Genomic DNA, 522295 nt, shown 5'->3' with positions numbered 1-522295 from the left:
TCTGTACTGTCATTTGCAAATATCTTCTCCCATTCCGTGGGTTGCCTTTTTGTTTTGTTGACTGTTTCCTTTGCTGTGCAGAAGCTTTCTTGATGAAGTCCCAAAAGTTCATTTTCGCTTTTGTTTCCTTTGCCTTTGGAGACATAACTTGAAAGAAGTTGCTGTGGCTGATACCGAAGAGGTTACTGCCTATGTTCTCCTCTAGGATTCTGATGGATTCCATAAGATACTCGGGAATAAACCTAACCAAAGAGGTAAAGGATCTGTACCCGAGGAACTACAGAAACTCATGAAAGAAATTGAAGAAGACACAAAAAGATGGAAGACCTTTCCATGCTCTTGGATTGGAACATTGTTAAAATGTATACACTGCCTAGAGCAATCTATACTTTTAATGCCATTCCGATCAAAATTCCACCGGTATTTTTCAAAGAGTTGGAGCAAATAATCCTAAAATTTGTATGGAATCAGAAGAGACCCCGAATTGCTAAGGAAAAGTTGAAAAACAAAAACAAAACTGGCGGCATCACATTACCTGATTTCAAGCTTTACTACAAAGCTCTGATCACCAAGACAGCATGGCACTGGCATAAAAACAGACACATAGACCAGTGGAACAGAGTAGAGAGCCCAGATATGGACCCTCAACTCTATGGTCAAATAATCTTCGACCAAACAGGAAAAAATATACAGTGGAAAAAAGACAGTCTCTTCAATAAATGGTGCTGGGAAAACTGGACAGCTATATGTCGAAGAATGAAACTCGACCATTCTCTTACACTGTACACAAAGATAAACTCAAAATGGATAAAAAACCTCAACGTGAGAGAGGGTTCATATTCTTTATGGCCCCAAACCCTCGCCCTTTCTCCTGAACTCAATCAGTGTTCACGTTTGCCAAAAATCCACACATAGGTCCTTGTGTTTCAAAGAGTACTTTTTTTTTCTTTAGGTTCCTTGGTTTATAGAATTTTTTTCCATTTTATTTATTTTTTCAGCATAACAGTATTCATTGTTTTTGCACAAAACCCAGTGCTCCATGCAAAACGTGCCCTTCCCATTACCCACCACCTGTTCCCCCAACCTCCCACCCCTGACCCTTCAAAACCCTCAGGTTGTTTTTCAGAGTCCATAGTCTCTTATGGTTCGCCTCCCCTTCCAAATTTTTTTTTTTATAAACATATAATGTATTTTTATCCCCAGGGGTACAGGTCTGTGAATCGCCAGGTTTACACACTTCACAGCACTCACGATAGCACATACCCTCCCCAATGTCCATAGCCCCCTCCCCCCTCCCAATCCCACCTCCCCCCAGCAACCCCCAGTTTGTTTTGTGAGATTAAGAGTACTTTTATCTGCTCTGACCCTTTCTACTTTTATAGCAGTGGCTGAGCCAATGATGTCTTGGGGCTGGACTGGGTCATTGCATGAGCTTTTCTAAGAGCCAGGCAAAGCATACAATTGTAGTACACATTTCCTGAGGGTAGGAAATGATTGAGAAGGGAATTCTGGCACCAGGAAGGGGAAGACAAGGGATCCTGATGAAGCATGTTCTGCAGGAGAGTCGCTCTGTACCCTTTCAACTACCTTAACCCACTTCCAGTGCTCACTAATACCCCAGCAAGTGAGCATCACTACTCCCATTTTGCAGCCAAGGCAGCTGAGACTCAGAGAGTGTAAGTAACTTGCCTGCAATCACACCACCTGCTAGGAATCTCCCAACTTTCAAACCCTTATCAGCCATGAGACATTTTGTTTGTTGAGGACCAGAAGGTGAAGGTCTTTGTACTTTCCCACCAGCATGGATGCAGCATGATGAACAGGAACCTTTGCTGGGGATCTTACTTCTTCCATAATGAGCTGCCACGTGGCCATGTCATGACCTTAATGGATACGCATGAGCGAGCAGTTCAAGTGTAAGACAGAAGAGTTGATCTTCCCATCAGAAGATCTAGTGAGCAGAGAGAGGACAAAGAACAGTGATTTTTACACATAGGGTAGTGAAATGGAAAATGCATGGTTCGGTGTAAGATGACTTGAGTTCATCCTGCCACACCACTTGTGAGCTGTGTGTCCCTGGGTAAGTCACCTGGCCTTTCTGAGCCTCATGTTCATCACCAATAAAATCATGATGAAAATCCCTTGTGAGGATTAGATGAACTGGATCTGTAAAGTGCTTGATGGTGGTTTGGGCCTGCCATGTCTGTGTCCTTCTCTACATCTTGAAGGTGACCCGTCTGCCTTTCTAATAACTTCTTGTTTCCACAGGGCTCTGCTAGAATCATGCATGGTTGAAAGTAGATTGCACATAAGGATCTCAAAAAACAGCTCAAAATTATGGGCTGGAGGCTTATTGAAGAGGCTGTTAGCTACAACAGGAGGTACCCAAGCTGTTTAAAATACAGCATTTCAACCTAATAATAACTCCCAATGTTAATAGAGAAAGACTAACTAGATTTACTTTCTCTACTACATGACAAACATGAAGACTGGGGGAAGCCTGTGCTTCTGAAGTCAGATAGATCAGATTTGAATCCTGGCTGGACAACTTTGGAGCAAGTCACTGTACCACTCTGAACCTGAGCCTCCTCATCTATAAAGCAGGGATCCTACTACCTTACCTTAGTGTAAAGGTGTCATAAAGAATGGAGATATTGGCTCTTATGTCCATAGTGTCTGATAAAATATTAGCATACAATAAATGTAGCTTATGTGTTTTTATTTTATTTTTACACATTCACAACATTGAGCTTGGTGGCTCATTTTATTTCCATTGACATGCTAGATGAACACAGTGGCCCTTCTAGAAGGGGCTGTTCCTACCACAATACATGGAAGCCTACTCATAAAAGAGATGCTCCAGGGAACTTGAATTAAAAGGACTTCAATTCAAGTTTGGGTTCCATTACTTACAAGCTGCATGAAATTGAGAAGATGGCTAAACTTCTCTGAAGCTCAGCTTCCTGTCGATTCTGTCTTCAATGATGAGTTCAGTCTGATTGAGTTGACTGACACAAAATACATAATTGTCAAATGCAAGGGATAAAATAGATATAAGAAAATCATGCTGTGGGATTTGGAATTGAGAGCCAACCTGACTGGGGAGATTTGGGAACAGTTTTATGTTTACGACTCCAAATATTTATCTCCAGATTAGACTTCTTCTTGGACTCCAGGCACTATGTCTGCAGCTTTCTGGACCTCTCCTGGATACTCCACACTTCACTTTTACATACACTGATACTACTTTGCTTCTTTGAAGCAGTATCATTTAAGGAGATTTAAAATGAGAAAACTGTATTTTATGTTCATGTAAATATTTACAACTTCTGGTGCTTTTGTAAAAAAATGTAGATCCATATTCACAGATGCCTCAACCTCAGCATGTCCATCCCTGAACTCATCAGCTTCCTAGAAAACCAATTCCACCATGGATGTCTCCTCTTTTGAGTGGATAGTGCCATGCCAGAAATTTAAAAGTCATCCTAGATATCTTCTTGTTTCTCAGCCCCCAAATATGATGACCAAATCTTGCTGATCATATCATTTCATGAGCCTTGACATCTATGCCTGCATCCACCCCTTCACTCCTGCCCAGGCCAGCGTATCACCACCTCTCTCCTGGTTGGTGCCAACAGTCACCTTTCCTCCAGGCTGGCGCCTGCCTGTTTGCCCATGGTAGCTATATCCAAGTCATTCCCTTGCTGAAAGACCTCCAAAGACTCCATTTCTTCCAAGATCTCCATGCATTGTCCTCTGATTACGTTCCTAACTGGTCTATAGAGGAAGCCCCTGCTTTCCAAGGATCAATTGAGTGACAATAAGACGCCAAAGACAAGGTGGATTTGGATTTGCCTCTTGGATCTGGTTTGTTTTGGAAAGGTTAATGGCCTTATGGAGGATGGACCAGAGGTAAATCAACTACTTAGGCTTCTCATCAACCCATTCTCCAACATGCAGCTACAGGCAGGGAGTGAGGGCAGCCAATCTGTTACTGCTTTGTGTGCACCCTGCTTCTCTGGCCTTCATTCGCCAACACTGAAAGCAATGGCAACCACCACATCACCAACACCTGCAACAGTAACCATAACAATAATTGTTGAGTTTACCTTCATTTGAGTAGGGTGCTCAGGGGAAGGGGTGTCCTCTCCCAGCCACAGGAAATGAACCATCACTGTCTCCCCACAGACTGTGAATTCAACCATCTCTGAATTCTCACTGGGATGTTTGGACCATTATATTTAATGCATTTGTTGATAAAATTATGATTGAGTTTCAATCTACCAAGTTGCTATTGTGTTTTTTATTCTTTGATCTGTTACTTACTGTCTTTTCCCTCCATTTCTGCCTTCTTTTGCACTGAGTCTCTTTTATGATTCAGTTTTATCTTCTCTATTGAATTACCATACCTCTCCTTTTAGAGGTTGCCCTAGGGTTTACAATATACATCTTTTACTAATCATTTTCCACCTTCACATAATACCATGTGCCTTCACATAGAGTGTAAGAATCTTACACGGGATACTTCCAATTCCCTTTTCCATCCTTTCTGCTGTCATTTCCCACATTTTGCTTCTATTTGTGTTAAGCTCCTACATACATGATATTACTTTGCTTTTTAGGAGCAGTTATCATTTAAAGAGATTTAAAATGAGAAAACTGTATTTTATATTCATGTAAATATTTACAACTTCTGGTGATTTTTAAAAAAATGTAGATCCATATTTCCATCTTGTCTCATTTTCCTTCTATATAATGTCTGTAGAATTTCTTCTAGTGCAAGTTTGCTGGTGATGAATTTTCTCATCCTTTATGTCAGAAGTCTCTTTATTGCCTTCATTTTTGAAAGCTATTTTACTGAGCATAGAATTCTAGGTTTGCAGCATTTTGCATTTTCATGCTCACTACTTTAAAGCTGTGGAAAGAGCCGAGATGCCCTTCAACAGACAAATGGATAAGGAAGATATGGTCCATATATACAATGGAATATTACTCAGCCATCAGAAAGGATGAATGCCCAACTTTTACATCAACATGGATGGGACTGGAGGAGATTATACTGAGGGAAATAAGTCAAATAGAGAGAGTCGATTATCATATGGTTTCACTTACTCATGGAACATAAAGAATAACATGGAGGACATTAGGAGAAGGAAAGAAAAAGTGAATTGGGGGAAATCAGAGGGGGAGATGAACTGTGAGAGACTGTGGACTTTGAGAAACAAACTGAGGGTTTTGGAGGGGAGAGGGGTGGGAGGTTAAGCTAGCCTGGTGGTGGGTATTATGTATGGCATGTATTGCATGGAGCACTGGGTGTGGTGCATAAACAATGAATCTTGGAACACTGAAAAAGTAAAATAAAATAGATGTCACTCTGTCTTCTGGCTTGCTTTGTTTCTGACAGAATGTGTGCTGTATTGGTTAAATGTTCCTCTTCATATATCAGTATTTTCTTCCTCAACCTGTTTGAAAATTTCTTATAGTAAGAGCAGTCTCTTCTTTATTTTTTTTTTTAACTCAAAATCTTGCAGCAATTCCACTATGGTTGCCCTTGTGTGGTTTTCTGCTTGGGGTTTGCTGAATTTGGGGGGATTTGTATAGTTTTCATCAAATATTAGAAAAGTTTTAGTCTTTGAATCTTCAAATATTTTCTTGTTGTTTTGTTCCACCTTCTTCTCCTCTTTGGCAATTCCAAAGACACTTGTATTAATCTGCCTGATGTTGACCAAGTGGTCACTGAGACTCTGTTCATTTTTTCACTCAAGGATACCAACATTATTTTCAGTCATCATGTCTCTCTAAGCTCCCTTTGGCTGTGACAGTTTCTCAGATTTTCCTTGTTTTTGATGACCTTGGCAATTTTGAGGAACATTGGTCTGATATTTTGTTTGTAGAATTTTTCTCTGTTGGAATTTTTCTGATATTCTTCTCATGATTTGACTGGGGTTATGGGTTTTTGAGAGGAAGACTGCAGAGGAAAAGTACCCCAGAGAATTTATTACAGATGATTTTCTTTTCTTTTCTTTTTTTTCTTTGTGCTTTTTGGGAGCTTCCAAATTTGTTAAAATGAATCTCTATTGCTTCTGTAATCAGAAAGAGTACAAAAATGGTATCTAAAATCAGAGAGTTGGGATAAAGAAAATAGTTCCCATAATTTGCCTTCTAATCATCCTGGTTTGGGAGTATCTAAGACCCACTACACATAACAATCATAAATCATAAAATTAACTCTTCTTACCAGTTCTTGCACTGTGAACTGAATAGGGAGATTTGAGGGATCTGTAGACAATCATAGTGTCAGGGTTGTAACAGAAAAACCCAGATATTAGTGATTAAAATAAAATAGGGGTTTAGTTTTCTCCCATGTGACATGCAACCTGAAATGGGCAGTCCAGGCTGGGACAGGAACTCCACATCTCTAATGCCACTTTTCTCCTCCGCCATGCTGGGTACATGGCTTCCACCCCCAAGGTTATCTCATGGTCCCCAGGTGGCTGCCACAACTCAAAGCTTCACATTATTCCTGACTGAGAGAAAGAGAAAGTAGAAGAGCAAAGTATACCAGATTGAGGAACTTTGCAGAAGGCCCACTTAGTGATGTGTGCTTACAAATCATTGGCTAGAACCAAGTCACAAGACCACCTCAGCTTCAAGGGATGATGGGAAATGTAACTTTTAATAGGCATCCTCCAAATTGAGATTCTGTAGTAAAATAGAAGGGGAGAAAGGGTTTGGGTGGGCCACTCAAAAATCTCTTGCCCCCAGTTTGTTTTGTGAGATTAAGAGTCATTTATGGTTTGTCTCCCTCCCAATCCCATCTTGTTTCATTTATTCTTCTCCTATCTCCTACCCCCCCATGTTGCTTCTCCATGTCCTCATATCAGGGAGATCATATGATAGTTGTCTTTCTCCGATTGACTTATTTCACTAAGCATGATACGCTCTAGTTCCATCCACGTCGTCGCAAATGGCAAGATTTCATTTCTTTTGATGGCTGCATAGTATTCCATTGTGTATATATACCACATCTTCTTTATCCATTCATCTGTTGATGGACATCTAGGTTCTTTCCATAGTCTGGCTATTGTAGACATTGCTGCTATAAACATTCGGGTACACGTGCCCCTTCGGATCACTATGTTTGTATCTTTAGGGTAAATACCCAGTAGTGCAATTGCTGGGTCATAGGGTAGTTCTATTTTCAACATTTTGAGGAACCTCCATGCTGTTTTCCAGAGTGGTTGCACCAGCTTGCATTCCCACCAACAGTGGAGGAGGGTGGGAGGTTGGGGCAACCTGAGGGTTTTGAAGGGTCAGGGGTGGGAGGTTGGGGGAACAAGTGGTGGGTAATGGAGAGGGCACGTTTTGCATGGAGCACTGGGTGTTGTGCAAAAAGAATGAATACTGTTACGCTGAAAAAATAAATAAAATGAGAAAAAAAAAAAAATCTCTTGCCAAATTCTCATGTGCCAGTGGGAGACAAGAAATAGTCCAGCCTTTTATCTCACAGGAAGAGAAAGCCAGGGCCTTCTGTGTGCATTCCTTTCACACAGATTCTCATTTGCCCTGCAGAACTCTTGAGACGCAGAGGTGGATATTACTATTCCCACCTACCTTTGAAGAAATTGGGGTTCAGATAAATCAAGTAGTTCCCTCAGGGTCACCCAGCTTAGCAAATTCCAGAGCTGGGTCTCTAACTCCCGTCAGACTTCTTCCCACAGCACTCTCCTGACTTCACTGGTCTGCAGTTGGCATTATTGTTCATTTATTCTTTCAACGACTGACATGCGCTGTTCTGTCCTGGCACATAGAGATATTTAGTGTGGGTCCAGTGGATGAGTGAATGAGGGATGCTTACTCTAGTGGAGAGCTGACATTGACCAGGGCCATACAGGGCCATCCCCAGGGTGTTATGAAGGGCCCCCTCTTTCTGAAGGCCACCAGGGAATTATCACAAGAATAGAGAGTGCACCTGAGCCTGGAATGCTGGGAAAGCAGAAGGAAGCAGAAGGAAGGGTGCAGCCCAGGCATGAAAACGTTTCATTTCAGATGGGAAGTTAGGGGGAGGACTTCCCAAGCAGAAGGACCCAAGGTAGCAGGACTGGTCTGGATGCTCCAGAGGCTCTGTGTCCTGTGAGGAGAGCATGTTGAGGGAATGACCGGCCAGCAGAGCTGGGTCTTGAATATCTGCCAGTGCCCAGTCTGCTTCCAGCATGTGTTTATAGCCACTGGCACACATCTGCTCTGCTGTGTTCTCACACATTCTGTTTCTAGAGTTTACACAAGGAACACCCAATGGGATGTGTGGGAAACACTGGTGCTTTGCACTGTGGTTCCTTCATTTTTTGAAGTGTGTAAGTTTACTCATCCCTGCTGGTGAACTGTGGGACTTGATGGTCCATGGGCTCACCTGGAGTCCCAGCTCCTGTGACGCCTTAGCTGTGTGTGCCCTGAAGCTTAACATGGAAGGCCATGCCTTCCTTAGAGCCACACCTCTGGAATCCAAGACCAGAGGTGTGTGTGTAGAGGGGGTGGCCATAGAAAATGGAGTTTTTTTTCTCCAAAGACAGGTCTGTGAAAGCAATATTCCTTCTATAGTGGGTCTATGCATGGACAGACGTTTCTCCAAGGAGGATATCCAAATGGCCAATAGACGAAGGAAAAGATGCTTGACATCACTCAGCATCAGGGAAATGCAAATCAAAACTACAAAAAGATATCACCCCACACCTGCAGAATGGTTAAAATCTAAAACACAAGAAACAAGTGTTGGTAAGACTATGGAGAAAAAGGAAACCTCGTGCCCTGTTGGTGGGAAGGCAAAGTGGTGCAGCACCGTGGAAAACAGCATGGGGGATCCTCAAAAAGAGAAAAATAGAACTCTACTATGATCCAGGAATCATACTACTGGGTGTTTACCCAAAGAATACAGAAACACTAATTCAAAGGGAGACATGCACCTTGATGTTTATAGCAGCACCATTTACAATAAGCAAGATATGGAAGCAGCCAAGGGATCATCAACTCGTGAATGGGTAAAGAAGATGATGGAGTCAGGATTAGCACCCAGGGAGTTTACTCTCTGATCCTGCATCCTTAGCAGGTTGCAAAGATGAGTGGTGGCTCCAGAGGGATACGTGTGTTGGCTCTTTTAGGAGATCTCCATAAAAGCTGTGTGCACTGGAAAGAGAGGTCTCCTTATAGGAAGCTGAGATGCCCTTTTCAGTTATAAGTGCTGAGGACTTCCTGGGCACTTTCTCATTGCAAATCCAGGTTGGATTCACTCAGAAGCTGATTATGTCGTGGGAATCGGTCAGCCTGGCTTGATACAAGCTGCTGTCAATATCACTTTTTCCAAAATTTCAGTTCTCATCTACAAAGTGAACACAGGAATCTCTACTGTCAAGCCTGTGCATATAGATTACTTGCAACAATGGAACGGAAGTTTGCTAGATGGGTGATAGGTGCTGTGCCAGTGTCTTGAACATTGGTGGTGGCTCAGAGCTCCAGGAAGGAAAGAAAAGAGTCACATGTATGAAGCATGCCATGGAGGGAGTGATGTTCTTTCAGGTGATCATATTTGACACTCATGACTTTGTGAGATGAACATCTGAATCCACCAAAGCTGGTCCTAGCCTTTCTTAATTCATTGAAATGTAGCAGTGTTGATTCTGCTTCCTCGTCTTTACCTGATTGTTCCTGCTCCCTGGGACATTTCCCTTCTCTGCAGGACACACACATACATTCTGTCCTTGGTCTTTTGTTGGCTAACTTCCTTAGATCCCATTTAAATGTCCCTTCTGAGAAGCACTGTCTGATGTCCACCTAGTCTGGTTCCCTTTTTATGTTCCCATGGTCCTATGTGTGTTGTTTTACGCATCATTTTGGCGGTTTGTACAAGCCAGCATGCCTAGCTGGACAGACTTAGGGAAGGCTGTACCTTTGTCTTATCCATCACCGTGTCCCCAGCACCTGTGCACAACCAGGTTTGTTTTATACATAATAACTGCATGCACAGCCAGATACAGGATAACTGCTCGGTTCACACTTGGTGGATGAGTCAGTGAATTTTTTTAAGATGTATTTATTTTTATTTTTTTAACATATTGATTTAACTTTATTTAGTTTTACTTCTTTTCAGTGTTCCCAGATTCATTGTTTATGTGCCACACCCAGGGCTCCATTCAATACATGCCCTCCTTAATACCCACCACCAGGCTCACCCATTCCCCAAACCCCTCCCTTCCAAAACCCTCAGTTTGTTTCTCAGAGTCTACAGTCTCTCATGTGTTATCTCCCCCTCCAATTTACCCCAATTCACTTTTCCTTTCCTTCTCCTAATGTCCTCCGTGTTATTCCTTATGCTCCACAAGCAAGTGAAACCATATGAGTCAGCGAAGTTTTAGCATCTCCAATTGCACACCGGAGGGGAACGAAGTTCAGAAACTCCCAGTGACCTACTCAGGGTCACCCACCTGGCAAGAGGCATTGGCTGGCCCATGACTCTAAGTTTACCATCCCAACGACACCAACAGGTGCTAAAAAGGCTTGCTTCAGAGCGCTGTGGGAGAGACTGGGAAGAGAGGACGTGGAAATCATTTCTGCATTCCAAACATATCAAGGGAAAAGAAAACACATGCTTGAAGAGGAGCTTGTTTTCAACCCTTCCAGATCATCTTATTTCCACACTTGCTCACTTCAGGTGTCTGCTCAACCGTCACCTTCCAGAGATCTGCCTGAGCCCTTACTTTGAAACAACTCACCCTGAGCTTCTCCCTTCCCCATGCCTGCTTGTTTTTCTCCCTATGCTCACTACTGTCTGACACATTCCCTGTGTACCTGATGGGCCATTTGTGGCTATGCCATGGAGCTGCGGTGTCATGCTGGGGGATGGAGACTCTGGCAGGTTTCTTCACAGCCACATCTATCCCCAGTGACCACAATGGTGCCTGACACCTAGAAGGCACTCAGTAAAAAATTGTAGAGTCAATGCAAAGTGAACAAAATACATAAATGAAAAAACCTGCATTGTCCTCCTATGCTGCTCCCTGTCGTAAAAATCTATTCTCACTGAGCAATCTTATTACAGCCGTTATACTGGAGCTCCACTCTCTGGAAAGGTCACAGTCAGCTGGAACAGCTAAAATTAAAATTTTAAACTTCATTAGCATGGATGAGTGTGCAGTGAGGGGGGCAGTCAGATACTGAGGGTGGGGTGTTTATTGAAAGAGATTCTCTGAAAATCCTGACTCCTCACAGCCTTGTCAAGAGTATGTGTTGTCCAACATTTAGAATTTTGTGAATCTGATAGGTGAAAAATTGCATATAAAGGTAGTTAAAAAACTGCACTGAGATATAACTGGCATATGATAAATTGCACATACTTACAATGTACAATTTGATGCATTTTGACATATGGATATTGTTACACCATCATCAAATTCAAGATAATGGACATATCCATCCCCCAGAAAAGTATCCCTCTACAACCTCCCTCTAGAAGCACCCCACCCCTCTTCTGGGCAACCACTGACCTGTCCTATTATTATACATTAGTTTGCAATTTTTTAAGATTTTATTTATTTGACAGAGAAATAGAGATTACAAGTAGGAAGAGAGACAGGCAGAGGGAGAGGGGGAAGCAGGCTCTCTGCTCAGCAAGGAGCCCATTGCAGGGCTCAATTCCAGGACCCTGAGACTATGACCTGAGTCAAAGACAGAGGTTTAACCCACTGAGCCACCCAGGCGCCCCTAGATTAGTTTGCATTTTAAAGCATTTTATGTAAATGGAGCCAAGCAACACATACTCTGTTTTGTTTGACTCCTTTCACTCTGCATAGTTCTTCAAAGTCTTGTCCATGTTGTTGCACAGATCAGCAGTTCATTCTTTCTGTTGCAGAGTATAGATATACCCCAGTTTGCTTGATTATCACTTTGCTGATGGACATATGAGCTGTTTCAGGTTTGGGTTATTGCAAAATAAAGCTTCTGTTCATGGTTGTGTTTAAGTCCTTGCGTGGACATATGCTTTTACCTCTCTTGGACATAGATCTATGGATGGATGGCTAGATCTTATTATAAGTGTATGTTATACTTCATAAGAATCTGTCAAGCTGTTTTCCAATGTGGTTGCACCATTTCATACTCCTATCAGTACCATGTAAAATTCCAGCTCCTCCACACCCTCACCTAGGTATGTGTGGTGAACCTTTAGCTGGAGTCATTCTAACAGGTGAGTGGTGATTTCCCTCTCTGGTTTTAGTTAGGATTTCATATATTTGTTGCCAACCATATGTCTTCTCTGGTGAACCCATTTTTCTATTGGGTTGTTTGTTTTATTAGTTTTGAGTTTTAAGAGTTTGCTATATATTCTGGATACAAATCTTTTATCAAACATGTGGTTTGCAATTTACTTATTCTGCAGTCTGTCTTTTCATGATTTTTTAAAGATTTATTTGTTTTATCATTTTGAGAGAGAAAGTTGGAGGGGCAGGGGGTGAGAGGGAATCTGTTTGTTTGTTTGTTTGTTTGTTTGTTTGTTTGTTTTCAGCGTAACAGTGTTCATTGTTTTTGCACCACACCCAGTGCTCCATGCAGTATGTGCCCTCCCTATTACCCACCACCTGGTTCCTCAACCTCCCACCCCATCCCCACCCCTTCAAAACCCTCTGGTTGTTTTTCAGAGTCCATAGTCTCTCATGGTTCATCTCCCCTTCCAGTTTCCCTCAACTCCCTCTCCTCTCCATCTCCCCATGTCCACCGTGTTCTTTGTTATGCTCCACAAATAAGTGAGACCATATGATACTTGACTCTCTCTGCTTGACTTATTTCACTCAGCATAATTTCTTCCAGTCCCATCCATGTTGCTACAAAAGTTGGGTATTCATCCTTTCTGATGGAGGCATAATACTCCATTGTGTATATGGACCATATCTTCCTTATCCATTCATCCGTTGAAGGGCATCTTAGTTCTTTCCACAGTTTGGTGACCGTGGCCATTGCTGCAATAAACATTGGGGTACAGATGGCTCTTCTTTTCACTACATTTGTATCTTTGGGGCAAATATCCAGCAGTGCAATTGCAGGGTCATAGGGAAGCTCTATTCTTAATTTCTTGAAGAATCTCCACACTGTTCTCCAAAGTGGCTGCACCAACTTGCATTCCCACCCACAGTGTAAGAGGGTTCCCCTTTCTCCACATCCTCTCCGACACATATTGTTTCCTGTCTTGCTAATTTTGGCCATTCTAACTCGTGTCAGGTGGTAGGGTGAGAGGGAATCTTAAGCAGACTCCCTGCTGAGTGTGGAACCTGACTCGGGGCTCAATCACATTACCCTGAGATTGTGACCTGAGCCAAAATCAAGAGTCAGATGCTTGACTGATTGAGCCACCCAAGCACTTTGTCTTTTCATTCTTTTAACAATGGCTTTTTGAAGAGCAGAGGTGTTAATATTGATGATGTCAAATTTGTCAGCCTTCTGTTTCATAGATAGATACCTTTCATAGATAACTATGAATTTCTTGCTTAACTCAAAATCACAAAGGTTTTTCCCTGTGTTTCCTTCTACAATTGTGTATGTGTAGTTTTATAGCTTTGCATTTACATCTGTGATCCATTTTGAGTGGGGGGTTTTGTTATATGGTGCAAGCTATGAATCATAGTTCTCTCTCTCTCTCTTTTTTTTTTTACATGTGTATGGCCAATTGTTACAGGCTTATCTTTTGAAAAGGCTGTTCTTCCTCCACTGAATTGGTTTTGCATCTCTGTCAGAAATCAGTTGCGCACATATGAGTCAGTCTATTTCTGTAATCTCTATTCTGTTGCATCGATCCATTTGTTTATTTTGATACCAATAGCAGTTTCTTAATTGCTGTGGTTTTATTGCCTTAGTTGAGGCAGTGTTGGATATGTAAATTTGTTGTTCTTTTACAAGGTTGCTTTGGCTAGAAGAGGTTCTTTGCATTTCCATACAAATTTCAGAATTACTTGTCAATTTCTACTCAGAAGCCTGCTGTAATTTTGGTTTAGATTGTGTTGAGTCCATAGATCAGTTTAGGGAGAATTTACATGTTAACAAGCCTGAGTCTCCTGACCCATGGATGCAGTGTAGCTCTTCACTTCCTGCAGTCTTCTGAAATGTCTTTCAGCAGTGATTTACAGTCTTAGGTATACTTTTGTCAGGTTTACCCACAGGTAGTAAATATGTGCAATACTATTATAAATCTTATTGCTTTTTAAAATTTCAATTTCTTTTCTTTTCCCTGATAGCATAGGGAAATTCAATTGTTTTTTGTTTGTTTACTTGTATCTTACAAGTTTGCTAAACTCACTCATTAGTTTTAGTGGCTTTTCTGGAGATTCCATCAGCTCGATTTAGACAATCATGGAGTCCTTGAGTGAAGACAGTTTTACCTCTTTTCCAATGAAGATACATTTCATTTTTTTCTTGGCCTCATTGCACTGGCTAGAGCCCCCAGGACAATGTTTAATAGAAGTGGTTAGAGCAGATACAAGTGATTTTTTCCTGATTCAGTCTTTTGCCATGAAGTATGATGTTAGCTGTAAGTTTTTCGTGGATGTTCTTTATCACGTGGGAGAATTTCCTTTCAATTCCTACTTTCCTAATAGTTTCAACCAGAAATGGATGTTGGATTTTGTCAGATGGCTTATTTTCATCTATCAAGATGATTACATGGTTTTTCTTTTTCACCCTGTTATAGGATGAATCACATTGATTATTTTTAAGTATTAAATCAACTTTGAGTTCTTAGTCTAAACCTAACTTGGTCATGATATGCCATTCTTTTAAAATATATTATTGATTTCTATTTGTAAAAATCTTGCTAATATGAGATAGAACCAAATCAATAAGAGAAGAGAGAAGAACCACGTGGTCTTCTCAATTGATGCAGAAAAAGCATTTAACAAAATCCAGCATCCATTCCTGATTAAAATGCTTCAAAGTATAGGGATAGAGGGAACATTCTTCAACTTCATAAAATCTATCTATGAAAAACCCACAGCAAATATCATCCTCAATGGGAAAAAGCTCACAGCCTTCCTGTTGAGATCAGGAACACGACAAGGATGCCCACTCTCACCACTCTTGTTCATCATAGTATTAGAAGTCCTAGCAACAGCAATCAGACAACAAAGAGAAATAAACGATATTCAAATTGGCAATTAAGAAGTCAAACTCTCTCTCTTCACAGATGACATGATACTTTATGTGGAAAACCCAAAAATTCCACCCCCAAACTACCAGAACTCATACAGCAATTCAGTAATGTGGCAGGATACAAAGTCAATGTACAGAAATCAGTTGCTTTCTTATACACTAACAATGAAAATACAGAAAGGGAAATTAGAGAATCAATTCAAATCACTATAGAAGCAAGAACCATAAGATACCTGGGAATAAACCTAACCAAAGAGGTAATGGATCTGTACTCGAGGAACTACAGAACACTCATGAAAGAAATCTAAGAAGACACAAAAAATGGAAGACCATTCCATGATTATGGATCAGAAGAATAAATATCATTGAAGTGTCTATACTGCCTAGAGCAATCTATACTTTCAGTGCCATTCTGATCAAAATTCCACAGGTATTTTTCAAAGAGTTGGAGCAAATAATCCTAAAATTTGTATGGAATCAGAAGAGACACCGAATTGCTAAGGAAAAGTTGAAAAAGAAAAACAAAACTGGGGGCATCACGTTGCCTGATTTCAAGCTTTACTACAAAGCTGTGCTCACCAAGACAGCATGGTACTGGCATTAAAAAGAGACACATAGACCAGTGGAACAGAGTAGAGAGCCCAGATATGGACCCTCAACCCTATGGTCAAATAATCTTTGGCAAAACAGGAATAAATATATAGTGGGAAAAAGACAGTCTCTTCAATAAATGGTGCTGGGAAAATTGGACAGTTATATGTAGAAAAATGAAACTCAACCATTCTCTTACACCATACACAAAGATAAACTCAAAATGGATAAAAGACCTCAACCTGGGGCAGGAATCCATCAGAATCCTAGAGGAGAACATAGGCAGTAACCTCTTTGATATCAGCCACAGCAACTTCTTTCAAGATATGTCTCCAAAGGCAAAGGAAACAAAAGCAAAAATGAATTTTTGGGACTTCATCAAGATCAAAAGCTTCTGCACAGCAAAGGAAACAGTCAACAAAATAAAGAGGCAACCCACGAATGGGAGAAGATAGTCACAAATGATAGTGCAGACAAAAGGCTGATACCCAGGATCTATAAAGAACTCCTCAAACTCAACACACACAAAACAGAAAATCATGTCAAAAAATGGGCAGAAAACTGTTCAGACACTTCTCCATTGAAGACATACAAATGGCTATCAGACACATGAAAAAATGTTCATCTTCATTAGCCATCAGGGAGATTCAAATCAAAACCACATTGAGATACCACCTTACACCAGTTAGAATGGCTAAAATTAGCAAGATAGTAAACAACAAGTGTTGGAGACGATGTGGAGAAAGGGGAACCCTCTTACACTCTTGGTGGGAATGAAAATTGGTGCAGCCACTTTAGAAAACAGTGTGAAGATTCCTTAAGAAATTAAAAATAGATCGCTTCTCGGCCTTTTGGCTAAGATCAAGTGTAGTATCTGTTCTTATCAGTTTAATATCTGATACGTCCTCTATCCGAGGACAATATATTAAATGGATTTTTGGAGCAGGGAGATGGAATAGGAGCTTGCTCCGTCCACTCCACGCATCGACCTGGTATTGCAGTACTTCCAGGAACGGTGCACCAAAAAAAAAAAAAAAAAAGAAATTAAAAATAGAGCTTCCCTATGACCCTGCAATTGCACTACTGGGATTTACCCCCAAAGATACAAATGTAGTGAAAAGAAGGGCCATCTGTACCCCAGTGTTCATAGCAGCAATGACCACAGGAGCCAAAATGTGGAAAGAACCAAGATGCTCTTCAACAGACGAATGGATAAGAAAGATGTGGTCCATATACACGATGGAGTATTATGCCTCCATCAGAAAGGATGCATACCCAACTTTTGTAGCAACATGGACAGGACTGGAAGAGATTATGCTGAGTGAAATAAGTCAAGCCGAGAGAGTCAATTATCATATGATTTCACTTATTTATGGAACATAAGAAACAACACTGACGACATGGGGAGATGGAGAGGAGCAGAGAGTTGAGGGAAATTGGAGGGGGAGATGAACTATGAGAGACTATGGACTCTGGAAAACAATCTGAGGGTTTTGAAGGGGCGGGGGGGTGGGTAGGTTGGTGAGCCTGGTGGTGGGTATTATGGAATGTACGTATTGCATGGAACAGTGGATGTGGTACATAAACAATGAATTCTGGTACACAGAAAAGAAAAAAAAATTAAAAAATTAAAAATTTTTGTTGATAACTTTTGCATCTAAGCTCATAATGAATATTGGTTTGTACTTTTTTTTGTAATGCCTTTCTGGCTTTGGAATCAAGGTATTGCTGACCTCATAAAATTAGTTGGAAAGTCTATTCTCACTTTATTTCATGGAAAATTCTGGGGAGAGTTGTATTTATTTTTTCCATAAATATTTGCCAGACATCATCAGTGAATTTTGGTGTCTGGGGGTTTTATTATTAGAATTTTTTTAACTAAAAATTACATTTCTTTAAATATATAGAACATATCAGGTTATCTGGGGTTTTGGAATAATCTTTGGTGGTTTATGTCTTCTAAGGGATCTTTACATGTCATCTCAGCTCACAAAGCTGTTCCTAATATTTCCTTATTTTCTTTTCATTTCATGTAGATTCTGTAGGGATGTCACTGCTTCATTCCTGGTCTAGATAATCTGCCTTCTCTTCTTTTATTTTATTTATTTATTCATTTATTTATTTTTGATGAAAACACAGGTTTTACTGGAAAATCTCAATGAGCGAAATGAAAGGGGGGAACATTATGTAAGCCATTGTTTCAATACATTTCCAAACTACTGTTTATTGATAAGCAGAGTGGTTTAAATGAATCCTTTGGGGAGGATATTGAATTTAGATGATATATATTTTACATATGAAATTATTTTAGAAAAAATTATACTTGAACAAATGGCAAATTATGATAGGATAGAGACACAACCTAGGATTACTACAGAATCAGGTGCTTTAGTCCCCAAACCAAAAACAACATGACCTTAGAAAATACAAGTCTGAGAGTTTGGTTTTCCTAACTCTTCTTTTATTTTTTCCTAAAAATAAAATAAGTCTGGCTAGAGGCTGGTCAGTTTTAATGGTATTTTCAAAGAAACAGCTTTTATTTTCACTACTGATTTTCACTATTTTTTCTTGTTTTATTGATCCCTGAGGTTATTTTCATAATTTCCTTTATTTTTAAAAATTTTTAAAGTTTTTGTTTAAATTCTAGTTGGTTAACATACAATGTGATATTAGTTTCAGTTGTACAATATAGTGATTCAGCACTTACCTACAACATCCAGTTCTCATCACTAACAAGTGTACTCCTTAAACCCCATCACCTGTTTCCCTCATCCCCCCACTTTCTTCCCCTCCATAACCATCAGCTTGTTCTCTATAGTTAAGCATCTGTTTTTTGGTTTGTCTGTCTTTCTCCTTTTTTCCCCCTTTATTTGACTTCCTTCAGATTTAATTCACTCTTTTTTTTTTCCAGTTTCTTAAGGGAAACTTAAAGTGGAGATCACAGGAAGCTAGTGCTGTGAATTTCCCCCTAATAAATGTGTTAATCATAGCCAACAAATTTTGAGAATGTCAGTTCTGGGTGGAGTCCAGTTGATTTCTTATCCTCATTTTACATCACATTTTCTGTTTCTGTATGTTCCTGGTATTATTGATTGAATGACAATCATTTTAGCTTGTCGGGTGCTAGATATTTTGTATTCCTATAAATAGATAATCCTTAAGCCTTGTTCTAAGATGCAGTTAAGCACTTTGGAAATATTTTAATCCTTTTGAATCTGGTTTTTAAGATCTATTAGGTGGGACCAGAACAGTGTTTAGTTTACAGCCATTTATTTCCCACTATTGAGATATGCTCTAAGTACTCTACAGGCTGATCCCTGAATTACAAGGTTTTCAAGTCTGGCTGGCAGGAAACAGCACTATTTCCAGCCCCCTATGAGCACTGAATGTTAATCCCTCCAATCTCTTTGGGTGGTTCTTTCCCTGGCTTCAAGTAGCTTTCTCACACCTGTTAACAGCACTGTACTGAGTAGCTGAGTGTGATCCTCTGCAAGTCTCTGGAATTCTCTTCTCTTGTATTCTTACCAGAATCCTTGGACACCTTGAACTGTCTGGACACTGAGCTCTCTCTCCTTAATTTGGGAAGCCCCTGGACTCCACCTGGGTTCCCTTCTCTGAGGTAGTGCCTAAATTGTCTCTCAAGGCAAAAAGTGAGGGCAGTTGTGGGCTTACGTCGTTTATCTCCCATCTGTCATGGTCTTTGTCCTTCATTGTCTGATGTCCACTGACTTGAAAACTATTGTTTGTATCTTGTGTTTATTAAAATTGTTTTTCCAGTGGAAGGCTTAATCTGATCTTTATTATTATATTTTGGTTTTAAGCTTTGCACTAAAGTAGTTTTAATTTACCTTTCTCATATCAGTAAGGTTTCACATTAGAATAATACAATTATAATTCTTTCTCCTTTTCTGAAAATTATCTATTCATTTCTTGGCTCACTTTTCACTAAAGTTTTTCTTCCTCCTATGATTTTGGTAAAATCAATAGAGATTTATATATTAAGCATAATAACTCTTATTATTATTATGAATTTAAATTCTAAATATTTTCCAAGCATAACATTTGTCACTAATTTTTTTGGTTTTTATCATGCAAATGGTTTTTTTTTTCATTTTTTTAAAATTGATTTTCAGTGTAACAGTATTCATTGTTTTTGCACCACACCCAGTGCTCCATGCAATACGTGCCCTCCCTATTACCCACCACCTGGTTCCCCAACCTCCCACCCCCCGCCCCTTCAAAACCCTTAGGTTGTTTTTCAGAGTCCATAGTCTCTCATGGTTCATCTCCTCTTCCAATTTCCCTCAACTCCCTTCTCCTTTCCATCTCCCCATGTCCTCCGTGTTATTTGTTATGCTCCACAAATAAGTGAAACCATATGATACTTGACTCTCTCTGCTTGACTTATTTCACTCAGCATAATTTCTTCCAGTCCCATTCATGTTGCTACAAAAGCTGGGTATTCATCCTTTCTGATGGAGGCATAATACTCCATCGTGTATATGGACCACATCTTCCTTATCCATTCGTCCGTTGAAGGGCATCTTGGTTTTTTCCACAGTTTGGCGACTGTGGCCATTGCTGCTATGAACATTGGGGTACAGATGGCCCTTCTTTTCACTACATCTGTATCTTTGGGGTAAATACCCAGTAGTCATGCAAATGTTTTTGATTTTTATGTAAAAATATTTCCCTTATTGCTTCTAAATTATTAACTGTATTTCTTTAAAAAATGATTTTCATGTAAAAAATCTTCCCTTATTGCTTTTAAATTATTAAATATATTTCTTAAAAAACTAACAGCATAAATAAGTACACTATGTGGAAATCAAGCAATACAGATAAACTTAAGCGTCCCTTGAGTGAGGCACACTAAGGTTCTGACAGAATAGCTAGACTCTCAGTACCCAGGTCTGTTTTTTAAGAGATTAGTATCTTTGAAATGTATTGGATTGAATATCTACATGTATCTATGTTTGGAATCAGTTGCTAACGTTGGGTAAGGTGAAGTTCTGCATGTTGAGTTCAGTTGTTCTTCCTCTCAAAGCTCTGTTTATAGAGAAAGTTTCCACGAAGAAACCCCAAGCGCAGGAATCCAAGCAGAAAGACTCCCGTTTGGAAACGGGCAATGAGTGGGAACAGGGAAGCAGGACTGGGGAAATAGCTGCCACCATTTGAGCACCTGCTGTGTGGCAGCCCCTGCACAGGGCAGTTGCATAAGAGAAGAGCTGCAGCGGCTATCGTCCTGTTGTTGCTGCCTTGTCTTTGGAATACCCTTCCTAAATTTGGAAACTCTCCCTCCTCCTTGGACCTGCAACCCTGAAGTAGAGCTCAGTAACTCACTTTCCCAGCTCCCTCTGTGATTCAGGACAGGTGTGTGACTCCAGCTTCGCCAGTCAGTTGCAGGGAGGCAAATCTCTGATTTGGAAGAAATGATTGGATGAGGCACGCCGGTAGGGAAATTCACTTGTGCGCGAGAATTACAGCAGAGACTGCTCTCTGGAAGGGGCAGGTCAGACAGCTCTGGGTTTCTGGGCTCCAGCCTCACAGACTGGATGAGACAAGATGTCTGGGCTCAATGGAAGTGGCAGCAGGGACACTGGGACATTTAGCCACCAACCTTGATCCTCAGACCGTTTGATGGGGGAGTCTTCCAGGAGGTCTTTTATACCTGTAAATTGGTGCTGGTGAACCTCTGGCTATTGCCTATTATTTCAGACTTGTCAGGAAGAAGAAACATTTGAAACATGTAGCTTTTTCACAGCGCGCACGCACACACACACACACACACACACACACACACCCAAGGGAGAGAAAGAGAGAGAGATAAAAATTTTTCTTGTTTCCTTAGAGAGTAGGGACAGTGGAAATTACAACTGCTGTGCTGCAACACCAACCATTCCCTTTGTTCACTGGAATAGGGATCTAGCATTTTCTATTGTCAGAAGATGTGCTAGGCCACCAATCATTATGCAGGAGGAAAACCAGTTTATCAAAACTCTGTGACCAGCGAGGATATCAAAACAACAAAAGTCTCCATCACGCAGTGTGGTCTGGTCTGGAAGATAATTGTGTGTGGTCTGCACAGAGTGAGATATTTGAAATAAAGCCGAGACATGTTAATTTAAAAAAATTAGCAGGAAGTTATTCCCTCCAACCCCCAATAAGATTACAGGAAATTTGTTAGCACCTAATGGCAGTATTTTACAGAAGACAAGTCTTTGGAAGTGCTATCCCCAGAGTCCTTCATTTCCATTACTATGAGTTAGGTTCTCTTGGGAAAGACTTTAAGGTTAAACAGTCAATGCAAACCCTCAGCCTCTCATTTTTATATGGCATCTCACAATTTTTAAAGCACATACTTCAACCATTCCTTCAACAACTTCATCCATTCCTTCAACCAGTAGTTGAATGGAGCTGTATGCCAGGCACTGTTCTAGAATCAGTGAGCAGCAGTCAACACTACTTACAAATTCCTCCCTCTGTGGAGGTAACACTCTCATATCATTCTCTCACAGCATGGACAAAGAGCTCTCTTAAATAAGTACCATTTTCTATATGGAAAATTGGGGTTCAGGTCATGTAACCTATAAGCTCTTCCCCAAGTTTTTCTCTACAGAGCAACAAGACCAGTCTTTTATTTTGTTTTTTTAAAAATATTTATTTATTTGAGAGAGAGAGAGAGTAGGGGTAAAAGTAGAGGGCGAGAATGTTCAAGCAACTCCCTGCTGAGTTCAGAGCCTGATGTGCAGTATTTGATCCCACAACCCATGAGCTCATGACCTGAGCTGAAACCAAGAGCCAGACACTCAACAACTGAGTCACCCAGGCACTCCAAGACTGATTTTTTTAAAAAAAGAAAAGAGAAAGGACCCAAATAAATAAAATCATGAATGAAAGAGGAGAGATCACAACTAACACCAAAGAAATACAGACAAGTATAAGAACATACTATGAGCAACTCTACGCCAACAAATTGGACAATCTGGAAGAAATGGATGCATTCCTAGAGACATATAAACTACCACAACTGAACCAGGAAGAAATAGAAAACCTGAACAGGCCCATAACCAGTAAGGAGATTGAAACAGTCATCCAAAATCTCCAAACAAACAAAAGCCCAGGGCCAGACGGCTTCCCAGGGGAATTCTACCAAACATTTAAAGAAGAACTCATTCCTATTCTCCTGAAACTGTTCCAAAAAATAGAAATGGAAGGAAAACTTCCAAACTCATTTTATGAGGCCAGCATCACCTTGATCCCAAAACCAGACAAGGATCCCACCAAAAAAGAGAACTACAGACCAATATCCTTGATGAACACAGACGCAAAAATTCTCGCCAAAATACTAGCCAATAGGATTCAACAGTACATTAAAAGGATTATTCACCACGATCAAGTGGGATTTATTCCAGGGCTGCAGGGTTGGTTCAACATCCGCAAATCAATCAATGTGATACAACACATTAATAAAAGAAAGAACAAGAACCATATGATACTCTCAATAGATGCTGAAAAAGCATTTGACAAAGTACAGCATCCTTTCCTGATCAAAACTCTTCAAAGTGTGGGGATAGAGGGCACATACCTCAATATTATCAAAGCCATCTATGAAAAACCCACCGCAGATATCATTCTCAATGGAGAAAAACTGAAAGCTTTTCCGTTAAGGTCAGGAACACGGCAGGGATGTCCATTATCACCACTGCTATTCAACATAGTCCTAGAAGTCCTAGCCTCAGCAATCAGACAACAAAAAGAAATTAAAGGCATCCAAATTGGTAAAGAAGAAGTCAAACTATCACTCTTCGCAGATGATATGATACTATATGTGGAAAACCCAAAAGACTCCACTCCAAAACTGCTAGAACTTGTACAGGAATTCAGCTGCAGGTCACTTTTGTTTAAAATCCTCCAGTGGTTTCTCATCACTCTTTAAAAAAAAAAAAAATTCAAGTTAGTTAACATGCAGTGTATTATTAGTTTCGGGGGTAGAATTTAGTGATTCATCAGTTGCCTATAACACCCAGTGCTCCTTACATCACCTGCCCTCCCTAATGCCCATCCCCCACCCACCCCCCTCCAGCAATCCTCAGTTTGTTCCCTAGAGTTAAGAGTCTATTATGGTTTGTCTTCCCCTCAGATTTCATCTTGTATTTTCCATCCCTTCCTCTATGATCCTCTGTTTTTTTCTTAAATTCCACACATGAGTGAAATCATATGGTTTGTGTCTTTTTCTGACTGACTTTCTTCACTTAGTGAAGAAGAAGGCACACACAGATCCATGAACAAGGCTCCCTTCCTTTCCCCTCTTCTGTGTGATGGGTGGTTAGAGCTCCTGAGGTTAGGACTGTGAAGGTGAATAGGATTAAGTCATTAGAGGGTCTGGCATGCTGCCTGCTGGTGCTGGTAGTCTCCAGGCTCTCCCCACTCAGCTTGCCAACTCAACTACCCACCCAAGGCAAGCAGCCCAGGAAACAGATTGATTAACTGTCTTCGTCTTGAGCATCCTGAGGACTGTGTTTGAAGAAGTCTTAAAACCAGTAAATATCAGATGCTAAAGTCTGTCCACTAGAAGGTTAGTCCAGAGGCAGCAATTGTCACACTCAGGTGGTCCGGGAGGAGAGAGGACAAAGACACTTTGCTTTAGAAGGAAGCAGGACATAATCAATCCCTGCTCACCTAAAGATGGAGTGGGCAGAGAATCAATGAAAATGAGGCTCCCCAGTTCAGCTTTTAAGAACACAACTGTGGGCTCAGTTGTATTTTAGGAGCCTGAGTCCTAGATCTTACTGTTTGACATTGGGTGTGATGGCTCTTTTTATTTGTCAACTTGCCTGGGCCACAGATTTAGATATTTGGTTGAACGTTATGTTGGATGTTTCTGTGAAGGTGATTTTTGGATGAGATTGCCACTTAAGTTCAGTGGACTTTGACTATAACAGATTGCCCTCCACAATGTGGGTGGACTTCATCTAATCAGTTGAAGGTTGAGTGAAACAAAAGAAGACATCTCCTGAGCAAGAAGGAGTTATGCCCCAGATGGACTCTGGACTTGAACTGAAACAGTACTTCTTACCTGGGTCTCTAGCATACTCACCTGCTGCACAGATTCTGGATTTGCCAGTCTCCTTAAAGTAAATCTCTACCTACATGTTCTGTTTCTTTGGATAATCCTGACTAACACTTTGGGAAAGTTTATGTCTTGATGAAACTGACACTCAGTTCACTTGTCAGTAGTGAGGTAGTATGGTCAGTGGGTAGAAGCATGAACCCTAGTGTCAGCTGACATGGTTCCCTACTCCTTCCATAGGCCTGTGACCTTGAGCAAATTACTGAATGCCCTTGTGCCTCAAGCTCGAAAGCAAGGGAGGTAATCATGCTAACTCTCTTGTGGGGTTAGTGTGAGAATTAAATGAGCTAGTTTCCATGCATGCTGACCAGCTACAGCTGCACCGGACACTACCAAGAGAAGCACCACCTCAGAGCGTGTGAAGACTGAGAAAATTCATGAAACCACAGAACATAGCAGTGAGCACACTAGGTCAGCAGTCTCACTGCCGTTCTTAATACATGTTAGATGGCATTGCTGTTTTCTTTAAATTAATTAATTAATTAATTTGACAGAGAGAGAGCGAGAGATCACCGTAGGCAGAGAGGCAGGCAGAGAGAGAGAGAGAGAGAAGCAGGCTCCCTGCTCAGCTGAGAGCCCAATGTGGGGCTTGATCCCAGGACCCTGAGATCATGACCTGAGCCGAAGGCAGAGGTTTAACCCACTGAGCCACCCAGGTGCCCCTTAGATGGCATTGTTAATCTCTGTTTGTAAATGAGTGAAATCTTATTCACAAAATGAGTAAAATTCAATCCAGGCCATAAGAAGTTGGAAATACCTTTTTCTTTTAAATTTGGATTGGAATTTTATTGAGTCTGTAGAACAGTTTACAAAGAATTGACAACAATATCCATAAGCATAGCAAACCTAATTTACTTTTGAGACGGTCAGATGTCTGGTAATCTCAGTCATGTGGAATCTGTTGGCAAATCCAGGAATTGGGAGATCCTTGGGACATATGGGGTATGTACCATCCAAAGCCACATAACTGATTCTGTATGAAGAGTCAGGGAAGGTACTCAAATCCCTGGGCCCCCAGGCTGCTGGATCAGTGTCATCTCTAAAACGAAGCATCAGAGAATTAATTGACTTTCCAACCCTTGGCCTTTCATCTTGTTCAGCACCCAGCCCAGTGCCTGTCCTACTGGAAGGACTTGCACTTCTATTGAATTGCTTGTAACATTAAGAAGTTAAGATCAAAGGCAGGGGACTTGATGGATCTGGAAAATTAAAGAATTTAAATAGAATGGCCTAGGGCCATCTTCATGAAGGATTAATCAGTTTTCCCTGTTTCTATAGCTATCAGGGCATCCGTGCATCATTTGTAAGTTCTGGAATGCATATCTGTTAATGTTTTTATTCCATGAGGCAGGGTTACATTACAAATTCAGCATGTGAGAATATCTCTTAAGTATAAAGCACCCAGTTTGTTCCCTATTAAGCATTTATTGAGTGCCTACTGCTTCTCATGGCAGATGAAGTGCAGATGACATTTAAAGTATGCTTTCAGCTTAAAGGAGCTCCCCTGTGTGGCTGAGTTCACATATCTCACAGTATATATTGGTATATGAATAAATAGTTAACTGCTACCAAGATTCGCAGGTGGGTGAGATCGATGTGGGCAATAGAAATAAGGGAAGACTACATTTGTATCTTTGGGGTAAGTACATAGTAGTGCAATTGCTGTGTTGTAGGGTAGCTCTATTTTTAATGTCTTGAAGAACCTCCATACTGTTTTCCAGAGTGGCTGCACCAGCTTGCATTCCCACCAACAGTGTAGGAGGGTTCCCCTTTCTCCACATCCTTGACAACAATTATTGTTTCCAGAGGGACACTTGCATCCCAATGTTTATAGTAGTAATATCCATAGTAACCAAACTATGGAAGGAGCCCAGATGTCCATCAACAGAGGAATGGATAAAGAAGACATCACACACACACACACACACACACACACACACACACACACACACACAATGGACTATTACTCAACTATCAGAAAGGATGAAATCTTACCATTTACATTGATATGGATGGAACTAGAGGGTATTATGCTGAGTGAAATAAATCAATCAGAGAAAGACAATTTTTGTATGATTTCACTCATATGTGAAATATAAGAAACTTTGAAGAGGATCATGGGGGAAGGGAGAGAAAACCAAATGGGAAGAAATCAGAGAGGGAGGCAAACCAGAGGGACTCTTAACTCTAGGGAACAAACTGAGGGTTGACAGAGGGGAGGTGGTGGAGGGATGGGATAACTGGGGGTTGGGCATTAAGGAGGACACATGATGGAATGAGCACTGGGTGTTACACGCAGCATGAATTACTGAACTCTACAACTGAAACTAATGATGTACTATATATTAGCTAATTAAATTTAAATTTAAAAAAAGAAATAAGGGAAGAACCTCTTAGAAGGGGTGAAAATTAAATTAAATTATATCATGATGAATTTAGAGGTACCTTGAAGACAAAATTAACACCCAATTTTGAATGAATTAAGCCAGTGCAGTGTGACTGATGGCAATGAGATTATATCTTTAAAAGCTACATTGGTGCATGTACTTGTGCTGGGTCCTCCATGGGTTTTCTCCTGTCTTACCCCCTGTTCCTCTGGCAGACCAAGTCACAGCAATTCACCCATATGAGATGAATACGTATTTAACCCAAGTCAGTGGTGCTGTCTGAGTGTGCACAATGGGCAGCTCAGGTCCCTGAGAACCATGCCCAGTTCAGGAATGAGGCAGAGAGAAGCTGGGCTCTTCTCTCATAACTGTACATCTTGGGAAGTGGGATAGAAATTCTCTTGCCTCTGTGGAAATGCCAGGAGCAGGGAACACACTTCTCTTCACAAAGCTGGCAAATTGTGACTGGCTGAAGTGTAGGTTGACTTGGAAGTCTGTGGCAGAAGCAGTGAGGGGAATAGGGTGTATCAAGGCCACCAGCATCATCAGTGTCAACAACAAGGACAGTAGCATCAAGAGCATCTTCTCAGCAATAGCAGTGGCACCATGAGCAACACTCCCAGAGAGCTACATCATGTTTACTTCACATGCATCATCCAATTTAACCCTCATGGTATTTGTCTGAACCGGAAGAAAGAGGAGAGAACATGGATTGAGTTATATCCCTGAGATTTTTGTCATCCAGCAAAATAGGATTGTTTGGGGGGCAGTAGATGGGTCTGGATTCTAATCCAGGTTCTTTCAATTAAAGTGAACATCAAGCAAGTTCTGTGACCTCCCTGAATTTCAACTTTTAATCTCTAGATGGGAAAAAAATAATAGGAATCCTAATTTGTTGTGAGGACTACGTGAGGTCACGCATGAGGTATGAGGCACACTCTCAGTGGGATACCTGGGTGGGAAGGCATCTTGTCAAATCAGACTCTAAGAGAAACTTCTGAGGGGGATGAGGTCACCATTCTGCCCACCCCTCTCTTCTCTGGTGTTCTCTGTTCTTCATCATTTTGGTTTATCCCAGCTGGGAGTTGTCAGAAAAGTGCAGAAGGGTTGGCAAAGGCAGCTTTCATCCCCAAAACTTGTCATCTTCAGCTTTTGCTGATGCTCAGTTCTGTTTTCTCAGGAAAGATTTTTTAAAAAAGCCTTCACAAACAAAAACATCACAAATAACCCTTCTGAAACCCTTGTCTTCTTCAAGACAGAGTTTCAGAAGATGAGGAAATTGGACTTCAGTCTAACTGACAGCCTTATTTGTGTGTGGGGTTCCCTGTGTTTGTGCCCAAGAGAATTGGGACCAAGGTAAGGATGTTTGATCAGGGAGTGGCCTGTGGTTGGCTAGTGACTTGCCCTTAAACACCACTGTTTGGCGTTTGGGCTCCATGCCTGAAGGTAGTGCAGTGCCTATGAGAAGTAGAGGTGGGAGTGGTCCCTAGGGAATGCACACGTATGGAGGATGTCTGAAGCAATCCCTGACCTTCAACTGCCTGACAGAATTCATCCATGAACATAGGCCCTCTCCTCCTTTGTTCTGGCCTAGGCTAGACACCAGTCAAGGAAGTCATTGTTCTCTATTAGTTTCTTCAAGTTAGGGGTTGCGCTGTTTGCTTCCCCACTGTATTCCTGTAACTTTTCCTTTCCTTAGGTTCTCCTGTAAGCAGAGCCTGAGTCAAGGATTCAGGCACAAATGATTTATTAAGAAAGTTCCCCCAGAAAGCCCCAGTTAGGGGGTATGGGAAGGGGCAGGAGAGGGGGAGACCTGGTGTTGTGATCTGGGTAAAGCCCCTACCTGTCTGATCTTGAGCGGTATGTTGAAGCAGATATTATATCTCAGACTTTCTCCTGCTCACAGCAATGGGATGGGCTTTTTAATTCCCTCACTGGCCAGTCATTGGCTATGGGGCAGAGGGGTGGGCTCAGATTCTTCCAAAAACTCATGCCAACAAGGCAGGTTTAGTGCTCAGGGACAAGCCTGTGAAGGTCGCAGGGACAACCCCTAGCAGCAAAGCATCCACAGGCTAGGGATGACACTCAGGGCTAGTCAGACAGTGCTGAGGAGTTCTGGGCTGGGGACCAATAGTACCTGCTATGCTTTCCTTGCATCCCAGGAATGAGTGAGGAATTATGACAAGAGTAAGCCTGCATTGGTTCTCTTATGGAGTTCCCTCATCTGGACAGAAAGAGACTGTCACTGCCATGGTCTGGGTGGGTGAGCACTGGGGACAGTCCCCCTGGGATTGGGGGCTGTTGCCCAGCTATCAGTAAAGTGTTCCTGGCCTGGCCTTACCTGAAGCCTGTAGGATTCCCATGTGTGGAGGCACCCTCAGGAGGGTAGGAGGAGGCTGTTATTCCCGGGTCTCTGATACAATGACTTTCTATAGTTGTAAAAACAATACACAAAAAGAAAAAAAGAAAATTCAAGGCGCCTGGATGGCTCAGTCAGTTAAGCATCCAACTCTTGATTTTGGCTCAGGTCATGATCTCAGGGTCATGAAATCGAGCAATGCATAGGGCTCCACACACAGCCGGGAGTCTGCTTGAGATTCTTTCTCCCTCTCCCTCTACCCTCCTCCCTCTTGTGCATGCTCTCTCTCTCTCTCTCTCTCTCTCAAATAAATAAATAAATCCTTAAAAAAAGAAAAAAATTCAACACTTTTGAATGAGATGAAATGAAAAGTGAAAAATAAGTGTCGCTATTAATGCCATGCCTCCTACACATGAGGCATGCACCTCCTGCATCAACACACCCAAAACAGATAATCACCTCAAAAAGTGGGCAGAAGACATGAACAGACACTTCTCCATTGAAGACATACAAATGATTAACAGACACATGAAAAAATGTTCATCATCATTAGCCATCAGGGAGATTCAAATCAAAACCACATTGAGATACCACCTTACACCAGTTAGAATGGCCAAAATTAACAAGACAGTAAACAACAAGTGTTGGAGAGGATGTGGAGAAAGGGGAACCCTCTTACATTGTTGGTGGGAATGCAAGTTGGTACAACCACTTTGGCAAATTGTGTGGAGATTCCTTAAGAAATTAAAAATAGAGCTTCCCTATGACTCTACAATTGCACTACTGGCTATTTACCCCAAAGATACAGATGTAGTGAAAAGAAGGGCCACCTGTACCCCAATGTTCATAGCAGCAATGGCCACAGTCACCAAACTGTGGTAAGAACCAACATGCCCTTCAACAGACGAATGGATGAAGAAGATATGGTCCATATATACTATGGAGTATTATGCCTCCATTAAAAAGGATGGATACTGAACTTCTGTATCGACATGGACTGGACTGGAGGAGATTATGTTGAGTGAAATAAGTCAAGTAGAGAGTCAATTATCATACTGTTTCGCTTATTTGTGGAGCATAAGGAATAACACGGAGGACGTTGGGAGAAGGGAGGAGAGTGAGTTGGGGGAAATTGGAAGGGAGAAGAACCATGAGAGACTGTTGACTCCGAGAAACAAACTGAGGGTTTTGGAGGGGAGGGTGGTGGGAGGTTGGGTGAGCCTGGCGTTGGGTATAATGGAGGGCATGTATTGCATGGAGTCCTGGGTGTGGTGCATAAACAATGAATTCTGGAACACTGAAGAAATAAAAATAAATAATAATAACCCCCCCCACAAAAACAAAAACAAAAAAAGAAATAATGTTCCACCATTCCATTTTTGTTTTATCTAATTGTTTATCACCCATTTTAATATGTATAGATGCATGTGTTCCTATAATTATATATATGTACAATTTTTTTAGGTTATAGTTTTTGAGATTGTATTTGAGTTATTCTTTATAATGAAAAATAAGGGGTCTAGTCTGTTTGCTCTATTATCCACTTCCTCTTCTCTCCTTCTACATTTTCTTAGTTTTCTCAATGTTTTGGTGTCATCTATGGATTAGTTAGAAGTAGACTGACTGTAAATATAAAGCAATTTGAGCTTTGGGTTCTTTATTTTCTCAGGCTCCTTCCAAAGCCCTGAGCTTAATTTTGAATTTGTGATATTGCACTCATTTTGTTAAAGATGGTGCCCAAGATCCAGAATCTGGATCTTCCCTGTTAAATTTATAATGTCAAAGATGTAATGAATATGTAGAGTGTAAACTATACTAATGAGACATGATCCCCATACTGTAGTGAGGATACTAATAAGCTCTATTTTTTTATTTTATCAATTTTCAGTTGTGCTTGTAGACACAGCTCTACAATATGTTGTATAGAAAGAAATTTAAATTTCTATAATCCACTTATAGATTATAGAAATGAATTGATTAGCATGTCATGGAGTCTCCCCATTGCTTCACCCCACACCTGCCTCTGACTTCCATAAGCTATATCATGGTCAACTCTCTTTATCCAATATAAGGAAAACATCTGTGATTTGTCCATGGTTTGATTCTAAAATCTTTAAACCAACAAAATTATGTTGATTACATTTATATGAATATAATGTTCTCGGAAGCCAAGCAGTTTGGTGAGACTCGAGGAGAAGCACCAGCTGTGAAAGCAGCTAAAGGGGAAAAGGGTTGTTACCTTGGTTTGAGGTCTTCTTCTTTCCTTCACTGGCTGCATGCCTTCCATCTGTCCCTCCTCACCCTGTGCCTCGGTCTACCCATCTCCAGAATAGGGGTCCTGACAGCATCCACCTCATGGGCTTGTAAAAATTATGTGTGTGTGTGGTGCTTGGTGGGCTGCTCAGCATTCAGGAATTGCTCCGCACACCTCACTGTCGTTATGGCGACAGTTCCTGTGATTTTGCTCGTATTCTCTGTACCCTCAGTTCTGGGAAGTTTCCTCCCAGCCATTTTCTGAATTCATTATTTTGGCAATGATTTTTCATTTCCAGGAATTCTCATATTATTCCCCCTTTTTCCAGAATAGCTCATTCTTGTTTTATAGCTGTTAGACTGTCCCAAATCTCTTTGAAGGTACGAATTCAATCTTTCAAGGGTCTCTTCTCTGAGGGAGCTATTTCCTTTGGGTAGAGTTCTGTATTTATACTGATCCCTCCCTCCCATAGTGATGTTTTTCTCCAAGGTCTGTTTATCCCCACCTGCCCTTCTGGTTTATCAATAAAGGACCAAGTTGATGAACAGAGGTGGCACCAAGGGTTTCTGCTGGGTGTGTGTGACTGTGTTTGATCTTTTGGCTTCCTCCATGGAGGCAGGTTGACGTGGGCTTTCACCTGTGAGTGAGGTCTGTCAGCCAGTGGCTTGATGTCAGTCTGTATGCAGGGGTACAGACAGAGCACCCCACCTCCCCAATGTAAACTCTACCCTAAGCACCAATATCTGCAATTAGGAGGTTTGCCCTCCTCAGGCTTTTCTGTTTCTATAGAAAGTGGAACTCTGGTTTCAGGAAAATGCAGCAACTAGTGGGGTGGAGCAGGGGTAACAATGTGGGGGGTGCTGATACCCAGTTCTTTCACAGATATATTTAAACATTTTTAAATAGTGATTTTAGGTTTATAGAAGAGATTCGGTGATAACATAGAAGGGCTCCTATGTAACCCTTGATTCATTCCTCTTGATGTCTGTGTTTTATATACACAAGCTGCATTTGTCAGGCTTTTTTTTTTAAATTTCACCAGTTTTTCCACAAATATCCTTTTTCTGTTCTGTGAGCCATTTGAAGTCACCGCATTTCATGTAGTTGTCATACCTCCTTTGTCTCTGGTGATCTGTGACATTTCCTTATCTTCCTTATTTTTCATGGTCGTGATACTTGAGTGATACGTGAGTGATGGTCACGTATTTTGTAGAATGCTCCTCAGTCGTGGTTTGTCTGGTGGGATTTTTTTATGGCTAGACTGGGGGTATGGATTTGGGAGAAGTACACCACAAGGATGAAGCATCCTTCTTGTCACATGACAACGTGGGTGTTGCTCTTTGATCGCCTGGTTTAGGTCACATCTGTCAGACTTCTGCACCATATTATTGCCTTTCTCTCTCCATGCTCTCTCAGTTAGAAGTGAGTCTTTAGGTCCAGTGCACCAGGCTCCAAGATATGCTTTCCCATTACCTACCCTCCTACCACTCTTCATTGGTGGGTCAATCAGGATCTCAGCTAAGTTTGGCGCATTCTCAAGGGCTTTGGCCTTGGGAGATGCAGAACTTCAGGGCAAGCCCTCTCTCCAATTCATTTTTAGAATTGTAGATGCATAAGGGCCCTTTTTTTAATTTATCATGTGTGGAAAGCTACTCTGTGGTTTGGGAAATGTAAAAAACTAGTACATCTCCAGGTCTCAGTTTCCTCCTTTTGGAAAGGGGTTAATTGTTTTGGCCTTGCAAAGATCTGAGGATCCAATGGAATCATCTGGGTGGAATGGCTGTGCTGGATCCTGGCAGGTGGTAGAGTCTCAGCAGATGCCAATTCCCCATTGCCCGAGCTGTCAGGACTGTCTGCTACTTCTAGCGTTTTTTTTTTAAAGTCCTGCAATGACAGTCACCATAAAGCACAGACTACTGGGAGCTACTTATTTTCATAGGACAGAATTTTAAGATGGAAAAATAAAATATGAAATCACTAGTTCTGCTACCTCTTGTCTGTCTTTGGTAAATTAGAGCCAGAAAGTTCTATGGGAGGGGGCATGGCTAATAAAACTGTAATATTTTCTCTCAAATTCAGTGAAATTTGGGTTTCCCTTTGTTAAGAGCCATATGCGTAGCCCAAATCCATTTTCCTCTCTCTTTCATAATGCACCTTCCCTTTTGGTCATCTTTAACACCCACTCCATTATACAGAGGAAAATGACCCCATCTGCTGCTTATTGAAGCCTAAACCACTTGCTTGGTTTAGGAAGGGCATGAGACCCAGTTTTGACCAGAGTCATGAGGGAAAGTTTGGGGGATTCTGACAACGACTTCCCATCTTTGAGAGGAAGCTGCAGAAACATAGAGTCCCTTTTACCTCCCTGAATGCTCTTGTGTCTGGATATGATGTGCACAACTATGGAGCCACGAGCCTGAAGATGATGCCAGCTCTTTAGGGATATTGGTGTAGAAGGATGGATAGAACCTGGACCCCTGATGGTGTTATTGATCTGTAGACTGATTCGGTGCCATCAATTTTCCCTCTGCTGGACCATTGTTAAGTGGTATACTACTTTTTGTGTGTCAGGCAGTTAAAATTGCATTCCTCTTGCTTACAGAAGAAAGCAAAATGATACACTTTTAGAAGAATCCTGCAAACAAGCAACCTTTAAAAAATACCTCTCCAGGGTGCCTGGGTGGCTTGGTCAGTTAAGCATCTGCCTTTGGCTCAGGTGGTGATTCCAGGGTCCTGAGATCAAGTCCCGCATCAGCCTCCCTGCTCAGCAGAAGACTGCTTCTCCCTTTCTCCCTCCCTCTCTCTATGTCTCTACCTCTTTCATGAATAAATAAATAAAATAAAATAAATAATATTTTAAAGTAAAATAATATAAAATATTTTAAAATAAATAAATAAATAAAATCTTTAAAAAAAATACCTCTCCAGAGACTCTTACAAAAATATCCTTTAAACACAGCTGATGTCTGTATCTAAGAGAGAGTGGATATCTGTGTGTGTGTGTGTGTGTGTGTGTGTGTGTGTGTGTGTGTGTGTTTGCAGGGCAGGTTATAGAGTGGTAGGCAGCTTACCATGAAGAGAAGCAGATGGGAAAGACCTCAACCCAAAGGTTATAGAGTTCTCATTGATCTCACAAGAGAGGGGAAGGAGAGGAGAGGATAATATTCACTTAGTGTGCTTTGTACACCAGGCAACAGGAGCAACGAACATGTGATTTTTGTCTAATTACCATGATGGTTCCTTGAGATATTACGACTGGGACTCAGAGATTTCGAATGTCTTGAAACTGACACAAAAGTCCTGCCCCATTCCTTCAAGCCCCCCAGAAATGTCCTGAATCCATCCATTTTCCCCCCCATCACCAGGATTACCCTGATCCAACCTCCTGTGTCTCTTCTGGACTGTTACCCATCCATCTGGATGGTGTCCCATTAGCTGTTACCCTCATTCCCACATCTCATGGTCTCATGGGTGCACCCCTTTATCAAACAGTTTCAGGGCATCTCATTGTGCAAATCCAAACTTCTCCCTGTGGTTCCCCAGCACTTCCATGATTTGGTCCTGCTCAGTCCTGTAGTCTCATCTTCTACTACTTCACACTCCACCAACCAAGCTCCAGCCTCCCTGGACTCCCCACTTTTCTTGCGATAATCCAGGTAATTATTAACTCAAGGCCTTTGCCCAGCTGGTTCTTTGTGCCTAGAAGACATCATCATCAATCATCTCTTTGCACAGCTGACTCTTTTTTAGGCTGCAAGCCCTGACATGGGATGCTTTCACTGAGTACATCATGGTAACCCTATCCATGTGCCACCTTGTCAACTGAATTGATTACCTTCAACTCAACTTGAATTATTTTTTTTCCCATTTTATTTATTTTTTCAGCGTAACAGTATTCATTCTTTTTGCACAACACCCAGTGCTCCATGCAAAACGTGCCCTCTCCATTACCCACCACCTGTTCCCCCAACCTCCCACCCCTGACCCTTCAAAACCCTCAGGTTGCCCCAACCTCCCACCCCTGACCCTTCAAAACCCTCAGGTTGTTTTTCAGAGTCCATAGTCTCTTATGGATCGCCTCCCCTCCTCAATGTCCATAGCCCGCTCCCCCTCTCCCAATCCCACCTCCCCCCAGCAACCCTCAGTTTGTTTTGTGAGATTAAGAGTCATTTATGGTTTGTCTCCCTCCCAATCCCATCTTGTTTCATTTATTCTTCTCCTATCCCCCTACCCCCCCATGTTGCTTCTCCATGTCCTCATATCAGGGAGATCATATGATAGTTGTCTTTCTCCGATTGACTTATTTCACTAAGCATGATACGCCCTAGTTCCATCCACGTCATCGCAAATGGCAAGATTTCATTTCTTTTGATGGCTGCATAGTATTCCATTGTGTATATATACCACTTCTTCTTTATCCATTCATCTGTTGATGGACATCTAGGTTCTTTCCATAGTCTGGCTATTGTAGACATTGCTGCTATAAACATTCGGGTACACGTGCCCCTTCGGATCACTATGTTTGTATCTTTAGGGTAAATACCCAGTAGTGCAATTGCTGGGTCATAGGGTAGTTCTATTTTCAACATTTTGAGGAACCTCCATGCTGTTTTCCAGAGTGGTTGCACCAGCTTGCATTCCCACCAACAGTGGAGGAGGGTTCCCCTTTCTCCACATCCTCTCCAGCATCTGTCATTTCCTGACTTGTTCATTTTAGCCATTCTGACTGGTGTGAGGTGATATCTCATTGTGGTTTTGATTTGTATTTCCCTGATGCCGAGTGACGTGGAGCACTTTTTCATGTGTCTGTTGGCCATCTGGATGTCTTCTTTGCAGAAATGTCTGTTCATGTCCTCTGCCCATTTCTTGATTGGATTGTTTGTTCTTTGGGTGTTGAGTTTGCTAAGTTCCTTATAGATTTTGGATACTAGCCCTTTATCTGATATGTCGTTTGCAAATATCTTCTCCCATTCTGTCAGTTGTCTTTTGGTTTTGTTAACTGTTTCCTTTGCTGTGCAAAAGCTTTTGATCTTGATGAAATCCCAATAGTTCATTTTTGCCCTTGCTTCCCTTGCCTTTGCCGTTGTTCCTAGGAAGATGTTGCTACGGCTGAGGTCGAAGAGGTTGCTACCTGCATTCTCCTCAAGGATTTTGATGGATTCCTTTCTCACATTGAGGTCCTTCATCCATTTGGAGTCTGTTTTCATGTGTGGTGTAAGGAAGTGGTCCAATTTCATTTTTCTGCATGTGGCTGTCCAATTTTCCCAGCACCATTTATTGAAGAGGCTGTCTTTTTTCCATTGGACATTCTTTCCTGCTTTGTCAAAGATTAGTTGACCATAGAGTTGAGGGTCGGTTTCTGGGCTCTCTATTCTGTTCCACTGATCTATGTGTCTGTTTTTGTGCCAGTACCATGCTGTCTTGATGACGACAGCTTTGTAATAGAGCTTGAAGTCCGGAATTGTGATGCCACCAACTTTGGTTTTCTTTTTCAATATTCCTTTGGCTATTCGAGGTCTTTTCTGGTTCCATATAAATTTTAGGATTATTTGTTCCATTTCTTTGAAAAAAATGGATGGTATTTTGATAGGGATTGCATTAAATGTGTAGATTGCTTTAGGTAGCATAGACATTTTCACAATATTTATTCTTCCAATCCAGGAGCATGGAACATTTTTCCATTTTTTGGTGTCTTCCTCAATTTCTTTCATGAGTACTTTATAATTTTCTGTGTATAGATTCTTAGTCTCTTTGGTTAGGTTTATTCCTAGGTATCTTATAGTTTTGGGTACAATTGTAAATGGGATTGACTCCTTAATTTCTCTTTCTTCAGTCTTGTTGTTGGTGTACAGAAATGCAACTGATTTCTGTGCATTGATTTTATATCCTGACACTTTACTGAATTCCTGGACAAGTTCTAGCAGTTTTGGAGTGGAGTCTTTTGGGTTTTCCACATATAGGATCATATCATCTGCGAAGAGTGATAGTTTGACTTCTTCTTTACCAATTTGGATGCCTTTAATTTCTTTTTGTTGTCTGATTGCTGAGGCTAGAACTTCTAGGACTATGTTGAATAGCAGTGGTGATAATGGACATCCCTGCCGTGTTCCTGACCTTAACGGAAAAGCTTTCAGTTTTTCTCCATTGAGAATGATATTTGCAGTGGGTTTTTCATAGATGGCTTTGATAATATTGAGGTATGTGCCCTCTATCCCCACACTTTGAAGAGTTTTGATCAGGAAGGGATGCTGTACTTTGTCAAATGCTTTTTCAGCATCTATTGAGAGTATCATATGGTTCTTTTTCTTTCTTTTATTAATGTGTTCTATCACATTGATTGATTTGCGGATGTTGAACCAACCCTGCAGCCCTGGAATAAATCCCACTTGATCATGGTGAATAATCCTTTTAATGTACTGTTGAATCCTATTGGCTAGTATTTCGGCGAGAATTTTTGCGTCTGTGTTCATCAAGGATATTGGTCTGTAGTTCTCTTTTTTGGTGGGATCCTTGTCTGGTTTTGGGATCAAGGTGATGCTGGCCTCATAAAATGAGTTTGGAAGTTTTCCTTCCATTTCTATTTTTTGGAACAGTTTCAGGAGAATAGGAATGAGTTCTTCTTTAAATGTTTGGTAGAATTCCCCTGGGAAGCCGTCTGGCCCTGGGCTTTTGTTTGTTTGGAGATTTTTGATGACTGTTTCAATCTCCTTACTGGTTATGGGCCTGTTCAGGTTTTCTATTTCTTCCTGGTTCAGTTGTGGTAGTTTATATGTCTCTAGGAATGCATCCATTTCTTCCAGATTGTCCAATTTGTTGGCGTAGAGTTGCTCATAGTATGTTCTTATACTTGTCTGTATTTCTTTGGTGTTAGTTGTGATCTCTCCTCTTTCATTCATGATTTTATTGATTTGGGTCCTTTCTCTTTTCTTTTGGATGAGTCTGGCCACGGGTTTATCAATCTTATTGATTCTTTCAAAGAACCAGCTCCTAGTTTCATTGATTTTTTCTATTGTTTTTTTGGTTTCTATTTCGTTGATTTCTGCTCTGATCTTTATGATTTCTCTTCTCCTGCTGGGTTTAGGGTTTCTTTCTTGTTCTTTCTCCAGCTCCTTTACGCGTAGGGTTAGGTTGTGTACTTGAGACCTTTCTTGTTTCTTGAGAAAGGCTTGTACCGCTATATATTTTCCTCTCAGGACTGCCTTTGCTGTGTCCCACAGATTTTGAACTGTTGTGTTTTCATTATCATTTGTTTCCATGAATTTTTTCAATTCTTCTTTAATTTCCTGGTTAACCCATTCATTCTTTAGAAGGATGCTGTTTAGTCTCCATGTATTTGGGTTCATTCCAGCTTTCCTCTTGTGATTGAGTTCTAGCTTCAGAGCATTGTGGTCTGAAAATATGCAGGGAATGATCCTAATCTTTTGATACCGGTTGAGACCTGATTTGTGACCCAGGATGTGATCTATTCTGGAGAAGGTTCCATGTGCACTAGAGAAGAATGTGTATTCTGTTGCTTTGGGATGAAATGTTCTGAATATATCTGTGATGTCCCTCTGGTCCAGTGTGTCATTTAAGGCCTTTATTTCCTTGTTGATCTTTTGCTTGGATGATCTGTCCATTTCAGTGAGGGGAGTGTTCAAGTCCCCTACTATTATTGTATTATTATTGATGTGTTTCTTTGATTTTGTTATTAATTGGTTGATATAGTTGGCTGCTCCCACGTTAGGGGCATAGATATTTAAAATGGTTAGATCTTCTTGTTGGACAGACCCTTTGAGTAGGATATAGTGTCCTTCCTCATCTCTTATTATAGTCTTTGGCTTGAAATCTAATTGATCTGATATAAGGATTGCCACCCCAGCTTTCTTCTGATGCCCATTAGCATGGTAAATTGTTTTCCACCCCCTCACTTTAAATCTGGAGGTGTCTTCGCGTCTAAAATGAGTTTCTTGTAGGCAACATACTGATGGGTTTTGTTTTTTTATCCATTCTGATACCCTGTGTCTTTTGATTGGGGCATTTAGCCCATTAACATTCAGGGTAACTATTGAGAGATATGAATTTAGTGCCATTATTAGCCTGTAAGGTGACTGTTACTGTATATTGTCTCTGTACCTTTCTGATGTACTACTTTTAGGCTCTCTCTTTGCTTAGAGGACCCCTTTCAATATTTCCTGTAGAGCTGGTTTGGTGTTTGCAAATTGTTTCAGTTTTTGTTTGTCCTGGAAGCTTTTGATCTCTCCTTCTATTTTCAATGATAGCCTAGCTGGATAGAGTATTCTTGGCTGCATGTTTTTCTCGTTGAGTGCTCTGAATATATCATGCCAGCTCTTTTTGGCCTGCCAGGTCTCTGTGGATAAGTCTGCCGCCAATCTAATATTTTTACCATTGTATGTTACAGACTTCTTTTCTCGGGCTGCTTTCAGGATTTTCTCTTTGTCACTAAGACTTGTAAATTTTACTATTAGGTGACGGGGTGTGGACCTATTCTTGTTGACTTTGAGGGGGGTTCTCTGCATCTCCTGGATTTTAAACTTGTTCCCTTTGCCATATTAGGGAAATTCTCTCCAATGATTCTCTCCAATAGACCTTCTGCTCCCCTCTCTGTTTCTTCTTCTTCTGGAATCCCAATTATTCTAATGTTGTTTCGTCTTATGGTGTCACTTATCTCTCGAATTCTCCCCTCATGGTCCAGTAGCTGTTTGTCCCTCTTTTGCTCGGCTTCCTTATTCTCTGTCATTTGGTCTTCTATATCACTAATTCTTTCTTCTGCCTCATTGATCCTAGCAGTGAGAGCCTCCATTTTTTATTGCCCCTCATTAATAGCTTTTTTGATTTCAACTTGGTTAGATTTTAGTGGGCTTTAATATCTCCAGAGAGGGTTTCTCTAATATCTTCCATGCCTTTTTCGAGCCCAGCTAGAATGTTCAGAATCGTCATTCTGAACTCTTGATCTGACATATTACCCATGTCTGTGTTGATTAGGTCCCTAGCCTTCGGTACTGTCTCTTGTTCTTTTGTTTGTGGTGATTTTTTCCGCCTTGTCATTTTGTCCAGATAAGAGGATATGAAGGAGCAATTAACTACTAAAAGGGTGGCAAAGACCCCGGAAAAATGCGCTGTAACCAAATCAGAAGAGACCCCAAATTGTGGGGGGGAGAAAGGGGATAAAAACAGGTTCTTTCAGAAAGTGGTTGATTTTCTGTTTCTAGAGTTGCTGTTCTTCTTCTCTTCGCTCTCCCATTGGATTTGTAGGTGTTTGCAATGTTTAGATAAGCTATCGAGCTGATCTCCTGCTACCTGATGTAGTCTCAAGCTGCTACTTCTCCGCCATCTTGACTCCTCCCCTTGAATTATTTTTATTTCTTACATACTTTTCCCTTGACTGACTTCCCTGTTGATAATACAGGCTCAACGTGGGCCGGGAACTTATTAACACTGAGTATCTAGCACTTAGAACAATGTCTACCACATGAAAGGTTCTCAATACGTGTTTAGTGAACGAATGAACAAATGTGGAAGAGCTCTGAATTTACTTCTTGCTCATCGATTCCACAAAGGTTTTGAGGTAGTTCATGTAGAAGAAATCCAATAACATAGATCAATGTACATTTAAATATAAAATAGGGAAAATTATAGGTTAGATAACAAGGTCAACACCAGATTCTCAACCCCACACAGTCATTACAGATGAGCCTAATCTTGGTTCGGGGATCCCTGTTCACTAAATAAAGCCATTAGTAAATGTCAGCATGTTCTAGATCTGTCCTTTGTGTCCAAGCAGCCCCACGTAACTGGTCCTGTCACTGACCTGAGGTGGGCCAGCCAAACTCTCTCCCTGGGGAACTTGTACTAAAGCATACAGAGAAGGTTTCAGACAAGTGGAGATGGCTCTCAAACTATGAGATGATGAAGCCTTGGGAGCTAGGCAAGGTGATGAAACAGCTGGAAAAGCAACTGTGCCAAGAAGGGCAAGAGCACAGCATGCAGGCAATGGAGCTGAGGGAGGATCCTGTGTAGCTTCAGAAAGTGAGCTGGCAACAGTGGCTGCTGACTGACTCCCCAGTTCCTATGAGGGCATCTGAAGTGCTCCAGACGTGATCAGCAGGCGTCCTCTTGTCCTTCTGACAAATCTTTTCCTTGAGCTTCCTAGCATCTGTTCTTGATAATCATGGTTCTGAGACCAGGACCAGTGAAAGAAAATAACACTGAACCAGTCAGTTGTGTGGCAATAACAAATATCCCCCAAGTCTCAGTGGCTTAAAACAGCAAAGACATACACATGTTATACATCCCTCACGGGTTGGCTGCTGCTCTGCTACACATGTTTCCACTCTTGGACCCAGACGGATGAAGTAGCCTATAACCGAATCATACCAGTCACTGTGGCAACCACCCAACAGGTTGTAAAGGGTTGCAAAGAGGAATTCACCTGTATGGCAATGAAATTTCCTGACTATTGTAGATGGGCACCTGACACTTGCCAAACCCTACCACCTGCTTAAGCCATATTGAATGATTTGCTCTTCTTGGAAGATGACCAGGTTTCTTTCTTACCTTTGGGACTTTGCAGAAAAGACTTACAATACCCTAAGACTAAACAATACCCTACAGGATATGGAACTATTTCTTCCAGAGGTATAGACAAAACGTACTACAGGAAAGCACATCCACCATCACACCCTGGTTGTGACCTCAGAGAGTGATAAGTAGGTGAGGGTTGGTAAATTCTATGGAAGAAGATGTAGAGAAGGAGAGTGAATAAATCTTGGGCTCATTTGTTTTTGGTCTCTAATGGAGTAGGACTGCTCAAAAGGAATTTTCACACACTGTCCTCTGCTAGGAATGTCTGTGATCAGCACTTCCCCACTTCTCCCACAACAAAGGAGGAATTTCTCTACTGGTGGGTTAGAATCTGAGTCACTGGCGAGGCCACTATTACTCATGGCTGGAGCGGCTATGCTTGGATTGAACTTGAACTTGAACTTGCCAGTGCCAAGGTCAAAATTTGAGAAGAGTAGAGGGCTTTGCTAAGATCCTGATCCTGGTCTTCTTGCTTAACTTGAGCTTCTCACAGGGTTCTGCATGAGGGCACTGCTCTTGGTATGGTTACTAATTCACTGAATCCTGTCTTGCTATTGTCTCATGAGCTCCATTGAGACCCTATTATAGTGGGGATTGGGGATACAAGGAAGAGCTGTCAGCACAACATGACTCAGGTTTTTCTCATCCTGCCTCTCAGAGCACCACCTGAGAGCCCCCAGTCTCCACCTTAATTTTTAAGAGTTGGCTAAACATGAGATATGAAATGAATTTCTATTAAGAAATGGATGTAGTGCACAAACAATGAATCTTGGAACACTGAAAAAATAAAATAAAATAAAATAAAATAAATGCCATTGGACTAAGCATAGAACATGGTTGTACCAATAACTTCTCAGAATCAGGACAATGCAAAATGGTGGTGTCGACACCTGGGAAGGATCTGTGTGTAATGCATCACTCTCTGCAGAGAGGAGAGAATTAGGAAGTGTGTGTTTGGGAGATGGGGAATCAACATGAAGAACAGAGACACTGAAGGGAAAATCTTTCATCATGCTTGTCCATGATTACCCAGGAAAAAAAAAAAAGCTACTCATGTTTTGTGACAGTCAGTAATTAAACAAGAGAGAGACCTCACCATGATTTCATGTTCCTGGTCGGAAGAGGAAATTGTGAGAGGCACAGTGCGTGAGCTAAATCATCAGAGTGACAGGCATTTACTAAACATGCTAGAGCTGGGCGCCAAGGTGGGGGTGTGTGCACATGTGCACTCCTTCCATACCCATTGAGAACCTGCCTAAAAGCAGCTCTGGGCCAGCTGTGCACAGCCCACTTGATGTAGTTCACAGCTCGACTGGGGAGGAGGGTTTGGGACATTATACAGTAATATGTAGCAATAAACAGGAAGGGATCCAGCTTTGGGATTACTATTAATCTAAATATGAATTGTTTTTACTCCCTGGCATGAGAATCCTGTGATATATTTTAGTGGAGGTAGGAGAGTCCTGTGGACACCACCAGACTATAACTCGTCCTACTATGCCTAGATTTCAAGTAACAATCCTTATGCAAATTCTTGCTTGGGAATGGGTTTTCTAATCAGATTGCTTGCTCACCAGTACTGGGTTGGGTTACAAACTCTGGGAATGAGGGTTTGAATGAGGGAGAAGGGAAAAACTCTTGTGGAACTTGGAACTCAGGAGAGATATATCTGAGGGTGTGGACAGGGATTGGGCACTCCATTGGGTGGGGGTGGAGGCCAGGCAGCACTGGAACCTGGAAAGCCAAAAGGCCCAGGAAGTGGCAGTGGGGCCAGACTGGAGACAGGAGGCTGCCAAAAGAAAGCTTCACACAGCCAACCCCAGTTTGTGTTGGGCTCGCTCTTATCTCATTCATTCAAAAATGATTGATTACCTCTTATGAACCAGGTAGTGTTGGGGCTGGAATATGGAGGGTGGGTACAGACATAGCCATGAAGAGGACCTGGCATCTCTTAAGGGCTTGAAGGCAAGGAGGATGATCCATGGGCAAAAGTAGCCCTACTGTGCAGTTAACAGCCATCAGAGCCAAGAGAAAGTGAGAAACTGCATGAGCAAGGATGTGGATGAGATTATGTCTGGCTTGGTTTAGTGCTGCCAGGAGACCAGAAGGCATCATGGAAGAGGTGGAACTGACCCTTAAGAGATATGTATTTTGATGTGCAGAGATGGGAGTTGAAAGGCATCCCAGGTAGGGATGACAGGGTGGGCAAAGTCAGAGAGGCAGGAAATCGAGAAATCTGTTATAAAGCAAATGCTGGTTACACCCACACATGGGCTGTATAAACGTCTGAGCTGGAATTCAACATTTTAAGAATGTTTTCCTCTAGGTGAAAAATTCTCTTTTTTCCCCTAATGAATAGATCACAGATTTCTAGTGTAAAATAATCATTATGATGAATAATAATAATAATATAAATTGTGATCAAGTTGGAAGGAGCCTTGAATTGCCAAGTTTGGTTGTATTCTGTGAGGAAAATAAACACATCACCAACTTGGGATCCTTCCCCTCCCATCTTTATGTTTCTAATTCAATTTGAGCCTTTTGACTCAGAGGCACACTGCCCATCCCACCCAACCCCAAATAAGAACAAAGTTATAAGAAGGAATGTCCAAGAAATAGTTTATTCTGAGCAAGAAACAACACTGACTTAAACACAGCCAGGAAATCCAGCATCTCTCGGGCTGCTTCCAGCTCTTGCCCCCTACTTCATGAATTCAGCCCGGCAAGAAATTCAACATGCTGCCTGGGTCACAGTGAAGAGAGGAGCAGCCCTGTGATTTCCTGGGGGGAACAGGACACTGCCGATGGGGGACAGAGAGTGACAAGTGTGCAAGACAAGTAGACTTATGTGGGCAACATAATCGAGAAATAGGCTTGGTTCAAAGGAGGAAAATAATGATCATTCCTTGTTTTTAAAATAAAAATATAAAACCACACCATCCATTAAAACATCTCTTAATATATCCAAGAGACGACATCAACAGCCCCGAGCATTGATTCATGATGTAAAAAGTAAAAACCGGAAGTTGTTAAGAAAAAATAAAACACACCTGAACTTTGAATAGGGATAGACAGAGTTCAAAGACTCCAGAAGAAAAGTTCAAGGGGTTCTAAACACCAAGCTTATTTCTATAGAAAGTGACCTGCCAAATGAGTGACATAGCAAAGTTTCTCCAGACGATGACAGTGATGCTCAAAAAATGTGGTTACCATTCAGTGAGCGGTGCATGCTGGGTGCGCCATATGCCATTGAGCCCTACAACAACCCTGCAAGGCTGGTTTTATCATCACCGCTTGAAAACAAGGAAATGACACATAAGTGATTGTGCAGTTTTGCCTAAGGTCTTCTGGTTAGTAAACAGCAGGGCTGGATTCTGGAGGAGACTGACTACATCTGAGCTCTGTCCCTGGTGCTACAGCTTCTCCCCATTCAGAGGCCAAGTGCTCCCCCAACAGGTCCTTTGGCAGTCTGTTCCTTGTGTGAGTCTACTGTCCTTCTAGAGTGAACTTTCTAGTCACCCATACTTCTCTATCTGTCAATACAGGACCACCTCATCAGTGCCATTCGGAGACCCTCTTTAAGACAATGCTGAGGAGACCACTTCACACCCTTTGCAGGAAAAACACCTAGAAGTTGGATGGGGCTCAAAATTTGGCTGTAGGACTCAGTTTGGGGAGAAACTCTGATGGCACTTGATAGGAGCAACTGATGGTCAGTGACTTGACCTTCCAAAGGGCATCTGCTTGCCCTCCCAGTACAGGGTGTGGGGTGGGGTGGGGAGCTGCTGAAATTATAGGTGGGAGGCAGTCTTCTGTGAATAAGGGCAGACGTGTACCTGTAGCATTGAGACCCAGGGGACCAGGCTGGTGTGCAGGACATGCCATCTTCCAGGGTCAGAAAGACTGGCCTGGCAGAGAAGCAAGTGAATACACTTCAGGTTTTGCTCCAGGATTTGGGAATGGGTTCCCATTGGAAGGGCAGGAACAGAGATATTTATTTTGACATTGGGATGTATTTTCAAAAGTATGGTTTGACGAGCCATGATGGTCCCAACTGTAAAGTTGGGATGGTCTAATTGCTTTATGGGACAGGAGCACACTTCAGATATCAAGGTTGTATTTTGCCTGTGTAAACAATTTCAGAAACGTCACAGGTTTTCCATGTCTGCTAACCATTTGGTTTCTCCCAATAACCTTGTAGTTTTAGGTGGGACAAAGAGCTGTTTTAACCCCTTTGGCAGATGCAGAAAACAGGCACAGGAAGGGCAAGGTTGTCCAAAGTCACTCGGAGAATCAGTCAGGCACCTGGAACAGGAACCTGGGCTTCTCAGCTCAAGTTCAAGGCTGTCTCTCTGCATCTGATGTCATTAGGGGTGAGACAGGGACCATCGTGGCACAGAGAGGGGCTGCCAGTGGGCAGGACAGAGATGTGTGCAGTCCCGTCAGGCGGCCGCAGGTGGTGGCTTAGCTGCTACAGCCACGGGAGCAGGCGTGGGCCAGAATGTTGTTGTTGCGCCCGTCCTGGAGCTTGCCCTGGGTCTGGCTCCCAGCCCGGCCTTCTGTGTCCACAAGCTGGCCGCTCTGTCCCTGTTGCCTCCTCAGCCTGCAAACAAACGCAGCACAGACCTGAGATGGTGACGTAGAGTAGAGGGCAGCGGGATGGCCAGGAGATGCCTTTGTGCAAACAGGACAACTGGGAAGCCCTCAGTCCATACCTTCCCTGGGCCAGAGTGTGGTGCCCTAAGCCATGCAGGCCTGGGGTCCAAGCGTGGGTCAGGTGCACTCCTGTGTTAAATACAGAGCCTCTGTTTCCCCATCTGTAAAATGGAGATAACAATTCCTGTCTTATGACTCCCTGAGAAGTCTATAGATCATGTGTGCAATTTGCCTAAGCTCACAGTGACAATGTAGGTGATGAGTCCCATACAGCATTCATTCGTGTGTATGTATTGAACACCCACTGATGTACCAGCCATCCTGCCAGGGGGAAATCCTGGCCAGCAAGGTAGTCATCTTTTCTTTCCTCATGGAGCTTACTGTCTAAATGGGACAATGGACACTAATCAAACTACCTGCCAAATAAATATCCAAACGGATGAGCGCCCAACCTTACAAAATGGCCCATGACGGACTGTTAAGGGAGCATGATTTTAAAGATTGCATTTCTTCATAGCTGGCCTCCTGATCACCCTCCACATGATCTAAGATGTCAACATCCTTCTCCTTGTGACCTGCAAGTTCAGGTTCACGCAGTATCCCACAGCTGTCACTGCATGTATGGTGCAGGCAAAAAATAGAATGGAGACATTTAGGGAGGAAGAACATAGCTCTCTGTACTTGTTTCTCAGGCACCGTTGGTCATGCTGCTGTCTTTCAGGCCTTGGCTTCCCTATCTAAACCTGGGATTCTACCATTCACTAGGAGGAAGCTAAGGGGATCAGAGAGAATGCGTGTAAATTATCTACTATGGGGCTGGAAATAGTAAGATTGCCACCATTCTCCTTGTTCTGAAGGATGCAGGTTTCAGCCCGAGTTTACTTTTCACACTAGGAGGTTCGGTCAAACAGAGTGCAGACTTAATGACTGACACAGGGTAGTGTGGACGCCCCCCAGTGACTACAACACAGTCCATTGTCTTGACGGGTCACAGGACCTGTGTGCATGAATGTGTGTGTATGTGTAGTGTTTGCAACAGTGTCAGGATATGAGTGAGTCCTTCGGGTTATGGCGAAGTAGCAGGAGCAACACAATATTTTGAAGACCGTCAACTTGGTGGCCACTGCCTCCTACCCTTTGTCCACCTGCAGGGACAAGGACCAGGTGTGCAGTCCCTCAGGCCCCGAGGCTGTGGCTGTCCAGGTTAATACACCTGGGAAAGGAGGCTAGGGTTAACATTCATCATCTTAGTGGAGGAGGGGTCAGCGCTCAGAGGGCAAGCTGAGATCCAGAGGACAAAGCATGGGAGGCAGGGAGAGTCTAGTGCGAGGGGTGGGGTGCGAGGGAGGGGGTGGGAAGTCTTCGGACTTCCTGCACAGGGCTGGGAACTGCTTGGGAACCTTTCTCCCTTATCTCTTCTCTGTCCTCCCCTCTACCCTGGGAGATTCTTCCAGGCACCTCTGGAAAGAAAATCAGATCATAACTAGGGAAGACTTAAATGGTTAAGAAACTAAATGGAAACTACCTATACTTCCAAAGTAGGACATCCTGTTTGGTTCACATTTGTAATGCCATATAATTCTCTGGGTGTATCACAAGGTAAAGGTGAATCCCATTAGGATTTTCTTTGAAATGCTCAAACATAGCACAGATAGCATTACCGTCTCTAGACTCTTGTACTTCTCTGACACAAAATATAGCTTCCAAAGTTGCGTAATAAAGAGTGGAGCAGATGAGGAAGAGATGGATTTGGAAGTCTTGAGTAGGTCAGGAGAGGTTTCCTGCAGGAGGCTGCATTTAAGCTGGACTTTACGGATTGGTATGGAATGGGGGTAGCATGAAGGAGGGACAGGGATTTGAGACGAAGGGACATGAGTGAGGTAAGGCACAGAGAGTAGAGCATAATATGGCAGCATGGACCAGCATCCTTTCTCGAACTGATGGTTTAGGCACTTTGGTAGAACTAGCAGTTTCAAAGTCCCATACATATTTTATGTGACCATGAGTACTACATCCCAGAGCATTAACTAAATGAGGTATGGGTCATCTCCTGGCAATCTATCATCAGATTCAGTGTGAACCAAGGTTGCTGAATGAAGAAAGAAGGACCTTTCTCTAAACTTCCATCCATCCACCTATAGCCTATGGAGCTGAAATTCTAACCCAGTTCTGGGAGGCACCAAAGCCAGCATTCTTCCTAGTTCCCTCTATATCTGTGCCCCCACTCATCTACCAACCTTTCACCATCCATTCTCCACCCACTCATCCATATGTTCATCTACCTACTTACCCGTCTGCCCACTCATCTACCCCATCCATCCATTCATCCATACACCTACTTCTATGTGTCCACCTTTCTGTCCTACTCCCAGCCCATCTATCCACTCCTCATCCACTTACCTATTTACCTTCCACCCACCTTTCATATACACACCCATCCATCTACCTCATCCATTCATCATCCATCCATCCATCCTCTCACCTATTCTTCATCTATCTCCTTATCTACTCAGTCACCTATCCATCCATTTGTCCACTTCATCTATTCACTATACACCAATCTGTTGATCTCCTCACTCAGCCCCATTTCCCATCCACCCATATACCCCTCAACTATCATCTATTCATTAGTTTCCCTTCTACCCACCACCATCATCCATCCATCCATCCATCCATCCATCCATCCATCCACCACCCTCCGAGCTTATCAATGTCTTTCCACCTTCCACCCACTCACCACCCATTCAGTACCCTCCCCTTCCAACAGCACTGCCTATGGCTCACAGTGGGAGGGACTGTGGAGGAGGACACAGAGCAAACAGTGAACATTCACTGTGACAAAACTTCTGCTGGAAGGGACTGGCATGCCATAGCACTAAGAGCCCAGGCTTAGAGCCAGGCTCTTTCTGTCCCTGGTTCTACCACTTACTAGCTATATGACTTTGGGAGGCTGGATTCAAACCCGGAGCTATCGTTCCCCCAGTCCCCTGCTCTTTCCACCAACTCCTGTGCCATTCAATCCTGACCTGGAGGGAAGAGAGCATGGAATGACTTTTTCATGCTCTGAAGGAATTAGAAAGGCTCATGTTGTTCAAATAGGAATCTGTGAACCAAGACAGAGATATGAAACCATTATGATTGTGGCTCTGAGAGCTCACTTCTGTGACAAGCCCACAGCTCAGTTATCTGTAACTCTGGAAGAAATGAAAAAGGATTTTGCATATCCCACTAGTCTGCTGATGCAAATTGGCTGGTTATCTCCGCAATGGCAGGAACATTTAATTTTCTCAGGCAACTTATCAAATTAATTGTCAGCTTTGTGGTCAGGATTCCAAGTGACAGACATGAGTTCCATCAACCTCCTGAACTCTACCATCAGACGCCAGAAGGAAGCATTCTGAGATAGTGAACCTTGACCAAGGAGAGTAAGACACACATTAAAATTTGTAATAAATCTGGCTGGAGGCATTTTTTCAAAGGCATAGCATTTGAAAAGAGTAAAATAAAATGATTAGCAATCAAAGTCATTTCAAATCAAGCTACTTCCCACACATAGGATGGAGTGAGTCTGCTTAATACCAACATCCATCTGCTATGGACTTTCTATAGGTGAGGCCTGACCTCTGATGTGAGAGCCTGGTTTTCATGAATGCAGTCAGTATAAAGTGCTTTCACAACTATTCCTAGCATTCTACTGGCTCTCCCCATGTATGTTTCCTGGCGGTGTAGAAACATGAATGGAAGGCAAAGTGGTGCAGTGGGAGAGTACAGGGCTGGGAGTTAGGTCAGAGGCCCAGCCTCACCATCACTGGCTGAATGGCTGGGCACTCGCAACTTCTTCAAGCCTCTCTCTTCTCACCTGTAACACAGGGATGGAAGAATAAATGCCCACCCTTCACTAAGCAGGGTGTTTTCCCAGGTTGGCAGGCTCTGTGTCAATACCCCAAGAGGGAGAAAAGGTCAGGTGTAATTAGATGAAGCAACAGGGTGTCCTAGCTGGACAAAAATTGGATTGCCATTTGCAAAACTAGTGAGTCGCCCTCGTGGGCAACAATTCACACGAGTTAACATGCATGGAGCTTTTTCTCTTGTAGCTGAGGTAGCTGGGATAGGTTGTTACTCTGTGTGTGTGTGTTGATTTAAAAAATTAATGCAAAACAATGTTTGACACAGCAATTAATGGATATGGTCTGATAATTTTGTATATAATGAATTATATGAACAAACACTTATGTAGGGCTGCTTATGTGGCAGAGGCTTTTAGGTACTTCACTTGTTCTAACAACAGCCCTAGGAAGTAAGTGTTTGCATCCCATTTTGCAGATCAGGAGACTGGGGTGCTAGCGTGAGGTCCAAGGTCACTAAGCTAGCTATTGGTATTGAAAACCAGCCAGTCTGACTCCAGAGTCTGTGCTCTTAGCTATTATGCATACTGCTTCTCTGGTTCATGAAAACCAGAGTTGAAGTACAGGAAAGTTCTGGAAGCAGCCCAAACTGAGCAAAGGTTATCCGTTTAGGGTTGGGAGGTGTCTACTGAAGTGAAGAAAGCAGTCACTTGTGTGTACGCTGCAAGAATCCCTTCTCTGGCATCCCTAGAGGAGACCACTCTTAGCAGAACATTGCTGCTCACCCCCCTCAGACAGTTTTCTGGATGGCAGAATAGCTCAGACTCTTAGAAACTCTTCTACTTAGAAATGAAACAGAAATATGTTTGTGACAGCTGCTCCCCTTTGGCCTTTAGTGTGTTTTCTAGAATAATTCTCTCTCTTCAGTTCTTTGAAGCCCCCTGGGCTGACCATCTCCCATTGTTCCTTACCTTCACTCAGCCCTGTTTGGTGCCTGGGAATCTGACTTGGTGGGGAAGGGGGGCAGAGCTCTCAAGCCCTTGCCTTCAGCTCGCTTAGTCAATGGGGATCCCTGCAGAGATCAAGAGGAGCAAGGGGAGTCAAGTTGGGGCATCTATTCCCCAGGCTCTCCCTGCACAGTCTCCTTGAGCAGCTGGGGACGCTGGAAGGTCACTATTTTAGCTGAGGTAGCCCTGTCCCCCAATGGTGTCCTTCTTCCCCTCTCTTCCTGGCTTCCTTGAAGCCCCAGTCCACTGCACTAGCCTGTGTGTGAGCCGTGGGACATGCAGAGGGCCTTTTCAACTAACATCTCCTTGGAGTATTTCCTCTGGGATTCTGACCCATGAAACACAAGACCAGAAAGACTCTGCCTTAAGTAAAGACTCAGTATAACTGGCTGTTCTGCTTTCAAACCTCCTCACTTACTGGGAAGATCACCTTGTATGCAACTCTTATCTCACAAATTCAATAACATCCTTTGGCCAGAAGCATTAGAATTCTGTCTGTTTTATCTGCTGTTGCCTAAAGCAAACGTATTTGAGGGAGTCTTCGGATAGAGCCCGCTACACCACGGGTGTGATACAGCAAAATGTAGTGGATTATCTTACTATCCTTTCCCTCTCTCCCCCACTTTGCAAACAAATCTTGCTGGGGGAAAAAATGGAAGGGAATGAAGTATGAGGTTTCTGAGTGATGGGGACTAAGAGGTATTGAGTGTGTTCTCCACTACCTCCTTGCTGAATGCCTATGTCCACCTTCTGGAGAAGAATTAACAATGCCCCTGGTGAGGATGAGAAGGGATATCAAAAAGATGAGCAACTGGTGGTGGGTCACACAGTTTTTCAGACCCAAGCCCAGGCTTGAAAGGAGGACTTTGCTCTTTCTGCCATCCCAGCCACATGTCTCTTCCTGCATGCCTGCATGAGCAGATTTCTCTCTAGATTTAGAGGTGAGGCTGATCTGTGTCTGAGATGACTTCCAGGGGAGATTTGCTGGGTCCTCAATGATTTGTGTGCACAAGAAAGGCATGCATGGGCAGCCTTGTGGATGGGCAGTCACTAATGGTGTTTACTGGTCTGATCTGCTGTTCTCCCGGCACCTGGCAGGAGTTCACTTCCAGGCTCCTGGGGCTAGGCAGGCTGTGTGCCCAGTTTTGGCCAAGGAGGGGGAGTAGAAATGCTACCAACAGGCTGGAGCAGGGCTGATGCTAGACCCTCTCAAAGTGTCTTTCCTCCATCACTGTGATGCTCTGGAAATGCTGTTTCAGGCTGGGTTCTGGAGTGAGGAGGATGATGGTGACGTGGGAGCAGCAAACCCCCACCCACCTCATGACCTGCCATAGATATATACCATGAGTAAGAAACAAACCTTTGTTGTTGTAAGCCCCTGATATTGAGGAATTGATCTGGGTGTAGGATCTGGAGGTCCAGACACTGGTCTGTTGGTGAATAATGGCATCAGTGCAGTTCAGGGCTGCAGAGTTCCCGTAGGGAACCCCTGTGTCTCCAGACAAGAAAGAACTCTTTGTCAGTTAAGGGGCCTGAGTTCAGGGTCCACTTTGGGGCTGCTCACCTCTCCGCTTGGGCAGTCAGCCCTGTCTGTCCCCTTACCCTCCCTGCCCACATCCATGGACGGTTACCATGTTTCACCTGCCCAGAAGAGGAGGTCAGATGGGAAGCCAAGTGGGACCACCTGATTTTTCTTTATTAATCTGCCCTAGCCTTCAATATCTATCACGCCCTTCCCCCCCTTTTTTTCCTCTCCTGGACTCAATTAACCCTATATTATCAATTCCCCTCAGTGGAGAGCATTGCCATTATCTTGCCTTTGTGGTTCTGGGTTCAGACAGCAGCTGCCACCTTTAATACACCTCACCTCCCTGGTTCTTTCCATTGACTGGGTAAGGGCAACAGCTTGACCCAAGCTGTACCAGAGTCCTCCTCTGATGGCCAGATCAGATTGGTCCAGGAGATATCACCTGACCCAAGATGGGCCAATCAGAGCCATTCCCTGAGATAATAGAATTTGAGATCTGGAAAACCTTCCCCTTCTTGACTTCCCCTCAGCGTCCTCTTTCATCTCCTTTCTTGAGTTTGGTGGTAGAGCTGGGAGACTATGGCACTCTCAGCATTGTGTCTTCCACTGTGTGGAAAGAACTGGTTTACAGCAAAAGAAAGGACTTCAAAGTGCAGAGAAACAGAAGTTGCTAAGAGAAGGAAGGAGTGAGTCTTGGCCTGGGTCCCAGTGACTTTGGAGTCCCCGTGCACTCCAGCCCTTCCCGTGGCCACAGGAGCCCCCCCAATGAATCCTGTTTCACCTAGGCCATTAGCTTTTTCTCTCCATTCCTTGCAGCCATGACAGTCTCAGGGAAGTCAGCATTTATGCTGGTATCTGTCTCTGTGACCTTCCAGGGCCACAGTCTTTTCATGTGATGCAATGAGACATATGTGGATAATTATTAAATTTATTAAAATATCACTCATTTATTTTTTTTCTTTTTAAAAAAAGTTTATTTAAGTAATCTCTACATCCAACTCAGAACTCAAACCCATGTCACTCATTTATTTTTGTGTCAAATGTCCATCCTTTCAAAATCACTAATTTTCATTTATTTTGTGATATTTGTAAAATAACTTTTCTGCAACTAATAGGTATACTTAAAATTTTGGTTAAAATTTGGGAGGAATCCAGGGTTCATGGCTGCCAGTCATGGAAACTCAATTAGTCCCTGGAAGGTGTGCGTGTTTCTCAGGGGTGCCTGATGAAGTACCAGCTGCTGGGTGAAATGTATTCTCTTGAAGTTCTGGAGGCCAGAAGTCTGCAATTCAAGGTGTCAGCGGAGCTCTGGGGGGAAAATTCTTCCTTGTCTCCTCCAGCTTCCAGGGGTTTCAGTGATCCCTGCCATACCCTAGAATGTGGCTACATCATTCCAGTCTTTGCCTCTGTCTTCAGTGTTCCTCTCCTTATTGAGACCCTAGTGGTTGGATTTATGGTCCACTCTCATCCGGTTCAACATTATCTTAACTTGATCACTTCTGCAAAGACCTCTATTCAAATACAGTATGGGGGGGGTGCGCAGTCCAGGAGTTCATCATATCCCTTTAAGGGACACAGTGCAAACCACAAAGTAGGCATTTCAGGCAGAGAATCTGGGGCTTTTTCATAAGAAGCTTGGGAGAGGGCCGGAGCTGGATTAAGTGGAGGAAATCAACATTAAGGATCCTAAGAGAAGTTGCTAATTACTCTTAAGCACTTATTTCAGACCCTCTTACTGTTTATACTCCATTTTTTTTACATACATTTTAGGCAGTGCTCTTCCTCTGCTTCACTTGGGTATTTTAATTAAAGTTTCAACGTTTATAAAAAGTTAAAGGCGAGAGCCAGAGTAGTATAGTGGAAACCTATGTGGGTCCCCAGGTCTATAAAACACGGACTGCTGACCTCAGGCAAATGACTACTTCTCTCTAGATGTCTGCATTTACAAATCAAGGTTGTGGTGAGGATTAATTTTAGATAAAACGTAAATGCATGGCATATAACAGGTTTGCAATATGCACACATAGTGATAGTATTATTTCATTTAACTGGCTGGTAATGAGATTTGTAGATGTAACAGAAAGAACATTAGACCAGGACTAATTTTCTTGGGCTTTGGAAAGACACCACCTTCCTTGCAGAGTAGTGATCCCAGAAAGCTTGGCCTTCCCTAACACAGTCACCTGGGCTCTTCCCCTCTACCACAGTGGACAGTAAAGCTTCGAGACCTTCTGAGATTCAGAGAGGCCACTATAGTCCCAGTTAGGCTTTTATCAGTTTCCCTAACTGTGAAATGGGAGGAAAAATCCTACGAATAGAACCGTGATGAGAATGGAATGAGCAGATGGCTGCAAGGTGCTCTCCTTACTCCAGAGTTTAGAATAGACTTGCTCTCAATTGTTTGTTGGTTCCCTTTTCTGTCTACCCTCACCTATAAATGACGTTTAGACCATATGATCAGAATCTCAAAGACTGGAAAGAACCTAAATATGCTGGCCTTGTTTCAGAAGGCAGGGTCCTTGACCTTCACCTCTTTCTAGCAATGGGGCCAGGGGATGTGCCAGCAGTGAAGGTCCCTCCTTTGCAGATTAATCTGCAAGATGCAGGTAGAACCCTTTTCTTCCTTCCCCATGGGTTGCTGAAGAAACAAGAGGGACACTAAAGGACTCTGCAAATGGCACAAACCTTGTATAGTCAAAGATCACTGATACCCAGGCCAGTCCAGGGTATGATGTTGAGCCCAAGGCCAGAGAGGTTGGGCCTACCCCTGCCCCCCTGTTCAGGCACTGAGGGCAGCAGGACCAGGGCCTGCCCTGTTCATCCACTTTCCGAGCTTGAAATGAATCATACTTTCATGCTTCTTGGCCTCCATCCCCCCAGTGGCTCCAGGCCACAACAGAGGGTCCCTATCTCACTGCTGGGGTCCTCCGGGGAGGCAACCTGGGCAGATGAGGTCACAATACATTTTGGTTGTTCATCCTTCTGACGCCTTAGTCCAGGCATTCCACCCTGGTCCCCAGCTGAGCCTGGTGGTGGCTTGATGCTCTTGTGCTGTCTCAGGATGGGTAAGGAGGACAAACTGCTGTCATGTGAATGCATACGATCTTATACCTGTAACACCCGGGTTCACTGACAGGCAATATCTATGCAGCTAGTGGAAATCCCTTATTCAACATCAAATGTATGGGGCAAGGGGACGTTTTGTGTTTTGAGTTAGTGCCTGGGCCCTGGAGCCTGATTCTCTCCATGGAACCCCAGCCCTGCCTCCTCTTAGCCACGTGCCCTCAACCTGCCCTTCTTCACCAATAATGGGGTGGGGGAGGGGTAAAAGTACCTGCTCATAGGATGGGTGGACAAACTGCATGGAATAGACTAGGTGCCCAATAAGGGTGTGCCCTCATGGCCATCTGTTCTGTGCAAGCCACTGCCCCACCTGGATGCCCTGGAGAGAAGCCCTGAAGACACCACTTGCAGAAGTACCCCCTCCCTTCAGGTCCTGAAGCTCATGCTACCCAAGTGTGATCCCTCTGAGAACAGGGGAGCTTGGGGGTACCTGGGAGGCTCAGTGGATTAAAGCCTCTGCCTTTGGGTCAGGTCATGACCTCAGGGTCCTGGGATCAAGCCCTGTGTCAGGCTCTCTGCTCAGCAAGGAGCCTGCTTCCTGCCCCTCCCAGCCCCCTCGCCCCCACCTGCATCTCCACCTACTTGTGATATCTTAAAAAAAAAGAAGAAAAAAAAAAAGAAAAGAAAAAGAACAGAGGGGCTTGCTCCCAGCTGTGTCTCCCTGTATCGGGCCCTGAGTAAACACGTGCTGAACAGCTGGATGAAAGCACACGCAGCAGAAAGAGCCCAGAATCTAGGAGATGGGAGATTAGATCCCAAGTCCTTTATATTCCAATTCAGAGCCACAGATGCTGGGAATCTTAGTAATAATGCACCTGGGGAAGTGTGGAAAGGAAGGATCAAAGCAGTGACTCCTAACCAGGGTGACCGGAACATCAGGCAATGTCTGGGGTCAGTTTGGATCGTCTCAATGACAGAGAGGCTACCAGTATCTATGGGTAGAGGTCACAGATGCTGGTAAACATTGTACGATGCACAGGACAGTTCCCACATCAAAACACTGATGTCAGTCATCATCAAATGACAATGGAACTGAGGCTGAGAAATCCAGGTTAAAGAAATGGGATCTCAAACCATAGAATCATATACCGATGTTGCTTATTATTAATAGTATTATTAAGTATGACAAATGCAGTATTTAATTTTTAAATATAACATTCTCAGAGCCTCCAAATGTTGCTTTAATGTGATTTTAAGTCTGTTGGTTTCTTTATGAGATGACATGGACAGAAAATCTAGCTCCTGAAACTCCTCTCTCACCAGGGGCTCCTGATTCTGGAAAACTCTGTCACAGGCTATTGAAAAGACCTTTTGGAAAAACTGCACTCATCTCTTTGGCTAAAAATAGGAGGACATGACCCACAGTGTGTTTCTCAAGCTAATGGGAGCCTTAACTGCCAAGGTTTCAAGTCCATGGCCTGGTCCCTGGAAGTAGATTTTCTACCTGGCCTGGTAGCCTTCTGTCCGTTGAGACCAGAAACCAGCAATAAGCTTTGTTTCTAGAAAATTAGGCAGTTCTCATTTTAATTTTGCTTTCTGTTTAGTGTAAGGACCTACTTAATCAGAGGGAGCCATTTTGTTGTTTATGCAGTAAACTTAGATTGACCCTATGCAGTAAATTTAGATTGATCCTGCCCCTCCCAGAGGAACCTACTTGCAAAGCCCAGATACAAGGGCGGGTCAGGCCAGGTAAAGACAGCCAATCAGTGGGGTGCGCATACTGTCTCCCTAGTTACCAGCCCCAGGTAGCAAAGCCCAGATACAAGGGCGGGTCAGGCCAGGTAGAGACATCCAATCAGTGGGGCACGCATATATCTACTAGGGTGAATTGTAATTCAATTGGCTGCCCGTGTGTGACCTAACATGACTGTACAGTTTTCTCTGTGTATTGCAATCTCATTGGCCACCTGTGTATAGCCCGGCTAAACTACCTCTATAAAAGTTTATCTGTGAGACTGGGAGGGGTCGCCTCTTTGCAAAAGACGGCCCTGACCGATCAGTTTGATTCTCAATGCTTGGCGTGAAATAAAGCTTCGCTTGACCTTCACTTTGTATCGGTCTCACTCCTTTGATCACGGACCCTAACATTTGGGGCTCGTCCGGGATTAAATGACGAGAACTGAGCCAGCATCAGAATTTCTGGGAAAAGTCTCCGGAGGTAAGATCACGGGATCCTGTCTGTCTGGTTGCAGAGCTCCAGGGTATGGCCCACCAGGAAGAAGCTGGACACAGCCACGCTCCCCAGGGCTGGAGTGGATGCAGGGATGCCCCTTCCCTCCACTGGGGGAGCACCAGGGGGTTCAAGTCCCCCTGGGCGGTCAGGGGCCTGCCAGGGGTTTTGAGTCCCCCTAGGCGGTCTCTGGGGGTTTGAGTCCCCCTAGGCAGTCACCACAGGGTTTGAGTCCCCCGCCATTTCAGGGGGTTAGAGTCCCCCTGAGTGGTCACCAGGAGGTTCATGGTCCCCCAAGGCAGACAGGGGGTTTGAATCTCCCTAGGCAGTTGGGGGTTCGAGTCCCCTAGAAAATCCCCACCTGTCTTGTCTTTTTGTTGTCTGTTGTGTTGTTTTCTGTGATTGAAGGAATGGGGCAAGCAGAGAGTAAGGGGACTCTGACTTTCATCTCTCTGTTCCTCATGTGGGGCTTCTCCCTCACTCATTTCATGTGTTAAGGGCTATGACTGGAGCCAATTGGGGTTAGCCTAACTCAAAACAGAGACTTTAAGGAATATTGCCAAGCAGCTGTCGAAACTCCCTTTGCTTCGGGTATTTCCTGTCTCCTCTGGCCCCATGTGGACTGCCTAGCCCTTCCCCCTTGCTGGCGGGAAAGCATGGTGTCTGAAGTGGAGTGGGCCCAGGTGGAATGTGAAATCTGTTAACAAAGAGATGACTAAACTGAAGGTTAATTGTCTGTCTCAGGGTTTCAATGGGTAATTGCTAAAGTAGATCTCAAAGTCTTTGGTAACCTGAAACTGTGAAGGTTTGAAGGTTTGCTTGAATGACAAATGGAATTAAATTTGTTGGACATCTAGGTCTTAACCAAATGGGATAAAATGCTAAAGCTCTGGTGGCTGGAACTGGGTTTGTGCTTTTGAAATCTGCTGGTGAACATGTTTTGTGCTTAACTGATTCATAAATTTGCCTTCTAAGAATTCTCTTGTAAAATGACTTCCACCTTAAAGGGAATTCATATGGGGAGAATTTCAGGACAAATACAGGTCTTTGATATGCTAAAATCCTGGAACTGAAATGGGTAAGAATTTCCAGAAGTAAAAGCTGCATTCGGACTAAACCAGAATTAGTAACATGGGACTAGATGAACTGAAAGATTGTAATGTTATATCTCTTGATGTTTTTTCTTATTTTAAACATTAATGGTTCTGTAATGTTTGCTCTTCCAGACTAGGGAAACTTTTTCTTAAGTTACCTGCAACTTACAGACATGTAAAAGTAGTCATTTGTAAACAAATCAAGGTATTCAACTCTTTCTATCTGAACCCTCTGAAACCAAAAGTTCTCAGCAAGTATTCTTTCTTCCATGGCAATCAGTCATTTGCATAAGTTCAATAAGAATATGTTCTCCTTGTAACAGGACACCATTGGAAACACTGGTTATTTTACCAAGGCTTTGACTGGAATGTCATATTTGAAAAGACTCAGATATGACTAGACAGCTTAAGGGAACTAAGGTTGACTTTATAAAACTTGGAACCGTAAAGCCCTTTGGAACTGTTGGCCTGATACCTTGCTTACAGAGTTCCTAGCAGCCTCACCAGGTGAGTAAAGAATGTTATTTCCTGGCAGGTGCAGGAATCTCAGGATACTTTGGGAACCTCAGGAAGAGGAATTAGCCCAAATCAACAGGTATTGCAGGCATGTCTGATGGCAAGTACGTAGCTTGGCTTCTGGCCTGGAGAGGCTACTATAAGTTCAACCTAGAGATTCCTTATAAGAAGTTCCAGCAAAGCAGATTCTAATTTATAGAGTGATTTATATGATCACTCACTGTTCTTGCTGAGCGTATGTAAATAATTAGGCCAAATTTGTTAAAACTGGACTTGTTTTTCAAATAAATTAGTCCTGATTTGGCTATCTCTGGAAACGAGGGTTATTTTAGAGAGAAAAATTATGTTTTAATAACACACTTTTATAGATGTTAAATTCTAGATTTGATTGTCTTTAAATGTTTGTTTACCTAAGCTAGACAGCTTGAGGTAAACTTCAGGGAAGTTACACGATAGCTTGTTTAGACGATCTTGCTTTTGTCAGTCAGTCAGCCCCAGATACAGGGAGGAAACTTCAGAAAATTAAAGGATTTGAAGGGAAGAATCTGACTGAGTTAGTGGGAATAGCAGAAAAGGTGTTTAACAACAGGGATGCACAGGAGGAATGTTTTGGCATTACATGAGGTTGATAGGGGATGGTAAATGAAAGGAAAAGCCTAAGCACAGAGAAGACAGGTGGGAAGACTTAGATTCAGATCAGTGTGCTTACTCTAAGGAAAAAGGACATTGGGCCAGGGAGTGCCCTGAAAGGAAGATGGCCATGCTGGCCTCCAGAGACTGAAGGGGCCGTGGTTCAGAGCCCCTCCCCGAACCTCAGGTAAAAATTGAAGTGGAGGGGAAATAAATTGAAACCTATGGGAAAACTATCTGGAGAGGAAGTCTGGGTACAAGGAGTGAATGGCATAGAAAGACATAAATGGAAAACTATGCAGATGTTTGTGGCAGCAGTAGATGAACAAGATGAACACATTCTTTATGAGCCAGTCTCAGAAACAGAGGAGACAAGAGAAGGGAGCCTTCTCCAAACCCTACAGATCAAGTTTCCCGAAGTATGGGCAGAAGGGAAGCCCCCTGGCTTGGCCAAGGGACAGCCTCCAGTGGTGGTACAATTTAAAGCAACAGCTACAGCTTTTCACGTCCAGCAGTACTCCCTCCCTTGGGAAGCAAAGGAAGGGATCAGAAAGCACATTAACCACATCCGAGGAGATGGGATCCTAGTTCCTTGCAAATCTCCATGGAACACACCTTTGCTGCCCATCAAAAAGGCCGAGACTGGGGAGTACTGGCCCGTTCAGGACTTGTGGGAAGTTAATAAATGGGTTGAAGATATCCACCCAATGGGGCCTAACCCCTATACCCTCCTCTCCCTCCTGGGCCCCAAAAGAATTGTTTATACCATCTTAGATCTCAAAGATGCATTTTTCTGCATATCTTTAGCAAGGGAGTCTCAGCCCCTCTTTGCTTTTGAGTGGTCTGACCTACAGGAAGGATTCCAAGACCAGCTCACCTGGACAAGACTTCCCCAAGGGTTCAAGAATTCACCCACTATCTTCAAGGAGGCCCTACAAGAGGATTTGTGTGAGTACAGAACCTCCAATCCGGGAGTCACTCTGTTACAGTATGTTGATGACTTGGTGATAGCTGCTGAGGACTATGAGTCATGCTTGCAGGGGACAAGAGCTCGCTTATAGACTCTGCAGGAAAAGGGTATCAGGTGTCAGCAAAGAAAGCACGGCTCTGTCAGAGCCATGCCAGTTATCTAGGCTTTGATCTCCACGAAGGAGTGTGTTCACTGTCTGAGTCCAGGAAACAGGTGATCATCCGATACCCCTGCCCGACCACTTCCCAACAAGTGAGGGAGTTTCTTGGGATGGTGGGCTAGTGTAGGCTGTGGATACCTCGGTTTGCGGACATGGCCCGACCTCTCTACGAACTGGCAAAAGGGGGGCTCACTATGATAGAGTGGACAACTGGGCAGAAGGAGCATTTTGGGAATTACAAACAGTCTTACTGGGTGCCCCAGCATTGGCCCTGTGGATACCTCGGTTTGCGGACATGGCCCGACCTCTCTACGAACTGGCAAAAGGGGGGCTCACTATGATAGAGTGGACAACTGGGCAGAAGGAGCATTTTGGGAATTACAAACAGTCTTACTGGGTGCCTCAGCATTGGCCATCCCAGATGTTACCAAGCTCTTCCACTTGTATGTGGATGAAAAAGCAGGGGTGGCCAAAGGAGTTTTGACTCAGACTCTGGAGCCTTGGCAAAGGCCAGTAGCCTATCTTAGCAAGAAACTAGATCCAGGAGTGGCTCGGTTCCCCCTTGCCTCCGCATAATTGCTGCCACGGCCCTCCTGGTCAAGGATGCAAGCAAATTGACTTTGGGTCAAAATCTCATCTTTACCACCACCCACAGTATCAAGGGCCTTCTCTAGACTCCACCAGACTGATGGATGACGAACACCCGAGTGACGGGGTACTAGGCCCTCCTCCTCAATGAACCAAGAGTGACTTCCGCCCCTGGTGATGCTAAATCCAGCCACACTGTTGCCAGAGGAGCTGGCTGACCACCCACACGACTGTGGGGAAGTCCTAACCCAGGAGTAAGGCCGGACCTCAGAAACATTCCCCTTCCGGATGTGGAGATGACTCTGTTCACAGATGGGAGTAGCTACATGGTCAATGGAAAGAGGTATGTGGGGGCTGCGGTGGTTTCCCCTGAGCAGGAACTCTGGACAGCAGCCCTGCCACACGGAATATCAGCACAAAAAGCGGAGCTGATTGCACTCACCAGGCACTGCAGATGGCCAAAAGTAAAACCGCCAGCATCTATACAGACAGCAGGTACACCTTTGCTACTCTCCATATACATGGGGTTATTTATAAAGAAAGGGACCTATTAACAGCAGAAGGAAAAGGAATTAAAAACAGAGGAGAAATATTGGCTCTCCTCCAGGCTATTTGGGACCCAAAAGAGGTGGCTGTTGTGCATTGCCTGGGACACCAAAAGGGGACTGATCTGATTTCAAAAGGAAACCAATTAGCAGATCAAGCCTCAAAGCAAGCAGCCTGAGAAACAGTGCAAGAACTGGTTACACTCCTGGCTCCAGCCCTACCAGAAAAACTGGATATTCAGAGGAAGATTTAAAGTACTTAAAAAAATGGACTACACTGGACTATGAAAGGGACTGGGCTAAGACTAAAGCAGGAAAGATAATTCTTCCTCAAAGACTAGGTAAGAAGTTAGTAGACCAGATACATCAGGGTACTCATTTGGGGACACACAAACTCAAGGAGCTTATAGGCAAGTAGTTCCAGGTTTCTAAATTAGGGCGTATGGTTCAGGATGTAGTTGATAGATGTGCTCATGCCAGGCAGTTAATGTGGGAGGAACTAGAATGGGAAGAGGGAAAATAGAAAGAGGTAAGGCACCAGGAATTTATTAGGAAACAGATTTTACAGAGATGAAACCCGGAAAATATGGGCACAAGTATATGTTAGTTTTTGTAGATACCTTTTCAGGCTGGGTAGAGGCTTTTTCTGCCAAACATGAGATAGCAGGAGTGGTAGCCAAAAAGCTACTAGAGGGTTGGGTTACCTCTCATGATCGGGTCAGACAACGGCCCTGCATTTGTGAGTTCAGTCTCACAGGCATTGGCCAAGGCTGTGGGCACTAATTGGAAACTACATTGTGCCTACCGGCCCCAGAGTTCCAGGCAAGTAGAGAGAATGAACCGGACTCTTAAAGAGACCTTGACAAAGCTAATTCTGGAGACTGGTGGTGGATGGGTGGATCTCCTTCCTTTCGCCCTCCTCAGGGCGTGATGTACACCCTGCTTAAACAAGGTGACCCCATTTGAAATAATGTTCGGGAGACCCCCGTGCCCCCCGCTCTGCCTTCGGCTACAAGAGGTTGCCCTAGCAGAAATGACTGATCAGTCTGTACTCCTATCCAACATAGCAGGATTGCCCTGCCTCGGGGAGGCCTCCTTAGAGATTTGTGGTCATGGAGTAGAAGTGAGGCTGGCACAGATAATAGGCGTTGGCAAAAGAAAGAAAGAGAGTGGAGTGTTTTCCCAGACAGGGGGCATCCCAGACTGGCATGGGCAGAAGAAGCAGGAGACAGGAGAGATGGCGGCTATGGGGGGCGCTGTGGGCATGGGGTTGGACCTGTGGCTCTGATCTTGCATCCCTCCCTTAACTGACCCCCCACACGCCCAGGGGCCCCGAATGCTGGTAGGCTAGTTCCCACCTTCCATGTGCAAGGATCCCCGTGGTGGATTCCAGTGTAAGGATCCCAGTGGCTACATCCCACTGGGATGCTGTCTGAGCACCACGTTGACCTCTCCCCATCCAAGTTCATTTCTGCTTCACAGTGAACATGGCCAGTGAGCCACATCACACCCACCACAGCCCTCTCTGCTGCAGTTTCTCATCTGTACATGTCTGTGAGGACTCCATTCAAGAGGTGGTTTCCCCAAAGCCAAGAGTTTTCCTTTAAACCAAGGAAAAAAGTGGGACTTGTTTGTCCCCTGTGACGGCAGCATCTGCCATGTCAGTACATGAGCCATGGGAATGTAATCTTCCTACCACATCCGCTGGTGGCCGGTGGCCTGACTGGGGAGGGGTTGTCAAGATGCTGAGCTGGACTCGCCTTCATGCTTGCTGGGGTCATGTGGCCCCAGGTGGCCTCCAGTGGCTGTTGGCTTTCCTTCACAGACCACACCATCAGCTCATGGCAGACCGGGCCAGTTCCTTGGGCTCTGTGGCAGGCTCCTGCTGTGCAGAGGGCCACCAAGGTAAATCAGAAGGCCGGGCCCTGGTCACAGGAGTGCACATCACAAACCCCAGGGTATTGTCGGTGGGGGAACAGGGGGAAGGAGTATTAGCATTTAGAGTTGCTGCATCTGTTATGGGTTGAGTTGTGCCCCCCAAAAAGAGATGTTGACACTCTAGCCTCCAGTCCCTTAGAACGTGACCTCATTTGGACATAGGGTTGTTGCAGACGTGATTAGTTAAGATGAGGTCCTATTGGAGGAGGGGGCCATCATCCCTGACTCCAAAGCCACAATGATATGGAGGCAGGAATGCCAGGGATGGCCAGCAGCCACCAGAAGCTGGGAGAGTGGCCTGGACCAGATTCTGCCTCAGCCTTCAGGAGGAACCAACCCAGCCACCACCTTGAGTTCAGACTTCTGGCCTCTAGAACCAAGAGACAATACAATTCTACTATTGTAAGCCCCCCAGATGGTGATAAGTTATAGCTGCCAAATGAAATGGATATCATGTACACTGAGCCAGACGCTGGCTGGTAAGCGAGCAGGCCTGGTGATCTGCATCTTAACCCGCTCTTGGGGTCATTTGGACACCCCATGGTTTGAGATCTTCTGCTGAGAGAAATCAAGCGTGCCCAAATGGGGCCTCTTCCAGCGGGTTCTGAGCAGGTCACAGGAAACCCTATCTAAAACTGCAAACCTTCCAGCCCTCTGTCTCCCTTGCTGTGGGATAGGGACCTGCAGTTCTGACCCCTCAAGGGCTTAAGCATGCTCCCAAGGGCCTCACCCCTGCATGGTTACTTGGCCTCTGTAAGACCCTCAGCAAGAATGAGCTCTGCAGCAGAGGAAAGGTTCCCGTTCCCTCACGCAATGAGGAAATCGTCCTCGGCGTGCAGTACCCAGGGGATGCTGACGGGCATCAGCCAACCCAGCTCCAGTAGGAGATTCTCATTCAGTCCATTACCAGGAAGCTGTCTTTTTGGACTGGACCCTGAGACATGGAAGCAGATCCAGTAGGACCGGTGCCCTCAGGAGGCTCATAGGTGGCAGGGGACATGCTGGGGTGCAGATGTACATGGACCACTGTTGGGATGCAGAGGACGTGCCCTGGGTCTGACCTCTCTGGACCTCACGTTCTAAATGTTATTGAATGAAGTCACCCTACGGTGGTGCTCCTGGTAAATGGAGCCAGAGGTGAGCCCTCAGCGACATAAGGAGGAAGATCTCGTTTTCATTTAGAAGGAAATAATTTGGATTCTTTGGATTCCAAAGGAAGCATCTGGGGGTATAGCTCAGTGGTAGAGCATTTGACTGCAAAGGAAGCATCTTCGGGCACATGGCACAGGGCAACACACCAACAGTGCCTGCTTGGGTCCCTCACTGCTCAGGCATTCTACAGGCTCAAGTCTGCCAGCAGGTGCTCTCTGAGGACCCCTCTGTACAGGCCTGAAGGGAGGATGGGTCCAGAACATGGCTGCCTGGAGCCCATGGTCCAGGGTCCCCAAGCTGGTTTGAGCAGAAGTACTTGGAGCCAGGTTTCTAGACTGGGGAGGGCCCGTGAGCCTCAGAGTTGGCAGGACAGCAGGGAATGACGGTGAGCTCTGAAATCACCCCCATGTCCACTGCCATCTTCCCCAGGTCTGAGGGACTGTGGTCATGGAGGCCTTTCCTGTTCTGCAGGACAGAACATGGGCGCCAGACAGACCTGGTCCTGCAGGGGCGAGTCTGCTGCTCCAGCCTGGTGTGTGTGGAGGGGGACTGACCTGGGCACCCCCGGTTAGAGAGCTGTCACCACCCAGGATAAATGACAGGCCTGTCCCAGCACCTCGTGGGGAGTGGGGCCCTGCCCTGCCCAGCAGCCCACTGGCTGGAACCCAAACAACACTGAGCAGGGTCCCTCACCTTCCACCACTGGCCGCCCCCATGCATGCTCCCCAAAGTCAAACTTCTTCACTGGCCACTGTGTCTACATTTTGCTTCTCTGTGTACTGTACTTTTGGTACTCTATGTACCACTCCTGGCCCTCCATGCCCTTCCCCTTCCTGCCCCTTAGGACCCAGTCAGGCACAGTGCCTTGGGAAGCTTCCCTGACACCCAGGCTGAGCCCGGCACACTGTGCCTGGGCTGCTGTGCTTCCCGTTCCCTCTGCTGCAGCACAGAGCCGGTGACGGCACAGGGCTCCCACTGGGATTTACCCATCTGGCTCTCTTGGAGGGCCAGAAGCATATCTGAGAGGCCCTGCGAGCCCAAGGACCCATTCAGTGTCCATTATATGGAACAGTCTGCTGTTGGTCCTGCCTTCGGCACCCACCCCACAAGCCCAGCCCTGCCTGAGTCCTGCTCTTGCTAATCAGCCCCACTTGGATAAGCCACTGACAGTCATCCTGCTGTGACCCAGCCTGAGCCTCCTGCTTCCTTTGCTGACCGACCCCTGCAGAGGCAGTCATGTGGTCAGCTCCGACCCCGCCTGAGCCCCTCCTACCCTGGTGTTGTCCCAGCACCTGTCAGCCTGGGATGCCGGAATCCCTGCATGACCAGCCCACACCATCTCACCCCCTTAAATAATAGCAAGAATAGCAAATCTTTTCATGAGGACTCCGACCTTGTGTGGCATGGTATCCCTAGCCTCATTTAATCTTGCAACAACCCCACTGCAAGTGAGGGATTTCCATTCTGTCAATGCTGAAAATGAGGCTCAGTGAAGTGAGCCATCCCATCCCACACGGTCACACTCAGTCTGGCAGGGGTGGACCCTGGGCGGTTTCCATCCAGACCTCGGGCACCGAGCCCTCTGTGAGTCTGCCCTGCTATATCAGCATCCCTGTGTGCTAGCCCGGTCCTGCCATGGCTACTCCATGTCACATGAAGACCCTGAGGCCCAGGGAGCTGAAGTTAGTGCCTGGCTCGCATGGCGGAGGCAGGATCACAACACGGGGCCACCTGCCGCTTCCCTTCCTGCACCATGGCTGGCTTCACTGGGGGGCCAAGGACCACCATTCTCCCAGGGAGACCGCTGCCATCTGGTTGGGGGTGGGGGGCTCTGTGCAGCAGGTGCTGGCAGAAGACTTACTTCTCTCTGTTGAATATGATGAATTCCTTCCGTACGGTCTCCAAGCACTGCTGGAGGTGTCCATTCTGCCGAAGAGCAGAGAGGCGAGTGTAAATGATGGAGCACCCTCCGGGGGCCATGACCGAGGAGTGACGATGAACAAAGCTGGACCTAAATGGGACTGCAGCTGCTTGGGAGTAGGGGTGGGCTACGTGACTGGACTGGCCCTGATGGTATGGGCGGCTATTAAGGGGAACCTGGCAGATGAAGACGTTTGCCACAACTTGAAGCCATTCAATCCAATTTAAAAGTCATGTTGGAATGGAACATGGGTTGAAAATCATGAAGTTGGTTTCCTCATTGCTGGAATATTCATTTGGTCCAATTAAGAAGTGAGATGGGTGGGGGAGGGGAATGTCAAGATGACCCTGCAAAGGTGCTCGTCCTCTTCAAGAACAGATGCTGAGGACAAGTGCTCTGTGACACATGTCTCAGAGGCCTCCTGAATGCCGGATGGATGCCCTGCACCTGTGCAGAGCCCCGTCCACCCTCAGGCACCCTTGTCAGCACACACGCAGGTGTCTCCAGGCCAGCTCTAGTTTTAAGGGCTACACAGATGTTTTGATTTCTTTTAAACTTAAGAGAAAAAAAAAGAAACTTTAACATCGAAAGCTATCTTCATCTTCATACCAATATGGTTGTAAAATAGAATTTTAAATCTTTTTAAGGGGAAACAGTTGTGGGTTAGTCATGCCCCTTAAAAAGATGTGTTAAGGGGCATTTCGTTGGCTCCGTCCTTTAAGTGTCCAACGCTTGGTCTGGGCTTGGGTCATCATCTCACAGGTTGTGGGATCGAGCCCTGAGTCCAGCTCCCTGGTGAGCAAGGAGTCTGCTCTGCATCAGAGTCTTTCTCCCTCTCCCTTCCCCACTGCTCCTCCCCACTAGTGCTCTCTCTCCCCTTCTCTCTAAAATAAATAAATAAATAAAATCATAAAAAAAAAAACCAAACGGATGTGTTGAAGTCCCAAGCATTCCTAATGGTGAATGGGACCTTATCTGGAAACAGGGTCTTTGAAGTCTTACTAGAGGAGGATGGGCCCCCAACCAATAGCTGGTGTCCTTAGAAGAATGCCGTGCGAAGGCCCAAGGACACAGACAGGAGAGCACCACCTGGAAGGAGGCACGTAGGGGAGGAAGCAGGTGCAAGCCAAGGAAGGGGTCAATGACCGCTGGCCACACCGGAAGGGGGAGAGAGAGGGAAGGACCGTCCCTGCAGCCTTTGGAGAGAGCGGCGCTCTGCCCATACTTGGATCTTGACCTCTGGCCTCCAGAATTGTGACAGAACGCATTCTCGTGGCTTGAACTCTCCATGGGACCCACGAAAGTTGCCTCCCTGCCCCAATCTCGGGTGGCTCCATAGCACAGTCTTTCCAGAGGGCACCCAGGACTGTCTGGTACGGCGTGGTGACTCCCCACATGGCAGGCAGGCTTCCACTCTGCTCAGAGACACACAAGGCTTCCGCATTAGGACCCGCGGCCACGTGAGTGATGCGGACAGATGGACATGTGCACCTGCAGCGGGTCTCGTGCTGTAAAACCACACCTTCGATCGAGCCACTTTACTGACTGCAAATGAAGGTGTGCGGAGAGGCCAAGGGACATGCCTCCACCTGCCTAAAAAGCAGCCTCGCTCCTTCCCGTTCCCTGGTGTCTAGGCCTCCTCCCCCACTGGGGTCCGCTCCTGAGACCCGGCTCACCAGAGGACAGCTGTCCTTCGTGCCGTCTTTGGACCTGTTCTTCGCCAACCTCTTCTTCTTCTTGTGAAGCGGCTTGGATTCGAGGATCATTTCTTCAAGTTCAAATGTGGGATCACAATTCAGTCTCCCTTTCTGAAAGCAAGCGGAGAGGCAGACTCAGTCTGTCTTGGTTCCACCCACCCTTGGATGTGCCTTCATTCATTCATTCATTCAACACATAATGATTAACTGCTACAGTGGGGTACATAGCTAACGTGTTTTTTTTTTTTCTGTGAGTAGAAGCAATACATTCACATTCTTGCTGTAGACCTCGCTCATTCATCCCTGTATCCGCCACTGCCCCCACACCCCTGTTAACAACCAGGGGGCTCCTCGGTCTCCTTCCTGCGAAGGGTCACTGTGCCGGGCTGAGTTCAGTTACCCAGTGTGACCTATTCACTTATTTTATCACACACACAATCTAAGGTTATGACTCTTTTTTCTATAATTTTTAATAATTTAAAATGCCATTTCTGACCATAATCCACCCAGTTCCTCATGCTGGCTTCCTCAGCCCTCAGCTGTAGCAGGGTGGGCTCCATTCACTTTGGTCAGGAGGAATTCTGTCCCCCTGACTTCTAGACTGTGGACCCAAGTTGCCAGCTGGCCGAGGTCCAGCCCAATACCCAGCTAGGGATGCCAGTCCCTTCTGGCAATACAGCCCCGTGGTTATGCCATCCACAGTCTTGAGGTCCACGGGAACCTCCTCCAAAGAGCTGGTCCAAGTCTTCACTGGCCTGATTTATCTGTCATCCATTCATTCATTCACTCACTCACTCATTCCAGTACAGACTCTGGATATAGACTTCCTGAGGTCAATTTCTCACTGAGCAATCATGGGCAAGTTCCTCAATTTGAGAATACTACCTACGAGAACCACTTCCCTGTTGTGAAGTTTGTATGAGATAATGCACGTGGAATTTCCGAATAACCTCTGGCTTGCAGAACACTCAGTCCCGTTAGACCATGATCGTTCATCTGTTTATATATGTGTGACAATCACACCTCAAGGACTTCCCGTGCCTCCAAGCTCCATCCGTTGTCTGGGGTCTCTCTCATGCAGAGGCCAGTCCCAGCTACATGGGCTCTGGCCTCCAGAAGGGCGGATGGCAGATGCCCTGTACCAGAATGGCATTAACTGCTCATGTAGATCTACGTACCTGTCCAGTGCAGGACCAGAGAGGCTGCGATTCACTCCAGGTAAGGAGGTGGGGGGCTGGTCTGGGGCGTGTCCCATCAGAAGCAATGCTTAAGTTTGCCTCCCTTCCAGAAGGCAGTTACCGAGACCCTCAAATGGGTCAGTCACTGGGTTTGAAGCTGTCTCAAAGGAGGGACAGGAGATACCAGGAGACAAGGAGAGGAAGGGCATCCCCAGCAGAGGAAGCAGCATGTGTGCAGGTACACAGCTAAGAAACAACAGGGCCAGAGGGCAGTCGCTTAGGCATCCTGGTGTGGCTGAAGCAGGGGTCCCCTGCTCATGTTTGTGTGGAAGTGTGCACGAGTGCGAGTGTGTGCATGAGGACGCATGAGTGTATTTGGGTGGGCTTGGGGGAGAGCAGCAGGTGCGGGCTACCAAAGGCTGAGGGACACAACACCCACTGGCCCCAAGGGTCACCCAGGCATCTGGCACACAGCCTTGGGGAAGGCTCAGCCCTGGCCACGGGGAGACTGTTTTAGGCAATCTGTGTTCCATACAAAGGACTGCGTGGAGATCCCTGGGTTTCATCTCCATGGCCTGAGAGGAGCAGAAGAGGACCATAGAGGAGGCTGGCATATTTCTCTGGCATATCCAGAGCGTGCGTCCTGGGGGAAGCCAAGCAAAGGAGTCCAGTCCAGAACTCCAGCAGACTTATTCATTAAACAGACATTACCAGGGTGGTATTTAATGAGGGCTTACTGAGTACCAGGTCCTGCTCTGAGTCTTTGGAGGCCTTTTGGCATTTATTCTTCCCAAGCTCTGTGGGAGGGGGTGGTCTCTCTCATCTCCCCAGTCCAGGCGAAGCAGCCCTTCTGGAGCACACCTGAGGTCACAGAGGTGGGAGTGAACCCAAGTCTCTATGGCCTGGGCCCCCCAGGGTGGGACAGCCTGCAGTCCCCTCCAGGACTCAGCCCTGGGTCTCTATAGGTGCCTTTGCATGTTGATTGGCTTGTTGTTTGTACAAAATTCCTAGCCCACTGGTTGTCAACAGGGGCAGCTGTCCCCAGGGGGGCTTGGCAATGTCTGGAGATGGTTTTGGCTATCACAGCCGGGGAGGGCTACTAACACTCTGTGGGCAGAGTTTAGGGATGTGGCTGAACAGTCCCTGATGGGCAGGCCAGGCCCTCACCGAAGAATCATCCGGCTCTAACATCAACTGACTGTAGCACAGTTGAGGAGATCTGCTCTCGTCCGTAAGCTCCCTGACAACGGGCACCAAGACTGTTTTCTTTACGGGGCTTCACCTCAAGTCACACGGGGTGCCTGCCCATGTAGGCACTCGGTGAGGCCACACCGGCTGTGTCCATGGTTGGGTGGATGAATAGGTGGATGGATGCACACAGTAGGTATGATTCTCCCCCCAAGTGCCTGGACCTGTGCACACAGTGGGTGTGATTCAATAGAAGAAAGGAGGCTCTGTGCCCATAAAAACCTACAAGGAGAGAAGCCTCCCAGGTGGAATCTTGGAAATAAGGTCCAAATCCACACTCAGTCTTGGTGTAATGGGAGACCTTTGGGGGCTCCTGCGGCCATGGCCAGCAGAGGCCTCCCTGGCCAGCTTCAGGATCTTCCTCTAGAGCAGGGCAAGGGACCCTGCAGAGGGATGGCATGCCACTGGACAAGACCCCCACTCACATTAGGCACAAAGCCCGGCGTCAGTGCCTTCTCGAACACTGCATCCCAGTTCATGTCGGACAGGTAGGGCGCGCTCTGAACGTCCCCAAGGCTGGATAGGCGGCTCTCGGGATCCTTGGTCAGGAGCTGCGGGCAGACAGCAAACATGCTTGCACCAGCCAGGTGCCCCGCTGAGGCCAGCGGGGACCCTGAAGGTAGAAATCTAGCAAAAATGAAGGTGCCTTTGCTTTTATGCTCCATTAATGCCGTGCTCTGGGTTGCCATGGTCATAAGTGTCTCCTATACTCATCCTTTTGTCACCAGAGAGGAACCCGGAGGACAGGCTGCTTCCAGATGGTCACCCAGAAAGGAGCTCTGTGGCAGGACCTGGATTTTCAGCCACTGCTCTGTCCTTGGGGACTAGCACCCGTGACATGCCACTCTCGCTGATGTCTGCAGAGGCTTCTAATTAAATATAAAAAGAATTAGCCACCTCATCTTGAGACTGTCAGCCTGGTAATAGATGTTCGAAAGTGTAATAAAATTTATCCCTGGACAGCTTTGTGGTGACTTCTGTGGCCTGACAAAGTGGCCTCATTTGTAGCCAAGGGTATAATTTTTAACTTCTCCACAAATAGAATTTCTGCAAATACAGGCCGCGGCAGAATAAAAAGCAGCCATAGAGTCCCACCTTGCACCCAAATGAGGCTTTCAGCTTTTCAAATACATACTGGCTGGTCTAACATGAAGAACACCTGGGTTAACAGGGAGAGACAGGGACCCTTGACCCGGGCCTGCTACCCCTCCCTGTCTACCCCCCATCCCTACCCCAGCTGCAAGGTCTCAGACAGGCTGCTGCAGGGTGTGCACCTCTTCCCTCCTCCAGAACAGGAAGGGCAAAGGCAACTCTTCCATTTCCAGTACGTGATTAAGATGGGACCCAAGGGGATTGGTGAGGACCTGACCAACGCTAAGGGGTGTATGGCACCCAGCTGCCAACAGGTGGGAGCTAGAAGTCAGAGCCCCCCTGCCAGTTTGCTCCCCGCCCCTCAGCCCCCAACACTGCAGGAATCTCCCAGATGTGCCCAGTGAGCGGGCTGTGGTCATGCCACGTGAGGACACCTGGCAAGGTCCTATCTGCTGGTCTTGGCAGCCTCCTCCTAGGGGCTGCCCCAAAGTGCCGGGTGCAGGTTTAAACAGAGATCGCACTCCAGTGCCCCATGGGAGGTCCCTGCTTGGACAAGAGGTTCTCCTGAGTGCAGGGGCAGGTGGTGTCGGCACTGGCACGTGCATAGGGCATCCAGGGGATTGTAGTCAGCAGTGGGGTCTAAGGACCCCCGACTTCTAAGAATCAAGTGCTGAATCTCATGGACAGTGGTGTAGGGAAGAAGAGTTGGCATCTGGAGCTGGGAGAGCCTGGATTCCAACCTCCCCTCTGCCCACAGACAGCCCTGTGGCCCCATGGAAGGACTTCACCTTCCCGAGCCTCTGTGTTCCCACCTTTAATATGGGCTCCCAGGGCTGTGAGGATTACGAAGAACCAGCGCACGTCCCAGAGCACAACATTCCCTTAAGCACCGCTGGCTGCTGTTACCATCGCCCTTCTACAAATGATGGGGTCCCAACCACATGCCACCCTCCATCCACCCTGAGCATCTTGGGGGATCCCAAAGCAGGGAGCTAAACACCAGCCTCCAAAGGAGGGCACCATCTCCTGTCTGTGCCAAACTCGAGCGGGCTTCAGAACCACCCGGAAGCTGATGGCAAAAGTTTCTGAGTCAGAATGTCTGGGTGGAGCCCAGGAATCCGCATTTCCAACAAGCTCCCCACTGGCGCTGCTCGTGCTGCTGGCCCATGGGACACACTTGGAGAACTACTGCTTTATTCTAGCCAATTAGAGTTCCTGGAGAAAAGTCAAGAGAGTTACCGTGTCCTAAAGTTCAGCGACTGGAAAGACCATTTGTGGCAACAATTTTAAAGAGCCGTATGCGTTAGGTGTAACTATTTATTAGGAGCTTGTAGTGGAGTGAAAAGAGCCAGAGGCTTTGTTGTCGCAGACGTGGCTGTCCCTTACCTTCTTCAGCAGGGCCACCATGCCTTTGCACCACGTGGAGGAGTAGTGGACGCGCTCCACCTTGAACATGTTGAGGATCTCGTCGATGGGGGTGGCCGAGTGGATTTCATAAGGTCTCTGCAAACAAAGGACCAGACAAGGGATCAGAGAGACACCAACTGGAGGACACCACCCATGTGGTTAAAACTGTGTAGACGAGGGGGTGGTTTATGCTTTCCCTTCACATAACAGTGGGTGTTCCTCTTTCAGCACAGAGCACGTGGCCCCTCCCCATGTGCCAACAGGCACCAGGCTGGTAGGGTGGTCCCAGAACCCAGCAAGTGGGTGCTCTGTTGTGGCCACAGGAGGTTAAATGAACTTGGCAAGGTCACATAGCCGGTAAGTGGCGGAGGCGGAATCTATGCCCAACAGCCTAACTCCCGAGTCCCTGCTCCAGGCTTGTGAGTGTGGTGGCTCTCACCATCCGCTAGACACCGAGCATCACCTCCAGTCACAGTCCCTACCTGCTGGTGGGCCTCATGGCACATTTCCCAGCATTGGATGAGCCCGCTGGGAGTACACAGGGCTGGATTCACCAAAGTCTGGGTCTGGTGGGGTGGATGGATGGCGAGAGGCCGGACTTCTACGTGCCACTCTCTCCCCCACACCGAGAATGCATAACTCTGTTCTCCACCTGGCCATGTAGAGCATTAAACCTCTGGATGCATTTTTGCAACATTGTCTGGGCATGTTTTGTTTTGTTTTGGTTTTGGTTTTTTTCTGCTTCTAAGAACCTCTCAGAACTTGGGATGGGACCCTGGGTACATAGATTGGACAGTGTCTGACCTCTGCACCTGCACCCCCCACATACAGAGTTCACTCCCCCTCTTCACCCTCCACCCAGCTTCATGGGCCAAGATGCTTTGAAGTTTGCACCATGGTCAAATGGCTCAGGGCTGGAACAGACAGTCACTTCTGGAGTACATGTGTTCCACCAACTAGAGAAACCAAGAGTAATGCGTTCATAGTTGTCCAAGTGAACCTGATTATCAGTTATGAATTCCTTGAAGGCGGGCTTGGATGGTACTCATTCCTGTGTTCTCAGGGTCTAAAGCAGCCTCAGCCATCCAGCAGCACACGAGGACAAGCATGATGAGTCCATCCATCCACAAACACTGCCTGGACACCTGCAGGGGGCCAGAGCCTGTACTGGGCTCATGTGCTTCATAATGTATGGGCTCCAACCTTGTGGAAAGTGGCTTCCCAGAGGGTTGCTGCAAATAGGAGGTGCCATATAAGGAGGTGAGTGTGTCCTGAGCCCTGGGTGGGTGATGATTCCCTGGAACAGAGGAGAATCTTTATCTTCAGCAAATGGGGCTCCCCCGGGGCAGACGTCTGCCTGTGGAAGTGCACTGTGCCTTCTGATGTACCCACCCAGAAGGGATCTTTTCCTGACCGGCTGCCTCCTCTTTCATGTATCGATCAAATTGGGAATTCCCCTTTTTGCCCTTTAATCTGCAGAGCAAAGCCAAAATCTGGGGGCTCCCTGGAAATGCCAGCTGACTAGATATGTTAACATTCTTTGCAAATGCCTTCAAACATTTTCTTCCTATGTCAAGACAGGCGGAGTATGGTTCCAGAAATGAAGACTTTAGAGTTTCTTCCTGAGGCTGCTGCCTGCCTCTGCCTTTGCAGGACCCCCCTGACGTCACCAGTAACAGCTACCATGATTAGAAATAACAGGAGTGAACAGTGAGAGCGGAGACGTCAGTTTCTGGACTCTTCCAGATTGCTTCTTCCCAAGTTTCTGCCTCTGGGGAAACCATTCCTCGCATCCTGTCCCAGCTGTACCTGGAAACCCAGCTGCTGGAGGCGGGAGGACCTTGGGACATAAAGCAGTCTCACCTCCTCATTTTAGAAGTCGGCACAAATGGCGACCTTGTCCCATTGCACAGAGATGCAGGTTCTCTGTCCCTGCTATTTCTCTGATACCAGCAGTGCCCACCTGGTCGAGCACCTGGCTGGAGAACCAGCCAGCGACAAATGGAAAGGCTTTTCTTGTCATTCACATTGCATTCTGTTGTTCCTTCTTGGTTGCCTCAAGGCACCCGTCAACCTGCTTTTCCATCCACTTTCCAAACCTGCCATGCTCTAGTTCTGTCCTCTCTGCTTCTGGAAGGAACCAAACCAGTAAGAGTAATGGTGGTAATCATTACGGTAACCCTGATAAGCCACGAGGCCAACACAGCAGTTAAATACATTCACAGAGAAGATGGGAACAACAGGCATGGGATACACTTGGCAGCTTGCCTTCTCAGCATTTGTCCGTATGGGTAGCTGCAGAGAAGCCCAGCTCCTTCTATGAGAATATCAGCAAACCCGAGATCACTATTTCACCTGTTCCGGGAAAGAATTTACTGAAGCTTGGTTCTCATGCATTGGCCTTAGGATGTGTTGACTCAGAAAAGCAAGTGGCATTTCTAAGGTAATTACATGTATTTCTAGGGAAAGTGCTTTTAGCAGCAGGGCACAAATATACTCATTATGGAATGCAGGCGGGTCTCTATTCTGGTACACTCAGTTTACAAAAAATGCCAATTTACCGAGAAATCCAAGAGAGCGGACGAGAATTGCTATAGACTTGTTATTTGAACTGTTAGAGCTGAGCTGGGCTTTGGGGACCATCTAATCCAATGTTTTTTCCCCCAAAAACCTTTTTACTCCAAACCCCAAACACGGAACAGATGAAAGTGAAGAACACTTCCTCGGGCTATGAAATCTCCAAAGCCAGAAGAAGCATTCTGCAACCCCTAGAACTGTTCAGCCACTTCTGCTGGGTCCTAGAGGTCCATGAAACACAGTCTGAAAACCACAGAACAACCCACATGCTCTTTCCCTGACCTCAATGGAGACAGAAAACCCAGAGAGTGAGGTCACAGAGTCCGTTTCCTCCCAGGTCCTGACTGCTGGCACACTGCTCTCTGTCTGCTTTACCAAGGGACCAGAAGTCAATGTTCAGATCGAGGACCTCCTCTCTCCTTCCATCAGCTTTGCACACCATTACCACTACACTCCCTGTTCCGCTCTGCGGCTGAACCCATCCAGGGGGGTAGACCTACTTCTCCCAGAGCTCCATACACCCTCCCTCTTTATTCATCACCTCTCTGCACCCCCGACCTTGTCTGTCTATGCGATCACAAGGAGATGAGCTGCCTGGGGTCAAAGGCAAGGTTAGGGAGGGGGCTGGGGAGAAGCAGAGAGGTACAAGGCCTCAGGGCGCCATAGGTGGGGGTTTGGGTCTCCACCCTTTGTCCACACTGAGAGCCCACTGTGCAATGCAATGTGCCACGAGCATACATTCAGGATCACATTTAGTTCTCTTGGTTTCTCTCTGGCAGCGGTTCACAAGCAGAGACATTTTGACCCCAGGGTATATCGGACGATGTTGGAAGATATTTTCTGGTCGCTATAACCCAGTGGCGGGAGATTTCTGCCGGCATCTGGGATGGAGAGGCCAGGGATGTGGCTAACATTCCACACTACACACAGCTGCCCTGGCACAAAGCATTCCCCAGCCCCATGCGTCCACAGTGCCAATGTCGGGGAGCCCTGCGCTTTGGGCCTGAAATCCCATCCCCCCACTTGGTAGATGAGACATGGGCTCACCCCAGATCATTCAGAGACTATATGGTAAAGCCAGGATGGGGGCCCAAATGAATGTCAGCAAAGCCAGGATGGGAGCCTGGAAACGTGTGACTGCCAAGGACACATGCTCACTCGACCACTATGCGGCCATGTCCACGGACAGCACCATATTGCCTACCTAGCAAACCCGAGTGTCTCCAGCTGACCTCAGGGGCTTCGACAGACTGCCCCTGACTATGCCCTGACTGCTCTATGGTCAGAGGTGTTTGCTGTGTCCGCCTCCGTGGCTCTTCCCCACCTGTACTCACGCTATTCCCTCTAGCAGCTCCTCTGGGACCGAAGCTAACCTGTTCCCTCAGGTGTTCTCCACGCTCCTCTGAGCAGGTCACTAGCACTTTGTCTGCATAGCCCTGTCTCGCAGTCATCGCCAGGAGCATAGTTAACATGCATACTGGATGCTGCATGGGCTCTGCTCGTTTTCTCACTGTCCCCATGGTGGCCCTGTGCATTGGCCTCATAATCCCCATTTCATGACGGAGGAAGCCGGGGCTCAGATGAGGCCATGCCTGGCTCCAGCGTGCTAAGGTGCTAAGTCAGAGAGGATGCAGGCTTGCTGGCAGGCCCCCTGGGGCAGAGATCGCAGTGAGGATTGGAGGCTTGCTGACATTCATCAGGCATGTGCTGGGTAATCAGCACTGTCGCAATGACTTAATTCTCAAAGCAATCCTGTTGGGTGGATATTATTAATTTTTCCCCTATTAACAGATGAGGATTCTGAGCACTCGATCTATTTCTCAGCTTCGGTTAACGTCACTGATGAGGCACCTGGTAGAACCAGGATTTGACCCTGTGAAGTCCTCTAAAATCCCCTTTGTAATGAGGAGACAGCTTTCGGTTGAGTGAGAGGAAAACACCTTCTCGCCATTCAAGCGGTCAAAAAAGGGAACAGGTTCTTCCCGGAGGTAAGGAGCTCCCTGGGTGCTGAAGGGAACCAGTGAACGGTGGGTGAGCACCTGTCAGGGATGCCATCTGGAGCCTGGCAGACGGGAAGGGGGACAATGGCTGTGCTGAGGTCCCTAAGGCCCTTCTCTGGGTCTGTGGCCGGAAACCTCTCCTCTCTAATCAGAGGGTGTGGTTGCAGTTCAGAGAGACCAAGGGACCTGTGCTCTAATAGGGAACTGGGGAGGGGAAGGTGGTCACAGTCTTGAGTCTCTTTCTTTCACTCAGCAGGTGTGCAGGAGGAGGACTAAGAGTCTACTTTGGGCAGAGAGATCCTACTTATGTCCCTGGTCCAGCCTATAGGATCCACCCAGGCCACGGGATTCTGTGTTGAGATTTTTAAGCCCATTGATGACACTTGATTCCTCTTCTCTCTCTACAGAACATGTGGGAAGAGATGACTATTTACCACACTAGAGTATTCCTGGGTCCCTAGCCAGAGGACTGTCCTGATCTTATCCATTCTAACTCTTTCCAACTCTAAGATCTTAGAACACACACTGGAAAATTCCCATGATGGCTCTCATCTTTGGGAGGTAAGAAGCTCCCTGGATTTTGAGGGACTCAAGGAACAAAGAGGTGGATGACCACTTGTCAGGGATGCTGTCACTGACATGATGGAAGAATTCTGGGGTGAAAGGACAGCCATTTCCACACCCCAGAGATAAGCAGGAATGCATCTCGGTATAGTTTTTTGTTTGTTTGTTTGTTTTTTGTTTTTTAACCAAGAGGGATTGTTTCCTGTATGTATAAAAAACCTAGAATTGAGGGGCACCTGGGTGGCTCAGTGGGTTAAAGCCTCTGCCTTCGGCTCAGGTCATGATCCCAGGGTCCTGGGATCGAGCCCCACATCGGGCTCTCTGCTCCGCGGGGAGCCTGCTTCCTCCTCTCTCTCTGCCTGCCTCTCTGCCTAGTTGTGATTTCTCTCTGTCAAATAAATAAAATATTTAAAAAAAAAAAAAGGGGGCGCCTGGGTGGCTCAGTAGATTAAGCCGCTGCCTTCGGCTCAGGTCTTGGTCTCAGGGTCCTGGGATCGAGCCCCACATCAGGCTCTCTGCTCCGCAGGGAGCCTGCTTCCTCCTCTCTCTCTGCCTGCCTCTCTGCCTACTTGTGATCTCTCTCTCTGTCAAATAAATAAAAAATTAAAAAAAAAAAAACAAAAAAAAACCTAGAATTAACTGTTTGCGTAAACTTGTCAAAGGCGAAGCCAGACCAGACACTTGTGAGAAAGGTTTATGCGACCGTGTAACAGGCATCCTTTCATTCAGTCACTCTGTCACTACATCAAAGTCCCCGATCCCACTGTGTGCTTCTCCTTCTTCCCTTGAATGTGGCATTTGGATCTCTTAGTAGAAAACCCTGTCACATTAAAAACGAAACAATTTATTTTGGAAGCAGCAAGAACCACTCTACCCTTGGGGCTTTTTGCCAAGTCATCATCTTTGACTGTTCTGACCCGTGAGGAATGACAGATGTTTAAAAAACAAAAGCAAAAAAACAGCACAAAGCCCACAGGCCCCAAAATTCTGTCCCTTAGAAGGAGTTCCCAAACCAGGGCTTAATACATAACCTAATTGCACGTCCAACCTTCCCCCAAAATGTAGTCTTAACTGGTGTGTCAGGAATTTTTCAATCCTGGCCTGGGATCCTGCTCGCTGGGTCCTCTCCACCCTGAGAGGAAAGACAGATAATCTAAAGAGAAGAAACCTTGCTTTCCCCCCTAGAAAGCTCTTTGCCAGAAGGAATCTTCTTCTTTTGCTAATAACATCTTGCCCCATCCTCCTAGAAAAACCTTCCATTTTGTAGGCTTCCTTGGAGCATCTTGCAACGTGCAAGATGGGGGGCTGCTGGACTCACGGATCGTTTAATGAAGCCAATTAGATCTTCAAATTGACTCGACTGATTTTTATTTAACACAGAAAATGTACTTTCTGCTAGTGAACATCCAGTCATGCTTGGGGCAACTTCTGGTGGAATGAGGACATCAGATAAACAGCCTCTGGCAGATGCCCATGTCCTTTAGTTCCTTTAATGTTAGGAACCGTCACACTCCCTCCTGACTGCACGTATCAATGAAAATGGCAGATGGCAAAGGAACCAGCCAAGAAAAGATGAATGTTTTCATTCAGCGCCTGAGAAAACGAAATGTGTGTATACACACACACACACACACACACACACAAATACATATATATATACACACACATATATACATGCATATATATGTGTGTGTATATATATATGTATTCTAAAAACACCATGTATAGTAATTACACTTTTGAGGAATTCAGAGGAAATAATCAAGACCAAGAGCAGACGATAGTTGTTTAAACTACAGGATGAAAAATAATAATTATTTGCACTCACATGACTTTGGCGGTTTGCAAACTGCTCTTATGAATATTCATTCATTCATTCATTCATTCATTCCTCACCCTTTATCACCCGCGCAGGAGACTCTCGCCCTCCAAGAGTGCACCTCCCCTGGCCTCAATGTGCATGGACAAAAATCACTGTGAGACACTGAACATCACAGCCTGAGGCTCTGCACTGGGAAGTGGAGTGGTCAAGGCGAGCAACATGTAAACCCTGGATCTCTGTCTGGGGTCAGAGTGATCCCATGGCAACTTCAGCTCCAAGAAACAGTCTGAAGGCTTTTATTTCCGTTGTAACAAGAAGGAAACCAAGGTTCAGTGGCATTGTTTTCCAACAATACTTGTGCAAAGAAAAATGCCTCAGAATGAGTTTGTCATAATTCTTTCCACTAAAGTAAAAATGAGTTATTAGTTCCCATTAGTTATCCTCAGCTATTAAATGAAATGAAATAAAAACGGAAGTACACACTGAATGTCCCATTTTTATGGGACATTGAGCTATGTATTTGGGGGAAGATACAGAACCAACAAAAAAGGCATGGTCCCTATATTTAAAGAAATTCAAATTGAGCTGGAAAATCAGGCAGGTGTACCGCGTTGTGGGTCGAAAGAGGACAGTGTTTGAAATCACGATACCAAGGTGTTTGAACTGCCACAGATTAGATGCTGACCTTGATGTAAGACCTTCCCCATGAACATCCATTTCCCCACGAGCAGGAGGAGGCAGCTAGACCAGAAGCTCACTCTGGGCCGCTTTAATGCTCAGGGACATCAGGCACAAGGGCCATCGGAACTGAAACCCAGGGCCTCTGACTCCTCAGGTGGGCTCCTTCCCAGCCAGGTGGCCAGCCAATAGCACCCTGGTCCAATCTGACCTGACCCCCCGACTTCTAGGGCTCCCCATGTCCCCCAAGCAGATGCACATCTTACCCAGCCCCGGAGCAGCTCGTAGGCCGTGACACCCAGGGACCACCAGTCCACGGGGTACGAGTAACCAGGGCCTCCATCCACGTACACCTGGAAAACTTCTGGGGCTGCCAAAGACAGGAGAGAGAGAAGGTCACCGCATGCCACAGCTTACATTCACCATCCCTCAGAAAGGGCACATGGCGGGGGGGGGGGGGACAGGAACCTGACTCTCCGAGGGCAAAGCCAGGATGCTGTCCACCGTGCCATGTGGCTCCTGCCCTCTGTAAGCCACAAGCGGGCATCACAGGAAACACTGGTGTGGCCCCCGGAGAGTAGGGGTGCTCCAAGTGTGTGGGGGAGGGGGTCTGCTAGGGCAGAGGTGGGGTAAGTCCCCTGGAGGAGGTGGACTGGGGGGGCATGACGCTCTGTCAGCATGAACAGAGGTGGGGTAAGGTCTGAGTTAAGATGAAGAAACTGCACCTTGTAAATGTCCCTCTGCCTTTGGCACCAACACCAACTGGGTCAGGCGTCCCAGCAATGGGGGATGCTTAGAACCCATGAAGCCTGCTGCCTCTCGAAGGAAACAGTCTTAGGTTGGCACAGGTAGGATCTACTATGAAACCCCCAGGGTAGGCATAGCCACAGAGACAGAATGCAGATTAGGGGTTGCCCAGCTGGGTGGGGGGAGGGGGAGAGGAGAAATTGGGAGTAACTGCTTCTCGGATGTCTGCTGGGGGAGATGACAATGCTCTGGAACTGGGGAGAGGTGGCGGTCACATAACATTGAGAATGTACTAAATGCCACAGAGTTGCTCCTTTATAATGGGTAATTCTGTGAATTTCACCTCAGCTGAACAAAAAGTGAAGGCTGGAGGCCCCAGGGTGATGGACCCTGATTCTTCAGAGCACTGTGCTTGTCCTGGGGGACCCTTGGCCCTCAGGTGCTCTAATGTGCTGAATGGGCGTTAATCTCATTGCACCACCCCCAAATCCCTGGGCCAGGAGTGTGTCCATGCTCTAATTGCTCGTATTGGCTTCCAGGAAAATTTTGTGAAATGTGGATCCTTTCCAGCAAATTAACTTGCAGACATAATTCCATCTTGAAGTTGTCAGAGCAGGCCAAATCTGTCCCTTGGAACCACAACACGTTGTGATTAAAGATGTTTCAGCTCAATTTTCAGACTGGCATTCAGCAGGCATGGGAACGGGGAAGGCTGGGTGAGGCGGGCGAGGCAGGACACGCACGCTCCAATTGGGGCTCTTGGGTTAGAAGCTGGACGCGTGCCTCCAACCAGTGGCCAGACTCTGGCTGCCCTGTGACCATGCTCCCCATTTGCTCTGTATCTTACAGCGCACATTCTCCCTTGGGTTCTACTGGGAACCTCTTCACAAGAGCCCCATAACAAGGGTCATGTTTGCCTCAGACCCATTTTACAGATGAGGTTCAGAGAGGGACGGAGGGATGAAGGATGTCACACAGCCAGGAAGTGCCAAGGTGAGGTGTGCCTCATGCATGGACAGAATCCTTGTTTAAAGTAAAGTTCATGTTACTATTTCTTTAAGTACACAAATATACTCAGTTGAAATTAGGGGGAGGTAGGATTGGGAATTAGAAGGAATGTCCCCTTCAGTTATTTGAGTCTTACAGAGAAACCAGTGGGCTACGCTGGGGAACAGGAAGCAGGCCGGTGTGGCTGGGCCAGAGTTTAACAAGTTACATAAGCTTCTCTTTGCCTTGGTTTGATGAAATGTGAATAAGAAGAGTTTCTTCATCGGGCTGTTAGAAGGATTAAATAAGAGATTATGTGCCAAAGGCTCAGCCTCCTGCCTGGCTGGGCTGGAGTGGGTGCTCCAGAAATCTTAGGCATGGTTTTCACTAGTGGAATGGGCATTCCAATCTCTTCTGTCACTCTTGGCCTCATCGCCATCCACCCCATCACCCACAGGTCTGGGACCACCGTAAATTTCATCCAGATGCTGAGTTGTGCGTTTTTAGCCTCTTGATGTCTGCCCCACCCTTCCATTGTAGATCAGATTGACATCAAAGTTGGCGATCTCACCTTTTCATTAAGCACCCTGTGAGCAACTAATTGATTTCTTAGCAGGCACTTCCACCTGAATCCCACTGTGAGTCTGAAACTGAGCTTCCATCTCGAGGGACTTCCTTCCCTGCATCTCAGTCTGTGTACCTGCCCTCTTCCCTCTGTGCTGAGAGTTTTGGAACATCGTGCTGTCTGTGCATTCCCCGGGGCCTGGATGGCTGTCTCCTAGCCCAGCCCATGTGCTCAGACAATGCAGGAAGCAGGAATGTGCCCATGAGCACAGGGATGGTTGTTTGTGCTGAGGTGCTCCCCATAAATCCTTGTCATGCCCAGCAGCCCCACCCATTTGGAATTCAGGGCACAAGCAGCATTCTGTCCTGGCTGTCATGACCAATCAAGTGACCAACAGCTGTGGCCTCTGACATTCTTTCCTCCCCTACACACTTGGGACTGATGACAGAATATGAAAAACATTTTTGCCATAATCCATATGCCACCAAAATGACCACTTTGGTGGTCCGGAATCATAGTGCATAGAAGCAAGAGCATCAGGTGGGTGTAAGCTGCAAGGACAGGTATGAGACTCCCCTCACATGTCAATGAATGAATAAGTTGTCCATTTTCCCTGCTGAGGGTTTTTTTCCTTTTTTAAAAAAATTTTATTTATTTTTTTATGGTGTTATGTTAGTCACCATACAGTGCCTCATTAGTTTTTGATGTAGTGTTCCATGATTCATTGTTTATGTATAACACCCAGTTCTCCATGCAATATGTGCCCTCCTTAATACCCACCACCAGGCTAACGCATCCCCCTATGCCCGCCCCTCTGAAACCCTCAGTGTGTTTTCTGGAGTCCATAGTTTCTCATGGTTCCTCACCCCCTCTGATATAGCCCCCTTCATTTTCCCCTCCCTTCCCCTAATGTCTTCTGTGCTATTCCTTATGTTCCAAATATGAGTAAAATCATATGATAATTATCTTTCTCTGTTTGACTTATTTCACTCAGCATAATCTCCTCTAGTCCCATCCATGTCGATGCAAATGTTGGCTATTCATCCTTTCTGATGGCTGAGTAATCTTCCATTGTATATACAGACCATATCTTCTTCATCCATTCATCTACTGAAGGGCATCTTGGCTCTTTCCACAGTTTGGTTATTGTGGCCATCGCTGCTATGAACATTGGAATACAGATGGCCCTTCTTTTCACTACATCTGTGTCTTCAGGGTAAATACCTAGTAGTGCAATTGCTGGGTCATAGGTAGCTCTATTTTTAACTTTTTTAGGGACCTCCACACTGTTTTCCAAAGTGGCTTCACAAACTTGCATTCCCACCAACAGTGTAAGAGTGTTTCCCTTTCTCCACATCCTCTCCAACACTTGTTTCCTGCCTTGTCATTTTTTGCCATTCTAACTGGTGTAAGGTGGTATCTCAATGTGGTTTTGATTTGAATTTCCCTGATGGCTAATGATGATGAACATTTTTTCATGTGTCTATTAGCCATTCATATGTCTTCTTTGGAGAAGTGTCTGTTCAGGTCTTCTGCTCAGTTTTTGACTTATTTGTTTTTTGGGTGTTGAGTTGAGAAGTTCTTTATAGATTTTGGATACCAGCCTTTTATCTGTACTGGCATTTGCAAATATCTTCTCACATTCCATGGATTGCCTCTTAGCTTTGTTGACTGTTTCTGTTGCTTATCTTGATGAAATGCAGTCTAAACCAAATCCTCTCACTGCCAGGGTAAACGAGGCAGAAGAACGAATCAGTGAGCTAGAAGAGAAGATAATAGAAAAGAAGGAAATAGAGGAGGCCTGGGAAAAACAACTTAAGGCCCAAGAGATCAGACTGAGATTAACAATGCCATGAAACGTTCCAATATCAGAATTATTAGGATCCCTGAGGGGGTGGAGAGAGAGTTCTTGAAGATATATTTGAACAAATTTTACTTGAGAAGTTCCAAATACTCATGTCTAAGAGGCAGTGAGGACCCCTCCCAAGATCAATGAGAACAGACCAACCTCCCAATATTTAATAGTACAATTTGCAGTCTTAGATACAAGGAAACAATCTTAAAAGCAATTAGGGGGAAGAAATTTCTTATGTACAGAGGGAGGAACATGAGAAAAATGTCAGACCTGTCCACAGAGACCTGGAAAGCCTGAAAGGGCTGGAAAGACATATTCAGAACTAAATGAGAAGCACATGAAGCCAAGGGCACTCTCCTGAGGGTTTTACGAACATAACCTCTCTCGTCAGCATCCTAAGAACCCAGTGAGACAAGTGTTGAAATGATCTCGATTTTAAGATAAGAAAGTAGAGGCACAAACTATGGAAAGAACCTAGATGTCCATCAACAGATGAATGGATAAAGAAGAATGAATGGAATACTATGCAGCCATAAAAAATGAAATCTTGCCATTTGCAATGACGTGGATGAAACTAGAAGGTATTATGCTAAATGAAATAAGTCAATCAGAGTAAGACAATAATCATATGATCTCTCTGATATGAGGCATTTAAGAGGCAGGGCGGGGGATTGTGGGAGGAAGGGAGGGAAAAAATGAAACAAGATGGGACGGGGAAGGGAGATAAACCATAAGAGACTCTTATTCTCAGGAAACAAACTGAGGGTTGCTGGAGAGGGGAAGGGATAGGGTGGTTAGGGGATGGACATTGGGGAGGGTATGTGCTATGGTGAGTGCTGTGAAATGTGTAAGACTAATGATTCACAGACCTGTACCCCTGGGGCATATAATACATTATATGTTAATTTAAAAAAAAGAACAAGTAGAGGCACGAACGGGTATGGCAGCTTGAATAGTATCCCCTGAAAAGATAGATCCAAGTGTTAACCTGGCACCTGTGAATGGGACCCTATTTGGAAATAGGGTCTTTGCAGATATAACTAAGTTAAGGATCTTCAGATAAAATTATCAAGATAAATTGTAGGGCCCACCTTAACTCTAATTACTGATGTCCTTACAGTAGAAAGGAGAGGGAGATGGGAGATGAAGAGAGGTTCATGGGAGGAGGCAGAGATTGGAGAGGCCACAAGCCCAGGAACCCTGGAGCCACCAGAGGCCCAAGAGGCAAGGCAGGGCCCTCTCCTAGAGCCTCCTGAGGGAGCACAGTCCTGCAGACACCTCAATATTGATTTGGCCTCCAGAACTTCAAGGGAGTGAACTATTGTTTCAAGCCACCATATTTGTGTACTTTGTTGAGCAATCCTAGGAAATTAATAAGAGGGGCTAAGAACTTGTTAAGGCCATCCAGCTGGTGTGCAGACCTGGGTTCACCTGGCACTCAGGCAAGTACACAGCAGGCATTTAGTAGATGCACATCGATTGGCTCTTCTACCCCTGATGCCATAGAGCTGGTCTGGCTTACTGCTTGCATGCCTCAGAAGCAGAGACAGCTTGTGGCCTCAGAGCGTCAGCACAGCACAAATGAAGGGTTCTTTGGAAACCATTCTGTCTGTCATCATCCCCCGTTTTGGAACTGGCTACCGGTTTGGATGAAGAGGAGTGGCTTGCTTCCGCCACCCACTCTCCAGCTCTATGGTCAAGCTTAGAACCACTGATCCTGATGCACAGGTTCAGTAGTCCCACTGTTGTAATGGTTAAATTCCACCGTCAGATGACTCCACCATGCACAGCTCTTGTACCCCTTCCTCCTCTGTGCTGACGTGTGGCCCTTGCTCAGATCTCCTGGTGGCCTCCCCACCAGTCTTCAGGCCTCCAGAGTCATCTTCTCCAGTCTGTCCTTCTTGCTTCTGACAGGGGAGTTGGTTTTCTGACATAGGTCACAGACCATGGTAGTACCGAGCTTAAAGATGTCCCTGTCCTCAGGGCTATCTCACAATCGGTGTTCCTGGGAATACCACCTGCTCTGTGCAAGGTGAATACATTTTGGAGGAGTAGGGATTCTCAGGTCAAACGTCTGGGGAGGGTATGTGCTATCGTGAGTGCTGTGAAGTGTGTAAACCTGGCGATTCACAGACCTGTACACCTGGGGATAAAAATACATTATATGTTTATAAAAAAAAAATTGGAAGGGGAGATGAACCATAAGAGACTATGGACTCTGAAAAACAACCTGAGGGTTTTGAAGGGGCGGGGGTGGGAGGTTGGGGGAACAGGTGGTGGGTAATAGGGAGGGCACGTTTTGCATGGAGCACTGGGTGTTGTGCAAAAACAATGAATACTGTTATGCTGAAAAAATAAATTAAAACAAAACAAAACAAAAAAACGTCTCTGTGAAATGATGAGGTTCAACCATGTTCCTTCCTGCTGGACTTGTCAGAGCCTTTACTGGGCTCACGTGCTTTACTCGCTCTCAAAGGTGGTCTATTCAATAGCAAACATGGTTTGGGAAATGTGACTTGATCCTGGAGTCATTTTAAGTTTTAGTGGAGTGATGGAAGGGATTAGGGACAGCAACCTGTGTGGTTAGGTGAATTTAACTTTTGTGGTCTGGCATTCAGTGCCCTTAGCTTTTCCCCTTAGATTTTCTAGGCTCTACTATGGCCCTGGGCTTACCCACACCACCCTGGGTTCTAGCTTCTCACGCTGCTCACTATTCCTGGAACTCCCCATCTATCTGCCTGTCTGTCTCTTGTTCTCTTCCCTAATTCACCAGGGCTATCTCAAGAAAGGTACAACTAAATTGTTATCTCCTCCAGGAAGCTACTAGGTCCCAGGTACTACAACATGCGTTACATGTGTCATCTCCTCCTCAAAATACCCCTCTGATATTATTATTTCCTGTGATCCCTCTCCCTCCTGATTAGATTTGGGTTTTTCTTTTCTTTTCTTAATTTTTTAAAAAGATTTTATTTATTTATTTGACAGAGATCACAAGTAGGTGGAGAGGCAGGCAGATAGAGAGAGAGGAGGAAGCAGGCTCCCCGCTGAGCAGAGAGCCCGATGTGGGGCTCGATTCTGGGACCCCGGGATCATGACCTGAGCCGAAGGCAGAGGCTTTAACCCACTGAGCCATCCAGGCGCCCCTAGATTTGGGTTTTTCTTGATCCCACCTTCCCTAGGCATCTCTTGATGGCAACATTCACACCCTCTGCTGCATTTGTGCTTATTTGTCTGCTTTTCCCTGAGGGCAGGAACTTTCTTGATGTCTTGTCTTGGTGTTCATGCCTGCCTGCCATGAAGAAGACAAGTGGGAAAGGTTTGTTGACTGACAAAATGAATGATTATAATACAAACCACAAACTATGTACCTTGCTATGTACCAAGCACTGTTTTAAGCCCGGTACTGCTAATAAAAACAGCTAATCTTTATGGAGCATCTGGATGTACCAATAAGCCTTGCTTTAAGAGATTCATAAGTATAAGTTGTTGAGTCTGGCTTCAGAAGAAACAGGATGGGCAAACACTGCCACGGCCAGGACTGGGCTTTCCCTGCAGGACAGTGAGTGAGACAGCGTCCTGTCTCCCCAGGACAGCAAATGACAAACCAACCAGATAAGAGGAGTTGGTTATGGCCTTGCCCAGAATGATGTCCAGGATCCAAGGTCTGGATACCCCTGATTGGATTAAAGATGAACAAAGGCCCCAACTCCTTCTTGATTAAAACTTCTTGGCAATGGCCTGGTGGGGGAACATTCAATCCTGAATCTTCTATCTTCAGTCACTGGAAATGCCACCTCTCACTACCATCATCATACACAAAACAGTCATAAAGAACTTTCTAGGGCACAAAGTTCCTTCATATATTACCCCTATGCAGCCCCAAAGCACCCAACCCACAGATGGAGAAACTGAGGAGGTAAAGGGGTAATTTCAGGGCCATGGAAACTGTGAGTGGAAAAGCCTGGACCTGACCATTATTCTTACAACTTTCAGCCTAGTGCTCCAAACACCTGTTCCTTTATTACCAAGAGCTGTGATTTTGGTGACGACACCAAGAGTTACAATACTCATGTGGCCACTTACGGAGCGTCCACCATGTGCCAGAAGTCACGGTTTTTTACGTATATTATTTACTTCTCGGCAAAGCTAATATTTACAGAGCATGTCCTACAGTGTGTGTGTGTGTGTGTGTGTGTGTGTGTGTGATTTTATTTTATTTTAATTTCTTTTCAGTGTAATAGATTTCATTGTTTATGCACCACACCCAGTGTTCCATGCAATACGTGCCCTCCTTAATAATAATACCCACCACCAGGCTCCCCCACCCTCCCCCCCCCCCCGCCCCTTCAAAACCCTCAGAATGTTTTTCAGAGTCCATAGTCTCTCATGGTTCATCTCCCCCTCCAATTTCCCTCAACTCCCTTCTCCTCTCCATCTCCCCATGTCCTCCGTGTTATTTCTTATGTTCCACAAGTTTTGCATGTGTTAACTCATTTTACCCTCAGAAGGACCTTGTGAGGCAGTGCTATTATTATCTCTAAGCTTGGAAGCTGAGGCTTGGAGTAGTCAAGTTACATGCCTGGGTGATGCAGTGGGGAGACTCAGAGCCTTATTGAGCCCGCTTCCCTGCCCCCTTCTCGGGGTTCATTCAGAAGGATGATAAAAATCCTACCACGTCTCCTTCAAAATCCAGACATTTTCCACCCAATTACACCGTGGTTATGCTGAAATATGCTGAAATAAAAATAATTCTTTATATATAAAAATATATAATATAGATATATATAATATTATATATAAGGAATTATTTTTATTTCCACACATATATAAATATGTTTTACATCCCCAAGTCTCTATAAGGTCATTGTGTTAAATCTGCTAATTCAACTGGAGCTGAAGCCAAGAGCATGTATGAAGATCCAGGAATTCTACATTGGAGGAAATTAGGGTTTCAACATAACCCAAAAGAAAAATAACTAAGTGGCTCACCATGAACATGCACACTGATAAAAATGATTTAAAATCTTATGGAAATCAGCTCTTGAATCACATTCCTTGACAGTGCCCGTGTCCTTCCCTGCTGCATCCCCAGGATTTTTCATGGAGCCTGGTGTGTGTTGCACACCCCATGAGTACTTGTGAGCATGCTGGGCTAACAAACTGGGCTGCCTTCCAGAGCCATGGAACCTATGGCTGCTTCTCTAGCCCAGCCCAGTGGCTTGGGAGGACCAGCCTCACCTCCCACTAACATCTCCCCACTTCCACAGAAATGTAAATACCCATGTGGTGGGATCAGCCACTCTATGTTAACCATGCAAGACTAAAAATATGAGAAGAATACAATAGCCTCTTAAGTTATAAATATGATCCTGCTAGTTTAGCTCTATGGATATTGTTGAAGGCTTTGAATGCCGCAGCAGAGTGTGGCATGCTAGCCAATGTCTAGCCTACAAGCTGAGAGGCTTCCAGGATCTATTCCTACACGTAAGTGCCTCCTTGACTGGGAACATAGAATTAACATGTTTCAGTCCAGAGGGGACCTTTATGGTAATTTCCTACCTCCCCTACAGTTTCTAGGTGAAGGAAGTGAAGCCAGTTGGAGGTGTTTGGTGATTTCTGGCCCAGCTGGGACCAGAACCTAGGTGTTCTACCTGTTGGATCTTTATTAATGGCAAGACTCTGTCTCTAGCTTGTACATCCTGGCCAGCAGGATGGCCAGATCTGTGCATCCAGCTGCCTCATGGACACCTCCACCTGGCAGTCCTATGGGCACTGCACACTCAGCCTGCCCAAGCAAACTTGTCTCTCTCCAACAGTCCTCCTCCTGGCGTCTCAGTCTCAGCCCATGTCAGCTCGGTTGCATGAGTCAGAATGGGGGAATCTCCTGGCTTCTACCCCTCCTTCAGTCTCTGCTTTTGATAATTTGATTGGCCCCAAGACTTTCATTTTCCTTTTCCAGAAAATTCCTCTCTGTTTCATCTCTGCCTGGACATACCATGGCCTCTCACCTACTCCAGTCTAGCATTCTTTCTTTTCTTTTTTTAATTATGTTATGTCAGTCACCGTACAGTACATTATTAGTTTTTGATGTTGTGTTCAGTGATTCATTATTTGCACTTAACACCCAGTGCTCATTACAACATGTGCCGTCCTTAATACCCATCATCAGGCGAAGCCACCACCAAACCCCCTCCCCTTTAAAACCTTCAGTTTGTTTCTCAGAGTCCATAGTCTCTCATGGTTCATCTCCCTCTCTGATTTTCCCCCCTTCATTTTTCCCTTCTTTCTCCTAATGTCCTCTTTGCTATTCCTTATGTTTCAAATATGAGTAAAACCATAAGATAATTGACTTTATATGCTTGACTTATTTCACTTAGCATAATCACCTCCAGTTCCATCTGTGTTGATGCAAATGGTCAGTAGTCATCCTTTCTGATGGCTAAGTAATATTCCATTGCATATATGGACCACATCTTCTTTATCCATTCATCTGTTGAAGGGCATTTTGGCTCCTTCCACAATTTGGCTATTGTGGACATATTATGAACATTGGGGTGCATGTGGCTCTTCCTTTCACTACATCTGTATCTCTGTGGTAAATGCCCAGTAGTGCAATTGCTGGGTCATAGGGTAGCTCTATTTTTAATTTTTTGAGGAACCTCCATACTGTTTTCCAAAGTGGTTGTATCAACTTGCATTCCCACCAACAGTATAAGAGGGGTCCCTTTCTCCACATCTTCTCTAACATTTGTTGTTTCTTGCCTTGTCAATACTCTAGAAACTACAGAACATTTATGAAAGAAATCAAAGAAGACACAAAAAATGGAAAAACATTCCATGCTCATGGAACAGAAGAATAAACATCACTAAAATGTCTAGAGCAAATCTATACTTGCATTGCCATCCTGATCAAAATACCAAAGGCATTTTTCAGAGTGCTGGAACAAACAAAATTTGTATGGAACCAGAAAAGACACCAAATCACCAAGGAAATGTTGAAAAAGAAAAACAAAGCTGGCAACATCTCATTGCTTAATTTCAAGCTATATTACAAAACCGTGATCACCAAGACAGCATGGTACTGACACAAAAACAGACACATAGGTCAATGGAACAGAATAGAAAGCCCAGATATGGACCCTCAACTCTATGTTTGACTAATCTTAGACAAAGCAGGAAAAAATATCAAATGGGAAAAAGACAGTCTCTTCAATAAATGGTGCTGGAAAGCTTGGACAGCTATGTGTAGAAGAATGAAACTCGGCCATTCTCTTATATCATACACAAAGATAAACTCTAAATGGATGAAGACCTCAATGTGAGACAGGATTCCATCAAAATTAGAGGAGAACATAGGCAGTAACCTCCTCAATATCAGCCACAGCAACTTCTTTCAAGATATGTCTCCAGGGGGAGCAAGATGGTGGGGAAGTAGGAGGAGGCACCATTTCAACCTGTACCCTAAAGTGAGCTGATTACCTACCAAAGAACTCCGACCACCCATGAAATCAGCCTGAGATCAGAATTATACACGTCTGGATCTCTACTGGAGCAGAAGACGCCAGTGGCAGGTAAAGCAGACTGGGAGCATCGGACTGATATCGGAAGATAAACAAAAGGGGGAGGGAGCCACCAGAGGTGACCGATTGGAAAGTAACACCCCAACACGAGAGTGCTCTGCATCTGGGGACCAGCATTAACTTGGAGTCTGGTTGAAAGCACTCAAAAAACAAACAGCAAAGGATCGCAGTGGGGGGGGGGTAATAGTGGGAACCTGGGCGGTTAGGGTCAGGGACCTAAGTCCCCGGACCCAGGACAGCCTCCCCTGGCGCGGAGCCAGAGAGAGTGTGGCGGAGAAATCAGGTCTCCGTCCCTGAGCCGCGAGTGCACCTGAACGCCAGCGCGCCTGAGAACGAGTGGGGTCTGTCTCCCGTGAGGGGCTGGGAGCCTGGCCTGACGGCAATCCTGAAACGCGCGCGTCCCACACCCTCCCTTGGGATAGGTGCTCATAGGTGCTAGCCTGGAGCTCTGGCAGCAGGAAAAATCAGACATTCCCAGCCCGGGACAGCGGGAAAATCTCAGTGCGCGATCTCTGCTCGGAACCTCTCTGGCGGTCTGGAGCTGCCTAGACAGCCACAGCTGCCCTGGTTTTGGGCACAACGAGGAGCTCCTGCATCCCCAGGGACAGTGACCCAGAACCAACTCTGCCAGCAGCTTTTGCAAAACAGTCTGAGGCTTCTCTCTGAGAGGGAGGTTGGGGTGCTGTTTGCTCTCCTCTAAACCTCCAAAAACCATCAAAAGCTGTCAAGGCGAGAGAAAGCAGATGAAAGAACATAAAAACCCCCAGAGAACAAAAGGCTGAAAAAAAAAAAACCAAACAGTTTCCTGAAAAAAAAAGAGCTCACCCCCTTGAGGGGAGTGGGAGGACCTAACTCAGGGAACATCATTGTCTGAAAACCCACGTGGCAGGCCCCTCCCCCAGCAAACCAACCAGGAAGGAAGGAAAAAAAAAAAAAAAAAGACTACAAGAGAACAACCACCACTACTTCATAAATACAACTTTTATTTTTAACTCTTTACCAATATTCTGGTTCTTTTTTTTTTTTAATACATACAGATAATTTTTTAACCTATTTACCATCACACTGAGATGTCCAGTACATCAAATGCTTTAATAACCTTCTAACCTGAAATTTTTGATACATACACCCGTGTTTTTCTTTTGTTTTTCTATTTTTTTAATTTTAACTTAGTTTAGTCTAGTTTATTCTTTTTTTAATTTTTATTTTCTACTATACATATAGAGTTAAACTTCAAGGTAACCCCCTTTCCCCAATCAATGTTACCCCTATAGGCAAACCAGTTTCTAATCCCCCTGTAACTTAGGAAAGTTGAGTCCCTTAACAAAAACATCAAGATACCTTCAGGAAGAATCAAAATAACCTTCCTCACCCACACTGAGAATCTATAACCATTCTCCCAATTTTTCCTTCTGTCAGTGTTTCTGTGAATTTGTGTCTGTCCTGACAATATATAAATCTTATACTTGGGGTTCTTTCTGAGGAGGTTTTTCCCTTTTTTTTTGCTTATATATACATATTTTTTTCTCTTGTCATATACTTTTATCACTCTTTTTGTCTGTCTGTTTTTGTTTGTATACTCCACAAATCTTACCTTGTGGCCCATTTGGGCTGAGCCTTCTCTTGTATCTTCCCTTTTTTTCCTATCTCTCTCTCTCTTTTTTTTTTTCTTCCTTTTTTCTTTCCCCTTTTTTTTTCTTTCTTCTTCTCTATTTCTTTTTCTTTTCTTTTTTCTCTCATTTGGGTGGGGAATCCTGATTGCACAGAAGCGTTCCAGGGTGCACATTGACTGCACCACAATCGATAAGTCCAGCTGCATCTGTTCAGTCATCTCTTACCAAAATGACTAGGAGGAGGAATACCCAACAGAAGAAAAATACAGAGGATGGGCCTTCTGCAACAGAACTAATGGCTATCGACATAGACAATATGTCAGAAAAGGAATTCAGACTAACAATTATCCAGGCAATAGCTAGGTTGGAGAAAGCCATGGATGACCAAACAGAATTGATTAGGGCAGAACTGAAAGCCACCAGGGATGATGTTCACAATGTTAGGGCAGAACTGAAAGCCACCAGGGATGATGTTCAAAATGCTCTCAATGAGTTCCAGTCCAATCTAAATTCTCTAAAAGCTAGGGTAACTGAGACAGAAGATAGAATTAGTGATCTGGAGGACAAACAGATAGAGAGAAAGGATCAGGAGGAAGCCTGGAACAAACAGCTCAGAAGCCACGAAAACAGAATCAGGGAAATAAACGATGCCATGAAACGTTCCAACGTCAGAATTATTGGAATCCCTGAAGGGGAAGAAAAAGAAAGAAGTCTAGAAGATATAGTGGAAGAAGTTGTCTATGAAAATTTTCCCAATCTCACGAATGGAAACAATGTTCATGTACTAGAGGCAGAAAGATCTCCTCCCAAGATTTTAGATTCTCGAAAGTCCTCACGGCACCTTATAGTTAAAATGGGGAATTATGTTTCAAGAGAGACCCTCTTAAAAGCAGCTAGGACAAAGAAGCTTCTTACATACAGAGGAAAGCCCATTAGAATAACGTCAGACCTTTCCACAGAGACCTGGAAAGCCAGGAAGGGCTGGCAAAATATATTCAGAGTACTAAATGAGAAGAACATGCAACCAAGAATACTCTATCCAGCAAGACTGACATTTAAAATGGATGGAGAGATAAAGAGTTTCCAAGACCAGCAAGGCTTAAAAGACTATGCAACCACCAAGCCGACACTGCAGGAAATATTAAGGGGGGTCCTATAAAAGAGAAAAAATCCTAAGAATATCATTGAACAGAAATATAGAAACAATCTATAGACAGAAAGACTTCAAAGGCAACACGATGTCAATAAAAACCTATCTCTCAATAATCACTCTCAATGTGAATGGCCTAAATGCGCCCATAAAACGACACAGGGTTGCAGATTGGATAAAACGACAGGACCCATCCATATGTTGTCTACAAGAGACCCATTTTGAACCTAAGGATACACCCAGACTGAAAGTGAAGGGATGGAGAAGCATCTTTCATGCCAATGGGCCTCAAAAGAAGGCCGGAGTAGCAATTCTCATATCAGATAAATTAGATTTTAAACTAAAGACTGTAGTCAGAGATACAGAAGGACACTACATAATTCTTAAAGGTACTATCCGCCAAGACGATCTAACAATTGTGAATATCTATGCCCCCAATATGGGAGCACCCAATTATGTAAGAAAACTATTAATCAAGATAAAGAGCCATATTGATATGAATACAATAATAGTAGGAGATCTTAATACGCCTCTCTCAGAAATAGACAGATCATCGAAGCAGAAAATTAATAAAGAAATAAGAGCATTGAATGAAACATTGGACCAGATGGACCTCATAGACATATACAGAACATTCCACCCTAAAACAACAGAATACTCATTCTTCTCAAGTGCACATGGAACCTTCTCCAGAATAGACGACATACTGGGTCACAAAGCAGGACTCAACCGATACCAAAAGACTGACATTATTCCCTGCATATTCTCCGATCACAATGCTTTGAAACTGGAGCTCAATCACAAGGAAAAGTTCAGAAGGAACTCAAACACCTGGAAGCTAAAGACCACCTTACTTAAGAATGCTTGGATCAACCAGGAGATCAAAGATGAACTAAAACAATTCATGGAAACCAATGAGAATGAAGACACCTCGGTCCAAAACCTATGGGATACAGCAAAGGCGGTTCTAAGGGGGAAATACATAGCCATCCAAGCCTCCCTCAAAAACATTGAAAAATCCAGAATACACCAGCTGTCTCTACACCTTAAAGAACTGGAGAATCAACAACAAATCAAACCAACTCCACATGCAAGAAGGGAAATAATCAAGATTAGAGCAGAGATCAATGAGGTAGAAACGAGAGATACAGTAGAACGTATCAATGAAACTAGAAGCTGGTTTTTTGAAAGAATTAATAAGATCGATAAACCATTGGCCACACTAATCCAAAAGAAAAGAGAGAAAGCCCAAATTAATAAAATTATGAATGAAAAGGGAGAGATCACAACTAACACCAAGGAAATAGAAACAATCATCAGAAATTATTACCAACAGTTATATGCCAATAAGCTAAGCAACCTAGATGAAATGGATGCATTCCTGGAAAGCTACAAACTCCCAAAATTGAACCAGGAAGAAATTGACAACCTGAATAGACCGATATCTAGTAATGAGATTGAAGCAGTGATCAAAAACCTCCCAAAAAACAAGAGCCCAGGACCTGACGGATTCCCTGGGGAATTCTACCAAACTTTCAAAGAAGAAATAACACCAATTCTCCTGAAGCTGTTCCAAAAAATTGAAGGAGAAGGAAAACTTCCAGACTCTTTTTATGAAGCCAGCATTACCCTGATCCCCAAACCAGGCAAAGACCCTACCAAAAAGGAGAATTTCAGACCAATATCACTGATGAATATGGATGCAAAGATTCTCAACAAGATCCTAGCAAACAGGATCCAGCAGCACATTCAAAAGATTATCCACCATGACCAGGTGGGATTCATCCCTGGGTTGCAAGGTTGGTTCAACATTCGCAAATCAATCAGTGTGATAGAACACATCAATAAGAGAAGAGAGAAGAACCACATGGTCCTCTCAATTGATGCAGAAAAAGCATTTGACAAAATCCAGCATCCGTTCCTGATGAAAACGCTTCAAAGTATAGGGATAGAGGGAACATTCCTGAACTTCATAAAATCTATCTATGAAAGACCCACAGCAAATATCATCCTCAATGGGAAAAAGCTTGCAGCCTTCCCGTTGAGATCAGGAACACGACAAGGATGCCCACTCTCACCACTCTTGTTCAACATAGTATTAGAAGTTCTAGCAACGGCAATCAGACAACAAAGAGAAATAAAAGGTATCCAAATTGGCAAGGAAGAAGTCAAACTCTCTCTCTTCGCAGATGACATGATTCTTTATATGGAAAACCCCAAAGACTCCACCCCCAAACTACTAGAACTCATACAGCAATTCAGTAACGTGGCAGGATACAAAGTCAATGTACACAAATCAGTGGCTTTCTTATACACTAACAATGAAAATACAGAAAGGGAAATTAGAGAATCGATTCCATTTACTATAGCACCAAGAACCATAAGATACCTGGGCATAAACCTAACCAAAGAAGTAAAGGACCTGTACTCGAGGAACTACAGAACACTCATGAAAGAAATTGAAGAAAACACAAAAAGATGGAAGACTGTTCCATGCTCTTGGATTGGAAGAATAAACATTATCTATACTTTTAATGCCATTCCGATCAAAATTCCACCGATATTTTTCAAAGAGCTGGAGCAAATAATCTTAAAATTTGTATGGAGTCAGGAGAGACCCCGAATTGCTAAGGAAATGTTGAAAAACAAAAACAAAACTGGCGGCATCACGTTACCCGATTTCAAGCTTTACTACAAAGCTGTGATCACCAAGACAGCGTGGTACTGGCATAAAAACAGACACATAGACCAGTGGAACAGAGTGGAGAGCCCAGATATGGACCCTCAACTCTATGGTCAAGCAATCTTCGACAAAACAGGAAAAAATATTCAATGGAAAAAAGACAGCCTCTTCAATAAATGGTGCTGGGAAAACTGGACAGCGATATGTAGAAGAATGAAACTCGACCATTCTCTTACACCGTTCACAAAGATAAACTTGAAATGGATAAAAGACCTCAACGTGAGACAGGAATCTATCAGAATCCTAGAGGAGAACATAGGCAGTAACCTCTTCGATATCAGCCACAGCAACTTCTTTCAAGATAAGTCTCCAAAGGCCAAGGAAACAAAAGCAAAAATGAACTTTTGGGACTTCATCAAGATCAAAAGCTTCTGCACAGCAAAGGAAACAGTCAACAAAACAAAGAGGCAACCCACGGAATGGGAGAAGATATTTGTAAATAACAGTACAGACAAAAGGTTGATATCCAGGATCTACAAAGAACTTCTCAAACTCAACACACACAAAACAGATGATCATATCAAAAAATGGGCAGAAGATATGAATAGACACTTCTCCAACGAAGACATACAAATGGCTATCAGACACATGAAAAAATGTTCATCATCACTAGCCATCAGGGAGATTCAAATTAAAACCACATTGAGATACCACCTAACACCAGTTAGAATGGCCAAAATTAGCAAGACAGGAAACAACGTGTGCTGGAGAGGATGTGGAGAAAGGGGAACCCTCTTACACTGTTGGTGGGAATGCAAGTTAGTGCAGCCACTTTGGAGAACAGTGTGGAGATTCCTGAAGAAATTAAAAATAGAGCTTCCCTATGACCCTGCAATTGCACTGCTGGGTATTTACCCCAAAGATACAGATGTAGTGAAAAGAAGGGCCATTTGTACCCCAATGTTTATTGCAGCAATGGCTACGGTCGCCAAACTGTGGAAAGAACCAAGATGCCCTTCAACGGATGAATGGATAAGGAAGATGTGGTCCATATACACAATGGAGTATTATGCCTCCATCAGAAAGGACGAATACCCAACTTTTGTAGCAACATGGACGGACTGGAAGAAATTATGCTGAGCGAAATAAGTCAAGCAGAGAGAGTCAAGTATCATATGGTCTCACTTATTTGTGGAGCATAACAAATAACATGGAAGACATGGGGAGATGGAGAGGAGAGGGAGTTGAGGGAAACTGGAAGGGGAGATGAACCATGAGAGACTATGGACTCTGAAAAACAACCAGAGGGTTATGAAGGGGTGGCGGGAGGGGGTGGGGTGTGGTGGGAGGTTGAGGAACCAGGTGGTGGGTAATAGGGAGGGCACGTACTGCATGGAGCACTGGGTGTGATGCCAAAACAATGAACACTGTTATGCTGTAAATAAGCAAATAAAAATAAATTAATTAATTAAAAAAAAAAAAGATATGTCTCCAAAGGCAAAGGAAACAAAAGTGACATGAACTTTTGGGACTTCATCAAGATAAAAAGCTTTTGCACAGCAAAGGAAACAGTCAACAAAACAAAGAGGCAATCCACAGAATGGGGGAATATATTTGCAAATGACATTACAGATAAAAGGCTTGTATCCAAGATCTATAAAGAACTTCTCAAACTCAACACCCAAAAACCAAATAATCAAGTCAAAAAATGGATAGAAGACATGAATAGACACTTCTCCAAAGAAGATAAATGAATGGCTAACAGACACATGAAAAAATGTTCAACATAATTAGCCATGAGGGAGATTCAAATCAAAACCACATTGAGATACCACCTTAATCCAGCCTGGCATTCTAATCCCACCTCCATCTGAGTCAGCAGAATCAAGGAAACAGAGGGGTTAAATATGTGAAAGTAGGAATTTTTCAGGCCTGCAAATGAACATCAGCTCCCCTGCTTATTGGTACAATGGCCTTGGGCAAGCTACTCCACCTCTTATTTCGACCTCAGCTTTCCTCATATGAAAAAAGGAATAGCAGTGTTTGCTACATAATGTTGTGAAGAAAAATGAAATTGTGTATGTATTTATTGAGCCCTAGTAAGTGCCAGTAAATGCTATCTAATTTTGTTGTTGTTGTATTATTATTACTCATGTGTTCAAATCATGTAATTTAAATTCATTCCAAGTTTTTCTGCTTGCTATAGAATAAAGTTCATAGGCCCTAGCACAAGAATTCCTAGACCAGCTCCAACCTTATACTTGGGTACTGCCTTTATTATATAGTTCATTATGTCAACTGCAAAAGTAGGATATTCTTTACTTTTAATTATCTGTAACTTGTCTGATAATCTGTACCCTATTTTTTATACTCATGAACTCCTACTCATACTTCAAGACCCAGACCAAATTTCATTCCCCCTGTGTAATGTTCATGGAATCTCATGCTATTCCTCTGTTCCCCCCTTTGCCCCCTCTCCTGGCCAATATATCAATCTATGTTCTGGATTCTCAGCAAACCCTGGTCTGTAACTACCTTGCAGCACTGATTATGCTATAATTTAATTAATGGGATACATATCCACCTTCCTCACTGGGCTCTGAACCCTTTGAGGGTAGGGATATGACTAAGTCAGTCCCAGAGGCCCAGGGATTAGCATGAAGCTGATCTAGAAGTAGATGCTCAATCATTATAGCAGCAAAGAAGTTGGTCACAGAGACCTAATTTCAAATCTCAGTGGCTACCATTGCTGGCTATTTGTCATTGGGCAAGCACTTAACCCCTGCAAAAGTGTCAGATTCTGTGGAATAACAATATTCCCTACTGCCTAGTGAGATAAAGTATGTGATGCACTGAGTACAGGGACAGACACATAGCAAGTTCTCAACAGATGTGAGCTAGTTACCATTATATCAACTCATTATTGCATGAGCAATGAAATGCACACATAAATGAGAGCCCAGCTCAAAGAGGTACATGTTGTACCTATTCCCCAAATGATTCAAGAGCTCCATCATAATTCTTTGCATTAAAGTGTGCTGAAAAGCTGTGGAAAACAGAGATAAGCAGCATGCCTGGTTTTCTGTCTAGATCCCTTGGGAGTAATTTATATTTCTTTGGCTCTATAGCTAGCCAGATGAACTCAGGTGTCACACGCTTACATATTACACTGAGACAAAATGAAACTGCTGTGTCAGTCTGATAACTTCTCCCCTTCTGGGACATTAGCAGCATTAATAGTAACTGAAAACTGGTTTCATTAAAGTATGTGAGGTGTTGCTCAGGGGTTGGCCATTAGACTTCACAAGTCTACATGAGAAGAGGAGAGGAGAAGTGTCATTGGCCAAAAAGTAAAAACAGAAGCTCTGATCAGATGCAGAAATAAATGATGTGCCAGGACCAGAAAGTGACTTCACGTGAAACATGTCAGATTAAACTAGTAGATTTAAAAAGAAAAAAGGTTTTTAGAAGTTTTCCTAGAGAATGATGTTCTAACTGGAAGCACAGGTTTAGACTCAGTGCATTTTACACAGTCAATACGTGAAATTGGGGCTCTCCTAGCATGTTATGCTGATAGAAGGGTTCATTTATGTAGTGCCACTCTCTCAAAGGATTCCATATTCTCTGTTTATCAAAAAAATTAATGATTTTTGTTATTTATTTGAGAGAGAGAGGGGGAGAGAGAGAGTGGTGGGGACGGGCAGAGGAAGAGGAAGAGGAAGAGAGAATCACAAGTAGGCTCCCCACTGAGCAAGGAGCCTGATTTCGGTCTCAATCTCATAACACTGAGATCATGACCTGAGACAAAGTCAAGAGTCTGATGCTTAACCCATGAGTCAGCCAGGTACCCTGAAATTAATGCTCTTTAAAATTTCCCACTGAACTTGCTATATGAGGAAACCAAAAGCCTGGACATGCATTCAGGTAGTACATGATGTAGCCCCACACACCTCTGCAGACTCATTCTCCTAGCCTACTTTTCTTGGGCCACACTAGCTTTCTTTTAGTTCTTTCTATGTGACAAAGCTCCTTTTTTGCCTCAGGGCTTTGGCAAATGCAATTCTTTCTGCAAAACTTTTACATCCCTTTATACTGAACAACATCTGTCATTTTTTAGGACTTATCTGAAAAGTTACTTCCTCAGCAAAATTACTTTTGACCCCTCCAATTTAATTCATCTCTCTTTTCCATCATATCAAAGACCTCAGACAATTCTGCTTCTGTTCAAAATGTAGAAGTTGGAAAGAGTGTCTCTCCCAGCCTAACAATGAGAAAAATCTAGATCATCATTTTTTTAGATCATTAGAAAAACCATAATTTTTCTCAAACCTGACTAGTCAGAAGTCTAAGGAAAGACAATTATTCTTTTTTTTTTTGTTTGTTTATTTACAGCATAACAGTGTTCATTGTTTTGGCATCACACCCAGTGCTCCATGCAGTAGGTGCCCTCCCTATTACCCACCACCTGGTTCCTCAACCTCCCACCTCCCCCCCCGCCCCTTCAGAACCCTCTGGTTGTTTTTCAGAGTCCATAGTCTCTCATGGTTCATCTCCCCTTCCAGTTTCCCTCAACTCCCTCTCCTCTTCATCTCCCCATGTCCTCCATGTTATTTGTTATGCTCCACAAATAAGTGAGACCACAATTATTCTGAGAAGAGAGAGGGATGTGAGTACTGGCTTACATTGGGAAGAGCATGGAAAGAAGACAGGGATGCCCCAGAAGAGGGTAAGAAACTTCTGCTAAAATGCTTACTGAATTGCTAGATGTTGTGTGCTGACTTAAGTGAGAGAATAAAACCGCTGTTTTCCAGATGCAAGGGGGAATCACCTCTCCTCACAGCTCTTCTCTGCTGACCTCACTGTGAATTCCTGAAAGGATTAGAAGAGGGCAGGAGGCTGTAGAAAGCTCGTCTTGATGCGCTATTTGGGGAAAAGAGCAGTTACCGCTTGAAGAGGGCACCAAGTCCTTCTAGCTCCACCTCTCCATATCCCTATGGAAAAGAATCCTTGAGCTAAAGGAGACAGGGCAGACAATTCTGTGACTACAAGGGCACAGGTGAATACTCATTGAGCATGAGGGGCAAGGAAGAGAAAAATAACATCTCTGCCCCTGGGAAAGGGACAAAAAAATCATCCTGGGCTCAGACAATTCATGGTTTCCCATTGCTGTGAGAGGCACATGGTCAGTGAGAAAGACCCACCCACAGGACAAGACGATGGATTACACAGAGCCTGCTTAAGACTGGTTGAGCCAAGACAACAGGGAACATGTACTCCTCTCCCTGTGCCACCTCAACCAGACCAAGTATCAAGGATCAAGAAAGATAAGTCCCCTGCCAGGGAACAGAAGGAACAGGAATGAGACCTCTTTAAGGCACAGGCCCAAGGGGAAAGCCTAAAGCTGGAGGTAGAACAGGAACACTGAGGAAACACTAATTTGAGAGGAAGTACATTGAGGATAATCGTATCAACCTAGACTCAGCTCACTGCTGATTAGATTGGCTCAGCTCTTCTACACACCTAAAGGTATAGTAGCGGGAGAGACACACAAATCTCCAGGCATAAATACTGTCCTACACAAAATGTTTCATCTTTAACCAGAAGTTATGAGACACAAGACAAAAAGGGGGGGAACAACAACAAACAAACAGAAGTCCAATGTGAAGAGACACAGCAATCAAAAGAACCATACTTGAATATGAACCAGATGTTAGAACTAACAGATAAGGAATTTAAAACATTTCAAAGATTCTGGTGGAAAAAATAGTTCACATTAAAAGATGGATATTTCAACCAAAAGATGAATCTATAAAAGACTGGATGGAAATGCTAATAATAATAAAAATAAACCAAACATAACATCAGAGATAAAGCATGCCTCCAACAGGCGCACCCACAGAACTTAAAACTGCCAAGGAAAGAAGTAAACTTGAAGATAAGTCAAACAAAATTATTCAAAGTGAAACACTCAAAGAAAAAAGTAGAAAAAAATACAGCGCATCCAGTTGTTATGAAGAAACATGAAAGGTCTAACATATGTAATTGAAATTCAAGAACAGAAGAGAGAGAGAGAGAGAGAGAGAGAGAGAGAAATCTGAAATATTTGCAGATAATGACCAGGAATTTTCCAAAAAAAAAATTATGTGTCATCAAACCACATATATCCAAGAAGCTCAGAGAACACCAACCAGGAAAAACACAAAAGGGTTAAAACACACACACACACACACACACACCCCTAGGCACATAACATTTAAAACCAAAGAATTATAGCAAATTTGTTGTTAGAAATATTGCCATAAGCAATAGAGTGACAAACTTGAGTGCTGAGAGAGAGAGAGAGAGAGAGAGAGAGAGAGAGAAGCACACTTGTGGATCCAGAATTCTGCTAACATCTCTTTTTAAAATGCAAGCAAATGAAGACTTTTTCCAACAACAACAACAAAAAAGAATGAAGGAGTTCACTACCACTAGGCTTTCACTACAAGGATTTTTAAAGGAAGCCCTCCAGGTAGAATGAATAAGATGCTCTACAAAAACTGAAGCTGCACAAAGAAATAAAAAATATTGGAAATGGGAAAAAGGAAGGTAAAGAGAAAATCATTTTTTCTTATTTCTAACTACTATAAAATATAATTGACTGAAGCAAAAATAAAATCAATTAATTATGTATCTACAGCACAAAAAAACAAAAGATGGGTGGGAGGCACTGGGAGTATATTATTCTAAGATTCTTACATTATACATGAAGTGGTATGATTTCAAGGTAGATTCTGATTGATGATGTGTATTATATGTATAGGGCAACCTCTAAACTATATATTTTTAAAAAGAGGTATAGATACTAACCCAGTAGGAAAGTTAAAGTGGAATCATTCATAATGATCAAGTAATCCAAAATAAAGCAGAAGAGCAGTAAATGAACAAAGATCAAATGGACCAAAGAGAAGAAAAAGCGAGGTGACAGACTGCAATGCAACTATATCAATAATTATATTAAATATAAATGGCCTAAGTATCAATGGGAAGGCAGAGATTATTAGATTTATAAAAAGACTGCCTACATGACATGTACTTAAAATTTAAATATATAGGTTAAAGATAAATGGATGGAAAAAAGATATCATCAGGGTGTGCTGGAAAAGACTAGTAACTCATCTCTCCCCTCCTCTGTGTTTGTTGATGTCACACTGATTACTTGAAGTCAGCCATGGTAGGAGGACTTAGATCACAAAAATCAGCAAAATCTACAAATCAGTCCCCTTCTTCTCCTTCTCCTTCTTCTTTTCTTCTTCTTCTTCTCCTTCATCTTCTTACCACTAGAGAGATAGTTGTTAAACATTTACCAGCACACCACTGGAAATACCATGCAAACATTAACAAAAGAAAGCTGGAGTGGCTACATTAATATCACACAAAGTAGATTTCAGAACAAGGAACAAGAGGGATATTATATAATGATACATGCAGCAATTTACCAAGAAGATGTAATAATCCTAGAAATGTACACACAGCAGAACATCAAAATACATGAGACAGAACTGCAATGCAAAGAAAAATAGACTAATTCACAATTACAGTTGGGGATTTTAACACACTTCTCTTAGTAACTGATATAACAACTAGACAAAAAACCATTGAGGGGAGGAGTCAAGATGGCGGAGAAGTAGCAGCCTAAGACTACATCAGGTAGCAGGAGATCAGCTCGATAGCTTATCTAAACATTGCAAACACCTACAAATCCAACGGGAGAGCGAAGAGAAGAAGAACAGCAACTCTAGAAACAGAAAATCAACCACTTTCTGAAAGGTAGGACTGGCGGAGAAGTGAATCTAAAACGACGGGAAGATAGACCGCGGGGGGAGGGGCCGGCTCCCGGCAAGCGGCGGAGAAACGGAGCACAAAATCAGGACTTTTAAAAGTCTGTTCCACTGAGGGACATTGCTCCAGAGGCTAAACCAGGGTGAAGCCCACGCGAGGTCAGCGTGGCCCCAGGCCCCCCAGGGTCACAGAAGGATCGGGGGTGTCGGAGTGTCGGAGAGCTCGCAGGTATTAGAACGGAGAAGCCGGCTGCAGAGACAGAGCCGAGGACTGAACTCTCAGCTCGGGGTTACCTTGAACTGGTCGCGGGCTGGGTGAGCTCGGAGCGCGGCTAGAGGCTGGGGATACGGGAGTGATTGGGTGCTGTCCTCTGGGGGCGCACTGAGAAGTGGGGCCCCAGGCTCTCGGCTCCTCCGGGCCGGAGACTGGGAGGCCGCCATTTTCATTCCCGTCCTCCGGAACTCTACGGAAAGCGTTCAGGGAACAGAAGCTTCCAAAAGCGAACCCGAGCCGATTACTTAGTCTGGCCGCCAGTAAGGGTGGTGCAATCCCGCCTCGGGCAAAGACACTTGAGAGTCACTACAACAGGCCCCTCCCCCAGAAGATCAACAAAATATCCAGCCAGGACGAAGTTCATCTATCAAGGAGAAAGCAGGTTCAATTCCTAAGACAGCAGAGCAATTCCAGAGGAGGAGAAAGCAAAGCACGGAACTCATGGCTTTCTCCCCATGATTCTTTAGTCTTGCGGCTACTTCAATTTTTTTTTCTTTTTTCAATTTTTTTTTCTTTTTTCTTTTTTCTTCTTCTGCTAAATTTTTTAAAACTTTTACCCTTTTCTTTTTTTTTTTTTTTTCTCATTTTATTTTTTTCAGCGTAACAGTATTCATTCTTTTTGCACAACACCCAGTGCTCCATGCAAAACGTGCCCTCTCCATTACCCACCACCTGTTCCCCCAACCTCCCACCCCTGACCCTTCAAAACCCTCAGGTTGTTTTTCAGAGTCCATAGTCTCTTATGGTTCGCTTCCCCTCCCCAATGTCCATAGCCCGCTCCCCCTCCCCCAATCCCACTTCCCCGCAGCAACCCCCAGTTTGTTTTGTGAGATTAAGAGTCATTTATGGTTTGTCTCCCTCCCAATCCCATCTTGTTTCATTTATTCTTCTCCTATCTCCTACCCCCCCATGTTGCTTCTCCATGTCCTCATATCAGGGAGATCATATGATAGTTGTCTTTCTCCGATTGACTTATTTCACTAAGCATGATACGCTCTAGTTCCATCCACGTCGTCGCAAATGGCAAGATTTCATTTCTTTTGATGGCTGCATAGTATTCCATTGTGTATATATACCACATCTTCTTGATCCATTCATCTGTTGATGGACATCTAGGTTCTTTCCATAGTCTGGCTATTGTAGACATTGCTGCTATAAACATTCGGGTACACGTGCCCCTTCGGATCACTATGTTTGTATCTTTAGGGTAAATACCCAGTAGTGCAATTGCTGGGTCATAGGGTAGTTCTATTTTCAACATTTTGAGGAACCTCCATGCTGTTTTCCAGAGTGGTTGCACCAGCTTGCATTCCCACCAACAGTGGAGGAGGGTTCCCCTTTCTCCACATCCTCTCCAGCATCTGTCATTTCCTGACTTGTTAATTTTAGCCATTCTGACTGGTGTGAGGTGATATCTCATTGTGGTTTTGATTTGTATTTCCCTGATGCCGAGTGACATGGAGCACTTTTTCATGTGTCTGTTGGCCATCTGGATGTCTTCTTTGCAGAAATGTCTGTTCATGTCCTCTGCCCATTTCTTGATTGGATTGTTTGTTCTTTGGGTGTTGAGTTTGCTAAGTTCCTTATAGATTTTGGATACTAGCCCTTTATCTGATATGTCGTTTGCAAATATCTTCTCCCATTCTGTCAGTTGTCTTTTGGTTTTGTTAACTGTTTCCTTTGCTGTGCAAAAGCTTTTGATCTTGATGAAATCCCAACAGTTCATTTTTGCCCTTGCTTCCCTTGCCTTTGCCGTTGTTCCTAGGAAGATGTTGCTGCGGCTGAGGTCGAAGAGGTTGCTGCCTGCATTCTCCTCAAGGATTTTGATGGATTCCTTTCTCACATTGAGGTCCTTCATCCATTTGGAGTCTATTTTCGTGTGTGGTGTAAGGAAGTGGTCCAATTTCATTTTTCTGCATGTGGCTGTCCAATTTTCCCAGCACCATTTATTGAAGAGGCTGTCTTTTTTCCATTGGACATTCTTTCCTGCTTTGTCAAAGATGAGTTGACCATAGAGTTGAGGGTCGATTTCTGGGCTCTCTATTCTGTTCCACTGGTCTATGTGTCTGTTTTTGTGCCAGTACCATGCTGTCTTGATGATGACAGCTTTGTAATAGAGCTTGAAGTCCGGAATTGTAATGCCACCAACTTTGGCTTTGTTCTTCAATATTCCTTTGGCTATTCGAGGTCTTTTCTGGTTCCATATAAATTTTAGGATTATTTGTTCCATTTCTTTGAAAAAAATGGATGGTATTTTGATAGGGATTGCATTAAATGTGTAGATTGCTTTAGGTAGCATAGACATTTTCACAATATTTATTCTTCCAATCCAGGAGCATGGAACATTTTTCCATTTTTTTGTGTCTTCCTCAATTTCTTTCATGAGTACTTTATAATTTTCTGTGTATAGATTCTTAGTCTCTTTGGTTAGGTTTATTCCTAGGTATCTTATAGTTTTGGGTACAATTGTAAATGGGATTGACTCCTTAATTTCTCTTTCTTCTGTCTTGTTGTTGGTGTACAGAAATGCAACTGATTTCTGTGCATTGATTTTATATCCTGACACTTTACTGAATTCCTGAACAAGTTCTAGCAGTTTTGGAGTGGAGTCTTTTGGGTTTTCCACATATAGTATCATATCATCTGCGAAGAGTGATAGTTTGACTTCTTCTTTACCAATTTGGATGCCTTTAATTTCTTTAATGTTTTTTGACTAGTTCATCTAAATATATATATTTTTTCTTTCTTTTTTATATTTTTTTATTTTTTAAATTTTTTTCTTTTTTATTCCTTTTTTTTTTTTTTTTCAGAACCTGTTTTTATCCCCTTTCTCCCCCCCACAATTAGGGGTCTCTTCTGATTTGGTTACAGCGCATTTTTCTGGGGTCTTTGCCACCCTTTTAGTAGTTTATTTGCTCCTTCATATCCTCTTATCTGGACAAAATGACAAGGCCAAAAAAATCACCACAAACAAAAGAACAAGAGACAGTACCGAAGGCTAGGGACCTAATCAACACAGACATTGGTAATATGTCAGATCAAGAGTTCAGAATGACGATTCTGAACATTCTAGCCGGGCTCGAAAAAGGCATGGAAGATATTAGAGAAACCCTCTCTGGAGATATTAAAGCCCTTTCTGGAGAAATTAAAGAACTAAAATCTAACCAAGTTGAAATCAAAAAAGCTATTAATGAGGGGCAATCAAAAATGGAGGCTCTCACTGCTAGGATAAATGAGGCAGAAGAAAGAATTAGTGATATAGAAGACCAAATGACAGAGAATAAGGAAGCCGAGCAAAAGAGGGACAAACAGCTACTGGACCATGAGGGGAGAATTCGAGAGATAAGTGACACCATAAGACGAAACAACATTAGAATAATCGGGATTCCAGAAGAAGAAGAAACAGAGAGGGGAGCAGAAGGTCTATTGGAGAGAATCATTGGAGAGAATTTCCCTAATATGGCAAAGGGAACAAGCATCAAAATCCAGGAGATGCAGAGAACCCCCCTCAAAGTCAACAAGAATAGGTCCACACCCCGTCACCTAATAGTAAAATTTACAAGTCTTAGTGACAAAGAGAAAATCCTGAAAGCAGCCCGAGAAAAGAAGTCTGTAACATACAATGGTAAAAATATTAGATTGGCGGCAGACTTATCCACAGAGACCTGGCAGGCCAGAAAGAGCTGGCATGATATATTCAGAGCACTCAACGAGAAAAACATGCAGCCAAGAATACTCTATCCAGCTAGGCTATCATTGAAAATAGAAGGAGAGATCAAAAGCTTCCAGGACAAACAAAAACTGAAAGAATTTGCAAACACCAAACCAGCTCTACAGGAAATATTGAAAGGGGTCCTCTAAGCAAAGAGAGAGCCTAAAAGTAGTAGATCAGAAAGGTACAGAGACAATATACAGTAACAGTCACCTTACAGGCTAATAATGGCACTAAATTCATATCTCTCAATAGTTACCCTGAATGTTAATGGGCTAAATGCCCCAATCAAAAGACACAGGGTATCAGAATGGATAAAAAAACAAAACCCATCAGTCTGTTGCCTACAAGAAACTCATTTTAGACGCGAAGACACCTCCAGATTTAAAGTGAGGGGGTGGAAAACAATTTACCATGCTAATGGGCATCAGAAGAAAGCTGGGGTGGCAATCCTTATATCAGATCTATTAGATTTCAAGCCAAAGACTATAATAAGAGATGAGGAAGGACACTATATCCTACTCAAAGGGTCTGTCCAACAAGAAGATCTAACCATTTTAAATATCTATGCCCCTAACGTGGGAGCAGCCAACTATATCAACCAATTAATAACAAAATCAAAGAAACACATCAATAATAATACAATAATAGTAGGGGACTTGAACACTCCCCTCACTGAAATGGACAGATCATCCAAGCAAAAGATCAACAAGGAAATAAAGGCCTTAAATGACACACTGGACCAGAGGGACATCACAGATATATTCAGAACATTTCATCCCAAAGCAACAGAATACACATTCTTCTCTAGTGCACATGGAACCTTCTCCAGAATAGATCACATCCTGGGTCACAAATCAGGTCTCAACCGGTATCAAAAGATTGGGATTATTCCCTGCATATTTTCAGACCACAATGCTCTGAAGCTAGAACTCAATCACAAGAAGAAAGCTGGAAAGAACCCAAATACATGGAGACTAAACAGCATCCTTCTAAAGAATGAATGGGTTAACCAGGAAATTAAAGAAGAATTGAAAAAAATCATGGAAACAAATGATAATGAAAACACAACAGTTCAAAATCTGTGGGACACAGCAAAGGCAGTCCTGAGAGGAAAATATATAGTGGTACAAGCCTTTCTCAAGAAACAAGAAAGGTCTCAAGTACACAACCTAACCCTACACATAAAGGAGCTGGAGAAAGAACAAGAAAGAAACCCTAAACCCAGCAGGAGAAGAGAAATCATAAAGATCAGAGCAGAAATCAATGAAATAGAAACCAAAAAAACAATAGAAAAAATCAATGAAACTAGGAGCTGGTTCTTTGAAAGAATCAATAAGATTGATAAACCCCTGGCCAGACTCATCCAAAAGAAAAGAGAAAGGACCCAAATCAATAAAATCATGAATGAAAGAGGAGAGATAACAACTAACACCAAAGAAATACAGACAAGTATAAGAACATACTATGAGCAACTCTACGCCAACAAATTGGACAATCTGGAAGAAATGGATGCATTCCTAGAGACATATAAACTACCACAACTGAACCAGGAAGAAATAGAAAACCTGAACAGGCCCATAACCAGTAAGGAGATTGAAACAGTCATCCAAAATCTCCAAACAAACAAAAGCCCAGGGCCAGACGGCTTCCCAGGGGAATTCTACCAAACATTTAAAGAAGAACTCATTCCTATTCTCCTGAAACTGTTCCAAAAAATAGAAATGGAAGGAAAACTTCCAAACTCATTTTATGAGGCCAGCATCACCTTGATCCCAAAACCAGACAAGGATCCCACCAAAAAAGAGAACTACAGACCAATATCCTTGATGAACACAGACGCAAAAATTCTCGTCAAAATACTAGCCAATAGGATTCAACAGTACATTAAAAGGATTATTCACCACGATCAAGTGGGATTTATTCCAGGGCTGCAGGGTTGGTTCAACATCCGCAAATCAATCAATGTGATACAACACATTAATAAAAGAAAGAACAAGAACCATATGATACTCTCAATAGATGCTGAAAAAGCATTTGACAAAGTACAGCATCCCTTCCTGATCAAAACTCTTCAAAGTGTGGGGATAGAGGGCACATACCTCAATATTATCAAAGCCATCTATGAAAAACCCACCGCAAATATCATTCTCAATGGAGAAAAACTGAAAGCTTTTCCGTTAAGGTCAGGAACACGGCAGGGATGTCCATTATCACCACTGCTATTCAACATAGTCCTAGAAGTCCTAGCCTCAGCAATCAGACAACAAAAAGAAATTAAAGGCATCCAAATTGGTAAAGAAGAAGTCAAACTATCACTCTTCGCAGATGATATGATACTATATGTGGAAAACCCAAAATACTCCACTCCAAAACTGCTAGAACTTGTTCAGGAATTCAGTAAAGTGTCAGGATATAAAATCAATGCACAGAAATCAGTTGCATTTCTGTACACCAACAACAAGACTGAAGAAAGAGAAATTAAGGAGTCAATCCCATTTACAATTGTACCCAAAACTATAAGATACCTAGGAATAAACCTAACCAAAGAGACTAAGAATCTATACACAGAAAATTATAAAGTACTCATGAAAGAAATTGAGGAAGACACAAAAAAATGGAAAAATGTTCCATGCTCCTGGATTGGAAGAATAAATATTGTGAAAATGTCTATGCTACCTAAAGCAATCTACACATTTAATGCAATCCCTATCAAAATACCATCCATGTTTTTCAAAGCAATGGAACAAATAATCCTAAAATTTATATGGAACCAGAAAAGACCTCGAATAGCCAAAGGAATATTGAAAAAGAAAGCCAAAGTTGGTGGCATCACAATTCCGGACTTCAAGCTCTATTACAAAGCTGTCGTCATCAAGACAGCATGGTACTGGCACAAAAACAGACACATAGATCAGTGGAACAGAATAGAGAGCCCAGAAATCGACCCTCAACTCTATGGTCAACTAATCTTTGACAAAGCAGGAAAGAATGTCCAATGGAAAAAAGACAGCCTCTTCAATAAATGGTGCTGGGAAAATTGGACAGCCATATGCAGAAAAATGAAATTGGACCACTTCCTTACACCACACACGAAAATAGACTCCAAATAGATGAAGGACCTCAATGTGAGAAAGGAATCCATCAAAATCCTTGAGGAGAATGCAGGCAGCAACCTCTTCGACCTCAGCCGTAGCAACATCTTCCTAGGAACAACGGCAAAGGCAAAAATGGGCAAAAATGAACTATTGGGATTTCATCAAGATCAAAAGCTTTTGCACAGCAAAGGAAACAGTTAACAAAACCAAAAGACAACTGACAGAATGGGAGAAGATATTTGCAAACGACATATCAGATAAAGGGCTAGTATCCAAAATCTATAAGGAACTTAGCAAACTCAACACCCAAAGAACAAACAATCCAATCAAGAAATGGGCAGAGGACATGAACAGACATTTCTGCAAAGAAGACATCCAGATGGCCAACAGACACATGAAAAAGTGCTCCATGTCACTCGGCATCAGGGAAATACAAATCAAAACCACAATGAGATATCACCTCACACCAGTCAGAATGGCTAAAATTAACAAGTCAGGAAAGGACAGATGCTGGCGAGGATGCGGAGAAAGGGGAACCCTCCTCCACTGTTGGTGGGAATGCAAGCTGGTGCAACCACTCTGGAAAACAGCATGGAGGTTCCTCAAAATGTTGAAAATAGAACTACCCTATGACCCAGCAATTGCACTACTGGGTATTTACCCTAAAGATACAAACATAGTGATCCGAAGGGGCACGTGTACCCGAATGTTTATAGCAGCAATGTCTACAATAGCCAAACTATGGAAAGAACCTAGATGTCCATCAACAGATGAATGGATAAAGAAGATGTGGTATATATACACAATGGAATACTATGCAGCCATCAAAAGAAATGAAATCATGCCATTTGCGACGACGTGGATGGAACTAGAGGGTATCATGCTTAGTGAAATAAGTCAATCGGAGAAAGACAACTATCATATGATCTCCCTGATGTGAGGACATGGAGAAGCAACATGGGGGGGTAGGGGGATAGAAGAAGAATAAATGAAACAAGATGGGATTGGGAGGGAGACAAACCATAAATGACTCTTAATCTCACAAAACAAACTGGGGGTTGCTGGGGGGAGGTGGGATTAGGATAGGGGGAGGGGGCTATGGACATTGGGGAGGGTAAGTGCTATCGTGAGTGCTGTGAAGTGTGTAAACCTGGCGATTCACAGACCTGTACCCCTGGGGATAAAAATACATTATATGTTTATTAAAAAAAAAATTAGGAAGGGGAGGCGAACCATAAGAGACTATGGACTCTGAAAAACAATCTGAGGGTTTTGAAGGGTCAGGGGTGGGAGGTTGGGGGAACAGGTGGTGGGTAATGGGGAGGGCACGTTTTGCATGGAACACTGGGTGTTGTGCAAAAACAATGAATACTGTTACGCTGAAAAAATGAATAAAATGGAAAAAAAAAACATTGAGAATATTTAGGGCCTGATATTTATAGGCGACACAACTAATGAAGAACATACACATTCTTTGCACAAGAACATGGAGTATTCACCAAGATAGACCATATCTAGACCACAAAACAAACTTGACCAACTAAAATAATAGAAAAGAAATCATATAAGGGATTTCTCTTACATCACAGAATTAAACTGGACTCAACAGAAAGATGGATAGCAAATTCCCAAATATTGTTGAAAATTATGAAGTAGACATCTAAATCACCCATGGGTGAAAGACGGAGTCACAGGGAAGTTGGAAGGTGTTTATAACTGAATGAGAATGAAAAACATAGTATATCAACGTTTGTGGAACATAGCTAAGGCTGGACTTAGGACAGAATTGACAGAGCATTAAATGTTTATATTGGAGAAAGACAAGACTCAGATCAATGATTTGTATTTCCACCTTAAGAAACTAGAATAGGAACAAATTAAACCCAAAGCAAACAGAAGAAAGTAATAAAAATCAGAGAAGAAATCCGTAAAACAGAAAATCAATGAAACTAAAAATTGATTCTTTAAAAAGATGAGCACAAGTGATAAACCTCTACCAAAATTATCAGGAAAACCATAGAGGGAATACAAATGACCATTCAGGAATGGAAAAGGAGACATCACTACAGAATCAACACTCAGTAAAAAAATGTAACAAGGGGGTATTACAAATAACCATAAACTCAAACATTTGTAAGTTTACATGAAACACAGAAATTTCTTGAAAGACATAAATGACCAAATCCTACCTAATGTTTCTTTACTTCTTCTGTCTTAGTGAGAAATAGTGAGAATAGACCCATGTCTGGTAAAGAAATCAGATTCAGAGTTTAAGAAGTTTCCTGTTAAGAACTCCATGTCCAAATATCTTCACTGGCCAATTCTACCAAACAGATGCTAGAAATAATACCAACTCTACATGAATTTTTCCAGAAAGAAGAGTTGGGAATATTTCCCAATTCACAATGCCAGCATTACTCTGGTACCAAAATTATACAAAGATGTTATAAGAAAAAGAAAACTAAAATGTTCCTCATTAACCTGGAAGTAGATAATGTAAATGAGGTATTAGCAAATTGATTCCAGCATCATTTAAATAGGAAAATACATTATGACCAAGTAGGATTTATTCTGAAAATATAAGGAAGTTCAACCTTCCAAAATCAATCAATGTATTTCAACAGATTATAGAAGAGAAACTATATGATTTTTCTCAATAGACTGAGAAAAGATATTTCACAAAATCCAACATGCATTTATGATTTTTTAAAAAATCCCTCAGAAAATTGGAAATACATGGAAACTTCCTCAATCTGATAAAGAGTAACTAAGTACAAAAAACTTACAGATAACATCATACTTAAAGGTAAAAAAACTAAATGCTTTCTCACTAAGATCAGGATCAAGGCCAAGTGTATTAAATGTTCTAGCTAGAGCAAAAAGGCAAAAAAAAAAAGAAAAAAAGACATGCAGATTGGAAAAAGGAAATAAAATTACCTTGATTTTCAGACATGATTATCTACATAGAAAGCCCAAAGAATTTACTACCAAAACTGGGGACTGATAAGTGAGTTCAGCAAAATTACAGGATACAAGGTCAACATACAAAAATCAACTGTATCTCTATAGATCAGGAATTAATGATTGGTAAGTAAATTTTTAAAAATTTTTATTTAAATTCCAGTTAGTTAACATACAGTGAATGCTGGTTTCAGGTGTACAATGTAGTGATTCAACACTTCCATGCAACACCGGGTGCTCTTCACAAGTGGACTCCTTAATCCCCATCACCGATTTCCCCCAACTTCCATATACCTCCCCTCTGGTAACTATCAGTTTGTTCTCTATAGTTGAGTTTCTCTCTTGGTTTGCATCTCTTCCTCTTTTTTTCCCTCTTTGCTCATTTGTTTTGTTTTTTAAATTCCACATATGAGTGAGATCATATGGCACTTGTCTTTTTCTGACTCAGAAAAAGTCACTCAGCATAATACTTTCTGGCTCTATTTATGCCATTGTAGATGGCAAGATTTCATTCTTTTTGATGACTGAATAATATTCCAAAAATGCATCTATATCTATACCTAGATATATCTCACATCTTATATGTACCCTGATGTTTATAGCAGCATTATCCAGCATTATCTACAATAGCCAAATTATTGAAACAGCCCAAATATCCATCTGCTGAGGAACAGATAAAAGAAGATTGTATTTAATTTTTTAAAAGTACCATTCACATGCCTCCAAAAATCTGTAAGATACTTTGGTAAACGTACAAAATATGTGCAAAATCTGAAAACTATATAATGCTGATGAGAGAATCCAAGGTGCCGTAAATATATGGAGAAATATTCTGTGACTGGAAGAGTCCAAATTGTTCAGGGGTCATTTCTATCTAAACTCATCATAAATTCAGTGCAATCCTAACAAAAATTCAACAGAGTTATTTTTTTATGTAGAAATTAAACAAGCAGATTCTCAAGTTTCGATGAAAAGGGAAAGGATCTAGAATAGCCAAAATAATTTTGAAAAGAAAAAGAGAGTTGGAAGACTCTCTGTATCTGATTTCAAGTATTATTGCAAAGGTACAGGAAAAGTATGATATCAGGTAGAGCCTCAACAAATAGACCAATGGAACAGAAAAGAATCCAGAAATAGACCCACACATTTACAGTTAATTGAGTTTTGACAAGGTTGCAAAGGCAATGCAGTAGGGAAAGAACAGTGTTTTCAACAAATGTTGCTGGAAAAATTGGATAGCTGTATGCAAATAAATAAAGCTCCATCTTCACCTCACACCACACTAAAAACTAAATTAAAAATGAATGAACTTTAAATGTGAAATCCAAAGGTACAAAACTTTTACAAGAAAACAAAGAAAAAGAATCTTTATAAACTCATGTGAGGAAAAGATGTTTAGATATGACACCAAATACATGATCAAGAAATAAAATCTCCGGGGCGCCTGGGTGGCTCAGTGGGTTAAGCCGCTGCCTTCGGCTCAGGTCATGATCTCAGGGTCCTGGGATCGAGCCCCGCATCGGGCTCTCTGCTCAGCAGGAAGCCTGCTTCCTCCTCTCTCTCTCTGCCTGCCTCTCTGCCTACTTGTGATCTCTCTCTGTGTGTCAGATAAATAAATAAAATTAAAAAAAAAAGAAATAAAATCTCCTGGTGGTGGATATTAAGGAGGGCACATATTGCCTGGAGCACTGGGTGTGGTGCATAAACAATGAATCTTGGAACACTGAAAAAATAAAATTAAATTAATAAAAAAGAAATAAAATCTCTTAAAAAACTGGACTTCATCCAAATTTAAAACTTCTGTTTCTAAAGAGATTCTATTATGGCAATAGAAAGACAAGCCACTGATGGGCCAAAATTTTTGCAAAACACCTATCAGAGGAAGGACTTATATCCACGATATATAAAGAATTCTCAAAGCTGAACTAATAAAAATCACTAAATGGGAATGATTTGAATAGATCCTTCATAAAGAAGATAAATGGATGGCAAATAAGCAAATGAAAATATGTAGCACACCTTTAGTCATTAGGGACTAGTGAAATAAAACTACTCCCTGCCTATTAGAAGGGCTGATAAGAAAAGCGATGACAGCCAGGCAATATCCCCTGTGCTGGTGAGGGTGTAGAGAAGCCAGAGCCTTCATACATTGCTTCTGGGGATATAAAATGGTCCAGCCATCCTGGGTAACAGTTTTTCTATTTCTCAGAAAGTTCAACATATGCTTACCATATGACCTGGCAATCCCACTTCTAGGTAATTATTCTAGAGAATTGGAAACTTAAGTTCATATAAAAACCTGAAAGCAAATGCTTATAGCAGTCTCATTCATAATTACGTACAACTGGAAATAACTCAAGTATCCCTCAACTGGTGAATGGATGAACTCATTGTGTCTATTCATCCAATAGAGTTCTACTTGCCAATCCATCAAAAGGGAAAGCAACTGATAGCCAGCTGTGGAAAGAGCTGAGATGCCCTTCAACAGACGAATTGATAAAGAAGATACAGTCCATATATACAAGAGAATATTATGCCTCCATCAGAAAGGATGAATACGCAACGTTTGCATCAACATGGACGGGACTGGAGGAGATTATGCTGAGTGAAATAAGTCAAGCAGAGAAAGTCAATTATCATATAGTTTCACTTACTTGTGGAGCATAAAGAATAACATGGAGGACATTAAGAGATGGAGAGGAGAAGTGAATTGGGGGAAACTGGAGGGGGAGACAAATCATGAGAGACTATGGACTCTGAGAAACACACTGAGGGTTTTGGAGGGGAGGAGATGGGGGATGCGTGAGCCTGGTGGTGGGTATTAAGGAGGGCACATATTTCATGGAGCACTGGGTGTGGTGCATAAACAATGAATCTTCAAACACTGCATCAAAAACTAATGATGTATTTTATGGTCACTAATGTAACACAATTTAAAAAAGGGGGAAATCTACTGAAACACACAAAATGAATAAATCTCAAATGCATCATTCAAAGTGAAAAAACCCAGATTCGCTAGGGTGTCTGGGTGGCTCAGTCACTAAGCATCTGCCTTCAGCTCAGGTCATGATCCCAAGGTCCTGGGATTGAGCCCCACATTGGGCTCCCTGTTCAGTGAAGAGCCTGCTTCTCTCTCTCCCTCTTCTGCTCCCCCTGCTTGTGTGTGCTCTCTCTCTCTCCTTTGCCGTCTCTAAATAAATAAATATCTTTAAGGAAAAAAAAAGAAGAAAACAAACTTCAGATTCCAAAGGCTGTAGACCATATGACTCCATTTCTATGACTCTCTGGAATGGTCTAAATCATCACTGGCTGCCGGGGACCGGGATGAGGGAACTTTGGAGGTGATGGAACTGTTCTGTACTTTCACTGTGGTGGTGCTTACGTGACCGTCTGTGTTTGTCCAAATTCATAGAACTGTGTCTTAAAAGAGTGCCCTTCACTGCAGGTAAATTGTCACTCAAAAATAAATATCTCCAACTATATATTTACCAGTTTTGTGATTTTTTAAGGTGATTATCTACCCTATACATAGCCAACCTAATGAGTGCAGGAGAATTATCTGTTTGCTCTCAGACGTATTTTGGGGCCATAGAATACTACCTGAAACGTAGAAGGTACTCAATAGATTTGTGAAGATGGATGGATGGAGGGATGGACGGGTGGATGGGTGGATGGATGAATGAATGAACAAAGGACAGGTTCTCAGGAAAGATACTGGGCACTGCAGCCTCACTGGCCTGGGTCTGAACACTGGATCTCTTACTTTCTCTGGCACAGGGAGCAGCAAATGTCACTAACCTTGATCATTTCAACAAGGACCATACTAGCATCATTATGCGCTTGATCTTAGCCAAAAGGCTGAGAAGCAGATACTAGCATCATTATCATGGCTCAGCAACCACTCGTCTGCTCACTGCAGCAACCTGAGGGAGGGAACTAACGTTCAGTGAATGCAGGCAAGGCACCAGCTCTGTAATCCCCCAGTGCACCCAGCATCCTCCAGCCAACCCAGCTCCTATAATGAACCAGCTGTTTAGGGTCTGTTTTCCCTGCTGGACTGTGAGCACCATAAGGCAAGGGAGTTCCCAATCCAGGCCCTGGATTCCCAATGCTAAGCAGATACCAAATAATCAACCATCTAAATCATAACTGTGGCAACAATAACAAGACTATCAGCTCCCAGACCTGTGCATTCACCATTTGCCAGACATTAGGTTATGTACCTTCCATAGCCATGCCATGAAATCCTCACAGACAACCGACTAAGGCAGATTACATCATCATTAATCCCATTACTCAGATGAGAAAACTGCCAGGGCACGTGGTTTAAGCAGCCAACACTTCTGAGTGTTCATCATGTTGAGAAGGGCCCAAGTCCAGGCAACTGCTAAGTGAAAGACACCCAAACTGCCCCATGCTGAAGGCGACACCTCACTGGACCCCCTCCTGGCTTTCTGCTGGCTCCTCAGGCTATTATTATGGATTCAAGACCCCCACGCTTTGGTCTGTCTCTTTGCTCCTCCCCATGCCATCTTGGTCTATAATACAAGAAGTGGAGCTGCAGCTGTCCCCCAACACACCATGCTGTTGCCCCTCCTATACTCTCACCCCGGCTGATGCCTCTGACAGAAATGGTGTCTCCTCATCCTTACCCAGCAGGCAAACTCTGAGCACACCCTCAGAGTCTAACTCAGATGGTCACCTTCTCCAGGAATCTGTCTTGGCAGTGTCCTGTTTACACCTGTGCCTACGCATCTGTCTGCCCCACTAGATGGTGAGCCCCCGGGCCCCAGAGAGCATCAGTCTCCTCTGAGCCCCTGTGCCTTCACTCCGTTTATCTCCTGAACATTCCATAAATATTTGCTGAATGAATGCTCAGCTCTTTATTTCACTGCCGATGCATAAACTCTGAAGCCCCGGTGGCTGCTGGAACATCTCTGACTTCTAATCTGGCACATTTCAGAGAGGTTTCTTTTTTCTCTGACTGTGAATTCCATCTGCTCTTTTAATTAATGAAAATTCAGTTCTATGCAAATGTTTCTTCCAGGATCATCCTTCATGAGCAACCTCTGGGAGCTTACTCATCAGCCTGTTCTCTGAATCTGTGTTTGGAACATTCTGGGAGCTTGTAATTGGGCCTTTGAACTGAACAGTACAAGTGGAAAAAAAATCGACAAACCTGCCACTTGTCCTCAGGAGTTTATAGCCCTGGGAGCTGTAGGACTTGAATTTACTGAGAGAGCCCTCCTTCATCTTGTCTTCCCCAACAAACTCCCACTGCCTGGTCCTGTCAACCCCTATGGTGTCTGAAAAAAATATCCATTTGGTGCCCGCCAAATCCCAGAAAAATCTCTCCTGTGCACCTGTTTATTAATTCAGGACTAAAGCTCCTCTAAACAGAAGGACACCAGGAGCCCCAAATCCTACATACACTTGGGACAACAAACTTTTTTCTTGTCAGAGAAATATGGCTTTCTGACCCAGGAACTCAGTGTCAAAAGGCAGCTTAGTATAGTGGCAAAAGCATGGGCTTTGGACCCATGCAGACATGGCTTCAGATTCTGGCTCTCTCACTTGTCTGCTGCATAACTCTGGGCAGGTAATGAACCTCCCCAGGCCTCAGCTTCCTCATCGATAAACTGGAGAGAAGTGGAAGCTGCATGTGGGTCTTCTGAGGATTACAGACAATGACAAACACACAGCAGGGTCACAGTATATGTTGGTTTTCTTCTCTCTCTTGGTGGTGGGGCCACTATGGAGACAGAGTGGTCAGCTGTGTCACCACAAATCTGCTTTTCCAGAGGCTGAGAGCCAGGACATCAGGGAATGAAAAGTCAGGGAATGAAAATGCGGAAGGTCCAGGGGGAGTCTCAGAGGAGGTGCTGGGAGAATGTGCTATGCATGGTGGTGGAGCAGGGGCAGAAAAGAAAGGGTTGGTACAATACTATTCCAGTGGTCTGAGCTCACTTCTCCAGTGGTCTGGGCTCTGTATTCCCAGAGATCGATCTAACAGCTTTAGGCTGTTCCTAAAAGATGTCAGAACTTTATAGGGAAGCTCCAGCTTCTTCTCTCCATGTCATTTTCCTCTCCTCACTGCCCCTTCTGGAAAAGATGGCTCCTTCCATTCTGTCTGCTTCTCTAGGACAGTGTCCCCTGGGCCTACAGGGGTTTGGTGCTCTTCTCTCCTGCATCCTCCCTGGGAGATCCTGCCCCTGCATTGGCTTTGCTGCATCTCAGTGCTGGTAACTCCCCAGTCCACAGATGCTGTCCACATCATTCCAGAAGCCTGGACAGCATCTCCCAGGGACACCTCAGATTCAAACCTGGGACTCCTGGAACCCCAAACACCTGAGGCCCTGGCTGTGCTACCCACACACCTCCACCAGGAGCCGGGGCAGCAGCCTTAACACCCTTTTCAACCTATTCTCCCACGCATTTGTCAAGTCAGTGTCTCCTCGGATGGACTGGCCTCAGCTCTGGAATCATCTGGAAAGAGATTTCCAGAAGACCTTCAAGAGTGAAAGCCCTATTGGTGTAAATACTCAGCATCCCAACGGGGCTGTCTGAAGAGTACCGATTCACTTGTATGCATACCTTCTGGGTGTCCATGCTGACCTGGGTCTGACTCTCGTCACCAACCTCTGCCTGGATGGGTCCCTCATGACCTCTCAGCCTGTTTCCTCAGCTCCAAAGTGGGAATAAATCATTGTGCCTGCTTTGTATTTGTGAGCATTAGATAAAGCTGGGCACACAGCAAATACTAAGTACTATATTTAATATGACTTGTGGCCAAACTTCATTTTTTTTTCCATTTTATTTATTTTTTCAGCGTAACAGTATTCATTGTTTTTGCACAACACCCAGTGTTCCATGCAAAACGTGCCCTCCCCATTACCCACCACCTGTTCCCCCAACCTCCCACCCCTGACCCTTCAAAACCCTCGGGTTGTTTTTCAGAGTCCATAGTCTCTTATGGTTCGCCTCCCCTTCCAAATTTTTTTTTTTAATAAACATACAATGTATTTTTATCCCCAGGTGTACAGGTCTGTGAATCGCCAGGTTTTCACACTTCACAGCACTCACGATAGCACATACTCTCCCCAATGTCCATAGCCCCCTCCCCCTTCCCAATCCCACCTCCCCCCAGCAACCCCCAGTTTGTTTTGTGAGATTAAGAGTCATCTATGGTTTGTCTCCCTCCCAATCCCATCTTGTTTCATTTATTCTTCTCCTATCCCCCTAACCCCCCATGTTGCATCTCCATGTCCTCATATCAGGGAGATCATATGATAGTTGTCTTTCTCTGATTGACTTATTTCACTAAGCATGATATGCTCTAGTTCCAAACTTCATTTTTAAAATTGATTTAGGAAATAAGAGATGAATGACACATGGGGGGCGCCTGGGTGGCTCAGTGGGTTAAAGCACTCTGCTTTCGGCTCAGGTCATGATCCCAGGGTCCTGGGATCGAGCCCCACGTCAGGCTCCCTGCTCAGCAGGGAGCCTGCTTCCCTTCCTCTCTCTCTGCCTGCTTCTCTGCCTACTTGTGATCTCTGTCTGTCAAATAAATACATAAAATCTTAAAAAAAAAAAAAAGAGATGAATGACACATGTAGTGAATTCTGGGAGGTGAGGACATGGTTTTTGAATCTCGGCAGATCAACACACATAAACTGATAAAGCAGGTGAAGAGCTAAGCCAAAACCCATGAGGAACACCAACTACAAAACTAAATTGTCCCCCTACAAGCCCCAAAATGTAAGTGCATGGGAACAAACCGGCAACAGTAACAAGACTGCCATGGGAGTGACTTCTGCAGAGAAGGGAACAAAGGAAAGAAACAAGGCAACATATGATGGACCAGAGAACAGAGAGCTGCAAGACAGCCAGCAGGCATTTATGGGGGAATCCAGATGGCCAGTTGGGGAACAGCAGCTAAAGTCTGGAACAGCTTGTCCAGTCTAGTGGCGGGTGAGGCAAAGGGGACCTTGGTAAGTTCTGCAGGAGAAGGTCAGTCTGGAACCCCAAATCTCTGTCATCCTCCAGCCGGAGCTCCCTTCTAGAAGGAGCCCCAAGGAGAAACTATTGGAAGTAGAACCAAAACCGAGCGGGATGTGGGCCTTACAGACAAAAGAAAAAGAAGCTCCTGCTAAAAGTAAGCAAGTAGAATGAACCGGGAATTCCCAGGTTAATGAGTGGCCTTGGATTTTGATGCTTCATGAAAACAACAGAAGATTTTCAGTTAGAAAAACTACCCTGAACAATATCATCTTCCAAAAGTTCAGGAAAACTAATTTCCCATTAAAAAAAAAAGGAACATTAGAGTATCAAAGCCAAATTCCACACAAAGTTATCATAAGAGGAAGGAAAATAAAGGGCAGAATAAAACACTTCACAATGATGATTAATCAGAAAGATGTGCCCCCACCCACCAAAAAAATTTTTTTTCAGGGAAAAATTGTAACCTACTATTTCAAAAGTATGAAAGAGTGTGGTGGCTTGTTTCATGAATGGTTTCTGGATACCTTCTGGTATCCATTTTCCTCCCACATTCCCCACAGTCCCCTCCCACATGGTCTCTAGTCTTGGTCATGTGACTTGCTTTGGCCAACTGGACATCAGGAAATGTGAAGCAAGCAGAAGCCTGATAAGCATGTGGGAATGGGGTTCTCCTTCTTTAACCCAATCAGCTTCTCCTTCCATGCAAGCTCACTGCAGTCCATTTGATGATGAAAGACAATGTAGAGAAAGACTCAGCTGTCCTCACTGAGCCCAGCCCCCAGCAGACCCACCAGGGGCATGAGTGAGCCCAAGCCTAAACCAGCAGGGGAACCACTCAGTCAAATGGTAGATTGTGAGAAATAGCACATTGTTGCTGTTCTAAGCCACTAAGTGTTTTTTTTAAACAGTGTTCATTTGCACAACTAATGAATCATTGAACACATCAAAAACAAATGATGTACTATATGTTGGCTAATTATATTTAAATTAAAAAAATGTTCTTTTACTTTCCCCAAACTTATTTTTTAACTTTATTTTTTTTTTGAAGTATAGTTGACATACAATGTTACATTAGTTTCAGATGTGCAACATCGTGATTCTACAACACTTTATTTTATGCTTTGCTCACAAGTGTAGCTGCCTTCTGTCCACACACTATTACAGTACCACTGACTATATTCCCTGTGCCAGTGCCTTTCATCCTGTGATTCACTTACTCCCTAACTGGAAGTGTGTATCTTCCACTCCCCTCCCCCATTTTCCCCATCCCCCTGTCCCCTCTCCTCTGGTAACCATTGGTTTGTTCTCTGGATTATGGATCTGTTTCTGCCTCATGTTTGTTCATTTGTTTTTTAGAATCCACATATGAGTGAAATCATATGGTATTTGTCTTTTTCTGGATGACTTATTTCACTTAACAGAATATCCTCTAGGTTCATCCACATTGTTGCAAATGTCTAGATATCATTCTTTTTTATGACTGATACTCCAGTGTATATATGTACACCACACCCTCTTTATCCATTCCTCTATCGATGGACTCTTAGGTTGCTTCTGTATTTGGCTATTGTAAATAATGTTGCAATACATGCAGGGATGCATACATAATGCATTTCAAATTACTGTTTTCATTTTCTTTGAGTAAATACCCAGTATTGGAGTTACTAGGTCATAGGGGATTTCTATTTTCAATTTTTTGAGGAATCTCCATACTGTTTTCCACAGTGGCCGTACCAGGGTGCATTCCCACCAACAGTGCATGAGGGCTCCTTTTTTTCTGCATCCTTACCAACACCTACTGTTTCTTGTCTTTTTGATACTACCCATTCTTCAGTTATAAGGTAATATCTCACTGTGGTTTTGATTTGCATTTCCCTGATGATGAGTGATGTTGAGAGTCTTTCCATATACCTGTTGGCCATCTGCATGTCTTCTTTGGAGAAACATCTATTCAGATCCTCTGCCCATTTTTAAATTGTATTATTATTATTATTGGTGTTGGTATTTTGGTGTTGAGTTATATAAGTTCTTTATATATTTTGGATACTAATGCTTTTTTTTTTTTTTTAAAGAATTTAATTTATTTGAGAGAGAGAGAGCATGAGAAGGGGGACCATCAGAGGGAGAAGTGGACTCTTTGCAGAGCAGGGAGCCCGATGTGGGACTCAATCCCAGGACTCCATGATCATGACCTGAGCCTAAGGCAGTCACTGAACTAACTAAGCCACCCAGGCACCCCTGGATACTAATGCTTTATCGGATATGTCACTTGCAAATGTCTTCCATTCAGTAGATTGTCCTTTTGTTTTGTTCATTGTTTTATTCACTGTGCAGCAGCTTTTTATTTTGATGTATTTCCAGTAGTTTAATTTAGCCTTTGTTTCCCTTGCCAGAGGAGACAGATCTAGAAAAAATGTTGCTACAGCCTATGTCTCTCTGCCTGTGCTCTCTTTTTAGGTCTCACATTTAGGGTCTTAATCCGTTTTGAGTTTATGTTTGTGTACGCTGTAAGAAAGTGGTTCCTTTCATTCTTTTGCATGTGGCTATACAGTTTTCCCAGTACCATTTGTTAACGAGACTAATATTTTCCCATTACATATTCTTGCCTCCTTTGTCATAGATGAATTGACCATGTATGCACGGGTTTATTTTCAGGTTCTCTATTCTTTCCCACTGATCTATGTGTCTGTTTTTGTGCCATCCCATATGCTTTTGATCACTACAGCTTTGAAGTAAATCTTAAAATCTGGAAATGTGGTATCTCCAGTTTTCTTCTTCTTTTCCAAGATTGCTTTGGCTATTCAGGAGTCTTTTGTGATTCTATGCAAACTTTAGAATTATTTCTTTTACTGTGAAAAATGTTATTGGTATTTTGATAGGGATTGCACTGAATCTGTGGGTTCCTTTGGGTAGTACAGACATTTGAACAATGTCAATTCTCCCCATCTGTGAACATGGCATAAGCCACTAGGTTTTGACTTGCTTTGTTATACAGTAATCAATGATTAATATAGACATTAAGAATTAATATAGACATTAAGAAAACTATATAAGACATGAAAGAACAGCATAAAGTAGAATTGAGAAACTAAAAAATCAGGCAAGAAAACTCAGGGAAAAATTAGAGGGGAAATTATTTTAGTAATAAATATTTCATTAGAAAGCATACAAAGCAAATAAACATAACAGGTAATCTTTAAAAGAAAAAGAGAAAAATGGGAAAGATTTTAAACAGATAAAGGAAGAGATGCAAAAAATTTGAAAATAACAAATACTGAAAATTTGTAAAGACTCCACATTCAGATAATAGGTGTCCTCAGAGAAAACCAAAGTACAGGAATAGAATGCTTCTAAAAATGATACTTCCCATATTGCATGGTGCACTGGGTGTGGTGCATAAACAATGACTCTTGAGACACTGAAAAAGTAAAATTAAATTAAAATAAATAAATACTAAAAAAATAAAGATTTTTTAAAAAGAAAAAAAAGAAAGTAGGAAAAAAATGATACTTCCATCAAAGGTTCTAAAGAAAATCCAACTTGAAAATACACATTGGAAAGGCACTATGTTCCCAAGAATATAGACCCCAAATGATCAGCAACAAAGTTATATTCTGGCTGCACTACTGGACATTATTAAGAAAGAAAATACAGTTTTTTGTCTGTTTTCCCCCAAGCCTGAATAAAGGATTTCTGGCTGTGTAGGAGTTCTCTGGAAATCACAGGAGGAGAAGGTCTTTCTGGCAGACAGGACAGCAAGGATAAAGTGTGAGAGAGCCCAGCACGTACTGGGGACAGCCAGGTCCTGGTGTGGGGGAGAAGGACTGGAATGCTGAGGTCAGGCACTGGGTCTCTGGCACCTCAAAGGGGCCTGGAACACTCACCCATGTAGGGCTTGGTCCCGGCCATGGAGGAAGCCTTTTCTGCTCCTTTCACGATCGTCGCTATGTTGAAGTCTGTGATGTGAACATGTCCTGGAGATAGAGAAACAGAAACCCCAGTTAGCAAGAGCTGCAGGCAGCTGGGCTCGCTTCTTGTTGATTTAAAGCTGTGGGCTCTATGGTGGGTGCAAGAAGAACATTGGAGAACCTCTACTTAAAAGAGTATTTTATCTAATACTTTGAAAAAGTCTAGTTTTGGCAGCATCATTCATAGTAGCCAAACTTAGGACAAACCTAGGACAACCTAAGTGTCCATCAGTAGATGAATGGATAAAAAAGATGTGGTCTGTATATACAATGGAATTTTATTCAGCCACGAGAGAGAAGGACCTCCTGACACTTTTTGACAACATGGATGGACCTTGAGAATATCATGCTAAGTGAAATAAGCCAGATGGAGAAATGTAGATACTGCATGTATCACTTATATGTGGAATCTTAAAAGAAGCTCATAGAAGCAGAGATTAGGAAAGTGCTTGCCACAGGCTGAGGGGTGGGAGGAATAAGGAGAGTTGGGTCAAGGGTACAAACTGAATAAGATTTGAGGATTTAATGTATAACATGGAGACACAGTTGACAGCATTATATTGGATAATTGAAATTTGCGAAGAGAGTAGAACTTGAATATATATATGCAAACACAAATACAATCACTTTACCTCTTTGTCCTCACATCATGGGGAAATGGTTGGATTTTCACATCTGAAAGCTGTGTTTGAGAGGTTGGGACTTAAATACACAAGTGGCTCGCATACACAAAACTGACATTGGGAGGGCCTGGAGGGCACCTCCATGAGATGGACAGACACCTGCTAGAACAGGTGCAGTGAGGCCCACGGGAGAGGCACACCTGATAGGACTAGCCACAGTGGACAGCAAAAGCACCAGCAGTTTCACATAAATCCAAACCTCAGGCTCAGCTGCCAGCATTGACATGTGGGCAAACTTCTGCCAGGCACTCTGTCCAGAGCCCCTGGGTGGGAGGCAGTAGTGAGGTACTCAGTTAGGGATGATCTGTGATCCCTTTCAGGTGCTTGTGGGTGAAGCCTAAGTCATCTAGCCAGACCCTTACTGGGAACCCTTTCTGGCCAGATGAAGAGTGTGTCCACCCAGGGAGCATCCCTAGAGCAGACACACCTGCTGCAGCCTCGGGAGCCAGAACTAGCATCCATACACAGCCCTACCCCAAGAGGCTGTGTGGCATAGCATTTGGGGGCAGAGACTCTGAGCCACACTGACGTGGTTTGGGTCTCAGCTTTGTTGGGATTAGCTGTCTGCTCTTGGGCAAATAACTTATTTTCTTCATCTGTAAAGTGGGGGTGAAGTTAACAAAGTACCCACCTAAGAAAGCGTTTGGGAGGAACCAAGAATATACATAAAATGGTTAGAGTGACTGGCACACAAGAAGTAGGGAAGCTTCTTGTTAAGTGTTTGCTCCTAGCACTGTTATCCTGCCAAGGTGTGGCTCAGATCCCATTGTCTCTAGTCAGTGCCAGTCTGCCCCTAACACCCTCCCAGTCCCCACTTCTAATACTAACAAACAAATCCTCAGTCCTGTTGCTGACTATGAGGCAAGGGAGGGTCTCAGTCACCTCTACACCCTCACCTGTATGCTCCCAAGCACAGCCACCATACTGAGAGGATCCTGAAACCCTCCAATATGGCTTTTATTTGGTTTTCCTTCATTTCTCCCTGTCTTTAAAAAAAATTAGTATTTGCATTATCAAAGTAATGTCAGCTGATTATAATAAGTCAAAGGCTACAAATGTGTTTTTGGGTCACTCCTTTCAACCCTTGATGGTTCTTCCACCCCCATTCATAACATGACTAAGTAACTTGGCTCTCTGTTGTTTCTCCCCTTATTTATGCCTACATGTGTTGGGATGTGGTTTGTCCTTCCAATAATGAGATCATACTTTATGAGTTGTTCCAGAAGTTACTTTTGCATTTAGCCATGTATCGTGACATTTTCCCACATCAGTATACATTGTCTATCTACAGGAACCATAATCCCTTGTCCTCCATGCTAAAGAAATCCAATTATTTTGGTAATTTATTTGGTGACAAAACTTGACCTGTAACTTCTTTTTATTGGTCTATTTATTCCACTTAGGGGGAATATTCATGTTTTGATAGAAAAATATTAATATATTTGATTATAGGGTGGACCCCCTTGGTGATTCATTTAACCTCTATGGAGGTAGTACATAATATATAATATATGTTGTTTTTAAATATTATCTATTAGACATATTATTTTCATTTTACTAAGACATATATTATTTAATATAAGGGTGGGGGGTTAGGGGAGCCTGGGGGTGGGTATTAAGGAGGGCACATATTGCATGGAGCACGGGGTTGTAGTGCAAAAACAATGAATCTTGGAACACTGACAAAATAAAATTAAAAAAATGTTTTTAGGGGCACCTGGGTGGCTCAGTGGGTTAAAGCCTCTGCCTTTGGCTCAGGTCATGATCCCAGGGTCCTGGGATAGAGCCCCTCATCGGGCTCTCTGTTCAGTGGAGAGCCTTCTTCCCCCTCTCTCTCTACCTGCCTCTCTGCCTACTTGTGATCTCAGTCTGCCAAATAAATAAATAAAATCTTTAAAAAATGTTTTTAAATCTAAGAAATTAGAGTTTCAAATAAGAAACTGTGGCCCCATAGCTACAAAGTATTCCATAGTATAGTTATATCACATTTTATTCAACAATGATCCTATTTGGCATTTGGGTTGTTTCCAGTTTTGTTTGCCTATGTGTTTGTCTTGTTATTGGATCAGTGATAGCATTCTTGAGCACATTGCTACATATTGGTACTTCCATTTTAAATGAATAAATCCCAGAAGTGGGATTGCAGAGTCAGAGGATTTGCATACTATGTTCTAACGAGTTATAATTTATGGTACTTTATTACTATTTTTTAATTTTTAAAAAAGATTTTATTTATTAGAGAGAGCAAGAGAGTGAGAGAGCACAAGCAGGGGGAGTGGCAGGCAGAGGCAGAGCGATAAGCAGACACCCTGCTGAGCAGGAAGCCCTATGCAGAGCTTGATCCCAGGACCCTGGGATCATAACCTGAACCGAAGGCAGACACTTAACCAACTGAGCCACCCAGGCGCCCAATTTATGGTAAACAGGATATGAGAGCGGATATTTCTCCAAATTGTTACTAGCACTGTAATCAATGATTTCACTTGTTGCAAATCGCAGTGAGGAATGATTATCTCACTGCAGATAAGGCTGCACATTTTCCACATGATGAGACCCAACTCTCCTGGTGAACTGTCTAGAATCTTGATCAATTTTCAATCAGAGCTTTGTCTATGAGATATATTTACACTTTGCTCTGTGTACTGCAAAGATCTCCTCCTAGCTTACTGTTTGTCTTTTGACTCTGTTCACAGTATCACTTGTCATACAAAAGACTTAAAAACTTAAATGGTAACGTTAATTTTATAATCTATTTTCCTCATAATTTTCCAGAACCCTATTCCACCCCCAAGATTTTATATATCCTTCTATATTTTCCTATAATACTTATATATCTTTTATATTTAAATCTTTCATATAAAAATATAATGTAGTTTTGTTATAATATAATATAGCATTCTAATTTTATTTCTTCCAAATGGATAGCCAATTATCTCAACAGTATTTAGTCTTTCCCAATAACTGGTCATGAGACCCTGTTTGTCAAGATATTATAGTATCTCATAGGCATGGTTCACCTTCACTCTCAGACATTTATTCTTCTGAAAGGAGTTGTGTCCAGTTCTAGGAAATACCTCCATTAAGATTTTGGTGGGGATTACATTAACTTACGCATTCATTTGAGAAGCATGGACATGTAATTTTTCCATCCAGAGTCATGCCTGGCTTTTCATTTAGGTCTTCTTGATTCCTTCAAAATACACTTAGTAGTTCCTTTCATTTAGGCCTTGTAAATTTGGGGGCACATTTACTCCTAGATATTACATAGTTTTGGTCACTCTTTCAAATGACAGTATTTTTCCATTTCTTTTTCTATCTAGCTATTTTTAGTATAATAAAAAGCTACTGAGTTATGCTTATTTATCTTATTTGGCTACTCTATTAATCTTTCAGAGCAAAAACTATTTATTATCTCTCAAAATCCCATTTCCCTTTCTCAGATAGCAATAGAATCTGGAGCTGGGTTCAGGGGTACCATGCTAAAGGGTCCGCTTCCCTTCCTCCCCCTACTGCAGCCAGCTGTGGTCACATGACCAAGTCTGGCCAATGGGATGTCAGCAGGCTGATACTTGCACCTTCCAGGATATTTCCTTTAAAAGAATTGATTCCCTGCTTCCCTCCATTCTGTTGCTTCTTATGTGGGTTTGGCAGAATGCTTTCTGCCACACAGTTGAGGAATAAGAAAGAAGGAGCCTGGACCCTTCTGAACATCCACGGGGAAGAGATTGGACTTTATTTTTTAGTCTTTGAAGAACAGTTCGTCTTAATTATTATTTGTCTTAATTTGTACACTGATTTATATTTAATATAAATGTACAAAGACAATGTACATTGTCTTAATTTGTACAACCCCTTATTAATTTTGCTAGCTTTTTAGTGGATCCTTTTGGTATTTCTAGGCATAGAAGCACGTTATCTACACATTGATGGTTCTCTTTCCCTTGTTAGGGGGCTCAGAGCAGAGTGGTTAAGAACACAGATGGGGAGTTGTACTGCCCAAGAACAAATGGTATGCGCTTTGGTGGACATAAGCTGTTTGTGGTCACTCATATCTCCTTTCTTAGGAATTACTCATCCCTGTACAGCTGGCTTTGAGAGTGGGCATGTGGCTTCATCTGGAAACAGTCAAGCTAATCTTACCCCTCTGTCCTGGCATTTGACTCAGGGTTAAGCATATGACCTAACTGGTGCCGATGAATATTAGGGAGATGATTTTCCAGAGGGTTCAAGAAGTAAAGACTTTTCTTTTTTTTTTTTTTTTTTTTTTTCAGGAGGTACCTAAAGTAATACTCTGTTTTTGGCCAGTGTGAGGTGGGAATATGAGCCCAGAACTCTGAAAGTTATTCATTGATGTAAAGAAAGACAGTCTAAAGCTGAAGCCTAGCCACGGAGAAGGTAGAGCTGCAAGCATAGAAGGAAAATGGTGCCAGAGCCTGATCAAACCCTGCCTGAAGCTGCACTACTGAACTTCAGCTATAGAAGCTGAAAAACACTGGCATTGTGCTTGATATAGCCACTTACTATGAGATTTGGACAGGTTATTTCACTCTATAAACTTCCATTTCCTCATCTGTAGTATTTTAATAAGTACGTAATGAGGTAGTTGTAAGTGTTAAACAGAACAGTCAGGGACTCTGATGGTGATGTTTGAACAAGACATGGAGAACAAGGGTGGAGAAGGCCATTAGACCACCAGGGAGGACTGTGCTTCTGCCAGCACATAGGCCATCGGAGGGGACTGCAAGGAGGTCAGAGAGAGAAAGTGGGAGCTCGGACAGAGAATGGAGGGGCAGACGTGCCAGGCCCCCAGGGCCGTCATGAGGACATTGGAGTGAGAGTGTTTTGGAAGGAGCCACATGGCTGACTTACTTTTGAATATCCCTTTGACTGCTGTGAATGGATATAGGACCAAGGACCAAAATGGGGAGGCTGACAAACAGGGAGAAGAAATGCGGCCCCCTGTCTAGTTTTGGCCACTGTTATGTATAGAATTGGTGCCAAATCTCATGTTAATCCTCGCAGTACTCTTATCAGGAGGGTCGGATCACCTGCATTGTTACATGAGAGTAACTTCAAGTTGCAAAGACCAGGCTGCTGCGCATGGTCACACAGTGTATCTTCAGAGAAGCTGCATTGTGTCTTCAGCCTCATCCCAGTGTGAACGGTCCTCCCCCGTCCCCGTGCTGTCCCCTGCAGAGCTGAGTGCACAGCCCTGTCCTTGTCCTCAGGGAGGTGAGGGCTCTGGTGGACTGCTCTGAAGCAGACCTGCTGGGGCTCCCCTAGGAATTCATGCCCAGCAGGTGTGACAGACAGCAAGTTCCACTTCTGGTTTCTGTGAACTGTGCTAATTGATGAGCTGTAACCTCCCAGTGAGCTTCCTTTAACAATTGAGTGAAGATGTGGGAACGTGAAAATTAGTGCCATATAAAGCTTCCTATGGGTTCCTTCTCAGGAGAATGGAAATTTACTACAAAATTTGCAAATATGAACTGAGTTTTAGGCTATTTGCTTTCCACAGGTTGAAAACATTCAAAACTCAGCAAGAGAAGGAGCTCAGGATGTTGTGTGAGACCTGTTAGTTCAAGTTTTACTATTGGTATCAGTAATCAGTAATCATAGCGCCAACCCTGGTATACCCCAGACATGCTTCTCTCCTTTCTCTGAATGCATGGAAACTCATCTCACCTCCAAGCCTTTGGCAGTACTTGGAATTCTCATCTCTCTCCTCTGCCTAGTAGACTTCCATTCATTCTTCAAAACCTGGCCTTAGAGTTATAGTATTGGTGGATGTGCATCTACCCTTTGCTTGCATATCTCTACCAACAGGAAACTCACTACCACAGAGTGGGATATCTGACTGTTGTCTTAGTTGGCTCAGGTTGCTATAACAGGATACCATAGCTGGGGCGAAAAAATAAACATCAAACATTTATTTCCCACAATCCCAGAGGCTGGGAATCTGAGGTCTGAGTGCCAGCATGGATGGATTCTTGGTGACAGCTCTCTTCCTGGTTTGTATGGCAGGTTTCTTGCTATATCCTCACATGGTGGAGAGAGGGCTCTGTCCTTTTCCTCCTCTTCTAAGGGCATCAATCCCATCATGGAGGCTCCAACCCCATGACCTCATCCAAACTCAGTTACCGCCCAAAGGCCCTAGCTCCAAGTATCATCACATTGGGGGTTAAGACTTCAAAACGGGAATTTTAAAGGGGGAACACAAGCATTCCAGCCATAGCAGACTGATTTAGGTCTCTTTCCTGGGCCCTCCACTCTTTTCCAATGTCATTCCCATCTTAGCATCCACCATATTGTATCTGTCACCTTGTCTGTCTCCTTGAACCCGGGAATCTTGCCTTGCTCATTTCTGTCTCCAGTACCTTATCAATGGCCTGGCCTGGGAAGAGTATTCATCAGTCTTTGTTGAGTAACTGATTGACCAAATAAGAGACTGAATGAAAGAGATATGGTGAGCAAATCCTGTCACCTTTCTTCATTCCCTACTGCTTAGATCCATCACAATATTTACAGGAGTTGATGACATTCCATATCAACTTTTGACTGTGAAGACTTCAGCAATGTCACCTTCTCCACCTGAACTCAGAGGGTGGGACCAGCCACCCTCTCCATGAGTTCTGTGCTCACGGGTGCTCATGGCAGCATTGGCACTATGAGGAATTGTAACTGGGGCTATTTTCTGAGTATAAAAATATTGGACGGCCACATGACTTTCAAGGACTCTGACCTATTTCTTCATGCAGGGACTATTTATGGAGCGGGTTCTGTCTGCATTATCAAGGGAAGGAAGGGCTTGAAACCACAATGCCAGGGATCTGTGTCATGGACTAAGGGGGTGGGGATGGTGGGAATTACAGGGTGCTGAAGACACATCTACAGTCCCTCCTTGGGGCTATAATTGCCTTGCCACCACCCAGTCACCTCAGTGGCACCAGTGTCTACCGCTTCACAGGCTGGCTCTGGCACCTCCTGGACACGTTCCTAGAGAAGGCACCAAAACCTTCTTGAATTTTGCTGCATTTTCATTTTCTTCCTCTGCAGCTACATTGCAGAAATACCAATTTCCGGTCCTCTGAGCTCTTTGCCTTCCTTTCTCCCCTCTCAGTTCCTGTAATGAAGTCCTCCTGCGAGGTGTGAGGGCAAGTGCACTCATCTCACTGAGACCTACAAGCCCACACCTGGGAGAAGAAGAGGTTTGCTCCGAGTACTAGAGCAGAGTGAATTCTCTCTGGATCTATCCTCTGGATGCCACATGCCTCTCCGTGAACTCCTGGGAGTGGGTGCTGGGGTAGTACCACTAGGGGGCACTAGACCGGGAGTGCGGATGGAAGGCAGTCTACAAGAGGAATTCACCTCCCACATTATTCCCTGCGGGTTTCCCTTTCATTAGACTTGAATTTGGAGTAAAGTCTCTCGTGAACCTCTGTCCCCACCTTCTCTGGGTTGCAGGGACTACGTCATTCCTAAGCGGAGGTCAGAGTGGCGCTGCCCAAGAGAAGCAGCTGGAAGCCCCCTGGGGAAGAAATCAGGGTTGATGAGACCCACAGCAGGCTCCCGGCTCCCGCTGGTAATTACCGTACTTCTGAGACGTCAGTGTGGTGTCACACTGGCCCTGATCTTCTACTCGGGATCACACACCCTGGGCACTCTCCCCTCCCACTAATCTTCATAGACATTGGAGGACAACAAATTAGTCCCTGCCTTATGGTGAAGGCCGCCTGATCAGTCCCCTCTCCTTCCACACTCTGTGTTGCACATGTAATTTTATGCAATTGCATGGATTAATCACAATGAATACCATTTGTAGGTTTTCAAAGTGCTTTCCCAGCTCTGATCTGCTCTGAACGAGTCTGTAGGACCAGGCTGGAGATGATCTCCTGACACTTAGCATCCTTGACTCTCTTTCTTATCTCTCTCTTGTTCTCTCTCTCTTTCTTCCTTCCTTCCTTTCCTCCCTCCCTCCTCCTTCTTTCCTGTCTTTCTGTCTTTCCTTCCTCTTTCTTCTCTTTCCCTTTCTAGCCCTTCTTCCTTCCTTCCTTCCTTATCATTAACATACAATGTTACATTTTTTTCAGGTGTACAACACAGTGATTCAACAAACTTATACACTGTGCTATGTTCACTGCATTCCACTCCTCTTTTTGCTACTTCCTGTATCACAAGGCCAGAATGGGGGAGGGAGAGCATTTCCTGGCTCTCGTGCAACTACAGTTCTCGATGAGATTTATGGTCTGTCAACAACATACACTCAGGAGAGGTTTGCAGGGTGGAAGGAAAGCAGAGTCTGCCTATTTGGGACTGAGCCAAAGGATGGACAGGCTGGGTCAATAGGGATCTTTGCTGAGGCTGGACATTTGTCAAGGTGGCCTCGTCACTGGTGTGAACAGCTAGGAAGAAGTGACTATCCAACCCAAGGTCCCGGAGCCAGAATCCAAGCCCCAGGCAGGTTTGACCTCAAGTCCCACCACCTCCCTTCATCATCAAGCTGCTTTCTCTTGAGGGCCCTGCAGCCCAGACTGCTATGCACATGAGGGACGTGGCGCTGCCTCCACTTCAGCCTGGAGGGAGTCCAGATCACTGCTTTCCCTACAGCTCACCCTCATGGTCGGTCCAGGATGTAAGCCTCTCCTCCATACAAACGTGCACCCTGAAGCGAGGGGCCAGGCTCCCTGTGCCTCCAGCCTGGTATCAAATACTGTTCTGGAAACAAAAAGTGATTAAGATTATCATTTTCAGGCAGAGCAGGAATTTGGACCCAGTGTCAGCAGAGACATAGAGACTCACAGTTTCACAAGGAAGGATTTCACCTCCATAGAGTCTTAACCCTTCTCTACCCCTTCCTCACTCCCCCAAGGGAAGAGGAGAGATTATGTGAAGGGTCATTTTGGGATGCACAAACTAGCCTTACAGAGTTGAGCTCTGCCTGGGCAGACCCCTGGTCTTCCAAGATCTTGGTCTTATCTGGTCTTCTGAGCTCTTGGTCGTATATGAGCAGCTTGGGTTGGATGTAGGAGGTGAATCCTCCTCTTTCTGGAGTCTTGGAGCAGGAAGCCCCTTTTGACTCACACAAATGCAAGCTTTTATCAGCAATGAAGGTGATATGTGGCCCTTATCTGCCACCTCCTTGTTTTTTTATTTGTTAAAATCATATGGGGAAGATGGGGCTGTGATGGGTTGAACTGTGTTCCTTACCTCCCTGTCCCTTCATATGTTGAAGTCCTAACTCCCATGACCTCAGAATGTGACTTCATATGGGTAGGGTCACTGCAGCTGTAATTGGTTAAGATGAGCTCCTACTAGGTGCGGTGGGCCCCTAAGCCAGTAAGACTGGTGTTCTTATGTAAAGGGGACTTTTATTTTTATTTTATTTTATTATTATTATTATTTTATTTCTTTTCAGCGTAACGGAATTCATTTTTTATGCACCACACCCAGTGCTCCATGCAATACGTGCCCTCCATAATACCCACCACCTGGCTCCCCCAACCTCCCACCCCCTGCCCCTTCAAAACCCTCAGATTGTTTTTCAGAGTCCATAGTCTCTCATGGTTCACCTCCCCTCCCAATTTCCCTCAACTCCCTTCTCCTCTCCATCTCCCCATGTCCTCCATGTTATTTGTTATGCTCCACACGTAAGTGAAACCATATGAAAATTGACTCTCTCTGCTTGACTTATTTCACTCAGCATAATCTCTTCCAGTCCCATCCATGTTGATACAAAAGTTGGGTATTCATCCTTTCTGATGGAGGCATAATACTCCATCGTGTATAGGTACCACATCTTCCTTATCCATTTGCCTGCTGAAGGGCATCTTGGTTCTTTCCACAGTCTGGCGACCGTGGCCATTGCTGCTATAAACATTGGGGTACAGATGGCCCTTCTTTTCACTACATCTGTATCTTTGGGGTAAATACCCAGTAGTGCAATTGCAGGGTCATAGGGAAGCTCTATTTTTAATTTCTTAAGGAATCTCCACACCGTTCTCCAAAGTGGTTGCACCAACTTGCATTCCCACCAACAGTGTAAGAGGTTTCCCCTTTCTCCACATTAAAGGGGACTTTTAAATACAGACATGCACCTGGGGAAACACCATGTAGAGTCTGGAATTATCCTGCCCTTGCCGAGGGACTGCCCTAAGCTAGCAGAGAGGACTGGAACAGACCCACCCCTGGCACCTCTGAGGGGCCATGGTTCTGCCCACCAACACCTTGACCTCAGATTTCCAGCTTCCAACAAGATGAGACAATACATTTCTATTGTTTGAGCCTCTCAACAACCTGTTGGACTTGTTACAGCAGCCCTGGGAAACAGAGACGGGGGCTATTTCTTGGAGTTAGGAACTCCCACACTTGGGTCAGTAGGGATTTAAGATCCCTGCTACCCACCACTCCCCACCCCCATCGCTGGCATTTTGCTGCAGCAGAAACTTCTCTTCCCTGCAGCCTTCTGAGAACAACTGCACTATAAACCTCCCAAGGACACCCAGAAATTAAACCTCACTCCTGCACTCTGTCTTAAACTCTTGGAACCCCCTCTAAATAATGACACTGCTGTTGGTTCTTCAGGCTTAGAAACAGCCCTGCCCCTGCCCCCGATATGCCTGGGTGGCTGTCCCCCACTTCCTTCTCAGCTGCTCCAATCCCTGCATCTGAGACATCAGAAACAACACATGCCCACTCTGTTAATGTCTGAGGGTCCTGTCGCTCCCTCCAGGCATGATGGAAACAGCCTGTAATATGTTCGGGAAAAAAAAAAGTTTGGACAAGAGGACAAGGGAGTCTTGATATTGCTGGCCATTGACGTTTTGGGGAAGACTCATCACATTTATCCACAAATATGTTAGCGACGAAGGATCAATTCTTTGAAGCAAGTCCAGTTATGGAGTGCTCTAAAACACATCAATTAATAGGAAATTTGAGGAAGAGTAAGGCCAACAGATCAGGAGATGACTGCCATTGAAAAGACAGTCTGTCTTTGGCTCAGGTCATGATCCCAGGGTCCTGGAATCAAGTCCCACATTAGGCTCCTCGCTTAGTAGGGAGCCTGCTTCTCCCTCTGCCTGCTGCTCCCCCTGCTTGGGTGTACACTCTCTTTCTGATAAATAAATGAATAAAATCTAAAAAAAAAAAAAAGAAAGAAAAAGAAAAAGAAAGAAAGTAGGAAGGAAGGAAGAAAAGATAGTTTGTTTCTCATCATTCCCAAGAGAAGTGGGCATGCCATGCCATGGGGGCCCACATGGGGAACTGTGGGATCAACCACAAAGCTGAGGGAGAAGGGTGCAAACATGGGCAGAGGCCTTTCTGTTGGTTTCTGTGGGAAGGAATGGGTGAGGCAGGACAAGCAGGTTTAGGACTGGCTGATATGAATAATTTTAAGGGCTCTGGGGCACAGGGGCTGTCCCTAGTTGTCTAGTGCTTGGACTTGGGGTGACTGGGGAAGGTGGACTGTGGCCCTGATGTGAAGAAGTCAGGCATCAGGATTCAGGAAAAAAAGACATGGTTAATACAATGAGAAAACGAATTCCTCTGCTGGGGCAGCTGCTGTGTTACCTGTTGCTTAAGATTCAGGTCAGGTTTCTGATGCCCAGGCGAGTTAAACATTTCACAGCCAGCTGTGAGAAGTCTAAACTGTGCGGGCTCTTCATGGCCTCCTGCTTTCACGTGCTCCCAAATGTTCTGTTGACCCCACTCACACTGCAGGACCAGGAAGCCCCCCTGCCCGGTCCTTCTATTTTCACCCAATCCCATTCCTGCCCTGTCCCAGCACTGACCCTGTGGGTTTGCTCTCTGTCCCTCCCTCAGCCCTGGCTACACCTTAGCACCACAGACCTTAAAAACTCCCCCACCCAGCACTCCCTCCTGCAAAATAAATCAATTCTGTGGGTGGGGCTCTGTCCAGTACTTTTTACAGTTCCCAGGTGACATGATAACAACCACCCTAGACTCTGTCCTTTGGGTCACCTGGCACAATGGGTGGCCTATGACAGGTTTGCAAAAATCAAAGGATCAGTTTCCTGAAATTCACAGGTCAAGGGCTATAGCATCAGTGTGCTTCGAACAAGGGCCCTTAGGGACACCCAGGCCAGAAATGCAGGCTTTTCCAACTCTTGACTCTTTGTTCATCTTTGCAGGAGTGGAGCTCCCCAGATGGAAAAGACCCACGGGCCCATCTGTGCAGGAAACTCTTCCATTTTCACTCGTCTCTTCCAGATGTGTTAACTGCCGCAGCTCTCCCCCTCTCTCCCTGCTTGGTCTCAGACACCTAGCTGGGTTACCGTGCTGTCCCCCCAACCCCCACTCTAGGTCAGCTCATCACTTGCTTTGCCCTCTAGGATGGGAGCAAATGTGATACAGGCTTGAGGGGATGGGCTTTCTATGCTTCTGTTGCTACTGTGGCCTTGTGAGGCCATATGGGGCTGGCCACCTGCAGGATGAGCCATGAGGAGCAGAGCTGAGGCCAACCATGTACCAGCCAGAACCAGGCAACCCTCAGACATGAGCACAGCCAACACCGCCAGAGCTGCACAGCTGACCCCACCTGACCTCAGTCTTAGGAGCAAGAATTGCCTACAAAAGCTTAACCCATAGATCTGTGAGCGTACTAGATGTCCCTGCTTATGCATTAAAGTCATATGATTATTCATTATGGAAGCCTTATTGTCCCAATAGAAAAAGGAAGTAACCCTTCCCCTCTCCTTTGCAGCTTTAAATCCCCATCTCCTTGAGCTGTGTGCCCTCAGCCCTAACCTATACTCAACCCACTTCCCCATGCTTCCCTAAGATGGTCTTTCTTCCTTCAACTTCATTTTACTCCAGGTATGGTCTCTCTTTATTTTAGCTGCTGGCCAAGAATACCCCACAGCTCAGAAGAGAATTACAGTCCCTGTTCGAGAAGACAAAATGCAGTCTGAAGGATCAGAAAGGACAGCAGACACAGAGGGAGCAGAAAAGCTTATCGGAGAGCATTGGATTTTATGTAAACAGCAGAACTTGAATGTTATTACTAAGATATTAATGCATTTATTTAATTATGTTTATATTTCATTATAAACACAGCCAACAAACTTGCTCTCAGAGAATATAGTCAATGAGATCCACGATTTAACTCTTTAAATAGCAGGGCACCTGGATGGCTCAATGGGTTAAGCATCTGCCTTCAGCTCAGATCATGATCTCAGGGTCCTGGGATTAAGTCCCACATTGGGCTCCCTGCTCAGTGGGGAGTCTGCTTCTCTCTCCCCTCCTCCACACTCCGTCCCCCGTGATCTTTCTCTTTCATTCTCTTTCTCAAATAAATACATAAAATCTTTAAAAAACCCAGTCCTCTTTAAATAGCAACACGTAGCATCTGTTCTGTAATTTTTTGTAATGCAATTAACAAAAGGTCAAGGGGATCTGATGTTTTTCATGGAGACTATAGTTAGTAATGCTGTATTACATTTTTGAAACTTGCCAAGAAGGTAAATCTTAAGTGTTCTTACCATACGCAATGTGAAAAGGTACCTGTGTGAGGTGATGGATAGCTAATTAATGTGATTGAGGTAATCATTTCAAAATATATACATACATACATTAAATCATTATGTTGTAATCCTTTAAAATATCACATTGTGCAACTTAGTATAATTTTTTTATTTGTTAATCACACCTCAATAGAGCCCACAGTAAAAAAGGCAAAAATGACTAAGAAAGAAAAACGCAAATGAGTGGCTCCTGAGATAAATCAGGAAAAGGAGGACCATGGCCGCAGTCTCTTGGGGGAGAAGACTTGTGTTCTATGGAGAATTCCCTGCTCCAAAATATCCCTTCTGCACTGCCTGAAAAGGCACTCAATAAATGTTAAAGATGGAGATGGTGAATGAGTCATTCACTCTTTAGTATGAAATAGTGTTTCAGTGCTGTGTCCTAACACTGAGAAGTCCCAATGAAATAGGAGCTTAAAGAAGAGTGAGGAGGGTGGGTCCACAGACCCTTGGGGAGTATGTGAGATGCTGCAAAGCCAGAGGTGGGATCAGGACACCATGAAAGCCATGTGGGAAGGGTGGAGGACGGGGCTTTCAGAGAGTTTGGGGGGAGGTCTGGAAGGAAAGTGGAAAGGGGCTGAGTGGAGAGGTAAGAATGAGGGTGGAAGGGGAGTAGGAGAGGGATGGATGGAGATCCAGAGCTCAAGAATGAGGAAACATAAAGATGGCTGCCTGCCTGTGTCCTTGTGTGCAGTGGCTGCAGGAGCCCAGAGGCCAGGGGCTGGGAGGATCAGGCATGAACTAGGGAGTCATATGGGCTTGGGGCTCATTTCTTTGTAGATGAAATGGCTGAATTATTCCTATTGAATTGTGTTCTCACCTTCATTTTGCTTCTGGAAGATATTCAGGGCCTTGGAAGTTCTTTACCCAAAGGTCTCTGTCAATTGTTGGGACAGGACCCTGAGTCCAGACCCCTGACTTCCAGGATATCCCTGTTATCTGTCCTGCATAACCCAGCCAGGGCCCCTTGTCACTACCACTCACCTGTTTCTGAACACCTTTTATGCCTTGATGCCATGCTGGCAGCTGACCTTCACTGTCTTGTCTTATCCCTGCAAGGCCCTACTGCTTCTCATTTACTGCTGTGAAGACCCAAACTCAGAAGGGTGAAGTGATTTGCCCAAAGATGCATGGACAGTTGGGGGGTCAGCTGAGCACCACATCTGGGGATCTTGACCTATATATGCTAATGGGGGCCTTGATTTGCATCCTCAACTCTACCCAATTCCCCTGGCATCTTAAGGTCACCATTGACCATTCATTCTAAAGCACAGGAATTTCAAGCCCTTGCCCCAAAGCACCCAGGCTGGTTTTGGCTTCTGGCAGGAGATTTGAGCCCAAATTCCACCACTCTTGCTCCCCCTCCCAGTATTGAGGAGCTTACACAATGGGGCAGGATTCCCCACGACACACTGGGCACACATATGGGGTCCTAGAGGGGCTTCTAGAAGGAGCCACAGCCTGTACCTGTTGGGGTCAGGGAGGGAGGCTCAGAGGAGGTGTGTAGAAGAGGCATGAGGTGGCAGCACCCCTAGGAAACTCCCCAGCTGTTCTCTCCATCTCATCCTCCCGAAAGCCCTTGGGGATGAGGCCCCCATATCAATGTCACTGAATTTAGTGTTCAAGGCTGCTGTGCCAGTTGGCTGCAATGTCACCGTAGGCTGTCAGATCAGCTGGGCCGTGCACTGTTGGGTCATGCCCTAGACCTATGGTCCTGACTGTGATAGGCATCACAGCCCTGGGAGTGAGCCAAAACACAGAGGCCCAGGCTCACTGAAGCAAGGCAGGGAACGGCTTTTGATTCTTCCAAAGTCCCCCAAGAGATTCCAATGAGATCAAAATTGGGCATGGAGCCTTGCTTCTCAAAGTGTTGTCCATCGACCAGAGGTATTGGCTTCACTTGGGAGCCGTTAGAGAGGCAGATGCTAGGCCCTACCTCAGACCTACTGAATCAGGGCCTATAGGCACATGAAGGCTTGAGAAGCCAGGAGGAGGGAAGGCTTTGTGGGTATTGATTCCTGATTCCTGGCTTGCCAGGCAGACAGGATGCCCTTTGATCCCCATGATAATCTGGAAGGTGGACACCATTTTGCTTCACAGATGACACTGAGACTCAGAGAGGTAAGTGACTTTTCTGAAGCCACGGATCCACAGGTGGGGGAACTTTCCAGCCCTACATCTCATCCCCGCTTCTGCCCCATCATCCTCCCACCAGGACATGAGATCTTCCAATATACTGGGCTTGACTCACTGTGCAGGACACAGACCAGAAATTACACAGATGTTTCTCCACCAGAATTAACAAAAAAGGCCTTCTAGTCAGCCCTCAAATCCAACTCCCCAGGACCTCAGTCTCCCAGAGCCTCAAACTTCCCATTGGAAGAGTCTCTGTAAAGCATACATAACGGGCTTACCGTGTTCATCCAGCAAGATGTTGTCTGGCTTGATGTCTCTGTAAGAGAAAACAAATAGGCTGACAATGTGATCTCTATTGATGAGCACACGACAACATGATGCTTGGGGACAAATGCCTGACAACATCAGAGTGCCTGTCTCTCCCTCAGCATGAGGCCCAGACAGGGAGCAGGGAAATAATTAGGATAACAGAGGGCTTGTGTTCTCCCGTCCTTCTTGTTTTGCACAACTGCAAGTCGACTGTATGAGTATTTTCTTCCTCAATATTCTATTTTTTTAATTTTTTTTTCAGTGTTCCAAGATTCATTGTTTATGTACCACACTCAGTGCTCTGTGCAATATGTGCCCTCCTTAATACCCACCACCAGGGTCATCCATCCCCCCACCCTTCTCCCTTCCAAAACCGTCAGTTTGTTTCTCAGAGTCCACAGTCTCTCATGCTTTCATCTCCCCCTCTGATTTCCCTCAATTCAGTTTTCCTTTCCTTCTCCTAATGTCCTCCATGTTATTCTTTATGTTCCACAGGTGAGTGAAACCATATAATAATTGACTTTCTCTGCTTGACTTATTTCACTCAGCATGATCTCCTCCAGTCCCGTCCATGTTGATACAAAAGTTGGGTGTTCATCCTATCTGGAGGTGCAATATTCCCTTATATATGTGGACCATATCTTCTTTATCCATTCATCCATTGAAGGGCATCTTGGCTATTTCCACAGTTTGGCGATTGTAGCCATTGCTTCTATGAATATCGGGGTATAGATGGCCCTTCTTTTCACTACATCTGTATCTTTGGGGTAAATAGCCAGTAGTGCAATTGCAGGGTCATAGGGGAGCTCTATTTTTAATTTTTAAGGAATCTCTACACTGTTTTCCAAAGTGGCTGCACCAATTTGCATTGCCACCAACAGTGTAAGAGGGTTCCCCTTTCTCCACATCCTCTCTAACACTTGTTGTATACTGTCTCATTAATTTTGGCCATTCTAACTGGTGTGAGGTGGTATCTCAATGTAGTTTTGATTTGAATCTCCCTGATGGCTGATGATGATGAACATTCTTTCAAGTGTCTGTTAGCCATTTGTATGTCTTCTTTGGAGAAGTGTCTGGTCATGTCTCCTGCCCATTTTTTGACTTGATTATCTGTTTTTTGAATGTTGAGTTTGAGGAGTTCTTTATAGATCTTGGATATCAGCCCTTTGTCTGTACTGTCATTTGCAAATATCTTCTCCTATTCTGTGGGTTGTCTCTTTGTTTTGTTGGCTGTTTTCTTTGCTTTTGGTCTTGATGAAGTTCCAAAAGTTCATTTTTGCTTTTGTTTCCTTTGTCTTTGGAGACATGTCTTGAAAGAAGTTGCTGTGGCTGATGACGAAGAGGTTACTGCCTATGTTCTCCTCTAGGATTTTGATAGATTCCTGCCCCACGTTGAGGTCTTTTATCCATTTCAAGTTTATCTTTGTGTGTGGTGTAAGAGAATGGTCAAGCTTCATTTTTCCATACATAGCTGTCCAATTTTCCCAGCACCATTTATTGAAGAGACTGTCTTTTTCCACTGGATGTTTTTTCCTGCTTTGTTGAAGATTATTTGCCATAGAGTTGCGGGTCCATATCTGGACTCTCTACTCTGTCCCACCATCTATGTGTCTCATAGAAATTTACAGAGACAATCTATAGAAACAAGGACTTCACAGGCAACATGATGTCAATAAAAACTTATCTTTCAATAATCACTCTCAATGTGAATGGCCTAACTGCTCCCATAAAATGGTACAAGGTTGCAGGCTGGATAAAAAGAGGACCTGTCCATATGCTGTCTAACAAGAGACACATTTGGAACCTAAAGATACATCCAGACTGAAAGTGAAGGGATGGAGAACTATCTCCTATGCCAATGGACCTCAAAAGAAAGCTGGGGTAGTGGTTCTTATATGAGATAAATTAGATTTTAAGATAAAGACTATAGTCAGAGATACAGAAGGACACTACATCACCCTTAAAGAGTCTATCCACCAAGAAGATAAAACAATTTTAAATATTTATGTCCCAATATGGGAGCAGCCAACTACATAAGCCAACTGCTAATCAAAACAAAGAGTCATATTGATATGAATACATTAATTGTAAAGGATCTTAACACACCACTCTCAGTAACAGATCATCCAAGCAGAAAATCAATAAAGAAACAAGAGCTTTGAATGACACATTGACAAGATGGACCTCATAGATATATATACAGAACATTCCACCCTAAAAACAACAGAATATTCATTCTTCTCGAATGCACATGGGACTTTATCCAGAATAGACCACATACTGGGTCACAAATCAGGGCTCAATTGATACCAAAAGATTGAGATTATTCCCTGCATATTCTCAGACCATAATGCTTTGAAACTGGAACTCAACCACAAGAAAAAGTTTGGAAGGAATTCAAACAACTGGAAGCTAAAGACCCTCCTGCTCAAGAATGTTTGGCTCAACCAGGAAATCAAAGAAGAATTTAAACAATTCATGGAAACCAATGAGAATGAAGACACATTGGTCCAAAACCTATGGGATACAGCAAAGGTGGTTCTAAGGGGGAAATACATAGCCATCGAAGCCTCACTCAAAAAAACTGAAAAATCCCAAATACACCTGCTCTCTTTACACCTTAAAGAACTGGACAACAACAAATTAAGCCAACCCACACACAAGAAGGGAAATAATCAAGATTAGAGCAGAGATCAATGAGATAGAAACTAGAGATACAGTAGAACATATCAATGAAACTAGAAGCTGGTTTTTTGAAAGAATCAATAAGATTGATAAACTACTGGCCAAACTAATCCAAAAGAAAAGAGAAAGGACCTAAATTAATAAAATTATGAACGAAAAGGGAGAGATCATGACTAACACCAAGGAAATAGAAACAATCATCAGAAATTATTATCAACAGTTATATGCCAATAAGTTAAGCAACCTAGAAGAAATTAATGCTTTTCTGGAAACCTATAAACTTCCAAGCCTGAAACAGGAAGAAATTGACAACCTGAATAGACCAATATCTAGTAAGGAGATTGAAGCAGTGATTAAAAACCTTCCAAAAAACAAGAGCCCAGAACCTGATGAATTCCCTGGGGGAATTCTACCAAATAGTCAAAGAAGAAATAACACCTATTCTCCTGAAGCTGTTTCAAAAAATAGAAACAGAGGGAGAACTTCCAGATTCTTTCTATGAAGCCAGCATTACCCTGATCCCCAAACCAGGCAAAGACCCCATCAGGAAGAATTTCAGACCAATATCCCTGATGAATATGGATGCCAAGATTCTCAACAAGATCCTAGCTAATAGGATCCAACAGTACATTAAAAAGATTATCCACCATGGCCAGGTGGGATTTATCCCTGGGATGCAAAGGTGGTTCAACATTTGCTAATCAATCAATGTCATGCACAAGTCAATAAGAGTCTCATGCTCTACCGACTGAGCTAGCCGGGCGTTGGTACAAGTCAATAAGAGAAGAGAGAAGAACCACATGGTCCTCTCAGTTGATGCAGAAAAAGCATCTGATAAAATCGTCCTGAATATTCTTAACAATTTCTGGTTTCAAGACTTCCACGAGTCCACTCTTTGAGCACCTGGTCTTTCCAGCCCTTAGCCAGTTTTTGTATGGTCTGTGAGCTAGGAAGGGCTTGTATAACTTTAAGGAGTTGTAGAAACAAAATAAGACACACACAAAAAGGGGAAAAAGGATGTGCAACAGAGACTGATGTGGTCCTCAGAGCCTGAAATATTTATTATCTGGTCTTTTGGGGTGAAAGTTTGCTGATCCTTTTTTTTAGGGCAGGGGCTGGGGAGTTTCTGAAAAGTTCCACTGTACATGGCCATTAGAGCAAAGGGCTTCCAGCTCCAAGTTGTGCTTATTCAGGATAGGGGTTTGCCTTCTTCACCTCTGCTCCATGTGCTTAGCAAGATGTCTGTCACTCACTAGTAGACACTGTTAGAGAAAAATCAGAGTGGGACAGCAGTTCAGGAGTGAGAAGACACTGTACTCCGGACAATCTCAGTAGGGGAAAAATGGGCCTCAATTCTGAACACAACATGGACAAGTGGGAATTTATAGCCCAGGGGTAGGTTGGGGTCATGGATGCAAACTTACTGACTGGAAACATCTGGGGAGGGGGGTTTGGTGAAAACCACCCCATAGGATTCTTGCTGAAGGTGGCTGGATCACTGGACATCACCTGGGGGATGAGGACCTGACCAGATACTGAAAGGGGAGAGGGTTTTCACTAAAGCAACATCATCAGACCTCACTAACACTGGGCAACAGAGGGATTACAGTAAAGCCCAAAAGTTGAGGCCTCGTTGCAAAAGCCTGGATAAAGTTTGGTTGAGGAGAGAGAGCTTTTGACAACACACAGGAAACATGAATGAGGGAGGATGGAAGAATGAATGTAAAAAAACCCCAAACACAAAAATAGCGTTTGAGAAACTCAACTGACATCTTCAGTCCCAATTTACTCTCATTAGCAGGGACACACTTTCCAAAGCTCTGTATTAAAACCACAGACTTGAGAAAGGCAAACCCCACTCACTCATTTATCATAAATGTCAAATCTTCTGAGACTAATGACAGCTTGCTTCGAAATAAAAAGTGTTTGGTCCTGAGTTTATCAAATAGTAATTCTACCCGAGAATGTGCCATGGTTATTTATAATCATGTTATGCAGTGTCTGTGGCTTTGGGGATGAAAGAAACACTCAACCTATATATTTATACTTTTATTTTCACGGGAACTTTTTGAGCCATGACTATTGGTGCACATTAATAAATGAACCCTTACAGTTGCTGAGTTCACAAGACATCCACAGTGAACAGAGACCATTCGCGGAGTCCCCATGGGGAGGATGAGCTTGAGAACAAAATTAAAACCTTTGTTTTGGCAGAAGATCCCAGAGACAAAGGTTTGTGTATCAAACCAGCAAGCACTTGGTTCCTGTATAGGGCGCCTCCTAGGAGGTCTTTCAAGGAAAGAGAAAATAAGTACTTGTCAAGAACGTAGACATAGTGGCAATTTAAAAAAAAATTTAAGTTTAATTTAAATTAAATTAATTAACATAAAGTGCATTATTAGTTTCAGAGGTAGAGTTCAGTGATTCATCAGCTTACTTAACATCCAGTGCTCATCACATCATGTGCCCTCCTTAATGCCCATCCCCCAGATACGCCATCCTCCCACCCACCTCCCCTTCAGCAACCCTCAGTTTGTTTCCTAGAGTTGAGAGTCTTTTACCGTTTATTTCTCTCTCAGATTTCTTTCTCAGATTTTGTCTTATTTTATTTTAAAGCAATCCCCTAAGGGCTGACATGACCTTGTTTAGGGTGTGGAGAGCAGGGAGGAGGTGGTCATGGCCTAGGAAGCATGAATCTTAAAATGCTTGCAAGGACCACAGCCAGAAGCTACAGCCTCCTCTGGTGCCCCCTGGGGTTTTGACCCTGCTCCTTTCCCTTCTTCACTCCCTCCTCTTTCTTCTCGTGGCTCTCACTGTGCCTTGTCCCTGTCTCCCTTCTTCTATCCCTCTGTCCTCCTCTTCCTTTTCTTTCCATCAACATTTTGCAAATACCCAAGAGCTGGGGGTTGCAGAGGCTCGGGACATCCTCTCTACCCTCTGGAAGCTCAGAATCCAGGTGCCATGTGCTGGAGGGGCAGAGACCCTACAGTGTAGGGGCAAGTGTGGCCCCAAGGCCAAGACAAGGTGGAAGGGGATTGCTGGAGAACAAACGGCCGTGCACTAGGACAGCAGGGATCAGGGTGTCAGAGCCAATCCGAGGTGGGGGGCAGACCTATGGAGTGGAGTGGAGTGAACAGTGTCCTCGAGAATTCATGTCTACCTGGTACTCAAGAAGGTGACTGTACTTGGAAACAGAGCCCTGCAGATGGAATTAGTTAAGGATTCTTGTGTTTAGGGTGGGTCCTCAACCCCACGGCTTCCATCTTTATAAGAGAAAGGAGAGGGAGAGTTGGACACACAGACATGAAGGACAGAAGAAGAGCTCCTGAAGTCAGAGGCAGCGATTGGAGAGCTGTGGCTGGAAGTCCAGGAGGGCCACGAAGCACCAGGAGCTGGGTGAAGCAGGAAGGAATTCTTCCTGGAGGTTTCGGAGAAGCATGGCCTGGCTGACATCTCAATTTCAATCTTCTAGCCAGAAGATGGGCACTGTCCCATGCGAGCAAGCCACACGGTGGGAGCTGCAAGTGCCTATAGCCACTGAGAGCCAGCAAAAAGATGGGCAGCTCGGTCCTGTGGCCACAAGGGACTGCCATCTGCCCACAGTCATGGAAGCTTGGGAGAGGTCCAGAGACGAGTGCAGCCCCTGGGCACCTGGACCACAGCTTTGTGGCTGAGCAGAGAAGCCAGTGAAGCTGGGCCCAGACCCCAGCCCATGGAAGCTGAGAGAGTCAACGAAAGTTGGTGTAAGCTGCTATATTCGTGGCGGTTTGTTATGCAGCGACAGAATAGAGCTGCACTAGCTGTATGATCTTGGGCAGTTTGAGCCCCGTTCCCTCATCTGGAAAATGGAAACAGCCCCTCTCTGACTCTTGCAGGGAAAAGATAACGAGCTGCCAACAGCCAGCCGGGCCCGGCCCCCAAACCAAAGGAGTGCAGAAAAAGATGGGTCACCATCACTGCTGTTTCTGTGGAGCTGGGGAGCACTCGGGAAACGTGCTTTTGGGAATGGGAGTTAGATCTCCTTTGGGGCACTTGGGAGGCTCAACTGGCGAAGTGTCCGACTCTTGATTTAAGCTCAGGTCATGATCTCCAGGGTCCCAAGATAGCATTTGGCTCTGTGTTCAGTGGGGAGTCTGCTTCTCTCTCTCTCTCTCTCTCTCTTAAGTAAATAAATACATTAAAAAAAAAAAAGAAAAAAAGATCTCTTTCATAGGAGACTCACCAAGCAGACTCCAGCAAAGGTACACAGACAAACCAGCCAGAGAGCCTGAGTCACTTGGGATTTAATAAGAATAGCATTTTAGGTGCAGAGCATCTTATCAGAGCCGCAGGGTCACCGGTTTCAGGGCCATTTCCTCCAGCTCTATTTTTCTCATTGATGGTATCTCAGCACTGGTGCATCATCTCGTTCCAAATGGGCTCGTGCGTTCGGAAGGCACGTTAGGAGTTCTGCATGGATTGAAGGCTGTGACGACGTTTTCTGAGGACAGGCTCATAATTTCAGAGCTGGGCAAACCGGCACTTTGCTGGAAAGCATGCAGGCGAGGCTCTAAAACCCAGTTCTTGCTCTTGAATTATTCTCCAACCCCCAAATAAAACAAAGCATAAAATGTCAGGTGGACTATTAAAAACAAAAACAAAAACAAAAACAGCACAGGAGTGGCTCCGATCCCCACGGCGAGGGAGGGCAGTGAGGACCTTTCTGCAGGCGCCTCAGAGCATCCTCAGTCAGCAATCGTGCGCAGCAATGAAGACAAAAACGGGAGAAAAGCCACAATTGTGAAGTGAAATCTGTGGCTATTTTACCAAGGGGACAGCGTGGGAGGGGGATGGGTGGAGAAATGCACGGCTGGCATGCAGGGAGGTAGCTGGTGGAGGTGGGAAAAGGCGCATCCCTGGATGGCCTCCCGCCTATTGCTTGCTCAGGCCTTATGCGAGCAATCCGCAATCCACAATCGGGTCTGCTGGGTTCCGCACTCCTAGCTGGAGGGTATGCACTGCATGCAGTTAAGGCAAGGATTGTCTGGCACCGGTGGTGTTTATTCTGCATGTTGTTAAAGCACCTTATGTACGTCCTGTTACAGGAATTTACCTTTATCATGTTTTATTTTCATTTTTTTTCTTTTGAGTGCTAGAGAGAGAGAGAGAGAGAGAGCAAGGGGCAGGGGTGGAGGGCGAGGGAGAAGCAGACTCCCCACTCAGGGCTCAGCTCCAGCTGGGCGCAGCGTTGATGCCAGGACCTGAGATCATGAGGCAAGCGGAAGGCAGATGCTTACCAACTGAGCCACCCAGACGTCCTGGTGTATTTTAATACACAAATTCAATGAGCCAGTCGTCTGATCCAGAAACGTCTGTGTTCCGCCGCTGTTCAATAAGGAACGCTCTGGAGGGCATTAGCGCAGCTCTGGGCAGAGGGGGGACAGGCTTGCCGGAGTGGTGGGAAGAGGCTGTGATGAAGAGAGGTGAGTTTATAGAGGTGGGTTGAGGCCAATTGTGAGGAGCATTATTTGATGGAGAATGCAACTTCAGGTGCTCAGACCTCAGAGGGAATTCCTGGGTTTTCCTTGTGGTCTGGCTAAACACCAGAGACCCTGCTTGATTTAGGTGAGGATTGAGGGGAGGGACCAGCATGGGGCCAGGCCCAAGGGAGCCATGCTCACTGCTAACAGAGGGAGAGGCATACACATCCGTGTGAGGCCGGGCTAACACGAGGAGCCCCAGGGAAGGGTGCAGAGATGTTTGTGGGGCTCTGCAGGGACTGGGAGGAGTCACCTTCACTGCTGACCTCTGTCTTAGCCAGCTTGAGCAGGGCCTTGCACTCATCCACCAGCAAACGGATGTGGGACAGGAAGCCAATGACCATGGTTCTCCTGTTTTGGATCTCACCATACTGGCATGGACTGTTCTAGAAACTGGGAAACGACAATTAAAGTGTTCATCATAGCTACTCAAATCTTACTTCTCTCTCTCTTCTCTCTCCTGCTTCCTGCGGAAGGCAGGGATCATGGATGGAAAAACCCCAGACCCCTGGACATGATGCACTCATGTTAACAGTAGTATGGGTCATATTAACAGATAACCTGTACCAAGTGCTCACTTCGAGCCAGGGGCAATTTATTGCACAGTATGTGGATATTACACGGACTATGGCTGCTCTGCGCCAGGTACGAACACAGACCTTCCTATATCACCTCCCTTAGTTCTGACACTGCTCCCATCTTACTGATGAACAAAGAACAATTACAGGGGGTCAGAGTTCAGCTCTTGGCAGACAAGACCCAATTCGCATGGCGCCCGGTTTCTAGATCAATGTTCTCTGCCTGGGAGAAAAAAAAATATCTCAAGAAGAAAATGCATGAGTTCCCGGAATCTAAAGTAGGCAGTCACAGCTGGAGGAGTGTCCTGAGCCTGTGTGTGCCTATAAGTACCCAGTTCGATAAATACGATTACATAATTTGTATTTCAGGATACGTTTCTTTATTACAACACCCCCACACAGGGTTGTATTTCTTTTTTAATATGACCCGAACGGCTTTACAAAACATAAATCTGACTCTCTCCTTTCTTACATAAATCCCCTTAATGGCCCTCTGGTACCTACGGCGCCTCTGGCCAGTTCTAACATCGTCTCAAAAATAAAATGGGAACGCTGGACGTGGTTGTCAACTTGTAAATCCATCAGCTGGAGGCATTAAACAACCAAGGACTCCTTCATCCTTGTACAACAGCAGGGGAAGAGGAGACATTCCCCCCCAGAAAAGTCATAAGGGAGCCACGCAGAGTGGGGCGTGGTGCTCACAGGCCCAGGACCATCCGCAGGCGCAGGCGCGTGTTTAGAAACCCCAGCCAAGGGTGGCTCAGTGGATTAAGCCGCTGCCTTCGGCTCAGGTCATGATCTCAGGGTCCTGGGATCGAGCCCCGCATCGGGCTCTCTGCTCTGCAGGGAGCCTGCTTCCTCCTCTCTCTCTGCCTGCCTCTCTGCCTACTTGTGATCTCTCTCTCTGTCAAATAAATAAATAAAATCTTTAAAGAAACCCCAGCCAAGCCTCGGCGCTCAGTGGCATGCCCTCCCCACTACCACCGGCCCCCCACACTGTAGGTTTTAGGACAGGGTTCAGCAGCAACCTCCTCCTGGAGTAGGAGCGGCTCGAACAGTGTCCCCCAAATTTGTGTCCACTGAGTATCTGTGGTCTGATGTCATTTAGAAATAGTGTTTTTGCAGGGGTAATTAAAAGGAAGTTGTACTGGTTTAAGTCAGCCCTCAAATCAACAACTGGTGTCCCTGTAAGGAGAGGAAAAGGCACAGAGGCAAACAGAGAAGGCTCTGTGAAGACAGGCAAAGCCCGGGGTCGGGCAGCCACAAGCCAAGGTCGCCTGGCACCGCCAGGCACTGGGAGAGAGGTGTGGGGGGGTTCTCCCTCAGAGCCCCAAGGGGAGACATGCATGCCAACGTCTTGGTTTTGGACTTCTGAACTGCAGGAGAATAAATTCATATTGTCTCAGGCCACCCAGTTTGCGGGACGTAGCATCTCCTTGGCTCATGGCCCCTCCCTGCGTCCCCATGTCCCAGCCTGCTGCCACAGCCCAGCGTGACTCTGGCCCTCACCCTGAGGTTTCCAGGCACTAGCCTTTGCTGCTTCATTCATCCTCATAAACCTGTATTTGCTTCCTGGGGCTGCTGCAACGAGTTACTACATACCTAGTGACCTAAAACAAAACAGATTTTTTTCTAGCATAGTTCTAAAGTCAGAACTCCAAAATGAGTCTTTGGAGCTTAAAATCAAGTGTCAACAAGGTGTGTTCCTTCTGGAAGCTCTAGGGCTGGGAATCTGTTTCCCTGCCTTTTGGCTTCTAGAGGCACCCACTCTCCTTGACTGGTGGTCCTGCCTCGGCTCCCCTCAGTCTCTTGGTTCTGTCTGCACATTTCCTACTCCGAACTCCAACCCTCCTGCCTCCTTCTTATAAGGACAATTGTGGTCATACTGGACCCAGATGATCTGTGATAATTTTCCCATCTCATGATCCTCAGCTTAATCATGCATGCAAGTCCCTTTTGCTGTATAAAAATATCCATTCACAGGGTTTGGGGGATTAGGACATGGCATTGTTGGGGGGCCATGATCCAGTCTGCATCATGTCCCCCTGCAAATTCATGCATTGGGGTCCTCACCCCCCGGGCCTCAGGAGGTGACTGTATTTGGAGATGGGGTCTGTAAAGAAGTAACCAAGGTAAAACAAGACCATCAGGGGGGGCCCTCATCCAGCTTAACTGTAGTCTTTATTAGAAGGAGAGATTAAGACACAGAGAGGCACAGCGGAATGACCCTATGAGGACACAGGGAGAAGACGACCGTCCACATGCCACAGAGAGAGGCCTCAGAAGAACCCACCCCCTTGATCTCAAATTCCAGCCTCCAGGATTGTGAGGAAGTAACTATATCTTTTTTTTAAATTAATTAATTTATTTTTTCAGCGTAACAGTATTCATTGTTTTTGCACAACACCCAGTGCTCCATGCAATACGTGCCCTCCCTATTACCCACCACCTGGTTCCCCCAACCTCCCACCCCTGTCCCTTCAAAACCCTCAGGTTCTTTTTCAGAGTCCATAGTTTCTCATGGTTCATCTCCCCTTCCAATTTCCCTCAACTTCCTTCTCCTCTCCATCTCCCCATGTCCTCCATGTCATTTGTTATGCTCCACAAATAAGTGAAACCAAATGATACTTGACTCTCTCTGCTTGACTTATTTCACTTAGCATAATCACTTCCAGTCCTGTCCATGTTGCTACAAAAGTTGGGTATTTATCTTTTCTTTTTCTTTTTTTCTTATAAACATATAATGTATTTTTATCCCCAGGGGTACAGGTCTGTGAATCACCAGGTTTACACACTTCACAGCACTCACGATAGCACATACCCTCCCCAATGTCCATAACCCCCTCCCCCTCTCCCAACCCCACCTCCCCGTAACTTTATCTTTTTAAAGCTACCCAGTCTGTGGTATTTTGCAATGGCATCCCCCCAAAGCTCAATAGGTAAGCAATATCATTATCCCCGTCATTGGTCAGTAAAACCGAGGCTGAGTGCAATGAGGCCACAGAGTAGCCCATGGTAGAGGCAGGACATATTGGTTAGAGACCCACGTCTTGGTCTAAAAGCATGAAAGCATTCTGCAAATGTACACACAGCCTAGGAAGGTAGTTCTGCCTTGCATCTAGCTAAGCCCCATGCTGTGCCTCCGGCCAAGTCCTTTTCCTCTCTCTCTGTTATTTGGAAGAGAGAGAGCAGCTGGTTAAGCCATGCTTGGGGATGGTTCATTTTCCTTTAATCCTGCAAAGAACAAACATCAGCATGGTTGACATTGATTAATCCAGTTCAAGGGCTCTGCCTCTCCACAGGTCGGGGTGTAAGGCAATTGTATTCAGTTAATTATCCCCAAGTATATCTCATGGAGACTGAAGCTTTCAGGATTCACAAACATGTTCAAGGATGCACTGGGTTCATTTAATTCATTTATGGACGGGTGAGCCTGGTGACATACCCAACACACAGTCCGAGATGCAGTGTGGGGGTCACCAGTCAGGTCAGGAGGGTCCATGAAGCCCTTGGAGACCTACCCAACTCAGCATTACCACTTCTAGTTGCTCCTAGAAGCCTGAACTGCCATTATGTGTCCTTGAGTTAGCCTTCTCCACCAGACTACAAACTCAAGACCAGAGTCTTCTATGGCGTATGGAGAACAAGAAGAGTGTGTGGAAGGACAAGATGCTTGTACAGACATCCTGGGATGCTGCATAAAACTCTGAGTCCTTCCCACATGGACGCTGGTTTAAATCCTTACTCTATGACTACTGGAGTCTCAGTTTTCCCTATCTGTAAAATGGGGAGAAAATGAAATCATGTATGTAAAGAACGGGCTCAGTTCCTAGCATATAGTAGGTGCTCAATAAATGGTGATTATTTCTCCCAGCCCAACCCACTCCTACTTAAGAGTTTAGAGGAAACAGGATGTGATAGACAGGAAGACAGAAGAGCTGGGCGATGTGATTAGGACCACCTCTGCCATATGCACAATTTTACAGCTCACAAAACCCCTTCCCACCTGCAATTCCTGTAATCCCCCTGACAGCCCTGAGAACCAGCTTCATTTTTCTTTCACGAGCAAGGGAACAGAAGCCTAGAGCAGCAAAGGGACTCCTGCCTAGTTACAATGAAAGAGTAGCAGGGGGATTTGAACCCAGCTCCTCTGATTCCCATCTTGGGCTCTTTCTCATCCCTGTTCAGGGTGGGGTGGAGATGTTGGGGCAGAACCACTTGGCCAACCTGGGCAGGCATTCCCTCCATCACAGTCTTCGTGTCTGTATGCCTGGAGTACTCCCCAGTCTCCGTCTGGTCTTGCTCACTGTCACTCCCATAAAGAAGCCCTCCTTGGACCAGGTTCCAGTCCAGCATCATCTCGTTCCTTCACGTCACTGTCACAGCAGTGACCACAGTCAGCATCCATGTGCATGATGATCTGATTGAGGCTTTTGTCTCCCAGTGGGCTCTGAATCCCATCAAAGCAAGACCCACACCAAGATTCACAGTCCTGGTACGGTACTAAGCACATGTTAGGTGTTCAACCACTATTGATTAAGTTACTAAATCTATAAACTTGTCAGGAGGCACTGGGTAAACATCGGTCAGAACTCTAATATTTGAGTGCAGGGGTTCCTAGGGTACCCAGGGGCATAGACCCAGTGAGGGTCAGGTCCCAACCTGGGGCTCAGGGCCCTGGTCCAGGCGGGGATCCTCCAGGACTCAGCATTCCCAGAGACCACAGCCTCACTCTCATTTTATTTCACTCACTTCGGGCAGTTTATGAATCATCACGATGATTTGGTTTTGTGTTCTCCTCCCAGATTCAGTAATCCTGCTGGGTTCTGAGTGGCTGGGCCTGAATGGTGCTGTGCTCCCCCATGGCACCCAATTCTTTCCTCTTCTGTTACAATGTTCAGACTATGGGCCTTACGTTCATAATCCCAGAATTCCTTTCTGAGGCAAACACTGGGGAGAGTTCATGACCGTATCAGGACCTAATCGTACATCTGTAGGGTTGCTACTAGAATACAGCAGCGCGGGGGCAGAGGGAGGCCTGGCCACCACCAGGAATGGTCCCATTGTCTTCCAGACGAAGACACTAACATTCAGAAGAGCAAGTAACTTCCTGGGGCAAACCTGCAAACGGGCACCAGGACTGGGATTTGAACTTTGCTTCCCTGACTGTCATAAACTCAATAGTGAGGATTTTATCTGAGTCACTGATAAAGACAAAGGCATTTTAGAGTTAAAACAGACCTAAGACATAATTGTGTTTACTACAAATAACTGAGAGGTTCAACTACTTGCTCTAAATCACAAATATGTGCCTTTCAGCTGGACTCAGGTCAGGGTTGATCCATCTCCACGGCCAGTGCTCTCTGTGCTGCTGAGAACTTGCTTCTCCTGTGTCCACTGCTCTTCCTATTAACTCATCCCTCCAGACCAGTTCACCACCACGCAGTGGGCAGGGCTCTGGGCTCACACTGACGTGAGATCTTTTGGGCATTCAAGGAACATTTACTGACACCTCCTCTGCCTGTAATGGTCCAGGTGCTGTGGGTACAGCAGCGAACAAAACAGGATATCCGGAGTCGATAAACAAGGCTTACATTCTAGCGGGAAGGAGGTACACAGGCAGAGACAGACATGCACTCCATGCCCTGGGGGAAGATCATGGGAGAGCTGCGGAGGGGACCGCTTGAGAGAGACGGTGGGGAGGGGGTCCCTGGAGAATGTTGCTGACAAAGCATTTGAGGGTGGGGGGCTGGGGACCAGAAGCTTTTATCTTTACTTTAAGTGTGGCAAAAAGACCTAGGGATCCTTGAGAATGACTGAACCTCACCAACTGTCTCCACAATAGCTCTGGGCTCAGGGTCATTATTTTCAGATTCCAGTTGAAGAATCTTGAACCTAATAACGTTTCGTAACTCGTTCAGAATGTGGCTGGCCTCTGGAAAAGTCCCCCTTCTCTGATGGAATCAGTCCATCTGTAGGAGTGGAGAGGGAGCCCCAGAGCCCCAAGAAAAATGCCGTCCTTACACTCTCAGCACTGACAGCTCATCATGGTGTCCTGCCTTGGGACCACAGGGTCTAATCTACTGGCCCTCTCTTCCTTTTACGCTGGGCACAAGATCCCAGCCACACCTCATCCCCCGGAGTGTGATCCCTACTGGCAACACAGCCCCAGTCCTCACCTCTTTCCTCACCTGCCCTGCTCGCACTCCCTCCACAATCCCTTCTGGAACTCACAGCTCAGCTCCTCCTTTGAACATTTCCTTCACCGCTTGCTATAACCCCATGGGCTAACCACAAAGGACACTATACCACCCCAACTATCTGTAGTGGACGCTGTCCCATCATCCCTTGGAGCTCTAGCCCAGAGGAGGGCAGATGTCCCCTTTTTCCTCATTGCCCTTGTCCCGCCTTCCCCCTCAACTCCACCACCTTTGAAGATGGGACCATCGGATTACACTGTCTTCTCCCTTCCTTGCTTTAGGCCCCTACAGACACCTGAGAGGGTCACACCAAGATAACAGGATTTAGTCCCTGGTTCCCTGCCTCCTTGCAGCACATCCCATGTGTGAGTCTTGGTGATACAATAGCCATGTGGCTGGGCACCCCGCCTCTCCAGTCCCTGACCTCCTCTTTGTGAAGATCTTGGTGCTCACTCTGCCTCCACCACTCACCCCACAGTCACACCCCAGGCCTTATCTCCTGACCTCTCAGGCACTGCACTCCACGGCCCCCTTCCAGCAGCGCACCTGTCCCCTGTTCCTGCCTCCTACAGCTCTTGAGCCTGACATCTCCACAACCCAATGGCCCCACTGCCTCCTCGCTGTCCACCTGCAGGCTCAGTATCCCTAGCTCTCACTGCCCAAAGTCCACTGTCCTCAACAGCATTGCCCCCTGCCCCCAGTCCTCAGCTCCTGACCCCAATGCGTCAGGACAAATCCCGACCCTGGTTACATTCTGCTCTCTGACGGCACACTCCTGCACCACCCAGCTAAACACAGCTGGAGAAGTGTACAACCAGGAGCTGAGTTTGGCTTTGAATCCTCTTTGTGTGGCTGCCTGTCTCCTGATGACATCCTCCCCATCTGGTCCTTCTCGTTCTTTGGGGACCATGTTGTATGGTCTCTCTTCAAACCCCAACACTCCCTGCACTGCAGCCACCACTTACTCCGCTGTTTCTCATACCCACTGCCAACACGAGTGCATCTCATGGCTCTGGAAACCCCAGTGTCCCCGGCCCTCTCCGTGCTTCTCATCATGACAGCAAGAGGGAATGTTCTCAGCACACAGGACCTCTCTGGACTCCCCTGCCTCCTGCTGATCCTCTCCCCTCCCTTTGCTCCCTGTGCGTGGCCAGGCGGGCTGCCTGCCCAGCAAGGTCCCAGTGGACCTTGGCCTTGCTGTGGGCCATAGCTTGTGATGCCCCTCCCTCTGCAGACCCCCATGTCCCCCTACTGCTCACCCTCTTTACTCCTCTCCATTTAGCCACCACTCGACATTTTTCTTTACATGTGGCTCTTGGTTTGTCTTTCCTGATTCAGATGTAAACCCCAGGACAACAGGGTCGTTTTACCCCACGCTGGTATGTCACCAGCACCTAGCACAGCCTCTGCCGCACAAACCCACTTGGTTAATAGCTGTTTGGGTAGTTGAGTGGATGAACTACCACTCCTGATGGCCCACCTCTGTGGATGCCTCTTCATTGTCTCTTAGGATCGGTCCTCAGTCTCACAACTTTGGGAACCAGGATCCTTGGGACACAGCATCCCATCCCCACTCCAGACCAGTCAGAGCCTCAGCCTCTGAGGGTGAGGCCTGGGAACCTGCATTGTTGGGGACAAGCCCCAGTGGGATTCTGATGCCTCCTGGTGTTTGAAAGTCCTGCTCTGCTACAGGAACAGCCCAGATATCTGAGTTGGCTCACAAGGGGGAGGCTCTGTTCAGGGGAGGATTTGGGGGGAATTCTCAGTCTTAAAACTCCTGGTGTGTAGGTGTAGCTTCATTAAAATACAGGCCCTAGCGGTGGGCTCTGATTCCTTTGGGAACCAGTTAGGATGCTGGCGTTATAGCTGCTGAGCCCTGTGGGCTCCCTCAGAGCGGGCATGTTCAGTTTGATTGATGGGGTGGGGGCTAGGGAGGATCGTCTGGGCTCAAAGCATGGATGCAGGAATGACAGTGGGCTGAGTTCCTAGGGCTCTAAAGCAACCAGCCAGGCAGGTGCGGATCCACTGGCAAGGGAAACAAGGAAACACCACTGACACCCACCCACCCACCCAACCACAGGAAAGGGCACGCATGGCTCAGGGTAGAAACAAAGAAGGACAGAGTTCCCTTCCCTGATTCTACCAGGACTGTGGGAGCCCTGGTTAGAAAGCAGCATATATATGGAGCATTATAGGGAATTAATATTTTAAGAGTTGCTATTTTTAGGGCCCAGTCTCTCTGAGTATTTTGTCCAAGGGAGCATGCTGCCAAAATGTGTAAGAGTCACAGAGTCCTAGCCTGCCAGCACCATAAGGCACCTTGCATCAACCTGAAACAAACTCTGGCTCTGGGGCTCTTAACCTCTCTGAGATTCAGTGTCCTTTTCTGCAGAGTGGGACAGTCATCACGTCCCTCTTGGGATTATTGTGAGGACTAAAACTGCCACAATGTATACAAAAGAATTAGCCTAAGCCGGGCACCAAGGTGAGGGCCATCAATACATATTTGATATACTGACATATCAATATATCAAAAGATTTTAAATGCTTAATTTAGAAATAAGAAAATCATCCAATCAGTTAGAGGTCTGAATAGAACAGTCTGACTTCCCCTGAGGTGGGGTTGGGGGGGGGGAATTCCATAATAAGACAGTTTTCAGACTTAAATTACAACTCTTCACTGGGTCTCCATCCTGTTGATTTTGGACTTGTACTTTTACAATTGTGTGAACCAATTCCTTAAAATACATATCTATCTATCTATTTATCTGTCATCTATTTATTATTGTCTATCATCTATCATCTATCTATCTATTATTATCCATCTATCATCTATCTATCAGTCTATCTATCTATCCATCTATCTATTATCTACCTACCTATCTATCATCTGTCTACCTATTAGCCCCCTGATCCAACTCTAGGCACCTGCTCCTAGGACCTGTGCCATTAACCATATTAATAAGGTCCCAAGGACAAGGGGTAGGCATAAGGTAGTGGCAGGCAGGGGCAGAGCAACTTTCAGAAACAATAATATTACAAATAATCACATGCCATTTCCTGAAATCTACACCTCTGGGCAGGGCAAGTAAGATTCCTGTATAGGGTGGTGTGAAGGGTGCAGGAGTCAAGGGTAGGCAGCATCTAACATGTATTGACCACGTTTTACTTGCTACACCAAACAAGATGCTGCACACACACACTCATCTCATTTAGTCTAAAACCCCATGGGGGTGTGGGGATTGTTTTTGAGCTCATGGTACAGGTGACAAGGCTGTTGCTCGCTGTGATCCCATTGGCGCAGGATACCATGGACAACTGATCCCTCCAACAGCACCAGAGAAATGTGGTTTCAAAGCCCAGCCTGCCACTAATGAGCAGAGTGACTTGGGGAATTGACCTCTTTAAGTCTTAGTTTCCTCATCCATCAGATGGGGACATTTGTCCTCCCTTGAGGGATAGTTTTAAAGATTAAAATAAAGGACCTAAAGTAACAGCACAGTTCCTGGTGATGGAGTCTTGATAAATCACTGATTCTTCACACTTATTACACAACGTGTTCAGAGCTGACTGAGTGCTAGGTGCTGTTCTCTTCTTGGACTAGAATGGACAAAACTCAAGTAAGTTTTTGCTCTCATGGAAGTTATATGTCAGTAGGAAGAAACGAGAAATGAAAATAGATGATAAACATAGTAATTTGCATTGTGTCACTGCAGTTCAAGATGTGTCCTAGGCAATGGGACAGAGAACTGGGGGAGGGGTGGGCTATCAGAGATGATGGTAATGATGGTGATAATGGTGATGATGTTTATCATAGTAATGGTGGTGATGATGGGTGTTGATGATGATGATGGTGATGATGATGGTGGTGATGATGATGATGATGATAATGATGCTGATGGTGATGATGATGCCCATAGTGATAATGTTGATGGTGGTGATGATGGTGATGGTGACAATGATGATGGTGATGATGCTGCTGCTGCTGCTGCTGATGGTAATGATGATGATGGTGATGATGGTAATGGTGATGATGATGAGCTATGGACCATAAGCAGGCTACCAGAGATAATGATGGCGATGGTGATGCTGCCAACATGCTACTGGACCACTGACCAGGCTTCTGAACTTCTACAGAGTCTCAAGTTCTTTACCATGAAGATATTAAGTTCTACCTTACAAGATGTTATAAGGATTACATGATTAGAGTAAAAGCAGGACTAGCTACATAATTGGTGGGGTCTGGTGCAAAATCAACACGTGAGTCCCCTTGTTCAAATCTTAGCAAGAATTTCAAGGTGGCTATAGCAGGCAAGCACAGGCACTGTGCAAACCAAGCACAGGCACTACTGAGTTTGGTGCCCCATGTGGCTCATCCATTCTTGGGTAAAGGCATCTGCACATCATAGGTTCACAGTCAATGCCGGTCCCACTGTGAGATAGGAATTGCACTTCCTGCTTCCCACTGATAATGAGGCTTGGTGAGAAGTTGGCACAAAGTAGTGGGTGGTTGGAACAGGATTCTTGTGTAAGCTGCCCTCACCTTAGACATGAGGTGTTTTCTACAATATCTGTTCACACAATTAGACAAAACATCAGTACAATTGTCATATGTCTTCAGAGCAACATCCTTCTATTTCATAGTATGTTTTCAATGCAGAAGTTTGGCCTTTTGTGTTTTTTGGGGTAGTACTGGAGAGTTTTGGTAAGGGACCAGGAAGGCCTAGATTAGACACATAGGTGGGTAGTGGATGGCCACAGGGTCAGGCTGGCTCAGACACAGCCCACCTCATTCTGTTTTGTTTGCTGAGGGAAGAGATAATGAAATAGCTCATGGCCAACTGGAGGACCGTCTGGTCTAGGGTGGCTTCACCAGAATAATAAATATATCCAAATTGTCCTTAAAAATGAGAAATAGGCTTGGTAGATGTTCTGGGCACAGGAATGTGGACCTCTGACTCAAGGCAGCCTCACGGTGAGCAGTTTTGTGACATGCAGCTGGAACGATGGTGTCTCCAGCTGTATTCTCAGCCGTGCTAATGCTGTCAGCCCCTGGAATATGCACGGAGTTGTTTCCAGCATCAGACTCATCTCCAAGATGACTGGAAAGTTTCCTCATGTACCCTGCCTTCTTGGGAAATGGCCTTGGGAAGCGGGGATCTAAGGTTGTGTTTGCCCGAGGCCCCAAGGATGCACCAGAGGACTGTAGCTTTCTGTATCAGTCAGTTTGGGCCACCACAACCTAACATCACAGACTGAGGGGTTTAACAACAGAAATTTATGTCCTCATGATCATGGAGGCTAGAAGTCCAAGATCAAGGTATCAACAGATTGGTTTCCCTTGAGGCCATTTTAGCTTAATAAGCTCTTTAAAGCCCTGATCTCCAAATATAGCCACACTTCAAGGTGTTGGAGGTTAGAGCTTCCACATAAGAAGTTTGTAGGGAACAGAACATAGTTCAGCCCATAACATCCTCTCATGGAATTATGTGAAGAGGAGAGAGCCCTCTGGAGCTTGGAGTACAAAAAGGGCAATATGATCTGCTGATTCTGGACAGTGGGAAGAATAAGGATCCAGGAAAAGCCAGGTTTCCTGAAGTCAGGAAGGGGGCATGCAGTTGGCCTAAGGATGAGGATGTCAGAGAGAAGTGTGGACACTGCAGAGTTCAAGGTGGCCCTGGTGAAATGTCTGGGAAGATGGGGAACAGAGGGTGGGAGGCAGCCAGGGCTAGCAGAGAAGCTAAAGCCACAGGCTAGTTTGAATCCAGGCCCACCAATTACCTCATAAGGAACATCAGAATATCCACTGATAGCATCCCAATAACTGGTTACTGTTAGCCTCATTGTTATCAATGACCAGCAAAGGTGGGGATGGGGGAGCTTGGTTCAGGCTAACTCTAGAGGTTTCTTCCCCTTGGTGCTCCCTTCTCTCTGACCCTGACATTGACCCCTCAATCTCTCTGAGGTCTATTAGCAGAGCCCAGAGCTGCCCAGTGGTTTCATCTGGCTGCACAGAGCCTATCACCTGCCTTCTCCCAGATCTCCTAGCAGTAGGACACAACTGTCACACTTTCGCAGGTGAAGCATCTTCCACTTGGGCAAAGGCACTAAGGTGTTGAGGGCCCATGTGAGGGAGAGCCAGAGACAGAGAGATGGAGCTTGGGGCTTTGGGATGGGTCTCCACAAACACTCCCAGTCATAGCCCCACCTGCTGGACCCGTGTTTCTCAGAGATACCTCCACCTACCAGCTGTTGCAGGCATGCTGATTACACACGGACCTTCTGGGGCCCCAATCCAGACACAGGGAGTCTGAAGCTCTGGGGACCTGGCTGGTGGTCTGCTCTGTTGGTGTGGATATGACCCTCACGTTTGAGAACCATCATGATGACCTCTGGTTCTACTTCCCTCCTCACCAATCTCTTCCTTGCCTGTGTTCTTTTTCCACTCAGCCAGTGTTTCACAAAGTGTGTGCCACTCCCAGTGGCCAGCCTGATTATTTTGGGAGCTACATGGACAAGATCCTGATAGACATTCCAGCTCTTCAGATTCTCCTGATTATGTCAAGAAGCAAGACTGAACCTGGTACCCCTAAGCCTTTAAGATCTCTCTAGCACTTGCTAATGCCCCCACCCTTTCAATATAGAAAGAGCAGGACTCAACTCAGACTCTTGGTGTACTCCTGATCCAACCTGAATCTTATAATTCTATTTTGTTTTCATTGATTCTTCTTTCCAATTACTTATATTAAAAGCTAGTATTTATACTAAAAGCTTATACTAAAAGCTAGTATTATTGGCTATTTAAGATACTTATATAAAGTCTTTTAAAACATAAATGCATTAAGTTACAGACAAAGAAAAATAGCAAGGAGGCAGTTGGTCAGCATTGTGATAGGACACATACTGGAAAGGTGGTTTGTGGATTTGAGGTTGGGAACCACTTCTCTAAGTCTTCTGCCAGCCCAGAATGCAATCTGAGAAGCAAAATCTCACGAAGGTTAGCTCTCAATGTTTTACCACTTTGGATGCTGTTTTAAATTTGAGAACTGTTTGTTTCAATAAAAACACATGATCAAAAGCTTCTGCACAGCAAAGGAAACAGTCAACAAAACGAAGAGGCAACCCACAGAATGGGAGAAGATATTTGCAAATGACACTAGAGACAAAGGGCTGATATCCAAGATCTATAAAGAACTCCTCAAACTCAACACACACAAAACAAATAATCACGTCAAAAAATGGGCAGAAGACATGAACAGACACTTCTCCAAAGAAGACATACAAATGGCTGTCAGGCACATGAAAAAATGTTCATCATCATTAGCCATCAGGGAGATTCAAATCAAAACCACATTGAGGGGGAGGAGTCAAGATGGCGGAGAAGTAGCAGCCTGAGACTACATCAGGTAGCAGGAGATCAGCTCGATAGCTTATCTAAACATTGCAAACACCTACAAATCCAATGGGAGATCAAAGAGAAGAAGAACAGCAACTCTAGAAACAGAAAATCAACCACTTTCTGAAAGGTAGGACTGGCGGAGAAGTGAATCTAAAACGACGGGAAGATAGACCGCGGGGGGAGGGGCCGGCTCCCGGCAAGCGGCAGAGCAACGGAGCACAAAATCAGGACTTTTAAAAGTCTGTTCCACTGAGGGACATTGCTCCAGAGGCTAAACCAGGGTGAAGCCCACGCGGGGCCAGCGTGGCCCCAGGCCCCGCAGGGTCACAGAAGGATCGGGGGTGTCGGAGTGTCGGAGAGCTCGCAGGTATTAGAACGGAGAAGCCGGCTGCAGAGACAGAGCCGAGGACTGAACTCTCAGCTCGGGGTTACCTTGAACTGGTCGCGGGCTGGGTGAGCTCCGAGCGTGGCTAGAGGCTGGGGATACGGGAGTGATTGGGTGCTGTCCTCTGGGGGCGCACTGAGGAGTGGGGCCCCAGGCTCTCGGCTCCTCTGGGCCGGAGACTAGGAGGCCGCCATTTTCATTCCCGTCCTCCGGAACTCTACGGAAAGCGTTCAGGGAACAGAAGCTCCCAAAAGCGAACCCGAGCCGATTACTTAGTCCAGCCGCCGGTAAGGGCGGTGCAATCCCGCCTCGGGCAAAGACACTTGAGAGTCACTACAACAGGCCCCTCCCCCAGAAGATCAACAAAATATCCAGCCAGGACGAAGTTCATCTATCAAGGAGAAAGCAGGTTCAATTCCTAAGACAGCAGAGCAATTCCAGAGGAGGAGAAAGCAAAGCACGGAACTCATGGCTTTCTCCCCATGATTCTTTAGTCTTGCGGCTACTTCAATTTTTTTTTTCTTTTTTCAATTTTTTTTTCTTTTTTCAATTTTTTTTCTTTTTTCTTTTTTCTTCTTCTGCTAAATTTTTTAAAACTTTTACCTTTTTCTTTTTTAACATTTTTTGACTAGTTCATCTAAATATATATATTTTTTCTTTCTTTTTTATATTTTTTATTTGTTTTATTTTTTAAATTTTTTTTCTTTCTTTTTTTTTTTTCTTTTTTTTCAGAACCTGTTTTTATCCCCTTTCTCCCTCCCACAATTTGGGGTCTCTTCTGATTTGGTTACAGTGCATTTTTCCGGGGTATTTGCCACCCTTTTAGTAGTTTATTTGCTCCTTCATATCCTCTTATCTGGACAAAATGACAAGGCGGAAAAAATCACCACAAACAAAAGAACAAGAGACAGTACCGAAGGCTAGGGACCTAATCAACACAGACATATGTCAGATCAAGAGTTCAGAATGACGATTCTGAACATTCTAGCCGGGCTCGAAAAAGGCATGGAAGATATTAGAGAAACCCTCTCTGGAGATATTAAAGCCCTTTCTGGAGAAATTAAAGAACTAAAATCTAACCAAGTTGAAATCAAAAAAGCTATTAATGAGGTGGAATAAAAAATGGAGGCTCTCACTGCTAGGATAAATGAGGCAGAAGAAAGAATTAGTGATATAGGAGACCAAATGACAGAGAATAAGGAAGCCGAGCAAAAGAGGGACAAACAGCTACTGGACCATGAGGGGAGAATTCGAGAGATAAGTGACACCATAAGACGAAACAACATTAGAATAATTGGGATTCCAAAAGAAGAAGAAACAGAGAGGGGAGCAGAAGGTCTATTGGAGAGAATCATTGGAGAGAATTTCCCTAATATGGCAAAGGGAACAAGCATCAAAATCCAGGAGATGCAGAGAACCCCCCTCAAAGTCAACAAGAATAGGTCCACACCCCGTCACCTAATAGTAAAATTTACAAGTCTTAGTGACAAAGAGAAAATCCTGAAAGCAGCCCGAGAAAAGAAGTCTGTAACATACAATGGTAAAAATATTAGATTGGCGACAGACTTATCCACAGAGACCTGGCAGGCCAGAAAGAGCTGGCATGATATATTCAGAGCACTCAACGAGAAAAACATGCAGCCAAGAATACTCTATCCAGCTAGGCTATCATTGAAAATAGAAGGAGAGATCAAAAGCTTCCAGGACAAACAAAAACTGAAAGAATTTGCAAACACCAAACCAGCTCTACAGGAAATATTGAAAGGGGTCCTCTAAGCAAAGAGAGAGCCTAAAAGTAGTACATCAGAAAGGTACAGAGACAATATACAGTAACAGTCACCTTACAGGCTAATAATGGCACTAAATTCATATCTCTCAATAGTTACCCTGAATGTTAATGGGCTAAATGCCCCAATCAAAAGACACAGGGTATCAAAATGGATAAAAAACCAAAACCCATCAGTATGTTGCCTACAAGAAACTCATTTTAGACGCGAAGACACCTCCAGATTTAAAGTGAGGGGGTGGAAAACAATTTACCATGCTAATGGGCATCAGAAGAAAGCTGGGGTGGCAATCCTTATATCAGATCTATTAGATTTTAAGCCAAAGACTATAATAAGAGATGAGGAAGGACACTATATCCTACTCAAAGGGTCTGTCCAACAAGAAGATCTAACCATTTTAAATATCTATGCCCCTAACGTGGGAGCAGCCAACTATATCAACCAATTAATAACAAAATCAAAGAAACACATCAATAATAATACAATAATAGTAGGGGACTTGAACACTCCCCTCACTGAAATGGACAGATCATCCAAGCAAAAGATCAACAAGGAAATAAAGGCCTTAAATGACACACTGGACCAGAGGGACATCACAGATATATTCAGAACATTTCATCCCAAAGCAACAGAATACACATTCTTCTCTAGTGCACATGGAACCTTCTCCAGAATAGATCACATCCTGGGTCACAAATCAGGTCTCAACCGGTATCAAAAGATTAGGATTATTCCCTGCATATTTTCAGACCACAATGCTCTGAAGCTAGAACTCAATCACAAGAGGAAAGCTGGAAAGAACCCAAATACATGGAGACTAAACAGCATCCTTCTAAAGAATGAATGGGTTAACCAGGAAATTAAAGAAGAATTGAAAAAATTCATGGAAACAAATGATAATGAAAACACAACAGTTCAAAATCTGTGGGACACAGCAAAGGCAGTGCTGAGAGGAAAATAAATAGCGGTACAAGCCTTTCTCAAGAAACAGGAAAGGTCTCAAGTACACAACCTAACCCTACGCGTAAAGGAGCTGGAGAAAGAACAAGAAAGAAACCCTAAACCCAGCAGGAGAAGAGAAATCATAAAGATCAGAGCAGAAATCAATGAAATAGAAACCAAAAAAAAAAAAACAATAGAAAAAATCAATGAAACTAGGAGCTGGTTCTTTGAAAGAATCAATAAGATTGATAAACCCCTGGCCAGACTCATCCAAAAGAAAAGAGAAAGGACCCAAATCAATAAAATCATGAATGAAAGAGGAGAGATCACAACTAACACCAAAGAAATACAGACAATTATAAGAACATACTATGAGCAACTCTACGCCAACAAATTGGACAATCTGGAAGAAATGGATGCATTCCTAGAGACATATAAACTACCACAACTGAACCAGGAAGAAATAGAAAACCTGAACAGGCCCATAACCAGTAAGGAGATTGAAACAGTCATCAAAAATCTCCAAACAAACAAAAGCCCAGGGCCAGACGGCTTCCCAGGGGAATTCTACCAAACATTTAAAGAAGAACTCATTCCTATTCTCCTGAAACTGTTCCAAAAAATAGAAATGGAAGGAAAACTTCCAAACTCATTTTATGAGGCCAGCATCACCTTGATCCCAAAACCAGACAAGGATCCCACCAAAAAAGAGAACTACAGACCAATATCCTTGATGAACACAGACGCAAAAATTCTCGCCAAAATACTAGCCAATAGGATTCAACAGTACATTAAAAGGATTATTCACCACGATCAAGTGGGATTTATTCCAGGGCTGCAGGGTTGGTTCAACATCCGCAAATCAATCAATGTGATAGAACACATTAATAAAAGAAAGAAGAACCATATGATACTCTCAATAGATGCTGAAAAAGCATTTGACAAAGTACAGCATCCCTTCCTGATCAAAACTCTTCAAAGTGTGGGGATAGAGGGCACATACCTCAATATTATCAAAGCCATCTATGAAAAACCCACCGCAAATATCATTCTCAATGGAGAAAAACTGAAAGCTTTTCCGTTAAGGTCAGGAACACGGCAGGGATGTCCATTATCACCACTGCTATTCAACATAGTCCTAGAAGTCCTAGCCTCAGCAATCAGACAACAAAAAGAAATTAAAGGCATCCAAATTGGTAAAGAAGAAGTCAAACTATCACTCTTCGCAGATGATATGATACTATATGTGGAAAACCCAAAAGACTCCACTCCAAAACTGCTAGAACTTGTCCAGGAATTCAGTAAAGTGTCAGGATATAAAATCAATGCACAGAAATCAGTTGCATTTCTGTACACCAACAACAAGACTGAAGAAAGAGAAATTAAGGAGTCAATCCCATTTACAATTGTACCCAAAACTATAAGATACCTAGGAATAAACCTAACCAAAGAGGCTAAGAATCTATACACAGAAAATTATAAAGTACTCATGAAAGAAATTGAGGAAGACACAAAAAAATGGAAAAATGTTCCATGCTCCTGGATTGGAAGAATAAATATTGTGAAAATGTCTATGCTACCTAAAGCAATCTACACATTTAATGCAATCCCTATCAAAATACCATCCATTTTTTTCAAAGAAATAGAACAAATAATCCTCAAATTTATATGGAACCAGAAAAGACCTCGAATAGCCAAAGGAATATTGAAGAACAAAGCCAAAGTTGGTGGCAACACAATTCCGGACTTCAAGCTCTATTACAAAGCTGTCGTCATCAAGACAGCATGGTACTGGCACAAAAACAGACACATAGATCAGTGGAACAGAATAGAGAGCCCAGAAATCGACCCTCAACTCTATGGTCAACTAATCTTTGACAAAGCAGGAAAGAATGTCCAATGGAAAAAAGACAGCCTCTTCAATAAATGGTGCTGGGAAAATTGGACAGCCACATGCAGAAAAATGAAATTGGACCACTTCCTTACACCACACACGAAAATAGACTCCAAATGGATGAAGGACCTCAATGTGAGAAAGGAATCCATCAAAATCCTTGAGGAGAATGCAGGCAGCAACCTCTTCGACCTCAGCCGTAGCAACATCTTCCTAGGAACAACGGCAAAGGCAAGGGAAGCAAGGGCAAAAATGAACTATTGGGATTTCATCAAGATCAAAAGCTTTTGCACAGCAAAGGAAACAGTTCACAAAACCAAAAGACAACTGACAGAATGGGAGAAGATATTTGCAAACGACATATCAGAGAAAGGGCTAGTATCCAAAATCTATAAGGAACTTAGCAAACTCAACACCCAAAGAACAAACAATCCAATCAAGAAATGGGCAGAGGACATGAACAGACATTTCTGTTCATCCAGATGGCCAACAGACACATGAAAAAGTGCTCCACGTCACTCGGCATCAGGGAAATACAAATCAAAACCACAATGAGATATCACCTCACACCAGTCAGAATGGCTAAAATTAACAAGTCAGGAAAGGACAGATGCTGGAGAGGATGTGGAGAAAGGGGAACCCTCCTCCATTGTTGGTGGGAATGCAAGCTGGTGCAACCACTCTGGAAAACAGCATGGAGGTTCCTCAAAATGTTGAAAATAGAACTACCCTATGACCCAGCAATTGCACTACTGGGTATTTACCCTAAAGATACAAACATAGTGATCCGAAGGGGCACGTGTACCCGAATGTTTATAGCAGCAATGTCTACAATAGCCAGACTATGGAAAGAACCTAGATGTCCATCAACAGATGAATGGATAAAGAAGATGTGGTATATATACACAATGGAATACTATGCAGCCATCAAAAGAAATGAAATCTTGCCATTTGCGACGACGTGGATGGAACTAGAGCGTATCATGCTTAGTGAAATAAGTCAATCGGAGAAAGACAACTATCATATGATCTCCCTGATATGAGGACATGGAGAAGCAACATGGGGGGTTAGGGGGATAGGAGAAGAATAAATGAAACAAGATGGGATTGGGAGGGAGACAAACCATAAATGACTCTTAATCTCACAAAACAAACTGGGGGTTGCTGGGGGGAGGTGGGATTGGGAGAGGGGGAGCGGGCTATGGACATTGGGGAGGGGAGGCGAACCATAAGAGACTATGGACTCTGAAAAACAACCTGAGGGTTTTTTTTTCCTCAAGAAATTAAAAGTAGAGCTTCTCCAATTGCACTACTGGGTATTTACCCCACAGATACAGATGTAGTGAAAAGAAGGGCCACCTGTACCCCAATGTTCATAGCAGCAGTGGACACAGTCACCTAACTGTGGAAAGAACCAAGATGCCCTTCAACATATGGATATGGTATGCTGGATACCATATGGACACATATGGATAAAGAAGATATGGTCTGGGAAGGGTGGAGGGTAAAGTGGGAGGTGGAGGATGGAGGGGTAAGAAGTGGGGGAGGGTGAAGGGGTGGGAAGTGGAGGGGTAGGAGGTAGAGGGTGGTGGGTGGAAGGGTGGCTGCAAACCCCGACGGATTCATATCCTCTGTGGCCTATGCTTCCTAAAGCCTCATTTCATCCACTTGAGGCTGATGAGTGGCTACACTGGTGACAGTTCCCAGGGATCTATGTGCCCTTAGGGAGGAGAAAAGGAGCAAAACTCTTAAGTGTCAGCCTTCCTAAGGCAAGCAAGGTCCCTGGCTCCTGGGTCCTGCCAGAGCTAGGCATGGATTGTTCTGTGTCAGATGACAGACAAGAGGAATGAGGGAGAGAGGGGAGGAGCTAGAAGGGGAAAAGAGAGGGAGAATGGCACTCTATCTTCCTAAGCAATACAGGCCTTTTCTGCAGGAGGGGGGTGGTGTTTTGGAGCCAAGGGCACTGTAGAGTTGAAGGGCCCTCACTTGAACCGAGCTGGCACCGCTGGCTCACTGCTTGATCTCCCTTAACTGTGACTGGACCTTTCTGACACTAGCCTTCCTCACCTGCCAAGTGGGGGTACAATTCCTGTCCCCATGGAGTGCTGTGAAGACTACCATGGCAACAGCAGACTTAGTCCCCCTAGTGCCCGAGGGAGAGGCAGGAGGAAGGGTGCTGAGTCAGGAGAGAGGGGGCATGGGGAAGAGTCGGGGTGGGGAGGGGTCCACCCATGACATTCAGGCCAGGCCAGGGCTTGGGTCCAATCCAGCTGCAGCATAAGGATTCTGTAGGGGTTTCCACTACAGGAGGGACACAGTACGATTTGCAGGAAGATGGTTGACAACAGGGGGGATTGACCAGACACCAGAGAGCACTGGAATGCAAGCCCCAGGGGGACAGGATACTCATGTTTCTGCTTATTGCCATAGAAGAGCATCTGGCACAGTACAAGTGATCAGGACATATTTATTCAGTGACTGAATGAGTCCCTTAGCCAGAGAGTAAAGGAATAAAAACAGTATATGCCCACTGGGACAAGGAGGCCAGGACATTTTATACCAGAAGACAAACTCTGTCATCCCATGTTCAGGAAGCTAAAGCCGACAGAGGGCTGACCTGGTGTTGTGGAGGAGTCTCTGGTGTCAGGGTTTCCAGAGCAGAGTCCAGCAAGCCAGTCACCCCATAGAACCTGGGAGAATCTCTAGCTGTCCAAGGACTGGTGAGCATGAGGACAGATGCTCCCGAAGCCTGGGTACTTGACTCTGCATCCAGAGTCAGCCCAAGAGCTACCCCCAGCATGTGCTGCAGGGTCACATACAGAAAAGGGTGCTAGGGGGACAGGGCTGAAAGGAGGGAAAGGGACAGAAGGTCTGAATCACAAATAGTGTCCCCAGTCCCTGCTCCCTCCTCCTGCCTTGCAACCACATCCTCATGAGCCAGGGCAAGGTGAATGTCATTTGTGAGACTGTGAAGGTCCCCAAGGACACCTGCAGACACAGACATGGTCTGCCACTGCCTGACATCCCAGGGACGCACCTGGCACCTCTCTGTGCTCCACGTTAGGGCCCTCCCACCCAGACCCTGTTGCTAGCCTTTCATGGCCTTCCCCCTTCATTAGCAGTAAACACACACCAATGGCCAGTAGCCATTTGAGGGAAACCTTCAAAATGAAAGGCAAAGACCTGAATAAACTGATCAAAGGCCCTCAGAGGATGCAGAAATGAGTGCAGGGAAGAGGGAACTTGGAAATAACCATGACAAATATCCTCAGAGATGGAGAAGAAGATATTGCGCCCATAAAACACAAGATGCCATGGAAAAGGAACAATTGGAGAGTGAGAGGAGCTCTGGTAGATCTGCAAAACGAACCAATAGGCACGTTTGGAAGATGAACCCAAGGACACGTCCCAGAAAGTAGTGTAAAATGCCCTGGAGAAGGAAAATAAGGCAAAAATAGAGAAGCACAGGGGATCATTCTAGCAAGTCCAACACTCATACAATAGGAGTTCCAGAAAGAGAGGGAGCAGAAGCAGGAGGGTGTCCTTCCCTCCTGGGGAGGAAGCGTGGGGAGAGGGGTTTGCACACATTTGTGGTGAGGGAGGGAGCTTGCAGGACACCACTGCAGATAAATGGTCTGCGAGGGCAGACAGTCCATGGGCAGAGTGTGGTGGCACTGAGCCTGGAAGAGGCAGGAGGGACGGCACGGGGCAGGGAACACAGACTGGGCTGGCACCCCTGGATGTCCACCAAGCAAGGCCATGGGGACCACAGACCATGGGCGGTGACTTCAGGGAGCACACATGACCTCAGTCTGCCACACTGAATCACAGGATGAGAAAATTATTCTCTCATATTTAATAACAAATCTTCATTCAGTCTTTCTAATTAGGTCAAAAGTGTTGCTCAGTTGGATCTAGAATCACTCTAACATTGGGCACCTGCAAACCATCCTTTAACAAAGAAAGAGCCAAGAGGAGGACCTCCAGCAGCAGGCAATGGGTATCAGCAGGGGCAGGCTCCCTCTGGAGGCTGTAGAGGGGGGCCCTTCCTTGTCTGCTCCAGCTCCTGGTGGCTCCACTGATGGCTGGCTTATGGGTAGCATCACTGCACTCCCTGCCTCTGTCTTCATAGCCTGCTCTCCCCTGTGTCTCTGTGTGTCCTGTTCTGTCTCTTATAAGGACACCAGTCATTGGACTTAGGGCCTGTGATGGGTAATTTTATGGGTCAACTTCACTGGGCCACAGGATGCCCAGATAGCTGGTAAAATATTCTGAGTATGAGCATAATGATGTTTCGGGATGACAGTAACATTTGAATTGGTGGACTGAGCAAATCAGATTGCCCTCCCCAGTGGTGGTGGTGGTGGTGGTGGGGGTCTTCCAATCAGTTGGAAGTCCAAATACAGCAATAAAGCTGCTCCCCTTTTAAGAGAGAATTATTTCCTGCTTGACTTTGAACTTGAACGGAAATACCACCTTTCCTTGGGTCTTGAGCCTGCTGACCTCTGGACAGTAACTATACCACTGGCACTCCTGGCTGTCCAGCTTGAGGACTAACCATACAGATGTGAGGCCTTACCCACCCCTGGAATCCTGTGAGCCAGGTCCATATACATATATATATTGGCTCTGTTTCTCTGGGAGCCCTGCGTGAGACGGATGGATAAGCTATACTCAGGAGTACTCACAAACAGAGGCCTCATCTTGCTTCTCTGTCTTCTAGGGCACTCCTACTGATGTTTCAAGTCACAGCTCCAAAGCTTCCCCATCCAGAAAGACTTTCCTGGCCCCACAGGCTGACCTTGTTCTAATCACATCTCCCAGTTGGCATGAATGAAAGGCTGGTCCCTTAGTCAGCATTCAGTTCATCTTTGTTGACCTCAGGTAAGTGAAACAAGGACTCACCAAGCTCACTGTCAGTCTTATACCTGGAAGGAGCTCAAATGTGTTGAACTCAATCTTCAGCTTTATTCGGCTCATTGCAGAAAAACTCAGCTTTCATGCTCTGGAGCATGAAATGCCCTGCAAAAATCAATCTGAATCCAGGAACGAAATACAGATGCGTGGCAGAGAAGAAGAGCTGGATATTAGTCCGATAGACTCTCCTTTCTCCTGCTGAAGCCTTGAGCTCAAGGTGTGTAGATGCAGTTATTATTGCAATGATAAGAATGAAGCTGAAACCTTATTAAATAGTCCACTGACCCAGAAAAGATGAGAGCAGGGCTGTTATCCTCTCCCATTTAAACATTCTGAATTTCCTGGTCTAGCATAGGATGAAACATTAGATTAATGACAATTCCCTCGGTAGGATGCTGACAGAGAATAGCAACGACGACGTCTCAAATGTGAGCGAGAGCTCAGGGGAGCGAGATGCCTTGAGTCTTCACCTGCCTAAAGCTTCAAGGCTCCTGCAAAAAGAATGAATGGCACCGTGGTGTTTTCAGCAAATTAACCAAGTCCACGCGCAACCGGCTGAAGGCAGGTGGCCCAAACCTGGGGGATGGGTTGGGAGGGACCAGACCTGTGGTGGTATCGAAAAGCTGCTGTTCCTGCCTTGCTTACTGGCCAGAAATGTACCAGGATTGGCACCCCCACCCTTTGCTTCCACATTTCCTGTCTCATGCTGGCTACCCTGGTCCCCTGGTGCTTTGTCTTCCATCCTCAAATTTAAGTCCTTCTGACAACCAGTGCTCACCTCTCTTCAATGGGGCCAGTCGACGGTAGACTGATCTGTGCTATCATTCTGGTCCATCTGCTCTATCTGCTTCCCTGTCTGCAGGGATAAGAGGGGTCAAAGTAAGTGAAGCCCATCTCTGTTTGCAGGGACAGGGAGAAGTAACTTGTGTCCCCAAGAGGAGATCTCTGTCACCATCTGGCTGTGTTCTGCATGGAGGTGCTCCCATTGCTATGGGGTACTGACACCTCTTGGGACACCGACCCTCTCTGCTCTCCCTGTCCCAGGTTCCATAGATCAGAATCTTGGGAGGGTCACACAGAAAATGGGTTCCAAGAAATGTGTGTTCTTTTTATTCCAAAAGGGTTTGTAAAGTGGTTGATACTATACACACATTAGCATGGGATTATGAAACAAATATTGATAGTAATGATAACATAGGGGAATAAAGGCCTTATGAACACTACACCACTAGCCTATATAGTGCTTCTGTATTAATTAAAAGGCTCCCCTTCCTCTCTAGACAGGGGTCATCAACCTATATCTTGGAGCAAAAATCCTGGTTTTGCAAATAAAGGTTTATTGGAATGCAGTCACTTCCACTAGTTGACATACAGTCTATTACAGCTTTCATGGCACAATGGTGGGGCTCAGTCATTATAACAAAGTCCCTATGACCTAAGGGTTGGAATCCAGCCTCCTCTTTCCCATCTGCTGCCCCACCTCATGGTATCTTCACAGCAGCCATGTGAAGGGCATAAGACAAGAGTCAGTTCAAGAGTGACAAAGACTCTCATCTTGAGCAAACTTTAGACAAGCTTCTTCCTCTGAGCCCTCTTTTGGACCAGACCTTGTCCTAGGGCCCTGTCTTTGGCTTGTGGAGTCCTTTTTCGGCAAAAATTCTGCTGAGCTAGTTTATCAAGAACCCTCATCCTTGGTATCTGAAAAAACTCTTCATCCCCCACTTCTAATATCCAATCATGCTTGTCTGCCTTCAGTGAGAATCCTGTTGAGTCAGTTTAGACAGAATCTCTCTCTGCGTAAGGCCTCCTCTTAGTGTATTTTCATCCCTGATCTTACATTCTGCTCCTTGGCTAGAAATCCTCACTTGTCCTTGATGTATTTGGAGTAAGTCTAATCTTTCTTCTCTATTGCAATAGCCTTAGCCCCTTGCAATAGATCTGAATGGAGTCTTCCTTTCCATGTTAACAAGAGTCAGAATACTCTATTCTTTCACTGAGGTGAACACCTCTCCTGAGGTCCTGTAAGTGGCCTGTAAGTGGTGTCCCCAGGACTCCTATCCAGAACTGGGATGGCAGCCATCCCAGTGACTTTGCCCTGTGGCACTTGCCTCTTCAAGTAGGAATCCAAGCTCAGAAACTGTTTGCACACACTGAACTTGAGTTTCAGGGACACCTTCGCTTGAATAAAAGTTGTTTCTCACCCCAGAAGTATAAACAAATCTCTGAATCACTCTCTTTATCACCGTCGTTACCCACAGATGTCATCAGCGAGTCTTTAGGATTTAACTCTCTCTGAAGGGTTCCCAAAGGGTTCATTCATTCATTTGTTCATTTCTCTGAAAACATGGCTTGCCTCCAATGTGGCAGGCACTGAGTCAGCCATGAGAGCACCCTAGTGAGGGAGAAGGTGCCCACAAGAACCACCGCCAGTGGACTGCTTAACACACTCCTACTTAATGTGCTGGTTCACGGCTACATAGGCAATTAATCTTGGCCCATATCTAGGGAATGCCCCTAATGGGATCTGGATTGAGATCTTCATGCTGCCTGAGAACTCTCCACTGGGCCCAAAGAGTGGACTTGCCAAGTGTTGGCACAGTTGGTCTGATCAACAATAGCCATTGGTCTTTCACCAAACCTTCACATAAAGCAAATGGAGAGAGCAGAGAGTAGGAGTCATCGGGCACAACATGCTAGCTTGGAGAAGTGAGCTATGACCCCCACCTCTGAAACCAAGAGAGAGGCTGAGAGACCCACAAGTAGAGATGAGAGCTGCCTGCAAGAACTGAGGGATGGCTTTCTGTCTGCTGGCTGCACATCTGCCCAGCAGTTAGCCTGCTGTCTGCCCCTGTGCTGATCTAAGCAGAAGAAAGAATAACAGCAAGAGACATAGATTAGCCAGAATTAGGTTTGGCCTGCAGATAATTATGGCAAAACAAAATTTGTCTCCCGTGCAGAAATCCAGAGGTAGACAATACAGAGCTGGCACAGTAGTTGGGCACCATGAATCCTTTGGTAAAACAGGTTCCTTCCAGCTCCCCACTCTGTCATCCTTAGGGTGTGGATTTCCACTCCCTAGGATGGAGCCCCAAGCCTCATGTCTCTGCCCAAGCTGTAAGAGGGAGGAAAGGTGCAAGAACAGGCAAAGAGTGTCATCTGGGTCTTAAGAATCCTGGAAGATGTCTTTTGATATTTCTGCTCACATATTATGGTTGGCCAGTCCTCAGTCAAGTGATCACAGCTAAAGCAAGGAGCCAGGTGACTTGTTTATTTGGGTAGCCAAATGCCCAGCTTTCGTTCTATACTATGAGCCATTCACCATCTTTGCCACAGCAGGGAAGAGGAAGAGGACTGCAGTAGGGCTGTCTCCTACCCCTCCCCCCAGCAACTGGTGCAGTAACCATGTATGAATCTCCTGTGGCATGTCCCCAGGCAAGGGGATACCAGCAGTGAGTTCTGGGGTGTTCTTCTGAGGACAGGAACTGAGCAGCAGTGGAAGCAGAAGGGTCTGCTCTGAAACTCCCATGTCAGGGAATCCCTGCCAGGTGCTCCTAAGAACTCACTTGCGCCCCATGAGAGACGATGCCACCTGTCACCAAGACTGCCTGGGTTCACAACCTATTCGATTTTGGGCTGTTGCTGGGCCTCTTGCCTGAGTTCCTTATTTGTAACTGGGAATAATAATAGATCTTACTCAGGGAGATTGTGAAGTTTAAGTGAGTCATCAAATGCAAAGCCCTTCAAACAAGAACCAACCAATGGTGAGTCTGTTATTATTGCTAGTAAGATAGAATGTCAGTGGCCCATCAGTCAAAGGCAAAAGAACAAAAAGGTGGGTTATATAAGTCTCTTTTCATCTTTGATCCAATACACTGGAAACCCAGGAGAGAGAGAAATTGGGGTGGGTATGCCAGAGGTAGACCCTTCCCCCCACACTCACATTCCAGGAAAGGGAGGGAAAACAAAGGACAGAGCAGCTAAGCCCTTTCCCATGTCCTTTAGCCACACCTGCAGTGACTGGGTAGGGCAAAGCTCTGAATCTTATATGAAATTAGAGTTTTAAACTCTAGATTGGACTTGGCCAAATGTAGTAGCTCCAAGGGCAGTTGAAGTGTGTGGATATGGATAAGTCAGCAGGCATCTCACTGTTGGTACAGGGGGGCTGCCAGCCCTCCAGCCCAGTGCTCTAACCCTGTATGCACCCTCTCTCCAGCATCCTACTCAGTGGTCCTCCACGCCCCACTGAAATGGGGTCAGTGAAAGCCAACTATATACCTACTGCCTGGTGAGGCTGTTGACACAGTGCTGGACAGCTCCAAATCCTCCTTTACGTGATAGAGAATCCAACCAGCCTCCTGCCATGTTCACCCTCTTCTTCCACTTCTGGTCTCTGGGACCCACAGTGTAAGCATCTTCTATCTGACAAATGGAACAGCATCAAGAGCTATCCTGGAGCTTCCTTGGAGCATTTCTGAATTATGGGCCTTTCAGTGGGCACTGACAAAAAAAAATCTTTACTATCTTGTAAAAAGCCCATGTGTTACATTTCCCTTTTAGCTTAGTTCTAGGGAGAAACATGAATAATTTCCAGGTGATATGGGTGTTTTCCTTTTTATTTCTGAAATTACAATCTAAATGTGGAGTGAAGATGTCCTTGCACTGAAGTCGGCAGATGCGGGCTTAAACTCCTTTCACCATTTAAATTAGCCTCATGACCTCCCAAAAGCTATTCAGGCACCTCCCTGAGCCTCCATTCTCATGGCTCCTCATTGGAGAAGAGTGGCTGCTAACACCCAACAGACCTGGTGGGCATGAGGATTAACAAGATGGCGCATGTGACATGGCTACTCGACCTCTGTGGTGCACCAGAAGCATTCTCCATATTGCTCACTGCAATCTGCCTTCCAGACTCAGCAGTCTGGGAACTTGGCATCAATTCCAACAAAGGCATGGGCAGATTCTGGACCCAAGTCCATCTGTGTAAAATGCCAGGGACTTCTACTCAATGCAAACACTACAAGAGGGGACACCTGTGTGGCTCAGTTGATTAAGCATCTGCTTTCAGTTCAGGTCATGATCCCAGGGTCCTGGGATCAAGCCTCCCCTCATCCCTGCCTCCTCCCTCCCACCCCACGTTGGGCTCCCTGCTCAGCGGAGAGCCTGCTTCTCCCTCTGCTGCCATTCCCCCTGCTGTGTTCTCTTTCTCTGACAAATAAATAAATAAAGTCTTAAAAAAAAAACCACAACAACACTACAAGAGGCCACCAGGAAATCAGGCATGACTGATGCCATTTGATTTGTCACCTGCACCACGGGACAGGGACATTCGCGCCTCTTGTCCCCTTTAGTGGGACTGATGTGTGTGTTGCCTTTCGCCACACACATTGCTTTGGCACCTGCCAGGCGCTGAGCACCTTCTCATGTATTGTTTCCCCTCCTTTCTACCACCAGCTGAGACTGCCATATACTCACCCTCACTTTAAAGAGGAGGGAAATGAGGTCTGAAGAGACTGATGAATTTGTTCCTACAACTCAGTGAGACTTGAAGAAAAGCCTCCATACTCAGTTTTATTTATGAAACATTTCACTCTGCTCTACTTTATCTGCCTGCCAAAGCCTTCAGGGAGGTCAGAGATGGGGACACTCAAACACTGGACCAAGTGACTGGCAGGACAGGCCGCAGGTTTGGCCCTTGTGAACGTTATCTCTCATCCTCACAGCAACCCTGGAATTACCAATGCTGTCCCCATTTTTGAGGAAGAGAATTGGATCAAGGCTCAGGATTGAAGCAATTCTCCATGGAGTGCACCACTGGGTTCAGCCCCTGAGGCTGGATCCCCTGCTCATGACCTCTCATGTTCTCTTTCCATTTAACATTCTCCCTGGCTCCTCTGGAAGTAAATCCAGGGTATGCATACGTTCTACAGAAATAAATACACAGCAGGAGAATATGTCCATGTTGGTACAACTGTGAGTTGCCCATAAAGTCTTAACACACATCAGTAAACAGGGAAGAGCACGAATAGTGCAGAGTTGCAAACTCTAACTCAAGACATCTAATGCTGCCCTTGGAAATCCCACACCATTGGAGGGCTGATGTGTAGCAACATACCCTTCAGCGAGCACACATACATACACAGGCACACACACACACTCATACTCCCACACTCTTAATAACTTCCTCTTCCCCAGTGACTCACTAATCAGTCTCTTTTGAAAAATGAGTAATATCAACACTGAAGACAAGCTCCCAAGTTACCTTTCAAATACTCCCCAGGAACATGTGTGTTCAAACATTAACAATACCACCTGCCGGCACCCTCAATAGGAAGTCTCTGTATTTTCACGCAACTGATGAGGTGGAAGGTTTTCAAACATGAAGATCTCTTCTCCAGCCCAGCATCTAATTTCACTGTATAAAAGAGACTGTTATTTCATATGCAGCTTTTTAAGAATGCAGATGAACAAGATGAATGGTGCAAACACATAAGGAATCTTAAAATAAGAATGAAAATAGGTTATATTTAGGATTTAATTGAAAGAAATCTTAGAGGCTCTTACTGTTCAATTCATTCACTCTTTCTAGATATATCTAGAACCTACTGCATGCCAGGCACCATGTTAAACCCTGAAGGGAGCAAGCTACATAAAAGGGTTCAAACTAAACCCACAGTCTAGTGGAGGAGGCAGATAGGTAAATAAGTCATGTCTATGAAAGAAATATGCGAAAGTTTGGTATAAACACAGATGGGGGAAATAACTACATTGTTCAGAAGAATTTGAGAAGGCTTCCCAGAGGAGGCCCTCTTTTTTTTTTTTTTTCCAGGAAGAGTTCATAAAAGAGAGGCATTTGGTACAATGGAATATTATGCCTCCATCAGAAAGGATGGATACCCAACGTTTGCATCAACATGGATGGGACTGGAGGAGATCATGCTGAGTGAAATAAGTCAAGCAGAGAGAGTCAATTATCATATGGTTTCACTTATTTGTGGAGCATAAGGAGTAACATGGAGGACATTGGGAGGAGAGGAGAAGTGAGTTGGGGAAAATCAGAGGGGGAGATGAACCATGAGAGACCATGGACTCTGAGAAACAAACTGAGGGTTTTGGAGGGGAGGGAGGTGGGGGGATGGGTGGGCCTGGTGGTAGGTACTAAGGAGGGCACGTATTGCATGGAGCAGAGGGTGTGGTGCATAAACAATGAATCTTGGAACACTGTTAAAAAAAAATGAAGTGAGGCACTTGGGCTGAGAGAATGCTCTGTGTATGTGAAGTCCTAAAAGTCTGTGTGTAGTTGTGGACTAGAGTACCATGTGTTTTCTGCTTAGCACATCTTCCAACATCTTCTCCGGTTCCTTTGGGGAACCACCTTCCCTCTCACTGTGGTCCCAGAGGGGCTGCCCATGGAATTAAGAAGAGTGGATGCAGGGTTCAAGTTGGTGAAGTTAGAATATTCCATCCCTCTGACTACAGGAATTATTTAGAGATAGTCATGTGACTTAAGCAGAACCAATCAGAGGTTTTTCTGGGATAGTCATGTGACTTGAGCAGAACCAATCAGAGGTTTTTCTGGGTTAGTCATAATACTCAAGTGGAACTATCAGAAACTTCTCTGGGATGGATATATGAATTTGGTGAAAGAGAAGACCCACTTTCACTGCGGTAGTCCAACTGGGCACATGGCAGTGTGGGGTTCTGGAAGCCATGTTCTGGCCCCCTGAAAAGAGCCAGTTTGCCAAATGAAGTTAGCAGAGACCTACAAAAGAAGAATTCTCTCTTTCTCTCTGAGACTGAGTCTCAACAATATTAGATATGTTGAACTTCCAGATTTTTTAAATCAAATTTCCTTTTTTCTCAAATTGGTTGGGTTTGGGCTTCTATTATTCCAAATTCATCAAAACAGCTTTGACAAATTGCCATATCTTAGCAGCGTAACAGGACTAGCAGGCAAAATAAGAATCAAGGGTCGAGTCATAATGACAGCAATAAGGCATTCAGGTTTTTTACTCTGAAGGCACTGGGGAGTCGGTGAGTGATTTTGAGAAGCAAAGTGATACAGTCCTATTTTGTTTTAAAAAGACATCTCCCACAGGGTGATGAATCAGGGTATCGTTCATTCATTCGTGCATGCAAATATTGTGAGAGCTCCCACCTACCCAGCGAGGGTGGAGAGAGAAGGATGCATATTTCAAAACCAATAGTTTCTCAAATATGTCAGGAAGCAGTTTTCCTCTTTAGTAACTAAGATTATTTAATAAGCAATAAATACTGAAATTTTTCTATGTTAAGTAATAGAGTAAACACTTCAAAGGAACATCTTTCATATCACAAGAGCTTCACAGGGGATGGGACATGTGTCACGATTAGTAAGCACATTGATCAATAAAGGAAACAAAGGAACAGTTACAAGAGGGAGGTTGTCCTAGTGTTTTTCTGCCCATCTAACTGGCTGACTGCAGCAGCTTTGCTCTGGGTGGTTTCTTCTTCGTAGCCCTGAACTAGAAGTCACTCTGTGTTGGCCTAAAAGCTTCAACATTTGATAAGCCTTATAATTCATAAAAGAGGCAAGAGGTAATACCAGGCACAGAACCTGAGCTAGCACCAAAACTGGAGTATGTCTTTTTTTTTTTTTTTAAGATTTTATTTATTTATTTGACAGGTCACAAGCAGGCAGAGAGGCAGGCAGAGAGAGAGAGAGAGAGGAGGAAGCAGGCTCTCTGCTGAGCAGAGAGGCCAATGCAGGGCTCGATCCCAGGACCCTGGGATCATGACCTGAGCTGAAGGCAGAGACTTTAACTCACTGAGCCACCCAGGCTCCCCTGGAGTATGCCTTTTAAGTGCAAAGGCTGCACAGAACCCACAGGAGACACATCACTGAGGCCCTAGACTCTGAGCCAACACACCAGTGGCAGGACCTTCTTCCAGTCCTGGCTAACCTGGTAGCCTTGACGAGTCGTAGCCTGTCTCCAAACCTCTGTTTTCCGCTTCTGCAAATTAAGTGCAAGCATAACAAGTAGTCCAAGCTAAAGAATTGTGGATTGAATTATATGAAATAAGACAAGACTCTCTAAAGCTAAAATTCAAACTATCAAAACAGTTATGTAAAGTATGTATTTATATAAAAGATGTGTATTTTTAAACCCAAGTACAATTAACATAGAGTGTCCATATTAGTTTCAGGTGCACAATATAATGATTCATCAGTTCTATACACTTCTCAGTGCTCATCATGGTAAGTGTACTCTTCATCCCCTTCACTTCTTCACCCATCCCCCTACACACCCCCCTTCTGGTAACCACTAGTTTGTTCTTCATATTTAAGAGTCAGGTTTTTTGTTTGTTTGTCTCTCTTTTTCCTTTGTTTTGTTTCTTAGATTCTACATATGCATTAAATCATATTGTATTTGTCTTTCTCTGACTTATTTTATTTCACTATTCATTATAACTTCAAGATCCATCCATGTTGTTGCAAATGGCAAGATTATTTTAATTAAATATTTTTTAAAAGGTTTTTTGAAATTAATTAATTAATTAATTAATTTGGCAGACAAAGGTCACAAGTAGGCAGAGAGGCAGGCAGAGAGGAGGGGGAAGCAGGCTCCCTGCTGAGCAGAGAGCCTGATGCGGGGCTCAATCCCAGGACCCGGAGATCATGACCTGAGCCCAAGGCAGATACTTAACTGACTGAGCCACCCAGGCCTCCCACAAATGGCGAGCTCTCATTCGTTTTTATGGTTGAGTAATATTCCCTTGTAGATATACACCACGTCTTCTTCATCCATTCCTCTACTGATGGATACTTTGGCTGCCTCCATATCTTGGGTATTGTAAATAATGCTGCAGTAGACATAGGGGTGACTATATCTTTTTGAATTAGTGCTTTCTTCATTTTCTTTGGATAAGCTCAGTAGTGAAATTACTGGTAATTATGGTAATTCTATTTTTAATTTTTTGAGGAATCTCCATACCGTTTTCCATAGTGGCTGCACCAATTTACATTCCCACCACAGTGCACCAGGCTTCTTTTTCTCCACACCCCTGCTAATACTTGTTAATTCTTGGTTTTTGATTTTAGCCATTCTGATAGGTGTGAGGTGGTATCTCATTGTTGTTTTAATTTGCATTTCCCTGGTGATTACTGATGTTGAGCATCTTTTCATGTGTCTGTTGGCCATTTGTATGTCTTCTTTGAAAAAATGTCTATCCAGGTCCTCTATTTTTTATTCAAATTATATGTTTGCTTTGGTATTGAGTTATAAGTTCTGAATATATTTTGGATATTAATCCCTTATTGGATATATCACTTGCAAATATCTTCTCCCATTCAGTAGATTACCTTTTGTTTCATTCATGGTTTCCTTTACTGTGCAAAAGCTTCTTTATTTTGGTGTAGTACCAGTAGTTTAATTTTTGCTTTTGTTTCCCTTGTCTCAGGAGGCGTATCTAGAAAAACGTTTCTATGGCCAATGTCAAAAAAATTATTGCCAATGTTTTCTTCCAGAATTTTTATGGTTTCAGGTCTCACATTTAGGTCTTTAATCCATTTTAACTTTATTTTTGTTCATGGTGTAAGAAAGTGGTCCGCTTTCGTTCTTTTGCAAGTAGCCTCCAGCTCTCTCAGCACCATTTGTTAAAGAAACTGTCTTTGCCCCACTGTATATTCTTGCCTTTGTCATAGATTGATTGACCATATAATTGTGGATTTATTCCTGGGATCTCTATTCTCTTCCATTGATCTATGTATCTATTTTTGTGCCAGTACCGTACTGTTTTGATTACTATAGCTTTGTAGTCTATACAAATTTTAGGATTATTTGTCTCAATTCTGTGAAAAAATGCTATGGTATTTTGACAGGAACTGCATTAAAACTGTAGATTGCTTTGGGTAGTATAAACATTTTAATATTAATTGGTTCTTCCAACCCATGAGCAGGAAGTTCCATTTATTTGTGTCATCTTCAATTTCTTTTATCAGTGGTTTTTTTTTTTAACATCTTAATCTTTATTTTATTTTCCAGTGTTCCAAGATTCACTGTTTATGCACCACAACCAGTGCTCCATGCCCTCTTTAATACCCACCACCAGGCTCACCCAATCCCCCCCTCCCCCCCCTCCCCAACCCTCAGTTTGTTTCTCAGAGTCCACAGTCTCTCATGGTTTGTCTCCCCCTCTAATTTCCCCCAATTCAATTTTCCTTTCCTTCTCCTGATGTCCTCCATGTTATTCCTTACGCTCCACAAGTAAGTGAAACCATATGATAACTGACTTTCTCTGCTTGACTTATTTCACTCAGCATAATCTCCTCCAGTCCCGTCCATGTTGATACAAAAGCTGGGTATTCATCCTTTCTGTTGGAGGCATAATACTCCATTGTATATATGGACCATACCTTCCCTATCCATTCATCTGTTGAAGGGCATCTTGGCTCTTTCCACAGTCAGGTGATTGTGGCCATTGCTGCTATCAGAGTACAGGTCTTTCACTTCCTTGGTTACGTTTATTTCATTATTTTTATATTTTATTCTTTTTGGTATAATTATAAATGAGGTTGTTTTCTTAATTTTTCTTTCCACTACTAACTTATTTTAATGTATACGTTAATTTTTAAAAAAGATTTTATTATTCATTTGGCAGAGAGGAGACAGAGTGTGTGTGTGTGAAAGCACAAGCAGGAGGATTGGGAGAGGGAGAAGCAGGATCCCATGCTGAGCAGGGAGCCTGACCCGGGGCCTGATTCCAGGATCATAATCCAAGCCAAAGACAGACACTTAACTGACTGAGCCACCAAGGTGTCCCTTTACATATTAACTTTGTATCTTGTGACTTTACTGGGTTCATTTATCAGTTCTAGTGGTTTTGTTTTTTGTTTCCTGTTTTGTGGAAAAACATGTATAATCTTACTAAGGCATTCCATGGTCTTCAGTCATACAATCTTGATAGTCAGGCACTGTATTAGGGGCTACACTAATAATGGGAACACGGTTCCAAACTTGTGGGGACAGAAACCAAGTGGGAGAAAGACATCCACCAATCCACCAACTACAAGGATGGTCATGTGATAGTGGAGGTCTGTACAAGGTATTCTAGTAGCAGAGAGGATGAAACATGGAGCTCAAATGTGCTTCCTTCTGAAGTCATGGTAGCTGCCATGGAGAGGACAACACTTGAGTTGGAAGTGACATCATAACAACAATGTTTTGAAAAATCTACCAGGTGGTGTGGAAGACTGGAGAGTGGGAACCGGGGAGAAGCCAGGATATCTCTTTGGGCAGGGCCCCAGGCAGGGCTCCTTCTTTTTGTGTTGTCATTCCAGCCTGTGGCACACAATGCCTGCCTCTATGGTAGAGGCATATGGAGCCTCCAGCTCCAGCTCTCACTAAGCAGGTCCTCTGAGGGTACAGCTGCTGCAGAGACCTGGCCCCAGAGCTCCAAGACAGCACCTTTCCCACTGCCCTGTCCCAGTGTCCTTCCAGCAGTTTCTTGCTGCTGCTAATTGTGTTGCCTCATCCATTTGCTCCTCAATACAGAAGAAACACATCCATGTCACCAACTCCGTGTACTAATTTCCCTCTGTGTGAGATACTCAAGGTGGTTTCTATTTTCTGCTTGCCTCCTGACCTGTTTACAAAGGTCAATGAATTAGTCCAAGCAAATGATGGTAATGGATGGAGGCAGACAGGTGAACCAGGATTTTGAACCTCAGTGAACATGGGAGTAAGAGAGGAAATCTGGGGGGCTGGTTCCCATGATGACAGTACCAGTCAATTTGCAAACAGATCATGAATGTATCAGGACTTAAATTCATTCATTTGCTTCACTGATGGCCTATGATTTGCTTGTGCCTTCATGTCTGTGACGCCAACCTGAAGTCAAGCAACACATGTTTAACTTTGGCTTTCAGCTTGAAAAGTTCCTCCTGAAATATACATTTTTTATTGCTTTTTCAAAAAATAATAACAGTGCTCCATATATCTTGATGGTGATGAAATCTCTTGTGTCAAAAGAACATTTGTTTACTATTGTAGAGAAAAATTTGGTTCCCGCATCAAAACACTTAACAACTTACATGTGCCTTCCTTGGTGGTGAAAGGAAGAAACCTCATTGGTGTTGAGTACCAGGGGTTCATTCTAATGACTAGTATCCTGCAAACTGAAAAAACTGGTTTCATGTTTTCCTTTTACATAAATATGACATGACTTCATGACTTTACTTTTTCTTTTTTTTTACATTTGGCACTTTATATTTTCATTGGTAAGTCCATAGCCAATTTTATTATTGTTCATTTGAAGGTAATATGTCCTTTTTCTTTTAATTTTTGGCCATTTCTCCATGATGCACTAAGATGCAGTTTTCACTTACTTGTGGAACATAAAGAATAACATGGAGGACATTAGGAGAAGGAAGGGAAAAATGAAGGAGGGGGGAATCAGAAGGGGAGAGGAACCGTGAGAGACCATGGACTCCAGGAAACAAATAGGATTTTAGAGAGGAGGGGATGGGGGCATGGGTGAGCCTGGCAGTGGATATTAAGGAGGGCACGTATTGCATGGAGCACCGGGTGTTATACACAAACAATGAATCATGGAATACTACATCAAAAAAGAATGATATACTGTATATAATAAAATGACTAATATAATAAATGTGACTAATATAAAAAAGTAGAAGTTAAGAGGAAAAAAAATAAATAAAAGAGTTTGAAAATCTGTATCACTTGACTTTAACATTTGTAGCCATGTCCCCATGGGCCTCCCTGACCTAAACCTCTGTTCCCTTGAATATCTGCTGCATGTGCTAAATGCATCATCCTCGACTGCACCATCCAACTCCCCGTGGGCTACAGAAGAAAGCCTGAATCCTTTAGTCCAGCAGTGAAGCTCTTCATCAGCAAACTCAAGCCCACATGCTTTCTCAAAAGATTAAAAATAGGGATGCCTTTCATCTGTTGATGGACATCTAGGTTCTTTCTATAGTCTGCCTATTATAGACATTGCTGCTATAAACATTCGGGTACACGTGCCCCTTCGGATCACTATGTTTGTATCTTTAGGGTAAATACCCAGTAGTGCAATTGCTGAATGGATAAAGAAGATGTGGTATATATACACAATGGAATACTATGCAGCCATCAAAAGAAATGAAATCTTGCCATTTGCGACGACGTGGATGGAACTAGAGCGTATCATGCTTAGTAAAATAAATCAATCGGAGAAAGACAACTATCATATGATCTCCCTGATATGAGGACATGGAGAAGCAACATGGGGGGGTAGGGGGATAGGAGAAGAATAAATGAAACAAGATGGGATTGGGAGGGAGACAAACCGTAAATGACTCTTAATCTCACAAAACAAACTGGGGGTTGCTGGGGGGAGGTGGGATTGGGAGAGGGGGAGCGGGCTATGGACATTGGGAAGGGGAGGCGAACCATAAGAGACTATGGACTCTGAAAAACAACCTGAGGGTTTTGAAGGGTCAGGGGTGGGAGGTTGGGGGAACAGGTGGTGGGTAATGGGGAGGGCACGTTTTGCATGGAGCACTGGGTGTTGTGCAAAAAGAATGAATACTGTTACGCTGAAAAAATAAATAAAATGGAAAAAAAATAGGGATGCCTGGGTGGCTCAGTGGATTAAAGTCTCTGCCTTCGGCTTGGGTCATGATCTCAGGATCCTGGGATCAAGCCCTGCATCAGGCTCTCTGCTCAGCAGGGAGCCTGCCCCCCCACCCCCCCCCGCCCGCCTCTCTGCCTACTTGTGATCTCTGTCTGTCAAATAAATAAAATCTTTAGACTATAATCATAACTCACGACTTGCTATTGTTTTTGTTTTAATGTTCAACTATAGTAGTGTTTTAAAAGTTAAATGAAGAATAAACTCAAATATAAAAGCAAAAAAAAATAAAATCTTTAGAAAAAAAAGATTAAAAATGGAAGAAGTAGATCCAGCAATTCTACTTCTGAGTATATTCCCTGCCCCCCCCCCCCCGCAAATCGTTCACAGCAGCATCATTCACAAAGGCCAAATGTGGAAGCCAACCAAATGTCCAAAAACATGTGAGTGGATAACAAAATGTGGTTTACCCATATAGTAGGATACTTTTCAGCCTTTAAAAAAAAAAGTAAATTCCAACATATGCTATAACATGAACTAACCACCCTCCCTCACATGACAGCTACCATTATCAGAAGACAGCCAGCCCCTCATGAGAGAGCACACACGCCTCCTATAGCACAAAGACTGGTGTGACATCACCTGGCACTCCGTCCCCAGGGTGGGCGGGCGCACAGTGATATTGCCCCTAACTTAGGATTTCATCTTGCAAAGCACGTGGAGCTCTCTTGTCTTACTGTAATTTCTGAGCACATGGATCTTCCCTGCACTGGGTATGAAGTACTTTGAGAACTGGCATGGTCCTGCCCCATTCTGTCACCCTAGAACACAGGACTGGATGAGGCATCTTGGAGAAGAACTTGTCCAACAAGTGTTCTTTAAGTCTCGCTTTCCAAGTAACTAAACTGTGGTTGGTTTGGCCAACAGGGGTGTTAGGACAGGTTATCAGAGATTCCATCAAAATGTTTCTCTATTCTCCAGCAAGAGCCTTGCCTTCTCTTCATCTGTAGGATGGAAGGCTGCCCCCCCCGCCGCCGGCCAGTCTGTCTCCCACACAGCAGCCAAAATGATTCTGTAACAGAGTGCCAGCGCCCATCTCTATTGAAAGCATAGATCAAATGATGTCACTGCTCTGTCGAAAGCCTGGCAATAACGTTCCACTCTCTCAGGATAAAAGCTGAAGCCGATAAATCTCCATTACCCTCTGTTTCACCTCTCCCCCTGGCCTTACCTCCACCACTCTCCCTGGTGCTCTCACTGCTCCAGTCATGTCAGTCTCTTTGTTGCTCCTGAGACACACCGAGCACCCTCCCATCTCAGGATCTCCGTGTTGCTGCCCCGAGAGGGTACGCCAGCATCGCCATAACTCACGCCTAACTTCCTCCAGCTCCCTGCTCACATGTCCCTGTATCAGAGACATCTTTCTCTGACCCCTCCCCGTAAAGCGGACACAAACCAGACCCCCGTCTGTGGTTCACTTCTTACTGCCACAGAATTTGGCAGTACTTGTCATCCTCTGACATATTACATACATATTTGTTTGTTTGTTCTCTGCCTCTGTCCATTAGAATGTATGCACCAAGAAGGCATAAACTCTATCAGGTCAGGTGTACTGTTCACTGCTGCATCCATAGCCCAACATGATGTATGTACTTGGTAGGTGACTACTGAGTGGACGGATGCATGGATGCACGGATGGATGGATGGATGGACGCGTGGATGGGTGGATGAATGGTTAAATGGACGGATGCATGCATGGATGGATGGATGGAAGCATGGATGGATAGATGGAAGGATGGACAGATGAATGAATGAATGAATGAATGAATATGTATGAAGACTGCACAGGTTGTTAGGTCCAGTACAAAGGAGTAATGCAGAGTGCCACAGTAGGTAGCACCAACCTGTAAATATGGAAACTCTACACCACCTTCTCTTTCTCATCTCAGTGCCCATGTGACCATATGGAATTCTTTCAACAATCCTTGTGGCAACTGTCACAAGACAGAGCTCACATTTAGTAATCTTACGCTCAAGGCCCTATACAAGGAGACACGAGTAAGCCATCCCCTTCCTTGTATCAAGTCTTCTGGAAACATGCTCTCTACCATCTGTCCTGTTGTCAAAATGCCATTCAGACTTTAAAGCCCATCTCCTCAATAAGCAAGGCACAAAGCATATGTGATCTGTCACTTCTCAGAACTCTCTGAGTATTGTGTTCCCACTTAGTTCTCTTATGATTCATATCCCTCCCAGCCCTGTCTTTTCCTCACTTGGAAAAGGAGGGGCGACTACACTAAATTATATTAAGATACATACACTGCTAACTGTGTGACTATATGTATGTGTATGTGTATATATGTGTGTGTTTGTATACATACATACATATACATATACATATATCCTGGCACATGGTCAAGGCCCAATATGCTATTATTATTACTAATAACCTATAACTACTGGTTATTACTATAGCAACTAATAACTAGTAACAGGCCTGAGGCTTCTTGGGGGTAGAGTTTTGTTGTCTTAACATTTCTGTCCTTAATGCCCAAGCTTTGACCCTTCTCCGGTATTATTCACTGACCGGTGAATGAAGGATATTAGTCAGGGAAGGGATTCAGAGCTGTGGGGAACAGCACAGGAACAAAGCTTCAGAAATCTTATTGCTTTTGTTGTATGCTGACATTTCAAAAATGCTGACCCCATTTCCTGATACTGCATTCATCGTCTTGGTTTTGAACATCTTCTGTAGAGCAGCCTCTAATTTATTGGACCCATTTGGAGGTTTGTTTTCTGCTTTCATATTCTGCTCCCAGATTTCATTCCAGTTTCTCTGATGTTAAGTTGAGACCCGGGTCCTTATTTCTAAAATTTATTATCTAACATAAACACTCTCCGCTCAATTGCATGAGCAATTTACATCCAGAAGATGGAATAGTCCCTTTAAGGGATAAATTGGATTCTCTTGTATCTCACTTTTATATCATCTCGGAGCCATAAATTCTCAAAATGCTGGCCTGTAACAGAAGGAAAACCAAGCTCTGTGCCTGGAAATAATGAAATTACTCCTGAAACTGAATTGGAATTTCCACACTCAATGACATTTCTGTGTGTCTTCCATTTTTTTCCCATCTGAAGATTTCTTCCTAGTTGCTATGACTCCAGTACCACAGCAATGAAGAGGTACTGCTGTGGTCCCTCTTGGAGCTAATGAGAACCAGCAGGTTACTCTTGGCACAGTGAAGGCAGAGAAGGACTGGGAAGATATTAAAGCCTATAGACATAGGTCCTATCAGTTTTATACTAGGTGTATTGATTATTATTGTCTTATTACAGATTTCCTCAAAGGTTTGGAGGATGCTAGGCAGGAATTGTGTCAGGAGTTCAACACCAATCATTTATTCCGTATTCACATAAGCCCATTTTAAAGGTGACAAAACTGAGGCATGAAGAGATGAAATTTCTGAGCTCTCACAGCTGGCGTAAGTGGTGGCATCAGGACTCCAAACCAGGCAGTCCAATCTAATGCTCATGTCTGATAGATGTGACACAGGATAGAGCTGAGTCCAAGTGCAAAGTGGCAAAATTTAGGCTGATATTAAAGTGATTTCTATAGTGCTGGATTTTTACCAAATATATTTTTTCCTTCTAAATTACTCCTTCTCCCCAATTATGTAGTTTTCAACAAAGAACTAGGAAAAATATATATACATATACATATAAGGGAAACATCAGGTAATTTTAATCAGCATGAAGATCACTAATATCTATAGAAAAAAATTAGACTGTGTATTTGAATATACATATGATTATTAATGTATACATAAATAAAACACTCCTGTTTTAAAAAAATAGAAAAAATAAAGTTCATGTTTGAGAAACACCTTCCCTTTAGGGAGAAATTTGTTTATGCTTTGATCTTCTTCATTAAAAAGGATGAAGTGCTCATTACAGGAAATTTCAAAATGGAGAAAAGAAGGAAAGGGATTTGTGTGGCATCCCCCTTTAAGGCCAGCATATGGGGAAATTGCCTTCAAGTCTTTTCTGTTCAATAAACAGACATTTGTTTACAGGTCATGCAATTTTATAAGCTGTAATTTTATCTCAAGATCATACCAATAACTGCTTTCAATAGTGCAGAGTTTTTATAGGAAGAGTTAAACATACAGGTGTCTCATCGTCTCAAGTCTCTCAAAGGGAGGTATAGAGTTTACAAAGCCACTTTCTTTGAGTTCTTTCAGGATGATTGGTCATCGTAAAGTGTGCTATACTAAGTACCCTCACACTTACAGCATCTTACGCAGGCCATACTGGAGCCTTACCATACTTTCCAAGACGAGAAGTCAGTGCGTCAAACTATGAATATTCGCAAAGTACTTGATTCCTATTCTCAAGTATCTTTCCAAAAGGGTTGTAACAACTTCTGCCACCAGCAAGTAAGATTCAGACTGCTCAGAGAACATTTTTCTGGAATACTTTGTTTTAGGAAATATCTGTTTCCTCCCAAAAGCAAAGCCCAGCCTAGATACCATCACTGATGACCCCAAAGCCGGGCCGATCCTTAGAGACAAATTTTACCCTGGCTTCTCTGTGTTCTGCAGTGCTTTGAACATGCTCTCACCAAGCACTTCCCACATTGGCTGAGATGGTCATTATATGTCTGCCTCCCTAACCCAACTCTGAGTCAGGTGTCTAGCATACAGCAGGTGTTCAATACATACTTATGATGCATCTGGATTTTGAAGTAAGAAACCATGTACTTATGTATCAGGGTTTCTTTTTTTTTTATTTTACTTGTTCATTTTGAGAGAGAGAGAGAGGAAAAGCAGAGGGGGAAGGAGAGGGACAAACAGACTCTGGGCTGAGTGTGGAGCCTGACACAGGGCTGGAGCCCATGACCTGAGGTCACGACCTGAGCCGAAACCAAGAGTCAGATACTGAACCCCTCAACTGCTCAAACAACTGAGCAACTCAGGTACTCTTGTATCAGGGTTTCTGTTGTTCTGTCTGGCATACAGTAAGGGCCAATTAAATACTTACTAACTCAATGTAAACCTGAGATTTGACTTACTTCAGAGCCCACCTGAGCAGAAAGAACTCGCTAGTGGGATGCATCCTTTCAATTCCTTGGGACTCAATCCCTCATTTAAGGCATAAACACTTACAAATACCTACTGTGTGCCAGGACCTATAATGGGTAATTAGGAAAGGTATAATTCTGCAAGCATCTTCTGCAGCAGGTGTCCTGTACAGTATAAGCAACCAGAGAAAAGTCCTCATTGAAGTAGGAACAGAATTCACATGGATGCCAAAGGAGAAACCACCCAAGGAAGGGGAGTGTCTTCATAGAGGAGCAGACTTGGAGATGAATATGACTGCAGTAGTTTACACTGTACCCTCTGAAAGATATGTCTAAGTCCTAAGTCTGGTATCTGCAAAATGTGACCTTATTCAGCAATAGAGTCTTTGAAGATGTAAGTACATTAAGTAACTCAAGATGCAATCACCCTGGGTTTAAGGTGAGCCCCAAATCATTCAATCCCCCAGGAGCCCTGTGGGCAGAGATCACTCTTCTTGTTAACAGAGAAATAAACTCAAATCAGAGTGGTAATGGACTTGACCAAGGTCCTCTGCATGGGGAACACAGTACAAAATCTCTCAACACCAGCCGTCACAGCAGTGAGTGGTAGGCCATGCCCCTGCCTACCCACAAGGTACCCTTGACCCCTCCCGCTACTGTCAGGAGCAGAGGCTGGGTTTCTCTCCCTCACAATCTCATTCCCTGTGTTCCACCACTTGGAGGGTTGAGGTCAGAGGTTTGGTTCCTTTGTTCATAAATTCCACTGGTCATCAGAGGAGACCCAAGGAGGGCAGGTTACTTACTGCCCTTCCCCAGCTAAAGCCACTGGTTAGGAATATCTTGGCTCTTCCCTTCTTTTATCTATATTACCATTACATGAGTGACAAGCCCCCATTGCCAAAGACATAAGATAAGCAGCCCAGCCATATTGTGACACTTGGCAGTCTGTACTCCTACTGCTTAGACAAATTTGATTTTCCAATTAACTGGGATTGGCCAACGAAAAGCATCATCCCAGCCTCATTCTGTTAGCAATTCCCTAGGAAAGGCACATAGGCAATTTCCCCAAATTATCAGGAGTTAAGACAGTTTATCTGTACAGAATTCAGGAAGCATAATTATAAGGCAGTGAACCTATTTACCAAAAAAAAAAATTGTTTTAAATTATAAACACACAAGCATTCCAAGAAAGGGGCATAAATTCTATCTCACTTCATGCAACCCAAACTGGAAACTGGTGCTGTCCCCACAGGAAAATAAGCAACTTGTCAGGGCATTTCAAGAACTTCAAGGAAGGAGGAGGTTGAAAATTGTCACTTAAAATATAGATTTATTTGTTGGGGCGCCTGGGTGGCTCAGTGGGTTAAAGCCTCTGCCTTCGGTTCAGGTCATGATCCCAGGGTCCTGGGATCGAGCTCCGCATCGGGCTCTCTCCTTGGTGGGGAGCCTGCTTCCCTTCCTCTCTCTCTACCTGCCTCTCTGCCTACTTGTGATCACTATCTGTCAAATAAATAAATAAAATCTTAAAAAAAATATATATATATAGATTTATTTTCAGGTGCAAACAAAAGCTTAGGGGTTTCGCTATCCCATGAGAGTCACATGATTTTTTCCTTCATGAAAGCTTTGGTAATGGACAGATTCTATGTATTAATATGGGGGGGGGGGGCTGGGCTCCCATGATTCACCAGTACAGAGACAGTGAGAGCTGGTGACTTGGAGTGGCCACCTACTGTTTGCTCCTGGGGAGACCCAGTTCTCACTTCATGAGAGCTCCATGAGACTCCATGAGTCTCATCTGAAAAATGGGGCTGATAACAGGAACCATTTCAGTTCGCCTTTTGGGATCAGATGAAGTCACACCTGCAAAGCACTTAAAACAGAGCCAGGCACATGCAAAGTGCTCAGCAAATGTTGACAGCCATCATGGGTATAGCATCCTACAAGCACGGTGATTTTTGTTTTGTAACTTTCTATTACATGTTCCAAATATGGGGACAACCCACTACATTATAATGCTAACTGCAGGTAGAAAAGAACAAGGATGAGTTCCAAGTCCTGCCCTGGAAAGGACCCCTGTTCTCATCTTATTCCTACCCGAAGACACAAAATGTCAAATATCTCATTGGTAAGTGCCTTTTTACATGTGAACATTTCAAAACAAAATTGCCTGTGGCCTACTGGGTATTTACCCCAAAGGTACAGATGTAGTGAAAAGAAGGGCCATCTGTACCCCAATGTTCATAGCAGCAATGGCCACAGTTGCCAAACTGTGGAAAGAACAAAGATGCCCTTCAATGGACGAATGGATAAGGAAGATGTGGTCTATATATACAATGGAGTATTATGCCTCCATCAGAAAGGCATAATACAACTTTTGTATCAACATGGATGGGACTGGAAGAGATTATGCTGAGTGAAATAAGTCAAGCAGAGAGCGTCAATTATCATATAGTTTCACTTATTTTTGGAGCATAAGAAATAACACGGAGGACATGGGTAGATGGAGAGGAGAAAGGAGCTGAGGGAAAATGGAAGGGGAGATGAACCATGAGAGATTATGGACTCTGAAAAACAATCTGAGGGTTTTGGAGTGGCGAGGGGTGGAAAGTTGGGCCAGCCTGGTGGTGGGTATTATGGAAGGCACATATTGCATGGAGCACTAGGTGTGGTGCATAAACAATGAATTCTGGTACACTGAAAAGATATTAAAAAAATAAAAAAATAAAAAAAAACTTAGCAGGAAAAAAAAATTGCCTGTGGCAAACACAAATGGTGAGCTTAAAGAGGATGTTTGAAGCCTGTGCATTCAATCAGTGAAAATGCTCACAATGATGGGAGGGCTGTCGTTTGTTTTTCACACAAGTTCCTTTGAATCTTTTGAACTTTATAACATACACATATTATTTATTAAAAAAATAAGATCTGGGGTGACTGGGTAGCTCAGTTGGTTAAGTGTCTACCTTCAGCCCAGGTTGTGATCCCAGGGTCCTGAGATTGAGCCCCACATCAGGCTCCCTGCTGAGCAAGGAGCCTGCTTCTCTTTCTCCCTCTGAAGCTCCCCCTGCTTGTGCTCTCTCCCTCTGCCTCTCTAATAAATAAATAAAATCTTTAAAAATATTACAAATAAGGAGCGCCTGGGTAGTTCAGTGGGTTAAGCCTCTGCCTTCGGCTCAGGTCATGATCTATGGGTCCTGGGCTCTCTGCTTGGCAGGGAGCCTGCTTCCCCCCACCTCTCTCTGCCTGCCTACTGCCTACTTGTGATCTCTGTCGAGTAAGTAAATAAAATCTTTAAAAAAATCACAAATAAGATCTGGATTTACAGACAAAAGGTTGATATCCAGGATCTATAAAGAACTTCTCAAACTCAACACACACAAAACAGATAATCATATCGAAAAATGGGCAGAAGATATGAACAGACACTTCTCCAACGAAGACATACAAATGGCTATCAGACACATGAAAAAATGTTCATCATCACTAGCCATCAGGGAGATTCAAATTAAAACAACATTGAGATACCACCTGACACCAGTTAGAATGGCCAATATTAGCAAGACAGGAAACAACATGTGTTGGAGAGGATGTGGGGAAAGGGGAACCCTCTTACACTGTTGGTGGGATTGCAAGTTAGTGCAGCCACTTTGGAGAACAGTGTGGAGATTCCTGAAGAAATTAAGAATAGAGCTTCCCTATGACCCTGCAATTGCACTACTGGGTATTTACCCCAAAGATACAGATGTAGTGAAAAGAAGGGCCATCTGTACCCCAATGTTTATTGCAGCAATGGCTACGGTCGCCAAACTGTGGAAAGAACCAAGATGCCCTTCAATGCATGAATGGATAAGGAAGATGTGGTACATATACACAATGGAGTATTATGCCTCCATTAGAAAGGATGAATACCCAACTTTTGTAGCAACATGGACGGGACTGGAAGAAATTATGCTGAGCGAAATAAGTCAAGCAGAAAGAGTCAAGTATCATATGGTCTCACTTATTTGTGGAGCATAACAAATAACATGGAGGACATGGGGAGATGGAGAGGAGTGGGAGTTGAGGGAAAATGGAAGGGGAGATGAACCATGAGAGACTATGGACTCTGAAAAACAACCAGAGGGTTTTGAAGGGGCGGGGGGTGGGGGGGGTGGGAGGTTGAGGAACCAGGTGGTGGGTAATAGGGAGGGCACGTACTGCATGGAGCACTGGGTGTGATGCAAAAATAATGAACACTGTTATGCTGTAAATAAACAAAGGAGAAAAAAAAGAAAAAAAAAGAAAAAAAGATCTGGATTTAACTATACTCCACAGCAAAAAAAAAAAAAAAAAACAAAAAATAAAGGGTTTACTTTTTTATTTTCTCAATGTATTCAATAAAGTGACAAAAAATGATAAACTATACAAATCAGAGTTTGTACACCCTTAGACAATCTGTAGCAAAGGGATTGCTTGCTGCACAGATAATGCTAGTTTAAGTAGAGAAAGGAGCTTGCTAGTGTTAAACTAGCAGGATTAAATTATTATTGGTCCTAAAGATAAAAAGGGTTTTCCCAAAGTAAAAAGATAACAAAAGAAATTATTCCTGACAAAAAATTGACAGTAAGCAAATACTTTGTCAAGGCTGAGTATGTTCACAGCCCACAACTCCAAGACAAAGCTGGAGAGGTTTCTTCTGCACCTGATGGGACTCCCGCCTCCAAAGGAGGGACGACCGAGGGTCTGATGAGCTGAGGCATCACGGGGACCAGGAAGCTTTGAGACTGTGCATCAATTTGCATGTAGGCAAAATCGGGGCTGGAAGCACAGGAATGTGCAGAACCAGTCAGTCACACGTCACCAAGAGTGCTTCCTAAGGGGGTGACAGACACTGTCCTGGTGGGTTCAGACATTTTCAGAGCAAAATCTGATAGAAGTAACCCCACTGGTGAAAATTTTCTCCAAGAGAAGCTTGAAAATGCTGCCCCAAGCCCATTCTGATGAGCATTTAGATCACTGCTCAGTTCAAAACCGTGAATAAACAGTTGCCCTTTATAGGCTCATATCTGTACCTAAAAATGCAAGGGGGAGGGGTTCCCAGTGGCCTGGCCTCACCTGAGCTGCAAGCTCCCTTCAGATCAGCTCATTTTCCCCAAATAGATGGACATAATGTGACAGCATCTGCCATAGACCAAGGAGACTCTGAGAAGACATTATCGTTCATTTCCTTTTTTTTTTAAATGAAAGGTAAAGTATGATCTTATGTATCAAAAGAAACATGGCTACATAATGGAGTGGAATGAAAAATGTCAAGACATTTTTCACATCAAACATGAGATTTCAAAGAAACTTCATGTCTGTGGCACACGACTTAGGGCCTCAGCAGAGACTACTTCTTCTTCTTCTTCTTTTTTTTAAAGATTTATTTGTTTTAGAGAGAGTGAGCGATGAGCACTCAACCTGACACAGGGCTCAATCTCACGACCCTGAGATCAGGACCACAGCTGAAAGCAGGAGTCAGATCCTTAACTGACTGCATCACCCCAACACCCCTTGAGTGTGGCTACTTTGAAAAAAGCAACATTCATTTGTCTGTATAAAATATGGCATCGGAGTCCTGGCACATAAGGAGTGGGGGATTTGTAAATTCATCTGTTGAATTAACACAACACATTGAGCAGCATTATCATATATCCTTATGCACCGTGTGTATGACACACAATTTGAAGTCTGAACACATCAACACATTTGAAAAAGGGATTTATTGAACTATGTGGGAGGGGAAAAAGCTGACTCAAATTTCTGCCAAGCCTACCATTTTAGAAGTGGTAAGACAATCCCACTTAGTGCATTTTTAAAATTTTAAATGGTTGGCTAACTCCTTTTCTCCAGGGTAGATCTGGGAGCTGAGGACAGACGACCTCACATTGAGTGACTTAAAAACATTTGCTGAAGTAAAAAAGTGGTTCCAACCATCACACTTTCATGGGACAGTTCCAGTGCCTGCCTGGTCCATCCCTGGCTCTGCTCTGAGAAGTTGGCTTCCGTTTCACCATGACATCCACATGACTCAGTGTCTAGGGGAAATGAGGCAAATTGGTTGTCTACTGCACACTACTGCAGAAACAGCTGTGCTATTTCATGAATGGCATTCACATAAGCGATTGGGAAAGAACTTGCTCCTTCAAGCACCTTGAAAAGAGCCCAGCTGGCCCACAGAGGACATCCTAGCATGGGGTGAACTTCCTCAACAAATATCACAATTTTGCAAACAGAGTCCAGCGCCAAATGGCTGCACACAAAGGCTGGTGAATGAACAATGGGTCCTCAGGGAACACTCTCTTCGTTGCAGAGAACAACCCCTCTTCTGCTACGTACTGCTACTATCGCTACCACAACTTCCTCTTCCTCTTTCTTGTTCTTATTCATTGTGCTGTTTGTTATTTGTAGTAAAATTATGCATGGAAGTATTTCAAAGGATCAATACTTCTGCAAGTTTTTTTTTTTTTTTAAAGATTTTATTTATTCATTTGATACAAGTAGAGAGAGAGGCAGGCAGAGATAGAGAGAGAGAGGGAAGCAGGCTCCCTGCTGAGCAGAGAGCCCGATGCGGGACTCGATCCTAGGACCCTGAGATCATGACCTGAGCCGAAGGCAGCGGCTTAACCCACTGAGCCACCCAGGCGCCCTGCAAGTTTTGTTATAAGGAGCAACAAGCCCTATCACTTTCTCCCCACCTCTCCCTCTCCGTCCATCCTGATAGTTTTGGTATGTTTAGCTCCTTCTCTGTCAATAACAGAGAGAACTTGGGCATTTCAGGCTCCATCTGCTGGCCTCCCACTAGGAAAGATGAGGATGTGGTGGTCTTTTCCCCTGAAACCCCCAGGAGACACGCTCAGCCTCACGTTCTGCCTTTCCCGAATGGAGTGTTGTATTTTTGGTTAGATCAACTTTCAGGGCTGCCATGATTATGATTAAGCTATACAGACCTGGTTCATACCATAAGCTGTACTACACACAGATGATATTGTGTACAGCCCTACCATTCCCTGGGGTTAATAACTGTGTTATTTTTTGTTGAGCTTTTCCCTAAACTTCTCCAGTTACTCAACTTCAAAGTTTTCACCAGCTCAAGAACTTCCTCTCAAGGCACCCAGATGCACCAGAAATGCCATCAGACCGTGTTTCCTGAAGAAGTGTGTTCCAGGGGGTTCTGATCCACTCAGACAGCACCGGTCAGGGTCTACACTGTAGGCACAGCCCACATCCTTGAACCTCCCTTCATCACTGTCCTGGAGATTCCCTATGCCTCTCTTCTCTGCTAGAGCCCCACTTCCATCTTCTATCTTTTCTTTCTTCTTGATTTAGTCCTTTGTTTTTGTGGAGTCCACCTCTTTTTCTGACAGTTACTTGAGAAAAGGTGAACATGAGGTACATTTTTTGGAGAACCTGAACTTGTGAAAATGGTTACCCTCACACTTGATTGGCTAGAATGTCTCCACTGCTTTCTAGTGTCTGATGAACCCCAAACAATCTGATTCCTTAGCCTTTATGGCCTGCTGCTCTTCTGTGGAAGCTTATGGGATCTGAAGTTTGTGTTGATGGGCATCTGTTTATGGCCCTCACTGTATCTCTGGAAATCCATGTGTTTCACGTCCCAGAGACATTCTCTAATTATTTCATTGATGATTTCTCCTGCCATGTTTTCTTTCTTTTCTCTCTCTCCTGATGCTGGGATTACTGGATTGGTTCTTGCATTTTCTTGTATCTTCTCTCATATTTTCTTTGTCTTTCTGTTTTACTGTATGAGGGATGTCAAATTTGTCTTCTAACACATCTTTTGAGTTTTTCATTTCTGTCATATTTTTAACTTATAAAACCTCTGATGTTTGTTATCTGAATTTTAAATAAACATGGTGTTCCCTATTGTATAATCGCAAACCATCTTTTTATCCCTATGGAAATACTGATCATAGATATTTGCATATTTTCTTCTCCTTGCATAGCCATCTGTTTATTCTAAGTTTTTTCCCCCCCCTCTGTCCATTTCATTGTTTGAATCTCACTGTTTGAGCCAGAAGATTTCCTGGGATGTCTGATAAACCTTGGTCATTGGTAACCTAGTTAGCAGCCTCCAGGAAGTGAGTGGGGTTTGTTGGCTATCAACTATACACTAAGGGAGAGTGGTGAAGCTATGGTCACAGTCTCTTAACTCTTGGCTCATCCACACTGAAGTCACATCCTCACTGAAATCACAGTGTCCTGCCTGGAGGAAGGTCTGAATGTGTACTCAGAGCCCAGGTGGAATGGGGGAAGGCTATGTATTTTAGCGTCTGATTTGTATACTATTTTCAGCACAGTGTCCCAACTCAAGCAGGTTCATATGCCATCTTAGTCTTTTGCTTGGGTGAAGTTACTCAGATGATTATTCAGTCATTGAGTTATCGCAGTGGACAAGCAGCTCTGGGATTCTCAGGACTTCCTAAAAGGCTTTCAATCAATTCACCTTACTTTAACCTTTTTACCTCTCGTCTCCCCTCCAAAGATGCTGATTACACCTTTAGGGGATTCTTTGGTGTCCATCAGCGCTCACCCCAGTGACAGCCTGGAATTTACATTCTTGGGCACTAATCATTCACCACTCTCCCTTTTCTTTCAGACCACCCTCCCCCAACCCCCGCAACGTGTTTCTGCAGTCTCCTCTTTAGTCTTCCCCATCCTTAGGAGTTAGTCACTTTTCAAATACTCTTGCTGTCATTTTACTGGGGCTTCAGGAGGGACAAACTGTAGAGATGTGTGCATGCGTGTGTGCCTAACGTACATCTTTACATAGAAATCAAGACTTTCTTTACTATGTCTTCCAAAATGGTCTAAGTTAGAAGAGCTGGTAGGCATGGTGTGAGACCCCAGGTGAACAAATCTGGAGCCACTCACACCAGCCCCCTCCTCTGGGACGACAAGAAGACTTTGTTTGTGATACCACCATTGCCAAAGCCTCTCCCTGGTCTCCTGCCTCTGCAGACAGACTCACTTTGCCTGCCTGTTGGAGTGCAGGGCTGTACATGGGTGGGGAGAAGCAAAGGCCCTGAAGAAGAGGCAGAAATTCAGAGCTTATAACCAAAGCCCAGGGCCAACAGTGAAGCTTCCCAAGAGGGAGAGCACTTCCATGAGGCACAGCACTGATTTCAAATTTGGAAAGAAAGAGAGAAGATTCCTCCACACTCCCAACTGATGCCATGTGACCTTTCTAACCTGAGACTGGAGGGACAGAACATTTCAGCCTCCAAGGTCACTCTGGAAGAGAGACGACAAGGCCAACCACCAGCCCCGTCTCTCCACAGTGGGATGTTCCCCCTCAGACGCGGGTGAGAAGGGAGAGGGGTGTCCGTTGAGAACGTAAGAGCAGTAATGCGTTGTTCTTCCATTCCTTAGCTCTGCGTGCTGTCCCTTCTAAGGAACACAGTAGAATATCCTGCGCCTCGGCAGACTGCTCCCCCCATGCACTGCCGTCCCATGGGCCGCTGTCCCCGGGCACCCCACCAGCAGCCCAGTTACCTGTGGATGATGTGGAACCTTTGCAGGTACTCCAGGGCCAGCGCCAGCTCACAGATGTACAGCTTCACCGCTCCCTCCGTGAAGTGGACGTTCTGCTGTAAGTGGTAACGCAGGTCCCCGCCCAGGAGCAGGTCAACCACCATGAACATATCCTCCTCATCCTGGAAGGAGTACCTGCGGACACAGAGGGACAGAGGAGGTGAGGGATGGAGACACTCTGATATCCTCAAGACCGATGTCCCCATTCTACAGAAAAGCAACCTGAGGCTCAGAGAGATGCACCTGTGCCACCAAAGTCACAGCACGCCATCAACAGGCTCTGGACAGCAAATGGCATTTCAATCAATACCAGACACCAACACCTGACTTTGTTTTAATTTTTTTTTAATTTTTAAAGTTTTTATTTAAATCGTATTTAACATGGGGCATATTAGGGACGCCTGGGTGGCTCAGTTGGTTAAGCGGCTGCTTTCGGCTCAGGTCATGATCCCAGCATCCTGGGATCGAGTCCCACATCGGGTTCCGTGCTCGGCGGGGAGCCTGCTTCTCTCTGTCTGTCTCTGCCTGCCACTCTGTCTGCCTGTGCTCGCTCTCGCTCTCTCTGACAAATAAATAAAAACAAAAAAACAAAAAAACATGGGGCATATTAGTTTCAAAGGTACAATATAGCAATGCAGCCCTTGCATACGATACCCTGTGCTCATCACAAGTGCCCTCCTTAACCCCCATCATCTATTTCACCCATCCCCCACCCATCGCCCCTCTGGTAACCATCAGTTCATTCTCTAGAGTTAAGAGTCTGTTTCTTGTTTTTTTTTTTCTCTCTCCTTTCCCCTTTTGCTCATTTGTTTTGCTTCTTATATTCTACATCTGAATGAAATCACATGGTGTTTGTCTTTCTCTGACTGACGGATCTGGCTAGCATAATACATTCAAGCCTCATTCATGTCATTGCAAATGGCAAGATTTCATTCTTTTTGATGGCTGAGTACTATTCCATTGTATATATTACTTGTCTTTAGTAACTGCTTTAATGGGGTGTTTTTGGGACTTGTAGTAGGTAGTCTCCAAAGCTGCATCCACCCACCCCAACACCCCTTGGTTCCCTCCCACCATGTGCCACTCCCCACACAGGGCTTGGTTCTGCTCCCCCTGAATGTTGTGATGCTCGGTCAAGTCCACACCCAGGCCTCAAAGGAACTGGTCTCCTAGGATCCAGCCGGAGCCCAAGCCCCGTAGAGAGGCCATGAGAAGGAAAAGAAAGGTGCTCCAGTCAACATCCCTGGCTGGGCCACCAGCAACAACTGGCAACAACTGGCTGCCATGGGAGCAAGTTGCCTCAGGCACTGGGAGCCACCACAGCCCCTGTTGGTGTCACATGGAGCAGAAAACTTGCCCATCTGAGTCCAGTCAGCACATGGAACACAAGATAATAAAATAGCTGTGTTTTAAGCCACTGAGGTTTTGGGGTTGTTTTTAATTTGTTTTTGTTTTTGTTTTTGTTTTTTTTTTGTATGTTTTGTTTCGTTGTTTCTTTCAGCCAAAGAGAACTGAACTAGTACTTAATTCATTTTCACAGAACACATTTAAGGCTTTCTAAGGACTGAAGAGCCAACATATGAACCTCAGGATGGTGTTACACAATTGTCAAGTACAATCTCAGCATTGCAGAATGTTTTCACACCCCATACAGAATCGTGGAAGGTCATCAAAAGGGAAGCCTGAGCAATAATCACAGAATGGTGGATAGTTACTAATATCAGACCTGGGCCAGCCAGGCCAGCCCCCTTGGTTTGACAGAAGAGGCAATTGAGCCCCACAGGGATGAAGGGGCCCAGAGAGTCAACAGGAGGAACCCAGACCCTGCCTCCCTCCAGCACATCCACGACCACACATCACTGGGTGCTGTTGTGATGGACACACTGTGTGTTTCTATAAGCTGGGTGTGTTTCTTGGACTCAGGTTGCCAGTATCTCTTGTAGGATTTTTCATATCTTGTTCCAAGGGACAGTAGCTCACATTTTCCTACCTACTAATTCCCTGGCCCAGATCTGGTATCATGGTAATAGTGGACTCATATGATGAAGTGGGCTTTCTGTTTCTACGTTCAAGAAGGGTTGATGAGAGGCATCACTGGTGTGAAGAAAGTCTGGTCTCATAATGCCCTCTGTTCCCACACTGCTGATTCATGTCAGGTGTTCCTGTTGGCACTGTCTTGCCTTCTTGCTCCTTCCATTCAACAAAGAGATGAGCAGATCAATGACCTGGGCTGACTAGGAGGTGTACACATATCCTCTGGCTGCTGGTGTTGGTTCGTCAGGACCCCTTGGGGTTGCTCCCTGGGGTGGATGAAAGAAAAGCCTCCTGGAATCCTCTTGCCGAAAATGGGGGTACGATCCATCTGCAGCATGAAGCTACAGAGGGTCAAGCAGGTGGAGAGCTAAACACACACAGAGAGGGGCCCTGTCAGAGGTGCTGGCTCCAGCCTGGGCAGCAGCCTGAACTTCGCATATTCACGGGCAAAGACTCTGCTTTCTGACTTCCACTACTTGACACAGTGTTTCTGTCATTTGGAATAGAAAGAGTCATCTGATACATCTTTCCATGCATTTGCTACTAGAGAGAAGGGTTGAGATGCTCAAAAAGGAACCACAGGAATCAGCTATAAATGCCTCCTCCAGATGCCCAATTTGTATTCTAATAGTTGAAAGACTATTGAAACATTACATTAATAACCAGTGAGTTCTGCACCCTCATTCACAGCTAGACTGTCAAGGGTATCTCATTCAATATTCCGCCAGAACCCTTTGGAGGAGCAACATGAATTTTTAGGATAGAAACTTGCAGACCAGAATGAATTCTAAAGAGGAAATCCAAAATGCAAAGGGAACAATAATTTAAGCAATAAGTCAGGATACAGGATAAAGAAGATGTGATATATATGGAATACTATGCAGCCATCAAAAAGACTTTTAAAGTTATTTGCAAAAACATATAACTTTAAAAAATTAAAATTAAATAAACCATAGATTATTAGGTCAAAGGATAAATAGGGAGTTTAAGAAAACATAAGCAGGCAAGAACACCCCATTTCATGCTCAAATAGCTTAACTGAAACAGGCCATAAATGCAAGCCTAACCTTCCCAGCAACCAGAGCAAAGTGAGAAACATGATCAGCCTTATGATTCAGGGTCAATGTGGGGGAAAAAATCCATTGTTTAGGAAAACATGAGTACTCTTGGTACTGAAGCCAGAAGGAAATTCCTCCCCCTAGATTTTTACAAAGATGGCATCTTGTAATGTGACAAACAAAGACTTACAAAAAATAGCTCTACACAGAATTACACATTTAACAGGGATTTTTTGGCATGATGTTCTTCAGGAAACATTGAAGACATCAAAGTCCAAGCCTGTAAAAACAGTGCTATGTGGGGGAAAGGAAAGTGGTCTGGGGTCTTGTTCATGGATGAACTTTCTTAATGAAAAGATAAATGGAGAGAACAGTGGGTGAACGCTGTCAGAGACCATGTCATCAATGTGAGCTGACCCACAAATACTCAGTAGGCTTTGACCACACATCTGCCCCATGCCAGAAGGTGGGATTCCGTGGAAGAGGTCATCTGAGATGGTTCGCCTAAGTTTGGAACAATCAAAAGGGGCTGGAGTTTGATGCCCTGTGCCATGACAAGCACCCTGGAGATCCATTTTTCATCCTGGATGTGGACTTTACATTCCCAAGGAGCTCAATATTGTCACCAGTTCACTTATAACATCCCTTATTCTCACCTCTCTACTCTTGTCCATCCTTTGCTTGTCAGTGTGGAATATGCTTCCCAATCAGGGGCAGCGCGGCTCTCCTGGGGACATTTAAGTGTCTGGAGACACTTTTGGTTATCACAACTGGAAGAGATGCTACTGGCATCTGGAGGCCAAGGATGATGCTAAGTCTCTTCCAAGGCACAGGATAACCCCCACACAAAGAATGACCTGGCCCCAAATGTCCACAGTGCCACGGTTGAGAAACCCTGGTTTAGATTCATGCTCCTGCTCTTAGAAGCACCCCCTAACCCTGGAAGACTGGGTTAGGTAACACTCTTTTTGGTTTCTGATGCCCTACAATATAATAGCACTGATAAGATCCCTACCATGCACCAAGCACTGTTCTAAGCACTTTATTTATGCTAACACATTTCATTCTCCTGAAAGCTCTTTGAGGTAAGTATTTGCAGGAGCTGTCTTGGACAGATCTGCACACAGACTCAGCAAGGTTAAAGAACACTTCCCAGGCACAGGCAGAGCTGGGAATTGAACCAAGATAACCCATTTGCAGAAGTTAGAATCCCTGTCTGAGGCTCTGATGGTACTTCCTCATGTCATGGGGATCCTCTCTCTCCTGGTCTCTTCTCCCCATCAGCCAGCCATCTCTCTGTGCACAGGGACCAGGCTTATTTGGTACTGTCTTCCTGCATTTAGCACATTGCCCATAGCATCCCATACTCAGGAACAAAAGGGTCACAAAGTACCCTGGCCTGTGAGGCATGTTGGTCTGTTACTCTCTACAGGAGGCTGGGATGAGGGGGAAGGCAGTGTGGAAGGAGGGGGGTGGTGGGGGACTGACTGGAAGTAAAGCTCTGTGGGGCACCAAGCTATGCTTGTTGTTGATCTCACTGTTTACCATACCCTCCTCTTTGTCTGGCCTCCTCTTCTTGCTAAGACCAGGATCTCTTGTTGGTCTGGGAGTGACTCCCAGCCTCCCTCCATAGCCTCACTTCCATGCAGAAGTGACCTGTCTGATGAGCTATTTGGAAGGAATTGCCAGTGTGCTCTTCTCATTCCCTTCTGGGCTCCCGCCAGGCTTCTGGATCTCCCCATAGAGGGCCTGTACTCAGTCTACTCCCTGCCATGGCCAGGAGCCTGGCCAGTGGGAGGAGGCTTGCAGCAGAGCCCATATCCTTTGGGTGATTCCATTTCAAAGCCGAAGTGTTAGTAAGCCCTTTGGGTGCAGAGCTAAAGCCAAGTTCTTTAATCAACTGTGTCTGCGACACAGCTGATACTTTCATTCCCACATATCTGAGTCCCATGGCATCTCTTGAGTGGTCCCAAACTCAGTTGGGAAGGACAGGTGCTATCCACAGACCTCCCATCATCCCTCAGCACTTATCCCATTTAATAATGTGAGCTGGGCAATATGCCTCTCATTTTTTCCAATGGAGAAAACCAAGGCCAAGAGAGGCTGATGTGCCCAGTTACCAGGTGAGACCTCTTCTTCAATAACACAGCATGTCCTCTAGAACCAGCCTCAAGAGGCTTGCATACTAAAGGCCAGCCATGTTAACCATGTGTGAGAAGACACATGAGCACATATGAGAGAGGTACTGTGGCCAGGGAGAAATCTCGATCAGAACACCTGGCCCAGCTCCCCTCTTACTTCATCTCACCTTGCTCACACCTGCTGCCAGGAAGCTGCCAGCCAACCATGGATTGTCAGTGGCAGGGAAGGCGTGGGAAGAAAAAAACGTTTTGGGCAGGAAATCACAAACCCTTCTTAGTGCCCCAGCAGCACAGCACCACTTCACCATTTGAAACACGTGCCTTTTCTCCACTTTTCTTCCTTGGGCAAAGGGATCCAAGCCAGGAGATACCCTGTGGGTTAGTCCTCTGGAAGCTCCAGAAGCCAGGACAAGCCCCGTGTTTCCAACATTCACCTCCTATGTCCTTACTGTGTGGCACCTGCTGGGGCAAGGAGCTGAGCATCTTTCAGACCATTTCCTCCAATCTCCAATCTCCAATCTCCAAAGGGGAGCAGACAGAGAGGAGGGCTTGCCGACCACGCTCACTGCCAGTGATTCTCTGAGACTGAACACACAGCAACAGAACAGCTAAAAATACCTTCATGGGCTCAGAAGTCCAATAATGGGATGCTGGGGCCTTCCGTCAGCTCATATTGTACAAATAACAAGGAGGTTATCAAACCTGAAGTGTGCTTGATACACAGAAGTCTTTAATAACATTCACAATAATAACCTTTTTTAAAAAAATTGAATTGAGCCCAGAAGTGCTCAAGCCATTCATACATCCTGGCCCTCACTGTTCTCCACATCAGGCTAATTCTATCCTTGTCACCTTCCCAGAAGTTAGTGTTGATGGTTGGCTTCCATGTGCCTCCTGCAGGCAAAGTGGCAGCAAGAGGACACTCTCAAACACCATCTGGCTCCCCAGGCCCAGCCAGTTTGGGGCAAGAGCACTCTGAGGACCAGGCAAAGGTGAACTACAAACTCAGCTTTTCCATTGCCTGCTGCTTTGCAGCAGGCCTCTGTAGACCCTAAAGTGTGTCTGTCTTTGCAAATGCAGAGCACTGTTTTTGAGGCTTAATGGTTTTATTTAATTTGTATCCTGCATGCTTCTAAAGGTTTTGCAGCAGCTAACAAAGTAAGACTGATGGAAAAGACAGGAAAAATGTAGAATAATGCAGTAGTACATGTACCATTCACCTGGACAAACTGTGAGCATAGAATGGCAGCTCTGACCATCCCAGTGCAAGCCAGCAATGGGCAGAGGAGGATGGACAGCCAAGTGCTCACTGTGTGGGCATATGAGATGAAGTCAAACCTCCTGCCATGGGCTGAATTCAAAAAGAAATTTTTAACTTGCAATTTTTTGGTAATTTTATTTTTTTTTTCCTAGTGTTCCTAGATTGTTTATGCACCACACCCAGTGCTCCATGCAATACATACCCTCCTTAATACCCACCACAAGGCTCACCCAACCCCACCCCTTTCCCTCCAAAACCCCCAGTTTGTTTCTGAGTCCACATTCTCTCATGGTTCGTCTCCCCCTCCAATTTCCCCCAACTCACTTCTCCTCTCCTCTCAGTGTCCTCCATGTTACTCCTTATGCTCCCCAAGTAAGTGAAACCATATGATAAATAACTCTCTCTGCTTGACTTATTTCACTCAGCATAATCTCCTCCAATCCCACCCATGTTGATACAGAAGTTGGGTATTCATCCTTTCTAATGGCTGAGTAATATTGCATTGTATATATGGACCATACTTTCTTTATCCTTTCATTTGTTGAAGGGCATCTTGGCTCCTTCCACAGTTTGGCGACTGCGGCCATTGCTGCTATGAACATTGGGATAGAAGTGTCCCTTCTTTTCACTACATCTGTATCTTTGGGGTAAATACCCAGTAGTGCAATTGCAGGGTCATAGGCAAGCTCTATTTTTAATTTCTTAAGGAATCTCCACACTGTTTTCCAAAGTGGCTGCATCAATTTGCATTGCCACCAACAGTGTAAGAGGGTTCCCCTTTCTCCACATGCTCTCTAATACTTGTTGTTTATTGTCTCGTTAGTTTTGGCCATTCTAACTGGTGTAAGGTGGTATCTCAATGTGGTTTTGATTTGAATCTCCCTGATGGCTGATGATGATGAACATTTTTTCATGTGTCTGTTAGCCATTTGTATGTCTTCTTTGGAGAAGTGTCTGGTCACGTCTTCTGCCCATTTTTTGACTTGATTATCTGTTTCATGAGTGTTGAGATTGAGGAGTTCTTTATAAATCTTGGATATCAGCCCTTTGTCTGTACTGTCATTTACAAATATCTTCTCCCATTCTGTGGGTTGTCTCTTTGTTTTGTTGACTGTTTCCTTTGCTGTGCAGAAGCTTTTGATCTTGATGAAGTCCCAAAAGTTCAATTTTGCTTTTGTTTCCTTTGCCTTTGGAGACATATCTTGAAAGAAGTTGCTGTGGCCGATGTCGAAGAGGTTACTGCCTATGTTCTCCTCTAGGATTTTGATAGATTCCTGCCTCACGTTGAGGTCTTTTATCCATTTCAAGTTTATCTTTGTGTGTGGTGTAAGAGAATGGTCAAGCTTCATTCTTTCATGCATAGCTGTCCAATTTTCCCAGCACCATTTATTGAAGAGACAGTCTTTTTTCCATTGTATATTTTCTCCTGCTTTGTCGAAGATTATTTGACCATAGATTTGAGGGTCCATATCTGGACTTTCTACTCTGTTCCACTGGTCCAAGTGTCTGTTTTTGTGTCAGTACTATGCTGTTTTGGTGATCACAGCTTTGTAGTAAAGCTTGACATCAGGCAACATGATGCCCCAGTTTTGCTTTTCTTTTTCAACACTTCACTAGCAATTTGGGGTCTCTTCTGGTTCCACACATTTTAGGATTGTTTGTTCCAGCAATTTGAAAAATGCCAGTGGAATTTTGATTAGGATGGCACTGAAATTATAGGTTGCTCTAGGCAGTATAGACATTTTAACAATGTTTATTCTTCCAATTCATGAACATGGGATGCCTTTCCATCTTTTTGTGTCTTCTTCAATTTCTTTCATGAGTGTTCTGTAGTTCCTTGATACAGATCATTTACCTCTTTGGTTAGTTTTATTCCCAGGTATTTTATGGTTCTTGGTGCTATAGTAAATGGAATTGATCCTCTAATTTTCCTTTCTATATTTTCATTGTTAGTGTATAAGAAAACAACTGATTTCTGTACATTGATTTTGTATCCTGCCACATTACTGAATTGCTTTATAAGTTCTACTAGATCCCCAAACCAGGCAAAGACCTCATCAAAAAGGAGAATTTCAGACCAATATCTCTGATGAATATGGATGCCAAGATTCTCAACAAGATCCTAGCTAATGGGATCCAACAGTACATTAAAAAGATTATCCACCATGACCAGGTGGGATTTATCCATGGAATGCAAGGGTGGCTCAACATTAGCAAATCAATGTGATAGAACAAATCAATAAGAGAAGAGAGACATGGTCCTCTCAATTGATGCAGAGAAAACATTTGACAAGATACAGCATCCATTTCTCATTAAAACGATTCAAAGTATAGGCAAAGAGAGAACACTCCTCAAATTCATAAAATCTCTCTATGAAAAACACACAGCGAATATCATTCTCAATGGGAAAAGCTGACAGCCTTCCCTTTGAGATCAGGAACACAACAAGGATATCCACCCTCACCACTGTTGTTCAACCTAGTACTACTAGGAGTCCTAGCAACAGCAATCAGACAACAAAAAGAATAAAGGGTATTCAAAATGGCAAAGAAGAAGTCAAAATCTCTCTTCACAGATGACATGATACTTTATATGGAAAACACAAAAGACTACCCACAAACTACTAGAACTAAAACTAACCCTTTAAAAATTATTAGTTTAAATTTTGGGACACATGACATATAAAGATATGATTTTGGGACATCAACAACTGAAAGGGGCAGGGAGGGAGATATAAAGGTGCAGAGTTACTGTGTGCTACTGGAAGTCAAACTGGTATGAATCCAAACTGGAGCATTATGACTTTAGGATATTAAATGCAGTCCCTATGGTAGCCACAGAAGGCAATGAGACAAGTACTTAAACGTTTTACTACAAAAAATTACACATGAAAGAAGACAGCAATGAAGGAAATGAGGAACAAAAAACTATAAGGCATATGAAAAACAAATACCAAAATGACAGAATGAAATACCTTATCAGCCAGCCTCAAAATGGAAGGAAATACTGACACATGCCACAAAGGGGCTGAATGGCATTTAGGACATTATGCTAAGTGGGATAAGTCAGTCACACAGAGGCAAATACTGTAGGATTCCACTTATAGGAGATACTTAAGAGTAGTCAAATTCATAGAGACAGAAAAGGATGCTGAGCTCTAGGGGCTGGGGGTGGGGGGATGGAGATTTAGTGTTTAATGGGGAGAGAGTTTCAGTTCTGCAAGTTGAAAGAGTGCTGGAGGCGCCTGGGTGGCTCAGTGGGTTAAGCCTCTGCCTTCGGCTCAGGTCATTGTCTCAGGATCCTGGGATTGAGGCTCAGGTCATTTTCTCAGAGTCCCAGGGTCCTGATATGGGGATCAAGCCCCACATCAGACTCTCTGCTCAGCAGGGAGCCTGCTTCCCCTTCTCTCTCTGTCTGCCTCTCTGCCTACTTGTGATCTCTCTCTCTCTGTCAAACAAATATCTTTTTTTAAAAAAGGGCTGGAAATGGATGGTAGTATTGATGAATGTTGTACAACACTATGAGTATATGTAATGCCACTGAGCCATACACTTAAACATGGGTCAGATGGTAAATTTATGTGTTTGCTGCTACAATACAAAATCGTATCAGCTCTTTATGACATTTTTGTTGTTCCTGTTGTTGTTGCATGAGCAGAACACCTCATGTTAATTTTCACCTCACAGCCAGGCAGGCTGGTGAAAAGAGATTTATCCCATGTTAAACGAATGAAGACAAGGAGTCTGAGAATACATTAATAAGCAAATGAAGAATGCAACATCAGCATCTTAATGTCGGTATTAGTCAATCCACTGGCGTGCCACCAAATTTGCTGCTGTCTGACTGTGATGTCCTAAAGCTTCTAAGGCAATTTAAAAAGAATGAACTAATGGGAAAAAAACTAAAACTGAAACTAAAATCTCCACACAGTTGTATGTATGTATGTATGTATTTTGCTTGGGAAATGGAGCTGTTTCCTGGTTGTTCCTCCACTCTCCTATACTGAAAAAAAAAAAAAAAAAAAACCAAACCAAACAAAAAACAAAAACAAAAAACTGGGATACACTCTGGTACAAACAATAATTCAAGTGAAGTCAGCAGGTGGAAGCCAGTCCTAAAATGTGCACTGATTCTGCCCTCTGCATCTCCACAACATGACAGTTCTGCAATGCAAAACTGAATATGTTTGTTATAATTTGCTTTTTATTAACATAAAATGTATTATTTGCCCCAGGGACACAGGTCTGTGAATCATCAGGCTTACACACTTCACAGCACTCACTATAGCACATACCCTCCCCAATGTCCATAACCCAACCACCCTATCCCTATTCCCCCATACCTTCGGCAACCCTTAGTTTGTTTCCTGAGATTAAGAGTCTCTTATGGTTTGTCTCCCTCCCAATCCCATCTTGTTTCATTTTTTCCTTTCCTACCCCCCAAATCTCCCACTTTGCCTGATATGAGGAATTTGAGATGTTATAGTCTATTCTTTTAAACAAAAACAAGTAAAGCTGTGGGCTTTCAAATGCCCCATGTTTATTACAAGGCTTTGGATTTGGAGAGAAGGAATTCAGTAAGATAGAAATTTGTCTGGAGAAACCCATGCCAGTTCCAAAGTCTGGCACTCATATTCAGTGGGAACTAGTCCAAATGCATGGCAATTAAGCAAGTATTTATAGACTGTCCTCTATATGAGTCAATTAACAAGGAAATTGGAAAACCCCATAGGCTTCTGTTCCTGCTGTGAGGCAATTTGGTGCTATAGAAAACCACAAAAGTTGAGCTTCTGGACAGAGCAGAGGTGGAGACCACATTCTACCATTTGCCAGTTGTGCCTCTCTAGGCAGGTACGTCAAGTCTTGGAGCTGCATTTCCCTTCTTTGTAGTATGATTATTGCAAAAAATATTAACAAATCACGGTTTGGTTATGAGAAATCCATGAGAAGATGCAATTACTCTGTGCAAAATAGATGAAATTACCATTCCACTAAAATAATAAATGAAAGAAAATAGAACGTGACGGTGTTTTAAGTCCTTTGGTTTTCTTCTCAGCAAGGAAGCATGTTGTATAACAATCCTTTTACTGAGTTCCTCCAGGATTTGACATGGGACACTCTGGAAACATCAAATTGTCTATCTTTAAGCTGCAGTCCCAGGGAAGTGCTTGAAATGAAACCCTTGCATGACAACACAGCATACTAAGAGAGGGTCCCTAGCTGAACTCCCCCAGGTAGTATGTGAATTTTAGTAAGTGTGTTCAATTTTTTAAAAGGCGTCAAAACTTGATAAAAATTATAAAATGTCTTTTAAAATGTAGGCTGAGTGTGTTCTTACTTTGTTCTTAGATGAAAAAAATGTTTTGGGACCACCACAACAAATGACAGATGTGGTGTGCTGGGGCACTTAGAAGAGGTGGGCAGACCATTAGACGGGTCCAAAACTGGTACTGTTTAAAATGCTGGAAATCCTTTGAGGACACTCCTTGACTTCTTGAAGGGCCCTAACTTCCTGTCGTCACTCCACCAGTGGCCTGGGCCCTAGCTATCCTCAATGTGAACTGCTCACATGATAGTAATTCCCACAGGGAAAGGCTTCAGCTCAGCCCTGGAGCCCAATCTATTCCTCCATCCAATCTTCCAGTGTCTTCAAAGCACCTACTGTGCACCAGCTGCTACAGAAATGGATGGAGGAACGATGATGACAGTCACTGAAACATCAGAGCTAAGATTTGAAGGATGGACATGAGTTAGCAAACAAAGGATTCATGGGGGTTCAGGAGGTGGGGATAGGGTAAAACAATCCTGGAAGAGAGTGCATCTCCTCTGAAAAGGTGTCTTCTCATTTCCCTCCACAGGCTGGGTTAGAGAGAGCTCAGACACCAAGTAAGAAGTATTTACAGTATGAAGATACTTGAATCAAAATTGATTAGTGGCAGTTTTATTTTTTAATTTAATTAATTAACATATAGTGTATTATTAGTTTCAGAGGTAGGGTTTAGTGATTGATCAGTTGCAAATAACACCCAGTGCTCATTACATCAAGTGTCCTCCTTAAATAAAATGAAAACAACAGACTTCTGAAATCATAACTGGAAAGCAACTATCTACCATAAAATATGATCTGACAAATTGGAAGAGAATCAACTACTCGGTCACTTTGTGATAATGAAAGAACATGAAGGCTAGGTAGAAGTGACTAAGCTGAACCTACATCCCCACTTAATATCACATAAATCGTTTAGTTTTTGTATCTGAATATTGTCCCTCTCCGCCCACTGAAAACAAGCTCCATGAGGGCAGGGGCCTTTAAAAAGAAATCAATCGACCATGTATTTGCAGATATACTTCTGGACTCTTGGTCCTGTTTCATTGATCTGTTTGTCAATCTTGATGCCAACACTGTCTTTGTTACTACTTATGTATAATAAGTCTTGAAATCAAGTAGCATGGTACGCCTGGCTGGCTCAGTGGATTAAAGCCTCTGCCTTTGGCTCGGGTCATGATCCCAGGGTCCTGGGATCTAGACTTGCATCGGGCTCTCTGCTCAGCGGGGAGCCTGCTTCCTCCTCTCTCTCTCTGCCTGCTTCTCTGCCTACTTGTGATCTCTGTCTGTCAAGTAAATAAATAAAATCTTAAAAAAAAAAAGAAATCAAGTAGCATTAGTTTTGTAACTACATTCTCAATTTTTAAAGTTATTTTCACTATCCTAGGTGTTTTGCATTTCCACGTATATTTTAGAAGCATTTTGTCAATTCCTACCTAAGAGTTTGCTGGGATTTTGACAGAGATTGTGTGTTATCTATGCATCAATTTGGAAAGAATTGACACCTTAGAAATACTGAATCATAAGATACATGAACAAGGTATATCCTTCCACTTATTTGTCTTCTCTCTTTTCTCTTCACAATGTTTTGTAGTATACAGTATTACAGGTCTTTTACATGTTTATTTAGATTCATCCTTAAGTATTCCATATTTTTGACATTATAAAATTTTAATTTCAATTTTTGATTATTTATTGCTAGCATACAGAAGTAGTTACTTTTAATATATTGATTTGTCTGAAACCCTAGGCTCAATTATTAGTCTAGATTTTTTTTGTAGATTCTAACAGATTTTTTACGTAAACGATATAATCATGTCATTTGCAATAAAGAGAGTTTTATTTGTCCTTTCCAAACTGAATGTTTTTCAAACTTTTTTTCTTGCCTTATTGCACTAGCTAAAACCTCTAGTATAATGTTTTTTTTTTTTTTTTTTTTAAGATTTTAATGCGGGGCTTGATCCCAGGACCCTGAAATCATGACCTGAGCCGAAGGCAGCGGCTTAATCCACTGAGCCACCCAGGCGCCCCTAGTATAATGTTTAATAGAAGTAGGGACAGTGGATTTTCTTGCTTTGTCCCAGATTTTAAAGGGAAACATCCAGTCATTCTCCATTAAATATAATGTCTGTAGATTTTCTGTAGATGACCTTTTTTTGGGTTGCCAAACTTCCTTTTTACTCCAAGTTTGTAGGAAGGTTCTACGAGGAATGGATGTTGGATTTTGTCAAATTTTTCATATATATGCATGGCGATGATCTCTCTCTCTCTCTCTCTTTTTTTTTAGTCTCTGTATATGGTGAGGTACATTGAATGGTTTTCAAATGTTAAACCAGTCTTGAATTCCTAGGATAAATACCACTTGGAAATAATGTTCTATCCTTTGCATATATTATTGGATTTAATTTTCTAAAATTTTGTGAGGAATTTTTACATTTATGTTCCTGAGGCATATTGCTCTGCTTTAAATATATACATACATATATTATATATGTACACATAAATACATACACACATATATGTGTATGTATATACACACATATATGTATGTATATATACACATATATACATATATATGCATTTTATAAAATAAAATGTACAATTGTATATTAAAGGATATTGTAAATCACAAAGTGAAAAGTGAAAAAAGACCACACACACACACACACACACACACACACACACACACACGGGAAGGAAAGACAATATATGGTCTTTTTTTTTTTTCCACTTTGTGATTTACAATGTCCTTTAATGTACAGTTTTGCATTTTATTTTTTAATTTAAATTCTATTAGCCAACATATAGTACATCATTAGTTTCAGATGTAGTGTCCAATAATTTATCAGTTGCATATAACACCCAGTGCTCACCACATCACATGCCCTCCATAATGCCCATCACCCAATTACCCCCCCACCCTTCCAGCAACCCTCAGTTTGTTTTCTAGAGTTAAGAGTCTCTCATGGTTTTTAATCCCTCTCTGATGACTTCATATTCAGTTTTCCCTCCCTTCACCTATGATCCTCTGCACTGTTTCATATATTCCACAGATGAGTGAAACCATATAACTGTCTTTCTCTGATTGACCAATTTTGCTTGCATAGTACTCTCGAGTTCCATCCATGTCGATGTAAATGGTAAGTAGTCATCCTTTCTGATGGCTGATTATTATTCCATTAAAAAAAAAGAATAGTGTATCAATATTGGTTCATCAATTTTTTAAATTTAATTTTATTTTTTCAGTGTTCCAAGATTCATTGTTTATGCACCACACCCAGTGCTCCATGAAATACATGCCCTTCTTAATACCCACCACCAGGCTCACCCAACCCCCCACCTCCTTCCCCTCCAAAACCCTCAGTTTGTTTCTCAGAGTCCACAGTCTCTCATGCTTTCGTCTCCCCCTCTGATTTCCCCCAATTCACTTTTCCTTTCCTTCTCCTAATGTCCTCCATGTTATTTCACATGCTCCACAAGTAAGTGAAACTATATGATAATTGACTCTGCTTGATTTATTTCACTCAGCATAATCTCCTCCAGTTGACAAAAAAGATGGGTATTCATCCTTTCGGATGGAGGCATAATATTCCATTGTATATACGGACCATATCTTCTTTATCCACTCATCTGTTGAAGGGCATCTTGGCTCTTTCCGCAGTCTGGCGACTGCAGCCAATGCTGCTATGAACATTGGGGTACAGATGGCCCTTCTTTTCACTACATCTGTATCTTTGGGGTAAATACCAAGTAGTGCAATTGCAGGGTCATAGGCAAGCTCTATTTTTAATTTCTTAAGGAATCTTCACACTGTTTTCCAAAGTGGCCACACCAATTTGCATTCCACCAACAGTTAAGAGGGTTCCCCTTTCTCCACATGCTCTCCAACACTTGTTGTTTACCGTCTCATTCGTTTTGGCCATTCTAACTGGTGTAAGGTGGTATCTCAATGTAGGTTTTGATTTGAATCTCCCTGATGACTAGTGATGATGAGCGTTTTTTTCATGTGTCTGTTAGCCATTTGTATGTCTTCTTTGGAGAAGTGTCTGGTCATGTCTTCTGCCCATTTTTTGACTTGATTATCTGTTTTTTGGGTGTTGAGATTGAGGAGTTCTTTATAAATCTTGGATATCAGCCTTTTGTCTGTACTGTCATTTGCAAATATCTTCTCCCATTCTGCGGGTTGTCTCTGTTTTGTTGGCTTTTTTCTTTGCTGTGCAGAAGCTTTTGATCTTGATCAAGTCCCAAAAAAGTTCATTTTTGCTTTTGTTTCCTTTGCCTTTGGAGACATGTCTTGATAGAAGTTGCTGTGGCCAATGTCGAAGAGGTTACTGCCTATGTTCTCCTCTAGGATTTTGATAGATTCCTGCCTCACATTGAAGTCTTTTATCCACTTTGAGTTTACCTTTGTGTATGATATAAGAGAATGGCCAAGCTTCTTTCTTCTATACACAGTTTTCCAATTTCCCCAGCACCATTTATTGAAGAGATTGTCTTTTTTCCATTGCATGTTTTTTCCTGCTTTGTCAAAGATTATTTGACCATGAGCTGCTGGTCCATACCTGGGTTCTCTACTCTGTTCCAGTGGTCTATGTGTCTGTTTTTGTGCCAGTACCATGCTGTCTTGGTGATCACAGCTTTGTGGTAAAGCTTGAAATCAGGCAACGTGATGTCTCCACTTTTGTTTTCTTTTTCAACATTTCCTTTGCAATTATAACAAATGTGCCTTACCAGTAATGCAAGGTCTTAACAGGAGAAACTGAGGGTTGGAGCAAATGTATGGCAACTCTGTATTTCTGCTCCCATTTTTTCTGTACACCCACATCTGCTCTAGAAATAAAATCTATTAATTAAAAAAATTAAATATATATAGTGTCTCTTTTTTCTGTTTTTTTTTTTTTTCTTGCAATGTCATTTCCTGGTTTTCATATCAGGGTAATGTTGGACGCGAATGAACTGGGGAGTATTCTTCTACTGCTGTGTGTTGAAGTTCACTAATTATTTTTCCTGCAAGGTTTAATCTGTCATTTGTTCTATCCAATGTATTTTCCCCATAAACACTAAAGTTTTCTTCTTTAGAAGTTTGAAATAGGTTGTTTTTATATCTTCCATGTTTCCACTTAGCTTTTTGCACATACTGAGTACAGTTACAATAACTTTTAATGCTCTTCCATGCTTTAAACAATTATCCCTATCCCTGATTGTTTTAGGGAAGAGGGTAAATCTGGTCTCTGGGCACTTTGGCCAGAGCCCTTAGCCTACTTTCCAAAAGAAATGCTTATGGAATTAATAACTATAGAATATTCTTGGTGCCAGGAAGTTACAGTGAAGAGGACAGAAAGACTCCTATACTCATGGGACTTACAGTCTAGTTGGAAATGACAGCCAATCAAAATGAAGGAAAAATAATTACTTGAATGAGACAATTTCAGAAAGTGTTAGGCAAGTGAAGAGTGATATGATAGGGGCTGGGAGGTAATTAGGAAAATACTCTCATAGATATTGTTCAGGTGATACATTCCTGAGGTGGTGGGACTTGAACAAAATGTTGAGGAGGAGGTGACCATGCAGACATGCTGGGGAAGAGAATTCCAGGCAGAGAGTCTGTCCATACAAAAGTCCTAGGTGGGAAATGAGCTTAGCATGTTACAGTTCAGAATTAGGGTCAAAAGGGCTGACATCTAGTGAGAGAGACAGGGCGGGGAGGGGCTAGATCAGCTGGAGTCTTACACGTCAGGAAGAGAGGTGTGGAGTGGAGCGCTCCAGCACACAGAGAATTTTCAAAGTGAAGCTTTCTTTATATCCCCCCCGATGAACAGCAGACAGCAGAGAAGTTGGCTCACTCTTCCTTGTGGTTGCAGAGCATTTTCAGCCCACGGACTGCTGGCAGTCAGGATAGATCAGCTCATAAAGCAACTGCTGTCCTGAGCCCCACCCAAGGCAACCTCCCAATGTGCACCCCAAGCATTGCCGGCAAGCTGTTCCCATGGAGCCTATCACCACTCTCATATTTCTTCCCAGGAGGGAAGTGACAGAGATGCAAGCTGTTTGGTAGATGCCACATTTCCTTCCAAAGATGATGGAGTTTAGGGTGGATTAAGTTTTCAAGTGTTCTCTTTTCATTAGGAAAAGTGATACAAACAGCGTCTCTTCTGAGCGGGTTGCTGTTCACAATAACAAGCAGAACCACTTCCCGGTTTCCTTCCCCTACACTCTGGTGTCATTTGTTCTCTCTCTGTACTTTGGCTATGAAAACGGATGAGACATCAAAAGAACTACACAACCAGAATATATGAATAACCTTGATTTTAGTCTCAGCTGTGTGACTTACTTGCTCTGTGACCTTGGACAAGTCAGTTAATCTGAGAATTTTCTTCCTTCCCTGAGATATGAGAATGCTCTCATCTTCCCACCCTCTCCCTGGGGAGCTGTTATTAGCCATGTTAGAGGTACAGGAGTCCTTCCCTACTCAGACATAAGGCTTAGGCACACACAATCCTCCGTGTAAGACAATGTATTGCTGAGTTGAGAAAACTAGGAACAACAGAGTGGGAACAAGGAAGGAATCAAAGCCACAGCCTGTAATACATATTTTTCCTTTCATTCAATTCTAAGAAGATAAAGACTGACCTGAACTTAAGAGTGTATCAATGGCACTGCACCAGCTGACTCAGCCTTGGCAGATACTGAGCAGTACTTTCCCATTTACCACCCACTGCTCCCCAGAAATCTTTCAGATTTTCTTCACTCTGTTTATAACAAGATGATTGAAAATATGGTTTGCTCTTTTGCAAACAAGACATATTTTCTGGGTAAATTCCTCCACCCAAGCATTCCATGCCTTCTTTCATGGTTTGGGAGCCCATCCTCTGGGTTCTATCTCAGCCCCGAGAAGTTTGGGTGTCTGAGATGGGGAGTCCTGTAGTTGGGCTTTATTTAATATGCCCTGAAGTGGGCAAAATTATATTTAAAATTATATTTATAAATACACAAATTTATATATATTTATATGTAAATATATATAAATTTATACATAAAATTTATATCAATTTAATTTAAATTTTAAAATATATAAATGTATATATAATTATATTTATATTATATTTAAAATTATATTTAAAAGTATGTGAAACTCCTAACTGTAGGGAACAAACTGAGGGTTGCTGGAGGAGAGGTGAGTCAGGGGATCGGGTAAATGGGTGATGGGTATTTAGGAGGACATGTGATGGAATGAGCACCGGGTGTTTTTGCAAATGATGAATCATTAAACTCTACCCCTGAAACTAATACTACATTAGATGTGAACTAACTTGAATTCAAATAAAATTTTGAAAGAGACTGTGGACTCTGAGAGACAAACTGAGGATTCGGGGGGTGGGGGTGGGGTGAGCCTGGTGGTGGGTATTAAGGAGAGCAGATATTGCACATAGAGCACTGAGAGTGGTGCATAAACAATGAATTTTGTAACACTGAAAAGAAATAAAATTAAAAAAATAGTAATATATATGTATATATATTTACACACACACACACACACACACACACACACATATATATATAACACAGCCATCAGAAAGGAGGAATAACCAACTTTTGTATCAACAATGGACGGGGCTGGAGGAGATTATGCTGAGTGAAATAAATCAAGCAGAGAGAGTCAATTATCTTATGGTTTCACTTACTTGTAGAACATAAGGAATAACATGGAGGACATTAGAAGAAGGAAAGGAAAAGCAAATTGGGGGAAATTGGAGGGGGAGACGAAAGCATGAGAGACTGTGGACTCTGAGAAACAAACTGAGGGTTTTGGAGGGGAGAGATGGGGGTTTGGGTGAGCCTGGTGGTGGGTATTAAGGAGGACTTTTTTTTTTTTCTTTAGTCTAGAAAAGTTTTTTTTTTCTTCTCAGCATAACAGAATTCATTGTTTTTGCACCACACCCAGTGCTCCATGCAATACGTGCCCTCCATAATACCCACCACCTGGCTCCCCCAACCTCCCACCCCCTGCCCTTTAGAAACCCTCAGGTTGTTTTTCAGAGTCCATAGTCTCTCATGGTTCACCTCCCCTTCCAATTTCCCTCAACTCCCATCTCCTCTCCATCTCCCTATGTCCTCCATGTTATTTGTTATGCTCCACAAATAAGTGAAACCATATGATACTTGACTCTCTCTGCTTGACTTCTTTCACTCAGCATAATCTTTTCTAGTCCCGTCCATGTTGATACAAAAGTTGGGTATTCATCCTTTCTAATGGAGGCATAATACTCCATAGTGTATATGGACCACATCTTCCTTATTCATTCGTCCGCTGAAGGGCATCTTAGTTCTTTCCACAGTCTGGTGACCGTGGCCACTGCTGCTATAAACATTGAAGTACAGATGGCCCTTCTTTTCACTACATCTGTATCTTTGGGGTAAATACCCAGTAGTGCAATTGCAGGGTCATAGGCAAGTTCTATTTTTAATTTCTTGAGGAATCTCCACACTGTTCTCCAAAGGGGCTGCACCAACTTGCATTCCCACCAAGAGTGTAAGAGGGTTCCCCTTTTTCCACATCCTCAAGTAGGGCATGTATTGATGGAGCACTGGGTGTGATGCATAAACAATGAATCTTGGAACACTGAAAAAAATAAAATTAAATTTCCACATTCAGGCAAATGATGCTGGAGGTTGAAAGAACTATAAGTAACTTTATTTTTAAAATTTTATTTCAGTATATATATATATTATAACATACCATGTTATATTAGTTTCAGGTATATAATATAATGTTTCAACAAGGAAAATAACTAGATTTGACCAAGCATTTTCATATTCTTCCTCGTATTTCATTTTGCAAAGTCAGTATAACTATTACTTCCAGTCTACTGACAGGAACCTGAGTCTCAGAGAGGTCAAGGGTAGTTGTGGACCGTCACAAAGATGGAGGGAAAGCAGTCAGACTCAGACCACTGTTCCAAATTCAATGCTCCTTTAAGCAAGCCAAGCGAGGAGGGAACTGTGACTGAAGCAGAACACTGGATTAATACGAGACTAAATTATTTTGATTCAGACTACTGAAAAATTTCACTTTCACTTGTGTCCCTCAGTTATTACAAGAGTTCTTTATCTAAATTCTTCACCTTTCCCCAGAGTTCACACCACCTATCAGTGGAGTCCCATCTGTGAATTTAATTAACCAGCTGCTCCCCTGGTCTTCCAGATCATTAATTAAGATCTTCTTTGAAACCAGACTTAACCCCCTTACCCTCAGCCATCCCTCAGAGACTTTCATACAGCTCTGAAGATAACTGTTTATTTTAACCCCACATTATATGCTCAGTTTGCAGAAGAGTTTTATAAACATACTATCTCGAAAAGTTAATTTCTCCAGGGACAGATTGTGAGCCAGGTCTGAATATGTTTTGTCAAAATCCAAACATAAGAAATTGCCTCCAAATATTGTTAGTGGTTTTGTTATTATTAATTTTAGGTAAATAGGAAAATTGTTAAATCATTCACTGTGACATCTTCTTGGTTTGAACTCCAAACCTATTTAATGCACATATGTTATCAGGAGACTACATGTATATCAGCAGAATACAAGTCCTAAAACACCTAAAAATACCTATTCACCATCCCTTTCCCATGGTAATCTAAGATCTAGAAAGTTATCTTAAGGAACTAAGTCAAAATAAGGGGAAAGTGGTTTATGTACAAAGATGCTCACCATTTTATATATTACCAAATATTGGACTGATCCCATTACCTAACAATAAGAGAATGGATAATATATTTTGGTACATCCATATTAGGGAAAGTTATCTTATTAAAATAAACACTATGTGATTACAGAGAAGACACTTGGGATATAATACCAAGTGGAAGATAAAGAGGACAAAAAATGCAAAATCTACAACAATTACATTATACAGAAATAGGTCAGTATGGACAAAGAATGAAATGACCAGAAGCAAAAAAGTGAAAACAGTTCATTTAGAATTATAAAACTAGAAAGGCTTGACTGCATGTTGAATTTTAAGTTAGTATAAATGTAACAAATAAAAGTAATACTTTCCTAGTTCTTAATATTTTAGAAGCATCTCAGTATTCATGCTATGATTCATGATGTTTGTACCACCAGTTCTCAACGGCAAAGATGTCAATGTCTGCCCATAAACCTTGAAGTAACTATTTCAGACAGCTCTGAGGTACTTCTAATTGCCAGTATCTACATTTTTGTCCCATTGATCTGGACTTACAGAAGGCCATGTATGCAGTAGGTTGGAAGAGTCAAAGAATTTAACATTTTCCTAGGAACAGCCCTTGATTACCTGTAGAAGTCCTATAAACACCCAACCATTCTCACTCCTCAGGTGGCATAATTCTGAGATGGCTGTCTTCCATCATTCCTCAGATTCTAACAAAGGACGAGAGAAAGGTATTGGAGAAGGTAAAAATTTTCTAATTCCAGCTAGGACTGGTTGTCCACATGGGATAGAAGAAATAACGATCACTACCTCACACCATACACAAAAGATAATTTAAGATAGACAAGAGTTCTGTGAGCTGAATCCATGACACAGAAGAAGCACAGAAGACTCTCATTTGTGATCTAGGGTAGGTAAAACTTTTTGGAGAGGAGACAGGAAGAAGCGAACATCAAGAATACTCGGTAAACTGCAGTTGGTCCAAACGAGATTTTACGCACCAACGATACCATAAAGAAAATGAAAATCAAGCCATAGGCTGGGATACAATAGTCACAAAAGATATAACAAAGGACTTTCACCAAGAATTTAGAAAGGACTCTTACAATGCAACACTTTTTTAAAAAACACCCTAATTTTAGAAATAGGTAAAAGATATAGCCAGGCATTTCACACAGGAAGATATATAAAAGCTAGTAAGTAGACAAAAACTTCCCAGCATCGTAAGTCACCACAGGAAAGGAAATTAAAACCACAAAGAAATGCCAATGCACACTGATTAGAATGACTAGAATAAAAAGGACTGACGACTCCAAATATTAATAAAGATATGGAGCAAAGAGAACTCTCTTAAACTGCCATGAGAAGTATAAAATTTTGTAACTTGGGAAAACTCTTTGATAGTTTCTTGCAAAGTTGACCATACACCTACTGTAACTCAGTGATTCAACTTCTGAGTGTTTACCTAATAGAAACGAAAGCATGTGTTCACAAAAAGACTTATACAAGAATGTTCACTGTAGCCCAAATGTTTATTAATAGGAGAACTGACTATCAAGTGTGGTATTTTCATATAGTGGACCACTACACAGAACAGGAAAGAATGAATTATAGATACATACACTGATATGCTTGAATCTCAAAAACATTAACACTGCTTGAAAAAAGCCAGGTGCTATCTTTCTACTCATATGAAAATCTGGAATAGGCAAAAAATAATCTATAGTGGCAGAGATAAGAATAGCAGTTTACTGGAAAGCAATGCTTAGGGATTGACAAGGGAGGTACACAGAAGAAATCTGGGGGGGGGGGCAACCTGGGTGGCTCAGTCGTTAAGCATCTGCCTTCGGCTCGGGTCATGATCCCAGGGTCCTGAGATCAAGCCCTGCATTGGGCTCTCTACTTGGGGGGAAGCCTGCTTCTCCTTCTCTCACTCCCACTGCTTCTGTTCCCTCTCTTGCTGTGTCTCTCTCTGTCAAATAAATAAAATCTTAAAAAAAAAAAAGAAATCTGGGAGTGACAGAAATGGGTACCTTTATGAAAACTGATCAAGCTAATTCATTGGTCAAAGTAGAACAGTGCTCCTAAGATCTGTGAATATATCATATGTAAGATGTACTACCTAGAAAAGGAACTAAGCCATCCCATACAAAGACATGTGATCAGGGGATCACTCTTCACTCTCCATCATGTGGTGACTGGCTAGGCTGGGTGATTCTGCACAAATGGCTGGAGGTAGTTCTGAGGTACTTGTGTGTTGGAAAGAATAAGTCGAACATCATCTGCATTCTCTGAAGAGATGGACATCAACACCATTCCAAAAGGATGCTGACATTTCATAGATGTCTGAAGTGAGAAACTGATGGGTGCACATCCGCTGGGACATCTGCCAGGGCCTTAGGAAGCTGGGCAGAATGTGATCTTGTCATCAGCTAGGACCATTGTCTGGAGGAAGCCCAAACCAAGTCTGAGACGCTCCATGATGATGTATATGACATACATGAGCCTGAATTGATCCCCGGGGACCCTGCTCCAGTGAGAGGTTCCCTTCTTCACCGCCTTAATGAACATCAATTCATATCAGCAAACATTTTCTGACCTTTACTGATTCTGGCACTACCCTTTAAAAGCATGTAGTCCAGTGGAAAAAGAGCTCCACAAACCAATTTCATGGGATATAGGGATAAAATAGAGGTATGGGCAGGAAACCATCAACCATTTGGGGCAGGTGAGGTGGTCAGGGAAGGCTCCAGGGCATAGCTGATCTTTGTGCTACGTCTTCACAAGGGTGCAGCTCAATGGCTTTACCCTGATTTCTAAAGTAACAGAGGTTCACTGTGAAAAAAAAAATTAGAAAATAGGAAAGCGTGTAGTACTGAGTGAACAGTAACCTGGATCCTATAATTAAGAGATAAGCTCTGTAACCATGATAACTATATCTTTCTTGTTAGACCTTCCCATGCTACATGCTCTCTCTGTGTTTCATGTGAAAATGGGATCATATTACACATGTTTTGTCAACTACTTGGCCAGATATTCCTGCTAGCTCTTCATGCCCCTATGAGTCCACATGGCTATCTTTAACGGCTGTGTTGGATTCCACACTGGAAGTTGTGTCCTGTGTTTAGCCAACCTTCTGGGTAATACACACGCGTTTTAAGTTGTTTATAATCATTTACAACTGTCACTAATGTTTCTTTTAGCTTGGCCTTGGAGAAAGAGGGGCTTTCATGATGATGTGAGAGGGGAAGAGTAGAAAGGACAATAGATGCGAAACCATGGAGAAGGCACTGGACAGGCATCTGGGGAACACCGGCCATCCTGTGAGGCTGGGAGACAAGATGCCAATGGAGTGAAAATGCCAAGATGGGAGAGATAAACACAAAGGGTGTTAGCAGTCAGTCTAGATTTGTACCAGATCCTGAAAGCCATGAATAAAAAATCTGAATAGGTGGGGTGACACCAGCACACTTGGGTTCTACAAAGTCACTCTTTCCTCCCTGAGCATTTTGTTGCCTTATGTACTAATTAAAATTTTGGGTATCTATTCTGTTCAGTTCAGGAAACACCTCCTACTCAAGACCATAGGCACTGAATATAAGCCAGAGGGAGCCAACAATTCCTTTCATTGAGCTTTTTTCCCTGTGGATATCTTGGCCTTTGAACAGCTGTCCTTTGAGATTTGGCTCAGCTTTCTGCTTTTTCCCTTAGGCCTGAGCACCTGGCTCCTGGGTGGACTGCTTGGCTCAGGGACAGATTGCAGGTTTGGGATTATGTGGTTTTGGCTGACAGTCTCTGCTTTAGGGGGCAACTATAAGAAGTAAAATCGACAGAAAGAGTCCAGGAGACTGAGGGGGCATGGGATAAATGCTCTCCCACTCAGAATAACATTCTGATTAAGAAATAACCCAAACTTCTAGATAATCTGCATAAATTCTAGGGGAAGAAAGTTGAAGGCAACAAGTGCCAGAAACCAAGTGGGGTTTCCACATCAGAGGGCTGAGTGGGAGATGAAGACAAAAGGCTTGCTAAGTCAGAATAGACCTTTGCGGTAGGGTAGAATTAGCCCAAATAGGCGGAAAGAGATGGGGTGTTGGGCCGAGATTAAGTGTAAGAAAAGATGATGGAATGTTCATGAAGCAGGAAGCCTTGAATGGCTGCATGATCTATGGGAAATAGACTTAAAACACCTCCCATGTGCCTGGGGAAATACAAGAAAACCATGTCATCCATTCTGGAAAAGTGGGGGAAAGTCTCCTGCAAGAAATAAAAATTCTGTATCAAATGTAGCTGGAAGACTAAATTCATACTACTCATCTTGTAGGAATTTAACATAAAAACTAGTCTTGAACAAGTGAAAACTCTGAGAAGTCAGCAGAAGGAAGAGTGAAACATTTCTACAGCTCAAGGACACAGGGAAAATGTGCTGAAGATGAATTCCCTACCACAAATCTGAGCTACACCTCAGATGGAAAAAAATTAGTATCTCAGAAAACAGAGATAAAGGAACAATCTGAAAAGGAGCTGAATATAGGTATTTTCAAAATATTTAGATAAACAAAAGAAAGAAACCATAAATCCAAAAATTTAAAAAAACTGGGAATTTTAAAAAGCCCAATAAATTTGAAAGATGATGAAATAGTCCAAACTCTGCACTGGTCACCCTTCTGAACAATGGGAATACACCTGTGAGCAGAAGAGACAAAACCCTGTCCTCAGGGAGCCTTCATTTAGGTGGGGGAGACCACAAATTAATAAACATAGAAAGTAATTTCAGCAGTGCTCAATGCCACCTGATTGTGCCATTACCAGTGGACATGTACATTGCCCAAACACAGAGCTAAACATATGATACACTTACAGCCCAAGAAAGAAAAAAGTGAGGACATTTGGTCACATGGGTACGGCATAGGGCAGCTGTACAGAGTAGGCATGCAAGAGAAGTGCTCATTTCACAGTAATTTCATTAAGATTAAGAAAGAACTAAAACATTAGCACACCTTAAGCAAAGTTCACTCCTTGATGTCCCAACCTCTTCTGTTCTTAAATTCAATAGCTCCTTCTTGATACAACACAAACCCAGAGTCTTCTCTAGAGAATTCTATTTCTTTTTTTTTAAATTTAAATTCAATAACCAACATAAAGAACATCATTAGTTTCAGATTAGAGTTCAATAAATCATATAACATCCAGGACTTATCACATCATGTGCCCTGCTTACTGCCCATCACCCAGTTATTCCATCCCTTACCAGCCTCCTCTCCAGCAACACTGTTTCTTTCCCATAATAAAAAGTCTCTCATGGTTTGTCTACCTCTCTGATTTCCTCCCATTCCATTTTTCCTCCCTTCCCCTATGATCCCCTGAGCCGTTTCATATATCCCTCCTATGACTGAAACCATATACTTGTCTATCTTGGACTTATTTTGCTCAGCATGATACCCTCAAATTCCAACCACATCAAAGAATATGGTAAGATTTCATCCTTTCTGATGGCTGAGTAATATTCCATTGTGTGTATGTATTATATATATATTATACACATACACACACACGTCTTTTTTATCCATTCATCTGTTGATGGACATCTCAACTCTTTCTCCATAGTTTGGCTATTGTGGACATTGCTGCTATAAACATTGGGGCACACGTGCCCCTTTAGATCACTACATTTGTATCTTTGGGTAAGTACCTAGAAGAACAATTGCTGGGTCATAGGGTAGTTCTATTTTTAGCTTCTTGAGGAACCTCCATACTGTTTTCCAGAGTGGCTGAACCAGTTCGCATTCGCACCAACAGTGTAAGAGAGTTCCCCTTTCTCCACATCCTCACCAATATTTGTTGTTTCCTGACTTGTTAATTTTAGCCATTCTGACTGGTGTGAGGTGGTATCTCATTGTAGTTTTGATTTGTATCTCCCTGACACAGAGTGATGTTGAGCATTTTTTCATGTGTCTGTTGGCTATCTGTATGTCTTCTTTGGAAAAATATCTGTTCATATCTTCTGCCCATTTACTGACTGGATTTTTTGTTTTTGGGTGTTGGGTTTGATAAATTCTTTGTAGATCTTGGATACTAGCCCTTTGTCTGATATGTCATTTGCAAATATCTTCTCCCATTCCATAGCTTACCTTTTAGTTTTGTTGACTATTTCCTTTGCTATGCAAAAACTATCTTCATGAAGTCCCAATAGTTAATTTTTGCTTTTGTTTCTCTTGCCTTTGGAGACGTGTCTATCATTAGGTAATGTCTGCAATTTTAAACTCAAAGTTTATTGAAATAATTTTAGATTTACAAGAGGTTCTAAGGAATAATACAGGAGATTCCATGTGTCTCTTACCCAACTTCCCCCCAATAGAAGCATTTTATAAAACTAAAGTGCAATATTAAAACCTGGTAGAGACATTGATGTAAACCACCTATTTTATTCAGAGTCCCCAGTTTTGAAAAAATATCCAATGGAAAAAAGACAGTCTCTTCAATAAATGGTGCCAGAATATAGCTACGTATAGAAGAATGAAACTCAACCATTCCCTTACACTGTAAACAAAGATAAACTCTACATGGATAAAAGACCTCAATGTGAGACAGGAATCCATTAAAGTCCTAGAGGAAAACATAGGCAATAACCTCCTCAATATCAGCCACAACAACTTCTTTCAAGAAATGTCTCCAAAAGCAAGGAAAACAAAAGCAAAAATGAACTTTTGGGACTTCATCAAGATCAAAAGTTTCTGCACAGCAAAGGAAACAGTCAACAAAACAAAAAGGCAACACACAGAATGGGAGAAGATATTTGCAAATGACAGTACAGACAAAAGGCTGATATCCAGGATCTATAAAGAACTTCTCAAACTCAACACACACAAAACAGATAATCATGTCAAGAAATGGGCAGAAGACATGAACAGACACTTCTCCAATGAAGACATACAAATGGCTAACAGACACATGAAAACATGTTCATCATCACTAACCATCAGGGAGATTCAAATCAAAACCACATTGAGATACCACCTGACACCAGTTAGAATGGCCAAAATTAGTAAGGCAGGAAACAACGTGTGTTGGAGAGGATGTGGAGAAAGGGGAACCCTCTTACACTGTTGGTGGGAATGCAAGTTGGTACAGCCAATTTGGAGAACAGTGTGGAGATTCCTTAAGAAATTAAAAATGGAGTTTCCCTATGACCCTGCAATTGCACTACTGGGTATTTACCCCAAAGATACAGATGTAGTGAAAAGAAGGGCCATCTGTACCCCAATGTCATAGCAGCAATGGCCACGGATGCCAGACTGTGGAAAGAACCAAGATGCCCTTCAACGGACGAATGGATAAGGAAGATGTGGTCCATATACACAATGGAGTATTATGCCTCCATCAGAAAGGACGAATACCCAACTTTTGTATTAACATGGATGGGACTAGAAGAGATTATGCTGAGTGAAATAAGTCAAGCAGAGAGACTCAATTATCATATGGTTTCACTTATTTGTGGAGCATAACAAATAACATGGAGGACAGGGGGAGATGGAGAGGAGAAGGAAGTTGAGGGAAATTGAGAGAGAGCAAATGAGAGAGCATGTATGAGTGTGAATGAGAGGGGCAGAAGGAGGGAGAGAATCTTAAGCAAGCTCTTAAGCAAGCTTCATCCTCAGCACAGAGCACAATGAGGGCATCAATCTCACCATCCTGAGATCATGACCTGAGCCAAAATCAAGAGTTAGATGCTTAACCAACTGAGCTACCCAGGTGCCTCTGCCCTTCTTTTTCTATTTTCTTGAGGTGGGAACTGAGAATATTAACTCAAAGTCTTTTTTTGTTTCTAATGTAAGCTTTTACTTCTCAATCCTGCTTCAATTTCTTCCCACATGCTCTGGTATACTGTATTTTCATTTCTATTCAGTTAAATATGTTTTAAAAGCTGTCTTAGAGACTCATTAATTGATTCATATTTTATATAGGAGTTTATTGTTTAATTTCCAAGTGTTGGAGCAATTCTTTTTGGTGTGTTGATATTTGTTTTATTGCCCTGAGTTTAGTTTATCTTGGTAAATTTTCCATGAGAGCTTGAAAAAAGAAAGTATATTTTATGTTGTTGAGTGATGGAGTATTCTATATACATCAGTTGTATTATGTTGATTAAATGCATTTGTTCATAGTTCTACATCCTTCCTGATTTTCTGAGGGGTTGTTATATTGAGAGGAGGATGTGGAAGTACCAACTATAATTAACAGATTTGTCTGTTTCTCCTTTTGGTTCCATCAGGTTTTGTTTTGTGTTTTTTTGAAGCTTCGTTGTTTGGTGTATATACATTAAAGTTTATTATGTGCTCCTGCTGGACTGATTGTTCTATACTTATGTCATGTTCCTCCTTGACTCTAAGAATGTTCTCTGTTCTGAAGTCTACTTTATCACATGTAAATATAATCATTCTTTTTTTTTAAATTATTGGTTGCCAGGTACATGTTTTTCCATCCTTTCACTTTCAATCAACATTTGCTGTATTTGAAATGAGTTTCTTATAAGTAGCACATGGTTGCATTGTGTTTTATGCATGCTGCCATTCTTTTCTTTTCGAGTGGTAACTATTTACAATTAAGGCAACTATTGAAATGTTATTGCTTACATCTGCATTTTTAAAAATTTTTATTTATTTAAAAAAAATTTCTTTTCAGTGTTCCAGAATGCATTGTTTATGCATTTTTACTTGTTTTCAGTTTGCTTCTTCTGGTTCTTGTTTCTCGTTTTTTCTTGCTTACCTCTGGCTTATCTGAACATTTAAAATATTCTATTTGTATTTGTATTTGTGGTTTTTATGAATGTACCTCTTTGCACAGTTCCTCAGTGGTTGTTCTGGCCAGGACAACATACATGTATAGCTTTTCACAGTCTACTGGTATCCTAATTTTACTACTTCAGTAGAGAGTGGAAACCTCATTTTTTTTTTTCACCTAGATTCTTTTACCTTCCACATCTTAAATATCTTTGTATTGAGTGTCAAATGGTGTTGTAATTTTTGCTACAATCACAAATTTGATTTATAAACCTCCTGTAGAAAATGATAATCTATTACACATACCTATATTTCTGCATTATTATTTCCTTCTTGTTGGTTCTCAAAGAAAAACCATAAGAGACTCTTAATTCTCAGAAACAAAGTGAGGGTTACTGGAGAGGACACGGGGGACAGATGTGGTAACTGGGGGATGGGCATTTAAAAAAGCACATGATATGATGAACACTGGGTGTTATATATAACAGATGAATCATTAAACTCTATGTCTGAAACCAATAATACACTTTATGTTAGTTGATTTTAAATAAAATAAAAAACAAAGATTCTTTTTAATTTGTTACCTAAATTCAATTTAGTTAATATATAGTGTTTTATTAGTTTCAGGTGTAGAATTTATTCATCAGCCGCATTTAACACACAGTGCTCATTCAAAGATTGTTTTATTATTTCCTTTTTGTTTGGAGAAGTCCTTAAGCTAACCCTTAAGGGCATGCCTGCTCATTAACAATTATCTTGGTTTTCCAAAAGTCTTTATTTCCCTCAGAAATAAGCTTAGACCTGGCAGTGACAGTTTTTTCCTTTCACCACTGGACAAACTTGTTCTACTTCCTTCTCACCTCTATTGCTTCAGTGGAGTGAAAAAAAATGTATATATACACATATATATATTTAATACATATCATTATATATTATATAATATATAATTATAATAAATATATAATATAATATGTTTATATATATATATAATCTCCAGTGATTTCCCTAAAAACATTTTAACAAATTATATGTCTGCTGGTGACTACAGATTCCAATAGATAACACATATAACGGATTCCCAAGCAGCCCTGTGCTTGGAAAGAAGCTCCGGCTTAGGAATCAGGCACTTGGGAGCGATTACGAACACCACTGGCTCTTCGGACTTCAGTCCCTTTATGTGTAAAGCTGCTGTCTGTTTAAACAGACTCCCTGAGAGCCTCATCTGAGACAGCCAGGCACGGTACTGTGCTGGGTGCTTCCTGTACAAAACTCATCCTCTAACATTCCTTCAAAGAAGATACGGTTGACGGTATCAAAAGATTGGGATCATTCCCTGCATATTTTCAGACCACAATGCTCTGAAGCTAGAACTCAATCACAAGAGGAAAGAACCCAAATACATGGAGACTAAACAGCATCCTTCTAAAGAATGAATGGGTCCACCAGGAAATTAAAGAAGAACTGAAAAAATTCATGGAAACAAATGATAATGAAAACACAACAGTTCAAAATCTATGGGACACAGCAAAGGCAGTCCTGAGAGGAAAATATATAGCGGTACAAGCCTTTCTCAAGAAACAAGAAAGGTCTCAAGTACACAACCTAACCCTACACGTAAAGGAGCTGGAGAAAGAACAAGAAAGAAACCCTAAACCCAGCAGGAGAAGAGAAATCATAAAGATCAGAGCAGAAATCAATGAAATAGAAACCAAAAAAACAATAGAAAAAATCAATGAAACTAGGAGCTGGTTCTTTGAAAGAATCAATAAGATTGATAAACCCGTGGCCAGACACATCAAAAAGAAAAGAGAAAGGACCCAAATCAATAAAATCATGAATGAAAGAGGAGAGATCACAACTAACACCAAAGAAATACAGACAATTATAAGAACATACTATGAGCAACTCTACGCCAACAAATTTGACAATCTGGAAGAAATGGATGCATTCCTAGAGACATATAAACTACCACAACTGAACCAGGAAGAAATAGAAAACCTGAACAGGCCCATAACCATTAAGGAGATTGAAACAGTCATCAAAAATCTCCAAACAAACAAAAGCCCAGGGCCAGACGGCTTCCCAGGGGAATTCTACCAAACATTTAAAGAAGAACTCATTCCTATTCTCCTGAAACTGTTCCAAAAAATAGAAACGAAAGGAAAACTTCCAAACTCATTCTATGAGGCCAGCATCACCTTGATCCCAAAACCAGACAAGGATCCCACCAAAAAAGAGAACTACAGACCAATATCCTTGATGAACACAGATGCAAAAATTCTCGCCAAAATACTAGCCAATAGGATTCAACAGTACATTAAAAGGATTATTCACCACGATCAAGTGGGATTTATTCCAGGGCTGCAGGGTTGGTTCAACATCCGCAAATCAATCAATGTGATAGAACACATTAATAAAAGAAAGAACAAGAACCATATGATACTCTCAATAGATGCTGAAAAAGCATTTGACAAAGTACAGCATCTCTTCCTGATCAAAACTCTTCAAAGTGTAGGGATAGAGGGCACATACCTCAATATTATCAAAGCCATCTAGGAAAAACCCACTGCAAATATCATTCTCAATGGAGAAAAACTGAAAGCTTTTCCGCTAAGGTCAGGAACACGGCAGGGATGTCTATTATCACCACTACTATTCAACATAGTACTAGAAGTCCTAGCCTCAGCAATCAGACAACAAAAAGAAATTAAAGGCATCCAAATTGGTAAAGAAGAAGTCAAACTATCACTCTTCGCAGATGATATGATACTATATGTGGAAAACCCAAAAGACTCCACTCCAAAACTTCTAGAACTTGTACAGGAATTCAGTAAAGTGTCAGGATATAAAATCAATGCACAGAAACCAGTTGCATTTCTGTACACCAACAACAAGACAGAAGAAAGAGAAATTAAGGAGTCAATCCCATTTACAATTGCACCCAAAACTGTAAGATACCTAGGAATAAACCTAACCAAAGAGGCTAAGAATCTATACACAGAAAATTATAAAGTACTCATGAAAGAAATTGAGGAAGACACAAAGAAATGGAAAAATGTTCCATGCTCCTGGATTGGAAGAATAAATATTGTGAAAATGTCCATGCTACCAAAAGCAATCTACACATTTAATGCAATCCCTATCAAAATACCATCCATTTTTTTCAAAGAAATGGAACAAATAATCCTCAAATTTATATGGAACCAGAAAAGACCTCGAATAGCCAAAGGAATATTGAAGAACAAAGCCAAAGTTGGTGGCATCACAATTCCGGACTTCAAGCTCTATTACAAAGCTGTCATCATCAAGACAACATGGTATTGGCACAAAAACAGACACATAGATCAGTGGAACAGAATAGAGCGCCCAGAAATCGACCCTCAACTCTATGGTCAACTAATCTTCGACAAAGCAGGAAAGAATGTCCAATGGAAAAAAGACAGCCTCTTCAATAAATGGTGCTGGGAAAATTGGACAGCCACATGCAGAAAAATGAAATTGGACCACTTCCTTACACCACACATGAAAATAGACTCCAAATGGATGAAGGACCTCAATGTGAGAAAGGAATCCATCAAAATCCTTGAGGAGAATGCAGGCAGCAACCTCTTCGACCTCAGCCGTAGCAACATCTTCCTAGGAACAACGGCAAAGGCAAGGGAAGCAAGGGCAAAAATGAACTGTTGGGATTTCATCAAGATCAAAAGCTTTTGCACAGCAAAGGAAACAGTTAACAAAACCAAAAGACAACTGACAGAATGGGAGAAGATATTTGCAAACGACATATCAGATAAAGGGCTAGTATCCCATTCTCTTACACCGTTCACAAAGATAAACTCGAAATGGATAAAAGACCTCAACGTGAGACAGGAATCTATCAGAATCCTAGAGGAGAACATAGGCAGTAACCTCTTCGATATCAGCCACAGCAACTTCTTTCAAGATAAGTCTCCAAAGGCCAAGGAAACAAAAGCAAAAATGAACTTTTGGGACTTCATCAAGATCAAAAGCTTCTGCACAGCAAAGGAAACAGTCAACAAAACAAAGAGGCAACCCACGGAATGGGAGAAGATATTTGCAAATGACAGTACAGACAAAAGGTTGATATCCAGGATCTACAAAGAACTTCTCAAACTCAACACACACAAAACAGATGATCATATCAAAAAATGGGCAGAATAATAAATGAAACAAGATGGGATTGGGAGGGAGACAAACCATAAATGACTCTTAATCTCACAAAACAAACTGGGGGTTGCTGGGGGGAGGTGGGATTGGGAGAGGGGGAGCGGGCTATGGACATTGGGGAGGGGAGGCGAACCATAAGAGACTATGGACTCTGAAAAACAACATGAGGGTTTTGAAGGGTCAGGGGTGGGAGGTTGGGGGAACAGGTGGTGGGTAATGGGGAGGGCACGTTTTGCATGGAGCACTGGGTGTTGTGCAAAAAGAATGAATACTGTTACGCTGAAAAAATAAATAAAATGGAAAAAAAAATGGGCAGAAGATATGAATAGACACTTCTCCAACGAAGACATACAAATGGCTATCAGACACATGAAAAAATGTTCATCATCACTAGCCATCAGGGAGATTCAAATTAAAACAACATTGAGATACCACCTAACACCAGTTAGAATGGCCAAAATTAGCAAGACAGGAAACAACGTGTGCTGGAGAGGATGTGGAGAAAGGGGAACCCTCTTACACTGTTGGTGGGAATGCAAGTTAGTGCAGCCACTTTGGAGAACAGTGTGGAGATTCCTGAAGAAATTAAAAATAGAGCTTCCCTAGACCCTGCAATTGCACTGCTGGGTATTTACCCCAAAGATACAGATGTAGTGAAAAGAAGGGCCATTTGTACCCCAATGTATATTGCAGCAATGGCTACGGTCGCCAAACTGTGGAAAGAACCAAGATGCCCTTCAACGGATGAATGGATAAGGAAGATGTGGTCCATATACACAATGGAGTATTATGCCTCCATCAGAAAGGACGAATACCCAACTTTTGTAGCAACATGGACGGGACTGGAAGAAACTATGCTGAGCGAAATAAGTCAAGCAGAGAGTGTCAAGTATCATATGGTCTCACTTATTTGTGGAGCATAACAAATAACATGGAGGACATGGGGAGATGGAGAGGAGAGGGAGTTGAGGGAAACTGGAAGGGGAGATGAACCATGAGAGACTGTGGACTCTGAAAAACAACCAGAGGGTTATGAAGGGGCGGTGGGAGGGGGTGGGGTGTGGTGGGAGGTTGAGGAACCAGGTGGTGGGTAATAGGGAGGGCACGTACTGCATGGAGCACTGGGTGTGATGCCAGAACAATGAACACTGTTATGCTGTAAATAAGCAAATAAAAATAAATAAATTGATTTAAAAAAAAAAGGGCTAGTATCCAAAATCTATAAGGAACTTAGCAAACTCAACATCCAAAGAACAAACAATCCAATCAAGAAATGGGCAGAGGACATGAACAGACATTTCTGCAAAGAAGACATCCAGATGGCCAACAGACACATGAAAAAGTGCTCCACGTCACTCGGCATCAGGGAAATACAAATCAAAACCACAATGAGATATCACCTCACACCAGTCAGAATGGCTAAAATTAACAAGTCAGGAAATGACAGATGCTGGCGAGGATGCGGAGAAAGGGGAACCCTCCTACACTGCTGGTGGGAATGCAAGCTGGTGCAACCACTCTGGAAAACAGCATGGAGGTTCCTCAAAATGTTGAAAATAGAACTACCCTATGACCCAGCAATTGCACTACTGGGTATTTACCCTAAAGATACAAACATAGCGATCCGAAGGGGCACGTGTACCCGAATGTTTATAGCAGCAATGTCTACAATAGCCAAACTATGGAAAGAACCTAGATGTCCATCAACAGATGAATGGATAAAGAAGAAGTGGTATATATACACAATGGAATACTATGCAGCCATCAAAAGAAATGAAATCTTGCCATTTGCGACGACGTGGATGGAACTAGAGCGTATCATGCTTAGTGAAATAAGTCAATCGGAGAAAGACAACTATCATATGATCTCCCTGATATGAGGACATGGAGCAGCAACATGGGGGGTTAGGGGGATAGGAGAAGAATAAATGAAACAAGATGGGGTTGGGAGGGAGACAAACCATAAATTACTCTTTTTTTTTTTTTTTCAAGTCCTTTAAGTTTCAGATAGTTTATTTTTTATTTTTTTTTTTATTTAATCCCCTATGTTTATTTATTTATTTATTTTTTTCAGCGTAACAGTATTCATTCTTTCATAAATGACTCAATCTCACAAAACAAACTGGGGGTTGCTGGGGGGAGGTGGGATTGGGAGAGTGGGAGGAGGCTATGGACATTGGGGAGGGGAGGCGAACCATAAGAGACTATGGACTCTGAAAAACAACCTGAGGGTTTTGAAGGGTCAGGGGTGGGAGGTTGGGGGAACAGGTGGTGGGTAATAGGGAGGGCACGTTTTGCATGGAGCACTGGGTGTTGTGCAAAAACAATGAATACTGTTATGCTGAAAAAAATTAATAAAATGGGGGGAAAAAAAAAGAAGATACTGTTGATTGTCATCATTCGTGGTAGCTATGTTCCATGAAGCTGCTGTGAGCATGGAATTAATGAATACAGATTCGGTTCCTGTGAGCCTCTGTTCACAACATTCTCTGCAACCGATCAGGACATAACCATGTTTTGTGTGTTTCTATTTAAAGACAGTTTTGTTTCCTTAACCTTGTATGCACAGCTAACTACACTCTCCTGCATACCTGAACCATGTTTCTCTAACCTAGGGGTGTTCCTGTCAGTCAGGTCTCAGCCTTCTTGTAAGTAGGAACAGTGGATAGCACTGCACCCTAGGCTAGGAACCATTTGAAATAGCAATAGTGGGGCACCTGGGTGGCTCAGTCAGTTAAGCATCTGCTTTTATTTATTTTTTTTTAATTTTTATTTATTTATTTTTTTAAATTTCTTTTCAGTGTTCCAGAATTCATTGTTTATGCACCATACCCAATGTTCCATGCAATACGTGCCCTCCATAATACCCACCAAGAGGCTTACCCAACCTCCCACCCCTCTCTAAGGTCATGATCCTGGGTCCTGGGATTGAGCTCCCTGGGAGCCTGCCTCTTGCTTCTCCCTCTTCCTCTGCTCCTCACACCTCTATTTGTGCTCAATCTCTTAAATAAATAAACACAATCTTTGTAAAAGATAAAATAGCAACAGCAATAACAAAAAGCATACACATGTGAAAAATGTGGTGCTAAGTAGACTACAAAAAGGATACTTGTTTACAATGTGGGAGCTGAACAAAGCAGAGTGTCCCCTTGTTTAACCTCAGCTGGGAACACGCATGCATGTCAGGTGACTCATTTTTTTTTCTCCTGCTCTGTGCATGTCCACGAATGACAGTGAAAGTGCTATGAATATTGATTTGGGGGTTTCAAATAAATTTTAGTGAGCAGGCAAATTTGCAAATATAGATCCATGAATAATGAGGATTGCTTGTATTCTCATCCACACTTTACAAATGCAAAGACTGAGGGTCAAAATGCTTAAGACATCATCCAGTAAGAGGCAGAGCAGGTTGTTTCCACGAGACAAGCTCCATTTACCACCTTCTCTCAGATGTTCACTTAACCTTTCTGAGCTCAGTAATTCCCAGGGCGGAAGTGCAGCCCTTTCCTCTTGTGTTCCAAGAGCAGCAATAAGGACATTTACTGAGCACTTGCCATGTGCTGGGTTCTGTGCTAAGTGCTTTGTGAAATGGACTCATTTATATCTTCACAGCCAACTTTGTGAGTCAGTTCTGTTGATATCAGTACTGTAAACATGCACAGAGTGAGTGAGCAGTGTGGCCACTGTCACCAAGCTTGTATGAGGAAGTTCTAGGGTCCTATCACAGGCAGCCAAACCTTTGGCAGGTGCACTACCCACATAGCCTGGTCCCTAACCCTAACCTCTACAGCGCACTCAACCTGCTGTGCAGAAGTTACCTATTTCTTTCTCTGTTTTCCTCTGAAAGACTGCAAGTTCCCTAAAAACATCAGCCCTATTTTACTCCTCTCTGTGTCCTCACCACCTGGTCCAGATGCTGACATGCACCAGGTGGTCAGCAAATAATCAGCAGATAAATAAACAAAAGTGTAAACCAATGTACCTCTGTCTTCCTGGTACCCAGCACAGCGTTTGGCACACAGGGGTTGTTCAGCTATTTGCTCAAGAAGATGGTCCACATTTTCCATGAGCAACATTATTTTTCAGCAAGAGAGAGGAGATATTAAGTTCTCCAATTGCTTCTGCCCACTGGCCTCAGGCACGCAGAGGTGCCAGCTCCCCCTCTGAGCAGCGACGGGATGCTTCCTGGCTCTGAAAGAGTCCAGCTAATTAGACTCATGTCTGTCAACAGAGACAGTGGACAAACACAGAGAGGAAATTGTTAGAGAAGAGGAGGGTGAGGCGGGAGGGGAACGGGGAATCAGCAATTTGTTAGAGGCAACGAAAAGGATCGAGTTATGCCTCCTGCTAAATTACCACATGTGCTAATTGTATATGCACCAGTAATTGTTGGTGCTGCTCATTTACATTTGATTATTATATTTGTCGTTTTTAATTGCATTTGAATATGTCTGCCACTAATACCGTCAAGATCCTCACTGGCTGTGGGCAATTCTCAGTGTTTTTTCAGCTTATGAAATGCAGATCTGCTACCAGGGCCTTCATCTTATCCAGATAGTGATGGCAAGAGCAGTGATAAGAACAATACGAGGATGACTATCACTCTGAGAGTCCGTGTTTCGGAAGCTGTGCCAGGTGCTGGCTCATACAGAACAGTGTAGAATTTTAAGCTAGATAAAAATGAGTTTTATTTATGGCTTGGTTCTTTACTACTGTGTGATTTTAGGAAAGTTACTGAACCATTCTGATCCTCACCCTTTCCAGAGGCCCTTTGAAACTGGGAGCCTAGAGAGCTCTTACTCTTCCAGCAGCTTCAGCATGAATGGCACCTCCTCTGAGAAGCCTTTCCTGATTGTCCCCGGCAGAGTTAACTTCTGGGTCTGCAGGCCTGTTTGTGTCTCTGTACAGTGCTGATTAAGCCGCAATTGCCAATTTAGCCATCTACTTTCCACATAAGCTGTGAGCACATTCTTCCCAGTGCCCAACCAGGTTCCGGGACGTGGCAAGAGCTTATCAAAGGTCTGTTTAATCAATGAAAATCCCACCATTCCTCCTGCTGGGCACCTAATGAACACTTGATAAGGTTGCTGTTAATTTTCACTGTTGGGAGAACTCAGAGACATTTGGAAGCTCCTTGCCTTGATGTAGACTTGTTGGAACTCTCGTGCTCAGTGATTACACCCCTTCCTGCTCTGCACTGAAACAGCTGTGTGCATCCATCTCTCCCACTAACACATATCTTCTTGCAGGAAAGGTCTGTGCCTTACACACCCCTTCCCAGCATCTGCTATTCTGCGCAGCATGCTAAAGTTTGTTGGAAAGAATAAGAAAGGAGAGAGGTTTTGGAAATTATAGGGTAAATAACATGCACTGAGTGTTTACTGTGTTCCTGGCAATGTTCTAAGAGTTTCATGACTGCTAACTACTAAATTCATACATAATTGAATGAAATGGTACTTTTACTCTCTCCGCCTTTTGAAGGAGGAAATGATGGGGCAAAGACCTCCATTAACTTGACCAAGTTGGCAGGTGGTAGAACCAGGACCAGAATGGTGACAGTCAGATGCCAGAGCTGGGCCTCTGACCCACGATGCTGTTTTGGCTCTACTGTACTCTGTGGAGATCTACTCAGTAAACATACATTTTCTGAGCTCCTACTGTGTTTCATGGTTCTAAGTGCAAAGAACATGTTAGGGGAGAAATAGGAATAAAAATTCCTGTCCTCAGGTATCTTACACTCTAAATGAGGTAGTTAGTCAGTAAAAAAGGTAAACATAAAACTGAATATGTCAGGTGTTATTAGATGTGACAGAGAAAAGTGTAAGGGCTGTGTGTGTAGAATTTTGAGGATTGCAATTTCAGATGGAGCAGCCAGGGAAGGCTTCCTTGCGAAGGTTTCATTTGAGAGAAAAACCTGAGGGAAGACAGGAGGGACCCCATGTGGACATCTGGGAGAAGAGCATTCTAAAAAGAAAGTACAGCAAGTGCAAAGGCCCTGCAGCAGGCATGTGCTTGTCATGCCTGAGGAAGAGAGGCCAACAAGCCTGGAGAGAAGTAAGCGAAGCAGAAGATGAGCTGGAGCAATAGCAGGACCAGATCACACAGGGTTTTGTAGAGCACCGCAGTGAATTTGGCTTTACCTTGGTGTGTGGAGAGCAGAGGAGAAACAACATGACTTGGATGAGGTCTTAATAGGATCACTCTGCAAGCTAGGAATGGAGTCTACGAGGAATGGACTGAAACAGGCCGGGAAAGAATCAGGGCAAACAGGCAGGAGATTAGTTGTAACCACCCAAGAGAGCAATGATGGTGGTCTGGGTGATGGGAGAAGGGAGGCGGTGAGAAGAGGCTGGGATCTGGACATAATGAAGAGAAAGACAAGATTTTCTATGGATTAGGTGTGAGGTGTGAGGGAAAGAAAAGAATCAAGGATCACTCTGACATTTGGGGCCTCCCATGGGGGAAACAAGACTGCCTTCTTGAAAGAAGGAGACTTTAAAAGGATCTATTCCAGTAGAAGTTCAAGAGTTCAGCTGATATATGTGAAGTTTGAGACAGGGAGATGGGGCAAGTTCTGTAAGCCCCGATAGGATCTGGAAGCTAGTAAAACAGACACACACCTGCAGCATTTACTGAGAGCTGGGTGCATGTCGGGCACTGTTCAAATTATATAATTCTCTCAAAACCTGCAAGGTATGAACTATGATTCTTCCAACGCACGATGAGAAAACTAAGACTCAGAAAGCTTTCATAACCTGCCCAAGGTCACATAGGAGGTAAGTGGCAGACCAGGACTTGAGCCCAGGCCTCTATGGGCCTGCATTTTTAACCCCAATGCTCTGTCACTTCTCAACAACGTCACCATTTTTGTTTCTCTTCTCTGATTTGATCCTCACAACACAAATAACTATAGTTATTAGAACAGTGGCACTGTTCCTGTGAACTGACTGACTCAGTATTCTCAATGAGCTCATCAGTAGACACAGAGAGGCAAAGTAACCGAGCACAGTCACACAGCCAATACAGGGGAACAGGGATTTGGACTCAAAAGTCTGACATCATGGCCCACATTCTTCCTCATTACATTGTTGAAATGACATGGGAGCCACTGAAGGATTCTGAGCAGAAGAGTGACTTGGTAAGAGGTCAAAAGTTCCCACTGACTGTTGTGGTTGATGAGAGACTGCAGGAGGCCAAGGACAGAAGTAGGGAGACTGTAAGGGCTGAGGTGATGGTGGTTGGAAGAGGATGGTAACGGTGGACTGAAGAGGAGCTGCCATGTTCTGGGAAGCACTCAGCACTCATTCACTCGTTCATTCATTCACTCATTCCTTGGTTGTCCCCTTTGTGCCATTCACAGAGGCAGCTCCATTCTCTCCTGTGTGAGGCTCTGTACTAGGGGCCAAGGATTGAGTGGGGTCAAGAGAGGCACAAACCACACCCTCATGGGCACCACCACCTCACCAGGAACAAGACAAGAAACAAACGAGTACGTGCATATATATTCTGAAGGAGAAGTGCAGGTTCAATGGAGCATACGTCAAAGGAGCCAATCCACTGTGTGTCCAAGTTGAGTGCTGCTAATACAGGGCTGGGGGAACCCAGTGCAAGAGCCCCTTACTCAGGGGACAGCATGTCTGACCTTAAAGCTAGAAAAGGAGTGATCAAGCACTTGGACAAAGTAGCTGAGCAGCCAGAGAACACGGGGTACTCTACATGTGCACCAAAGGACATAGCTGCAGGATCTGGTGAGGAGGTGGGAACAAAGGGTTGGAGTCAGGGAAGGAGGGCCTCTGATGGGTGCTCATCATGGGTCTGCTTGTTTATCTATCAAACTCTTTTCTGCTCCATGTTCCCCCACTTCCCTAGAAAACCTTAGGTCCTCCTCCAAGTCCGAGATTGGACACCCTGTCAGTAATATTCAGTCTACAAAATGTTCTGTCAATTTAATTTCATACATATCTATAAAAGACAGCTTCTGGCTTAAAGGATATTAAGTTTGTGAGGTGAGTCATTTGTAAATTCCTGTGTGCACTCAGGGTTGTCCCATCCTCTCCCTGGCTTAGTAACTGCACCTATTTCTTACATGGATGGGAGGCCTGATGAGATCAAACATCACCTCTAGAGCTCAAAGCCCAGTTTCCATCTTCTAATCTCTGAGTAATAGTAACAGTAACATTCATATGTAGCATGGCACAGCGGTTTGCAACGTCCTCACACACGTATGTGCTCTGCATACTATACTCCTTCAACAACACCTTATGGGGTACAAATTGCCCAAGAGACATGAATGCACATATCTCCCATGGACAAGAATATTCACAGCAGCTCTACATTATAAGCAACCCCAGTCCCATCAACAGCAGAATGACTAAACAAATATTTGTTCAACAGAACAGTACACAGCAGTAGAAAAGAACTTCTGTAACGATACATGAATCTCAAAGAGACCATGTTAAGAGGAAAAAAAAAAACAAAATAATTTTTTCCATAATTCCATCTTATAAGTTTTATAAAGAGGCCACCCAGGGTGGCTCAGTGGGTTAAAGCCTCTGCCTTCAGCTCAGATCATGATCCCAGCATCCTGGGATGGAGCCCCACATCATGCTCTCTGCTCAGCAGGAAGCCTGCTTCCTCCTCTCTCTCTGCCTGACTCTCTGCCTACTTGTGATCTCTCTGTCAAATAAATAAATAAAATCTTTAACCAAAAAAAAAAAGGGGGGGGGCATTCAAACATCAAATGATGCAGACTAGAAAACCAATCACCTCTTAGTGAGGTAATGACTGGGAAGGAGCAGAGGGAACCTTCTTGATGGAGATAATCCTCCACATCTTGATGTGGGTGGCTGTCACTGAAGTAAATACATACGTAAAAATTCATTGAGCCGTATGGGTAAGATTCATGTGGTTTGCTTTATGTAAGTTATACATTAAACAGTAAATTCTTTAAAATCCTATGAGGTGAGTGTTAACTAAAAGAAGGAGAAAATCCGGTGGTTGTGATGGCCTCAGAATAATACAAAAATTTTGTTGATGCAACCTATTAAAGTTATCCTCTGTATACCAAATTCCATTAGTTTTTCTACGTACAATGACGACTTGGTATGTGATTAACAGCCCTGCCGCCCTTCCTAACCAATCCTGAATGGGCAAGTTTCCCTTGATATATGAACTCAGAGAACTGTGCTCATTTACCTCAGCATAAAGTAGCACACCATTATGCTGTTTATTTAATTAATGCCAGTCTGCCCCGCTGGGCTATGAAATTTGGGATGATGTCTGGTTTGATGCAATCTCCAACATCTATCTAAGTGCCTATGGTGTGGAAGGTGCTCAATAAACACATTTTCAGTGAATGATGGCAACTAGTAATAAACTGAGAATTCTATATATGGAAAGTTTATTGAGGGTTTTGCCTTCATTTATTCCTAATCTTTAAAAATGGGGAAAAATCTGAAAAACTATCAAAGGATATAGCACACAGGAAGTCAGAAGGCAAGGCCAGACTCTGGTTAAGGACACTGAAACCATATAGATTACATTCTGGGTACAGTTAAATTAAGCTAGATCTTTTTTTTTTTTTTTTTTTTTAGAGAGAGAAAGCAGGAGAGGAGCAAAGGGAGTTGGGGAGAGAGAATCTTTTTTGTTTGTTTTTTAAGATTTTATTTATTTATTTGACAGACAGAGATCACAAGTAGGCAGAGAGGCAGGCAGAGAGAGAGGAGGAAGCAGGCTCTCCACAGAGCAGAGAGCCCGATGCGGGGCTCGATCCCAGGACTCTGGGATCATGACCTGAGCTGAAGGCAGAGGCTTTAACCCACTGAGCCACCCAGGCGCTCCAAATTAAGCTAGATCTTAATAAGAAAATGTTGACTTGAAAATCCCCAGATGTTTGGAAACTTAAAAATATACTTATCAAAAATTCATGAGTCAAAGTGGAAATTACCATAGAAATTATAAAGTAATTTAAACTGAATAATAATAAAAATAGGATGTATTAAAACTTGTGTGGCAGGAGAGGCCTCAAGATGGTGGCACAGGGAACTCCTGCCATGGACACAACACACCTAACACTAAATATGGAATAATTCCCTCTGAAGGGGACATAGAAGCCAGATGAACAGAGCCTCAAGGAGCAGGGTACAAGGGCAGACCAAAATGTGTAGAGGAGGCAGAGATACAGTTGTGATAAGGAAAAAAAGACCACACCCCAGGCCCAGAATTCCATGGCTAGGAGGGATCTCCTAGTTCCGTGGTATAGAACTTTTCCCTAAGGAGTGAGAGTTTAGCGATAGCAGGCATCTCAGCTCTTATATCTTGCACAAAAAAAGACAAAACCTCAAAACAACTGGCTCTGAAAATCAATGGGGACTATGTCCAGGAAAACTACAGAAACAGAGTGATAGGAAATCCTGCTTTTAAAGGGCTGGTGCACAGACTCACTCAACCTGGAAACCAGATCAAAATGTGCCTAGGGCATAGCTGAAGGAGACTTACACACTAATTGTGGCATGCCTGCTAAATAGGTAGGAAGCAGGTGGGCCTCTCCCTGTGGACTGAGTCTCTGGAGGTAGCCACTTTGGCATCCACTTTTGCTATCTCATTGTGCCTTGCTGATCTTGGAACTGGCAGATGCCATTTCCAAATCCTCCCTCCAGACTGCAAATGCCTGCTGAGAGTTCTGCATGACCTTGTGTCTTGGCCAGGCTTTGTGGCCAACAGGATGCTAACCCTGCACACCAGCATGCTTGAAACAATCACAGCTGGGCCTTGCAATCAGCCAAGTCATGAGCCACTCCTGCCCAGCAGCATACCCAAAGCCTGCAAGACTCCACCACAACAAGAGGGCTCATGGGGTCCACACAAGGGACATGCTTGGAGTATGTTGCTCTGGTGGATAGAGGGGATGGTGCTTCCGGGCCCTAAAGGGCATCTCCTACATAAGACAATTCCTTCTGGACTGGAAGATATAGCTGAACTACCTAAAACATAAAAATACAGTGAAATGCATCAACAAAGAAATTAAAGGGGAATTCAAAAAAATACCTGGAGAAAAATGAAAGTGAGAGCACAACACTCCAAAATCTATGGGACTCAGAAAAAGCACTTCTAAGAGGTATGTTTACAGCAATACAAGCCCATCTCAGTGAATAAGAAAATCTTAAAAAACACTCTAAACTTAAAACTCAAGAAAAATTAAAGGGAAAAATCAAAGCCCATAGAAAGAAGGGAATCATAAAGATCAAAGTGTAAATAAATGAAATAGAGACTAAAAGAAAAAAAATAAGAGAAAAGATTAGTGAAACTATGAACTGGTTAAAATAATAAAACAATTAACAAAATTTATAAACCTTTAGTCAGATTCATCATGAAAAAAGAGAGAGGGCCCAAATAAATAAAATAAGAAATAAAAGAGAAGTTACAAACAATAACAGAGAAATACAAAGAATCAAGAGACTGCTATGATGGGATGCCTGTGTGGCTCAGTGGGTTAAAGCCTCTGCCTTCGGCTCAGGTCATGATCTCAGGGTCCTGGGATGGAGTCCCACATCAGGCTCTCTGCTTAGCAGGGAGTCTGCCGCCTGCCTCTCTGTCTACTTGTGATTTCTGTCTGTCAAATAAATAAATAAAATCTTAAAAAAGAGAGAGAGAGAGACTGCTATGAACAATTATTGCTAACAAGTTGGACAAGACAATGCAGGAAAAAGTGTATAAATTCCTAGAAACATACAATCTTCTAAGACTTACTCAGGAAGAAATAGAAAATCTGAATAGATTGAGTACTAGTAATGAAACTGAATTAGTAATTTTAAAACTCCCAAAAAACAAAAGTTCAGGGACAGATGGCTCAACAGGCGAATTCTACCAAACATTTAAGAAAGAGTTAATACCTATCCTTCTCAAAGTATTCTAAAGAATTTAAGAACAGGAATGCTTACAAAATTATCCTATGAATCCAGTATTACCTTGATATCAAAACCAGACAAAAACACTATTAAAAAAAGGAGGGGCGCCTGGGTGGCTCAGTGGGTTAAAGCCTCTGCTTTCAGCTCAGGTCATGATCTCAGGGTCCTGGGATCAAGCCCTGCATCGGGCTCTCTGCTCATTGGGGAGTCTGCTTCCCCCTCTCTCTGTGCCTGCTGCTCTGCCTACTTCTGATCTTTGTCTGTCAAGTAAATAAATAAAATCTTTTTAAAAAATTAAAAAAAGGAAATTACAAGTCAGTATCTTTGATGAATATAGATGCAAAACCCCTCCTAAACAGAGTATTAGCAAACTGAATTAAAAAAATACATTAAAAAGGATGACACACCATGACCAGTTGAAATTTGTTCCAGAGATGCAAGGATGGCTTAATATCTGCAACTCATTATGAAGTCCCCAAAGTTCATTTTTGCTTTTGTTTCCCTCGCCTTGGGAGATGTGTCTTGAAAGAAGTTGCTGTGGCTGATGTTGAAGACGTTACTGCCTATGTTCTCCTCTGGGCTTTTGATGGATTCCTGTCTCACATTGAGGTCTTTCATCCATTTAGAGTTTGCATATGATCCATTTAGAGTTTGCATATCTTTGCATATGATATAGGAGAAAGGTAGAGTTTCATTCTTCTATACATAGCTGTCCAATTTTCCCTGCACCATTTATTGAAGAAACTGACTTTCTTCCATTATATATTTTTTCCTGCTTTGCCAAAGATTAGTTGACCATAGAGTTGAGGGTCCACATCGGGGCTCTCTATTCTGTTTCTGTTCCATTGGTCTGCGTGTCTGTTTTTGTGCCAGTACCATGCTGTCTTAGTGATCACAGCTTTGTAATATACCTTGAAATCAGGCAACGTGATGCCCCCAGCTTTGTTTTCCTTTTTCAACATTTCCTTGGTGATTTGGGGTCTTTTCTGGTTCTATCCAGATTTTAGGATTGTTTGTTCCAGCATTTTGAAAATGCCATTGGTATTTTGATCTGTACAGCAAAGGAAACAGTCAACAAAACAAAGAGGGAACCGACAGAGTGGGAGAAGGTATTTGCAAATGACACTACAGACAAAAAGCTGATATCCAATATCTATAAAGAACTTCTAAAACTCAACACTCAAAAAACAGAAAATCAAGTCAAAAAATGGGCAGAAGACATGAGCAGACATTCTCCAAAAAAGATATACAAATGGCTGACAAAACAAACTGATGGTCAGTCACATGAAAAAATGTTCGTCATCATTAGCCATCAGGGAAATTGAAATCAAAACCACATTGAGATACCACCCTATACCAGTTAGAATGGCAAAAATCAACAAGGCAAGAAACAACAAATGTTGGAGAAGTTGTGGAGAAAGGAGTACCGTCTCACACTGCTGGTGGGGATGCAAATTGGTGCAGCCACTTTGGAAAACAGTGTGGAATTTCCTCAAACAAAAAAAAAAAGCCATTCTTAAAAAAATATATATATATATACATATAGAGAGAGAGAGAGAGAGCGCGCGAGCTGTCCTATGACCCAGCAATTGCACTACTGCACTACTTTACCCCAAAGTTACAAATGTAGTGAAAAGAAGGGCCATATGCACCCAAATGTTCATAGCAGCAATGTCCACAATAGCCAAACTGGAAAGAGCCAAGATGCCCTTCGACAGATGAATGGATAAAGAAGATATGGTCTGTATACACAATGGAGTATTACTCAGTCAACAGAAAGGATGAATACCCAACTTTTCCATCAGCTTGGGTGTGACTGGAGGAGATTATGCTAAGTTAAATAAGTCAAACAGAGAAAGTCAATTATCGTATGGTTTCACTTATTTGTAGAACATAAGGAATAGCATGGAGGACATTAGGAGAAGGGAAAAATAAAGGGGGAGAAATTGGAGTAGGAGGTGAAAGATGAGAGACAATGGACTCTGAGAAACAAACAGAGAGTTTTAGAAAGGAGGGGGGAAGGAGGATGGGTGAGCCTGGTGATGGACATTAAGGAGGGCATGGATTGCATGGAGAACTGGGTATTATACGCAAACAATGAATCATGGAACACTACATCGAAAACTAATGATGTACTGTATGGTGACTAACATAACACAATTTTTTAAAATCTGCAAATCAAAGAATGTGATCTACCAAACTAAAAATTGAAGGATAAAAATGATGTGACCATCTCAATAGATGAAGAAAAAGCATTTAACAAAATTGAATATCCATTTATGATAACCAAAAAAACCTCTCAACAAAGTGGGTATAGAGGGGACATATCTTAACATAATAAAGGCCACATATTACAGGCTCATAACTAACATTTTATTCAATGGATGTTAACTAGCTGAAAGCTTTTTTTTTCTAAGATCAGGAATAAATGAAGGATGCCCACTCTTGCCACTTCATTCAACATATATTAGAAATCCTAGCAATAATAATAATTAAAAAAAAAAAAAGAAATCCTAGCCAGAGCAATTAAGCAAGGAGAAGAAGTAAAAGACATCCAGATTGGAAACAAAGAAGTTAAACCATCACTATTTGCAGATGGCATAATTGTATATGCAAAAAACCTAAAGCATCCACCAAAAAAACTATTAGAACAGGGTACAAAACCAATATGCAGAAATCAGTTGCAGTTATATACACTAGCAATGAATTCTCAGAAAGAAAAATTGAGAAAACAGCTCCATTTACAATTACATAACATGAAATAAGTAGGAATAAATTTAACCCAGGAGGTAAAAGACCTGTACTCTGAAAAGTATAAGACATTGATGAAAGTGGGTTAAGCCTCTGCCTTTGGCTCAGGTCATAATCTCAGCGCCCTGGGATGAAGCGCTGCATCAGGCTCTCTGCTCAGCAGGGAGCCTGCTTCCCCATCTCTCTCTGCCTGCCTTTCTGCCTACTTGTGATCTCTCTCTCTCTCTGTGTCGAATAAATAAAATCTTAAAAAAAAAAAACCCCTGACCAGATGATATGATACTATATGTGGAAAACCCAAAAGACTCCACTCCAAAACTGCTAGAACTTGTACAGGAATTCAGTAAAGTGTCAGGATATAAAATCAATGCACAGAAATCAGTTGCATTTCTGTACACCAACAACAAGACTGAAGAAAGAGAAATTAAGGAGTCAATCCCATTTACAATTGTACCCAAAACTATAAGATACCTAGGAATAAACCTAACCAAAGAGACTAAGAATCTATACACAGAAAATTATAAAGTACTCATGAAAGAAATTGAGGAAGACACAAAAAAATGGAAAAATGTTCCATGCTCCTGGATTGGAAGAATAAATATTGTGAAAATGTCTATGCTACCTAAAGCAATCTACACATTTAATGCAATCCCTATCAAAATACCATCCATTTTTTTCAAAGAAATGGAACAAATAATCCTAAAATTTATATGGAACCAGAAAAGACCTCGAATAGCCAAAGGAATATTGAAGAACAAAGCCAAAGTTGGTGGCATCACAATTCCGGACTTCAAGCTCTATTACAAAGCTGTCATCATCAAGACAGCATGGTACTGGCACAAAAACAGACACATAGATCAGTGGAACAGAATAGAGAGCCCAGAAATCGACCCTCAACTCTATGGTCAACTAATTTTCGACAAAGCAGGAAAGAATGTCCAATGGAAAAATGACAGCCTCTTCAATAAATGGTGCTGGGAAAATTGGACAGCCACATGCAGAAAAATGAAATTGGACCACTTCCTTACACCACACACGAAAATAGACTCCAAATGGATGAAGGACCTCAATGTGAGAAAGGAATCCATCCAAATCCTTGAGGAGAATGCAGGCAGCAACCTCTTCGACCTCAGCCGTAGCAACATCTTCCTAGGAACAACGGCAAAGGCAAGGGAAGCAAGGGCAAAAATGAACTATTGGGATTTCATCAAGATCAAAAGCTTTTGCACAGCAAAGGAAACAGTTAACAAAACCAAAAGACAACTGACAGAATGGGAGAAGATATTTGCAAACGACATATCAGATAAAGGTCTAGTATCCAAAATCTATAAGGAACTTAGCAAACTCAACACCCAAAGAACAAACAATCCAATCAAGAAATGGGCAGAGGACATGAACAGACATTTCTGCAAAGAAGACATCCAGATGGCCAACAGACACATGAAAAAGTGCTCCACGTCACTCGGCATCAGGGAAATACAAATCAAAACCACAATGAGATATCACCTCACACCAGTCAGAATGGCTAAAATTAACAAGTCAGGAAAGGACAGATGCTGGCGAGGATGTGGAGAAAGGGGAACCCTCCTCCACTGTTGGTGGGAATGCAAGCTGGTACAACCACTCTGGAAAACAGCATGGAGGTTCCTCAAAATGTTGAAAATAGAACTACCCTATGACCCAGCAATTGCACTACTGGGTATTTACCCTAAAGATACAAACATAGTGATCCGAAGGGGCACGTGTACCCGAATGTTTATAGCAGCAATGTCTACAATAGCCAGACTATGGAAAGAACCTAGATGTCCATCAACAGATGAATGGATAAAGAAGAAGTGGTATATATACACAATGGAATACTATGCAGCCATCAAAAGAAATGAAATCATGCCATTTGCGACGACGTGGATGGAACTAGAGCGTATCATGCTTAGTGAAATAAGTCAATCGGAGAAAGACAACTATCATATGATCTCCCTGATATGAGGACATGGAGAAGCAACATGGGGGGGTAGGGGGATAGGAGAAGAGTAAATGAAACAAGATGGGATTGGGAGGGAGACAAACCATAAATGACTCTTAATCTCACAAAACAAACTGGGGGTTGCTGGGGGGAGGTGGGATTGGGAGAGGGGGAGCGGGCTATGGACATTGGGGAGGGGAGGCGAACCATAAGAGACTATGTACTCTGAAAAACAACCTGAGGGTTTTGAAGGGTCAGGGGTGGGAGGTTGGGGCAACCTGAGGGTTTTGAAGGGTCAGGGGTGGGAGGTTCGGGGAACAGGTGGTGGGTAATGGGGAGGGCACGTTTTGCATGGAGCACTGGGTGTTGTGCAAAAAGAATGAATACTGTTACACTGAAAAAAAAAAAAAACCCTGACCAATGGCATTTTTACAGAACTAGAATATACAACCCTAAAATTTGTATGAGAACACAAAAGACCCCAAATAGCCAAAGTATTCTTGAGAAAGAAGAACAAAGTGGAGGTATCATGACCCCAGATTTCAAAGGATCTTACAAGCTATAGTAACCAAAACAGTATGGTACTGAAACAGAACCAGACATACAGATCAACAGAACAGAATAGACAGTCCAGAAATAAACCCCTGCTTATAGGGTCAATTAATATACGACAAAGGAGGCAATAATATACAGTGGAGAAAAGATTGTCTCTTCAATAAATGGTCTTGGGAAAACTAGGTAGCTACATGCTGAAGAATAAAACTGGACCACTTCTTATACATAGAGAAAAACTAAACCAAAATGAATTAGTGACCTAAATGTAAGACTCCAAATCATAAAACTCCTGGAAGAAAACATAGGCAGTAATATCTTAGTTGTTTTTTTTTTTTGGTGGGGGGTTGCGGGGGGGAAGGATCTATCTTCTCAGACAAGGAGAACAAAAGCAAAACAAACAACTGGGATTACACCAAACTGAAAAGCTTTTGCACAGCAAAGGAAACCACCAACAAAATGAAAAAGCAACCTGCTAAATGGGAGAAGAAATTTGCAAACTATATACTCAATAAGGCATTAACATTCAAAATATATAAAGAAATCCTACAACTCAATATTAAAAAAATCTGATTAAAAAATGGGCAGAGAACCTGAATAGACATTTCTCCACAGAAGACATACAGATGGCCAACAGACACATGAAAAGATGTTCAACATCACTAATCATCAGGGAAATGCAAATCAAAACTAAAATGAGGTATCATTTCACACCTGTCATAATTACTAATATCAAAAGGACAAGAAATAACAAGTGCTAACAAGGTTGTGGAGAAAAATGAAACCTTGTGCACTATCAGTGGAAATGTAAATTGCTGCAGCCACTATGGGAAACAGTTTGAAGGTTTCTCAAAAAATTAAGACTAGAACAACCATACGATACAGCAATTCTACTTCCAGGTATTTATCCTAAGAAAATTAAAACACTCATTTGAAAAGACATTCGCCTCTATACCAATCACAGTATTATTGAAAATAGCCAAGATATGGAAGTATTTATTTCTTTTCCTTGCTTAATTGCTTAGGCTTCCCCTCTCCTAAGTGTCCATCAATAGGTTAATAAATAAAGATGTTGTGTATATGTACAAGGGAATATTACTCAGCCACAAAAAGAATGAGATCTTGCTTTTTGCAACAATATGGATGGACCTAGAGAGTATTATGCTAAGTGAAATAAGTCAGAGAGAGAAGACAAATACCATACGATATCACTTATTGTGGAATCCAAAAAACAAAATAATGAACAAATGAAACAAAACAGAAATAGACTCATAGGATATAGATAAACTGATGGTTGCCAGAGAGGAGAAGGTGATAGAATGGATAAAATAGGTGAAGGGGATTAAGAGGTTCAATCCTCTAGTTATAAAAATACATGGGTATGTAATGTACAGCATAGTGAACATAGTCAATAACACTGTAAGCAACTGTGTATCATGACAGATGATAACTAGACTTGTTATGGTGACCATTTCATACTGTATATAAACATAGAATCACTATGTTGTACACCTGAAACTAACACAATGTTATCAGTTATTCTTCAACAAAAATAATGAAATTCATGTGGGTTCAGATAAAGCAATACTTAGAAGGAAATTACAGTCTTATGTGCATTGTTAGAAAGGAAAACAAATGCTAAAAATTAATGATACACTATACATCTAAAGAAATTAGAAAAAGAACTTTAAAATTACAGTTATGAAATAATTTTTAGAGTGCAGAATCAGTGAAATAGAAACAAATGCATAATATTAAAGACCAATAAAACTAAAAGTTCTTAATCCAAAATCTATAAAGAACTTATCAAACTCAACACCCAAAGAACAAATAATCCAATCGAGAAATGGGCAGAAGACATGAACAGACATTTCTGCAAAGAAAAGACATTCTGATGGCCAACAGACGCATGAAAAATTGCTCCACATCACTCGGCATCAGGGAAATACAAATCAAAACCACAATGAGATACCACCTCACACCAGTCAGAATGGCTAAAATTAACAAGACAGGAAAGGACAGATGTTGGAGAGAATGTGGAGAAAGGGGAACCCTCCTACACTGTTGGCGGGAATGCAAGATGGTGCAGCTACTCTGGAAAGCAGCATGGAGTTTCCTCAAAAAATTGAAAATAGAGCTACCCTATGACCCAGCAATTGCACTACTGGGTATTTAACTTAAAGATACCAATGTAGTGATCCGAAGGGGCATGTACACCCGGATGTTTATAGCAGCAATGTCCACAATAACCAAATATGGAAAGAACCCAGATGTCCATCAACAGATGAATGGACAGAGAAGATGTGGTATATATATCGACAATGGAATACTATGCAGCCATCAAAAGGAATGAAATCTTGCCATTGGCAATGACGTGGATGGAACTAGAGGGTATTATGCTTAGTGATTTCATGTAAAAGACAGACAAATGTGTGAGAAGATGGAGAATTTCACAGAGTTGACTGTAAAAATTGAGCCAAATGGAAAAGTTAGACGTAACTGATATATCAGAAGTAAAGGACCATTAGATCAGCCCAAGAACAAACTTGATTAAAATCAGGTAATTTTAAGTCAGGGAAATAGGAAGACCCAAACTGATACACACACACACACACACACACACACACACACACACACACACACACGCAAAAACAAGGGATTAAAAAAACAAACAAATAAAAAAACAAAAAACAAACAACAACAACAACAAAAAACACCAGAAGCTCAAGGTCAGAGGAATGACATCAGTGGATTAGCATCCAGTGATAAGGGTCATGGAAAAAGAGAGAGAACAAGGAAGAACAATTTGAAAGGAAAATGAGTAAGAGGCTGCATGAACCCCAAGAAGGGTAAATACAATGAAACCAGGCGTAGACATATGAGAATCAAACATCTCAAAGCCAAAGATAAAGAGAAGCATGAGAAACAAACTGAAGGTTTTGGAGGGGAGAGGGTGAGAGGTTGGGGAGCCAGGTGGTGGGTATTATGGAGGGCATGTATTGCATGGAGCACTGGGTGTGGTGCATAAACAATGAATTCTTGAACACTGAAAAGAAATTTAAAAAATAAATAAAAATTAAAAAAAAAAAAAGAAAGAGAAGCATGTAACAGAGGGTAGGGAGCCATACGGGATGGCAGGTATAGTAAACTCTCCCATGAATGCAGCTGACTTCTCCTTAAGAACAATGGAGACCAGAAGACAGGAGAGCATGTTTAATGTGCTGAAAAAACAAAAAACAAACAAACAAAAAAACCACAAGTCAACAGAAAACACATCCAATAAAAATATCATTCATAAAAAAAGGCAAAATAAAAACATTCCCAGAAAAATGCTGAGGGAATTATTCTTTGGCATACCTGCATCTAAAAAATACTAAAAGCTGAGCTAAAAGAAGGCTATAGAGAAATGATACCAGATGGAAAACCAGATCAGCAAGAAGGAATGAAGAGCACCAAAAAGAATGACATATTGGTAAATATAAAATACATAAACATTTTTTTTTCAAAAAAAAAATCACATAACTACCTGTCTAGGTAACATACATCTTTAAAAGTCATCAACTATTTAAAATGAAATAATGACTGTGGGACTTAAGAGCAGATATGGAAACGGGGCACCTGGGTGCCTCAGTCGGTTAAGCATCTGACTCATGATCTCAGGGTTGTGAGATGGAGCCCTGTGTTAGGCTCTGTGCGAGGCATGAAGCCTGCTTTAGACTCTCTCTCTCTCTCTCTCTAAAAGAAAAGAGCATATATGGAAGCATACTATAGGACACAAAGGCCAAGTGCAGGAGGGGGTCAGTGATATTTTAATAGTGTAAGATTCTCATGTTGCTAATTCAGACTATAATAAAATCTGAAGGCAGACTGTAATAATTTAAAGATGTATAAATTAATCTCTAGCCATGAAAAAGAGCTATAGGTAAAAGGTCAATAGAGATGACAGAGTGGAATAAAATACTGTGCTATTCATCCAACAGAGAACAGAAAAAGATAATAATGAATGGGATAAATATTAAACAAATATTTATCTGTTGGGAGACTTAAATCTAACCATATGAGTTAACTAACTTAAATGCAAATTGTACTAAATATTCCAACCAAAAGGAAGAAACTGTCAGAATGAATAATAAAGCAAAGCCCAACTACGTGGTTGATTATAAAAATACACTTTAGGGGCACCTAAGGGGCTCAGTCAGTTGGGTGTCTGACTTGGTTTCAGCTCAGGTCTTGATCTCAGGGTTGTGAGACTGGATGTGGAGTCTGCTTGGGATTCTCCCTTTCCCTCTTCCTCCCCCTTTGCCCCTCTCCCTACTTGTGTGCTGTCTCTCTCTCCTTCTCTCTAAAATACATAAATAAAATCATTAAAAAAAAGAAACACTTTATAGAAAAGCCATGAAAAGTTTAGAGGAAAAGGGTAGAAAAATATGTATAATGAAAATCTCACCTTAAAATAAATGTAACATATATTTTGTATCAGACAAAGCAGATTTTAAGACAAAGAATATTACCAGAGATAAAGAAGACATTTCAAAATGATAAAAGGATAAGTTCTCCAAGAAAACATGGCAATCTCAGTATATATACACCTAATAATAGAGCTTCAAGATGCATGAAACAATCTCATAAAATTAAAGAGAGAAATAGACAAATTCACAAATACATGTGCAGATTTTAACAGCCTTTCTCAATAATTTTTAAAACAAACAGACCAGTTGTCTTTTGGTTTTGTTAACTGTTTCCTTTGCTGACAGAATGGGAGAAGATATTTGCAAACGACATATCAGATAAAGGGCTAGTATCCAAAATCTATAAGGAACTTAGCAAACTCAACACCCAAAGAACAAACAATCCAATCAAGAAATGGGCAGAGGACATGAACAGACATTTCTGCAAAGAAGACATCCAGATGGCCAACAGACACATGAAAAAGTGCTCCACGTCACTCGGCATCAGGGAAATACAAATCAAAACCACAATGAGTTATCACCTCACACCAGTCAGAATGGCTAAAATGAACAAGTCAGGAAATGACAGATGCTGGCGAGGATGCGGAGAAAGGGGAACCCTCCTCCACTGTTGGTGGGAATGCAAGCTGGTACAACCACTCTGGAAAACAGCATGGAGGTTCCTCAAAATGTTGAAAATAGAACTACCCTATGACCCAGCAATTGCACTACTGGGTATTTACCCTAAAGATACAAACATAGTGATCCGAAGGGGCACGTGTACCCGAATGTTTATAGCAGCAATGTCTACAATAGCCAAACTATGGAAAGAACCTAGATGTCCATCAACAGATGAATGGATAAAGAAGATGTGGTATATATACACAATGGAATACTATGCAGCCATCAAAAGAAAAGAAATCTTGCCATTTGCGACGACGTGGATGGAACTAGAGGGTATCATGCTTAGTGAAATAAGTCAATCGGAGAAAGACAACTATCATATGATCTCCCTGATATGAGGACATGGAGAAGCAACATGGGGGGTTAGGGGGATAGGAGAAGAATAAATGAAACAAGATGGGATTGGGAGGGAGACAAACCATAAGTGACTCTTAATCTCACAAAACAAACTGGGGGTTGCTGGGGGGGAGGTGGGGTTGAGAGAGTGGGAGGGGGTTATGGACATTGGGGAGGGTATGTGCTATCGTGAGTGCTGTAAAGTGTGTAAACCTGGCGATTCACAGACCTGTACCCCTGGGGATAAAAATACATTATATGTTTATAAAAAAAAAAAATTGGAAGGGGAGGCGAACCATAAGAGACTATGGACTCTGAAAAACAACCTGAGGGTTTTGAAGGGTCAGGGGTGGGAGGTTGGGGGAACAGGTGGTGGGTAATAGGGAGGGCACGTTTTGCTTGGAGCACTGGGTGTTGTGCAAAAACAAGGAATACTGTTACGCTGAAAAAATAAATAAATTAAAAAAAAGAAATAATTGATATCTTAATAAAATATTAAAATAAAAAAAAAACCAAACAGACCAAAAAATCAAGGATTAAGAAGCCTTTAACAACCTAATTAACTGACTTGACCTGATTGCCATTTGTAGAATGCTGTGTTCACTAGCTCAGAGCAGTTCATCATTCCATGTGCACATGGAATATACCCCAAGATGGACCACATCATAGGCCGTAAAACAAGCCTAAATAAGCATCAAAGGGTTGAAATTAAATAAGCTATATTCTTTGATCATCACAGAATCAATGAGAAGGCAATAACAGAGAATTCTCTGGAAAATCATCTATAACAACATGGATGGACCTAGAGGGCACTATGCTAAGTGGAATAAGTCAGTCAGAGAAAGACAAAGACATGACTTCACTTACAAGTGGGATTTAAGGAACAAATGTGCAAACAAAGGAAAAGAGTCAAAGAGAGAAGACAGACTTTTAAGTACAGAGAACAAACTGGCATCTTCCTATCTGCATCCTATGACACTGGTCCAATCCCTGGCATGCATTTGGAGCTGGGTACACACTTATCAAATGAATGAATAAATGAATGGATGATTTATCATGGCCCACATTCTAGATGCTACCTCCTTCCACTTGCTTAACTCATGCCTGAATCTATGACATCCAGCGGACATTCACTGGGCACCACCAGGACCAGTGATAGACGTGTGTCCAATTCCCCAACCCCATCCCATTGAGGCTTGCCTTCCTCCCCCCACACTGGCCTTAGCGGTCACTCTGCCCACAGACTAGCTGATCCGGTTGTCTCATCCCACTATTATGCCATCTGACTTGCCTCAGTCTCCCCTTACTAAAGAGAGGATTCGATTCCTTAGACCTAATTTATGGCCCCTTTTCACACTTTATCTTCCTTCAGTGCAATGTCCTAACAAGAGGCTTCCCAGAGTTGACCCCATTTCTGCCATGATGGTCTATATAGAGCAGAACCCCATGGTACAGTCACTGACCTTAATTTGTTTGCTGCTTCTCTACCCCATCTCTGGGGGACTGATGCCTGCCTCCTCTGTGCACAGGTACGAACCTTTACAATGCTTGCTTCCTGCAAACATTGACTACAGATGTGCGCTAACCTGCCTGCTGATCTGTCTGCAACCATCACAAGACAAGGCTCCTTAATTTAATACTCTGCCAGGAAGCCTTGTTAAGTGCTGGCCTCACCATGACTGGTAGGGCTCACCTGTAATTCCTCTATCTCCAGAAGGTCACCAGCGCCTGACAAGAGCAGACATCAGAACATGTCTACTCGGTGAATGAATCAATAAGCACCTCCTGGGGAATGACTGTGTGTGGCAATGTTTTTATTAAATTAAATGTTTTATGAACTATTGCCAAGTCAGCTCTTCCCACCATTTTCTGGGCGATTAATTGCCTGATTCTAAATGCTGAACTTAATACTTATTATAATGAAATTGCCAGGTTTGAAGGATTGAAGCCAAAACAGATACAAGTAAATCTCATTTTTTTCTTTCTTTTTTTATTAAATTATTTTTTATTATGTTCAATTGGCCAACATAAAATACATCATTATTTTTGATGTAGTGTTCAATGATTCATTAATTGCATCTAACACCAGTGCTCATTGCAGCATGTGATCTCCTCAATGCCCATTACCCAGTTAATGCATCCCCCCACCCACCTGCCCCTCTGAGACTCTCAGGTTGTTTGCCAGAGTCCAGAGTCCCTCATGGTTTGTCTACCTCTCTGATTTCTTCCCGTTCAATTTTCCTCCATTCCCTTGTGGTCCTCCATGCTATTTCTTATATTACACAAATGAGTGAAACCATATGATAATTGTTTTTCCCTGCTTGACTTATTTCACTTAGCATAATCCCTTCCGGTTCCATCCATGTTGATGCAAATGGTGGGTATTCATCCTTTCTGATGGCTGAGTAATATTCCACTTTTCTCTATCCACAGTTTAAAAAAAAACAAACCCTTTAAAAAGGATACCACTCAAAACTTCTGTAGGGCATTGAATTGTGCCCCAACCAAATGACATGTCCATGTGAAATCTGTGACTGTGGAAAAAAGAGTGTTTGCAGATGTAATTAAGTGAAGAATTTCATGGTGAGATCATCCTGAATGAGGATGGGCTCAAAATCCAATGAAATGTCTTCATAAGAGACAAAAAAGTACAGAAACAAAGACATAGCCTTGGGAAGACAGAGAGAGAGAGAGACAGGCTGGTGAGGGCACAAGCCCAGGAGCACCTGGAACCCCAGAAGCTGGGAGAGGAAGGAGGAAGCCTCGCTTGGAGCCTCAGAGGGAGCACAGACATGCTGACACCTTGATTTCAGACTTTCTCCACAACTGTGTGGGAAACATGTCTGTTGTTTTACCACATCCAGTGTGTGGTATGGTGGCCACAAGAAACCAGTCTAGTATTTTGTATTTCTTTTCATGTTTCCATCAAAGAATCACACAATCACAGAATGTGAGCTTAAAAAACCTTGGATATTTTAAAATTAAACTCTTTTTTTAATTCTTTACTTAAACTCAATTTAGTTAACATATACTGTATTATTAGTTTCAGGAGTAGAATTTAGTGATTCATCAGCTGCATATAACACCTAGTGCTCATGACATCACTTCCCTCCTAATGCCTATCACCCCAATACCCATTCCCACCACCCCCACTCCTCCAGCAACCTTCAGTTTGTTTCCTAGAGATAAATATATCTTATGGTTTGCCTCCCTCTCTGATTTCATGTTGTATTATTTTTCCTTCCCTTCCCCTATGTTCATCAGTTTTGTGTCTTAAATTCTACATATAAGTGAAATCATTTGGTATTTGTCTTTCTTGCACTTATATCACTTAGCATAGTACCCTCTAGTTCCATCGATATTGTTGCAAATGGCAAGATTTCATTCTTTTTGATGCCTGAGTAATATTCCATGGTGTGTGTGTGTGTGTGTGTGTGTGTGTGTGTGTGTGTGTATACACACACACACACACACCACACTTCTTCTTTATCCATTCATCTGATGGAAATTTGAGCTTTTTCCATAGTTTGGCTATTGTGGGCACTGCTGATATAAACACTGGGGTGCAGGGGCCTCTTAAAATAATTATGTTTGTATACAATAAATACCTAGAAGTGCAATTGCTGGGCAACAGGGTAACTCTATTTTTAACTTCTTGAGGAAGCTCCATTCTGTTTTCCAGAGTGGCTGTACCAGCTTGCATTCCCACCAGCAGTCTAAGAGTGTTCCTCTTTCTCTACATCCTTGCCAGTATCTGTTGTTTCCTGACTTGTACATCTTAGCCATTCTGACTGGTATGAGGAGGTATCTCATTGTGTTTTTTTTTTTTTTTTTTTTTTTTTCAGGAGTTACTGCTTTTATTACCAAACATTTTGAACATTGTTGCCCATTGATGTTATTACATCCTGGGGGGAGGTAAGACTCTAGATGTTTAGACAAAATGTATATTTCATTCCCACAAGTTCCTTACATAAAGGAGCTTGCTGAAAATCTCATAACTTTGAGTGCGATATAAGATAATAATTGTTTCTTTTGCACCCTATTTAAGCTTCAACTTTATTGTAGAAATGTTGCTAAATAGCCTCAGGGAAGATGTATTTTCAGGAAAGAGGTTGAGAAGTAAATACTGAATACTTTTTGTTACAAAGAAATTTTTTTTTCAGAAATGCACACCATTTTATTCAAACCAGTGGGCACCTGTCATGTCCCTTCCTCACGAATCTATTCCCACTTTCTATTTAATTTCCTCAGTTATCCTGGCTTTTCAGCACACATGATTTTATTTGATCCCAGAACTGTGGATCCCTGCTCTCTCACTTCTCTGCGAGGGCACGTACTGCATGGAGCACTGGGTGTGATGCCAAAACAATGAACACTGTTATGCTGTAAATAAACAAATAAAAAAAAAAAAAAAAAGAAGGTAACGCGGAGAAGTGAGAGAGCAGGGATCTCACTGTGGTTTTGATTTGTATTTCCCTGATGCTGAGGGATGTGGAGCATTTCTTCATGAGTCTATTGGCCATTTGTATGACTTCTTTGGAGAAATATCTGTTCATGTCTTCTACCCATTTCTTGACTGGATTTTGTTTTTGTTTGTTTTTTGGGTGTTGGGTTGGATGAGTTCTTTATAGATTTTGGATACTAGCCCTTTATCAGATAAGACATTTGCAAATTCCTTCTCCCACTGTGTAAGTTTTCTTTAGGTTTTGTTGACTATTTCCTTTGCTGTGCAAAAGGTTTTTATCTTGAGGAAGTCCCAATAGTTCAGTTTTGCTTTTGTTTCCCTTGCCTTTGGAGATGTGTCTAGCAAAAAGTTGCTGCAGCTAAGGCTAAAGAGGTTGCTGCCTGTATTTTCCTCCAGGATTCTGATGGATTCCTGTCTCACATTGAGGTCTTTCACTCATTTTGAGTTTATTTTTAGTGTGTGTGGTGTAGGGTAATACTCCAGTTTCATTCTTCTGCTTGTGGCTGTCCAATTTTCCCAACATCATTTATTGAAGAGACTGCCTTTTTTCTATTGGACATTCTTTCCTGCTTTGTCAAAGATTAGTTGACCATAGAGTTGAGGTCCATTTCTGGGCTCTCTATTCTGTTCCATTGATCTATATGTCTGTTTTTGTGCCAGTACCATGCTGTCTTGATCACTACAGTTTTGTAATACAGCTTGAAGTCCGGGATTATGACGCTTCCAGCTTTGGTTTTCTTTTATAACATTCCTTTGGCTATTTGGGGTCTTTTCTGATTCCATACAAATTTTAGGATTATTTGTTCTAGCTTTGTGAAAGAAGTCGATGGTATTTTGATAGGGATTGCATTAAATGTACAGATTGCTCTAGGTAGCATTTTAACAATATTTGTTCTTCCAATTTATGAGCATGGAATGTTTTTCCATTTCTTTGTGTCTTCCTCAATTTCTTTCATAAGTGTTCTATAGTTTTCAGAATACAGATCCTTTTCCTCTTTGGTTAGGTTTATTCATAGATATCTTACAATTTTGGTGCAACTGTAAGTGGGATCAATTCCTTGATTTCTCTTTTTTCTGCCTCATTGTTAGTGTATAAAATGCAATTGACTTCTGTGCGTTGATTTTGTATCCTGCCACTTTGCTGAATTCCTGTGTCAGTTCTAGCAATTTTTTGCTGAAGTCTTTTGGGTTTTCTACATAGAGTATCATGTTGTCTGTCAAGAGTGAAAGTCTGACTTCTTTGCTGATTTGGTTGCCTTTTATTTTCTTTGTTGTCTGGTTGCTGAGGCTAGGAATCCCAGTACTGTGTTGAACAGCAGTGGTGAGAGTGAACATCCATGTTGTGTTCCTGACATTAGGGGAAAAGCTCTCTGTTTTGCCCCTTTGAGAATGATATTCACTGTGGGTCTTTCATGTATAACTTTTATGATAATTGAGGTATGTTACCTCTATCTCTACAAGGCACAGAGTTTTTATCAAGAAAGGATGCTATATTTCATCAAATGCTTGATCAACAGAATTAGGATTTAGTTCTTTCAAAGAATTAATAAGATAAAGAAACCCCTAGCCAGACTTACCAAAAAGAAAAGAGAAAGGACCCAAATTAATAAAATGGTGAATGAAAGAGAAGAGATCACATCCAACACTAAAGAAATACAATTATAAGAGAATATTCAGAGCAATCATATGCCAAAAAATTAGGCAATATGGAAGAAATGGATGCATTCCTAGAAACATATAAATGACCAAAACTGAAACAGGAAGAAACAGAAAGCCTGAACAGGTACATAACCAGCAAAGAAACTGAATCAGTAATAAAAAAAAATCTTGCAACAAACAAGAGTCCAGGGATGGGCGGCCTCCCAGTGGAATTCTACCAAACATTTAAAGAAGAAAATGGTATGGAGTTCCCCAGAAAGTTAAAAATAGAGCTACCCTATGACCCAGCAATTGCACTACTGGATATTTACCCCAAAGATACAAATGCAGTGATCTGAATGGGCACCTGCACCCCAATGTTCATGGCAGCAATGTCCACAATAGCCAAACTGCAAAGAGCCAAGATGTTCATCGGCAGATGAATGGATAAAGAAAATGTAGTGTGTGTAAATACACACACACACACACACACAATGGAATATTACTCAGCCATCAGAAAGGATAATACTTAACTTTTGCATCAGTGTGGATGAACTGGAGGGTATTATGCTGAGTGAAGTAAGTCAATCAGAGAAAGACAATTATCATATGGTTTCACTCATGTGTGTAATATAAGAAAAAGTGCAGAGGATCATAGGGGAAGGGAGGGAAAGCTGAATGGGAAGTCATCAGAGAGGGAGAAAAAAACCATGAGAGACTCTTAACTCTAGGAAGAAAACTGAGCATTGCTGGAGGGGAGGTAGGCAGGAAAATGGGGTAATTGGGTGATGAGCATCAAAGAGGGCACGTGATGTGTTGAGCACTAGGTGTTACACACAACTGATACATTGTTGAACACTGTATCTGAGACTAATGATGTACTACATGTTGGCTAACTGAATTTAAATTTAAAAAAAGAATCAATACCTATTCTTCTGAAACTCTTTCAAAAAACAGAAGTGGAAGGAAAGCTTCCAAACTCATTCTATGATGCCAGCATTACCTTGATCCGAAAACCAGACAGAAGACCCCACTAAAAAAGGAGAATTACAGACCAATATCCCCAATTAACATGGACACAAAAAATTCTCACCAAGACAGCTAATAGGATCCAACAGTACATTAAAAGGATTATTCACCATGACCAAGTGGGATTTATTGTGGGCTGCAAGGGTGGTTCAACATCCTCAAATCAATCAGTGGGATATACCACATTAATAAAAGGACAAGAACCATATGACCCTCTCAAAAGATATAAATTAAATTTTCATTTTCAAAGAAGAAAGCCGACACCCAGAGAAAGAAATCTGTAGGTGTAGACAGAAGTTCTTTAACTCTGACTTGGACCCAGGTACTCTGATTCTCTTTCCATCTCATCCAGGGAGGAGTCCAGTGGCTCCTGACTAGGAAGTTAGCCTTAAATCTCCCACATCACCAAACACACCACCTGGCAGTAGAGACACGCAGTTCAGCCCTCACCCTGACATGCTTCTCTCTGGGGAAAAGGTGACTCTGGCATCACACATCCTTGGTTCAAGTGTGCTGCTGTCTATTTCTCTCCGCAGCCACAATCCCCTCATTAAACCTCACATTTGGATCCCATGCACATTTCCTTTTTTCTTTTTAAGATATCTTTTCCCTCAGCCTAGATTTGTTGTCTTCATATTTCTGGTAAGGCCTCAGAGAAAACATCTGCACACCCTTCATTCCTCAACAATTAAATCCAGCTGGGTCTGCAGAACTCACTGAAGAAGCCGGGTTTGTTCTTATTAATCTCCCAAGTGTGAAAACTCTTCACAGTAATGGATTACACGGAAGCAGGACATTAATAACGAACATCTGCAGATGTTTTCCTTGTTCACGCAGCATTCTCACATCCAATTCCTCATGGAATGCCCCCAACGGCCCCCAGGCAGCCTGAAGCAGGTGCTGCAGTGTTGGAGCCCCCTGGCTCTCTGATGTCATGGGAGCTGTGATGAAAATGGCCTGTCTGCCCAGCACGACTGCCTATTCGCCTCTGGCTAGTTGCTAATGCAGGGGAACAGGCCTCTGTCCTGATGGAGCTGTCAGCTACAGCGTCCCGCCCCTGGCAGAGCAGTTGAGAACTAGCATGACAGCCCCGCCAGTCAGCTGGATGATACCATTGCTCCGGTCACAGGCAGAACCCCAGAGATGGGCACAGGACCAAGCCTGGCCAGAGAACACCCTTCTGGGGGCTGCAGAATTTGGCCTTAATTCAGGCTGGACATCCCTGACAACTCCTGGACAATCTATTTTCTTCTTCTTGGTTATGTGTTCCCCTCTCCTCCTGTAAACCAAGTTCATCAGAGAGCTTCCTGCAGCACAGTCAGTAACAAACGGTGTAAAGAACAGATGACATTGTCCAGCTGCTTTGGCAAACTGCTTGAGAGTGTCTATTTAACCCGAACTGAGTGCGTTCCACCTGTGTACTGTGACCCAGTGACTCTACTTCAAGGTATACACACAACAGAAACGTGCATATGTTGGCAAAAAGTTCATAGCAAAGACTTGTGGCAAAAAGTTCATAGCAACACACTATTTGTAATAGCCTCAAACTGAAAATAATTCCAAAAAGGTCTATCAACAGTAGAATGAATAAATAAATCATGGTGTATTCACAAAGTGAAATATTACATAGCAACCCTCAGGTTGCTGGAAGGGAGGTTGGTAGGGGGGCTGGGGTACCTGGGTGCTGGGCATTAAGGAGGGCACGTGATGTAATGAGCACTGGGTGTTATATGCAACTGATGAGTCACTAAACTCCACCTCTGAAACTAATGATACACTGCATGTTAATTAACTGATTTTAAATAAAAATTTTAAAAAATAAATACTACATAGCAAAGAGAACAAGTAATCTACATCTGCCTACAACAATATGGATGAACCCCAAAACACAGTGTTGAAACAGAGAAATCCACACAAAGGATCTGGCCCCATCCCATCCAGGCGTGGTGCTGTGTGCACTTTATCTACAGCTCACACCTACTGTATGGTCCCATTCATATAAGGTACAAAGGCAGGCAAAGCCATTCTACACTATTCCAAGCCAGGAGAGAGGCTACCTTTGTGGGACAGAGACTGGAAGGGATCCTGGGGGTGCTGATATGTTCTGTTTCTTGTTCTGGGTGTTGGTTATGTCGGTGTGTTCAGTTTTGAAAATTCTTTGAGGTATAAACTTCTCATGTGCACACTTTTCTGTGTATATTTAATTTTTCTAAAAGCAAAAAGTTTCTTAAGATTTATTTATTTGAGAGAGAGAGAGTGTGTGTGTGTGTGTGCATGCGCGCGCGCCTATGCACATGAGGGAGAGGGGCAGAGGCAGAGGGAGAGAGAGCCTCAAGCAGACGCCACCTTGAGTATGGATTCCAATACAGGGCTCATTCCTGAGATCATGACCTGAGCCCAAACCAAGAGTTGCAGGCTTAACTGACTGTGCCACCCAGGCATCCCCAAAGCTAAACAGCTTCAAAGAAAGAACAAAGGCTACTCATGCAGGAAAAGGGGAGACTAGGTGAGGAGACACTAATGTATGTCTTTACACTAACTGAGAGAATGCCAGGTGAAAGAGGCATGAGGTTCAGGGAAGTGAACAAGGGGGACAGCTGAGAGTAAAGGTGAGATTTTGAGAATCAGAACTTCCCCAGTACAAACAAGGGTGCCCTGAAAGGTGACTTTGTCCACCAACGTACCACAATCGACCACCAGTAAGACTGCAGATGCTCCCACAGTCACCCAACTGCTTCCCTGTCTCCCAGGAGTCTTCTGCTCTGTCTCTTTCTATTGACCTCCCCAGGGTCCTGTTGGATGCTCAGTTCTCCTGGCTGGCTTGAAGAGCTTTGTGTGACAGGGACAGGACTCCAGCCCCGGTCTGCCTGCCAACAGCCCTCTCTCCTCTGTGTCCAACTGCTTCTCTGTCCTCACTACTATAGACTCACTTTCAGGAGGAGGAAGTTATAACCAGGACCTGATGTTATTAGTCTTAAGGATCTGAAGTGCTGTTGGGTTCAAAGGTTCAAATTGTAGATTCTATTTTTAGCAAAACAAGACTGGAGCAGACTGTTCTTAACAGACTCTCTTCCACAATGACAAAGACTTTAACCAGTAAAAAGAACATGTTGTGCTATAACTTGGATTTATTAAATTATCATGCCAACTTTTCAAGAGTAGGCAGACTTCTGACCTCTCTAGCTAACGTATAACCTGCTATGTATCTAATCCTTCTCATGTGGACAAGACAAATCTACTAGGTTGTTTGACATGCAGTCTAGGATGAACAGTCTAAAGAAGGAAGACAATATTCTTTTTCTACATTCATATTGCATAACTGTTACTATCCTATGAATGGTCCAGAAGAGTATTACAGTAAAACCTCCGAAAGGGGAAGGGAAGGCATGAGAAGAAGAGCTGCTACTTAGAGTGCCCAGTCCCTGCCTAGCACTGCTCTAAACACCTGCTTCAGAGGACCTCATTCTATCTCACCATAGCACAAAGAAGGGACACACTGTTGCTGTTCCCTTTCCAAGGTCAGAAAACCACAAAGAGATTAAGTACCTTAGCTTAGATCATGCAAGCAATAATGGTAGACCTGGGATTCTAAATCAGGTACTCAGGTTCCAGAGAACAGGCTCGTGACCACTAGGCTATGCCACGCGGCATCGGCTGCATGCCAAGCACTGTACACTGCACTTTGCACAACAACGTCACACAGCAGGTAGCAAAGTATCCACTTTATACACGAGGAATCTGAAGTTTACAGAGATTGAGCTTCTTGCCCAAAGCTACTCACTAGTGTAAGTTAGAACCAAGTCTATCTCACCTCCAAATTCTTGCACAACAGGGGCACATTTCTATCCTCCACCATCCCATCTCAAGCAATCGGCATAAGACCGGTCACAAAGCAGGCACTCAGTTAATATTTGTTGAATGAATGAATTCTTACCAACCTTAGTAGGGGACTCCTTCTCCCTTGCATCTTCATCTCCTCTCTCTCTCTCTCTTTGCTCTTTTGTCTCAGAATATAATTCTGCTAATCCCTCCCCTCTAAAAGAATCCTCTCTTGTCCCTGGATCCTCATGAGACTATTGATTTGTCTTCCTCCTATTATTCCCAGTCACGGTTCTTTAAAGATTTGTTTGCACTCCTTTCCTCTGCTTCTTCCCTGACCATCTGTACAGTCATTTGTAATCCGTCTTCTCTTCTCCACCCCCTCAGGCATTCCATCAAGGACTACTCTTTCTAAGGTCACAGCCATCCATTCATTTGATCAATCAATATTTATTGAGTGTCTAGTGGATGTAGGGCAAGGCAGCTCGGGCAAGGAAGAAGTCATTTTTGAGCTTTTCAGCCCTTGAAACTCAGAAAGACACAAATGAAACAAGTAATCAAAAGTGTGATGAGGAGTATGAGAAGGGCATGAAATCCTTGTAAGAGAGAGGAGAGTTTCTCATGTGTGGTGGATCCTCCCTCTGGCAAGGGTGCTCATTGCCATATGCCCCTCAGGGAACTCTGGAGGACCTGGAAAATTGTACCTACATCAGTGAGCTTTTGATTACCTCCTGCTTTTTGTTCTCTATCTCCAAAATTATTTTTATATCCTTTTCCATAGACTCTAGATGGGTCTGTTGGCAGTTTTCCATCCATCACTGTGAGAGCCAAAGCCCTCTTTCCCAGTGTCTTCCACCTCCACCATTCCAGAAACTTCTTGCTCATCAATTCCTTAAACACTGGGCATCCAGAAGGTTCCATTCTGACTACTTTTCTTATTGTCAAGTAATCTCATAGGAAAATTCTCTGTGGCTTCATCTATCCTCTGTAACAACAGCAACTCATGTTTCTTGAGTGCTGTGTCCTGGAAGCTGTATTCAGTGTTTTACACCTGTCCATGTGCACAGATGCTCTTTAACACAATTTTGCTGTCCCAAATGAGCACTCAAAATTCTGCAGCAGCCATTCTCAAAGTGTGGTCCTCCAAGACCCTCTCAGGGTCTGTACAGGCCAAAATTATTTTCATAAGATTAAGACTTTATAAAACTTTCATAATCTCATGAGTATATGGTGGAGTTTTCCAGAGGCTATGTGACATGTAATCATGCCAATTCAAAATGAATGTGTGCTTGTATATTCTCATGTTTTCTAGAACTTTCTAAGGTCATAGGCTTGAGATATAAATAAGGTCCTTTTCAAAGATGATCTCAGTTTGTTCTTAAAATTTCTACTATGTTCTTACTAACCATCTTTGGGTATACCTGCCTATATCTGTAAATTCATTATCATACAATAAATTGTTTATTTGAAATCCTGAAGTTTCCCTTACACGTGGAAACATAAAAACTATACTTTGTTGTCCTATTTTGTAATAGTATTTAGAAAATAATTTTTTTTAAATTTTATTAACATATAATGTATTATTTGCTTCAGGGGTGCCAAACCCTGAACAGCTGAAAATTCATGTATAACTTTTGACTCCCCAAAGCTTAACTATTAATAGCTAACTGTTGACTGGAAGACTTACTGATAACATAAACAGTTGGTTAACACATATTCTGCATGTTATATGTATTTATACAGAATTCCTTCAACAAAGTAAGCTAGAAAAAAGAAAATGCTAAGAAATGTGTAAAGAAGATAAAATACATTTATAGTACTGTGTTGTAAAAAAAAAAATCCATGTATGAGTGGACTCACGCAGTTCAAACCTGTGTTGTACAAGGGTCAGCTTATATTTTTCTTATGTTTAAGGATAAATAATTAGCTTGGAAAAGTTTAGACTACTCACCGCCTCAATCACTAGCTGAATCATCTATGTCTGAAGACACTGAAAAAGATGAAAATGTCATTCCAGAGAACTCTGACTCATAGAGGAAAGAATCTACAGCAAAGGAATGAGGTAAGAATACAAAAAGAATCGCCATTAAAACAAACAAAACTACTTTCTCTCCCTCAACTTCATGGATGTCAACCATTTATTTTATTGTGTTTCATGGAATGGGGTTTTTGAGAATAGTACTATGGTGCCAGTTAAGTGATGGCATTATTACAGAATAATCATTCAGAGTTTTTTGTTGTTGTTGTTTGTTTGTTTTTTAAAAGAATAATGGATTTCGGAGCACCTGGGTGGCTCAGTGGGTTGAGCTTCTGCCTTCAGCTCGGGACGTGATCTCAGAGTCCTGGGATTGAGCCCCACATTAGGCTCTCTGCTCAGCAGAGAACCTGCTTCTTCCTCTCTCTCTGTCTACCTCTCTGCCTACTTGTGATCTCTCTCTCTGTCAAATAAGTAAATAAAATTACAAAAAATAAAAAGAAGCTGTTTAAAAAAAAGAATAATGGATTTAATTTTGAAATAATTTAGATTTACAGAAAAGTTACAAAGAGTATACAGACTTCCCTTATACTCATCATCTAAATACAATATTACTAGCTATCTATAGACTTATTTGAATGTTGATGGCTTTTCCCAACTCATGTCCTTCTTCTGGTCCAGGATCTCAACTATGATCACAAATTGTTTTTGTCTCCTCCAATCTGGGACAGTTCTTTAGTAATTCCTGAAGTCTCATTATCTTTTGAAGCAATTGGCTAATAATTTCGTAGACTATGCCTTGGTTGGGGGTTGGCTGATGTGTTCTTATGTTTACACTCAGGTGATCCATTTTTGGCAAGAGGCCTGTAGAAATGATGTTGTGTCCTTCTTGGTGCATCATGAAAGGGGGCGTACGACGTTGAGAGATCTCATTGCTAGTACTGTTGACTTTGATCACATGGGTGAGGTGTTGTTTACCAGATCTCTCCACGGGGAAGTTACTATTTTTTCTTTGATACCAATGACAGAGGTTAAAGAAAAAGGAATTAAGTGTTTTAAGCAGAGATAAAACAAACTTTTGGACTTTAAAAGTCCAAAAAATTGTTGAATACAGTTTTCCAAACTATAAACAAAAAAGCCACAGAAGCATGTTTCAGAATAAGTTATCATATTTCATCGGCTGGGAAAACACAAATGAGAGCTCAGAGAGTAACAGAGCCTTAAGCTCTTACATTACTGAACACCTGCTGGTTGGAAAGTGACAGCATTTCCAGTTTCTAACAATGCAGTAAGCCTCTGAATTAAGGATTTCGTTGCAAACATGAAGACTGAGTCAACCAATTAACAGTAGGATTTTATTTCTGTCTTGCAAATGGATGGATCTACAGACACGGCTGGACTTGCAGTGTTGCTTATCTTGTCTGGTATCAACACCAACTAGTCCTCCAAGAAAATCTTTGATATAAAAACCTCGCCAATAGTGCCAATAGTGGTCCTGAGATGCTGGAAGCACTGAAAAACTTTCGAATCTTGGAATGTGTTCTCAGTGACAGTACAAATGTAATGATGGGTAAAACAGATGGCACCTTTGCACAAAGGAAGAAACGGCACCAAACTGGACCAGTCCTCACTGTGTTTCTTACTGTCATACACTCATAAATAAAAGCCAATTTCACTTAAGAATGCTTTGATAAAGCCAGGGAAAATATTAACTTTATTAAATGTATATCTTTGAATATGTCTTCTAAATATTCCGTGTGACAGAAAGTATGTATAAAACACTTATCTCCCAGAAAAACAAAACAGAACACTTTTGCAACTAAACTGTAAGCTGGGGACGCCTGGGTGGCTCAGTTGGTTAGGCAGCTGCCTTCGGCTCGGGTCATGATCCCAGCATCCTGGGATCGAGTCCCGCATCGGGCTCCTTGCTCAGAGGGGAGCCTGCTTCTCCCTCTGACTCTGCCTGCCACTCTGTCTGCCTGTGATCCCTCTCTCTCTCTCTCTCTCTGAAAAATAAAAAAAAAAAATCTTAAACTGTAAGCTGAACTAGATACTTTTTTTTTCAAGGGATACCATTTTTACTTCAGAGATTAATTTACTTACAATACTGTATGATGACTAGCATAACATAAAAAAAAAAACTGAAGATGAATGAAGCAGACCTGTCATTTCAGCAAAAAAAAAAAAAACTGACTGCATTTGTTGCCAATGATAAAATTTGAGTTTTCTAGTAAAAATTAGACTTTTGAGAAACTCGTGTCTATCACATGAATTGAAAGCTTTCCAATACTTAAAGATGTTACTGATGAGTTTAGTAGTGCAATTAATAAATGTGATTTTCAAATATTGCATAATGGAGTGTGCCAACATTTGGAGGGTCTAAATAAATCAGTGGCAACTTTTCTTATCACCACAAAATCATGCGTATTTAAAAGAGCCACTTAATTTCAAGACATACTAAAGGATTTTGAGGTAAAAGAATGTGAAGAGTTCAGTAGTCAGCTCAGAGAGCTTCACCAGAGAGCCTTATCTGAACTCAGCATGGTAACGTAGGTGTCCCTTTCCTATACTCTCTATCTCAGTTACTCATCATATCATCCTGGGAATTCTGCATACTTGTGAATCATCACAAAAGAACCGTGAGCTTACTAAGAGTGGGAACCATGTCCTTTCATGTCTTATGGGTCCTTATACTCCCAAAACTGATCACAGTGCCTGGCACAAAGCTGGAGGCCACAGGGTGGATGAACAACCCAGGGAGCACTTCAGGACGCTGGACAGTTCCCCGGGAGCATCTTGGGTTCGAGTTTCTGAATACAGAGAGAGGGTTCTGGGATTAATACTACCTTCTCTTTAGGACTCTCAATCATTAGGAATCCCTTACATCCCGTAGACTGGCCTTTGTAGTTAGTTCATTCGTTTTTTCTCTCTCTCTCTCTTTCTTTTCTATCTTTGAAAAAGTAATTTATTTTTATATACCTCAAGTTTTTATTAAATTTTTTCCCAGTAAAGGTGATCTTTACTTTTTTTATTAAGTTCAGTTAGCAACGTATAGTACATCAATAGTTTTTGATGTAGTGTTCAGTGATTCATTAGTTGCATAGAACACCCAGTACTCATCACAACACATGCCTTCAAGTTTTTATTTAAATTTTAGTTTGTTAACATATGGTTGTAATATTAGTCTCAGAAGTAGAATTAGTGATTCACCTCTGACATATAAACCCAGTGTGAGCACATGCCCTCTTTAGTTCTTAACCTAGAGAATGACTCCATTATCTGCTTCTACATTCAAAATGTATCTCAAATCCATTTACTCTCAATATATTTATTATACACCGAATCCAAGATGGTATCTTTTATGAAAGCCTCCTAAATAGGCTGCTTGCTTTCGCACTCCTATCTGTCTTCCACACGGCAACAGAAAAATCTTTTTAAAAATACAAATCAGCTTGGTGAATTAAAGATGGACACAAAATTCTTTGTCACTGCTCCCATCAAGAGATGTAATCCATTTACTCTTCCTTTGAGTCTGGGCTGGCCCAGTGGCTTGGGTTAACTAACAGAATGCAGCCAAAGTGTCTCCATATAATCTCTGGAGTTAGGTCTTAAAGAACAGTCATATAGAGCAAAGGAAAAAGACATACACAGAGAAACCAAGAAACTCTTAACTTTAGAGAACACACTGGTAGTTACAGAGGGGAGGTGGGGAGAAGGGGCATAGGCGATGGAGATTAAAGAGTGTAGTTGTGATGAGTACTGGGTGTTGTATGGAAGTGCTGAATCACTATATTCTATGCCTGAAACTAATATTACACTGTATGCTAACTATACTGGAATTAAAATAATAAAAAAAGAACAGTCATAGAGATTTAAGCAGTTTACAGCAGTTTAACCTGTTTGCCCCAAACAAGGCAACTGATCCACTAATACATCACAGGGGAACAATTAACAACAAAATAATAGTAGTAATAATAATAATAATTTCTATTAAGAAGGATCCTTAGAAGATCCCAGATCTCCTCAGATATATAAATTTCATTATGTCTTACAAATGGATAAAGAAGATGTGCTCCATATCTACAATGGAATATTACTCAGCCATCAAAAAGGATGAATACCCACCTTTTGCATCAACATGGATGGGACTGGAGATTATGTTGAGTGAAATAAGTCAAGCAGAGAAAGCCAATTATCATATGGTTTTACTTACTTGTGTAGCATAAGGAATAACATGGAGGAAATTAGGAGCAGGAAAGGAAAAGTGAAGGGGGGATATTGGAGGGGAAGAGGAACCATGAGAGACTATGGACTCCGAGAAACTGAGGGTTTAGAGGGGAGGGGTGGGGGGATGGGTTAGTCCAGTGATGGGTATTAAGGAGGGCAAGTATTGCATGGAGCACTGGATGTTATACATAATCAATGAATCTTGGAACACTGTATCAAAAACTAATGATGTATGATATGGTGAGTAGCATAACACAATAAAAAAAATTTTCATTATGTCTTAAAATTCTGTGAGGTTGGTAGTACTATCCTTGTTTTTCAAATGTGAAGATGGAGGCTCAGTAGGCTAATTTTCAAATCCAGGGCTAACTGACACTGATACTCTAGCTCCCTTCATCCTCCTTACCTGTAGGACCAGCCCTCAAGTCATCCACTTACTCTATTTGGAGTCTATGGCAAATGCTCTTCTCCAAGCCCAACCACTGATTAAAAGACAAGCCCAAATATTGATGAGATCTTATTTTCTCCAAATTATTAAAACCATAATTCAGATGCCACACAGTATGCCTGTGATATCTGTCCTACCCTAAGAAACTCCCCATAAGTACGAGGGCCAAATCCTGTAATTAAAGTCATATGTTAAACAATGCCCTAAACACATTTGCACATTCTCTCTTTCCAAGTTTCATCGCTCTTCCAAACACACTAATGAGGTAGAATGGGACTAGCGTTTCTATATCACTTCAGTAGCAAAATCTACAGTCAGTGCCACCTGCTTAAATACTTCCTTCCCCACTGCCCCATGACCTTCACTGCGCCCCACCATTTCCTTCTCATAAAATGCAGAATGACCTCCTGGCAAGAGAGAATAAAAAAAATATCTCCGTTTTGTAGGTCAGCAATATTGTTGTGAACCTTAAATTACACCAGTCAATCATCATCTTGCCTTTAAATCTGAAAGAATGCAAAACCATGTCCCCTATAATTTGAATTAGTGAGTGCTTAAGGGCGCCAGAGCCATGGTGTTAATCACAGGGTAATGCAATCAGCTTCAGGGAACCTGAGCATTAGCAGTTCTCACTACAACATAGACTGGGTTTGTTACATGTAAGTTATTTATTTACTATGTCGCTGGCATGCACATTAACAGGGATGACCCGAAAAGCTACAATGTTCAACATGCATGCACAGAGGCAATCGTGCATGTGCGCGTGCACACACACACACACACACACACGCACGCATCCATCACCTGAAGGGAACTAATATTTCTGGATTATTCTCAATACCCAAAGCAAAAAACATATAAGCTTCTCTGTGCACCTACACCAGGTACTGGGAAGGGTGCCAAGTAAGACTTGATTTTACAAATTTAAACAAAATCATACCCACTCCACCTGGTTTAAAACCCAATGGCATTTTAATGACTTCCTCTTTCATTTACCTTGGAATAAAAGTAAATCTTTTAAACTAGTTCAGAAAGCATCTCTGACTCCTGCAACCCTCCCCTTCCTTTCTCATGTCAATGGCACTGGCTGTCTATAAGTCTTGCATGGATGGTGCTGTCCACTTTTACCCATGCTGTGCTCTCTCATGAGAACTCTTTCTCCTGCCCCATCGTCTTCTTTTCTGTCTTAGAAATTCCAACCTATTTTTCAGATCATGGCTCAAAAAATCACTTCTACAAGGAGGCTTCTCTGACTCTGATCTTTAGATCAGATAAATTTCCCTATTTTATGTTCTCAGAGTCTCAGAACCTTTCTCTGTCATATTATACACCTCACCTTACTGTTTATATTTCCAATAAATCTCACTGGACCATAAGCTCCATGAGTGTAAGGACTGTCTGTACCTGTTCTGTTCATTGCTTATCCTGGACAGTTAATAAGATGCTTAGCATCTAGGAAAGGGGATGCTCTTTCTAAGAGAAGTTCTACAAGTGTGGTCCCCAGACCAACAGCATTAACATCTCCTGGAGGCTTGTTAGGAAAGCAAATTCTTTAGTCCCATCGCAGACTTATGGAATCAGAACACCTGAGGTGAGAGCCAGCAGCTTCAACAAAGCCTCTGGATGACTCTGGTGCACATAAAGTTTGAGAACTGGGTCTGTAATATGAAGGTGCTCACAATCCAGTAAGCAAGACTCAGACTGTGCAACCACAAAAGGCAAGACTAGAACCAGTATATGGATATCTTTTGCAGGCAAGTTTGGATAAGGAACAGGAGGGATTTTCTCACAATTAGGGAAACTCCATAACACAATGCACTTGAGGAAGTGAGCAGGGCACAATAGGCACCTAATTATACAGGTCCATTTTTTGGCTTAGTGCTAGCTCTCAATAAATGTTGGCTTGAATGCTGGAGAAGAGATTCCTGAGCTAGGTAAGAGAAGTTGCTTTCTGAGTTTCCAGCATCTCTAAGACCCTGGAGACTCTCAGAGACACCACAATTATGTTCTGAAGGTTTCAAGGAGTGTAACAAAGCTTAAAGTTGCTTGAGTTAAAACAATATCTAATGTTGAATAAATATCACAAAAACATCAACACTCACCCAACCTACCTCAGGAGAAACCAAGCAATGAGATTGTATAAATGGTTATAAATAAAAATCCAATTAAATCCAAGTAGGAAACTATTTGACAGAACTAGGAAGCTGTGTCTCCAGGAGACCTAAAAGGGAGACGCTGCCTCTCCTAGAAACTCCAGAAATTCAAAGGAACATGTTCCCACAAGAAAGGTTCTCCAAGTTTATACTTCGTCTCCTAGTTGGAGCTGGCTGAATAGATAATCATTTGGAGATGAAATGATGTTAGAAGTCCTGCAGTCAAATTAGGGAAAGATGTAAAATCTGACTGTAGTAACTGAAATCTTCAAACTTCCCCCAATAACAACCAACACATCAATTCCCGGTTTAGAAATCACAGTTCACATCATTGCCCACACAGCTTCCATGATGGTTCCCTTCTGACTTGGAACCCAGTTTGAAACACTAATCCACTGCTGAAGGGAGTTGTGTCATTGTTTGTTCCTGAAATAAATAGTTCAGTAATGATCCCATACACGACATGGTTTGCTTGTACCTAAAGGACTTGAAAGATGTTGCTTAGACATGAATGCAACCATCATTTCCATATGCCTTCATGTCACGCTTCTGAATGTATGACCCAAGCTTTCCTTGAATTGTTACAGTTTATATGCCATTAAGAAAACAACTATGTAACTAAGTTTTTAGAGACACAGTCTCCCTAGATAAAAATACTATCTTGCTTCTTCTTAAAACTTGAACGCTTGTTCACATCTTTCTCATAATAAAAACATAAATTTGGAGCATTTGCCAATATGTGGCAAAACATAAGGAAAAATGAAAATTCAAATGTTAAGAAAAAATGAAAATTCACATCTGTATATACAGGATGTATAAAAAGTGCATAAGCAAAAGACTAAAAAGAAATGCCGAAGAACATGAGCTATAGTCTTTACCTCATGGAATCACAAAAGACATAATTTCTTAATTTTCTTGCATTATTATCAAGTTGTAATAATTCATACAGTGTGACTGAGGTACAGGATGGAATAAACAGACCACAGACACAGAAGAGACAACCCAAAAAAAATCCTATAGGTACAAGGAAATGATATACACACTGCAGTTCACTGGGAAAAAGGGAGACATTCTATCCATGAGGAACTATTACAAACAAAGTGGCAATTGAAGGTTCTCTGTAAGGAACAAAGTAACAATGGACCTAAATACCATCATAGCCAAAATCAACACCTGACACCCTATGCTGAAACCTCTTGGCTTGAAGAATCAAATAGGAAAGCCCAACATCAAAGTGTCAGAAGAAAATATAAGGAAATCTCTTAGGACCCTGAGATTGGGAAACATTTTTCAAAGCAGACATAAAATATGTTAACTTTAAAAAGGAAATATTGGTAATTTAATTCCATTAGAACTAAAAGCAATTTTTCAAAAGTCACCATAACATGTAAATACAAACTACACATTTTAAGAAGATATTCAACATATATAACCCCCCTCATAAATCAATAACGAAATAGGCAGTCTTGTTAAAAATGAGCAAACAGCATGAACATAGATGGGAGGGCTGCAGTCTGAAAGGAGACAGGGAAGGTTTTCCTGAGAGGGCAGCCCTGTGATGTTAGTGAGGCAGGCTTCTATGAAGGGAGAGAAAGTGGAGCTTAGGTGAGTTGTAGAAGCCCACTTACTGAGCAGACACCAGCTATATATATATTGTCAAAAAACACTGAATCTTGGAACACTGAAAAAAAATTAAATTTAATTAAAAAAAAACACAGAAAAATAACGACCTCTTTAGTAATCAACATGATACTTGGATCTCTATCTGTCTCACTTCTGGGTTCATTTCTGAATTAGTTCAAAGACAGAGCAGGCAAAAGGGAGGCAGTAGTATTATGTATTAGACTTAAATCCTAACAGAAAGGAATTTGGGAGGTTTTATTTGGGGTGGTTTTGAACCAGGATGACATGATCCGACTTGGGCTTTTTTTGAAGCTCATCTTGGTGGCTCTGTGGAGAATAGATGCAGGGGGCAAGCATGGAAGCTAAAGATCATTAGTTGGCTTCCACCGTGACCCAGGACAGGTGTGAAGGTGGCTTGGTGACAATGGGGGAGTAGTAAGCTGTCAGAACCAGCAGGATTTTCTGGCGCAGAAAGGGGTAGGAGAGGGAGGGAGGGGAGGACATCAAGGATGAGCCTTAGAAGTAAATCAAAACAAAACAAAATAATGGACATGAAGTATCTGAAGACAGAGGTGCTAACATATAATAGCTTTTAAATTACATATATTTAATGAATGAATGAATGAATAGTGATCAGGTTTTATCTGACTGACAGAGCAGGATGATGGAGAGAAAATACTCTGTAGACACAATAAGAAAGAGCAAAGAGAAGAAAGTGCTTGCTTTTAAGAGAACCATGGCAACCTTCTGCCTGCAATAATTCACTTCTCTCTGCCTGGGTCACCAAGAGCTGCTTTCCTTTGATTCACCAAGATCTCTGGTGGGTCTACTCATCACTCATGAACATTTTATCCTTACAACAAGCAGCTCCAAGCTAGTGCAAATATGACATTTATGTCCACATTGAATGTGCATAAAATGTCATCCTACCCTCAGCCCAGCACAGCAGCTTCCAATTATATCATGTTTTAGGGGATGGTGACAAATGTGGGAGGAATCGCCTAGTGGCCTTTACTAAGATAACAAAATTGTAAAGTTTGGATTAAATCACAGGATGGGCGTTCTGACTTCGGGAGTGCCCGTTAACTTTGATTAAGCAACCAGTATAGGGCTTCTTCAGAGGGACCGTGGGGAGGGGGCTGGGGTTCACCTACATCTTTGTACCCTTCATGCCATCTCTATCATCACTGCAGAGTAGAAAATCGTGAATCATGTCCTAAGAGCTCTTTTTATTTATTTATTTATTTATTTTTTCCATTTTATTTATTTTTTCAGCGTAACAGTATTCATTCTTTTTGCACAACACCCAGTGCTCCATGCAAAACGTGCCCTCCCTATTACCCACCACCTGTTCCCCCAACCTCCCACCCCTGACCCTTCAAAACCCTCAGGTTGTTTTTCAGAGTCCATAGTCTCTTATGGTTCGCCTCCCCTTCCAATTTTTTTTTTTTTAATAAACTTACAATGTATTTTTATCCCCAGGGGTACAGGTCTGTGAATCGCCAGGTTTACACACTTCACAGCACTCACGATAGCACTTACCCTCCCCAATGTCCATAGCCCCCTCCCCCTCTCCCAATCCCACCTCCCCCCAGCAACCCCCAGTTTGTTTTGTGAGATTAAGAGTCATTTATGGTTTGTCTCCCTCCCAATCCCATCTTGTTTCATTTATTCTTCTCCTATCCCCCTAACCCCCCATGTTGCTGCTCCATGTCCTCATATCAGGGAGATCATATGATAGTTGTCTTTCTCCGATTGACTTATTTCACTAAGCATGATACGCTCTAGTTCCATCCACGTCGTCGCAAATGGCAAGATTTCATTTCTTTTGATGGCTGCATAGTATTCCATTGTGTATATATACCACATCTTCTTTATCCATTCATCTGTTGATGGACATCTAGGTTCTTTCCATAGTTTGGCTATTGTAGACATTGCTGCTATAAACATTCGGGTACACGTGCCCCTTCGGATCGCTATGTTTGTATCTTTAGGGTAAATACCCAGTAGTGCAATTGCTGGGTCATAGGGTAGTTCTATTTTCAACATTTTGAGGAACCTCCATGCTGTTTTGCAGAGTGGTTGCACCAGCTTGCATTCCCACCAACAGTGGAGGAGGGTTCCCCTTTCTCCTCATCCTCGCCAGCATCTGTCATTTCCTGACTTGTTAATTTTAGCCATTCTGACTGGTGTGAGGTGATATCTCATTGTGGTTTTGATTTGTATTTCCCTGATGCCGAGTGACATGGAGCACTTTTTCATGTGTCTGTTGGCATCTGGATGTCTTCTTTGCAGAAATGTCTGTTCATGTCCTCTGCCCATTTCTTGATTGGATTGTTTGTTCTTTGGGTGTTGAGTTTGCTAAGTTCCTTATAGATTTTGGATACTAGCCCTTTATCTGATATGTCGTTTGCAAATATCTTCTCCCATTCTGTCAGTTGTCTTTTGGTTTTGTGAACTGTTTCCTTTGCTGTGCAAAAGCTTTTGATCTTGATGAAATCCCAATAGTTCATTTTTGCCCTTGCTTCCCTTGCCTTTGGCGTTGTTCCTAGGAAGATGTTGCTACGGCTGAGGTCGAAGAGGTTGCTGCCTGCATTCTCCTCAAGGATTTGGATGGATTCCTTTCTCACATTGAGGTCCTTCATCCATTTGGAGTCTATTTTCGTGTGTGGTGTAAGGAAGTGGTCCAATTTCATTTTTCTGCATGTGGCTGTCCAATTTTCCCAGCACCATTTATTGAAGAGGCTGTCTTTTTTCCATTGGACATTCTTTCCTGCTTTGTCGAAGATTAGTTGACCATAGAGTTGAGGGTCTATTTCTGGGCTCTCTATTCTGTTCCACTGATCTATGTGTCTGTTTTTGTGCCAGTACCATGCTGTCTTGATGATGACAGCTTTGTAATAGAGCTTGAAGTCCGGAATTGTGATGCCACCAACTTTGGCTTTGTTCTTCAATATTCCTTTGGCTATTCGAGGTCTTTTCTGGTTCCATATAAATTTGAGGATTATTTGTTCCATTTCTTTGAAAAAAATGGATGGTATTTTGATAGGGATTGCATTAAATGTGTAGATTGCTTTAGGTTGCATAGACATTTTCACAATATTTATTCTTCCAATCCAGGAGCATGGAACATTTTTCCATTTTTTTGTGTCTTCCTCAATTTCTTTCATGAGTACTTTATAATTTTCTATGTATAGATTCTTAGTCTAAGAGCTCTTTTTAATAAGGCTCACAGCAAGGCCATAGGCTGTAGGGAAGGAACATTTGTTTTGTGAGATGTCACATCTGAGCGCTGCTTGGGCACCTAACCCTGAATGCCTGGGTCTGGATCCTGGTCTGCCACTGGCAGTTAGATCTCCTTGGACAAGTTTTTCTGATTCTCATGGCTCAGTTTCCCCATCTGTCAAATGTCAACACTAATCCCATCTTTGTGCCTATTAACTGTGAAGATTAAAAATGATGACCTATATAAAACACTGCTTCTTTGTTGGAGCTGCTATAACAAAATACCATAGACCCAGGGTGGGGGGCAGGGAGGCTTAAACAAAATATTTTAAGATGCTTTCAGGTCTAGAGGCTGAAGTCCGAGATCAAGCTGCCAACAGACACAGTGTCTGGTGAGTGTCCGCTTTGTGGTTCATAGATAGCTGTCTTCTCACTATGTCCCCACGTGATGGAAAGGGTGAGGGAACTTACTGGGGACTCTTTTATAAGGGCATGAATCTCATTCACAAGGGCCCCACCCTTATGACCTAATTACCTCCCTGAAGCCCCAACTTCAAACACCATCTTACTGGGGGTAAGATCTGAACATTTGGATGTCGGAGGGGCACAAACACGGAGTCAGAGCACCATAGCATGTCAGAACAGTTCTTCATACCTGTATATGCACAACAAAGACTAGAAGCTAATACTTTAAATAAGTTCATCCTACAGCAAACTCTCTACACCGCCGAACATCCAGCAGGAGCCAAGCAATCTTCCATTGCATGGATGCTGGATGAATTATCTTAGCTTCAGTTTCTGCATTAGTAAAAGGGAGTAGTAATATTAACCCCAAGGCTGTCAGAAAGAAGAAAGAATATGGCAGATACCAAATAACTGGGGGATTATGAGATGAACTTTGAAAGCCCCATTCACTGAACTAAAAATGAAATCAGGGAGACCTGCTACTTGATCACTTTAAAGCTTGCTTGATTCACTACTGAAAATGCAACTTTATTGACTTTCCAAATAACAGAACTTGCATTTTTTCTTTTCTTTTTTTAATTTAAATTCAATGAACCAACATAAAGAACATCATTAGTTTCAGATGTAGTGCTCAATAATTTATCAGTTGCGTGTAAATTGCATTTTAAATTGTGACACAAGATTGTTTGTTCATTTGTTTTTGTTTATTTCTCCTGGAAGGGGATGACGCCTACCTTGTGGAACCATTATACAGAGTAAGTGAATTAACACAAGAGAAGCCAGGCAAGTAGGAAATGCTCTGCATCTGACAGTCTCTCTTTCCCCAAACAAACAAAGTATCTATCAGGGAATTGCAGCTGTCAATCTCTATCTCCCTCCTTCCCCTAACGGAGCCCCACAAGCCAGTGACACAAGGTCTCCTGCTTCTCTCTGGTCCCTCCTGGTGACCTCCTGTGATTTGAGCTCTGTCACTAAAAGAGAGGTAATTCTTCTGGTCATCCCACTATTGACTAGGCCACTTCTGGTGGGCACCAAAGCTTATCTTTCCATGGGGTGGCCTATTTCCAGAAAGCTGAAGTCAAAGGAAGCTCTCTCTCATTCTTGCTCAACCAGAATTACAAATATTCTCCATTGACATTGGGCAAGAAAAACCTTATCTTCTTAATTTCTTAAAACATACACAGGGAAGAGGTCTGAAAAATAATGGTCGTTTGTGGAAAGGAGATTAATAGGCAAATAAGTTTCCTAGGGTTGGAAAATGAAAATGGATTTCTTTACTGCAGGACTTCTCAGAGCCTTTGGCATGTCACTATTTACATGGTTCTTCAGGAATGGGGATGTAAAATGTACTTCTAAAACTTGCTTGACCAGGAAAATCACTGGGTAGAATACACTTTTGCACACCATGGTACAACAGTGTCCAAGGAACAGATATAAGAATGTATTAAATGTCATTGATCTACTGTTGAATGCCTCTCATCTTCCAACTGGGCTGGTGAACTCCATGACAGTGAACTCCACACCTGGTCCATGCCTTCATGAAGACTGAGGTCTAGTCAGGGCATGACTGGTAAGTCAATAAACCCACAAGTGGAGTTCATAACACACACCATTAAGGATGTGAGAGTGTTGCACTTCAGGCTTAGTCTGAGGCAAGGGCAGGACAAGTACAGTCTTCATGGAAATGAAGTATTTGTGATCTGGATGAAGGGCTGGTTGAGTTGTGAATGTGCAAGGATGGAGGAGTGGAAAGAACAGCATGGACCAGGGTGAGAAGGCTGCAGAACACAGGGTCCAGGTTGTTGTACACCATGAGGAAGGGCAAGGTATGCACAGTGGGTCAAGGGCATCCTAGGGAAAGCTTGATGATGCGGAAGAGGAGGAGGAGAAGGAGGAGGAGGAGGAACAGCAGCTGATAACAATAATGACAAAAGCTTCTACTCCCATGTTTGAATACCCACCACAGTTTCTACCTGTAATAGGGGTTTGACAATGTCAGGTCTTGTTCAGACTGTTCAAGAACCCTCAGACCTGGGACTGCTCTGCTGTGTTGGTGAAGAGCTTGGGCTCTTCAGCCCAAACAGAAACACTTGGGCTCAAACCTCGAACCACCACTTACTGACTGTGATACAGAACAATTTGTGTTGCTTCTCTGAACCTGTCTGCATACCTGTAAAAGAGGATCTGTAATCTATCTCATGGTTTTGTTGGAAGCTGACGGATAATACATGGGAAGTGCTTAGCAATGTACGTGACATTTAGAAAGTCCTAGATCAATACGCATTGATTGAGGAAACAGAGATCTAGAGAGCATTGATTGAGGAAACAGAGATCTAGAGAGCATGAATGAGTTGCCTAAGGTCACACAGTTAATCAATGAAAGAGTGGGCATTCAACTGCAAAGTGAGCGTTCATCTCACAATGAACTTACTTCTCTGTGATGATGACAACGGTAAAAAACTAATATTCATTGAGTGCTTGCTCAGTGTCCTGAGCACTTTACATGTATTTATTTAATCTCAGCAACAATCCAATTAAGTAGATGTAATTACTATATCCACTTAATAGATCAAGAAGCTGAGACCTACAGATGGCTAACAGACACATGAAAAATTCTCAGTATCACCCAACATCAGGGAAATACAAATCAAAACCACAATGAGATACCACCTCACACAGGTCAGAATGGCTAAAATGAACAAGTTAGGAAATGACAGATGTTGGAGAGGATGCGGAGAAAGGGGAAGCCTCCTGCACTGTTGGTGGGAATGCAAGCTGGTGCAGCCACTCCGGAAAACGGTATGGAGGTTCCCCAAAAAGTTAAAAATAGAATAACCCCATGACCCAGCAATTGTACTTCTAGATATTTATCCAACAGATAAAAATAGTGATTTGAAGGTGCACGTGAGTTCAGAGAATGAGGTGACATGAACAGCTAGAAGCTGCTCCCCATCCTGAGATGAAGGAAATGGTTTGCTGAAGAGTAAGCCAGGGGCTACCCCATATTCACCTTGATTGAGCTGCCCTGATGAATAATGCCCCTTTCCTTGGTGCCATTTGCCTAGAGCTATGGGAGGAGGTTGACTCTGCCTTCACACCACTCACCCTGACCAGGCTCCATCTCTTTCCTCAAGTGCTCATAGAGAACCTAATCTGCATATGTAGGCAGGAGATTTAGTCTGCGACATTATGCCTTTGTAACAAGAATGCTATTTTCAAGGAAATGACTGCTAGATTGCATATGTGCTGAGCTGTGGGTGTGTGTCTGACATTTTCACTTTCTAATGGAATGGCTTCAATGATGCATAATTTAAGCTTTCTAGGAATTTTGCTGTTACATGCCAAACAGGGAGTTGGCCTCTAAAAATTCATGTATTTGACCTAAATTCCTTGCATCAGTAACAGGAAACATATTGTCCTTGGAGAAGTAGTGGCACAGAAGAAACGGTCTGTGTTTTGCAAGTAAACAGTTGTGGGGTTACATCCTGATTCAGGTTCTTCAGAGATTTTTTAAGTTCCCAAACCATTTTCTCATACATAGACTGGAGGTATTATGACTGCTTCTGGGGGTTATGATAATTAGGTAAGATGATGTAGGTGAGGGATCTAGCATGGAGAAGAGCACATAGTAGGTGTGCAATACTGACTACAGCTCCTATTGATGAGGGAACAGAAGGCTGGCCAAGGACAAAGCAAAAGGCTGACACCTTGCAACCTTTCCCCACTCCCATTCCTGGGTGGGACAGATGTGACATTCTTTAGGAATCTCCCAACTATCTTAATGTTAATAGCTTGCTAAAAGGGAAAAATAACCTTGACAATGGCAAGGCCTCTGGTATCTTATAGGTCCTCTTTAGCATATGAAAGTTCTATTGAAATCTCCCTTTCCCTTACCACCCCCCAATTCCTTGGTACATAACCTACCAACCCTCACAACCCCAGGGCAGCATCTCTTCCTGCCCACGGGTCCTGTCTCCTGCTTTAATAAATCACCTTTTCGCACCAGAGAAGTCTTAAGAATTCCTTCTTGGGGGCGCCTGGGTGGCTCAGTGGGTTGGGCCGCTGCCTTCGGCTCGGGTCGTGATCTCAGGGTCCTGGGATGAGTCCTGCATGGGGCTCTCTGCTCAGCGGCGAGCCTGCTTCCCTCTCTCTCTGTCTGCCTCTCTGTCTACTTGTGATCTCTCTCTGTCAAATAAATAAATAAAATCTTAAAAAAAAAAAAAAAAGAATTCCTTTTTGCCCGTCAGCTCTGGACCTCACTTACATTCTAGAACTTCATCACTATGGTTATTGCTATACCATCATTATCAAATCAGTTCAGTTTAACAACTATTAACTGAGTGAAATGATGAATTATGTTCCAGGCAGTTAAGTTCTCTAAAAGATCACATACACAAGGGACAAAGGGAAGGAAAGGTGGGTCCTTGGCTCCTTGGGACATGAGAATGGGGCAAAGGCAAAGCAACCTCATGAGATCAATGTCCTCTAACTACTCCCTTCACTGTCTTCAGAATTTTGACCACTGGTTGCCCCAGTCAAGAAATGTGCACTTTACTACCTCGTACACAGTCTCACAGTCTCTTTCCATCCATTCCACTGTTAATGGCTTACTCCAGACTTGTACCAGCTCTGCCCTGAACCTCTGCATCTAAGAAGCACCCAGGGCTGAAAGCTGGGATGGAGATGGAGCATGCTGAGCAAGGAGGAGGGGCACTGAGGAGGATGAGTGCCCCACTGAGCAGGACTTTGAAATCCAAACTTAGACTTTCTCCTGAAGGCAACTGGGAGTCATGAACAGATCTCTCAGAGGGGAGGAAGTGGTTTCTAAAAATGGGATTTAATGAAGGTTGTTTGTGAAGCATTATGATGATTTATCTGACACTGAACAAAATGATCATATTTACCAGATGGGACTGATTTAGGTGAGTCAAGACAGGTTTTAGTTCTCTCATCTTTACTCACCATGATCAATGAGTTCCTAATGGATTTTTCCCTCTGCCCCACCAGTGGCTGGGACACCGCAGGCAGGAGGAGTCCAACGCCAGAGCTAGAGCAGTGAGACTGGGGGCCCTTGTGGCATCATGGATAGAGGTCTTCCTTTGAAATCAAGATTATGCCTTCAAGAACCATGGGCTGAGTGGTTCTAATCAAGTCATTTAGCCTTGCTGGAACTCAGTTTTATCATCTGTAAGTGAGAACATTTTCCATGGCTGGTGTGAAGATCAGATGTCATGATGACTACAGAGTGTTGGGTTTATTTATTTATTTATTTTAAAGATTTTATTTAGTTATTTGACAGAGAGAGATCACAAGTAGACAGAGAAGCAGGCAGAAAGAGAGAGAGAGGGAAGCAGGCTCCCTGCTGAGCAGAGAGCCTGATGCGGGACTCAATCCTAGGACCCCGAGATCATGACCTGAGCTGAAGGCAGCGGCTTAACCCACTGAGCCACCCAGGTGCCCCAGAGTGTTGGGTTTAAAGCAAAACTCAGTAAGTCACATCTGAGACGTGGTTCTGCTCCAGAGCACAGACTGTGTGGTTCATTAATATTTATCTCTGTATCATCAGTGTTTGGTGATTATTCTGCTACTACAGATATGCAATATCTGGTTTTCCTTCCTTTCGAAGTATGTGGTAGAAATGTATTTCCTGACCTCCTGGTGGTTGAGCAGAGCCCTATAATTCTGAGTTACAGACAGAGTTGTGTGTATGTTACTTCTGGTCTGACCTCTTTCTCTCTGGCCCTGACATGGACAATGCTCAAGAGGCACCACTGACTTACAGACCTGGGTCACTGTGATGACCAGGGCCTTCTGCCAGGCCAGGATGGATGTACTGCAGCATGAACAACCAAGAGAGCTTTATTGTTTTAAACCACTGAGAACTGGGGGTTGTTTGTTACTGCAGCAAGGCTTGGCCCCTTCCTGACTAATGCAGTAGTACCTATAATGTAATAGCAAATCAGAATGTTTTCTTTTCGAGCAAACACACATTAAAAGAACTGGAGATAAAAGAGGAGGGGGAGGGAAAGGAAAGGAATGAAAGGAAATGTCCAGATGAAGGACAACAAATATATGACAAGTGTCACATGGCTCCCTCTTCGAACTCCCAGAACAGGCAGCAAAAAGTGATCATGGTCCTCTTTCCACTGAGATTTAATGTAGACTCAGAACCTTTCTCAGGGCTGTAGGCAGCCATGACCAGCCCTTTGTTATGGCTAAAAAAAAATAAAATAAAATAATAATAATAGGTCAGCTCCCATCCCAGGTCTATCCCCACCAGCCTGGGCTGGGACAAGTGGCAGGTTAGTTGAGACCTAGGCCTGGGGACAATCAAATGGGCTTTTGTTCTGCAGGAAGCTGGAGAAGGGAGACAAAGGACAGGATGAGAGGGGTCAGACTAGGTGCTGTAGGCACCACAGCCCCATGGTCTCTGTTATGACTACTCAACTCTGCCTTTGTCATGTGAGAGGAGCCATATACAATACATAAGTAAATGGGCATGGCTGTATTCCAGTAAAACTATTTACAAAAATTGGGAGCGCTCCAGATTTGGACCATGAGTCACAGTTGGCTGACCCCACCAAGACTAAAAACCAGAAACATCTAAAATGGTTTGGAATCAGGAATGAGTTGAGTCTGCAATGGCACTTTCGCCCAGGTAAGTTGGCCCGAGTGGGAAGAAGAATATAAGGATAATTACGAAGAAAAGACCAGACAAATCTGTGGGAGCAGAGGGAAGGGGAAGACAGCCAATGAAAACTCAAAGACAGAGGTACTCCAGGCCCAGCCCTCAACCATGTCCTCTCCCAGACCCTTGACTCAGGCGCCCCTTCATATGGGTCTCTGTCCATGTGGGTGCAGAAATGGTTCCGGCAGATGCTGCCTTGTTTCCACAGAAACAGACCTGGGTTTATGAAAATGCACCACAGACGGGCCTTTCCACATCCTCCTCCATAGCTGCTCCCACTCTTTTCGTGTGTGCGTGACTCAGCGTCAGCCATGTCAATTACCGAGGCTGCCATTCTCCAGCCCCTCCATCTGCCAGGGTTCTTCCTTGCCAGGCCACCAGCCACCACTACTAAGAGGTAATCACTGTGTTGAGAGAAGACATGCCTCTGTTATTAGCTCAGGACTGGAGAACTGGGGTGATCTTTCCATGGATAACCACCAGAAGCCACTGACCACATTATCATTTTCAAGAAGCAGGGCAGCTCTGTAGCAGAGCACAGAAGTCAGGGATACTGGAAGTGAATATTTGGTAGGAATTCCTGCAAATACATGCACATGGGAAGTCACCGTCTGTCCTACAGCTAGGCCATCCTTCTGCTGAGAAAATGTCAGGATTGAAAGGAAGATTGCTGTGAATTACTACAAGAGAAGAAGCTCATAGCTTTCATTGGAATATAAGGGATTTGTTTGCTTGATTTTTTTTGTTTGTTTGTTTGTTTTTCTGCTGGGCACAATGACATGAAAAGACATTTGTTCAGAACCCGTAACAGCTTTGTATCACGGTCACAGATCTGAGAAGAAAAGAGCAAAGGAGACACTCCAGAAAAAATTATTGTTTTAATACTATAACACTTTTGATCTAACCCCCAATTAGGAAGTCTTGGCCACTCACAGCCTGGACAGAACTGAACCATCTGGTGCTACGAATATTCCTTTTGACCTCTGTAGAGATAGCAAAGGTGGCCTGAAATAAGCCTTTGCCCCGAACCCCACTGTAAAATTGTGTCCCAGTATCTTCTGATAGTGAAAGGGAGGGGATGAAAGCAAGCAAGGGGAGATGAAAGCAAGAAGGAGGGAATTCCTTGAAGGCAGGAAGGATTCTCCCCAAGGTCCAAGGTGGAGGATGAGTGGTGTGTACAATGCTAGGCTTCCTTAGGATTCAAGGCACCCCAGATATACACATCTGCCCCCAGGCTCCCCATGGTCACATCCATCCTTCCACACTCAAACCTCTGAAATTATAGCTCAGCTAAAATAAAAACCCACTCCTGCCATCACCAGAGTCCATGGAGGCAGAGAGCAGCCAGCCAGAGAAGCCCTCAAAACTCCAGCCTCTGACAACACAGGCCAGTTGGGCCAATGGGCAACACCCCTCATCTTTCATGTTTCTGTGTGCCCTGGACGCTGCCTTGTCTTTGGAGAGAGCAAAGCAGGGGAGGAATCCTGAGAGCTCCACCCCCACCTACAGCCACCAGAGTTTCATGAAGGAGGAGGAAGAACCAGAGCCAAGGACTGTATTTTGCCCAAGAACCAGGAGACTCAGATTCTTGTCCTGTCACCACCACTCATATGCTCTGTGATCCATATCCCCACTCTAGGTGTCAGTTTACCCATCTACAGCCCATCACAGTCTCAGTCCAAGACACATATTCAATTAAATGTCTGAAGAAATTAGTTATGGGAATCTTACTGGTTAACATCAAGGACTCTGTCCAGCCCTCAAGTTCTAAGTTTCTATCTATGATTCTACCTTTCAGATATGACATCAGGCAAGTGCAGCCCCAGCTTGTCATATTTGGCCTTTGTTATGTTGAAATAAATTCCTTACATACTGAACTTGTTGATTTTATATCAAGAAGGGATGCTGAATTTTGTCAAATGCTTTTTTTGCATCTATTGAGATGACATGATTTTTGTCCTTCATTCTGTTAGTATGGTGTATTACATTTATAGATTTGTGGGTGTTAAACCATCCTTGAATCCCAAGGATAAATCCCACTTGATCATTGTGTATGATCTTCTTAATGTCCTGTTGGATTTGGTTTGCTAGTACTCTGTTGAGGATTTCCACATCTGTGTTCACAAGAGATATGGGCTTGTGGGGCGCCTGGGTGGCTCAGTGGGTTAAAACCTCTGCCTTCGGCTCAGGTCATGATCCCAGAGTCCTGGGATCGAGCCCCGCATCAGGCTCTCTGCTCAGCAGGGAGATTGCCTCCTCCTCTCTCTCTGCCTGCCTCTCTGCCTACTTGTAAATCTCTGTCTGTCAAATAAATAAATAAATTCTTAAAAAAAAAAAAAGAGATATGGGCTTGTAATTTTCTTTTCTTACAGTGTCCTTAACTGGCTTTAGTATCAGAGTAAGCTAGCCTTCTGAAAAGAGACTAGAAGTGTTCCAGAACTCCTCTTCATTTTTTGGAAGACTTTGCAAACATTGGCATAATTGTTCTTTAAATATACGATATAATTCACTAGTGAATTCACTAGTGGCCCTGGGCTCTTCTTTGCTGGGAGGGTTTTGAAGACTGATTCTATACCCCTACTTGTCTTTGGTGTGTGAAAATTCCTTATTTTTTCATGATTCAGACTAGTAGTTTGTATGCTTTGAGAAATGTATTCATTTCACCTAGGTTATCTAATCTGTTGAGGTATAGTTGTTCATAGTAGCCTTTTATGATCTTTTGTATTTTTATGGTATCAGTTGCAATATTTCCTTTTTACTTATAATTTTATTTATTTGAGTTTTCAAATATTTGAGTCTATTTTGGAGCATGGAATAACTCTGTTCCATGGCTCCTTTCTGTTGTTACTCTAGGTCTCTATTTGAATTATTTCTGCTCTGATCTTTATTATTTCCTTCTGCCAAACTTTGGACTTAGTTTGTTATTTTTTCCTAGTTCCTTGAGGTTAACACTGTTTATGTGAGATCTTCCTTTTTTCTTAACACAGACATCTACTACTATAAAACCCCCTTTGAACTGCTTCTGCGGCATTGCTTAACTTTTGCTGTGTTGTGTTTCCATTTTCATTTGTCTTAATGTATTTTTTTTTATTTCCCTTTTGGTTTCTCTTTTGACCCACTGGTTGTGTGGGGTTGTATGGTTTAATTTGTATGTATTTGTGAATTACTGATTTCTAGTTTCATACCATCATGGATGGTAAAGACACTTCATATCATTTCAAACTTATTAAATTTGTTGGATTTGTTTAGTGGCCAAACATGTGGTCCTCCTGGAGGATGATCTGCTTGTGCCAGAGGAGAATAAACAAGTCAGTCCCATGCTGAGTCACAAAGCCAGAAGCTGAAGTCAACATCAGCCAAGTTAATTTGGCACCAAGCTCAGTTGTCCATTCCCAAGACAAACAGTAATAGTGAATCTGAACTAAATTACTTAGAGAAGAGCCCTGACATCACAGACACTGGGGGTGGAAGGAACGTATAGGTCTATGACTAAAGTGCAGGTACCACACTTTGCAGACCCTCCATTCAGAGAATGCAAGCTCCACATCTAAGGGCAGCTCCATATTTCTCACTGGTCAGCTTAAGCAACTAAGGAAGATGGACAACCATACCAGATTTCCCTCCAGAGTGACCCACATAGGAGAACTTTGCTTCCTTTTCATGCCCTTCCTCATACTTTAAGACATGGGTACAATTAACTGAGAGGGTAACGTTGGCATCCCAGTCACTGAGCAGCATGTGTATTCACACAAGCAGAACTTTCCCTAAAGCAAGATGTTGGACTGACAGCTTCCTCAGTGGAAACCCACAGGATTGAGATCTCCCAGAGCTAGGTGGGGTAAAGAATGCTCACTGCACCCTCAGACCCAGATGTCCCCCTTGAGCAATGTTGCCTTTCTTGACAGCGGGGATCTCACTCCTCTCTCACTGCAAAATATCACTAAGAGCACTGTTGATCTCTCTCCTCCCCACTCACTTACATCTCCTTACAAGGGAAGGAGGGGCCCATCCAACTGATCAGATTCTGACCTTCACCTGATGAGTCTCCAAAAAAGCAAGCCTGTATGTCTCTTCCTATTGGTTATTCCTCCGTCCACAGAGTCCCACAAAGGCATCTGGCCTCTGCTTCCTGTACCTGGTGCTGAGGGGCTCAGCCATTTGCCGTTTCAACCCTGCCTGCACCTTACAAATCACCTTTCAAGTCACTGATGCCTGGACTCTGGGCGACTGACATCCCATTGAGTGGGGGTCCCAACACCCATAGCTGGTAAAGCCACCTGAATGATCTGTCTAGAGGGGCTGTCTGGGTAAGTAGACACAGGGTCTGCTCACCACGACTCTTCCTATTTCTGCAACTACATCTGAGCTCCTGGATCCCTGAATCTTACCCCAACTCCCTGAGTTGGAGTAAGAAGTCTCCAGTTTTGGCTTCAAGCCCAAGCCAAACTTTGCAAATCTGCTTTTTGGCAGAATCATGCAATGAGGTGTGGGGGTTCCGCCAATAATTAATAAGGTAGCACTCGCCCATCTGGCTCAGCATCCCTGTGGATGGCTCCATCATCGCCCCAACCCTGGAGGAGAAAAGCAGCAGTGTGGGAGGACCACGGTACCATGGCTCCCTCACAAATGCGTGGGACAACGGCAAGCACTTTAAAAATAGAATAGCTTATTTCAGTGTATCTTGGACAGTTTCACAGGTGAAACTGTGTTTGTTAGGTAGCTCACAAAATAAATGTAGAAAACAAAATGATAAAAATAGAAAGAGAGGGCGCCTGGGTGGCTCAGTGGTTTAAGCCTCTGCCTTCGGCTCAGGTCATGATCTCAGGGTCCTGGGATCGAGCCCCACATCTGGCTCTCTGCTCAGTGGGGAGCCTGTTTCTCCCTCTCTCTCTGCCTGCCTCTCTGCCTACTTGTGACCTCTCTCTCTGTCAAAAAAAAAAAAAAAATAGAGATTTGGGACTGAGGAATTTTTATGCCAAGTAGAAAGTAAGACAGTTTTTAAAAGGAGATCAGAGACATGCAAACCAAAACAAAGCAGGAAATGAACACAAACATTGAAGAATGAATGTTGTTTTAATGTGTCAAGAGCTCAAGCATTGTGTCACTTAATAACATACATTTAAAATCTAAGAACTAGGGCACCTGGATGGCTCAGTCGGTTAAGGGTCTGCCTTTGGCTCAGATCATGATCCCCGGGTCTTGGGATCATGTCCCACAGTGGGTTCCCTGCTCAGTGGGGAGTCTGCTTCTCCCTCTGCTTGCTCCCCCCACTACTTACTCTCTCTCAAAAATAAATAAACAAAATCTTTTAAAAAATAAAATCTAAGAACTAGATATTAGTCCCATTTTACAGACGATACACTGAGTCTCAACAGACTGTCCTGCAGCCAGTGACCTGGGACTGAGTGGAAACCCTGCTGCTCAGGCCTGCCTGTCTGGGGGTTCTCTGGTCTCACAGTGCCGTGTGGCCTCTCAGAAGTGGTTTAGCTCTGAGCTTCCTTTCAGTCAGAGAGGAGAGGATGACACAGCCAGACACACCATTTCCATTATCAGATTGAGGAAGCATTCCAGCTTCTCAGAAAAAAGCAAACATTTTTCTAAGCACTAACCCCCAAAAAAGGCATCATTCAGGTGGAGTCAAGGAAGGCTTCACCAGCGAGCAGTGGGCAGGGTTTTCTGATGCACAAAGAAGCTCACCCAATGAATGGGCATAGGAGGAATTCAGGGAATTAGAACAGCACGGGCAGACACCTGGACAACTGTCTAAAACCACCTGATGGCGCAGCTGGGCGCCCAGCTGGGAGCCCGGGGCTTGTGGAGGACCATGTGACGTTAACTAATTTAATAACGTCGTAAAGCCTAGTGAGGTTGGAAAACCAAAGCGAAGGGAGGAGAAAATTTAATTTAAAGGAGTAGAATAAAATCGTATTACAGCGGGCTCCACTAATTTGGAACATGCAGTAATTCAGAGGTAAAACAGAGCATTTGAGGAGTAGATTTACACCCCATGCAAGACTGGAGCTGGGGCTGATGTATCATGTAAGCAAACACCAGTTCCAAACCACACTGACTAGTCACTGGTTTTCAAATACAGCAGGAGTGCATGGTCACACAGCAAAAAAGATATGCTAATGACAAACACTTAATATATTCATTAAAATAGGTCCCCATAGTATCACTCCTGTCTGCACCTTATTAGGCTTTCTACTTTCTGCATGCACAGTGTTGGTGTACATAGGCCTGCCTCACTTGGACTCTTTCTGTACAAGTAACCAGCTTATGTCCTTAATTAAAATGACACTCTTGCTTGCCCCTGACTTTACTGGGGCCTGGGGTAGAGAAGCCCACTCCACCAAACTGAATTCTACGGCCCCATAAAGGACCTCTTCAGGCCAAAAGCCTCCTTCGAGATTAACATCCAGACACAAAACCTGTACCTGGCTCATGGTTCATCAGAAATCTCATTACTCCCAGCACAGACCTTGAGGGTGTGGACAAAATGGAAATTGTCAGAGTGGTTTAGGCTGATTTTCCTTCTCACTGCACCTCATACAGAAGTGCATAATTAGGAGGGAAAGCAGGATTAACTACCTCTGTATCAACGCTGTGCACGGCAGGAATGTTAAACCAGCCTGACACCGAGATCTGCCATTGTGTCTCCCACAAAACCCATTCCGGTAAATGCAAAGCGAGGACACGGTGTGTGCATGTGCTGTGAAGCCCAAGATCTTGCACCTGAGCTCACATCGTCCCTCCACCTAGGGCTTCCTGCTTCCTCCTTCCTGCTTCCTGAAATCCTGCCTCTTCTTTAGGCTGGAGTACGATGTCATCACCCCCCAGACTGTCAGGATGAGATGTGGGTCATGGAGCTGACTGTGCTGGGGCAGGAGTGTGGGGCCCATTCTGACCCCTCTCTCCTGCCAAACTGACCATTCCCCCACAGGGTGAAGTTCAATGCTTTCTCCTACTTATCCTGCAGGACCCTACTATAATATCCATTCAGAAAGCCTTCATTAAGGGGCACCCGGATGGCTCAGTCTGTTAAGCATCTGACTCTTGATTTCAGTTCAGGTCGTGATCTCAGGGTTGTGAGGTCAAGCCCCATGTTGGGCTCTGTTCTGGGTGTGGAGTCTGCCTGGGATTCTTTCTCTCCCTCTGTCCCTCCCACCTACCTAGTCTCAGGTTCTCAAATAAATAAATCTTAAAAAAAAAAATCTTAAAAAGATCAGTCTTACTGGTAATCAAGGACAATGTGTCCTACAACCACGAGACCCTACCGTCCGATTTGCTGTGGAGGAGGTGAAAGAACCCATTCCTACAGATTGCTTATCGAGTGGTCACTTTCAAAAATGCAATTTCTCAGTATTTTCCAAACAACTTTTGACTTCTGGGAATTAATATTTTAAGCAAATAATCAGAGATGCCAAGATTTATAATCATCGTAATTGTTAACTTTGAGATTTAACCGTTGCTGGGCACTAGGCTCTCATGATGCCTGGATTTCGGGAGGTTCCCGCCTTGGGAATAGTCCATCCTGAGAAGTGCTTAGGGTGACACCAAAGAGCATGGGTCAACCACCGTAAAGAGACACTGACACGTAGCTGGAGTGCAGTGCATTTTAGATATTGCTAGTACCGTCACTCTTATTTTCTGGAAAACAACAACACACATTCTACGTTGAACACAATGTGGTGGGACCTATCGCAGGTGGGACAATGCACTGCTGGTAAATTTATTAACACAAGTGACCATACTTCTAGGTCAGGAAAACCAAACCTCTGAGCCTCTTGATAATTCTTCAAAAGGTATCCAATGAAATTCAGAATCAACTCCAAAGATAAAACAAAAAACAAAAAACCAGGGAACCAGGAATGAAAGGGTGACTGATACGGATGCACCCAAACCAGGTAACTAGTTCAGAGGTGTAACTATTTGAAAAGTAGAATCTGTCCACTCTTCCATCACTCATTCATTCTAACAGCATTTATGGAATGAATTCTTTGTGTTCAAGTTCCAGTGGCTGAGAAATAATTGGAGAAGGAAGTAAACAGGTAACAGAGCAGCTAAATAAACAGGATAATTTCTGATGGTAATGAATGCGCTGAAGAAAGGGATACAGGACAGTGAGAAAAAGTCAGAAGGATAGCAACACAGCAATCTTTCCCCTGCACATTCTCCCTCCCCCTCCAGGAACCAAAAGGGCTCCACAGAGCTCAGCCTGAAAACTGTTGGCCAGTCTACCTACCCCTGTGTCTTGTAGCAAGGTGAGACCAAGAGGAAGACCATTGATGACAGAGGTTCAACTCTGGACAGCAGGTGATCTATGGGGCTGGGTGCCTCCTACCAGCTCCTCCTTCTTTCATTCCCACAGGGCCTTGCAATGCCCCAAGGCCCATCAGCAGCATAAGCTCTCTGTTTGCCATACTCCCCACCACTCCCTAATGCCCCCCACACCCAATTCCTTCATTAACTTCTTATCTGCCTGCCCATGCAAGCATCTGAATGTGTAAGTCCTGACTTGGCATGGCTCTTGGGCCCAAGAACCTAAGGGTAAGACCCATTTCTGAAGACACCTGCTCATGGAAAGAAACCAGCTGAGATCCTGGCAGGCTGGGTGCCTGCTGCTTCCAAAGAGGTTTGAATGGGGGGGAAGGAAAAGAACATCTGCCTTGGTCTTGCCATCATTACTGTGGGTGTTGCAGATAATCCTGATCAAGAGCGATGTTGCTCCCCACTCCAACCCCATACAGCAGAGCATTGTGATAATCTACACCTGGATTGAGTCCTAACTGTGTTTTCATTTCCTGCATTCCCTACATGAGTTCTTCCTTGTGTTTTCTCACTTAGTAATAATAAATCCTGCACTGATTTTTAAAAAATTTGTGATAGTGGCTTTAAGTACTTTTTGGAACTATAGAGTGGGAAAGGAATGAAAAAAGAAAAGAAGGGAGAAGGATGGGGGTGGTAGAAAAGAGTAAGATCCTTGCGTAGTGGTACCAGGCCCACAGCAAGCTCTCAGCAACAGTGCCACCAAGGCTGCGGGCCATGTACCACAGATGCTGCCAAAGAGATGATCCCAGTGCCTTTGGCCTGGCATTGAATGCCACCAATTGCAGAACAAGAAGACTACTCACTCCCATTCCCATTGCACTTCCATCCTGATTATAACAAGGGGAAAGTCTGGCTTTGATGCTGGCCCGTCTTCAACACTCTCCCACCACCCAAAGTCTCCATTTCGAACAATGAAAGACTGGTCTCAAGTTCACAACCTCAGCAGACAACAGTACTTTGCTAGAATTTAATGACACTGTGTAAGTTTTGTGGCATATATTCTTAGAGTCACCTTCTATTTAAGACAATGGAAACCGTTTTTTTTTTTTGTTTTTTTTTTGTTTTTTTACTTAGAGGGGTTATTAATACCAAGCTTTTAAGATCACATTCAGTTACATAAGAAACAGAGTCGATATAAAAACATGCAGACACAAAGATGCTGTGCATGTGACCGTGAGGGCCTGCGAGGCCTCTCCAGCTTCCTGTTCCATGACCTCACAGGATGAATTTATCATCTAGAAAGTGGATAATCATTCTGCAGGGTCATTTCCACAACTGTTTTACTGGTTGCAACGAGCCTGGGGCATGCCAGGTTGCTGGCATAGGAAGGAGGATGTGGGGGAAGGGAGATAGCAGCCGAAGGGCTGGAGTGACATAATCTGGTAGAAATATGTTTTATAAATGCCCCATTTCCCTCCTGAGTGTGAGCAAATGGCCTCAGACCTATCTTGCCGAACACAGTAGCAAATCAAATATGCATACCCTGACACTTAAAAAACAAAAACGCGATTCTGTAATAAATGGTGGAGAAATAATTAAAAATAAAAGCTGAAAAGGATTTCTGAGAGCAGGAAGCATTTTAGTGCCTTATTTCATTGTTCTGGCACATATGTTTGTGTATTAAACTCAGCGTGTCATGGGGGTGATTTCTCATGCGTGCACTGTGTGGTGCTGTGCTCGGAGCTACGGGATGAAGACATGAATAGGCATGGTCCCTCCCCTCCAAGACCCACTGGGAAGGACAGGTGGCTCCTCTCTTCCTTCCAAACTTCCCTCCCTCTTTTCTCTTTCATCTCTTGAGCATCTACCATGCCTTAAGGCATGCATGGGGTGCAAACACCCAATTCCCACATAACCAATATATTATCAAGTGCTTACCTATGCTTACTACTGTTTGAAGTGCTTTAGACATCTTGGAAAAAGTCTACAAAGAAATGAGCAAACACACTGACATCAGAGACAGAAAGGCACCGCGCCTTATAAATAAAACAGGATGGCGTGGAAGAGAAAGCCCGGAGCTACATGGAGCTGATGGCCTGGGACTGTGCCCATGAAAGAACAAGCTGTGGCCCCTCTTTCAAGCCGCTCAGATGGAAGCAGGGCAGGGCCGCAGGAGCAGAAGCCACGTGCTGCCAGAAGAAGGATCTCTGCCTCTGGCAGGAGGTGCTCAGCAGGGAGGGCTCTGAAGGATGAGGCAGGCTTTGTAAGTTTGCAGTGCAGTCCAGTGTGTCAACAATCCAGCACATGTGTCTGGCTTCAGAGTCTGCTGACTGAAATCCCTCCTTGCACATCTCTCAGACGGATAGGGGTCAATATACTGACTTCCCACCCTGCTGGCCCCATGATGCCAGGGAAATTACTCCATCCTCCATGTCTCTGTTGTGTCATCTACAGACCAAGCTAAGCACTGTATCCTTCCTTTCTCCTTTGCATGGGAAGAAGGCCCATAGTCTACTGGAGGGAGAGTGCTGGGAGGCGGGGAGGGTGAAGGAGGTCCGGTCTTGCAGAGGTGAAGTAACACAACAGAGAGCAAGGTCCAACAGCACTGTGGAGGTCAGGAGGTGCAGAGGGGGACAATGGCCCTGGGAAGGGCCCTCCCCCATTCCTGTGACCCAGGGAGGCACAGTCAGAGCCTTAGAAAGGGCAGTGTCTGGGGGTACCTCTTCAGGGGCAAGAGGCAGGAGATGTAGTGGTGGGGAACAGGGGAGATCAAAAGGCTTGACCTTGACCTTCCAGGGCCCTGGGGATCAGGCTGCCCTGTTGTAGGAGGATGTGAAGACATGACAGTGCCCCAGCAGGTGTGCAGAGCAGAGGTCTGCCTGGGGATTCAACATCGGGGAGCATCACGGCCGATCCTGGTGATGGATGTTCTAAGAATATACCACCACTTTGGGTATAAGACCTGGTAAATTCCTGCCCTTTATGGGCAATGTGGCTTTTAAATTGATATTGTCATTTACTGTTGCCTCTGCAATGGTTCTCCCAGCAGAAGCACCAGGGGCCCCTTATCAGTAAGCACATTTTCCTGAGGGCAGACATTTACCACAATCTGTTTTCTGTTCTCTACTATCTGGACATACTTCTTGACTCCCTGGGAGCTGGGTGCTGGCTGAGTGGGGAGCACACACAGTGGTTCTTTCCTGGCCCCTGCAGTGTCTGCTGTATGTGGAACATAACACTATTTAACCATTAATGTGTCACCTTTGATTTTCCAAATTTTCATTAAACCCATTCTTTTTTTTTTAATTTGATCACTTGGTCTATGTCATGCCTCTCTGCTTATCAAAGCTAGTTGTCCAAAACTAATGATGTACTGTATTGTAACTAACATAACATAATAAAAAAAAAATTAATTAAAAAAAAAAGCTAGTAGTGCTTGGGCTCAGTCCTTAGCCCACAAAACAGCCTGTGGGTTGTCAAATCTCAGACTCACAGAGTGGGAGACACATTGTAGGCTCCTGGCTGTCATATGGGTAAGCAGCCAAAAACCCTTCCTTAAATGAAACCAAAGGTAAACCACTAACATGTAAGAGTTGGGAATGCAGAAAGCGGCAGGACACATTCAACCCCATCAGCCCCAGGGACCCCTAAGGAACTTCCTGGACACCCTAGGGCCCTGTGGAAACCGAAGGAAAACTAGTGGACACAGCCCAAGGCTTTCAGTCCACAGCTGAGAAAAACTGCAGCCCAGAGAAGGGCAGCGTCAAATTTCTAGTTAATGGGTAAGATTCCAATGGTATGTCTGTTTTCCCTCCAAAAGTCCTTCATGATTTTTTTTTAAATTTTATTTTTTCAGTGTTCCAAGATTCATTGTTTATGCACCACACCCAGTGTTCCATGCAATACGTGCCCTCTACAATACCCACCACCAGGCTCACCCAACCCCTCAGCCCCACCTCTCCAAAACCCTCAATTTGTTTCTCAGAGTCCACAATCTCACATGGTTCATCTCCCCCTCTGATTTTCCCCAATTCACTTCTCCTCTCCTTCTCCTAATGTCCTCCATGTTACTCCTTATGCTCCACAAGTAAGTGAAACCATATGATAATTGACTCTCTCTGCTTGACTTATTTCACTCAGCATAATCTCTTCTAGTCCCGTCCATGTTGATACAAAAGTTGGGTATTCATCCTTTCTGATGGAAGCGTAATATTCCATTATATATATGGACCATCTTTTTTATCCATGTTCTGGACCATCCAGAGGGGAGCAGACTGAGTCCTTCACAATTTTATGGCATCAGCCAGGAAAATGAAGGCAGTGCAATGTTCTAGAAAGTGTAGGCTCTGGAGGTTGGGCATGAATCCTTACCCCAGACCCTGCTCACTGTGGGGTCTGCACAAGCAGCAATTCAAGTTCTGGGAGCCTCAGTTTCTGCATCTATAACAACACTTGCCACGGGGAGCTGCCATGAGCATCCAGTGCCATGATACCCAGAAAGTGCCACTTCCTTGAGGGCATCCGTGATGCCACGAAGGGATGCTGAGGTCTCCTTACTTCTCAGTCCCAGAGTATCCTCTGCTTCCTTCTCTTGAATTTTACGCATTTGTGTAATTATCTGATTTTTGCCTCGCTCCCCACCTAGACTGGGAAAGAGGACATTCCACACGGGCGAGGCCATGTCTATTTCACTCTGCAAGTATCAGCACCCAGGACAGCGGCCAGCACAGAACAGGCACGTCTTAAATATGTGCTGAGCAAATGAGTTCACGGCAATGAGGCATGTGGCGCTGGAGTGCGGGCCAATGCTTGACCTCCTAAACTTTCCTCTGCCTCAGCAATCTGTGCAAAGCGGAGAAGCAAAGCACCCACCAGACAGGCCCTGGTGAAGAGTGAGTAATTCACATGAAAGAAACATTTAGCACAAGGCCAGGTACCCAGCAAGTGCTTAATAAATGTTAGCTATCAGAATCAGTACCACCATTAGCCATCAGAATATGAAAGGTCACTTTTCTTCCCCAGCTTCACAAACTTACTCTGGATCAGAAGTATGGGGGTGAAAACACCACTTGTTCAGTCAACGCATAGATCAACAAAATAATTTCTACTGGATTTAGAGGATTCAACCGTTCACTTTTGGTTGTGGTTTCCAGGTCAGTATGAGTGAAAAACCAAGGGAACTGACCACGTATATCTCCCTGTGTGATATCCCTGGAGAAGGGGATATTTGCTCATTCAATTCATCCATTCAACAAGTACTAACTGAGCAACTACTGGATGTCAAGACATGTTTGTGAGCCCTGGGAACAGAGCAGTGAAAATGCAGGCAGGAGTTCCCTGCCTTGGGGAGATAGCCCTCCTTTGTGTTTGTGAAGCAGACACAGAAAATAAGCTGTAATCATCAAGACAGTATGGCATTGGCATAAAAACAGACATGCAGATCAATGGAACAGAATAGAGAACCCAGAAATGGACCCTCAACTCTATGGTCAACTGATCTTCGACAAAGCAGGAAAGAATGTCCAATGGAAAAAAGGCAGTCTCTTCAACAAATGGTTCTGGGAATATTGGACAGCCTCATGCAGAGGAATGAAACTGGACCATTTCCTTACACCACACACAAAAATAGACTCAAAATGGATGAAAGACCTCAATGTAAGACAGGAATCTATCAAAATCCTAGAGGAGAATACAGGCAGCAACCTCTTCAACTTCAGCCGCAGGAACTTCTTGCTAGACATGTCTCCAAAGGCAAGGGAAACAAAAGCAAAAATGAACTATTAGGACTACATCAAGGTAAAACATTTTTGCACAGCAAAGGGAACAGTCAACAAAACCAAAAGATAACCTACACAATGGGAGAATGTACTTGCAAATGTCTTATCAGATTAATGGCTAGTATCCAAAATCTATTAAAGAACTTATAAAATTCAACACCGAAAAAGCAAAAATTCCAGTCAAGAAATGGGTAGAAGACATGAACAGAAATTTCTCCAAAGAAGACATACAGATGGCCAATAGACACATGAAGAAATGTTCAATATCACTCAGCATCAGGGAAATACAAATTGAAACTCCAATGACCAGTCAGAATGGCTAAAATGAACAAGTCAGGAAACAAGAGGTATTGATGAGGTTGTGGAAAAGGGGGAACCCTCTCACACTGTTGGTGAGAATGCAAACTGGTACAGCCACTCTGGAAAACAGTATGGAGATTCCTCAAGAAGTTAAAAATAGAACCACCCTATGACCCAGCAATTGCACTACTGGATATTTACCCAAAGGAAACAAACATTGTGATCTGAATGGGGACCCGCGCCCCAATGTTTATAGCAACAATATTCCTAATAGCCAAACTGTGAAAAGAGCTAAGATGTCCATTGACAGACGAATGGATAAAGATGTGGAGGGCGCCTGGGTGGCTCAGTGGGTTAAGCTTCTGCCTTCGGCTTAGATCGTGATCTCAGGGTCCATGGGGCTCTCTGCTCAGCGGGGAGCCTGCTTCCTCCTCTCTCTGCCTGCCTCTCTGCCTACTTGTGATCTCTCTCTCTGTCAAAAAAAAAAAAAAAGGATGTGGTATATATATACTATGGAATACTACTCAGCCATCAAAAAGGGTGAAATCTTGGGGCGCCTGGGTGGCTCAGTGGGTTAAAGCCTCTACCTTCAGCTCAGGTCATGATCCCAGGGTCCTGGGATCTAGCCCCGCATCAGGCTCTCTGCTCGGCAGGGAAACTGCTTCTCCCTCTCTCTCTCTGCCTGCCTCTCTGCCTACTTGTGATCACTCTCTGTCAAATAAATAAATAAAAATCTTGAAAAAAAAAGGGTGAAATCTTATCAGTTACATCAACATGGATGAAACTGGAGGGTATTATGCTGAGTGAAATAGATCAATCAGAGAAAGACAATTATCCTATGGCTTCACTTATAGGTAGAACATAAGAAACCACATAGAGGAGTATAAAGGAAGGGAGGGAAAATAAAATCATAGGAAATCAGAGAGGGAGACAAACCATGAGAGACTCTTAACTTTAGGAAACAAACTGAGGGTTGATGGAGGGGAGGTGGCGGGGAATGGGGTAACTAGGGGATGGGCATTAAGGAGGGCACATGATGGAATGAGCACGGGGTGTTGTATTAGACTGATGAATCACTGACCTTTATCTCTGGAACTAATGATACACTATATGTTAACTAATTGAATTTAAATAAGTTAATAAAAAAGGAAAAAAAAAAGAAAAGGAGCAAAATAAGAATATAATGGGCATGGTGTGATGTAAGGTGGCATGCGCCCTAGCAGATAAAGCAAAGAAGAGGGCTAGTGAACTCGGGACAGCCAGAGCCGAGTTTTAAGTTGGGTAGTCAGAGAAAGCTTCCAACAGAAGGTCACAGTGGATAAAGATCTGAAGGATGTGAAGGGCTGTGCCTGCAGGTGTTCAGAGGAGATTATTCCAGGCAGAGGGAGGAGAAGAGCAGAGACCTGAGTGGGCTGGGGGAGGGCAGGTGCCTGGCTGGGGGAGGCTGCCTTGTGACTTCCAAAAATTTGAGGAGCAAGACCGCTGCAGCTTCCAATTTAATTAAGCTCCCTACAGCAGGTAAGCACTCCCCATTAAAATGCATTAATTCCAGTGCAATGTTTGTGCCTCTTTGGGATGTGAGCTTAACACAAAATTGCCAGGTGTTTGGGCATCCGCCAGCTCTGTCTGCGGTCCTCACAGGTATAACCAGGCTCCCTGCCTCCCACCAGAGTTTCATGCATATAAACCATTCAAAGGATTTGCAGGTCATTAGTCATATTTCAGTTTTTATCAGAAGGAAGTATAATAAGGTACATCTCCCCAACAAATGATCATTTCCGCCAGGCTTTCATCCACTGGATCTCATTTGCCTTGGCCCTCACAGAGCGTGGAAGTGGGCGCCTGGGTGGCTCAGTTGTCAGTTGGCTGAGCTCAGTTGGCTCAGTTAAGTGTCTGCCTTTGGCTCAGGTCATGATCCTGGAGTCCTTGGATCGAGCCCCAAGAATGGTTTCCTGCTCAGTGACGAGTCTGCTTCTGCCTCCGTTCCCCATCACATCCCCTCCCCAACTCGTGCTCTCTCACTCTCTCTCAAATAAAATAAAATAAAATGAAATAAAATTAAAAAAAATCATGGAAGGGAGGGAGCTACTGTCCCCACTTGCAGACAAGGAAACTGAGGCTTTCCGAGAACAGCATCCTAGGAAGGGAAGGACCTTTTTCCACTTTCCACTTTCTGTCCAGTGCACAAACACTATATTCCTCCTCCCGTTGCTCTCAAAGCATCCCTCTCCTTGAGAGCGGGGCTCATCCCTGGCTCATCTTCATGTGTGGGGGGCTCACCCCTGGTCCCAGCTCACAGACTATGGGTATAGAGACAGCAAAAGCTTTGCTACTAGATCTGGGACTGTCAGGGCTGTGCTGGAGCTGGCTTACACAGGCCACAAAAATTGTGAAATTTTCAGAAATTTTGCAAGCTGGTTGACATCATGCTGTCGGTTTGAATTCAACCATGTCTTAGTCGATCCAGGCGGCTATAACAGCATATCATAGACGGGTGGCTTATAAACAGCAGAAATTTCCTTCTCACAGTCCTGGAGGCTAGAAGCTCAAGCCACAGACAGATTTGGTGTCTGGCGAGCATCAGCTTTCTGGTCCATAGATGACTTTTTATGGTGTCCTCACACAGCAGATGGGGAAGGGAGCTCTGTGAGTCCTCTCTTATAAAGGCACTAATCCCATTCATGAGGGCTCCACTCTCATGACCTCATCACCTCCCAAAGGCCTCATCTCCTGATATCAACCCATTGGAGGTTAGGCTTCAACATATGAATTTGGGGAAGACACAAATATTCAGTCCACAGCAAGCCCTGACATGGAAATCAGCTAACTCTACAATTCAGGGCTTGCTGTCTTTCCCCTGCAAACAAGGCTGTTAAGGATTTATTTACTGCTATGTTATTGCTTTCAATCCCAATGCTGCCTCCTGTGAGCTATGTAGCTTTGCACAAATTACTTAACTCCTGGGTCCTCAGTTTCTCCAACTGTAAACGGGATAGTAACACCCACCCCGCGAGAAGCTGCTGAGGATTAATCAAGACATGTTAGGAAAAAGTCAAGCCCTGTAGGTGATCCATGAAGAGTGGTGTTACTAAAATTGTCAGGCATTGAAGAAGTGTGGGATGAATTTTGTAGCTCCCCATGGGCCAAGGACACTCCTAATTTCAGAAAAACACATGGGAAATATCAGGAGCAGTCAGAAATAGGCACAAGAAGGTGTCATGGTGGGTCAGGAGATGGGGAGAGCAGAGTACCCCCAAAGACCAACGGCAGGTCCAACGTAAGTCTTTGCTCTTCCACATGACCTTGGGCAAATCCCATGCCCTTCCTGACTGATCGCAGGATTCCCCATTCACTCGCAGGGATGGTCTAATACACCAAAGTCCATGCCCCAGACCCAGCCCCACCTTCCAATCGCCCTGTGTTTGCATGGCACGACCTCTGTCTTCTCACCTGCCCTCTCCACAGTCCAGGGCCCCCCCTCTGGATGTCAGAAAGCAACCTGGGCCATCCTGTTCCACAGGCATGACCCCAACCTGTCCCCTTAAGAATAACAAACATATGGCACTTAAAAAAAAAATAAAATGTGGGCAATCTGTCATCTTGAAAGCACAAGCCAGAAGTTATGAGTGATGTTAACAAATCCTAGAATGGTAAAGTTTGTAAAAAGAATCCTGAACAAGCCAGCATCACCTCCTGCCCCCTTTATTAAGGCAGTTTCCATGGAGATGGAGGCTGAAGAAGTCACTGATTGGAAAACCCCCATGAGCATTTTCCATTTGTGTACCCGCAATGGACCGAGATCACCGGACGCCCAGCCCAGGGGACATGAGTAATCTATATATCTTTGAGTTATCGCAGGACCCCAAAGGACAGTGACTACTCAAGGTGTCAGGAAGAAAGTAGGGGAGCACAGCAACTGTTGGCTTAATGTCTGCAAGCACTATGAAGACAGAGAGTGAGTCTGTCTCCAATGCTGGGGCGGTGTTTACTGTATTGCATGCCGCCCCTTAGCACCGAATGCATGAACTTATTGGGCATCAGACGCTGGGAATGCAGGGAAGAATAGACATGGCCCACCCCCCAAGCAGTTCCCTACTGATGGTGGCAACAGACCCACAAGCAGATAAATGTGACTGAGCTGCCTTGTTCGGTAAGAAAGTCCTGCCAGCTGGGGACACGTCTGGCAGTGCTGAAGAAGCTCGATGGAGGACGTGAACCTGGACTATCAACTCCAAGAGGACAAGGCTCCCTTCATCCCTGTACCCTGAGAAAGATAGTACCTGGTGCACAAGCAGGGTCCAATATACACCTATTTAATGAATGGATACTTGGGGGAGGAGAAGCAGTTCTCAACGTGAGCAAAAGGAGACAGTGTCCCAGGCAGGAGAAACAGCCCGTGCAAAGGCCCGAGAGATGAAGACAGCAAGATGAATGATAGGTGCCACTTGTCAGCTGGTTTGGTTGGAACAAAAATGGAGCAAGATGGTAGCCGAAGTTGGTGTCAGCAGGAGGGGCTGGCCTAGTGTCAGTCGCCTGGTCATGGAGAGACACGAAGTCTGTGGGTGTGACGCCACTGTTGGATTCTACACAGAGACAGTGACCTCGGATTTGCACTTTGGTAAGACGTGCCCAGTGCCCTGAACTCGATGTTTGTGTCCTCCCCCCATCAAAAGCCATATGTTGAAACCCTCGTCCCCAGAAGGGTGGTATTTGGAGGTGGGGCCTTTGGGTGAGAAGTATGTTATCAGGTGGAGCCCTCATTGTGGGAACAGTGCCCCTTTAAGAAGGAACAGGAGAGAGAGAGAGAGAGAGCTCTTTCTTGCCCTTACCCCGTATGAGGACCTAGCAGGAACACTGCCACCTGCCCACCAGGAAGAAGGTTGTCACCAGACCCTACCATGCCAGCACCCTGACCTCCAGCACCAGAACAGTGAAAAATACAATTTGTTGTGTACACTGCCTCATCCATCAGAATCCGGGATGGCAGCCAGAAACGACCAGGACACCCCGGCAGGGCAGAGTGGTGATGGACAGGTGGGGCTGGAAGTCGAAATGCCAGGTAGGGGACTAGAGCCATAGTCAAGGCCAGCAATGATTATTTTTATGGAAATGAGGCTGCTCAGCAACTAGGGATTGTGAAGGGCTTTATCCTTCATCAAAGCTTCCCAGGGATGGGGGGAGGGGTGCAGGGCTGCCAGTCTCTGTCTTCCCCCCAGCTCCTTCCTGCCTCCCCTGCTTCAGTCAGAGCAGCCCCACACTTAAACACCTTACACAGCAGTCTCCGCGCTTACACAACGTCAGCCTCTAATTTAAGGGGGAGGGGGGTCTCTCTCGGCTCCCACGGCGTGCAGAGATTTGCGTCTTGACTTGGTCTGCCACTACTCAGGGAAGCTTCTAGAAACAGACACCGGCTATGAGAACTGTCTGAAATGACTGTGGGTTGTCTGTCCTCATCCTCTCCTGCCAGGTATTCACTCCCACGGTGACTTCAGCGGTAAAACGGTCAGGACGCACGGGAGCAATTGTAAATGAAACATTTCAACAGCAAGTCTGGTAAATGTAGGCAACCCGGTAAGTGGAAACGGGCTTTGAAACCGAGAATGGGGGACTAAGTGCGGTGTGCAAGCCGTGGAGGCCCGCCCCAGTGAGCGGGGCTGAGACGGGTCAGCACCATCTCCGGTCCTTGATCCGTGCGGCTCCTGCACAGTGGTACCCCATCTGGTCCTTCCAGCCGCCGTATGGCATAGCTGTCCTTCTTTTCCCATTTAACAAGAAAGGAAAGTGAATCACAGAGAATCAGTTCCCTCTCAGGGCCGCTCTAGTCCATGACCTGACAGGCTTCAACCGCAGAAGGCCATTTTCTCACAGCTCTGGAGACTGCAAGCCTGAGATCAAGGCGCCGACATGGTCGCGTTCTGGCGAGAAGCATCCTCCTGGCTTGCAGACAAGTCTCCTTCTGACTGTGTCATCATCACCTGGCAGAGAGACACTCTTCATCTTCACAGGAGACCCTCTGTTCTGTTCAGGACCCCACCCTAATGACCTCATGCCACATGAATAACCCCTGAAGGCTGTCCCTGGATACAGTCACACAGGGAAATCGGGCATCGGTATATGAATTGGGGAGGGGGTGGGAGTCCATGGTTCAGTCCACAGCAGCCCTACAGCATGAGAGAGGCAGGGCTGCCATTAAAACCTGGGAGGACAGACTCTGAGCCCAAGTGCTGAGACATCCCTCCCACCGCTGTCCTACCCTCCTCTCCCCTGCCTTCCCCTCCCCTCCCACCTCTCTCCTGCCCTCCCCTCCACCCCACCTCTCTCCTGTCCTCCCCTCCACCCTACTTCTCTCCTGCTCTCCTCTCCCCTCCCCACCTCTCTCCTGTCCTCCCCTCCCCCTCACCTCTCTCCAGCCCTCCCCTCCTCTCCCACCTCTCCAGGGCTCTTGCTAATGCTCTACCCTCACCCTCCTTTGGGTGTGATTTCTCATTCCCTTTTCCCTTTGCCCCTTTAGTCTTAAGCCCTAGAGAGCAAACCAGCGCCATTTAGAACAGGTGAAAATATTGCTCTTGAACAGCAACTTGGATCATCACAAGCTTGGGAACACACATCATTCATTCCTCAGGGGCAAAACTGCCGTGCAAATAATCAATGCCCGACCTTCACCTTGCCAGTTACAGAGCATGTCAGCAAAAAAGCAGAACAAGAAGGGGTGCAAGGCAGGGGGGATTTCCAAGGCTGCCATAATTCATCCTCCTCGTAAGGAGAAAGAAAGCTGATGTGTAATTAATGAAAAGTGGCGGTGTTCTTATGAACACATCAAGCAATTCCACACTGCTCCCTTCCAACAGGGGCCATAGAGGCAGCCAAGCAGAGGCCTGGCAGGAGGGTCTCCGTGCAGGGGACAGGGCTCAGGCCTTCTCACACAAGCTGTGGGGGAGGGGCTGATGCCAGAGAGCCTGGCTTCAGTCCCATCTCCTCCACTTACTCGCAGTGGGACTCAGTTACCCCATCTGTATAATGGAGACAATCATATTAGGATGACAATAGGAAACCAACGAGGCTGTTAGGAGGACGAGTGAAGTTAGGGATACTTATCAATAAACATTAGAGGTCATTTTCATCTAACATTGCCCTCCTCTCCTCTCCCTACATCTCTCCTGCCCTGAAAACCTCAGGACACAGTGGGATGGCCTTGAGTTTGAATCACAGTTCAATTGAGCTTCTTTGAGCCCTGCTTTCCCTCTCTGAGGAAGGGAGCCGAGGGCTCTCGCCTTGCAGCAAGTGATGGGCTCCAACCACCTGGCAGGCACACTACAGTTTCCCAGAAACAGGCTCCAGTCTCCCTCTGCGAGTCTCCATCTCCTCCCTCATTCTGGGTTCCAGAGACACAGGTGGGACTCACCTCTTACCCTCCACTGATGCTTCAGGAATGGGCACATGACCTGAACCAGATCCCCCCACCCCATCCCCTTTATCCTCTGCTGAGGCTGTTTGTCTAACAGGGGAAGTCAGAGCAAGCAGCAGGCAGAGTGAGTCACAGCTCTGGAAACAAAGCTAACACCAGAAAGAGAGAGAGTCCAAAGCCGCAGGAATTCTAGACCTCTTTGCTACAAAACCCAAGAGATTCTGCTTTGCACTGAAGCAAGTTTAAGTTTCTGCCCCTATAGCTGCATAAATCCTGAGCCATACCCTCTGTGAAGTGCTCAGGACCGACCAGCAGGCTGGGACCCTTCACTGCGGTTCACTCAGAGCTGGAAGTGCCCACTTCTCATCACACACAGACGCACAACTTACAACCTCTTACAGTGGGCAAGATTTTCATTTACAGAAAACATACCTTCCTATCCCTCCCCCTCAGCTGACTGTCCAAATGGTCCTAGCAGTAAACCAGAGTATTAGTTATTTTTATTTTAAGAGGGAGGGTGGGGGCGCCCAGGTGGATCAGTCGTTAAGCCTCTGCCTTCGGCTCAGGTCATGGTCCCAGGGTCCTGGGATAGAGCCCCACATCAAGCTACCTGCTCAGTGGGAAGCCTACTTCTCCTTCTCCCTCTCCCACTCTCCGTACTATGTTCCGTCTTCTCTCTCTCTGTCAAATAAATAAGCAAAATATTAAAAGAGAGAGAGAGAGGAGAGGCAGAGGGACGGGGAGAGATGATGCCAAGCAGACCCCACTACGTGCAGAGCTAGACACAGGGCTCAATGTCATGACCCTGGTATCACGACCCAAGCTGACATCAAGAGTCGTGGGCTTCACAGACTGAGCCAGCCAGGCATCCTAGCCAAGGGCATGATTATCACCATTAATGGGTGACACTTCGAGATGTGACTCTGAACTCCAGCAGCCAGGCACTCCCTCTTGCTCACGCTGGGAACGCCATGCCATGGGGCCCAACGACTGCAGAGAGCGCCCTCCCTCACCCCGCGCAGCCGTCCTGGGTGGGTGGCAGTAACCTGTGTCTGGCAGTGCATCAACTGAGCACGGAAAGGCGGTGCCTCCGGAAGGGTGGGTTCCAGAGACACAGGTGGGACTCACCTCTTTAACACACGTCAGGCATCCGGGCATCCATCCAGACCTCACGCTCCACTTTAAGGAGTCCCCTGGGAGGGTTTAATTCCCACAAACCACTGAAGGGTTTGGCTTGCTGCCCGGAGACACGGAGAACCTGTGCTTGTGCCTCAGGCTCTAGCCTGTAACGCAGACTTAGGCTTGTCCCCATGGAGACGCCTGGGTGTGTGGTGCCTCCCAGGCACACTGTGTTTTTCCCAAGCAGGACAACTCATGTAGCCTTGGTCTATCACCCCTATTCGGGGTGCCTCTAAGCGTGGAGAGCAAAGGAAAAAATGGGTGGCAGCCTTTTGGGAGTACGCGCTAAACTAGACTTTCCCATTGAGGGTCACGAAGGATGCTCACCTGAGGTGCACAATGAAACAGCCAGTATATGTGTCCTAGAACAGCCTGCTCTGTCCCCTTCAACAACCCAGCACTGGGAACGCGGAGCAAGCAAGAGAGCCCCTGCCTTCAAGGAGCAAGCGATTCCTCTGTAAGGCCGCAGGCTTGGGTTGGGGCTCACAGCGGGAAGGGTGGGTGGGTCAAACACAGAGCCAGTGGACACGGTGAGGGGCACTCAGCCAGCCTGTGCGCGAGGGAAGGCTCCCGCCCCAAGAGCCCCCTAAGCTGGATGAAGGGGATGTGTGGGGATTTGGTCAGAGGAAGTGGACTCCGCGGCGGGGAGGGGCAGAGGAGAGACGCAGGTGGAAATTTCAGGAAGAGGAAATGTCCTTGCAAAGGCACAGGGGCAGGGAACCACCAGCAGGTGGCATTTCAAGGATGCCAGTTTAAAACGGAGACAATAGCCAGGGATGGGATGCAGAGTAAGGCTTTCTGGGCCAGAGTCAGAACTTGGAATTTAGCATATCCATACAGGGCAGCCATCTGGAGGCCTTCTTGCCATCAACACTACGGGTGACATTTAAAAAAAAAAAAAAAAAAGTCCCCTCTATTTGGCCTTCTCTTACAGCGTTTCCTCAGAAATACAAAAGCCTTCTCTTCAAAATCTATTTTCATCTCCCGATTCATCAGGTAAGAGAACAGAATTAAAACTAAAAGTGAGCAGATCTTCCAGATGTCATGAAAGAATGTACTCCACAAAACAGCCATCAGAGAACACAACTCTACAAAACATTCAAAAGGGTATCTGCATCCAGAAAGTTTCGTTCCCATCTCTCTACAGGCAGAAGCCTCCTCTCAGCAGAGCGGGCTTTGCACACGGCTCCGCGGTAGAGATGCCCGAGGGAGCCCGGCAGGCCGTCACTCACCACAGGTTGACCAGGAAAGGGTGCTCCAGCCCCTGCATGATCTGGAGCTCCCGGAAGACGTTCCGAACCTCGTCCCTCTCGATGCATTTTTGCTTGTTCATGTACTTCATGGCATACATTTTCTTCGTGTCTCGCTTCTGCACGATGCATACCTGAGCAACAACCAAAGGGGAAAACATTCAGGCCAACATTTACCAAAGTGGCGGGGGGGAGGCAACCCTCTCCCTGCACTTCCACCTCCAAGTTTAAGCCCCTGTTCTGAGAAGCTACTGATGCGTGGTTCTGGCTCTGCCATAGCCTGTCCACATCTGGAAAACGGAGAACTTAGGCCGGATCCACTGCCCTCAAGGGGCGCACAGCGCAGGAGGAAAACAGACAGAAATGCACCAATGTCCGCAGCCCTGAGGCACACAGCATCTGTGCTAAGTCTCCCCACGCCCGCCCTACCTGAGCACACACCTGTCTGCCAGCCCTGCTGTTCTCTGCTCAAGGACTCTCTCTGTCCGCAGTACCTGCTTTGCTGCCCAGGCAACAGACTGGCAGGAGCAGCATCTAGACTGCAGGACCCTTGCCCGTTCCGTGGCGTAAGTCTGAGAAGTGGCCCATGGGGCACCTGGCTGGATGGCAACCCTTTACGGGCAGTCTTCCTGCCTCTCCTCCCTGACTCACTTCCCAAATCACCTTCCTGTGCTGTTTTCACCTCGCCAATGCCCTAGACCGAGTCCTCGCCTTGTACCCTGCTCCCAGGGATCCCTAGCCTCAGGCACTGAGGGGGCAAGGGTGGGGTGTGACGCCATGATGGCAGCTCCTGGGTACCGAGCACTTTACTGTGGGCCAGACGCTGAGCAAATGCTCTCTGTGACAATCCATTCAATGGCCTCTCCAATGAATCCTCCATCTTCCCTCAAGTGCGGGAAGTTGTGGCCCTGAGTGCACTCATTAGTGCACCCAGCATCCAAAAGGCCCCACGTGCCAGGAGAGTCAAACCCAGGCAGTCTGACTCTGGAGTGACCCCCTTGCCCGGGCCCCGGAGGCAGGTAGGAGGACGGGCCATCAGGGAGGGCTCCCTGGAGGAGATAGTGCCTGAGCATGAGGACAGAAGGACGGACTGATGGGAAAAGAAGAGGCTTTTAGGGAAATGGAGGGGTCTACAGGAGGACCTGGGGCCTGAGGACACCCAGCAAGGAGTACAGGGCGGCGGGAAACGTTTGTATGCACCGTGAATCGCTAACAAGGGCTGTATCAACATGTCCTCCCAAAGACTTGATAAAGTATTGGCCTTACTTCTTTGGGCCACCACAACACAGAGCCACAACCTGGTTGGCTTACAACAAGACACCCATTGTCTCTTGGTTCTAGAGGCCAGAGGCCCAAAATCAAGGTGTCAGCAGGGGCGTGCCCCTCTGAGGCTGCAGGAGAAGGTCCTTCCTTGTGTCTTCTGGATTCCGGTGACGGCTGGCACTCCTGGGCATCCCTGGGATTACAGCGGGCACTTTGATCTGGCCTCTGCTGTCTCATGGCCTTCTCCCCTCTGTGTGTCTGCATCTCTGTGTCCAAGCTTCACCTTCCTCTTAAGGATGCCAGTCATTGGATTCAGAGCCCACTCTACTCCTGAATGACCTCATCTGAACTAATTACATCTGCAAAGACCCTCTTCCAAATAAGGTCCATTCTGAGGCTCCATGAGGACATGAATTTTGGGGGACACTATTCAACCCAGCACAGGTAGCTACGATTATGATCCTCACTTGTCAGATAGGAGAGAGGCACAGGAAGTCTGTAGTCCCTCCTCCTATCTCTTGACTCAAACTCAGAACCTGCTTCCCCAGCAGGTACTTTCCACCAACATACTTCCTCCCTGAGAACAGGACACTGGAGACAGAAGGCCAGGGATAAGATCATGGCCCTGAGCCCCCCATCTCAGGGGCTTGGGGTCTTCTCCAGCATGCCACATTGTCCTCTGCTGGAAATTGGACTCCTTTTATCTCTGACATGCTGTGAATATGTTTGAGGCAGATACAAGACAATGGCGAGAGCCTGAACTCCCTCCCATGCTTCACTTCTGCCTCCCTGAGCCCCAGTCTCTGGCTCTCTCTGAAGGGAGTTAGCCAGGCCCACACTGAACCCCTGGAGGGGGGAAGCTACATGAGACTACATGAGACCAAGGAAGTAGAAGTGCCCAGCATAACAGGGGCGATTAATATCCTGACTCTTAATGTCTTAAACAGCACATTCCATGCCCCCTCCAAAAGGATGTTCTTCCAGGCAGTAAAATCACCGGCATGAGACCTACGGTCCATGGAACGTCCTTTCCAGTGACCTTGAAAGTATAAAACACTGGGTAGCAAAGGTGTCCCATGAAAATAACCAGGGACCCTGGCTTTGTGGGCATCCTAGCAAAGACTTCTGGAATCCTGGACCCAAGTCCCTGAGACCTACATCTGCAGGTAGACACATGGTGGGCAGGGCTTCTTATCCCTCTCTCTTCTCTTGTGATTTCTCAGAAGTCCACACTTTGGTGGACACTGCCTCTGCCAGGGCTGGGAGCCCTGAAGTCCAGCCAAGTGCATCAGCTGCAGAAGCTTAAGCTGTGATTAGTTCAAGTCCACTCAAGGGCCTGGTTCCTTGGCCTGGCTGATAAAGACCTCCATGACCCTCCTCAGTTGTGGGGGGGGCAGAGTGCCAAGAGATGGCTCTCACCCCTTGGCCGGGAGGAGCATGACACTCACCACAGCTCAGAGACAGGGCCAAGGGAGGGACTGGAAAAGGCTCTTGAAAGTGCAGTTAGCATTCTGACTTTCAAAGAGAGCTGGGGATTTGGATGGAGCTTGGAAGGGAGACTTTGCAAAGCAAGGCAGAGAAGGGCAGTTGACACAGGATGTTGGGGACAGCTTGGAAGTTTGGTTTCACAAACAAATGAAGGGGGGAGTGTTAAGGGATGGGGCTCTGCCAGCTCGACACTGATGAATGAGTGTGGCTGCACCTTGACTCCCTCCTGGATAAACTGAGGGCTTGGGTCTGTTCTCCAGGCATCTTAGAGGTACCCTACGTTTCTCAAGAGCACATAGCTCAAGAGGTTGGACCCAGGGCCAGGCGAGGGGTGCTCTGCTCCTGGTCCTCCTGCTGACCAAGAGTGGGACCACCCACCTATGCTTGGCCTCGCTTCCCCATTGGCCAAGCAAGGCTCATAGTAACAACTGAATCAACGTGACCGTGAGAGCAAGGCTGAAACAGGAGACGTAAGGCAAGTCTAATGCACTGGGTAGAGATGAACGTCTGCTGGGAAGTCACAGACATGTAGAAAGTCTGGGCTCTGGGGACACTCTGACCAGGGCTTATAATCCAGCTTTTTGCTACATGACCCTGGGTAAGTCACTTACCCTCTCTGAGCCTCAGTCTGCTCATCAGTAAAGTGGGAGTGATATGTCCTTCCTCCCAGAGTTGCTGTATGGGCATGAGAAGGGATGCGTCAAATGGTGCAGTATGGTGTCTCACGTCATAGTTGCTGACGGAGGCTAGTTTAATTTGCTTCTCATGGCATTATGCACATATAATCCTCCTGGGACAGAGGCCCTCCACAAATGGCAGCTATAATTATGATTACCAGGCTTTCACCATAACTGCCATAGAGGACCCACCTGAAGGAAGGGCAGGGGTGCTGCAGGGAGGAATCTGGGCTGGTCTGGGCAACATTTCCTCCTGACCTGCTGGAGTGGTTAGGTAGAGCCCTTCATGCTGCCGAACCAAGGAAGTGGGGACACTTGGCAGCAGCCCCCAGGCTTTGTCTCAGGCAGGTGGCTGAGGCAAAGGGGAAGGAAGGAACAAAACTGGAGAGGAGGGGAAGGGCAGGGGATGGGCAGCCTTAGTTACCAGGTGAGCAGCTGTTCTCAACAAAAGATGTCCACGTTCTAAGCCCCAGAGCCCAGGAACGTGACCCTATCAGGATAAAGGGCCTTTGCAGATGAAGTCAAGAGTCCTGAGATCCCTCTGGATTCTGGCAGGCTCTGGATCCAACCAGTGTCTTTATAATAAGAGAAAAGAAGCAAGAAGACCCAGAGGAGGTGCGGGGGGTGGGGGGTGGGGGATGTGACCGTGCAGGCAGAACTGGGAGAGATGACAAGTCTATAGACCGAGGCACGCCGAGCATTGCTGCCAACCCCCTGAGAGAGGCACACACACGGATCCTCCCTTGAGCTTTCAGAATCGTCAGATAAGCTTCTGTTCTAAGCCACCAGCCTGTGGTTTTTTGCTATGGTGACCAAAGGACATCAAACAATCTATCCATGTTCCTCACAGCCATCCACCTGCAGCTGACCAACTCGGCAAAGTGCCTCTGTGCTCCTGGCTCTTTTGTGTGTGTGTATGAGAGGACTGACCGTCCCAGGTCTATGGTAAGCTCTCTGTGGAGCCTACGGAGTGGGCTGTGGTCCATGCAGTCACCCAATAAACGTGGGCTCATGGGTGATGGATGGATGGATGCCTGGACTCCAACCTTGAGCCCTGAAGCAGGGAGCGCTGACTACACTCTGCTCCCAAAGTCTGTGCTTCCCGGGACCCCACATTCCAGCCCCAGCTCACAGCCTATGTTCTCTCCACACAAGTCCCTGTGAGCAGAGCAATCCTGGGCTATTAGAGTTCAATGCATGAAATTTCAGGCAGGAAAAGTTCACTGTCATAGCTTCCTAAGTGGACGGTCCCACCTCTGCTCTGCTCTCTGCAGGTGTCCTATTGCCTCGCAGGGACTTCTGAAAAACAGGACCCTTCAAGGGCTTTCTTTCACCTTCAGGAAACAAGGTCTGTATCTTGTCGTTGCAAGCCCTCCCTGCCTGTTACCTCTGACACACACACGTGGGTGTACACACACTAGACACACATATACACACCACACACATGCATACACACACACCACAGAGAGCATACACACACACATCCACACCACATACAAAAACACCACACCAACTATCTCAAGCCCTTTAGGATTTCTTGAAAGAATTCCTCCACCCCCATTCGGCCTTCTCCCCTTCCTGCTTCCTTCCCCACCCTCTCACCTGCTAACTCTGTGCCTGTTCACTGCTTTCTTTAGGAAGCTTCCCTTTATCCTTGAAGTCCATATTTAGACCCTTCCCAATGGGTCCCAGAGCCCCTATTTTTAGTAAGCTGCTTCACACATTGGATTATGAATCCTACGGTCCTTCCTATACGGGATTATAAACTCCTGTTTATTTTCCAACGGTCAGAACCCAAACACCCTGAAGGCAGGGGCCAGGATACATGGTTCCCTATTGAAACACACTTTCAGGGGCTGGGACAGGTGAATTTATCACCTTGGCCCCGGACTCCTGGCAGGAGCGTATTCTGTTCCCTCTGCTTAGGATATATCCTCCTGCAGCCCTCCCTGGGCCTCACTCCCTACGGGCATCATGGCCTTCTGATCTCAAGGCCTCCCTGACACTGACGTCCAGGCCTGTGGCAGAATTCACAAAGAATTTGGATTTCATTGACTACTGTGTCCACCATGCCCTATGTGGCCACAAGCGGGTCAGCATCCTTGGGGCCACCGTTTGGACAATGGAAGAGGAGAGGCTTCTGTTTTTCCAGTCTCTGAATCCCGTGGCAGCCTCGGGATGGAGGGAATCTGTTGAAAGCTCATGAACTCATGGCAAGTACTCTAGAGGCCAGGTGAGCACTCCTCTCCTCCCCACCGGGTGACTGCCCAGGTCCTGGGAACCTCTGACTTCAAAAGAAAAGCAGTGGATCCCCAACAACAACCACAGCTCCTTCACAGCACAGCACAGATTTCCATGAGAAATCCCAGTTAATGAGGCAGAGGGGGAGAAGTTTGGCCAAAGCCGCCCAAGCTGCCAAAAGGCAAACACTCAATTAGCATTCCTCATTATTCTAATTCAATTAGGAACGGATGTTATTGCTATGAATCACAACTTATTGGGACAGATAAATAAATGCTAGCTAGCGTGGATTTCAGGTGACTTGCCGGAAGGAAGGCATGTGTCACGCAGACATCTCCACGTGGGACTGGAGAAGGGGACCGATGCATATTGCAAACCTCCATAGCCCCAGTGTCTGGGTTGGGGGGGTGGCGGTCTCCAGCCCCCCTTCACATTCAGAGTGCTGGTGATGGAGGTTCTGCAGCACACCCAGGGGTCTGAGAGGGCCCTGGGATTTTGTGGTTTTTTTAAAGCTCCCTCCCAAAAGTCTGATGAGCAGCCTGGTTGAGATCTGTTCTCTGGGCTCCAGGAAAGTCTCTATCCAGCTGCATCGCCAGTGACCGTGACAGTCAGGACACTAACCTGCGCTTTACAGCTCAGGCAAGCCAGTCTCTGGGGTCCAGGGGATCCCAGAATCAGAGGTCAGAGCTGAGCTGGGAACCCAGAGCAATGTGGGTGCAAAAGCTGGCACTGACCTTCCATGAGCCCCCCCCCCAGGACCCCCCCTTGACGGGACTCAGCTAATCTCTCTGCTGCCCACCCATTCTCAGCTACAGTGCACCTAGCAAACCCTGTTGAGTGAATATACTGCCATTGGTGTGCCCTAAAGCATAATGGTTATGCTTGTAGGAGCGAGATTCTGGAAAACAATCAACGTGGGGACAAGCGAGAAAAAAAAATCAGGATGAAATAGGTTCACTAAAGAGAGTGATCCTGAGGACATGGAGAAGCAACATGGGGGGGTAGGGGGATAGGAGAAGAATAAATGAAACAAGATGGGATTGGGAGGGAGACAAACCATAAATGACTCTTAATCTCACAAAACAAACTGGGGGTTGCTGGGGGGAGGTGGGATTGGGAGAGGGGGAGGGGGCTATGGACATTGGGGACGGGAGGCGAACCATAAGAGACTATGGACTCTGAAAAACAACCTGAGGGTTTTGAAGGGTCAGGGGTGGGAAGCTGGGGGAACAGGTGGTGGGTAATAGGGAGGGCACGGTTTGCATGGAGCACTGGGTGTTGTGCAAAAACAATGAATACTGTTACACTGAAAAAAATAAATAAAATGGAAAAAAAAAAAAAAGAGAGTGATCCTGGATACCATTGTTCAAATATCCTACGTGACAGGAAGACAGACTTTGGCAGACAATGATTATGAACTACATAATACACATTCTCCCCCTTCTTGCTCTATAATAGGACAATTTTCTTCAAGGAGGCAATGTGATCCATTAAATACTCATTTGTAGCCGGAGGATGCTATCGTTCTGGCCAGTAAGATATTAGTCTGCTGGAGGCTTCTAGGAAGTTTTGCTCTCTGAATAACAAGGAATAACTACAGATGATCCCAATTTCTCTCCTTCACTACTTTTTTGTCCTTCCTATCCTGGACACATATGTAATGTCTGGGGCTGTAGCAGCCCCTTGTGACCATGAGGCCAAAGGCATCTCAGAGAGCTGAGCCTGTTATCATTGAGTCACTTACCTTCAGATTTCTTGTTATGTGAGAAAAATAACCCCTCTTTGTTCACACCACCAAAAGGCAGACTATCTGTTTCTGGCTGCTGAGAACATTCCCATCTCATGCACACACTATAGGATTGTTTTTCACAGCACAGAAGGTCCATGCGGACTCTGACCAATGGTGGTTTCTGACCAATTGTGACCAATGAGTAATCAAAAGTTGGCCTCACAAACAATGAATCTTGGAACACTGAAAAAATAAAATAAAAAAAAAAAGTTGACCTCAGGAAAAATACTCATCTGGATGAAAATTTTACTCAGCAAACACTTAGGAAAGGCCTGCCATGGGCCTGGTACCATGCTAGCTATGAAGATATGGCACACACACATCCCCCCCACCACCACAGACTCAAAGTTAGTGGGATAAGCAGACAATATTCAAGGATAAAAGCCAAAGTTGTTCACCATTAGCCACTGGTCCCTCCACGGCCTGGCCCAACACCCTTCCACGCATATTTGTTTCTCTCCTCCCTGCTTGCTTCCACACTGGCCTCCATGCCCTTCTGTGTCTGCCACACCCTTTCCACGTGTCCTAGTCTTGGGTCCTCACCTCCTCCAGGCTCTCCTTCCCAGTCGCTCTATCAGGTCAACATCCCTGACCTTTCCATGTATGAGAGCTACCCCTCCTCAGTCCTCACTTCCTCTACCACCTGACCAGCTCCTGTTACTGATCATGCTTCTCAGTTGATTTGTTTCTCCCTTGTTGGTCTCCCCTCTGTGTCATAAACTCCATCACAATAGGGACTTTTCTCTCTCTTGTTTGCGGCTCCATCCTCAGTAACCAGAATGGTGCCTGGCACATGGCAGGTGTCTGACTGATAAGTGTGGCTGGCATAGGGAATGAATGGGTAATTATTTAGGAAAAGGCAGTGCTGTGGGGAAGGGGAGCACATGAGGCTAAGGGATCCAGAAGAGGGACACTAGGTATAACTAGGTAATGGGATTAGGGAAAGCCACTCTGGAAGAGACTATTTCTCAGTCTTCAAGGGTTGGCTTCATGGGGTGGAGGTGTAGGGCGGAGAGGGAAAGAAGTGTATTATCACAGCCCCTCTGGAAGTATGAGAAAATGGAACATGCATCGGTGCATGTTAGCATGGGTTAGCAGCTTTCTCAACTTGCTCATCTGTAAGATGGGGATAGGAGTATACTTAATGGATGGTCACAAAGGTTGCACAGTAAACACTTCCTTCATTATTTACTAATACTCTGATTATGATCATCATCCTGAAGGTAAGAGCAGAGAGGTTATAGAGATGTGCAGAAATGGCCCAGGAAAGACCCCAGGAGCAATTTCACAATTGTCATGACAGGTAATTTTATGTATTAGCTGGGTTGGGCCACGGTGGCCAGCTATACGGTCAAATGTCATTCCGGATATGTCGGTGGCGGTGCTACGGAAGGGTTTTAAAAGTGGATCTAGGTGTACAATTGTGATTGGATGAAGGACAGAATAAACAAGCAATATGGAAAATTGGGGTGTGGGGAGGAGGGGAGCTCTTCCTGGCAGCAGGCTGGAGAAGATGTAGGAGACAGTTGCAAAAGCTGATCCTGTGTTTTATAAAAAAAAATTAATGCTGGGCACCTGGGTGGCTCAGGGGGTTAAGCCGCTGCCTTCAGCTCAGGTCATGATCTCAGGATCCTGGGATCGAGTCCCACATCGGGCTCTCTGCTCAGCGGAGAGCCTGCTTCCCTTCCTCTCTCTCTGCCTGCCTCTCTTGTGATTTCTCTCTGTCAAATAAATAAATAAAATCTTAAAAAAAAAAATAATGCTACTGATTCCCCCCCCCCAACCCCTGAGTCACTGTGGGAGACCTCACTGTCTGGAAATGCCCCCAAAAAACATGGGAACAAGAGCCCCAGGACGAGCCCTGGTGCTTCTGAGGCCCTTAGTGCTAGAAATGTGTCCTCTTGATATGGTCCATATATACAATGGAGTATTATGCCTCCATCAGAAATGATGAATACCCAACTTTTTTATCAACATGGATGGGACTGGAGGAGCTTATGCTGAGTGAAATAAGTCAAGCAGAGAAAGTCAATTATCATATGGTTTCACTTACTTGTGGAGCATAAGGAATAACATGGAGGACATTAGGAGATGGAGAGGAGAAGGGAGTTGGGGGAAATCGGAGGGGGAGATGAACCATAAGAGACTGTGGGCTCTGAGAAAAAAAACTGGGTTTTGGAGGGGTGGGGCTGGGGGGTTGGGTGAGCCTGGTGGTGGGTATTAAGGAGGGCACGTATCACAGGGAGCACTGTGTGTGCTGCATAAACAATGAATCTTGGAATGCTGAAAAAATTAAATTTAAAAAAAATGTGTCCTTTTAGGTGAAGCAAGTTGGACTCACTCCATGGGCATAAGAAGCCCTGAACATTCTAGTGTAGAGGATGGAATGAGACATCACTATGGGAAGATGTCAGGAAATGCAGGAGGCAGTGAGGTCTCTCAGACTGGTCAGTAAGGGATCATTTGCTGTGGTCGATGCTTGAGCCGTTCATGAGTGAGCCTGCATTTCCTGTGATATTTAGCTCTTAATAAAGTGATCCCCAAAGCGAGGAAATTCCTCCAAAGTATGCCTCAAGCCAAACACGACCTAATTAATATGAAATGAATAAATATTTCATTAAAAAAATGGATTCCATCTTTTATAAAAGATGTCTGCACAAACAATAAGGGCTCCTAGTAAAAGCACCATGTTTAAGAATTCTAAAAACAACTCTTACGTAAGAGGAACAGCTCACAGGAGCAGGAAGTTAGGCAACTTACCCAGAGTCACTCGCCTGAGCCAGAATTCCAACTCAGCTCTGACTCTGGATTTGTATCTCTCTAACCCTCATGCTATAAACTAATGTGTGCATTTTCGTAAAGAGAGCAACCATATACTCCAAATCCCCACTGTGGCAGACACGGTGCTAGCTGAGAATCTGATACACAGCTACTGTTTCTTGTCCCATTGCTAACTGTCCCTGCCACAGGACCTTTGCATCTGCTTCTGCTTTTGTCCATGCTGTTCTTTGCCTCAGATCTTCACACGGTCTGCTTTCCTGTCAGCAATCAGAGCTTAGTTTAAATGTCTCCTTCTCAGACCTTCCCTGTATCCCTTCTCCTCCAAGGAAAGCGTCTTATCCTCCTGCGTTGCTGTTCTGTACACTTCTGCAAAAAAATGATCATCACTACATCACTGTGTTTGCTTAATGTTTGTGTTTTAGTGTCTGTGGCATCAGGGACCTTGTCCAGTTTGTTCACCACACCATCACAAGCACCTGGAAAATTGCTGAGACAGAGAAGCTGCCATCAACATTGACTAATTCCTGCTGTGTGTTCTACCATGCTACCATTATCTTGGAGGCCCAGCACTTTAAAAGATCAAAAAAAAAAAAAAATCCAAAACACTAAGTTAAAAAAAAAAAAACCTAAGCCAAATATTCCTAAACATTCAAACTTATAAACATACGTAGAAAATGCAATCTGGGTTTAATTCCAGAATGGATTTATTATAGTCTGATCACTAAATTGGTTAGTCTGCTATTAATCAAATACAGTTTTTTTACACCACAAATTTACATGCAGATGAAAGTGTGGACTGTGGAATGAGACAACTAATAACATGCTTGGGTATGGAAATGATCATCACTACACAGTAAGGCAGTGTGGAGTCTGGGATGACCATTTGCGCAAGTCCTGATCAGTCTTATCCAGAGTCTTCCGTTGAGGGACATAAAGAGCTATTGTCATAACACTCTTGCCACTCTCTACTTTATGTGCAGACTGCCTCTAGCTATTCCATGGATTTTAATTAACTCCTGACTATTCTGCTTCAACCCCGAGGCTTTTTTTTTTTTTTTTTTTATTGGACAGAGAGAGATCACAAGCAGGCAGAGAGGCAGGCAGAGAGAGTGAGAGGGAAGCAGGCTCCCTTCAGAGCAGAGAGCCGGGCGTGGGACTCGATCCCAGGACCCTGAGATCATGACCTGAGCCGAAGGCAGCGGCTTAAACCACTGAGCCACCCAGGCGCCCCAACCCCGAGGCTCTTTAAGCAGAAGGCCTAACGGCCAATCCAAGAAAGACACTTGTGAAGCAAGGTTCACAAGACACTGTTCAGAAGATTCTGCCAAAAGTTCCTCTTCCTTCCTTGAAAATTATTATGCCCTATTGACTTCAAAGTCAACTGAGAGGGAAACACTTCACCCTGCACTCTCTGTGTTGTCACAGAGGAAAGCAGAATGGTTCCATCACTGAAGGCTCAAGGGGTGTGTGTGTGGAGGGCAGAGAGGGAGGTTGCAGAGGGACTGAGGGAGCTGGAGGGCCAGTCGTGAGACACACATCTGGAGCAGGGGAGACAGTGCAGTTCAGGACCCTCACCCAGAGACAGTCGGAAAAACTGTAAGCCAACTTCATCAGCCAACTACTTAACCGCCAGGTTCCTCATTCACTTATATATATTTATGCATACATACATACCATATCCGTAGCACAGATCTATGCACACCTGTGTACAGGTAGATTCTTTTTTTAATGTCATATTAGTCACCATGCAGTACATCATTAGTTTTTTGGGTTTTTTTAAAACATTTATTTATTTATTTGTCAGAAAGAGAGAGAGAGAGAGCACAGGCCGCGGGGCAGCAGGAAGAAGGAGAAGCGGACTCCCTGCCTAGCAAAGAGCCTGATGTGGGACTTGATCCCAGGACCCTGGGATCATGACCTAAGCCAAAGGCAGACCCTTAACCAACTGAGCCACCCAGGCGTTCTCATCATTAGTTTTTGATGTAGTGTTCCATGATTCATTGTTTGCGTGTAATACCCAGTGCTCCATGCAATCCATGCTCTCCTTAATACCCACCACCAGGTCACCCATCCCCCTGCCCCCTCCCCTCCAAAACTCCCTGTATAAGTAAATACATGGTGCTTGGGGGTTTTGTGTGTGTGTGTGTGTGTGTGTGTGTGTAATAAGCTGCTTGATGGGTATACATATGTATATCCATATATCTATGTGTGTATCTATATACTATATATATATATTTTGCTGTATATCACATGTTTAAATACTATATATTATACATAACTATACCAATATATTATAGCATAATATATACTATAGTATATTATTAGTGTGTTACATGGTATAATAATACAGTAATATTATATATGATGTAAGCTATATACTCTATATAAAAGCAATATATAGAGACTGCTTATAGGGTATATATCTGTATATGAGTGTATACATATGCTTTGTGTATGTGTATATATATATACTGTATGCATGTGTATGTTTGTGCATCTACATGCACACGTGTGTACACATGCTGACTACTGGGTGCATGTGTATATATGCATGTACGTATATGTGTGTGCACATATGTATATACACTGTTTAGTGTCTCTGTATCTGTGTCTCCATATCTCTGCTTAGTGAGTTGCATAATATGTATATGCCTTTTGCATATATGTGTACATAAATATACACGTATGTATACATACTGTTTAGTAGGTGTTGGGGATACAACAGTGGACGATGAGGAAACACTGTTATCCTCATGGAGCTTGTACTCTGGTCCATAAGACCAACAACCAAGAGGACACATGAATAAACACACAGTGGAATCCCTGGTAGCACCAGGTGCTCTGAAGCAGGGGACTAGAGCAGGTAGGGGGGATACGGAACACTTGGGGGTGGGTGATCCAGTGCAGTGGGTACTCAGGGAAGACCCCAAGGGAGACGACACTTGGGCTGGACGGGGGGAGGGACATTTGAGAAGAGTGGGCAGACACTTAAGAAGAGGGAGGGGACACTTAGGCAGAGATCTGTACGGAGTGAGGCAGGCTCACAGAGCCCAGGAGAGAGCAGTCAAGCCGAGGGGCAGCAAGCACACAGATTCTGAGTCAGAGTTAAGCTCAGCGTGTTGGAGAGACAAGAAGAACTGAGTGAAATGAGCGGGAAGATAGAGGAGGTGGAGAGGTGTGTCAGAAAAAAAAGTGAGCCAGACTGCAGGGCCTTGCGGGCTGGCACGGAGAGACTGGCCTTCTTCCGAGCAGTAGGGCTGTTGCTGGACATTGGAGGCAGCAACCATACAGTCGAATTTATGCTTTAACACACCGCCAGCTACCATGTGGACAAGCTTTCTCCTCTCCCTCTCATCCATTCCCTAGGCAACATGTATCAGGCCTTTACCACATACAGAGCACTGAGTCTGGCACTGATGGGACTGCGTAGATGAATATGACCAGCCCCGACCTCACCATCAGGACTGTCTGATGGTGAAGGCAGACCAGATGTGCTGTGAGATGGCCAGGTAAAGCTAAGAAAACCAGATCTTCTTCCCGAAGTGTCCCTCCAGGTGGCTACCCAAACCTTCCCAGAACCCACCAAGTCACACAGGGAAATCCCAGCCACACCGCTGTCAAGAAGACAGGGAAGGCATTTGAAAATGCCAGCCATGTGCCAGGTATGGTTCTGGGGGCTTCACATTCTCTGCCCCTTATTTTCACATTAAACCTTTAAGAACACTATGGGCATTCCTTTTATTAGAGCAAACAGAAGTCTGCAGAAGTTATGAGATGGGTCCAAGTTCACATGGCCAGAAGTAGCAATGCCAGAATCTAGGCCCAGGCTTCTCCATCTCAAAAGCCCCTGCTATCTCTTCTAGGCTCTGCTGCTTCCAAAACCAAACATCCAGTGTTTCTGGACCCTGATGGGGAGTCTCCCCCTGACCACCAAGGTTTCAGCTGATATGCATGCGATGAAAGCTGGTTTCAACCCAACTTCTGTATTTGGGAGGGACGTGTGGAAAGAAGACAGGCTAGGTGTGGCAGTGGTGTCCTCTCCAGACCTCCAAGTCATCCTGTATGTAAGAGGGAGTTAATAATGCCCAGCACACTGGGCTGTTAGGAGGACAGGATGATAACAGGAGCCTGGTTCCCAGGACAATGACTGTGAGTTTCTGACCGGTCAGGACTCTGCAGGTTGCAAATGTTGGGAACCCAACATGATCTCATGTAAGCAAAATAGGATGCCAGTTCTGGTAGCTGGTCAAGAGAGTGAAGGATCCAGAAGACTAGAAGGACACACCGATGGTGGCACTGGGGGTGTCCACCTGTGTCCCCTCTCATTTGCCTTCACGCACAGCAGGCAGCTCACTGTGAGCCCTTGAGACTCTTCTGGGGAAGTTTTCTGCCCTGAATGGGACAAGCCAGAAGTGCAGGAGGTAACGTAGCTTGGAGCAGCCCTCCACCAATGAAGAAGGGGGAACTGTGCATAAAAACATCAGCTTCTCTAAGTTCGGCTGCTCCTGGGGGACACTACGCACTGTCTCCCAAAGGTCCCATGGAAAGGTGAGTCCGGGTGCCACAGTGGTGAATGGTTCATCCAGCGCCCATCACTGGCTACCTCCCTTTCTCTGTCTCACTCCCCTTCTCTTGCAGGTGGTTTTGGGTTTGCCTCCTGATAAACTGCTTGCACTTCAATATGAGCTTCTGGAAGAACTCAACCTCAGGCAGTGACCAGCAGGGCCATCAATGGTGAGGCAAGCAAGGAGTCTAGAGTACACAGTACAGGAAGCAAGTACTGACCTGCATTTGCAGGACCCTGGAAGCGATGCCTCCTTGAATTTTGCACCTGGGTGCCATGCTTGCTCCTCTAGTCTGGATCCTATCCTACAGGGACCCTGTCTTCTCCACCCACCTCTTACATCTGTTTATTTCTTTTCTGTGGGCCTTATTCTTTCCTTCTATCAATAAACTTGCTCCTGGGGTGCCTGGATTGTGCAGTCGGTTGAGGGTCCAAATCTGGGTTTCAGCCCAGGTCATGATCTCAGGATCCTGGGATTGAGCCCAGCATCAGACTCTGTGCTCAGGACGGTGTCTGCTGGAGATTATCTCTCTCTCCCTCTGTTCCTCCCCCTGCTCAAGCTCTCTCTCTCTCTCTCTAAAATAAATAAATAAAATCTTAAAACAAATAGACCTTCACCTTCACCAACTGCTGAGAAAAATGGCAACCAACAAATGCAGACCTGTTTTCTTACGTCAATCATGAGGGGAAGAGAACAAGCCTATCACCACTGATTCCAAGGAAAGACTCTGAATGACTGGGGTTGGGTCTCAAGGCCACTTGTTACAGCAAGTACCGGTCTAACTAAATACGGTCCTGTGGCTGGCACAGACATATCACGTGCCCCTCTTAGATGGTGAGCAGGGGGCTCTGGGCACAAACGGAGTAGAAAGGTGTTTTCTAAAGAAAGGGATGCTATGATTGATATGATAATAACAGATGGGATTGCAAAGAATGCTGAACAGACAAAACCTGCAGCCCTTACGTTCCTTCTGGTTCTCTGTCCTCTTTCCATTTCACAGATGAGAAAATGAAGCTTCAGAGTATTTAATCTGCTTTCCCAAGGATCTACAACTAACACATACCAGAGTCTGCCTGACTCCTACACCTAAAGTGTTTCACTGGATAGACAGAGATCAACTTGTTGGGCCATAACTGTCCAAAAATGCAGCCATAGAAGGATTATTATTAAAAAAAAATACTCAGTATATTCTTGTTTTAAAAAAAAAAATCAATGGATTGCCCACAAATGTTACTGTACTGAGGAAGCACAACTCTCCCAGCATGAAAGTAAAATGAGATTTCTGTGCTTTCACATGTGCTCTTTCCTGATAACGAAGGCTACTGACATAGTTTAACAATGAAATGTCTTGCTCACAAACTCTTAATAAATGCCAGATATTGAACGTGCCAAAGGCAGGAAATAAAGCCAAAATATCCTTTCAGTGTTAGGAGAGTGGTTTTCTGCCTCCTTTGCCAGTCCACCTCCACCTTGAGGTTCATAATGGGCACACAGACTTCATCTGAATCTACGGCGAAAGGCAGTGATTATTGGTATTTTGACCAGAACAAAGCTAGGTTCTATTGCCTGAAAGTCAACCAACCTCATCCTGAATCCTGGATGCTTGCGTACATCCTACATGAATTTGGGTGTCATCAAGAAACTGCTGCAACCCAAGAGTGACTTAAAAACTGAGCCTCTAACAAGCTTACATTTTTCAAAACATCCGTGATCACAGTAGTTTTAACACATGTATGCCCTGGACTAAGATTCTGAGAGTCAAGCCAGCAGGCGAACAGCAGCACAGGTGTGGGCAGATACTGTAGATAAAACTTCCAAGGAAGACAACAGGATAAATCAATTCAGAAATCAGGAGGCCACATGCACACAGATTTGGTAGTGGGCCATGAAGTAGTGCAGAGGGTTCCCGACCAAACTGTCAATGATGTGACAGTAAAAATGATATGCTTCTATGTGGTGCCAACTATGCTGTGGGTTGAAAGAGATGCTTCCATGCTCAGCATTAGGATGACAAACAACAGAAAGTTTCAGTAGGATTTTTAAAATACGTATTGTTGTTATGGAAGTTCAGCCACTGCCTGTGAGATTACAGGCAAAACTCCTAAATTCTCTCAGCCACAACTCCTCTTCTGAGAAATCCAGAGAAAGGAACCCTCCAATGTAGCACTTGAGCTCTGTCCATATTGTTGGACCCATAAAGATCACTGTATGGGTCAGGCTGTAAGCAGTCTAGTAAAGAAAAAAACAAAACAAAACTGGGTGAACTGAGATTTGTGTGCCTCTCCAAGAGACAGAATATGCGTTGTAAGTCCAACCAAGTGAATTGCTTATTAAAAATCTATTTTCTAAGAAATACAATGGAATTCAAAGTCTACAACATAACATTCTCAATGTCCAGGATACAACCCCAAATGAATCAACACATAAAGAACCAGGAAAATGTGACACATTTTTTATAAAGGTGAACCCTAAGATGACCAAGATGTTGAAATTAACATAAAGGATCTTAGAGCAGTTACAATGGCTATCCTGCATAAAGCAAAGGGCAATTTAGTAAAAATAAATAAAAATATAGGAAATTTAAGAAAGAGAGAAAAACTATTTTTAGAAAACTCAAGGATTTCCACTTAGGCATTAGGCATATCATAGTCAAACTGCTGAAAGTAAAAGATTAAAGAAAAATCTTAAAAGGAGACACATTATATACCAGATAGCAATGATTCAAGGTTTTCTGACTTCTCATCTGCAACTATATAGATCAAGCCACAATGGTACAAAATCTTTACAGTCATGAGAAAAAAACTGTCAATCCAATAATCTGTATTTAATAGATATCTATCTGTTTTTATAGATATTATATGTTTTTATAGATATTAATTATATATCTATTATGTTTTATATTAATTATATAATTATATTAATTATATATCTATTATATGTTTTTATAGATATTAAATAGATATCTATTTATTATCTATTATACAACAGATAATAAATAGATATCTATTTAACAGATATCTATCTGTATTTAATAGATATCTAATCTGTATTTAAAAGAAAAGGTGAAATGAAATGAAGGAAAAAAATTAAAAATATATATTTCAGATAAAATAAAATTAGGAGAATGCACTGGCAGCAGACTTACACCACATAAAATACTATGGGAAACTCTTCAAGCTGAATGGAAATGACATTAGAGAAAAATGCAGGCTTGCATGGAAGATACAAGATAAAAGGTATTTAACAAGGACTATTTTCCTCCTAATTTTTAAAAACCTCCAAAATACACATAAATATTGCTAATGTTATTATATATGTATATATATTTTGTAATTTAAATATATAGATTTTAAGCAAAAAGCTCTAATATTGTTTTGGAGATTTATAATTTGAGAAACTATAATACATGTGACAACTGTAGTATAAAGTTTGACTGAGGTGGTAAGTGGACCTATACAGTTGTCAGATTTTTACATTTATGTCAGTATAAAATATTAACTCTAAGGAGACTGTGAATTAAATTGAGGATGTATATTATAAGTCCTAGAGCAATAATTTTGTAAGATAATAGAAAAAAGTAAAACTATAAAGTCAATGGAAAAATTAAATGAAGATTCTAAATTTTTAATTAATCCAAATCCAAAATAACATGGGAAAAGAGAGAGAAGCAGAAAACAAAATCATAGCAGACCTAAATCAAACCATATCAATAATTGTATTTGCTATCAATGAGCCAAACACTCAAACTAAATGATAGAGATTGCCAGAATGAATTAAAATAAAAAAGCAAGACCTAACTATATGCTAGTGAAATATAAAAACACAGAATGAAAGTGAATGCATGAAAAAAATATATGTCATGGAAACAGTAAGCACCAATAAGATAGAATGGCTATAGTAACCTTGGAGAAAACAAGCTTCAAAGTAAATATTAGATACTATTAACAAAGACAAAGGAGAACATTTCACCATGAAAATAGGGTCAATTCATCATGAAGACACAACAATCATACATATGTATGTGTTTAGCTACACATTCAAAGTATAAGAAGCAAAACTGGCCAAAAGAAAGGATGGAGTATCTCCATAATGAAACTTGAAGATTTTACACAACTCTCTCAGAAAGGGATAAAACAACTAGACTTTAAAAATCAGTAATGACCTAGAAGATCTAAATAACATTAACCACCTCAACTGATATTTATTGAATATTGTACCCAATGACTTTTTAAAATTCTGTTATGTTAGTCACCATACAGTACATCCTTAGTTTTTGTTTTTTTTTTAAAGATTTTATTTATTTATTTGACAGACAGAGATCACAAGTAGGCAGAGAGGCAGGCAGAGAGAGAGGAAGGGAAGCAGGCTCCCTGCAGAGCAGAGAGCCTGACGTGGGACTTGATCCCAGAACCCTGGGATCATGACCTGAGCCAAAGGCAGAGGCTTTAACCCACTGAGCCACCCAGGCGCCCCATCCTTAGTTTTTGATGTAGTGTTCCATGATTCACTGTTTGTGTATAACACCCAGTGCTCCATGCATTCCATGCCCTCCTTAACAACCAACAGTGGGATAGCCCATACCTCTATCCCCCTCCCCTCTAAAACTCTGTTTGTTTCCCAGAGTTCATAATCTCTCATGGTTTATTTCCCCCTCTGATTCCACCGCTTCATTTTTCCCTTCCTTCTCCTAATGTTTTCCATGTTTTTCCTTATGTTCCACAAATAAGCGAAACCATATGATAATTGACTCTCTCTGCTTGACTTACTTCACTTAGCATCTCCTCCAGTCCCATCCATGTTGATACAAAATTTGGGTACTCATCCTTTCTGATGGCTGAATACTATTCCATTGTATATATGGACATCTTCCTTATCCATTCATCTGTTGAAGGGCATCTTGGCTCTTTCCAAAGTTGGGCTATTGTGGATATTGCTGCTATGAACATTGTGCATATGGCCCTTCTTTTCACTACACCTCTATCTTTGGAGTAAATACCCAGGAGTGCATATTATACCTAATGACTTTAAAATACATGTTTCTTTCAAGTAGGCATGGTGTATTCTAAAATAAACAAGGCATAAATTTGAGCCTTAATAAATGGAAATGGATTAAAATTTCACATAGTATATTCTTAGACCACAATGGAATAAATTAGAATCAAGAACACTAAGAAGTTTAGAAGAAAAACCCCCAAATGTTTGGAAATTAAAGAACACATGCCTAAAAAATGCATGGGTCAAAGAAGAAATCATAAGAGAAATTAGAAAATATTATAAACTACATACTAATAAAAATATAATGTTTCAAATTTTGTGTGCTATAACTAAAGCAGTACTTAGAGGGAGATTTATAGTTTAAAAAGCATGTGTGTGTGTGTGTGTGTGTGTGTGTGTGTATCTATATATAGGTTTATCCAATTACAATTTAATACTGCTCAAATCTTTCAAATTTTTCACATTCAAGTTACTTGGCAGAAATACTTTATTTTCCAACTTGCCAGAACTGATTTTTCATAAGCATAATTCTTTTTTTCTTTTTTTTTTAAAGATTTCATTCACTTGTCAGAGAGAGAGCATGCGTGCGCGGGAGAGCGAGCACAGGCAGAGGCAGAGGGAGAAGCAGGCTCCCCGCCGAGCAAGGAGCCCGATGTGGGACTCGACCCCAGAACGCCGGAATCACGACCTGAGCCCAAGGCAGCGGCCCAACCAACTGAGCCACCCAGGCATCCCCATAAGCATAATTCTTTAATTAGAGATGAAAAGTTTTTCATTTGCTAATCTTTAAGATTTTATATTTTAATTTAATTTTTTGTGTTCCAAAATAGATATTTTTTTAAAATTTTGTTTATTTGACAGATAGAGACACAGCGAGAGAGTGAACACAAGCAGGGGGAGTGGGAGAGGGAGAAGCAGGCTCCATGCTGAGCAGTGAGCCTGATGCGGGGCTCCATCCAAGGACCCTGGGATCATGACCTGAGCCAAAGGCAGATGCTTAATGACTGAGCCACCCAGGCACCCCCAAAAGTATATTTTTTTAAATGTATAAAATCTGTAACCTATCGCTCCTATCTTGACAATCTAAGAATATATAAACTGATCAGGGGAATAAGAAAAAGGACATAAATTACTAATAACAGAAATGAAAGAGGAGTTATAATTACAGATTGTATAGAAATTTAAAGGATCATATGATAAGATTATAAATTACCTTATGCCAACAAATTCGCTAACACAGAGAAAGTTGCTAAATTTCTTGAGCATTTCAGCTTAACAAAATTCACATAAGGAAAAACCTCAGAAAATCTGAAATTGATTTTGTTGTCAAAAGTTTTCCACAAAGAAAACCCCATACCAAATGACTTCATTCATAAATTCTATCCAATGTTTAAAGAAGGTAACACCAATTCTACACAAACTCTTTCAGAAAATAGAACCCAAAAGTAGACCTCCCACTTATACAAGGTATCTGATTTTATACAAGGTCACCAAAGCAAGCCAGTGAGCAAAGGAAAGTCTTTTCAAGAAATGGACTTCCATATAAAAAAAAAAAAAAAAAAAAAAAAAAAGACGATCAACACTTACCCCCCAATACACACACAGTTTATTTCAAGATACATCATAAACTAACCCTATAAGCTAAAGCCTAAAGCTTTCAGAAAGTGAACATAGTACAATATCTTCATGACTTGAGTACATTTGAGTACATGAGCCAAGTTTTCTCACACAAGTCACATAAAGTAATAACCTTATAAGTTAAAACACTTAACAAATTAGACTTCATCAAAATTTAAAAATCTCCCTGCCTCAAAACACACTGCTAGTGAAAGTTATGGGCAAACCATATTCTGATTAAAAAAAAAAAATCTCATATCTGACAAAGGACTGGTATCTCTATATATAGCCCATAACTCAATAATAAGAAGAAATCAATCTCTCTTGATATCCTGTTTTCATTTCCTTTGGATATTTACCCAGAAGAGGGATTGCTAGATCATATAGTATTTTGAATTTTGAATTCCATTCTATTTTTTATTTTTTTAGGAACCACCACTCTGTTTTCCATAGTGGCTGAACCAGTTTATATTCCCACTAACTGCAAGAGGGTTCTCTTCCCACATCCTCACCAATACTTGTTACCTTTTGTCTTCGTGATAATCAATCTAACATGAGTGGGTAATATCTCATTTTACTCTTAATATGCATTTTCCTGATGATGACTTAGGCACCTTTTCAGGAACCCATTGTCCATCTGCATGTAATATTCAGAAAAATGATTATTTATTTCCTCTTGTCCTTTTTAAATAGGATTTTGTTGTTGTTGTTACTGAGTTGTAGGAATTTCCTACATAGTGTGCATATTAACTCCTTTTGTGATATATGATTTGCAAATATGGTCTCCCATTCTGTAGGTCACCTTTTCATTTTGTCGACTGTTTCTCTTGTTGTGTGGAAGCTTTTTTAATTTGATGAAGTCTCACTCATTGATTTCTGCTTATGTTGCTTTGCTTTTGGTATCATACCCAAAAAACCATTGCTAAGATCAGTGTCAAGGAGACTTTTCCCTATGTTTTCCTCTAAGAGTTTTATACTATCAGATCTTATGTATCAGTCTTTAATCCATTTCAAGTTAATTTCTGTGGGTGGTGTAAGATAGGGGTCCAATTAAATTTTTCTGCATGTGATTATCCAGTTTTCCCAGCACCATTTGTTTTTATTTTATTTTATTTTATTTTTTCAGTATTCCAAAATTCATTGTTTATGCACCACACCCAGTGCTCCATGCAATATGTGCCCTCCATAATACCCACCACCAGGCTCATGGCACCCCCCCACCCCCTCTCCAAAACCCTCAGTTTGTTTCTCGGAGTCCATATCTCTCATGGTTTGTCTCCCCCTCCAATTTCCCCCAACTCACTTCTTTTCTCCATCTCCCAATGTCTTCTTTGTTATTCCTTATGCTGCACAAGTAAGTGAAACCATATAATTGACTCTCTCTGCTTGACTTATTTCACTCAGCGTAACCTTTGTATAACTTTTGTTATACAAAAGTTGGGTATTCATCCTTTCTGATGGAGGCATAATACTCCACTCTATGTATGGACAATATCTTCTTTATCCATTTGTCCGTTGAAAGGCAGCTTGGTTCTTTCCACAGTTTGGCGACTGTAGCCACTGCTGCTATGAATATTGGGGTACAGATGGCCCTTCTTTTCACTACATCTGTATCTTTGGGCTAAATAACCAGGAGCACAACTGCAGGGTCATAGAGGAGCTCTCTTTTATAATTTCTTAAGGATCTCCACACTGTTTTCCAAAGTGGCTGCAGCAACTTTCATTCCCACCAACAGTGGAAGAGGGTTCCCCTTTCTCCACATCCTCTCCAACAATTGTTGTTTACTGTCTTGTTAATTTTGGCCATTCTAACTGGTGTAAGGTGGTATCTCAATGTGTTTTGATTTGAATCTCCCTGATGGCTAATAATGATGAACATTTTTTCATGTGTCTGTTAGCCATTTGTATGTCTTCTTTGGAGAAGTGTCTGTTCATGCCTTCTGTCCATTTTTTGATGTGATCATCTGTTTTGTGTGTGTTGAGTTTGAGGAGTCCTTATAGATCTTGGATATCAGCCCTTTGTTTGTACTGTCATTTGTGAATATTTTCTCCCATTCTGTGGGTTGCCTCTTTGTTTTTTTGACTGTTTCCTTTGCTGTGCAGAAGCTTTTGATCTTGATGAAGTCCCAAAGGTTCATTTTCCCTTTTGTTTCCTTTGTCTTTGGAGACATGTCTTGAAAGAAGTTGCTGTGGCTGATGTCGAAGAGGTTACTTCCTATATTCTCCTCTAGGATTTTGATAGATTCCTGCCTCAGGTTGAGGTCTTTTATCCATTTCGAGTTAATCTTTGTGTATGGTGTAAGAGAATGGTCGACTTTCATTTTTGTATACATGGCTGTCCAATTTTCTCAGCACCATTCATTGAAGTTGAAAAAACTTGAAAAAGACGACTGTTTTAGTCGTCTTTTTCCACCGTATATTGTCTTTTTTCCACCGTATATTTTTTCCTTCTTTGCTGAAGATTATTTGACTATAAAGTTGAGGGTCCATATCTGGGCTCTCTACTCTGTTCCACTGGCCCATGTGTCTGTTTTTGTGCCAGTACCATGCTGTCTTGGTGATCACAGCTCTGTGGTAAAGCTTGAAATCAGGCAACCTAACACCATTTGTTGAAGAAACTATCCTTTCTACATTAAGTGTTCTTGGCCTCTCTGTCAAATATTAGTGTCAGAAAGATACACTCTCATTTTTACTGTAGCATAATTTACAATAGCCATGATATGGAAACAACCTAAGAATCCATCAATGATGAATGGAAAAAGAAGATGTACAATACAATGGAATATCATTCAGCCATGAGAAAGAAGGAAATCTTGTCCATTTGTGACAATATGGATGGACCTTGAGGGCATTATGTTCAGTGAGATAAACCAGACAGAGGAAGAGAAATACTGCATGATATTACTTATCTGTGGAATCTAAAACCACTGAACTGGTAGAAACAGGGAGTAGAATGATAGTTATCAGGAAAATTGGGGAGATGTTATTTAAGGGCACAAACTTCCAACTAGAAGATTAATAAGTTCTGGAGATCTAAGTACAGCATAGTGGTTACACGTAATACCAAATGCATGCAAGTTATAAAGAGACTAGATCTTGAAAGTTCTCCCTACAGCAAAGAAATGATAATTATGTGCCATAACAGTTGGGTTAGCTAATGCTAGGTGGTAATCCCACTGCAATATATAAAGGTATCAAATCCATACTTACACTGTAGACTTACACAATATTTATGTCAATTATATATCAATAAATTTCTCTAACAAAACACTTGCAATAAAGATGTTTAGAAAAGTGGGGGGGGGGCAAATAACCTTTTCTTTTTTTTTTTTTCCATTTTATTTATTTTTTCAGCGTAACAGTATTCATTCTTTTTGCACAACACCCAGTGCTCCATGCAAAACGTGCCCTCCCCATTACCCACCACCTGTTCCCCCAACCTCCCACCCCTGACCCTTCAAAACCCTCAGGTTGTTTTTCAGAGTCCATAGTCTCTTATGGTTCGCCTCCCCTCCCCAATGTCCATAGCCCGCTCCCCCTTTTCTTTTTAATGGCAAAAACTTTGCACAGAAACTCCACAAAGGAAGATACATGACAGGCCATTAGCACATGAAATAAATGTTGATCATTATTAGTTATCAGGAAGTACTCATTCAAGTTACACTGAGAGCCTACTGAACACCTGTCAGAAGAGTGAAAGTGAAAATCTGTTGGTAAGGGTGTGAAATGAGGAACTTTTAGGAGTAGTATAAAATGGCACATCCATCTTGGAAAACCTTTGGGCTGTTTTGCACAAAACTGAACATACACCCAATCTACGATCCAGCAATTCCAATCCTAAATATTTATTTAAGCATATGAGGTCATATGCTTATGAAAAAAAGACAACATGAATTTTTGCAGCAATTTCATGAAAAAAAAAACAGTAAAAACTAGGAACAGAAAAAAATAAAAAACAAAACAAAAAACTAGGAACAGTTCTGGAATCTGTTATGATGAAAATAGATTACCAACTGATATAGTAATAGAATGTAATACTATTATCAATGAAAAGGAAAGAACCTGCTGCTAGATGAAGCTCAAGAACATTAGGCTCCAAAATTATTATGTGTACAAAATACTCAGAAGCATTACACAAAAGACCGCTTATGTAGGACTCCATTTAAATCTAAAATAGGGAGACCTCCTCTATGCAGGAGGCGTGGTTGGGATGAGGATGAGTTTTGACTGGAAAGTCTCAACAGGGGAATTTTGGATGACAGTAATCTTCTATATCTTTGGGGAGGTGCAAATTACACAGATATATGCATTTCTCAAAAGTCAGCAAATGCAAATGTAAGATTTGTGCATTGTACTGTATGTACTCTTTACACCAAGAAAAACTAGATGAATCTTTTTGCTAAAATATTTAAGGGAAGGGTACAGATATTTGCAATTTACTATAAAATTTTGTTAATTTTGATCATTCTAACGTGTGTAAGGTGGTATCTCAATGTGGTTTTGATTTGAATCTCCTTGATGGCTAATAATGATGAACATTTTTTCATGTGCCTGCTAGCCATTTGTATGTCTTCACTGGAGAAGTATCTGTTCATGCCTTCTGCCCATTTTTTGATGTGATTATCTGTTTTTTGAGTGTTGAGTCTGAGGAGTCCTAATAGATCTTGGATATCAGCCCTTTGTTTGTACTGTCATTTGCAAATATCTTCTCCCATCCTGTGGGTTGCCTCTTTGTTTTTATGACTGTTTCCTTTGTTTTGCAGAAACTTTTGATCTTGATGAAGTCCCAAAGGTTCATTTTCCCTTTTGTTTCCTTTGTCTTTGGAGACATGTCTTGAAAGAAGTTGCTGTGGCCAGTGTTGAAGAGGTTACTGCCTATGTTCTCCTCTAGGATTTTGATAGATTCCTGCCTCAGGTTGAGGTCTTTTACCCATTTCAAGTTTATCTTTGTGAATGTTGTAAGAGAATGGTCAAGCTTCATTCTTCTATATATAGCTGTCCAATTTTCCCAGCATCATTTATTGAAGAGACTGTCTTTTTTACGCTGCATATTTTTTCCCGCTTTGTCGAAGACTATTTGACCATAGAGTTGCAGATCCATATCTGGGCTCTCTACCCTGTTTCATTGGTCTATGTGTCCGTTTTGTGCCAGTACCATGCTGTCTTGGTGATCACAGCTTTGTAGTAAAGCTTGAAATCAGACAACGTGATGCCCCCAGCTTTGTTTTTCTTTTTCAACATTTCCTTAGAATTTGGAGTCTTTGCTGTGTCCAAATTTTAGGATTGTTTGTTTTAGCACTTTGAAAAATGCCGCTTGTATTTTGATTGGGATGACATTGAAAGTATAGATTGCTCTGGGCAGCACAGACATTTTAACAATGTTTATTCTTCTGATCCATGAGCATGGAATATTTTTCCATCTTTTTAAGTCTTCTTCAATTTCTTTCATGAGTGTTCTGTAGTTCCTCGAGTATAGGTCGTTTACCTGTTTGGTTAGGTTTATTCCAGGGTATCTTATGGTTTTGGTGCTATTGTAAATGGAACTGATTCCCTGATTTCTCTTTCTACAGTTACATTGTTAGTGTATAGGAAAGCAACTCATTTCTGTGCACCCAGTTTGTATCCTGCCACATTACTGAATTGTATGAATTCTAGTAATTTGGGGGTAGAATCCTTTGGGTTTTCCACATAAAGGTTCATGTCATCAGCAAAGAGAGAAAGTTTGACTTCTTCTTTGCTGAGTTGAATATCTTTTATTTCTTTTTGTTGTCTGAGGGTTTTAGAGGGGAAGGGGATGAGGGGAGGGGTGAGCCTGGTGGTGAGTATTAAAGAGGGCATGTAATACATGGAGCACTAGGTGTTGTACATAAACAGTGAATCTTGATACACTGCATCAAAAACTAAGTATGTATTTTACAGTGATTAACATAACAATAAAAAATAAAGTACTATTTCTGAATAATCTTTCACTGAGTCAGAGTGGGTTCAAAGTGCCCAAAGCAGAGTAAATGCACCTGAAACAGTTTCCTAGGGCCACCATGGCTCAAGCTTGTACATGCTCTTGTCTTTCTTATTGTACCATGTGGTAATTGGGAATCTCCAGGGAGAAAGAACCAGTGAATAAGAGAGACAGGTCGACAGGAAAAGACAGATTTATTTTAAGGAATTGGTTCCACAATTGTGGCTGGCAAGTCTGAATTCACAGGGCAGGCCAGCAGGCTGGATTCCCAGGGGAGTTGGGGTTGCCACCTGGAGGCAGGATTCCTTCTTCCTTAGGGGACTCTCGGTCTTTCTCTTACCTTTGACTGATTGGATGAGGCCCATCCACATTATGGTGGGGGTCATCTGCTTTACTCAAAAGCTACAGATTTAAATGCTAATCTCATTTAAAAACTACCTTCACAGGTACCAGACACAGACACAGTCTGGTGTCTGACCAAATATCTGAGTACCGCTGCTTAGCCATAAAACCCATAAGATTAACCATCACACACCATACCACAATTTTCGATTTCTCCTACCTGCTTTTTCAATAAGATTTCTGCCCTCAGGAAGCCACCAGTCCTGTCAGAAACACAATATCTAATGCAGCACATGTCTGTTAAATTAACAAGCAACCCAATTCACTTGATAATACAAATCATCAATCACTTCAACGTGCCCTTGGCCCCACACAGGCTACTCACGGCATGGCAGCCAAAGTGACCTTCTACGGACTTCACAAGCAAATTATGTTATTCCTGAGGTCAGAACATCCCAGGGCCTTCCCTTCTCAATCTTTAACATGGTAGACTATGTCCTATGTGATCTGGTCCTTGTGGACATCACTGACCTCTCCTGCCATTCTCCCCACCTTGAAGCTCCTTAAAACTCCCGACCACCCTCCCTTCCAGACCTTTGCACTTGCTCTTCCCTCCACCTGGCCTTCCTCCTTCTGTTAGGATTCTGCTCACACAGCATCTTACCACCAAGAGCACCCTGTCCTCCTCTTTGGGAGCACTGGCCAGCAGAAATGTCTAGGATGATGGAAATGACCTATAATCTGAGCTCTCTAGTCTAGTATCCACCAGCCTCATGTGGCTATTAAGCACTTAAAATGTGGCTAGTGTGCCTGAGGAACTAAATGTTTATCATTTTCTTTAATGTTAATTAACTTAAATTTAAATATTCACCACATGCGGTTAGTAGCTCAGCTATGACAGCTCAGCTCTATAAATCAGCAACCTTTTTCTATGACAGCTCAGCTCTATAAATCAGCAACGTCTTTCTGCCACTACCTCCCAGAACACCGTACCCCCCCCACATTCCTATAGTTTAATGTACTTATTACTTTGCAATTACCATAAATATACATATTTACCTATTTGTCACCTCTCTTCTAAATGTAAAGGAAAACACTCATGTCTACCACTGGATCAAAGTCTGGTGCTTAGCACTGGGTAGGCATTCAGTATTCATGGATTGAATTTATAAAAGAACTAACGAAAAGATAAAGGAAGGAAAGAAGGAAGGAAGGGAGGGAGGGACGATGGGAGGGAGAAGGGGAGGAGAAAATGAAAGGAATGGTGGGAACAAAGGAGGGACGGCTGATTCTACACAAATTCTTAGATCACTATCTCAGTTTAACTCTATGAATTGTGAATGGTCTAATTAAAAGTGTGGGATTGTTAAAACAGCAGGTGCCTGGTCGTATCAGTCTTTGTTTCAAATCCCAGCTGGGATACTTCCTGCCTGTGTGACCATGGGTGAGCCACTCCATCTTGGAGTCACCAAGTCTAAGTATTTCTGTCTAGGTTCTTCCACTTCTATAATAGAAATAATATTTACTTGAGGATATAAGGATATCTGACATTCAGTATGAATTCAGTATGTAACCAAAGCAAATATTGCCGAAGGAGATTTCGGAGTAAGTGGGAACAGACAGGCTCGGCTAGGGGGCTCCTTCTTGTTCTCTAAAAGTCCTTGCCTTCTTTTCATTGTTTCCAAGAGCCTGTCGCTGGAAACAGTTGAGGATTACAAATAAGTACTTTCCACAAACCAACCTCCCAACAACAAAAAAAAGCCCAAGACAGTTGGATTCACTGTGGAATTTTACCAAAATGTTTTACCAGACATTTCAGGAAGAATTAATACCAATTTTCTCAAACTCTTCCCAAAAACTGAAGAGGAGGGAACACGTCCACTCATGTTACAGGCCTGGAAGGACCATGTTAACAAAGCCAGGCAAAGAAAGACACAAGAAAACAAACTACAGGCCAATCTATCTTGTGAATATGGATGCAAAACTCTTCAGCAAACTACTAGCAAATCAAATCAATAGCACTTTAGGGGATCACACACCATGAGCAAATGCAACTTATCCCTGGGACATAAGGATGGTTCAACATATGGAAATCAATTTATGTGATATCCCACAGTAACAAAAAAAAAAGATAAAATCACATGATCATCTGAACAGAGGCAGAAAAAGCACTTGACAAAAGTAAGAATACTTCCATGATAAAAATCCTCAACGAAGTAAGAATAGAAGGGAATTACCTCAATACAAGAGAGGTCATATATGAAAAGCCTACAATTAACATTATAGTGAAAAACTGAGTTTCCTTTGAGATCAGGAATGAGGCAAGGATGCCCACTATCCCCACTTCTGTTCAACATAGTACTGGAAGTCCAAGCCAGAGTATTTAGTTGAAAGCAAAATAAAAGGCATCCAAATTGAAAAAGAAGTAAAATTGCCCCTGTTTGCAGCTGATATAATCAAATGTATAAAAAATCCTAAAAATGCCACAGGAAAAAAAAAATAGAATGAATGAATTCAGAAGTTGCAGGATACAAAATCAATACACAAAAATCAGCTGTGTCTCCATACACTAATAATGAATTATCTGAAAATGACATTAGAGAAACAGTCCTATTTACAATAGCATCAAAAAGAATAAATACTTAGGAATAAATTTAACTAAGAAAGTAAAAGACTGATATATAGAAAATAACAGAACCTTGACAAAAGAAATTAAGACACAAACAAATGGAAAGGCAACCATTTCATGGGTTGGAAGACTTACTATTATCAAAATGTCTATACCACCCAAAGCAATTTACAGAGTCAATGCAATCCTCATCAAAATCCCAATGGCCTTTTTTTTATAGAAATAGAAAAAATTATAAATCATATGGAACCACAAAAGATCACAAATAGCTGAATCAATCTTGGGCAAGAGCAAAGTTGGTGACACCACACATAACTAATTTCAAATTATATTACAAAGTTACAGTCATCAGAACAACATGGTGCTGGCATAAAGACATAGAGACCAATGGAACATAATAAAGATCCCAGAAAAAAAAAAATCCATGCATATATGGTCCACTGATCTTTGACCAGGGTACCAAGAATATAGAGTGGGTAAATGCAGTCTCTCCACAAATGGTGCTGGAAAACTGGATATCCAAATGCAGACAAATGAACTTGAACCCTTATCTCATACCACACACAAAAGTCAACTCAAAATGAGTTAAAGGTTTAAATGTTAAGACTTAAAACTATAAACCCCCTAGAAGAAAACATTTAAAAAAAAAAAAGCTTCATGACATTGGTCTTAGCAATGATTGCATAGGTACGATATCAAAAACACAGTAACAAAAATAAACAAGTACATCAAACTAAAAAGCTTCTTGCACAGCAAAGAAAGTAGTCAACAGAATATAAAGACAACCTACAGTATGGGAGAAAACATTCAGAGGCTAATGAGCCCCTTCAATTCAATAGTTTAAAAAAAAATTTTAAAGTAAGAATCTGATTTTAAGGTGGGCTACAGACTTGAATAGATGTTTCTCCAAACAAGATGTACAAATGGCTCACATGTATATTAAAACATGCTGAATAGGACTAATCATGAGGGAAATGGAAATCAAAATCACAGAAAGGGGGCACCTGGGTGGCACAGTTGATAAGCTTCTGACTCTTGGTTTTGGCTTGGGTCCTGATCTCGGGGTCATGGGATTGAGCCCCATATCTGGCTTCATGCTTGGTGCAGCGTCTGCTTGGGATTCTCTCTCTCTTTCCCTTTGTCCCTCCCATCATGCCCTTTCTCAAATGCATAAATAAATCTTAAGGAAAAAAACATACACCTGTCAGGATGGCTACTATCAAAAAAACAAAACAAAACAACAACAACAAAACAAAAGACAACAAATACTGGCAAGGATGTAGAGAAATTAGAGCCCTTGCACACTCTCTGTTTCTATGGGAATGTAATGGATAATATATAATGCTTCTATGGTGGGAATGTAACATGGCGTAGCCACAATGGAAAACAGCATGGTGGTTCCTCAAAAAATTAAAATGAGAACTGCCATATGACTCAGCAACATCATTTCTAGATGTTTATCCAATATAATTGAAATCAGATTTGAGAAGAGATAATTGCACTCCTATATTCATTGTAGCATTAGTCACAATAGCCAAGATGTGGTAACAATGTAAATGGCCAGCAACAACAGGCGACTGAATTTTAAAAATGTGGTATGTAGGTACAATGAAATATGATTCAGCATTTAAAAGAGAAAGAAACTCTACAACATAAATTCTATAATACAATACGGATGAATCTTGAGGAAGCCATGCTAAGTGAAATAAGTCAGTAATGGAAAGACAAATACTGCCTGCTTCTACAGATACAAAGTATCTTAACAGTCATAAGTATTAAAGTCCTAGAATCAAAGAAAGGAATGGTAGTTGTGGGGGACTGAGGGCTTGGGGAAATGGGGAGTCACTAACCAAGAGGCATAAAGTTCCAGCTATGTAAGATACTGAATAAACTCTAGAGTTCTGCTGTCCAACATTGCACTCATAGTCAACAATAATATATGGCACACTTAAAAATTTCTTATGAGGGTAGATCTCATATCAAGGATTCTTTCCGCCATAAAAATTCTTTCTAAAATGCCTACACTGCAGGAAAGAGTTGATATTGGCCGTCTCCTAAATCTGTGGCTTTTGTTTTCTACTTTCCTCATTTAGATCCTCAAGGAAGAAACAGCATAAGCAATCTTGAAATAATTACCATTGTAATCCACCTAACCCAGGGCTGCCGTGGTAACCTGATTTGCAAAATGAAATTATAGCGGATCCAAAGGAAACTATTCAGACTTTCTTTCACATTTCAAATTTGGCGAACTGAAATCTTTCTGTCAAACAGGAAATTCCCAGTGCCTGGCAACCAACACAGAAACAGACACAGACACGCACATGTACATGACCCTAGGGGTTGGGACTTTTATATTTTGTTAATGGAATTTTTTAAAAAAATCCATCATCCTTACCTTTCCAAAACTCCCTTTGCCTATGGCCCGCAGAATCTGAAAATGGTCAAAGTTGACTGCAAAAGAAAATGAGGGAAAGAAACAAGTCAGATTTGCCAAACCTTGCACTGGTTCTTGGAAGTTCTCCCTACGTACCTACCCGAGTATTCCAAATGGCTTCTGGCTTCAATTCCATCCTATCTGCCATGGCAGCATTCCACCACTGAATGGATACTTCTCAGCACATTTTATGCCCCGCCCCCAACACCTCCCCAGTGGGTATATAGGATGAGAGACATCTTTTGGGCCCAGGGGAAGGGACCACAGAGAAAAATCTGGATACTTGAATTACCAAATTCTTGCACTCGCTGTTGTTCCCTTTGCCAGGATGACTTTTCCCTACCTCTTATCTTACATGCTCAGATCTTACACGCTCAGCTCACCTGTCTCAGGGTCCAAGGTGTTAACTCTGTCTCCTTTATGGTATCTGAACCCTCAAATGCACCGACCATATCGTGGGTCTTTCCTGCTTGGACGTCTGTCTAGCCCTGGCATGGTGAGCTCCTGGAGAATGGAGACGTTGATCCCTCAGTCTCATCCTGGCAGTGCCCTGTCTCACGCCTCCCCTTCTTCAGAGGTCTCCCCATTCTTGATATTTCTACTGCCTTACTCTGGTCTGGTTTCCACCCCATATCTACAGTGCAGCAGACCAACAACTCATGGCCATGCTACTATATCCAATGGACACCTTTCTGTCCTCCTTGTACTTGGTCGCTCATCCTTTTTAAGCCCCTGCTTGGTTTCTATGGAGGCCAGTTCATGCTTCAGCTCATGTTTCGTGGACATTCAGCTTCATCTTCCCAACCACTAAATACTGAATTCTGTCAAGCCTCCATCTACCATCTTCCTTTTTGCGCTGGCTCCAAAGGCTTCCGGCAGCACCTAACTGCCAATGACTCTCCAAGGAACCTCTTCTCTAGCCTTCAGCCTGTATGTACTGATTGACACCTACCTCACAATAACTCTTGAAAGCTTCAAAGCCACCTTGAACCCAACAAGTCAAGGCGAGCATAGAAGGAGTACTTCACCATGCATTTGACCTCGTGCACTCAAAGTCTAGAAACTCATCCGACACACCTCTCTCACTCAACCCCTTAGCAACCCTTTATTGGGTTAGGTGCACTGTACCTCTTGGCTATCTCTCCCATCCGTCCACCAGTAGCCACTCTCTGGTCCACTACTCCATCCTCTCTTGACCTTCCCATCCCAGAATATGCGCTTATTGTAGGCAACCCACCTTGCTCATCCTCTGCTCCCACCCCTTCAATCCTCCCTCATTGTTTTCTGGGAAAAGAGCAAATTCTTACACAATCAAACTGCTGCTACTTCTACTGCACCCCCCACCATTCTCCCCACACCCACTGAGCTCCAGATGCACAAGCTTCTTTCCTGTGCCTAGAACAATCATTCTCCACCCCTTTAACGCTCTTCTCCTGGCTGTACAGTCACTAATTCCACTCCCTCTTCACCCTTCTGCATCCAGAAAAAACTGCTCTCAGCCTCCAGATGAGTCTGCCTCCCACTACACTCTCCCAGGGCTGTGGGACCCTCCTCCAAAACACGCTGTTCTGTATTATTGTACACAGATTTGATTTAAATCCATTTTTCCCCCGCTAGATGCTAAGCTCCCTGGAGTCAAAGGACACTTGTCTGCTTGTCCCCCTGCATCCCCAGCACCTAGCATGGTGTCAGCACACGGTGATGATTCAACAGCAATTTGCCAGCTAAAGGGCCAACTGAAAGCAGTTCCCCACATCACAGTGCCAATCACAATTGCTGGTCCATAATGAGTGTTCGGTAAATATTTTTTAATTAGATTGAATTACAGCCAGTTCCCAATAACTAGAGAGGCATGTCGTTTACAAAAGATGAAGTGAATTGATTAGTTCACTACATTATGGGGGCGAGGATGTGGGGAAGTGAACGAACACAATTAGATGCCTCTGTATTAAACGTACATGCAGGAGGACAATTATGTTGAATTGCATCCCTACAGACCGAAGTCAGAATCCAAGGTGCCATCGAATGCCTGATGTGCTTAGAATAGAGAGACAATGTTCATGGTTAACTTAGTAAAACCTGGGTTCCTTGACCTACTTTGCTTTCCTTGGCGTAGAACTTTCCAGGAAAAGAAATTCTGCGCTTTCACTTCTTGCCCACTCACCAAAAGTCAAAGAAGAGAAAAACAAGGTGTCTAGAATGCATTTGCCATGTGCCCAGCAGTGAGCTAAGAAACTGTGCAGATCGTCTCATGCGCCCCAAGGCCCCCAAGGGTTTGCCAGCTGTCCCCCACTCAGCAACAAACATCTCTGTCTCCCCAAAGTGTCCCTGGAGCATCAGAATGCCATCCTTCTAGGCCATGGTTTCACGGGCCTGGAAAGCCATTCTCCAACACCCCAGCTCCGGCCTGGTCTGAGACACGTGGCTCCCACGCTCTCTCAGGAAGCCTTTCCCCACTCCCAATGCATCCCATTCTCCTTCATGCCATCTCTGGACTTTCTGTAGACATCTGGCCACCGATCAGGAGAACCCAGCCTCAGTCAGACTGCTTAGGTCCACGAGCCAGCCCTGCCACAGCCTTGGATGGTCGCTGGGCCTCCATGTGTCTCACTTCCCCCACCTGTAAAGTGGGAGCATCCGTGACTACCTTCCACAGAAGTGTAGAGTAGTGCCTGACACGGCGACCTCCCAAAAAGCCCTTGCAGTTGTGCAGGGGGACAAGGAGCAATCCTCCCTCCCATCTGGTTTCTTCTAAGAGGCCTATTTCCCTGGACACCCATGGTCTCTTGCCCCATCAAAGGTGGTATGAGCCAGACAAGGAATCACAAAGTGTATTTCTGCTTGTTCTGTTATCTCTCTGCAAACTGTCTTCAGGGAGCAAGATTTTCCTCTGACCCTTCTTCCCAGAAGCTTCTTAGGGCCAGCCGTCATGTGCAGAGTACTGTGCAGCTCAGAGCTGCCATGAATAGTGGGGGAGTCTGGCTATTTCTGGGCTTCAGCATCACGGAGTCCTTGCTGGTGCCCTCCTGGGCCACACATCTCAAACCCAGGTAAGGCATGGTTCTCCACTGACCACGCCCGCCCCCTGTCTTGTCTCTTAACTGGAGAGGGGTATTAATTACCCAGCCAACTGGCAAATGCCAAAACCCATTATTATTTTTTAAAAGATATTTATTTATTTATTTATTTAACACAGAGAGAGAGAGAGAGAGAGAGAGAGAATATAAGCAGGGGGAGTAGGAGAGGGAGAAGCAGGACTCCCGCCAAGCAGGGAGCCCAATGCAGGGCTCCATCCCAGGACCCTGGGACCATGACCTGAGCTGAAGGCAGATCCTTAACAACTGAGCCACCCAGGCACCCCGAAACCTATTATTATTTTAACAGTTAGTATTATAATGCTGTAAGTAGTCTCTCTCATCCTTATCCCCTACAAAAATGTGTGCTCCTTGTGGGCTTCTTACACAATATATGAGACAAATAGGTACTTATTTAATGTTTATTTGCTTATTGGACTAGATTGGATTTAAATGACTTTGAGCATATAGCCTGTGTTTTCCATTTATTTGGCATCTCCCTGAGGCCCGGTATACTGATACTTACATAAATAGTGCCTATATGAGCACACTTTGAATAAGTGAAGGGTTTACAGTTGGCTGGTAAGCATTTGAAATGGCTTCAGTGAGCATGCCAAGCCAAAGACAGGCCTAGAAGTTGCACTGTCACATAGGGTTGTTGGCCCAGAGCAAGAAGACTTGGCTGGGGGACATGAGGGGTTAACCAGTGAGTTTCTTAGGGTGACCACCTTATTGCCGTTTGCCTGGGACCTTCCTTGTCTTATCACTGACAGTGATGCAGTCCTGGGCAAACCAGGACAGTTGGTCACCCGCAGGTTTCTAAAATCATTAATCTGGCCCACCGGGAGAAGTCACACTCACTCCTCCAGGAGGAGGGTAAGGTACACTCAGGGACGGCAAGGTACACTCTTTAAAAAGCAGTGTCTGTTCAGACCACAAGACACAGGGTGACACTGTGACGATTGTGCTGTGAAGGTAGGAACAAGGGGGCACACTTGCCAGTGACTTCACCCACACAAGACAGCAGTGGCTTCCGCCTGTCACAGGGACAAGGAAATGACACACGGGCCATTAAATAACTGGTTGCTTGCCCCGCTGGGCTCAACTCTCCCTGCTTCTCTAATTAAGAAAGCTCAGGTCTGTTTAGGGACCCTTGTGACCATCTCCAGGTAATGAGTCACAACTGGTCTAATCCAGTGGTATTCAACCCTGGAGGCTTCTTAAGGCAGATCATGGCCCCACTCCTGAATTTCTGCAGAGGGACCAGAGAATTTGCATCCCTAATAAGTTCCTGGTAATACTGACAGCCCAGGGGCCAATTGTCCATTCCACTTTCCCAGACATTTGTGCTGCTGGCAGTGATCCTGTGCCCAGACCTAGTCAATGAGAGCAGAGGATTATGGGGGTCTTTCTGGGAAAGCATTTTTTTTCCTGATGAAAAGGGATATTTATAGGTAGAGTGGCTCTTCGACCCTCCTACCTCTTCCTACAATGGATATGGCTATGATGTCTGGAGCTATAGCAGCCATCTTGTGACTACGAGGCAAGATAGGTGTAGAGAAACCACTCCCTGTTGTCAAGCCTCTGAAGCCATGCCAGGAACCACCTACCTTTGGAATTATCATAACTTATCATATTATTAAAAAACAAAACAAAACAAAAAAGCCACAAAACTTATTTGTTCAAACCACTGGGGTTCAAGCTTACTATTACTAGAAGCCAGAGGCATTCCTTTCTGACACACAAAGCCAGCCACACAGAGATTTAGTAAATGCCAACTATTTTATGGTTGGATTTCTAGCCTCATCAAAGTTTTACTAAAAGGAAGAAGAAAGATGTCTGGGGTATAACATAGGGGTCAGGCTACCCGGATGTGAAGACTAACTCCATCACTGACTGGCTGGGTAGCCTTGGGGAAATCCCTTAACCTCTCCGTGCCTGTCTCTTCACTTATAAAATGGGTGTACTCAACTGTTTACCTACGGTGGTTGTGCACATGCAGTAAATCCATACAGGTCAAATATTTAGAACAGGGCTGGCCCTGAAGTAAAGGCTACAAAGAGTAGGTATTATCATCCTGAGTATTCTGCATGAGAGGCTTGTCCCCATTTTTTACCTCCATGACACAACACTAGGCTCATTAAATCATGACCAAACATCACAGGGTGACACAGCTGAAGCTGTACTAGTGCCCATTACTTATGGATGGTGATTATCACACTGGGGAAATCTGGTTGTTCTGCCGTCCAAACCTGTGGTCTCTTCTCATTTCCATCAGACTAATTATTTCTAAGGAAATTCATAGCATTCTTTCAACGTGCTATCTTCAGGAAGCAGTGTACTCAGAGGCAAGTGTGAATTTTTAAGAGAACTAATTACTCCTTCAAACAATCTCTAATGGAAGGTAACCCCCAATCAAAATCGCTTAAGAATATATGCATTTAAGCCTTGTGGGCACCAGGCAAAGAAAGCAAGCCAATGCCCCCTTTCTCACCTCTCTGAAAAGCTAAACCGGGGAGCTCCTTCCTCATAACACCCGTGCCACATATACGGATTGCACACGGGCCGGCCGTTGCCTGTGTGGGAAACTTCACCCAAAAATGCTGATTCCCAACATCATTTCAAAAATTTCAAGATCTGCCCAAACTGGGCCTATGATGCCCCTTGACAGCAGGACATTAGTCTTATGATTCACCACAGTCCGTGCCAGCCCAGCTCCCTGCATCTCTATTTCTTGCCTAATCCTGTAAGCACTTAAGGTTTTGGCCATGTGATGGCAGTAGGAAGAGACCGAACAGACGGGGGAGATGGAAAGGGGCAGAGGTAGAAGGGAAGGTTTAGTGTCCCCCTTGGCTAGCTTTAAGCCCAGCTTCACCATTTTGGTCGCTGTGGACCTGAACAAATAAATTAACTTTCCCAAGCCTTGATTTTCTCATCAGTAAAATGGGGGTAGTGATGCCTACCTCCCCAAGTCAGGGTCAGGGCCATGGGCAACAACCAAGCAAAAGGCTGATTCAGCAAACAGAAGCCACTCAGAGAGTATCAGTCCAAACCCTTGAGTGACCCTAAAAGTATTGATCCAAACCCCTGCTTCAGCCTGGCTGCTTAGCAACTTAGAATCTCGGTTTGTGCCTCCTTAAAAAGGGGTAGCTCATCTGGTTGGATTTTCCTTAGAATGAGACTTTTCTGTAATTAGTGCATAATGGCCGTGATCATTTGGCTTTGGTTTTGTCTGTCATCAGCACAGAGGTAAGGGGGGTATCCAGGTGGCTCCTTGAGGATAGAGCTGAGCCCTGTGCCTCCTGGAATCCAGGTACCTGGCAGGTAACACAATACATGCTCATGAGACACCTGAGAACACGCGTGAGTGAACTGGATAACGAGGTGGGAGAACAGAAAGGAGACTCTTTGGGGACTGGGAATTGCGGTCACCTTCTTTACAGGAATTACTGACCTCCATGCACAAAGGAGGGGTAAGCCGGCTGTGGCAGGCATCCCAAAGTATTTACTGGGTGAAAAAATTAAGACCTACGGAGGGGATGCATACTTGTTGAATGCATGTCTGCTGCATGCCTAGCCATGTCCCAGGTCCTGGGGACCAGCAGTGAACAGAAGACAAAATGACCTTCCACCCATGAAGCTGACCTTCTGGGACCCAAGGCAAATGACCCACCAATCCCTAACTCAGTGGTATATTCTATGAAGAAAAATAAATCCATGTGTATTCGTTTCCTCGTATTGCTATAACAAATCATCACAGATGAAGTGGCTGAAATACAAATTCATCATCTCACAGTTCTGGAGGTCAGAACTCCTCCCACCCAGGTAGAGGACTAGACAGTGACTATGTTGGGAGAGAAGCTGCTATTTTAGATAGGATAGCCAGGGCAGGGCTTTCTAAGAAGAGGATGATTGAGCAGATCTGGAAGAAGGTAAGAGAACACTCCACGATGATATCCAGGGGATGGTTATTGGAGGCAGAGGGAAAAGCAAGTGCAAAGGCCCTTGGCAGGAATGTGCATGATAGCCCGGGGCACAGCAGGCAGGCCAGGCTGGCCTGAGTGCAGCTTGGGGAGAAAAGAAAGTGGGGGAGCTGGTCACCTGGGGCTGGGGTAAGGGCTTTGGGAGGTTTTCTAAACACGATGAAACAGTGCTAGAGGGCTTAGAGTAGGGGGAAGTAAACTGGTCTGGTGATGTTTGTTTAAGCTGCTTGGAAAGATCCCAATTTAGATGTGAACTCAGGGGGTCAAAACTGCCACACCCTGGATGCGGGATCCCAGCAGTTGCATCAGTCCTGCTAAAAACAAGTTCATCTGAGAGATGCAGTGAGTACAGAGGATTTCTAAGGCAGTAAGAATACCCTGTAGGAGGCTCTGATAGTAGATACCTGTCATACATTCGTCCAAGCCCACTAGACGCTCCACACCAAGAGGGAACCCTACTGTGAACTGTGCTCTCTGGGAGCCAATGTGTCCATGTGGGCTCATCGGCTGTCAAAAAGGCACCACTCTGTGGGGGTGTGGATATCAGGAATACCTGCATATGTGGGAGCAGGAAGCATGCAAGAAATGTCTGTGCCACCCCTTCAATTTTGCTGTGGACCTTGAACTTTTTTTTTTAAGTCTACTAAAACAAACAAATAAAACAAAAACCAGATGACTGGAGTGATCAGCCAGCAATCCAGGGAAGGGAGAAGCAAGCAAGCAAGTGTGCAGAGGTGTTGGTCCAGCCTATCCATATGTGGAAAACAGGGTCAGGGACATTCTCAACACTAGACCCGGGTCTGTTCTCAGGTCTCCTGTGTCTATGATATGCCGGTCCTAACGGGAACAGGGAGTTCAGAGGTGGCAGGCTCTGCTCACTAAAAGCTCACAGCCCATCAGGGACCCAGCCAGGTCCTGCAGACTCGGATCCAGGCGCTGGAGCAGTAGAAGGGCTAGGAACCAAGCCCCGGGCGGGTGCGGTCCATGCTGCTGGGAAAGCCCAGAAAAGCTTTCAAAAGCACAAGACCCTGAGTGTGGGTTGGAGGAATTATAAATAAGAGTTCTCCAGCAGGGGTAAGGAGCAGTAGGGATTTCAGGAAAGGCTCCAAGAAAACAGGATCCCAAGGGCATGAATCAGCAGGATGAGCTCCCTGGAACAGCAGGACCCGGGTACGAGTGGAGAAAAATGAGTAGGGGGATTCATGCATTAGATCACTGGACCTGTCTTCAGGGCAGGGATGTATCAGGCCTCAGAAGAGGTGGGAAAAGGATTACTCCAAAGGGACCATTTCCCCTTTGCACACAGCCACCCTCTCTCATTCCTGGTTCCTCTGCCTTCACATGAAGGTCTCAGCCATGGTTACACCCGGGACCCACACTCAGGTGATGACACGGATGAAGCCCCTGGCCAGCATCCAATCTGGCTGCCATGGCCACAGCTGGACCAGTTGTTCCTACAGACTTATCGTGCACTCCTGCTTATATATACCCTTAGCACAGAGTAGACACCAGTGATCGCTAAAGTGAGCTGCAACCATTTCTTCTAGCCTCATTAAAAACTGTTTTGTTTTCTCATTGATAAATGTGTTTCATAAAGCCCAAAAGCCTTTTTTCCCTCTAACTCTGCACTGTTATCAGCATAAACACTGTATCTATAAACATTTAGGAAATCACATGCCTAATTCATACAGGAAAATATTATATGGCAATAATCTCAGGACAGAAGCTAATTTGGATGCTGGTGGAAATGTGGAATCCGTGATAAGGAAAGCATCAAATGTGTCTGAGAAAAGAGAGTAAGAACTAGGCTAACCATTCCTCGAAAGCAAGGCTACCTCACACCATCAGCTGCCTCCAGTCCTGTGGGTCAGGTTGCTGTGGCCACCATAACAAAGAGCCACCAACGGGGTGAGGGGCTTTAAACAACAGAAATTCACTCTCTCACAGGTCTGGAGACCAGAAGTCTGAAATCAAGGTGCTGACAGGGCTGTGCTCCCTCCAAATGCTCTAGAGCAGGATTCTTCCTCGCCTCCTACAGCTTCCAGAACCTGTTGGCAATCCTTCTTGGCTTCTGGCTGTCTTAATCCAGTCTCGGGCTCTGCTGTCCCGTGGCCCTCCCCCACTCTGACTGTCTCCATCTTTCCTCTCCTCTTCCAACAAGGACCGTAGTCATTAAATTAAGGCCTCATGCAGGATGACCTCATCTTAACTCATTACATCTGCAAAGATCCAACTTCCAAATATGGTCACATTCTGAGGTTCCAGGGGGACAAGGATTTCGGAGGGATGCTATTCACCCCAGTGCAGCCAGAACAGCTCCTTACCCAGAGAAGAGGTTCAAAAATGATGGCTGGCTGGCTGACCAAACAAGTGAGCCCACATTCATGCATACCTATATGTACACACCTGTATCTTTCTGAGTTATAGAAACAAAAATATATTTTAGAAATATCATGTCATCTGGCTCTTTATCCTGGTGGGGTAGAATCAAAGCTAACCAGTTCTGGGTAAGGCAGGCTTTGGTCACTTCTCAAACTAACTCCCAGCTGTGCAACCTTGGGAAGAAAAGACACAACTAAATTATCTGTTAGGTCCAAGCCTGCTCTCAACGTGAGGCTTCCAAGAGGAACTTGCAAATACTTAAAGAGTGACCCTTTTTCCTGCAGGCAAAGTTATCCATTCCTGATCTTTTTAGGGAAAGAACAGTATAGGATTAGGGGGTCTAATTCATGGTTTAGAGTCTACTGGTATTTTTCAACTTACCTACTGATCAGTAGAATGGGGAGGAGAGGATAGCTAATAGTCACAAAAATGTCTATTACCTTTGCTTTTGCACAGATGACAGTATTGCTAATCCACGGCCCAATGCTGAGATAAAGATGCTCTGGACACTGATTCTGCCTATTTGCTTTATTCACCATGAACACTGAAAGGAACTTAGCCAGACAGGAGGAATAATCAAGCCAGTATTTGGACTCAGATGATTATGTTTTGATTTATCTTCTCATTAAACATAAGCAGACATTTTCCATTGGCATTTATATGGGGTCCTGGAAATTTTAAAGGTCCTCAGTGTGTATGCTGGGTATTCACCACACCAAGATTTGACACTTACAACTCCTGGGACCAAGTCTTTAATGGCAAAGTTGGCCTGGGGGCAGGGTCTGATAGGGTGCAGGTCCAAGGCAGCTCCCAGAAAGCAGGAGCAGAGGGAGGAGATGGGGATGTGATAGATTGACAACATTAACTGCCCCAATTTTCTACCCGTCCCTGTACCCAAGTCCTCTGCAAGGTGACCTTCTGGCTTACAAGGTCAAGCATACTTCCACACCCACTGATTCCCCATTCAGCCATAGCATGTGGATTGACTCAGCCAGTGGGATATTAGTGGGTTTGGTTCAAGCCGAGGCTTGACAAAGTGCTTGTGTACATCTGCTTCCCCCTTGCTTATCTACCTCCGCCAAAGGAACATGGCAGATGACTTTCTGGACAGTGACATACTGGCAATACCTGCAGCCCAGTTCCCAGGAGAAGTCATCCCAGAATGACAGCTATCCAATCCCCAGACAAGTGAGAGAGAGACTAGCTGAGACCAACAGAGCCAACCGGCAGAGGAGAAGGATGCTCACATCTCACTGGTGTAAGCCACTGGTTTGGGAGCAGTTTGCTCTATGATATTATGACAGTGAAATCAAGAGAGACAGCGGGAGGCGGGTGGGGGAAGAAAAAAGACAAGAAGGGAGGGTGGGGTATTTTAGCCATGGATAGCTAAAAGAGTCTTGAGAAAAAACAATCAAGTAGGAGGACTCACTGTATCCAATATTATGGCCTACTCCGTAGCTACTAAAATCAAGACTGAGTGACATAGAAAGAAGGATAGAGAGATGCATAAACGGGACAGAACAGAGACCCCAGAAATAGATCCACATAATATGCCCAATTGATTTTTGATAAAAGTGCAAAAACAACTCAGTGGAGGAAAATCGGCCTTTCAGTAAATGGCGTTGGAGCAACTGGACAACCACAGGCTAAAAAAGGGCCCTCGGCCTACATCAAGGCAAGAGCAGAGGGCTGTGGTCAGATCACTGGGCAACATGTCTGGACAAGAACAAGAGATGGGCCTGTAGTGAGGTCTGGGGGTGGGAGAGGGGTCCTGGGGACACACATGCAGACCTCAGCTCCTTGTGGTTGTAGGATGGGGGTCCCTGTTTCTTTCCTGGGTCTGAGCATCTAGAGATTGCTAATAGTGCATCAAATCCTTCTCATGCACCAAACCTCTCTTACTTTCCTTTTAGCAGCTGCTCAGGGGAAATCCCTCAGCTTTTAGAAGTCTCATGTGATTAAATTAGGTCCATCTAGACAATCTTCTTTTTACAAGGTAATGTAACATAATCATGGAAGTAGGGGGGTTAGGTAAGAAGGTGAAGGGACCATTGTAAAGTTCTGCCTTGTATGGAGTCAGTTAAATGGTGAATTCATTGTCAGGAGCTCCTAAAAAGTAGTGGTATCTCCTAAAATACACACACATGAACACACAGGGGCACGTACACACATACACAGTCTTGATCCCTTATTAGCCTAACACAAACTACAATAACGAGATGAGAAGCCTCATTGACACTCTTAATACCCATGGCCTCTTGTGTCCCTTTGGGTTACAAGATCTTCTGTTTATTTTGTATTTCCTTCCTGAACCTTTTGGAGGTCTGGTTCTTTTTTTTGTTTGTTTATTTACAACATAACAGTGTTCATTGTTTTGGCATCACACCCAGTGCTCCATGCAGTACGTGCCCTCCCTATTACCCACCACCTGGTTCCTCAACCTCCCACCCCCCCCCCCCCCCCGGCCCCTTCAAAACCCTCTGTTGTCTTTCAGAGTCCACAGTCTCTCATGGTTCATCTCCCCTTCCAGTTTCCCTCAACTCCCTCTCCTCTCCATCTCCCCATGTCCTCCATATTATTTGTTATGCTCCACAAATAAGTGAGACCATATGATACTTGACTCTCTCTGCTTGACTTATTTCGCTCAGCATAATTTCTTCCAGTCCCGTCCATGTTGCTACAAAAGTTGGGTATTCATCCTTTCTGATGGAGGCTAATCCAGGCCCTGGGCCAGGAACAAACCAACTCCATCCTGTCAAGAGAGTAAGTAAGCACCATGTAAGTACTACAGTGAGGGTGAACTCGGGAGGCTTCGAGGTGGGAGCAGGGAAAGGACCATCTTTACATGACATCAGGAGGCTTCAGGGCCAAGAAAATGCCGATTGCTTTAAGGAGAAGAACAGAGATCCCACATCTCTTGATAAGCACAGTGAAACATTTTGCTCATTCAGACATCTCATGAATGTAGTCAAAAGTTCAGGACTGTTTCTCTTGGAGAAAGCCAAATTACATAAGTCAGAATAATGGGTCTGGTTTGCAAGCTGATGGGCTGCATGGAGGCTCCCCTGACCTACAGACTGAGGAGATGGTGACATTTTAGCAGAGCCAGGGCATGGGAGAGCTGCTTTCTTGAGTAGGCATCATGAGGGGTTGACCTCACTTCTCTTCTCCATCCCTGAAAAAATGTAGCTCATAGGCGTGTTGGGAAATCAATGAGATTGTGCATGAAAAGTTTTAGGCCAGAGCCCAGTTCATACTAAGTGATCTATAAATGGTCATGATGCAGATGACAGGATGATGACAAAGGTGGCATGATTGATGATGATGGTAATTGTCATGGGCTGAACCATGCTCCCTGAAAATCCATGTGTTGAAGCCTAAGCCCCAGCACATCACATGATCATGTTTCAAGACAGGGCCTTTAGAGAAATGATTAAGTTAAAATGAGGTCATTGGGGTAGATTCTAATCCAATAGGCCTGGTGTCCTTCTAAGAAGAGAACAGGACACAGACAGGCATAGAGGGATGACCGTGTGAGGACACAGACATCTACACACCAAGAAAAGAGGCCTCAGAGGGAACCAATCTTACCCACACCTTGATCTTGGACTTTCAGCCTCCAAGACTGGAAGAGAATAAATTTTTACTGTTTAAGGCCCCAGTCTGTGGTGCTTTGTTATGGTGGTCCTGGCAGATTAGTACAATAGTGATGACGATGTGAATGTTGCTGTTAGAAAAGCATGGGACTAGGCACCATGAGGCATCCTGGCTTATAGAGGGAAAACTGTATTCAGTAATCCTCCATGCCCGCCGTGGTCCAGATCCAAGGAAGAGGGCAGAGAGAGATGTGCAGTATCCAGGCAAAGGAGTGGGAGTGCCTGAACAGGAGCAGGACATGGGGAGAGAAAAGACACAGGTCACACATCAGTGAGAAAAATGGATGTGGCCAGACAGGATGGAGATGTGGAATCCATGATGATTTCTGGCTCCCCAGAACTGAGGAGATACAAAGGATGAAGACTTCAGAGGAGGCAGGGATTGGGGGAGGAAAAAAAAAAGATCATTTGTGCCGAAAGAAGAGACTTTGGTTTGGGTCATGTTGACCTTGAGATCCCCATGAGGATGAAGAATGGCAGGAGGATGCACCTGGAAGGGAGCTGGGATCTGGAACATGGTTGAAATGAATGAGTTGGCCCAGGTGGGGCATGCTGAGTCAAGAGCAGGGGTTGAGTACAGAACCTAGAGGACACCAACAGCTGAAGGCATGCTAAGCAGGAACCCCGGAGGAAAACAGAGCTCAGAGAGGTGGGAGGGAATGGGGAGAGTATCATGGGATCTGTCTCAGCTTGTGCAGGTATAACAAATACCAAAGACCAGGGGGCACAAACAACAGACATTTATGTATCTTGATCTGGGGTCACAACATCGAAGATCGAGACACCAGCATGTCCAGATCTTGGTGAGAACTCTCTCCCTGGCTCAAAGATGGTTGTGTTCTCACTGTACCTTCACATGGTGGAGACAGAGAGCTCTCCTCTCTCCTTCTATTTACCAGGGCACTAATCCCATCACAGGGCCCCACCCTCATGACCTGCTCTCCCTAATCACCTCCCCAAACCCCATCTCCAAATCACATTGAGGGTTTGGGCTTTGACATATGAATTGGAGGCTAGGGTGCATAATTCAGTCCATACAAGATTCCAGATGGGGAAAGCTCACAGAGGGGTCTACCGACATAAATGTGGTCAGTATCCCTGGTAGAACTATTGGTAAATGGACCAATGAATGAATGAATGAACAAAGGGTCACAGGGAACACATGGCCCCTTGGCCACATTTCTGTGGATGTTTCTTACTTCTCCGGCTGGCCTCCCCACTGACCCAGGAGATCTGCATGGCTAGACCTGGATGTGGCCTGCTTAGCTTCCCTGGCCCCTCTATGTGGCTGGCCACCAAGTGGTGTCCAGGACACGTTTCCTGAGCAGATGGCTATCTCCTGCCTGTTATCAGAGGCTGGAGGCATCTCGGCTCTCACAAGGGGCAACCCAGCACAGACTTGGGTGCAGACAGGCCCGACTCCAGCCCCAGCCCCTCCATCAACACTGCTTGGCCTAGGACTTCCTTTTACGGGTTTTGTTTCCATGTCTGCAAAATAAGATTAGCAATATCACTTGCCTTCAAAAGTCACTGTAAAACTTAGAGATGAATTACAGGAAACATCCAGCATTCTACCTGACTGGTCAGACCTGCTCTTGTATAAGGTGTTTCTGCCGCTGTCCTTCATTCCTGCCATTATTGCGACTCCAACCATGACCACGGGTTGTCGTTATTGTGAATCATTATTCTAATGACATCATTACAGACACAGAACTTGAAGCCAGGTCTTCCCCTCCCAGTTTGGTGACCCACTGCCATAAGGAACAGTAACAGCCTCTATATGACAGCTCGTTGTAGGATCAAATTATTGACTAACCAGAAAGCACTCAGAACAAAGCATGGCACCAGGGACATTCCCAATCACTGTCCCTAGTCATTTAGTTGTTGTCCCGTTACTGACAGACAGGAAATCTCAAAAATCCTCGGGATTTCATGCATTATCCCTAAATAGGGCAGGCATTCATTCAACAGGTGCCTGTAGAGCTTATAAAATGACGGACGATTGAAACAAAAGCATGTGGAGGATGGAGACATCATTACAACTTGAAGGAAATAATGGAGTCGGTGCAAAAAAAAAAATAAATAAAAACTTTTGTAGCTCAAGTGACTACGTTATTTTCAGACTATAAAAATGTGTTACTTGAAATTCCATTAGCTCATGTATGATGCTCTTTCCTCTCAGCCATAAGCTGAGTGCATTCTTTCAAAACTGAAACTGTCCTTATCTAATTTATTTTAAAAAATAGAACATTTTGTAACCGAATCACACAGCCGTAACACAAAGTGCTGAGCATCCTCTCGGGTTGTGTCAGATTCTTGGAAGGAGATAAAACCTTGAGAACAGAAGTCGGGGAAAAAAACCCTGACCATATTTGACAGTGGAAAAAAAGGAAATGAGGGCTTTCTGGACTTATGTTCCCCACTGTTGAGCAGAGCTCCAAAGCACTCCTTTTCAGAAAGTTGCTAAGAAAAAGACAGATCTTTTCTGTCTTGTCTTGTCTTCTGACAAAAGAGGAAAGAGATCTTTTGTCTACATGGAAATGGAAAACATCCCTGCCTGGCATTACATCTGCCTGACGCCCCAGTGATTAGACATGCTCCTGCTCCTTCCATGAGCTCTCCCAGCGAACAGGGCATCAAGCTTCTCGTTTCCACTGCCAACAGGACTTCACACACCAGGCACAGAGAAGCATAGGATACTGGGGACCCCGCTGAAGATGCGGAAGCCCTCCGCCCTCAGGAACACCTGCAGTGTGCAATCCCTCCCAGAAGGTGAAATTCTGGGGGTTCTGGGAGGAAAAATAGTCTCAGTCTTATATGTGCAAACCATGGACGCGTGCAGAAAGCACAAGCAGGTCTGACATACATCTGTGGTATCAAAACTCCACGGCAGGGTGGAAGTGGGGGAGGCGATTCTGAACGTAAATGTCCCAAAAGTCTCCAAATGTCCAAAAGGCAGGGATAAGGAAGTGATCATGCAGAGAAGGTACGAAAGGAAGCACGGGCCCATGGAGACCAGACAGTATGGGGAAGAGGCGACCATGTGCCATCTGGCCAAGTGTTTGTCGAACATCTTAGTTATTCACGCAGGAGTACTTAACACAGGCAGACCCAGGCTGGGAGCTTGGCAAAGAGCAGGGGTCAGCAGAACAGGCCTCCCGAGTCGTGGAATTCGCCCTCTATGCAAGAAGCCTGGGAGGAAGTCAGCAAATAACTAGGATAATTTGCAAGTGGCAAAAAGCTGCATAAAGGAGATAAAGCAGGGGTGTGGGTGGCCAGTCACCAGGGGAGATGGCTCTCCGTAGGTGGCCAGGGCAGGCCTCTTTGAGCAGGTGGCCTCTGAAACAGGACCTAGAGGCAAAGAAGCCTCAGCCGTTTGGGGAACAGAGACACATATTCATACTTCGCTCAGGGAATGGCATGTGTAAAGGTCCAGAGCAGGAATGAGTTTGGTGTTTCTGTGGACCTGATCAAAGGCTTGTGTGTCTGGAGCAGAGAGTAGTGGGAAGGGCAGCCCAGAGGTGAGGACCAAGAGGCAGGAAGGCTGGTTCACGCAGGTACCACTGGCCGCTATTCATAGAGGTTGGAACGGATCTAAATGCAATGGGAAACTAAGAGTCCCAGGTTGACCTGGCATGTGATCTGATTGAAGTTTTCAAAGGAACCCTTCTGCTTCCTGCTTCCTATGGCAAGTAGATGGGCTGAGGACAAACACAAAATGGGGCGTCAGGTATAGAGTACAGCAGCAAGATATGTAGAAAAATGCACAGCATGTATGCACATGTGCGTGCCACAGCTGAGTCAGTGTGGACAGCCTCCCAGGTGTGTACAGGGTTTAATAGAATCAATAAATGTGCAAAGCAGAAACCATGTCATTATAATTTGGATCCATCTACCTCTTCAATCTGAGGGGCTGACCCTCCTGCTTCGTAAGAGAAAGCTGGGAAGGGACAGAATTAAGAATTCGAGAAGTCCTACCATGAATCATTTACATCCTTCCAAAAACCCTATGAGGTTTATATTATGCCTCATTTTACAGTTAGGATGACCAGAGCTCAGAGAGGTTAATTAATACCATCAATTTCTCATAGATAATAACATCTCATGCTTTGTATAGTCCTTTCCGGTTCAAAAGGGTTTTCACCTTTGTCTGACCTTCATGGCAGCCTAGGGAAGCGGGCAGAGCAGAGTCACTTGTCCTCGGTTTACTGGGAGCCAAGGGACCTGACCAAGCTCCTGTGACCAGCAAAGCCACCATGCCACAGCTAGAGAAAGCTCTCCGCCCCTCAGGCCCAGGATTCCCTGTGCTTCTCCTCAGCTCCACGTCTGGTTTCTCTGTAAAGACCTGTGAACTGGGTAGCCATCCTAGTTGCGCTTTTCCCGTTGGCTGCAAGAGAGCTGAAATATGCATAGGACTTTTAAGGTGCACATGTTAAGACTGGCCCCTGACGTTATTTCTACCCCATCCTTGTTTCTCTTTGTCTTTATTCATGTTTTCATTGGTGCCATCTGCTTATGCTTCAGGCACCTGCTGAGCCAACCTAAATCTTTTCTAGAATAAGGCAGGACAGCAATTTTCAAGCTTACACACGTTTCCCCCCCCCCCCCCCCCACTGTGATTGTTTTCAGGGTAGCAGCTGTTTGAGAAGACGGGTGGTCCAAGGACTGGACCTGGGTTTGGCTCAACTGGACAACTGTGTGCAAATGAACACGAGGGACCCCAGGGGCACCAGGAGAGCCCTGATGGGAGGAAGAAGTGGTCTCCCATTCAGGTGGTAAAGCAACATGGCAAAGCTAAGCTATAACACCAAGTGTGCGACGACATGCTCACAGAGAACTGCCCTTGAGAATTTCCCAAATCCCTGAGTTCCTAACCAAATTAAGTCACAATTTCATTATGATCTCTGAAAACATAGAATGGTGTCTTGGGGAATGTCCCCAACTACTCTCTCACTGGCAGAGTATGTTTCTCGCAAACTGTGGCCTCACAAAATTGTCTGAACCGCTGGTCTCTCCCTGACAGGGTTCATGAATGTGGGGTCATGGGCGCAGGAAGAGCTGGGGCTGCCGAGCAAGCCTAAACAAATGACAAGCTCCAACCTGTGACATTGAGCATGCCACCAGCCCATGAAACAATGCGCCTACGCTGCTCCCAATTAGAGCACCACATGTCTCTCTGAGCAGCCCCCGGCCACTGCACGAGGAACAGCGTGTTCTGGAGATGTGCTTCTTGGAGTCTAAAGTCTCTTTATGGGAAGCCGGAAGGGAGTTCTTTGAAGAGATTTGGATGCAACAAAAGGGAGTCCTATGTCTCTCTACTTGAGTTTTCTTTTGAAAGACAATCTGGAGTTTAATAAAAGCACTGTAGTGGGAAACTGTCAGAAAGATCTTATTTATTCATTTGATATATATTTACTGGGAGCTTACTCTCCAACATTGTCAGTGCTCTGTGCTGAGAAGAAATAAGACAGCCATCATCCCTGTCTTCTGGGAGCCTAAAATCTAACAAGAGTCTTGACATTACGCAGGGATTTCACCTGTAATTTGGAGAAGTGAGAGTTTTAAGAAGACATGTTGTGAGAAGGAATAGACCTGGGGGGGGGCAGGGAAGGCTCTCATGAAAAAGTTAATTTAAAACTGAGACTGGAGTGGGGCGCCTGGGTGGCTCAGTGGGTTAAAGCCTCTGCCTTTCGCTCAGGTCATGATCCCAGGGTCCTGGGATTGAGCCCTGCATCGGGCTCTCTGCTTGGCAGGGAGCCTGCTTCCTCCTCTCTCTCTCTCTGCCTGCCTCTCTCCCTACTTGTGATCTCTATCTGTCAAATAAATAAATAAAATCTTAAAAAAAAAAAAACTGAGACTGGAGGAATGCACAGGAGTTGGGTAATGTCAGAAGTAAGGCAGAATGGGTGGGACTGGAAAGAGTATGAGACTGTTGCAAGCAGAAGCACTAGCAGGTTCAAAGATGCTAAGAGGGAGGGAGTGGCAAGAGACCACTAGAGAGGTGCCAGTGGCAGGGACCAAGGCCTTACCCTGAGGGCAATGGGAAACCTACAGGGTTTTGAGTGATAGAGAGGAATGTGTGCATGTGTGTGCATGGCTCTGTGTGTGTGTGTATTAAAGGGATGAGTTAAGAGCTGAACTTTGCCATTTAACAAAATGGCTCATGTATCAGTATGGGCTAGGTTTTGCGGTATAACAAGTCAACCCCAAATCTCGATGTCTTATAATAATAAATGCTTGTTTTTCTCATTCATACACCATGTCCACACTGATCAACCACTGGTTCTGCTTACTGCACTCTCTCCGGGACCCAGACTGACAGAAGCTGCATCTGAACTACTACATATTTTACTCCTTTCACTACTGTCTGCTACTTCTCTTAAAAACTAGCATACTTGTACGTCCTGTTCACTCCCTTCTCCCAGTGCCTGGCACATAGTGGGCGTTCTACTGTATCTGTTAAATAAATTAATCTTGTTCATTTTGGTGGTTCACAGCCATTTGTATACCCCGAGAGCCAGCCCCTCACCTCTCTTCTTACCCCTAGAACTACTCTTCTCCAGCTCTCTGTGAACTCCAGCCATGGTTCATTTTTCCAGTCTCCTCTTAGATCTCTCCTCCACAGAAAAACTTTCTTGGACCACATTTGTGATGATCAGCTTTACACATGAGGTGCCTAAATATTTGGTCAAATATGATTCTGGGTGTGTTTTGAATGAGATTAACAACTGAGTCAGCAGACTCAGTAAAGCAAATTGTCCTCCCTTACGTGGGTGGGCCTCATCTCATCAGTTGAAGGTCTCAATAGAATGAAAAGCTAATTCTTACCTGTGTAAGCAAGAACTCCTCCTGACTGACTGTCTCGAACTGGGAAATAAGCCTTTCCTGCAGTGAGACTTGATACATCAGCTCTCCTTGGGTCTCTTACACCATTGGCTCTCCTGGTTCTCAGGCCTTCTGACTCAGACTGGAACGACAGCTTTCTGACTGCAGTCTCGGGACTTCTCAGTCCACATAATGGCACATGGCAATTCCTTATACGTCTCTCTATGTACCTGTCAATCTGAATCTCTCTATCCTATTGGTTCTGTGTCTCTTTATTCCCTAATACAACTGGTAGCAGGCACTACTGGTGCCCCACCCATCTCCCTTCAATCCTTCACCACCTTGATGCACACACTGCCAACAACTGCATCATTTGGCTGGAGGGCTTTGTCTGGGGATGGGACTCTGCTCCGCCCTGCACAGCAGGTGGGAAATGCCCAGAATCAAGCAGCCCTCAACCAATGGCTGATGGGCATGGGTGGACCACTATCCCAAGACCCTTAACCATAGGGCGGGATGACTCTGAGGCATGTTCCTCAGACTTTCCAAAGTTTACAGGTGCCCATAGTAGTAACTGATTTGCTCAATAACATACCTCTTATCAGGTGCCTCCCTTCCTGAGATCACCTCCCCCACAAACTACTTGCACAAGGTTCCTTGTCTCAGAGTTAACTTCTAGAGACATCCAAACTAAAACAAAACCCATTAAGGAGGTCCATGCGCATCATTTCCTATCACAGCACCCTGTGTCTTTCCTTCCTGGCATATATCATAGTCTCTCATTTTTGTGTATTTATCAGCTCATTGTCTGTCTTAACAAGGGTATTGTCTATTCTCTTGTGCCTAGTGCAAAGCAGTGATTCGATAAATATTTGATAAATATCTGTGGAGTAAATGTATGAAGGGTTAACCCTAAACATGTGTCTTCTTCCCAGACCTCAGCTCCCTCATTAGGAAAATGAAACACTAGTGCATGGCATCTGGAAGGCTGCTCCTGGCTTTCATATCCTGAAACTCTGAGATGTCAGGAGTTGCAGGATAATGAAGCCCATGGTTTTGTCACCGGACAAGACTCTGGATAGAACATGGCTTCATCTGCATTAATTTGACAAGGAAGCTGGTGAGAGCATGGCAATTAGGAGGGGGGAGAAAGGAAAGGGAAAAAAATCCTCCATCGAGGTGGTCTTTGGAGGCTAATGATGGAGTGCAGCCTTACGCAGCAGGAATATTGGGAGTGTTTGCATATAAATTGCCTTTTAAGGTTTCCATTCTTCAAGACTAATGAGTGTTTCAGACTTAAACATAACTATTCTCTACTAATTACTGTTTTAGTCACTCTCCTGTTTTTCTCATGATTTCTACTTGTGATTCTAGGAGGTAAAAAGACAAGCCAGCTTCCTGGAGTCAAACACCCTCAGCACTGGCAGATTTAAGGTTTGCAGGCGATCCTGAAGCCTCGCATGTAAAGACGCATAATGTCACATGAACTTGAACAAGAACTTGAAGCACCCACTCTGAAAGTCACCTGACTGGTTGACAGCCAGAAGAATAAATAGAAAATCTGAATAGTCCTATTATCTATCAGGAAGTTGAATCTACAAATTAACTATTTTGCCACAAGTAAAACTTTAGGTCCAGATGGCCTCAGTGGTGAATTATTCCATGGAAATATAAAAGAACACCAAAACTGTGTAAATTCTTCCAGAGAACAGAAAGAGGGGGAATATTTCCCAATGTGCTTTATGACATCAGCATAATCTTGATGTGAAAACATGGGAAGAACAGAATAAGAAAGAAAAATTACAGGTCAATCTGACTCATGAATATAGATACAAAAATTCTAAACAAAATATTAGCAAATTGAATCCAGCAGTTGCTGGGGTTAATGCAGAGCGTGAAACGAGCCATAATACCTGGCTTTCTAAAATGTAACACAGAGGCCCTGGTGGGGAGGAAGGTTTTGGAGAAGGGGTAGGGCTTTGGGATACTGAGGCCTACACTACCACTCTGCCTTGGAATGCCACAGGGAGTTGCCTTCCTGAAGCTTTCTTAGCCCAAACAGCTGCCTTTGATCTAAGAGATGTATGTATTGTCCCTTAGGCTACGTTAGCAGAACACCCAGATTAAGCATATTTTATCTTTCCTGTTTATTAGATCCTCCTAGTTTTAGTAAGACCCATTGTCACACACCCAGTGCCTGAGAAATAGTGATAAGATTTGTGATTATCCTAAAGGACCAATAAATTCCAGAGTAAAGACCAAAGGGTCTTCATCTCTGAGCGTTGACCCCCCTTGCGTTCTCTTGTCTTTCACAGCTAAATTTGGAGTAATCTTTCATCCATTGGTGCAGGGATTGCTGGCCATTCCTGGCAAGCAGTATGTAAAGAAATGATTACATTACATGATTACATCATGACCAGACTCAGTTTATCCCAGAAATGCAAGAGAACATCAACAGACTGAAGGGGGAAAAAGCATAATTTTAATTGCTGCATAAAAAATGTCTAATAATATTCAATGCTCATCCATGGTAAAACAGTAAATATAGAAGGAGAGTTCTCTCCAATCTGATAAAGAGTATCGATAACACAACTGCAGCAAATATTACACTTAATGGTTAGATATTTAAAGACACTAGAAAAGAGAAAAATGCTTATTGCCACCATTTCTATTCAATATTTTACTAGAGGGGCTAGATTATTTCTGACACACATGCGAAATAAAAGGTATAGGTCTGGAAAAGACAATATCAAACATCTTTATTCATGTAACTCATAATACGTAGAAAGTAAAAAATAATCTGTAGACAAATATACTTAATAAGTGAACTTAGAAAGGACAGAGAGCATTAAGATCAATATGCAAGAAGCAGTTATATTGCTGTGTATCATTTTAAAATCACATTCACAGAGCATTAACTAATTAGATATCTGATAACAGATTTTTAAAAAGATGTGCAGGATCTCTACAACCCTTACTAAGAGAAAAATAGTAAGAGATACACCACGCTCACAGACTGGAAAACTCAGTATTTTAAACATGTTAGCTGTCCTCCACACTTGTCTACCTCGTTAACAAAATACTAGCCATTTTTGAAAGAAAGCTGACTACTTGCTCCTCTAATTGTATGGAAATACAAAGGGCCAAGACTAGCCAAGGCAATCTCGAAGAATAACTAACTCAGAGAAGTTAAAATGTCATATCTAAATTTAGAAATTTAGGGGAGTTGGGATGCTTCGGTGGCTCAGTCCATTAAGCATCCAGCTCCTGGTTTCTGCTCAGGTCATGATCCCATGGTCATGAGATCCAGCCCCTGCTTCAGCTCCATGCTCAGTGGGGAGTCTGCATGGAATTCTGTCTTTCCCTCTGGCCCTCCCTGTCTCTCTCTCTCTCTCAAATAAATAAATAAATCTTTTTTTTTTTTTAATAAAAAAGGAGTTTAGGGGAATTGAAGCAATGTGTTTTTCCAGAGAAACTGGCAAACAGAAAAATTAAAAAGAGGAGATTCCAAAAACAAAAGAGGTTCACACATACACAGTCAATTCATTGGAGACAAAGGTGACATTTCAGTACTATGAGGAAAGGATGGTTTTGGTAGATGGTTGTGGAAGAGACACCAATATGATTATACCACCCTGTATCCATGACATAGAGCAGTCCCCTCCCACATGGGAGTCTGAGGTTGACCAGTAGCTTTGCTGGTCAAATATAGCATATTTGGTAACAAATATGCTATAAGCAGACATTAAAAAGTACATTCACATTATGACATAGTCTCTCTTCTTTCTTAGAACCTATGTGAACCATCCCAAGCTATTCGGCAGTAAGATGACAAACCACGTGGAAAGGGGCCCTGGCCAACCCAGGAGTTGGTTGCAGAGGTATGAGTGAGTCTCAGCCCAAATTTCTCATGTGCAGAATTATGACCAAAATAAATAGTAGTGGGGCACCTGGATGGCTCAGTGGGTTAAAGCCTTTGCCTTCAGCTCAGGTCATGATCCCAGGGTCCTGAGATCGAGCCCCTCATCAGGCTCTCTGCTCAGTGGGGAGCCTGCTTCCCCCTCTCTCTCTCTGCCTGCCTCTCTGCCTACTTGTGATCTCTGTCAAGTAAATAAAATTTAAAAAAAAAAAAACAGCAGTAGTTTTACGTGTTTGGTGGGTTTTGATTCAGTGATGGCAAACTCTTAACATGGTCTTCTCAATACACAGTACTGGGTAAACTGGAAAGAAATACTGTCCCCTTCTCCCCTCATCCCACATATAAAAGTCAACCTTGTATGGGCAGAAATTAATTCATTAATGAAAGGTAAAAATATACTGTCAAAAATCTAGGTGACTTAGACGTAGCAAAGATTTTTAAAACAGGAAAAAAAAATGTCTATTATAAGGGACAAACTTATTGTGTTGACTACATTAAAATAACAATTACTATTCACTAAAATATACCATTAAGAGAGTTAAAAAGCCAGAGTGTGAGAAAATATTTGCAGTGCAGGTACGTGGCAAATGATTCTTATTTAAAACACATCAAGACACTATGGAGTATTATGCCTCCATCAGAAAGGATGAATACCCAACTTTTGTATCAACATGGACAGGACTGGAAGAGATTATGCTAAGTGAAATAAGTCAAGCAGAGAGAGTCAATTATCATATGGTTTCACTTATTTGTGGAGCAAAGCAAATAATACGGAGGATATGGGGAGATGGAGAGAAGGGGGTTGAGGGAAATTGGAGGGGGAGATGAACCATGAGAGACTATGAACTCTGAAAAACAATCTGAGGGTTCTGAAGGGGCGGGGGGTAAGAGGTGGGGGAGCCTGGTGGTGGGTATTATGGAGGGCACGTATTGCATGGAGCACTGGGTGTGGTGCATAAACAATGAATTCTGTTACACTGAAAAGAAATTAAATTAAAAAAATCCCTAATTAAAAAAAAATCAAGAACACTTAAAAATCAGTAACAAGAAGAGAAACACTGTGATTTGAAAATTATTGGCAAAGGATTTAAACAGGTGTTTCATAAAAAAGTATCAAGATGGCCAATATACAGACACAAATATGCTCTGTCTCATCGGGCACCAGGGAGCTAGAAACTGAAATCACACTGCAATGTTATTACACACCCATTAGAATTTCTAAGATTGTAAAGAATGACAACACTAAATGTTGGCCAAGATATGGAAAAACTAGAATTCTTATGTATTGTTAGTGGGGGTGGAAATTGGCAAAAACATGAAAATCGAGGCTGAGCATTTGCATGTGACCTTGCAATTCCATTCCAAAGTAAATATCCAAAAAGTTGCAGGTACATCCAAAACCATGTGCAAGACATATGCAAGACTTGTTCCAGACCCAAACTGGAAACAACCCAAAACCCTTCAAGAGAACAGATAGATTGCAATATACTCAACCCTGAAATACAAGGTACCAACAAGAGTAAACACTCTTACCACTGCCTGAAACAGTACAAGTGATCCTTAGAAATATAATGGAATGGTGAATAAAACGTTACATACAAAAGAAAACACATGATGGATTTGCTTTTATGCAAAGTTCGGAACCTGAAAAAACCCAAATGAAAGTCATGAAGTCAGAGCAATGGTACCCTTTTGGAGCAGACAAGTGAAAGAAAGCATGAGACGGGCTTCTGGGGGCCAGCGAAGTTTATTATTTTCTTTTTGGTGTGCCAGAGACTCAGTTTATTTTTTGTTTTGTTTGTTTTCAATTTTATTTTTTGTTGTAAGAATACTTCACATGAGATCACTCTCTTAACAAATTTTTAAGCATACGATACTTCCTTTGTTTTAATTGTGTTATGTTAGTTACCATATGGTACATCATTAGTTTAGATGCAGTGTTCCATGATTCATTATTTGCATATAACTCCCAATGCTCCATGCAATACATGCCCTCCTTAATACCCATCTAGTATTAAGCCCATACTGGGCTAATCCATCCCCCCACTCTCTCCCCTCTAAAACCCTCAGTTTCTTTCCCAGAGTCCATAGTCTCTCATGGTTCATCTCCCCCTCCGATATCCCCCCTTCATTTTTCCCCTTCCTTTTCCTAATGTCCTCCATGCTATTCCTTATGTTCCACAAATAACTGAAACCGTATGATAACTGACTCTACTGCTTGATTTATTTCACTTAGCACAATCTTTTCCAGTTCTGTCCATATTGATGCAAAAGTTGAATATTCATATGATAGTTGTCTTTCTCTGATTGACTTATTTCACTAAGCATGATACGCTCTAGTTCCATCCACGTCATCGCAAATGGCAAGATTTCATTTCTTTTGATGGCTGCATAGTATTCCATTGTGTATATATACCACATCTTCTTTATCCATTCATCTGTTGATGGACATCTAGGTTCTTTCCATGGGGTCAGGGGTGGGAGGTTGGGGGAACAGGTGGTGGGTAATGGGGAGGGCACGTTTTGCATGGAGCACTGGGTGTTGTGCAAAAACAATGAATACTGTTACGCTGAAAAAATAAATAAAATGGGGGAAAAAAAGTTGAATATTCATCCTTTCTGATGGCTGAGTAATATTTCATTGTATATATGGACCACATCTTCTTTATCCATTTGTCTGTTGAAGGACATCTCAGCTCTTTCCACAGTTTGGTGATTGTGGATATTGCTGCTATGTACACTCAGGTGCATGTGGCCCTTCTTTTCACTACATCTGTATCTCCACGGTAAATACCCAGTAGTGCAATTGCTGGGTCACAGGGTAGCTCTATTTTCAACTTTTTTTTTTTTTAAGATTTTTTTTTAATTTATTTATTTGACAGACAGAGATCACAAGTAGGCAGAGAGTCAGGCAGAGAGAGAGAGGGAGCAGGGTAGAAGCAGGCTCCCCGCTAAGCAGAGAGCCCGATGCGGGACTCGATCCCAGGACCCTGGGATCATGACCTGAGCCGAAGGCAGCGGCTTAACACACCGCGCCACCCAGGCGCCCTATTTTCAACTTTTTGAGGAACCTCCACACGGTTTTCCCAAGTGGCTATACCACATTGTATTCCTGCCAACAGTGTAAAAGTGTTCCCCTTTCTCCACATCCTCTCCAACATTTGTTTTTCTTGCCTTCTCAATTTTTGCCATTCTAACTGGTGTAACGTAGTATCTCAATATGGTTTTGATTTTAATCTCCCTGATGGTTAATAAGGATGAACACTGTGTCTGCTAGCTATTTGTATGTCTTCTTTGGAGAAGTGTCTGTTCACGTCTTCTGCCCACTTTTTGACATGATTATCTGTTTTTTGGGTATAGTTTGAGAAGTTCTTTACAGATCTTGGATATCAGCCCTTTAACTGTAGTGTCATTTGCAAATATCTTCTCCCATTCCATGAGTTGTCCCTCTGTTTTGTTGACTGTTTCCTTTTCTGTGCAAAAGCTTTCTATCTTGATGAAGTCCCAAAAGTTCATTTTTGCTTTTGTTTTCCTTGTCTTTAGAAACATGTCTTGAAAGAAGTTGCTGTGGTCGATGTCGAAGAGGTTACTGCCTATGTTCTCCTCTAGGATTTTGATGGATTCCTGTCTCATACTGAGGTCTTTCATCCATTTAGAGTTTATCTTTGTGTATGGTGTAAGCAAATGGTTGAGTTTCATTCTCCTGTATACAACTGTCCAAGTTTCCCAGCACCATTTATTGAAAAGACTGTCTTCTTTCCATTGGATATTCTTTGCTGCTTTGTTAAAGATTAGTGACGGTAGAGTGGAAGGTCCATATCTGGGCTCTCTATTCTGTACCATTGATCTATGTGTCTGTTTTTGTGCAGTACCATGCTGTCTTGGTGATCACAGCTTTATAGTAAAGCTTGAAATCAGGCAACGTGATGCCCCCAGCTTTGTTTTTCTTTTTCAACATTTCCTTAGTGATTCGGGGTCTTTTCTGGTTCCATACAAATTTTAGGATTGTTTGTTTCAGAACTTTGAAAAATACCTCTGGTATTTTGATCAGGATGGCACTGAAACTTTAGATTGCTTTAGGCAGCATAGACATTTTAACAATGCTTATTCTTTTGATCCATGAGTATGGAAATGTTTTTCCATCTTTTTACGTCTTCAATTTCTTCCAAGAGTGCTCTGTAGCTCCTCAAGTATAGATCCTTCACCTCTTTGGTTAGGTTTATTCCAGGGTATCTTATGGGTTTTGGTGCTATTATAAATGGAATCAATTCCCTAATTTCTCTTTCTACAGTTACATTGTTGGTGTATAGGAAAGCAACTCATTTCTGTGCATTGATTTCGATCCTGCCACATTACTGAATTGCTCTATGAGTTCCAGAAATTTAGGGGTGGAGTCTTTGGGGTTTTCCACATAAAGTATCACATCATCTGCAAAGAGATAAAGTTTGACTTCTTCTTTGCCAATTTGAATACATTTTATTTCTTTTTGTTGTCTGATTGCTGTTACTAGGACTTCTACTACTATATTGAACAACAGTGGTGAGAGTGGGCATTCTTGTTATGTTCCTGATCTGAAGGGAAAGGCTCTCAGCTTTTCCCCACTGAGAATGATATTCACTGTGGGCTTTTCATAGATGGCTTTTTATGAAATTGGGGAATGTTCCCTCTATCCCTACACTCTGAAGTGTTTTAATCAGGAAAGGATGCTGTATTTTGTCAAATACTTTTTTCTGCATCAATTGAGAGGACCAACTGGTTCTTCTCTCTCCTCTTATTAATTGTTCTATCACATTGATTGATTTGGGAATGTTGAACCACCTTTGCATCCCAGGGATAAATCCCGCATGGTCGTGATGGATAATCCTTATAATGTACTGTTGGATCGTTTAATCTAAGATCTTGTTGAGAATTTTGGCATCCATATTCATCAGGGTTATTGGTCTGAAATTTTCCTTTTTGAAGGGGGTCTTTGCCTGATTTTGGGATCAAGGTAATGCTGGCCTCAGAGAGTCTGTGAGTTTTCCTTCTGTTTCCTTTTTTGGAACCAACCTCAGGAGAGCAGGTATTATTTCTTCTTTGAATGTTTGGTAGAATTCCCCAGGGAGTATGTCAGGTCCTGGACTCTTGTTTTTTGGGGAGGTTTTTGATCACTGCTTCAATCTTATTACTTTTCAGGTTGTGAATTTCCTCCTGTTTCCAGGGAGAAACCACGTTACAGGTTTCCAGCATACAGTACTTCATAGATAAAATGTTGTAACAGATCTCTCAAGCTTATTCATCTTGCCTAACTGAAACTTTATGCCCATTGGTTAGTAAGTTCCCATTTCCCTCTCCTCCAGGCTCTGACAACTATCAGTCTATGCTTTGATTCTATGAATTTGATTATTTTAGATAACTCATATAAAGAGAATCATGTAACATTTATCTTGCTGTGACTAGCTTATTTCCCTTAGCATGATATCCTCAAGGTATATCCATTCTGTTATAAAGAATTTCCTTCTTTCTAAGAATGAACAGAATTCTAAGATATGTACACAGAGCATTTCCCTTATCTATTCACCTGTTGACAGACATGTAGGTTGTTACCACCTCTTGGCTACAATATATGGAGCTGCCATGAACATGGGAATGCTAATATCTCTTTAAGATACTGATTTCAATTCTTTCAAATACCCAGAAGTGTGGATTGGTAGATGGCATATGCATACCTCACTCCTTCCTAACCCACTGACTCTACTTTTTTAAAGTTTTTATTGGATTTTATTTAAATTCCAGTTAGTTAACATACAGTATGATATTAGTTTCAGGTATACAACATAGTGATTCAACACTTTCATACAATACCCAGTGCTCATCACAACAAATCCACTCCTTAATTTCCATCACCTATTTCACCCATCCCCGCACCCACCTCCACTCTGGTAACCATCAATTTGTTCTCTATAGTTAAGAGTCTGTTTCTTGGTTTGCCTCTCTCTTTTTCTCATTTGCTTCTTAAATCCCACATGAGAGTGAAATCATATATTTGTCCTTCTCTGACTGACTTATTTCACTTAGCATAATACTCTCTAACTCACGCATGCTGTTGCAAATGGCAAGATTTCATTCTTTTTGAAGGCTGAGTAATATTTCATCAAGCACACATACATATACACCACATTCATCACTCAGTGGACACTTGTGCTGTTTCCATAATTTGGCTATTGTAGATAATGCTGTTATAAATACTAGGGTGCATGTGTGCCTTTGATTTAGAATTTTGTATTTTGGGGGTAAATACATAGTAGTGCAGTTGCTGGATCATAAGGTAGTTCTATTTTCAACTTTTTGGGAACCTCCATACTGTTTTCCACTGTGTCTGTACCAGTTTGCATTCCCATCAATAGTGCAAGAGGGTTCCCCTTTCTCCATACCCTCATCAACACCTGTTGTTTCTTGTGTTGTTAATTTTCGCCATTCTGGCAGGTGTGAGGTGATGTCTCATTGTAGCCTTGATTTGCATTTTCCTGATGATGAATGGTGTTCAACATCTTTTCATGTGTCTGTTAGCCATCTGGATATCTTCTTTGGAAAAACGTCTATTCATGTCTTCTGTCCATTTTTAATTGTATTATTTGTTTTACAGGTGATGGATATTAAGGAGGGCACATGCTGTGTTGAGCACTGAGTGTTATATGCAACAAATGAATCATTAAACACTACATCAAAAACTAATGATGTAATATATGCTGTTTAACTGAACATAATAAATAGAAACTAATATGTTGGCTAATTGAACATAATAATAAAGAAGTCCTTTATAGATTTTGGATACTAACCCTTTATCATTTGCAAATATTTCTCATATTCTGTAGGTTGCCTTTTAGTTGTCAATTTTTTTTCCTTCACTGTGCAGCTTTTTATTTTGATGAAGTCCCAACAGTTTATTTTTGCATTTGCTTCCCTTGCCTCAGGAGACATTTCTAGAAAAAGGCTGCTATGACCAATGTCAAAGAAGTTACTACATGTGTTCTCTTCTAGGATGTTTATGCTTTCAGGTCTGACAATAGGTCTGTCATCAATTTTGAATTTTTGTGTGTGGTATAAGAAAGTGGTCCAGTTTCATTCTTTGCACGTTGCTGCCCAGTCTTCCCAACAGCATTTGTTTAGGAGACTGTCTTTTTTCCACTGGACACTCTGTCCTGCTTTGTCAAAGATTAATTGACTACCTAGTTGTACATTCATTTCTGTGTTTTCTATTCTGTTCTATTGATCCATGTGTCTGCTTCTGTGTTGGTACCATCCTGTCTGGATCACTACAGTTTTGTGATATAACTTAAAGTTCAGAATTGTGATGCCTCCAGCTTGGCTTTTCTTTTTCAAGACTGCTTAGGCCGTTTGGGGTATTTTGTGGTATCATACACATGTTAGGATAGTTTGTTCTAGCTCTGTGCAAAACACTGTTGGTATTTTGATAGGGATTGCATTAAATATGCAGATTGCTTTGGGTAATATAGACATTTGAACAACATTTGCTCTTCCATTCCATGAGCATGGAATGTCTTTCCATTTCTCTATGTCATCTTCAATTTCTTTCATCAGTGTTTTATCATTTTCAGAAAGAAATTGAATCAGTAATCAAATAACTCCAAACAAAACTCCAGGAGAAGATGGCTTCACAAGTGAATTCTTCCAAGCATTTAAAGAAGTTAGCAAACCATGAGAGACTGTGGACTCTGAAGAACTAACTGCGGGTTTTGGAGGGGAGGGGGGTGGTAGGTTGGGTGAGCCTGGTGGTGGGTATTGTGGACGGCACGTATTTCATGAAGCACTGGGTGTGGTGCATAAACAATGAATCTTGGAATACTGAAAAGAAATTTAAAAAATAAATTAAAATTTAAAAAAATTAAAGAAGAGTTAATACCTATTCTTCTCAAACAATTCCAAAAGATAGAGAAGGAAGAAAAACTTCCAAATTCATTCTATGAGGCCAGCATTACCCTCATACCAAAATCAGATAAAGACAAGACTAGAAAAGAGAATTAGAGGCCAGTATTCTTGAGGAACACAGATACAGAAATTCTGAATAAAATATAAGCAAACTGAATCCAACAATACATTTAAAAAAATCACTCACCACAATCAAGTAGAATTTATTTCTGGGTTGCAAGGGTAGTTCAATATTCACAAATCAATCAACGTGATGCACCGCATCAATGAAAGAAAGGATAAGAAACATATGATCATGTCAACAGATACAGAAAAAGCATTTGATGAAGTACAACATACATTCATGATAAAAACCCTCAACAAAGTAGGTTTCGAGGGAACATACTTCAACATAATAAAGGTCGTATATGAAACACCCACAACCAAAACCATCTTAAATGGGGGGAAATTAAGAGCTTTTCATCTATGGACAGGAACAAGACAGAGATGTCCACTTTCACCACTTTTATTCAACATAGTACAGGAAGTCCTAGCCACAGCCATCAGACACCAAAAAGAATTAAAAGGCATCCAAATCAGAAGGAAGAAGTAAAACTCACTATTTACAGATGACATGATATGTACAGAAAACCCAAAAGATTCCACCAAAATACTGCTAGAACTGGTAATAAAAAAGTTCAGTAAATTTACAGGATACAGAATCAATGGAGAGAAATCCGCTGCATTTCTATATACTAAAAATGAAGCAGCAGAAAGAGAAATTAAGGAATCAATCCCATTTACAACTGCACCAAAAGCAATAAGATACTTAGAAATAAACCTAACCAAAGAGGGGAAACACCTGTGCTCTGGAAAGCACCATACTATTTGGATCTGTAACTTTATAACATTTTGAAATCAGAAAGTGTGACTGATGCCTCTAACTTTGTTTTTTCTCAATCAATTTGGCTATTTGTGGTTTCTTACGAATTTTAGAATTTTTAAAAAATTTTTTTGCCTTTTTTAAAAAATTTCTTTTCAGTGTTCCAGAATTCATTGTTTAAGCACCACACCCAGTGCTCCATGCAATACATGCCCTCCATAATACCCACCACCAGGCTCACCCAACATTCCACCCCCCCTCCCCTCCAAAACCCTCAGTTTGTTTCTCAGAGCCCACAGTCTCTCATGGTTCTTCTCCCCCTCCAATTTCCCCCAACTCCCTTCTCCTCTCCAGCTCCCCATGTCCTCCATGTTATTCCTTATGCTCTATTTCTGTATAAAATATCATTGGGATTTGGAGAAATAGCAATGAATCTGTAGATCGCTCTGAATAGTATGGACATTTTAACATTATTAAATCTTCTAATCCATGAACACAGATGCTTTTCCATTTTGTATTTCTTGACATAAACAGTGGCATTACAGGCATGTTTCCTTCTGAAGACTACCTCAAGTTGTATATTAATGGTTCATCAACTACCCACGTGTGTATTGTGCTTCAGTAAAAAATTCATAAAAAAATAAGACTGTAGAACACCTGGTGGCTCAGTTAGTTAAGCATCCCACTCATGATTTGGCTCAGGTCATGATCTCGGGGTCATGAGATTGAGCCCTGTGCTGGGCTCTGTGCTCCATGGGTGCTCTGCTTGGAATTCTCTCCCTCCCTCTCCCCCTCGCCCAACTCAGATAAATAAATAAAATCTTCCAAAAAATTAAGACTTCAATTTACTAAAATACATGGAATAGATGAAAAGCAATGAATTCATAATGAGCCTCAATAAAAAAGGAGAGAGAGAAAGAAACTCACTGGAAGGATGATATTGCAACTTGCAAAGACACCATCTCCTCTGTAATCTCATAAGGGGAAAGGCCATCTAAAATGAATGCTACTTCAGAGTAACCAAATATCAAAGAGAATAATTTCACTTACTAAATACAGAATCGTGGACAAATTAAAACTTATAATTTGCAATTTCTCAGTTAATAGCTGATTCAGGCAATGGTCATTGATGGATGGTAAAATTATTAGGTGGACAGTTAATGAGGATTTTTACAAGGAAAGGATGAGACCTTCATCACCCAACTCACTTATCAAGGTTAGCATCACTAAACATGACACAACCCCAAACTGGATGCCAGGCATAGCACCACTAGTGAAGTATCCATGCCAAAAAATATTAAAGTTAAAACTAATTCACTCATTATATCTAACATAAGACCTTGAGGACACATATGGGCCAGGGGAACAAATTAAATGATACCACAGGGAAGCAATAATAAAACCTGATACATGAAACATTTTTCAGGACAACTTACTTCTTTCACAAGTAAATAGCATAAAAAAGTAATTTTTTAACAGAGCCTTCATTTGGATCCTGATTTCAACAAATAATGGACAAAAGGTATGCTCTTGGCAACAGAGGAAATCTGAATATGGACTGAATGATATTAAGTAACTACTGTTAACTTTATTCAGTGTCATAGAGACCTCTATCTTCCACCTTATGCAAAAATCCATTCCAAGTAGGTTGTAGATGTATGAATGGTAAAACATAGGTTTTCTAGAAGAAAACAGGGGATATAGTAAATTTCCTTAACATGATAATAAGTAAGAACAACAAACTTTAACAAACATAAGTTTTAATATTAAAACTTGAGGGGCACCTGGCTGGCTTAGTCAGCAGAGTGTTGACACTTGATCTTAGAGTTGTGAGTTCAAGTCTCAAACTGGGTGTAGAAATTACTTAAAATTTTTTTTAAATAAAAAAAATTAAAACATGAGATGTATTTTCACTGAAATCTGGGATAAAATAAGGATGCCCTCTATTTCTGGTGCTTTTTAATAATTCAACCTACTGGGAAAAAAATGGACAAAGGATATCAATGGGCAACATACTTTGCCATTTGGGGTATGTTGATGATCTTACAGTAGGCAAAGATTTCTTATGCACTAGCCTTAGGAAAAAGGACTAATAAATGAGATTAAATTTAAGAATATCCATTCATCAAAAAATACTATTAAAAGAGTTCAAATGTACAACATAGAGTAGGAGAAGGTATTTCCATGAGAGCTAAAACCTCTATGGTAGAGCCTATATTCAGAGAATACAGAAAATCCTACCAGATCAACAGAGACAAACTCAATAAATGAACTGGCAAAAAGACTTCAACGGGTATTTCAAAAAAGAAGATATCTAGATGAAAATAATCACATAAAAATGTGAAAAAAATCATATCACTAATGATAAATAGAAAGTGTAAATTAAAACCATAATGAAATGTCACTGCATGTCCATAATGGCCAAAATATGCAAAGAGCCCTGATGTCCATTGACAGATAATGGATAAAGAAATTGTGAGATATATACACAACAGAATATTACTCAGCCATCAAAAAGAATGAAATCTTACCACTTGCAATGACATGGATGGAACAAGAGGATATTATGCTAAGTGAAATAAGTCAGACAGAAAAAGACAAATACACATGATTTCACTCATACGTGGAATTTAAGAAACAAAACAGTTGAATATAGGAGAAAGGAAGGAAAAATAAAATAAGAAAAACATAGAGGCAAACCATGAGACTCTTTTTTTTTTTTTTAAGATTATTTATTGGAGAGAGAGTGCACAAGCAGAGGGTGGGGCAGAGGGAGAAGCAGATGCCCTGCTAAGCAGGGAGCCCCACACAGGGCTCAATCCCAGGACCCTGGGATCATGACTTGAGCTGAAGGCAGCTGCTCAACCAACTGAGCCACCAAGGCACCACAAACCATAAGAGACTTTTAACTATAGGGAACAAAATGAGTGTTACTGAAGGGAAGGTGGGTGGGAGGATGGGGTAACTAGTTGATGGGCATTAAGGAAGGCATGTGGTGTAATGGACACTGAGCATTATAAGCAACTGATGAATCACAAAATTCTGCCCCTCAAACTAATAATACATACATTGTACGTTAACTAAATTGAATATATTTTTTATTTAAGTTCAATTAGCAAACATATAGTACATTATTGGTTTCAGAGGTAGTGTTGAATAATTTATCAGTAGCATATAACATCCAGTACTCATCATTAAATTGAATTTAAATAAAATATTTTTTATTCTGTTCAGTTAGCCAGCATATAGTACAACATTAGTTTTTGATGTAGTGTTTAAAGATTCATTAGTTATGTATAACACCTGGTATTTTCTTTAGAAAAGATTTATCTTTTGAAACGTTCATAAAATTATATTAATTATTAAAAAAAAAAGATAAAAAAGAGAGAAATGTCATTGCACACATGCCGGAAAAGCCCAAATGAAAACTGAGAAGCAATGACAATTGTCACTGAGGATGTGGAGCAAGGATTCCCTTCTTATCCTATGGGTAGAAACGTAAGTTGTTGCAACTGCTTTGGCAGATAGAGCACAGATATAGCCTATGACTAGAAATTTCACTCTAGGGCATATGCCCAAACACTGAGTTCCATTCTATTACCATATGTGCATCAAGTCAGAAAGATATAATGTAGAACAGTCACACAATGAAACACAGCAACAGTGAAACTAAAACTCCATAAAATCACATGAATGAAGATTACCAACAATGTTGAGAAAAAGAAGTCAGACACAAAACAACATATTTCTTGATTCTATGTATGTAAGGTTTGAAAACAGAATAACTAATCAATTGCTTTGTAATTTGTAATAAAGATTACCTTTGAGGGGTTGACAGAGGGTAGAGGCATGAAGGGCCTCTAAGGGTTACTGTTAAGTTTCTATTCTTAATTGGCTGTTGATCACTTGGGTGTGTTCACTTTCTGAAAATGTATCAAGCTTTACATTCAGGCCTTGCATACTTTTATATGTGTCATATTTCAATTAAAAAGCTAAAAAGTAGGGGTACCTACCTGCCTGGCTGTCAGAAGAACATGTGACTCTTATCTCAGGGTTGTGAGTTCGAGCCCCACATTGCGTGTAGAGATTACTAAAAATAAATAAACTTTTTTAAAGTTAAAATTAGGGGTTTCTAGATGGCTCAGTTGGTTGAGCATCCAACTCCAGATCTCAGCTTAGGTCTTGATTTCAGGGTAGTAAGTTCAAGCTCCATATTGGGCTCCATGCTGGGAATGCTCCTAGCAAACTTGGAAAATAGTGAACTTCCTCAAGGTGGCAATACTTGTAGATCAAAAACCTACAAAAAACATCATTCTTTACTGCACGGAGCACTGGGTGTGGTCAAAAACAATGAACACTGTTACGCTGAAAATAAACAAATAAAAAAAATCATTCTTTTTTTTTTTTACTTCCTTTCTTTATTTTTTTTAATTTCTTTTCAGCATAACAGTGTTCAATAAACATCATTCTTATTGTTAAAAGTTTAGAAGCATTTCCACTGAAGTCAGGAATAAGACAAGAATGCCCTCTATTACTGATGCTGTACAGTGATTCAACCTATTGGGGGAAATGGATAAAGGATACAATAGATAAATAGATAATTTACTCTCTCATTTTGGAAATCTGAATAAAGAATAAATATTTCAAATCAGATTCAGCTTCACTAGTAACAACATGCCATTTAGAAAACTCACCACACTGGCAAAAAATTAAGGTTTGAAAATAACAAGTGTTGTCTAGGTGAAGGCAAGGAAGAACTATCAAAAATTGCAGGTGGGGTAGATGGAGGGGAGATGGTGGAAGAGTAAGGAGACCCTCCTTTCTGGTCCCTGGAATTCAGCTAAATAGCTATTAAATATTTCTGATACCTGTGAATTCAACCTGAGCTCTAAGAACAGAATTGTTGCAATTCCACAGACATTTTCTACAGAAAATTGACTGGTTTTTGCAAGGTAGGAGGTGTGGAGAAGTTAATCTGAGGTGATATATTGGAAGATAAACTGTTCATAGGGAGAGCCTCCATAAGCCAGCTACCAGAAAGCGAAGTAGCCCGGGAGTGCAAAATCTGGACTTTCAGAAGTTTGCTCCTGTGAGAGCAAAACATGCACAAAACATGCATCCCTGAAACATGCACAGATAGCAAAGTGGAGAAAAATCTTAGGTCGGACAGTCTGGCCTCAGAATTCCCAGGGTTACACAAAGAATGGGGGTGGCTGAGTGTGACAGAATCCTCAAACAATGGAGTGGGGAAGCTGACTACAATTTGTAAACCCAGAGTGGCCTCTTAGCTAGGTGTTGCCATAAACCACAAACTGTCTCATGACTGGGCAACTGCTCTCCAAGCAGGGGCCAGCAAGTTACAGAACTGAAGTGAGACCCTGCTCCTTCCCTGGGGAGGAGCAGTGTGGGTGTGCACACAATTGGGCAACTGCTCCTGGAGCAGGGGCTCAGAAAGCAGCAGGCTGCAGTGAGACCCATCCCCGCACCCCAGGAGGACCGGTGTGGATGTGCACCATAGGAGTCTACAGAGTTTGGTGTACACAAAAGTGATTGCTTTTCCCTGAGGGTGGACAGAAGAGTGCCCGCCCCCCACCCCGCCACCATCGTTCAGCCCTGGGGCTGCAGACCAGGACACCACCATTTTTATTTTTATTTTTTTCATCCTCTAAAGTGGCAGGAAAAGCCTTCGGGGAACAAAAGCCACATAGAGCAAGTGGAAGCGGCCTACACTGAGCCCAGTCCCTTGCAAGGGGCAGTGCAAAGACACATGAGAATCAGTGCAACAGGCCCTTCCCCAAAGGGCCAGTAGGAACATCAGTCTATTACCAAGTTTACAGATCATACAAAACTGAAAGGCTCATGCACTAGGGGAAAATAGTGTATAGAATTCAAGATTTTTTTCTCATGATTCCTTAGCCTTTTAATTTAAATTTTTCTTTTCCTTTTTTTTTGTTCCTTTTCAATTAGCTTCTTATTTTACTAACATTTTTAAAGTCTTTCTTATTTTTTCATTTTTATATTTATATTATATATATATATATATATTCTTCTTTCACTATATTCAATTTCATTTTTGTATATATATATAAGTTTTAACTTCTTTAAATTTTGGAATCTAGCATCTGTTAGATTATATTCTCTACCCTACCACCAACTTTTTTCCCCCTTTTTTGGTTTCTGATCCCTTTGGATTTGTCTAGTTATATTTCGCTGGGGTTATAACTGATATTTTTCATTTTGTTCTCTCACTCATCTACTCTTCTCTGGACAAAATGACTAGAAGGAGAAATTCACAACAAAATAAAGAACCAGAGGTAACACTCTCTGCCATAGACTTAATCAATGTGGATATAAGGAAAATATTAGACCTTGAATTTAGAATAGTGATTATAAAGATACTAGCTGGGCTTCATTAAAGCATAAAAGACACTGGAGACTCCTTTGGAGCAGAAATAAAAGAACTAAAATGTAAGCTGTTCAAAATGTACAAGAGCACTCTTTGGATAAATAAAAATTGTTATTGTTTCTATTGAAAAAAACTAAAATCTAATCAGGACAAAATAAAAAATGCTTTAACGGAGATGTAGTCTAAAATGGACACTCTAATGGCTAGGGTAAATGAGGCAAAAGAGAGACTCCGTGACACAGAAGATGAAAGGATAGAAAGTAAGGAAGCCAAGGAAAAGAGAGAAAAACAATTAATAGACCGTGAGGGAAGGCTTCAAGATAACAGTGCTACTATAAAGCAAATGATATTAGAATTTTGGGGGTCCCAGAGGAAGAAGAGAGAGAGAGAAGGTATATTTAAGCAAATCACAGTTGAAAACTTCCCTAATCTGGGGAAGGAAACAGGCATTCAAGTCCAGGAGGCACAGAGAAAAACACTCAAAATCAATAAAAATAGATAAACATTCCAACATATAATAGTGAAGTTTTCAAATTTCAGAGGTAAAGAGAAAATGCTGGAAGGAGCTCAAGATAAGGGTCCATAACACAAGGGTAGAAACACTGGACTGACAGAAGAACTATCCACAGAGATCAGAAAGGCCAGAAAGGGTTGGCATGATATATTCAGGGTACTAAATGAGAAAAACATGAAGCCAAGAATACTTTTTCCAGCAGGGCTGTCATTCAGAATGGAAAGAGAGATAAAGAACTTCCGGAACAAAAAGAAACTATAAGAATTTTTGATCACTAAATCAGCCCTACAAGAAATATTAAAGGGGAGCCTACAAGTGAAGAGAGAGCTCAAAGGTAACATAGACAAGAAAGGAATAGAGACAATATGCAGAAACAGTCACATTACAGGTAATACAATGGCATTAAATTCATATCTTTCAATAGTTACTCTGAATGTAAATGGGCTAAATGATCCAATCAAAAGATATAAGGTATCAGATTGGATAAAAAAGCAAGATCCATCCATATGCTATCTACAAGAAACTCATTTTATTTTTTATTTTATTTTTTCAGTGTTCCAAGATTCATTGTTTATGTACCACACCCAATGCTCCGGGCAATACCTGCCCATAGTCCCACCCTCCACCCTTCCAAAACCCTCAGTTTGTTTCTCAGTCCACAGTCTCTCGTGGTTCATCTCCCCCTCTGATTTCCCCCAATTCACTTTTCCTTTCCTTCTCCTAATGTCTTCCATGTTATTCCTTATGCTCCAAAAGTAAATGAAAACATATGATAATTGACTCTCTCTGCTTGACTTTTTCACTCAGCATAATCTCCTCCAGTCCTGCCCATGTCGATACAAAAGATGGGTATTCATCCTTTCTGATGGAGGCATAATATTCCATTGTATATATGGACCATATCTTCTTTATCCATTCATCTGTTGAAGGGCATCTTGGTTCTTTCCATAGTTTGTCTATTGTGGCTGTTGCTGCTATGAATATTGGGGTACAGGTGGCCCTTCATTTCACTATGTCTGTGCCTTTGAGGTAAATACCCGGGGTCATAGGGGACCTCTATTTGTAATTTTTGAGGAATCTCCACACTGTTTTCCAAAGTGGCTGCAGTAACTTGCATTCTCACCAACAATGTAAGAGGGTTCCCCTTTCTCCACATCCTCTCCAACACTTGTTATTTACTGTCTTGTTAATTTTGGCCATTCTATCTGGTGTAAGGTGCTCACTGTGGTTTTGATTTGAATTTCCCCGATGGCTAATGATGATGAACAGTTTCTCATGTGTCTATTAGCCATTTGTATGTCATCTGCAGAGAAGTGTCTGCTCATGTCTTCTGCCCATTTTTTGACATGATTATCTATTTTTTGAGTGTTGAGATTGAGGAGTTCTTTAGAGATTTTGGATATCAGCCCTTTGTCTGTAGTGTCATTTGCGAATATCTTCTCCCATTCTGTGGGTTGCCTCTTTGTTTTGTTGACTCATTTTAGACTGAAAATCTTCTCCAGATTTAAAATGAGGGAGTGAAGAACCATTTTGCATGACAAGAGACATCTAAAGAAAGCTGGAGTAGCAATCATTACATCAGAAAAATTAGATTTTAAGCCAAAGACTGGTAAGGGATAAAAAGGGACACTATATCATACTTAAAGGGTCTATCCAACAAGAGGTTCTAACAATCATAAATATTTATGCTCCTAACTTGGGAGCAGCCAATTATATAAACCAACTAACAAAATTAAAGAATCACTTTGATAACAATACAATAATAGTAGGGGACTTCAACATTCCACTCACAGTAATAACAGATCATCTAAGCAGAAGATCAACAGGGAAACAAGGGCTTTGAATGACACACTAGACCAGATGGACTTCGCAGATATAAACAGAGCATTCCATCCTAAAACGACAGAACACACATTCTTCTCAAGTGTACATGGAACATTCTCCAGAACAGATCACATAATGGGTCACAAATCCAGACCCAACCAGTACCAAAAGACTGGGATTATTCCCTGCATATTTTCAAACCACAGTGCTTTGAAACTTGAACTCAATCACAAGAGGAATTTGGAAGAAACTCAAATGCTTGGAGGTTAAAGAGCATCCTACCAAAGAATGTTTGGGTCAACCAAGAAATTAAAGAGAATATTAAAAATTCATGGAAACAAATAAAAATGAAAACACAACTGTTCAAAAACCTTGGGATGCAGCAAAGATGTCCCCAAGAGGTAAGTACATAGCAATATAAGCCTTTCTCTAGAAACTAGAAAAGTCTCAAAATACACAAGGTAACCTTACACCAAAAGGACCTAGAGAAAGAACAGCAAATAAAGCCTAAACCAAGCAGGAGAAGAGAAATAAAAAAGATTAGAGCAGAAATCACTGAAATAGAAACCAAAAGAACAGCAGAACAGATCAATCAAACTAGAAGCTTGTTCTTTGAAATAATTAATTAGATCAATAAATCCCCAGCCAGTCTTATCAAAAAAAGAAAGAATCCAAATTAAAAAAAATCATGAATGAAAGAGGAGAGATCACAACCAACACCAAGGAAATACAAACAATTATAAGAATATATTATGAGCAAATATACACCAGCAAATATATGCCAACAAATTAGGAAATGTGGAAGAAATGGATGCATTCCTAGAAACTTACAAACTACCAAAACTGAAACACGAAGAAATGGAAAATCTGAATAGACCCATAACCAGCAGGGAATTTGAAGCAGTAATCAAAAATCTCCCAACAAACAAGAATCTAGGGCCAGATGCTTCCCAAAGGAATTCTACCAAACATTTAAAGAGGAACTAGTACTTATTCTTCTGAAACTGTTTAAAAAAATAGAAATGGAAGGCAAACTTCTAAACACATTCCATGAGGCCAGCATTACACGGATCCCAAAACCAGACAAAGATCCACTAAAGCACATATTGCATGGACACTGGGTTTGGTGCATAAACAATTAATTCTGGAACACTGAAAAGAAATTTAAAAAAATAATTTAAAATTTAAAAAAAAATCCCACCAAAAAGGAGAATTACAGACCAATATCCCTGATGAACATGGATGCTAAAATTCTCACCAATAGGATCCAATAGTACATTAAAAGGATTATTCAACATACAGTACATCATTAGTTTTGATGTAGTGTTCAATAATTCATTACTGTGTATAACACCCAGTGCTATATGTTGGCTAACCGAGCATAATATAAATAAATAAATAAATAAACAAACAAATAAATAAATAAAAATTTTAAAAAGGATTATTCACCAGGACCAAGTGGGACTTATTCCTGGGCTGCACAAGTGGTTCAACATTCATAAATCAATCAATATAATACATCACTTAATAAAAGAAAGGAAAGAACCATATGACCCTCTGAATTGATGCAGAGAAGCCATTTGTCCAAGTACAGCATCATTTCTTGATTAAAACTCCCCACAGTGATTAAAAATAGAGCTTCCCTATAACCCTGAAATGCACTACTGGGTATTTACCCCAAAGATACAGATGTAGTGAAAAGAAGGGCCATTATGTACTCCAATGTTTCAAAGCAGAAATGGCCACAGTCGCCAAACAGTGGAAAGAACCAAGGTGCCCTTCAATGGACAAATGGATAAGGAAGATATGGCCCATATATACTATGGAGTATTATGCCTCCATCAGAAAGGATGAATACCCAACTTTTGTATCAACATGGACAGGGCTAGAGGAGATTTTGCTGAGTGAAATAAGTCAAGCAGAGAGAGTCAATTATCATATGCTTTCACTTATTTGTGAAGCATAAGGAATAACATGGAGGACATGGGGAGATACAGAGGATAAGGGAATTGGGGGAAATTGGAGGGGGAGACGAACCATGAGAGACTGTGGACTCTGAGAAACTGAGGTTTTTGGAGGGGAGAGGGGTGGGATGTTGGGTGAGCCTGGTGGTGGGTATTATGGAGGGCACATATTGCATGGAGCACTGGGTGTGGTGCATAAACAATGAATTCTGGAACACTGAAAAGAAATTTCAGAAAATAAATAAAAAATTAAAAAAAAAAAAAACCTCTCCACAGTGTAGGGATAGAGGGAACATACCACAACATCATAAAAGACATCTATGAAAAGCCCACAGTGAATATCAATCTCAGTGGGGAAAAACTGAGAGCTTTTCCCCTAAGGTCAGGAATACGACAGAGATGCCCACTCTCACCACTGTTGTTCAACATAGCATCAGAAGTCCTATTCTCAGAAGTCCTAGTTTCAGCAATCAGACAACAAAAAGAAATAAAAGGTATTCAAATTGGCAAAGAAGAAGTCAAACTCTCACTCTTAACAAATGACATATGTGGAAAATCAAAAAGACTCCACCCCAAAATTACTAGAACTAATACAGGATTTCAGAAACATGGCAGGACATAAAATCAATGCACAGAAAATCAGCTGCATTTCTATACACTAAAAATGAGACAGAAGAAAGAGAAATTAAAGAACTGATCCCATTTACAATCGCACCAGAAACTATAAGATACCTAGGAATAAACCTAACGAAAGAGGTAAAGGAGCTGCACTTTAAAAACTACAAAACACTTATGACAGAAATTGAGGAAGGCACAAAGAAATGGAAAAACATTCCATGCTCATGGGCTGGAAAAAATTAATAATGTTAAAATGTCTATGCTACCCTAAGCAATCTACACATCCAGTGCAATCCCTATCAAAATACCATCAACATTTTTTCACAGAGCTGGAACAAATAATCCTCAAATTTGTAAGGAACCAGAAAAGACCCCAAATAGTCAGGGGAATGTTAAAAAAAAAAGAAAACCAAAGCTGGGGGTATCACAATGCCTGATGTCACATGATACTACAAAGCTGTAATCATCAAAAAAGTATGATACTGGCACAAAAATAGAGACACTGATCAATGGAAGAGCATAGGAATCTCAGAAATGGACCTTCAATGGTCCACTGATCTTCTATGGTCAACTGATCTTCAACAAAGCAGAAAAGAATATCTAATGGAAAAAGGACAGTCTCTTCAACAAACAGTGTTGGGAAAATTGGACTTGAAGATAAAAAGCTTCCGCACAGCAAAGGAAACAGTCAACAAAATAAAGAGGCAACCCACGGAATGGGAGAAGATATTCGCAAATGACACTACAGACAAAGGGCTGACACCCAAGATCTATAAAGAACTCCTCAAATTCAACACACACAAAACAGATAATCACGTCAAAAAATGGGCAGAAGACATGAACAGACACTTCTCCAAAGATGACATACAAATGGCTAATAGACACATGAAAAAATGTTCGTCATCATTAGCCATCAGGGAAATTCAAATCAAAACCACATTGAGATACCACCTTACACCTGTTAGAATGGCAAAGATTAACAAGGCAGGAAACAACAAATGTTGGAGAGGATGTAGAGAAAGGGGAACCCTCTTACACTGTTGGTGGGAATGCAAATTGGTGCAGCTTTAGAAAACACTGTGGAGATTCCTCAAAAAATTAAAAATAGAGCTACCCTATGACCCTGCAATTGCACTACTGGGTATTTACCACAAAGATATGGACGTAGTGAAAATAAGGGCCACCTGTACCCCAATATTCATAGCAGCAATGGCCACAATGGACAAACTGTGGAAAGAGTCAAGATGCCCTTCAACAGACGAATGAATAAAGAAGATATAGTCCATATATACAATGGAATATTATGCTTCCATCAGGAAGGATGAATACCCGTCTTTTTATCAACATGGACAGGACTGGAGGAGATTATGCTAAGTGAAATAAATCAAGCAAAGAAAGTCAATTATCATATGGTTTCACTTACTTGTGGAACATAAGGAATAAACGGGGACATTAGGAGAAGGAAAGGAAAAGTGAATTGGGGGAAATCAGAGGCGGGAGATGAACCATGAAAGACTGTGGACAAACTTGAGGGTTTGGGAGAGGAGGTGGGTGGGGGATGGCTGAGAACAGTGGTGGGTATTAAGGAGGGCATGAATTGCATGGAGCACAGGGTGTGATACATAAACAATGAATCTTGGAACCTTGAAAAAACAAAATTAAGTTAATTAAAAAAAAAAAAGAAAATTGGGACAGCGACATGCCAAATGAAACTGCACCATTCTCTTAAACCGTACACAAAGATAAACTCAAAATGGATGAAAGAACTCAATGTGAGACAGGAATCCATCAGGATCCTAGAGGAGATTGCAGGCAGCAGCCTCTTCCACTTTGGCCACAGCAACTTCTTGCAGGCACATCTCCAAAGGCAAGGGAAACAAAAGCAAAAATGAACTATTGGGACTTCATCAAGATAAAAAGCTTCTGCACAGCAAAGAAAATAGTCAGCAAAACTAAAAGTTAACCTAAGGAAGGGGAGAAGATATTTGCAAACGTTTTATCAGATAAAGGGCTAGTATCAAGATCTATGAAGAACTTATCAAACTCAACACCCAAGAAAATAAATAATTCAGTCAAGAAATGGGCAGAAGTCATGAACAGACACTTCTCCAAAGACGACATACAAATGGCTAATAGACACATGAAAAATGTTCATCATCATTAGCCATCAGGGAAATTCAAATCAAAACCTCATTGAGATACCACCTTACACCTGTTAGAATGGCAAAGATTAACAAGGCAAGAAGCAACAACTGTTGGAGAGGATGCGGAGAAGGGGGAACCCTCTTACACTGTTGGTTGGAATACAAATTGGTGCAGCTTTGGAAAAGTGTGGAGATTCCTCAAAAAGTTAAAAATACAGTTACCCTATGACCCTGCAATTGCACTGCTGGGTATTTACCCCAAAGATACAGATGTAATGATCCGAAGAGGCACATGCACCCCAACATTTATAGCACCAATGTCCAAGACAGTCAAATTATGAAAAGAGTCAAGATTTCCATCAACAGGTAAATGGGATAAAGAAGATACAATACACACACACATACACACACATACATACACACTGGAATATTACTCAGCCACCAGAAAGTGGTGAATACTTTCCATTTATGTCAATGTGGATGGAAGTGGAGGGTATTATGCTGAGCGAAATAAGTCAGTTAAAGAAAGATGATTATCACATGGTTTCATTCATGTGTGGAATATAAGAAATAGCTCAGAGGATCATAGAGGAAGGGAGGGAATGGAATGGGAAGAAATCAAGACAGGGTGACAAACCAAGAGAGACTCTTAACTCTAAGAAATAAACTTAGGGTTGCTGGAGGGGAGGTGGGGGGGTGGGGTAACTCTGGTGGGCATTAAGGAGGGCACCTGATGTGTTGAGCACTGGGTGTTATATGCAACTGATGAATTACCGAACTCTACATCTGAAACTAATGATGTACTCTTATGTTGTCTAATTGAATTTAAATTATAAAAATTCCAGGTAGAAATGCATATTATTCTTCAGGGGAATAATTTGTTAATATCTTATACATTCCAAGATGGCACCCTATGACCCAGCAATTCTACAATTCCTCAGTGTATATCCCACGGAATGTGCCTTACAGAAACTCTCATGGATGTGCACAAGGAAACCCAAGCAAGAATGCTCACATCTATCGTCAATGAGGAGATGAGTCAATAAATTGTGGCATAATCACAGACAACACTGTAGAGCAGTTAAAATAAATGAAATGCATCCTATGAATAAACATAAGCCATAATGGGAAGTAAGAAAAGCAAGACACAGAATGATCTGATTTCATTTTGGTAGAGTTTAAAAATAGGATATATTGCTTTGGGTTACATAACATTAAGCAAAATAATAAAAATCCCCATGGAAATATTTGTAGTAATCTCTGGAGCATATTGGGAGGATTAGAGTGTGATAGACAAGGGGCCTCAACTGTCTACCATACTTCATTTCTTACACTGGGGAAGGATACACTGGCATATATTATACTACTTCCATAGTTGTCTGTGTTTGACACATTTCATTAAAAAAAAAAATCACTAACAAAAAAGTGATTTTATTCTTGACTCCTCAAATTCATGAAAGACATTTTTCAGGAAAAAGTCACCATTTCGTCACAATTCAGAGACAGCCAGTGGTATACACGCTTGAACATCTTTCCTTCTGTGAGTTGGTCAAAGCAGTCAGTTGAACCATGGCAGAAAACAGAAACCATAAATGATGAAGGCACATGACACAGCAGCTGTATTTCCAGGAACCCCAGATCTGTGGTTCGCCTAAAGCCAATTTTGTTTCTTGTCCCCCCTACCGCTGTTCCAGTGGTATCTCTTGCCTATGGAAAACCACTTGCATCTTTGTCCTTCAGAATACACTTTTGGAGCCTAATGCCTTTGCTTGTCACACTGAGACACACCCATTTGGAGTCACGTCAAGTAAGCGGGCTGGACTCAAGTTCTGAGAGTGGGCTAGCCCCATAGGAATGCTCAAGTGTCAGGGTATATGTCCCACTACGGGAAATGCTCCTGGATCATCCAGCAACACGTGCCTGGACACTGGATCCACTGGGAGGGTAAGTCAGCACCTTGGAGAACAAAGTACCTCAGATTGGAGGGCTTAAGCAACAGAACTTGACTCTCTCAAATCTGGTATCAGTGTGTTAGCAGAATGAGTAGTTCCTTCTAAGGCTGTGAGGGAGAATCTGTCCCTGGTCTCTTTCCCAGCTTCTGGGGTTTTGCTGGCTATCTTTGGTGTTTTCAGGATTGTAACATTTCCCCAGTCTCTGACTTCATCTTCACATGTTGTTCTCCCTGTGTGTATGTCTACGTGCAAATTTCCCTTTTTTATAAAGGCACCAGTCATATGGGATTAGAGTCCACCCTGATGATCCCATTGTAACCTTAATCTCCCCACACAAGGTCACATTCTGAGGTCTTGGAAATTAGGACTTCAGCATAGGAACTTCAAGAGGACACAATTAACACATCACTGAAGGCTTCCCTGACTTCTCCAACAAAACCAGAGCCCTGCCTTGGAGTTCACATAGCATGGGGAGCCTCAGATGCATCCCAGCACTATCAGGCTATATTAACAAGGGACTATTTCTTGTTTACCAGTGAGTCCCCAAAGCCCAGTTCAGAGCCTAGATTTGGTAGAAAACATGTAACTTATTTGTCAGATAAATGAATGAATTAAAAAAAAAATGCCTTTGGATTCAGTGATTTTTTTGTGCATGTTCTTTTAACCTTTGCTGGTCAACAGAACATCCTTACATGCCCTCGCCTCCTCCACACTTTGGACCAAGCACATTCCCTTCCACCCAAGAGAAGTACTAGCTAACAATGACAACTAACATGTTTCCATCTCTCTGTACCTGGGACTCTGCTATGAGTTTTGCAAGGAATGGATCATCTAACTCTCGTGACAACCTCACAAGTTAAATACAACTATCTGCATTCTACAGATGAGGAAACTGCGTCACAGTGTTTAAGGTAACTTGCCCAGGGTTTCAGTGATATGAGATGATTGTATTTGGAAAGGATAGGCATGTATCTGCCCTATCTACCCCCTCCCTTCAGGCTTAGAATAGAGCCTGGTACAGAGCAGGCACACTAGCATTAACACGACCATGTACTTTTTTTTCCCCCCATTTTATTTATTTTTTTCAGCATAACAGTATTCATTTTGCATGGAGCACAACACCAGTGCTCCATGCAAAACGTGCCCTCCCTATTACCCACCACCTGTTCCCCCAACCTCCCACCCCTGACCCTTCAAAACCCTCAGGTTGTTTTTCAGAGTCCATAGTCTCTTATGGTTCGCCTCCCCTCCACAATGTCCATAGACCCCTCCCCCTCTCCCAATCCCACCTCCCCCCAGCAACCCCCAGTTTGTTTTGTGAGATTAAGAGTCATTTATGGTTTGTCTCCCTCCCAATCCCATCTTGTTTCATTTACCATGTACTTTTTAGGGTGAGAACAGAACACTTGTGATAATAAGAGAGGACACTAAATTGAGGGGACACTGGAAAAACAGTGCAGTTCTGGGCATGCTGGATCTAAGGTTACTTTATCAATAAATATGTGTCAAATGAATGAACTCAGGCCTGTCCTGCTTAAGAGCCCAGATTTTAGTCACCACATAACACTTAGCAAGATGTATTTGCAAAACCAAATTGTACTTACATGGGGCATTTGCTAAAAAAGCATGCTCCTTGATGTAAATCTACAGCAATTCACATCAGACAGGAATTTCTGTTGCAATTTTATCATTGCACAGACTGTTACTCAGCTCCAGAGGGTGGAAATGCAAATTAAAGAAATGCTTTGTATTTAAAAAAAAAAAAAACTCTTTCAGAAGGCTAAGTCATTATGATCTATAATTGGGGTACAAGATGAGATAAAATTTTTATTCTATCAGAGATGATGATAAAGGAGTCATTTCTATCGCTCCATTCTTGAAAAAAATAATAGTGTTTCCAATGAACTTTCATATCAATAATGGTCTTAATTATCCATTCCCTTCTTGTAAGCCAAATGCCTTTTCTTTTGGCAAAAACAAAGAAGTAATTTTAGTTTTTCTTTCTTCTCTCTCCTCTTCTTTCCTCCTTCCTTTCCTCCTTCCCCACCCTCCACCTTGCAGAGAAACAATGTGAGTATATAAACTTCTGATCAGTGCACCACATCTTATGCTGTGGAATAGTACAGACCCTCCTGCGAAGCCACATGGGGCGTGCCCCCACAACTTCCTGGAATGACAGCATCCTGGGATTGAAAGAAATCTTGTCCTCTCACACCAATGTTCCTATAAGGCCATCCCTCTAATGGCCATCTACTCCTGGCTTGACCCCCTGTGGCCCATGCTACTTGCCCACCCATCTTTCCAGGGGATGCTTATGATGGTCATGTAATTTGGATCATAGCATCAAGAACCCCGGGATCACTGACTATGCCAGACTTGTCACTTCCCAACTGTGTGGCCTCGAGCAAGTAACTCAACCTCTGTACCTCACATCAGAGGATACACATGGAAGCCCTCTGATTTCTATTTGGAATATTCGGTGTTTTTGTTTTTTAAAAAGCAATAAATTTTTTTTTATTTTTTAATTTCTTTTCAATGTACCAGAATTTTATTTTTTAATGTTTTATTCAACAGTTTTTTCATTTGGTTTATAACTTGAAAATATTTATACATATAGCCCCTGGGTCTCCATGTATCCTTTTGCCGGGGTGTTCTGGTACACATGAGGAATAGGTTTGGTCTCATTCCTTTGACCTGAGGCCTCCATTTAGAGTCTTAAATATGTTAAAAAGGTGGCGGGTATTAAGAAGGACATGTATTGCATGGAGCACTGAGTGTGGTACATAAACAATGAATCTTGGAAAAAATAAAATAAGTTTTTTTTTAAAACTCCAAAACAATAAATAAAGTCCAAACTTTTCACAAAGAAATCCAGATTTTCTGACTTCTTCAGAAAAGCAATAATCTGGCCACCCTTGACACAGTTTCCTTCAAGGCAACTACTTGCTGGAGCTGGGTGGTAGCTGCCCATTCTGGCTGGGACAGACGCCACCTGAAAACACAGGCACCAACCAGTAGGAAAGAGGCTCCTCTCATTCCTGTGAGTGCTGTCCCCTAAAGACAGCTGAGCTGGGGAGCACGACATACACACCCCCAACACAGCACTTAATCTGTTGGCAGTAACTGGGTTTGTGGACCAATCCCTTGGTCTAGGATGTTCTTCCAACCAAATTTACCCTTATCCATCCTTAAAGCCAGTTCATAGACCACTTTCTCCACACAGCCTTTCTCTAACCCCCAATATCCAACTCTGAGGCACTCTCCTTCTTCTCACTGCCTCTAATTCTAGACTCAACACTGCCATGTCACTTTTCACATCCTCCTTTGTATTCCACCTAGCTGTGAATACACACACACACACACACACACACACACACACACACACACAACCAATGAACTTCTTGACAGTAGAGGCCCTTATTCATTTGTGTTCCCCAATTTAACACAGTCTCCTATGGTGGGCAGAATAATGGCTCCCCCAAAATGCCCACATCCTAATTCCCAGAACCTGTGAACATTACATTACAGGACAAAGAGTAATTAATAAAACAGATGGGACTGAGCTTGCTAATCATCTGACCTGTAACTAGGGATATTTTTCTGGATTATCCAGGTGGGCCCAATGTAATCACAAGGATCCTAAAATGTAGAGGGCAAAGCAGAGACGTCACAGTGATGCAATGTGAGAGGTCTCAATGAGCCATTGCTGGCTTTGAAAACAAATGAAGTCACCAACTCAGGAATGCGGGCAACCCACAGAAGCTAAAAAAGGCAAGAACAGATTCTCCCCTAGAGCCTCCAGAAGAAAGCAGCCCTGTTAACACCTTAATATTAGCCCAGCGAAACCCATTTCAGTCTTCTGGTGACCAGAACTATATGAAAATAAATTTGTGTTGTTTTAACCAGTGGTGATGGTAATCTCTTAGGGCAGAACAGGAAGCTAATATACTCACTTTCTTCACAGCAGGTGCTCAATGTCTGCCTATGGATGGTGAATCTGACAGCATCTTCTTTCTGGGTCCCAGAACCACATAAGGACAAGGATTCATTGGCTCTCTTACCACACTGTTGAGTCATAGGGGCACACAACTGAACCTCTCATGAGAAACCTGCCTAGAACAGAGAGAGCAGCTAGAAAACAGGAAAAGTACAGGGAATGTGACTACAGAAGATGGGGGCTAGGATCCTGACCGCCACCTCATACCTATGGTAACCTCAAGTGAATTTCTTCACCAATGAGTCTCAGTCTCCTCACCTATAAGATGGGGGTAGCTTCACTCCCTGCAGAATTACTGTGATGAGTAACCAGTGTACCCATGCCATTTATTTCATGCTTGGCACACACATACACATACACACCACATACTCATTATAAAGCCCTTCAAGGGCATTTCAATCCACTCTCTGCTGCTAATGGTGGGTTTTCTAACCAAGGTAAGAGCTCTGTTTCTCAGCCAAGAGGCACTGGAGTTTACTTGTTCCATGGATTCTTCTGTCACATGAATAATACCTGGAGATCTTAACAACCCTGTCTCTTCCCCCACACTACTGCGAAGAAGAAAACTCTCTGCTCTAAGTCACTGACTTTAACACTCATTTTTACCCATCACCATACACACCCTTTGCACTGCAAATTTTGCCTCCTCCCATAAGAGATGGAACATATTTCCCCACCCCTTGCATCTCCGCTGGCTTAGAGATTTGATTTAGCCAATGAAATGTGGTGATAGTAATGGCGTGTCAATTACAAGCCTAGGCTTCAAGAGGCCTCACACTGTGGAGCCCTTTCTCCTGGAATCTTGCCACTATCTATGAACAAGCACAGGCTAGCTAGTTAATAGATGAGAAACCATGTCAAAGAGATGATTCACTGCAGCCAAGGCCATCCTAGACCAGCCAGTGCCTAGCTGACCCGCCAGTTGAATGCAGACACCTGTGTGAACACACACAAGATGAGCTGAGCATAGTCCAAATTAGCAGAACTGCCTAGCTGACTTGCAGACTCTTAGGCAATGATAAAAGTTTACTGTTATAAGCCACTGAGTTTTGGAGTGGTTTGTTATGCAGGAATAGCTAAATGATACATTCCCCTTTCTAACTTACTAGTGAATAAAGAAGCATCTAAATGGCATATCCAGATGACTAATGAGTGAGTGACCAGGATGCCATTTGTGCATTAGCCTTTAAGGCCTTTAGAAACTACAAAAACCATTCCTCTGAAGAGTCTAATCAGAATTATCCAATTTAGAGAATAAAATTCATAGATCATTTCATGAAGAGTCCAAGCTACCAGATTCCCCTTCCTGGGTGCACTTTAGTGCCTGCAGTCTAGAATATCAGTGACAAGACAGGATTGGCGGGGCACCTGGGTGGCTCAGTGGGTTAAAGCCTCTGCCTTCGGCTCAGGTCATGATCCCAGGGTTCTGGGATCGAGCCCCACATTGGGCTCTCTGCTCAGCGGGGAGCCTGCTTCCTCCTCTCTCTCTCTGCCTCTCTGCCTACTTATGATCTCTGTCTGTCAAATAAATAAATAATTAAAAAAAAAAAGACAGGATTGGCAAGGAGAGGGGGGTGCCTGGCAAGACCCTAACAGTCCACTAAGGAGTAGTCAGAGACTCTTCCCTTGTTTATATGTACAGTTACTGCTGAAAAGGCAACTTCTAGGGGCACCTGGGTGGCCCAATTGGTAGAGCATCTGACTCTTGATTTCAGCTCAGGTCATGGTCTCAGGATCCTGGGATCAAGCCTCACATCAGGCTCCCTGCCCAGTGCAAAGTCTGCTTCTCCTTCTCCCACTCCCCCGCTGGTGTTCCCTCTTTTGCTGTCTCTCTCTCTGTCAAATAAATAAATAAAATCTTGGGGGGTGGGGAGACTTAAAAAAAAGAAGAAAAAGCACCTTCTAGAGGACACACTAACGTGTCCTCCTGAGCAAGGGAGAAGTTGGATGGCATCATTTAAATTCTATAAACTGAGCAAGTAATACCATCAAGAAGTCAGAATAGACAGTAACAAGTGTTGGAGAGGATATGGAGAAAGGGGAACCCTCTTACACTATTGGTAGGAATGCAAGTTGGTGCAGTCGCTCTGGAAAACTGTGGAGATTCCTCAAAAAAATAAAAATAGAGGAGGAGTCAAGATGGCAGAGAAGTAGCAGGCTGAGACTATATCAGGTAGCAGGAGATCAGCTCGATAGCTTATCTAAACATTGCAAACACCTACAAATCCAATGGGAGATCGAAGAGAAGAAGAACAGCAATTCTAGAAACAGAAAATCAACCACTTTCTGAAAGGTAGGACTGGCGGAGAAGTGAATCCAAAACGACGGGAAGATAGACCGCGGGGGGAAGGGCCGGCTCCCTGTAAGCGGCAGAGCAACGGAGCACAAAATCAGGACTTTTAAAAGTCTGTTCCACTGAGGGACATTGCTCCAGAGGCTAAACCGGGGTGAAGCCACGCAGGGTCAGCGTGGCCCCAGGTCCCGCAGGGTCACAGAAGGATCGGGGGTGTCGGAGTGTCGCAGAGCTCGCAGGTGTTAGAACGGAGAAGCTGACTACAGAGACAGAGCTGAGGACTGAACTCTCAGCTTGGGGTTACATTGAACCGATCGCAGACTGGGTGAGCTCGGAGCGCGGCTGGAGCCTGGGGATACGGGAGTGATTGGGTGCTATTCTCTGGGGGTGCACTGAGGAGTGGGGCCCCGGGCTCTTGGCTCCTCTGGGCCGGAGACTGGGAGGCAGCCATTTTCATTCCCGTCCTCTGGAACTCTACGGAAAGCGTTCAGGGAACAAAAGCTCCCAAAAGCGAACCCCAGCGGATTACTTAGTCCCGCCCCCGGTAAGGGCGGTGCAATTCCGCCTCGGGCAAAGACACTTGAGAGTCACTACAACAGGCCCCTCCCCCAGAAGATGAACAAAATCCAGCCAGGACGAAGTTCATCTACCAAGGAAAGCAGGTTCAATACAGCAGCAGAATTCCAGAGGAGGAGAAAGCAAAGCACGGAACTCATGGCTTTCTCCCCATGATTCTTTAGTCTTGCGGTTAATTCAATTTTTTTTCTTTCTCTTTTCTTCTTCTGCTAAATTTTTTTAAAACTTTTACCCTTTTCTTTTTTAACGTTTTTGACTAGTTTATCTAAAATATATATTTTTTCTTTCTTTTTTATATTTTATCTTTGTTTTATTTTTTTAATTTTTTTCTTTTTTTCTGAACCTCTTTTTATCCCCTTTCTCCCCCTTAAAATTTGGGATCTCGTCTGATGGTTACATTGCATTTTTCTGGTGTCTTTGCCACCCTTTTAGTATTTTAATTGATCCTTCATATCCTCTTATTGGACAAAATGACAAGGCGGAAAAAATCACCACAAACAAAAGAACAAGAGGCAGTACCGAAGGCTAGGGACCTAATCAACACAGACAGTGGTAATATGTCAGATCTAGAGTTCAGAATGATGATTCTGAAGGTTTTAGCCGGGCTCGAAAAAGGTATGGAAGATATTAGAGAAACCCTCTCTGGAGATATAAAAGCCCTTTCTGGAGAAATTAAAGAACTAAAATCTAACCAAGTTGAAATCAAAAAAGCTATTAATGAGGTGCAATCAAAATGGAGGCTCTCACTGCTAGTATAAATGAGGCAGAAGAAAGAATTAGTGATACAGAAGACCAAATGACAGAGAATAAAGAAGCCGAGCAAAAGAGGGACAAACAGCTACTGGACAACGATGGGAGAGTTCGAGAGATAAGTGACACCATAAGACGAAACAACATTAGAATAACTGGGATTCCAGAAGAAGAAGAAAGAGAGAGGTGAGCAGAAGGTCTATTGGAGGGAATTATTGGAGAGAATTTCCCTAATATGGCAAAGAGAACAAGCATCAAAATCCAGGAGGTGCAGAGAACCCCCCCTCAAAGTCAACAGGAATAGACCACCCCCCGTCACCTAATAGTAAAATTTACAAGTCTTAGTGACAAAGAGGAAATCCTGAAAGCAGCCCGGGAAAAGAAGTCTGTAACATATAATGGTAAAAATATTAGATTGGCAGCAGACTTATCCACAGAGACCCGGCAGGCCAGAAAGAGCTGGCATGATATATTCAGAGCACTAAACGAGAAAAACATGCAGCCAAGAATACTCTATCCAGCTAGGCTATCATTGAAAATAGAAGGAGAGATAAAAACCTTCCAGGACAAACAAAAACTGGAAGAATTTGCAAACACCAGACCAGCTCTACAGGAAATATTGAAAGGGGTCCTCTAAGCAAAGAGACAGCCTAAAAGTAGTAGATCAGAAAGGTACAGAGACAATATACAGTAACAGTCACCTTACAGGCAATATAATGGCACTAAATTCATATCGCTCAATAGTTACCCTGAATGTTAATGGGCTAAATGCCCCAATCAAAAGACACAGGGTATCAGAATGGATAAAAAAACAAAACCCATCAGTATGTTGCCTAAAAGAAACTCATTTTAGACGCGAAGACACCTCCAGATTTAAAGTGAGGGGAGGAAAATAATTTACCATGCTAATGGGCATCAGAAGAAAGCTGGGGTGGCAATCCTTATATCAGATCAATTAGATTTTAAGACAAAGACTATAATAAGAGATGAGGAAGGACACTATGTCCTACTCAAAGGGTCTGTCCAACAAGAAGATCTAACCATTTTAAATATCTATGCCCCTACTAACGTGGGCGCAGCCAACTATATAAACCAATTAATAACAAAATCAAAGAAACACATCAATAATAATACAATAATAGTAGGGGACTTTAACACTCCCCTCACTGAAATGGACAGATCATCCAAGCAAAAGATCAACAAGGAAATAAAGGCCTTAAATGACACACTGGACCAGAGGGACATCACAGATATATTCAGAACATTTCATCCCAAAGCAACAGAATACACATTCTTCTCTAGTGCACATGGAACCTTCTCCAGAATAGATCACATCCTGGGTCACAAATCAGGTCTCAACCGGTATCAAAAGATTAGGATTATTCCCTGCCTATTTTCAGACCACAATGCTCTGAAGCTAGAACTCAATCACAAGAGGAAAGCTGGAAAGAACCCAAATACATGGAGACTAAACAGCATCCTTCTAAAGAATGAATGGGTTAACCAGGAAATTAAAGAAGAATTGAAAAAATTCATGGAAACAAATGATAATGAAAACACAACAGTTCAAAATCTGTGGGACACAGCAAAGGCAGTCCTGAGAGGAAAATATATAGCGGTACAAGCCTTTCTCAAGAAACAAGAAAGGTCTCAAGTACACAACCTAACCCTACACGTAAAGGAGCTGGAGAAAGAACAAGAAAGAAACCCTAAACCCAGCAGGAGAAGAGAAATCATGAAGATCAGAGCAGAAATCAATGAAATAGAAACCAAAAAAACAATAGAAAAAATCAATGAAACTAGGAGCTGGTTCTTTGAAAGAATCAATAAGATTGATAAACCCCTGGCCAGACTCATCAAAAAGAAAAGAGAAAGGACCCAAATCAATAAAATCATGAATGAAAGAGGAGAGATCACAACTAACACCAAAGAAATACAGACAATTATAAGAACATACTATGAACAACTCTACGCCAACAAATTGGACAATCTGGAAGAAATGGATGCATTCCTAGAGACATATAAACTACCACAACTGAACCAGGAAGAAATAGAAAACCTGAACAGGCCCATAACCAGTAAGGAGATTGAAACAGTCATCAAAAATCTCCAAACAAACAAAAGCCCAGGGCCAGATGGCTTCCCAGGGGAATTCTACCAAACATTTAAAGAAGAACTCATTCCTATTCTCCTGAAACTGTTCCAAAAAATAGAAATGGAAGGAAAACTTCCAAACTCATTTTATGAGGCCAGCAACACCTTGATCCCAAAACCAGACAAGGATCCCACCAAAAAAGAGAACTACAGACCAATATCCTTGATGAACACAGATGCAAAAATTCTCAAAAATACTAGCCAATAGGATTCAACAGTACCTTAAAAGGATTATTCACCACAACCAAATGGGATTTATTCCAGGGCTGCAAGGTTGGTTCAACATCCACAAATCAATCAATGTGATAAAACACATTAATTAAAGAAAGAACAAGAACCATATAATAATCTCAATAGATGCCAAAAAAGCATTTGACAAAGTACAGCATCCCTTCCTGATCAAAACTCTTCAAAGTGTAGGGATAGAGGGCACATACCTCAATATTATCAAAGCCATCTATGAAAAACCCACCGCAAATAGCATTCTCAATGGAGAAAAACTGAATGCTTCTCCGTTAAGGTCAGGAACACGGCAGCGATGTCCATTATCACCACTGCTATTCAAAGTACTAGAAGTCCTAGCCTCAGCAACCAGACAACAAAAAGAAATTAAAGGCATCCAAATCGGCAAAGAAGTCAAACTATCACTCTTCGCAGATGATATGATACTATATGTGGAAAACCCAAAAGACTCCACTCCAAAACTGCTAGAACTTGTACAGGAATTCAGTAAAGTGTCAGGATATAAAATCAATGCACAGAAATCAATTGCATTTCTGCACACCAAAAACAAGACAGAAAAAAGAGAAATTAAGGAGTCAATCCCATTTACAATTGCACCCAAAACTATAAGATACCTAGGAATAAACCTAACCAAAGAGACTAAGAATCTATATGCAGAAAACTATAAAGTAGTCAGGAAAGAAACTGAGGAAGACACAAAGAAATGGAAAATGTTCCATGCTCCTGGATTGGAAGAATAAATATTGTGAAAATGTCTATGCTACCTAAAGCAATCTACACATTTAATGCAATCCCTATCAAAATACCATCCATTTTTTTCAAAGAAATGGAACAAATAATCCTAAAATTTATATGGAACCAGAAAAGACCTCGAATAGCCAAAGGAATATTGAAAAACAAAGCCAAAGTTGGTGGCATCACAATTCCGGACTTCAGGCTCTATTCAAAAGACATCGAATAGCCAAAGGAATATTGAAAAAGAAAGCCAACGTTGGTGGCATTACAATTCCAGACTTCATGCTGTCATCATCAAGACAGCATGGTACTGGCACAAAAACTGACACATAGATCAATGGAACAGAATAGAGAGCCCAGAAATAGACCCTCACCTCTATGGTCAACTAATCTTCGGCAAAGCAGGAAAGAATGTCCAATGGAAAAAAGACAGCCTCTTCAATAAATGTGCTGCGAAAATTGGACGGCCACATGCAGAAAAATGAAATTGGACCACTTCCTTACACCACACACGAAAATAGACTCAAAATGGATGAAGGACCTCAATGTGAGAAAGGAATCCATCAAAATCCTTGAGGAGAATGCAGGCAGCAACCTCTTCGACCTCAGCAGCAGCAACATCTTCCTAGGAACAACGCCAAAGGCAAGGGAAGCAAGGGCAAAAATGAACTATTGGGATTTCATCAAGATCAAAAGCTTTTGCACAGCAAAGGAAACAGTTAACAAAACCAAAAGACAACTGACAGAATGGGAGAAGATATTTGCAAACGACATATCAGATAAAGGGCTAGTGTCCAAAATCTATAAGGAACTTAGCAAACTCAACACCCAAAGAGCAAACAATCCAATCAAGAAATGGGCAGAGGACATGAACAGACATTTCTGCAAAGAAGACATCCAGATGGCCAACAGACACATGAAAAAGTACTCCACATCACTTGGCATCAGGGAAATACAAATCAAAACCACAATGAGATATCACCTCACACCAGTCAGAATGGCTAAAATTAACAAGTCAGGAAACGACAGATGCTGGTGAGGATACGGAGAATGGGGAACCCTCCTCCACTGTTGGTGGGAATGCAAGCTGGTGCAACCACTCTGGAAAACAGCATGGAGGTAGAGGTTCCTCAAACTGTTGAAAATAGAACTACCCTATGACCCAGCAATTGCACTACTGGGTATTTACCCTAAAGATACAAACGTAGTGATCCAAAGGGGCATGTGCACCCGAATGTTTATAGCAGCAATGTCTACAATAGCCAAACTATGGAAGGAACCTAGATGTCCATCAACAGATGAATGGATAAAGAAGATGTGGTACATATACACAATGGAATACTGTGCAGCCATCAAAAGAAAAGAAATCTTGCCATTTGCAACGACGTGGATGGAACTAGAGGGTATCATGCTTAGTGAAATAAATCAATTGGAGAAAGACAACTATCATATGATCTCCCTGATATGAGGACGTGGAGATGCAACATGGGGGTTTAGGGGGATAGGAGAAGAATAAATGAAACAAGATGGGATTGGGAGGGAGACAAACCATAAGTGACTCTTAATCTCACAAAACAAACTGGGGGTTGCTGGGGGGAGGTGGGGTTGTGAGGGGGAGGGGGGTTATGGACATTGGGGAGGGTATGTGCTATCGTGAGTGCTGTGAAGTGTGTAAACCTGGCGATTCACAGACCTGTACCCCTGGGGATAAAAATACATTATATGTTTATGAAAAAAAAAATTTGGAAGGGGAGGCGAACCATAAGAGACTATGGACTCTGAAAAACAACCTGTGGGTTTTGAAGGGTCAGGGGTGGGAGGTTGGGGGAACAGGTAGTGGGTAATAGGGAGGGCACGTTTTGCATGGAGCACTGGGTGTTGTGCAAAAACAATGAATACTGTTACGCTGAAAAAATAAATAAAATGGAAAAAAAATTTTTAAATAAATAAAATAGAGCTACCCTATGATCCTGCAATTGCACTACTGGATATTTGCCACAAAAATAGAGACATAGTGAACAGAAGGGTCATACGGACCCCAATGTTCATAGGAGCAATGGCCACAGTTGCCAGACTGTGGAAAGAACCAAGATGCCCTTCAACGGACGAATGGATAAGGAAGATATGGCCCATACATACTATGGAGTATGAAGCCTCCATCAGAAAGGATGAATACCCAACTTTTGTATCAACATGGATGGGACGGGAGGAGATTATGCTGAGTAAAATAAGTCAAATAGAGAGAGTCAATTATCATATGTGTTCACTTACTTGTGCAGCATAAGGAATAACACGGAAGACATTGAGTGAAGGAGAGGAGAAGGGAGTTGGGGGAAATCGGAGGGGGAGATGAACCATGAGAGACTGTTGACTCTGAGAAAGAAACTGAGGGTTTTAGAGCGGAGGGGTGGGGCATTGGGTGAGTCTGGTGGTGGGTATTAAGGAGGGCATGTATTGCATGGAGCACTTGGTGTGGTGCGTAAATAATGAATCTTGGAACACTGAAAAAAATAAAATTAAATTTACAGAACACTTTACAATAGCATTAGGGTACTATCCTTTCTGTCTGCTGTATTTCCATCAGTCTTTTCCCATACTTTCCAAGATTTTAACAGAAATGTGGGGAACTAGGCTATGGGGTGTTACTTATATTTTAATTGAAACATTTACTTGTTTCATTCCTAATAATCTGAATTGATTTGAGACCCTATGAACTCTTCTACTCGTTAAAAATGTTTTCGATATAATTTTTTTTCCATTTTATTTATTTTTTCAGCATAACAGTATTCATTCTTTTTGCACAACACCCAGTGCTCCAAGCAAAACGTGCCCTCCCCATTACCCACCACCTGTTCCCCCAACCTCCCACCCCTGACCCTTCAAAACCCTCAAGTTGCCCCAACCTCCCACCCCTGACCCTTCAAAACCCTCAGGTTGTTTTTCAGAGTCCATAGTCTCTTATGGTTCGCCTCCCCTCCCCAATGTCCATAGCCCGCTCCCCCTCTCCCAATCCCACCTCCCCCCAGCAACCCCCAGTTTGTTTTGTGAGATTAAGAGTCATTTATGGTTTGTCTCCCTCCCAATCCCATCTTGTTTCATTTATTCTTCTCCTATCCCCCTAACCCCCCATGTTGCTGCTCCATGTCCTCATATCAGGGAGATCATATGATAGTTGTCTTTCTCCGATTGACTTATTTCACTAAGCATGATACGCTCTAGTTCCATCCACGTCGTCGCAAATGGCAAGATTTCATTTCTTTTGATGGCTGCATAGTATTCCATTGTGTATATATACCACATCTTCTTTATCCATTCATCTGTTGATGGACATCTAGGTTCCTTCCATAGTCTGGCTATTGTAGACATTGCTGCTATAAACATTCGGGTACACGTGCCCCTTCGGATCACTATGTTTGTATCTTTAGGGTAAATACCCAGTAGTGCAATTGCTGGGTCATAGGGTAGTTCTATTTTCAACATTTTGAGGAACCTCCATGCTGTTTTCCAGAGTGGTTGCACCAGCTTGCATTCCCACCAACAGTGGAGGAGGGTTCCCCTTTCTCCTCATCCTCTCCAGCATCTGTCATTTCCTGACTTGTTAATTTTAGCCATTCTGGCTGGTGTGAGGTGATATCTCATTGTGGTTTTGATTTGTATTTCCCTGATGCCGAGTGACGTGGAGCACTTTTTCATGTGTCTGTTGGCCATCTGGATGTCTTCTTTGCAGAAATGTCTGTTCATGTCCTCTGCCCATTTCTTGATTGGATTGTTTGCTCTTTGGGTGTTGAGTTTGCTAAGTTCCTTATAGATTTTGGATACTAGCCCTTTATCTGATATGTCGTTTGCAAATATCTTCTCCCATTCTGTCAGTTGTCTTTTGGTTTTGTTAACTGTTTCCTTTGCTGTGCAAAAGCTTTTGATCTTGATGAAATCCCAATAGTTCATTTTTGCCCTTGCTTCCCTTGCCTTTGCCGTTGTTCCTAGGAAGATGTTGCTACGGCTGAGGTCGAAGAGGTTGCTGCCTGCATTCTCCTCAAGGATTTTGATGGATTCCTTTCTCACATTGAGGTCCTTCATCCATTTGGAGTCTATTTTCGTGTGTGGTGTAAGGAAGTGGTCCAATTTCATTTTTCTGCATGTGGCTGTCCAATTTTCCCAGCACCATTTATTGAAGAGGCTGTCTTTTTTCCATTGGACATTCTTTCCTGCTTTGTCGAAGATGAGTTGACCATAGAGTTGAGGGTCTATTTCTGGGCTATCTATTCTGTTCCACTGATCTATGTGTCTGTTACAAGCCTTTCTCAAGAAACAAGAAAGGTCTCAAGTACACAACCTAACCCTACACGTAAAGGAGCTGGAGAAAGAACAAGAAAGAAACCCTAAACCCAGCAGGAGAAGAGAAATCATAAAGATCAGAGCAGAAATCAATGAAATAGAAACCAAAAAAAAAAACAATAGAAAAAATCAATGAAACTAGGAGCTGGTTCTTTGAAAGAATCAATAAGATTGATAAACCCCTGGCCAGACTCATCAAAAAGAAAAGAGAAAGGACCCAAATCAATAAAATCATGAATGAAAGAGGAGAGATCACAACTAACACCAAAGAAATACAGACAATTATAAGAACATACTATGAGCAACTCTACGCCAACAAATTGGACAATCTGGAAGAAATGGATGCATTCCTAGAGACATATAAACTACCACAACTGAACCAGGAAGAAATAGAAAACCTGAACAGGCCCATAACCAGTAAGGAGATTGAAACAGTCATCAAAAATCTCCAAACACGTTACTGAATTGCTGTATGAGTTCTAGTAGTTTGGGGGTGGAGTCTTTGGGGTTTTGGGACTTCATCAAGATCAAAAGCTTCTGCACAGCAAAGGAAACAGTCAACAAAACAAAGAGGCAACCCACGGAATGGGAGAAGATATTTGCAAATGACAGTACAGACAAAAGGTTGATATCCAGGATCTACAAAGAACTTCTCAAACTCAACACACACAAAACAGATAATCATATCAAAAAATGGGCAGAAGATATGAATAGACACTTCTCCAATGAAGACATACAAATGGCTATCAGACACATGAAAAAATGTTCATCATCACTAGCCATCAGGGAGATTCAAATTAAAACAACATTGAGATACCACCTAACACCAGTTAGAATGGCCAAAATTAGCAAGACAGGAAACAACGTGTGCTGGAGAGGATGTGGAGAAAGGGGAACCCTCTTACACTGTTGGTGGGAATGCAAGTTAGTGCAGCCACTTTGGAGAACAGTGTGGAGATTCCTGAAGAAATTAAAAATAGAGCTTCCCTATGACCCTGCAATTGCACTGCTGGGTATTTACCCCAAAGATACAGATGTAGTGAAAAGAAGGGCCATTTGTACCCCAATGTTTATTGCAGCAATGGCTACGGTCGCCAAACTGTGGAAAGAACCAAGATGCCCTTCAAGGGATGAATGGATAAGGAAGATGTGGTCCATATACACAATGGAGTATTATGCCTCCATCAGAAAGGACGAATACCCAACTTTTGTAGCAACATGGACAGGACTGGAAGAAATTATGCTGAGCGAAATAAGTCAAGCAGAGAGAGTCAAGTATCATATGGTCTCACTTATTTGTGGAGCATAACAAATAACATGGAGGACATGGGGAGATGGAGAGGAGAGGGAGTTGAGGGAAACTGGAAGGGGAGATGAACCATGAGAGACTGTGGACTCTGAAAAACAACCAGAGGGTTATGAAGGGGTGGCGGGAGGGGGTGGGGTGTGGTGGGAGGTTGAGGAACCAGGTGGTGGGTAATAGGGAGGGCACGTACTGCATGGAGCACTGGGTGTGATGCCAGAACAATGAACACTGTTATGCTGTAAATAAGCAAATAAAAATAAATAAATAAATTAAAAAAAAATAAAAAAAAAATATTACCAAAATTGGAAAAAAAAAAAAAAATCTCCAAACAAACAAAAGCCCAGGGCCAGATGGCTTCCCAGGGGAATTCTACCAAACATTTAAAGAAGAACTCATTCCTATTCTCCTGAAACTGTTCCAAAAAATAGAAATGGAAGGAAAACTTCCAAACTCATTTTATGAGGCCAGCATCACCTTGATCCCAAAACCAGACAAGGATCCCACCAAAAAAGAGAACTACAGACCAATATCCTTGATGAACACAGACGCAAAAATTCTCGCCAAAATACTAGCCAATAGGATTCAACAGTACATTAAAAGGATTATTCACCACGATCAAGTGGGATTTATTCCAGGGCTGCAGGGTTGGTTCAACATCCGCAAATCAATCAATGTGATACAACACATTAATAAAAGAAAGAACAAGAACCATATGATACTCTCAATAGATGCTGAAAAAGCATTTGACAAAGTACAGCATCCCTTCCTGATCAAAACTCTCCAAAGTGTAGGGATAGAGGGCACATACCTCAATATTATCAAAGCCATCTATGAAAAACCCACCGCAAATATCATTCTCAATGGAGAAAAACTGAAAGCTTTTCCGTTAAGGTCAGGAACACGGCAGGGATGTCCATTATCACCACTGCTATTCAACATAGTACTAGAAGTCCTAGCCTCAGCAATCAGACAACAAAAAGAAATTAAAGGCATCCAAACTGGTAAAGAAGAAGTCAAACTATCACTCTTCGCAGATGATATGATACTATATGTGGAAAACCCAAAAGACTCCACTCCAAAACTGCTAGAACTTGTACAGGAGTTCAGTAAAGTGTCAGGATATAAAATCAATGCACAGAAATCAGTTGCATTTCTGTACACCAACAACAAGACTGAAGAAAGAGAAATTAAGGAGTCCATCCCATTTACAATTGTACCCAAAACTATAAGATACCTAGGAATAAACCTAACCAAAGAGACTAAGAATCTATACACAGAAAATTATAAAGTACTCATGAAAGAAATTGAGGAAGACACAAAAAAATGGAAAAATGTTCCATGCTCCTGGATTGGAAGAATAAATGTTGTGAAAATGTCTATGCTACCTAAAGCAATCTACACATTTAATGCAATCCCTATCAAAATACCATCCATGTTTTTCAAAGAAATGGAACAAATAATCCTAAAATTTATATGGAACCAGAAAAGACCTCGAATAGCCAAAGGAATATTGAAGAACAAAGCCAAAGTTGGTGGCATCACAATTCCGGACTTCAAGCTCTATTACAAAGCTGTCATCATCAAGACAGCATGGTACTGTTTTCGATATTATTGACCAGAAGCCTACAGTTAAAAATAAATGTTTTCCCTCTTAAAAAAGAAAAAAAAAAAAAAGAATTCAGAATAGAAAGTCCTGGATCCTCCTTCCACACATAGACACACTGATTCAGCAGTAATTCATGACAAATTGCCTTTCTGATAAATCCAGAAACTAACTGCAAGGCTATTGCACCCCAGGAGGAAGCAAAACCAGAGTCACTGAAACTGATAGGGAAACTTGAGACACCCTCTCACCAGAACACCTGCCATGCCCCACCCCATGGCAAACAGTGCCATATGATCAGGGAGAACACCCAGCTCCCAATTTCACCCGTGGGAGACTTGATTCCCATATCCAGTACCCCAACTTTTTCAAGGGTGCTCTCTGGTGAACTGGCTTTTGTCTTATCCATCTTGGAGCTATGACGAGTCTGGCAAGCCACCCAGGGAAAAGAAAGATAATAGTTTGGTTAGATACCAAAGGTCTGGTATCTGCGGAAGATACCACATATCTGCCCCTATTCTCAGCACAGAGTGAGCAAACAAAACATCCCATCTCTCAGCTTCCTCCTGAAGAGGGAAATAGTTGATGTGTGCACTAAATACACCAACTTCTCCAGGGGATCCCCAAATAACAGACATCTGACTCTCCAGGTTTGAAATCCTGACATATCTGGTACAGGGAAGTTACCTAGGAACAGAGATGGTGGTTTGAACTGGTAAATACCATAGCTCCCCATCCCCTGGCTCAACAAAGACCAAGTGGACAAAAACTGCAGCTGTAAGCTTCTCCCTGTGGAGAGAAAGAATTGGTAGAAGCCCCCAGATTGTCTGACTGAATTGACTGGTCAAGTTTTTCTACTGTATGAGGCCAGTTGGTAAATACTGGGAGAGTTGCCTGCTTTGTAATGCATAGACACCAACAGAGAGTCAGAAAGTCAGAGAGAAAGAAAGAGTTCCTCAACAGAGAGGAAAAGAAAGACTTAGGCAAAGATACTCCATATAAAGGGAAAAGATAAACCTCCAGAATCTAACCATAATGCAGCAGAGTTCTATGATTTATCTGACAGGAAATTCAGAATAATTTTCATAAGATATTTACCAAGGTCAAGATAACAAGACCTACATAATGTGAGAATTTTGACCTAGAGATAGATAATGTTTTCTAAAATACCAAACAAATCATGGAGCTAAAGTACATAGTAATGTAACTAAAAAATTCATTAGAGGGGTGTAACTGTATAAAACTAAAGAAAGGATCTGTGAACTCAAAAACAGGCTATTAGAAATAATTCAAGGAGCAAAACATACGAATAAAGTTTTAGGTACTTATAAAGATACCCTCAAGATGACTGATTTATGCATTATGGGAATTCTAGAAGGAAGAGAGAAAAGGCCAGAAAGACAATTCAAAGAAATCGTGGCTGAAAACTCCCCAAAATTTCTCTCTGGGCAAAGAAATGTGCATCCAGATCTAAGAAACCCAAACGATAAAACCAAATAAGAGGAACCCAAAGAAATCTACACTGAAATATATTATAATACAATTGTCAAAAGTCAAAGAAAAAGAGACCTTTTTTGTTTTGTTTCTGAGAAATGTCTGTTCATGTCTTCTGCCTATTTCTTTGACTGGATTATTATTGTATTTATTAGTACATGATGTAATGAGCCCTGGGTGTTATACACAACTGACAAATTATTACACTACATCTGAAACTGATGATGTACTGTATGTTGCCTAACACATAGTTAAAAGATAAAAGATAAAAAGACCATTTTGAAAGAAACAAGAGCAGTGACTTGTCACGTACAGAGGAATTCCCATAAAATAGTCAGCAGACTTTTTGGCAAAAACCTTGCAGATCAGAAGGGAGTAGGATGATATATTAAAAGTGCCAAAAGAAAAAAAAAATCACCAACCAAAAATACTATAAAATGTCCTTCAAAAATTAAGGAAAGATAAATACTTTCCCCCCAAAACCAGAAGCTAAGAGGGTTCATCACCACTAGAACTACCTTATAAGAAATACTAACGGTTGTCCATACATACAAAACAAAGGGACACCTATGAATACACCATGGCATGAGAAAATATGAAACTTGTTGGTAAAGGTAAATACATATAGGTAAATATAGATTAGTGAACTACTATAGCAGTAGCAAGTAAATCACTTTTAGTTCTAGTACAAGAGTTAAAAGACAAAAGTATTCAAAGTAACTAGAAAAAATATCTTAAAAGATAAACAATATGAATAGATATAAATTGTGACAAAAATAATATAAAGAGTGGAGACAGATAAGTTAAAATGTAGCATTTTTGTATGCACTTGAACTTATGTTATTAACTTAAAACACAATGTTACAACTATAAAATAATTTATCAGGACCCCAGGGTAACCACACACACACAAATACCTACAGAAGTTAAACAATAGATAAGGAGAATCAAAATACATCAATGTAAAAAAAATCAACAAAACACAAAGGAAGATAGTAAGAGAGGAAAAGACAGATGAAAGAATTGCAAGACTGTCAGAAAACTAAGAAAATCTCAATAAAAAATCCTTGCCTATCAATAAATAAGTGTAAATAGATTAAACTCCCCAATCAAAAGACATACAATTGCTGAATAATTTAAAAAAAATTATATGCTGCCTACAAGAAACTCATTTTACACTGATACATTTAGGTTGTATCCTAAATGGATACATTTAGGTTAAAAGTGAAGGGATGGATAAATATATTCCAGGTAAATGACAAACAAAAGAAATCAACAATGGCTATATCAGACAAAATAAACTTTAAGTCCAAGACTGTCGAAAGAGATAAAGATTAAACATGATATCATGATAAAACAATCCATCCATAAGGAAGATATAACAATTATAAACATATATGCACCAAACATCAGAGCACCTAAATACAGAAAGCAAACATTGGCAGAATTGGAGGAAGAAACAGACAGTAATCTAATAATTGTAAAAGGCTTCAACACTCCACTTTCAATAATGGACAGAAAATCGAGACAAAAGAGCAATAAGGAAACAGAAGATCTGAATAACACTATCAACAAATGTACCTACCAGATATAACAAAATATTCTATCCAACAGTAACAGAATACAAATTCTTTTCAAAAATACAAAGATCTTTCTTTAGGATAGATCACGTTAGGTCACAAAACAAATCCTAACAAATTTAAGAAGACTGTAAGCACACTAAGTGTTTTTTTTTTTCTGATAACAATGGAAAACTAGAAATCAATAACAGAAGTAAAATTGGAAAATTCACAAATAAGCAGATATTAAACACTTATGCTTGTGAACAATCATTGGGTCAAAGGAGAAATCAAAAAGGAAATTAGAAAATACCTCAAGACAAATAAAAATGAAAACACAATATACCAAAATTTGTGGTATTTAGCAAAAGTAGTACTAAGAGTGAACTTCACAGTGATAAATACCTACATTAAAAAGGAAGAAATCTCAAATAAAAAACCTACATTAAAAAGGAAGAAATCTCAAATAAAAATCTAACTTTACACCTCATGAAAGAAGACAAAGAAGAACAAACCAAGCACAAATTTAACAGCATGAAGGAAATAACAATATAGCACTGGGTATTATATGCAACTGATGTATTACTACATCAGTTTTACTGATGTATATACAGAATTACTACATTACATTCAGATGTAATTCTACATCTGAAACTAATGATGTACTCTGTTAGCTAATTGAATTTAAATTTTAAAAATTTGACTGGAAAAAAATAAACGAAATTAAACAGATAAAAAAGGAAAAAACAATAAAACTTAAGTTTGTCTTTTGAAAAGATAAAATTGGCAAACCCTTATCCAGACTAATTATGAAAAAAGAGAGAAGACTCAGATTAAAAAAATCATAAATGGGGGCACCTGGGTGGCTCAGTGGGTTAAACCTCTGCCTTTGGCTCAGGGCATGATCTCAGGGTCCTGGGATCGAGCCCCACATCGGGCTCTCTGCTCAGCAGGAGCCTGCTTTCCCTTCCTCTCTAACTGCCTCTCTGCCTATTTGTGCTCTCTGTCTCTCTGTTAAATAAATAAATATACATATTTTTAAAGTCATAAATGAAAGAAGAGATATTACAATTTATGCCACAGAAATAAGAAAGATCATAAGAGATTAACAAGAACAATTATACACCAACAAACTGAGAACTTAGAAGAAATGGATAAGTTTCTGGAAACATATAACCTACCAAGACTAAGTTATGAAGAAACAGAAAATCTACACAAACATACAACTAATACGGAGATAGCATCAATAATAAAAATCTCCAGAGAAAAGCCCAGGACCAGCTGATTTCATCTGGTGATTTCAGCTGTTAATTCTACCAAACATTTGAAGAATGATTAAAACCAATACTTCTCGGGATGTCTGGATGGCTCAGTGGGGTAAAGCCTCTGCCTTCGGCTCCAGACATGATCCCAGGGTCCTAGGATCCAGCCCGGCATCAGACTCTGTTCAGTGGGGAGCCTGCTTCCCTTCCTCTCTCTCTGCCTGCCTCTCTGCCTACTTGTGATTTCTGACTGTCAAATAAATAAATAAAATCTTTTAAAAAAAACATTACTTCTCAAAATCTTCAAAAAAATTGACATAGAAGTTGCTGTGGGCAATGTCACAGAGGTTACTGCCAATGTTCTCCTCTAGGATTTTGATGGATTTCTATCTCATGTTGAGGTCTTTCATCCATTTTGAGTTTTTCTTTGTGTATGGTGTAAGAGAACGGTTGAATTTCATTCTTCTGTCCATAGTCATCCAACTTTCCCAGTAAACAATCAATGAAACAAAGAGAATGGGAGAAGATATTTACAAATGACATTTCAGACAAAGGGCTGATATCCAAGATCTATAAAGAACTCCTCATACTCGACACCCAAAAAAAAGATAAACATGTCAAAAAATTGGCAGAAGACATGAACAGACACTTCTCCAAAGAAGACATACAAATGGCTAACAGACACATGAAAAATGCTCATCATTAGCCATCAGGGAAATTCAAATCAAAACAACACTGAGATACTAGCTTACACCAGTTAGAATGGCAAAGATTAACAAGACAGTAAACAACAAGTGTTCGAGAGGATGTGGACAAAGGGAAACGCTCCTACACTGTGGGTGGGAATGCAAGTTGGTGCAGCCACTTTAGAAAACAGTGTGGAGATTCCTTAAGAAATTAAAAATTGAGATACCTATGAACCTACAATTGCACTACTGGGTATTTACCCCCAAAGATAGAGATGTAATGAAAAGAAGGGCCATCTGTATCCCAATGTTCATAGCAGTAATGGCCACAATCAACAAACTGTGAAAAGAGCCAAGATGCCCTTCAACAGATGAATGGATAAAGAAGATATGGTCCATACATACAGTAGAATATTATGCCTCCACCAGAAAGGATGAATACCCCACTCCTGCATTAACATGGACGGGACTGGAGGAGATAGAGCTGAGTGAAATAAGTCAAGCAAAGAAAGTCAATTATCATATGTTTTCACTTACTTGTGGAGCATAAGGAATAACAGAGAGGACATTAGGAGAAGGAAAGGAAAAGTGAATTGGGGGAAATCAGAGAGGGAGACAAACCATGAGAGACTGTGGACTCTGAGAAAAAAAATGAGGATTTTGGAAGGGAGGGGGTGGGGTCTGGGTGAGCCTGGTGGTGGGTATTATGGAGGGCACATATGGAGGGCATGGAGCACTGGTGCATAAACAATGAATCTTGGAACACTGAAAAAATAAAATTAAATTTTAAAAAATTGACATAGAAGAATTCTTCCAAACACATTTTATGAGTCATGCATTACCCTGATACCACAGCCAGACAGACACAAGAAAACTATAGGCCAATATCCCTGATGAATATGGATACAAAAATCCTCAAGAAAATACTAGAAATCAAATCCAATAGCACATTAAAGGTATAATACACCATGACCAAATGGTTTTATTCCTGAGCTGTAAGGATTTACATAAACAAATCAATTTATATGACACTTCAAATTAACAAAAGGATGGATAAAAATCACATGATTATCTCAATAGTTGTAGAAAATGCATTTGACAAAATTCAACAACTTTTCATAAAAAAACCATTCTCAACAAACTAGGAACAGAAGCAAATTACCTCAGTGTAATATAAGTCATATATGACAAGCCTACACCTAACACAATACTCATCATAATATTCAGTAGGTATTATGCTAAGTGAAATAAGTCATACAGAGAAAGACAAATACCATATTGTCTCACTTATATGTGGAACCTAAAAAACAAAACAAAGAAGAAACAGACCCATAAATACAAGGACCTGGTGGTTGCCAGAGATGGGTGATGAGCAAAAAGGGGCGAAGCTTCCAGTTATGGAATGAATAATTCATGGGGATGAAAAGTACAACATAGAGGATATAGCCAATGGTATTATAATAGCATTGTATGTTGGCAGACGGTAACTACACTTGTAAGCATAGCATAACACACAGTTGTCAAATCGTTATGTTAAAAACCTAAAACATTGTGTGTCAGCTATACTTCAGTAAAAGATAAATGTATAATACATACATACATACATACATAAAAGGGGAAAAACAGAAAGCTTTCCCTCTAAGATTAAGAACAAAAAAAGGATGCCCCATCTCACCACTTGTATTCACACAGTAGTGGAGATTCTAGACAAAGCGATTAGGTAAGAAAAAGAAAAAAAAATTCAAACTGAAAAGAAAGAAATAAAACTGTCCCTTTTTGCTGATGACATGCTCTTAAATTTATAAAAATCAAAGTGTTATAGTTTTGAGTTTTGCATGACTATAGTTTTATGGTTATAGAGTTAAAAATAACTACTAGAACTAATAAATTCAGTACAATCATAGAATAAAAACCAATCTACATGAATCAGTTGTTTCCATATACTAATAATATGTCCCATTTACAATAACAGCAAAAAGGGGCACCTGGTTGGCTCAATGGGTTAAGCCTCTGCCTTCAGCTCAGGTCGTGATCCCAGGGTCCTGGGATTGAGCCCCACATCAGGCTCTCTGCTCGGTGGGGAGCCTGCTTCCTCCTCTCTCTCTCTGCCTACCTGTGATCTCTCTCTCTCTCTCTGTCAAATAAATTTTAAAAAGAAAAAAAAAACCAATAGCAGCAAAAAGAATAACACTCTTGGGGATTAAGTTAACTAAAGAGGTCAAAGACTTGTATAGAAAACTATAGAACAATTCACAATATACAAACAAATGGAAAGGGATCTGTTTCATGTTTTAGTAGACATTATCAAAATGCCCATATTATCCTAAGCAATCTACAGCGTCCATAAAACCCTATCAAAATCCCATTGGCATTTCTTACAGAAATTTTTAAAAAATTCTAAAATTGATATGGAACCACAAAAGACCACAAACAGTCAAATCAATCTGAAGAATGAAGAACAAAGCTGGATTTTACTGGCATAAAAATAGGTATATAGACACAGTACAGAATAGAGAACCCAGAAAAAAATCTACACATATGGTCCACTGATCTTTGACAAGGGAACCAAGAATACACAATTGGAATAGGATAGTCTCTTCAAAAAATGATGTTAGGAAAACTGGATATCGAAATGGAAAAGAATGGATCTGGACCTTCATCTTACACTGTATACAAAAATCAACTCAAAAGAGAGATTAAAGACACAAACATAAAAATTCTAGAAGAAAACATATGGGAAATGTTTCATGACACCCATCTTTAAGATGATTTTGTGGATATGACACCATAAGCATAAGCAACAACAACAAAAAAAGAATAAACAAGTAAGAGTACAATAAAAATAAAAAGCTTCTGCACAGCAAAGGAAATAATAACAGAGTGAAAAGGCAACTTACAGAGTAGGAAAAAATATCAAAAGCTATATACCTGGCAAGGGGTTCATCTTCAAAATATATAAGGAACTTCTGTAGCCCATTTAAAAAAAAAAAAACAAAAAACTAATAACTCAATTTTAAAATGGGGTAAAGACTTGAAGAGACATCATTCTAGAACACACATAAATGCCCAAAAGATAGATGATAAAATACTCAATATCACTAAACATGACATAAATGTAAACCCAAACTACAATGAGATATCACCTCACAACTGTTGGAATGGCCATTATCACAAAAATAAATGTTGGCAATGATATGGAGAACTTTCAACCCTTGCAAACTGTCAGTAGGAATATAGAATGGTACAGTTGCATGGAAAACAGTATGGAGGTTCCTCAAAAGGTTGCAAATAGAATTACCATATGAATACAGCAAAAGCACCTCTGGGCATTTACCCAAAAGAATTGAAATAAGAATCTCAGAGATACTAACAGTCGTATATTTACTGTAGCATTATTCACAATAGCCAGGATGTGGTAACAGCATAAATGTCCATCAAGAGATGAATGAAAAAAATAAAATGTATATAGGTACAATGGAATACTATTCAGCCTTTTTTCTTAATCTAAATGTTTACTTAAATTCCAGTTAGTTGAGATACAGTGTAATATTAGTTTCAGATGTACAATATAGCCATCTGGATGTCTTCTTTGGAAAAATGACAATTCATGTCTTCTGCCCATTTTTGACTAGATTATTTGTTTTTTGGGTGTTGAGTTTTATAAGTTCTTTATATATTTTGGATACTAACCTTTCTTTATAAAGGAAATTCTGCAATATGTGACAGAATGGATAAATTTTGAGGCCATTATGCTAAGCGAATTATGCCAGTCATAAAAAGATAGACACTGATTGATTTTACTTATAAGGTATCCAAAACTGTCAAATTCATAGACTCAAAGGGTAGAATGAATGGTAGTTGCCAGGGGCTGAGAGAATGGGAGAAATGAGGAACTGTAATCAAGGGCCATAAAGTTTCAGTTATACAAGATGAATAAGCTCATGAGTTCTTTGTACAAGATTGCACTGATAGTCAACAGTTGTGTATTATACACTTAAAAATTTGTTTAAAATGTACCTCTCTGGAATACTATGCAGTCATCAAAAGAAATGAAATCTTGCCATTTGCGACGACGTGGATGGAACTAGAGGGTATCATGCTTAGTGAAATAAGTCAATCGGAGAAAGACAACTATCATATGATCTCCCTGATATGAGGACGTGGAGATACAACATGGGGGGTTAGGGGGATAGGAGAAGAATAAATGAAACAAGATGGGATTGGGAGGGAGACAAACCATAAATGACTCTTAATCTCACAAAACAAACTGGGGGTTGCTGGGGGGAGGTGGGGTTGGGAGAGAGGGAGGGGGTTATGGACATTAGGGAGGGTATGTGCTATCGTGAGTGCTGTGAAGTGTGTAAACCTAGTGATTCACAGACCTGTACCCCCGGGGATAAAAATACACTATACGTTTATAAAAAAAAAAAAAAAGAAAGGATGAATACCCAACTTTTGTAGCAACATGGATGGGACTGGAAGTGATTATGCTGAGTGAAATAAGTTAAGCAGAGAGAGTCAAGTATCATATGGTTTCACTTATTTGTGGAGCATAACAAATGACATGGAGGACATTGGGAGATGGAGAGGAGAAGGAAGTTGAGGGAAATTGGAAGGGGAGGCGAACGATAAGAGACAATGGACTCTGAAAGAAAACCTGAGGGTTTTGAAGGGGCAGGGGTGGGAGGTTGGGGAAACCAGGTGGTGGGTAATAGGGAGGGCACGTATTGCATGGATTACTGGGTGTTGTGCAAAAATAATGAATACTGTTACACTGAAAAAATAAATTAATTAATTTTTTAAAAAATTAAGTTTTTAAAAAATGTAACTCTCATGTTAAGTGTTTCACAACAAAATTACATGCATGCATACAGACAACCATACATAGAAGTATAAGAAGTAGTGCTTGTACCATGTTTGAGACATATGCTTTTGAAGTATATCATTCATTGATTCATTCATTCATTCAACAGACATTGATAGAGTGTGACCATATCCAGTTTAGACAAAAATCATGCAGGCTTTCCTAGTTAGTGAAATAGCAGTTTCCATATTCCACTTTCCATCCCACAATAAAAGTATCATGGGTAAGAAAGCTAATTTGATTAAATGAGACTTTATATACATAAAGCAACAGGAGGATAAGAAGAACAACAGGGTTTTTAGAATCGAAATGGTGGAGGTTCAAATCTCAACTCTGCCACTTATGGGCTAGATAAATTCCTTATTTTTTCAGCTTCAATCTCAACTTCTGTAAAGTGGGAATAAAAACATCTTGTAGGGCCACTGTAATGGTTGAATGAGTTTCCACATGCAATGTGCCCAGCACTTAGCAGGAACTCAGTAAAATGGTCCCTCCCCTTCTACAAAAGACTAACATCGTGGAAGTCATTTCAGTTGCTATGAGTGCTAATATTTGCTATTTTTCTGCCCACTGGCAGTCACCCAGGCATTTTATGCAGGAGCACAGAAGAGCCCATCTGCAAAGGGATTTGGATTCTTGCCTATGGGCTGATACATGTGTCCTCCACCCTCCCTCTTCCCACACTCTCAGGTAAACCTCAGGGTGCTCTCAGCAGGCTTCAGTAAGTGCCAAAGACTCCAAGTTTCTAAAAGCTACCACACAATAAAACACCACCCAGGCATATAGCTTGATTAGGGGGGTAAAAAAAAAAGGCGCTTCTCAAATTCAAAATGAAAATCTAAAAATAAAGCAGCCCCTTCAACAGATCCAGGGTGAGATGATGGAGTCTAATTGAGCAGGATGTGTGCTGTGACTGTGTGAATGTTTTATCTTTGTTGTCAAAGTGCCATCTGGAGTGAAGGAAACCTGCAGATCAATTTTCTTGGATAACGTGGTCACTCTCAACAGTGGGTTTGCAGAAATGCTGATCACCCGCTGGTTCCTCCAGCATCACAACTAACCATGCTGAGAAAGGAGAGAATGTTTTATTATTATTTTTACAGGAAAGTGCCAAAATTCTGAAGTGCTAAGACTGTACTCTCTTTATCCTTCATACCAGCTATCTGAAAACTCTAAAAGATCCTGCTTTGTCGAAGATTATTTGACCGTTGAGTTAAGGGTCCATACCTGGGCTCTCTACTCTGTTCCACTAGTCTATGTGTCTGTTTTTTTGCCAGTACCATGCTGTCTTAATCATAGCTTTGTAGTAAAGCTCGAAATCAGGCAATGTGATGCTCCCAGTTTTGTTTTCCTTTTTCTACATTTCCTTAACAATTTGGGGTCTCTTCTTGTTCCATACAAATTTTAGGATTCTTCTAGCTCTTTGAAAAATGCTGGTGGAATTTCGATCAGGATGGCATTTAAAGTATAGATTGCTCTAGGAAGTATAGACATTTTGCCCATGTTTATTCTTCTGATCCATGAGCATGGAATGCTCTTCCATCTTTTTGTGTCTTCTTCAGTTTCTTAAGTGTTCTATAGTTCGAGTACAGATCCTTTACCTCTTTGGTTAGGTTTATTCTCAAGTATCTTATGGTTCTTGGTACTATAGTAGATGGAATCGATTCTCTAATTTCCCTTTCTGTATTTTCATTGTTAGTGTATAAGAAAGCAACTGATTTCTGTACATTGATTTTGTATCCTGCCACATTTCTGAATTGCTGTATGAGTTCTAGTAGTTTGGGGGTGGAGTCTTTTGGGTTTTCTATATAAAGTATCATGTCATCTGTGAAGAGAGAGAGTTTGACTTCTTCATTGCCAATTTGAGTACCTTTTATTTCTCTTTGTTGTCTGACTGCTGTTGCTAGGACTTCTAGTACTTCGTTGAACAAGAGTGGCAAGAGTGGACACCCTTGTCATGTTCCTGATCTCAAAGGGAAAGCTGTCAGCTTTTCACCATTGAAGATGATATTCGCTGTGGGTTTTTCGTAGATAGATTTTATGAAGTTGAGGAATGTTCCCTCTATCCCTATACTTTGAATTGTTTTAATCAGGAATGGATGCTGTGTCTTGTCAATGCGTTTTCTGCATCAATTGAGATGACGATGTGGTTCTTCTCTCTTCTCTTATTGATTTGTTCTATCACATTGATTGATTTGCAAATGTTGAACCACCCTTGCATCCCATGGATAAATCCCACCTCGTTATGGTGGATAATCTTTTTAATGTACTGTTGGATCCTATTAGCTAAGATCTTGTTGAGAATCTTGACATCCGTATTCATCAGGGATATTGGTCTGAAATTCTCCTTTTTGGTGGGATCTTTGCCTGGTTTGGGGATCAGAGTAATGCTGGCTTCATAAAAAGAGTCTGGAAGTTTTCCTTCTGTTTCTATTTTTTGAAACAGCTTCAGGAGAATAGGTATTATTTCTTCTTTGAATGTTTGGTAGAATTCTCCAGGGAATCTGTCAGGTCCTGGACTCTTGTTTTTTTGGGAGGTTTTTGATCACTGTTTCAATCTCATTACTAGATATTGGTTTATTCAGGTTGTGAATTTCTTCCTGATTCAGTTTTGGAAGTTTACAGGTTTCCAGGAATGCATCCATTTCATTAGGTTGCTAAACTTACTGGCATATTTAAAAAAAAAACTTATTGGCATATAACTGTTGATAATAATTTCTGAAGATTGTTTCTATTTCCTTGGTGTTAGTCATGACCTCTCCCTTTTCATTCATAATTTTATTAAATTGGGTCCTCTCTCTTTTCTTTTGGATTAATTTAGCCAATGATAAAAGATCGTTCAAGTATAGATCCAAAGGTTTAGTTTTCTTAGAAGAATTCTAAGGTGAGTTAACCAACATGTTATTGTACATGTTGCAGAAACTGTTTTCTTACTGAGAGAATTGTAGAAAAAGTGCAGAAAAGACAAAGAACATCATTTCTAAATCCACCAACCAATGAAAGAACTGCTATAATTCTCAGCAGTAATTTCTTTTTTAGTTCATATTTGCAGCCTGCTTTGTCACTTAAATCTTAAATATCTCCCATCAAAATTACCAACAAACATCACTTTGAATGATTAATAGCATTTCATCATAATATGTCCCCTAATTATGTAAGCATTCTAGTTAAGAAGGGATACTGAAACATATACATGTTCTCCATTATAAATCATGCTGTCAGGGGGCGCCTGGGTGGCTCAGTGGGTTAAAGCCTCTGCCTTCGGCTCAGGTCATGATCTCAGGGTCCTGGGATCGAGCCCCGCGTCGGGCTCTCTGCTCAGCAGGGAGCCTGCTTCCTCCTCTCTCTCTGCCTACTTGTGATCTCTGTCTGTCAAATAAATAAATAAATAAATAAATAAATAAAATTATTTTTGAAATAAATAAATAAATAATAAATCATGCTGTCATCAAAAAGGATGCCTTTTTTACTGGCCAGCATTTACCCAAACCAAGTCCAGGGCCTAGAGTAGTATGTATTATTTTAATGAACAATCCTGTTATGTTTTTAGAATGCAATGTCTATTAATGTTCTTAAGGCCTTATCACCTTAAGCTCAGTATTAAAATCACAGTTCAAACTCCCAACGTGGTATCTGAGGTCAGGATGACATTTTCCTAGTGTACCCTCAGCCACTGATGCATGTACCTCAACCACACCATTCATATGCCTTTAGACTCTCCTCTCCTGGTAAAAATGTCCCTACCCCTCATTCCCAAAGCCCTCCCCACACAAGCAAAGCTGGCTGCTGCCAATAAGAGTTCCTGCCCTTCATACCATTAGACCCACCTTGTGTCTGTCTCACCTGCCAAACAGTGAGCTCTTCAAAGAGGAACCTGAGTCTCATTCCCCTCTGCACTAGAGGGGCTAGCAACTTGGGGGTATGCAGTAAATGCAGGTTGGATGAACTAATTGACTACAAGGACTTGCCCTAAGACTGCACTCTTGATTCAGAAATAATGGGGAGCAGAAAATAAATAAATGGTTTCTGCTGATTTTTTTCTTTGTTCTGGCAGCGTTAATCAGGATCTCCAAAAAAAAGAGAATCTATGGGATCTAAATCCATATCAATATAAAATTTAATATAGAGCATTAGTTCACATACTTATGAATTCTGAGCCATCTCAAAATCTGCTATCAGCTGGAGACCCAGAAATGGGGACAATACAGTTGGAGGGCCTGAGAGCCACTGAGTCAATGGCATAGATTCCAGTCCGTGTCTGAAGGCCTGAACACCTGCAACACCTGCAGGTTGATGTCCGCTCTAGCAGCCAAGCAGAGAGGGAAATCCTCCCTGCCTCCACCTTCCTGTTCTCCTCAGACTCCTCGATTGACTGGAGGTTGCCCACCCATGCTGGGTAGAGCGAAGTACTTTACTCAGTCTACTGATTCAAAGGTTAATAATCTCTTCTGGAAATAACCTCACAGACACACCCAGAAATAAATGTTTAATTAGATATCCAGGCATCCCACAATCAGCCAAGCTGACACATAAAATATCTATAACTATCATGCTTATTTTATGATCTTTTACAGTATTTTTATTGAGACACAGTTCACACAACGCAAACTCATCATGTTAAGGTGTATAGTTCATGGATTTGAGTATACTCACTCACAGTGTTGTATAACCACACTTCTAAATCCAGAGAATTTCAACATCCCAGGAAGAAGCCCCGTACCTGTCACCAGTCACTCCTGATTCCCCCCTCACCTACACAAACCTTTCTCCACCCCCTTGGCAAACACTCATGTACTTTTTGTCTCTATGGATTTGCTTTTTCCAGTTTAAATTAATGGAATCATACATGATGGGGCCTGTTGTGACTGATTTGTTTCACTTACCACAATTTTTTCAAAGTTTGTCTATGTTGTGGCATGTATCAGTACCTCATTCTTTTTTAAGATTTATTTATTTCAGAGGGAGAGGGAGAACTTCAAGCAGACTCTCCACTGAGCATCATGGAGCGCAATGCGGGGCTTGATCTCAGGACCCTGAGGTCATGACTGAGCTGAAATCAAGAGTTGGCTGCTTAAAACGATCTGAGCCACTCAGATGTCTCAGTGCTTCCTTCTTTCCATGGCTGGAATAATATTCCATTGTATGCAAAAACCACATTTGATTTATCCATTCATCAGCTGATGAACATTTGGCTGGTTTCCACCTTTGGGCTATTAAAAACAATGCTATCATAATACCCACATACACATTTTTGTGTGAACATGTGTTTTCAGTTCTTCTTGGTATATACCTAGGAGTAGATCCGTGGGGTCATACTATAAGTTTAAGTTCTTCAGGAACTGTCGAACTGTCTTTGATATCACCTGCACCATTTTACATCCCACCAGCAATGTACAAAGGCTGCAATTCTCTGTGGTTTTGCCAATGTTTTTTACTTTCCATTAAAAAAAATGAATGTAGTGGGGAGGGCAAAATGGGTGAAAGAGAGTGGGAGATTCAGGCTTCCAGGTATGGAATGAGTAAGTCACAGTAATAAAAGGCACAGACAGCATAGGGAATATATAGTCAATGATATTAAAATAGTATCGTGAGATGACGGGGGTAGCTACACTTGTGGTGAGTACAGCATATTGTATAACCTTGTCAAATCACTAAGCTGCACATCTGAAACTAATAGAACATTATGCATCAACTATACTCAAATTTTTAAAAATTAATAAGTTAATTTAAAAATCAATGTTATATCCACCAGAGTAGGTATGAAAATAGTGTCTTAACTGCGGTTTTGGTTGGTATTCCCCTAACGATTAATGATCTTGAACATCTCTTTCTGTGCTTATTGACCATGTGTACATCTTCTTTATTCATTCATTCATTTACTTGACAGAGAGAGAAAGAGCACATGCACGCACAAGCAGGAGGAGCAGTAGAGGGAGAGGGAGAAGCAGGCTCTCCACTGTGCAGGGAGCCCGATGTGGGGCTTGATCGCAGGACTGCCTGAGCCGAAGGCAGACACTTAACCGACTGAGCCACTTAGGCGCCCTGTACATCTCTACATTAGAGAAATATCTATTCAAATCCTTTACCTGTTTTTATTTTTTATTTTTTTTAATATTTATTTGACAGAGAGAAATCACAACTAGGCAGAGAGGCAGGCAGAGAGAGAGGAGGAAGCAGGCTCCCGCGGAGCAGAGAGCCTGATGTGGGGCTTGATCCCAGGAGCCTGGGATCATGACCTGAGCCGTAGGCAGAGGCTTTAACCCACTGAGCCACCCAGGCACCCCCTTTACCTGTTTTTACATTGAGTGGTATTTACTTTTGAATTTTAAGAGTTCTTTATATATTCTGTGTACTAGATCCGTATCAAATACATGATCTCCAAGTATTTTCTCCATGTTTGTGGGTCATCTTTACATTTTTTTCATAGTGTACTTTGATGCACAAAAAAAGTATTTAATTTGGATGAAGTCTGACTTACTTATTTTTAATTTGGTTGCTTATGCTTTGAGAGTTATATATAACTCTTATGAGGACTGATACCTATGGCTCCAAGAGTTTTGAAGTTTTAGCTTTTATATTTAGGTCCCTGAACCATTTGAGTTCATTTTTGCATATGCTATGAGATAGGGGTCTAAATTCACTCTTCTGCATGTGCGTATCCAGTGGTCCTAGCACCATTTACTGAAAAGACAATTATTTTTCTCATTGAATGATATTGGCACCCTTTGCCAAAAATCACTTTGTCACTGACGTATGGGGTTATTTCTGGATTCTCAATTCAATTGGTCTATATGTCCATCCCAAGTCAGTACCAAACATTCTTGATTACTGTAGCTCTGTATTAGGTTTTAAAATGATCAAATACAAGGCTTCCAGTTTTGTCCTTTTTCAAGATTTTTTTTGGCTATTCCAGTCCCTTCCACTGGCACATATGTTTTGAGATCAGTTTCTCCATTTCTGCCAAAGAGGCAGTTGGATTTTTGTATAGGGGATGCATTTAACCTGTAGATCAATTTGGGAACTATTGCCATCTTAACAATATGCTCCGCTGAGCAGAGAGCCTGATGTGGGGCTCAATCCCAGGACCCTGGAATCATGACCTGAGCTAAAGGCAGAGGCTTTAACCCACTGAGCCACCCAGGTGCCTCCACTTTTCTCTTTTTAAGATCCTCTTCATCTTGAACCTTTGACAGTTTGATTAATCCATCCTATTTAAATTTATCCTATTTGGAGTTTTTTGAGTTTCTTCTATGTGTAGATTAACACTTTCACCAAATTTGGAAGGTTGTTGAACATTAGATCTTCAAATATTCTTTCTGCCATTTTCTCTCCCTTGTCCCCTTCTGAGGCTCTCATTATATGGATATGTTGACACACTTGATGGTACCCCACAGGTCTCTGAGGGTCTGTTCATTTTTCTTCATTTTTTTTTTTTCTTTTCCTGTTCCTCCGACTGGATCATATTAACTCACTTACCTTCAAGTTCATGGTTTCTTTTTTATACCTATTCAAATCCAATGCTGAATCCCTTTCGTGAATTTTTCATTCTAGTTATTATACTTTACAACTCCATAATTTGTATTTGGTTCATTTTTATAATTTCTATCTCTTTAGTGATATGTTCCTTGATGAAATATAATTTTGTTTGGTGTTACTCATACTTTCCTTTAATTCTTTAGGTTTGGTTTTCTTTAGCTCTCTGAACATATTTTAAATGTTTGATTTAAAGTCTTTACCTAGATTTTCCAATGCCTTGGCTCCCTAGGGGGAAGTTCCTATTGATTGCTTTTTTCTTCTTGTGTATTGGTTATACATCCTTGTTTCTTCACAATCCTTACAAATTTTTGTTGACAACTGGACACTGAATATAATATTGTGGAAACTCTGGAAATCAGATTCTTTCCAATTTCTCAAGGTTGGTTTTTGTTACTGTTTGTTATATTGTTTGTTTCATGACTTTTCTGAAGAAATTCTGTAAAGTCTGTATTCCTCACCATGTGTGGCCATGAGATCTCTGTCCCATTAGCTTAGCGGTCACCTAGTGATTAGAAAAAGATTTCTTTATGCTCTGGGACTGAAAAAAAAAATAAACCAAAAACTTCATTCTTTGCAGAAAGGCTTTGTGTATATGTTGAAGCACGACTTCAACACCCGGCCATGCAGTTGACAGTGTTGCCTTAGCTTTCACCTCCTGCTGGTACAAACTCTCAAGATCAGCCACAGGTGAGAGTTTCAGGGCCTTCTCAGGTCTTTCTTGAATGTGTGCACAGCTCTGGAAGTGCACATGACCTTCTAGATTCTTAGGAATAGGTAGGAGCTTTCCAAAGACATTATTCCCCCCAAACATTCTATTCTCCAGCATTTCCACCCAAGACTTTTGGTTTATCTATTATTCCCGCCATTATCTATTGCCTCATGCAGTGATGACTAATGCACTTGCCTGCAAATGATTTTGATCACACCCCAAGTAGCAGTGGCATGTTCCAAGTCAAGTGAAATAAAGATAAGGCATTCCAGCCAGTCCTCTTCCAGGGAGAGAGATTAAATAAAAATTCTTTGTGAATGAGGTCTGGACTGCTCCTTCTAGCAGTAGGAAAAAGGGCTGGTATTTTCAGGTTATTGCTGAGGTAGGAAGTGGGAAATGGGGCTACAGAAAGTTAAAACACCACAAGGGTTGCTATTCTTACTAAGATTCAACTGTTTTGGAGGGAGGAGTCAAGATGGCGGAGAAGTAGCAGGCTGAAACTACATCAGGTAGGAGGAGATCAGCTCGATAGCTTATCTAAACATTGCAAACACCTACAAACCCAACGGGAGATCGAAGAGAAGAAGAACAGCAACTCTAGAAACAGAAAATCAACCACTTTCTGAAAGGTAGGACTGGCGGAGAAGTGAATCTAAAACGAAGGGAAGATAGACCGCGGGGGGAGGGGCCGGCTCCCGGCAAGCAGCGGAGCAACGGAGCACAAAATCAGGACTTTTAAAAGTCTGTTCCACTGAGGGACATTGCCCCAGAGGCTAACCAAGGGTGAAGCCCACGCAGGGTGAGCGTGGCTGCAGGTCCCGCAGGGTCACAGAAGGATCGAGGGTGTCGGAGTGTCGCAGATCTCGCAGGTATTAGAACGGAGAAGCCGGCTGCAGAGACAGAGCCGAGGACTGAACTCTCAGCTCGGGGTTACCTTGAACTGGTCGCGGGCTGGGTGAGCTCGGAGCGCGGCTAGAGGCTGGGGATACGGGAGTGATTGGGTGCTGTCCTCTGGGGGCGCACTGAGGAGTGGGGCCCCGGGCTCTCGGCTCCTCCGGGCCGGAGACTAGGAGGCCGCCATTTTCATTCCCGTCCTCCGGAACTCTACAGAAAGCGTTCAGGGAACAGAAGCTCCCAAAAGCGAACCCGAGCCGACTACTTAGTCCGGCCGCCGGTAAGGGCGGTGCAATCCCGCCTCGGGCAAAGACACTTGAGAGTCACTACAACAGGCCCCTCCCCCAGAAGATCAACGAAATATCCAGCCAGGACGAAGTTCAGCAATCAAGGAAAGTAGGTTCAACTCCTAAGAAAGCCTCGCAATTCCAGAGGAGGAGAAAGCAAAGCACGGAACTCATGGCTTTCGCCCCATGATTCTTTAGTCTTGCGGCTACTTCAATTTTTTTTTCTTTTTTCTTTTTTCAATTTTTTTTTCTTCTACTGCTAAATTTTTTAAAACTTTTACCCTTTTCTTTTTTAACGTTTTTTGACTAGTTTATCTAAATATATATATTTTTTCTTTCTTTTTTATATTTTTTCTTTATTTGTTTTATTTTTTAAATTTTTTCTTTTTTTTTTTTCTGAACCTCTTTTTATCCCCTTTCTCCCCCCCCAAATTTGGGGTCTCTTCTCATTTGGTTACAGCACATTTTTCTGGGGTCTTTGCCACCCTTTTAGTATTTTATTTGCTCCTTCATATCCTCTTATCTGGACAAAATGACAAGGCGGAAAAAATCACCACAAACAAAAGAACAAGAGACAGTACCGAAGGCTAGGGACCTAATCAACACAGACATGGGTAATATGTCAGATCAAGAGTTCAGAATGACGATTCTGAACATTCTAGCCGGGCTCGAAAAAGGCATGGAAGATATTAGAGAAACCCTCTGGAGATATTAAAGCCCTTTCTGGAGAAATTAAAGAACTAAAATCTAACCAAGTTGAAATCAAAAAAGCTATTAATGAGGTGCAATCAAAAATGGAATCTCTCACTGCTAGGATAAATGAGGCAGAAGAAAGAATTAGTGATATAGAAGACCAAATGACAGAGAATAAAGAAACCGAACAAAAGAGGGACAAACAGCTACTGGACCATGAGGGGAGAATTTGAGAGATAAGTGACACCATGAGACGAAACAACATGAGAATAATTGGGATTCCAGAAGAAGAAGAAACAGAGAGGGGAGCAGAAGGTCTATTGGAGACAATCATTGGAGAGAATTTCCCTAATATGGCAAAGGGAACAAGCATCAAAATCCAGGAGATGCAGAGAACCCCCCTCAAAGTCAACAAGAATAGGTCCACACCCCGTCACCTAAGAGTAAAATTTATAAGTCTTAGTGACAAAGAGAAAATCCTGAAAGCAGCCCGAGAAAAGAAGTCTGTAACATACAATGGTAAAAATATTAGATTGGCAGCAGACTTATCCACAGAGACCTGGCAGGCCAGGAAGAGCTGGCATGATATATTCAGAGCACTAAACGAGAAAAACATGCAGCCAAGAATACTCTATCCAGCTAGGCTATCATTGAAAATAGAAGGAGAGATAAAAACCTTCCAGGACAAACAAAAACTGAAAGATTTTGCAAACACCAAACCAGCTCTACAGGAAATATTGAAAGGGGTCCTCTAAGCAAAGAGAGAGCCTAAAAGTAGTAGATCAGAAAGGTACAGAGACAATATACAGTAACAGTCACCTTACAGACTAATAATGGCACTAAATTCATATCTCTCAATAGTTACCCTGAATGTTAATGGGCTAAATGCCCCAATCAAAAGACACAGGGTATCAGAATGGATAAAAAAACAAAACCCATCTGTATGTTGCCTACAAGAAACTCATTTTAGACGTGAAGACACCTCCAGATTTAAAGTGAGGGGATGGAAAACAATTTACCATGCTAATGGGCATCAGAAGAAAGCTGGGGTGGCAATCCTTATATCAGATCAATTAGATTTTAAGCCAAAGACTATAATAAGAGATGAGGAAGGACACTATATCCTACTCAAAGGGTCTGTCCAACAAGAAGATCTAACCATTTTAAATATCTATGCCCCTAACGTGGGAGCAGCCAACTATATCAACCAATTAATAACAAAATCAAAGAAACACATCAATAATAATACAATAATAGTAGGGGACTTGAACACTCCCCTCACTGAAATGGACAGATCATCCAAGCAAAAGATCAACAAGGAAATAAAGGCCTTAAATGACACACTGGACCAGAGGGACATCACAGGTATATTCAGAACATTTCATCCCAAAGCAACAGAATACACATTCTTCTCTAGTGCACATGGAACCTTCTCCAGAATAGATCACATCCTGGGTCACAAATCATGTCTCAACCGGTATCAAAAGATTGGGATCATTCCCTGCATATTTTCAGACCACAATGCTCTGAAGCTAGAACTCAATCACAAGAGGAAAGCTGGAAAGAACCCAAATACATGGAGACTAAACAGCATCCTTCTAAAGAATGAATGGGTCCACCAGGAAATTAAAGAAGAACTGAAAAAATTCATGGAAACAAATGATAATGAAAACACAACAGTTCAAAATCTGTGGGACACAGCAAGGGCAGTCCTGAGAGGAAAATATATAGCGGTACAAGCCTTTCTCAAGAAACAAGAAAGGTCTCAAGTACACAACCTAACCCTACACATAAAGGAGCTGGAGAAAGAACAAGAAAGACACCCTAAACCCAGCAGGAGAAGAGAAATCATAAAGATCAGAGCAGAAATCAATGAAATAGAAACCAAAAAATCAATAGAAAAAATCAATGAAACTAGGAGCTGGTTCTTTGAAAGAATCAATAAGATTGATAAACCCCTGGCCAGACTCATCAAAAAGAAAAGAGAAAGGACCCAAATCAATAAAATCATGAATGAAAGAGGAGAGATCACAACTAACACCAAAGAAATACAGACAATTATAAGAACATACTATGAGCAACTCTACGCCAACAAATTGGACAATCTGGAAGAAATGGATGCATTCCTAGAGACATATAAACTACCACAACTGAACCAGGAAGAAATAGAAAACCTGAACAGGCCCATAACCAGTAAGGAGATTGAAACAGTCATCCAAAATCTCCAAACAAACAAAAGCCCAGGGCCAGACGGCTTCCCAGGGGAATTCTACCAAACATTTAAAGAAGAACTCATTCCTATTCTCCTGAAACTGTTCCAAAAAATAGAAATGGAAGGAAAACTTCCAAACTCATTCTATGAGGCCAGCATCACCTTGATCCCAAAACCAGACAAGGATCCCACCAAAAAAGAGAACTACAGACCAATATCCTTGATGAACACAGATGCAAAAATTCTCGCCAAAATACTAGCCAATAGGATTCAACAGTACATTAAAAGGATTATTCACCACGATCAAGTGGGATTTATTCCAGGGCTGCAGGGTTGGTTCAACATCCACAAATCAATCAATGTGATACAACACATTAATAAAAGAAAGAACAAGAACCATATGATACTCTCAATAGATGCTGAAAAAGCATTTGACAAAGTACAGCATCCCTTCCTGATCAAAACTCTTCAAAGTGTGGGGATAGAGGGCACATACCTCAATATTATCAAAGCCATCTATGAAAAACCCACCGCAAATATCATTCTCAATGGAGAAAAACTGAAAGCTTTTCCGCTAAGGTCAGGAACACGGCAGGGATGTCCATTATCACCACTGCTATTCAACATAGTCCTAGAAGTCCTAGCCTCAGCAATCAGACAACAAAAAGAAATTAAAGGCATCCAAATTGGTAAAGAAGAAGTCAAACTATCACTCTTCGCAGATGATATGATACTATATGTGGAAAACCCAAAAGACTCCACTCCAAAACTGCTAGAACTTGTACAGGAATTCAGTAAAGTGTCAGGATATAAAATCAATGCACAGAAATCAGTTGCATTTCTGTACACCAACAACAAGACTGAAGAAAGAGAAATTAAGGAGTCAATCCCATTTACAATTGTACCCAAAACTATAAGATACCTAGGAATAAACCTAACCAAAGAGGCTAAGAATCTATACACAGAAAATTATAAAGTACTCATGAAAGAAATTGAGGAAGACACAAAGAAATGGAAAAATGTTCCATGCTCCTGGATTGGAAGAATAAATGTTGTGAAAATGTCCATGCTACCTAAAGCAATCTACACATTTAATGCAATCCCTATCAAAATACCATCCATGTTTTTCAAAGAAATGGAACAAATAATCCTAAAATTTATATGGAACCAGAAAAGACCTCGAATAGCCAAAGGAATATTGAAAAAGAAAGCCAAAGTTGGTGGCATCACAATTCCGGACTTCAAGCTCTATTACAAAGCTGTCATCATCAAGACAGCATGGTACTGGCACAAAAACAGACACACAGATCAGTGGAACAGAATAGAGAGCCCAGAAATCGACCCTCAACTCTATGGTCAACTAATCTTCGACAAAGCAGGAAAGAATGTACAATGGAAAAAAGACAGCCTCTTCAATAAATGGTGCTGGGAAAATTGGACAGCCACATGCAGAAAAATGAAATTGGACCACTTCCTTACACCACACACGAAAATAGACTCCAAATGGATGAAGGACCTCAATGTGAGAAAGGAATCCATCAAAATCCTTGAGGAGAATGCAGGCAGCAACCTCTTCGACCTCAGCCGTAGCAACATCTTCCTAGGAACAACGCCAAAGGCAAGGGAAGCAAGGGCAAAAATGAACTATTGGGATTTCATCAAGATCAAAAGCTTTTGCACAGCAAAGGAAATAGTTAACAAAACGAAAACACAACTGACAGAATGGGAGAAGATATTTCCAAATGACATATCAGATAAAGGGCTAGTGTCCAAAATCTATAAGGAACTTAGCAAACTCAACACCCAAAGAACAAACAATCCAATCAAGAAATGGGTAGAGGACATGAACAGACATTTCTGCAAAGAAGACATCCAGATGGCCAACAGACACATGAAAAAGTGCTCCACGTCACTCGGCATCAGGGAAATACAAATCAAAACCACAATGAGATATCACCTCACACCAGTCAGAATGGCTAAAATTAACAAGTCAGGAAACGACAGATGCTGGCGAGGATGTGGAGAAAGGGGAACCCTCCTCCACTGTTGGTGGGAATGCAAGTTGGTGCAACCACTCTGGAAAACAGCATGGAGGTTCCTCAAAATGTTGAAAATTGAACTACCCTATGACCCAGCAATTACACTACTGGGTATTTACCCTAAAGATACAGACGTAGTGATCCGAAGGGGCACATGTACCCGAATGTTTATAGCAGCAATGTCTACAATAGCCAAACTATCGAAAGAACCTAGATGTCCATCAACAGATGAATGGATAAAGAAGATGTGGTATATATACACAATGGAATACTATGCAGCCATCAAAGGAAATGAAATCTTGCCATTTGTGACGACGTGGATGGAACTAGAGCATATCATGCTTAGTGAAATAAGTCAATCGGAGAAAGACAACTATCATATGATCTCCCTGATATGAGGACATGGAGAAGCAACATTGGGGGTTAGGGGGATAGGAGAAGAATAAATGAAACAAGATGGGATTGGGAGGGAGACAAACCATAAATGACTCTGAATCTCACAAAACAAACTGGGGGTTGCTGGGGGGAGGTGGGATTGGGAGAGGGGGAGGGGGCTATGGACATTGGGGAGGGTAGGCGAACCATAAGAGACTATGGACTCTGAAAAACAATCTGAGGGTTTTGAAGGGTCAGCGGTGGGAGGTTGGGGGAACAGGTGGTGGGTAATAGGGAGGGCACATTTTGCATGGAGCACTGGGTGTTGTGCAAAAACAATGAATACTGTTATGCTGGAAAAAATAAATAAAATGGGGGAAAAAAAAAGAAGAAAAAAAAATTCAACTGTTTTTTTTTTTTAATATGTCCCATAGATTCTAAAAATCTTTAATTCCCAGACTTCCAAAAAGTTGATCCTGATAGTTTTTGCCAGTTTTGTTTTGGTTTTTGTTTGTTTTGGTTTTTGTCTTAGAATTTCAGAGTTCCTTACTCTGCCACTTTTTTTATTTAAAGTATTTTGTTTTTTCAGTGTTCCAAGATACATTGTTTATGCATCATACCCAGTGCTCTGCCACTTTCACCAATGACATATTGGTGCTTGTTTTGAACATGGCTAAGGCTACATTTGGATTTTATAATTTATTCCCTCACAATTATCCTGAGCTATGCTTCAAATGTATGTTCCCCATAACACCAGCTCCATGGGAGGAAAACTATTGCCACATTCTGTGGACATACTGCTTAAATATGTTTCCTTACCACAGGATTTCTCAGAGTCCATAAGATTCTATCCTAAAGATGCTGCACAAATAAGAGAACAGAGTATAAAAAAAAAAATAACAGCAGGCAATTTGAGGGCCAGGAACAGTGCCAGACACTCCTACTTATTTTATCATTTGATTCACACTACCATATATATTATTCCCATTTTACAGTCAAGGAGACTGAGGCATAGGAGTTTAAGTAAATTATTCCAGGTAGTAATTGTCAGAGTTGGCAATTTAATCAAAGTAGCTTCTAGCATGTGCCCTAAGTCAGTATACCATACTGAAGGATTTCTCTAATTGGGCCACAGAAACATCTGTTCAGAGAGAATCCTGGAGAACTAATGTGTCTTACAATACATTCTGGAAAATGCTGAGCTAAAGCAAACTTAGTAAATGAAGAATCAGTTTGTGCTTTTCTCGACACTTTCGTTGTCATAAATCATGCCATAGACCCTTGCTACAACATCAAATATTGATTGAAGAATGGAACATGCAATCCTTCAGCCTATGGATTATCAATACATAGGAGCTTCTGAATTTTATTGTCTCCTCTAGCATAGGCATTAAAGGCTACCTTAACAAAAAGCAAAGCAAAAGGGGCACCTGGGTGGCTCGGTGGGTTAAAGCCTCTGCCTTCAGCTCAGGTCATGATCCCAGGATCCTGGGATCGAGCCCCGCATCGGTCTCTCTGCTCAGCGGGGAGCCTGCTTCCTCCTCTTTCTCTCTGCCTGCCTCTCTGCCTACTTGTAATCTCTGTCTGTCAAATAAATAAATAAAATCTTAAAAAAAAAATAAAGCAAAGCAAAAACAAAACCAGAAGATTCTACCCTGAAGCGGGTTTAACAATATAATTTTAATTTATGAAATTGTAGAAGAATTAAGTGAACTGAATCCATCTTAAAGACTGGTTTTCTTCAATTTTTTTACAAGTTATTTTTCCAAGAAAATAATTTGTTCTCAACACAGAAAAATTTAAAAAGAAAATAAAGCTATATAAAGGAATAGGAAATCAAAAATCTTAATTCCTTCTACTCAGAGGTAATTTTTGTCAGCATAGCTCTTTCCAGCACTTTGAGTACTTACTTTCTTTACATCATTGGAATCCTGCCATGAATATAATTTTTATTATTATAATTTTTATACCATTAAAAGTTTTCATAACTATCACTTTTGCATGCTTTCAACATATTTCATTACAGGCAAATATCATAATTTACCAAATCCTCCCACTCAGATTGACTATTTAGATTTTTACCTGTCTTTCACTGTTTTACATAATGTTGTGACAAGCATCTCAGAATGATACAAGGTGCTGGTCCAGGCAGCAAGCACACAGTCAAACACACATAGACACACAGTAATGCCAGCTAACAAGGCGACAGGTGACAGCCATGTCTCCAGCCACAGTGAAGTGAAGAAAGGACAAATGTGATACAGTGAGAGACTTGTGGAAATATTTAAAGAATCTACAAGTTCAGCAAAGAGAATTATATCTAGTACATGGAAGACCCACTAAAGCCACAAGGATTTAAAAGCAGAGGTTGATGAGGTGGCTATTACTGAAAAGTATCATCTTTTGGAGAAACAGACAAACAAACCTCAACAAATCAGGTAAAAGACGAGGAGCTGTCAACATTCAAGGAAGCAAAACAGTTGCTATCCTTCTGTCCCTTCTTTTTGCTATTAAAATACATGTGCATAAATAGTGTTCCAATTATTACTTCTTTTTTAAATTTAAATTCAAGTAGCCAACATATTTTGGCTGAAACATCATCAGTTTCAGACCCAGTATTCAATAATTCATCAGTTGTATGTAACACCCACTGCTCAACACATCAGGTACCCTCCTTAATGCCCATCACCCATTTGCCCCAATCCTCCCACTCACCTCCCCTTCCGCAACCCACAGTTTGACTCCCAAGTCAAGAGTATCTCATGGTTTGTCTCCTTTTCTGATTTCTTCCCATTCAGTTTTCCCTCCCTTCCCCTATGATCCTCTGCACTATTTCTTATATTCCACATATGAGTGAAACCATATTACAGTTGTCTTCCTCTGACTGATTTATTTCACTTAGCATAATAGCCTCCAGTTCCATCCACATCAATGTAAATGGTACATATTCATCCTTTCTGATGGCTGCATAATATTCCATCATATCTATAAACCACATCATCTTTATCCATTCATCTGCTGAAGGATTTTATCTTGGCTCCTTACACAGTTTGGCCAAGTATTGTTTCTGTGTGTGGCAAACAGCAGGACTAAGTCTAGTCTTTACCAGTGCAAACCAAAGTGGTTGTGCCCATATCCACTTATTGAGCGTGTGCCGTATGCCAGCCTCTGTGCAAGATGATGTACGTAACTCTCACCACAAAGCAGATTTAATTAATACACAATTGACTCATGCAGAAAATGAGACTCAAAAGTTGAGTAATGTGCCCAGAGTCTTTCAGCAACAAGTGAGGAAGTCCATGTTGAAAACACATCTCAGGCATGGTGGTGGGTATTAAGGAGGGCACGTATTGCATGGAGCGCTGGGTGTGGTGCATAAAAAATGAATTCTGGGGGCGCCTGGGTGGCTCAGTTGGTTAGGCCACTGCCTTCGGCTCGGGTCATGATCCCAGGGTCCTGGGATCGAGTCCCGCATTGGGCTCTCTGCTCGGCGGGGAGCCTGCTTCTCCCCCTCCCCTCTCTGCCTGCCTCTCTGCCTACTTCTGATCTGTCTGTCAAATAAATAAATAAATAATAATTTAAAAAAATGAATTCTGGAACACTGAAAAGAAATAAAATAAAATGAAATGGAAAAAAAAAACTTCCCTTTATAGGGAATGATAATTTGTTGAAACTCTTAATTAATTATTCAATGATTAGAATTGAAGAATGCACATTTTAAAAAATCATACATTCTGTAAGTATTTACTGTATCCCAGACCCTGCATTGCCTATGGAATGTAAACACAAAATTCATAAATATTCAAGATTATTTGGAGATTTTCTTCAGTTCCTTTTCTCTAAGCTTAACTATCACCTGGAATTATATTTAAGAACATAGTATCATTTTTGGATGGACAGTAGGTTATTGAAATATTTCAATATTTCAATATTACATAAACATGTAAATTACTAATGTGTCCAATATTTTATTCAACTACTAAACATTCTAGTTTAGAATATTTAAAAAAAAAAGTCATCTCAAGCCAGAGCCCATTATATTCTACAACCAAGTGGCCTCTCTTTGATAAACTCCATAAAAAGAAATGAACTCATCTCAAAAGGCACTTGAAGCAACAGAATACAGATTTCTAAATATATTTTGAGAGGGAACTATTAATTGAATCTGAGTTTTACTCATCTCCAGAACTCCCTAAGGGAAGTCTGAAAGCTGACAAATGTTAGAGCCTTGAAACTTCATAACCTCTTTCTACTATGGACAGTCTAGTCCAAGAAAATGATCTGAAAGACAGAAAAAGTGATACACACTGGGATGTTCATCCCAGCATTATTTATAATAGCAAACAAAACAGAAATAACACCAAAAGCCAACAATAAAAACTAAAGAAGATAAAGTCGTTCATTCAATGTGATATTTTGAATCTCTAAAATTTTGTTAAAATTGTTGCCATTAATGGAAAATACATGCCAGCCATTATGGGAGTGGAAAATTTGAGTGTAAAACTATACTGTACAACAAATGCATTTAAAAAAATGAAACAAGATGGGATTGGGAGGGAGACAAACCATAAATGACTCTTAATCTCACAAAACAAACTGGGGGTTGCTGGGGGGAGGTGGGATTCGGAGAGGGGGAGGGGGCTATGGACATTGGGGAGGGTATGTGCTATCGTGAGTGCTGTGAAGTGTGTAAACCTGGCGATTCACAGACCTGTACCCCTGGGGATAAAAATACATTATATGTTTATTAAAAAAAAAAAATTTGGAAGGGGAGGCGAACCATAAGAGACTATGGACTCTGAAAAACAACCTGAGGGTTTTGAAGGGTCAGGGGTGGGAGGTTGGGGGAACAGGTGGTGGGTAATAGAGAGGGCACGTTTTGCATGGAGCACTGGGTGTTGTGCAAAAACAATGAATACTGTTACGCTGAAAAAATAAATAAAATGGAAAAAAAAATAAGCAGAAAAAAATCTTTCCAGGAAACAAAGTAAAACTTAACACTGGTTTTCTCTCCAAGTTATAAAGAACTCCTCAAAATCAACACTCGAAAAATGGGTAGAATCACAGCAGTAATTTCTTTCCCTGTGAATCTTGGACTTTCCCTAATTTTTTTATCATGAACATGTATTAATTTTATTATAGAAAAGAATTTCAATGGGGAGCTCAAACAAATGCAAAAGAATCTGCATAGACAATGCACTGGGAAGGAAATACACATGTATTCATGCAAATACTTAAACTCCCAGCAGCCATGAGATGCTAGGGATACAGGGGTGTATCAGAAAAAAATATCCTTATCTTGCTGTAATTTAATTTTAGTGGGGGTGCAAATAAGGATTAATATAAATAAGCAAACCCTACACCAGTTAGTGATAAGGGTGAGGTGGATGTCAGGAGGGATAGAGAGTTTAAAAAAGAAGGCCAGAGAACGCTCATTAAGAAAATGACATTTCAGAAAAGACTTAAAGGAAGCAAGGAAGCCAGTCATGCAGGTGTCTGGGGTCAGAGCACGTCAGGCAAGTGCAAGAGCAAGTACAAAGGTCCTGAGGCTGTGTTGGTATCCAAAGAATATTAAGAAAATGAATGCTGCAGAAGCAGACAGTAGGAACAAAGGCCCTGAGGTAGGCATGGCTTTGGTATATTCAAGGACCATCAAGATAGTGATGGGAAAGAAGAAGACAGCAGTATCTGAGAGGTGGCAGAAAGTCTGACAGCGAAGGGCCTTACCGAATTTGAACCTCTGACTTTTTCACTGACTGCAATGGGGAGCCACAGAGGGCTCTGTCCCCAGGAGAAATGTTATCTGAGTTACACTGTAACAGGATGACCCTGGCTGTAGGGCAATCAGGAGGCTGCTGTCGTGATTCAGAGAAGAAAGGATGGTCCTGGTCCAGGTGGGAGCAGAAGGGATGGGGCAGTAGGATTTGCCACAGACTGGTGAGGGTGGGCTAGGGTCTAGGACAAAAATGTCAAGGATCACAGCAGCATTTTGACCCGAGCATCTGGAAGAGTGAAGTAGCAGATAGGAGTTGTTTAGGGGTGAAGATCAAAATTTAATTTTAGATACATAACTAATAACCATGTGTAAAAATATTCTAGCTCACTAAGGAATAACAATCTCATTTAAAACAATGAGATTAAATTTTTGCCCTTTTAATTAGCAAAGATGTAAAATATTATAATTTTCTTTGCTGGCCAAAATGAGGTAAACCAAGCACTGGCTTAAATTTTCTGAAAAACAGTTTGGGGATAAAATTTAAGACTCTTAACGACATTCATAAATTTCACCTTGCTAATTTTCCTTTAAGTAATCTATTCTAGGAAAATGGTAAAAAGTGCACAGATTTATGTACCCAGTTCATACATTATTATTTCTAAAAATAAAAACTGGAAAGAGCCCAAATGTCCAACAATAGAGATATAGTTAAACATATTATTGTGCCCACCCACACAAAAGAATATTGTACAGCCATTAAAAATTTGTATAAAGAGTTCAAAAAATAGTTATGAAAGGAAATGGCAATAGAAAATATAATACAGCATGGGTATAGTGTTTAAAAAAATGTTTAAGAGACCGGTTAAAAAATGTTTGGCAAAAAATGACTAAGGCATAGCAGTTGTCTCTGGGTGATGAGAATATGTTTTTTTTCCTTCTAATTGCAGTCTTTTCAATATTTTAATTTCAGGAAGAAAAACAATTTCATTTTGAATTGAAATAGTTATTCTAATCTCAGAAGGTGTTGTGCTGTAAAACAAACTACACTAAAAGCTATGGTAACACCAACTGCACGAGGGTGTGTCCTTCCTGGTGCTGGCCCTCATCTCAAAGGCAGATGGAGCCTGATCCTCTGGGAGAAGTGGGTCGTCTGGGGATCTGGAGGGAAGGCTGGGGCCAGGAAGTGAATGCTGGTGTCTCTGACTTGGAATTGGGAGGTAGAAGGTAGCTCCCCACCTCCCCAGTATTGTCCCTCAAGCTGACAAGAGGAAGAGCCCCAGGTGACATGTAAGCCAGAGCAGACAAAAGCTACCAGGAAGGCCAAATAGAATCTGGAGCTTAGAAAGAGTTAGACACACACCCCCCAAAAATTTTAGACCCTTAGAACTTCACACTAGATAGCTAACGGGAAACTTCACAGTAATGTTGTCTTGCATTTGACTCAGTCGAATTTTTAGCCTCCACTTTTCACATCATGGCAAGAACAGTATTTTTTAGACTGTGGCAGACATAAGAGTTTGTTTACCCTAAATCCAGTCTATCTCCAACCTGGCCGAAAGTTCCAGCTTCTTCAGCCAGCCCTAGGGAGTGAACTCTTGTTCATCCAGGACCAATATGGCAGTCCAGCACATTTGGGCCAGTGATTGGTCAAGGGTATGGACATGCGACCTAGTTATGACCAATTAGCTAGAAGGAGAAGTGTGCACGTAGCTTCTGGGATGTGTCATCCTCCCTAACAAGAGGCAAAAGGAGAAAACCCCCTTTTCTCCCTTCATTCTCTTCTGCTTTAGACACTGTCACCTGAGGATATGTCCTGTGTGGATATGCTGTGTGGGGATACGTGGCAGCTGCTATCCTGAGACCTGGAGAGTTGAGCCTGAGAAAAAGAGCCAAGAGTTGGAGCACAGTGGAACAGGACAGAAGGAACCGGGATCTTCAATGATATCTCTGCATCATGGAGCACATACTTCTGGAATTCTTCCTCCTGACATGGGAGAGATGTCTTTGCAGTTCCAGTTACAATTCGTGGAATCTTCCTTACTCAACAAAGCAGCCTAATGAACAAAGATTCTCTCTTTGACCAAACTACCCAGGCTCCTCCGATCTTTTCACCTAGACCTGACTTTTGAGCCTTCGTGTTCACCTCTGTATTGTCCAATTTTATCAAGAATCCTCTACACTGGTTTAGTTAGAATCCCCCATCCTCCACAACTGATTACCCTCAACATCTTCTTGGGTTCCTCACTCACCACCATCCTCCAGGTGATGTCTGATCACCTTGGCCTGCCTTCAGCAAGAATCCTGTTAGCTTAGTTTAGTGAGAACCCCCCATCAGCCTTCACATCTTCTCTCAGTAGTCTTCTATACACTGATCCCCACTCTGCCCCTTGGCTGTAATTTCCCACTTGCCCATACTATATTTAGAGTTGAGTCCCATGTCTCCCCACTGCAAGACCCCATTGCAGTGGCATCTTCACTTATCACAGTGCCCACCACCCCTTGAATATGGTCTTCCTTACTGTGTTCAACAAGTGTCACTGAATATTTTTTTTCTTTAGTAATAGGAGCTCCTACTAGTCTGCTCTAAAGTAAGCTGAATTCAGACTGTTACAATTGGGTGGGCCCTCCAGAGCCCTGGGACACCTGAGTTAGAAAAGAACCCATTTCCTGTTGTCCATGTAGCCTCCTTGCTAAGCATCACATGAAACTTGGGTTATTATACAAAGCTGCCTGATGCCTTAGGCAAAGACACAGGTAAGACATGTTTTGAACATTTAACCATGAGTAGAAGAGAAAAGAGAGGAAGTCTTTTGAAGACAGATGAGAGGTGCACCTATCAGAAAGCTGAATAATGGGTCAACCAGGAAAGGGTTTTCAGTGCCTTCTCTGGTCACTGGGCAGAATCTACCTAGAGTTGCCTTGGGGAGGATTCTGAAGCTGATCTGGGTTCAGTGAGAGTGGTGCCATAACTAACTAGTGGTGTTTGCCCTCACAGCTGCTGGGGAAGTTGGCGCACATCAGTGACATTTTTCAGTGATTGGGGTGAGATTGAGAAGTACGATAGGACTAACAAGAGGGTAGGGCTGTAAAAGTCAGTGCCTGTGACACCTTATCATATTTTTGCTGGGGTTCTGTTTATTCTCATTGTCATGTCTCATATCCATGACATTCTCCTGTCATTGGTACACTGACATGGGCAATGCCACACTAAATATAATGAACACTAGGAGGCTCATCTATTCTTTCAATGAATATTATATGGGGAATACTGTGTAGAGTGCCATGCAGTGTTCCAGTTGCTGGGTATAGAGTGAAACATGGTGAGCAAGACCCCTACTCAGGTGGAGCTGAGAGTTCGGGGATGCAGCCCTGAAATATGGGAGTCCTCCAGCATGACAGAGCCGCCCATCCTGAGCATATCACCACAGGTGGTGAGACCTGAGAAAGTAAGCACCCCTTTCTCTCTTTTCCTTGCCCTTCTTCCCCCAGTGACCTAGGCTTCCCATATGATTCAAAGAAAGAAAAATCACTGCCCAGTAAAATTTTACAGTGAAAAACAAGATTTCTCTTCTGACCCAGACTTAGTTATCAAAAAGGTCCACGAAGCCTATGATATTAACATGTTTTCCCATAAATGTGGCCACTGTAACCATGGCAAAGATTTACCTACACATTCAGAGTTTATCATCATTATCATCTAGCAACCTGCAATTACTGTGTACACAGTTCACCAGCTTAAAATTTAACATCTTTTTAGCATATTTTCCCACAGCATTAGCTGTAAGATGCAAAATGCAGATTATGTCAATAGAGATCAGCCTTGTGAATATGCAAGTAAATTTTATTTACTAATCAATGAATAAACAATCCACAGGAAAAATGCTCGTCAGCAACACAGAATAAAAAATTATGACTCAGAAGACATTAATAATACCCCTATGCTTTGATCCAGTAATTTGACTCCAGGGAATTACAACTGTAAGAAAATAGTGCTGAATGCAAGGGAAAAACTTATTTAAAAGATGGCCAATTTGTCATCATTTATGAGAAAGAGAACTATGAATAAGCTAAATACCTAAAAATAAGAGACAATTTAAGAAAATTACAGTATATCCATATGGTAGGATGATATACAATGGTTAAAACATAACATTTATCTCTCATTGTTGTAAATTGGATTATTGGTCCCAATTTTTCACTCCCTATAGTCACACTACACATACACCTGGGTGCTATAGCTTCATGCTTAGCAGAGTGTATCCTTACCACTTCACTTGGTCATGTGATTTTCTTCAGCCAGCAGATGCTAACAGATGCCACCCCAGCAGAAGTATGAAATGCACTTGCATAGTTGGGCTTGACCTCTTGCACTTCTGCCATTGCCATGAGGACTTGGCCCATATAGCTTCTGCATCTCCAGCCTTGGCTTCAGAAACATGAGCAAAAGTTCTGAATGCTTACTGTTGTATGTATTTGAATGATGGGTGGAAATGTTACGCAGCAAAAATTGATAAAATTAAGCAAACTTGTAGCTACATGGAACCTTGCACTAAGCAAGGTAGAGGCACAGTAAATATTTATTAGAAGATTAGAAAAATGCTTATGTGACATTGTTAAGTGAAAAGTGAAACAAAAATGGCATTTTCAGTCTAAGAAGGGAGGATGGGGTCCCTGCGCTCAGAAAGAACACACTAGGAAATCCATCAAAAAAAGACTATTGACATATACACTATGGAGTATTATGCCTCCATCAGAAAGGATGAATACCCAACTTTTGTATCAACATGGATGGAACTGGAAGAGATTATGCTGAGTGAAATAAGTCAAGCAGACAGAGTCAATTATCATATGGTTTCACTTATTTGTGGAGCATAAGAAATAACACGGAGGGGGCACCGAAGGCAGAGGCCTTCAGCTCAGGTATGATCTCAGGGTCCTGGGATCGAGCCCCATATCAGGCTCTCTGCTCAGCAGGGAGCCTGCTTTATCCTCTCTCTCTGCCTCCCTCCCTGCCTGCTTGTGATTTCTCTCTCTCTCTCTCTCTAAGAAATAAATAAAATCTTTAGAAAAAAAAGAAAGAAAGAAATAACACGGAGGACATGGGGAGATGGAGAGAAGGGAGTTGAGGGAAATTGGAGGGGGAGATGAACCATGAGAGACTATGGACTCTGAAAAACAATATGAGGATTTTGAAGGGGGAGGGGGTGGGAGGTTGGGTGAGCCTGTTGGTGGGTATTACGGAGAGCATGTATTGCATGGAGCACTGGGTGTGGTGCATAAACAATGAATTCCGTTATACTGAAAAATTAAATTTTTAAAAATGTAAAAAATAAAAAAATTTTTAAAAGATTATTGACAAGGAGGAGTCAAGATGGCGGAGAAGTAGCAGGCTGAGACTACATCAGGTAGCAGGAGATCAGCTCGATAGCTTATCTAAACATTGCAAACACCTACAAATCCAATGGGAGAGCGAAGAGAAGAAGAACAGCAACTCTCAAAACAGAAAATCAACCACTTTCTGAAAGGGAGGACTGGCAGAGAAGTGAATCTAAAACGAAAGGAAGATAGACCGCGGGGGGAGGGGCCGGCTCCTGGCAAGCGACGGAGGAACGGAGCACAAAATCAGGACTTTTAAAAGTCTGTTCCACTGAGGGACATTGCTCCAGAGGCTAAACCAGGGTGAAGCCCACGCGGGGTTAGCATGGCCCCAGGTCCTGCAGGGTCACAGAAGGATCGGGGGTGTCGGAGTATCGCAGAGCTCGCAGGTATTAGAACGGAGAAGCCGGCTGCAGAGACAGAGCCGAGGACTGAACTCTCAGCTCGGGGTTACCTTGAACTGGTCACGGGCTGGGTGAGCTCGGAGCGCGGCTAGAGGCTGGGGATACGGGAGTGATTGGGTGCTGTCCTCTGGGGGCGCACTGAGGAGTGGGGCCCCGGGCTCTCGGCTCCTCTGGGCTGGAGACTGGGAGGCCGCCATTTTCATTCCCGTCCTCTGGAACTCTACGGAAAGCATTCAGGGAACAGAAACTCCCAAAAGCGAACCCAAGCGGATTACTTAGTCCGGCCGCCGGTAAGGGCGGTGCAATTCCGCCTCGGGCAAAGACACTTGAGAGTCACTACAACAGGCCCCTCCCCCAGAAGATCAACAAAATATCCAGCCAGGACGAAGTTCATCTATCAAGGAAAGTAGGTTCAACTCCTAAGAAAGCCTCGCAATTCCAGAGGAGGAGAAAGCAAAGCACAGAACTCATGGCTTTCTCCCCATTATTCTTTAGTCTTATGGCTACTTCAATTTTTTTTTTCTTTTTTCAATTTTTTTCTTTTTTCTTTTTTCTTCTTCTGCTAAATTTTTTAAAACTTTTACCCTTTTCTTTTTTAACGTTTTTTGACTAGCTTATCTAAATATATATTTTTTCTTTCTTTTTTATATTTTTTCTTTATTTGTTTTATTTTTTAAATTTTTTCTTTTTTTTTTTCTGAACCTCTTTTTATCCCCTTTCTCCCCCCCACAATTTGGGGTCTCTTCTCATTTGGTTACAGCACATTTTTCTGGGGTCTTTGCCACCCTTTTAGTATTTTATTTGCTCCTTCATATCCTCTTATCTGGACAAAATGACAAGGCAGAAAAAATCACCACAAACAAAAGAACAAGAGACAGTACCGAAGGCTAGGGACCTAATCAACACAGACATGAGTAATATGTCAGATCAAGAGTTCAGAATGACGATTCTGAACATTCTAGCCAGGCTCGAAAAAGGCATGGAAGATATTAGAGAAACCCTCTCTGGAGATATTAAAGCCCTTTCTGGAGAAATTAAAGAACTAAAATCTAACCAAGTTGAAATCAAAAAAGCTATTAATGAGGTGCAATCAAAAATGGAGGCTCTCACTGCTAGGATAAATGAGGCAGAAGAAAGAATTAGTGATATAGAAGACCAAATGACAGAGAATAAGGAAGCCGAGCAAAAGAGGGACAAACAGCTACTGGACCATGAGGGGAGAATTCGAGAGATAAGTGACACCATGAGACGAAACAACATGAGAATAATTGGGATTCCAGAAGAAGAAGAAACAGAGAGGGGAGCAGAAGGTCTATTGGAGAGAATTATTGGAGAGAATTTCTCTAATATGGCAAAGGGAACAAGCATCAAAATCCAGGAGATGCAGAGAACCCCCCTCAAAGTCAACAAGAATAGGTCCACACCCCGTCACCTAAGAGTAAAATTTACAAGTCTTAGTGACAAAGAGAAAATCCTGAAAGCAGCCCGAGAAAAGAAGTCTGTAACATACAATGGCAAAAATATTAGATTGGCGGCAGACTTATCCACAGAGACCTGGCAGGCCAGAAAGAGCTGGCATGATATATTCAGAGCACTAAACGAGAAAAACATGCAGCCAAGAATACTCTATCCAGCTAGGCTATCATTGAAAATAGAAGGAGAGATAAAAACCTTCCAGGACAAATAAAAACTGAAAGAATTTGCAAACACCAAACCAGCTCTACAGGAAATATTTAAAGGGGTCCTCTAAGCAAAGAGAGAGCCTAAAAGTAGTAGATCAGAAAGGTACAGAGACAATATACAGTAACAGTCACCTTACAGGCTAATAATGGCACTAAATTCATATCTCTCAATAGTTACCCTGAATGTTAATGGGCTAAATGCCCAGGGTATCAGAATGGATAAAAAAACAAAACCCATCAGTATGTTGCCTAAAAGAAACTCATTTTAGACGCGAAGACACCTCCAGATTTAAAGTGAGGGGATGGAAAACAATTTACCATGCTAATGGGCATCAGAAGAAAGCTGGGGTGGCAATCCTTATATCAGATCAATTAGATTTTAAGCCAAAGACTATAATAAGAGATGAGGAAGGACACTATATCCTACTCAAAGGGTCTGTCCAACAAGAAGATCTAACCATTTTAAATATCTATGCCCCTAACGTGGGAGCAGCCAACTATATCAACCAATTAATAACAAAATCAAAGAAACACATCAATAATAATACAATAATAGTAGGGGACTTGAACACTCCCCTCACTGAAATGGACAGATCATCCAAGCAAAAGATCAACAAGGAAATAAAGGCCTTAAATGACACACTGGACCAGAGGGACATCACAGATATATTCAGAACATTTCATCCCAAAGCAACAGAATACACATTCTTCTCTAGTGCACATGGAACCTTCTCCAGAATAGATCACATCCTGGGTCACAAATCATGTCTCAACCGGTATCAAAAGATTGGGATCATTCCCTGCATATTTTCAGACCACAATGCTCTGAAGCTAGAACTCAATCACAAGAGGAAAGCTGGAAAGAACCCAAATACATGGAGACTAAACAGCATCCTTCTAAAGAATGAATGGGTCCACCAGGAAATTAAAGAAGAACTGAAAAAATTCATGGAAACAAATGATAATGAAAACACAACAGTTCAAAATCTGTGGGACACAGCAAGGGCAGTCCTGAGAGGAAAATATATAGCGGTACAAGCCTTTCTCAAGAAACAAGAAAGGTCTCAAGTACACAACCTAACCCTACACGTAAAGGAGCTGGAGAAAGAACAAGAAAGACACCCTAAACCCAGCAGGAGAAGAGAAATCATAAAGATCAGAGCAGAAATCAATGAAATAGAAACCAAAAAATCAATAGAAAAAATCAATGAAACTAGGAGCTGGTTCTTTGAAAGAATCAATAAGATTGATAAACCCCTGGCCAGACTCATCAAAAAGAAAAGAGAAAGGACCCAAATCAATAAAATCATGAATGAAAGAGGAGAGATCACAACTAACACCAAAGAAATACAGACAATTATAAGAACATACTATGAACAACTCTACGCCAACAAATTGGACAATCTGGAAGAAATGGATGCATTCCTAGAGACATATAAACTACCACAACTGAACCAGGAAGAAATAGAAAACCTGAACAGGCCCATAACCAGTAAGGAGATTGAAACAGTCATCCAAAATCTCCAAACAAACAAAAGCCCAGGGCCAGACGGCTTCCCAGGGGAATTCTACCAAATATTTAAAGAAGAACTCATTCCTATTCTCCTGAAACTGTTCCAAAAAATAGAAACGAAAGGAAAACTTCCAAACTCATTTTATGAGGCCAGCATCACCTTGATCCCAAAACCAGACAAGGATCCCACCAAAAAAGAGAACTACAGACCAATATCCTTGATGAACACAGATGCAAAAATTCTCGCCAAAATACTAGCCAATAGGATTCAACAGTACATTAAAAGGATTATTCACCACGATCAAGTGGGATTTATTCCAGGGCTGCAGGGTTGGTTCAACATCCGCAAATCAATCAATGTGATAGAACACATTAATAAAAGAAAGAAGAAGAACCATATGATACTCTCAATAGATGCTGAAAAAGCATTTGACAAAGTACAGCATCCCTTCCTGATCAAAACTCTCCAAAGTGTAGGGATAGAGGGCACATACCTCAATATTATCAAAGCCATCTATGAAAAACCCACCGCAAATATCATTCTCAATGGAGAAAAACTGAAAGCTTTTCCGCTAAGGTCAGGAACATGGCAGGGATGTCCATTATCACCACTGCTATTCAACATAGTACTAGAAGTCCTAGCCTCAGCAATCAGACAACAAAAAGAAATTAAAGGCATCCAAATTGGTAAAGAAGAAGTCAAACTATCACTCTTCGCAGCTGATATGATACTATATGTGGAAAACCCAAAAGACTCCACTCCAAAACTGCTAGAACTTGTACAGGAATTCAGTAAAGTGTCAGGATATAAAATCAATGCACAGAAATCAGGTGCATTTCTGTACACCAACAACAAGACTGAAGAAAGAGAAATTAAGGAGTCCATCCCATTTACAATTGTACCCAAAACTATAAGATACCTAGGAATAAACCTAACCAAAGAGGCTAAGAATCTATTCACAGAAAATTTTAAAGTACTCATGAAAGAAACTGAGGAAGACACAAAGAAATGGAAAAATGTTCCATGCTCCTGGATTGGAAGAATAAATATTGTGAAAATGTCCATGCTACCTAAAGCAATCTACACACTTAATGCAATCCCTATCAAAATACCATCCATTTTTTTCAAAGAAATGGAACAAATAATCCTCAAATTTATATGGAACCAGAAAAGACCTCGAATAGCCAAAGGAATATTGAAGAACAAAGCCAAAGTTGGTGGCATCACAATTCCAGACTTCAAGCTCTATTACAAAGCTGTCATCATCAAGACAGCATGGTACTGGCACAAAAACAGACACACAGATCAGTGGAACAGAATAGAGCGCCCAGAAATCGACCCTCAACTCTATGGTCAACTAATCTTCGACAAAGCAGGAAAGAATGTCCAATGGAAAAAAGACAGCCTCTTCAATAAATGGTGCTGGGAAAATTGGACAGCCACATGCAGAAAAATGAAATTGGACCACTTCCTTACACCACACACAAAAATAGACTCCAAATGGATGAAGGACCTCAATGTGAGAAAGGAATCCATCAAAATCCTTGAGGAGAATGCAGGCAGCAACCTCTTCGACCTCAGCTGTAGCAACATCTTCCTAGGAACAATGGCAAAGGCAAGGGAAGCAAGGGCAAAAATGAACTATTGGGATTTCATCAAGATCAAAAGCTTTTGCACAGCAAAGGAAACAGTTAACAAAACCAAAAGACAACTGACAGAATGGGAGAAGATATTTGCAAACGACATATCAGATAAAGGGCTAGTATCCAAAATCTATAAGGAACTTAGCAAACTCAACACCCAAAGAGCAAACAATCCAATCAAGAAATGGGCAGAGGACATGAACAGACATTTCTGCAAAGAAGACATCCAGATGGCCAACAGACACATGAAAAAGTGCTCCACGTCACTCGGCATCAGGGAAATACAAATCAAAACCACAATGAGATATCACCTCACACCAGTCAGAATGGCTAAAATTAACAAGTCAGGAAATGACAGATGCTGGAGAGGATGAGGAGAAAGGGGAACCCTCCTACACTGTTGGTGGGAATGCAAGCTGGTGCAACCACTCTGGAAAACAGCATGGAGGTTCCTCAAAATGTTGAAAATAGAACTACCCTATGACCCAGCAATTGCACTACTGGGTATTTACCCTAAAGATACAAACATAGCGATCCAAAGGGGCACGTGTACCCGAATGTTTATAGCAGCAATGTCTACAATAGCCAAGCTATGGAAAGAACCTAGATGTCCATCAACAGATGAATGGATAAAGAAGATGTGGTATATATACACAATGGAATACTATGCAGCCATCAAAAGAAATGAAATCTTGCCATTTGCGACGACGTGGATGGAACTAGAGCGTATCATGCTTAGTGAAATAAGTCAATTGGAGAAAGACAACTATCATATGATCTCCCTGATATGAGGACATGGAGAAGCAACATGGGGGGTTAGGGGGATAGGAGAAGAATAAATGAAACAGATGGGATTGGGAGGGAGACAAACCATAAATGACTCTTAATCTCACAAAACAAACTGGGGGTTGCTGGGGGGAGGTGGGGTTGGGAGAGAGGGAGGGGGTTATGGTCATTAGGGAGGGGTGTGCTATCGTGAGTGCTGTGAAGTGGTAAACCTGGCGATTCACAGACCTGTACCCCTGGAGATAAAAATACATTATATGTTTATTAAAAAAAAAAAAATTGGAAGGGGAGGCGACCCATAAGAGACTATGGACTCTGAAAAACAACTTGAGGGTTTTGAAGGGTCAGGGGTGGAAGGTTGGGGGAACAGGTGGTGGGTAATAGGGAGGGCACGTTTTGCATGGAGCACTGGGTGTTGTGCAAAAACAATGAATACTGTTACGCTGAAAAAATAAATAAAATGGAAAAAAAAGTAAAAAAAAAAGATTATTGACAATTTTTTCAAGTATTCTAAATTTTTAAAATATTTTTATAATGAGCATGTATTAACTGTAAAAAGAATTTAAATAATGCACCAGAAAATTGGGTTAATATTCAATTTATCCAATGATAAACTAATATTATCAGGAGAGGAGAGAAAAATTGAACAAAACGTTAATAGCTAAATGAATTAAGAGCCTATTCAAATATATTTTTAATAAAAAAAAAGCAACAGCAAAAGTGGGCAAACAAAAGGGCGATTTTCACAGAGGACATATAAATAGTGAATAAAGACATGAAAAAGGGGTTCATTCTTCTCAGGAATCAATATCATAGACATTAATGAAATTCTCAAGTCCCACATCAAATCTACTAAATTAAGAAAACAAATTTAACAATGCTTACACTTTTTGGAGAGAAAGTCTGGTAGAACTGCTATACTTATGCTGTGCTGCTGGCAATAAAACTTAAGGTAAATGTTCTGAAATGTCAATATCTTACAAGTTATATGTTCTAAAGACATTCAAACTCTTTATTTCAATAATCACACTTGGAGTTTATACTAAAGAAATAACTCAAGAGGGCACAATTAATTGTAATGTCCCAAAATGTGCCTACAAATTCTGCTTAGAGTCCTTGGCTGACTCCCAACATGGGCATGAGTGGAGTGGGAATCCAAGGACCCCAGTGAAACAATAGGTGAAAAACTGGGAGAGATGAACAGACATTTCAGAAATTTTCCAGAGTTGGGGACACAATGTTTGGAGTTCAAGGTAAGTCCAGTAAGAGTAAGTATCAAGTCCTAGAAGCAAAGGCTATATATACTCTAGAATTAAAAGTAAAACCTAAAGGATATCCATCCTAACACAACCTAAAATCAAAACTCTGAAGATCGAAATGAACTGTCATCAATTTATTGTCCTGATGGAACAAAACACACACCCTTCAGAGGAAGAAAGTAACCAAGTGAAAATTCTGGAATTGAAAATTAAATGTAAAAATTGAAATAAAAATTAAAATGAATAAAATGGTGTAGTATTCATAGAACATTCTAAAATAATAATGTTAGCTAATATTTATTGTGCCTCAGATGTGTTTAGTGCTTTACATATATCATTTTCTACAATGTACCATCTATAATGCCTAGCATATAAAGAAAATTACTAGGTATGCAAAAAAATAAGAGAATGGGTCCCCTGGTCTAAAATGCAGAGTCCACAGAAATGGACACACAGAAACAAAATGTTGAAATTGGCAGAATTGTTAAAAAAAATTGTAAGGAAAAAAATGAATATGGTAGACAAACACATGGGAAATTTCAGGAGAAAGATGGAAAATTTAGGAAAGTCAATGAAGATCTTAGAACTGAAAAATACAATATTTTATATTTTAAAATTCACTTAACAGAAAGAGTAGACTGGACAATGCAAAAGAGTCTGAAAACTTGAAGACAGAACAATGGAAAATTTTCCAAACTGAAACAAAGCGAGAAAATATATTAATACACACACAGGGAAAAAATTTAACAAAGTCCCCAACAATCTGTGGAATGCTACCAAGTAGTATGGTGTGCCTGTTATTTGAATGCTAGAAAAGAGAAAGAAAGAAAAGTAGAAATCAATCAATCCACAATCCAACAGGCTCTGTGAACCCTAAGCAGAATAAATACCAAGAAAATTACATCTTGGTACATCATGGGTAAACTATGAAAGTCAAAAATAAAAATTGTCAAAGCAACCAGAGATAAAAAACCAAATTACATACAAAACAATGATGTGAATGATGCCTGACTTCTCACCAGAAACAACAGTCAAGAAGATAATGAAATGATAACTTTAAAGTACTAAAAAACTGTCAACTTAGAATTATGTGTCTAATAAAAATACCTTTCAGAGATGAAGGTGAAACAGAGATAGTTTAGTCAAATGAAAGTAAAAATTAATTGTTGTTAGCAGACCTGAATTACCAGAGGGGTAAAGGCAAATTTTTAAGCAGAAAGGAAATGATATAAGCTCAGACTCTGAATCTACAAGGAATAATCAAGAACACTGAAAACAGTATGCACATGGGCAAACATAAAACATTTTTTCTTTTCTCAAAGACAACTGGTATTTAAAGAAAAATAATAACCATGTACCATGGATTTTATATCATATGTAGAAACAAAAACATACGATAAAACAGGACAAAACTGGGAAAAAGTAATTATACCATTGTAAGATTCTAAAATTATATATGAAGTGATGTAATATAATTCAAATTAGGCTGTGATAAATTAAGAATACATATTGTAATCTCTATTGAAACTACTTAAAAAACATAGAGAGGTTTAGCTAAAAAGCCAATATTCAAAACAGAACACAATATTAAAATAACACTAGATGAAAAAAAAAAGGCAAAAGGAAAAAAAGATCAAAACACAGGGGGAACAAATTAGCAGCAAGGTGACTGAATTAAACCCAACCTCATCAAAAATTACATTAAACACAGATGAACTAAATACTCCAACTAAAAGACAGAGATTTTCAGAGAAAACAAAAGGAAGATTCAACCATAAGCTGTTTAAATCGATGCTTATATTCGAAGATATAGAAAACAAATTGAAAATGAAAGGATGGAAAAAGATTTATGAGACACACACTAAGCATTAAAAAGTTGGTGTAACTACATTAATTACAACCATGTAGAATTCAGAACAAGCAGTACTTCCAGAGATAAAGACTATTCCATATGGTAAATGCATCATCTGATCGAAACAAAATAATCCTCAATGTGACTCTATTAACATATTTCAAAAGTCATGCACACTGACAAAAACTGCAGAGAACAGAAAAATTCACAATCATATATACTCCTCTCTCGGTAATCTTTTTTTTAAGCAGCAAGACTCATTAAGGATGTAAAAGATTTGAACATCCCTGACACATGGAAGACTGCAGCAAGCAGTATTGAATACATATCCTCTTCAAGAGTATATGGCAAGTTTACCAAGGTATGTCAAATGCCAAGACATAATAAGTAAGTCTCAATAAATCCCTAAAGACTCAAAATTAACAAAATTGGGAGTGGGAGCCTCCAGCAAATGAAACAGGTGAGTCTCTGCGGACTCCTGCTCTAGATTTCTAAGCATTTTGGTGTTGAAATGGTAGGCATGGAAGATGGAAATACAGGCACAGGAACAGGAGGCCTATAGTCAGGGGGCAGGTGTGTCATGCAAATAAAAGAAAGTTCAAGGATGACTCTAATGTCTTGGCCTGACCAACTGGAAGAATAGAACTATTATTTTCTGAAGTTGGGAAGATAGGAAGGAGCAGATTTGGGGATGGGGCAAAGAAGCAAGAGCTCAACTGAGAAGCTCTAAGAATAAGGGTCTTGTTAGATATTCATGTACAAACTTTGAGTTGGGCTGACAATTGAAAATTTAAGTCTGCACAGTATAGGCTGAGCCTAGGGGGGAAAATGAGGTAGTTATCAGCAGATAATATACTGGTATTTAAAATAGTATTTCTTCCACCCAATCCCAAACAACTTCATATTTGAGGCCCTCTGCCCTATTGACCTCAACCAGAAATCTATATCAAAATCTAACACAAAGTGTGGTGAATAAACAATGAATTCTGTTACACTGAAAAGAAATTAATTAATTAATTATTTTGAAAAAGTGAATGTAAACCAAAAAAAAAAAAAAAGTATACCTGAAACTAATAGAACACTGTATGTTAATTATGCTGGAATTAAAATAAAGTAAAATAAAATAGAAAAAAAACCTAACACAAAAATGTTCCCATTACTTACAAACACACAAATGCATCTAGCAAGATGAGGAGTAGGGGCACCCCCACAGGGGCAACTTAGGGTAAGCCAAAAATAACCAAATTGCCAAAATGCATCCCAGAGCCCAATCTTGTGTCCTATTTGCTGGCTAAGAAAGAAAAATAATCTAGGGTACTTGGGTGGCTCAATCAGTTGGGCAACTGACTCTTGATTTTGGCTTGGGTCAGGGTCATGACCTCAGGGTCATAGGATCAAGCCTCATGTCAGGCTCTATATTCAGCAGAGTCTGCTTGAGTTTCTCTCCCTCTGCCCCTCCCCGCCCCGCTCATGCTCTTTCTCTCTCTTTCTCTCTCAATAAATAAATCTTAAAAAAAACAAAGAAAGAAAGAAAAATAATCCTTAATCATAGTTTTCTTTCTCTTCGCACTCACCACGCCACAGAAATTAAAGGGACTGGCAAATAATAGCTCTGAAAGATTTATAACCTCAGTTTAAGACCATGATACTTGGGAAAGAACAGAAACATTTGTTATTTTCTGGAAGAAATAAAATGCCAATGCAAATTACTTTCAAATGTAAATCCAAAGCAAGCATAATTCTGGTTTAACGCATGAAAGGTGTGTTCCACTAAGCTCCCTTTGATTCTCCAGGAAGATTGATGGAGTAATTATACTGTGGAGAGGAGGGTTAAGAAACTGTGTTGGAACTTATTAAATACGACATGCAGCAACTTTTCAGTTTTGTTTAAAAAGTGTGCTTAAAAATAATTACATTTTAAATGGAATTCATAAATTTCTTATATCACTTACGTGAACTGCAGAAAATCCTGCCGCACCATGATTTTGTTGAATTTGATAAGCTGTATCACCTACAAGTAGAAAACTCATGGGCATTTTCCACAGGGTGATGGGACTGAAAGATCTGTAGAGCATCTTTAGTTGTGGTTTTGTTTAAGTGTACATCAATACATAGTGATTTAAGTAACTCCATTTATACAAATATATTCCATTATGGACATTTATGACCCTCCTCCTCTTCTTGTGGATTTTATAATGCCTTCATAGCCACTAATTTCTTCCCCTGCTAACCCATTCTGCATTCTGCAGGTATCATGATCATTCTAAAATGAAAACCTGGTCCTATCAGCTCCCAGATTAAGCTTTGGTGTCTCTTGATCTTCTAACAGGGCCCGCTTCATGGAAGTGAACCCGAGCTGTCATACAGAGCTCTGTGCTCAGAAGGGCCCTGCACTTGGTTTAACACCCAGGGGTTGCTTTTATCCATGAAATGTTGCTCCCTGAGGGATTACACTGACACATGTGCATAAGCAGAGGCTGTGCATCAAGGTGTACGCCCCGCCCCCCACCCCATTCATCTGCAATGCTCCACGAGCACAGAATTCTGGTAGAAACACAAGACCCAGGTAGATGAGTTTTGTCTACACCTGAGTAATGAAGGGCAGTGACATTCTCAGGAGCACGAGGGACCAAGGAACCCTATGATACCCTCTTCCCTGGGTTATGTGTGAGCTGATCACTGATGCTGAACTGAAGACACAGAAGGGAAGGAAAAGATGGGACAACCAAAACTCCTTTTCTTCTCCCTGTCTCCTTACTCATTAGTAAGCTGAAGGTAGAGAGCATTGGCACAACGTGCACATATCAAGGAGAGAAATTAAAACAGCTGAGTTCATCTTGAATAGCATTTCTTCTGTTCTGGTAAGAACAAAATACGTCTGCATGCATGTGCTTTGCAATATGAATCGTGTGATTCTGGCAATTCCGCACATGAGTTAAGTACTCTTGTATTTGCATTTAAATCCGGCACTGCACAATATTCTTTCTATGATAATTTAAAATTTTTAAAAACTGTTTGCCTAGAATGCTATTAAATAGCAAATTAAAAAAAAGGAAGAAAGGAAAAAGCTTTATAATTTTGTACCTTTAATGGCAGTTTAATGATTCTTACACAAGGGAACCCCATTTTTCTTTCACACTAAGTCCCACAAATTAGGTAGCCAGCCCTGCCAACTAAGAATAGAAGTCAAATTCCTCAGTGTTACCGACCTGTGCATATTGTGTCTCCCCAAAATTTATATACTGGAACCCTGACCCTCAATAGGGTGGTATTTGGAGGTGGGACCTTTGGAGATTATCAGGAAAAGATGAGGTTATGAACATGGGGTCCCTAGCATGGGATCAGTGTCCTTAGAACAGGAAGAAAAAAGAGCTCCCCCGCATCTCCACAAGGTGAAGATATACCAAGAAAACAGCTGTGTGCAAATCCGAAGGGAACTCTCATTGACACCTTGATCTTGGACTTGCCACCTCCAGAAGTGTGAGAAATAAATGTCTGTTGTTTAAGCCCCCACTGTGGGGTGTTTGTTGCAACAGCCCGAGCTGAAAACACATAGTGTGACATTCTAGGCTCTTGAAAACCTAGTGCTAGCCTTAGTGGAGCTAGCTTAGACCCCAACTCTAAGGTTGCCTCTCTTCTCTCCTATCACACCTGTTCCCCATTAACTCTGGGGTACTGAACACCTTCCAGTTCTCTCTGCCCACCTTTCCTCTATATGTGCCGCCCTCTCTGCCTGGAAGGGCCTTTTCCTGCACAATCTTCCCAGTTTCTTTCCTCCCTACATTACCTCCCCTTGGCTGCTACCTGTTTCCCTCCTTCGGGACGGGTCACAGAAGTTGCTTTTTCTGGAAACACTTCCCAGACCTGGTTTGGGGCCTCATCTGAAATGACGCACTGAAGTTACAATGCAATGGTTAAAATTAGGTATGCTCATTTCCCAGAACCGCCATGACAAGTACCACGGTGGGGGGAGCTCAAAACAACAGAAATCTATCCCCTCACAGTTCTGGAGGCTGCAAGTCTAAGATCGAGGTGCCTGCAGGGCTGGTTTCTTGTGCGGCTGTGAAGAAGCATCTGCTCTTTTCCTCTCTCCTAGCTTCCAGGGGATTGCCTGCGATTTTGGTGTTCCTTGGCTTGTAGGTGCATTACCAAATGTCCCAATCTCTGTCTTCATGTTCACATGGTATTCTCCTCATGTGCATGTCTGCCTTTGTGCCCCAATTCCCCCCCCCCTTTAAAAAAAAAAGATTTTATTTATTTATTTGATAGACAGAGATCACAGGTAGGCAGAGAAGCAGGCAGAGAGAGGAGGAAGCAGGCTCCCCGCTGAGCAGAGAGCCCAATGCGGGGCTCAATCCCAGGACCCTGGGATCATGACCTGAGCTGAAGGCAGAGGCTTTAACCCACTGAGCCACCCAGGCGCCCCTACCAATTTCCCCTTTTTATAAGAATACTAGTTCTACTGGATGAGGGCCCATGCTAGTGGCCTCATCTTAACCTCACTGTATCTCTGTCTCTAAATAAGCTCATATTCTATGAGCTTATGAACATATTCATATTCTATAAATAAGTTAGGTTTCACCTTACTTATTTTGGGGGACTCAATTCAATCCACAACATGAGGCATCCAGAAATCTTTTTCGTCTTTCCTCTCAAATGCCTAAGAGGATGGACATTTTCTAAAAGACAGGGGCCCAATATCTAATCCTCCCTAAAACCCCACTCCAGCCCCCAGGGCCTCCATTGGGATTGAGCAAACACAAGACTCAAAAGGTGGCTTGATCCACGTCAATAACAATGACCACCAGCAAAAGGACATATGACTTGGCCAGAGTCAGGCATTAAAACACAGGGCTTGCCCTTCCTGAAAGATGCAATAAGGACCCAGTCAAGGAAGATTCAAGGGCAGAATCTATCAGAAGGTCCTATTTCCTAGGAGAATGGGAATGGGAAGGACCCTCCTGACACCAGGGCCTGGCAGTCAGCTGGGAAGAAGTCAGAACACCTTCTTCAGGCTCAGGAAACAGCAGCTCTCACCCAATGTCCTTCTCACCCAACATACCTTACACTACTGGGTGCTGACATCACCTCACTCCATTCCCATGTCAACCATACAGTTGCATCCCCATTCTAAGATTTAGGGAGGTAAAACAAAAACAAAAACAAAACAAAACAAAACAAAAACACAGTTACACACAGACAACACACAGAAAAATTAGGATCTCACCCTGTATAACCCTCAAATCTCTGTTTTTAACCTCTATGCACTGACCTCCCTTGGTCACAAAATGTAACCTTATTTAATGAAGTTTACACAGCACTTACTTTATTACGTGCCAGACTATATATGTAGTAAGCATGTCACATAGAGTAAGTCACTTACTCTTCCAAACGATTGAGGAAGTAAGGCCCATTTCATCTCCATTTTACAGGAGGAAACCAGAAGTCATGGAGGAAAAGAAGCTTACTGGAGGTCACTCTACAAGTAGTGGGAGAGCCAGCATGGGGCTCCAGGCAGTCTGATCCTGGGTCTGTGCTCTTAAATAGTATGCCAGGTAAGGGGCCCCCCTGCTAGAAGACTCCATGTTGAAGCTGGGCTGGGGCCCTGGTGCATCCCAGAGACACACAGGCCCAGAGGCCCATGCCCCATCTGTAAGGGGAACTGACTGAAAGAGCACAGGACTGCACACCAGTGTATGTCCTCGGGGGCCTGCTGTGACCTTCCCAGCTCCTGAGCCAGGCAGGCCCTGCAGCCACACAATGGCCATCCACCGTTCATCCACTGCAAATCCATTCCAAAAACATGCACGGAGCAAGTGATAAGAGAAGGGTCTACAAAAGGCGCCCATGGCCACACCGGGCATCACAGTTTTGCATCTACCTTACTTTATCTTGCTTCCTATTTGTGGAAGTCTTAATCCATTGGCAATTGAAGGTAGAAACATGAAGTTCCTTGGTAGAAGGTTCTGTAAAAGTAAAACCAGGCAAGATAGAAAACAGTATTAAATAAATAACCATAGGGGTATATAGGGCTGGGGTAAAAACTAATTCCCCCGGTGGGATGCCAGTGGGAGCTGGGGAAAGACTGATAGGAGGGAAAGAGCTTTCCAGCTACCCAGAAAGAAGTGGGACCAGCACCGCAAGGTTACCACCTATGACACCAAGTGAACCTCTCCTAGCCACTGTATCCCCCGCTAACCATACCTCTCTCCCACAGCACTGTTCTTCAGACATCAGGAAGGACCCTGTTACCTTTCGTGAGTTGCCCAGTGATTTTTCTCTGTATTTTCTTTGAAAACTGCTCAAGGACAAGCAGCTACAAGTACAGACATTTTAAAGCAGTGGGACCTGGACTAAACACTATAAGAGCCAGGGGCCCTGTGCTCGTGGAGACTCCAGTCTCACAGGGGAGACAGACACTAATGAAGTATACTCCCGGGAATAAATGTAGATTTAGCACTGTGATAATTGCTACGAAGGAGACTGAGGTAATGAGAGGGGGATTTTGACTCAGCCTGGGAATCAGATAAGGGACCCTGGAGAAGGATGAGTGGGAGATGACCAAGCCAAGCCGGGTGGGGTGGGCGAGCATTTCAGGCAGAGGCAACAACACGTGGCAAGGCCCTGGGGCAGGAGTGGCATGAAATGTTCCAGAAACTGAAAGGATGTCCTGTGGTCCAAGACTAAAAACAGCAGCACTGAGAAGGAGCAGAAGGAAGGTCACTACTGCCTGGGACAATAACTCGATAACAGCAAGTCAAGGTTTGGGCTGTGAACTTGAAGCATGTGGAGTAATTTAACTCATGCATTGAGGGAGAACATGGGATGAGATGAAAGACATGGACAGGTTCCAGCCCCCACAGGGCCTTGGGGACCATATCATAGTCTGAATCTTTAGTCCGAGAGCAATGGAAGCCACTCACGAGCTCTGAGCACAGGACTGCCATCATTGCTATGACTTCAGTCATGAGTCTGGGTGGGAGGCTGCCTGGGCAGGTCCCCTGAGGGGTGACGCTTGAGTGGAGGTGGCAGCACTGTGGCTGGAAAGACCAGGCAGATTTGGGAGAGACTTGGGAGGTAAAATCAACACAGCCAGGTGCCTAACTGGACTTGTGGGAGGAAGGCAGAGGGAAAAGCTGAAGAAAACGAGGTACTTTGGCCTCTGCAACTGGATAGATGATGGTACTATACACTTAGCTAGGAGACTCTGGAAGCACATGGGTTTGACTGAGGTTATTCTGGGCTTTGGGTTTTGTTTGTTTGTTTGCAGATTTTATTTTATTTATTAGAGAGAGAGAGAGATTGCACTGGGGGAGATGCAAAGGGGGAGGGGGAGAGAGAGAAGCAGACGCCCAGCTGAGCACAGAGCCCGACCTGGGGCTCTATCCATGACCCTGAGATCATGACCTAAGCTGAAACTGAGAGTCCAGAGCTTAACCAACTGAACCAGCCAGGTGCCCCGGGTTATTCTGAATTTGAGGTATTCTTTTGAGACATCCGAGCACAATTATATATTGAAACACAGGTTTGGAGGCCAGAGAAATACGAATGAAGGAAATAAATTACTGAGTCACTGCTAAAAGAAAGAAACAGGCACCAGTTATTAACATATTGTCCCTTAGCTCCAGACCCACTGCTCTGTGGCACGGGGGCAGGACTCCATGGACATTTCTGCATCGCCAGCAGGCTTCCCGCTAGGCACTGCCAACAGAGGGCGCAAGAGAGGCCCTGCCAGACCAGCGTGGAAGAAACTTCCCTTCCTCCACCTGGTTGTCCACCTGTCACCCAGCAAGTGTGCAGGGGGGCTGGCGGCCCTCCCCTCAGTGGCCCTCATGGATGAGCTTCACCTTCCAGAAAGTTCCAGCCCCCCATTGGCTTCCTGTTCCTCTAGCCACGAGGCACTCTCCAACGAGATCTGAAACGCAGCCTGACCAGACGGGGGCCCCTCTTCCAGGTCTTGAGTGCCTTCCTGGCTCCCTCACCCTCAGCGCTGCCAGGAGCAGACGTACGGCTACAGCTGCTACCTTGGTACTCCTAGAGTCTTCTCCAACTCCTTTTCAGAGTTAGTCTTTTTTCAAGATGAATTCTTTATATGACATGTTCCCTTTCTGAAAGCCGGCACGGCTTGGAGCTCCTGACGGCACCCGGACTCATGTGGGGTGACTGGGCATGCGGGGGTGACAAGATCAGCAGGGAGATAGGACAGAGGGCTGAGCTAGAGGCCCAAGGGCTCAGTCTTGAGGAACTCCAAGTTTTACTGCAAAGGAGGCCCCACTGTTTCCTGCACTGGAATATTCCACTGGGATGTTGGGACCCTCACCGCTCTTTCTAGAAGTTTCTCCATCTCCATCTGCAATTGCTCTGGGCCCAGATTTTAGACAACTGAGTACTGCTAAGAATATTTTGTTCCTTCTAATTCTCTCAGGAAAATGCCTAAGCTCAGTGCTAGCTTATGCTGTTTGATCCTCTTAAAATACCGATCCTTTTTCTCTTAAGGCAGTTAAACCCTTCCCTCAAGACTCAACATAAATCCTGTTTCCATCTTAACACCCTCTTCACTCCAGCTCATATTGTGGGAAAGCCATCATCCGTCTCTCTACCCTTCTGCTGTCCCATAAAACAGGAATTGGTCTTACCCAGAAAGGAACGAGAACCATCTCCGCCTTCTCTCTCAGTGGGAAGAGAAGTGATATCCCGCATCGTGATATGCAAGAGTCTGATCTCCATTAACTTTACAGGTTGACATTTGGGGAAATCTCTCAGGAGCTCTCTATGCATCATAACTGGGGCTCACCAAGCTGTTGGCAGAATAGAACTCACTCTGCAGACCCCTGTCTACCCAAGCAAATCCCAAGGATAAAATTGAGGGACAGCGTTGAAAGGTCATTCTGGACTCAAATCCAAGGAACCTTCTCCAAACCAACTTTAGTGGTGATAAGTGTGAACATTTTGCATTTGTTTCTCAGAAGCCTCTGAACTGGGAGGAATGCAAGAAATCGACCCCACTAAGCGACTACTCTCATCTTTCATTCAACCAACAGCAGCTGTGTGCCTTCACGGGCCCTGCAGGCCTTCCAGGCCTTGCAGACACAAAGGTGAAAAAGAAATGCTTGCTGCTCTTCTGGAGGTCTCAGTTTAGTGCAGAAGATGGGCACGCAGTCAAACAACTGAAATGAGCCAAGTGTTCCAAACCATGTCTCAAGAACACGAGAAGACAGGAACTGGTGTGGATGCTTCTGTTTGCTTCACTTGCCCTTCTCTTCATACCCCACTACTCCTTGGAAAAACCCTTCCCAGACTTTCTTAGTCCATATTCCTCAAGAGGTGCCAACCCCATCCCCAGGATCAGAGAGGGGCATGCGACCCAGCCTGGCCACGGAGAGCCTCATTTCTCCCTGGTCACGGTGATCAGTTAGTTCAAGAATGCTCAAGACTTAACCACAACTGATCAAAATGAACCCTGGGACTTTTTTTTTTTTTCCTGCAGCAACTATGAAAGAAGAGGCTCCCTTTTCCATACTCAGAGCTATAAGGCTCAAGGCCACAAGGTCATAGGGGCCCCATGATGAGAGAGCCCACCTGAAGCCTTGTGACCACACGGCGGAAGACAGATTATAACTAAGGGAATAAGTAAACCAAATGATACGAGAGATGATGAGGATAGCCATGAAGCAAAGGAAGGCCAGAAAGGTGGGTTGGGCATGCCATCCTAAGTAGGGTGGGCAGCAAAGGCCTCACAAGGAAGGTGGCATGTGTGTGAAGACAGAGCAGAGGTGAGGGAGCGGGTCCTGGGGGAGAAGCCCTGTGGGCACGGGTAACAGGTGTTGGGCTATAGTATGAGGGTGTCCATATGTCTGAGGGGCAGGAAGGAGGCAGGTGGGCTGGAGAAAGGAAAGAGATGGGGTCAGAGAAGCCAGGCTTGATGGGCATCTATGAGGACTTCTGTTTTTACAGGTTGCTAAGACAGAAGGAGTGGAGGTGGAGCAGGGACTGACATGCCCCCCGCCCACTTTTGGAGGATCACTCTCGTGCTGCATTGAGGTGATGCTGAGAAGAGAAAGAGCAAGAACAAGACCAGTTAGGGAGGCTACTGTAATAATCTAAGCCGGAGATGTGACCACGGCTTGGACCAGGTGGTAGTGATGCAGGTGGTGAGAAGTGACCAGAACCAGGTAATTCTCTTCCAAAGACCTCGTGTTGGTTAACTGAAGGAGACTCACCTGCTATGCCACGTGGCACCTGATCTCAGCTACCCACATACTAAATGCACCATCATTTTATATACCATTAAGAGGGAAAGACTGCCAATGAATCTACAATGTGATTCTTCCCAGTCCCTTGAAAAAAGCTCTTTTAGACTTATTATAAGCCATGATCATGTGAACAGCTATGACCACATGCAAATAATAAAACATCATAAATACCACATTGGCCAAACTGCATCCCCTGTTCAGAGAGTTCAAATATGACAAAATGAGTGCCTTAGACTCAATGAAATACAGTAGTTTGTACACACCTGTCTGACTTCATAGAGCTGACTGACATATGCTTTAAGCTCACAAACTTCATATCCATTTTCTATGAGTGTTCAAAGGTAGAGATGGATCTTACCATCCATTTCTACTAAACAATCTCATACTGATTTATGGCTATTTTCTTAACCCACCCATCTCCTAGTGTAGAAGACAAATCAAGATGCATTTTCCAATGAGGTCTAGATCTTGAAATCGAAGGTTTACATCCTAGACTCCTGCATGAAATAGGCAGATGCCTGATGCAGCTGGGAAAAGCGAACCCCTAAGCCCGCACCCCTTCCATGGCACCTGTCCAGCCTCTACCTCTGTAGGGACTCTCATTATCTGAGCAAAGTTTATTCCATGCAATTCGGAGCTTTCTTGGAATATTTTTGGCTTCTACCTTGTGCCCAAGCCATAGCTGTTACATGTACGAAAACCAAGGTGTAACATGAATGAGTTTGCCCAAAGTATTAAAAAATTTGAAGCGATTGACTTATTTCACTCGGGTTGGGGGAACAGGTGGTAGGTAATACGGAGGGCACGTTTTGCATGGAGCACTGGGTGTTGTGCAAAAACAATGAATACTGTTACGCTGAAAAAAATAAATAAAATGGAAAAAAAATTAAAGAGAAAAAAAAATTTGAAGCGAAGTCAGGAGTAAAGCCTACAGCATAGAGGCCAACCACGTTGTGTATCACAAATGACAGAGACACCTGTCTCCAGGTGAAGTATGAATACAAGGTCAGGGGTTCTTTAATTGCCTTGGGTGTCTGAATATTTCCAGAGGAAAGCAACTTTTGTTGCAGATTTGGTTAGACCAAGATGTTTCCATGATCTGAGCTGCATGTCAAGTTAACTGGACCAATAATAATGTAGAAATAATGCTTAAATGACCCTTTAATCTATGACATTCCAAAATGAGAATACCCAGAGCTTGTTAAATCAATCCCCCAAACGTGTGGGTGCCAGCCATAAATTTATAGAACACTGATTTTAAAAAACCCTTTGGAAACTTAATTTACAACATGTTTCTGGAGTTCTAAAAAATATTCAGTCCCTTGGGTCCAATAATCCCTCCCCTTACACTTTTAGGTATTTATTTGAGAGAGAGAGAGCATTCAGAAACACACACACACACACACACACACACACACACACACACACGCGGAAAATCTTAAGCAGGCTCCATGCCCAGCAGGGAGCCCGATGCCCAGCTTGATCTCACAACCCTGAGATCACGACCTGAGCTGAAATCAAGAGTCAGATGCTTAACTTGACTGCACCACCCAGGTGCCCATGAATACCTCTAAGAGAAGGGGGGAAAATATACAAAATTTTCAAGCAACTTATTTATAAAGATGGAATAATGAAAGCAGCCTAAATGTCTAATAAGAAAATATTTAAGTACATTATACGAGTCCCATTTGATGGAATACTATAGCCCATTAAACTGCATCTGAAGACACCGTTGCAACCTAAGCCACTTTAAATACAGTGCTGGAACGCCTGGGTGGCTCAGTTGGTTGGACGACTGCCTTCGGCTCAGGTCATGATCCCGGAGTCCCAGGATCGAGTCCCGCATCGGGCTCCCAGCTCCATGGGGAGTCTGCTTCTCTCTCTGACCTTCTCCTCGCTCATGCTCTCTCTCACTGTCTCTCTCTCAAATAAATAAATAAAATCTTTAAAAATAAATAAATACAGTGATAAGAGAAAAAGCAGAAACCTTGTATCTGCAGGCGGGGGTGGTGGCGGTGAAGGCTTATACAAAAATGTCCCGATGTGGATAAGGACCGTGTTGGGGGAAAGCCACTTAAACGCAATTTTGACATGAATTTGGAAGGGGAGAGGATTTTGTTTTCACTCCCAGAAGTTGTATTACGATGTGACTGCCCAACAAATGCTCTTTGAAGATGACATGTGAGACGGTTATCATGAATGAGCAGGTGTTGTCAGAACGTACTGCTACTACCATCCTATCAAGGTCTGTGCAAAGAGCCCCGTGCCGTGGCGTGGCAGAGCCTGACTTGAGTGCCGGGCTCGCTGTGCATGGCCGTATCCATCTGTGAGAGTCACATTTCCTCTAGGCCTCCAGCAGCGGCACAGAGAACACTATTAGGTGCCCACCTCTGGAGTTCAACAGACCTGGGTGTGAGTCCCAGCTCACCCACACACAGGCAACACGGGCCTTTCCTGGGGTCCCCGATTCAATTACAGCTCTAATACAAAGCAGATTCTGAGACCTCCCCAGGCCAAGCTGTGATGATTCCAAATTAGGCATGAAAAGTAGCCCCTGCACTGTGCCAGGAAGTTAGTTGTTAATATTTCCTGGATGCAAGTTAAACTTTTGCCATCTGAATGGAGATGGGCATGATACAGTTATGCAGTGCGAACTTTCAGCTACAGTTTAGTATTAAATTACTTACAAACCAGACTTGTTTTAGCCCAGGTAGGTGTTTACTTCTTCAACCACCCAATAGCTCTGGTTTGGAAGGGCATGTGTGTTCACTGGACCATGTCATTCCCCTGCTTAAAATTCTTCAGTGACTCCAGATGTCTACACGGTCAAGTCCAAACACATAGCCACTTGGCCCTTTAAGGTTGGTCCAGCACTTGGGGTTCATCTCCCTGCCTTCCAGCCTCACACCCCATACCACAGGAGTATTAACCACACCCAATAATGTCCCCAATGAGCCCTGCTTAAAATTCTTCAGTGACTCCAGATGTCTACACGGTCAAGTCCAAACACATAGCCACTTGGCCCTTTAAGGTTGGTCCAGCACTTGGGGTTCATCTCCCTGCCTTCCAGCCTCACACCCCATACCACAGGAGTATTAACCACACCCAATAATGTCCCCAATGAGCCCTGCTTACTCTTTACCATCTGGCTTTGCACATTCTGTTCCCTTCTTCTAACACACCCTTCCCCATCTCTACCAACCCCTCCTTACTCGTAATGCCTGCCCTGTGCACAAGACTCAACACTAAGGGGAAGTCTTCTCTGTTCCTCCTCCCTTCCCCGGGGTTAGAACCCTCCTCTATGTTACCTAGAGGTTTTCTGAGCTCCCTGCATTGTCCTGGGTATTTATTTGCTCTGGAAGACTCCTAAGGGTTAGGATATTTGCCTTCATCTTCTCCATAGTCCTGGTGCCTAACACAGGGGTTGGTGCAAAAAAAAAAAAAAAATCATCCGCCAATGCCTACAGAATAAATGAATTAATTGGTGGCAAATAACAGAACTTTACTTGCACAGGAAAATACACAAGAGATTCGCTGGCAAAATCAAACAAGTTAATGTTTCACTGGGCTGGAAGCTGGCAAAATGAGGTGAGTCCTAACCTTGTACTTCAGGAGCCCTGAAACAGGCAGTTAACCTTGGGTCCAATCTGCTTTTGGAGTGAGGAACAACAGCAGGAAAATCAAGAATCTGGTTACACCAGATAAAACTATTTTGCCAATCAATATTTTGAAGCATGTTTTCTGGGATAAAGGAGAGAAACAGATGTCCATATAAGGGAGGCAAATTTCCTCTGCAAATAAAAGAAAGACAAATGCTTTGAAAATTACCAAAAATATGACCTTTGATCCAGTCTGGAAGCATGAACCCCTATAATTATTGGAGTTGATATGTACATTTGTGCTTTCATCTATGAAGGGAGTCGATGCCTTTCACAAATGCTCCCCTTATGGGCTCAGGGGTTGTCCCCTCCAAACTTCATGGAGAAGTTGTAACCTCTACTGTGACTACCTTTGGAGACAGGGCCTTTACGGAGATAGATGTTAAGTGAGGTCATAAGGGTGGGGCCTTAATCTGATAGGACTGGTATTCATGTAAGAAAAGGAAGAAACACCTGACAGTTCTCTCCAGCTCTTCAAGCACAGGGAGGAAAGCAGGAAGGGAGCTCTCACCAGAAACCAGCCCTGACAGCACTGTGATCTTGGACTTCTGGCCTCTAGAACAGTGAGAAAACATCTCTGTCTTTGAGGCCACCAACAACAAATTATGTCATTTAAGCATCAGTGGTATTGTGTTATGACAGTCTGAACAGACTAATACAGATCCCTTCGCCAAAATAGACAGTTTTGACTTCTTGCAAATAGAAGGGTTTTTTTTTGGCCTTTTTTTTTTTAAGATTTTATTTATTTATTTGACAGAGAGAGATCACAAGTAGGCAGAGAGAGAGAAGGAAGTAGGCTCCCTGCGGAGCAGAGAGCCGGACGTGGGGCTCGATCCCAGGACCCTGGGATCATGACCTGAGCCGAAAGCAGAGGCTTTAACCCACTAAGCCACCCAGGTGCCCCAAATAGAAGGTTTTTGATGCAAATCATGCTCCCCACCTGTCAATGAGTACATATATCTTCTCATGGAAACTGAACAGCCTTGATTGTAATCTCAAAGGACAAAAGTGCTTCAAAGAGGGGACAAGCCTGTCCCAGAGCCACCAAAAGGAGGCTGTCCCATAGCAGAGCACACCTACAAACAATGATTTCAAGAGCCCTCTAACTTCCACGGAAAAGGTCAGGGTTAGTGTGAACTTGGCCAGGGTCAAGTTCAACAGCATGTGTCCCGACTCTTCCCGGGACGCCCAAAGGCTGCCATCACCTCCCTGCCTGAGTCTCCTCTTTCCCTGTCTGCCTTCCCACCTGCCTGTGCCCCACACTAAAGAACGAGGAAAGCCTCTGGTCTCCTTGGGTGCCCAGGGGCCTTCACTGGCCCCACTCACCACCCTTATTACCACGGATGGTCATGGCTTATTCTATTTGGTGGATTAGACAGGAACTCCTTTAGGAAAGCACCATATAGGGCCAACCCACTTAAATTATGTTAACTGTCTTCACGTAGCCTTTTGAGAGGGGCTGTCTGGGCCAGCATTTGACTACCACCCACAGCCTCGGCCATTCTAGAAACCATGATCTGTGCCCACAAGCCTCTGCCTGGGTGGTGATAAGCACCGTGTCTGGTGAAAGGCTGTTCAACCCCCAAGCCAGCTCTGCTCCTTAGGAGCTATGACTGGGCCACATTGCTTTCTTCAATTGCAAAACGGAACAACAGAAGTACCTACCTCATCTGGTTGCTCTGAGGATGGAGAGAACACATATAAAGCCCTAATACAGTGCCTAGCACATAGTATGTTCTTAGTACACCCTACTCTTGCATGGGGCCAGGTGAACACCAGAGAAACCAAAGCATTAGGAAACCAAGCTTTTAAAGGCAGAGTTAACAGATAACCAGCAATACTATACTGATTACAGTTATAAGGCACTTCTCACATGGATAACGAGTGGTTAAGTTTCAAACAATCCCGTGTTCTAGGGTAGTAGGTGGTATCATAATACTCATCTCATGGGTGAAGAAACAAAGGTTTCAGAGAGGTTAAGCAAGTTGCCCAGGACACACAGCGCTGGAAATGGCGTTTGACCAGTTCAAGTACAGAGCTCTAGGGACCTGAGCCACAGGGAAGACCAGCCCTGGAGTTCAGATAAGGCTGGACATCGTACACCACCGGCTCCGCCAGGGAGGCTGCCACAAGCGGGACGCCTTCTCGGAGTCACAGAGTTTAAGCAAGAAAAGTTTCCCTAGGCTGTCCTGGGCCAAGAAGGAGAGCAGCCTGGAACCTTCCTGTGCAGGAAACCAAACGCATCGTGGACACACACACACACACACACACACGCCACCTCCCTGAGCCTCCGGCTCTAAAGCAGACCGGGGCTTGGGGAGCTGGAGCCAAGCAGCACCCGGACTTGCGTCCCAGGCAGCTCCTCCTTCCGCTCAAGTGAAGGCTGGGCTGTACCCCCTGTCCGATTCTGCGCGCCCGCCCGGAGGGGCAGCGGCACAGAGGAGGAACCTGACAGAAGCAGCGCGCGGCGCAGGGGGAAGGAGGGGTGTGCCCCTCGCCTCTTACCTTCCTCATTCTCGTCAAACACGGGGGGCTTGTGGGAGTGGTTCCCGCCCATATTCCGCCGCGGCGCCTGACCGCGGCTACATGCCCGGCCGCGGGGAGCCAGCAGCGAGCTGCGAGCGGCGGGCGGCGTGGAGAGCGGAGCCGGGAGCCGGACGCGGGAGCCGGACGCGGGACGCGCTGCGAGAGCCCAGCCCAGGCTGCAGCCGCGCGCCAGCCGGAGGGGGCCGAGCGCCGCGCAGGGGCGGGACCGCGACCGCCGCGCCCCCTCCTCCCGGCGCCCCTAGCTGCGCTTGTACGCCCGCCGCGCCCCCTCCTGCGGGCGCCCCCGCCGCCCCGCCCGGAAACCCGGAGCTCCTCGCGCCGCCGGCCACTGGTCACTGTGCAGCGCTCCTCGCCGGCTGCAGCGGGCAGGGAACTGGAGGCTGCGCGGCGGGCGGAGGAGGAGGACGAGGAGGAGGAAAGGGGCGGGGGGCGAGCGCAGCCAAGCCGGGGGTGGGGTAGGGGGACGCCCGGAAGAGGGGGCGCGGCGGGCCCCAGCGGGTGGAGCGCGCCCATGCGGGGTGCAGGGCGGGCCCGAAGAAATCACGATTCCGGAGTAGGGGTGCTCCCGACGCGCAGTAAGCAACTGTGAGCACCTACTAAGTGCCAGGCCCAGCCGAAGCGCATTACAAACACCGTTCTCCGTCACCTCTTAACAACCCAACCGTTTGAAAAATCATTGTTCTCCGTTTTAGAGTCAGGTACCCTGAGGTTTGGAGGGAAAGGAGCTCTCAGTCCGTCCTGGATGCCAAGGGAGCCCCCCCAGGAAGCTCCACTGGGCTTTATTTGCCCCTCGGGCTGGCACCCGCGGCAGTGGTGCGTCTACTAGTTCTCTAAAAGACGCCTTTCCTCTTCATGTTTTCCTAAATATTTAATGAATGAAAGGAAAGTCTAGACTTTTTAGAGCCCCCTTTGTTCTACATGGGGAGACTGAGGCCCCAAATGAGTGTAGTTTGCCTCAAACCATTGTCCCTAGGACAGGAGCGCCGGGACATGCACCTCGGGATTCCCCAGAATTGTGTGGCCTCCTAGTTTGATGAATGGGTGGATTCGAATTTGGGTGCGTGGGTCCCTGGCAGCGGGAGCTGGGAAACCCTGATCCGGAGAGGAGAGGAGCCCGGGCCCAGGGTGCTAAGTGCCGGGTGCGATGAGTGAACCCCGAGGCAAGGAGGGCGAGCAGAGACCCTGGGAGACCCTTCCTGAGGGACGCGCAGGTTACCCGCTAGGTGCGGTCCCACCCAAACAGCCTGATTGGCTTCGGGGGATCTTTTGCCACATCCTGCCATCTGCTGGGCACCTTAAGCCACTGTCTGTGATTTGATAGAAAATATGGGTTCTTTTTGAGTGTCCCCATCTTCTTTCCCCCTTCCCCAGCCTTCTATCACCCCAGCCTTTTCTTGCAGTCATGTAGGGGGTCGCGGGATATCTCTCTGTCTAGTACAGCAAAAAAAAAAAAAAAAAAAAAAAAAAAGCAAAAACAAAAACAAAACCCTCCCAGAGGCAACGTGGAAAAGCTGAAAAGATGGAGTCAGCCCCATCTGGCACAATACAGCTAGATTTAAGATTGGCCCAAACTGCCAGGCCTTGGGGTGGGACAAGCCTCATTTTCACCTTGGAGTCCTTATCTGTGAAATGGGGAGATGGATGTTTACTCCCCAGGATTGCTGTGAGGATTATGTCAGAAACCATTTACAGAAGCAGGTAAGGGTACCTAGCATGTAATGAATGCTCAGTAAATATTTCTTGCTTTCATTCCACCAAGAAGCCCTCATTGAGTGGCTGGTCTACACCAGGTAACAGACTGAATGCAGAATAAAGAGACACAACCTGTCTGTACCTCAAGAGGCAAGGGGAGGAAATGGTCACAGGCCAGGGTTCCAAGCCCTGCTCTGCTCAGGGTTTACCCCGCTTTTCCTACTCTCTAGCAGGTTAACTTGTGTAAATTACTTAACTTCTTCTGACTTCAGTTTGTTCATCTGTAAAATGGGGGTAATCATAGTTCTTGCCCCTTTTAGGGTTAATATGGGGAATAAATGAATTGATGTTGGTGCCTGAACGTAAAAAGCACAACAGGAGTTAGCTATAATCAATGAGCTCTTGTGTAAACTGTACTAACTGCTCACAATTCTTCCTTCTCTTCCTATGCTTCCCTACTTCTCTCACACTGCCCATGGGGGTTTTGCCATAGTACTTGGTTGGCCAGTGGGGTATGGGAGGAAGAGACAGTGCACCAGGCCTGAATGTGTGAAGGCCTTAAGAGATGGAGCAGGTTTTGGCTCTCTTGTGCTGTTGCTGTCCACTGTGAGAAGAGCTGGCCCTGGGATCCTCTGACCCCAGAATGAAAGATCCAAGGAATAGACCTGGACCCCACATGTATCCTAAAGTGGAGCATGGGCTCATGATGAAGAAAAATTTGTGGTTTGGTAAGCCACGGAGGTTTGGGTGTGAAGGATGTTTGTTTCCCAGAATTATCACAGAAAGAGATGACTAATACATATACTAACAGCCACACACACAAAGATGACTGGGGGTTTGTGCTGTGGTGGAAGGAAGCCCAGAAGGCTGTGAGAACAGAGCAGACACTGGTTTTAACCCTGAGAGCCAGGGAAGGCAGAAGGCCCCCCAAAGAGGAGTCTGAGCATTATTCCCTCCCCTTCCTCCTTTGTCAAGTAAGTGTTTTCCAGACAGTTCTTGTGGGCCAAGCCCTGGGTAGGTGCTGGAGACAGACCCAGCCGTGAGTGAGAGAGAATCTGCTTTCCTGGAGCTGAAGTTTAGAAGTCTAGTGTGGGGAAAGAACAAGTGCAGAGCAGGTCACACTTTTGACGGGAGAGAATGTAGGGGTTATAAAAGCATAGCCCGTGAGGGCAGAGGAACCATACTCCAGGCCAAAGAAGGCACCCCAAGAGAAATGGTGCATGAGCTGAATCCAGAAGGGCAACGAGAAATCAGCCATAGCGGGAGAAGACAGTCAGCCTCTGCAAAGTCCCTGAGGCCAAGAGAGAAGGGCAACCTGTAGAAGTTGAGAGCAGTTGGACGTCACTTGAACACAGATCAGCACGCAGAATGGCCACGATAGCAACAACAGTTACCGTGTATGGAGCACCGTCTGCACACCAGGCTCTGGGCCACCACCTTAAGGATGCTCGGCCCTGCAGGCAACCCCTTCCCTTCTCCTCTCCTCACTTACCAAGAAAGTACCAGGCCCCGTTATTTCAAGTACTTTGTGGATTACCCTTTGCAGTCCTCACTACAAACCTGGCAGGTGGGTGTTATCATAGTTCCCGTAATAAAGGACCCACAAGCTATGCCAAGACCCACTGGTTGAGAAGTCGTGCCCAAAAGCTTAAATCCAGAAATTAAACAGGACATCAAAACCGAGAGAAAGGACATATGGAATAGTGGCCATTTCTGAACTTGGAAAGTTCAGATTATTTTTATTGTTCAAGTGCTTTTGTACGACGGTATAAATGCTTTTATAAAGAAGTATTTTATAATTACATTATTTTAAATAATCAGTAAAAAAATTCATTTTGGAAAAAAAAGAAGAAGAAGAGCTCGTGGACACTAAATTGCCCCTGCCTTTGCAAGGCGTGTTTCACAGCCCATTGCTGCCCTTAGTGTCTGATGGGAGGAAGTGCGACCATCAGCCCCACCTTCCAGATGGAGGAAAAGGGGCTCAGAGGATTCCAGTGGCTTGTCCTCCATGCCACAGCTCTGGCATTCATTCCCTCACAGCTGTTGCAGCCCGCTACCACAAACTTGCTGGCTTCGATCAGCAAAAATAGTTTCTTTCACGGCTCTGGAGGCCAGAAATCCAGCATGAAGTTGTCAGCAGGATGGGTTCCCTCTGGAAGCTTTAAAGGGGGCTCCATTGCAGGCATTCTTTGCCTTGGGCCGGCAGAACTCCACAGGCAGCTGGGAGTGGGAGCTTTCTGAAACCCTCGTCATGATTCTCCCATCGTGAAGGGATGGGTCATGTACTACCCACACAATCTGGCTGAATTATTTTGCAGTAAGCACATTTCTCCTCTACCTCCTAGTCAATGTCATGTGCTGGCCAGTCTCCTCAAGAGACAATGGCTAAACTTGGTTTCAACTGTGTTCCAGGTGAAGCCAATTCAAGGTCTTGCCCTCTTGCCCAGCTCACATCCTGCTAAGTCTCAGTATGGTCTTCTCTTTGCAAAAATAAATAAGCAAAATAAAAGCCGTCTGCTTTTCTGCGCCAAGCCTATCTGGCTCTCTCGGAAGGCCAACTTTGGAAAGATCGTGATAGTTATGGTCTACGGGATTCTCCTAGGGACTGAGCGCGTGAGTCTATGTTACTTCTTGAACCTCAAATATAAGCACGGAAGCAAGAACTGGGACTCTTTTCCTGCCTTAAACTTTCATGAGTCAATTCCTGGGGCTGCTATTCTTCTCATTGAGAGCATGATTAAGCATTCATGCTTGGATCCAGCGGCTGTAACCTTTAATTTTATGTAACACGATCGTGCCATAGAGGCTAATGTGATTCCCCAGGGCAGGGTGTCTTGCGTGCCAAGCCATTTCTTCGAGTCTGCTAGATCAGATTTTGTTATCATTGCTGTTAAGCCTATTTTATTTAAAACTTGATTCTGGTTCACTTAGAGTAAATACCGTCTGCTTGCACTCGGTTTCAATATGTTCTGTTTGGCAGCATTGTACATTATAAACAAAAAAATGATAAAGGCTGTTTTGTGGCATACCAAGATAAGGCACAGTCTGCACATCTAGTTCTGTGGTTGGAAATCATCTCACTGAGATAGCAAATTATCCCTAATGATTTAAAAAAAAATAGTAATTTCAAGGGTAACCTTTTTATTGTTAAGAGTCTTTGTGTGTGTGTATGTGTGTGTGCTTGCACACAATAAGAGTCCATAAATCGCTACTAATGTGATGTGTCTGCATTTCTTGGCATCATAAAACTTCCCTGGAGGCATTTTCATAGTTTGGAACTTGGTAGACCAGCAAGTCTGAGCTTCTCCTTCTCACATTGAGACAATTTGCATAGTAGCTCCATGGTGACCTCAAATTAAGTGTTTGCAGAGAATTCTAGCTGTAACTTGAACCAGGCTGGATCAGAAGGAAGGCTCTGTAGCTGCCAGATGCAGCATCCGTGGGGTGCGTTTCTTTGTGTTCCCGCATGGGTTTCTAGGGATTCTTACAAACCCTTATAAGGAGTCGTCATGAACATTCTAAAACTGTCCTTGTATGTGTGCATGTGCATGCATGCACACACATTTGAGTATTTTTATGGGGAGACAGTTAAAATCTTCCATCGTTACCTCCCCACCAAAGAAAACGATCTAGGACCACCGAACTATAGCATAATTTATATCACGGAGAGTACATTCTTCTCCTGGAAAGCAGAAGCCATATGTTGCAGGAGTAGTAAGGATTTACTAAAAGATGGGTGGCCTTAATAATTGTACTGCCACTGCTTTACAGTGGAACCTCAGGTAAGCTACTTGCTCTCCTTGGGCCTCAGTTTTCTCATGTGTAAACTGAAAGAATGAAGGAGTTGGCTGTATGGCAAAGACTATGACTTGATCTTTGGTATCCATTTGTCCTTTCTTTTTCAAAAAATACAACAATGCATAGCCAGTTTAAGCTGAGCACAGGCTAGAGACTACATCTCCCAGCTTCCTTGGCAGGTAGGAAGGGCCATGTGACTAAGTTCCAGCCAATAAGGTATGAGAAGTGATGCGTGTAACCACCCTCCCTTCCCCTCTTGTAGCGTGATGCTGCTGTGACAGCCTGAGCCAGCTTCAGCCCTGCCAGAGAGGACCACACCCTGGGAAGTAAGAGAAGGAACAGAAGGAGCCTGGGTCCCTGGTAACCTCTTGCAGCAAAATGCCCTACCTACAAAATGGCCTGCCTACTTCTGGACGGTTAAGAGATAGTACACTATCACAGTAAAACTGATCTGAGGGTTTCTTTTGGTTCAGCCCATTACTTAATACAGACCGGATGAATGCCAAGGTCATCATTGTCATTATCATCGTCTTCCCTGACATCCCAAATAACAAGGACAATAACAGACATCCCCACAAACACAAAGAACTGAATGAACAAATGAACAATGGAATGGGTTTAATGGGCATGTCAGAAATGTTACAGGATGATTCACAAACCAGATAGAATATGGATGTAGTCATGTCTAAGTGTCCCTCCAATACTAGGATTCTGTTATGTTGCTTCTCAGAACTGCGATGACTTGGGAACCAGATTGGCATTGTCTGGGCCACACATCTCCCAAACGAAGGACAGGGTAGGGGGAGGCTCTCAAAGAGATTAAAGAAGGTGCCTGGGTGGCTCAGTCAGTTAAGTGCCTGCCTTCGTCTGATCCCAAGGTCCTGGAATTGAGTCCCATGTCAGGCTCCCTGTTCAGTGGGCAGTCTGCTTCTTCCTCTCCCTCTGCCCCTCCTCCCTGCTTCTGCTCTCTTTCTCAAATAAATGAATAAAAATCTTTAAAAAATAAAGTAAAAAAAAAAAGAGAGAGCAAAGAGATCTCACATACACTCTTCTCCCTTACTATCTGTGCTGCTCCTTTCATTCACTCAACAAACATGCACTGATTACCTGTCCAGCACCAGCAGGTATAGAAAGGAACAGGTCCCTATGCCAACCCTCATGAAAAATGAACAGTACCATGGCAAATAAAGACAGTGCTGTGACCACATAGATGCTGGACCAAGTTGAAACAGGAAGACATTTTCAGCTTTGAGTCTTCAGAGTCTCCCCAGAGCTGGTCCGGAGAAAAGAACCATCCTTACATTCCCCAACTTTAACCTGGCCAGGAGTTCTTGGTTTGCTTTGGGGAAGTTCACCTGTACCTCATTCTCAGAGTCTTCGGAGCATCCTCAGTCTGGGGCCTCTACTTCTCTCTGCCTGCATGGTTCATCTGTGAGCAGATAGTGTAGTGGTATAGTCAGAGTTCCAGCTGGGAAGAGGAAGACCCACCTCTGGCTGTTGATCTACTCACTCATTATTCAGTCACTCAGCTGGAACAAGTCATGTCCTTTCAGCTTCCTCATTTGTAAAATGGTGAGGATTTTCCCCATCTTATGAAGTTATTGTGAACTTCAAATCCAACCCCCCAGCACAGTGCCTATTGCCTACCAAGGCACAATACATACAAATCCTCCTGGTTTGGTAGTTTAGTAGCATTAGAAGTATGCTCTGGCCTGGCAGATCTCAGCAGGGATGGTCTCCCACCAGGAGACAGATCTCCCACATCTGTCAACATCTGGAGACATTTTTGATGATCCTGACTGAGTAGGAGGAAACTGTGTTACTGACTTCTAGTGAGAGAGACCAGGGATGCTGCCAGAGCAGGACGCCCCACCACCACCACCACCACTGGACAACTCTGCTGTAGTCCATCAAAATACCAGTTTCAACATGATCCGTTCAGACTCTTGCTAGAGATCACCAGTGCACAATTGAAAATGCTACCCTCGCCTTGGTATTTAATGTATGATCATAAAACAGTATTTCTGTGACTGTCACCTGGAATTTTGAAAGATTTTGTCTCAAAATACCAGCAGCAGGCTTCAGTTCCTTCTGTCCATAAGTGGCTGGTTGCTGGCAGAACCTGATCCTCCTCACTCAGGTCCACTTGATTACTCATCAAGAAACATCACCATCTTCCAGTCTGGCCTATAATTGTGGAGTTTATTCTCTGACTTTGGAGACACCTGGACCCAATTCACATAATCAGAACCATAAGGGGTCTGCTGTGTGGAGAAGGAGTGGGGTGGGGGAGGGGGTATTTAGGATGATGATTACCAGTGTGAGTTGTGATGATTATAGCATTTTTTTTTCATTTTATTTATTTTTTCAGCGTAACAGTATTCATTCTTTTTGCACAACACCCAGTGCTCCATGCAAAACGTGCCCTCCCCATTACCCACCACCTGTTCCCCCAACCTCCCACCCCTGACCCTTCAAAACCCTCAGGTTGCCCCAACCTCCCACCCCTGACCCTTCAAAACCCTCGGGTTGTTTTTCAGAGTCCATAGTCTCTTATGGTTCGTCTCCCGTCCCCAATGTCCATAGCCCGCTCCCCCTCTCCCAATCCCACTTCCCCCCAGCAACCCCCAGTTTGTTTTGTGAGATTCAGAGTCATTTATGGTTTGTCTCCCTCCCAATCCCATCTTGTTTCATTTATTCTTCTCCTATCCCCCTACCCCCCCATGTTGCTTCTCCATGTCCTCGTATCAGGGAGATCATATGATAGTTGTCTTTCTCCGATTGACTTATTTCACTAAGCCTGATACGCTCTAGTTCCATCCACGTCGTCGCAAATGGCAAGATTTCATTTCTTTTGATGGCTGCATAGTATTCCATTGTGTATATATACCACATCTTCTTGATCCATTCATCTGTTGATGGACATCTAGGTTCTTTCCATAGTCTGGCTATTGTAGACATTGCTGCTATAAACATTCGGGTACACGTGCCCCTTCGGATCACTATGTTTGTATCTTTAGGGTAAATACCCAGTAGTGCAATTGCTGGGTCATAGGGTAGTTCTATTTTCAACATTTTGAGGAACCTCCATGCTGTTTTCCAGAGTGGTTGCACCAGCTTGCATTCCCACCAGCAGTGGAGGAGGGTTCCCCTTTCTCCACATCCTCTCCAGCATCTGTCATTTCCTGACTTGTTAATTTTAGCCATTCTGACTGGTGTGAGGTGATATCTCATTGTGGTTTTGATTTGTATTTCCCTGATGCCGAGTGACGTGGAGCACTTTTTCATGTGTCTGTTGGCCATCTGGATGTCTTCTTTGCAGAAATGTCTGTTCATGTCCTCTGCCCATTTCTTGATTGGATTGTTTGCTCTTTGGGTGTTGAGTTTGCTAAGTTCCTTATAGATTTTGGAAACTAGCCCTTTATCTGATATGTCATTTGCAAATATCTTCTCCCATTCTGTCAGTTGTCTTTTGGTTTTGTGAACTGTTTCCTTTGCTGTGCAAAAGCTTTTGATCTTGATGAAATCCCAACAGTTCATTTTTGCCCTTGCTTCCCTTGCCTTTGCCGTTGTTCCTAGGAAGATGTTGCTACGGCTGAGGTCGAAGAGGTTGCTGCCTGCATTCTCCTCAAGGATTTGGATGGATTCCTTTCTCACATTGAGGTCCTTCATCCATTTGGAGTCTATTTTTGTGTGTGGTGTAAGGAAGTGGTCCAATTTCATTTTTCTGCATGTGGCTGTCCAATTTTCCCAGCACCATTTATTGAAGAGGCTGTCTTTTTTCCATTGGACATTCTTTCCTGCTTTGTCGAAGATTAGTTGACCATAGAGTTGAGGGTCGGTTTCTGGGCTCTCTATTCTGTTCCACTGATCTATGTGTCTGTTTTTGTGCCAGTACCATGCTGTCTTGATGACGACAGCTTTGTAATAGAGCTTGAAGTCCGGAATTGTGATGCCACCAACTTTGGCTTTCTTTTTCAATATTCCTTTGGCTATTCGAGGTCTTTTCTGGTTCCATATAAATTTTAGGATTATTTGTTCCATTTCTTTGAAAAAAATGGATGGTATTTTGATAGGGATTGCATTAAGTGTGTAGATTGCTTTAGGTAGCATAGACATTTTCACAATATTTATTCTTCCAATCCAGGAGCATGGAACATTTTTCCATTTTTTTGTGTCTTCCTCAATTTCTTTCATGAGTACTTTATAATTTTCTGTGTATAGATTCTTAGTCTCTTTGGTTAGGTTTATTCCTAGGTATCTTATAGTTTTGGGTACAATTGTAAATGGGATTGACTCCTTAATTTCTCTTTCTTCAGTCTTGTTGTTGGTGTACAGAAATGCAACTGATTTCTGTGCATTGATTTTATATCCTGACACTTTACTGAATTCCTGGACAAGTTCTAGCAGTTTTGGAGTGGAGTCTTTTGGGTTTTCCACATATAGGATCATATCATCTGCGAAGAGTGATAGTTTGACTTCTTCTTTACCAATTTGGATGCCTTTAATTTCTTTTTGTTGTCTGATTGCTGAGGCTAGGACTTCTAGTACTATGTTGAATAGCAGTGGTGATAAGGGACATCCCTGCCGTGTTCCTGACCTTAACGGAAAAGCTTTCAGTTTTTCTCCATTGAGAATGATATTTGCGGTGGGTTTTTCATAGATGGCTTTGATAATATTGAGGTATGTGCCCTCTATCCCTACACTTTGAAGAGTTTTGATCAGGAAGGGATGCTGTACTTTGTCAAATGCTTTTTCAGCATCTATTGAGAGTATCATATGGTTCTTGTTCTTTCTTTTATTAATGTGTTGTATCACATTGATTGATTTGCGGATGTTGAACCAACCCTGCAGCCCTGGAATAAATCCCACTTGATCGTGGTGAATAATCCTTTTAATGTACTGTTGAATCCTGTTGGCTAGTATTTTGGCGAGAATTTTTGCGTCTGTGTTCATCAAGGATATTGGTCTGTAGTTCTCTTTTTTGGTGGGATCCTTGTCTGGTTTTGGGATCAAGGTGATGCTGGCCTCATAAAATGAGTTTGGAAGTTTTCCTTCCATTTCTATTTTTTGGAACAGTTTCAGGAGAATAGGAATGAGTTCTTCTTTAAATGTTTGGTAGAATTCCCCTGGGAAGCCGTCTGGCCCTGGGCTTTTGTTTGTTTGGAGATTTTTGATGACTGTTTCAATCTCCTTACTGGTTATGGGCCTGTTCAGGTTTTCTATTTCTTCCTGGTTCAGTTGTGGTAGTTTATATGTCTCTAGGAATGCATCCATTTCTTCCAGATTGTCCAATTTGTTGGCGTAGAGTTGTTCATAGTATGTTCTTATAATTGTCTGTATTTCTTTGGTGTTAGTTGTGATCTCTCCTCTTTCATTCATGATTTTATTGATTTGGGTCCTTTCTCTTTTCTTTTTGATGAGTCTGGCCAGGGGTTTATCAATCTTATTGATTCTTTCAAAGAACCAGCTCCTAGTTTCATTGATTTTTTCTATTGTTTTTTTTTTTTGGTTTCTATTTCATTGATTTCTGCTCTGATCTTTATGATTTCTCTTCTCCTGCTGGGTTTAGGGTTTCTTTCTTGTTCTTTCTCCAGCTCCTTTACGTGTAGGGTTAGGTTGTGTACTTGAGACCTTTCTTGTTTCTTGAGAAAGGCTTGTACCGCTATATATTTTCCTCTCAGGACTGCCTTTGCTGTGTCCCACAGATTTTGAACTGTTGTGTTTTCATTATCATTTGTTTCCATGATTTTTTTCAATTCTTCTTTAATTTCCTGGTTAACCCATTCATTCTTTAGAAGGATGCTGTTTAGTCTCCATGTATTTGGGTTCTTTCCAGCTTTCCTCTTGTGATTGAGTTCTAGCTTCAGAGCATTGTGGTCTGAAAATAGGCAGGGAATAATCCTAATCTTTTGATACCGGTTGAGACCTGATTTGTGACGCAGGATGTGATCTATTCTGGAGAAGGTTCCATGTGCACTAGAGAAGAATGTGTATTCTGTTGCTTTGGGATGAAATGTTCTGAATATATCTGTGATGTCCCTCTGGTCCAGTGTGTCATTTAAGGCCTTTATTTCCTTGTTGATCTTTTGCTTGGATGATCTGTCCATTTCAGTGAGGGGAGTGTTCAAGTCCCCTACTATTATTGTATTATTATTGATGTGTTTCTTTGATTTTATTATTAATTGGTTGATATAGTTGGCTGCTCCCACGTTAGGGGCATAGATATTTAAAATGGTTAGATCTTCTTGTTGGACAGACCCTTTGAGTAGGATATAGTGTCCTTCTTCATCTCTTATTATAGTCTTTGGCTTAAAATCTAATTGATCTGATATAAGGATTGCCACCCCAGCTTTCTTCTGATGCCCATTAGCATGGTAAATTGTTTTCCACCCCCTCACTTTAAATCTGGAGGTGTCTTCGCGTCTAAAATGAGTTTCTTGTAGGCAACAGACTGATGGGTTTTGTTTTTTTATCCATTCTGATACCCTGTGTCTTTTGATTGGGGCATTTAGCCCATTAACATTCAGGGTAACTATTGAGAGATATGAATTTAGTGCCATTATTAGCCTGTAAGGTGACTGTTACTGTATATTGTCTCTGTACCTTTCTGATGTACTACTTTTAGGCTCTCTCTTTGCTTAGAGGACCCCTTTCAATATTTCCTGTAGAGCTGGTTTGGTGTTTGCAAATTCTTTCAGTTTTTGTTTGTCCTGGAAGATTTGATCTCTCCTTCTATTTTCAATGATAGCCTAGCTGGATAGAGTATTCTTGGCTGCATGTTTTTCTCGTTTAGTGCTCTGAATATATCATGCCAGCTCTTTCTGGCCTGCCAGGTCTCTGTGTATAAGTCTGTCGCCAATCTAATATTTTTACCATTGTATGTTACAGACTTCTTTTCTTGGGCTGCTTTCAGGATTTTCTCTTTGTCACTAAGACTTGTAAATTTTACTATTAGGTGACGGGGTGTGGACCTATTCTTGTTGACTTTGAGGGGGGTTCTCTGCATCTCCTGGATTTTGATGCTTGTTCCCTTTGCCATATTAGGGAAATTCTCTCCAATGATTCTCTCCAATAGACCTTCTGCTCCCCTCTCTGTTTCTTCTTCTTCTGGAATCCCAATTATTCTAATGTTGTTTCATCTTATGGTGTCACTTATCTCTCGAATTCTCCCCTCATGGTCCAGTAGCTGTTTGTCCCTCTTTTGCTCGGCTTCCTTATTCTCTGTCATTTGGTCTTCTATATCACTAATTCTTTCTTCTGCCTCATTTATCCTAGCAGTGAGAGCCTCCATTTTTGATTGCACCTCATTAATAGCTTTTTTGATTTCAACTTGGTTAGATTTTAGTTCTTTAATTTCTCCAGAAAGGGCTTTAATATCTCCAGAGAGGGTTTCTCTAATATCTTCCATGCCTTTTTTGAGCCCAGCTAGAATGTTCAGAATCGTCATTCTGAACTCTTGATCTGACATATTACCAATGTCTGTGTTGATTAGGTCCCTAGCCTTCGGTACTGTCTCTTGTTCTTTTGTTTGTGGTGATTTTTTCCGCCTTGTCATTTTGTCCAGATAAGAGGATATGAAGGAGCAAATAAACTACTAAAAGGGTGGCAAAGACCCCGGAAAAATGCACTGTAACCAAATCAGAAGAGACCCCAAATTGTGGGGGGGAGAAAGGGGATAAAAACAGGTTCTGAAAAAAAAGAAAAAAAAAAACAAAGAAAAAAAATTTAAAAAATAAAACAAATAAAAAAATATTAAAAAGAAAGAAAAAATATATATATTTAGATGAACTAGTCAAAAATGTTAAAAAAGAAAAGGGTAAAAGTTTTAAAAAAATTTAGCAGAAGAAGAAAAAAGAAAAAAGAAAAAAAAATTGAAAAAAGAAAAAAAAATTGAAAAAAGAAAAAAAAAATTGAAGTAGCCGCAAGACTAAAGAATCATGGGGAGAAAGCCATGAGTTCCGTGCTTTGCTTTCTCCTCCTCTGGAATTGCTCTGCTGTCTTAGGAATTGAACCTGCTTTCTCCTTGATAGATGAACTTCGTCCTGGCTGGATATTTTGTTGATCTTCTGGGGGAGGGGCCTGTTGTAGTGACTCTCAAGTGTCTTTGCCCGAGGCGGGATTGCACCGGCCTTACCGGCGGCCGGACTAAGTAATCGGCTCGGGTTCGCTTTTGGGAGCTTCTGTTCCCTGAACGCTTTCCGTAGAGTTCCGGAGGACGGGAATGAAAATGGCGGCCTCCCAGTCTCCGGCCCGGAGGAGCCGAGAGCCTGGGGCCCCACTCCTCAGTGCGCCCCCAGAGGACAGCACCCAATCACTCCCATATCCCCAGCCTCCAGCCGCGCTCCAAGCTCACCCAGCCCGCGACCATTTCAAGGTAACCCCGAGCTGAGAGTTCAGTCCTCGGCTCTGTCTCTGCAGCCGGCTTCTCCGTTCTAATACCTGTGAGCTCTCCGACACTCCGACACCCCCGATCCTTCTGTGACCCTGCAGGGCCTGGGGCCACGCTGGCCGCGCGTGGGCTTCACCCCGGTTTAGCCCCTGGAGCAATGTCCCTCAGTGGAACAGACTTTTAAAAGTCCTGATTTTGTGCTCCGTTGCTCTGCCGCTTGCCGGGAGCCGGCCCCTCCCCCCGCGGTCTATCTTCCCGTCATTTTAGATTCACTTCTCCGCCAGTCCTACCTTTCAGAAAGTGGTTGACTTTCTGTTTCTAGAGTTGCTGTTCTTCTTCTCTTCGCTCTCCCGTTGGATTTGTAGGTGTTTGCAATGTTTAGATAAGCTATCGAGCTGATCTCCTGCTACCTGATGTAGTCTCAGGCTGCTACTTCTCCGCCATCTTGACTCCTCCCCCTGATTATAGCATTTTTTTTAGCCAATATTCCTGGAGCATCTACTACATTCCAGGCGCTATGCTAAGGGCTGGACTTTCGGTAGAGAATAAAACAAACACGATCCTTGCGGTTTTTGTACCTAGCTGCTTTCAGGTGGCTTTAACATGTATTATTAGAATTATTCAAACTTTCGAGATAGTCAGGTAGGATATTTGTCATAGGTGAAATCATTATACTTAGGGACAAACAGGAAGAAAAAAGAAAAAAAAAGAGGAGGGGAGGGGAGAGGGGAAGAATGGGAAGGGGAAAAGAGAGATGGATTTAATTTTATCCTTTTCCATATAGATAACCAATATTCCAAATATCAGCCCCCTTTCCCCTAAGGACACTATCCCATACTATTGAATTTCTACCTATATGTGGTGGTTCTGGGCTTTCCCTTCTGTTTCCTTAGTTATTTTGTCTATTCCTTCATAAATATCACATTACATCAATTCAATATGTTAAAACATTTTGACATTTGGGTGGGCCAGTTCTCCCATCTTGCACGACTTCTTCAAGAATGTCTTGGTAATACTCTGTCCATCGCTTTTCTATAGTTATTTTGGAATCCATTTGTTATGTTTCTTGAAAGACAGAACTTTATGGAATCTATGGACCAGTTTGGGGAACACTGGTATCTTTACAATATTGAGGCTTTCTATTTGTGAGTATAATACATCCCTCTACATATTTAGATTTTCCTTAGTATCTTTCAATAAAGTTTTATAATTTCCTCCATATGGCATAAGGACCAGAAAAGAACAGAATAAGCAGAATGAGCCCTGAGTCCCATAAGCATAAAAGGAGAGACTGATTAATTCCATTAATACTCTCCTTTTATGCTTATGGGACTCAGGGCTCATTCATTACCTTACACAATCCCTGGGATGCCCAAGAATCAAATAGGACATGATGCAGCCAGGAGCCATGATTATAACATGCCACTGAACAGGCTGCGCCCATGGTCCCATTGCTTCCAGCCACCAGCATTGAAGATGCTAAGCAGGAGGTAAAAGACTGTTACAAATTTCTTTCTTCTGAAGCCAACTCCCCTTTGGTTGCTTCTGACTGGTAGGGTCTATGTCACATACTTAAGTCCTACCTGCAAGGGGAGCTGGGAAATTGAGTTCTGCTTCTCCATCAGAGACATAAGCAGGACTCATCAAGTGGAGATTTCCTTCTCCGATGCAAAAAAAAAAAAAAAAATGTATTCAAAAAAGCCATTCAAAAGGTAAGGTGCAGGCACCACTATAACTTATGTCCAGTTGCAGGGCAGCTGAAATGAAGAGCCACCAGTCCTGTGATGAGCAAGTCAAAGGCTGTGAGGGGTTAAGTAGGTAGATGATTGCAGTAATGACCTCCAATTTGTTCATGTTTTTCTGCACTTCCCACCTCTACCAACCAAGAATTCTGTATCTAGAGAAATTATCCCTCAAAAGAAAAAGAGGCAGACTTTCCCAGACACACAAAAACCGAGGGAATTCATTACCAGCAGACCTGCCCTACAAAATATGTTGAAAGAAGATCTTCAGGGAGAAGGAAAAGATTATAGCTCAGAAGGAAAAGGTTATAGGAAAAGGTTGTAGCTCAGAGCTACATAAAGGAAGGAAGAAGATTGAAGAAGGAAGAAATGAAGATAAAATAAAATCTTTTCTTCTCCTTCTTAACTGATCTGAGAAGGGACTGTTTTTGAAAGGAATAATAGGAACAATGTATTGGTGCTGGCCACACCAGGATAATAAGATGGATGACATAGCGCAGGCATGGGAGGGGAAGGAACCAGGGCCCAGAGATGCTACTAGCCCAAGAACACAAAACCACAGTAAACGGTTGCACAGAGATTCAAACCCTGACTCCTTTGATCCCAGTTCTATGCCTTTTTCTCTCCACGAGAACCTCAGCTAAACCTCTAGGAATATATGGGAATGAGCTCCAGGTCTTCCCTTCTGGGCCCCATTTCCGAACTCACAGAAGAGAATCCCTGAGCTTTTCCATCATTGTTGGTGACAGTGTTGTCCTACATGAGTACGTGTCTGCCTGACAGTACCTGGCATGACAGCTCATTTATTGCAAAGCCTTAGAAAGATCTGGGACCATCTAGTAGACCCAGGGCTCTGGAGGCTCTGACTAATAATCTTCACTCACCAGTAATGCCAAACACCATTGACCAAGTGCTTAATGTGTGCCAGGATCTGGGCTGAGCTTTTGACTCATATTTTAGCATTCAGTCCTCTTAATGGCCTCTTTTCATCCGTGTTTTACCAAACAGGAAAGGGAATCCAAAGAGGTTAGACAACTTGCCTGTTATAGGTTGAATTGTGCCTTCCAAAAGATACATTTAAGTCCTAGAACCTGGAACCTGTAAATGTCACCTTATCTGGAAATAGGGTCTTTGCAGTTGGAATTAAGTTAAATGAAGGCTGTACTGGATTGAGGCCTAACCCAATGACTCTTCTTGTAAGACAGAAATTTAGAGGCAAAGACACACAGGGAGAAGGCAATGTGGAGACAGGCAGAGATCGGAGTGATGAATCTACAAACCAGGGAACATGAAGGATTGCCGGCGGCCACCAGAAGCTGGGCGAGAAGCATGCAACAGATTCACCTTCAGAAACCAACAAAAGGAGCCAACCCTGCTAACATTTTAATTTGGGGCTCATGTCTGGCATCCAGAACTGTGAGAAAATAAGTTTCTGTACCAGGTTATGGTACTCTCACGGCAGCCACAGGAGAGGAAAACATCACCCAAGGTCATACAGCTGGTAGGATGTGGAATCTGAACCTAAGCTTAATTTAAAAGCCCAGACTCTTAGCACGGCTGGGTCCCACCTGCCTTGCACAGTAGGGAGTGCTATAGCAGGAAGCGCTTTAGAGGTCACACTCCCTGGCGTTCTCCAAACTGGATTTCTGGAGCACAGCTCTGGGTGATGGCAAAATCTTGGCTGTTACATCAATTCGGTGTTTAAGAAACCATAAGTCTTAAGCCAGTTCCCCCAGAAGCAATCCTGAAAAGAGGACATGCATGCAGTGTTTTATTGGGAAGGTGACCCCAAAGAACCCTTACAGGAGAATAAGAGCGTGAACCCAGGAAAAGAAGGTGTCCAGGTTGGAACACTCAGGCATCATCTCCTTGGGGAAGCCCTCTCAGGATAGAATAAGTCCTTATCTCAAATTCAGTGCTTCCCCCCAAACTGTGCTCACCTCCATATCACAGAATGTATCATGCTGTCTAGAATGTGCAGTTTTACATACTTGCCCCCATACCCCAAGTTATTAAAGAGCATTTTCTTCTTAAATCTTCAAGACAACAGAAAAGATGGGGGGGTTATGATGGACGGACCATTATGCCCAGTAGATCCTGAAGGTTGTGCACCCAGCTTTGGGGCTAGTACCACAAAGCCACATGTTGTGGGTGAAGGAACAGACTTTACTGGAGGAAGAGAAACTCCTAAGGCCAAGGTCAGAGGAGGGGTGGCATTCTCAGAGAGCTATGCGGAACCAGGCTCCTTTGCTGGGCACCCAGACAGCGTCCACCTTTCAGCAGAGGGACCCTGACCTCCAGTGTTCTCTTGTGTGCAAGACAGGCAAAATGGCAACTCTTCCGAAGCCGGGATAATTTAACCCTTTCAGCACCCAATCGGATTTTGGTGCCAACTCTTACACTTGTCTGGGAATGCCCACTGCCTAGCACCTGGGCACCTCTGAGTCACCTGCTGGAAACAGAAGTCCCTCCAGTCAGTGGGGAAGGGAGAAGCTGGCCCATGGGCTGAGTGAGTAAATGAATGAAAGGTAGACAGTGCTGGATCAGAGTCTGTTTCAGAATCCCTGACTCGTGCTCAATTTTCTGGGCTCTGTTCAAGGCAGGGAAGAAACAGAAAAAAAAAAAAAAAGTCTTCTTTCTTAGAGTTTACATTCTAAGGGAGAAGGTGGGCAATAAACTAGTCTTTTTTTTCCATCTTATAAAACCAAATATTTTAGAAACTGAGAAGTACTGTAAAGGACTGAAAGCACCCTGATCACCCAGTCAGGCTGAAATACACAGATCCCAGAATGCAATAACTACCCTCGATCAGAATCTAGTAGAAAAGCATGTATCCTCTTCGGTCAAGGCAAGAGGGGTTCCTTGTGCTGGGCCCTCCCACTCTTCAGAGGGACTGCAAATCAGAAACCCTTTGGGCCCCTTGCTCAGCACATCCCACCTTCCTAAACACAGCTCAGGAAACTGGGAACGCTTCTTGGCATCTCTGGCATGATCCCCTGAAAACCAAGTGTGGCTGCACCCAAATGCTTCCAAGATTTGTACGTTTTGCTGCCAACGTGAGAGACAGACACTGCTGTGAAGTTTGAGGAGGATCTAACCAGCCCAAGGATTTTTCTTTCAAGAAAAGACAAATGTGTTAACAGGCAGGGGACGCTGTAGATTCTTGTTTAACAAAGTAGTGCTTTCCTTCAGAGGATCCTTGTCTTGCTTCCTTTGGGTTCTAATAAGCAGATCAAAAGGCACCCATGAACTGGCCAGATACTGCCAACAATTGCAGGGATGGTTGGCGAACATTTTGCATTATTCAAATTCATCTTACACTTAGCTCTGGGTATGGTAAATCTAGATAAAATTCATTTGGAGGGTGATACAGATGCTTTATGTTGGCAACTAGGCGGACCTTGAACCACTGATTCGCCAATTATTTTATTTTGTACAAGTACTCCATGAGATTTCATTACATTTTCAAAGAAATAAATCCATTTTGATTAACGAGATTTTTATTTTAAATTTTCATTGGATGTACACTCTGCCTCTTAGTTTCAACAGATAATTTTGAATCTTATAGGAGAAAAGTAACTCTTGGAAAACATTCATGAAGAATAATTTTTAGGGTGTCTAGGTGGCTCAGTTGGTTAGGTGATGGCCTTCAGCTCAGGTCATGATCCTGGAGTCCAGGATCGAGTCCTGCATCAGGCTCCCTGCTCAGCGGGGAGTCTGCTTCTCCCTCTGACCCTCTCCCCTCTCATACTCTTTCTCTTTCTCTCATTCCCTCTCTCAAATAAATAAATAAAATCTTTTTTAAAAAGAAAAAAGAAAGCTTTTTAAAAAAGAATAATTTTTAAAAATTTAATTTGTGTTTCTAATGCAAATACATTATAATTTTCTACACTCTGAATATAAATATTTTCAAAGATACTTTAGCTCAGTGACTATGAGTCTAAGTCTCTGCTGGGAATGGCCAGCCTCTCTTCCCTGACCAGGGGACTACAGAGAAGTTCACTGAGAAGAGTGACCACTGAGCTGAAGGTTGACCCCGAGCTGGACCAGGACATTCAGAGGTTCCTCAACCTCTCCCTTGTCCTGAAAATGTGGGTTCCTCTTGCCTTCCTTGATTTACTCCCAGAGGCTGCTCTGAGGACATAGCTTTGAGCTAGTGATGTGGTGTTGAAAACATCTGCACGATATACAGGACTGAACCTAGTTAAGTCCTTTCTATATGTAAACGTAAGATTCGATGGATGGGTGCCAGGATCCATTCATCTTGCATGTTGTCCAAGACAAGCCTCATATGGAAGTTGCTTTGCTTATTAAAACGGTCACCTACTACTCTAGAGTGGCCTGCCTCTCTTCCATCTCTCCCTGACCCCTGCATATTGGGGCCAGTTTCAGATCACACCCGGGAAGCTCTGGAGAGGGTTGCAAACCAACAGGGACCCCTACCCAGCCCCCAACGCCCCCCCCAGCCACCTTGCATCTGGAAATGTCCCCACTTTACTCTCCAACCCTAACAAAGTGCAGTCTTCCTCCTCTACCTGCCTGCATCCCCAGGACACCGCATGGTCACACACCATGGACCCGGGGAGCATTGTCCCCTTTTCCCCCATCTGCATGACCTGCTGTCACTAATCTGGTCCCTAAGAACAACTGAAAACATTAGTCACCATTTTTCTATTCACTGAGCAATTACCATGTGCCAAGTGTTATAAAAAGCTTGTGGCAAACATTCATTTAACCATGTTAACCATTCTAGAGAGACCATCTCTCTCTCTCTTTAACATGTAAACGCTAAGGCTCAGGAACTGGCTCATCCACTCGCTCTGTGGTAAACATGGGTAGAGACCTACCACGAAGTGGGCACTGCCGACTCCTGTAAATCAAATCAAGAAGGGAAGACGTGTGGTGCTTATGATCCACTGGTGACATGAGGAACTTCATTCTGAAGTCCCAAAGCTGGTGAGCGATCGAGCCAAGGCTGTCAAGATCCAAGTTCCAAGTGCTTAGTTGTGCACTAAACATCTCCCCAGCGGCATCTGGAAATGGAGGCAGAAGTTTGGACACCCCTGTGGAAGTGCTCCTCGGATTCTGGAACCAAATTCAAATCTAACCACAAAAATGCATGTTTAGCATCACTGAAGGGGAGCTGGTGATGGCCAGGGAGGGGAAAGCAGACAGCAGCAAGAGAAAAATTCACTACCTACGTCTCTTGCTACCAAGCCTACTGAAGCCTTCTGTGATGAGGCTGCAAAATGTGTCTACAACCAGAGTCTGATCATGGAGCCTGGACAAGAGCCCCAAATGCCACTCAACCCACCGCCTGATCAGGGGCTGGGGCCAACTTAAGAATCAGCTGGATGAGTGTGAACATGAGAGGACAGCTTTATTTTACTTCTTTAAGAATGACGGTTCAAGGGGCGCCTGGGTGGCTCAGTGGGTTAAGCCTCTGCCTTCAGCTCAGGTCATAATCTCAGGGTCCTGGGATCGAGCCCCGTATCGGGCTCTCTGCTTGGCAGGGAGCCTGCTTCCTCCCCTCTCTGGCTGCTGCTTTGCCTACTTGTAATCTCTCTCTCTCTCTCTCTCTGTAAAAAAGAAAAAAAAATTAAAAAAAAAAAAAGAATGACGGTTCAAGCAGGAAAATGTACAGATTACTCTGCAAAACACCGGACATGGACACAGAGTTGTTTTGAAGTGGGATGACGGAGGTTTACAAGGCATCGGGTAAGACCTTAGTGGCGTCAGTAATGGAAATGAGGGCCATGTCAGGAAGCCCTGTAGGAGCATGGTACTTATACAAGCTACCGATAAAATTGGTTATGGTCTGCACTCTTCAGATATTTGGGAAGAAGGGAGCACATAGGATATTTCTGGAGTCAATCCCTGTGTTTGGGTGCTCAGATCCCAGCTGTGAGCAGTGAAGGAGTCCTAATACAGAACAGGACAGTAAGCAAAGGTCTGTGACTTGTGTTAAGACAGGTAAGTGCAGGTATCTAGGGGAGAACAATCACAAGGCTCATTTGCTTGGAGCCAGAAAGTACTTTGTCAGGAAACAGACTATCCAGATGCCCAGTAATCTGAGCCTGATTGCAGTAGGACCTAGAGCAAGGAAGGGTTTCCTGGCAGGGAACAGCATACCAGAAGCCTCGGTGTCAGAGAGAAAATGATATGTTTGAGATGCATGTTTTATAAACATATAAGAGGATATTATTACAGTGCACTCCCTAAGACTAATAACTTCCATACATTTACCGACTCATTTGTCAAAAGACTAATTCTGTAGTTGTAAGAGAAACAGCTGCTACAGAATAAATCTCTGCTAGACAAATGAATGAGCACCTAACTACGAGTCTAACTCCCCAACTAATTGAAATAGAATTAGGAAGATGTATGTAACAGCGTGCTTCCTCGGTGACCTTTCAGGAAGTGTATTACACAATCTGCTCTTTTGCCTGTTTCCTTCTTTGTTCTGAAACCTTCCAGTGGTACAGTTTTACATGTTTATGGTCTCACATCCCCTGTGCCACAGTCACGTTTGCTCAACTCGCAGAACACCCCACGTCTCCGAAAGTCAGTGACAAGAATATGCAGCCCATAGACAGAGTTCTCACACCATAAAGAACATCAGCTCTGGGGTTCAGAAGACCCGGGTTCTGCGCGACTTGGAGACTCGGAGCTGAGTGTAGACAGGGATCCGGGGCTCATCTCTCAGGAAGGCTGTCAAGGGAGAAAGCCCTGGGAGAGGCAGCCACAAATGCGCAGGAAACATGTCTCCCCTCTTACCTTCATTGTGCTATGGAAGGAGCAAAGCCCCGCTCTGGGAACCCAGGGCCTCCTCCTGAAGGAGAAAGGGAACTATTCAAACGAAAGAGAGAGAGAGAAAAAAAAAAAAGCAGGAGGGCAAGCTCGACCCAGCTCACCGTGCCAGCAACTGGGTGGCTGAAACGCTTTCCTCCCAAGGGTTAAGTTACTTGCGCCCGCTTCCTGCCCCTGGTGTGTGTTGGCTCCGAGGCTTCCTGAAAGAAGAGAGGCCAAAGCACTCGGAGAGCTTCCCGAGGGAGGAAGCGCTGACTTTACAGAAGCTCGAGGCCTCCAGAGCTGGAAGGCAGAGGGGTTTGGGGGCGAAGCCCCGCTGGGGATGCGGGTTCACAGGGGCAGTGGGCCCAGTGCCGACTCCAAGTGTGCCCAGGTCGGGGCGCAACAAAGGACATCGCTTATTCGTTCAACCCACCAACCCTCCCTCTCCCTTCACTGGGCCCACTTCCAGGGCCGGTCCCTGGGGTGGGGACGGGTGTGTCCCAGCTCCTGGCCCCAGCCCCTCGTCAGCAGGGTGGAGGGGTGTGCTTGAGTGCGCCCTATGTTCCTGGAGCTGAAAGTCACATAAATCACACCAGCCAACCCAAACTGCTTACTCTGCACAAGGCTAAGAGTGCTGTGTAAGTGACCACTGAATCCTCGCCCAGCCCTGGGGCCACCAGAACTGTCTCCTTTCACAGGTGAGGAAACAGAGAGGTCAAGTCAGGTAGCTGGAGAGTGAAAGTGGCTCAGCGCATGGAGCCCCATCTGGGAGCCAGAAATGCGCCATACCCCCAGTTCTAGCGTGTGAGCCCTCCGCTGGGCTCTCCGGTTGGATTTCCAACCTCTAAATCAAGCTGGGCCTCTAAGAGAAAGCAGGATGGTGGGTGCCGGAATATGGGGGTGAGGAGCCCCAGGGTGCTTGTGTTCAAGAGCTTCACTCTGGGTGGACAGCGGTGACCCTCGTACAACGTGAGAAAGGGCTTAATACCACCGGCCTGCTCACTTGGAAATGGTTAAAACGGTAAAAAAAAAAAAAAAATCGCCTTATGTAAGTTTTGCCACAGTCAGAATTGTTTTTCACAGGTACAGGGGAGCAGAACAGAGCTGCAGAAATGCTCACTACATTGCACAAGAAATAGATCCTTTTTCATTAGAAAAAGAATCATAAAAGACAGGAACGGAGGTACAGATTTCCCAAAAATCAGGAGCTGTAACCAGGTAGGGAGTCCCAGGTTCCAGGTTTAAAGGAAGTCCAGTTGGCTATGTAGGACACTCTAACACAACCAGCTACCTGTTCAACTAAGCCAGTTCCGTTCACGGGATTAAAACAAACGGGTTGTGAGAATCATGCAGTGTCCTATAAACAAAACCAAGGGGGAAACCTGGATCTCCGAACATAATCTCTAATTCAACATGCTCTCTGCTAGCAGCAGGGAATCTTCCCAGCAGGGAACCCTTCCTGGAGATGGGTTCTGGCGTCCCCCATTCTGCCTGAATCCTCACGACCTCCAGTCTGTGAGGCCTGAGAACACTGAGAAACCCAGGGGTCAAGCATCTTGCAAAGGGGGGGGGGGGGGACAGGAGCCTGATCTGCCACAACAGCCAGCAGGCTCAGACTGCCTGGGGGGAGAGGTTTCAGTATTCCCATGACTGGCCCCTTAAAAGCAATGAATCACTGCATTTAGAATAGAGAAAAAAAACGTCAAAACATCACTTTGAATGAAATCGCCCCTCATGTTTCGAGGAATTTTTCAGGTTCCAAGATAGAGTAAGGAGCTGCCCTATGTCACACAGCTTGGTGGCATCTCGGGAAATCATCTTCTTCCTTTTTGTCTTTTTCTGTCACTTGGCAAATACTTAGTAAGGCCCTTCTCTTAGGCGGCAGCATAGGGAGGGGCGTTAGAAACACAGATTTGAGCCAGCCTGTCTGATTTGAAACTGGGATCCACTATTGATTAATTGTGTGACCTTGAGCAAGTTACTTAACTTCTTGCCCACTGGTGTCCCGTCCGTAACATAGGGATGTGATGATTCCAGAACCTACCAGCGGGGTTCTTACAAGGATGGCCTTGGTGAGCACTCACGGTGCTCTAATAGGACCAGGCACTCAGCCAGCTGCTGTTCTCACTCCCGCATCCCCACAACAGGCACGATGGAATGTGGAAGCTGATGGAGGAGTTGGATCAGCTTCGTGATTTTGGCCAAGTGTCACCTTCACATCTTCAAGCCTCCTGTCCAGGCCTGTGCTCTCTGCAGAGGACCAGCTCAGCTCCTGCTGCCAGGAAGCCTGAGTCTGACAAAGACATTGACAAATAAACCATCACAAGGCAGCATGGGGAATATTATCTGTGTGTTATTAAGTGAAAAATTATAATCCTCAATGAACCACCTCAAATAATCATGTATTGCTCAGTGCATTCATTTCCTATTGCTGCATAATAAATTCCCACAGACCTGAAGGCTTAAAACAACACCCATTTATTAGCTCACAGCTTAGGAGGGCAGATGTCTGGGTGGAATCAGCTGGGTTCTTCTGGCTGGGTCTCACAGACCAGGACTCCTATCTGGGGGCTCAGGGGAGCAATCCTACCCCAGGCTCATTCAGGGACAGAACCCATTTCCTTAGGGCTGGGGGTCCGCTGTTCCCATTCTCTACTGGCTGCCACCCAGGGCCACCGCCATGTCTTGGTGGCCACTGCACTCCTTGTCATGTTGTTTCTCTGCCTTCAAACCAGCAATGTCAGGTCAAATCCTTCCCACACTTGGAACCTCTCTGATTTTCCCATCTGCCCCTGGCCAGAGGAAACAACCTGCTTTTACAGGGTGTGTGTGATTGGACCAGGACCCTACCTGGGCAATCTCCCTCTGGATAAACTCAAAGTCAACTGGTTAGTAACTTCCAGGACAACCGCAAGCCCTGTTTCACAGTGTGACTTACATAACCACAGGAGTGATGCCTGCAGAGGCTCCGCCCACCCTCAAAGGGAGTGGCTCCCAGTGTTAGAGGTTACCTGGACACAGAGGTCGTCAGGGTCAGGCTACCCAACAAGAAAACAGGGAGCTGGGACAGCTAAGACAAAACTGCACTAGCATCCTGTTTGACAGCTTAGATGAGACCACAATAGCATCCCGTCCAGCAGCCTCTGCAGGACTAACTTGTTCAAAGCATCTGAAATGGAACAGTTAATCATAAACAATGGTCGCTATCACAAGTTGAGGCAGTTACTCTCCAGATGTCAGCCCAAAGGACCAGCAGCATGTGAATAATAACCTGATGGGTAGATGGATGCATGAGCAAAGCCCTGATTGGCACATCTTAGTGGCCAGTCCACAGGGACCCACTCGCAGGATGCTTAAGGTAGTTCCTCAAAAGAGCTTATAACAGTCCCTGGGATCTGGATGCCAAAACGCCAACCCTTTTGGGTCCCCTCCCTCTCTTGGAACTTTATACTATTACCCAATAAACTTTACTTTGCTGCCCACCACTCTTCGTTTGGTCTACCTCTTCATTCTTCAAAGTGGTGTGACCAAGAACTGCATGCACTAAGGGAACAAAACTCCTGTAACACTAGGGGTCACTGAAGGTCATCCTAGAATTCTGCCCACCATAGTCAGGATGTGTCAGGTCTTGCTGTGGTAACAAACAAGCCCTAGTCCACACCATGGTGGGTTGGGTTGTCACTCCAGGTCTTCTCCAGCTCAGGGTGAGGCAAGGAGAACTACCACCATCTGTGATTCAGGTGGTCCCACGGCCAAGAGGAAGAGAGTGTGGCATGGCATGGACCGGCTCTTAAAGCTTCTCCCCAGTAGTAAAGACCATCATGTCCTCCTATGTGTTGGTACACAAAATAAATCACTGGGCCATGCCTAACTTGAAGGGGGCGGGAAGCTCCATTCCAGCATGGGGCCAGGAGAGTGGAGCCTGGCTGTCTTTGGTGAGTAGCACTAATGACTGCCATTAAGTAGCAAGTCATTGGAGAGAAATCAGTAAGTGTGAGCATCTGCTCTGTGCTGGGACCTGGGACCGGATTAGTCAGGACTCTCATTTTCAAGAGAAAGAAGAAAGCTCACTGAAAGCAGCTCTAGGGAAACCCCAATACTAAGTCTGCCAGAAATAAGCCCAAGCAGCTGAGAGTGCGCACAGACAAATTGCAGGACTCTGCTTCCGGGACTAGAATCAGGGATGCTGCCCCATCCAGACTCTTCTTCCATTGCCTCCCAGCTCTGCTCATGCAGAGACAGGACTGCTGGAGGCCACAGAGGAACTTCAGTGGGATGAGAGAGCAGCTTTCTCCCTCTTCCCCTCTATTAATCCCAAGGAGTGATACAGATCCGTCCACCCTGGGCCCCATGCCCATCACCAGCACCATAGCTGGGAGGTAAGACCTGGCCCAAGATGAAGTTAAAGAACAAGGTCTACATGCAGGAAAAAAAAAAGAGAAGAAAGCGAAAAGAAAGAGAAGATAAAAGGAACACCACAGCTCCTACAGTCACCGCAGTTTCTTCGTGTTTATTTCATCTCCACAAAAACTCGGCAGTAAATGCTGTAAATCCCCCATGTCAGAAGCTGACGAGGGATGACAAGATTTGCACACGTAATAACCTTTGTTCACATCATAACAGAAATGAGATTTAAAGTCTGTATTGCTCCAAAGCCTGTGCTTTTTCTGCGAAGCCAATTGAGATTTTTCTTGAAAGACTTTTTCTGTATCTTTTCTGCATAAACAGGGCCAGGAAAAATGTTTGGGAGAACATGTCCTGTATGCAGTATCTCATTAAAATTTGAATCCATGTTTTGGAGGCTTAGAGAGGGGTCTGTATTCTAAAACGTGGGATTCTTTTTATAATCACTGCCCAAAAGCACAGCCCAGCCTCAGTGTTTGTCTTCATTCCTTCACTCTGGACGATGTGGGCCAACTTTCCTCTTGAGTCTGCCAAAAGCACAAGTAACACGCTCAAACATACTTCACCTAAACACGGGGAGATGTGTTGCTTTAATAAAAGGAACACCGATGTCAGCAGGAATGCAGGAGGCAATGTTCTGGCTAGTGGCTCAACCTACCCTCTGCTCAAATACCTCCTGGCTGTCACCACTGAGTCCACAAAGTACAGGCACTGCCGGCTCCTGGCTTTCAACCTCAGAGCGCAGGCAGGAGTGCAGACACAAAGGTGGCTCTTTCACCAGAGAAATAGCCTCCAACACCAGCCTCCGACATTAGCCTCTGAAACTCTGTTTTGTGCAGAACAGAAGCTGCCCCTGGGTGCTGCCTATTGCTGCCAAAGTCAGCTACTGGCCGGACATTAGGCAACAGAGATTTGAAATTGGCCGTGGCCATATCATCCTTGGCTGTCACCATGAGCATGTTCTTAGGACAGGAACATAGGGAACATTCAGGAAAAGTGTGATTCTGTGTTAGAGCTGGGTAACAAGGGGTCAGGAAAAAAGCAAGTCTGCTCAGGAATTTCCCATAACCCCCTGGGCCAGGAACAAAGAGTATTTTCCTAGTTACCTGTGTCTCTTATTGGAATATGTCAGTCTGAACAACAAGAAAGAAAAGATTAAACATTCTTTATCTAGAAATGCTAAAAAAGGAGTCCCAGACTATGAACGTGCTAGGACACAAGACAAACAAGGGCAGGGTCTGCTACCAGCATGATGCTCGGGAATTTCTTTAGTGGTCATGGGGGAGACATTACATTTTTGGTCAGGGATGACATAGCATGTGTTGTAGATTCTATTGGCAGCTACTTTGTGACCACATGGGGACCTGGTTTTAGGATAGAGCTGATAGTATGTGTCTCAATGCAGGCTTAACCAAAGAAGCAGAACCAGAAACAAAGACAGAGTAAGGAGTTTACTGTAAGGATTTGACTGACATAGTTGCAGAAACCAGACAAGAAATTCCAAAATAGTAGGGCAGGCTGTTGGGAAAGGCAAAGCAAAACTCACAGGATGGGCTGAAGCTGCTCAATAGGCAAGTTTTCTTCTCCAGGAAAGATCTTCTTCTTCATCAGTTCTACTCTTAATTTATTTCTACTGATTGAGTTAGGCCCACCCAAAATATCCAGGATCATCTCCCTTCCTTAAAGTACACTGATTATGGACTTTAATCCATCTATAAATACCTTCACAGTAACACCTGGATCTGTGTTTGACTAAGTAACTAGGAAATGTAGCCTAAAAGAGTTGACACATCAAAAGACCATCACAGTATGGAATAGGGAGAGAGGAAAAGATGATTTCTTAATGACCTCATCGAATTCCTAGATCAAACCATGCCTGAAGTCCACGACCTCTGCACTATCCATAAATTCAGCCTTCAGCATATCAAGCTGTGTTTTCTGTAACTTGCAACCTGCAGTCCTAATTGACATAAGAGGGACCCAAAACAAGGAGGTGACAGCCTCATTCTGACCAAACCTTCCAAGAAGGATTGGGCTCCAGTCTGGGTCCCAGATAGTGTAAAATACATTATCACACATCAGAGTGAATAAAGGAGTGGTCACCGCCACTCAGAGGAAGATGTTTCCAGAACACCTGCTCTGTGTTGGTCCTGAGCTCCAGACACAAAGACACAGAGGGGACACCTGCTCTACTCATGGCGGATGAGTAAGCAAGCAGACGGCAGCCAGAGTAGACAATGCCTGGCAGAGCAGAGGAGAGTACAGGGTCTGTGGGAGTCTGCGCAGGCAGCAGGGACCCAATCCAGCCTCTGTGGGTCAAGGCAGACTTCCTGGAGAAAGTGACATTGCTGCTCTGTCTGGTGGGATGAGAAGCAGCAAACCAGGGAAGCGAGGTGAGGGAAAGGTGCTCCAAGAAGGGAGAATGGTGTATTTGAAAGGGAAAGGCCACTTGGGTATGGTGACGACGAGCCCTAGTGGCTGCTTATACTGTGTGATTTGAAGCAAGTCACTTACCTTCTCTAAGCCTTGGTACCCTCAAGGGATAATGATAGAATAAATGCATTAATATCTGACGTGGCCTTGGAGCAGGCAGCATGTCCTGAGTTAGCTGTCACCATCACATCATCGTCATCACCGGGGACAGGGGTAGGGATGGCTGGAGACCTCAGACAGCCTTCCAGGCCTTGGGGAGCCAGAGAAGAACTTGAAACAGGGGCTGGCAAGAGTGGATTTCTGTTTTAAAGTTGGCTCCTGGGAGGAGAAAGTACTCCAGGCAGCGAGACATTAATCATGATGTGACTGTGGGAAAAGATCTTTAAGCCACTTCCATGGAAAAGGGTCCAAGACATGGGGAGGTTTGCTCTGAAAGAGAGCCCAATCTGTCTGGAGGGTCAGCGATGAGTGCTTGGGAACAAACTGAGGAATGAGGGTGGCCTTAGGATCCACGGGACTGTTCTATAAAAGAAAGTACCAGAGTTTTAAGCTAAAGATGGCACCACCAGGGAGTCATCACCACTCCCCTTGATCTTGGGAAGAATTTGCATTAGCCAGAGCCACCCAGAGCCTGAAGGGTTGGCTATAGCAGGCAATGAGTTCCCCATCAAGGGAGGTATGCAGGCAGACTATGGACATGGGAGACAGGGAAGGAAGCTCAAGCACAGAGAAGGTTGATAGAGATCATTTCTAAGTTCCTCCAACCTTAATCTCTGTTATTCTGCTGAACCCCAGAGACATAGTATGGTAATTTCCTATGGCTGATAGAAGAAATCACCACAAACTGAGTGGCTTAACACAACACCATCTGTCTCAGAGTTCTGGAGGCCAGAAGTCCACCCTGGGTCTCACTAGGCTAAAATCAAGGTCTGGGCAGGGCTGAGTTCCTTTCTGGAAGATCTAGGGGAGAAAGTTTTTCCTTGCCTTCTCCAGCCTCCGGGGGCTTCCTGTGTTCCTTGGCCATGGATGCTTCCACAGTCTTCAAAGCCAGCAGACCAGGATCTTCCAAATTCTCTCTTGCTCAAGCACCACCCCCACCCCCACCTCCACCTCCGCACCCATCCCACTTCCCCACAGCAACCCTCACATGGAGCCTCCTGAGGCCAGACCTGAAGTCTGCTGTCCCTCCATCACCCCGTGTGCTGTGGTGACTTGATGGCCCTCTTTCTTCTGCACAAGGACAGCAACTTCATCTCTATCACTCACCGTGTGGTACCGCCTGTCATCTCAGGCCTGCACACCGCAGACTCTCATTAAATACTGTGTGTCCAGGGGCACCTGGGTGGCTCCGTGGGTGAAGCATTTGCCTTCGGCTCAGGTCATGATCCCAGAGTTCTGGGATCCAGTCCCACGTTGGGCTCCCTGGTCAGTGGAGAAACTGCTTCTCCCTCTGCTACTCCCCCTCTCCATGCTCTCTCTCTCTCCAAAATAAATAAATAAATCTTAAAAAAAATACTATGAGTCCAGTGAATCAACAAAGAATCCATTCAAAGAAAATGACTGCTATCTGCTGAGGGTCACCGGCTCATTGCCTCTGGCTGTTCGGCTCTCCTGGCATAATGAGGTACAAAGATGGGGCTCATGCTTCAGACACTAAGGGGAGTGGGAGAAACCTTTGCAGGAAGACAAAGACTGCAATCTCTTGGGGAATTCCCACCTGTATTTCTGACATTCACCTTCCAGATGGAGCAGCCTGATGCTGAAGGTGCTATGGGAGGGGCTGGGGCGGGGGGTGCACTGCAGGGAGTGGCAAAGGACTTGGGGAGCTGAACACACATGTGGGGTCCAGAGGACTGCCTGCACCCAGGGCAGGGGACTCTGGGGCAGCCGGGGTGAGGCTGATTCAGCTGCACTCTGTGCCTTCATCCTGGGCTTGTGCCTCTCTCTGAGTAACAGGAAGAACAACCATCAGGTTAACCGGGCAAAACCTTCCTTGCCCATCTACTCGGTCCCCCTGGCTGCTGGCTGTTGAACAGAGGTGAGGAAGGAGTGGTAAGGGAGGGAGATGAGGTCCAGTCTGCTCAGTGTCTGGGGCATAGGGGACAGCAGAAGCTTCTGATTTGCTCAAGAAGCTCCATCAACAGCCACACACGGTGTCCCGAGTGAGACGGGGCCGGCTCTCCCAACAACATATTTATCTCCACTTCAAACGCCCAGACAACTCCTGTTTTCTGGCAACATCCCCTCAATCTGGACGGTCCAAGGACTTGTTTTGGTGCATGGGCTTGTTTTTCCTCCCTGTCCTGAATTTGAAGCTCGTTTGAGGAACCCATCCAGAAGCCCCGAGCATTTCAAAGCTGGCCTGACATCCGTGGCCAGGCCGGCTTGTCTGCCAGGGAGACCCAAGCCTGAGGCACCTCCATGGAAAGTGTGAGAAGACTCCTTCATCCAAAAGAAAACACCTCTCTGTTGGCCGCTTGCCCCCCCCCCCCCTCCAAACACACAGAATCCTGCCCTGTCCGGGAGGGTGTCCCAGAGACTGTCCCCGGGTCATCTCGATAAAGGTGTTGAGAGAACACACTCTCAGCTGCCCAACAGGAGGGCCTGGCTGGGATCCCCGCCTAGCTTAAACACCAGAAACCTAAGTAAAGAAAACCTCAGGCCTGGAAGGGACCAAGGTGACGCTACTCTGTTTATGGACAGGAGCTGTGCGGGCCCCGGGTCAGGATGGGGTTTCTCAGGGCAAACAGAGCAGGAAGAGGCTGGAGCCGGACACCACACTCCTCTCTACCCTCCCTCGCAGCCAGAGAGACCTTGGAGACAAACAGACAAACAGACACAGGCCCAGATTTCTGTTCCTCATTCGCCTTGTGACTTGGACCAGTTCCACGTCCCCTGAGACCTTCTGCTTCCTTGTCCAGGAAGTGGGAATAACCCCGCTCATCCAACGCGCATTCTGCAGGGCTCACAGCATGTGTGACAACCGCTGGAATGACTGTGACAGAAGTGGTGCCAAGGGATGCTCTTCCTCTCTCCGATGGCTCCTTGTCTCTGCTGGTTCCTTAGTCTTGCTTGGGCAGTCCAGGGACCCCAACACATCCTCTGACCACCAGGAGAAGGGTCTCGCTCCTCACTGGGGGATGGAGGGATAGATGAGGATGGGGCACAAAGTCCAGTCTGGACCCATCCACCTCCAGCTTTGTGACCTGGGACAAGTTGCTGGAACTCTCTGAGCCTCCATTTTCTCACCTGGAAAATGGGACTGTTTTCTGAGGCAGCTGCTTCACAAGGACACTTGTGGGAATGGAGACTCTGACCTTAGCTCAGTGTCTTTTATTCCTCACCAGGGGCCTTGGAGCTAGGTGCTCTTATCATCCCCATGGCACATATAACGAGAGGGAGGAAAGAGCCGAGAAACCTGCCCCAGGGCTTCACGGGAAGTGGGCAACCATGCACTGCACTGAGCATCTAAGGAGAGAGCCCATCTTTTAACTGGTTGTCCATATGGAGCCCTGCCTGCAGAGCCTGGTCACCAAAAGAGCCTCACATTTGAGAACCATCCCTTTCTGAGCATCTGTTCTGTACTGGGGCCTGTGCCAGGGGCTTGAAGTGGCCTAGCTTCAGGGGGGAGAGGAGCCGCACACATCCCTGACCCCCACCCCTGTCCAACCACAGGCACCAGAGTGAGCCCAGCTTCCAAAGGCAGAGACACAGTTGCTCAAAGGGAAAATGACGGCCCAAGCTCCTGCTGGGTGGTCAGTGGTGGGTGGACGCTGACACCGGGCTGCCCGACCCCAAGCCCTGGATCCCTGGTACTCAGTCCATCATTTCCAGCCCCTTTCCCTCCCCCGCTTCTGCTCTGGTTTACCACAGGATCCCCACTCATTCTAACTGCAGAGCCTGACAGCCCATCCCTCATCCATCCTTGTCTTCCTCCCATCCCCTGCCCCCTCATCACTCAGTCCTATCATCTCTGGAAAGCCCCTGCCCAGAGACAAACTTCTATTAGAAGTGTGGGAGCAGAGGGGCCCGGGTGTCCCTTCCAGGTGTCCCACCCACCCCCAGACAGCCCCCTCCTCTCACAGGGCAGGGGGGCTCCAGGTCTGAAAGGATCCAGTGTCCAGGGCCAGGTGGGCGTGCTGGATGGCCTTGGCTGGGCCCCACAGGAAGCGGAGGAGGCGTGGAGGACCACCCCCAAGCTGCTGCTTAAAGGGGCGCCCGCCACGGGCCACCAGACACAGTGAGGCTGCCTCGGCGCCATGAGATCCAGGCTGTTCCCGGTGCTGCTTCTGCTCCTGGCCGGGCCCCCCGCCGCGCAGCCGGCTCCCCCGACCTGCTACTCCAGGATGCTGAGCCTGAGCCGAGAGGTCACGGGTGACTTCCAAAGCCTGCAGGCCGTGGAGCCATCGGTGAGTCTCCTCCAGCTGCCCTGCGTGGACCAGGAGGTTCAGTGCAGATCCAGGTCGCCAAAACATGCCTTTGTACTAGGAAAAAAAGAAAAAAACAAAACAAAACAGTTTTTCTTTCTGGTCAATGTTAATTTCAAGGGTTTGCATTTTATCCCCATCCTACTAAGTAGAAATGACAGTGGTTTGCATCTTTTTTAAATACAAGGAAAATCTATCAGAGACACCACAGTGCTTTGTCTTTGTTGGTAACTTGCCAGCAACAACCGGAGGCTCTGCTATAAAACGTAAAAGAAGAAAAAAAAACCTCCCCAAGGAGCCTGGAAGTCCGGAGTTAAGGAGGAGCACAAATCTGGTTATTCTCTTCAGGAGCCTGGTGATTGTGAGTGCACTGAGGGGAGGACCCCCCAGGACGTGCCCACCCTTTACTGCTTACCTTGGGCAGATAGCTCAGCCCCTGAATCTCGGTGTCCTTGGCTGTGAAAGTGTTGATACAGGGCCCACCTCCAGCTTTGGGAGCCCCGAAGGTGAATGAGACATGCTGGGCGCAGTGCTGGGCAGGGGACACCCCAGGAACGTGAGCACTCTTAACATGCTCTTTTCACAGGCAGACCCAGGGCTCAAGGGGGCAGGTTCCAGAGGGGCTGCCCAGAACCACGACCCAGGCTCCCTGGCTGCTTATCCAGAATAGAAAAAAAAAAAAAAAGAAAGAAAGAAAGAACTAAATTCATTAAAAGCTTTGAAACAATTCGGGGCCCTTGGGGGTGGGGAGGCTCAGTCAGTTGAGTGTCCAACTCTTGATTTCAGCTCAGGTCATGATCTTGGGGTCGTGAGATGGAGCCCTGAATCCGGCTCTGACCTCAGCAGGGAAACTGCTTAAGATTCTTTCTCTCCCTTCTCTCCCTCTGCCCCTGCCCTACCCCCCTTAAAAAAAAAAAAGTTTTTATAAAGTTTAAAAGTGTCTAAAAGTGTCTCTTCATCCCCTGTAAATGCTCCAAACAAAATGTAATGTTTCTCAGATGTGGGGTAATGATACACTTACACCGTTTATTTTCTTTTAAAACTTAAATAATGTGCATGTTTTTCCTAATTATAAAAGGCATATATAAGGGGCTCCCCATATCTGTGGTTTCAGTGACCCGTGGTCCACAGGGACCAGAAAGCAGATGAGCTCCCTTCTGACGTATGGTCAGAAGGTCAGCGGGAGTCTAACCTTATGTCATATGCCCACACTGTTCATCTCATCACGTGGGCAATTTATCGTCTCACATCATTACAAGAAGGGGGAGTAGAGTACAGGAAGAGATTTGGAAAGCGAGATCACATTCACAGAAATTTTATGATAGTTTGTTGTTAGAATCATTCTATTTTATAGTAGTAATTGTTGTTCATTTTGTGTCTAATTTATAAATTAAGCTTGATCTTGGTTTGTACGTATATATAAGAACAAATACACTATATGTAGGGTCCAGTACGATTTATGGTTTCCTGCATCCACTGGGGCCTTGGACTCTGTCCCCCACGTATAAGAGGGAGACCAGTATACTTTGTAGGCTAGTTGGAAAATGCACAAAAGACAAAGAAGAAAATAAATATTACTTGCCATTCTACCACCTAGAGGTAACTGCTGTTGTAAGATTCTGGGGGAGAGTATTTCGACTTTCTGACTATGCATAGGTATTCAAATCCATATGCGTGAGTGTGCGCGTGTGTGCGTGTGTAAGCAAATCAGATCAAGGAAGGCCCTGGGGCTTTTTGGCTGTTGGATCGTGGTGGGGAGCCTTCCGTGACCGACTGAGGGTGCACCCCTGTGGGGGTCATCATGACCTGTCTTCCTTTCCACAGGAGCCGTGTGTGAGATACCTGCCCACGCTCTACCTGGATATACACGTAAGAGGGTGTTCCTGTCTGTGGAGGCAGGGGGTGAGGAGGGAGTCCAGCTCCTGTCCCTCTAGCTACGGACTTCCTCATGATGCCCTCCCTGCTGTCTTCTCCCAGAATTACTGTGTGCTGGCCAAGCTGCGGGACTTCGTGGCATCGCCCCAGTGTTGGAAGGTGGCCCAGGTGGATGCCTTGAAGGACAAAGTGCGGAAACTGTACACCATCATGAACTCATTCTGCAGGAGAGTAAGGGACACCACTGAAAATACCTTTTCTGCTTGTGGTCAGCTAGGACACTCAGGGCTTTCAGAAGAGGAAGGCTGGGGGGAGGCGGTTGGGGTGGGGGGACATGGGAGGGGGAAGAGGAACGTTTTGGGGTGTTTGCAGATCCTCAACCACTGTCATCCTTGATAAGTGATGGGCACTCAGGACAAGGTCCTCCTTTCCATGAGGTCATGCTGGTGTGGGGACAATACCCAGGACCACATGCTAACCATATAAGACAGACTCTGCTAGGAACCAAATGGGGTAGGGGTTGGAGGGAGAGGGCCATGAACTCAGGGAGCTCCACAGCACTGGGGTCAGAGGAGACTTTCTAGAAGACGGGCTTCAGATGCTCTGTAATAGGCGGCTTCTGGTAGAAGAGGAGAAGGGACAGAAAAATGCAGAAAATCAGCACTACTGAAGAAAACGTGGTCATGGGATCCCAGAGGCACAGGCTTCAGCATCAGGCAGACCTGAGCTCCCATCGGTCTTCCTGCTTCCCAGATGGAAGCAACCCGTAATCTCTCTGAACCACAGTTCCCTCATTTGCGAACTGGAGACATAATTATGTCCACCTCATGCCATCGTTAGAAAGATAATAATAAGTACACCCTGACCATGTGTGTGGGGTAGGGGAGTTGCACTAAGTCCCTTGATCCTAAGAACCCTAGCAGAGTGACCACGCATAGAATTCTTAGCACCAGCCCTGGCCCAGAGTAAGTCATCAGGATGAATGATTAGCTATGGAGTTTAATTTGTTTGTTCATGCATCAGAGTTTTCTTATGGATTTCCTCCCCACACCCATTGCCCTCCTCATTCCTCTCTCCCCTTGGTCTGTGGAGGGAAGACAGGAAGAAGATATAATTACAATATAGTATTATTTCTATTTATGATGCGGGATTACATCAAGTTCTATGGGAATATGAAGACGGGGACCGTTTTCCTTGGGAGAGTAAGGAATGGGAAGTTTTCCCACGAAAGGAAAGAACGGAACACTCTTAGAAGATAACCTCCTATAGCTGTGCTCAGGCTCTGGGGCCACATTCAGTAACATTCTTGCCTATTGCACATCTTTTTCAGGATTTGGTGTTCCTCTCCGACGACTGCAATGCATTGGAATACCCAATCCCAGTGACCACAGTCCTGCCAGATGGTCAGCGATAGGGCAGTCCAGACTAGAGAGAGAGCCCAAGGGGACAACAATTATGCCAGCTGCCCAGACAATGGGCTAAAGCCATACTCTCCTCCCTGCCCACCAGGTCTCCCTGTTACTACTGCACCAGAAGCTGTCCCATCTCTCCACCTTCTGGAGAACAGTGCTTGTTCTCCTCTCCCAGAACCTACTTTGAAGACAGTAGGTTAGAAGCTTTGCTTTCATTTCCCCTGGTTTTTGTCTTGCCAAGATGGTTAGATACACAAGGATGTTTCCTGGATCCCTGAGAAGAAAAAGCCAAACCCCCATCTCTGGCATGAATGTCTAGTTTGAGAAAAAGCAGAACAGTAGGCTTGTATTAGTGCTTTAACTGAGTCCTAGTAACATTTTTCTTTCTTGATAGGCATCTGCTTACACTTAGCCGTGCTTCTATTTCATACGCTCTCCCACCACGAACTTTCCTTACAGTTAACTTCCATTTTTAAGGAAATTTCACTGCCGGATAAAGTGTATTTGCAAGTTTCATAATTATATAGTGCTGATGGTAACCACTCTTTCATTGAAAGGCGAAAAAAGTCAAATAAAGACTATCTCCATGGTGAGAAACATGTGTTGTGCCGTGTTTGTCCAGACTGGATATGACAGTGTTGATTTCATGTGCCTCTAAAAGTTGCTGCTCTCAACAAGAGGCATCTTTCTCCTTTCTGAGGGATGCACAAATGTTTTTCAGTCTGTTTCGATCCATCTCCATGAATGTCTGCCCTTAAAACAATGGGAGACGCTCCCATTTATATTTAGGGCCAGACTGCACCTTATGTCATGCCCGCGGGCCGTGCGATGCCTGGCACTTCCCACAAACACCAGGTCACTGAATCTTTGGTTGCTGTACAAGCAACAAAAGAAAAATAAACATGCGAGACTGAAGAGCTCTGCACAGTCCGGGAAACCATCAATGAAATGGAAGGCAATTATGGAATGGGGAAAGATATTTGCAAACTCTATGTTGGATAAGGGGTTAATATTCAAAATACATAAGGAGCTTCTGTAACTCAATAGCAAAAAAAGGGGGGGGGAGCAAAACAAGTAATCCAATTTAAAAAATGGCCAAAGGACCTGAATAGACAGTTTTCCAATGAAGACATGCAAATGGCCAAAGGCACCTGGAAATAGCACTAGCCATCAGGGAAATTCAACTCAAAACCACAATAAGACATCACCTCAGACCTATGAGGATGGTTTTTATCAAAAAGACAACAGGCGGGTGTGGGTAAGGATGTAGAGAAAAGGGAACCCTTATACACTTTTGGGGGGAGTGTAAATTGGTATGGCCATTATGGAACACAGTATGGATGTTCTTCAAAAAAATTAAAAACAGACCTACTGGACGACCCAGCAATCTCAGGACATATAGCTGAAAGTAACAAAATCAGCATCTTGAAGAGATATCTGTACCACCGTATTTGTTACAGTATAGTCACAAAAAGGGAAGATATGGAAATCATCTAAAAGTCCACCCATCAATAAATGTATAAAAATGTGATATATGTATGTGTGTATATATACAGTGTATATATGTATGCATGTATATGTACATATACACACACAATGAAATATTATTCAACCATGAGAAAGAAGGAAATCTTTCCATTTGCAACAACATGGATAAATCTTGAGAGCAGCGTGCTAAGTGAAATTAGCCAGACAGAGAAAATTAAATGCTGTGTGACCTCCCTTATATGGGAACTTTGGGGAGGGAGGAGGTTGAGTTTGCAGAGAGAGAGAGAGAGAATAGAATGGTGGTTACCAGGCCCTGGGGTGCTGGGGGAGATGGAGAGATGTCCAGGAGTACAAGACTTCACTTACAGGATGACTAAGCTCTGGGAATCTAATGGACAGCGTGGTGACTCTAGTTAATAATACTGTATCATATACTTGAAATTTGCTAAGAGTAGAACTTAAGTGTCCTCACTACACACACACACACACACACACACACACACACACGTACGTGCCCACACACACACAGTAACTCTGTGAGGTGACAGATGTGTTAATTAACTGGGTTGTGGTAAACATTTTACAAAGTATAACATGTCAAAACACCATATTATATATTTTAAATATGTACAATTTTATTTGTCAGTTATACCTCAATGAAGCTGAAGAAACAAAACAAAAGAAACAGAATCCATTCTTCTTCTAATGACACCAATTATTGGATTAGGGGCCACCCTAGTTGAGCAGAACTTCATCTTAACCTGATAACATCTGCTGAGACATTATTTCCAAATAAGGTCACAGTCACCCGTTCAAGGGGAAGGGACTTCAACGTATCTTTTTGAGAGATAAAATTCAACTCACAGCAATCATTCTTTCAAGAGATAACCCCATCACAGAAGGAAATTATGCAACAAACTAACTCTCTGTCACCACCACCAGCTACCACTTCTGACAGATACTAAATATGGAGGCATGGTACCAAACGCACAGCACGCACTCGCACGCTGAACCTTCAGAATGATGTTTTCCCTGGGTGGGCATTAACTACCTGGATTTACAGTGGAGAAAACACACTCAGGTCCAAAGGATAGGTGATTTCCCCAGACAGATGGTAAGTGGTGGTGGAGGGATTCCAGACAAAGAGCCAAGTGCTAGATGTCTTCATTCCATGGCTCTGCTAACGTTTGCTATTTCTAGGTAGCAAAATAAGCCACTGAAGACAAGGACTAATTTACACATTTCAGACATTCGTTTGCTCATGGTCTTCAGTATTTACCAAGTGCTTATTATAAACCCGGCAAATATTGAGATGAAAAGTAAAGAATGCCTCCTCTTAGATTAGCAGAGGAGACATTTGCAAAATCTGGGAAGACAGCAGAGGAAGGAGCAAATAATTCTTGCCTGAGATGGGGCAGAGAGATTTCTGGGGGATTCAGAAAGTAAACAGGCTCTTGAGATGTGACTGGGAGCTTGTGAAGCAGAAAGGAGGCATAGTGCAGTCAGAGGCACAAAGACCTCAGGTGGAGGTGGATGGTTTGAACCAGTGTGTGGTTGGGGAAGACAAGAAGTAGAGCTGAAGACGGAGTGGGGTCAGAATATAAACCCTCATTACGGTAAGTCCTGCCACGGACACTTTGGCAGGGTGTCTATCCCACACTAGTTGTATAACCAGGGTCACATAAGGAGAATCCCTTTTGAGGCAGGGAGACTGGAACCCAGTGGCTGGGGGTGGTCAGAAGGGAGTTTTTGCTGTGTTTCAAGTATCACAAATCAAGGACACTGTTCCACTCCTGTGTCCCAGCATCCCCGAGCCAGATGATAGGGTACCTCCCAGGATGCCGTCTCGGTCTTTCTGCACTGCCAACTGGTCAACCCTATCTTCTCTGTATCTCTTGACTTCTCCATTTGTTCTTTACCACCTCAACATCAGCTCAGAACCTTCTCAAACTTGACGTGCAGCCTTGGCTCAGAAGTCAGACATCTGACAGGTTTCACCCACCAGGGGCTTTTTTGGTCCCAGGTGAGAGTCTGGCTATCACTGGTCCTTTCCTCTGAGGCTGCCCCACCAGAAGGATTTTTTTTTTTCTCATCGATTTGTTAATAGTTCCAGCTATGAAAGAAGATTCAGAATAGAGCAGGCATGGCTAAGAGAGTCACTCAAAGTAGAGTCAGTAGGATATTGAGGAAGCAGGGCCTAGGCACCTCTCCTATTTCAATTCTCGGAACACCACAAACACAACTTTGGTCAGTTGCAAACTCCAACCACCGCCTGGAACACATCCTTCTACTTTGGGTGCCTGTTAGCCACATAGCCAATGATGTATTAGATGGTCAGTTCAAACTCTGCCAGCACTAATCATAATTCTTTCAAAACAGCTTATGTAACCTTATGGATTTTGCCTTTAGAAACCTGCATCCCTCCTCCCATACCAGCACACTTTCAACGTCTATCCCCTCTGTCTCCTGGATTGCAATCCTAAACCCCAAATAAATGCTTCTGGTTGCATTATAACCTCATTGTGTTCTTAGTTGACAGAACCTGTGTTCTGCTTCTTCAATTGACTAAACTCACTGGGTGAAACAAAGCAGAGCCACTCGCTTGTTAGCTGGGTGTCAGTTGGCAATTTACTTAGCCTCTTTGTGCCTCAGTTTTCCGATCTGTGAAATGGGATTGATAATAATAAAACCTCCATAGGCTTGTTTAGGGAATAATGTAAATTCACGCTTTCTACCTTGTTCTGATTACCTCTAATAACATCAGGAGCAAATTTCATACTTGCTTAAGAACTTAGGAACTTCTAAAAATGTTCAA

At 43.2% G+C, this 522295-nt stretch overlaps 2 protein-coding genes and 1 non-coding gene across 4 annotated transcripts; 2 read left to right on the top strand and 1 right to left on the bottom strand.

Annotated features, from left to right (window-relative positions):
- The first annotated feature begins 16606 nt into the window (after positions 1 to 16606).
- On the top strand, positions 16607 to 16797 carry LOC123937630. The gene has a single exon (XR_006817508.1). It is a non-coding gene; the product is annotated as a U2 spliceosomal RNA (small nuclear RNA).
- Positions 16798 to 45113: 28316 nt separating this feature from the next.
- On the bottom strand, positions 45114 to 481265 carry STK32B (serine/threonine kinase 32B). 2 transcript variants are annotated; one of them, XM_045986344.1, is made up of 12 exons: positions 480984 to 481265; positions 353642 to 353697; positions 320883 to 321034; positions 207811 to 207984; positions 146244 to 146281; positions 129525 to 129614; positions 82861 to 82964; positions 74933 to 75049; positions 72880 to 73005; positions 70008 to 70139; positions 68272 to 68336; positions 45114 to 47091 (listed from the first exon to the last, which is right to left on the bottom strand). In XM_045986344.1, the coding sequence occupies exons 1-12, from the start codon at positions 481033 to 481035 to the stop codon at positions 46953 to 46955; spliced, it is 1245 nt and encodes a 414-aa protein (XP_045842300.1). In that variant the 5' UTR covers positions 481036 to 481265; the 3' UTR covers positions 45114 to 46952. The 2 variants fall into 2 exon arrangements, with proteins under 2 accessions (XP_045842300.1, XP_045842306.1); XM_045986350.1 differs by lacking the exon at positions 353642 to 353697 and having other exon boundaries at positions 480984 to 481048.
- Positions 481266 to 514537: 33272 nt separating this feature from the next.
- On the top strand, positions 514538 to 517994 carry CYTL1 (cytokine like 1). Its single transcript, XM_045986681.1, has 4 exons — positions 514538 to 514687; positions 516530 to 516574; positions 516683 to 516811; positions 517911 to 517994. Exons 1-4 carry the CDS (start codon positions 514538 to 514540, stop codon positions 517992 to 517994), a joined length of 408 nt encoding a protein of 135 aa, XP_045842637.1.
- The last annotated feature ends 4301 nt before the right edge of the window (positions 517995 to 522295 follow it).

This window comes from Meles meles, chromosome 2 (assembly GCF_922984935.1).
Source record: "Meles meles chromosome 2, mMelMel3.1 paternal haplotype, whole genome shotgun sequence".
Lineage (NCBI taxonomy): Eukaryota > Metazoa > Chordata > Mammalia > Carnivora > Mustelidae > Meles > Meles meles.
The sequence above is the reverse complement of the archived record's forward strand: the minus strand, read 5'-3'. Positions and strand labels throughout refer to the sequence as shown.

What these genes read in the sequence shown, in the direction of transcription:
- STK32B (XM_045986344.1), bottom strand. Translation starts at nt 481,035, where the DNA reads ATGGGCGGGAACCACTCCCACAAGCCCCCCGTGTTTGACGAGAATGAG. An exon ending in CCTTTCCTGGTCAACCTGTG is followed by an intron (nt 207,985 to 320,882) that starts GTGAGTGACGGC and finishes CTGTGTCCGCAG; the next exon opens with GTACTCCTTCCAGGATGAGG. An exon ending in CGCCGGGCTTTGTGCCTAAT is followed by an intron (nt 70,140 to 72,879) that starts GTGAGTGGGGGT and finishes GCTTGCTTTCAG; the next exon opens with AAAGGGAGACTGAATTGTGA.
- CYTL1 (XM_045986681.1), top strand. Translation starts at nt 514,538, where the DNA reads ATGAGATCCAGGCTGTTCCCGGTGCTGCTTCTGCTCCTGGCCGGGCCC. An exon ending in CGCTCTACCTGGATATACAC is followed by an intron (nt 516,575 to 516,682) that starts GTAAGAGGGTGT and finishes GTCTTCTCCCAG; the next exon opens with AATTACTGTGTGCTGGCCAA. An exon ending in TGAACTCATTCTGCAGGAGA is followed by an intron (nt 516,812 to 517,910) that starts GTAAGGGACACC and finishes CATCTTTTTCAG; the next exon opens with GATTTGGTGTTCCTCTCCGA.